This window comes from Vulpes lagopus, chromosome 11 (assembly GCF_018345385.1).
Source record: "Vulpes lagopus strain Blue_001 chromosome 11, ASM1834538v1, whole genome shotgun sequence".
Taxonomy (NCBI): domain Eukaryota; kingdom Metazoa; phylum Chordata; class Mammalia; order Carnivora; family Canidae; genus Vulpes; species Vulpes lagopus.
The window spans coordinates 101709-674396 of NC_054834.1; the positions used below are offsets into that span (position 1 = coordinate 101709).

At 51.9% G+C, this 572688-nt stretch overlaps 1 protein-coding gene across 1 annotated transcript; it reads left to right on the forward strand.

Moving 5' to 3' along the window:
* The first annotated feature begins 10670 nt into the window (after positions 1-10670).
* ABCA13 (ATP binding cassette subfamily A member 13) lies at positions 10671-251655 on the forward strand. Its single transcript, XM_041773932.1, has 65 exons — positions 10671-10739; positions 30045-30138; positions 32862-32985; positions 51356-51510; positions 53370-53398; positions 54566-54729; positions 56894-57024; positions 57363-57375; positions 60933-61053; positions 64303-64460; positions 64710-64790; positions 65029-65345; positions 65422-65560; positions 66847-66977; positions 67237-67433; positions 67561-67668; positions 68450-68655; positions 69707-69846; positions 72945-73059; positions 75441-80225; positions 82315-84120; positions 87350-87456; positions 91793-91911; positions 93573-93736; positions 93979-94058; positions 94619-94740; positions 98421-98615; positions 100846-101019; positions 101757-101934; positions 105423-105562; positions 108530-108643; positions 109529-109619; positions 116978-117154; positions 118564-118870; positions 129038-129152; positions 130087-130416; positions 132416-132485; positions 132865-132996; positions 139721-139858; positions 140636-140816; positions 142430-142648; positions 144364-144560; positions 147168-147325; positions 148010-148240; positions 154065-154158; positions 171156-171381; positions 181721-181810; positions 185999-186068; positions 189317-189432; positions 190565-190634; positions 192416-192524; positions 196561-196615; positions 197783-197960; positions 199886-200001; positions 202698-202854; positions 204829-205082; positions 210073-210265; positions 212087-212196; positions 225989-226139; positions 230807-230941; positions 232195-232298; positions 239026-239118; positions 247943-248048; positions 249242-249379; positions 249993-251655. Exons 1-65 carry the CDS (start codon positions 10671-10673, stop codon positions 250086-250088), a joined length of 15483 nt encoding a protein of 5160 aa, XP_041629866.1. The 3' UTR covers positions 250089-251655.
* The last annotated feature ends 321033 nt before the right edge of the window (positions 251656-572688 follow it).

Consider the following 572688-nt stretch of genomic DNA (forward strand, 5'->3'; position numbering starts at 1 on the left):
CAGCCGAAGTCCACCCCCCCCCCCCCCCCCCCCCCCCCCCCCCCCCCGCCCCGCCGACTCTGATGGGAAGGGGCGGGTACTGGCGCTCACCGAAGCTGGGTGACCTGCATGACTGGGGACCTCGTGTGCGGCCCCCACACAGGGCGCCAGCCTGGGTTCAGGAGGGACGCAGTCACCTCCCCTGTGAAGTGCTGGACTACATCTCCCGGGGCGCCTGCAGACGCTCCCACCCTCCTGCCTGTGATGTAATGTCCCCTCCCAAGTCGCCTGAAAACCAACTCCTGACAGCAGCGTTCGCTGGTTCCCACGGTGTAAACCCTCCTGCATGCTGGGTCACGAGCCCTCCAAGTCGTGGGTCACTGGACTCAAGGTGGGTTGGGGTGGGGTTTGCATCACACAGTCAGTGAATAGAAGTATCCACTTACATTTCACCTAAAATAGAAGCAGTAAAATGTAGTAGGATCGTTGCAAAGTGGTGAGTTTTGAGGATTTATCACTTCTGCTTTTCACATAATTTGTGTGATGGTGAGTCAGTTCAGTTTTGCAGAACGGGGTTGACGACCGGCTGCTAAAATTCTCCACAGTCAACCCCAAGGCACCCGCCTTCCCTGGCGCTCCCCGGCCCGCGGAGCTCCGCCTCGACCCCAACCCTAAGGACCGGAGGCTGCGATCCCACAGGGCCAAGGACAAGGCCCTGACTTGACAGCAGTGCCCGTCTTGAGGCGCCGGCTGCTGGTTGGGTCCCGGGATAGGCCTACTTCGATTCTGGGGCTCCCTTCGCCCCCTCAGGGGTGCTGTCTCGTCACCAGGCTGGGCCTGGGGGGGCCCAGGTGCGGCAGCCTCCCCGGGGTTCACCCGTTCACCGTGGCTGCAGTCCCGCCAGCCCGCGGTCCAGAGTTTGCAGTCGTCTTCCTGGTTCGACAAGACTGCAGTCGGGCGCCGCCTGGAGCTCAGGGCTGGGGAGCGGAGCCTCCAAACTCTGATCTCGGGGGTTCCCCTAAACAAGAGGAACTGACCTCTGGCAGTTCCCAAGGCGGGAGGCCCACGATCAGGTGCCTGCTGGTTCGATGCCAGGTGGGGACCCTCCTCCACCTTCCCGCTGCGTCCTGCCTTGGGGGGCACAGGCTCTGGTCTCTTCACCTTGCAAGGTCACCAACCCCATCATGGGGCCCCACCCTCGGGACCTCATCTACCCCGACCACCCCTGAGAGGCCTCCTAAACCATCACGTGGGGGCTGGTCTCAACCTATGGGTTTGGGAGGGATGCGGACCAGGGTGGGGGGTGTGAATAACACAAACCAGTCCTACCAGGGTTGTGGAGGCTGGAGGGGCGAGAGAGGGCTGGATGAAGACCAGATCTGCTGTGGGTTTTCTTTTTCTTTTTTTTTTTAATGAATCATTTTTAAAAGATTTTATTTATTTATTATGAAAGAGAGAGGGCCCAAGCAGGGAAGGGGCAGAGGGAGAAGCAGGCGCCCCGCTGAGCAGGGAGCCCGACGCGGGACTCGATCCCAGGACCCCCGGATCACGACCTGAGCCCAAGGCAGACACTTAACTGAGCCATGCAGGCACCCGGGAGTTTTTTCTTTCGTTGTTGAGTTTTCACAACTCTTTATATATTCTAAGTGTGAGCGCATCGTCAGGTGCGCGCTTTGCAGGGTTTCTCCTCCCAGGCTGTGAGGACCTAAGATTGAGTTCGTATTTTCACTCCCTGTTGGTCTGTTGTCCAGACCTAATCACTTCTATTGATCCATGTTCAGGTTCGCTGACGTTTTCCACCCTTTCAAGTTTGCTATGGAGCCTCTCTGGGGAATTACTTATTTCTGTCATTTTATCTTATTTTATTAAGATTTTAAGTCTACAGCCAACATGGGGCTTGAACCCACAACCCTGAGGTCGAGTCACACGCTCCACCAGCTGAGCCAGGCAGGTGTTCCTAATTCTGTCGTTTTATATTTAAGTTCTAAAATTTCCCATCTGGTTCTTTTTTATAGCTACCAGTTCTGTGCTGAGAACACCTAACTTTCCAATTGTCTCAACACTCTGCGCTTACTCAATGGAGCAGGGTTGTTTCAATTTATTTAAAGTAGTTGGCTACGCTATTAATTCCAATCTCTGGGACATCTCGGGGGCTGCCATCAACTGGTCGCCTTTTTCTTGAGAATTTTTTTTTCTTTTTTCTTTTCTTTTTTTTTAGTTTTTCTAGTCCTTGTCTATGTTGGGTTTTATCCTGGACATTTGGACTATTCTAAGACTGGGTCCTATTAAAATCTGGGGAATGTTGATTTGCTTGCTATGCTTTTTTGTTAATTTTATATTTTTTTTACAGATTTTACTTATTTACTTGAGAGACTGAGAGAGGGGGAGGTAGAGGGAGAGAGAGAAAGAGACTCAAGCAGATTCCCCACTGAGCAGGAAGCCCAACAGGGGGCCTGACCCTGAGATCACGACCTGAGCCACCTAGGTGCCCGTTTTATTTTGTTTTATTATTTTTTTAATATCTTATTTATTTATTCATGAGACACACAGAGAGGCAGAGACCCAGGTAGAGGGCGAAGCAGGCTCCATGCAGGGAGCCCGATGCAGGACTCGATCCCAGGACCTCGGGATCACGCCCTGGGCCCAAGGCAGACGCCCAACCGCTGAGCCCCCCGGGTGCTCCTCATTCTGTTTTTCCAGGCATCACTCAGGCTCGCTCTGCAAGTCCTGACCGCATCTCCGATGGGCTGTGCACCTAATGTTAATTCAAATTTTGAAGGCTTTGCGGCCTATTCTTGCCTGCTCCACACATGTACCACCTGGGGACCGGTCAGGGTCCTGGGTAGTGTCTACTTTGGAGGTTAGTTGTTTTTTAAAAAATGATATTTAACTTCAATTTCCTGACATACAGTATAACACCCAGTCAGTCCGTTCTTGTAGCCTTCGCGACGTGGATTGTGTCCATTCCGGGCACGCACGGCTCAGGGGCCCGGGTTTCTCTGGCCGCGTTGCCCACAGAGCGCTTCCTGGCTCCCCGTTGCCCGGCGTCCCGGCTGTAGTGTCCCTGAGCTGCCGCCGCCACCTGCCAGGACCCAGGGATCTCCTGGCAGTGTCCTCTGGCTGGAGGCTCCCTTCCTGGAGTTTCACCCGCGTGTCTGTTCCCACTTCCAGGATTTGGGCAGCACGGGAGGAGTCACCCCGGCTCCCAACAGAAAGGAGCCTCCTGCCATATGGGTCCTGGCTGGACGTCGAAGTCTCCACCCGAAAGTCTGCTCTGGGTACTTCTCAGGGTTCTCCAAGAGCTGGCGTCTACCTTCTGTGCAGGCACTTGGGTTGTAATTAGTGGAAGAGACGGTGGAATGTGCTGAACCCCCCCCCAACTAGAACCGGACGTGGCGGCCTAGCTTCTCTCTCTCCTTGAGGCTTGTGGATCTGAGAGAGAGAGAGAGAGAGAGAGAGAGCACAAGTGGGAGCGGCAGAGGGAGAATCTCAAGCAGCCTCGGCTGAGCAGGGCCCTCGATCTCATGACCCTGGGATCATGACCTGAGCTGGAACCAAGAGTCAGATGCTTAAGTGGCTGCGCCACCCAGCCCTCCCCCCACCCCTGTCCTGGCTTATAAGTAAAAGGGTCATAGACCAGATTTAAGGTAGAATAATTTGGAGGAATATTACTGCTTCTTGATTGGTTTTGTTTTCTAGGAGCTTCGATCAAGTTGTCTGAGGCAAGTGGATGGGATTGCTGGGGGAGAACAAGGGGAAGCTCCTCTGAGCGGGACCCTTGCCGCCCTGTCCCCCCCACAAGCAGGAACTGGGGTCCGAGTGTGTGGGACCGTGGTGCCCCGTTGTCCCCTGAAGCCTGGGAGGCAGCGGCCCTCCCGAGAACCAGCGCCCTCATGGCAGCAGAGTGGCGGAGAGGGCAGGGGGGTGGCAGGGGGTGGCAGCGGGGCACAGAGCCCACCCCGGCCCGGCTGCGAGTAGCCTGCAAGTGGGGGGGGGGGGGCCGCCAGAACCGGGGGCACGGCCACCAGGGGGCAGCGGAGGGCACGTGGCGGGGACCAGGGGCCGCACCCGGCAGCAGGAGGAGGCAGGCAGGCACCGCACAGTGACAGGTGCAGTGGCGCCAAGGCCCGGCCTCCCCCGGGATCGCAGGGTGGGGGCAGTGGGGTCCACAGCGGAGGGACTGGAAGGGACCTGGGGGTCCCCGTGGGGGAAAGCAGGGGCGGGGGGAGCGGGGAGGGTCCTGGTTGGGGGGATGCAGGGGGAGCGGGGAGGGGGGAAGGGGGAGGGTCCTCGTCAGGGGGGGGGGGGGGGGGGGCCGGAGCCGGGGACAGCGCGGAGCCTCCTGCAGGCAGGTCAGGCCCCCCTACCCCCACCAACACCCCCACCCCGTGTCGGTGTGAACAGGGATTGGCTTTCAGGGCTGCTGGTGCAAGAACGGGGTCGGGCTGGCAGGTGCAGGAGCCAGGTGGGCTCCCGCCACGTCCTCCCGGCCTGGGGTGCAGGTTTGCGCAGGGTTCAAGGTTAGCTGGGGTCGCAGGACTTGCTCAGGGGCAGCAGATGCCTTTAGGAGGTGAGCCCGCGCCTTCCCACAGTTTCTTCTCTTGGAGCTGAGACACGTTGGAATTAAGGGTTTCTGTCAGAGCAAGAAGAGAAATTAATTCAGATGCATGAGAAATAATTGAAATCAGCAAGATAGATTTTTAGGACAAGAGAAAGGTAAATTTTTAAAGTTACCCACAAGGTCACTTCTTTTTCAAGACTTAGGAATCACAATCAAATAAGAAACAATCGGCCACGAAAGTTCTATAAAGGATGACACTTCTTTTTTTTTTTAATTTACTTTTTTTTTTTTAAAGGATCAAACTTCTAATTGCCCATTGTCTGTCATTTTAATGAAGCTTTTTAATGGAGACAAAGAGGCAATTTTACCTGAAAGTCTGGAATGATTCTACCTTTCCCCTGCATCACCATAACCTTTCAAAGGGACCAGGGCGCACCAGCCCGTGCACCGTGATCTCCCACACTTCAAGTTCTGGGCTCGCTCCCCTGGGGCTGTGGGTGGCTCCTAGAGCGTCCCGGCCTCGCAGGAAAGGGTTGGGGTGCATTGCAGCCGCGCTGGATGGAGCCAAGCTGGGCAGGAGGTGGGGGGTTCAGCCCCCGCCGGGGGCCTCTGCTCCCTGCCCCTGCGTTCCTTCCCTGCTCCCGCCTGCCTGGCACGCTGGCCGCCTTGCCAAGAAACAAACCTCAATTTGCAGGATGGGGTGAGGGTGGCAAAGCGCAGGTGCTGGGGCTACTCTAACCGTGGTGCAGTGATTCGTGCCCGTGGCCTGCTGTCGGCTGCACAGACCATTCGTGACCCCGTGTCCACGCAGAGCGCCCGGTGTCCTCAGCCTGGGGCGTAACCGGGCAGCTGCGTGATCAGCATCCTGATCCACAGAGACCCTTCTGGCGACTCCGTGACTCCTCTGTGTCTTCCAGAGTCAACGGCCCTCCCTACGGGGCCAAGGTGCAAGCGTGGACCGTGGAGCCCCTAGGCAGCCTCCTCTCCGGCGCACAGGGCACCACAGACCCGGCCTCCTTGTGAGCCTCCTGGGGTAGCAAGGGCCCCAGGCTGGGCCTCAGCAGCGCACCGCTGCCTGCTCTGGTGACGGGGCCGGGCTCCGAGGTCAAGGTGTGGGCAGGCTGCGTTCCTCCGGGCTCGCAGACAGTGTCCACGCGGACCTCCTGCGCGCCTGGGAAGAGAGTCACCTCTGGAGTCCCTGCCTCTCCTGGGGCACAGTCCTGTGGATCAGGGCCCCCGGGAACCACACTTAACCTTTATTACCTCCCTGGGGCCTCGCTCCCAAATCACCCCGGGGTTAGGGCTTCAGCATGGGAATTTGGGGGCACAGTTGGATCCGTGACTCCCTCCTTCTCTTTCTCCTTATGATGTTGCTTCTTCTTTCTTTCTTTCTTTCTTTTTTTGGGGGGAGAGAGCACGAGCAGGGGGAGAGGCAGAGGGAGAAGCAGACTCCCTGTTCAGCGGGGGTTTGATCCTACACCCTGAGATCCTGACCTGAGCCAAAGGCAGCTGCTCCCCTGGTTGAAGCACAGAAGGGCAGGGGGCAGAGGCCCTGAGAGGGCTGAACTCCCCACCTCCTGCCCCGCTTGGCTCCATCCAGCTCGGCCACATGCACCCCAACCCTTTCCTCGCCAGGCCTGGACCGTGCTGTAGGAGCCAACCACAGCCCCAAAGGAGCGAGCCCAGCCCCCCTCCACGCCCCGTAATGGGAGCCTCTCAGAAGAGTTCCTGCTTCCTGATTACTGCTGGGGCCGCTGCAAGAGGGGCTGAGGAGCTGCCCTCCTGGCTTTGCCCTCTGATTGGCACCGTGGCCTTTGAACCCCACACTGCCTCTGCATGCCGGCCACTGAAGGGAGAGGGGCTCGGGGGGCCTCTGGGCAGCAGGCGGGGTCAGGGTGCTGGCGGGCGGCGGGCTGCCAAGGGTGCAGGGCCAAGGGGTAGCAGCATGGGGCCGCGGTGTGCACGGCGCGCTTCCCACTCCCCGGAGGGAGCCCCGCGAGGCTGGGTGACCGGGGCCTGTGGAGAGCCAGCCCCAGGCTGGCCTGGGCTCCTGCCTGGCCGAGTCCGGGCTGCACAGCTCCTCTCCGAGGTCCCACCGCGGCCGGCGCCCCCGGCCTTGTAACCCAGTCCAGGCGCGCTCACTCCCGGGTGAGTCCGAAAACTTTAATTTGCAGCACAGAAGGGAGCACAGAAGGGAGCCAGGACCCGCAGGTGAGGGTGGAGGAGGTCCTGTTGTTTGGGATGAGTATTTATAGACAGGAAGCCTCATCACCCTAGGTACAGGCGTCACCCTAGGTGGAGGGTCCCCCTAGGTAGAGGCGCCCTCGGGTGCCCACAACGTATGTGATGCAAAGGGGCTCGTGCTCCTCCCTGGGGGGAGATTTTAGTCTTAGGATGAGGTGAAGGTGGCTGTGGGTCGTTCCAGAGGTGCCTCCGTGGTCCCTCTGCACAGACGTGAGTCAGGTTTAGCTCAAAGGCTCTGGTCGCTCTGGGGGGCTTGGGGGGTGTTTGGGGGCTTCATCAGGACAGTCATCATCTCCGGGGCGGGGGGGGGTGTTCTGGGGTTTCATTTGCCTGAGTTAGGAGGAAACCGGAAAGAAATGCTTAAGGGAAAATGTAAGGCAAAGGTTAGTTCGTCCAAGCAGGTGGGCAGACAAGGCCAGGTCTTGGGGTCTAGCAGGTGACAGGTCACGGCTCCTCCCTCACCAGCTCCGTCTCCGTCTCTGTAGGGATGTCACCATTCCTTCCTCTGTGCACTGGTGGCAGCAGGAGGCCACCGTGTCCCCGGCTGCTGCGGGAGCGCCGTGGGCAGGGGCAGATGGTGGAGCCCAGGGTCCTCCAAGGGACCTGTAGCCCCAGCAGGGGAGGGGGAGGCAGGCAGGGGGAGGAGGGAGGAACCTCTGAAGAGAATCTGCACACTTTGACCAAATGCCCACCTCTGGGCTCGGCACAGGGACGTTTGCATCCCGATCCCACTCCTCGCTCGGGGGCTTCATCACGAGTGGGGCTCCCACTGTCCCCTAGGGCCCCCGCAGCAGAGCGGGGAGGGGCACCTGCGTCGGGGGACCTGGACTGGAAAAGAGAAATGCCCTTCTTCCCACTCTGAGGCCTGTGGGGCACCGGTCCCGGCCGCCGCTGCGCCCTGTGGAGGGGACAGTGGCTGCTCCTGCCCCGCGGGCCCAGGCCCTGGACACCCTGGGCCTGGGTTGCCGCGCTGCCGCCTTCCCTGCACCCCTTCCACCCCCCAGCCCTCCTCCTACTGTTACCACCGGCACCTGGCGGCTTCTCAAGGCTCCTTGGGGTCTGAGGGAAGGGACGGGAAGGACAGGCCGGGGGAGGCAGAGCAGTGCTGGTTCACAGCCTCAGGGCTTCCAGGGCGGCACCTGCCACCTGCCAAGAAGACAGGCGGCCACTGTGGACCCGTGGGCACAGCCCCGGGAACCAAGGCGACAGAACACTAACTTCTTTACAACCTGCAACCCAGTGAGAGTCCTCGGGGCCTCCCCCGGGATCCCTGGAGGGGCTCCCTCCCTCGGGGCCATGTCCTTGGGGAGGCAGATAGGACACACACTCCCAGAGCAAGGAGGGGGTGAGGGGCCACCAGTCACGGCCTCAGGACGACGACCTCCGCCAGCAGGTGGGCGCTGGGACCCTAACCCCTGTCCACGTGTGTGTCCCTGTCCTTGTGTGCGGAGCGTGGGGACCTGGGGCACCTTCCACGCTGCAGGGGCTCCAGGCAGGATGCCACGGAGTGCACGTGCCCGCCTCTGACGGCAGGAGGGACGAGCGCTAGCCGCTGGGGAGGAGACCTCGGCCCTGGCTCCTCTAAGCGGGGCTCCAGCAGCCGGTGCCCGATGTCCTGGGGGTCGTGGCGGAACACCGGGCGGAAGGGGCGGGAGCATGGTCGGGCCTGTTGGGCTCCAAATGCAGACCTGTGCAGGTCACCGTAGGTTAGGGGGAGCCTGGCAAGACACCGGTGGCAAAATTCACTTAAAAAGTCATTTACTGGGACGCCTGGGGGGGTCAGGGGTGGAGCATCTGCCTTCGGCCCAGGGCGCGACCTGGGGTCAAGGGATCAAGTCCCACGTCGGGCTCCCTGCATGGAGCCTGCTTCTCCCTCCACCTGTGTCTCTGCCTCTCTCTCTCTCTCTCTGTGTCTCTCATGAATAAATAAAATCTTTAAAAGACCATCCTTTATTGAGGTGAAATTCATGTAACAAAGAATCAACCGTCTGGAAGTGAAGGATCAGTGCATTCCCTGCTTCTCCCTCGTTGCCTGCACTCGAAGGCACCTCTGCAGGCGCCCGGCTGGCCGGCGACTCTTGATCTCAGGGTCATGAGTTCCAGGCCCACGCTGGGCGAAGAGATTGCATGGAGATAAAGTCTTCGTCGGGAAGCCCACACCTACTTAAAGGACCCCCGGACCCTCCCTCCCCAGGCCGTGGCACCTGCCGGGCTGCTTTCTACGCACAGGTGTGTCTATCCCAGACACTTCCATCTGTCCGGAGCATCCGGTGTGCACTGTTCCACCTGTTGGTCATGGTGAATAGTGCTGTCATGACCGTGGATGCACACCTACTTCTCTGAATGTCTGTTTTGAATTATTTGGGGTATACACCCGCCTTGGATTGGAAATGCTAAAATATACTTTTTGAGGGCTGCCTGCATGGTTCGGTCGGTTTAGTGACTCTCGGTTTCAGCTTAGGTCATGAGCTCAGAGTCGTGAGATGGAGCTTGCGAGTCTCTCTCTCCCTCTGCACCTGTATGCACAGCTGTCGTATAAAATAAAATAAATAAGATAAGATAAGATAAGAGCTCCTTGAATGTTGGCAAACTGCTCTGGGCAGCAGCCCCCGCCCCCCGAGCCCCTGTGCTGTCAACGCTACGCTGGTGGCACTCTCCCACGAAAGCAGAGCGTGGAATCACACGCATGTATGCAAAAATACTGGCTGCTATGAACATTAAATAGAAAAAAACAAAACAAAAAACCCAACCCCATAGCTGGGGGCTTTGCTTTGTGCTAGAGTTAAGAAAAGTAATAATAAGGACAGTGCCCGTGAAGCATTACCTGCGGACCGCAATGCCTCGGGAACAGGATGGGGTTGGAGGCGGTGAAGCCAGGGGACCCCGTGGCGCTGGGGTCTGTGCGCTGGGCCCCACCCCACCCGGGACGGCCTTCCCTCTAGTGCTGCCCGGCATGTAAGAAATTTTTAAATAACGTTCTTTAAAAAAAAAGAAAAGGCATATGGGATAGTTGAGTCAGTCCTTTGCTGAAGCCTATGCCCCTGTTTCCTGTTGCAAAAGCCCCCGATGGAGCCTTTGTAGCTTGTGGAAATTGCTTTATGACTTGGAAGACCACAGGCCCTGGTTGCCTGACATTCCTCTGACCACAGCGGGGGCCACAGGAACCCGGAGCCCTGGCTTCTGGGACGGTGGAGCAACGGGCGCGCAGCTGCCTGCAGCTGGTAGTGTGTGCAAGAGCCCCGGGGAGGCCCACAGGCCTGCTGAGTCTGGCACTCGGGCACCCCAGGGTGCTCTGCCAGGGGCCTTTGTCCTGGGCGAGCGCCCCGCGTTCCTGCCCCAGCAGTCTTCCAGGGTTTGCTCACAAGCCCTGGGGCCTGATGGGACCCCTGCTCCGCGTGCCCTGCCTCCGCCTGATGCACGGACCCCCGGGGGCACACGGGGAGGGGTGCAGCAGCCCGGCTGACCTGGAGCCTAACCACCCTGCTCTCCACGGGGGAGATCCACGCGGCTCCCACCTCCTTCCCCCTGCCAGGGGACCTCCCACCCGGGAAAGCTTCCGGCCGGGACTCGTGTGACAGCTGGCGAGTCGGGGAAGGGAGGAAGAGTCGCTCGCCACTGGCAAGGGCAGCGAGGGCGCCCCAGCTGGGTGCGCTCTTGGAGACGCGCAGGAAAGGGCCCCAGGCCACCCTGTAACCCAGCCCCCAACACCGGGTGCAGGGAAAGGGCAGGATTTCCCAAGGGACGTGGAACAAGAGGGACATCCGATGCCCGCCACCATAATCTGTCTTGCATCACTCACTTTTGTTGAGGTTGACTAATGCGGGCGGGCCCTGGTCCAGGCCCAGGGATATAAGGCGGCGGGGGCCTGCCCGGAGCAGCAGGCGGCATGGGGCCCGCGGGGCGCCAGTTCGGAGCCCTGCTCTGGAAGAATTGGCTCTGCAGAGTCCGGCAGCCGGTGAGTGCAGCGTGCCTCCCGTCCCGAGGGAGGGCGAGGGCACAGAGGAGGTGGGAGCCTCTGGGGGGGCCCTGCAGGACCTGGGGAGGCCGGTGGCAGAGTCAGAACCTGCCTCAGGGCCGCAGGAGCCCCACCGCCCCACCACGGGCAAATCCAGGCGGTGCGTCTTGTCACAAGGCTAGGAGAGAAAAACCCACCTCAACTAAACTAAAGGGGGGATTTGGACCCTAGTGTTTTGGGGCCTCCGCAGATCCCTCCGGTGGAAGGGACGGGCACACCTAGCATGTTACAGGCAGCGACCCCCGCCCCCGGGCAGGAGGCTGCAGGGGCTGTGCCCTCGGTGCCAGTTCTCAGCCTCCTGGAAATGCATCCCAGCGACACTGCAAGGTGCTCCTGAGCGGCTCAGAATTGCCCAAATCAGCCTTGTGCTGCTGTTACAGAAGCGTTTTCATGATGCAGAAATCGCCCGTGCATCCCCAGGAGGCCCTCTGCTGTATTTCTAACCCCACCACATTGAACGGCACCCCCGTGTCATGTCCAGCAGCAGTGGAGCTGCAGCTGACTACAGACTTTTCAGATTATTTATTTATTTATTTATTTATTTAGAGAGGCAGAGACAGGCAGAGGGGAAGCAGGCTCCATGCAGGGAGCCTGGCGTGGGACTCGATCCCAGGTCCCCAGGATCACACTCCGGGCTGCAAGCGGCACTAGACCACTGCGCCATCAGGGCTGCCTGATTTTTCAGATCTTAAGGTCCGCGTGTGGCACATAGGGTTTTCCCACTGCCTTCTTCTCCCCTTTAAAGAAATTCAGTAACTGGCGTTGAATCTCATTCTGCTGATTTCTCATTATCGAGAGCCTTCCTTCTTCCTCCAAATATGGTGAATGTCAAAAGGGTGATTTCTTTCTCAGGCAGAGGCCTTCAGGATTCACAGGACTTCAGTTGGAAATTTGCAGGGAAGTGGTAAGATCAGGAACTGACAGGGATGAGCACTGGGTGTTATTCTATATGTTGGCAAATTAAACACCAATAAAAAATAAATTTATAAAAAAAATTTAAAAAAAAGATCAGGAACTGACAAGTGGGGCTTCTGTGCTTTATTGTTTATGTGTTGGCGTCTGCCTAGGTGTTTTTCAATGCACAAACACCAGGTTTTATTGCCACGTGGCCTGTAAGCCGTATTTTACCGACATAAGTTCTGAGGAACTGAGCCTACTTTTCTGTGGAAGAACATGACGGGTGGGAGTTCGTTTGCCGCGTGGCACAATTTCTGCTTCGGGCGGGCACCGGGACTGTGTGTCCTGCAGCATCGGGTGCTCTGGTGGTTCAAACACAGTCAAGGTGCTTAATGCTGCTGAGCTGAGTACGCCTCCGGTTAGAAATATCTAACTCGCTGATTTATCTGATGTGGCTCCTTAAACGCTGTCCTGTATCCTGCGCTTTGCCTCCTTCTTCTCTGTAGTATTTGTGACCCCACAGCATCCCACAGATTCACGGATTCGCAGATTGGCGGATTTGTGAGCTCACTCCGGAGCCTGCCTCGGTATCTCAGATCCACAGGAGCAGGGGGTTTTGTTCTGATTCGTTCTCCAGCGTATTCAGCTAGGCCCAGGTGGTACCTGGCACAAAACAGGTGGACAGTACATACTGGTTGAGAAAGTGAAGGAAGGAAGGAATCGGTATTTCAGGCATCTCTGCTGGGTGCTAGATGCTGGGCGAGCCAGACCGACGGGTGCCCTGCCCTCAAGGAGCTGTAGCTCGGGACACGGAAAACAGGGGAACAAGTACCTATAAAATGAGCCTGCCTCTGAGGCTCGATCCTGCAGATGGGGAGTGAGTGGCACCTGCATGAGGTTATTCAGCAGGGCCTGCTCAGGCAGCGACCCCATGGGGGGCAGGAACCACACAGCCTGGAACAGTGTTTCCTAGTCAGTGAGAAGCGGGCTTTGGGGCTCTGTAGGGTGAACGCACTGAAGGAGCCATTCACAGGGTAGCAAATGTAACCACACCCCTGGTGAGGGGCGCCCGGGGCTCCGCGGGCTTGGTTTCAGCTCAGGTCATGATCTCGGGGTTTTAGGATGGAGCTTCCGAGTCGTCGCTCAGCAAGAAGTTGGCTTCTCTCTTGCTCTGAAATAAATAAGTGAATGTTTTAAAAAAATACAACTCACACGTATATTTCCTTTAAAAAACATAATTTTTATACACATGAATTTATATACGCACTTTTACGTTTCATCTTCATTTCATTATATTTTATTATTGTAGTTCTTTAAGAAAATGCTTTACTATGGACCCTTGAGACAGACAAAAATAGAATAGTGTAGAATGGATGAATGGTTACCCCTTGTTTTTATCCTCATAGTTAGCTTCAGAAATTGGTGACTTTCTACTCTCCTTGGGGAAAAAAATTTACTTGAAACAGGAGACTGTTTTTACAACCATTTTAATATTATTTATTTTTCTCTTGATTTTTAAATTTATTTTTTATTTTTTTATTTTTTTGTTTTTTAAAATTTTTTTATGTTTATATTTTATGTTTTTATTTTTTATTTTTTTTGTTTTTTTTATGTTTTTATTTTTTAAAAAAGTTTTTATGTATTTATTTGAGAGAGAGAGACAGAACACAAATGAGAGGAGCAGAGAGAGAGGGAGAAGCAGCCTCCCCGCTGAGCAAGGAGCCCGATGTAGGGCTCGATCCCAGGACCCTGAGATCATGACCTGAGCCAAAGGCAGACGCTTAACCCACTGAGCCACCCAGACGCCTACTCCTGATTTTTAAAAAAGGATTTAAAAAATAAAATTAAAAAAAATAAAAAGGATTTTATTTATTTATTTGAGAGAGAGAGAGAGGGAGAGTGTGAGCAGGGGAGGGGAGGGGCAGAGGAAGAGAGAGAGAGAGAGACTCTCAAGCAGACTCTGCGCTGAGTGTAGAGGCTGATGCAGGGCTGGATCTCGTGACCTTGACATCGTGACCTCCGCCGACATCAAGAGTCTGGTGCTTAACTGACGGAGCCCCCCATGCTTTCTCCTGATCTTTGTCTGTTGCACAGAGGACACTTTAACCATGAGGAGCCCTTTAAAAATGTCGTTCTCCTAATGCACCTGCTACTTCTTTGGTCTTTTCTTGTCGTTGGTCATATGCAATGTGCTATTTTGACATAATTGAAACCATAGCCTTTTGCTTTTTGCTCTCACTTAACATGGAGGACCAACATTTTGAACGTTTCTGTTTGGCCTTCATATTTAATGGTTTTATCACAAAATAGTTCATCAGTTGGATGCACATAATTTATTCAAGCATCTGCTTACGCTGGACTGTAAGGTTCCTCCCGGTTCTTACCAGGCCTGACATCTTTGTTATGCATGAGGGACACATCTTGGGCTAGGTCATTCCTCTTGAATGAATTCCCTGGAGCTGGTTTCTGGGTCAGAGGCACTGGGCTGAGCACAACCAGAGCCGGCGCCCCAGGAGCACCCGCACGGGCCATTCGCAAGCAAGTTGGCCAACGGCGGCGAAGGGCCCAGGGCCTCCGGCCAGGAGCCCTGCTGCGCGAGTCTGTCTGCTCCGCTTTCACATTTCATTTTAACTAAATGAGTCTGATGCAACACTCCTCACTTTAAAAATGTAATAACAGGGACGCCCGGGGGGCTCAGAGGTTGAGCATCTGCCTTCGGCCCAGGGCATGACCCCGGGGTCCCCAATCGAGTCCCACATCGGGCTCCCCGCAGGGAGCCTGCCTCTCCGTCTGCCTGTCTCTGCCTCTGTCTCTGGGTCTCTCATGGATAAATAAAATCTTTTTTAAAATCATGTAATAACAACAAGAAGAAGAAAGAATGGAAGCCAAGTGTCTGCTGCTGGATGTCTCCTCGTGCTGCAACTCTTGGGGGTTCCCGGGTTTTGTGAAGAGCGGGGCTGACCTGTCACCTGCTCCGCCCCCCGCCCCCCACCCAGGGGCCCCCGCACGAGCAGGACCTAGGACCGTGCTCTGCTCTGCGGGGCCTGCGGGGCCTCCTGCACCAGGCCGGCGTTGGCCGAGCCGCCAGGGTCGCTCCACCAGGACCTCCAGGCCTGGTCCAACAGGGAGCTCCCGCCTGCCGACGGGCCTCGGCCACCGCATAAGGCGCCGCGCCCCGTCCCAGGCCACCTGTCGCCCGCGTGGCCGCTTCCGTCGGAGGCGAGGGGGAGGGCGAGGGCGAGGGCCCTGGGCCAGGGCTGCTCCTTCGGGCCGGCTCCCAGGAAGCCCTGGGGCTGACTTAGCGCCGCACCCTCGGGCTCCCGCTCAGCACAAAGCCGGACTCACTCCAACGGGGGGGGGGGGGGGGGGGAGGCTTGGGGAGCCCCCCACCCCGGGCCCAACACCCGAGGGCTGTGTCGGCGGGAGCACCGGGCTTCCTCTGAAGAACCAGTTCCCCAGCCGAGCGCCAGCGACCTCAAGCCGCGGAGCTTTTGTGCACGAGCGTGTGTTTTCCTTGCACGAGATCTTTGCATTTTTGTCCTGCTACCAAGCTCACCCGGGGTCAAGGGATAGTCGCCCTTTGGAAACAGTCTCCTGCCACCATTCTGGGTTCCTCTGAAATTGCAGGAAGTCCTGGCTTTCCAATCCCAGGAGTAAGTAGCTCTTACTTCTTCTGGAAATTGTTTCTATCTTAGAGGCGGACAGACGCCGGCTGCTTTTGTGTCATTACAACCCACCGATTACTTGTTGCCAGATTGACTGCAAAGATCCCTAAGAGCCTTAATTGGAACCAGAGGGTCAGAGGTCAGGAGCTGACCCCTTTGTTGGCAGCTTGAAAGAAAGACCAAAGGCTGGCTCTCGGCAACAGGCTGCGTTGTACGCAGGGCCGCCCCGCCGGCTCAGTCAGCGGAGCACGGGACTCCTATCTCGGGTCGGGAGTTCGAGTCTGCTGGCTGCAGAGATTAGGTTAAAAAAAAAAAATAGCAGAGCAGCTTTATATTAGAGGAGATGAGAGCGTTCAAACGTGAACTATATACACAGACTGACGTTGCACGTGCTGCTGAAGGGATCAGGGATCTAAGAACCTCTCCTGCTTTGATGGTTCGAAAAAAGTTAAAAGTCACGGCCACGGAATCCTGGTCCTGAAGAAGGTGGCGAGAATCATTTACCAATATTGTCTCGCCTGGGGGCCTGAGCAAGTGAGGCCTGTCCTGGGGGCGGGGGGCGGGGGGGCTGGGACAGTGCGGGCCCTGGCCCTGGGGGAGGAGGCCGGCCACCCCGAGGTCACGCGGGGTCACGGAAGGTCGTTCAGGTGCGTCTCAGCTTACTCAGGAAAAGCACTCAGAAGTGAGTTATTGAAACGTAGACGCCTGTATCTTTACAGAGACGCACGCTGTGTGGGTTTGTTTGCTTTGCTCCTGGTCACACTCAGGATACCAGCAGGGCCCTTTCTTTCATTTAGATGATTCTTCCCGGACTCCCAATTCCTGCTCTCAGCTTCCCCTTCCCCCAGGCTGTCTCCGGGTGCTCCACGGAGCCGAGCACACGGGCCAGCTCTGAAGGGCAGCGCGCGCTCCTTGAACAGGGTCTTGTCATATTCAGAGTTTTGCTCACTGTAGGCCTGGGTTTAAGGATGCAAGAGTATCCAGTCCATCGTTTGTTCATTTGTTCTTTCTTTCTTTCTTTCTTTCTTTCTGTCTTTCTTTCTTTCTTTCTTTCTTTCTTTCTTTCTTTTTTTTTCTTTTTAAAAAATGTTATTATTGAGGGCAGCCCCGGTGGTGCAGCGGTTTAGCGCCGCCTGCAGCCCGGAGCGTGATCCTGGAGGCCCGGAATCAAGTCCCACATCGGGGTCCCTGCATGGAACCTGCTTCTCCCTCTGCCTGTGTCTCTGCCTCTCTCTCTCTCTCTCTCTGTCTCTCATGAATAAATAAATAAAACCTTAAAAAAATGTTATTTATTGAGAGAGAGAGGTTGGGGGGCAGGGGACAGAGGGACAAGCAGACTGACTCCCTGTTGAGTGCAGATTCCAACAGGTGCTTTATCTTAGGGCCCTGAGATCCTGACCTGAGCTGAAATGAAGACTCTGAGGCCTAGGACTGAGCCACCCAGGTGCCCCTGGTTCTGAAAGATTTCCATCAGAATGGTGAATTTGTGTGGTTCCCATGAAAAAACAAAAAACAAAAGCAACAACAACCAAACCACCAAAACCCAAAAAGGGAGCCCTCTTCTTCCCAGGGAGGTGTTTCCTCCTGCTCAGGAATGTGAGTCCTAGGAAACCTGGAGTTTCCCCGGGTTTATTTACTTCGACCTCACATAAGCCTGGGTTTCCAATTACAAGAAAGATTAACAAAACAAAACCAAACAAAACCAAACAAAACCAAACAAAACCAACCTCCTGGAAATAATAAGGCCAGAGACCAGAGCAAGGGGGCACCTCAGGCTTGTTTCAGGAGATTATACTGGAGGCCCAGGGTGGGTCCCGGGGACCCTGCAGACTGAGGAGCATTGATTTTGTCACCCTGGGGCTCTGAGGTCGGCTCTGCCTTTGCCACTCAGCCGCCCTCCCTCCCCGCTGGTGTCCCGGAGGAGGTAGCCAGGGCTTGTCCCCAGGTGGTGCTCACAGGTACCTGTCACCCTGTGGGTTCGGAGCTGGAGATCCTGGCCGTCTGACCCGTGCACCAGAGAGCCCCTGTCTGTAAACAATCCCTCTTGGGGATGAGGGGGACGGGGCAAGGAGGTGTGTGCCCGCCACCCATCCTGATCTCTGTCCCAGACATCGGGATCCAGGCTGAGTGTGGGTCACGAGGCTGCTAGGAGGGACCCACAGAGGAAGGTCAAACAGGGAGGACCTGCGAGCCCAGGGTCTTTCCTCCACCCCAGGCCTTTCCTGCGTCCTTCCCTCCGCCAACCAGCACATCGTAGCTTCCCCAGCCGGGCCCCCAGGCCTGTGTGGGCTTCCCCACGCCCCTGCAGGGCAGGACGTCCCAGGCCCACCTCACGGATGATGGAGGCTGAGAGCACCCGGGGCGTGGGGGCCGTGGTGGCGGTAGGCTCACGCCCGCCTGGCAGGACACTGCGGAGCTCCTGCTGCTCGGCCGGGTTGGGGCTGGTCACCTGCACGCCCCCCGGGTCTCTGTGCCACCGGGGGCTGCTGTCGCGGGGGCTCCCTTGTTGCCAGCGAGCAGGGCATTGCCAACGTGAACGTGCCCCCTTTCGTCACGTTGTATGAAACATGACCTTCGTGCGAGGCGGGCCGGCCCACCCCAAACACAATGAATTCCAAATGGTGACGTCTGAGCCAGAGGCACGCACACGGTTCTGAAGGGCTGTGCGAGGCATGTGGCGCCCGTGGTGGCCTGTGAGGGTGCAGGTGGTCTGTGCTGCGGGGCTTCACGCACGGCCAGGGGTGTGTTGAGGGTCATCCAACGTTCTCTTTTGAGAGGTTTGTATAAAAAGGAACATGTTTATATGGATTTTCCCTTATGAAAATTGCCCATAGGGGTGCCGGGCTGGCTCCGTGGATGGAGCATGTGACTCTTGATGGTGCAGTGGGGAGTTCAGCCCCAGGTTGGGGGTAGAGATTACTTAAAAATAAAATCTTTGGGCAGCCAGGGGGGCTCAGCGGTTTAGTGCCGCCTTCGGCCCAGGGAGTGACCCAGGGGTCCTGGGAGTCCCACGTTGTCGGGCTCCCTGCATGGAGCCTACTTCTCCCCCTGCCTGTGTCTCTGCATCTCTCTCTGTGTGTGTCTCATGAATAAATAAATAAAATCTTTAAAAATAAATAAATAATAAATAAAAATAAATAAATAAATAAATAAATAAATAAATAAATAAATAAATAAATAAATAAAATCTTTAAGAAAATAACAAATGGCCCGTCCAATTCTTTCCCAGTTGTGTATTTAGGAGGCTGGTGATTTTCTCCTGTGGTTTGGCTGTTGAGACCTTGATGGCAATACCTCCTCCTGGCCCCGGGTAGCTGTCCTCCTTCTTCCTTCCTGCCTTTTTTTTATTTTTTTGAAGATTTTATTTATTTATCTGACGGAGAGAGAGCATGCACACAGCAGGGTGAGGGGCGGGGGAGAAACAGGCTCCCCCGCTGAGCAGGCGCTTCCCCGATGGAGCCAGGGGCCCAGCCGCCCTCGCCTCTGTTTCTGTACCTGTACCGCCCGGTGTAGCCTGTGTATCTTACACTATCACCTTTCCTTTTCCTTTGAAATAGGTCTTTTATGGTTTCAAACCTGCAGGAAGTATGTTTTTCTTACCGACAGGTTTGACCAACAGTCTACTTGCTTCTGGTTTCGCTCGATTTGAGTTTGCTCTGTTTGGACTTCCATCTACTTAAACCACACCTGGGGGGACTCTGCGGAGCTTCAGTTTGTCAAGATTATCTCAGGACGCGGGGCTGGAGCTCGCTGCCCCGGGCTGCCCCCGGCTGCCCCCGCCTCGTGCAGTGGCCCTCCCTGCCTGCGCTAGCTGGAAGGTCACTGTGTCATGTGTTTTCAAGCGTGCCCGAGCCTGTGCTGGGAGACCCAGCGTAGGTGCTGAGTGAACATTTAAGACACGAGTGTTTTTTAACACGAAGCTCAAAAATTCGTAAGAGCAGACGACACGGGGAGGCGAGAGAGCGAGGCCGCGGGTGGCTCGGGCCTGGTGGCCACGGGTGCCCCAGCTGGGAGGACCTGGGCCGGCGGGGCGCCAGGCTCCTTGGCTCCGGCCCGGGTCGTGAGGCCCCACTGCCACGCGGTGTTTTGCAGCAGGACCTCACAGAGCCTCGAGGAGGGCCCAGGCCCCAAGAGCACAGCGAATGTCACTCTCCCGCCCCGTCTGTGTCGGGCCAGGGGGGCCCCAGCTCAGCTCTGCTTCCTTCCCTGAGGCCCTGGGCCCCAGGGAGCTGCCCCTGGCTCGGCCTTGGGGCTCAGCCTCCCTCCCCAGCCTCTGCTCTCCCGAGTCCCGAGTCCCGGACGCTGTGCCTTCCCACGGACGGGTTCCACTGGCCCGAAGCACAGGCCCGAGGCCCTGTCTGCAGCCCGGGAACTAGGCCAGGGGCCTCGCCGGTTGTCAGAGGCGGGAGGGATGCTGCACGTGGGCCTGTGGACACTGGCTGCGGCCAGGCTGTGAGGACGGATCCAGCTCACCCAGGCGTTTCCACAAGAGCCTGCACAGGGACGCCCCCACGGACGCCCCCATGGCGCGTTGTGCATCTTCGCAGGCGGGACTCGGCCGAGGGGGTTGCCCCAGTGCCTGACCCTCGCTGCGCACCTCCTGATGAAGGGATGAAGGAAGGAAGGAATGAGTGAACAAGCACACTGACTCCTTATTCCAGTGCAAGACAATTTAATGATCGATTCTCCTGGTTTTTTGCACGACTGCCATTTTTTTGTTGTTCACGAATAATGGAAGCATTCCCCTCAATTCCTGCATGTAGTTACCTTCTCAAAAACTGTTAGCTTAAAAAAAAAACTGTTAGCCTGAGGGGTGCCAGGGGGCTCAGGGGTTCAGCGGCTGCCTTCAGCCCAGGGCGTGACCCCCGGGGCCGGGGATCGAGTCCCGCGTCGGGCTCCCTGCATGGAGCCTGCTTCTCCCTCTGCCTGTGTCTCTGCCTCTCTGTGTCTCTCACGAATAAATAGAATCTTTTTAAAAAAAACTGTTAGCTTGAACCTTTTAAATTTAAATTTAATTTAAAAAATATTTTATTTATCTATCTATTTATTTGAGAGAGAGGGCGAGAGCACGAGCGGGGGCAGGAGCGGAGGGTGAGGGACAAGCGGACTTGGTGCTGAGCATAAAGCTCGCCAGGGCCTCCGTCCCGGGACCCTGAGGTCTGACCTGAGCTGAAACAAGAGTCAGATGCTCAACCGACTGAGCCACCCGGACGCCCTGCACCTTCTTTATAGGCTCAGACCAATGTCATAAGGATAAACTAATATGGTTCAACTTATTATATGGTTGTCGAAGTGTGTGGTCATAGAATTTGTTCGTCTTCAGATATATTAATGTCATCAGGTTGTTTTCTAAAGTTCCCACCGACACTTGGTGGTGTCAGATTGTTTAGTTTTTCCCAAACTACAGGCTGTAAAAGGGTGTCTTGTTGGCGTTGGACTTGTACCTCCCTAAGGTCTGCCCACATCGAGCTTCCGCAAGGTGTTCGTAATTCGCTCCCGGTGGCTCGGATCCTTTGAGTGTTTGCTACTGGATAATTGTTCTTCGCATTGATTTGTAGGAACGTAAATATTCTCCTGGACACGATGTCAGTTATATCTGCTGAGGCAGATTCTTCACTTCTGCACCTTGTCTCACTTTATAAAGTAGCTTTTCTGGGGCACCTGGGGGACTCAGGTGAAGCGTCTGCCTTTGGCTGAGGTCGGTGATCTCAGGGTCTTGGGATCGAGTCCCGAATCAGGGTTCTTCTGCTTCTGCCCCTCTCTCCCTCTCTTTCTGTCTTTTATGAATACATAAATAGAATCTTTAAAAAAAATAGCTTTTCTGGGGGTGCCTGGCTGGCTCAGTTGGTAGAGCATGGGACTCTTGACCTCGTGGTCATGAGTTCAATTCCCACGTGGGGTGTGGAGATGACTTAAAAATAAAATCTTAAAAAAATAGATTTCTCCAATAAAAAATAAATTTATTATTTAAAAATAGATTTCTGAGGAACAGAGATTTTAATTTTAATATGGCTTTAATTTTCCTTTGTTGTTCATACTTTTTTCTTTCTTCTTTTTTTTTTATTTATGATAGTCACAGAGAGAGAGAGAGAGAGAGAGAGGCAGAGACACAGGCAGAGGGAGAAGCAGGCTCCATGCACTGGGAGCCTGATGTGGGATTCGATCCCGGGTCTCCAGGATCGCGCCCTGGGCCAAAGGCAGGCGCCAAACCGCTGCGCCACCCAGGGATCTCCTTTCTTCTTAAGACAGACAAGACATGCTCTATGTGTTCTTGTTAACATTTTAGATTCTTTTTCTCATTTTTTCTAGGATGAGAGCTCAGGACTGAATCCCTCCCTCCCTCCCCCACTCCCCTACTCAACAGATCACCAGTGACCTGGCTCGTGTTCTAGGAAGTTTTTCTCCCGTTGGTCCACTGGCCACCTTTTTCCCATATGACATTTCTGACATGCCGACTTCTGTTCCTGGCGCCATCTGCCTTTCTTCGGGTTAGGCTCTGCACATTGAGCTAATAGCACACAGTCCTCCCACCATTTTATAGGAAGTCTTGATATGTGGGAGGACAAATCCTTTCAACCTGTTGGTGAAAATTGTCTTGAATATTGACCTTCATTCTCCCAGATTCGTTCTAGAACCAGCTCATTAAAATTGGTATCAGCAAAATCAAAATACAACAAGCAAAAACCTGTTGGAGTCCCAGTGGAATTGCACGGAAGGCATAGATTAGTTTGGGCAGAATTAACAGCTTTCTGATACTGAAGTTTCTTACACATTGAGAATGTTCATCTGTTCATTTATTTAGTTTCTCTCTGGTGTCTTTCAATAAAGTTCATGATTTTATTCATCAAATATTTGCATGTATTTTGGTTAGATTTTGTTCCCAAGGTCCTTAATACTTTTATTCATAATATTAGTGGCATCTTACTTAAAAAAAAATACATTTTCTAGGTGATTTTTGCTGGTGTAGGGAATTATTGTGAGACAAATATTGAACTTTCTCCTATGAAAGTAAATTTGTAATTTCTTTTCTTTTCTTCTTAAGATTTTATTTTAAAGTAATCTCTACACCAAACATGGGGCTTGAACTCATGACCCTGAGATTAAGAGTTTCTTGCTCTACCAACTGAGCCAGCCAAGGTGCTGCTAAAGGTCTCCTTCTGCATTTCTATCACTTGTTTCATATTTCTTGAGGATATTTAATAGGTTTATAAATGCATACAATTATTGCATCTTCCTATCCTATAACTTCTGTTATTACGTAGTGATCTTTTCTATACCTAAAAATGTTGTCTTAAATCCTCTTGTCTGATTTCAAACCAGCTAATTTTAATATTTACCTTGTATGTCTTTTTCATCTATTTTTAAAAAATAAATCTTTGTTTTTTTAAATTAATTAATTAATTAATTTTAATTTATTTTTTAAAAGTAGGTTCCACACCCAACGTGGGGCTCAAATTCACAACCCTGCAATCAAGAGTCAATGCTCTTCCTAGTGAACCAAGCAGACACCCTCTTTTTCATCTCTTTACTTCAACCAGTCTGTGTCCTTATATTTTAATTTTATCTGTTCAAAGTAACATAAAGTTTTCTTAAATCAAGCCGGAATATTCTTGTCTTTCAAACAGTGAGTTTAATCCAAGCATGTATTGAAACTTAAGCCTATTGTTTGCAAATTTCTTTAGCATTGGTCTCCAGTTGGGTAACTTTGGTTTCTAATTCACTGAAAGTTTTCTTTTACTGTCATTCATGAGAGATCATTTTTCTGGATATTCAATTCTAGATGGACCGAATTTCTCCAAGCAATCAATAGATATTTAATTATCTTCTGGTTTCTTGCTATTGATGAGTCCTTGGCAAGTCTATTCTTTTGATATGGTGTGGCTTTATTTCTTGAATTGCTGTTGAAATCTTTTCTTGGACTTAGTTATGCTGAGGTTTTTTTTTTTTTTTTTTTTTTTTTTTTTTTTTTTTTTTTTTTATGCTGAGGTTTTTAAAGTGGATTTGGGGGACGCCTGGGTGGCTCAGGGATTGAGCATCTGCCTTCAGCCCAGGGCGTGATCCCGGGGTCTTGGGATCGAGTCCCACGTCGGGCTCCCTGCAGGGAGCCTGCTTCTCCCTCCACCTGTGTCTCTGCCTCTCTCTCTGGGTCTCTCATGAATAAATTTTAAAAATCGTAAAAAAAAAAAAAAAAAAAGAAAAAGAAAAAGAAATAAATTAGATTTGGTTTCCTGGTAAATGTTACATTTCCTTTATCAATGAATTTGTGTCTTTTGTATGTTCTGGAAAATTCTCAGACATTTGTTATTTGAATACTGCCTTGCCTGTAGCCTCTTCATTTCCCTTTGAGGGGGGACTCTCTTCTATAACTAAATCTCATACTTAAAGATTCAACTTATGACCTCTGTCTTCTCTTTGATTAATTTTTTTGTCCCTCTCTTAATCGCAGCGCTCTGGAGATTACTTTCTGGACGACCAGCATGCAATAAAAACCATGTTCTCATGATAGGGGTCCTGTTTTTTCTACTTGGTGTGCTGGAAGCCGAAGGGACATTGCTGGATTTTAAAATTTGTTCCATTTTTATATTGGCTGAATTTCATCATCATCAAGATATTTCCCCCTTGGGATTCATGGTTAATAAATGATCTGTGTTTTCTTATGATTGAGAATATATGTATGTCAGTTTTCTTTAAGGGCCGTTTTGGTTGGTTATCATATTAAAAAATTTTTTTTTAAAGATCTCATGTATTTATTTGAGAAAGAGAGAGATAGAGAGGTCATGAGCAGAGGTGGGGGAGAGAGATTAGCAGGCTCCCCACTGAGCAGGGAGCCTAAAGCAGGGCTCATCCCAGGGCCCCAGATCATGACCCGAGCCCAAGGCAAATGCTTCCCCAACTGACCCACTCAGGTGCCCCTTTAAAAATGTTTTAAAGAAAAAAAAAAAAGTTTTAAAGAGGGATCCCTGGGTGGCTCAGTGGTTCAGCGCCTGCCTTCGGCCCAGGGTGTGATCCTGGAGTCCTGGGATCAAGTCCCACATTGGGCTCCCTGCATGGAGCCTGCTTCTCCCTCTGCCTGGGTCTCTGCTTCTCTCTGTGTCTCTCATGAATAAATAAATAAAATTAAAAAAAAAATGTTTTAAAGAAAATCACTGTTGTTATCACAAGCTGTTTCTGTAATGCAGAAATCAAAGTTTAACTGTCATTTCTTCTCTTTGTGTGGTTTCTAAATGGTTTAGAATTCAGCAGTGATGGTTCTGTCGTTATGTATTTCTTAGATCTGCAACCTCTCTTTTCATTTACATTCTTTTTTTTTTGGAGCTCTTGTTTTCTGAATGTTCTTATTGTTTTTCTTTCTGAAACAGTTGTAAAGAAATTCCTCATTTTCTTTGTGTTGTTTACTTTCCAGCCATGCTTTATGACTTTGGTTTGCTTATTTGTTTCTTCCCATCCAGAATGTTCAGACAGCTGTTCTGCTCTTTCTTTTAATCTGATTCATTCTTGAGAGTTCAGCTGGGTGTTTTGTTTGATCTCAACTCTCTTTTTGATAAATCTGAGACTAGGCTGATTTCTCCTCCAAACTCTAGTGCCATCTCTGAGCACACCCTGTATATGCAGATTTTCTACGCAGGAGGGATGGTTTGATGAGAATGGAGATGAGTTGGGGGCTTACCCACCAGTGAGATGAGTTGCAGACGTTATTACACCAGTGGGGCTCTGGGCTCTGCTTTGGAATTTTGTCCAGTGTTTTATATCATATTCACTGCATCCAGTTGGGGAAATTGTTCTTCAACTCTGGATTCTTTCCACCTGAATATGTGCAACCCTGAAATCTCCAACAGAATCAGGCTCATTGTTCACTTCTCTGTGTTTCATTTATTGTTTGCAGCTGCATTTCCCTGCCTCTTGCTGGAAGGAGAGAGGCAAGGCCTTTGGGGTGCTCACCCTGCAGGTGCAGATGTTGGGGAGGGTCCTGGGACTGCAGGCTGCAGCATTACAGCTTTGGAGGTCCTGGGTGGGGTCAGGACTGAACTAGTCTTGCTTGATCTGCTCTAGAGACCCGTTTCTTGGCATTTCTGTATTCTTGAAAGACAAGTTGTCTATTTTTCCCCTCTACCTTCTTTTCTTTTTCTCTTCTCATTTTGTCTGGGAGAAGAAAAAAATCTGTAAGGAAGTTTCAATATTTCACATGCATGTTTCCGCGTATGTAGTGTTAAGGTCTTGGCAAATGCCGCTGCCTCTCAGCTGGTTTTTAAGGGGGTCCGTAGGAGTCACGGCCATGGCCACTGTGGGGTGTGGAAGCTGGGATGCGGAGCTGGGCACTTTTGCCATCTCCTGGTGGGCCTGAGCTGTGGGCCACAGAGGGAAACGTTCCCACTTAGCAGCGATGGGATTAGAAATGTCAAGCAAGATTACAAGATAGGGAGGACACGTGAGAAGGAAAGCATGATCCAAAAATGTGAGGACAAAGAGTGCCGCCTCTGCGTGCCTCCAGGGAAACAATCTTGTGAAAGGAGGTGATTCACTCGCTCACAATGGGCAGTGACACAGCAGAACTGGGTGTTTCGATACTTCTCTTCTGACCAGAGTTATTTCAAAGTCGGAACAATAGAAGATTTTTTTTCCTACCTGTGCTTTTCGGAGCAGCTGGTGATTGGCTTGTAATGACCCAAGATACAGTTTTTTAAAGTTTAACTGAGGTTCTCTTTTATTTCAAGATCTCCAAGAAACTTCCCAATTAGACCATATAGAGTTCTATTCTATTTGACACTGTCATTTCCATTTGTTATTGGAGATTTTCTTTTTCTTTTTTTTTATAATAAATTTATTTTTTATTGGTGTTCAATTTGCCAACATACAGAATAACACCCAGCGCTCATCCTGTCAAGTGCCCCCCTCAGTGCCTGTCACCCAGTCACCCCCACCCCCCGCCCTCCTCCCCTTCCACCACCCCTAGTTCGTTTCCCAGAGTTAGGAGGCTTTATGTTCTGTCTCCCTTTCTATTGGAGATTTTCCATTGAATTAAGGACTAGACAGGTAAGTACTTGTAGCTTCACAGCTGCCACTGACTATTTTAACTTGGCAGTGACAAGACCCCTTAAATGATGGTGGTCTCTATGTGCAGGAAGAAAATAATCCAGATGCTAGAAATAAAAAGTTTGGTACATTGGGTACATCAGATTTTGACAATAAAAAGGCAAATAAGACACTGGAGACAATATTTGTAATACTTTAAGCCAACAAAGAACCAGTTAAGGAGTCCTTTAATTAAAAAAAAAAAAAATAGAAGAAAGAAAAAAGAAAATTGGAAGCAATGATGTACAGACCAGTTTAGAAAAAAAAAAAAAAGCAGACAGGAAAAATATGCATTGAGTGGGTTCTGGGATAGTAAGACTGCTTCTTCAGTGTTAGACCAAGTATCCTTGAGTTTTAACCTGCCGGATGTAGAATGCTGTTTGTGCATTAGTGAGCACAAACAGCCCGTTTAGCGTCTGGCTGTAACTTTTGTGTATATTATACATGTAATAGAAACATGGACACAGGGAATAAGGAGTTAATGGACCAGGAGTTATTATATACTAGCCTATGAAAAATACTTGACGTTAAGAATTAAAGAAAAATTCTTTTTGCATATCACTTTGAGAAAACATGGACAGAAAGTTAAGTTTGTTAATCTTGGGTGCCAGTGAGGGTGGTTGGAGGGAAGGATGACTGGCTTAGCTTTTACGGAGGGCCTGCTGGTTGTGTTTATCCAAATTAAAAATCAAACACGGGGATCCCTGGGTGGCTCAGTGGTTTAGCACCTGCCTTTGGCCCAGGATGTGATCCTGGAGGCCCCGGGATCGAGTCCCACATCAGGGTCCCTGCATGGAGCCTGCTTCTCCCTCCTCCTGTGTCTCTGCCTCTCTCTCTCTCTCTGTCTATCATAAATAAACAAATCTTAAAAAAAAAAAATTAAACACACTTTGACTTGGTTATCTCACTTGGCAGTGGTACTCCATGAATATACTTACCAAAGGCAGCCAAACATGGGCAGAAAACTCATGAGAGCGATGGTCCCAAACAGAAAACCTTCCAAGTTTCCATTGGTGACTAGTTGAATAATTTAAATTCTACAGTAGATTATCAGGTGCTCTTTAAAAACGGTGAGGTAGATCTATAAGTGCTGATATGAAAGATTCTTTCCAAAACCATTAGTTATGCTTATTTATGTTTTTATTTTCAAAAGATTTATTGATTTATTTATTTTAGAGAGACTGTGTATTCAGGGAGGAGGGATACAAGAAGAGGGAGAGAGTCTGCACTGAGCGTGGAGCCCGACCCTGCTCGATCTCACAACCCTGAGGTCACCACTGGAGCCCAAACCAAGAGTCGGACGCTGAACCGACTGAACCACCTGGGTGCCTTGCTTATATATGTTTTTAAAAAATGAATTCAGGAAACTGTTCAGAAAATTTATCCTTTGGGAGAGTGGTTATATTCTTTCTGTACTTTTAACATTTGCTAACCATGCAAATATGTAATTATTTATAATATCAAAAGTTGTTCTATGAATCTAGGTCTATAAACCATTTTGTTTTCTTTATACCTCTCTGTCTTAAAAAAATGGCTATCACATGTTGTCTAAAATTTTAAATCAAAAAATTATGTACTTATTCTTCTTAATGATGTCAAGTCAGTGTTGCATTTGAGGCTCGTGTTCTGTCTTGCACATTTGTATTCAGCCAGAGTTAATTAGGGAATCCTCCCCCACCACGCCTCTACTCCCATTCTTCAGGAAATGATTATTTGTTGCAGAGAAGGTGACCGGAACGGTCTGTGGTCTTCTGAGCGTTCTTGACCTCTCCTTCTGGTTTAATTACCATCCTTTGAGTCAGGTGGTGGCCTCCTGCAGACACCCTCCCGTTATCAGGATGTATGATTCTGGGCTCAGTAATTGGTCAGGAACTTTTCATAATGAAGCACTTTCTGGCACAAACAATATTATCTCATGAGCTATTTCAAAGGTGGCGATTTCTTATCTTCTTTAATTACAGTGGGGTGGGAACCTTTCCACTAGTGTTTCACCTTTATGGCTCCCAGCCACATGCACCCCACCTAATGCATTTAGATGCTGTTTCATTACAGGGAAGATTAGGGACAGGCAGTTCAAAGAGCAAAGGAATTGAAGAGATTAGACGTTTGTTTTGGTGCAAAGCATAGTAACTTGGCATCTGAAATAACCTTCTTAAGTGTTAGACTGAGTATCCTTCTCTTCCTCATCTGCCGACTTAGGTTTTTCTTCATGCATTATTGAATGCCTACCCTGTTTTGTGTCTGCTTATAAAGTTTTGTACTTGTGTGATGAATGGAAGTCTACAGGAGAACATTATCTGACATAAAAATCAAGGGAAGAATGATGACAATAAGAATAAACTGGTGATAATTGAAGATTTTCTTTTAATTAGTTTTTCACTGAACTCTACCTTGGGTATCTCTTTCTTAGATAAATTCCATGTATCAATGGTAGTTCCTTTTTTTTTTACTTTGAAAATTCAAGACCATGCAAATTATTGCAATCCTTATCTGTACCCCTTTTTTTTTCTGCGTGAAGAGATTTGACTCCAATAATCTGAATTTTAGGAATTTGTTCCAATCTTTTTTTTTTTTTAATTTGTTCCAATCTTAAGGAGGATTTTTATTTTTTCAAAAGAAAAATTGTTTATATGCAAAAAATATTTGTTGATGGAAGAATGTGAATTATGGTATACCCATTAGGTAAGAGCATAATGCTATCAGTAAGATGCTAGTTATGAACCTCGTGCAGCAACAGCAGAAAATACTCATAAAGGGCATCTGGGGGGCTAAGTAGGTTGAGCTTTCGACTTTTGATTTTAGCTCAGGTCATGATCTTAGGGTCGTAAGATGGAGCCCTGAGTTGGGCTTTGTGCTCAGTAGAAAGTCTGCTTCTCCCTCTCCCTCTTTTCCTCCCTCTGCTTGGGCTCTCTCTCTCTCTTCCAAATAAATAAATGAATAAGAATCTTAAAGAAAAAAAAGAAAATACTCATAAAAAGAGGTGAGTGTGTGTGTGCTACTGCTCTCTCTGGGAAAATGTCTATTTGGATGGAAAAGGCAGGAATATTAAAGAAATTAGAAAAATATTGGGCACTTCAGTGGCTCAGTCAGTTGGGCATCTCACTCTTAGCTCGGGTCTTGATCTCAGGGTTGTGAGTCAAGCCTCATGTTGGGCCCAGCGTGGAGCCCACTTAAAACAAACAAACAAACAAACAAACAAATAAATAAATAAATGAAAAGAAAAATAGTTAACTTGTTGGAATAGGAGAAATATGAATGAAGTTATTTATTTAATTTCTTTAATGTCATGAAGTCTACCATAAATAAGAATGTGGAGAAAAAGGAAAGAAGTAGAAGACCTGCCTTTTGGGGGGAAGTATGAGGAGTTGACAGTCGTGGGTCTGGATGTAGCGACGAATGAACTGGGCCTTCTCTGTGGGTCCCTGTCCCAAATGGGTGTTTTCAGAGATGCACAGTAGGAATGACAAGGAGTTCCTTTTTATTTTTTTTACAAGGAGTTCCTTTAAAGGAGGCCTGACCTGGCCAGTGTACCATCCTTCAGGAGAGGGGGATACCATCGTACTTTGCAGTTTATTCAATTTCTAATTTTTTTTTTTTTGGACATCTTCTCCAGGTCCTTTCTCTTGCTGAATTCTTTTGGCCATGCATCCTGTTCATGATTCTAACAGTGCTTCGCTTTCAAGAACCTCCCAGACACAGAGACAATTGTAAGTGTCACTTTTGCTATACTTGTTGAAATACAGCCCTCTGGAGAAAAAAGTGCAGCTCTCTTGCCTCTGTTCTTTATATATCCAGAACTCTGTGTGGAGTGAATGAATATTTATTGTAATATCGCAATAGCTATATTTCTGGAGTATGTGCTAGTAAGCATTAGTTTATGTTTTTTTTCTCTTAAGAATGAGGTTCACACATGTCTGCTCCATCTAGCAGATAGATTAATTCCTCTAAACTGCCTCTTTGGGCATAGGTTTATGTGATATTATACGTATATAAAGAGTAAAAGAAGTAAAAGTGGGAGGTACATTTCACAGTTTGCCAACATGATACTGGTGGCAATCGTGGTTATGGTGGTGGGGAAGGTGGTGGTGGTGATACTGGTGATGGTGGTGATGGTGATGGTGGTGGTGATGGTGGTGATGATGGTGGTGATGATGGTGATGGTGATGGTGGTGATGATGGTGATGGTGATGGTGATGATGATGGTGGTGATGATGGTGATGGTGATGGTGATGATGGCGATGATGGTGGTGATGCACTGATAACCCATTATTGATTAACTTCTGCTCCAAGGGCTTTATCAGAAAGACCCTTGTGTTTATCTGGTTTGAAATCTTAGCAGCGTTGCTGCTTATGAAATGGTGGCCTATTTTCTATCTACTGGATTTATGCCACTTGAAATATGGATAATGTGGCTAATTCTGAAAATGTTAATGAATAAAAGCACTATTAAGGGATGGGCTTTATCTAAAATAGCACATCACTATCCAACAAAATTCATTCATTTACTCATTTGGCAAATATGTATTGAGGGCCTGCTGTGTCCAAGTGTCTGAAGATAGAGTAGGAGACAAGGTATTTTCCGTGTCCTTATAAAGAGCTTGCCGTCAGGCCAGACTAATACAACACAGTGGCAAAAATGTCACAATGGGATTCTGCAGAGGGGCCATGTAAGCACAGAGGAGAAGGCTCCTGGGGAATTGGCATGTGGTCCTTTGTTGGACTAAGGTGTGCAGGAGAGGAATGATCTGGGCAGGGCAAGCAGCTTGGGGAGAAGTGAAACTAAATGGGATTCCTTACAACTAAGAAGCAGGGACGTGGCAGGTGGAGTACACAGGTCAGATCCATAGGAGGTTTGTATGATGCCGAGGATGGTCACCTCCTAAGGGCACAGCGGAGCCATAGACCGTACAGCATGAAGGCCCAAGTCACTAGTGGCAAAATGTCCTTGAGTGGTCTCGTTGTAAATAACTAAACATTGAAAGTACTAGTGGTGCTAGTTCAGTCCTCGCAGCTGGGAAGAGCGGCCTGAGGGTCCTTACGTAAAAGCCTACACCTGGTCCTCGAGGGTTCATCCGCCCTCGCTCTGTATCGGGAGCCTGGTCCCAGCAAAGAAGTGGCGAGGGGAGGCCTGGCAGCGCTTCTCACACGTTGATGCAGAAGAGCACTGGTGGGGAGGAGAGCCTCAGAGGGGCCCGGAGACCACACTGTGAAGCTGTGTGCACTCGCCGGCTGCTTAGGCTTGGGCCAGCGACCTTGCCTTTGTGAGTCTCTGTAACGACAGGTGACTTTACCTGCCTCAAGAACGGCCAAGAACTCGGGGAGAAAGCCAGTAGTGAGCGTGTGGCCAGCGCGGGGCTTGGCACACAAGAGATGACCAACGCGGGGCGCCCGGGGGGCGCAGTCGCTTAAGTGTCTGCCTTTGGCTCAGGCATGATCTCAGGGTCCTGGGGTCGGGCTTTCCTCTCAACGGCAAGTCCGGGTCTCCCTCTCCCTCTGCCTCTGTGATCTCTCTTGCTCTCGCTCTCTCTCAGATACATAAATAAAATCTTAAAAGAAGAGACAGATGACGCACACATGTCTGTTCCCCTTCCCCACCCTTCCCGCTCTCCCCATGCCAGGACTGGAGTCCTCCATCTCTGCCCGCTGACGGCCCCTTGTCGTGGCCGGCATCCCTGCCATGTCCCAGGGGTTGGTGGCACAGAGCACGTTAGGGAAACACGCCTCTTCTTACCAGCTGGCTACGACCCCAGAGCTGTGTCTGGTCTCCTCCCCGGCGCCCTGGGCCTTGTGTTAGCTCAGAACCCTGTTGGCCTCTCTAGCTTACAAGCCCGCTGGCTCATCTTTTCTTCCGTTCTTTTGTTCTTTCTTTCTTCCTGTCATTTGCTTGTTCATTCAGTCATTGATTCACGATCCAACGTTAGGTGACTGTTTTCTGCGTGCAGAGCATTGTGCGGAATGGACCGAGGGCATGGGGGTCTCCTCGCCTCGGGGAGTGCGATCATTTCCCAGAACAAACCAGATTCCCGGGAAGGGCCCTCCGCCAAGGCTTTACCAGCTGCCTCCTGTTAGATCGGCAGTTTCCAGGTTGCCTGGGGGCAAGGTGTCTTTGAGTACTCAGACTTTTATTTATTATTCATTTATTTATCAAAGATGGTGCTTATTTATCAGAGAGAGAGCAGGAGCCAGATGGGGGAGGGGCAGAGGGCAAAGCAGGCTCCCTGCTGAGCGGGGACTGGACCCCGGGACCCTGGATCATGACCTGAGCCCAGGGCAGAGGCTTCACCGACTGAGCCCCCAGGTGCCCCCAGACGGCAAGTGAATCACGGGTTGATGCTTTAATAACAGCATCTCAGACACTTCCCTTCTGACCGGGGAGGCATCCGCGTTGCCCCCAGTTACACGGACGCGCTTCTTCCTTGCTCGCACTCAGGTTTTCTGCAAGCCCGGGACCTGCCCAGCCGCGGCGTCCTCCCCTTCATGCAGGCCCTGCTCTGCAACACCGGCTCCACCTGCAGGAACGTGAGCTCCACGGCGCCCGCGGAGGGCCCTCGGCGGTAAGAGAAAGCCAGCTCCTTTTCCGAAAGCGCAGGGTTGGCCAGGCTGGAAGTGAGGCCTCAGTGCCCTGGGGTGCCCTGGGGGGTGCAGGGTGGGCCCAGGCGGGTAGTGAGGCCTCCGTGCCCTGGGGGGGCCGCAGAGCCTGAAGTCCGGGAACCCAAGCGCCCGAAGGCCCGTGTGCCCCCTGGCAGCCCGCGGCAGGCTGGGGCGTCCTCCTGCCGCTTGTTCTTGGACCCACGAGGGTCTGCGGACTCGCAACCACCCGCGCGACTGTTTTCCGTAGCTTAACAGTCTGGCTCCGACCGACCGGCTCAGCCAACTGCGGTTGTGGCGCCAGGTGCCGCCGGCAGGTGTGAGTGCGAGCTGCCCACTGGGCTCTTCTCCGCCCATCCGTGGCTGAGATCACACGGCCCGCGGGGCATTCACCAGCTCACGTGGGGCGGTGGGCTTCCGTGACCGGGCCACTCTGGGGCCGCCTGGGGACGGGGGTCGCTCGGCATCCAAGGCCTCACGGGCGGGAGCCCCTGGGTTCCCTATGAGACGACTCAGAACACAGAGGCTCTGGAAGCTTCTCCAGAAGAGATGGGGAAGGGTGATGGCTCGGCCGCGCTCGGGTCGGCTCCATCCTGGCCTCCGGGCCGGGCCCCTCTAGACGCTCGCATGGGAGGGGCGCTACAGCACCCCGGCACCTCCACCCTGCGACCCCGAGGGAGCCGCAGGCTTCTGGGTGACTCGTGACACACCCTGTGCGATGTTCACCTACCTGCCCGTACTGGAGACGCGTAACCGAAACGTGAGGCGTAGAGAAAGTCATTTCGAAACCGTCGGACGTCAACCCGAGATACTCAGCGGTCGTTCTGTTCCTGTGGCAACTAAAGGGGTAACACCCTCTTTCTGGGAGATGGGGGGCTCAGCTCGCTGGCATCTCCTCCCGGGGCTCCTCCTCCTCCCCCTCCTCCTCCTCCTCCTGCCCCTCTTCCCTCTCCTCCTCCCCCTCCTCCCCATCCTCCCCTCCTCTCCCTCCTCCCCATCTTCTTCCTCCTCCCTGTCCTCTCCACCCTCCCCTCCTCCCCCTCCTCCCCTCCACCCGGGGCTCCCCGTCCTTGCCCTCCTCCTGTCCTCCCTGTCCTCCCTGTCTTCCCCCTCCTCCCCTCCACCTAGGGCTCCCCCTCCTCCCCTGCTCCCCTCCACCCCAGCTCCCTGTCCTCCCCCTCCTCCTCCTCCTGCCCCTCCTCCCCCTCCTCTCCATCCTCCCTGTCTTCCCCCTCCTCCCTTCCACCCCAGGCCCCCCTCCTCCCCTTTACTCAGAACGGACCCTTAGGGTCTGTCCCAGTAGGGAAAGGTGGGCATTGCCCCCAGACGGTAGCCCTGTTTACTGCTGGGCATCTGGGGCGTCCAGCGTCTCTGATCCTCAGGGTTCCCTGACCGGCCTCCTGGCTTGTGAGTCTGGAGGACAACGCCCGCCGGCTCTTACTTCGCCGGTGACCAAGCAGACGGCGGCTCCTCATCGGCCCCAGATGCCCTCCTCCCCCCCCACCTCCCTGCGCCCACCTCCCTTAGCCGATACTCGGGGACCGTCCTGACCCCGGACTGCGTGTCACACCCTGTCCTGGGGCCATCCGTGCCGGGCAGGGCAGCGCGAAGCCTTGAACGTCGTAGCCAGGGAGGAGTGGCTCTGGGCGTCTAGAGGTGCCGAGGCGGGTCTGAGACGCACAAAGTGACGCAGAGTGACCCGCAGGCCGTGGGTGGTGTGGGGGCGCGGTGGGGGGCAGAGGGGCCGCAGGTGGGTGGGGAGGACACTGGCCTCCGGCTGCAGGCTGCTGGCCTGTCCACCCCCCACCCCGTTCACCTGTGAGCGCCCTTGACCCCCAGGGCCGCGCAGACTCGTCCATGGGCCTGCGGTGAGCGGCTCGGAAGCGGCTGGGTTTACACCCGCAGAGCAAGCTTCCCCTCAGGTCTCTTCAAGCCCCATCGCGGCGGGTTTAGTGTGGGGTTCCGAGCCCTGGGTCGGGCCGGAGCTTCGCTCTGGGCGGGAATCCCACACGGCATCACCGTGGGAGGTGCTCCTGAGCACGGCTTTGGGGGGCGACTGCCCTGGGCTCCAGGGGGGCGGTCGGGGCTCAGGGGGAGTCGCCCTGAGAGCAGATCCCGAGCTGCCTGCGCCGAGGACAGGGTCCGCCTGGGTTTCTGGGGGAAGCCTCTCCCGGGGGTGCGGCCCGGCCCACCTGCCCTCGCCCCGTCTGGGGGGGGGGCTGCGGAGGAGGGTGGGCAGCGCCCCATCTCCCTTCCCTCTGGCGTCCTCACTGCGTGGCCCTCGGCTTCGTCACCTTTCTTCCTTCTCGGTCCCCAAGCCCTCGAGGGTCCCCCCCCCCCCCCCGTCCCCCCCATGGTTTGCACGCTTTCCTGAGTCGCCCCCATTCCGCGGCTCCGGGGTCCTTTACAAGCAGCCGGACCCTCTGCCCCCTCCCAGGGCTAGAGTTCATCCTCGCCCTGAGAAGGAGGGACGCGGGCGGCCCGGGAGATTCTGTGGGGGCCCCGACCCTGATGCGGATGAGACGCCGGGGCTCGAAGCCCCGGGCCCAGAAAGGGTTCTTGGGACGTCTTTGGTGCAAACAGGGTTTTATTGGAGCCCAGGGAGAGAGGCCTGTGCCGGGGGCAGGGGGAGGGCGCGTTGTAGACTCTCAGGCCGGGAGGGGTCAGGGAGTGCGTGAGTCCCTGAGGAAGCGGGGTTCCAGGACCCCGGGTGGGGGGCTGGTGGGGGGAGAAGGTCAGTTATTACGTCTAACACAATCTGAGCCCTGAGCCCCTTCGGGTGGACGTGGGTGGGCCAGGTGCTTGGGGTGACCCTGCGGGCTTAGAGGTAAAGGGAGTTTCTAAGGGGACGTTTCTGTGTCGGAGCAGACTCACGGGGTCCTGGGGGTCGGGCCAGGATGGGGCAGCTGAGTCCCTGGAGGAGGGTCCCCCTGCCTGGCTCAGGGCGTGTCACCGGGCTGCAGGCGGTAAGGAAATGTAGTGACTTCCGTCCTGCCTCTGTTTCCCCCTCAGTCCTTCTGGACACACGTCATCCCCTTCCCCTTGGTGCTGCGCCCTCTGCACCCTTCACTCCGCCGGGCTGCCCCCCGCCCCCCGAGGTCACAGGTCCCCCCCAGTGAACACTGGTGCCCAGCGGCTTCCTCCATGGCCCCTCCATGGCCTGCGGGTCGGAGTCGCCCCTCCTGGTCGGGGTCTAGCAACCAGGGGCTCCTGCGGTGGATCCCGCTCCCGACCCTGCCTGTGCCCCCCTCCCCTTGTGACCTTGGAAATGAAGGGGCAGCGTTGGGGTGCTCGGAGGGGGGCCTTGGGACCCGTTCTCGGGACGCTGGCGCCTGTCCATGCGTGCCAGCCGGAGGGGCCTGGGCTGCAGGCTGGACGGACCCCGTTTCCTCGTCTTCCGTGTCATGCTGCAGCCGGGGCCCTGATTTCAGCTCCGCTATCGCCTCAGGCCTCGTCGCCCCCCTTTACAGTTTTCTCTCTGAGGAGCCACAGAGCAAAGACAGGCCTGCAGGGTCCTGGGGTTCATTTCTAGGCCCTTCCCAGCACTCAGGCCACTGGCCCGGCCCGCAGACGTGCTCCCCATGACCTGGGCCGCCCACGTCCCTGGGTCCCTCCCTGGCGCTCTCTGATTCTCATGGGGATGCAGGGGTGTTCTGCTAACTTTAATTTGTAAATTCCTCCCCAGGAAAGCTGGTTTTATTTTTATAACATGTTAATATCCTAGTTTTTAAAAAATATTGTTCATTTATTTATTTGAGAGAGATAGAGAGAGAGAGAGAGAGAGCGCAGGGGGAGGAGAAGGAACAGAGAAGCAGGGAGCCTGCCCACAGGGGCTCATTCCCATGACTCCGAGCTCATGACCAGGTACTCAGCCAGCTGGGCACCCAGACGCTCACCACACGCCCACCTGGATGCCCACTAGATGCCCACCAGGCACCCACCCAAGTGCCCACCAGGCACCCACCACGCGCCCACCCAGGCACCTACCACGTGCCCACCTAGACACCCACCCAGGTGCGCACCCAGGCACCCACCATGCACCCACCTAGACCCCACCCAGGTGCCCACCCAGGCACCCACCACGTGCCCACCCGGCGCCCACGCACGTTCCCTCTAAGTGCAGTTGCTCCTTTCGCCCTAGTGTTGAATTGGTCTGGGCTTTGGGTCTCTGCGTGGGGTGAGGATCCAGTTGCACTTGTTTCTCCCATCGGGTGAGCGATTCCTTATCTCCACTCAGGAGCAGCTCTCCCATCCCCCACCGATCTGTGTGGAGCTGCAGGCGGACTCGGCCTTGGTGCCCTGTGGGCTCTGGAACCTTCTAGACAGAGCCACCTGGCCTGCGCTCAGGGCCTTCCTCCGGGAGCTCCCCTGGGCAGGCACGACTACCTCCCTGTGTCCCGTAGGGGAGTGTCTGTGCTTCCTCGTGCACTTTACACACGTGTCGGCGAGGGCCCCGAGAGGACTCTGCTGGGATTTTGGTCGGTGTCGTGTGAATGTCCCCGCGGGGCTTGTTGGTATTTCCCTGTGAAGGCCAGGGACACCTCTGCTCACACTATCCTAGTTACCGTGTATTTTTGGTTGCTGTTGCGAATGGGATCTTTTTAAGATTTTATTTATTTATTCATGAGAGACGCAGAGAGGCAGAGACACCGGCAGAGGGAGAGGCAGCTCCTGCGGGACTCGATCCCGGGACCTGGGGGCACGCCCTGAGCCCAAGGCAGATGGGCCCTGTGCCCCTTGAGCTTTGAGGCACTTCCAGTTTCCCCGAAGCGTCGTGCCAGGTCACCTCGTCACCTCCTCACGTCCGGGTACCAGGGCGCCGGTGCTCTACCTGCCGCCGCCTCCCGGTGTTTGGGCGCCTCCTCCTTTCGGCCGGGCTCCACGTCGAGTCGCGCCGTCCGGTGTAGTCTTACCTCGTGTTTCCCACCGTGGATGCTGTCGGGATGCGGGGCGACGGGCCCGCGGACGCCCGAATATTCCTTCGGGGTTTGCTCTTCCTCCTGTTTGGGGCTCACAGCTTCCAAATCCCTGGCGTTTCCTGGAGCTCAGGACGTAGTCCTGGGGTCTTTGTTGTGTTAATGACGGTGACTTTCGGACCGGCCCGGGGCTGGGGGTGGGTGGGACTCTCAGGCCCGGCTCCCCACCCCCGCAGGTGGGATCCAGTGTTGTAGGAGCAGGCCCCGCCCGGAGGCCTTCCTGCAAACTCTCAAGGATGTGGCTCGGAGCTTCTGGGCTGGAGCTGGGGGGCTGGGGGCTGGGGGGTTGGGGGGCTGGGGAGCTGGGGGACTGAGGGGCTGGGAGGCTGGGGGGCTGGGGAGCTGGGGGGTGGGGGGGACTGGGGACCTGGGGAACTGAGGGGCTGGGGGGCTGGGGAGCTGGGGGCCTGGGGAGCTGGGGGCCTGGGGAGCTGGGGGGGCTGGGGGGCTGGGAGGCTGGGGGACTGGGGGGCTGGAGGGCTGGGGGCTGGGGGGCTGGGAGGCTGGGGGGCTGGGGGGCTGGAGGGCTGGAGGGCTGGGGGGCTGGGAGGCTGGGGGCTGGGGAGCTGGGAGCTGGGAGCTGGGCCCTGGCACCTCCCAGGCCCCCCAGGGCAGCTGGTCCATCCCACTTTGATTCAAATCCTGTCATATCGTCATAAATTGGCAAAGGTAAGTACGTGTTTCCCGAGTTCCCTGCGTCGTCCTAGCCACTTAACCTAAGGCAGTGGTGGCAGCGGCCTGTTGCTGGCACCCGGCTGGGATGGGCTGGGACGGCCTGGGGCGGGCTGGGGAGGGGTCGGGGACAAGGGCTGCCACTGGGCAGGTGGTGTCGGCAGTGACTTGGCTTCTTGGGCACCTGCTGGTGTCTGACAATTGCTTGATGTGGCGATGGGGGCGCCCGGCCCAGGCGGGAACCCGTCGGGCATCTTCCCTGCTCGCGTGAACTCTTGGTTCAATTAATCGTTAAGTTGTGATCTTTGTTTTTACTGAATTCCTACTGTCCCTTACATATTCTGGATACAAGTCTTTCATCGGAAAATTGTATTGTGAATATTTTCTTCCAGTTCGTGACCTGCCTTTGGAGGAGCAGCAGTTTTCTTTCCTGTTTCGTTTTGTCTGGGTTTGGGTTTCTCTGTTGTTCCCGAACAGAAATATTCACCTCCTGGGAGATGGTGGTTTCCTCCCGGAGGAAGGCAGGTTTCCTCCTGCTTCTAGGTTTTACGGGTTTAGCTTCTGTTTTGGTGCACGGTGCACGGTCCGATTTGAGTTGATTTTTGTGTTTGACGTGGGGCGAGCGTTGAGCTTCGTGTGCCTCGGGGAGCTTGCCGGTGCTCCACGCGCGGCAAAGCCTGTCCTCTGCCGTCACGCCATGTTGGTGCCTTTGCGGAGGGTGGGGAGCCCGCTACTCAGGGTACCCCGTAGTCCTTCCTGCTCTCGCGTCTCAGTGACACCGAGGCAGATAGTCTCAGCTGTAGAGAAAGCCTCAAAATCAGGTGATATAAGAGCTTCATTTTTTTTTTTTGGTAAGATTTTATTTATGGGCAGCCCTGGTGGCTCAGCGGTTTAGCGCCACCTGCAGCCCAGGGCCTGATCCTGGAGACCCAGAATCAAATCCCACGTCGGGCTCCCTGCATGGAGCCTGCTTCTCCCTCTGCCTGTGTCTCTGCCCCACCCCCCTCCCTGTGTCTCTCATGAATAAGCAAATAAAAGCTTTTTTAAAAAAAATATTAAAAGCTTTGCGTTTCTTCCCGGCCGAAGCTTCACGCCGTCAGAGATCCTGATGGGGCGTATTTTCATTTGCACGAAGTTCAAAACACAAACTGAATGCCGTGGGCTCTGCTTTGACTCGTGGGTTACTTGCAGGCCAGATGCGTGACCTTTAAACATTGGGACATTTTCCTTGAGGCCTTTTATTACTAATCCATAGGGAATTCCACGGTGGCCGGGGACGCTCCTGATGAAGGTCTTTTCTACTTCGTCGAGGCTCCCCTGGTGGCTCCAGCCCGGGCTGTGCTCGGGGAATCCGGAACCTGAGGGACCTTCCGCCCGCTGCGGGGTGGGACGCGGGTCAAGTCCTCCGTGACCCGCACTGATTGTCCGCTTGTCCTGCAAATTAACAAGAAAGGAATCGAAATCGAAATCTTGATCGTAGATTTTTTTATTTCTTTCAGTTGGATGGTGCTTTGCCACGTTTACTCTGGGGCCGTGCGGTCGGTGCGCACGTGGGACTGTTAGGAGTTCGGTGGCGCCGGGCAGCGCCCCCAGCGCCTGGGCCCTGCCGCACACGCACCTTAGGCTGTGCGAGCCCTGCCCTGGGCATCGTCCACGTCTGAAGTCGGCGTTGTGGGCTGTTTGTGCAGACGGAGCTTTCCTCGGCCCGATGTCTCGTGCCGTCCTTCTCCGTCCTTCTCCTTTCTGGCTGCCCGTGGCTTCGCGCCGACGACCTAGACGGCGCGTGGCTGCTTCTGTCTTCCCGTCCTGACGGTTGCCGTCTAACCTACGGACGGTTTACCCTGAATATATTGGATTCATGTACCGGCACGTGTTTCTGCTTCTGTCGTCTCTTGTGTACTCTGGTTTTCCTCTTTATTGCCTTTTTTATGTAAGTGGAGTATTTTTTACTTCACTTTTCTACACGACTGACTTATTAACTCTAGCATCTTGCTGTATTTTTTTTTTTTTAGGATTTTATTTATTTATTTGACAGAGAGAGAGAGAGCGTGCACACACAAACAGGGGGAGCAGCAGGTGGATGGAGAGGGAGAAACAGGCTCCCCGCCAAGCAGGGAGCCCCCCCGTGGGGCTTGATCCCAGAACCCCGGGGTCACGACCCCAGAGGAAGGCAGGCGCTCAACCAGCTGAGCCACCCAGGCGCCCCTTGCTGTATTTTTCTAACGATTCCTGCCATTTCATGCCCGTGCATGTGTATCTGCAGGAGTGATTTCTAGGAGCAGAATCACAAGTCAGGAGATGAGTACGTGTGCGATTTTGATGGTGTTTCCCAGATGCTCCGTATGGGGGTTGTAGTATTTTGCATTCTGTCTTCCAAGGTGTGAGGATATCTCTCCCCCTGTGGTGAGGCCAGGGGCGGTCTGCATGGACTCCTACATTTCTGTCAGTCTGATTTCTCATCGTTCCCGATGAGAAATGATCTATCAGTGCGGTTTTATTAGCATTTTTCTCATTATGGGGATGTCGGGCCTATTTTTATATCTCCATGTGCAGTTTATCCTTGTTTTCCGGAGAAATGTTTACTTGTGTCCTTTGTCCATTTTTTCCTCTTGGATTGTTATTTTTATTCTTGATTTCCAGAGGCTCTTTACATACAAAGGAGCTAACCCCTTGGTCATAGAAGTTGTAAATATCTTACGTGAGTTTGTCATTTATTTTTGACTTTTTTTTTAACTTCCATCTTGAAGTGATTATAGACTTTAAAGAGTCGTAAAATAGGACTTTGAGTTCAGCTTCCTCAAATAGTGACACCCTGTTCGACAATATCGAACCTGGGAAATTGACGTTGGTGCCATATTGTTAAGTGGACTGTAGGTTTTGTTCTGTTTTCACCTGGTTTAGCTGCACTCCTCCGTGTGTGTGTATTGCTAGACAGTTTGATCTCTTGCGTGTAGGTTCACGTAACCACCACCACAATCAATATGCATCTTGTGTTCAATCAATATCTTGTATTGGTTTGATCACAGATAGTCTCCAGGCTCTCCCTGTATAGCCGTGAGCACCCCTCCTTCAAGTTCTAGCATGTTCTCTGCCTCCATTCTCTTCTCATTTGGAGCTATAATTATATATCCATTATATTGTGTATAATTTTCAGAGTTTAGGTAAATTTACGTAAGGTCACATAAGTTGAATTACATAGACTATAACTTCAGGAGATTGGTTTGCTGTTTTCTGCTGAGCCTGTGCTCTTAAGTTCCACCTACCGTACTGGGTGCGCCAGCTGTCGGCTCTTATTACTGAAGAGCGTTTCAATTTATGTTTCCATACAAGTTCTTTTCTTTTTTTGAATTTTTTTTTTTTTAGATTTTTAAAAATTTATTTATTCATAGAGATGCAGAGAGAGAGAGGCAGAGACACAGGCAGAGGAAGAAGCAGGCTCCATGCAGGGAGCCTGATGTGGGACTCGATCCCGGGTCTCCAGGATCACGCCCTGGGCTGCAGGCGGCGCTAAACCGCTGAGCCACCCGGGCTGGCCCCATACAAGTTCTTTTTTTTTTTTTTTTTTAACAGTTATTTTATCAGTAGTTTTTAAACAGCTGAAAATTGCCCTGTGTCCCTGAAGAACAAAGGCCGGTAAGCAGAGATTTCTTGCACCAGCGCCAAAGCCGTCGGGCCATGGGGAGCAGTCTCTTCCCACCGTGTGGTGGAGTGGTTAGAATTTGCATGAACTCCGCCATGTCTCGTGTCCCCAGACACTGTCTTGCTGTCACTTGGGACTGTTTCCCTCCCCGTCTGACTGTGGACTCACTTCTGGTCTCTCCAGCAGCTCTTTCCCCAGAGAACCCGGGAAACAGTCCAAAACCTCCGAGTTTCAGGGGCGGGGGCGGGGAGGGGATCCCCGTGCGAAGGAGGCGGGGGAGTCCAAGAGGGTGCTGGGGACACGGATTCTGTTTCCCTTGATGACAGCCAATGTGCAGTGCAGCCTGCGTCCTTTCTGGAAGAGATCTGAACAGAGATCCTTTACACATTTTTTAAAAATTAAATTCAATTAATTAACAAGTGCTGTGTTGTTGGTGTCAGAGGCCGAGGTCTGATTCACCAGGCTCACCCCGTCCCGGGCCCCCCAGCGACCCCATCCCCCCTCTCCTCCCGCGACCCCATTTGTTTCCTGTCATTAAGAGCCTCTCATGGTTTGTCTCCATCTCTGATTTCATCACTTTATTTTTTCCTCTCTTCCCGTGATCCTCTGTCTTGTTTCTCGAATTCCACAGGAGTGAGGCCATGTATGTGTCTTCCTCTGACTTAGCTCACTTGGCGTCGTGCCCTCTAGCTCCAGGCACGTTGCCGCAAACGGCAAGATTTCATTGTCGGGCTGGCCGAGTAACATCCCGTCGTGTGTGGACCCCATCCTCTGTACCAACCTGTGTCGGCGGACCTGTGGGTGCTCTTCAAGGACGCCTCCGGACTGGGAGTGAGGCGGCGGGGGAGACAATTCTCGCTTTTCTGTCGTCGGGTGGACTTGCCGCAAGCTCGGACGCTCCTTTACACCCAGGCTACGGCAGGTTTCAAAAGCCACTTTTTAAGATTTTATTTATTTATTCATGAGAGACGCAGAGAGGCAGAGACACCGGCAGAGGGAGAGGCAGCTCCTGCGGGACTCGATCCCGGGACCTGGGGGCACGCCCTGAGCCCAAGGCAGATGGGCCCTGTGCCCCTTGAGCTTTGAGGCACTTCCAGTTTCCCCGAAGCGTCGTGCCAGGTCACCTCGTCACCTCCTCACGTCCGGGTACCAGGGCGCCGGTGCTCTACCTGCCGCCGCCTCCCGGTGTTTGGGCGCCTCCTCCTTTCGGCCGGGCTCCACGTCGAGTCGCGCCGTCCGGTGTAGTCTTACCTCGTGTTTCCCACCGTGGATGCTGTCGGGATGCGGGGCGACGGGCCCGCGGACGCCCGAATATTCCTTCGGGGTTTGCTCTTCCTCCTGTTTGGGGCTCACAGCTTCCAAATCCCTGGCGTTTCCTGGAGCTCAGGACGTAGTCCTGGGGTCTTTGTTGTGTTAATGACGGTGACTTTCGGACCGGCCCGGGGCTGGGGGTGGGTGGGACTCTCAGGCCCGGCTCCCCACCCCCGCAGGTGGGATCCAGTGTTGTAGGAGCAGGCCCCGCCCGGAGGCCTTCCTGCAAACTCTCAAGGATGTGGCTCGGAGCTTCTGGGCTGGAGCTGGGGGGCTGGGGGCTGGGGGGTTGGGGGGCTGGGGAGCTGGGGGACTGAGGGGCTGGGAGGCTGGGGGGCTGGGGAGCTGGGGGGTGGGGGGGACTGGGGACCTGGGGAACTGAGGGGCTGGGGGGCTGGGGAGCTGGGGGCCTGGGGAGCTGGGGGCCTGGGGAGCTGGGGGGCTGGGGGGCTGGGAGGCTGGGGGGCTGGAGGGCTGGGGGCTGGGGGGCTGGGAGGCTGGGGGGCTGGAGGGCTGGAGGGCTGGGGGGCTGGGAGGCTGGGGGCTGGGGAGCTGGGAGCTGGGAGCTGGGCCCTGGCACCTCCCAGGCCCCCCAGGGCAGCTGGTCCATCCCACTTTGATTCAAATCCTGTCATATCGTCATAAATTGGCAAAGGTAAGTACGTGTTTCCCGAGTTCCCTGCGTCGTCCTAGCCACTTAACCTAAGGCAGTGGTGGCAGCGGCCTGTTGCTGGCACCCGGCTGGGATGGGCTGGGACGGCCTGGGGCGGGCTGGGGAGGGGTCAGGGACAAGGGCTGCCACTGGGCAGGTGGTGTCGGCAGTGACTTGGCTTCTTGGGCACCTGCTGGTGTCTGACAATTGCTTGATGTGGCGATGGGGGCGCCCGGCCCAGGCGGGAACCCGTCGGGCATCTTCCCTGCTCGCGTGAACTCTTGGTTCAATTAATCGTTAAGTTGTGATCTTTGTTTTTACTGAATTCCTACTGTCCCTTACATATTCTGGATACAAGTCTTTCATCGGAAAATTGTATTGTGAATATTTTCTTCCAGTTCGTGACCTGCCTTTGGAGGAGCAGCAGTTTTCTTTCCTGTTTCGTTTTGTCTGGGTTTGGGTTTCTCTGTTGTTCCCGAACAGAAATATTCACCTCCTGGGAGATGGTGGTTTCCTCCCGGAGGAAGGCAGGTTTCCTCCTGCTTCTAGGTTTTACGGGTTTAGCTTCTGTTTTGGTGCACGGTGCACGGTCCGATTTGAGTTGATTTTTGTGTTTGACGTGGGGCGAGCGTTGAGCTTCGTGTGCCTCGGGGAGCTTGCCGGTGCTCCACGCGCGGCAAAGCCTGTCCTCTGCCGTCACGCCATGTTGGTGCCTTTGCGGAGGGTGGGGAGCCCGCTACTCAGGGTACCCCGTAGTCCTTCCTGCTCTCGCGTCTCAGTGACACCGAGGCAGATAGTCTCAGCTGTAGAGAAAGCCTCAAAATCAGGTGATATAAGAGCTTCATTTTTTTTTTTTGGTAAGATTTTATTTATGGGCAGCCCTGGTGGCTCAGCGGTTTAGCGCCACCTGCAGCCCAGGGCCTGATCCTGGAGACCCAGAATCAAATCCCACGTCGGGCTCCCTGCATGGAGCCTGCTTCTCCCTCTGCCTGTGTCTCTGCCCCACCCCCCTCCCTGTGTCTCTCATGAATAAGCAAATAAAAGCTTTTTTAAAAAAAATATTAAAAGCTTTGCGTTTCTTCCCGGCCGAAGCTTCACGCCGTCAGAGATCCTGATGGGGCGTATTTTCATTTGCACGAAGTTCAAAACACAAACTGAATGCCGTGGGCTCTGCTTTGACTCGTGGGTTACTTGCAGGCCAGATGCGTGACCTTTAAACATTGGGACATTTTCCTTGAGGCCTTTTATTACTAATCCATAGGGAATTCCACGGTGGCCGGGGACGCTCCTGATGAAGGTCTTTTCTACTTCGTCGAGGCTCCCCTGGTGGCTCCAGCCCGGGCTGTGCTCGGGGAATCCGGAACCTGAGGGACCTTCCGCCCGCTGCGGGGTGGGACGCGGGTCAAGTCCTCCGTGACCCGCACTGATTGTCCGCTTGTCCTGCAAATTAACAAGAAAGGAATCGAAATCGAAATCTTGATCGTAGATTTTTTTATTTCTTTCAGTTGGATGGTGCTTTGCCACGTTTACTCTGGGGCCGTGCGGTCGGTGCGCACGTGGGACTGTTAGGAGTTCGGTGGCGCCGGGCAGCGCCCCCAGCGCCTGGGCCCTGCCGCACACGCACCTTAGGCTGTGCGAGCCCTGCCCTGGGCATCGTCCACGTCTGAAGTCGGCGTTGTGGGCTGTTTGTGCAGACGGAGCTTTCCTTGGCCCGATGTCTCGTGCCGTCCTTCTCCGTCCTTCTCCTTTCTGGCTGCCCGTGGCTTCGCGCCGACGACCTAGACGGCGCGTGGCTGCTTCTGTCTTCCCGTCCTGACGGTTGCCGTCTAACCTACGGACGGTTTACCCTGAATATATTGGATTCATGTACCGGCACGTGTTTCTGCTTCTGTCGTCTCTTGTGTACTCTGGTTTTCCTCTTTATTGCCTTTTTTATGTAAGTGGAGTATTTTTTACTTCACTTTTCTACACGACTGACTTATTAACTCTAGCATCTTGCTGTATTTTTTTTTTTTTTAGGATTTTATTTATTTATTTGACAGAGAGAGAGAGAGCGTGCACACACAAACAGGGGGAGCAGCAGGTGGATGGAGAGGGAGAAACAGGCTCCCCGCCAAGCAGGGAGCCCCCCCCCCCCGTGGGGCTTGATCCCAGAACCCCGGGGTCACGACCCCAGAGGAAGGCAGGCGCTCAACCAGCTGAGCCACCCAGGCGCCCCTTGCTGTATTTTTCTAACGATTCCTGCCATTTCATGCCCGTGCATGTGTATCTGCAGGAGTGATTTCTAGGAGCAGAATCACAAGTCAGGAGATGAGTACGTGTGCGATTTTGATGGTGTTTCCCAGATGCTCCGTATGGGGGTTGTAGTATTTTGCATTCTGTCTTCCAAGGTGTGAGGATATCTCTCCCCCTGTGGTGAGGCCAGGGGCGGTCTGCATGGACTCCTACATTTCTGTCAGTCTGATTTCTCATCGTTCCCGATGAGAAATGATCTATCAGTGCGGTTTTATTAGCATTTTTCTCATTATGGGGATGTCGGGCCTATTTTTATATCTCCATGTGCAGTTTATCCTTGTTTTCCGGAGAAATGTTTACTTGTGTCCTTTGTCCATTTTTTCCTCTTGGATTGTTATTTTTATTCTTGATTTCCAGAGGCTCTTTACATACAAAGGAGCTAACCCCTTGGTCATAGAAGTTGTAAATATCTTACGTGAGTTTGTCATTTATTTTTTGACTTTTTTTTTAACTTCCATCTTGAAGTGATTATAGACTTTAAAGAGTCGTAAAATAGGACTTTGAGTTCAGCTTCCTCAAATAGTGACACCCTGTTCGACAATATCGAACCTGGGAAATTGACGTTGGTGCCATATTGTTAAGTGGACTGTAGGTTTTGTTCTGTTTTCACCTGGTTTAGCTGCACTCCTCCGTGTGTGTGTATTGCTAGACAGTTTGATCTCTTGCGTGTAGGTTCACGTAACCACCACCACAATCAATATGCATCTTGTGTTCAATCAATATCTTGTATTGGTTTGATCACAGATAGTCTCCAGGCTCTCCCTGTATAGCCGTGAGCACCCCTCCTTCAAGTTCTAGCATGTTCTCTGCCTCCATTCTCTTCTCATTTGGAGCTATAATTATATATCCATTATATTGTGTATAATTTTCAGAGTTTAGGTAAATTTACGTAAGGTCACATAAGTTGAATTACATAGACTATAACTTCAGGAGATTGGTTTGCTGTTTTCTGCTGAGCCTGTGCTCTTAAGTTCCACCTACCGTACTGGGTGCGCCAGCTGTCGGCTCTTATTACTGAAGAGCGTTTCAATTTATGTTTCCATACAAGTTCTTTTCTTTTTTTGAATTTTTTTTTTTTTAGATTTTTAAAAATTTATTTATTCATAGAGATGCAGAGAGAGAGAGGCAGAGACACAGGCAGAGGAAGAAGCAGGCTCCATGCAGGGAGCCTGATGTGGGACTCGATCCCGGGTCTCCAGGATCACGCCCTGGGCTGCAGGCGGCGCTAAACCGCTGAGCCACCCGGGCTGGCCCCATACAAGTTCTTTTTTTTTTTTTTTTTTAACAGTTATTTTATCAGTAGTTTTTAAACAGCTGAAAATTGCCCTGTGTCCCTGAAGAACAAAGGCCGGTAAGCAGAGATTTCTTGCACCAGCGCCAAAGCCGTCGGGCCATGGGGAGCAGTCTCTTCCCACCGTGTGGTGGAGTGGTTAGAATTTGCATGAACTCCGCCATGTCTCGTGTCCCCAGACACTGTCTTGCTGTCACTTGGGACTGTTTCCCTCCCCGTCTGACTGTGGACTCACTTCTGGTCTCTCCAGCAGCTCTTTCCCCAGAGAACCCGGGAAACAGTCCAAAACCTCCGAGTTTCAGGGGCGGGGGCGGGGAGGGGATCCCCGTGCGAAGGAGGCGGGGGAGTCCAAGAGGGTGCTGGGGACACGGATTCTGTTTCCCTTGATGACAGCCAATGTGCAGTGCAGCCTGCGTCCTTTCTGGAAGAGATCTGAACAGAGATCCTTTACACATTTTTTAAAAATTAAATTCAATTAATTAACAAGTGCTGTGTTGTTGGTGTCAGAGGCCGAGGTCTGATTCACCAGGCTCACCCCGTCCCGGGCCCCCCAGCGACCCCATCCCCCCTCTCCTCCCGCGACCCCATTTGTTTCCTGTCATTAAGAGCCTCTCATGGTTTGTCTCCATCTCTGATTTCATCACTTTATTTTTTCCTCTCTTCCCGTGATCCTCTGTCTTGTTTCTCGAATTCCACAGGAGTGAGGCCATGTATGTGTCTTCCTCTGACTTAGCTCACTTGGCGTCGTGCCCTCTAGCTCCAGGCACGTTGCCGCAAACGGCAAGATTTCATTGTCGGGCTGGCCGAGTAACATCCCGTCGTGTGTGGACCCCATCCTCTGTACCAACCTGTGTCGGCGGACCTGTGGGTGCTCTTCAAGGACGCCTCCGGACTGGGAGTGAGGCGGCGGGGAGACAATTCTCGCTTTTCTGTCGTCGGGTGGACTTGCCGCAAGCTCGGACGCTCCTTTACACCCAGGCTACGGCAGGTTTCAAAAGCCACTTCTCCCGGGAAGGTCCCCGTGCGCCAGCGGGGGACAGTAACGGTGGCGACTTGCACGTCTTTCCTCTGGAGCTCCCTGGAAAGGGAGCAGTGTGCGAGCCACCCAAGGGTGTTCCTAGAATTATGTTTGCCTTTGGATCTGGTTGCCTTAAGAATTAATCCTGATTCTCTAAGAGCCCACCTCATTTGTAAAGTGATAAGGAACATGAGCGCAGATGGTGTTGGAGACAATTACCCCACTGCTTTCTCTTGCTCCCTGGTCCCTGCAGCTCGGGCTGGAAATGCGTCGCGTGTTAGCACCGCCGTTCACTCTTATTACAGAGCGCGGGGGGGGGGGGGGGCTGGACTCGGGGCTCAGATCTTACGTACGCTCCCCGTGCTGACCCTCACCAACCCTGGTGGGTGGAAAATACTAGGATCCTGTTCTGCTTTATTTTTTTAAAGATTTTATTCATTTAGTTGACAGAGAGAGAGAACGAGCTGGAGGATGGGCAGAGGGAGAAGCAGACTCCTCGCTGAGTAGGGAGCCCGACTCCGGGCTCAATCCCAGGACCCTGAGATCACTCCCTGAGCCAAAGGCAGACACTTCACCGACTGAGCCACCCAGGCTCCCCAGGATCCTGTCTTAAGGAGGATTTTGCAGGGCACCCGGGGTGGCTCAGTCGGTTGAGTGTCTGACTCTATTGCAGCCTAGGTCTTGACCTCAGGGTCGTGAGTTCGAGTCCTGCTTTCCATGCTGGGCGTGGAGCCTACTTAAAAAAATAAGATGAAATAAAGAGGATTTTCCGAGGGCGACTCTGAGGCCAGGGGAACATTCATGGGGAAACTGAAGGCTGGGCCTGAGCACTTTTCGGGCTTCTGGGATCCTCAGACTCTTGGCTGGGAACCTGTTGAGTGTTGCCAGAACCGACCATTGCTTCCTGGTCCTCTGGGAGGGCCGTTTCGTTAGTCATCTGGGGGCTGAGAAAGAAGCTGGTCAGCTGGCAGTGGCCTCTTGTGAGTCCTGCCCCCCGCCCCCCGCCATTCTGCACCTTGCAGGTCAAACATTCCTCGGTAACAGGCCAAAGGTGGATCTGGACTCAGGAGGATGGAAATTGCTCTACACCCCAATCCGACGGCCCCTCTGGGATTTCCCTGGGCACACTCGCTCTCTCCTGCTTGCTCGCTTTCTCTCCCACCTGCACACACCAGTGAGCACACACACACAACACACACAACACACATCACTATTTAACTCAGGATTTTCTTTTTCTTTTATTTATTGGTGTTCAATTTGCCAACATACAGCATAACACCCAGTGCTCATCCCCTCAGTGCCTGTCACCCAGTGCCCCCCGTCCCCCCGCCCACCTCCCCTTCTACCCGCCCCCCCCAGTTCATTTCCCAGAGTCAGGAGTCTCTCATGTGCTGTCTCCCTTTCTGATATTTCCCACTCATTTTTCTCCTTTCCCCTTTATGCCCTTTCACTATTTTTTATATTCCCCAAATGAATGAGACCATATAATGTTTGTCCTTCACTGATTGGCTTACTTCACTCAGCATAATACCCTCCAGGTCCATCCACGTCGAAGCAAATGGTGGGTGTTAGTCGTTTCTAACGGCTGAGGAATATCCCACTGTCCACAGAGACCACAGCTTCTCTATCCATCATCCTTGATGGACACCGAGGCTCCTTCCACAGTTTGGCTCTTGTGGACGTTGCTGCTATAAACAACCCTGTAACCCGGGATTTTCTATGTATTTTTTCTCCTACAAACATTTGTCATGTTAGTAATAATTCATAATCTGGTCTTATGGACAATTGAGGTGGTTTTGAAATAATAATTAGAGAAAGAACATATGGGGCACCCAACTGGCTCAGCCGGTGGAGCAAGCGACTGCTGACTTTGGGGTTGTGAGCTTGAGCCCCACGCTGGGTGCAGACACCTGTTGTCCTGGCGAAGCCGGTCCCAGCTCCTGCTCCGGGGCCCACACAGGGTCCTTCCCGTCCCGGGTCTTCGCACTTGCTCCCTCTGGGCCCCATCGTCTGTGGCTCGCCGTTTTGCTCTCAGATTCCAGCCGGAGAGAACGGGAGGCGGTCCCGCCTGAGCCCCTCTGGACGCGGCCTCTCCGCCTCTGTCCTGCGTCCTCTCCGGGCGTCCCGGCGGCCCCCCTCCCAGCCCCGCGGTCGGTCGTGCGCCTGTGCACCTGCGTCCCGGAGGCCCGCCCCAGCGCCTCCCTGCCGGGCTGGGCAACACGGGCCCAGGAAACCGAGTGCGTGGCCCGCTCCTGCACAGGTGCAGTGCTCGAGCGTCACGGGCAGTGGATTGAGGACGGCTTTCTGGCTTCCACTTGGCGGAGATTTTTGTAATTCTCGTAAAATGGTCGTTTCCCTTGGGGATGGAGGTCACGGAGCTGGCTCCGCGGGGGGGTGGGGGGTTAGCGGAGAGCGAGAACCCTGGCAGCCCCCCGGGAACGTGACCATGTGCGGAGCGTTATTCATTTTCCTTATTTGAAGTTCCTCCAGATTTGGGGCTACCACTGGCCGTCGTGAGAAGGTCAACGACCTGGCCTTCCTGGAGGAGATGCAGGACCTTGCCGAGGGGATTTATGAAATCCTGGACAGGGCGAAAATCCTGCGGGAACTGTGGGCAGGAGGATCCAAGGATGCAGGCAAGTCGGTCTCTGCCTGTCGGGCCCCCTCTGGACACGGGCCGAGCCCAGAAGGTCTCTAAAATCCTGTTTACGCCTTAGTTGGCCTTATGGCACCAGGTTGTGTGGTTTGGGTCCGTGCCTGAGGCCCAGCACCCGGGGCTGGTCGTGAGGCCGATTTCTACCAACGTCCCGTCTGGGAAGGTGCCACGAGTGGGGTGGACCATGAGGGGGTAGGGCACACTGGTGTCTTCCTGCAGGTCCCCCCCGTCCCGTCTCTCTCTCTCTTTCTTGGGGAGGTGGGTCGGTCTGTCAGTGTTAGTGATGCTTTAAGGTCCTGGAGGATCAGCTCTGCAGACAGAGCTTCAGAGCCTCGGGGCCCGTTACGTCTGGTCCACGGGACGCGTGCCCGCGTCCTAAGAGCTCCGACTCCAGGTGTCCCCGCGTGCTCCGGCAGCAGAATGGGATGCGGGGCTCCTGGAGCCTGGCTCACCCGTGGGGAGGCGTGGACCGCGACACAGGCCGCCCTCGGCCGCCAGGTGCTGCTGCATTTTAGCTCTGAGCTAGATTTGGATTTCGGGGAGACAGTAAACAATGTTTCAGTATAAGCCTGTCTCCAAAATTACATACTTACGGTGAAAAAGTACGTGTCGTTTACCTGAAATTCAAATGTAACCGGCCACCTTGTGATTCCATTTGTGAAATCTGGTGACTCTAAGTTCCTGCCTCAGGTGTTCTTTATATATATATATATATATATATATATATATATATATATATATATATATATTTTTTTTTTTTAAATCTTCCCATGGATTATATATGAGGGAATGGAACGAAGACGGGCAGGTTTCACAAACGACCCCAAGTGTGTCAGCAAAGGACCAGAATCCCTCCAGACTCAAGTGATGGAGGCCTTGTATTAAGCACTATCACGAGATCATTCTATTTTTATAAAATGCGGTTTTATTTATATTTTTTTAAGATTCTATTTATTTCAGAGAGAGTGAGCGGGGGTTGGGGGGGCAGAGGGAGGAGCAGCCTCCCCGCTGAGCAGGGAGCCCCATGCGGGACTCGATCCCAGGACTGGGGATCATGACCTGAGTGGAAGGCAGATGCTTAACCCACTGAAGCCCCCCAGGGGCCCCTAAACTGTGATTCTCAAGTGAGGTTTTCAATATTCTATGAAGCAGAGAACCATTTTTTTAGACTCCACGCCCAGTGTGGAGCCCAACACAGGCCTTGAACTCATGACCCAGAGATCAAGACCTGAGCTGCGATCGAGATCAGATGCGCGACCGACTGAGCCACCCGGACGCCCTAAGAACTAATATGTTTTTTGAGATGAACTTCAGTTTCCACTTTGTTTTCAGTGTGTTGCTACTGTGAGCCGTTCCCATGGCGTCCGCGCCAAAGAAAACCCACATGCTCACTTGTGACACAGACGGGTGTGCTTGCCCGCACGCGCGCTCCCCTGTGTCCTGCTGGTTCCTTCACCTGACACAACCACCCCACGGGCTGGGGCTCGGTCCTCTGAGCCCCACTGCAGGCTCCAACTGCGAGTAGTGGGTCCCCAGGTACTTTTGTTTGACTTGACTACAAATCTGAGATTCCCACAACCCCCTCCTGGTTGCAGAGTGGCCCGTAGACCTCCAGCTGCTTTACTGTTTTTTTTTTTTTTTTTTTATAAGATATTATACCGGATACAGAGGGACAGCAGGTGAGGCACAGGGACCAGTTCCTTCAGACTTCTTCCTCGGCTTGGGTGTCATCGTGTTTCGGGATGTGTGATAGCTAATTCGATTTTAGAACAAATAGGGGCCCAGCAAATGCTTGCGGATTGCTTATTGAACTAACGTCTGAAATCTCTTTTATTGTAGATTCTTCTCACAGCTCCAGTTTGATAGCAGTAAGTATTTCTTATTGAAGATTCTATTTATTTATTCATGAGAGACACACACAGAGAGGCAGAGACACAGGCAGAGGGAGACGCAGGCTCCATGCAGGGAGCCCGATGCAGGACTCAATCCCGGGACCCTGGGGTCACGCCCTGAGCCGAAGGCAGGCGCTCCACCGCTGAGCCCCCCAGGAGTCCCTACCAGTAAATATTTTAACAAAAGTTTGAAACTTAGTCTCCAGAGACCTAATAGTTAATTAAGTTCAAAGTACTGGTTTTTACTTTATTTTTCAGTCACTTTTTTTTAAGTAATCTACACCCAACGTGGGACTCAGACTCACAACCCTGAGATCAAGAGTCACGCGCTCCACCGACTGGGCCGCAAACACTTCCTCCTAATGAGTTTTTGGCCACATGGTGTGGGAGCTGCACTGGAGGCGGCCCGGCCCACCCTAGGAGATGGGCTGAAAGGCGAGTTCTAATTCTCCCAAGCAGAGGTGCCGCTCTGGGCGGAGGTGTGACCCCTGGGGGAGCTCAGTGGCCCCGGGATGCTCTGGGGGCCCACGCTCGGTTTTGCCATTGGTAACGGCTTGCTTTGCCATTGCTAGCATGTGGTGTGGAAAGCTCAGGCATCTAGAATGTTCCGAAGTGTCCGTTCCACACGTCAGGCTGTTGGAATATGCGTTTCCTCCCCGTCTTGCCCCGGCATCCCAGCCTCCCTTGCTCCCAAGGCTCATTTTTAAAGCAGCTGCTTTATGGCTTCTGCAACATGGGTTCTATCCCCCCTTCAGCACAGCTCTGCCTGGGGAGGGAGCCCTCTGACACCCACCGACTGGAATGCACATTGTTAATTCTTGGCCTCCTTCTCATTTTTAGACTTTTATTTAAAAATTTTTAAAAATTTTATTTATGCATCAGAGAGAGTCAATGAGTGAGAGAGGGAGAGAGAGCGGGAGTCGGGGAGAGAGAGAGAGAGGGGGAGGCCCATGTGGGGCTCAGTCCCAGGACCCTGAGATCATGACCTGAGCTGAAGGCAGATGCTCAACCACTGAGCCCCCAGGCGCCCCATTATCTACACAATATTTAACCTCCCAGAGGCTCGTGCTGCCCACCCAGCCCCCCTACTTCAATCATGAACATCACGAGAGGGCAAACTCCTGGTATTTTGTTTCCTAACAGATGGATCTCAATAAGACCGAGGAGGTGATCTCGAGGTTGGAGAAACTCCACCAGCAGCCCCACATCTGGGATTTTCTCCACCTGCTGCCGAGACTGCAAGTAAACGACGTTCGTGCTGAAGACCACATCCGTGGGGGGGTGCACCTGCTCCAGGCGGCCTTGACGTAAGTGCAGGACCTACCAGGGGCACGTGTGTGGGCGGTTTTCTCCGCACGTTTTCTTTCTTTTTTTAAAAGATTTTATTTATTTATTCATGAGAGACCCAGAGAGAGAGGCAGAGGCACAGGCAGAGGGAGAAGCAGGCTCCATGCAGGGAGCCCGAAGTGGGTCTCGATCCTGGGATCCCAGGATCACGCCCTGAGCCAAAGGCAGGTGCCAAACCGCTGAGCCACCCGGGCTGCCCTCCTCCTCACCTTTTTATGGGGAAAAACTCTCTCTGGGTAGTTCTCTTGTTTGATACAAGGAAAAGAAGTGTGGGATCACGGGATCACGGCACCCTGAAGTGGCTGGGAGTCTTGCACCTCCATGTCTCGTCCTCTACCTGTGTAGATATTTCACACGAGGGCAGACATGCTGTGCAGACCCCACTCTCCCTGTTTTAAGCAAGTTGACATCATATCATTTTGTACATTCCCGTTGTCTTCAAGTGATTATTTCTATTGTGATTTTTTTTTAAGATTTTAATTTTAAATAACCTCTCTGCCCAAGGCGGAGTGCGAACTTACAATGCCGAGGTCAAGAGCCGCGTGCTCCCTCAACTGAGCCACCCAGGTGCCCCTTCAAATCATCATTTGTAGTGGTTGCTATTTTACTTTATTTTTAAGGAATATTTTATTTATTTATTTGAGAAAGAGAGAGTGAGCGAGAGAGAGAACACGGCCAGGTGAGGAGGAGGACCAGGGAGAGAGAGAGGGAGAAGCTGACGCCCCGCTGAGCAGGGAGCCCGACTCGGGCATCAATCCCAGGACCCTGAGATCAGGACCTGAGCCAAAGGCGGACGCTTCCCTGACTGAGCCCCCAGGTGCCCCGAGAATCGGAAAATTCTGAGTGTGAACATGACTTTCCAAGCTGCTATGAAGGCATATTTGTCAACGAAGGACAATGGAGCATATTTTGTTGGTTGGTTTGCTTTGTGACTTACACATCGGGTCTAGCGGGTGTGCCCTTGGCTGCACTCTCGCTCCCACTGGCTGCGCTGGCCGGGGCCGTGAGCAGGCTCCTTGGAGAGACACGGGATGTGAAATTACGGGATCCTGCTGGCGGCTGTGGTGCCATATCAGCTCCGGCATTAGTTTTACTTCTATATTTTGCTTTGGCGACGCGATGTCAAGAAAATCTGCATGCAGCCCATTACACATCAATTAAAAACACACACACACACAATTAAACAACTACTATTCTTTAAACAAGAAGAAAATCTGCCTTCGATTTAGGAATAAGTATTTGGGGGACGCCTGGGTGGCTCAGTGGTTGAGCGTCTGCCTTCGGCTCAGGTGGTGACCCCAGGGTCCGGGGATCGAGTCCCGCATCGAGCTCCCCGCAGGGAGCCTGCTTCTCCCTCTGCCTGGGTCTCTGCCTCTCTCTGTGTGTCTCTCGTGAGTAAATAAATAAAATCTTAGAAATAAGTATTTTCATGTGGTGCCATGCAAACTGGTCATTTGTTAATGGTCTATATTGTCGTGGGGTGCCCTTCGTCATACAAAGGGACCTTGAGAGATTCTCCTTAGGGAGAAGCTACAGGGAAATAACTTGTTTGAAGCACAACTTAGGTCTGGTCGGTCTGCGGTTGCTAAAATGTAGACATGTTCTTACTTCAGCTGAATGGATTTTGTAGTTGACAACTTGATCATTTAGAATGATACTTAATGCAATTACTTATAGAATAAAATTTTAAATATTTATTTAAAGAATTACATGAGCACAATATATATATACGGGCACTACCCGAAGCCCCTGTTCTGAGAAACAGGTTGGCTGCCGCTGATCGTACCCCTGACATCCTCAGAGGTTCAGACGGTGGGGGGTTGGGGTGCTCAGTGTCCAGGAGGACACTGCCAGAGTTTAACCTGCTGTTCTGAGCTGGAAGCGGCCAGGTGTCTGCCCACTTGCTTTTTGGAGGTGGCGGCACCGTGGACCCCAGCCGGCCTGGCCAGCTCCTGAGTGAGCATCATTCCCTAGGCTGGAGACTTAGGGTCACGTGTGAAGCCACGGCGAATGCTGGTGTGTCAGTGGCCCAGCCACATCCCTCAAAGAGCTGGGACCCGGCTGGGAGGCGCTGCTCTGTGGGCACAACCAGCTCACATTGCTTTGGTCTTCCTTTGGTTCTAGTTCCTTGGCAACTTTGGAAGATTTAGACTGGCTGCCACTCAACCACACTCTTTCCACGGTTTCTGAAAACGTGCTGAATGTGACCATCTGGATGCTGACATTTCTGCAGGAACATGGAGTGGCCACCACTGGTATGTGTGCCCAAGAGCTCGTGTGAAATTTCAAGTGTTCCCCTGGTTACCTTTACGACAGCCACCGTAGAGCCAAAATGCTCTTCAAAAAAGATGGCTTGATGAACATGTCAAATGCAAAGCGGAATCCACTGTTTCTTTTAATAAAAGAGAGAAACAGACTGAAAATTTGGAATTCGAACCTGAATTTGATTTTCTACCATTATTGAAATTCCGTGGCTGTTGCCAATTAATGGGTCATTATTATTTTTTTTTTATAAATTTATTTTTTATTGGTGTTCAATTTGCCAATATACAGAATAATACCCAGTGCTCATCCCATCAAGTGTCCCCCTCAGTGCCCGTCACCCAGTCACCCCCACCCCCCGCCCTCCTCCCCTTCCTCCACCCCTGGTTCCTTTCCTAGGTTAGGAGTCTCTCATGTGCTGTCTCCCTTTCTGATATTTCCCACTCATTTTTTCTCCTTTCCCCTTTATTCCCTTTCACTATTTTTTATATTCCCCCAATGAATGAGACTAATTAATGGGTTATTTTTAATAAAAAATGATTGATTTTAAAATTCTTTTCTTTGGTCCCCCTCCAAGATTAAACCTGTCATTGGTTCTGCGATTGGAATCTTTCCTCTCTCCTCTGATCCTATTTGGGAAAAAATATTTGAAAAATAGTAAGGCTGGTGAAAAGATGCCAACGAGTGTGGATTTGGAAGGTCTGCTAACTAAATGGACGAGCCCCTTCCACAAGGAAGACGATGGAATTACCCAGCTCTATGCTTGACCTGTGATTTTTTTCTTTTTGTTGAAGATTGATTTTATTCTATATTCTATATATATATATATATATATATTTTTTTAAGTCTTATTTATTTAAGTAATCTCTATACCCAACATTGGGCTTGAACTCATGACCTCGAGGTCAAGAGTCACATGCTGTACCTACTGAGCCAGTCAGGCACCTCTAAAATTGTATGTTTAAAGTGTACAATGTGATGGTTGTGCAGTTGTTACCACACTGCAGTTAATGAGAGTTTGGTGAGAACATTTAAGATCCCTTAGCAAATTTCACGTGTCCAATACACTGTATTGACTGTCGTCACCATGCTGTACAGCAGATCTCCAGAACTTAATCATCTTATAACTACAAGTTTGTACCTCTGACCAGTATCTCCCCACTTCCTACCTCCCAGCCTCCCGTAGCTACTATTCTACTCTCTGTTCAGGGCATTATTTCTTGAATTTCCAACTGGACCTGAGCGTTCTACTTTTAATTCTTTCTTTTCCTCTATTTCTGTCTCTTTCTGTAAGGGGAACTCAGGGAGCAAACTGTGGAGTCAGAATTCATACATTCATCTATCCATCATCCATCCACATATTCATCCATCCATCCACCTACCCACCCATCTCTCCACACGTCCATTCACTCATCCATCTCTTCACCTAACCACCATCCACACATCCATCCATTCATCTAGATACTCATCAACCCACCTACCCATCCATCTACCCACTCATCCATCCATCCATCCATCCACCCACCCACCTACCCATCCACCCATCCATCTATCCACCCACCCACCTGTCCACCCATTCATTCATCCGTCCACCTACCCATCTGTCCACACATCCATTCATCTATCTCAACATCCGTCCATTCACCTGCCCACCCTTCTATACATCCATCCACTCACCTATCCACCCATCCACCCACTCACCCATCTATCTATACATAAATCTACCCACCCATTCATACATCCACATATCCATTCATTCATCTGTCCAATACTCACGCATCCACACATCTGTCCATTCATCTGTTCACACACCCACCATCTGTCCATAATCCATCCATTCATCTATCCATTCACCCACTCATCCATCCACACATCCATCCATCGGTCCTCCCATTCGTTCATTTATCCACCCATCCACCCACTCACTCATCCGTCCATTTAACTCACTCAGTAAACACTTATCGAGTACTTTCTATGAAACAAACATTGTCCCATGAGTGGGAATAAAGAGCAAAATAACACATGGTTCTTGCTCTCAGGGAAGTCTTGTTTAGTACAGGAGAGAAATATGTCAATAAAGAGAAAACAAAGCCCGGAGAGGAGGGACCTAGCATCTTTCTCAGGAGAAGCGTGAGGAGAAGTTTTAAAGGAGGAGCTCTAGTTCATCAAAGACTCAAGGGAGCCATGCCAGGAAAACCTGTGTGCGAAGCTCCCGGCCTTGGCGAGGGCCCCATGTGTTTTATCCCCATTGTGGCTGGAGCAGTGGGTGAGATCCTGGGCCAGATCACAGAAGGACTCAGGGGCAGCAGTTAGACCTGCATTTTGGACAGACCTTCCTAGTGCAGATGTAGGGCTGGCCTGGGGGCAGGCGCCTGGGGCCAGGAGCCCAGGATCAGATTCTCTCTGCCCGCCCCTAACTCTCCAAGTCTGTCTCCTGACCCATGCAATGCAGTGGTTACACAGAGATTTCTAACCCTTTTAGATTTTTCTGGCTCCTTGGAACAACCTGGTGGGACACCCGCCATCACCCCAATCCCGTCCAGGTTCTTCCCGTGGCTGCGGACTCAGCGTAGGGAGGGGCCTCCTTGGGCAGGAGAGTTGATCTGCGCCTCTGCAAGAGCGAAGACTGGTCTTTAACGTCTAATTTACTTCTCCTGCAGTGGGTCCAGCGGGAAGCACGAGTCCTTAACCCTCAGAACAAAACCCAGGAGATGGAGGTGACGACACACTAAATACCTCATTGCCACCTCCCCGGTGACCTCGGTTGTAACAAACTCATCAAACTGATTTTCTGTCAATTGCCAGGGAGTCCGAGCTGAGGCACATGATTGCAGAGCACCTCGGGGTGAAGAAAAATTGTCCTCATTCCTCTTGTCCCAAGAAAAATCCCTTTGCCTCACGTGCAGATTGAGATGTGTGAAGGGGAAGGGATGCGCCCCGTCAGGGGGCCGAGGGCCAGGCTATTCTTCACTGAAACTGTTAATTCCCACCATCTGAGCTGTCATTCAGCACTGGGTGTCCGAGCCCTGCTGTCCCCCCCTTCTGGAATGATTTTATAGTTCATACCGCTCGGTCACCGCTGTCTCTTTTTCCTCTCCTTTCTAGAATTCTGTAATTCCAGCCCATCCTGAGAGCAGGAGAGATCAGTGGTTACAGTGCAGGGTCGGGATCAGATCTGGGTTTGGGTCAAGACTGCAGCTCAAGTGTGACACGCGGTGATTCCTTTTCCCCCAAAGAGGACGATCACTGCACCTACCTGTGTGTTGTGGGCAGGACCTGGCGAGGGACATGCTGGCCTCGGGGGTGCCACCTCTTGGGCACACAGCCAATGCCACGTTTAAAAATCTCAGAACCCGACCTTGCCCCCTTTATGCAAAGACAACAGACGGAGAGCGAGGAGTCGTGGATTTCGGGGCTTCCCGGTCGACCCGCAGCATTAGTGTAAAAGGGTCCCGAGAAGTGACGCCCGTGAGAAAGGTTTCGGGGTCCTTTAGGTGCTTGTGGGTCACGATCCTAAACAGTCTTGCGGCTGGGATGTCGCGGAGGGCTCACCGCGGAGGGTGGAGGCTTTCACATCGGCCACGTGCTCCCAGAAGTGATGTCGAACCTCCGGAGGGGCGACCTGGGAGTCACAGTGATGTGAGCTTCAGAGGCCTCGAGCTGTGCTCTCGTGTTCCTCCCGGAGACCGGGGTCGCCACGACCGGGAGGTGGCCGTCCTGCTGCGCCGCGGTCCGGCGTAGCCTCTGTTTGCTTCTCCAACCTGATGGGCTGGAGGGCGTCACTTGCTTCCCTCGTAGACGTGAGCGAGGCGTCACTTTCTGAATGGCTCCAACGCGCCGTGCCTGGCCGCGTCCTCTGACGGGTACAAATCGTTGGTTGCCTTGCAGAGGCCGGAGACAGCCCGTCCCTGCAGAAGCTGCTGTGGGGTCCTCGGATGGCCCAGGCTGACCTGAAGCCCCGATTTGGTTTTGAGGACGTGCACGCAGAACAAATCCTGAATTACTCAGCCGGGCTGCAGGAGGTAGGCACGCGTGATGCTTCCCGCGCCGTGGGCTGCTCCCCCGGAGGGCGCCGGGGCGGGAGAGGCAGCAGGACGTGGAGCCCCGTGAGCGCGGGGCTGCCTGGCCGCGGCGGGCCCTGCTGCTTTGGCCTCGAGGAGCAGCCCCTTCCCTCGTAGCCCCGGCCCCGGAGGCAGGGCGCCAGGAGCAGGGGCACGAGCCGTAGCGGTTCTCGCTCTCAGGCCAGCAGTGGGGTGGCAGCGGCGACGGGGGCCGCGGGCAGGAGCCTCTTTTCCAAACCGCATCAAATAAAGGGGTCGGACGTGCGACCCTGGAGCCCCGCTCGCTGCTGCTACTCCTGGCGCCTGCACGTCCCTTTGTCACTTCTGCGTGTTGCCTGGCACTTCCCCTTGGCGCGGAGCAGGATGCGGGAGGCGCACGCCTGTCGCCGTGGGCTGCGTGGACGGCCTGGGGCAGGGCCCCGTGGTTGCGGGTGAGGGGCCGGGGGCTCGGGCGAGACCACCGCCTCCTGCTGGTGTCTGGGTCTCTGCTCCGGGTGTGGACTTGGCTCGCCTCCTGGGGCCACTCGTCGCACTTCCCCAGCGGCTGGGTCACCTCCGGGTTACCTGTGTGCAGTGGGCCGGGGGCCGCCGCTCACGGCTGTGCGGCTGAGTGTCTGGAACATTCTTTCACCGGGTGGGCTCGGCGTGGCCAGTCCGCGGTCTCCTGTTCTCATCCCACACCCGGCCCAATGCCATCCACCCCTGACGTCCCGTGGGACTGGCCGTCGCGTCCTGGCATCTGTCACGGGCGCCGTGGTGTCTACCGATTAGAAGCTCAGGGGGCAGATGAGACCCTATTTTCTCCAGACTCGGGACCCTCCTTTCTTATTAGTTTAGAACAGAGCTTGAGTCAAACTGTATAGAACTTTACCAAAAAGGGTAAGGATTGGGCGCCTGACTGGCTCAGTCGGTCATCATGGTCCCGGGTCCTGGGATCGAGTCTCGTGCCGCGCTCCCTGCTCAGCGAGGACCCTGCTTCTCCCTCCCTCCGCCCTCTGCTCAGCTCCTGCTCTCTCTCCCAAATAAATCAATAATATCTTTTTTTAAAAAGATATTTTTTATTTATTCATGAGTGACACAGAGAGAGGCAGAGACACAGGCAGAGGGAGAAGTAGGCTCCACGCAGGGAGCCCGACATGGGACTCGATCCTGTGTCTCCAGTGTCACGCCCTGGGCTGAAGGTGGTGCTAAACCGCTGTACTACACGGGCTGCCCAAATAAATAAAATCTTAAAAAAAAAAAAAATCGAACGGCAAGGTTTTGAGATTAGAATCACAAGGGAAGTGGTCGGGGTCCCCGGGCACATGTCCCGGGTGCGCGGCTCCCCTGGCTGCTAGAACACGTCCCTCCTGCGTGGTGGCCCCGCACAACACATGTTTACTGCGCGGCTCCGGCAGTCCGAAGGCCCAGGGGGGTCCCAGGGCTGTGACCGGGGTGTCTGTGTTCCTCCTGGAGGCAGAGAAACTGCGTGTACAAGTTCATTTACAGAAATAAAGGAGATTTGGGCTCAAAATGTCAGGCTGAGGACGCCCGCGGGGCCCAGGGCATGACCCCAGGTCCCTGGATCGAGTCCCCGCAGGGAGCCTGCTTCTCCCTCTGCCTGTGTCTCTGCCTCTCTCTGTGTCTCATGAATAAATAAATAAAATCCTTAATAAAACCCAAAATGTCAACCTGCTTCTGACCTAGAAATCCAGTGTGACTCGTGCTGGCCTCGTCCCTCTTGGGTAATTGGGAGAGAGAATGTTTGTTTCTGGCAAAGCAGCTTTGTTGCTCCAAGGTGCCAGCTGAACGGGGCTGCTCTGGTGCTCGCTTTTGCCTGGAGGGTGACAACGAGCAGCGTTTGACTCGTCCCAGGTCCCCGGCCCGGGGAAGCTGTGCTGTGCGCTCACAGACGATCCCGAAAAACCTAATTCCGGAAGGCTTCCTGCCCACTGACCGGTCGGGCGACCCTTCGTCGGCCCGTTACTTCCTCCGTGGAGTGGGGACCGGGGCGGCTCCTTTGCCAAGGCTGTGGTGTTGTTCCCGGGAGGGAACATTCCGGAAGAAACGGCTGGTGAATGTGCTTCCTGCTGTCGGCAGATCCCCACAAGGGGGCCTGGGAGCGGATCGTGCGTTCCATCCTGTCCCGACCCCCCAGAGGGTCACCCCGGGGGCCGTGCGCCCCACTGGTCCGGGCGCGGGCACCTGCTGCACGGGTCAGCTGGCCCAGGTCTGCAGCAGGTGCCGTCCCGCTGCGAGCCACCCGCGGGTCCATACCCGCCTCGTGCCTCCCCGTCTCCGACTGCGATTCGGCTGATGTGCAGCGTCCGACTTCATTCTGGCGAGGCGGCCCCGCGAGCTGCGGTGTGCGCTGTGGTTCCCCGCCCGCGGCCGCCGGAGCTTGCCTCGCTCACTGAAGCCCTAAGCCCACAGCTCGATTCCCTTCCCGACGTTGTTTCCTGTTTCGTGGCGAGTCCCTTGCAGGAACGAGCCCCGAGGGCCCCACATCCCCCCCATCAAGCGCCCGCGTCCCGAGTGCATCCACTGGCCTCGGCACAAAAGTCACCAGGAAGCGTGTCTTCCTCCGAGGCGCACACGGGCCGTGCCAAGAGCCAGAGTTGGGCTGTGGCGTGTGGGGTCCCCGGGGGCTGCCTGGACGCCCCCGGTGCTTGGGTGCAGGGGTGGGCCCGGGGCACGTGGGGGGCGTGTGTCATCACCACGAAACCAGAGCTCGCTGACGTGTTCATGCCGTCCCCAAGGTGTCCGATTTCAGGGTCTGTGTCGCTGGTTTAGTGACGTTTGTGATGACGGCCTTCCCTCTCCGTTTTTAAAAAATATTTTATTTATTTATTTTAGAGAGAGAGAGAGAGAGAGAGAGAGAGAGAGCGCCTGGGGGGGAGGGGGCCGGGGCTCCATCTCACGCCCCTGGGGTCATGACCTGGGCCAAAGCCGAGTGTCCGGGCCCCCCGGCGCCCCGCTCCTGACGGTGGCCGCGGGCGGAGGACGGGAGCCAGCAGCCCCGTGAAGCTGTGCGCGTCCTTCGATGCCGTTTCTAACCCTTAACTTCCGGGTAGGAATCGAATCGTACGGCGAGGAGCGGGCGCTTCACTGGCCGCATCTCGAGACCGGGCCGCCGTCGGCCGTCATCGCGGGCCCGTCGTGGCCTCCCCGGCACAGGCTCTGGGCGGCAGCGCGCGGGCGCAGCGCTAACCTTGTCCCTTCTGCTCGCAGGTGCTGGGGCGCTGGCGGCAGGTGCCGGCGGGGGTCCCCCGCGGCCTGGAGGCCCTCGGCCGTCTGCAGGGGGCGGGCGCTCTGCACCCCGTGCCCCTCGTCCTCGGCGACAGCATGGCAGCAGCTGGCCCCGGCGGCAACCACTCGGCTCCCAACACGTAAGGCGTCTCCCTGCTTGGGCGGACCGGGCCGGTGAGGGACAGCGTCACGGAAGCCGCGCCGGCCGGAGGGTTTGCAGCCACCAGCCGGGAAGCTGCAGGGGGGCGTCCTGCACCGTCGGCGGCCCCGCGTGTGTGCGGAGGAGGGACGTCCCCGGTGGCTGGGGATGTGTCAGACGAGCAGAACCAACGTCCCACGGCCCAGGGACGGGGTGCCCGGGGCACTCTGGCTCTTGGCTCCTCCTCCAGGATCGGGATGTTAGAGATGGTCCTGCTCGGAGGAGCAGGTGGGGACGCCCCAGCCGCCTCTGCCCACGTGCAGCTGGGAAGGTGGGGGGCCCACCCGTCCCCACGAGCCTGCCCGCTGCTGGCTCCGTGCAGGACCCCAGAGGCCCTGTGCCCTCAGCTCTAAGGAAGGAAGGATCTGCCGGGCGTAGGGCAGGCAGGAGACCCCGGGCTGCGGACGCCCCGTGCTTAGTGGCGGCTCCCCGTTCCCTCACGCCTCCCGCGGCACCCACGGCTCTGTCCTGATCTCGCCTGAGCCCGCCCCGCCACCTCCTCCCCTTAGCAGGCTCAGGGAGTTCCCTCCTGGGACACCCGCCGCACTGCCCTCCCGCGTCGTGTCTCGTCCCGTGTTTGTGCAGAGGCTGTTTCCTGGGGTGAACGCGAACCTCGCTGCAGCAGGGGTCATCGGGGCGGCTGTGGTGCGGTCCCAGCTCCGTCCTCTGGGCCGACACCTGCCCCGGCCACTTGACTCGCATCCCCTCCTGGCATCGCCTGGCGCGTCCTTCCTAGCACTCGGTGTCATTGTAGACGGCGGCCGCCTGCCCCTCAGCGCCTCGCTTGCCCGGGCTCCTCCGGTCCGAGTAGGACCCCCTGTCCCTGGTGGGAAGCCGCTGGCTCAGGCTCCTGCTCCCACCCGTTGGCGCCCACTGCTCACAGCTTGTCTCTCACATCACAGCTTCCAACCGGAAGACCGAACAAGTCCCCCTTTGGTACCAAGGACGCAGGTCATTAGAGGCAGGTGTGCAGATGGTGGCACCTGTTCCTGCCTGGACCTCCTGTTCCTGCCTGGACCTCCTGTACCAGGATGATGAGATGTGGGAGAGGGGGGTCGGTGGGCACGGGGCAGGGGGGCCAGGCGGGGCCAAGTGGGGCCAGAAGGGGTTAGGTGGGTCCAGGTGGGGTCAGGCAGGGCCAGGTGGGTTCAGGTAGGGTCAGGTGGGGTGAGGTGGCGGCCAGGTGGGGTCAGGCAGATCAGGTGGGAGACAGGTGGGGTCAGGTAGGGGCCAAGTGGGGTCAGGCAGGGTCAGATGAGGGCCAAGTGGGGTCAGGCGGGGTCAGATGGGGCCAAGCAGGGCTAGGCGGGCCAGGCTGTGGTCGGGTGGGTGGGGGGAATCAAGCAGGGCCAGGCTGGGCCAGGAGGGGCCAGGTGGGGGCAGGTGGGGTCAGGCGGGGCCAAGCAGTGGGCGGCTGGTGGGGTGCGGGGGCCAGATGGGGTCAGGTGAGGGCCAAGTGGGGTCAGGTGGGGCCAGGCAGAGTCAGGTGAGGGCCAGGGGTTCAGGTGGGGCCAGGCAGGGTCCAGCAGGGCTAGGCTGGGTCAGGCAGTGGTCGGGTGGGGTGGGAGTGGGATCCAGGCAGGGTCCAGGCGGGGTCAGGTGGGGCCAGGCGGGGTCAGGTGAGGGCCAAGTGGGGTCAGCCCGGGCTAGGTGGGGTCAGGTGAGGGCCAAGCAGGTCAGGTGAGGGCCAGGTGGGGCCATCGGGGCCAGGCAGTGGTCGGGTGGGGTGGCGGTGGGATCCAGGCGGGGTCCAGCCTCGTCGACCTTGCACAGGTGCCACTAGCGTCATCTTCTGTGTCTCTCCTTCCTGCTCACTCTCTTCCTGGAGGAGGGTTCCGCGTGTTTGTGGAGAATCTGAGGGTCTGCGTTCACCTGCTGGGCGCTTGCTCCCAGGGTGCGACCCCCACCTGGTTCTTCACTCGCACACTTGGTCCCAGTTTCAGCCCCTCTCACCTCAGAGCGTCTGTCTTTCGAACTGCTCTCGTGGGTTGCCCCCTCCCTCCCTCCTCCCTCCTCCCTCCTCATCCTCCTGGGGCCACACAGAGCCTCTGGGGAGGGGAGGTCACTGCAGCTCCTGGGGTGGCTCCGGACTGCCTGGCCCCCGGGGCGTGGGTTCTGCACCTCTCCGCCGGGGAGCTCCGGGGCTGCAGCAGTGCCCGCCCGCTTCCCTTCCTCCCGGCCCCGGCTGCAGGGGTGCCGCTGGGCTGCTGGACTGGGCATCCTTCTGGAACCTTCCAGACTCTGGTTGCTGCTGATTCGCCTGTGCCAGGGTGTCCGCCCACCACTCATAAGTCAGCATCTGAAACTCTTGTTTCCTGTGCCCTCAGGTTGCTGCACCTACAGAAGCTGGAGGACGTTCTTCGAGACCTGCCGCCACCGAGGCCGGCTCCGAGGAGGCTGCTCGCCCTCCCCGCGGCCCTCAGGAACGCGATAGCGCACAGGCTGCGTTTCGTGCAAGGTGAGCTCGCCGCTGTTCTTGGCACCGCTTGCTAGGAGCCACACGTGGGGTCCCTTGGAAAGCCGTCCTCCCGGTCTTCAGCAGCGTGAGAGCACCACGCGTTCTCCGATTCCCTCTCTGGGCAAGCTCACGAAGCGTGTGGTGGCAGGTGCGGGGGGCACAGGTGCGGGGTTTTGTGTCCGTGCACGGCCGCGTGTGGGGGTCAGGCGGGGAGCAGCCTGCGTGGGGGGCCCTGATGCCTTGCTCTGTGGCCCCCCAGGAGCCCTTGCATGTCTGGAGGTGGCGGCCAGCGGCGGCGGCCCGGGAGGATGGGAGCAGCCGGGAGAGGAGTCCCCCCGTCGGGAGCAGGAGCAGGTAAAGCGCGGCCCGGCCTGTGAACAGGTGGGTTCGGTGAAACACTCGGGAGGCTCCTGGCCCTTCGCCTGGCCCACGCCGTGGGCTGCGTTGGCGGAACGGGTGCGTTTTCCAAGAGCTTGGTCTTACACTGAAGTTTGCATGGGTGCTGACGTGGGCTGTGCCCCCGCCCTGGGAGGGCACGTGCCAGCCCCTCTGGGCATCACCACTGTGCCCTCTGTCCCGGCAGGGGCGCCTGCACGCGAGCGTGTCGGGGAGGGCGGCCCTCCCGTGTCCCCGCAGCTTCTCCAACGAGACCAGCGTCCTGAACAAGCTCCTGAGGTCAGCAGAGGACGCGGTGAGTAGCCGCCTCTGATCTCATCTGCGGAAGCCCCCGGGCTCGTTTTAGGGGTTGGCTCCCCGTGTGGTGCCAGCTGCCCCTGCGGCCTGTGCATTGGCCACACTGGGAGGGTGCAAGCCCCCATCCTGCCAGACCTCCCGACAGTTGCGGGCTTTCACCGGGAGCCCCCCAACTTTCTGATGCGGCCCTGTGCTCCCCTGGCTTCCCGGCTCCCCGTCCTCTCCAGCCCCAGCTGCAAATGTCAAGATGGCCCGTGTCTCCAGGCGTCAGGCAGCCGGGGCGGAGGCACAGCCAGCCGGCCTTCCCCGCTCGTGCCGCCTGCTGAGCGCTCAACAGTGGGGAGCGCTTGTTAGGAAAGGTGATCGTTCCCACTGAGCACGGAACATTCCAGTAGCAGCCACCATTTCTTTCTCCCTGCGACCGGTTCCGTTTGTCACCCCGTCGGACGTGCTGCCCGGGGCACCTGCACCTTCTGGGTGTGGCTGGATGCGGTGTTGCAGCCCAGCCCGGGGTACCTGCAGCGTGGCTCCCGGGACACAGGTCCGACCACAGCGGCGCTGGGCACACGGTCCCTCTTGCCTGTCCCGGGTGAGCCGCGGTGCGGGGCTAGGGCTTCGGATCCAGGATGGTCTCTGGGGCCCCGGGGCTCCTCGGAGGCCCACCAGCTGCGTCTCCGTCATAGTTCAAGGCAGCCTGTGGGGAGTGAGCGGCGGGGAGGGCCTCTCCGCGCCGCCTGGCCTGGCTCCCTGGGTCACAGCGTGTCTCTTCTCCTGTCAAGGGTCACCTTTTGCAAGAGGTCATCACCGGGCGCACAGATACGCCGGTGTCGGTACCCGGAGGACTTCTGGGCTGGCCGGAGGTGGAGGCGCAGCTGGCGGCCGCGGCCCTTTCCTGCCGGAGGCTCCTGCACCTGCTGGGACCTGCTGCCTCACCCGGGGACGGTGACCTTGCTACGGACTGTCGGGACCGGCTTCTCGCTGCAGTGTAAGCCCGCGTGCAGCGGAATAGCTGAGAACCGGGCGGGGGGGGGGGGGCGGGGGGGGGCTAGCCGCCCTCCAGAGGGGTCAACGTAGCATCCTCTATTTCTTTTTTTTTTTAATTTTTTTATTTATGATAGTCACAGAGAGAAAGAGAGAGGCAGAGACACAGGCAGAGGAGAAGCAGGCTCCATGCACCGGGAGCCTGACATGGGATTCGATCCCGGGTCTCCAGGATTGCGCCCTGGGCCAAAGGCAGGCGCCAAACCACTGCGCCACCCAGGGATCCCTTTTTTTTAAATTTATTTTTTATTTTTTATTTTTTTTATTTAAGCATCCTCTATTTCTAGTATATTCGGTTTCGAGGGGGAGGTATGATCCTTTTTTTTTTTTTTTTTGGATCCTTTTTTTTTAACCTAAAAAAAAGGTGGACCTACTTGGTACTATTGGAAAATATTTAAAAATACAAAAAATTAGGGGTGCCTGGGTGGCTCAGCAGGCTGAGCACCTGACTTCTGGTTTTGGCGCAGGCTGTGGCCTCAGGGTCGTGAGATCGAGCCCCATGTTGGGCTCCGTGCTGAGCGGGGCGTCAGCGTGAGACTCTCCGTCCGCCCCTCCCCTGCTCGTGTGCATGTGCCCCCCTCCCCGTCTCTGTCTAATAAGTAAGCACATCTTTAAAGGAAAATAAGATAAAAATACAAAAAAAATTAAACAAGTCTTTTAAAGGTTGACCATTGACTTCATCTTTCACAAGGTTCCGGACTCCACAGTTGATTCCGTATTGTGTCCTTCTATTTTCCGCTTTTCTATTCTCTTGATTTGCGGGGTCTTACGTGCCGTGTGTTTCTGCGAGTGGTTTCCCCTCACTTTTCAAATCAGGCTGAGGGAATCTGTAAGCAGTCAGATAGCTATTGAGGAAACTGTCGCAAAGGTTCCAACTTCTGACCGAGTGGACCGCCCGGTGCGTGTGTATGTTTGCGTCTGGATGAATCTGTACTGGTGTGTCTTCTGGGGGACCGCGAGGAGACGTCAGCTGTCCCTGGACTCCTCTGTTGCAGGGTATTTCACACCCTGGAGGAAGTACAGCTGTCCCTGGAGGAAACAGCCTACCGGGGAGCCTTCCTGGGACTCATCCGCAAGACCCGTGAACTGGTCTGCTACGTGCACATGCATGGAAGGCTCCCGAACCACCCACCTGGTGAGTCGGGGCCTCCACTACGGGAACGTGGGCACTTGTCCCCCATTCGTGGCCCCCTTGCTCCTCAGAGATGACTAAAGGGGAGCTGAGAGCACAGGCTCGCCAGGTGTCACTCGCCACCGTGATGACCACGCCGCGTTCCTAACAGTCCCTCCGGGGCCCGGATGTGCGGCTCACCCTGCTTCCTGGGGCAGCACCCCGGGGCCGGGCAGCTCCCCTGTTCCCGTGGCGTCCTCAAACCCCAAAATCCCCTCAAATGCAAATTTGATGCGTTTGCCACTGCACGACCCACAGGCGGGTGTTCTTTTGTTCCAAAGGCCTCCTTTTCTGGGAAGATGCTGGTGGGGTGGCACCTGGTGGAGGGCTGGTGGCCTGGGTCTGGCCCGCCCCGGGGTCCACCCTGGCCCTGGTTGTCCGTGCGCCGTGCACACCACGGCTTCCCCTCGGAACACCTGCTGCCTCCACGTGCGGTGGGGCAGGGAGGCTGTGTCCCTGCTCCGTGCTCACATCCCCCTAATCGTGTCCATCCTCCTCAAACAGCAGTTTGGTTTTTGTTGTTGTTGTTGTTTTTAGTTTTTTGTTAGATTCCAGTTTGCTAACCTACAGGATAATACTAGTCTCAGGTGTGCAGGACGGCGATCCAGCAGTTGCCTGTATCGCCGGGTGTCATCAGGACGGGTGCGCTCCTTCGTCCCCGTCCCCCGCTCCCCCTCCCCTCCCCTCCCCTCACCCCCACCAGCAGGCCTTCCCTACAGTGAAGGGTCTGTCTCCCTCCCCTTCCCTTTGCTCCTAGTATGTGGTGAATCGCGGTATTTGTCCCCCTCTGGGTGGCTTCCTTGGCTGAGCAGAACACGCTCCAGTTCTGCCCACGTTGTCGCGGTGGCAAGATCTTCCTTTCGATGGCTGGTATCTTCCGTAGTGGGTGCCCGCACCACCCCCTTAGCATCCAGCAGGGACACGGGGCTGTTGCTCTATTTGGCTGTTGCTGCTGCTGCAGCGCTGGGGGCGGGTGCCCCTTCGAATCTACTCTCGTGGCCTTTGGATGAATACCCAGCAGGGCAGCTCTCTTGGGGACTTTTTGAGGACCCTCCACACCCCAACTAGTGCTTTTAGGGGCCGCCAGGGACCCCCGGCTGTGGAGGTCAGCGTCAGACGCCCCCCACGTCGGGTCTCTCCACCTGCGCAGGCCACACGAGCTCTGCACTTGGCAGCGGCTGGGCCGACGGCTGACGCTCCTGTTGGGTGCTCGTCCTGCGCTGTAACTTCGCTTCGTTATTTTGCCGGTTTTTCCAGAAACACTGGCTGTGAAGAGTGACCTTCAGTGAGAAGTGTGGGTTCAGAAGTCTCAATAATATTGACAATCACAACATTTACTGTGTTTTGTTTCAGTTCTTTCATTCGGTCTTCACCTCAACCCTTGACTTGGCTTCCATTTATTTTTAAAGATTTTATGTATTTATTTGACAGGGAGACAGAGAGAGCACAGGCGGGGGAGCGGCAGAGGGACAGGGAGAGGGAGAGGGAGAGGGAGAGGGAGAGGCAGGCTCCCCCCTGAGCAGGGAGCCTGACGCGGGGCTGGATCCCAGGCCCCCGCATCGGGACCTGAGCCCAAGGCAGACCCTTAACCAGCTGAGCCCCCAGGGGCCCCTCTTTAGCATTTCCCTGATAATGAGTGACGCGGAGCATGTTTTTTCCTGCTTGTTGACCATCTGTCTGTCTTCTCTGGAAAAATGTCTACCGGGGTCAGCTGCCCATTTTTAATCAGATTGTTTTTTTGTTGTTGAGTAGAAGGAGTTCTTCATGTATTTTGGGCATTGGCTCCTCACTGGAAGTATCCTCCGTAAATCCCTTCTCCAGTCCAGTAGGTTGCCTTTTTGTTTTATTAATGGGGTTTCCTTTGCTGTGCAGAAGCGTTTCAGTTTGATGGAGTCTTGATAGTTTTATTTTGTGGCCCGTCTGTGAGGAGACAGATCCAAAAAAAATATTGCTAAGACCACTGTCCAAGAATTTCTGTCTAGGTTTTCTGTCGGGAGTTTTACGGGTTCAGGTCTCACATTTAGATCTTCGGTGTATTCTGAGGTTTTTCTTGTGCGCAGTGTAAGAAAGTGGACGGTTCACTCGTCTGCATGTGGCGGCCGGTACTCCCGACTCCGCTTGTTAAGGAGCCTTTTACCCGTTGTGTGCTCTTGCCTCCTTTGTTGCAGGTTAATTGACCCTATAAGTGCAGGCTTATTTTCTGAGGTCTCTGTTCTGTTTCATTGATCCATGTGTCTATTTTTGTGCCAATGGCATACTGTTCTGGGTTATTTTGATTATGTTTTTGTCCTAACTATGGGTCACATCTTTCTGCTTCTTTATATGCCCAGTGATTTTTTTTAAAGATTTTATTTATTTATTCATGAGAGACAGAGAGAGAGAGAGGCAGAGACACAGGCAGAGTGAGAAGCAGGCTCCACGCAGGGAGCCCGACGGAGGACTCGATCCCGGGACTCCAGGATCACGCCCTGGGCTGAAGGTGGCGCTAAACTGCTGAGCCACCCAGGGATCCCCTGCCCAGTGATTTTTGATGCCAAACATTATTATTTTATTATTTTATTATTTTTTTTCAAACATGATTTATCCTTATTTCGTGCTTGCTGCTTTGTTTTCCTATTTTTAAAAAGATTTTATTAGAGAGAGAGAGAGAACACGCATAAGCAGAAGGGGCAGAGGGAGAGGGAGAAGCTGAGCAGGGAGCCTGAGTCCGGGCTCAATCCCAGGACCCTGGAATCATGACCTAAGCCAAAGGCAGATGCTTAACCGACTGAGCTATCCTGGAGCCCCAGAAACAGCTTGTTTAAAATGAGAAAAGACCAAACTTCTAGAAATCCTGGGTCTCACCTTACGTACTTTCTGTTTTCTATGGATCACCGTCTATGCTGCTTGATGGCCAGTGGTATTTGACCTTTGCCAGAAGTGGAAGCCAACTCTCAAGGATATCAAACCTTTTGTTTTATTTTCAACCAGGATTAAGCAAACCACTATAGTGTTTTTCACTTTGGCAGATTTGACTGTTGTGTCCAACTAAAAATCAATATATGAAATGCCTTTCCATTTAGCTTTCTCTGAGGAGTCGCCTTGTTATGGAGAAAACATGGATTGGGAAGTCATCACTGATAATTATTTCACATTTTTGAGTAACTTCCTCAAGTCTCCAGCTGCTTCCATCTCTAGGTGAGTTTTCAGAATTTAATTTCCAGGTTTCGATTTAACTATTATCTAAAGACAAAACCTACTTATAGAAACACTTGCTTTATTTACTTATTTATTTGTGTAGTTATTATTATTTAGAGATAACGCGAGAGAGTGTCAGTTGGGGGGAGGAGCAGAGGGAGAGGAAGAGAGAATCTTGAGCAGACTCCAGGTCCCTCTCAGAGCCTGATGAGGGGCTCGATCTCATAACCTTGAGATCACGACTGGAGCCAAAGTCGGGAGTGGGACGCTTAACACGCTGCGCCACCCGGGGGCCCAATAAGCACTTGCTTTAAAATGTGAGCTCCTGATGTGGCTGTTTTTTTTTTTTTTTGATGTGGCTGTTGATGCGGCGTTTCCTGTTAGGTGTTTGATAATATTTGCTCCATACAATGTAATGACTCATGTTTCCATGGATTTTGAAGAGAAATACAGATGATAATAATAAGATTTTCTTTCCAAAGCGTAACTTATAATAGCTGCTCCGAAGATGGAATGTTGGAATAATACTGTCATCCAGTTGCTTACGTTAGACAGGGAATCAGTGATTTAAGATTCTGGTAGTTCTAGAGATTTTGGGGAGAGAAATGACCTTTGGAACAAGCACTGCCAGGTTGTATGAGGCTCTGCTACTTTGGCATGTGCACTGAGGTGGTGATTTTTATGTATAATTATGGACATTGTATATAGTTTGTTTGTTTGTTTGTTTATTTATTTATTTATTTAAAAGGATGAGCTTTTCGTTTTACTTATTCTTTTAAAGTAAGCTCTACATCCGATGTGGGACATGAACTCACAACCCTGAGATCAAGAGTTGTCTGCTCTACCGACTAAGCCGGCCAGGTGCCCTAGCTATCATGTATAGTTTAAGATTTATTTATCTATTTGAGAGAGAGAGAGAGAGAGAGAGAGAGAGAGAGAGAGAGAATGCTGGGGGGAGTGGCAGAGGGTGAGGGAGAGAGTCTGCTGCAGACTCTGCGCTGAGTGTGGAGCCCCACGTGGACCTCTATCTCATGACCCCGCGATCAGGACCTGCACAAAACAACAGCTGGACTCTTAACTGACTGAGCCCTCGAGGGGTACCTGGGTGGCTCAGTTGGTTAAGTGTCTGCCCTTGGGCTCAGGTCATGATCTCAAGGTCATGAGATCAAGCCCCACATCGGGCTCCCTGCTCAGTGGGGAGTCTGCTTCTCCCTCTCCCTCTGCCTGGTGCATGCACCATGTCTTTTTTTTTTTTTTTTTAAGGTTTTATTTATTTTTATTTAGAGAGGTCGAGAGATCACAAGCAGAGGAGGGACAGGGGGAGAGGGAGAGAGACTCTCAAGCAGACTCCATGCTCTACACGGAGACCCATTTGGGGCTCGATCTCATGACTCTGAGATCATGACCGGAGCCAAAATCAAGAGTCAGATGCTCAGACAACCAAGTCACCCATGTGCCCTTTATGTTGTCTTTCTAAACTCTGAAACACGTAGAGCCCCAGTGATTTAAAAAGTGGGCTGGTGGCTCCTGAGTTAGTGACTTCTCCAGGTGTGGACTTGTATTACAGGTATGGACCTATCATAACTGCTGAGTTGCTCCTCTGAGAACTCTTTGTATTTCACAAGTAGACACCCGGAGAGAGGGTACATGACCTACAATCATGAGTTTCTAGTGGTGGGAAGTACCGCATTGTTTCAGGAGCACTGGAATATCTCCCAGAACAGGCCATTCCAGGAGTTGTCCTTAAATCATAGGAGGTAGTTTCTGACACACTTTGCCATTGGACTCCCTCTGTAGCCAAGACATTGGGAGACGCAACAGGAATTGAATCCTGAGATTCTTCTGGCATACACAGCAATCTTAGCTTTAACGATCCTACAAAAGAAATCATGGAGTACAAAATGTAAAATTTATTGTTTTTGGTGCAGGAAGCAGATTTTGAGTTATATCTTTTTTTTTTTTTTTTTAAGATTTTATTTATTCATGAGAGACACAGGCATAGGGAGAAGCAGGCTCCATGCAGGGAGCCAGACATGGGACTCCATCCCGGGTCTCCAGGACTTGATCCTGGGTCTCCAGGACTCGATCCCAGGTCTCCAGGATCACACCCTGGGCTGAAGGCAGTGGCACTAAACCGCTGAGCCCCCCGGGCTGCCCAGATTTTGAGTTATATCTATGCGTCTGAATTGTGGTTTTCTAAAACACTTCCAGATGTTCAAATTAACTTAATTCCAGTTGCAAAATATATTGTGTAGTAAATAGTCCAATTATGTTTTGCTGTAGATAAGTGTATTACTTTGAAAATTCAGTAAGTTGAATTTGTCTTGAATTTACTTATTTATTTATTTTTGGGTACTAAGACAATTCCATTACTATTGTAGGGTCTTGAATTCCACAAAGGAACTTCTTATGATGGAAAAGAAGTTGCATTCCCTCGAGGACGAGCAAATAGACTATTTTTTATCTTTTGTGGGATTTTTGGAGAAATTATTGCCTGATCCTTTCGACTCACCCAGTATGCCCAAATTGCACGACGCCCCATCCCTCACTGAGACTCTTTTGAACACGAGCCATCTGTGGATAAATCGTTTACGAAGTTTAAAGAGAGACCCATCTGCTATTGATAGTCAGAAACTCTTGGAATTTGGCAAAGCAGTGATTGACAAAATAGAAACTCTTGAACATCTCTGGATAAAGAAGGAATCAAACAATATGTTAAGATTTATGGAATTAGTACTTTTTGAAATTAATCCCAAGCTCCTGGAATTGTGGATGTATGGCATTTCAAAAGGAGAAAGAATGAAATTGGAAACCTTGTCTACACTTCTTAATTTTTCTGTCCCGGAAGATGCGAGGGTCCTTAGCAAGAGCCTTAACTTTTCCCAGTTGTTCCATTCAGACTGGCCTCAATCGCCAGCTATGGAAATGGACTTTGTACATGTAAGTGAGACTGTGATAAGCGGTCTCTATGAATTCGGGTTTCTGAAGCAGGGACAAGTCTCCAAAGCTCTGGACACAGTCTACGCTATAAGGAATGCATCTGAACTTTTCTCAGCCCTTTCTGAGCCTGAAAAACGAGAAGTTGATACAATCTTGACTCAGATATATCTAAATATCTTCCATGACAAAGATTCAGCTTTGCTTCTGCAATTTTATTCTTCGTGTTTCCAACATATTTATAAACTCTTGAGCATTCAGAGCACAGAGCCTTTGCTATCTTTTCTTGCACAAACCTCAAAACACATTTTGGATATCATAAAGCAATTTAATTTCCAAAACATCAGTAAAGCATTTGCATTTTTATACGAGACAACAGGGGTTCTGGAGGGACTTTCTGACGGATCTTACTGTCAGCAGTTGCTTTCAATTTTTAACTACTTGGAGCTTCAAGCTCAATCCCTGGTGTCTACAGAGGGCCCAGAACTGGAAGTGATCCATGCCACGTTGACAGGCCTCAAGCAGCTGCTCATGGTAGATGAAGATTTCCGTATTTCTTTCTTTCAATACATGAGCCAGCTCTTCAACGGATCAGTAGAAGCCCTGTCGGGTGATGAATGCTTTGCTTTGGATAATAAGAACATCTCTTCCGTGGATTACTCAACAGAGAGAGGGTCTTCATTTATCCTTCCATGGACACAAATTCTTTCAAACCTCTCGGCAAATGGCAGTACGTTCAATGAGTTAACGGCTGTTCACTGTACCGCCTCATGGCTTCAAATGTGGACTGAAATCTTGGGAAACCTATCTCAGATATTACAGTTTGACATGAATGTTTTCATTCCTCTTCATGTTGGTCTCACTCAGCTTCTGGATGAATTGGAAAGTGATGTGAAAATTTCTGAAAGCTGCCAGGGAATATTTCCCACCCATCGCCCTGCCAGGCTCATACTGGATTTGTTTAAGAATGTAACTCAGGCTGACGGCTTTCATGATTGGGATGATTTTTTGACCCTCAGAGATCTCTGGGTAGTATTAGGTGATGCACTAGTTTGGGTAAAGTCACTTAGCCCTGGCCAAGTAGGGAAATCCCTTTTCACCATGGAAACTGCCCTGCATCAGCTAAAGACACTTCCATTAAACACAAGTGCAAGCAGAGAATTTTTCTATTCTCTGCTTGACGTTTTCATGGAGTTAAGCACTAATACCTCCGAATACATCAACAGAAACGTACGACTGATAAATCACTTTCTTTCAAATAATGTCACAGATTATGGAGTGAAATTTGAAAGTGTCCTCACCCAGCTCAGAGAAACAATGTTATTGCTTCAAAATGTGTCACATGACCAAGATTTATTGTCCTGTGCCAATATTTTCCAAAACATTACTGAGTTTATTTTGGAAGATGGCTTTTTACATGTAAATACATCACAGAGGACATTACGTATTCTGGCTGCGCTAAATTCCACATTTTCCTCCAAGGACACGATTAGCAGCCTGAAGGGATGCATTGCCTGGGTAGACCTCATGAACCATCTGTACATGATATATAATTCCGGTGTTGCACAAGGCTCTCCTCAGGGTAACTGGAGGAGTTTCGGAGATGTGGGAGACAAAATTAACTCCACATTGAACCTTGTTACTTGGATTCTAAATATAAAGGAATCTCCCTGCTCATGGAATAAGTCAGACATAAATTGTGTGAATATCGTATTGAAAAATGTAACTGACTTTCTGAGTGCAATGCTCACTGCAATCTTTGAAAAGGAAAAGGTACCCAAATTTGAGATCTTACTAACTCTTTTAAATGATTCCACAAACCAAGTAAGGATGATTATCAACAACCTGACAAGAGATTTTGACTTTATATCTCAGTCCAACTGGAAACATTTTACTGAATTAATTCTAAGACCCGCAGAACTGTCAGATGACATACCTAGCCAGTTTACAGATCTTTGGCGGCATTTAGTAGCTCTGGGGAAGGAAATTCAGAAACTTATGAAAGAAATTGCCAGTAACATCCTAGAAAATGACTCCTCTTCTATGTCTGTAAAGTTTTTAAATATATTTGCTACCAGTCCAAAAGAAAAGGACGTCAACAGCTTGGGCAATTCGATTTATCAATTAGCCAGCTACCTTGCCTTTAACTTCTCTCATGACCTCCAAAATCCACCACAAATAATTCCTCATGAAATCATGAACACTGTAGGTCTTGGTATCCAACTGATTAGAGATGTGTTCAACTCCCTGACGCCCTCAGTTCTTCACAAGATCCCACAAGATCCGGGTGACATTCAAGTTTTCAAGAAGGTAGCTTCTCTCCTGCGCACTCTCAAGAAGACGGACATAGACCTGCTGGTCGACCAACTTGAGCAAGTGAGTGATAGCCTAACGGATTTCTTGAAGAATGTCAGTAGGTTAGGTGCTCGCAGCCTGGGGGCCAACTTGCTTGTTGGCTTGGTGGAAAAATTTGTGGACAGCTCACGTGCTTGGAATGTCAATCATCTGCTGAAGTTCTCACGCTTGTTCCCTAAGGATGACGTCAATGCTGTGGTAGACACGTACTATGTGCTTCCTCATGCCGTGAGGCTCCTGCAGAGGGGAGTTGACAAAAACCTCACCGAAGTCCTCAAGGATGTCTACAACTTCACCCTCCTTCATGGCATAAGCATTTCCAGTGTCACCAAGGAAGACTTTGCTATCGCGATAAAGACTCTTTTGGACACAGTCGAATTAATATCAGAGAAACCGGAAATTCTTTCTGAGGCTTTAACCTGCCTTCCTGTGATTTGGTGCTGGAATCACACAGCTTCTGGGTTTCGGCAGAGCCCCAAGTTAGACGCCTGTAAATCCCGTGAGCTCACATCGTCTTCCTTTTACAGTAAAGTGGCCAGTGTGCTCAACCACCTCCACCTCTCTCCCCCGGTCGGTTTGCAGTGTCCGGATGAAGGCTCGCAGGAGGAGATTTCTAGGAAGATGGTCTGTGTAATTCGTGAACTAGTGGACTGGAATTCCATTCTTCTAGAGCTCTCTGAGGTCTTCCATGTTAAAACATCGCTTGTGAAAACCATGCAAGAATTTTGGCATAGAGCGTTGCCGTACGTCCCGTCTTCTGAAAATCAAAGCAATGACAGTATCTCCGAACTTTGTCCCAGTGGCCCCATAAAGCAAATTGCTTCGCAGATCATAGCACAATTAAAAAACGTTAACTTTACAAAAATTCCGTTAGATGAAAACTTTCTTGATAAACTAGCTGGTTTAAACAAGATCCTTAACATTAGCGAGGGCACAGAGGCATCTGTTCGAAATAAGATTTCCTTAATTTTGGAAAAGATCATGAAATTGCCTTCTGGGGATCAGCAACCAGAAAATAGTACCCGTTCCCTAGATCCTCCATTCGTGACATTTCTAGATGCCAACCTGACGGGCAGTAGTTTGGAAGCATCATCAAGTTTTATTAAAAAAAGAGAAGCGGCTTACAACTCTTCTTACTTTGAGGGACTAAGGCTTGAGCTTGAACGAATCATGGCAGATCTAAGCCACGACTTTCCTAACAGACCTCTGCTCTCTGAAATTATCAAAGAAATTCAGATGATTAATTCAGAGACTCTTCAAAACGTAACTTTGCAACTCGCCCATTTTTTTGAAAGCCTGGGGTCATCGTCTTTGAAGACATCAGAAATCACTGAAGATTTTCTGTCGGTCGTAAAAAACTGGCTTCATAAAGGGGCAAACCAAGATGACTCTGAAATGATTCAAACATTATTTCTGCTTATGGCCAATGGGAGTTCACCTGATGATCTAGCTTTGTGGACCAAAGACATTGCTACCTTTTTGGGTTTACTCAAAATCATCTCTAGGGAAGGTCATTTTGATGTTGCCCATCTTACTCAGCTGTTAAGCCAAGACCAGCTAACTAATTTCTCCCTTGTTCCGCTCCTTTTTGAAAGTTTCTTAATTAACTCAATCAATACATTAGCCGGGAGTTCTCCAGAGGAAGCCTCAGATTCAAGTGATACTGACCTTCACATAATGAATTTCGTCGAGCTCGCCTTGAACCAGACGCCGTCAGAAAACGGCGAGAGAATAATCCTGCCTCCAAGAAGCATGGTGGATTCCGTGGAACAGGTTTTGAAAACATTCTTCTCAGTTTTACCAGAGGAAAATTCTGAGGACAAAATATCTCTTCTGCTAAAGGCCTTCCACAAAGACATCGTTGCAGAGATGAGGTGAGTCTACTTTTTTTTAAAGGGTTTCTTTCTTTTTTCTTTTCTTTTCTTTTCTTTTTTTTCTTTTCTTTTCTTTTCTTCTTTTCTTTTTTTTCTCTTTTCTTTTCTTTTCTTTTCTTTCTTTTTTTCTTTTCTTTTTCTTTCTTCATGAGAAACAGAGAAAGAGGCAGAGACACAGGCAGAGGGAGAAGGAAGCTCCCTGCAGGGAGCCCGACGTGGGACTCCATCCCGGGTCTCCAGGATCAGGCCTTGGGCCAAAGGCGGTGCTAAACTGCTGAGCCACCCCGGTTGCCCCATTTTTTTTTTTTTTAAGGTTTACTTATTGAGAGAGAGAAAGGGAGAGAGAATGCTGAGTGGGGGAGGGAGCGGAGAGGGAGAGAGAATCTCAAGCAGACTCCTTCGCAAGGAGTACGGAGTCAATAAGGGGCTCGATCTCACAGCCCTGAGATCACGATCCGAGCTGAAATCGATAGTTGGATGCTGAACCAACTGTGCCAGCCAGGCGCCCATCTACTTTTGTGTAGTAAATGAGGTTATTCTATGTTACAGTTGACTTTTATTTCCTGAAGCATATACATACCAATAACAGCACTTTTATACCTATCACCTTGGATGTTTTAATGGACATTTTATTAAAATACCAAAGCGAAATAATTTTGATGATTGTCATAGGAGTAGTAAGCACTTATGGAAACCTAGCCCCTGGCCATTAATCACTAATGCTTTCTTACATTTTTGGGTTCTGAAGATAGTTATAGAAGTTCTATTTTATGTGGAACTTAAGCATTAGTTTTTATATATGTGTATGCATATACATGCTCATAATTAGAATAGATGTAATAACTGTCTCATCACCAGTGAGGGGTTTAAATATTTTCATGCCAATTAACCTAAAATTCTCAAACTGAGGGCACCTGGGTGGCTCAGTTGGTAAAGCATCTGCCTTTGGCTCAGGTCATGATCCCAATGTCCTGGAATCGGGCCCCGTGTTGGGCTCCCTGCTCCACGGGGAGCCTGCTTCTCCCTCTCCCTCTGCTCATGCTCTCTCTCTCTCAATAAAAAAAAAAAATCTTTAAAAAAACTTATAAAACTGATAGTCACATTGTTTTTTCATTCTATTTGAAGCTTGCCAGTGAAAAGGCCGGAGGGATACCCCAGCTCGTTCTGTGATGTCTGTGTCAGGCAGGGCACAACCACAGAAACAGAGGCAGAGCAAGGATTTATTTATTTATTTATTTAATAATAAATTTATTTTTTATTGGTGTTCAATTTGCCAACACACAGAATAACACCCAGTCAGAGCAAGGATTTAATTCAAGGAAGGAGCTGGCTCCTGTCCTTTCTGGTCGCGGGCTAAGCAGGTGCAGAGTCGGAAGGGACGCTCACAGGCAGGTGGGATCCCAAGGGGGGCGTCGTACTGCCCACAGGAAAAGGTTTTCGGGGGTGGTGATTGGGAAGAGCAGTTGCTGGGCCAGGGGGGTTCTAGGCACGCTCCGGAGGCCCTCTAACTGATGGAGTCAGGTCCGCCCAGGACACTGTCTCACTAAGTCAGAGTTTACTCATCAGGGGTTTTAACCGCACCTGCAGAATCGCTTCCCAGCAGCACCTGGGTTAGTGTTGATGCTGCGGTAGGGCCACTGGCTTCCTGTCCTCCTCTACTCTTGTGAGGGAATCTACCTTCTCACCCTCCAGGAGTGACATGGAATGGGCTGTCCCCCCGCCCCGCTGACACATTGCAGCGCCACCCCCGTCTGAGCGATTTGCTGGGACTTGGAACGTTCGGAAAGATGTTCCTCTTGCAGCGAGAAGCAGCTTATCTTGATCTCACCTTCCTGTCTTTTCTAAAACTGAAGTATGTGGCTTTTGAAGTGGCTAGGTGTGAGGCATCATAATGGGATTGCCTGTGAAATTCCTCCATCCTTTTCATTATTTGGCTCCAAAATAACTAATTTTCATCTGGAATGTGTGTGAGCGTGTCACCTTGTAGCCAGTGTGATCTGTCTGTGTTCCTACTATGAAACAAAGATATGACTCTAGGCTTTAATCTCCCCACTACTAAACGTGAAATTTAATAAATATTTATTTACAGTTTTGTCCCAAAGGATAAAAATCTAGAAATTCTGACACTGGATCAATTTCTTACCACCTCCAAAGAAGACCGTCTGATGAGCATTTTCTTGAGTTTAAAGGAGACTCTAAATCGTCTAATCAAAAGTTCATTTATTTTAGACAATGGAGAATTTTATTTTGATAAAGGTCGAGGAGCAAAGTTCATGAGAGATTTATTTAATGCTCTTCTAAGGGAAACCCCAGGGGAAAATAAGACTGAAAATAATTTGGAGTTTCTTGCGGTCGTCAGTCGGTTGCTCTTCCACTTGAACAGCTCTGAGGATCTCCTCCAACTAAGTCATGACCTCAGATCAGCTCTTCGGCTCGTGAGAGAAGCTTCCACAGAGCTAGCGCGTCTCATGGACGAGCTTGTGACCTCTCCTCTCCAGGGCTTCCGTGACTCGTGTCCAACACTCCGAGGAGTTATACTCGCTAATCTAACTGGTTTGCTTCCCTTTGCAAATAATCCATTTCCTCTAAGAAACAGAGCAACGTTAGAAATTACTGAGGGATTGCTGGGTGTCATCTCAGGAGCTGGTGGAGAGAGTGGTGCCCCAGGCCCCCTCCTGGAAATGTCGGATACCCTGACCATGCTGGTGAGGGACATCGCTGACATGAGCCATCTTGCCGCCTCAGTGACCTCCGCCGTGGAACTTGTGGGGCGAGCCCAGAAAGTTGCCAGGAAGATGGCCACCATGTCTGAAACCCATTCCATCTCCAATACCAGTGACACTATGAAGTTCTTCGACAGCCTCTATTCCATTTTGCAGCAAAGAGTCCGAAATATTGTGAAAGAATTAACTGCCTTGCAGAATGTAGACCGTTTCACGTCCGAAAATATAAATGACTTGTTGACGCCATTCATTGAGTTGGCTTTTGGGATGATCGGCGTCAAGCCTTATATTTCACAAGATGCTGATACTGTCAACACTTCCTCAAGCACATTCTCCTATGTGAACCAGTCCAAGGACTTTTCTGATATTTTGAAAGAAATTGTTGAATTTTTAACTTCTGTGAAAAGCCACTTGGGAACCATGGAGCCTCTTATGGCAGCTTTCAGTAATGGGACTCGAATATCTGCTATGGGTTCTGTTAACCTATGGGAGGAAATTTTGGATTGCTTAGATCCCATAAATAATATCCTCAACCAGATAGACTTCTTACATCCGAAGCCACTTCGCACGCGTAGTTACCCTCACGATACGAAATGGGAAAGAACCCGGGAAGTGATCCTGTTTTTTAATGAAATGTTCTCACAAGACAGCACGGAAATCGGGACTTACTTGAGAACAGTGATTGGTCGCACCTTGGAAGCTCTTCGGAGTGACTTAGAGAAGGACGACTGGAGCATTTTTAATCTGTCGCTGACATTCGCTCAGCATCCAGACCACCTTTTGAAAGCCATAGAGACAGCTGGAGAGGCCTCCGGTGGAAGAGATGATGCCAGTGGAGCTTTGTTTTCCAACTTCTCTCTGATTCAGAATGTAACGCATCAACAGCTCGAAGAAGCGGTCCAGGCCCTGTTGAGGAGGATGGCATTCGTGGGGGAAGACCTTCCGCTCAACGATTCTCAGTGGATAAATTCCATGAGAACTGTGTTCCAGCCCATTTTTGAGAGTTTTATGAATGCAGCCACTGGAAAGAAGATCACAGTGGGAAAAGAGGAGACGGTCCCGATGCCTGATTCTCCTTACATCCTCGAACCGTTGTCAGGTTTCGAGAAGTACCTGAAGGGATTAATTGAATTGGTGGACTACTGGCAAGACGTCCCACTGATGGATCAAAGGTAATAAAACACCTGATTCACCTCCTTTTTTTTTTTTTTTCTGATTCACCTCCTTTTTTCCCCCCTCCTTGCAGTTACTATAAAACAAGACTATGTAGGAATGGCCTGGAACCAGGTTAGGAAGGCTTCTTGACTTTACCTTGGTTGCCCACTGGGGCTTCCTTCAACACCCGGTGCCTTGAGTCTAGCGTCTTCACGACTTGCCTGGTGATTCGGCATTCAAAGGTGTTTTGGATTTACCCAAGAGTGTTTGAAAGGACGCTATTCCATTTTCTTTTCTTTTCTTTTTTCTTTTTTTAATTAATTTATTTTTTTCACTATTCCATTTTCAAAAGTAAAACCTTCTTCTTACTGTATTCACTTGTCCTGAGTGAGGTACATACACAGCGTCTCCATTCATATACTTGGGCTCCCACAGGTCCTACTCTCTGACAGGCCAATAGGAATATAAGGCTGAAAACTGTGCTTTTAGTTGCCACCATCCCTGGAAAGGGACAGGCAGCTCTTGCCTTCTTTTCTCTCTCTCTTTATTTTTTTATTTTTTTTATTTATTTATTTTTTTTTTTATTTTTTATTTTTATTTTTTTTATTTTTATTTTTTTTTTCTCTTTATTTTTTTAAATTAAAAAAAATTTTTTAAACGTCTTATTATTTATTTATTTATTTATTTACCTTCTTTTCTCTTTAAAAATTTTACTTTTAAGTAATCTCTGCACCCAACATGGGGCTCAGATTTACAGTCCTGAGATCAAGAGTCACCGGCTCTACCGACTGAGCCAGCCAGGCGCCCTGGCTTTTTCTCTCCCTAGGTTGATCCACCTCCAAGCACTGCCCTCAACCCTGAGGCAGGTCAGGGGAGCCCTGCTCTGGTCACGTTCTGGAAGCTTCTGCTGCCTCAGGCTGGAGGATTTGTGTCCTGGGTGTGCAGTCTCTGAGACGCGGCTCTGTCCACGCCATCCTTCCTCCTTCCTGTGTGTCAGTACAGTTGGGTGGTCCAGGGTCCCTGCCTGTCCCTGCCTTTCTCATTGTCCCACAGGGAGACGGGAGGTGCCACCAGACCCTCGCTCCTCGGCCAGAGAGCCTGACCTATTCCCTGCTGGTTCTGCCGCTAAGGGCTGCGGCTTGAATGCAGCACCTCTGGTAACTTGGCAGGATTTCCTCGGTCAGTGGGACAAGGGTCTCCTGGCAGGAAGAACTATCGCTGCTTCAAAATTTGCATGCTGGCTTTCAGAGCTTCTCGCTTCACGTCTGCGTTGCCTCTGATCCCAGACCACATGGCGTCAGATTTTAGGCTCTGCTGTGAATTTCCATGTGAGCAGAGGTGGTCCCGGCAATCCCTCTGCTCCACCAACTCCAGTTTCCGTCTGATGTTGCCATTTCTCCGGGGACGGAGCTTACACTGTGCCCCACGACTGGAAACGAATTGGCTGTGACCTGGCTGTGTGGCCACTAAGGTCACAAGGCTGGGTTCCCCATGTCTTAGCCATTAAGTGCTTTCCTTCTCTGTTTTCACTCTTTTTGTCATTGGCTTCTTCAATGGGGAAGACAAAAAAATGTTCAGAATAGGTAATCCCAGGGGTCATGGGTTTGAGGCCTGGTGGAGCCCTTTGCTCTGTAGCGTGAGCTCATGGGGCCGGCAGCTCACCTGCGAGCAGGTCCCCTGCATGCCCCAACCTGCCCACCGAGGGCCTGCGGTCTACCCAGACGCCCAGGCGATCCGTGAGCGTGCTCTAGTTTGTGAAATGCTGGTCCCCACCACAGGGGGTCTTCATTTTGGAGGCTGAGAAGCCCAGATTTGGGGCAATTCGGTGTCTTGCAGTACAATACACCTACTGAGTGAGACGGTACATGGCCTTTGTACAGAAAAAGAAATCATCACTCTCACTTCCGGGTCAGTGATCTTGTAGGCACAACTGAAATGTAGTAACGAAAATCCCACAATTTACCAAAATATGTAATACCAGCTGCTGATTAGCATAGGGCTCTACATACCATCATGGGTGATTTGGCCAGAAATGATAGTTATGTCTGTCCTTCTATGGCACTAAAACTCAATTCAGGAATAACCATTTCCTGCTCCCACCAAATATTCTCCAGTTCAACTATATTTTTGATCATATCCAAAAATAAAACCTCTTTATTTTGTTCATTCCCAAGTTTAGAGCAACCACTGCCCCTGTGCCTGGCGTCCCCAGAGGACTCTGTGTTATTCTGCTTTACCTCCGAAAGTATCGAACAGCGTCGTGCTCTCTCGAACCTGCAATTGGCTCGTAGAACCATGCAGACGTTTTGTGCTTTTTAAGATTTTTTTTTTAAGATTTATTTATTTATTTACGATAGACATAGAGGCAGAGACACAGGCAGAGGGAGAAGCAGGCTCCCTGCAGGGAGCCCGATGTGGGACTCGATCCTGGGTCTCCAGGATCACGCCCTGGGCTGCAGACGGCGCTAAACCGCTGAGGCACCCGGGTTGCCCAAGGATGTTCCTTTTCTTTCTTTCTTTCTTTCTTTCTTTCTTTCTTTCTTTCTTTCTTTCTTTCTTTCTTTCTTTCTTCTCTCTCTCTCTTTCTTTCTTTCTTTTTTTTTTTTTTTGATTTTATTTATTTATTCTTGAGACAGAGAGAGAAGCAGAGGCACAGGCAGAGGAAGCAGCAGGCTCCTGCAGGGAGCCCGACACGGGACTCGATCCTGGGTCCCCAGGATCATGCCCTGGGCTGCAGGCAGTGCTGAACCGCTGAGCCACCCGGGCTGCCCAAGGATGTTCCTTTTCAAGGAATTTCAGGAAACTTCCTTGGGCAGTTGTGCTCTCCATCAGGGGATGTGACCCACAGTGTCAAAAAAAAAAAAAAAAAAAAAGAATAAACAGATTTCGTTAAATTCCTTTGCAAGTGGCTTTGCGGACGGTGTGGTTTATCTGCTCAGCTGTGTCGGATGCTGAGGACGCTTTCGGGTTTTGGAAAGGGTATTGGCTCATCTCCAGGTGGGACATGAGCCACTTGGGGTTCAAGAAAAAAAAAAAGTAAATCTGAATTCCTGACCCTTTTCGTCAAAGGAGCGTCTGGCCTCCCGGGCAGAGTCCGTGCTCACAGAACGGGGGCCCCGTGTGTCCTCGGGGTGGGCCCTGCTGCATGGGTGCCTGGAGCCCACGTGGGGCGGGTAGGACTTCGGTCTCGCACCCGGCAGTGATGCGCGAGCACCGTGTGATGTCGCGGTCTGTTTTATCCCTCAGTGTGGCAGTGTGTCAGGTCTTCCAGCAGCTGCGGAAGCCCCCGGGAGCCGTCGAGACCCTGCAGAAGGCGACGGCGCTGGCTCTACGTGTGCTCATCATCATTGCAGGTGGGTGTGCGTGTGGCGAGGGTCGCTCATCTCTGTGCCCGTCCCCAGCCGGGGCGAGCAGCCCCGTCTCTGCCCCTGAGCTGGCCTCTCGGTCTGTCTTTGCTCGTGGTCCGTGCATCCTCATCTCCACCCGAGGGCCGGCCGGGTCTGTGGCCTGGGGCCGAGGCCCGCTCTTCCGGGAGGAGGGCCTCCCTCTCTCTGCCGCAGCCACGCCGAGCAAGCTGTCGCGTGCGGTTGTCTTGCCCTTATTCCTGCGCCTCCATCCTTGGGGGTCAGTGGTCCTTGAGAGCAGCAACCGTGTCTTCTCTCCCGTGCGCCCGGTGCGGAAGTCACATTCCACCCGTGTATGTGGAGAGACCCCCACGCTGTCCCCGTCCTCCGTAGCCCGCCATGGCCACGTCCTCCCTCCCCGGGGAGCGGGATCTGCAGCTCCGTCAGCTCTGTCTCCGTGGCATCGGGCACGCGTCTGCACTCCCGCAGAACCCCGAATTTATCTCGTAAGTGAGCTAATTCACCTGCGGGGATCCGGAGGCCAAGCCCACGGCTGTGTTTTGTCGTGCAATCGTCCTGACGCGGGTGGGGCACACGTGAGCTGCCCGACAGGGTGACCGGGTTGTTAGACTTTGTGCAGCGCGCGCAGTGGGTCTGAGCCCGGGCCCAGACTGCCGCTGTTTGGGTGATGCCCCTGTGCACGCCCCTCGCCGCTCCCCCACGGCGCGTCCCGAGCGGGGCCGCACGGCTCTCAGTGCTGCTAGGCCTCAGGGAGCAGGGACCGGAGCGGCGTCCCCTCGTCCGCAGCGTGGCCGCCCTGGCAAGCCGGTGGCCCGTTGTGATCACGCGAGTGCATCCAGGCGGAGGCCCCGCTGTCTCCAGCTGCACACCCGTGTCGATTTTTCTTTTCCTTTTTTTAAAAGTAAATCTCTATTTCCGATTAGAGATGTTGCAAACGCTGGCGATTCTGTTGCATATCAAGCGTTCACTACCCCGGGACACTTAGGCTGCAGGTGTTTTCGGTGCAAGGGAGCCTGCAAGGGTAAACGGCAAATTGCATCTTTTTCCTGCGTCCCGAATGCTCGGTTGACCTTGAACCCGGCCACCTGCAGACACGTGGGCATCCTGTGCTTCTCAGAGAGTACCGGCCAGGGTCCGACGTAGTGGCCTTCAGTGGCCTGCGCGGCAGCCGGGCCGTGTTCTGCGGCGCAGCTGTTAAGGGGGCGGACCTGCCGCTGCATTGGCCGCACGGTCAGTTCTGAACGTGTGATTTCATTTCAAGGGAACTCAGGCTGGTCCTGGCCCGGCGTCCCTGTCACCTGCAGCAGGAGGGCGGGACCGGCTCGGCGGGTGAGGATCTGGGGTGGGCGCCCGGGTCCCCGCCGCGCATCACACACAAGGAAGAGCTCTTGGGCTGTGACTTGCTGTGCAAAATACCATAGTATTTTGCAAAATATACGTAGTTTGCGTGTCCATCTGTGTCACCACCAGAAAAGTTGTCATTTCTGGGCTCCAGATCGAATACTTGAAACCTCTGAGAACTGTCGCTGGAGGACGGGGCGTGTGGCCTGACGGGCTCCCGGAACCGGAGGGACTGGGCCTCTTTGACCTTCTGGTTTGCCAAATTGACAGATCGAAGCCTGGGGAGGGGGAGCGGGTTGCCAGGACCTGGGAGCGCAGCGGTCGGGGGCCGTCCCCAGCAGAGGAGGCTGGGGGTGGCCGGCGGGAGGGTCCCCGAGGCCAGTGGGGCTGCAGAGCCAGAGCGGGGCATCTGATGCGTCCAGGGCCAGGAGGAGCACCGCAGCAGGTGGGGGGCCGGGGGCCACGGGGCGGCAGGCGTGCCCGGGAGCGTGCAGGACAGCCCTGACGGCAGCCCGCAGTCGCCCCCGGCCTGACCCTGCCCGGCCGCCGGGCCCCGCGCCCACCCGTCCCGCTGGTCAGTTCAGAGCAGGAAAACACGGGTGGACCTGGACCCGGCCTAGAGCCGTGGCCAGTGGTGCTTCACCGGAGCGCCCGATGCCCTTGCAGGTTCGGGTAACGCGACTCCTGAACACGCCGTCGCGTCTCATTCAAAGCAGGGGATTTGTTCATCCCAAAGGGAGACGCTGCCGTGTTCCGGGGGACATTACTCAGGAGACACATTTTGCAGGTTTTAGGGTCAGGATATCTGTGCTCAAAATCCGGGAAATAGCGACATTAATGAGAAACTAAGCAAACGCGGATCTCGGGTGGTCGCTTCTGCACAGCACGACTTTGGGTCCATCCTGCGCTGCGTGTCCTGTGGGCCCTTGAACAGAGCCGGGTACGGGCCCCTCGTGCAGCCAAGACCCACGTGTAACTCTGACCCACGCAGCTCAAGTCCGTGTTGCTCGAGGGTCACTGGGAGTTTAAAACTTTTTTTTTTTTAAATTATTTTGGAGAAACAATGTGATCATGTGAGAAGCACAACTGGACTTTCTGCAAAACCAGAAAAAAAGTATTTTAAAGTTTTCGCTGCTCCTGACAACACCTCTCACTTTGGGTGATGAGCAAGGCGCCACCGTTGAGCAGGCGCCTGTTGGGTGCGAAGGTGCGGCCGGGGCGAGCAGCGATGGGGGACGAGCCCCGAGCAAAGGGCCTGCGCGGTTGCCCAGGGCGTGCAGTTGCCCGCTAGGGGCGCTGAGGGGCGGGCTCGGTGCTGGGGGAGGCTGTGGGTTGTGCAGGGGCTGCAGGGGGAGCACAGGGAGCCAGCAGGGTCCTTGGGCCGCTCCCTGCGGTGCACACGAGATGGGCGAGTCCCGTGGACACCGTACGGGAGGGCAGAGGTGGTGTCCAAGGCCCGGGCTCCGCCGTCTTCACGGAGCAGAGAGTCTCCTGGGACGGAACATGGGCTCCTGAGGAGCGTCCCCTCGGGTGGCGGCTCCCCGGCTGGCCGCTTCGGGGACCCAGGGGGACAGCAGCCCCGGGTGGGGGGCAGCAGGGTGGCCTTTGCTGAGCAGGAGCCTTGGGCCCTGGGGACGGGCCCGGGGGCAGTGCCGGAGTCTCCGAGTCGAGGGGCTTCGCGAGCTGCTCCGTGGAACCGTCGTGCGCAGTCTGGGCACGGGGCTGAGCCGACCCGGGGCCACTGCTGGGTCGAGGCCCTGGTGCCGCCGGGCCGGTGCGCTCACCCCCGGGCCCTCGGCGCCGGCAAACGCGCGGGGGTCAGCGTCCTCTCCTGGGACATCGAGCAGAGGTCCTTTCGGGTCATCTCGGGTGAGCGCAGGCCTGTGCGGGCTGCGGCGCCGGGGGGCAGTGGGGCTCCAGCTCGGCCGCGCTGCCTCTGCACCTGCTCGTCGGGGCCCGGCCCTGAGCCCCGAACCGTCCCACTAACTCCTAGACAGGCTTGGAGGGTTTTGGTCACATCAGCGGTTAAAAAGCATCGGGAGGAAGAACATGCCAGAAAGTCACAAACTATCTTAAGCCCGTAGTATGTGCAAGGCTGTGGGGCTGGGAGGCATGGGTGCCCGGGGGGAGCTTTTACTCTTACCTTTAGTTTGCAGTGTTTCTTTTTTTTTTTTTTTTTAAAGATTTTATTTATTTATTCATGAGACAGAGAGAGAGAGAGAGAGAGAGAGAGAGAGAGAGGCAGAGGCACAGGCAGAGGGAGAAGCAGGCTCCATGCAGGGAGCCCGACGTGGGACTTGATCCCAGGACCCCGGGGTCACGCCCTGGGCCGAAGGCAGACGCTCAACCCCGGGCGTCCCCATTCAAATGTCTCTTCTAGGCTATTTGGGAGGAAGCGGGTGTGCGGTGTGTGCCGGGCGAACGGAGCCCTGGCTGTGAAGTTCGGTGAAGCAGTTCTGACCTCGGTAACGGCCAAGGGCGGCTTCCCAGGGGCAGGGCTCCGCACCGTGAGACGTCGCCGCCATCACCTGCCGTGTCCCCTGAGCAGGGGCCCCGTGACCTGGGGCTGGGCCGCGAGGTTGGGGGGTCCCGGGGGCCTTGCACCGACTGACCGTGGGGATAAAGCGCCCTCAAGTCGGGGCACCTTGGGAGTCGCAGAGGGTGCTGCCCATGGCCCCTCCAGGGCGGTTGGGGCACCGAGACGGCCCCGGGCACATCTGCTGCATCGGGACCTGCCCAAAGGGCTGCGTAAGGGGGCCCGGCCGTGGGGGGAGCAGGTGCACCGTTTCTGAACATTTACCCCCTAAAAATACCCAGACGTCTGCGACTCCGAAGCCACGGCTTCCCCTTTCCTGAATGTGCGTTTTGATGATCCCAGGATGTCGATGAGTCTGTAACCCCGGGGACTGGATTGTTTGCAGGCGTTTCCAGGGGTTTCCGGATGTTTCCGGCTGACCTGTCTGTCCCTGTGTTTCCCCTGCAGATAACCCTTCCCTGACCAGGGACGTTCTGTGTGCTGCTCTGAGCTGCAAGCAAGACGGGACGCGGCGTCTCCTTGTCCCTGTCCTCCGGGCGGCCGCCTGGGGGCTGGACCACTACGAGGTTTGTCGTCCCCGCGGGTCCCTGGAGCTCGTTCAACCCGAACGGCTGCGCGGAGCCGCCCGGTGGGTCTGAGCTGAACTGTTAGCCCTCGGCCCTCGTCCCCGAGGTGTCGGCCAGGGTCCCCGGGGGCGGGCCCAGGCGCTCCTGCGCGGGGTGTCGGGTCTCCGGAACCCCACACGCTGGCCCCTGAGCCTCAACAGCACAATTCCTAATTGCTGTAGTGTTTTTTTTGAATTTTACTTACTTATCAGAGTGAGAGAGGGGACGAGCAAGAGCAGGGGCAGAGGGAGAGGCAGGCTCCCCGCTGAGCAGGGCCCGGAAGCGGGATTTGATCCCAGGGCCTGAGGTCGTGCCCGAGCCGGAGGCAGACGCTCCGCCGACCAGCGTGGCCGTGTGGGCTCCTGACCTGGTCGCTGTCCTGCCCCCGTACGCAGCCGTCACCAGCGCTGTGGGGCCCGAACGCGGCCGTGCTGACGCCGTGTATACCACGGAGGTGGAGAAATTCTACCGATAAGAGCTTTTTCCCCAGAGAGCCACTTCTTGAACGTTCCCCAGCCCGTCGTGGGCTCCGAGCGAGGGCGGCGGGGAGCGCGGGGAGCCGGCTGCCGGGCGGGACGGCCGCAGCCTCGTCTTAGTGACCCGGGTGGGGCCCAGGGAGCAGCGGGTGACGCGCCCGGGCCGCCAGGCAGCCGACGCATTGGGACTGTCCGACTCTCCCTTCCTCCCGGGCCGAGGGGACCTCCGTCCCGTAATAACGTGGATCCACACGAAGAAGCCCTGAGAGATGCTTTGGGAGTGCCGCGTGGGGCTCGCGGCCACGAAGCAGGGTCCTCGCTCTCGGCTGCCCTGAAGCCCCGGCTCGTCCCTGGCTGGCGGCGACCGAGCCGTCGGAGGGGAAGCTGGAGGCCCTGCCTCTGGGACGCTGGGCCTCGAGGGTGGGGCCAGGCCTGCAGGAGCGAGGCTCTTAGGAACCGAAATACCGTCCGGCTCGCTGGAAGGTACCCCGGCCCCGCGGCCGGCAGACGGCGTCTGGCCAACAGCCCGGGGGGCGCTGTCGGCGCCGGTGTGGGGGTCCCCGGGAGGGAGCGCCCCGCGGAGCCGGTGGTCGGGACGGGGACCAGCTCTCACTGGCTCCCTGCCACCCTCAGCACGGAGCTCAGAGGAGACGGGACACAAAGTGCGCTGGACTGTGAAGCAGGGAGTCCAGACGTGGAGCTCGTGGACTTGGTCGGCCGGGGCCTCTGACTGCGTCCCCGGGTCCCGGCCGCGTTGACCCCCGAGGGCTGCAGTGTCCCCACAGAGCACGGGGTGCGCGTCCCTGTGCGGCTCCCGCGGGCTCAGACCTGCAGCCCCAGCCCGACCCGCCTGCGGCTGCGCCCACGGCTGCGAGGACGACCTCCGGGGAGCGGAGTCCCCTCGCGGGGTGTGTGTCTCTGCGTGGCCCCGCGAGCCACGGCCTCCTTTGCGAGGGAAGCTCCTGGTGGTTTCGAGGGAAGGCGTCGGAAGCCGCGTTTGGCAGGAATACTCTGTTACGGGTCGACGTACCTCGGACGCCTTCCTCCCCACCGGCCGCCCCGGGTGTGCTGAGCGCCGGCCGAGCGCGAGGAGATGGACGGGAGCCCCACGAGCGCGCGCTCTGACTGGACCTTCTGTTTCTCTAGGAAATATGGACCATGTGGTCCTCGCCCCTTCGGCTGAGCTGTGAGAGCCTGGGCCGGAACTTGTCCGCCTCCCTGCGGCGTCTCAGGGGCGGCCTGGAGCCCGCGGCCGGCCGGGGCTGCGAGTGCCCGTCGCCACTGCTCGCGGCCCAGCGGCTCGTGCCCACGTACGTACAGGCCGGGGCCGTCTGTTCACGGGCCGGTGACCTTTCCACATTCGTGGGAAGACGCTTATGAGGCATCGTCGCCGCCGGGGCTCCGGGGACCCTGCTGGAGTCGGGGCGGCCGCGGGCGCCGGCACCGGAGGGCACTGGGAGACGCGGGCCGGGTGATTCCCGGGGGCTCCCGCTCAGCCCCGCTTCTGCTGCTCCGTGTCGCTCGCGTCAGCTCTGGCTTCCTGCTGTTGTAGGTTGGCCCACGGCTTCCAGAGGGCCTGGCGGGCTCGGCATCCCGGGCTGACCTTCCTGAGCAACGTCACGGCGGCCGAGGGTAAGGCGGCTCCTCCGGGTCCGCGTCGTCACCGAGGGCGGGCGCCCCCCCCCCCCCCCAGACGTGGGCCATCGGCAGAGACCGTGTGGAGGGGAAGTTGCGCTACGGGACGGCGTGTTCGGGCTCAGGGGAGCCCGGGACGTCCTGGCACCCCCGAGCGGGAGGGAGCTTCCCGTCCGCCGAGCCGACGGTTCTCAGCGCCCGTGATGCACCCACACGCTTGTGCGGGGCGTTCGGGAAACTCCCTCCCTGATCCTCCGCGTGGTAGAAAGAGCGGAACAAGGAAACGTGTGGAGAGGAGAGGATGGATTCCCGCAGGCGCCGGCCTCCGCGCCCGGGAAGCAGGCCTCTCCGGGGCAGACCCTGCGGGGCGCGGGGCTCCGGGAGCGAGGTCGGCGGTCGGGGAGCCGCACGGCCCGGGCGTGTGTTTTGGGGTGAACGGCCTCGCTCCTTGGAGGGAGGGCACGGCTCCGTCCCGGTCACCCCGGGCTGGCAATCCGTAGTCACAGCGGCCCGGACGTTAATTGTGACGGGATCTCCTCCCTTTGATGCTTTTTCAGACGTAAAAGTCAAAGATCTGATGCAGGACACCTCCAGGCTGACCGGCGAGCTCCGCTCCTCCGTCCATGTCTCCGACGACACTATCCACAGAATCCTAGAATCCGGCGTCTTGGGTCCGCAGGTGTGGGCCGCTGTGCCTCTGCCCCCTCCCGGCCAGCCTGGTGCTGTGGGCCGCGTCCTGGCCCCTGTCCTCGTCTGCAGGGCGGTCGGTGGCTGCGGGCGGGAAGGAAGGGGAGGGCGTCCCTGTCACGCCAGGACCTTGGCGTCTCTATTTCACAGCATCGTCTTTTTGGGGCTGGAAAGGGTAACTCGGCGATGATGTTTACTCCCGCTGGTCCCAGCTGCATGCACGGCACCCCGGGGGCCTGCCGGCTTACGTGGGGTTTGCAGAATTCTCAACAACACGCAAACCCGTGTGCCGTCCGGGGGCGTGCGGAGGGAGGCTCATCGTGCCAGCGGTCGGGCGGTGAGCAGCGTCCCGTCCCCGCGGCGGCGACGAGGCCAGTGCACCCGGGCGGGGGGAGCACGAGCCGCCCGATGCCGCCCGTCATTTGTGTGCAGAGGCTGGAAGAGCGAGTCCACGCCTCCGGGCTGCAGTCGCCCGAGCCTGAGCTCGAGCTTTTCCGAGGGGCCTCTCAAGGCTTGCGGTTGGCATTTGACTTTCTGCTCTGAGAACCTTCCAGAAGCTGTGACGACGGCTCTCAAGTGAAGGTGTTTATTGGCAGCCAGCGGGGCCCCGGTGACATTTAATCTCTTGTCGATTTTGGTTAAGGGGGGTCCCGGGCAAGCCCTCCGGGTGCATTGGTTTTATTTATTTATTTATTTATTTAAAATTATTTATTTATTATTTATTGTGCATCGGCTACAGGCGCGCGGTTGAGGGTTGGCGGCGCCCCCGCGCCCCGTCTGTCGTGTTTCCGTAGTGTTTGCAGCGTCTCTGACTCTTTCACGATTGTTACGCACACCCGTGAGCCGTGGTTACGGTTCGCTGTGAGCGCAGGTGATGGTTAGAGGTTCGGAGCGATAAAGTAGTTTTAATTTTTTATTTTAATTTTTAAAAAAAGATTATTTATTCACGAGAGACTCAGAGAGAGAGGCAGAGACCCAGGCAGAGGGAGAAGCAGGCTCCATGCAGGGAGCCTGACGCAGGACTCAATCCCGGGACCCTGGGGTCACGCCCTGGGCCGAAGGCAGATGCTCAACCGCTGAGCCGCCCAGGAGTCCCAATAAAGTAGTTTTTAATCCAGAAATATATCTTAAGCGACGTCCTGCTGTTGCACACTTAGTAGGCTGCAGCATGGACATGAGCCTTCCGTCCCCGGGAAAGCAGAAGCTTCAGCTGACTCGTGTTACCGCGACGCTGGCTTTGGCGCAACGCCCTGGGACAGATCCTGCTGCCCCCCGACGCCCCGTCCTTCAGAATATCCCGCGTTAGGGCAGAGCGGGCAGAGCCAGGAAACCGGAACCCAAGCGATGGCCTCAGTCGTCTGTGGCGAGTCTCGCTGTCTTCCCCCCGGGAAGCTGCCGGAGGCGGTTCCCGAACACCTGGTCCGCGTGGGGTCGGACCCGAGGTGCAGCCGGGCGCCTGGTGGGGAAGCAGGAGGGTCCCTGTGGCTCCCGCATGGGAGCAGAGGCGGGTGGCGCCCGGCAGCCAGCAGGTGTCACCGGCGCTCCACGCCGCGGCCGTCCCGCCCGTCCCACCTGGCCCCCTTGCTGCCAGACCCCCGTGTCCAGACCCCAGGGCGGGGTGGTCGGGGGGAAGGGGGGAGCCTTCCTGGACTCCACTAGGCTTCGCTCGCTACGTGAATTCCTGGACCTGCCGGTGTCCCCAGGTCCTCCCCGGACCCGCCGGTGTCCCCAGGTCCTCGGGATGGCTCTGCGTCGGGGACCGGGTGGCGCTGGGGGGCCTGGTACTTTCTGGGCCGCCCGGCTCCCGGCAGCGCCGTGGCTGCGACCTCCACGTCCTCTGCCCTGGGCTCGTCGGTCCTGCCCCGAGCCAGGGTGTGGATTTGTCACATCAGGTTCATAGGTGGCCGCAGGGAATGTGTCAGGGCACGAGGGCCCTGGACAGACCCGGACAGACGGCAGCAGCCCTCATTCATTCATTCATTCATTCATTCATTCATTCATTCACTGGAAACCTCCCTTTCCGCCAGGTGCCCTTCCTGAAGCGCTAAGGGATTGGGGTGGGGGGCAGAGGGCAGGCGGGGGCGGCTCAGCAGGGAGAGCGGGTGCGGGCCCAGCGCCCTTGGCCTCTCCTGGAGCCTCGGTCCCTCCTGCGGGTCCTCGTGCCGATGGCGCGTCGTCACCAGCTCAGTGAGGCCGAGCTGGCCGTCTGCGTCCGGGTGGGAGGCCACCGACTGGCACCACGTGTTCGGTCAAACACCAGTGTCACTGCTGTCGCGAACATGTTCCCGAGGGCAGATGAACGTCTACGTCCGAGGTCGGAGCACCAAGACCACCATGCGGGTGGGCCTTGTCCAATCAGTTGACGGCTGTAAGGGGAAAGCCTTTGACCCCAGGAGGAGAGGAGTCTGCCCCTGGCTCCTGGCAGTTCTTCTGTCTGCAGCCCCCACCCCGCCCGCCCCACAGGTCTGGGGCTTGCACCGCTGGGCACCTGGGCCGAGTCCTTAAAACACCCACATGCACAGACACCCAGGGTCTCCCATTCCTTCCTGACTTCCTTGGGCTCCTTAGGTGTCACGGGAAGGCCCTGATAAGTCAACGGCGGCGTCTCTTCCCAGGGGTCTTCTTGGCCCCAGCAGGTTGCCCGATCCTGCGCGTCCCGGCGTCCACACCACCGGGAAGTCCGTCCGTGAGACTCTGCCCTGTGCCTGCCCCGCTGCGCAGGCCGCTAGTGGACGGCCGCCCCCGTGCAGGGACACGGCAGATGCGCTCCCTGTGGTGGGTCCAGGGGTCCAGGGGTCCGCGGGTCCACAGGGTCCACAGGTTCATGGGTCTGGGGATCCATAGGTCCATGGGATCTGGGTGTTCCAGGGGTTCATGGGTCTGCAGGTCCAGGGGTCTGGGGGGGTCAAAGGGTCCATGGGTCTGCAGGTCCAAGGGTCCATGGGGTCCAGGGGTGCATGGGGTCGGGGGGTCCGGGGGTCCAGGGGCCCACGGGGTCCAGGGTGGGCCAGCAGCGGCGCTGGGCAGCCCGGGTCCCTCCTGAGCGGTGGGCTGTTTGTTTTAAAAACCGTTACCAGGCAGCCCCGGGGGCTCAGCGGTTGAGCATCTGCCTTCAGCCCAGGGCGTGACCTCGGGGTCCCGGGATCTAGTCCCGCGTCGGGCTCCCTGCATGGAGCCTGCGTCTCCCTCTGCCTGTGTCTCTGCCTCTCTCTCTCTGTCTGTGTCTCTATGAATAAATAAGTAAAATCTAAGAAAATTAAAAAAAAAAAAACAAGCAAAAGCCATGACCGCCTGTGAGCTGGTCTCCCCTGAAAGATGGGGGAGGAAGGGAGGCGGAGGTCGGAGGCGGAGGCCTCGCGGGGCAGGGTCAGCGGCTGGGCAGGGCCGTGGTGCAGGGGGGAGGCCAGAGGGTCACACGGGGCGTCTGTGCACATGGCGGGAACGTCCCCACTCAAGCCGTGAGGACCCAACAGAGGTTGGGGCTCCATGTATCTGTGGGTAAATCCTCAGGCCTTGGGGGAGGGGGCGAGCGCAGAGGCTCCGTGCCGGGGCGGCCAGGTGCTGGGGGGTGGGGGTGGGGGTCCTCCTGGGGGGGTTGTGTGCCGGGGAGGGGTCGGGGCTCCTCGCTGGGGGCTCCGGGCCGGCCGCGCCCCCTGACCTCCTCTCCAACAGGTGCTCCCCGGTGCCCTGGCGCTGGTTCTGTCCGGGAGGTGCGACGCCGACGTCCTGCGCCCACTGCTGGCGTTTCCCGAGGACCCGACGTCCGCGCAGGCGGCCAGGGAGCTGTGTGGCCTGCCCGGGCCCCGGGCCTACGCGCTGGTCGTGTCCCTGACTCAGAACCTGGACCTGCGGAGGCTCATTTACAAAGTAAGGGGGTGACTGCTGGGGGGGCCTGGCTCGGCGTGCGGCGCCCCTCGGTGCTGGCCTGTCCCCGGTGGGCGCAGCAGGTGCGGGTCCCCAGCTGACCTCTGGGTCTCATGCTTGCTGGCTCTGGGGTGGGGCCCGGGATGCAGGGCGCTCAGGTCGCCGTCCGGGCCCCCCCAACCCCCGGCCCTGGAGTCGGGCCCCTTGGGACACTTGGCACCACACGGTGGCAGTCGGTGTGGTCAGTGCGAGGAACAGCCCCACCTAAACCCCGGGGCCGGGTTCCCGCCCCTTTCAGGGCCCTTCCGAGGGCACCACTGGGGCAGCGGATTCCTGTGGCCGGGCCAGCACCCCTGCCGAGGAGGGAGCCGCTCCCACCGGCCGTGGCCCTGGTGCCCAGGAACCAGCTCACACCTGCCCCCACACTCCTGCTCGCAGTGGGGCGAGGGGAGGGGGCTCTGACACATCCCAGGACAGTGTGTGGGACGGGGATGACTGGGCGGGGAGCACGGCCGACCCGGGGCGCCCTCACCCCCCACCGACCACTCTCTGGGCTCCACCTCTTCTTGTCCTCTGTCCCCACGGAGTCTGGGAGTCGCCCCCACCCGCAGGGACGGGCCTGGGTCCTCGAGTCCCCCAGGGGTGGTTTGCTGACGCCTGGGCTCTCAGAGATGCCGCAGGTGTGTCAGGGCGGCGAGGGGGCTCTGGGCGCCCAGCCCGGAGGACAGCTGTGGAGTCCGGAGCTGGGGGCTTCGATCCCAACCCCATCTCCTCTGTGGTCTCCCTCCCGTGGGTCCGTGAGGGTCACACACGCACACGTTCTGAGATCGAATGCTAATTAATGTCAGGTCGCGGGCACGTAGAAGTCCGTAAGCAGGAGGGAAGCTCCCCTGAGCGTCCCCCTGTGCAAGGCCGCCCTGCCCAGGAGGCTGGATGGGTGGTTTGCTCCCACGTTCGTGGTGCCCCAATCTGCCACGGCCCCGGCGCCAGTGTCTCGGGGCGCGCAGGTGCTCGCAGGGGCCCCCGACTTGAGATCGGTGCTTCCAGACGGGAACCCTGAGGAGCAAGCGGCCGAGACGAGGTGTGGGTTGGGGCCAGGCTCCCAGGCAGAAGGAGGAGGGCACCGCTGACCGGGCGTCCTGGGCCGGAGCATCGGGTGCCTGGCTGTCGGAAGCCGAGGGGACCCGGTTCTGCGGGAGGGGAGGTGGGGGGAACCCGTGGAACGCGGGGCCCCGCACACCCTCTCGCCCGCCCGAACCCCCCGCTCCCCGACGCCGGGGCAGGACCCGTGAGGCCCTCAGTGCTGTGGCCCCATCTGTCGTCCCCGGCACACGGGCGCCCGGACGCCTCCCCTGCAGGCTGCAGCGACGACGGCCGGAAGACACGGGCACCCGCCTGCCGGCGAGCCTGGGCTGAGCCTGGCCGGGGGGTTGGGGGGTGGAGGAGCAGTGGCCTCTGGCCCACAGGTCAGTGCGCAGAGTCGCAGGCGCAGATGCAGATGAGCAGGAGCGGGTGGCAGTGATGGGGCCTCGGCCTGGGTCCCAAAGCCCGAAAAATTCAGTGTGCAAATGAACGTGGGCGGAGGAGGCCCCCGCGGTTCCCTCCTTCCCGTGGAAAGAGGCCGCGGCTCCTCATTCATCCATTTACCAAACAAACCCCACGCCGTGGGCTGCTCCCCGAGGCCGGCAGCTCCTAGGGCACGTGTCCCCGCCCCCCAGGACCTGGACAGCGCAGAGGGCCGGGTCAGTGGTGGCGCGGAGGCTTCCAGGGGCGCTGCTGTCCCTAGGGCCCGGGGACCCCGACATGAGGCTCCTGGGCGTGCTCGCGTCTCCTCGTCCACGAAGTGGGTGGCCACGTGGCCAGATGAGGACCGAACCGCGCGGTTCCAGTGGTACGTGGAGGTGGTTCCCCCGTAAGGACGGCCGCCTCTGCACCCTCCTAAATGTCCGCGGTTTAGGTGCCTCCAAGGTCAAGAGAAATATGTTGAAAACGGTTTGAATTTCTCACGAGGGACCGCATCCAGGCCCGGCGAGCGCTGGGGTGTGCGGGTGCAGCCGAGCACGCGCAGGGAGCCGAGCCAGCTGTGGCATGAGGAGGACCTTTCTATGGCAAAGCGAAGTCCTCTCCCTCATTCGGAGAGAATGAGGTCACGTAGCTGGGCCGCCCGTGCTCCAAGCTCCGGACCCTCCAAAGTGCCACGTCGGTTACCTGGCGTCGTGTTTTCTGCCTTGAGGTTCTGATGCCGTTGGAAGTCCGCCGCGCGCTCAGCGCTCTGTTGGACGTGGTCTCCAGGCTCAGCCAGCTGCTCCCCAAAGCAGGACACATCCTGGAGCAGCTCCCCGAGTTCCTCCGCATCTATAAAGTCACCACCTTGCTGGACGTGCCCGACGTGCCCGACTTTGACCAGGTGGGTGTGTGTGCGGGGCGCCCGGGGCATTACTCTGATTTGCTGCGTCTTTGCATTTGTTTATCTCTTTCTTCCAACATCTAAAGTCCGCGCGCGGCCACATACAGGGGCGGGAGTGCCTTCTGTGGCCCTGTGGGGCCGGGCGTCCCCCAGAGGCTTCGCTGAGCTGCGTCCACCCACGGGTGCTCACGCCTCATCCGTGAAGTCGGGAGTCACCGCACCGACTCCGCACGAACAAGAGTCCGAGGGCCCGTTTATCTCAATTCCGGGATCGGGCGTGTATTTACATCTAAATAATTGGCTCACAAACTGCAGGTCGTTTGCGGCCAATGCAAACAGAGACTTGAACGCGGTCAGTGGCGTGACGAGCCCGTGCTGGCCGCCGTCCGCCGGGCCGGGTGCGTGCGGGGAGTGGATGCGCAGGACGGTGCCGGGCCGGGCGGGACAGGCCTGTGCTCACCGCCGTCATGTCCCGCGGTGATGGGGCAGGAGACAGCCCTGGAGACCGCTGGGTAGTCGGGGGGGGGGAGAGCTCACCCCTCGCGGGACGGTCGGGGATGCGCTGGGTGCCCGCGTGCGAGCGGCCATGACCTCGCAGCGGTTCACAGGGCAGAGGCCCCACCGCGTGACAGGCCGCGTGTGCCGAGGTCGGAGGAGCCCGCAGCAGAGGTTGCACCTGCTTCCCTCGGAGGTCGGAGCCCCTGTTCACACGCCCTCTGTCTCCCTCCCGCTCTCAGGCTCCGCAGCAGGGTCGGGGCGGGAGCGCAGCCTTCGGTTCTTTCCAGTTCGTGGTGAAGCAGGTTTGCCGGGAGCCAGCGTCGCTCTTCAGCGGCTCCAACTCCTTCATGAACCTGCCTCGAGTTACCGAGCTCCTGGGCGGAGACAAGGAGAAGTTCAACATTCCCGAAGACGCAAGTAAGACGGCGGCCGTTTGCGTCCCATCCGGTTACTTAGGGTCTCGGCCCTCAGCGCTGCTCTGTGCTGAACGTTCTGGGGGAAGGCGGGGCTCACCGGCCAAGAGTGGCCTCGCAGACGAGATCGCGTATGTGTGCGGGGGTGGGGGACGCTGAGCCGTCCACACCCAGGCCCCCCAGCACGTTCCAGGCCTTCGTACCTAGAACGTGTCCCCCCGACGTGGGGCAGGAGGCCACCTACCCATCCACCGCCCTTGCCCCTGAGCTCCACAGATTTGGGGGAAGCCACATGCATTTCCCTGGTTGCAGGACATAGCGGGTTTGCAGGGGAGCCCAGGCCCCTCCCCGGTGCAGGGGAGCCGGGGTCCCAGATGCACTGGGGCCTCAGGAGTGTCCAACTCCAGGGCTTCCGGTCTTTTTATTTTTTTATTTTTTTAATTTTAATTTATTGATGATAGTCACACACAGAGAGAGGGAGAGAGGCAGAGCCACAGGCAGAGGGAGAAGCAGGCTCCATGCACCGGGAGCCTGATGTGGGATTCGATCCCGGGTCTCCAGGATTGCGCCCTGGGCCAAAGGCAGGCACCAAACTGCTGCGCCACCCAGGGATCCCGGCTTCCGGTCTTTTTAATAGTGGTTTTTATTGCATTGCTCAGCCAAGGAAATCTTTTCGATAAACTCCAAGTCAGCTGGTTAGGACCTTCCTTATACCTCCAGGATTCCTTTACGCCGCCTGTGGAGCCCGCCCGGGCCCGGCGTCCGCCATATACCCGTGAGCTCTGTCCGCAGGTCAAGCTGCGCCGTCCAGCGGGGGCCGTGTTAGCATTCTGGCCACCACTGCCCCCGTATATGAGATGCTCCCCATCAGCTAGCAATTATGCATTATAGGTTTATATCGCTTTACTTAACGTACGAAATAGATGTTTGAATTGATGCTCACATACAGCGAGCCTGGGATGGAGAGAGTGTCGGTGGGACTGGGAAGAGGAGGAGAGTGGTGGTTTGTGGAGCTGGAGGTGTAGGGTGGGGAGTCCCATGGCAGTGCCCTCACAGCTACTTCACAGACTGTGTGCACCAGTGCGCTCACCAGCTAATGGACCATTGGGACACCTGCCAAATATAACATGATTTGGCAGCAGAGACACGTTAATGTTATTAATATTTGATAATTTGTTGTCTACCTCTCAATTCTCATTTCTTCTTTTTTTTCTTGCATTTGGGTTTCCTGAGGATTTTTACTTGCTTATCAAATCTAATCATCCAGCCATTCCTCTACCCATCCGTTGATCCATCCGTCTACCCTTCCATCATCCATCCATCCACTATGTATCCATCCATCTGTCCACCCACCCTACCATCCATCCATTCTTCTCTTCATTTACCCATCATCCATCTATTCTTCTATCCATCCATCTACCTCCCCATCCATGCACCACCATCCATCCATCCATCCACTGATCCATCCATCCCCCACCTCTCAATCCATCCATCTATCTATCCATCCACTGATCCATCCATCCATCCAACCATCCACCTCCCCATCCATCCATCCATCCATCCATCCACCCACCCACCTCCCCATCCATCTTCCTATCTGTCCATCCATCCATCCATCCATCCATCCACTGATCCATCCATCCCCCACCTCTCAATCCATCCATCTATCTATCCATCCACTGATCCATCCATCCATCCAACCATCCACCTCCCCATCCATCCATCCATCCATCCATCCATCCATCCACCCACCCACCTCCCCATCCATCTTCCTATCTGTCCATCCATCCATCCATCCATCCATCCACCCACCCACCTCCCCATCCATCTTCCTATCTGTCCATCCATCCATCCATCCATCCATCCACTAATCCATCAACCCATCCATCATCCATCCATCCCTCCATCCCTCCATCCATTCACCTTCCCATCCATCCATCCATCCATCCATCCATCCACCTCCCTACCCATCCATCCATCCCTCCATTCACCATCCATCCATCCACCCACCCATCTACCCATCCATCCATTTATCCATCCACTCAACCATTCATCCATTCAGTCATTCAGCTACCATGGAGGACCAGTCTTTCTTGTTTTTTTCATACATTGTAATTCAAATGACTGTCACATTAACCATGGACAATATTAGTACCCTCCTTTTCTACATGACATACTAGAAGCTCAGAGAAGGCTAAGTGACTTACCTAAGGTCACTCAGCTCTCAAGTGACCGATATCAGGAGTCTTGGTTTCAGATTTCTTGTTCTGTACATCTATATGTTTATGTCTTTTCTGAAATGGAAATCATTACTGTTTCAATTATGCTGATAATTTAAACTGTGACTTTTAAAAAATATTAGTAAGATCAGCTTTTGGACATGATGGTTTAAAATTCATTGTGTAGTTATGCTCTTAATTTATATCTCAGGAGATTCTATCAATTTTATTGCAGTTGATTAAAAATTCAACAATTGTTGAATAAAAAGAGCTGGTCTTTTTCCTTTTCAAATGGAGAATTTGGGAAGATGAAATTAACAGTGGGAATAATCACGAAGGCACTATTCATATCTTGGACGTCAGGAATCCTGGTATCAAAGCTAAGATATATTCATCGTAAATATAAATACTCCGCTTCAGGGGTAAAAGCCCCAGTTCTGCTGAAGTATTATTCACCACTAGCTTAACACCTTATAATATTTCGGGGTATCTGGGAGGCTCAGTCAGTTGAGTGTCCAACTTTTCATCTCAGCTCAGGTCCTGATCTCAGGGTCGTGAGTTCGAGGCCCGCGTTGGGCTCCACACTGAGCATGGAGGCTACGTAAAAATCAAAACACGCACAAACCTCATAATATTTGGTTACCAACCCTTATGCTCGTGGAGGATCTACCTCCAACAGGTACCTATTGGGTTAGACAGGTCAGTCGAGTAAACCTTCAGTTAAAACCAATCAGCACACAGCAACGTGGAAGCCATCCTGAGGGAGAAAGTGTCAGAATGGAAATAAGGCAATTTATATCACAAGCAGTAAGGTCAACAGTGCTTCGTAGGTGCAGGGAAGAAAATTCAGGAGCGATGTATAAAGCTAATTTCATAGGAAAAACCCGATTCTGTTCTCAATGCTGTAAGTGTTGACAGTTTTCTAGATTAAAGTTCAGGTACATTTCTGCTACTATTTGCAGGTGTCTTTGTCATTAGTGCTCATATTGCTGAGTGTGTGAAGGTCATGCTCTCCTCTCTTTCCAATGACCGAAGTGACCACGGTATCTTGAAATTTCTTATGAGATGGGAGCCACTAAAGCCAGCAACAGGAAAGATTATTCTCATATTTACTGCCCAAATTCAGAATCGTGGCATGAAAAATATATCTCAGTGTGTTTCACCCGTTGTAAAGTGCGACGCCGTATGGATATGCAAGGGAGCATTGCTCTTAGTCTGGGCATCCCGTATCCTGACTCTTTCTTATTTTTATTTTTTTTTCTAATTACCACAGCACCGTTTTGCTTGAACCTCTATCAGGAAATTCTACAGTCTCCAAATGGTGCTTTGGTGTGGTCCTTCCTCAAGCCTATATTACACGGGAAAATACTGTACACACCAAATACTCCAGAGATTAACAAGGTCATCCAGAAGGTAAGTCTGGGGGTTCTGGGGTGGCTCAGGCAGTTAAGCGCACGACTCTTGATTTTGGCTCAGGTCGCGGTCTCAGGGTCATGGGATGGAGCCCTGCGTCGGCTCTGCACTCCGCCGGGAGTCTGCTGAAGGATTCTCTCTCTCTCTCTCTTTTAGTAAATAAGTCTTAAAAAAAAAAAAAGGTAAGTCCGAATGACCAAGGATCTTACTGACCGTACCCACAATGCCGGGAAGCGGTCTTCAAAGGCTCGTAACGATGCACGTGTGTTTGTGTGCAGATCGCGGCTCTTGGTGGCCTTTGCCTGCTCCTGCTGTTCTGTGGGGCGGGTCCCGGTCCTATAGGACACTTGGTGGCAGGGGTGTTGTGTGGAGCAGCCTCTGCCGTGAGGACGATTACACAGAAGCCCGGTCCCCGTGGGTCCAGGAGAACGTGGAGGATGAGGGCTGGTCTCTGACTTGACGCATCTGGAGGTTAAGGATGCGTCAGAGCCGACGTGTTTATAGTTGACGTTTCCAGGTTGGTAGTGAGGCTTTGCCAGCTTCACTCCGGGGAGGAGGCTAGATCAGCTTCCCGGGAACGGCCCTGGGGTCACACGGTTCTGCTGGCCCTTCCTTCTGGGCCTTACGTGGCGCCCACAGCCAGGCACTGCAGCACTGGTGATTATTCATACTTGCGTGTCCTTGTCCTTTTGAGCAGATTGTGCTATCATCTGTGTTTTGTTTCCGAGTCGGGCGGCGGCTTGTAAGGAAGCTCGCAGGCACCTTTCAAGGCCGTCAGGGGGGATGGACATGCAGTCGGGGGGACCCCGGGTTCTCCTGAGGGCACGCGTGTAAGCTTCAAGTGGTCCTGACTGGAAAAGGAAAAAGGTAGCGCTGGCGTGTGGTCGCGTGAGCCGTTGCATTAGTTTGTTTTGCTCCAAGCGGCTCTCGCATGACCCCAGGTTGTGACTCGGCACAGCTCCCTGCCTCCTGCATGTCGTCAGTGACTTCGGTCTTTGTCTTGAAAATGTTACTTTGGAGGGATAGTTACTGAATCTGGGTCTAGTCTGGAGAGCCACCGGGAGCTCGTCCTCCCAGAGCTACGCTCGTAACGGGCCTGGGCACACACCGGAGCCCCCGGACGCCCTTCCTCGTTGAGCTTTCAGGGGTTCTGGGTGTTCTGGGGATTTCATAGAACGTGACCGTATCGCAGCTCCCTTGTAAATTCCAACTTTTAAAACTAAGGGGGTGCCCGGCTGGCTTGGTTGAAGAGGGCATCCGACCCTTGATCTCAGGGTCCTGAGTTCGAGCCCTGAGTTCGAGTTTGGGTCCCACGTCTGGCGTCGAGATTTCTTAAATCGAAGGGGAAATATTTTCAGTGTTCTGTGGTTCAAAGAAGCCACTGTCTTGCAAATAAGAGTGAATTAAATGATGGGGCACCAGGTGGCTCAGTGGGTGAGCGTCTGTCTTCGGCTCAGGTCATGATCCCGGGGTCCTGGGATCGAGTCCCACGTCGGGCTCCCTGCTCAGTGGGGCTTCTGTGTCTCCCTCTCTATCTGCTGCCCCCGACTTGTACGCTCTCTCTCTGCCAATAAATACATAAAATCTTAAAAAAAAAAAGGGGAAATATTAAGCCCCGGGTTTCTTGTTTTGCTATGTGCTAACCCTCGTGTCGTGTTTGGCGGCTGCTTTAAAACACTTGCCAGTCATTTGATGTCCAAAGGATCTCAATACGGCATCAGGTCCTTGCTTCCCTCGTTTTCAGCTTGTGATTTCCTGGCTCTTTGTGGGGAGGGTGGTGTGAGGTGCACCCTGGGCGCCCTGGCTCGGGGACACAGCCCTGCTCCCTGGGGTCTGGGGCTGGGGTCGCCCGGATGGCATTCTGCGGCTTAAACACGGTCCGCTGGGCATGTCCTAGGGATTTTCCGTATTTGGTAGCTTTGTTTCCTAATACTATTAAATTCAACTGTTAGTTTTAATTTTTAGACCATTTTTTTCTATCAAGTATCGATGATTATTATTTTAAAAGAGTCATCTCTGATTATTCTGAGTATCTGAATTCATACAATATTAATATTTCATTGCCCCCTGCTATTTTAGTTTGTATTAGATCATTTAAAATTGGAATGAGTGGAGATTTGTAGATCTTGCTGTGTATTTAGGAAAGCAGCCCATGTACTTATCGGTTTTCTTTTTATCCAAGTCAGTTGTTTTTTTGTTGTTGTTATTTTAAGTCTTAAAAAAAAAAATCTATTTCAGTAATGTCTACACCCAATGTTGGGCTCAAACTCACAACCACGGGCCTGAGCCACCCAGATGTCTTTGAAGTCATTTAAAAAAAAGTAAAAAAAATTAAAATAAATAAATAAAATGTTATTTATTCACGAGAGACACAGAGAGAGGCAGAGGGAGCAGCAGGCTCCATGCGAGGAGCCTGATGCGGGACTTGATCCCGAGACCCAGGGTCACGCCCTGGGCAAAGGCAGGCGCTCCACCCCTGAGCCTCCCCTGAGCCCCCCGGGCGCCCCTCTGTTTGTGGATTTAAGATCCTTGAATGGTTCCCCTTTGGTTGCCTCAGTCCCAGCTCCCAGCCCCCGCAGACGTGTGCGCCGTAGGGATGCTGCCGTTGGGTTTCACGGAGCCCAGGCGTGGATGTTAGCCGAGCGCGTATTTTTAGGAGGACGTGTGGGCGCGCAGCACTGCTCGTAGCTGCCGTGTGTTGGGGACCTTGCTGCTCCCGGGAGCTCAGCCCTAAGGGATGGTGGGAGGCAGCCGATGGTCTGGGGACTCGCCTCGGAGGCCGGGACACGGGCGGGTCGCCCGGCCCTGGGGAGGTTCATGGCTGCAGGCGGCAGTGGCGGATCGTGGCCCCACTGGCTGGTTCAGCCGCAGCTGTCTCCCCATGTCCCCGTACAGCCCCCAAGCCCCCCCACCCGCCCCCCGGGGCCGCAGGCCTGGAGTCACACCCGCCAACGCTTGGTTTTGCAGGCAAATCACACCTTCCACTTCGTGGACAAGCTCACGACCTTGGCAGAAACACTGTTGAAGATTTCCAGCATCTTTCAGAGCGGCGGAAGCGGCCAGATGCTCAGCCAGCTGCAGGTGAGCGGGGGTGGGGGGGCAGCTGCGGGGGAGGACGAGCTGGGAAGCAAGCGCGGCCCGTCGGGTGCCCCTCGGCTGTCGGTGGACAGGGGCAGTGACTCGGCGTGGAGCACGTGGTGCCAGTGAGGGGAGCCAGGGCTTGCTCCGTGCCACAGGCTGCTGTCGCGAGCACGACGGATGGTCTACCAGTGGCTGCTCGTTCTTCAAGTGGCATAAGCGGGGGCATGATTGTGTCCTCGTGTCTTCTGAAGGGTGCGTGGGCTTGACCCCCGGGGTCTGTTAAGGGCTGGGCTTTGGCTCCCTGACCTCGTGGGCCAACACCCTAATGTGCCCCTGACTTGGGGTGCGGGGCCTACGCTGGCCTCCCCGACGCCTGACGGTCGTGGACTCAGGACTCATGCAAGCAGGCCACGGAATAGCCGGGCCGAGCGTGTGCCCGTCCGCCCCCTGGGGCCTGCCAGTGGGCACCATGCCCGTGCGCACTCGTCTGGCCTGATTGCTGTGCTCCCAACGTGCTCCCGACAGGCGGTGTCCAGGTCCTCCCGCGGGTGGATGCTGCGACCGGGCTCCGTGACGTGCCGCGCCGTGCGGGCAGTGGGCGAGGGAGCAGGGCTATGCGGGCCAGCGAGCCCTGGGTGCAGCGGGGGAGGCCGGGCGGCGGAGCGGGGCCGTGGGTGACACGCTGTCCCTTTGCCCCCTGGCACGGCCGGGGCTGCCGGCACCCAGGCCGACCCAGGGCGTTCGAGGGCCCCGGGCCCGTCCGGGATGGAGGCCCGGCGTTGCTGGTTCTCGGAGCGGCCCCCACGGTGCGAGCGAGACCTTGGGGAGAGCAGGTGTTTCCCGTTCGAGGAAAGGCGGCGGTCCCTACCCGGGCTTCTCTCTTAGGAAGCCCTGAGGAACAAGTTCGTCCGCAGCTTTGTGGAGAGCCAGCTGCACGTCGACCTAGACGCGCTGCGCGGGAAGCTCCAGGCGTATGGTGAGTTTGCGGTGCGGGTGCAGGTGGGTGGGGGCCGGCGCCCGCCCCCGGGCAGCCCTCGTCCTGCCTCCCCGTTTCCGGGTGATGTTGGCTGCGCTCCTCCTCTCGGGCTTCTGGAGGCTCGTCCGCAAGGCTGGGTATGCCCCGAGGTGGCTCGTACCCGGGGTTTTCTGATTTATCATCGAGTCAGGGCTTGCGCAGCAAGGGACTGGCCAAAACGGCAGCTTCTGACGTGAGGGCAGGGGTCACGGAGCCTGCACGTAAGCTCCGGGGCAAGTGAGCGGCCTGAGTTTACAGTCGATTGAAAGCTGCTGCGTCGGCTTGCAGAGTCGTAGCTCGGGTTAGAAAGCTCTGGGAGCCCACCACGCTCACGCCGCGCGTCCGTAGTGAGGGCACGGACTCATCTAGACGTCGGGCGACCGCGTACTGAGCCCGCAGGACAGTCGGGGTCTGGGCCGGGACCTGGAGACCCACCGGCCGTCCAGCAGGGTGCACATGGCCGCATGGGGGCCGTGTGGGGCCGTGTGGGGGCTGTGTGGGTGCGAAGGTGCCCTGGCAGGATCCAGGCTTGTGAGGTGCCCCCTGGGCCTATGCTCAGGGGCCCGGCCCAGTTGGGGGCTAAATGGGAGTAAGGAGGGTCCCCGGGGCGGGGGAAGCATGGGAGGGCATCTCTACAGCTCTGTGGCTGAGCAGCGGAGGGGCTGGTGGTGCCCGTGGCTCCACCAACCCCCCTACCCCCAGCAGGAGGCTTGCAGGGGCTCGGGGGAGGCTTGTGGGGGGCTCACGGGGGCTTGCAGGGGCTCATGGGGGCTCGCGGGGGCCTTGCAGGGGCTGGGGGGCCTTGCAGGGGCTTGGAGGAGGCTTGTGGGGGCTTGCAGGGGCTCATGGGGGCTCGCGGGGGCCTTGCAGGGGCTGGGGCGCCTTGCAGGGGCTTGGGGGAGGCTTGTGGGGGCTTGCAGGGGCTCATGGGGGCTCGTGGGGGCTCGTGGGGGCCTTGCAGGGACTGGGGGGGCTTGCAGGGGCTTGGGGGAGGCTTGTGGGAGGCTCATGGGGGCTTGCAGGGGCTTGGGAGAGGCTTGTGGGGGGTTCAGGGGGGCTTGCAGGGGCTCACGGGGACTCATGGGGGCTCTTGGGGCCTCGCGGGGGCCTTGCAAGGGCTGGGGGGGCTTGTGAGGGCTTGGGAGAGGCTTGTGGGGGGCTCGAGGGCTCATGGGGAGCTCAGGGGGCTCATGGGGGCTTGTGGCTTGTGGGGGCTCGTGGGGAGCTCATGGAGGCTCGGGGGGCCTTGGGGGCTCAGAGGGGCTTGTGGGGGCTCGCAGGGGCTCGTGGGGAGCTCGGGAGCACTCACGGGGGCTCACGGGGGCTCGTGGAGGCTTGGGGGGCTTGTGGGGGGCTTGGAGGGGCTTGTGGGGGCTTGGGGAGGCTCGGGGGGCCTTGTTGGGGGTTCAGAGGGGCTTGTGGAGGGCTCACAGGGGCTCGTGAGGAGCTCAGGAGTGCTCATGGGGGCTCAGCGGGACTCGTGGAGGCTTGGAGGGGCTTGTGGGGGGCTTGGAGGGGCTTGTGGGGGCTCGGGGAGGCTCGGGGGGGCTTGTGGGGGCTCAGAGGAGCTTGTAGATGGTTTGCAGGGGCTTGTGGGGAGCTTGGGGGAGCTTGTGGGGGGCTTGTGGGGGCTCAGGGAGGCTTGGGGGGGCTTGTGGGGGGCTCAGAGGGGCTTGTGGAGGGCTCGCAGGGGTTCGTGGGGAGCTCAGGAGTGCTCATGGGGGCTCAGGGGGGCTCGTGGAGGCTTGGGGGGGCTTGTGGGGGGCTTGGAGGGGCTTGTGGAGGGCTCGGGGCTTGTGGGGGCTCGTGGGGAGCTCGGGGGTCTCATGGAGCCTGGGGGGCTTGTGGGGCACCTGGAGGGGCTTGTGGGGAGCTCGCGGGGACTTGGGGGTGGCAGGAGGCACCATACTTCCTGTTAGGAGACAACCAAATGTGCTAAATTCACTCCTTTAGAAAAATTACTGGTATTTAAATGATTTCCCTTTCATTTTATTTCTTAAGTGGGCTCCAGGCCCAGTGTGGAGCTCAACACGGTGCTTGAACTCAGGACCCTGAGATCCGACCTGAGTGGGTCACTTAGTGGACCGAGCCACCAGGCGCCCCAAGTTAACGACATTTAAAGATAAATGTCACCGCCTCGAGTCATTTTTCAAGTAATGAAAACGTACCCTTAAAGAGCTGGTGCCGTTTCTGGACTTCCTGGAGCCGCGGTCCCTGCAGTGGGTCCGGGTGTCCCGCCCGAGGCAGAGGCGCACGCGGCCCCGCTGCTGTGAACACGCGGCCTTCCCGGGAGCTTCTACGAGGGGGGCCCAGCGGCTCACGGGAGCTCCTGTGGCTCAGTAGAGTCGCTGTCAGAGCCGAGCGACGTGTGGGATGTTCCGCTTCAGCGACAGATTTCGACGTGCCCTCCTCTCTCTCTCCCTCTTCTAATTTTCATTTTTTGATTGCTCTTGTCGGAGGGTCATCGGTTTTCTTAGTGTTTTCTTTTTTTTTTTTAGACGAATGTTTGGCTTTAGTGATAATTCTGTTTTTTTTTTTTTTTAATTCTTTTTTTTAATTCTGTTTTCTATTTCATTGACTTTTGATGTTTTGCTCGCTTTTCTGTTTTTGGTTCTGTCCTTTGACTGATTTGTCTTTTTTTTTGATAGCTTCTTGAGCGAGATGCTTAGATCTATGATTTGCACCTTTCCCCCTGGACACACACATGCTCATGACCACACGCTCCCCCCTGGACGTGGCCTCCCGGCCCCTCGCGCGTTTTGCTACGTTCCATTTTCTTAGCTTCAGTGCCGTGTTGCTGTTTCTGATCCTTGGGCCGTTTGGAGGTTGATTAGCTCACTTTCTAAATACCTGTTATTTTCCATTATTTTCCATTTATCTCCGTGTTGCCGGTTTCCAGCTGCCAAGGTGGTCAGAGCACCCGCTGTCAGTGCGACTGCAGTTGGCTGGACTTGTCGACACCTGACCCCCCCTCCCCTCGCCCCATGGCTGGGGCGCCATCCTGTGTCTCCTGATTTGCTTTCTAAAGATTTGATGTATTTACTTATTTGGGAAAGAGAGAGCACACGGGGGTGGAGGGGGAGGGTGGTTAGAGGCAGAGGGAGAAGCAGACACCCCGCGGAGCAGGGAGCCTGATGCAGGACTCGATCCCAGGACCCTGAGACCATGACCTGAGCCGCAGGCAGACGCGTCACCACCTGAGCCCCCCGGGGCCCCTTGTCTGTCTAAACCTGAGGCAACCCACTGGCACCCCGAGTTCCCTGACTCTACGAGGCCACGGGGTTCACCTGCAAGCCGCCGGCTGTGTCTGCTTGGCAGCTTGAGTGCCGCCGGGCCACCTGGCGCCCAGGACGTGTCCCCTGCCCTGTGGTCCCACGAGGCCAGGTCTCTGCTCCAGGCTGCTCCCCGTCTCCCGAACAGCTCCGTAGGCGAGGCGGCCTCCCTCCCACGGCGGGTACGACAGAGAAACTTCACCAATCAAAGCCACTTTCCACTGCAAGGGGCGCCGGGGCTGCCCAGCGGCTTAGGCGGGTCTGGCTCCTGGTTTTGGCTCGGGTCACCGTCCAGGATCCTGGGGTCCAGCCTCGCGTCGGGCTCCCGGGTTGGCATGTCCTTGCCCTTGAGCTGCTCCGCGCTCACCCGCCCACTGCCCATGTGCGCTCTCGCACTCTCAGGTAAATAAAATCTTTAAAAAAACCCCACTTTCCAGTGTAAAGCACAGAATCACGGGGAGCTGTTCCCACGGCCAAGCCGTGCCCTGCTGACTTCTCTGCCACCGCTCCCGCGCTCTCCTGCGGCAGCTACCGTGTGGGGGTGATGTCACTCGTCGCCGTGCCCCCAGCTAGCTACCGCCGACCGCGTGTCTCATGCGTCTGGCTCTTGACGGCTCCTGGGGCCTGTCACCAAGCACAGGAACCTCTGCGCTCAGGCTCTACCCACTGTGCTCGGGAAACAGGGGAGCAAACGCCCACGGGGCATCCGCCGTGGCTGCTGCCGCCCATAGGCATCCAGCCTTCGCGCGTGTGTGAACCGTGTCTGCAGACCCCGGGGCATGGATGCCTCCTGGCAGTGTGCTGGGGCCCATGGAGGCACAGAGCAAACTCGGTGCACCCCCCAAAAGCATGCATCACTTTTGCTTCAGAATCTGGGGGGAAAAAGAGACATAATTTTATATAAAAACAAAAGAGGCTAGAAGATGGTAACATTTTCCTGGGGAAGAAAATCACTCATTTCACAAAGTTCTCTTCCCGGAAGGGCTCTCTTGGGGATCCTGTCTCTTCCTTGCGGACACCCCTTGGCCACCCCCCACTCTCCTGTGCTCAGGGCCCACAGTGGGGAGCACCCGAGAAGCACCGCATGGCTTTGCTGCACGGAGCTGTGCCCGCTGGAGTCCCCAGGGCCACAGGATGGGGGGTGCTGGCGTCAGCTCCGCCCCTGCGTCAGCTGAGCCAGCCGTGCAGACCCTGCCATCCGTGTCTCCACAGCACGTAACCTGGGTGCCCAGCTCTCTGTCTCGGTTGGGGTGGAGGTGGCGGCTGGCGATCTGGAAGTCTGCCCACCATGTGGATGCGGAGCAGAGCTCTGATCGCGGCGGTGTTGGAGCCGCATCCGAGGAGCCGCTATCTGCTGGGATCAAGGCAGCACCCTCCGTCTGTGCCTCTGCTGCAGGCGGGTTCTCTCTAGTCTATCAGTGACCGCGGTAGCGGACCCCCCGGCGGGCGCTCAGCGTGCTCCAGACACAGTGAGCGCCAGACGGCTGACGGGCGTTATTTCAGGGGATCTTTAGAAAAACACCACAGAGCAGATTATGATCGCCCGCGTTCCATGAGGATGAAACGTAGGGTCTCAGGGCCAAGCAGACACAGCTGCCCCAGGGAGTGGGGTGGGCACCCCGGGCTGACCCTGACCTTGACCCCGTATGCTGCACCCCCACAGCATATGTGGTCCAAACCGAGGGACTTTCCTTAAACCGAACCCCTGTGGCCTCTTGTTGCGCGGAGAGGCCCGTGGAGGCGGGTCCTTGCGCGGTGTCTCGGCCTAGGACCCGGAAGGGGCAGAGTGAGAGCGGCAGCGAGTGGCCGGGGCTCAGGCCGCTTCTCTAAGTTCCTTGGGACCGTCCCGTTTCAGCCGCTGGGACAGGGTGCATGAAACCGCCTTAACCGTGTTCCCTGGCCACGGACAGAGCCGAAGCCTGGACGCGTTAACGGCTCTTTTCCACCCGCGTTGAGGTGACAGGGATAGACCTTGAGGGAATTGTTCATTCATCTCTGGCTTTTGGAGCTCACGCTGCCCGTCAGAGCGGGTCCACGCTGAGTGGGTGAAGCCCGGAAGCCGGGAGGAGAGATGGGCAGGTGGACCGGCACGGAGGGACGTGATGATGCTGAGGCCGCCCCAGGGGCGCCCGGGGAGTGGGCACGGAGGGGGGGGGTCATCAGTGGGAGCCTGGGGCATCGGGAGGTGCGGCAGGGCCTGCGGGGGGGCCACTACCTGCCACCACACGGTGGACAGGTGACAGGGCCTGCAGCAAGGGGCCGACCCGGACCGTGGGGGGAGCACGAGGACCCCGGGGGCTCACGCACAGGGCACTTGTGAATGGGCCGCCCCAGGCTCATGCTGAGCTGCAGGGTGGGCTCAGGATCGCCCTGGTCCTGCCTGGTGTGTGCTCGCTCCTTCCTTCGATGTGGCCATGGCCGCGCCCACCGAGGCATTGCCCGGTTCCTCGCAGTGACCAGTAGGGTTTGCTCACAGGGAATCCACTTCACTCCTTTAGGAGCAGGGACACCTGGGGGCCCAGGGCGTGACCCCGGGGTCTCGGGATCGAGTCCCACATCGGGCTCTGCACGGAGCCTGCTTCTCCCTCTGCCTGCGTCTCTGCCTCTCTCTGTGTCTCTCATGGATAAATAAAATCTTTAAAAAAGAGTAAAGTAAGACATAGCTAGAATGTCGACCAACGCGTGCTGTAAAGCATAGTCTATACTTCCACTGTGAAGACTAGAAATCATCTCCACCTGGGGTCCTTTCTAGAAGATTCTTGTCATGCTTCCGTTTCTTGATGTATCCCTGTTGCTGGCTCTGGTTCCAGTTGCCGGTGTCCACGGCTCAGGGATGGTCCTGCGGAAGCGGGTCCCGCGGCTGAGGGACGGGCCTGGCCTCTATACTGCCCTGTGTCTATGCGGCTCTATGATTTGCTGTGTGTGTGTGTGTGGTGGGTGTGATTCCGTGTGCGGTCACCCCCCTTGGCTGGGCCTTTCCTGTCCCTTATGACGTCCCCAGCAGTCTGCTTCCTGGGGGTCCCCTAAGGGGCGAGGCCGGAGAGGAGGGCGTGGTCCACCCCAGCAGGCTTCAAGCACGTTGTCGCAGCCCATGGTGACGCCATGACCTCGGTGTCCCTGGCGGGCCTGATGGCATCTTCCTGTCCCCCCCCAGCATGCTGAGCACGTCTATAACCACCCCCCTCCATGGCTGGGTCCTGGGTGTGCCACCCACACTGCCCCACGCTGCGTCATTTGGGTTTTCCACGTCTCTCCGTCCGGTGCTCCAGCTCCTCCTTGGAGCCCGACGTCACGTACCGAGTCCCCCTCGGTCTCCGGTCCAGGTGAATGGTCCACGTCCGGCGTCGGAGGCCCAGACCTTGCCAGCTTCAATCCCGGCTCCATGTCCATTTCAAACGCGCACACCTGGGCAGGCTGGACCAGGTTTGGCTTTCCTCGGCGTCAGGGCTCCTTGATCCCAGATGGCTGTTCCTGCAGAGTTAACGTGACAGGGTGGGCGGTGTTCACAGAACGCCTGCTGTGTTGCCCAGGGCATGTTTTCTGGAATTCCTTGGCACCGGGTTGGGACAGTAGCATTGTTTGGCCGGGTTCTCTGTGTACAAGCCTTCTGTGCTGCTCACGGCTTTCCCCGGTTTCTTCTGCATGTTGCTGGCCGCCTGGTGTCCCCGGGTCCCGCCCTCTGCCTCTCTATGGCTTCTTTTCATCCCCATGGACGGATCAGCATCACAGGACTGCAGAACTGGGCGCCTGGCTGGCTCAGTCAGTGAAGCCTGAGGCTCTTGATCTCAGGGTCATGAATTCAAGCCCCACGTTGGGTTTGGAGCCTACTAAAAAAAAAAACAAAACAAAAACAAAAACAAAAAAAACAAAAGCAAACCAAACCCAAACCCAAAACCAAAACCCAAAAGGCAGAGTTGACACTCAGCAAATAGGTAGCACATCTTCTGTAGGAACGAAGTGTGACTCTCCAGTCACATGCTCCATTGAAGGGATTTATCTCCTCGCTGGGCTGAGAGAAGGTCATGTCCTGTTGCGCTCTGTCCCCAGGAGGCGAGCTGGACAAGGTGTTTGCCCATGGGGGTGCCGGACGCATCCGCTTCCTGGGCCGGGTCTTGGTCAACCTCTCCTCCTGTGTGGCGCTGAACCGCTTCCAGGCCCTGGAGTCCGTCGCCAGCCTGGAGGCGAAAGCCCAGGAACTCATGCGACACAACAACTTCTTGGCCAGTAAGTATCCAGCGAGAAACACACTGGGGCAGGCACGGGCTCTAGGGCGCTTGCCGCTCTGCGTCGGTCTCCCCCGCCGCGTGTGACGGGGCTTGAAAAGAAAAGATGTCCTTGTCCTTTCCGGTTAAAACAAAACCAAGCAGAAAGACTCCCTTTGAGCGGTGAGCTGGGCTCTTGGCGGCTCCCATCCCGGGCCGCGCACCATTCGCGGCACCTGTTTTACCAGTTCATGGTGTCATTTTAGGTAAAATCTCACCTGATAAATTGCGTCTCCCGAGTGAGTCATGCTCTGGTTGCCTCCTCACTTTTACTTTGATCGCAGCAGCTTGACGCCCCGGGGATGCGTGGCGGCAGGCCACGGCCAGTTCCCCCGCTGTCACTCGTGTGCCCGTGTCCAGGATACACACCAAGCGTGCTCCGGTCTTGAATGAACACGGACTTATTCTTTCATTTGGGTTTGCGTGCGCTTGCTGAGGGCTGCCGTGACACGGGACCCAGGCTGTGGCCTCAGCAGCAGAAATCTGTTTTCTCACGGTTTGGGCCAGAAGTCCGTGGTCGAGGTGTCGACGGGGCTGGCTCCTTCTCAGGTCGAGGGGACCGTGCTCCAGCCTCCCCTCGGCGTGTCCACTGCCACCGTCTGGGCCTCGTGCCGGGGTCTCTCCATGTGGGACCACGCTCCCCTCCGAGGACACCGGTCCTCCTGGGTGACAGCCCACCCTGAGGAGCTCCTCCTTCCTTGGCCTCGCTGAGGACACGGTCTCCTCCTGCGCTCGCATTCTGCTCTGCGGGGCGCCAGGACTTGCACGCGTGAACCCCGGAGCGTCCCGTTCCACCCCCAGCAGGCGTGGTGTGCGACCCTCAGAGGATTCATGTGCCCGACACGGTCCCCGTGTTTGCATTCAAGTGATCGATCGATAACCCGAAGGCACCAGTTCCTTGGTTGAAATTGGAGCCCAGCTGGGCCTCGTTACATCATGCGATGCGACAACTCTCTGTGTCCGGCGTCGCTCGCCGCTGTCACCACACCGTTGACCCCATTCCCTTCCATCCCCCGACATCCTCCTCCAAACCCTGCAAACCTGTTCCTCCCCTGCCTCATTCTCAGAAAACGGAAGCCTGATTATCTGAACAGCCTGGTGCCATTTTCCAAGTTCTATAAAAATGCGAAAGAAATCATTTTGGTACAAATTTTTCTGGGTACAGATTATCTTGTTGCAAATAATCAATGACACACGGTATGGATTTGTGGACGGGTGCCTGCCTGCACTGCCCCCCCGGGGCGCGGATCCTTCCCCGGAGGGCGTGGGGCTGAGTCTGGGGCCCGTGGGGCTTGGCCTCCCTCCACCTGCTTGGTCCGTGGGGGAGCCGCCCTGAGCGCGTGGTGACCCCGTTCCCTTTTCTGCCGACAGGTATCATATTCAACAGTTCGCTGGCCGACCGTGACTGGGGGACGCGGCCTGTGCGGCTGCCCCCCCACATCACCTACACCATCCGAACCAGCGTCTTGTACAGCATGAGGACAGATCTGGTGAAAAATCCTCTCTGGAAGTTTCATCCTCAGAACCTACCGGCCGACGGGTTCAAGTACAACTACATCTTTGTCCCCTTGCAAGACATGATCGAGAGAGCCGTCATCCTGGTGCAGACGGGGCGGGAGGCCGTGGAGCCGGCCGTGCAGACGCAGGCCATCCCATACCCGTGCCACACCAGGGACCTGTGAGTAGGCCCCACACAGCCACCCGCCCGCGGGCGCCTGCTTTACAGTGGATGTGCTTTGTGTTTGGATCTCTGAGCAGAGGACGTCTCGGAGCTCCCCTGTAGGTGTTCTGAAGGGCATTTAAGGGAAGTCCACATCCTGGTTTAATTGCTTATGATTGCCTTCCTGCACCCGGGCGACCCATTCACAGGGGGAACTGCGGAGATTATGGGATAGTGCGGAACGTCACATTTGACACCAGGCATCTGTAGCTTTAAAGACCCTTCAGGAGGAATCTGAACAGGATTCACAGGTTTCACGTGCAGACCCTGAACAGTCAGCCTGCTTGCAGGGAGGGGGAGGGTTCAGAGGCCGTGGGGGTGGCTTAAGGGCTCGCGAGGCCGTCTGAGGACACCTGGGGTTAGCTCCTGACCTGGCTGGTGATGTCCTTGTGGGAGAGAAGGGATGGTCAGTTATGAGCTGGAGCAGCTGGACCACATCATTGGAAGGACAGTGGGCCTGGGCCAGATGGGGCTTGCAGAGTGTAGCCGAGGGGGTGCCTCACAGGACGCGGACCCCCAGGTGTGGTCGGGTGGTCAGGAGCCCGACAGCCACAGTGCTGCACGGGTGGGCTCAGCCCTGAGGGATGCTCTTCCTGGAGTGTCTCGTCCCATGTCCCGACGAGACGCCCCAGGAGGCAGGTGTGGGGAGCACAAAAGAAGGGGGTGAAAGGAGGCCGGCAGAGGGGCCACCTGGAACCTGTCGGTGATGGGGCAGGCGGCAGACGCTCGCCCTCCAGGAGTGCTATAGAGCAGGGGCCGCTGCACAGCAGCCACCTGACTGGGGCCACGCCCCCTGACCTGACGCCTGCCTTGCCCCATCCTTCTCGCCTGGCTGCACACCTTCTGCACCACGGCTCCCCGGGGCCTTTTCATGAAGCAAAACCTGGTTGCTCAGGCGGTACCTTCCCAGGGCGGCCTGAGCACAGGCTGCACCCGTGTGGTTGCTTCTCCAGGGGTGTCAGAGCACGGTGCCCAGGCAGAGGGTCAGGAGCAAGACACCGTTTGGCGACAGAGGTCATCAGATGACCAGGGTGCTATTGGAACCAGGACTGCCTCACTATGTGGATCATCTGAAAGCCCCTTACCCTCCGTCTTTGTAAAGTGAAGACTTTACTTTCAAAGTGATGATCGTTTTGGCTTTGGATGTTTTCAGCTGTTCCTTCTCTGCTCCTGAACTATTTTTTCTTGGAGACCATATCACCTAGAGCAAAATTTGAAAAAAATGGCTTTTTTCTGGCCAAGTGTTGTGCACAAAACCTCACAACAGCCCCAGTGCCAGGGCGTTGTGGGGATGAATGGCCCGTTTCCAGACACCAGGAGAAATGGACTTTTTATGATGTTGTCCCTTAGCCGAATCTCGGGAAGATGGGACTCTGAAAGTCTCTCTCTAGCTCCAAAGCATGCTGTCGATGTTCCCCCTGGAAGAGGGGCTGGGGCGAGTAGGAGGGGCGGGTTCCTCTCTCCGGTGCAGGGGAGCCTGGGGTTTGCCCCCAGGAGGGTGCGCTGCGCAGAACGGCCCCCATCCCTGCAAATGTCCTCATGGCAAGTCGGAGGTGGCCCGCGTGGTGGCCAGCTTTCCCTCCGAGCCGACCGTGGTGCTCGGCTAATGGGCTTTGTGAGGGGGAAGGGCCCCATGTGCTTTCTCACCCCTTGTGAATGGGACCCATTCAGGCCTCAGGCTGGAGGGAGACACGGTGACTCAGCGACTCTGTCCGTCAGTCATTACTCATGTTGAGAGTAGCCGCCATATGTCCCCGCCGTCATCATATATGGTCACACAGTATGGATCATGCTGTACTTTCTGTCTCCCTGACCTACTTGATTTATAATGAGAAGCTTGTCTGTTTTCATCCTTGTCACCGATGCCGCCCATCCTGTCCCTTCTCCCTTCTGGAAACCGCCACTTTGTTCTCCGTAGTTATGAATCTGTTTCTGGTTTTTTTTTTTTCCCCTTATTATTAGTGCTGTTTGTTTATTTTGGTCTTTTTTACTTTCCACATAGAAGGAGAATCACGTGGTGTTTGTTGTTCTCTGACTTGTCTCACTCATCATAAGACCCTCTAGGTCCATCCATGTCGTTGGAAACGGCAAGATCTCATTCTTTTTACAGCTGGGTAATATTCTATTGTATACTTTGGAATATACGGTATATGGTCTATAGACCCAGGGTCATCGCAGGACCTGCAGCCCCGTGGGTCGGCACATTCCTGCCCTGCGCTGCCTGAGCCACGTGTCTAGCTACGGCCCTGGGCCATGGGGTTGTGGGGTCACTTTTACTCATTCCCTCCTTGGATACGGTAGGATTTCATGATTTCTCAGAAGTCTCTGTTTTACTCCTTTGAAGCACGAGAAGCAGTAGCCGCATTTTCTGAGAGTCAAGTCTTGGAGGCCCTCATCGCCATATATCCTTCTGTTCTGTCTGGTTTCCACCGATGTCCTTACCTGAAGGCTCGGTGGGCCTGTGGGAGGTGGAGGCCCAGTGGAGAGATCCTATAAGGCCCTGGTCCTCGGCCACCGGGGCGACGGCTCTGAAGCATGGTGCCGACCCCCAAGCACGCTTGTGGGAGGTTTTTAGTAGCTCCTGCTACTTGCAGAATGAGTCATACAGTCGTTAATGGACTCATTTGTTTGACTATTTACTATGTACTATGTGTCTGTCTCCATACGTGGGTGGGTCAGTGAAGGGACAGGTGAAATCACCCGCTCCCATGCCCGAGTTGAGGGAAGCAGGGTCTACACATACAATAAAGCAAACACTTGAATTGAGCCCTGGAGGGAGGTAAGAGCCCTGCTGGTGTGGGATGAGGACCGCACAGCTTCCAGAGGAATTATTAATGTGGCCAAGGGCAGCCTTGCCAGGGAGGTGACATTCAGTCTATTAAACAAGAAAAATTCAAACTGAGTAAATTTAAAGATCAAATGGGCTTTATTCGGGGTTCCCGAATCAGGCATCAGGCATCATCTCATGTGGCAAATACGAAGAAGCTCCCAGAGCGGGAGAAAGGGAAAGGGTTGTCAGGGCAAAAGGAGAACATTCAGAGGACATTACCAGCAAACAGCACATTGTTTCAGGCCAGGCTGCCCTCCGAGGGGGCACAGGGGAACACAGGGGGCGTCTCTGCAGCGCTGACCAGGTGATTCCAGGTCGACTGGTGGAAGATGCACGCTCCTGGTGGCTGGAGCTGCACTTAGGCTTCGCTCGCTGATGTGGCTCAGCACAAGTGACCCATGTTTCGGGCCTGTTCTCTCTCTCTCTCTCTCTCTCTCAAAGATTTATTTATTTATTTGAGAGAGAAAAGGAGAAAAAGAGAGAGTGAGGTAGTGGGGGGGGGGGCAAGGGAGGAGAGAGACAATCCTAAGCAGGGTCCCTGCTGAGCCCAGAGCCCAGTCTTACAACTTTGAGATCCTGATCTGGCTGGGCAGGAGCCTGCTTCTCTCTCTGCCCTTCCTACTAATATTCTCTCTGTCACTCAGTCTCTTTCTCAAATGAGTAAATAAAATATTTTAAAAAAAGAAAGAAAACTTGCCTTTGGAGCCAGGTCCTCCTCTTGCTGGTCACAGACCTCGGGCCAGTGATGTGACGCTTGCTGGTGGGGATCCGTGCCGGGATCGGGATGCTTGTCGCCCGCCGGCCCACCTCACTGGCTTGCGGGGCACAGCGGTCACGTGCTGCTGAAAACCAGACCTGGAGGGGATGAGACCTGCCTGTGAGCGCCTAGGGTGATCTGCGGGCCATGGGGGGAGGCAGGGGAGCAGCGGGCAGAGGCCGGGCTGCTGGGGATGTGGAGGCCGCTCTGCACTTTGGACACAAGCCCTGCATCTTGAGTGAGAAAAACAAAAGCCAGTCCCTCTGGTTCTTTCCCTCTCCTGTCCTCTTTGAACTCGGTGGCTGCAGCTGCGGCTAGTAGAGGCCGGCAGCAGGCAGAGGAGATGCTAGGCAAGGGGTCATTAGAATGTAAATCCAGCATTCGCCACCTTCAGGAAAAGAGCTGGTGCCAAAGAATGTTTCTGAAGATCAGAGCGTCCCTTCCTAGATGCTTAGTAAATCAGCGGCTTGATTTCCTGTTTGCAGACTTTGGCTGAAGGTACTTTTGTCTGAGTTCCAGACTAGGAGTGAATAGTCGGAGCATCTGGAACACACCTGGTTGATTTATGCGGTGTGGACAGTAGGGGGCGGATGGAATCCTATTCTGACCTCCCTGACTTTGATGTTTCTTTTTTTATTGTGAGTTTTATAAACAAATGAATATCAAGGGTTGAGACAACAGAGGGAAAAAAATCCTACTTCATACCCTCTTCTTACACGTCGGTTCCATTTTGTTTTGTTTTCGGACTGCTCCACGCGTTGTCGTGGTGATGCGCATGTCACATACAGGACGTCATGAATCTTGCTAAGACACAGGTGCCTGCGCTGATTCTTTGGAAAACAGTGTGTCCGGCACTTGCCAGGTGTCAGGTTCCGTGGGCTCCTGGGTTCCTGGCAGGAAGAAAAGGTGTTCACTCAACGTGAGGCTCGAACTCACATCCTCAGGAGCAAGGGTCACGTGCTCCACCACCTGAGTCAGGCCGGCGCTGCAATTTTATTTTATTTTATTTTATTTATTTTATTTTATTTTATTTTATTTTATTTTATTTTATTTTATTTATTTATTTTTGCAATTTTAAAATACCTTACATGTACAAGGGCCTTTGGTATATTCTGCTTCTCTTTTTCCATTTTCATGGAACTATATTTGGACTTTATTTATCGATTCTATCTGAATACTCGGAATATGGGTGCCGATGGTCTTCGTCTCCCAAGAGCTGTTTGAGTAAAGTTTCTATTAATTTCCAAGTGGAAGTCCTCAGGAATTTCCAAAGTTACTAAGTGTACTTATAATAAGAAAAAAATAAGGGGCACCTGGGTGGCTCCGTTGGTGAAGTAGCTGCCTCTGGCACAGGTCATGATCCTAGCATCAGGTCAAGCACTGAACATCATCGGGCTCCCTGCTCCTCTCCCTCTGCCACTCCCCCTGCTTGTGCTCTCTCTCTCTCTCTCAAATAAAATATTAAAAAAATAAATAGAAACTACTCTGATAGCATTTTTTTTTCAATCAGATTGACGAACATTCAAAAAGGCACCCTATGCTAACTGCCACCTCCTGCGGGTGTACCCTAATTTTTGCATTGACTTCAGAAAGCATCTTTATCACGTCCACATTTTGAATTAACAGCATTTCTCCCTGTCAGCTAATAGATAATCTCCTCTTGTGAATGATTCTTGGGCACTTGGGAAGAATTTCTAATTTCCTCTTTTGGGAGTACAGAATCGATCCATACTCACTTTGTTATTTAGGGATTCTCTTTCCTTGATGTGCATCCTTTCATGTGTCCTGGACTAAGGCACATAGGTCATGGTCCCCCTCCTACTTGGTTGTCCCTCTCTCTTTTCCCGTGCTGAGCACAGATGTGAGCTCCTGTCTTCAGAGTCCTAGTTAATGCTTCGTGCACATAAGTTAACGTGATGATCCCTGCTTGCTTCCCTTCCTTCCTTTCTCCCTCCCCCTCTCGCTCTCTTCCCTACATCTCTGTGTTCCCATTTGCTTGATGTGCCATGTGCCTCTGCCCTTAGACTTTTCTGAAATGTTTTGTTTTGGGTGAGTCTCTTGTATGTTTCATATACCTTCTTATTTAGGTGACGGTAGGTGTGTAATAGGATGAAGTGAACTTCCTTGTATAGATATTCTTAGGTATTTTTCTATACTTGTAATTTTGCTTTTAAACTCATATTTAGGGGCACCTGGGTGGCTCAGGGGTTGAGCATCTGCCTTGGGCTCAGGGTGTGATCCCGGGGTCCTGGGACCGAGTCCCTCATTGGGGTCCCTGCAGGGAGCCTGCTTCTCCCTCTGCCTGTGTCTCTGCCTCTCTCTCTCTTTCTGTGTCTCTCATGAATAAATAAATAAAATCTTTTAAAAAAAAGAAACCTCATATTTAGTAATGCTTTATTGTAGTTCTAGTGGATATCTTATAGTTGCAACATCCTATGAGTAATATCAACCCTTTATTTTTTTATGATGTGAAATAAAAGCAAAGTAATTTCTCTTTCTCCACCAGTAAATTTTCCTCTCCATCATGCAATTTTGGTTGATATTATCCAATGTCTTAGATTATACCATGAAAGACACCTACGCTTATAATCTGTGTTTGTGAACTTTGAACAAATAGCCTCTAATTTTCACACTTGCCAACTTATTCTCTCTGATTCATTTCTCTTAACCTTCTAATTATTGTTTGTTTTATCATTTCTACATTCCTTGGGTGGGCCAAAATTTGTCTTCTAGTAATTTCTTTAAGATGATCATATGAGGTCATATAACCTGAGTTCTTACATCCGTAAAACTCTTTGCAGCATTTATATCTGAAAGGCAGCTTGGCTGGATATGAAATCCTTGACTCAGTATTTCCTCAAGTATCTTGTAGAAATAACTCCATTATCTGTGGCCTTGAATGTGATTATGGAGCAATCTGAGGCCACTTTGATGTTTTCCTGCTTTTATTTGACCTGTTAATTTGGGGGAGTTGCTGGTGACTTCTTCAAAATTCAGTGAAATCAGTGGGATACATTTCTTTTCTTTTCTTTTTTTTTTTAGTGGGATACATTTCACTGTTGACCATTCTAGGATAATTTTGCATGGCGCAGGATAAGACCTTTCAATGTGTAGATTCAGGTTTAAGTTTCCTTGTATGGAAATTTTGTCAGACCTTCAGGGTCTCCAATTGCACGGATTTCTTTTCCCTGCATTTCTTATCCATAAAATTTTCCTACTTTACAAAAAAAAATGCCTTGTATCATTTCTGATTTTCTTCGTTGTGTTTCTTATGTCAATTTTTCACGGTCCCATACCACGTTTTATGCAGTATCGACATGTGCTTCTTCCAATTATATCTTTGTTTGTCTGATGGGTACTGTTTTCCTTCTATTTCTTTCTAGGTTTTTCCAGTTCACACTTCATTTCATCTTGCTGTCTTGCCACCTCATCACTGAATTGTAGCAATTCTGCTACAGGGTGTTTCTTTTTTTAATGCATGGAATTCCCTTTTTAAATATTTTTACATTTATAGCAAAAAATATGTTCACTGTTTTCATCTGCTTCACGGTACCATCTCTTGGGCTTATTTTTTTCATTTGTTACTAACTGTGGGTCTCAACCACCTTTATCCCTTACATAAATGTGCTGGATTTGTGTTCTTATTGTTGTTACTCGTTCTAAATGAATTGGGTATTCCTGGCCAGTCATTTGCAAGGGGTCCCATTAGTGGTGAGGACCAGGTGACATTCCCGTGGCCACAAGGGCTGAGAGCTTCCTGCAGATACATGTGTTCTTCGCATAACAGTCAGGTCCAGGTGCAGGAGTGGCTTCTAGTACCACCCTCCCCTTAACATGCAGCTTGGCATCCACTTAACGCATCCTGTTCCATATGCAGTACCTGGATCGTGCCCAGGACTTTAAGAAGAGCAGTTTGACGACACCTTCTAGATCTGCAGAGTGTGGGCTTTGCTACTGGTATCTCCCTTACCTACTTCTTTGTGTGACTCCTTCTTGACCTTGATTATTTTAGCAGCTGTTCAAATCAGAACAAACATTTTTCCCTTCTCTTTGACTAGGGGCTGGTTCTCAGCAGCGGATTAGGCAAGGGAGAGGCACACAGCCACCTACTACAGTTTCTCACTCCACACACTTTCTCCCAAGTGGCCTCATTCAGGCTGTACGTGCAGAGTGTCTGGACGTTCTCTGGCTCCGGGGTAGTGGCTGTAAAAACTCCAGAACTGGGTTTATTCCACTGCAGATCTGTCATGACTTTCTCCTTTACAAAGGTGGGGGGTCCATAGGACACGCACATCACAGCCCCAGACCCACAGAGAGTCCCCACCCAGTGTGACTTCTGGGCAGTAACTCGGGTGGAACCTTAATATTTGTGTGTGATACTAATTGGCTGTTTGTAAGACGTTGCTGGAAGTACAGAATCCAATAGCCATCAATTCCAGTGTTTTTAAGTAAAAAAGATAAAGTTGACGAGCACATAGACAGTTTTCAACCCCCCGACCCCAAACTCTGTATTAGTTGTTTCTAACTTTACGAGTGATCCAAGCTTCATTTTTGTGGTAAATTGGGCTAGCCCAGGAGAAGTGACGTCACCTGTGGGGTATTCAGGGGTATATAGTATATGGTGTTCCCGTTCAGACTTTTACTTGCACTGGACACTATGAAAAACAAGGACTAAAAAGTCCCAGTAAATTCATGAAACTGAGTAGCGTGTGAGTTACCTATTTAGCTTCACCATATAACACACAAGTTAACTGATATTTAGCTTTAAAATATGATGCACAAAGTTGATGGCTCAGCATAGTCATCTTAGGCAGAAAAACGAATAAAAATAAGTTAATCCCTCTTCCTTTTTTTTTCACGCACTCATGGTTTCATTGACAAATACTTGGCTCCTGCTGCGTGGCCTGTCTTTGCCAAGCTGAGGAGCGGGAGGCCTTCCCCAACAGGCCCAACCACCCAGTGTGAAGGGCAGATGGTTAACACTCCGCAGGGAGGTCTCGAGGGGGGGTCCCTTCAAGGCTGTTGCAGCAGGGACCCCGCTAGACGGTCCCATCCCCAGGTCAGCATCTTGGCTTGCACCCTTGTCCGTCTACACTGCTGCACGTCCACTGTGGCCTTCCCATGTTCTCCTCCTGGGCTTTGCCACCTCCACTTCTCTGTCGTCACGGCATTCAGTGCTCTGCTTAAAAACCACACACCTGATAGGTTCCCTCCCCTCCTTCCAAAACTCTTTCGTGGACTTCCCTTGTTTTTTGAGTAAACCTGCTGTCACCTAGACCCACAAAGTCCTCATAGGGTTCTGGCCCTGCTCATGTGCCGCCTCCACCTCCTAACCCGGCTTCAGATTCCTGCGATTTCTGCAGGATTCATTTCCACCTGTTCTGCCCCCTGATGTCTCTTCCACGGACATCTTGGCTAACTACCCTGTTGTAGATAACATCCCCCCCCACTAGGGCCGGAGCTGGTCTTCCACATGCTCGACCACGTGTGTCTCCTCATCCTGGCTTACGTCAGGTGCGCCCCAGCCCCACCAGAACACAGGCTCCTCCATGACAGGACCTTTCTCTGGTTTGCTCACGGACCACATGGCCCATCAAATGGCTTGCCCCTCTCGGCGGCCCCCATGATGGATCAAATCATGAGTGTGTGGCCCAGAGCTCAGAGCCCGGTTGGGGTGGGAATCCCGTATTTACAGCAGAAGTCACAGGGAAGGGACAGAGACAGAAGGAAAGTCAGTTTCTAGAAGCAAAAGGAAGGAGGGAAGGAGGGACCAGTCACTGGAACCAAACCCCCAAGAAGTCAAGAAGGAAAATGATGGAGAAATGCTCCTTGGGTGTGAGGCGTGGTCGTCTCGTCGGCCGTGTCAAGTTGTGTTGGACAGGGAAGCCCGTGGGTGAGGTCTGAGGTCGGGGAGTGAGTGGGGAGGAGGAGCCAGGGAGACTTTCTTTCTTTTAAAGATTTATTTATGAGCGAGCGAGCATGAGCGCGGGAGGGCAGGCAGTGGGGAGGGACAAGCGGGCTCCGTACTCACTGTGGAGCCCCGTGAGGGTCCTGTCTTGTGACCTGAGCTGAAGCCGAGTCTGACACGTAACCGACCGGGCCCGCGGGCGCCCCATGGTGGGGAGACCTCGAGCGGCCACTTGTCAGGTGTCTTGTAGGCGATCATCCACAGTCACCGGAGACGGTCGATGGGAGATAGACCGGTCTCCGCTGACAGGGAGGTTGTGATCATGGGGTAACGGCCGATTTCCTTCTTCCCACCCGCTCTGCCAGAGAGCAGTGGCCGCTCGAGGGACCTCCAGGGGGCAGTGGCCACTCAAGGGACCTCCAGCCGGTGAGCGTCCTTCGTGACTTTGCACACCTCCCGGGACACCACCAGCCGACCTAAGTCACAGGCCCGTGGAAGTGGCCGCACGAGCTATTGCTCCGTAGAAGGGTTTGCGGCTTGTAAGGACGACGGGGAAAGCACGCACGTGGGACCGAGCCGAGCGGAACGCGCCCCTTGCCCTCGGACGCTCACGGGATCCTTCCCTTGCAGATTCTTGAACAACGTCGGTTTCTTCTTCCCTCTGATAATGATGCTGACGTGGATGGTGTCTGTGGCCAGCATGGTCCGAAGGCTGGTTTACGAGCGACAGATCCAGATAGAGGAGGTAATCGGCGGGGGGGCGGGCGTCCTGGCCCGTAGCCGCCCCCTCAGCCGGGGTCCCCGTGCCTGGGGCGGGGCGGGGGGTCTGGGGAAAGCGTTTCCCGCCCGCCAGGGTTAGCGGGTGTTTCCTGTGGGGCTGCGAGGGAGCCCAGGGCGGGCGGCCGGGTTGCTCACTTGGCAATTTTTACGCGACCCGGAAAGGCCCAAGGGCGCACTTCCCGCCTTGACTTGCGGGGCGATTCCTTCCTTCGCGGCAGCCTCGCTGTTTTGGCTTTAACATCATTAAAACTTGGAACAGTCGCAACTGCTTTTAAGGATGACAGTCCCGGGTGGAGGCGGCGTCCGGGGAGGACGGGTGTGCACGTTGCCCGCTGGCCTCCCGTCCTTCGGTGCAGCTGCTTCCCGCGTCCTTCGCTCACTTAGAACTGACTTACCCCTGCATTTCTGTTTCCCCCTCCAGCAGGGCCCCCGGGTGGGGGCTGGGGTCGAGGCCCGGCCCACCCACCCGGTCTCCTTAGCCAGTGGCCAGCCCCACACCCGCGGCCCCCCAGGGAGTTCTGGGCTGAAAACCCGTGGGTTTACCGATGTGATCCCGTCGCCATCACTTCAGGCCGCGTCGTTGTGCGGAACGTCTTCCAGCCCGGTCCCCCCTCCCTGCTTTGTGCTCTTTGTCCTCATTAAACCAAACCAATAGAGCCAAAATGATGAAAAATAAAAACGAAGGAAAACAACCAAAAAAATAAATCAATAAAAGGGGGGGGAGGGTGTAGAAGAAAGGAAACCAGCAGTGACCAAATGGACGAGGTAGCGTGGGGCGGGCTCCCAGCCCTGACGTCCCCATGGGGGGCTCCGGGGAAGCGTCGCGTGTGGCCTCGCGTGGGTCTCATCTCCTTCTCGGCCTCGGGGTGATCACCGTGCTCTCCCTTCCTCCTCGGCAGTACATGAGGATGATGGGGGTGCACCCCACGGTCCTCTTCCTGGCCTGGTTCCTGGAGAACGTGGCCACGTTGGCCCTGAGCAGTGCCGCGCTGGCCGTCATCCTGAAGGTGAGCGGCATCTTCGCCCACAGCAACGCCTGCATCGTTTTCCTCTTTCTCCTGGATTTCGGGGTGTCGGTCGTCATGCTGAGTTACCTCCTGGGTGCGTTCTTCAGCCAAGCGAACACAGCGGCCCTGTGGGCCAGCCTGGTGTACATGATCAGCTTCCTGCCCTACATTGTGCTGCTGGTTCTCCGTAACCAATTGAGTGTCGTCATTCAGATGTTTCTGGTAAGTGGGGTTTTTCGTTTCGTTCTGTTGCTGTTTTTAGAAACACACAACACAACCCCTGCACCCGCCCAGCAGTCAGTCCCTGCAGCACTTTTTGGAAATTGGTAGCACCTCAGAGGCAGCACAGGACCTCCGTGTCTCGTTGTTTGCCGGATGGAAAGCAGTAGATTTCCAGAGCTGTTTTATTTATTATTTATTTATTTTTAAAAAAGATTTATTTATTTATGATAGACATAGAGAGAGAGAGAGGCAGAGACACAGGAGGAGGGAGAAGCAGGCTCCATGCAGGGAGCCCGACGTGGGATTCGATCCCAGGACCCCGGGGTCACGCCCTGGGCTGAAAGCAGGCACCAAACCACTGAGCCCCCCAGGGATCCCCCCAGAGCTGTTTTAGAAGCAAAAGATAAACATTTCTCCCGGAGCATCAGGGATGACGTCACGTCCGGTGGAAGGATCCCTCCACTAGCAACGTCACAATCGTTCCCCCGTTTAAGGCACCTCCTGAAAAAGTACGAGAATTCTTTTCGGTGCTCGATGTGACCTACGGACCAGAGAGGTGCCCAGAGAGGTGCCCGTTCCCTGTTTGATGAGAGCTGCCTGGGGAGCGCAGAGCCGGGAGGGAGCTGGGAACTGTGTCCTCGTGGACGGGACCACGCGTGGCTCTGAGGATGGTCAGCTGCAGGGCGCCAGCCCCGTATTTCAATTACCCCCGCAGGTCAGGCCAGGTCCCCAAACTGCAGCCTGCTGGGAGGTGTGAGCAGAGTCCTGAGGGAGCATTTGGGAGGTGCCCAGGAGTGTGGACCCTCGGGGCTCCTGTGGGGTCCCCTGAAGGCTGGCAGAGGTCGAGGTGGCGGCTGATGTACCCTCTCCCGTGGGGTTGGGTCCCTTGTCTGCTTGTCCAGAGTCTCCGCGTGAAATACCTCTGTGGAGGCCTCGTTAATCTTCTCGAGCATCGTACACCTCCAGGGCTCCTGCTGGCCGTTTCCCCGCAGCACCGATGCGTGTGCCTGACAAGCAATCGCCGCCTTTGTTATCATTATTATTTAAGATTTTATTTATTTGAGGATGCACGTGTGCACAGGCAGGGGGAGGGCAGAGGCAGAGGGAGAAGCAGGGTCCCCGCGGAGCCGGGACCCCGATGTGGGGCTCGACCCCAGGACCCCCAGATCATGGCCTGAGCTGAAGGCAGACGTCTCACCGACTGAGCCCCCTGGGCGCCCCGAAATGCTGCCTCTAATCAGCATTTTATCCATCAATCGGTGCTCACAGTTCCAATTAGCTTATGTCACACCTGCCGTGATTGGTAACCAATAATTTCGGCTGAGTGTTAACGAGCTGTTTGCAGGACCATTAAGGTGACGCGGGGACCATTCACCCCCCAGCCCCACCTCCTTACATGTAGGAGAAGCCGTGGATCACCTGAGTGAGTTCCAAGTAAGGTTGTGCGTGTTTCCGTGCTGCAGCGTGCAGCGTCTGGTGCCCCTGTTACACGCTCAGATGTCTCCTAGCCCCCCAACCCCGTCCCCGCCCTGGAAATAATCAAACTCTGGTGCACGGCGACCCTCTTAAGCGTAAAACGCTTTCCCAGGGCGCTTTTCTGTGGACAAAGGACCTTGCAATGGAAATAAGGCCGTTCCAGCACCGAATGGTGCACGTGCTCCATCGGGTGCTGCCCCTGCTCCGGTGCGTCCCCTTAACCTAAGAAAGGGGCAGTCGCCGCGCTCCGTTTGCTGCTGTTTCGCACGCCTTCCTGTGTGCAGCGTCTCGGGCTTGCGGCGCTCGGAGCATCGCAGCAGAGACACAAGCCCCTTTCGCGTTCACAACTAGCTTGCTCTGCTGCTTCCAGAACGGGCTGGCGTTGGGCCTGGCCGCCCAGGGCCCGCATGCCCGTGGGCGCCCAGAGCCGCGGCCCGCCCGCCTCGGTGGGGACGAGCGCCGTGCTTGCTGGGGTCCGCACACGCGCTAACACGCTGTTTCCCCCTCCCCGTGCCGCGGGCAGTGTCTGCTCTCCACCACCGCCTTTGGACAAGGAGTGTTCTTCGTCACCTTCCTCGAAGGGCAAGAGGCAGGTAAGGGATGCTCCGCGGCACAGAGATCAGTGAGTCGGACTGGTGGGGTCAGGCGCCTGCGGGCAGGCGGGCGGCGTGCAGGGCGGAGGCCGGGTTGGGGGGAGGCAACAGTGGGGGCAGAAGGGACGCGGCGCTGCACACGGTCACACATGTCCGAGACTGGCCCGTGGCTAACGCCAGGCCCCCCGGGAGCCCAGAAATCACCGTGCAGCTCAGCAGCCTCATGATTTGCTGGAAAACCCGCGATCCCCGGGGTGACCTGCAGCTCTTGGCTGTGCTCAGCTTTGCTCTGAGCCTCCAGGACGCGGGAACGCGCCTGCAGCAGTCAGCCCCATGACGGCGTGTGCGATTCCGACCCTGACCTTGTCCTTCCTTCTAGGGGTCCAGTGGGATAACCTGTCCCAGCCCCCGGAGCAAACGGGCATGACCTTCAGCTGGGTTTGCTGGATGATCCTCTTCGATTCAGGCCTCTATTTCGTATGTGGATGGTACCTGAACAACTTGGTTCCTGGTAAGAATTCTGCAAGTGAAAAAAAAAAAAGCTAAAATAAGCTTAAAAAAAAAAAAAGCCCTAAACCCAGTTTCAATCAGTATGTGTGAATATCAGAATGATTGCTTATTCTTGACCTCAGGCTCAGAAAGGGGCCCCGTACGGTGTATCGTCGAGGGGACGGTGAAAGTTCGAGTCCCGAGTGGCGGGTGAAGCCACCTGAGATCGGGACGGGGGAGCCCGGGGTCACCCACCGACGGTCACGGTTCCCCCGCTGGGCTAGTGGGGAGGGGTGGGTGTGCCACGTGCCAGCCGGACAGACAGACACAGCTTTTGCAAGGTCTCTATTTTATATTTTTAGCAGAAATGCTTTGACGACATGCGATGCCCTTGCTGAAATTACTTGTGATTCTGTCTCTGTTTTCCAAAGCACCTGAATCTTTCAAATGGCATCTCGCCTTTAGAGTCAATAACTAAAAAAAAATAAAAATAAAAAAAAATAAAATAAATTAAAATAAATATATAAACAAACAAACAAACAAATAAATAAATAAATAAAGTCAAGAACTAAAACCGAGGGAAAGAAAGAGAAAGAGACTGACTCCGATCCTATAGAATCAATATGAAGGGACAGAAAAAAATCCCGTCCGTTCTATTTACGAAAATGTATTTCAGACGTGGAGAGCTCATGTGTTAATTGAAGGATGACGGGAACCCAGGTGGAATGTGCCGCCGACAAGGTTATTTTGCAGAAAAAGCAGGGGAACGTGGCCTCCAAGGGTGAGAGAGGGAGCGCACACCTGAAACATGTCTGAGTTTGGAATATTAAGTTGCACGAATGAAAGGGTGGGTTCTGGAAAATAAGTTTTTAAAAAAATGAGCCGAGGAACTGCAAGGTAAAGGTGAAACAGAGCGAGAAGCGTGGGGTGTGACGAGGCGGCTCGCCCGCTCGGGGGCTGGGACGGCGTTCGGGGCGTGTGATGTCGATGGTAGCGGTTGGTCGGCGGGTGGGAGGCGTCAGGAGCAGAGGGTCGGGGTGCGGGGGGGACGCGGGACTGGAGGGTGGTGGGGAGTCGCTGCCCAGGGACAGGCGGCCGGAAGTAGGCGGACAGACGGGCCTCGCAGACCGAAGCACAGTGGAAGTGGAAGGGTCATGGCCCCGGAGGAGAGAAGCCGAGCTTCGGGGAGTGAGGGCTCGCCTGGGACAAAGCGAGTGGCGAGGGGTGTCCGTGTCCCTATACGTCGCTGGTGGCTCAGGGTCCACAGGGCGATCGCCGGGGGTGTGGGCGGGAATCCGGGGACCTGAGTCCGGGGCTCCTGGCGGGATGCTGTCCTGTATCCCATGATGGGCCAGTTGCACCCCCTCCTGCAGCGGCGGCCGCTCCCGGAGCCCCAGGGCGGGAGACAGAGGGGTGCGGGGCTGCGGGGCTCTGTGCCATTGAGGACGCTGTGGCCACGAGGAGGCAGCGACACCGCGGGGGCCCAGGGCGGGCGGCTGGGGGGGCCGGCTGTGGGTGAGGGAAGGGGCCGGGCCACGCGGACAGGGACATGGTCTGTAACGGGCGCCCATGCGGGGCCCTGGTGAGGGATCCGGGGAGGCCCTCGGGCTGCGGCCCCTCCCTGGGGTCCTGCGGAAGGTGAGTGGGGAGACCGGGCCCAGGAGGGAGGACGGGAGCCGGGGTCGGCTGCGCTGCCTGGGTGGGCATAGACGTCGGGGCCGAGGCTCTGCCCCGGGGGAAGGAAGCACACGCAGCAGGCAGCCGTGTCCAAACCCGGAGACGGAGACGGGCCACCGCCGCGGGCAGGTCCTGCGTGAGACTGCTGAGCTGGGGGGGGGCGTCCGATGGTCCGTCTCAGGCACGCGGACCTGCTGCCCGGTGGTGCCGCTGCGTGTTGGCAGCAACCGTGCCAAGAGCAGTAGGATGTGTCCGTGCGAGTCTAGCGTAGAGGACGGTATGCACCAAGGACGAAACTACACATCTGGCGACACCCGGGTGGCTCAGGTTGTAGCCTCGGGGTCACGGGATCGAGTCCTGCGTCAGGCTCCTCGCTGAGCGCGGCATCGGCTTGGGATGCTCTCCACCCCCATCCCCACACGTTCCCTCTTTAAAGATCGGGGAACGTGAAGTAGAGCTGAGTAAGCGGACAGGGTGCCACGTTCCCCAACGTGGGCGTTTACCATTTTAAGTGTCGATTGTCTCCAAATCAGTGTATAAGTTCATAAGCCTCATACTGCTTCAGCTGAAGCGTTCTATTGGTGAAGTCGAGTGGAACCCACATAAATCGTTAAAAAAAATGCTAAAAAGGGAATTTGGTTTCAACCAGCGAAATGCTTCTCAAGGGCAGTGAGAAATGTAAATTGATGACAATGGTCAAAAATTGTTGAAAATAGTGAAGGAGGGGAATCTCTGGGGGGCACAGCGGTTTAGCATCTGCCTTCGGCCCAGGGCGTGACCCCGGGGTCCTGGGATCGAGTCCCACATCGGGCTCCCTGCATGGAGCCTGCTTCTCCCTCTGCCTGTGTCTCTGCCTCTCTCTCTCTCTCTGTGTGACTATCATAATTAATTAATTAATTCATTAATTAATTAAAAAAAAAAGGAAACTGCCAGAAAGCACTGATGTGGGATTGCGATTTTGAGGAGCTCTCTGGCCCGACGCGTTCCTTTCAGGACAGATGATTTCCATCGCTCCTTTACTGTCCTGGAATGGGATCCGCAGCTGGGGCGGCCGCCTTCCAACCTGATTTGAAAGTTTAATGTACATTAAGTGTAACATGAAAGAAAGAAGAAGAAAGTGATCTGTAACAAAATAACATATAAACTCTCAGCGCCGGGGCACGACTTTGTTAGGACAAGGAGGGAGGGAGGTACTAGGACGCTCTCCTTACTTCCGCGGACACGGTTCGGATCTAAGGGAAGGAAAAGGACCCAACGCCGTTTGGTACTAGAAGCAAGGAATACACATGGCAGAGATAAACGGAATGAAAACTGTCATGAAAACTAACGTTAAGGTCTTTTTTTTTTTTTCTTTCGTTAAGGTCTTTAATAGCAATCAGAGTTATTTGTATGTGATGAGAAATGTGGGGATAATTTAATTAAACTAGGAATAATGTGGGAGGAAACATTACAGCCAAGGGAAGTGGATAAATGTGACTTTTTTTTTTTTTAAGATTTTATTTATTTATTCACGAGAGACGCAGATAGAGGGAGAAGCAGGCTCCATGCAGGGAGCCCATCGCGGGACTCGATCTCAGGACCCCGGGGTCACGCCCTGGGCCGAAGGCAGGCGCCAAACCTCTGAGCCCCCCAGGTGCTTGTAAAAGTGACATTTTTGTAAATGATCTGGGTCTCACTCGAAAGTGTGGGGTCGGATAACTTCCCAGGCTCCAACATGGGGTGGGGGCACCTGCGTGGCTCAGCCCGCTCAGTGCGGGGCCCTGGTCATGACCTCAGGGTCCGGGATGGGGCCCCGGGTGACGTCCCTGAGAGCCGAGGCACAGGCACCTGCAGGCGGCGTCAGACGTAACCGGGGCCTCCCTGCCCCTCACCTCAACGCGGAATCTCTGCGACGTTATTTTGCTGAGTGACTTAAAAAATACGCAGAATGATGATAACCGGACGTAGCTTCCCAAACACCTTTATTAACAGAGCGTAGCCCGTTTCCTAAAACCGCTATTTCTGAGAATACTTGGTTCTGAGTTGGTTCGAAGCAATCGCAAATCCTTTGTCCTGAATCTGTGCACCGTGAGCCACGTGAGCGGCTACTGGGGAGCTGCCTGGGGTCTCCAAGGACGTCCCGTTGGCATCGCACCGATGACGTGGTTTCCTGAAACGTTGGGCGTTTCTGCACCAGAAAATGAAATGGATTTTCAGTGCATTCCTGGGAGGTTCGGTGCGGGTTACAGCGGCCCCGGAGCGCCGGGTTCACAGGTCCTAGGCCCCGCCTGCTGGGGGCGGCTTTTCTTTTCTTTTCTTTTCTTTTTTCTTTCTTTTCTTTTCTTTTCTTTTCTTTTCTTTTCTTTTCTTTTCTTTTCTTTTCTTTTCTTTTCTTTTCTTTTCTTTTCTTTTCTTTCTTTTTCTTTTCTTTTCTTTCTTTTCTTTTTTTCTTTTCTTTCTTTTCTTCCTCTCTTTTCTTTTCTTTTCTTTCTTTCTTTTCTTTTCTCTCTCTTTTTTTTTTTTTAAGATTTTATTTATTTATTTGACAGAGAGAGACACACACACACCGAACAGCAGAGGGGGCAGAGGCAGGGGGAGATGGAGACTCCCCGCGGAGCAGGGAGCCCGATGCGGGACCCGAACCCAGGACCCTGAGCTCCTCGCCGCCTGGCTGTGCGGGACGGGCCTCCCAGGGGGCAGGTCAGAGGCAGCTCTCTTGGCTGGGCTGTCGGGCGCCCGCAGCACACCCAGCCCCGTGGACCCCTCCCAGGAATGGCCGGTCGTGCTCCCATCGTTAAGCACCTGCCTTCTTATCCCCGGTGCTCCTGATACCCTGGCGTCTTGGGCCTCAGTGTCCCTCCCTCCCCCGGAGGGACTGTCCCCAGGGCTGGCCCCCTACGTCCTAGACCTGTTCTGTGCACACCCGGCAACCCAGCTATGCCCCACCGCCACCCCGTGGGCTCTCTGGCTGCTGCCCTCATGGCCCAGGGCTGGGACGCGCAGCCAGGAGGGGCCCCTGTGCCCCGGAGCCTGCTCACCTGCCTCACCTGCCTCACCTGCCTCACCTGCCTCACCTGCCTCACCTGCCTCACCTGCTCCTGCACAGCAGGCACAGCAGAGGCCACAACCACAAGTCCCCTCCCTGTGCCTCCCGACTGCTCCCGTCCTGCCCCTGCCCTGTGCGCCTGCCCCGGGGCCTGAGCAGCCAACCACCTGCTCCAGGCGGGTTCCCATCTCCCGGCCTCCCCAGGCCCCAGTGATAGTAACACCTGCAACTTAAAGGGCCTGTTGGCGGAGCCACCCCGACGTCCGCTTGCACAGCCATGGGCACCCCTGCGGGGGGCTCAGCCCGGGAAGCGTTGCCGTGGGCGGGTCTGGGCGGGTGGGAAGGCTTCACGGCCGGGCCGGGGTGGGCAGCGTCCCCTGCTTCCCCGTCCCCCGTCTGTCCCGTCCATGCAGAGCCAGGTGGGTGGCGTCCCCTCCCCGTCCCCTGTCTGTCTTGTCCCTGCAGTGCCGGGTGGGTGCAGCCGCCCACATTTCTCGCCCTGCAGCCTTAGCGGGAGGCCGGGTCAGGCCCGCGGGGTTCGGGGCCACAGGCCGCCCTGTGTGGAGCTCCCCGCACACACCTCGCCTGCCCTGAGCCTTCTTGTTTCATCGACTCTTCTTCACGCGCTTCCAGTTAAAGTTGGTTTCGCGCCATCTGCCTGGTTTCACCGGCTTCTGCGTTGACCCCTGCGGGGCCTTGGGGGCCAGTGCTGAGGAGCCCCCGGGCCTGTGCGCCAGCAGGCGGCTCCCCTGGAGGACAGGCCCTCGGAGCACAGGGCCTTTGCACATATAATGTGCCCGGTTACCCCCGGGGGTGGGGCTGGTAGATGCTCGGAGGCGCGTTCGCACTTTGAAGGGAAAGCCAAGCGCAGGGCAGTGCCCCTTCGCCTCTGCTCATCCAGACGCTCATCGCCCAAGGCGTTTGGGTCCGTCGCCCGCCCGCCCTCCGCTCTCGTGCTGTTGACGGCGCTGACGCTGGTCACCGAGCGGGTCCCTCGGTGGAGCACGGAGGTGCCGGGCCTCCCCGCTCGACTCGGGCGACAGTGCGTTAGCTGCTGCAGGCCTGTGCCCGGCGGAGCAGCTCCGCGATGTCCTGCCGCGGGCTGGGCCCCTGCCCCCGGAGGAAGGGGTGCTGACAACACCCCGACTCGCGTGGTGGCCTCCGGCAGGTGCAGGAACAGGGCGTGTGGTGTAGGCCGTGGTTATCCAAGGCTGCTCATCCCTCCCCGCCCGGGGTGCTTGGTCGCTGGCTCAGGCCTTGGAGAACATCCTGCCTGCGGGTGCGTGTTTTCGGAGCGGGCGCGGCGACACCGGCCGCGTGGCTGCCACGGGAGAGGCCGCAGGAGGCTGGTTGATGGCCGCGTCCCGTCCGTCTGCCCTCGCTCCCCGTCTGCCCTAGTCTCCCTGTGAGGACGTCCGTCGGGTGGGATGAGGGCTGACCCGGGGCCTCGCCTGGCCTTAGGCACCTCTTGAAGACCTTCCTCCAAAGCCGCCCCATTCTGGGCAGCTGGGGCCTCGGGCGTCCGCGGGAACCTTGGGGGACACGGCTCAGCCCGTAGGATCCCAGCCCCGCACCCTCCTTCACTCGCCCCGTCTGCGTGTGGTTGTGTCCTTGAGCCTCCGGTTACACTGGGTGAGCGTCGCCCACGTCTCCGTGGCTGCAGGGCCACTCGGGCCTCAGCTCCCAGTCACTTGGAGGATTCCGTGCACGCGTGGAACTGACCACGTCACCGGGCAGCGGGGAGGGCCGAGGTCCTCCACTCGGGGGACGTGCGGCGATTGTTCAGCGCTGTTTTTATTTTATTTATTTATTTTTTAACATTTTATTTTATTATTTTTTTATTGATTTATTCATGAGAGACCCAGAGAGAGGCAGAGACACAGGCAGGGGGAGAAGCAGGCTCCATGCGGGGAGACCGACGTGGGTTTTGATCCCGGGACTCGAGGCGCCCTGGGCTGAAGGCGGCGCTAAACCGCTGAGCCACCCGGGCTGCCCCAAAATAAACTGATTTCCATCGTGTTTTATTTATTTTTTTTTTTTTCAGGAGCTTTCGGTTTAAGGAAACCGTGGTATTTTCCCTTTACCGCATCATATTGGAAGAGTCTGTGTGGCTTAGCGGCAGGAGGACGCCGCGCGCCTGGCCCTGACCTGTCCTTCCCCCACGAGGACTCCGACAGGGAAGGTCTGTAAAGCAGCCGTGTCGGAGTCACGTCCGTCTTCCCTTCCGGTGGCTTCGCTTCTGTTTCTCGCGGGGCTGGAGTCTCCGGCTGTGCACCTGCCTCGGCTGCCGGCTGCCCCGGGGTCCGTGCTGGGCTCAGAAGCGCAGCTCGGGGCCACGTCCCGAGGAACGATCCCCCGGTGGTGGCGTTGGGCCGGGGCCGGGGTGCTGGGGTGCTTCCATCACCTGCTGTTTGCAGAGCCTCTGTGCGCGCGTGCACCTGCTCCACGGCCGCAAAACGAAGCTTGGGTGCTAGCATGAGTTTGCGTGAGAAACTAAGGCGAAGGGGGCAGCTGCCCCATGTGCTCGCCGGAGAGGCCACGAGGGTTCCCCCAGGCCTCGCCTAGGCCGTCCCGTGGAGGCAGGACTTCAGAGGCAGCCCCTGGATGCACAGGCTCCCATCAAGGCGCTTCCATTTATATTTTTTAAGATTTTATTTATTTATGAAAGATGCAGAGAGAGAAGCAGAGACCCAGGCAGAGGGAGAAGCAGGCTCCCTTCAGGGACCCTGACGCGGGACTCGATCCCGGGACCCCAAACCGCCCGGCTGCCCCGTAACCCGCCACCCCGTTTCATTTCTGCTGTGATGTAATTGGCCTCTTGGTTTCCGTGGGGAAGGGACTCACGCCGCTGGGTGCATTTCTGGGAGCTGCGATCCGCGTCCAAGGCTGCGCTGCCAGGGCTGAGCCATGTTCCGGGGGCCCTGGGGCCCGTTGGGGTGAGTCGGCATCTTGTCCGCAGGGTCCCCGCGACACGACGGGGCGGGGGCGGCTGGAGGAGGCCCCCCGGGCGTCGCCCTGGTGTCCGTGACCAAGGAGTACGAGCCCCACAAGGCGGCCGTCCGAGACCTGAGCGTCACGTTCCACAGCGACCAGATCACCGCCCTGCTGGGGACCAATGGCGCGGGGAAGACCACCGTCATGTGAGTCCCGCCCCACGCTCGTCGACACACGGGACAGACGGATGGCCCCGTGGCCCGAGCCGCTCGGCGCTGGCGGTGGTGGCCCTCGGGGCCCCAGGACAGCGGGCGGGTGGGTCCTCGACCCCTCGCTCCCCGCGGAGGACGCGCCGTGTCTTCACGTGGGCCCTGGGCGCTGCACCGTACCCCGCCACGCGTCCTTTCGCCCTCCTGTCTCTGGGAACTTGAGTTGGGAGGGATGTCTGCAAGGTTCTCCACCGCCTGGGTCCGGGCTTGACTTTTGGTTTGGGGCCCAGCGGCTCCAGGTTTGATTAAAGAACCAGACCGTGGGGCTCGATCCCAAATCCGTGAGACCAGGACCTGAGCCAAAAGCAGGAGTCGGGCGCTCCACCCGCTGAGCCGCCCGGAGGCCCCTGCTTTGAGCTTCTAAAGCAAAGTAGCAAAATAACACACAGAAATCTCCAACAGAAGTCAGAGAAAGGGAAGTTTTGCTCTGTGCTCGGAGCTGAAGTCCAGCTGCCCGTCCCGCCGGGCGTTCGCAGTGTCTCAGCCCAGGACGGTGAGCCCTTGGGCGCCCGGAGGCTCGAACCAGCGCCCTGCATCCCGCCGACAGCGGAGCGTGGGCGCCTGGGGCCTGCGAGTGCGTCATCTCTCTGCAGGGGAGACCCCGCACAGCTCAGTCCCGGGGAGGTTGGCGGAGCTGCAGCTATGCGGGCCGCGAGCTGGGCCGGCACAGAGCACTTTCGGGAGCCGCGGCCTCCCTGGGGCCCTCGGGGTGCTGACGCTGGGGCTCATGGTGGCCGTGACGCATCGCCCCGGGCGCCCGGCGCTGGGCTCTGGGGCCGTGTGCTCATCCTTACACCTGCCGTGGGTGGTGGCCGAGCTTACGTCCAGGTTTGCGGGGTTGTCGACGGGGCCGCTGTGGTCCTCCCCATGGATACTCCTGAGTGGACGCACCCGTTAGTCTTGTGCATAAGCAGCCAGGGGCGGATTTGGGATTTGCTCCGAGCCAGGGGCGCGGGCGTGCCTATAAAGTCTCGGAACCGAGAGGATGGCCCCAAACCTGAGTAGCGAAGGTTCTGAGCGGGCAGCAGAGCCAGGCCGTCCCCCGGCTCCCTCTGACCGGGCCGGGGCGACGAGCTTCCGCGGGGTCCCTGGAGGTCACACGTTCCGTGTGCATGCAGGCCGCGGGGTGGCGGGCGGGCGGGGGCTTGCCTCAGGTCTCCCCAGGTTTTAAAGATTTACTTATTGGAGAGAGAAGGAGCACAAACGGGGTGCAGCAGAGGGAGACGCAGACGCCCCCCTGAGCAGGGAGCCCCACCGGGGCTGGACCCCAGGACCCGGGTCGTAGGGGAGCCCGAGGCGGGTGCCTTGCCGACTCAGCCCCAGGCGCTGGTTTCCTTCCTGTAACGGGAGCTGGGTTCATGACCCTGAACGCCCGCGCACTGGCATGTTCTAGGGGCTCAGGTTTGGGGCCGTAAGCATCGTCATGGGCCCCCCCTTCCCGGGGGAAGCCAGCGACACCCCGCAAGCGCCATGGGGTGCAGCCGGCGGTCCCGGGTCTGGCATCTGGAGCGGCCGCCTCCGGGCCCCGAGCTCACGCGCTTCTCCGGCAGATCCGTGCTGACCGGCCTCCACCCGCCCACGTCTGGGGCCGTCCTCGTCCACGGCAGGAGCCTGCACACGGACTTGGCCGCCATCAGGAGGGAGCTGGGCGTGTGTCCGCAGCGGGACGTCCTGTTGGACAACCTCACCGTCCTCGAGCACCTGCGGCTCTTTGCCGCCATCAAGGCTCCGCACTGGACCCGGCGGACGCTGCACCGGGAGGTGAACAGGTCAGCGCCAGCCCTGCCTTCGCCCTCCTGCCCGTGACCATCCAGAGGTGGAGCCGGGCCTGCGGCAGCCTGACGACACCCGTGTCCCAGGCTGACCCTCCCGGGGGCTCCAGGTCGCTGCAGGGGCCAACGTGCAGGATGGCTGCAGGCTTCACGCCTTAAAATACGGACTCGTGGTCTGCACGCAGCGAAGGTGGAGTCGGGCGGCCTTGGGGGTTTTGTCCAGCCCTATAGCCCCGTGCACGGCCTCTGGGTCCCCCGACCCCACCCAGTGCACGACCTCTGGGTCCCCTGACCCCGCCCCATGCAGGGCTTCTGGGTCCCCCACCCCTGCCCTGTGCACGACCTCTGGTTCCCCTGCCCCTGCCCCGTGCACGACCTCTGGGTCCCCCGCCCCCGCCCTGTGCACGACCTCTGGGTCCCCCGCCCCCGCCCTGTGCACGACCTCTGGGTCCCCCGACCCCGCCCCGTGCACGACCTCTGGGTCCCCCGACCCCGCCCTGTGCACAACCTCTGGGTCCCCTGCCCCTGCCCCATGCAGGGCTTCTGGGTCCCCCACCCCTGCCCTGTGCACGACCTCTGGTTCCCCTGCCCCTGCCCCGTGCACGACCTCTGGGTCCCCCGCCCCCGCCCTGTGCACGACCTCTGGGTCCCCCGCCCCCGCCCTGTGCACGACCTCTGGGTCCCCTGACCCTGCCCCGTGCACGACCTCTGGGTCCCCCGACCCCGCCCTGTGCACAACCTCTGGGTCCCCTGCCCCTGCCCCATGCAGGGCTTCTGGGTCCCCCGCCCTCACCCCGTGCACGACCTCTGAGTTCCCCGACCCCACCCAGTGCACAACCTCTGGGTCCCCTGACCCCGCCCTGTGCACAACCTCTGGGTCCCCCGACCCCACCCCGTGCACGACCTCTGGGTCCCCCGACCCCACCCAGTGCATAACCTCTGGGTCCTCCGCCCCCGTGCAGTGCATGACCTCTGGGTCCCCCGCCCCCACCCTGTGCAGGGCCTCTGGGTCCCCCGCCCCCGCCCTGTGCAGGGCCTCTGGGTCCCCCTGCCCCCCTTCCAAAACTCTCCTGTGTCTGAGACCTGGACGCCCACATGGCGCGCCCCTGGGAAGGAGCAGGGGACCTGCGTGCGCAGAAGGGCCGCTCTTATTTGTCCCTTGTTGGTGGCATTTGCGGGAGCGGCTCCTCTGGGACGGCAGGTGGCTGCGTGTGGGCCGGGCCACAGGGTTTGTGCAGGTGGCCCCATGGAGTGCGGTGGGTGGGCCTCCGCTTGCCCCCCTGCAGCATCCCACCGCGCCATCCCATGGGCCCCCCGCCGTCCTACAGGCCTCTTGCAGCATCCTATGGGCCCCCACCGTCCCACGGCCCCCCCAAGCATCCCACAGGCCCTCCCCACGGCCGCCCCATCCCACATGCCCCCGCAGGACCCTGTGGAAATCTAGGTCCCTTGAGAAAATACTCCTGGGAGGGGGACGACTGTTCTCCCCAAACAGCCCTGGGTGGGTCCTGTGGCCCCTGCATTGCGGCCATTGGCGTGATCCCTCCGAAGGCCAGGGTGGCTGGGGCAGGGCCCCCGAGTGCCCGTGGCTTCTGGGCCTCGTCGGCGCCTCCGGTTTGCCGAGTCCCCAGTCACTGGCGGTCCCGGCGGGTGGACGGAGCCAAGGAAGGCTTTAGGCGTTCGGGGACAAGAGCGAGGAGCTCTCCTTGCAGGACCCTGGAGGATGTGGAGCTGACGCGGCATCAGCACACACAGACCCGCGTCCTGTCGGGGGGCATGAAGAGGAAGCTGTCCATCGGCCTCGCCTTCCTCGGCGCGTCGCGGACCGTGGTTCTGGACGAGCCCACCAGCGGGGTGGACCCCTGCTCGCGCCGCGGCATCTGGGACATCCTCCTCAAGCACCGCAGAGGTAGGACAGGGCCCCTCCGGAGCGTCCCCGGAGGCGGCAGAGCCGCGTGGGGCCGGGTGCCAGCCCCGCGAGGACGCGTCACTGCTTTCGGAAGGAACGGTCACAAGGGTGCAGGCGGAGCTGGTGTGTCGTGAAGTTTTTTCAAGATCTTTACTGCAGAGCGAGCGGGGCTCTCGTGGGGGGAGGCGACCTGAGGTAGGCCCCGCGCCGAGCAGGAGTCCGGGGCACCCCATGACCCTGAGGTCACAGCCTGAGCCGAAACCAAGAGTGGGGTGCTCGTGGGACGGAGCCACTGGGCGCCCCAGAGGCGGTGTCCTGCAGCGTGTCCGCCGTGCTGGGCTCGCCCCCCGGGGCTGGTGTCCCTCTGTGACCGCCTGGCCTGCGTGATCTCCGCTGCATTGTCCCCGTCCAGGCTGCGAATCTCAGGCTGCGGGGCGGGCATGCGGCTGTGGCCGGGAACCCGCGTCCTGCGCTGGCTGAGGGAGCCTGGGTGCTCCCCGGGCATCTGCTGGGCGCTGACCCCGGGCCCCGCGCATCTCCGCTGCTCTGTCCTGTGTGTCTGGGTGACGGCAGGGACGGGCTCCGCCGTCTGCCTCTGTCTGTGACCCTGACACCTAAGCTGCGTGGACGCGGCCTTTCACGCAGAGACACCCTAATTTGGAAACCCGCGGCGAGGACCGGGAGAGCTAGCTGGGTGCTGTCGGGTGCAGGATGGCTGGCGGGGTTCCTGCCCCGCTGCTCTCTCCGACCTGTGTAGGGAGATGCCTTCTGATGCCTCCATCTCCTGCAGGACATGGAGACCTGCTGCTTAAGACACAGAGAGGGGCCGCCTGGGGGGCTCCATGGCTCAGGTCGTGATCCCAGGTCCTGGGGTTGAGGCTCCCCGCTCGGACCGGACCCTGGGCCCCACCTGAGCTGTGAACGTGTCGCCCCAGGTCACGGGGTCCTGAGGCCGCAGCCCCCTCCGTCCTGCACCTGCTCGCGCGCCCTGGGGAGTCACGTGGGAGCAGAGGGGGAGCCCCTGAGCCCCTGGGGTGGAGGAAACAGGTGGCGGCGATGGATGGGGAGGGTGATGGGGTTGCTCCAGGGTCTCCAGCCGGGGTCGCGGCACGTGCTGCTGGTGGAAATCTCAGGAGCGCGACCTCCGTGGTTACCCCTCGTTTCCCGGGGCCCTTGGAGGGTGAGCGGGGACTCTGGGGTTCGAGGGAGGCTCAGGGAGGGCCCCGGGGAGCAGGCGCTGCGCTGACTGGTCGGCCCGAGGGCAGACGAGGCCGGTAGGGCCTGGGGGTGCGGAGTCACATCAGCGCAGTGGGGTCCCTGGGAAGAGCCCCGGACCCGTCCCCCGGCCTCCCGGCCGCAGGTACCCCTGGTTCCCCACCCGCACCCCTGCCCCAGGTACCCCTGGTCCCCCTGCCCTGTCCCTGGTCCCCTCCTACCCCTCCCCCACCGCCGGTCCCCATGGGCGTCCTGCCTCCCGGGATGCATCCGCCTGCCCCCCCCCTGCCTCCCGGGATGCATCTGCCTGCGCCCTGCCTCCCGGGATGCACCCACCTGCGCAGTCTCCCGGGATGCATCTGCCTGCACCCTGCCTCCCGGGATGCACCCACCTGCGCAGCCTCCCGGGATGCATCCACCTGCGCCCCACCTCCCGCTGGGAAAGCCGAGCACCTGGCTGCACCTGCGCTGCGCCTCGGGGCGCACCTGTTGGATGTGAGGGAGGGACAGACCCCCAAGGGAGCGCGTGGGGAAGCCCCAAGGTGCGCGCACCCCTGGCGTCCCTGGCTGCAGACTTGGGAGGGATGAGCGTCCCCGGAGCATCTGCAGTCCTGCCCTTAGGGCCTCGGGACACGCAGGTGACCTGTGCGCAGAGGTGTAGGGCCCCGCAGGTGGCGGGCGGGCGCTCGGTCGACCGCGGTGGTTCCTTACTGAGGCTGAAACGAGCAGGTGCAGGTGTGGGGGGGAGGTGGGGGGCGCACACCTTGGGAGGGAGGAGCGGGGAGGGGGCGTCTCGGAAGGTGATCCTTGTCCTTGAGGTTAGGACGCGTCTTGAGGCATCCCAGCATCCCCCAGAGGCCATCCCGGGTCAGCTCTGGACCGAATACACCTGTGTGGGGGGCCACAGCCCCTTTCACTGTCTTCGTTAGACTATTCTTAAGTGTTTTTTTTTTTAAGACTTTATCTATTAGAGAGAGAGAGAGAGAGAGAGCAGGAGGGGGAGCAGAGGGAGGAGCAGCCTCCCCGCGGAGCAGGGACCCCTGGATCCCAGGACCTGGTGTCCTGCCCTGAGCCGAGGGCAGACGCTCCACCACGGAGCCACCAGGCGTCCCCCCATTTTTGGGCACGTGTTCCTGTCCCTCTGCATCACCCCGTGTGCATCATTGGCCCCTCGGGGTTGCCAGGGGGGGCAGACGTGGGGGAACAGCATCAGGTCCTCAGGGCGCCTGCCCCGAAGCACGGCCTCCAGGCTGCGGCTTGGGCCCTCCCGACCGTCGGGCTCAGTGTTTTCTGGTTCGGAGTCAGGGAGGGTCCTTGGATCGTCTCCGGGGCCCCCCTCACCCTCTGGGGCCGCCGAGCTGCGGGTCCTGACGCCGCTGTGTTGGGCCGCAGGTCGCACGGTCATCTTCACGACCCACCACCTGGACGAGGCGGAGGCGCTCAGCGACCGCGTGGCTGTCCTGCAGCAGGGCCGGCTGCGCTTCTGCGGGCCCCCCTCCTGCCTGACCGAAGCCTACGGCCAGGGGCTCCTCCTGACGCTCACCAAGCAGGTAGGGGGCGCGGGGACGGTCGGGGCGCAGGGCAGCACCGGGCCCCGGGCCCCAGGGCAGGTGCAGGAAAGGCTGCCCCGGGGCCAGAGAGAAGCAGGATACGGGGACCATAGCGTCCCTGTGGGGGGCTCCTGGTGGTCCGGGGAAGGGGTTCGGCTACGGCAGCTCCCTGGTGGCCCCAGACCAAGGGGCTCGCGGAGTCCCAGGTGCCCAGCGGCCCAGATCTGGGGTGAGCCGGGCGGTTACCCTCTGGGGCCTCAGTGCATCCTGAGCACCAGGGGTGCAGGTGGGGTCAGAAGCCCCCACCCGAGAGAGCGCGGGGTCCTGGCCCAGGTGCTCGGGAGCATTTTCCGATGGGGAGGGCCGGGGAGGGCCCATCGCGCAGGCGGATGCAGCAGGGCCCCTGAGAGGTCGCGCGGGTCGGGGTGCCGGGGTGTGGCCCTGCGTCGGGCTTCCTCTGGCCTGGGCTGAGCATCCCGCTGTCCCGAGGTGTCTCGCTGCCTTGCTGGGGGATCCCGTGTCCCCGGGGACCAGCAGCCTCGCCCCTCCGCATATTTTAAGGGAAAACCTAAGATGTATCCCCGAACGCCTGGGGCCTGTTGGCGCCTGTCATTTCAAGCGTGACGCGGGCGGTGGAGACTGGGCGCTCCGGGACTAAGCCCCCTTCCTTCCTTCTGGGGGTAGCCTTCCGTGCTGGGGGCCGACGACCCGCAGGACCTCGCCCGGGCCACGGCCCTGATACAGAGCCACGTCCCGCACGCCTTCCTCCGCGACAGCCGCCGGGGCGAGCTGGTCTACGGGCTTCCCCGGGACGCGGACCGGGCCCGCTTCGGGGCGCTCTTCCGGGCCCTGGAGCACAACCTGCCCCGCCTGCAGCTCACGGGCTTCGGGATCTCAGACACCACTCTGGAGGAGGTACGGACGGACGGACGGACGGACGGATGGACGGATGGCCGGGCGCGCTGGTCGGGGGGGAGGGAGGCCGTGCACCGCGTGCGAGCCCGTGTGGAGTGTGGACGCCCCGTGAGGCGGGGCCGCTCTTTAAGGGAAGGATGAGTTTTGGGACTCGAGGCCTTGGGTGCCGTCAGGAGCCGCTAGGGGTGCAGACACCGTCGGTAGCTGGGGGGCCCGTCCCCTCGCCTGGAGGGACACGCTCAGGGCACAGAAGGTCAAGCTCGTGAGCTCTGCTGGCTCTTGGGGGGCCCCACACGGCCCCGGGGCGCTGGGCAGGTGGCGGCACCCTGGGGGTGGTCTCTGCGCAGAGCCAGGCACGTCCTGCCGGAGGAGGTGGCCCCAAACCAAGGGCAAGCTTTTCTGGGGGGCCGTGAGGTCAGCCAGGCCCCCCAACCTGTGAGCTTACCTGGTCATCACTACAGGTGTGCAGATTTTGGGCAAAGATCTGGGGGCGCTGGGGCATCGGGGGCGCCAGCGTTTAGGCGTCCGACTCCCGACTGTGGCTCAGGTCACAGTCTCGGGGCGGGGGGGCGGGGACCCAGCCCCGCGGCGGCTCCGTGCTGGGCGTGGGCCCTGCCTCCCTCCGCCTCTGCACCCTCCCCACCCCCGCACCTGCTCTCAAAGCAAAACATAAGAATCCAACGGCACAAGTTAAGATGTAGAAATCTGGGGAGGATCTGGGCCCCTGTTCCTTTACGGGTCGGGGATGGTGACGGGGCCGAGAGGCCGTCAGGGCCTGAACCCCGGGCCTGTGTAGGGAGGGACGGGGCTGACGGCGCGTCGCCGGGGCGGGTGCGGGCCAGGAGGCGCCGCATCCTCGGGGACACTGTGGCCGGGGCGGCCTTTGGTCGTGAGAGGTCGTGAACGTAGGGGGACTCAGCCCGTGCGTGTGGACGGCGTTCGATGCCCCAGACTGTGTCCCCCGTGACCGCGCCCGAGTCTCGGGGCTCAGAGAGGCCCGTCCCACCCCTGTCAGCGGGTCCCTAACCTCGGCCGCGTGCCCGGGCCTCAGCCCCCCTCCCACCTCGAGGCCCACCCGCCTGGGCCATCCGCGAGCAAGTGGGTGAGCATGTGGGCTTGGTACCCTTGCACGGCGGCCCGGGCCCGGCCACACCCGCGGGGCTTGTGGATACGCTGGATGGGCGTGAGCAGGGCCCCAGACACAGCCCTGGTGCAAAGGCCCCGCCTCCCTGCTCCCCGGGTCCTGCCACTTGTGCCCCCAGGTCGTGCCCCCAACTCGGGTGAGCAAATGGCCTCATTAGTGAGGTTTGCCCGGTTCCCCCAGGAACTGACCGGAAACTCTCTCCTTCCCTTCACCCCTCCCTCGCTCCGCCCTCCTCCCCTCACCCTGCCTCCCTCCCTCCGTCCCCCCATTACTCCTCCTCCCTCCTCCTCCCTCTTACCCTCACCCCTTCCTCCCTCCTCCTTCACCCTTCCCCTCACTCCTCCCCTTCCCGTCCCCCTGCCTCCCTCCCTCCCTCCCTCCCCCCCTCCCCTCCCCCTCCCTCCCCCGCCCCCTGCGTCCCTTCTGTCAAACCATCAGGCCTGGCTGCATTTCAGCCACAGCCTTGGACTACGTCAGGGGGACTCTGGAGCAGGAAAGGTGTCAGCTCTGCCTCCTACTCCTCTCGCTCCTTCTCTCCGTCAGAACCCTTAAGCCACTCGTCTCCGTCTCCGTCTCCGTCTCCGTCCGTCTCCGTCGTAGGCCTTACTGAGTAGAAGCCCGACAGATCAAGGGCCTCAGCCGGGCCACAGCAGGCTGCGAGCGCTGAGCCCGAGGGGCCTGCGGCTGCTCTGTCACCGTCCGCCGGGGCCCCCACGGCTGCCGCAGGACGCAGGGGCCACCCAGGCCTCGGGCAGCAGGGGCCTTCGCTTCTGACGGGGTTTTTCATGGAGGTAGAAGCTGAGGTCTTTGTAGCTGCTACGCCCGGGTGGCGATGACTCCCCTGTGGGGCGGCCCTCAGAGCCCCGCCTGCATCCCGGGGTCCCGGCGCCGGACACAGGGCCCCGGGGTGGGAATCTGACTCCAGGCCCCGGGACCCACGAGGCTGCACCTGGTGGGGCTGACGGCAGGGGCTCCGCGCAGCCTGGGGAGCTCCAGCTGGACAGGGTCGCCCAGGAAATGCCCGCGGAGCTGCCCCTGGAGGGGTCCCGGGCTCCTGCCAGCCTCCTGGATGGGGGGACGGGGGACTCCCCTGGGGCCTCCACGCCCCCGATGGCTCTGGGGTCCCTCCTTCCCACACCCCGACTCAGTGACAGCCTGTGCTGGACCCCTGCCCTGGGACCCCCCTGCCCTGGGGAGACACCCGGCCCCGGGGGCCCCTGCTCTGTTTCTATATCTACCTACGTGCCTGCCTGTCTATATCTATTTGTCTACCTGTCTGTCTGTTTTTTATCTATTTGTCTATCTGTCTACCTGCCTACCTGCCCTTCTGTGTGTCTGTCTACCTACCTACCTACCTACCTACCTACCTACCTGCCCACCTGTCTATCTACCTGCCCACCTGTCTGTCTACTAGCCCCTCCTTATCCGTTCATCCCCCGTGGACCCTGGCCCTTGGGCTGCTGCACCGAGTGCTGCAGGGAGCACAGGGAGCACAGGGAGCAGATGCCTCTTCAGTAGAGACTTTTCATTTCCTTTCATTTCCACCCAGAGGTGGGATCGCTGGGTCACGCGGTAATTCTATTTTTAATTATTCGAGGACGTCCACGCGTGTTCCGGAGTGCCTGCCCGGGTTCCCGTCGCCACCCGCAGCGCACGAGGGGGCCTTCCTCCCCACGTCCTTGCCGACGCCTGTGATTTCTTGTCATTTGGGCGACAGGCGTTCGGACGGGAGTGAGGGCGTCTCCTGTGGGTTGGACTCGTATCCCCCTGCTGACAGGGACGGCGCGTCTCTCCAGGGGTCTGTTGGCCGCCTGCGTGTCTTCCCCTGAGAAATGTCCATTCAGGTCCTCTAACCACTTTTTTAAAGACGATTTATTTATCTGTTTGGGCAAGAGAGAGAGTGGGGGGGGGGAAGAGAGTCTCCAGCAGACCCGCTGCTGACGTGGGCGATGCCGCGACCCTGAGATCACACCTGAGCCAATATCCAGATGCTTACCTGACTGAGCCACCGGCCGCCCCTGCCCCTTCTTGACTTGGATCGTTCATACTGTTACCGTCGGGCGCAATGTCATCATCTGTCTCGCTCTTACTCGATTTGTGTGATGGATTCACTTAAACGTCAGGAAAAGCGACGTGACCTGCCCTCATGTGGTTTTCCTTTGACTTTGGAAACCGGAGCTGATTGCAGGGAATCCAGAAGATGAGCTGAGATGAGGGTCCTGCAGGAGGCCGGGTGGGTGCGTGGGGTCCTGTGCGTGGCCTGGGGCCCTTCGCCGCCACCCACTCCGGCCTCCCCACTTCCCCCGAACCGCAGGCGGGCAGCCGGGTCTGAGGGGCGTGGTCCGCACTCCGACGCCTTCCTGGGGTCCCCGCGGGCCGCGCTCCTCTTCCCGGGGTTTACCTGTTGATGTACGGGAGCCAGTGGCAGCGAGCAGGGGAGCGGCAGAGGGAGAAGGAGAGACTCAGGCAGGCTCCACGCTCCGGGGGGCTCAATCCCGGGGCCCCGAGGTCACCACCTGAGCCGAAATCAAGAGGCAGGTGCTCAACCGACTGAGCCCCCCCGGGGGCCCCCAAATAAGTCTTCATCATTGCGCTCGGTGAACGCTGGCGCCTGGGCTATGGTGCCTCCTCCTGGGCCAGGAGCCGGCTGCTGTCGCTGGGCCGGGCTGACGGCAGACTCAAGTGACCATCGGGACGTGGTGCTCCGGAGTCCTCCTCCTCCCCCTCCTCCTCCCCCCCTCCTCCACTCGTAGGTCCTCCTCCTCCTTTTCCCCCTCCTCCCCTTCCTCTCCCTCCCGCTCCTCTTCCCCTCTCCTCCTCCTCCTCATCCCCTTCCTCCCCCTCTTCCCTCTCCACTCTGTATATCACCCCCTCCTCCTCATTGCCCTCCTCCTCCTCATCCCACTCCTCTTCCTCCTCCCTCCTCCTCCTCCCCCTCCTCCCCCTCCTCGTTCTCCCCCGTCCTCCTCCTCCTCCTCCCCCCTCCCCCTCCTCCTCCTCCCCCTCCTCCTCCTCCCCCTCCTCCCCCTGCTCGTCCTCCCCCTCCTCCTCCTCCCCCTCCTCCCCCTCCCCGTCCTCCCCCTCCTCCTCCTCCCCCTCTTCCCCCTCCCCGTCCTCCCCCTCCTCCTCCTCCCCCTCTTCCCCCTCCTCCCCCTCCACCCCTCCTCCTCCTCCTCCTCCTCCCCCTCCTCGTCCTCCCCCTTATCCTCCTCCTCCTCCTCCTCCTCCTCCCCCTCCTCGTCCTCCCCCTTGTCCTCCTCCTCCTCCTCCTCCTCCACTCCATACATCCCCCTCCTCCTCCTCCGCTGACCCGGCTTCTGTCAGGACCGGCCATGGAAGCTTCCCCTGGGCAAGTGCCGACCTTCCCCTGTGCACAAACACACCCACCGCTCGCGGCAGCTCCGTTCCGTGTCTTACTCTTACATTTATCATAGAGGAAGCTAAGTCGGGAGCAGAATCCTTTTCCCCAGGTGGCGCGCTGGCGCCCCGGGGCAACAGTCCTCAGTTGCCATCATGGTTGGTGCTGGTGGTCTTGAGGTTTGCATCTCTTCCCGGGGTTGCTGGGAGTCGGCCAGGGGCTACCTTCAAGTACAAGTAGCCTGACCAGAGCTGATGAGACCTCGAGGCCCTTTACTCCGTAGAGCGTGGGGTTTCTCTCCGGACTCCGTCCCACGCTCGTCATGTGGGATGAGATCGTGCGCCCCTCGCCCCGCAGGCTTGCTTGCCAGCTCCCTGCAGGCTGGAGGCTCCTCAAGGCACCCACAGACAGTCTGTACTTGTGCATTTATCTTCTTAGGTTGGCAGAGTCGGAGGGTGCGGTCTGCACAACCACGGGCGAGGTTTTACTGTGTGCAAGCCTCTCCCGCTGAACTTGCGCGGCTCATCGTGGCTCGCCTGCTCCCGAGACTGCAGCTGGTGCTCTGGGCGCCGGGTCCCGAGCCTGCAGGTGCAGAGCTGGCCGGGTCTGGGCAGGGAGCCCGCCCTTGTGCCCGGTGCCCGGCCTTTCCCACAGCGGAGGCCGCTGCAGGCTCAAGCACACCAAGCACAGCCCCGTGCACATGCCCTCAGGTCCCCTGGGCCCCGGGCGACCTCAGGTGTGGCTCTCGGCTTGGATCGCCGCCCTGGCTCAGGTGGCTTCTCACCTCTCGCTGTCCTGGGATCTGAACACACGAAAGCTGCACTCCTGCTTCCAGCGCCAACTAAGGGGGACCTCAAGCCGTGGCTGGAACCAACCGCTGTGGGCGCGTGGGCTGCCCGTGGGGGCCGCGTCAGGGGGATCCTTACACGAGGCTTCCCACCCGTGCTGGACCAGCTGAGAGACCAGTTTCTGGGCTCAGGTCCGACTTCCCGAGAGGCTGGGGCGGCCACAGACGCGGGTTGCGCTGGACGCACGCTGCTCGCGGCACCTCCATCTGCCTGCCCGCTCCTGCCCTCGGTTGGCCTGGCGTCCGGCCTCAGTGCCCGCGGGCCCGTGTCAGCGCTCCCCCGTCTGTGGAGCCAGGGGCGGCCTACGACCCGCAGCCGAGGGCCAGGCCGGTGCCGGGAAAGCCACTGAGGCCCGGGTGTGCGTGTGCTGTAGGCTGTCCTGGGGGCCTCTCCGCGTAGCTGACGCCAGGAGCACCAGCACGTTGTGCACATGAGTCTGGATAACAGGAAACCTCCTTTTTCATTTTCCAAAAGGTGTTCCTGACGCTGCTGCAAGGTCCCAAGAAGCCGTCGGCGGCCGAGCGGGCGCGGCGGGACCAGAGGCCCCCAGAGCGGGCCCGGGGCTCCTGTAAGTACGCGGCGTTGCTTGCGCTGTAAGCACGGGGCACACGCGCCCGCATCCTTCCCCGGAACCCCTCGGTGGAAGGGGCCCGGATGGCGCGACCGGGAGGCAGGGCCCGTGCAGACGCAGAAGCCCGCAGCTCTCGTCCAGCCTCGTACAAGACGTGGCTGTGTCGAGGGGCAGCTCACTCTGGGCCTCAGGACCGAGTTCACTGTAGTAGCAGTTTGTCCGCACGTAAAATCGGAGTCATGACAGCCGCTCCTCTTGTCCCCACTCGCTCCCAACGGTTGATCCAGCCTCATTCTCGGGGCGCCGAGGGGGAGTGGGTTCCCGTGGAGAGAAGCCCAGGCAGGAGCTTCGCCTTCTTGGAGCTTCCATCCCCCCCCGGAGCTCAGTGTGGACCTGAGGCACCTGCGTTGCATAGACACCGACGTCCCCAGGCTCGGCCTCTGGCTGAGTGGCCGCAGCGCCAGCGGATCGGGTGCTGGTAATGGGCAGTGGCGCGCCCCGGGTGGGCCAGGGGACCCGCCTCCCCCCTGGAGACCCCAGTCCGTCAGCAGCACGGAGGCAGGGATAAGTAGCGGCAGCTGAATGCGTCAGAGCCCATATCGGGGGTTCTCGGTGCCGCTCGCTCACCAGCAGCACGTGACAGCTGTTTGCCCACGTCCCAGGGCCAAAGAAACCCCAAACCCCAGCAAACCTGAGGCATTGCACCTGCTATGTGGGGTTTCTCATCGTGCTTTAAAATCCTTTTTAAGATTATTTATATAGGGGATCCCCGGGTGGCTCAGCGGTTTAGTGCCTGCCTTTGCCCCACGATCCTGGACACCTGGGATCGAGTCCCACGTTGGGCTCCCTGCATGGAGCCTGCTTCTCCCTCCTCCTGTGTCTCTGCCTCTCTCTCTCTGCGTCTATCATAAATCAATCAATCATCAATCAATCTTTTTTTTTTTTTAAAGATTTATTTATGTATTTGTCGGAGAGAGCGCAGAGCTAGCCAGAGAGTGGGCAGGACAGGGGAGGCAGTGAGCGGGAGCCGGGCGGGACTCGAACCAGGACCCTGAGACCACGGCCTGAGCCAAAGGCCCTCTGAGCCCCCGGCGCCCCCCTCGCTGCGGTTTTAATCGCTGTTCCCTGATGACCCGCGGCGTCGGGCTTCTCTCTTGTTTGAGCAGTTTTATTGAGATAGGATCCATCCACCTCACAGCTCGCCCATTTAAAGCGTCCAGCGTGGCGGCTTGTGGCTTGTTCGGAGTTGTGCGGCCGTTCCCCCCACCCCCCCCCCCCGTCGATTTTAGGACAATCTTCGTGGTCCCAAAAAAAACAGGGCATCAGCTTAGCCATCTGCTCCCATCCTCCCGGGTGACTGTGACCTGCCACCCGTCTCCACAGATTTGCCTCTTCCGGGCACCGCACGTAAATGGGATCATGTAACGCGTGGGCCTTTTTGACTGTTTTTTTTTTTTTCCCACGTAGCATCGTGTTTTCAAGGGTCACGCATGTAGCGTGTGTTCGTTCTTTGGATTTGCAAACGGTCTTCGTCTGTATGGATAGATCACGATTTGCTTATCTGTTCATTTGGCCGGTTTCCGGTTACGAAGGCGCTGCTGTGAACGTTTGCATGCAAGCTTTTTTTTTTTTTTTAAGGATTTTATTTATTTGACAGAGAAGGAGAGAGGGAGTTGAGGGAGGAGCAGAGGGAGAGGGACAAGCAGGCTCCAGGCCCAGCACGGCGGCCGGCGCAGGGCTCGATCCCACGACCGTGAGGTCATGACCTGAGCTGAAATCAAGAGTCGGAGGCTTAACCGACGGACCCCGGCACCCCTGTGTGCAGGCTTTTGCAGGCGTGTGTCTCCTGGGGTAGGTGCCAAGGAGGGGAACGGCTGGCTCGTGCGTTTACCCGCGTGACGGACCTGCGCTCCGCACCCCGCGGGCGGGACGTGGGCTCCTGTTCTGCGCTGGCACCAGCGCCTGAGGTCGCTAGCGGGGGCCGAGGCGTGTCGGGGTGCGGGCGCCAGCTCCTGCCGTTGGACTTGCGGCCCCCAGTGGCCCAGGCCGCCGAGCACCTTTTCCTGAGCTCACCGGCGTCCGCATCCTCTTGGGAGAAACGTCTCTTCCGCTCCCCTACCCGGTTCTAGGACTCGGCTGACTTGGCCTCTGAGGTTGCCAGAGTCTTCTCTTATGTGAGAACTGTGGTCCTACCCGTGGGCCTTTCAGAGATGCCTTCTGTGACGTTGTGGAAGTTTCTGTTTCTGGTTGATGGGAGGGTTTATCGTGACACGCAGAGAGCAGTAGCCGGATGCTTTCCTGCACCTGTTGAGACGGTCGTGTGGTTTTCTTGGCTTTATTTATTGATGTGATGTAGGAATTGATTTTTAGTTGCTAAAGCAGCATTTCATTGGCCAACTCAGGCAAATCCCACTTGGTTTCATGGTATATGATTCTTTTTTTAAAAATATTCAATTTATTTATTCATGAGAGACCCAGAGAGAGAGGCAGAGACAGGCAGAGGGAGAAGCAGGCTCCATGCAGGGAGCCTGACGTGGGACTCGATCCCAGGACCCCAGGGTCACGCCTTGGGCCCAAGGCAGATGCCCAACCGCTGAGCCACCCGGGCGTCCCTATACGATTCTTTTAATAGACTGATAGATAGGAGTGGGGGGTATTTTTTGGGGGGAGGTTGAGTCTGTATTTGTAACAAGCATTGGCCTCTGGCCTGTCGTGTTTTACGTGTTGATGTCTTTGCCTGGGATTCCTATCCCGGTGTTGCCCCATAGGATGAGTTGGAAAGTGTTTCCTCCTCCTCCTCCTAGTTTTTGCAAGTGTTTGTGAAGAATTCATTCTTCAAATGTTTGGTGGAATTCACCAGTGAAGCCATCTGAGCCTGAATTTTGTTTGTGGGTGTTTCTTTCTTTCTTTTATTTCTTTTATTTTATATTTTATTTTATTTATTTTATTATTTTACTTTATTTATTTTATATATTTATTTATTTATTTATTTATTTATTTATTTATTTATTTATTTATCTTTTACTGGTGTTCAGTTTGCCAACATATAGAATAACACCCAGTGCTCATCAATAATTTTATGCATTTATTTGTGAGCGAGCGAGCGAGCATGGGGGTGAGGTGGGGTGGGGATGAGCAAAGGGTGCAGCAGAGACCCCCACTCAGGGCTTGACCTCAGGACCCGGGAGCATGACCTGACTGGAAGGCAGATGTTTAACCAGCTGAGCCACGCAGGTGCCCAAGATCTTTCTTTTATACCAGCGTTTACAGCTGTAGGTTCCCCTCTACACACCCCTTCCACGGGTCCCTTAGTTTTGGGATCTTGTTATCTTCAGTTTTATTAATTTATGGATATTTACTAACTTCCCCTTTGGTTTCCTGTTTGATTCATTGTTTATTTAAGATTATGTTTTATTTTTTTATTATTTATTTATTTATTTTATTTATGTTTTTAATTTAAAAACTGTGTGTTTTTTTAAAAGTGTGTTTCTTCAATTTATTTTTAATTTACTTTTTTAATTTAAAAAGTGTGTTTGTTTAATTTATTATTTTATTTTATTTTATTTATTTATTTTTTTAATTTAAAAAGTGTGTGTTTGTTTAACTCCCCTCCACACCCATGGTGGGCCTCGAACCTCTTACCCCCCACGAGATCCAGAGTTGCCTGCTTTTCCAGCTGAGCCAGCCTGGTGCCTCTGAGTTTATGTTTTTAAATCTCCACGTATTTACGGGTTTCCCAGATTTCTTTTTTCAGTAAAGTCCAATATCGTTCTACGGGGACCAGAGGGGGAAATGCTGTATGCTTTTAAGCCTTTTTTTATTTATTGAGGCTAGTTTTGCAGGCCAGCATATGGCCCATCTAGGTGTCCCAGGGCCCTTCAGTTGCCTGAATCACCCTCGGTCTGGTCTCTCCCTGGCGGGAGGCCTGTGGCCAAGAAGCTCCGTGGTCTGGCTCCCTGCTGTGTCTCCCTGACCCTTTAGTCTGTGCTCACACTGCATCTGAGGAACGGCTTCCTGGGAACTTCAGGGAACTTCCTCGGACGCTGGTAGTGCTCCTCCATTAGCTCGAATCCAGGTCCTTTTGAGATAATTGCTTCTGTTTGTGGTTCTGCAGAGAGGGTGGGGGCAGAGGAGACCACCCCACGACGCTTCCTAGAAGCCCTCTGGTTTGGTCGAATAGCTCTGTGAGATACGTTCACAATTTTCATTCTAGTTTTTTTTTTTTTTTTATGTAGAAGGTTTATTCGTGCAAGAGAATGCCAAATGGTTGATAAATAAATGAGTGAATTGTTAATATTTATTTACCCACTCACCTATTTACCAGGATACAACATGCACTGTCTTGAGGTGCACAGTTGCGGCGTCAAGTACATTCACGTTATTTCGCGGCCATGACCGCCCGCCATCCGTCTCCAGGGCTCCTTTGCCTTCTCCAGCCAAGACTGCACAGTGGTCACCAGCTCCCCTTCCCCCGCCCAGCCCCTGGGGCCCCATCCTCCTTCCGGTCTGTATGAACTCCACTCTTCCAGACCCCTCGGACGGTATCCGTCCTCTTGTGGTTGGCTTAGTTCAACCAGCTTAACGACTTCAAGATTCATCCTCCGTGTGGCCGGTGTCAGAATTCCTCAGATGCATGAGGCAGAGAATGTGGGAAGGGTCCCAGAGTTTGCAGCCTCTCCTGGAGCCGCCGTCCCTGAATTTTCAAGTAGTCACCAGCCTGGAAGCTCTCTGAACCTCATCCTTCCGGGTTTTCATGGGGCCTTTATGACGCGGGCACGATTAAATCATTGCCTATTGGTGATTGATTCGACCCCCAGCCCCCCTCTGGTCCCTGGCAGTCGAGGGGAAGAGAATGAACGTTCCAGCCCTGCATGTAGGTGGTGGTTCCCCTGGCCCTTAGCTGGCTTCTCAGTCACTTCCGTAAGCTCATTAACATGACAACAGACACGCCCTTGCTCTAATCATCTCGGAAAACCCACAGGTCCTAGGAGCTTTGCAAGAAGCAAAGAGCAGATGAACATTCCTTGTGATGAATCGCCGCGAGGCACCACCAACCCGTGCTGTCATCCAGCTTGTTGGCAGAACTCAGTTCCTTGTGGTTTCAGGACTGAGGCCCACACGGGCCGGCTGGCGGGCTGTTGGGTTTGCTCTCAAGGTCCTACGGGGCATCCTGGAATCTTAGCCATGTGGTCCCCTCACAACAGGACATATTTCTTCTACAAAGTCCCTGGAAAAATCCCCATTTTGATCAACTTAACAAATTAGAGATTAGATCTGCCAAAGCTCTTCACCTTTCCTTCTGAACGCTGTGATCCAGTCGTAAGAGTGACAGTCGGGTGTTCGAGGACTTACCCACGCTTGAGGGGAGGGGATTGGGACCTTCCACGAAGTAGGAGTGACTGGGGCTGGTTTAGACTTCTCCCTACCAAAAATTACTACAATACGTTCAGTTCCCCTTCATGCTTATCAGCCAGGTGAGTTTCTTGTTTTACGACACGGTTGTCGCTTACCTGTGCTCACGAATGTTCTATTTTTGAAGAACGGTGTTTACATTTGTTTCGCTGACTTCCATTGGATCCCAAATGGCGTATTTCTTGGTCGCACAATCAGACGCCTTCTTCCATGGCACACACCTGTGTCACCACCTCCTGGGTCAAGGTAGGACGTCCCAGCGCCTGGCCCGGCCCCGCTGCCCTCTCCAAGTCAGACCCCGGCCCCGTGGTGATGCTCTCACCTTCCAGTGATCGTGCGTTTTATTGAATGTCGTATAAACGGCGTCATCGTGTTTGCACAGGAGTCTGTGTTTTTTTCTTATATCTTGTCCCTCAGATCCATCTATGTTATTGCTGTGTCATTTCTCCTTAGTCATGTTCTGCTGAACATACACTTGCTCCCTCTTGCACCGAGTATGTATAGACTGTACTTCGACTGTGCATACACGTTACTTTCTCTTTTTATTATTAGCATTTTACCTAAAGGGTTTGGTTTTGCCTCTGAGCATTCATTTATTTTTAAGGCACATTAGTTAATGACTTTCTCATGTAAGAGCGAATTTAAAGAAAATATGATTATGTTCTCATAAATGTTTTGTCATCATTGAGAACTCAGGGTGATTTACACTGGAAGTGCAATGCCTACATACATCCTCTTCATTATGGTTATGCACCTGTTTCCCCAAAAAATGATAATTTCATGTTCTGAGTTTGGGGGACATTATGAAAATCCATGCAAATATGTTAGAAATAAAACATGTGCCAAAGAAGGTAATGTTATGTGAAAAAAAAAGGTACTTTAAATGTAAAAAAGAACCCCGAGGGAAGGAACATTATAGTGTCTTCTATTACCGTTGTAAAATATGATATAAAAAATGCAATTTTATTTATCATTCAAATTACAAATTATGGAACTGGAAAATACATCATTAAAAAATCTATTTAAGTGTTTCATTACTAAAAAAGGACATGAGACCAGGAGGCATTAAGACAAATTTGGTATGAGATTTCCTTGCATTTGCCAATTTTATTGTATTCTGAAATCCTCCCATGAAGCTCCACAGGAGGCATCCACCTAAGTGAAATTTATATAAAATAGCAGCTAGAACTTTATCAAAATGCTCAATCAGGATTTGGGAGACAGCGAGTGCCAATGTCTTCTGGGTAAAGTGCTTTCCTGGCTTTTTGGTGACGGCGGCGTGATCCACACTGGAGAGAGGAAGTTTCTAGAATCACTTACAAAGATCTTTCCTCTCCCCTTGGTGCCCTCAGATATTGCTTTTTTGTTAGGATTCCTTTGTGGACACTGAGCTGTAGGAACTTGGCTGATTTGCCCAAACTCTGGAGGCTCCAACAGGAACCCCACCCCGCCCCCAGGCACAGCCCCTGCTCCTGCCCTCTCCCTGAGTCTCTCCCTTTTCTGCAAAGCCCAACGCGTGCTTCTCACGGCGTCTGGAAGAGGCATGAGTAACCGGGCCAGCTCCTTGCATGATCTCACGTCGCCACGACGACCTGCAGAATTTGTTAGAGCGCAGATGACGGAGCCTCGGCCCCCGACTTTCTGATTTGGTGGTTCCTGGAGGGGTGGGGGCTCGAGAACCTGCATTTCTCCTAGGCTCCCGGGCCACACTGTGGGTCCAGGCAGCACCCGTTGACACCCTCCACTGTGGTGGGATAGCCAAAGGAGAATTCTATTTAGATTCACGAATTCTGGGTCTTTATCCCGATTCTCAGCAGCACAGGCGTGTTGTGCACTGAGCTCTGCCCCCCAGATTTGCATGTTGAGCCCCTGGTGCCTCAGCATGTGGAGATACAGGATCTTTGAGAAGGTAATTAGGGTAAAAATGAGGTGATATGAGTGGGTCCTAACCCCGTCTGCCTGGCGTCCCCATAAGAAGGGGAGCGTGGGCAGTGGGGCGGTGAGCCCGATTGGACTCCCAGCCCCCCAAGCGAGATGTCGACGTCTGCGTGCAAGCGGCCAGGCTTGACGGGCTGGACAGTCTGCGTGGGACCACGCGCACCCAAGGGCCCGGTTACTAGACCCTCCGCGCCTACGCCAGCCCCACGTGGGCTCGGGTCACGAGGCCCCGGTCTCAGCTGCCCCGAGCGGTTAGTGACCCTTCGTCCCTATTCCTGGGGCTGGTTTCCTGTCACCCACACGATGCTGTCTGCTTTTTGCCGGGAATCCTGCGCTTCAGCGACCCACGGGTGCAGGCTGCGTAGCAGGTCCTCGGTGACCGTTGGCAGCACCGCCTGCGCCAGCCTGGTGTGCTGCTCCCTGCTCTCGGGGGGCCTCCTGCGCCCTCCCAGCAGCCCCGGCCCCGCAGAGGATCCAGGGAGCCAGGCTGAGGTGTCGTGGGAGGGCTGCGGCTCCCGGGAGTCGTGCTCACAGCTCGTCCTCCGGGAAACAAACAGCCTAAGAGAACCCGAGGCGCAGGGAGCGGGTCGCTGGAGCTGGAACTGCACCTGCTGCACGCGTCCCCGAGTCCCCGCACCCAGCGCCCGGCCACCACCACGCTCCTCTGCGCGCAGGAGCTGCACCATCTCAGATTCCTCAGACGGGTGGGATCAAGGAGCATCTCGCATGAGCCATCGTGTTGTCCTCGTGGCAGCAGGTGTCACTTTCCATCCTATTTAAGGCTGAACAATGTTCTGGTCTATAGACGTGTGCACGTGCATGTTCTCTTGATCCATCCACCTGCTGCTGGAGTCGGGGCCCTTGTGTGTGGTACGCGGCCCCGTGGAATGATGGCCCTGGATGGCATCTCCTCGAGGTCCTGATTTCGTTGTTTTTTTTTTTTTTTTTTTTGATATATACCTGGAAGAAGGATTTATGGATCATGTGGTAGTTGTTATTTTTTTTTTTAAATGATTTTAAAAATTTATTGTGGAGAAAGAGAGCGAGTTCACAAGCAGGGAGAGGGGGTGAGGGAGAGAGAGAATCTCAGGCAGACTCCCTGATGAGGGTGGAGCCCCATGTGGGGCTCGATCCCATGACCCTGAGATCGCGGCCTGAGCCAAAACCAAGAGCTGACGCTCCGCCGACGGAGCCCCTGGTGGTTCTTGTGGAAGGCCCTCCCCAGCCGCCGCGCGGCGGCCGCCCCGTTTGCGTTCCCGCCAGTAGTGCAGGAGGCATCGGGCTTCTCCTCATTCCCAACGAAAGCTTCTGCACAGCAAAGGATTTCGTAGGATGAAAAGGAAACCCACGGATTGGGGAAAAAGTATTTGCAAACCGTATATCCAATAAGGGGTTCATATCCGAAAAAATCTGAGGAACTCCTCGAACTCAATAGCAGAAAGATAAACAACCCAAATAAAAAGTGGGCGAAGTGCGTGAACAGACATTTCCAGAAGAAACACCCAGATGGACAACAGGTGCGGGCAAGATGCTCAGCATCAGGTCCTCAGATCCCAGCCACAGCGGGGCCTCACCTCGCCCCTGCCAGGGTGGCCGTCATCAGAGGGAGAAAAAAGAAAAAGAAAACTTGGACGCTCATAAAAAGCGCAGAGTGTTAGGTCCAACTTCGTGACCTTTGGTTCTGAGGCCTACACATCTGCGGGTTGGAACAAGCACCGTGGCCTCCCTGGAGCGGGTGGGCCGTGGCCACCACTGCGACAGCCCCCGGGGACAAGCCCGGCAGCGGGTCGAGCTCAGGGCGGGCGACGCTCGCAGATCTGCCTGCTTCCCGGAGGGTCTGGGCGGAGGGTCTGGGTGGCGCTGTCGGCCTGTGTGGGGCTTTGCCCTGGCTTGCTCGGCTCTTCCCTCCCCTCCCTCCTCTCTCCCTCCTTCCTCCCTCCTCTCTCCCTCCCTCCTCCCTGCCTCCCCTCTCCCTCCTCGCTCCTCCCTCCTCTCTCCTTCTCTCCCTCCTCTCTCCTCTCCCTCCTCCCTCCTTCTCTCTCCTCCCTCCTCCTCTCTCCTTCTCTCCCTCCTCCCTCCTCTCTCCCTCCCTCCTCCCTGCCTCCCCCTCCCTCCTCGCTCCTCCCTCCTCTCTCCTTCTTTCCCTCCTCTCCTTCTCTCCCTCCTCCTTCCTCTCCCTCCTCCCTTCTCCCTCCTCTCTTCTCCCTCCTCTTTCCTCTCCCTCCTCCCTCCTCCCTCCCTCCTCCCTGCCTCCCCTCTCCCTCCTCACTCCTCCTTCCCCTCCTTCCCTCCTCCCTCCCCCCTCCTCTCCCTCCCTCCTCCCTCTTCTCCTTCCTCTCCCTCCCTCTCTCCCTCCATCCCCTCCCCCCTCCTCCTGAAGCCTCACCCCCCAAGTGAGGGAAATGTCTCCGCTCTGGTTTGCCAGCACCAGGTTACCTGCACTCCGCTCTGCCTCCCGCCCTCGGATCCTCACCTGGATCCTCACCTTTCGCCCCTGCTTGCTACCCCAGTGCGGATGGAGGCCGGGCGGCGGGTGATCTGAGCACCTTCAGCCTTTGGAGCCGCTCCAGGCCCTGCTGTCCCGAGGCTGGGCTGGGCTTCGCCCCCAGTGCCGTCTCTGCTCCATCCGCCTTTCCTCACAGCTCAGGAGCCGCGGCCCCTGCAAGCAGCGTGGGAGGCCGCGTGGGGCCAGGTCACCCACCGTGGAGCTCGCGGCAGGTGCAGCCCCCCCACAGGCGGGCTACTAGTGCACACGGGGCAGGTGCCCGAGTGGCCGCTCCCTCGGGGCTGAGAGGGGTCGGGAGGACGCGGGAGCCTCGGGGCTGCGGGCCGGGCCAGGGCCAGGCCAGGACCACTTTGGGCCTTGAAATCGCGGTTTCTCATGGAACCTTGGACAGAGGAGGGTCTTCCCTCCTCTCAGGCCTCACTTCCAGCGTGTGGCAGGGGGAGCCTGGGCCATGGAGCAGGAGCGTCCCCACCTTACACGCCAGTGGCCTGGGGGCGCTGCACCCTGAGAGGGGGTCCCTCCGCACCCGCATCCCGCCGACAGGGACCACAGACCTGCAGGTGCCGCTCGGAGCCCCTGAAGCTGCGGGGCTGCCCCCCCTGCCCTGGCCTCGCCCCAGACGGTCTCCTGGCCCTGCTCCCGCTTTAGGCTTCAGGTTGGTTATTGGGCCTCCACGCGCATGTACTAGAAGCTCCTTATTTTTTCTTTTGTTCACCTTGTGTAAATTTAGGTACTGACCCAGCTGGAGGACCCTGAACCCTGGGGTGAATCTCCTCTTCCCCAAGGTGTCTCCTGGGGGGTACGAGCTGTCGCTTCTGAGTAGGGAAGCTTGGATGGGGAGGGAGGTGAGAGGTACGCAGGGATGCTGACGGGGTGTTGGGTCACATCTACCTGCAGACTCGTCCCCCACAGGGCTCTGAGCATCCCCAGGGATGGGGATCCCACACGTGGCTCTGAGCATCCTCAGGCCTGGGGATCCCCCACGTGGCTCCGAGCATCCCCAGGGCTGGAGATCCCCCACGTGGCTCTGAGCATCCCCAGGGCTGGGGATCCCCCATGTGGCTCTGAGCATCCTCAGGCCTGGGGATCCCCCACGTGGCTCCGAGCATCCCCAGGGCTAGAGATCCCCCATGTGGCTCTGAGCATCCTCAGGCCTGGGGATCCCCCAAGTGGCTCCGAGCATCCCCAGGGCTGGAGATCCCCCACGTGGCTCTGAGCATCCCCAGGGCTAGGGATCCCCCATGTGGCTCTGCGCATCCTCAGGCCTGGGGATCCCCCACGTGGCTCTGAGCATCCCCAGGGCTGGAGATCCCCCATGTGGCTCTGAGCATCCTCAGGCCTGGGGATCCCCCAAATGGGTCCGAGCATCCCCAGGGCTGGAGATCCCCCACGTGGCTCTGAGCAATACCAGGGCTGGGGATCCCCCACGTGGCTCCGAGCACCCCTGAGGCCTGGACAGTGTGCTCCATCTGAGCTCGGCAAGATGAACTCGGGTGGGCGCCTTGTGGCTGCACACGAAGACAGAGCAGGGAGCGTGGTGAACGCGGGGCCAGGGGCCTAGAGAAGATTCGGGCGCGAGGACTCCTCTTCTGTGTGGCTACACCCGCCACCCCCACGTCCCTGCGCCCCGTGCCCCCTCCAGCTGGAGGCCGGCTGGTGCCAGCCGTGGGGCCCGGGGCCGTGCGGAGACGAAGGCCGGGCCCATCCGACAGAGCGGCCTAGGCAGCCGCGCCTGCGCTCCACCTCCGTCCGACTGTGGAGCTCCGGAGGGTCCGGCTGTGGGGCTGGGACCTGCTCGGGTGCACTGAGAACAAAATCCCCAAACTCCGTGTTTCCGGGACCTGCCCCTGAGGAAGCAGCTGGCGGAGCGGGGCTGCACCTGGTCTCTCTGCCGGCCCGTCCAGGAGATCCCGCGGCCTTTAACTCGCTCCCAGGAATCTGTGGCCAGGGGGGTCCCCGGCCGGGAGTTCGGGGGGGTGGGCATCCTCTCCAGCTCAGGGCTGCCCTCGGGGCTGGGAGTTCGAGCCCCACGTGGGGCTCCCTGCTGGGCGCGGAGCTTACTTAAATTAACCAGGATCTCAGTAACCCAGCTTGGTTTTAAAATGTGTATTTTCTGTGTCACCATGTTTAATATTTAAGACGTAATTGTGTTTTGGGTTTCGTGTCATGTTAACAAGCATACTGGTGTCAGAAAACGTTTTCCTTTCCTTTTATGTTTCTTTCTGGTTTTCTTCCCCCCCCCCCTTTTTTTTTTTAAAGATTTTATTTATTCATGAGACACAGAGAGAGGCAGAGACACAGGCAGAAGGAGAAGCAGGCTCCATGCAGGGAGCCCGACGGGGGACTTGATCCCGGGTCTCCAGGATCAGGTCCTGGGCTCAAGGCAGCGCTAACCGCTGAGCCACCCGGCCTGCCCTTATTACTTTTTCCAATTACACGATCTTTAGGAGCCGTCTCAGCGCTGAGATTCAGGGACTCAGTAAACAGACGACGGTGCCTGTTGCGTGACGCTGCGCTTCCTTTCCCCAATACGCGTACCGTCGTCGCCAAATAATCATGGACTACGGCACGTGGGAACACCTACTGTCGAGAAAACCCAGAAAACGGGGAAGAACGTGAAAGGTGCCGTGTTCTCAGCACACAGAGAAACATGCATTTTTACGCAGGTCGAAATGCGTTTGTGACGTGAGCCTTTTGAATCCAAGGACCCCACACTTTGTCGCTCACACACTCTCTCAAATAAATAGGTCTTTAAACGGAAAAAAAGAGCTTTTCACTGAAAGTACATACAACAAAATACCGACTTTTACAGCTCACTATTAGTATATTTAGTAAATCGTAGTAATTCCATGTGTTGCTTCGTGACACTTTTTCATTTGGCGTCAGTGTTTTCCCATAATTACGTATTTGATGCTTTCATCCTGCCTCTCCTTCAGACGAACACACGCTCTTACTATTTCGGGCCCTACTCCTCCGACCTCCCTCCTCCCCTGTCTTCGGGGCCATGTTTCTGTATAGACATTATTTTCAAAAGATGGTAGCAGCCCCTCGTAAACTGCTTTATTCACCGACCAGGGGTGCCCATCACTGAGCCGCCGTCTGTACCCTTCCCGGCAGCAGGTTAGGACCCTGCACGTCCGCCGTACACTGAACTGCTCCATCAGTCCCAGACACTTGTTTCTTTCTTTTTTTTTTTTTTTAAAGATTTATTTATTTACTCATGATAGACACAGAGAGAGAGGCAGAGACACAGGCTCCATGTAGGGAGCCCGATGTGGGACTCGATCCCGGGACCCCAGGATCACGCCCTGGGCCGAAGGTGGCGCTGAACTGCTGAGCCCCCCAGGGTCCCCCAGACACCTGTTTCTAACGTCCTGCTACTATATTCTGCGAGGTGTAATAAACCACCTTATTTGATATGTGTCATGAATTTCCCTTGTTTATATATTTTTTACTTTTTTTTAAGATTTGTTTTTTTAATTATTTGAGAGACCGTGCATGTGTGCACACAAGTGTGAGGGGCAGGGGAGGCAGAGAGAAAGCCAGAGACGGAGAACCTATGCTTAGTGTGGAGCCCAACCACGTGGGGCTCGATCCCAGGTCCCCGAGGTCACGACCTGAGCCGAACCCAAGATGCAGATGCTTAACGAGTGAGCCACCCAGACGTCCCTTTTTTTTTTTTTTTAAATAATACAACTGTCGGATTGGGAGTCACTGGTCAAAGACGGTTCATATTTGTTCCCCACGGGAAGACCATACTCGCCTGCTGTCCTGCGAGCCCTGAATCCTTATGCCTGTGTCTTTAAACATGCAGCAACGTTAGGTGTTTATGTTATTTTTCATCTTAACCGTATCGGTAATCTGAAAATTTCATTGTCGCCGTATTTTGTGATATATATTGGCTCTCGTGTAGATTTCTAAAAAAAGGTTTTATTTGTTTGAGAGACAGTGAAAGAGGGAAAAAGTGAGCATGAGCAGGGGGGAGAGGGAGAGGGAGAAGCCGAGTCCCCGCTGAGCGAGGGGCCCGCCATGGGCTCCATCCCAGGACCCCGGGGTCGGGACCCGACTGAGCCACCCAGACGCCCTTCTTTTGTAAATTCTTTAACGAACTACATATTTATGCACAATCTCTGCCCACCTTTTTGTTCGGGGTGTTCATTTTTTAAAAAAGGACCTGAACGCACCGCATTTGCGATACTTTGGTTTAAAGGCTTTGAGAACCTTTGGGTGAATTCAGTGCCGTGGAGATCATCGTCTGGGGCCCGTGCTGAGTCCCCGGGTAGGTTAAGGTGCTCCCCACCAGGTGCTAATGTGCGAGCGATTGAAGCCATCAGCCCAAAAAGAGAAGGAGGAGAAGAAAAAAAAGAAATCTTCGGACATTTTTCCCAAATAATTTGATGGTCAGGGTCACCGGGAATGCCTAATTCTGGATGTCACTAGATGCTTCGAATAGAATTAGTCGTAAGTCAAAGAAGACAATTCATGACAATTTGGTCCGGCATTTTAATTCCGTCTGTTAAATTATTCATGTGAGTACTTTTATGAGTTTCGCCATAAATATTTGATCGGCGGTTCCTCCGTGACCATAAACCATCTCAGCCCTTTATTTCTCTCATTTATGTTCGGTTAACATATGGGAAGGCGGGAGAATTTATTTTTCTTAATAATGAGAAACGTCTGTCCCCACAGACTTACTGAGCCTGTCTGGTGAACTTTTACGATGTCTGGAGGTCAGCAGTACCTGTCCTGGCGGTGCCCTAAGCGTGGTAATAGGAATTCTCATTACTTAATAAAAGAAAAAAAAATGGGGAAAAAAAAAGGGGAAAGTGGGAGTGTCTGTGTCAGAGCGGGGCCGGCGTCCGGAGACGCAGGCAGCTCTACACCAGTCACACAGCTTGTTGGTGCCCAGTCTGGATTCCAGCCCAGGTCTGTGTAGACTAAGGGACCGAACGCTCGCCGTCCCCCCGTGATGCCGTGACCCGCCCTCCCTGAGCAGAGCCGGTGGGCAAATACATGGCCGTTCCCTGCTGGTGTCCCCCCGACCCGGCAGGTGCATTTCTGACGCCTACAAGGCCTCGCTCCGCTTCCGTTTTCTGTGCACCTGGCTGCATAGACGAAAGCTTCCTGTAAACAGGTGTCGTGGGCACCGCCTGGTGCAGACATGTTTGAGCAGGTGCGTCGTTTGGCAGGCAGCCGGGGGGGGGGCCCTGGATGGGGTGTCGGAAGGCGCTTCTTAGAGGCTGCTTTGAGGGGGGTGGCTCTTGGAAGACGATGGCCAGTGGCTGGGGTGGGTCATAACCCGTCTCACCTGCTGGTGACCTTTCAATGCCTCTTGACCCTAAACGGGGTGAGGCATGCTTCCGCCAGAGAAGGGAGAGTGCCAGGAGCATCGTGCGTTCCAGGGGGGCCATGCTGGGTGGGCTCCGGGGGTCGCTGGATGGGGCTGCTCCATTAGAGGTGGGTGTACGGAGCCCCAGCCCCAAGCCCCAGGGAGGGGAGACGGGGCGGACCCGGACATTGGGGTGGGTCTTGGGTGCCTGATGAAGTTCCATTAGGTCCCAGTACTGGGGAGTGCGGGGAGCTTCCTTCCAGGGGTGCTCAGAAGGTGCTGGGGAGTGCACGGCAGCCGGTGCCCTTCCGCGGCCTTGCTCCGGTCCGTGCCTCCTGTCCCGGCCCTGGGCCCTCGGTCAGGTGTGGCCGACCCGAGTCCCCACTTCCGAGCGGCTCTGGCCCTTTAGCTCCACCCCAGGCAGGGCCCACGGGAGCTGCTCGGAGGTGAGGTGACAGCCTGCACTCGAGGTTGGCGTCTGGGCTGGGGAGGGACAGCCCCGAGGGACCCAGCCGTGGCCTGCGGGCCGACTCCATCCAGGGTGGGGGTCTCAGGAGCGGCTGCCCGGAGGACACCCGACTGGGGGCAAAGCCTGCCCCTGGTGACCCAGGGCCTCGCAGGTGACGGTGACGGCTTCTCGGTGAAGCTAAAGGGGACCCAAGGGGGTGAGTCTGTGCTCAGAACCCCCCACCCCCCCACTGTGCCTTCGAGGCCCCGTGGCCCCGGCTGACCCCGTGGCCCTGAACGTCTCCCGCCCTCCGCATGGCCCCTGCTGATCCTGACACTCGCTTCGTGTTCCCTCGTTTCTTCACACATTTCCTCTCAGCCCCTTTTTTGTTTTTTTGAAGATTTTATTTATTTATTCGTGAGAGACACAGAGAGAGGCAGAGACACAGGCAGAGGGAGAATCAGGCTCCCTGCGGGACTCGATCCCGGGACCGGGGATCACGCCCTGGGTCCATGGCAGATGTTCAAGCCCTGAGCCCCCTGGCGCGCCCCCCCCATGTCCTTCCCTCGGACCCAGTGGGCACCGCCCGTCCCTGCACCTGCTCGTGCCCGTGGGCTCCCTACCGCGTGACCAGGGAGTTGCGTCCCAGCTGCTCTCGCCAGCCCTGTGCTCGCTGCCCTGATAAATGATCGATCTTTCAAAATGGTCCTTTCTCTCAACATGATTTCTTTGGGGGATTTTAAGTGGATTCGCTGCGCTGTTATCACCTGCATTTCGGTTTCATATTTGCAAGCACGTACCTGGCGTCGCCCGCGGCCTCGGGGAGACCGACCCGGAAGGCGCTGGGACGCGAGGCGCAGCCACGTCCCTCCGTGGACAGGGGTTGGGGCTGTGGCCTTGGGTCCGCCTCCCGTTTCCCTCCTGCTGGGCCGTCTGCGCCCTGGACCGAGAGCTGCGGGCACCGGCCGGGTGGCCCTGGGGCGGAGGGGGACCCCCCTCCCCGAGGGGCCTGTCAGGGGGAGCAGGACGTCCCAGACTCACGCTGTGCATCGCTCCCTCGGAGGGGAGGCCGGGAGGCTGAGCCTGCGGCCGAGGGGCCTCCCCTGGAGCTGCAGATACAGCCCTGAGGCCTCACTGGCTCCCCTGCACAGGGACACCCCCAGGGCAGGGGGGGGCACCTGGGCATGCCCTGGAGCATCCTCAGGAGGACGGCCGTGGGGACAGTGAGCTGCGTCCCCCCCCGGGGCTCCCGTGCCGCCGGCTGCCGGGCCGAGGGGGGCCGAGGGGGGGCCGTGGGTGTCGGCAGGCCCCGGGCGGTCCCCTGGCCTCCGCCGGCTGCCCGTCCGTCCCTGTCTCCGCAGGTGGCGCCCCCGCAGGGACCCCCGTGGCCCAGGCCGCGGCCCTCCTGGTGAAGCGGCTCCGGCACACGCGCCGGGCCTGGAAGGGCGCCGTCTCCGACCTGCTGCTGCCCGTCCTCTTCGTGGCCTTGGCCATGGGCTTGTTCATGGTGCGGCCGCTGGCCACGGACTACCCGCCCCTCGAGCTCGCGCCCGGCCGTTCCGACGGGGCCGAAGCCTACTTTTTCAGGTGAGAACCTATTTCCCCTCCTTTACGTCTGAGTTATGGCAGGACAGGTAACGGACAGCAGTGGATTTGATGCTCTTGTTTTTTTCTTTTTTTTTTTTTTTTTGAGATTTTATTTATTTATTTGAGACCGAGAGACAGAGACAGAGATAGCGAGAGTGAAGGGGAAGGGGAGCAGCAGGGAGCCCGAGGCGGGACTCGATCCCGGGACCTGAGGCCGCGACCTGGAGCCGAAGCAGACGCTCCACCGCCGAGCCCCAGGCGCCCGTCTTCCCCCCGAATATATTATTTTATTTTTTTATTTTTTCCCCCTGAATCTTCTAAAGGAATGAATCAAAAGGACAGAACGTCCCGTAGCGTGTTCTGGCCGAATGCTCACAGCCCTGACTCAGGCCTCGAATGGGAAGGAGTCGTCACTATCGCGAGTTTTTTAATGATTAAATGTGTTTCTTGGGAAAAAAAATAATAGAAAATGCAGGCCGGCCAGAACAGTGTAAGGACGGTCCCAGGTGGTCCCCCTGGTGCTGCCGACCCTGAGACAGGGAGCCGCGCCCTGTGCCCTGTGTCGGGACGCGACGTGGGAGGGAGGAAGCACAAGCGCAGCGGACTCAGCACCGAGCCCCCCGGGGACGGGCCGGGGACCCTTCCCACGACCGCGATCAGGACCGCGCGGGAGTCCCGAGTCTGACCCTCCACTGTCTGGGCCCCCCCGGGACCCCGGGCACGTAAAGCTCCTAAGCACGGTCACTTTTACTTCTTTAGGGCAGCGGTATTGCACTTTGAGACTCTTCTTTTTTTTTTCTGTTTTACTCGATGACGTATCCGTCTGTTCCTGTAAGTCGAGCACGCCCACGCCGCTCATTTTCAATTTTCTCATTTTTGAGATTTGTTCCATCCTTTGGGGCAAAGCAGAGAGGGAAGGAGCACGTGGGCTGGGGGGAGAGGCAGAGGCAGAGACGGAGAAAGTCCACGGTGGCTGAGCCCGGAGCCCGCCAGGGGCTCGATCGCTCCACCCGAGATCACACCCTGGGCGGAAACCGGAGCCCCAGGCGCCCCAGCATCACCCACCCTCAGGCTGCGCGACAGCGCGTGGCAGGGAGACCCCGTGATTCAGTCAAATGCTCCCTTTTGGGGGTTTTCATCAGTTTAAGCAATTCTCCTATTGCAGGCGACTCTGTGGGAATCACGTCCCCTCGGGCTCGGGCTCACGCCCCCATCCCCGTCCGTTTCCCGCATCACACGCTTCCTTCGCAAGCTGTGGGGCCATGGGCATTAGGGTCTTCAAGGTAGATACGGCCCAACCATTCCTATCCGTGTGCAGCCCCGGAAAGTCCTTGGTTCGCTTCCTCGCTGCTGTTTATTATGCACCTACTGTATCACGGCTGTTCCCTCTCTCTCTCTCTCTCTTTTTTTTTTTTGTCCGTCTGAAAGCATTTTCCTTGCTCTCCCAGCGTTCATTTTTGCACAGAAGTCATGCAGTCCCGACGTATTAGGCCCTGGGAGTTAGTGGCTGCGTCTCGGCAAATAGGGGCGAGGCCAGAGCTTTTCTGTTCTGTTTTTCTTCTTTTCAGGATTTTATTTATTTATTTAGTTTTTATTTATTTATAAGTGAGAGAGAGCGTGAGAGAGCGAGCATGAACAGGGGGTGGGGCCGAGGCCGAGGGAGACGCAGGGTCCCTGCTGAGCGCGGAGCTCCCCTCGGGGCTCCACCCAGGGCCTGAGCTCAGGTCACGACCTGAGCCGAAGGCAGGTGCTTCACCCTCGGGGCCCCCGGTGCAGCTAGAGAGCGTCTCCGACACCTGCTTGTCAGGTGCCTTCGGCTCACGGTGATCATATTGTGCCTCCCCCCACACCACGTGCACAGAGACACACGGGGACACGGTCAGGCCGCCACGGGGCTGGCAAGCCAGGGAGGCCACACATCAGGGCCACTGCCAGCCCCCGGGGCCTGGGTGTCCCCCTGCAGGCAGATGTTGAAGCTTTAACCCGTGTCGCTGTGGTGGGACACGGGGCCTCTATGGCCTCTTAAGGTTATATGGTGAATATTTCAATATTTTCTCCCCTTTTTTTTTTCTGAGAGACAGAGCGCATGTGCAAGGAGAGGGGGAGAGGGAAAGCCAGAATTTTTTTTTTTTTTAAGATTTTATTTATCTATTTATCTGAAATGCATCCCGCTGCTTTCGGAAGGAGCACGCCCCCGAAATCGCTGCCCTTGTCCTGGGTGCCGGGTGCCTGGGTTGCCGGGTTGAGCCGTCCCACGTCTCGGGACCCACGCTCCCGGCTCCTCTCCCTCCGGCGGCGGCGGGGAATCTCCTGACCGCCCAGGCCGTGCTGGCCTGATCATCGGGGTCTGCATCTTAGCCCCAGAATGATTCTCCGTCAAGTGGCTTCACGCTGCTCGTGATTCCCCTCGGTTTCCTGCGCACACACACGCACGTGTGCGCACGGCCCGGGGTCAGCGGCTCTCAGCCTTCTTGCTCTGCAGGTAGGCGCAGCCCCATTTCGTGACACTTGTGAGCGGTCTCCAGGGGCGACACGCGGTACTTGCATCGCGATCCTCCCGTGCTCTGCAGCGGAACTCCTGGCCGCCGGGCGAGGAATCCAGGCCTGCGTGTGGCGTCAGCAGCCACTGCCTTGCCCGGCCGGCCCGAGGGTGCACGGGAGTCTCGGCCCCTGGTGCACTGGCCGACCTCAGTGCGGCCTCCTGGCCCTAAGGCCTTCCGGCTCGGGAAGGGACAGCAAAGCGCCTCCCTTGAATTCCCTTAAGAGTTCTGAGGTCGGCCACTCAGGAAGGCACGCCCTGGAGGACACGCACCAGGAGCCCGTGCGCAGGCCGGCGGGCCCCTCACAGGGGACTTAGTGCTCGGCGCCCAGAAAGCCCGGGCCTTCGTGGCTCCGTGTGTAGCCCGGACGCCTCTAACTCCACGTCCTGGGGGCGGGGGGCGGGGGGAGGCAGTCGGGGGATCAGGGGAGGCTCAGGTGGGGGCCGAGGGGAGGCCGGGAGGGGGGGCACCAGGAGGGGTGTCCAATGGGGGGAACCAGTGGGGGAGCAGAGAGGAGGGGCCAGCGGGGGGAGGCCTGGGAGGGGTGCCCAAGGGGGGGCAGTGGGGGGTCCAGGCAGGGAGGCCGGGTCAGGGCTAGGAGGAAGGGCCAGTGGGGGGGCTGGGCAGGGGGGTGCTGGGAGGGTTGTCCAATGGGGGGACCAGTGGGGGGCCAGGCAGGGGGAGCTGAGTCTGCTCCTACAAGGCTGGGAAGCCGAGGAAGAACCATTCTGAGCGCCGCGTCTTATGGGCCTGCGACCGGAAAGCGGAGCGGAGGGAGCGCGTCTTGGCTGCTGTGGGCCTAAGCAGCCAGTCCACGGCCCCTGCTCCTGAATCAGCTGCTAGCTAACTGCTAGTTTCAGGGGGGGCTTCCGGGACTCCCCGTTCCCACTGGGAGCTGCAAAGAGAGAGGAGGCGGGGACTCGGCTTGTTCAGGCCTGAGGCCGGGCAGGCAGGCCAGGGAAGCAGGAAGGCGGCAGTCCAGCTCTGAGCAGGGCAGCCCGGGCACAGCTGTGTGCACCTTGTTTGCTCTGCACACCTCGGGGGTAAAACCCGGAGACCCTGTGAGAGGTCCCGGAGTCCGTCCCCACTGTCCTGGGATGACGACGGTACGTCTGAACCTGGCCTCCTCGTCCTTCAGGCTTCTGTGCGGTGGCTGCTGCTCCAGGTACCTGGCGCTCTGCACTTTTTTATTTTTTAAGATTTTATTTATTCACTTGAGAGAGAGAAAGCACAAGCAGGGGTGAAGCAGACTCCGTGCTGAGCAGGGAGCCCGACGTGGGGCTCGACCCTGGGACTTGAGATCGTGACCTGAGCTGAAGGCAGAGGCTTCACCGACGGAGCCCTCCAGGTGCCCTCGGGATAAGACCACTTGCAAAATCTGGCTCAGAAGTCCCTCCTGCAGGGATCCTCAGCCTCCGCCCTCTCTGCGTGGCCACCACGCCACGTGGATCCCACGGTGGTTTGACCCGTGGCTGCACATCCGTGTCTTCCTTCCCGCAGGATGGCTCCCTGGAGGGTCAGGATCGAGGCTTACTCATCCCTCTAAGGATAGCTCTTGCTGCAGCGTCTAGAAAAGGTTCCTTTCATTAAGTATTTGTGAAGTTGAACTCAACGATCAAGGTAAAATGTAGCAGGAAAAAGTCTTCCAGAAATGAGCCCAGGTCTCTACTTTGAGGTGCAAACAAAGCACGGACCATGGAAAGGTGCTGCGGATGTGTGGTTGAGCACATCTGGGGGAGACCCCAGGGCTCCCTCTTCTGGGCTGAGCACTTGGCCCTCACGGGAAGGGGTGCTCCTGAGGCACCTTGGGAAAACCCACGGGGTCCCCCCTGAACGTGGACGTCACCCCGGTCCGTGGTCGGCTGTGTTCCCGCCATCCAACTGTCTCTGCTTTCTCCACCTAGTCCCAGCCAGAGGAAGCCCTACACACGGCCTTCTGCCTGCGTGTCCCTGTGGCCAAATATCCCCATCCCATAGGGCCTCCACCGTATTGGAGTGAGCCCGCCCTGGTCCCCTATGATCTCACCTTAACTACGTCTCCAAAGACCCCGTTTCCAAGCAAGGTCCCATCATGACCTTCTGGATGGGCACGGAATTGTGGGCGGCCACTGTTCATCGCAGTCCCCGTTTTCATAGCGCCTGCCTTAGCCAGTGCCATTCAGCTGAACCAACGTTTTAGTCACCTTTTGAAAAAAAAAAAAAAAAAGAGTGACTTGGCTTTCTACAAAAACCAGACCCCGCATGCGGAAGGAAAATCAGAAATAAAAACTGGTTGACGACGAGCGTGATGGTTGGTGTGTATCTGTCAGCACTGTGGTTGGCAGGACGGGACCTGGGATGCGGTGTAGGTGGACCTACATTCACGTCTGAGCAGTGACACCTGGTGACCTCCCGACGTCACATTTCACGGGTCACGTTCTTGTCCGTACGGAGGCGTAACTCCTCCTACGGACCCTGTATCTTTATCCCGTGAGAGCACAGAGCACCTTACTCTGTTCGGACGATTTGGAGGGATGGTGAATGCCAAGCAATTGGCCTATTTCCCGGCAGAAATGACGTTCTCCGCGCGGGCTGCTGGTATACCCTGGGCAGCCCCGGTGCATCACCTGTGCTTCTGGGTGCTGAGCGGAAGGCACGTGGTGCTCCCCGGCGGGCTCGGAAACGTGCCCCCAGCAGAACGAACCAGGTGCTCCCTGTGCTGCCCACCAGGGTGCCGGCTGCCTGTGTCCTGTCCAGTCCCCCCGGGCGCCCCTCCGCCCTGTGCCGCCTGGGGCCTCTGAACTCTGCCCTGACCTTGCGTATCCAACCTTGACCAACCTTGACCGCAGGAGCGGTCTCTGCCCCAGGCCGCGGTCTGGCTCTTTATTCCCGGCTCAACTTACACACGTGTGGCCTCTTTTGAAGTCCTGTCCAAGTGGCCCCTCAGCGTCCTTACCCAGCATCCCCCCAGGTGCTTCAGTGCAGCTGTTCCATGCCGCGCTTCGGTGCCCGTAGAGCACACACTCCAGTGGGAGACCGTGGAGGGCAAGCGGTGGAGCTCACGCTGACAGACGCCACACGCCACCCCTGGATGGTGCCCAGCACCGGGCAGCTGCCCCTGGAGTACTTGCACACAGACGATTTCCAGTCCTTTCCTCTCTCCCTGATCTTGAACTTAGGAGGCATTTTACCTCCTCCCACAGCCCGCAGGGGACCGTCCGTCAGCCCTATCCAGTCGCCTTCAGGCATCGTGAATCAGCAACGGTTAGGGGACTCTGTCCTGGCGCTTGGTGCGGTGACGTTGAAATAGGACAACGAAGCAGCAGTGCTGACCGGGTCCTCATCCTGAAATCCTGAAGACGCTGCGCTCACACATGTAGGGGACTTCCTCGGGTGACACCACCTCGTGGGGGCAAGACAGAAAGGACGCTCAAGCTTTCTGGATCTAATTCTCTCTTTTAAAAGATTTTAGTTATTTATTCATGAGACACAGAGAGAGGCAGAGACACAGGCAGAGGGAGAAGCAGGCTCCATGCAGGGAGACTGACACGGGACTCGATCCCAGGACCCAGGTCATGCCCTGAGCCGTTGGCAGATGCTCCACCCCGAGCCAGCCGGGTGCCCTGTCTCTACTTCTCATCCCACAAACAGACACAGACACAAGTCCTACCTGCAGGAAGCTCCCGGCCGAGCTGAGAGATCACCCCACAAACAGCTGGACAAGGAAGTCTCGGAAATGCCACACCAGGCAGCCACGTACAGTGCAGGTTGTGCTGGGGGGACGGGGCGGGGCCCCACCTGGGGCTCCAGGAAGGCCTTCGGAAGCCTACGCACCTGAGTTGAGTGTCCTCAGTGACAACCGGGTGCTCCCCGGGCAGGTAGGAGGCAGCGTTTCTCCAGACAGAGGAAGAGGTGCAGGTCAGTGTGAAGAGGAACGGGACAATCCCGCAACGTCTACGTGTTCCCGCAGGTGCGGGAGGCCTTCCAAGCAGAGACTACCTTAGCCCGCAAGCAGAGCGAAGGGCAGAAGCACGAGGCTACACCCCGTGGTGCGATGTAATGGGCTGTGTCCGGCGCATTCCCCAGACGGTTGTTCCACGGGGTGCCGTTCCCTTGGGGGTCCGTTCCGAGGGCCGCTAAAGAGGTCACATCTTCCTGTTGGGGTTGATTAAGCTGCAAAACAAAGTTAAACGGGTTCCTTTTCTGTAAGCGTCTCAGAGCTTGTACCTGAGGGCCTGCGTCCCTCCGCCAGCTTCCTCTGGAGTCGGGGACGTCATGAGCATCCCCGTGAGGACCACCATGGAATCCATACCCCGGCACCCCACACCTCTGCCTCTGGCTGAGACACGTTCGGGGTCTGTGTGTTGTTCAGTGCTCAGCAGGGTCCCACGCATCTGAGGGGGGCCTTCTGCACTGCTGAGAACGTCACGGAGACTCTGCACCTTTGCCCGTCTCCATGTTGTCGGTGTTGAGCGTTGGATGCCGTACCACCGTGTGAACACAGCAGCTTATTGGTCTTTTCTCTTAATGGTGGCCGTTGGGAGCTCCTTCCAGTTTTTTTTTTTCTTATGATCGTGAACAGTGCTGCGTGAATATTCTAGAATATTCTAGCGAAGGTCTTCATTTACGTGTATATAAGAGCTTCTCGTGGGTGGAGTCCCAGAAATGTAATTGCTAATCAGTGGCCCAGAGTATGTGAATCTTTTGCTTTAGGAGATAAGGCCAAAGTTTTCCAAAGCGGTTACCATCCTGCACGTACACGTCCCCTTCACTGCTTTTATGTGTATTTCTTAAAAATAGCCAGCTCAAGAAAATGTTTATGCCAAAGAGGCATATTTTGGGGTGGCATACCCTGCTCCCCCTCACGTGCATATTCCTGTCTAGTCTTTGGATCCTTATGTTGCATCTGAGCACATCTATGCACAGCAGCTAAGCCGGGGGTGCATAATGCATGCTTCCTAGTTGTGCCAGCGTGCCCCAACTCTTGACACACGTTCCCCCTCTTAAGTGACTTCAAACCACCTCACCTTGTCCACTCTGGTCCACTTGCAAGTCATGCAGATCTGCAGTTCCCGTTCTTTCTGCCCTGCTCTGTGGATGGTGCCTTGGTTTGCATGTCATCTCTGGATGCTGCTTTTTCAGCGTGGTCAGCAGACGGCAGGTGCCCCGCACCCCAGAAGCTTCCAGGCAGGGCGTCTGGCTCGCAGTTCCCTTTCCTTTGTAGATAATGTAATAGGTGATCTTGATCTTATAGGATTTCTTCATTGTAGAGTGTTGGATCTTTATTCTCCATCTTCTCATCAGACCTTCAGATTTTGGTGCAGATTTTGGGTCATGTGTGGAAACATGCATCTGTTCCAGCAGGTCCCCGGGGTCACTCTGAAGCACAGTACATTTTGTTGAGTAACCTGGGGAGAGGAACCGTATCCTGTTTAAGAATCACCTCAGATTCTAAACTTCCTAGTCTGGGAATGATAGATTTCACGTGGTTCTAACAACATATTGAAATATAGGCGAGAATTTGAAGACAAGCAAAAAGCAATTGTTTTAGGAACAAGCATTTGAATTTTCAGACAACAGCGACAATTGAAAACCACGGTGGTTTTATTTTATTTTATTTTTTTCAACAGCGACCTCTAGCCCTGAGCAAAAATCTAGTAGAAACTAAACTATGACTTTTAAACTTGCACTTGGTAATTATTCCAGGTAAGCCACTTTATCGATCAATATGTGTTTCTCGGAAAGAAAAAAAAATGTTGTGGACTTTCATATTTGTTCTTGGATTAATGGGTCAAAAGAGAGCAATCCAGAGTATTTTCCGAAGATGCCACAAATAATGTTTTCTTTTTATGGGCAACATTTCAGTGGGAAATATGTCCCTTTGCTTGTGACAGGATCTTCTCATTTGTCAGCATGGGGGAGGCTGTTTGCTCCGAGGAACATCGCCGTCGGGACTCTCCACTCGCCTCTCGCTGCCTGCCCGGGCAGCTGTGGGGAGTCCTGTGGGCGGGGTCAGCCCCAACCCTCAAGCTCCGCTGTATTTCCTGCAGCTGGAGCCTGGCGTGGGCGGGGCCAGGAGGGGCCAGGAGGGTCTGGGAGGGCAGGCATGGGAGGGGCCAGGAGGGGTGGGGCGGGGCTCGGAGGGGCCAGGAGGTGGGGGGCCGGGCGGGGCCGCTAGGCTCAGGTGCGGCCTTCTGGGAGCCCCGTTGGGCCGCATCTGTCCCAAGGCCGCCCCGAGGAGTGTGGGGGTTTCAAAGCACATAGATAATGAGGCGCCGCTGATAAATGAGGAACAGAGGACCCGCAGATCGCTGTTAGAGGCCCGCTAGGGGTTAGGAACCTTCGAGATCCCGTCTGGGGAGAGGGCTGCACGCGGAAATCCTGAAATTGGTTCTCGTTTTGGGCTTTTATTGGCGCCTAAGGGACGTGGGGTGCAGTAGGCGTGACCCCTCGCCCCCCACCTTTGATGCTGGTAGCAGCCCAACTGTATTTGGGAATTGGCATCTCCCAGTCCGTGGACAATCAGAAGAATCCGTGGTTGAACCTTAGTTGAGGGTCTTCCATTGCTTAAGCGGAGCTACTGTTCCAAGTTCTTCAAAACAAACCTTTGGTGCATTTGTTGATTGATGCGCTGCTTCTTTCCCAAGAAAGAGATCTGAGGGCGCCCTTACACCTGAGTCCTCTATCATGCCAGGAAGACATCGTCTTTCCTTATCTTGGGGATACGTGTTCCTGACCGTGTCTACTCAGAGGCATTGTGTGAATGACACGGCGTAAGTTCTAGAAACAATAAACCAACTTTCTTTTGGAAATAGTCATTCAGAGTTTTAATTGCTTTAAATGAAGTCATTCCCAATCAGTCCAACTTTGACAGGTTTATTTATTTACTTTTAAAGATTTTACTTATTTATTCATGAGAGACACAGAGAGAGGCAGAGACACAGGCAGAGGGAGAAGCAGGCTCCATGCAGGGAGCCCGACGTGGGACTTGATCCCAGGACCCAGGGTCATGGCCTGGGCCGAAGGCAGGTGCTCAGCCACTGAGCCACCCCGGTGCCCCATTTTAGACAGGTTTAAGTGGTCTTTTCCTCTCCATTTTCTCAAGTCACGGTGACTCTTACGATCCATGTACAAAATGTAATATAGTTTGTTTCCACACCTCCCCCAAGGTAGAGGAATAGAACGTCTTACGGCTGACGATGTCTTCAGTGAGGAAATTCAGTACTGGTGGGCTTGGTTCTTTTTCAGCAATGCTGCTTGAACTATCACCTGATTTCTGACACTTGTTCCAATAAAATAAATATGATAATTGGATGTGTACGTAAAGCACACACAGAACTTGTTACCAAGAAAATGTCGTTCCATATAGCTCACATATAGAAATAAGAAAACATAAAAATACAAAGCTCCATTGCAGAGCTAGGTGATTGAACAAATTTTCAAACCAAACCAGAGTTCCCACAGTAAGAGGAATTTTAAATATATTTTAATATATTAATGTGATGAAACATTGTGCGGCCTTTAAAATTTACTTTTAAAAACCATGCAAAAGTGCCAAAGATGGCAGGATTATAGTAATAAATGAAAAGATGAGAGCCGTAATGTGCTGTGAACATCAGTATATAAAAATGCAAGTCCTTAATGTTATTGCTGGTTTGGCTTTACTACACAGACTCCACAATTAGCTTTATCTGCCATCACGGACGGAGCAATCGCTCGCCTGCCTCAGCTCAGCCAGGGCATGCTGCCCTGTGACCTCCCGATGAACACTAGCACACGGCGCCTTACTGCCTTCTTTCTTTTTGTCTTTGGATGAACAGCAGCGGAAGCGACGGCCAGGAGCTTGCCCAGGTGCTTTTGCGGAAGTTTCAAGATCAGGATCTGCTCTGTGATGGCTTAAACCCAGACCCGTAAGTATCAGACGCCTTTACCAGAGTGCATGCTGCAGCCCCAACCCCGCAGACCCAGAGTGCCATCTCCCTGCCTGACTGGTCTTGCCTGTTGCAAGTTTATTTTATTTTATTTTATTTTTTATTTTTTATTTTATTTTATTTATTTATTTATTTTATTTTATTTTATTTTATTTTATTTATTTTATTTTTATTTTTTATTTATATTACATTATTTTATGTTTTATATTTTATTTTATTACTTCATTAATTTTATTTTTGAAAGATTTTGTTCATTTATTTTAGAGATAAAGGAAGTGGGGAGGAACAGAGGGTGAGCACAGAGTCTGTCGGGATGGGGCAGCGTGATCCCAGACCCCGAGATCATACCAGGGGCTGAAATCAAGTCCCACCGATCAACCTGCTAAGCCACCCAGGTGCCACCCCCACTTACAAATTTAAATGACTCGAAATAACTGGAAATAAACATTAGCCTAAGGAGTAGGTTAGGCTGCATACTTGCCCCTTTCCTTCCTTGGCAAACACAGGCTTATATTATATATTAGAAAAATAATCAATAATCAATAATTAATAGCATTCAATTTGTTTCATAAAACCCCAAAGTAAAAAGTATAAAGTAGCAAGTAAATATGAGATATGCATTAACTTGTTCACCTTTTGGGAAAACTTGCACGTATGAAAAGATGGTTTTTTTTTGCTTTTTGTTTTTTTACAAGAAAACGTTTAGTCCATTTGGGGGTGAATTACTTTGGCGAGTTTTTCTTCTAAGATTTGAAAATGATTGCATTGAGAGGACTCTGATGAAACTTGTGGAAGTCTGCCTTTCTTCATAAACAATTTTCACTACGTTTGCTTGGCTGTTACTTATCGAGGATCTGCTGTAAATACAGGGCTGCCGTCGGAGCCAGGATTGATGCTGGATCTGGCCCTGCCTCAGGAATTTACAGTTCTGGGAAGAGCACGTGGGGAAAGTGATAAAACCCCAATGATGGATTAAGTACCAGAGTGTACGTTTTGGGGTAATAAATAGAACAATCCAGACAATAATGCGATATTGGCAGTAGGTTTTCCTAATTAGTGATGACACATCTTTCACATTAGTCATGTGGGCAATTAGCTCGGGAGCAAATAACTATTAGTGGGCTCAGTAAGGAAGAATTAATAGAAAATTCATTATGCTGCCCCACTCTAGTCTGGTTGGAAACCAAAGCCATCCCGCTTACAGAGGGCGCATCGATGGTGATGCCTTGGTTTCCCGCGCCCTGAGCCTCACGGGACGTGTCGTGCGGTGGCAGAAACTGACGGGAGCTCGGGGACCTCCTGTCCTCGGCTGGCTGGCAGATAAAAGGACTTTTTTTTTTTTAAGATTTTATTTATTCATTTGAGAGAGAGAGACAGAGCGAGCACAAGCGAGGGTGGGGGCAGAGGGGGCCCCTCTGAGCAGGGACCCCGAGGTGGGACTCGATCCCAGGACCCGGGATCATGACCTGAGCCAGAGGTAGATGCTGCATGGACGGAGCCCCCAGGCGGCCCAGAAGGAGATTTCCTTATCAAATCTCTCAAGAGGGGGAAAAAAAAGTAGGTTCAGCCCTAAGGACAGCAGGGATCCCCCCGCAGGCCCCTCCCCAAGGCCCCGTGGACTCAGCCCGGCCCTCCTTGGTTTTCTGCTCAGCCCTTCTTTTCTTTCCGGATCTGTGGTTTGGTTTTCTCCTTTCTCTCGGTGAAATCCACGGGGCCTCCTCTCGAGCGGTCCTATTCAGCGACCTGTCCTGCCCTGTGCCTTGGTCACCAGGACAAAAGGCCGGGGCTGGCGGGGGGCTGCCTCCCACAAGGCTGCTGATGGAGGGGCTGGAGGCTGGTCCCTGCTTCTTTTCTAGGTTCTCTGCCTGGTCTCATAATTAAATCGAGCTGCGGCAGATTAACAGGAGGAGAGCAAGGGTGGCTAGTACGGGAGGGGGCTCACGGCAGAGACGCAGCCGCAGCCGCTCGACACATTTAGATGAAGAAGCCGTACGTCCGAGAATTGAGAGGACCCAGGGGTGTGGGCTTGGGAGGGGTCGGGAGGAAGGAAGGGACAGGGTTGGCTTCCCAGGGCAGCTTCCCCGGTGAGAAGGGAGCGCACCTGCCGCGGGGGCAGAGGGCCGGGCCCGCTGCCCACCAGCACTTAGTCATCGGTGCGCGATGACTGCTCAGCCTGCCCTGACCCCATCCCGCTCAACGCTTGTGTCAGCGTCTGCCCAGGTGACAAAAACCAGGTCTGATCTGCTAAGGTCCCAGGTGGAGGCCAAAGGTTCTCCGTGAAACCCGGAGGTTCTCTTCCCTAAGTGAGAGCCGGTCTTGGATTCGGGGTTGGCTCCATCTCCCTGCCCTGCGGCCTCTCCCAGAACCGGCCACTTCCCCGTGAGCCCTCTGAGCGTCACCTGGGAGGACGTGGTGATGGTTCTTGACCTGCCTTTGTGATTAGATCTTCAGGACGAGCTCGACGCTGCCCCTTTTCGGAAGCAGCCTGGTGGATTTGGATGCTTAGTCGCGTCCTGCGGGGTCGCTGGTCTGGAGCCGCCTCCCCTCCTCGTGGGAGATGGGCCTTCTGTCCCCGGAACTCGGGCCCAGTGGGGTGAGGGGCAGGGTGGTTCCCCAGGTTAGACTGCAGCCCGTGTGGCGTCACCGGCGGCCTCAGCACCTGCGCTCCCCAGGTTCCCCTAGGCTGCAGCGGCTGGCGACCCATGTCTCCGGGGCCCCGCAAGGTGGGTGCTGGGGCCGAGCCCGGGGAGTGTGCAGGTCAGGCTCCGTGGATGTGCAGGGGCCCGGCTCCGGGGATGCGGCGGGTCGGGGGCAGGTCCCGCCCGGCCCAGAGCCTCGAGCGCAGGCCCAGGGAGCTGGGGACCCACCCCGCTCCGGTGACCTCAGGCCTCGCAGGGCCTCCCCTTTCTCTTCCGAGAAGTGGGGCCCACGGGGAGGTGTCGGCAAAACCCCCGGCGGGGTGGCCGTTGCTCGGGAGACGTGCGTCCCCCCTTCTGAACCGAGTTCCGAGGGGACAGTGTAGCTCGGTAGTGGAGCCGGCGGTGGCGAGTGTGCTTCGGTAACGTTCCCAAGCGACCTCGGATTCACGGGTGGCGGCAACATGAGAACAGGTGTGCCACGGCTGAGAGCTGCCCGGAGCTGCCCGGAGCTGCCGGTCCCAGGAGCACCGGGTGGGCAGCCGGTCTGCGCTGTTGCTCTCTAAGTGCCCGTTAAATTGCTGCGTCCTGCCTCGAAGCGGAATCGGCAGCTCCTCGTGCTCATTAATTGCTGCAGTGCTGCCCGGAGCAGCTGGTTCGAGAGCAGGGCCTGAGGCGTCAGAGTGGCCCCGGCCCCGGAGCGTGGCCCCGGACCCCCAGTCCCCCTGCCCCAGAGCATGTCCCCAGCCCCCTGGCCCTGGAGCGCATCCCTGGACCCCGGGCCCCCAGCCCTTCAGTCCCTGGTCCCCCAGCCCCCGACCCCGGAGTGTGTCCCCAGCCCTCTTGCCCCCTGGCCCTGGATCGAGTCCCCAACCCTCCAGCCCCCCAGCCCCCAGCCCTGGAGCATGTCCCCAGATCCCCAGCTCCAGAGCACATACCCAGAACCCCAGTCCCCGGCCCAGAGCATGTCCCTGGACCCCAGCCCTGGAGTGCGTCCCCAGCCACCCGGCCCCTCAGTCCCCAGCCCCGGAGTGTGTCCCCAGCCCCCTGGCCCCAGAGCACATCCCCAGACCCCTGGACCCCAAGCCCCCCAGCCCCAGAGCACATCCCTGGCCCCTCAGCCCCCCGGCCCCCAAGCCCCCCAGCCCTCCAGCCCCAGAGCATGTCCCTGGCCCCCCGACCCCCCAACCCCCTAGCCTTCCCGCCCTGGAGAGCATCCCTGGCCCCCCGGGCCCCCAGCCCCTTGTCCCCTGGCCCCCCACCCCGGAGCGCGTCCCCGGGAGCCTTGGTCGCACATCCCGCACAGCCAACCAAGTGAGCGTCATTTAATAGACTGGAAATACTGTCATTGTGATAAAACATCGTCATCAGATCCGCAGCTCCAGCTGTGAAAACCAATGTACGAGCCGTGCCTTATGCAGCGGGAGGTGCCTGTCGTGCGGATGGCTCGAGGCGGACGCAGCCCCCTTCTGTGGGAATGGAACCGCTCTGTGGTCTGAGAGGTCATCCCGGGCCTCTCCTTTGTCTGTAGGACGAACGCTTCATGCTGGCGCGTGGACCCCCCGTCTGCCTCGCGAGCCCGGGACTCCTGCGGCTGCCCGGTAGGTCTCTATGGCGTGTGGCATCTTTGGTGAGTCTGGCTCCCTCCGTCTGTAACGTGGCTCGGAGCGTCTCCACGGCCTCCCGGTTGACGGCTCCAGCTGGCTTTTGTCTCGTTACAGAGGGAGGACGTTTACTTTTTATTATTCATCATTATTTTCAAGGTATTATTTATTTGAGAGACAGCAGAGCAGAGGGTGGGAGTGGGTGGGAGGAGAAGGAGGAGCAGACTCCCCCGAGCAGGGAGCCCGACGCAGGACTCGATCCCAGGACCCGAGATCACGATGTGCGCCGAGGGCGGATGCTTCGCCGACTGGGCCCGGAGTGGACGTGTATGCGACACGGATGTGGCCCTGCTGTCCACCGGCATAACATCCCCGATGGCTTTTTTCAAGCAAATTAATCTTCCTCAATTCGTGATGAAGAAGCTAGAATTGCCTTTTGGCGAGAAATTTCCCCAAATTTTAAGGAGGATGACCTCAAGGTTCGTCCCGCGCCTACGTGAGCAGGGAGAGCGACCCCTTAGAAGCTGAGATACCGCCTGGCTCTTGGGATCAGGGTCGCTCACAGAGACGAGGGGGGGGCCCGCCGACCCATCCGCGCAGGTGAATGAGCTGAAGTTCCCCCGGAGACCGCGGCGACTCCCCTCAGCGGCATCTCCTGACAGACGAGTCACGAGCGTCGGCCTGTCGGGCACCGGCGCGGGGCTCGCGTGCAGCCCTGGTGCCCAGAGGGAAGGGAGAGCGGGCACGAGCGCGCGGCGGCCGCCGTCAGGAAAGCACGGCCCACGGGACACGGGCCGGGACACGCCCTCCCAGCCGAGGAGCGACCCCGGGGGTCGTGCCCTGGACGGACCCGCTTTCCCCCCCCACGCGGGCGGGCGGCGAGTGGCAGCCCCTTGGGGGAGGCGCATGCGGTGCCCGATGCCAGCTTGCGCCCTGAGCCCCCGGGCCCCCATGGCCGGGTCAGCCTGCGGGGAGCTCCCTCGGGGCACAGCCCGCGGCCTCGGCTCCAGGCCCGCAGGCACGACGGCGGCCCTTCCCCCGCGCTCCGGTTGTGAAGCCGCCGCCGTCCATCTCCATCCCCTGCTCTGCGACCGCAACCCCGGTTCCCTTTCTGTTAAATCCGCGCCTTCCCTTACGAGCTACCTCAGATCTGGCGTCACCAGGCTGGGGGGCGGCGGCAAAGGATGCAGCTGTCCCCAGAGTCATGCCACCTTGCGTGAGCGGCAAGATTCCGGGGACACGCACATAGGGAAACGGGTGCGGGCGCAATGGCTCCCTGGACGCGCGAGCCTGGCCTTGCGGACGAGCTGCCTCTGACTGAGCTCCCCCTGCAGCCCGCCCGCGACGCCCCTCCCGGTGACCCCTGCCCTCCTGCCCGCGACGTCCCTCCCGGTGACCCCTGCCCTCCTGCCCGTGGTGACCTTCCCGGTGACCCCTGCCCTCCTGCCCGCGGTGACCTTCCCGGCGACCCCTGCCCTCTGTGCACGGTGACCTTCCTGGTGACGCCCGCCCTCCTGCCCACGGTGACCTTCCCAGTGACCCCTGCCCTCCATGAGTGGTGACCTTCCCGGTGACCCCTGCCCTCCATGAGTGGTGACCTTTCCGGTGACCCCTGCCCTCCACGTGTGGTGACCTTCCCGGTGACGCCCGCCCTCCTGCCCACGGTGACCTTCCCAGTGACCCCTGCCCTCCATGCACTGTGACCTTTCTGGTGACCCCCGCCCTCTGTGCATGGTGACCTTCCCGGTGACTCCCGCCCTCTGTGGGGAGTGACCTTCCCGGTGACCCCTGCCCTCCATGCACTGTGACCTTCCTGGTGACACCGCCCTCCTGCCCGCGGTGCCGGGGTGACACCGCCCTCCGTCCACAGGGCTGGGCCAGCACACACCCAGCATGTTTTGTGGCTTATGTGACCGCTGAGTCCTTGCCTGTGGCACCTGCGTCCCTTGGGTCATGCCTGGGTAGACCTCAGACCCTGCCCCCCCAGGGTCGAGCCGGGCCGGGAACCCGAGTGTCCTCAGGACGCAGACCGTCTCTCTCTGCTTATGTCCCCCCGGAGCCCCGTGTCCAGCCCCTTGGGCTCCAGGCAAACCCGAGAGTCCCTGTGACCCCACGACAATGTTGCAGGGTCAGCTCTGCTGGACGGGACACGTGACCTTGCAGACATGCCATGAGGGGGCGCGCCGAGGGGCTGGGGATCAGGCTGGGCCCCGAGGACAAGGAGGTGCTCCGGGGCCTAACTGCCTGGAGGGCAGCCTGGGAGGACCCAGGGGCGGCTGTCGGCAAGCAGGTGGCTTCCCACACACGGGGGAGGGCGCACTCGCTTCCTGTGGCTGCGCGGGGACTCGTCACAACGGTGCATGAAAGCGGCAAGTCCGTGCTGTCACCGTCTGGGGTCAGAAGTCTGGCACCCGCTCACGGGGACGCAGTCAGGGCGGCCTGCCTGGAGGCGGCGGCCGTCGGAGGCATCCTGCGGGCTTCCCCGCTTCTGTCCGCCCCCTCTTCTGGGGGCACACGTGCCCGTCAACCCTGGAGACCCCCCGTCGAGGTGCTGATTCCAACGACGTCTGCAGCCTGTGCCCCAGGACGGAGCCGATAGGCAGGTTCCGGGCCTCAGGCCTCGGGCCTCTTGCCTTCGCGGGCCGGACGGCGCGTCCGGACGGAGCCACACGGGCGAGGCTGGAAAGAGAACCCGAGGACGCGTCCGGGCGCATGGAGCTTCGTCACTGGGACCTTCCTGCGCAGCTGAAGCCAGTTGTGGCTGTCGCTGCCGCCGTGGATTCTCTTTCCTGACCGTCCCGGACACGGGGTCTGGGTCCCCACGGCGGCCGGGCAGGGCCCCTCCGCAGCCACCATCCTGTGACTCGGCGCGGCCACCGGCCTTCCACGCGGGGCTGGACGAGAACCGGTTCGGCCTCCACACCCGGCGCTTCTGCGAGAGACACGGGCGTTTGCATCTGTGCTTCGCATCCCTCCCCGCGGGGCCCGGGGCTCCCCGAGTCCACCAGGAAGCCCCATCCCCCGTGGGCGTCTCGCCCTCGCACGCCCGGGAAAGGCCGTGAGCTCCCGAGCGAAGGGAGGGCGAAGGTCGGGGTGGCGGGCGCCGCGTACGGGGCCGACAGACCAGACCGTGTCACAGGCCCAGGTAGTGGCTGGGAGGGGGACGCAGGCGGTGACGTGCCGTGAGGCTGGGAAGCCCGCGCCGGCTCTAACCACCCGTCTGCCTTGCCTCCTCGACGCCGCAGTGCGCGAACGCGAGCGCCGGGGCCCCCTACCTGGCCGACCGCCGGGGCCACACGCTGCTGAACCTGTCCGCCTTCCCGCTGGAGGAGTACCTGCTGCTGCCGGCCGCCAAGCCCAGGTGGGTCCGCGATCCCCGCGTCTCCCCTCCAGTCACCGGCTGGGCCCTGACGCTCCTGAAGACGCCAAGGGAAGCTGCGGGCCGTGGTGAGGCTCCTTCCTGGCGCAAATGCCGCCCGCAGAGGTTCGCTCCCGTGCCAGAGGCGGGTTTCCCGCTCAGAGACCAAGGCCGCGTCGGGAGCGTCTCGACCCGTCTCCCCCTTAGTGGGGACGGCCTAGGAGGAGTCCCCTCCTGGACGCTCCCCCTCCTACTGCCCACCTCTTCCTTCGGTTTGTTTTTGATTTTTGAGATTGAGTCATTAGAGCGAGTGTGCACGGTGGGAGGGGCGGGGGGCGGGGATCCCAAGCTGACCCCGTGCTGGGGGCTGGGCGCAGAGCCCGACCGGGCGCTCGATCCCACGACCCCCAGATCACAACCTGAGCCGAAGACCAAGCTCAGACGCTTGGGTGACTGAGACCGCAGGTCCCCAGCTCCCCTCGTATCCCCAAACACGACCCAGAATCTGTTTTCCAAGGCGAGGGCTCGAGGGCTTGCTTGCCGGGGCTCAGTGATCCGTGGCCCATAAAAGGCCCCCGGTCGCCGTCTCCGACGACTTCTCCCCGGAGTGAATGAACGAGTGAACGCATGAGTGCGCCGTGCCCGGGGGTCGTGCACCCTCACCCTGCTCGGGGCCTGGTCGGGGCCTGGTCGGGGCCTGGTCGGCCGCGACTCCTCACCGTGCGGGCCCCGGACGGCGTGTCCCCGTGTGGAAGCCTTGGCCCTCCCTGCTGAATACTCGGGGTCCTTGGTGGACGCCCGGCTCCCGCGCCCGCCGTGCCCCCTGTGTCCCCAGCACCTGTGTGGTTGGGACCCAGGTCACACTGACCCCGGAGCCGCTCTTGGGCCGTCAGGGTGGCGACGAAATGCCCCCGGCCGCACGTGCTGGCTCACTGATCAAAGCACGGATCCCAGGGTGGGCGTCCGCCGTCGGCTCAGGGGTGGTCCCAGGGCCCTGGGGTCGAGCCCCGTGGCAGCTCCCTGCTCACCGAGGAGCCCGCTTCTCCCTCTCCCTCTCTCTCCCTCTCAAATAAATAAATGAAATCTTTAAAAAAAAAAAAATAGATAAAGTACTAACAGCTGCCCCTGTTACCAGGCTTGGAGGCTGGACGTTCGGAGCGCGGATCCCTGCTCAAGACGCATCCCAGCCCGACGCTGTGGCGAAGGTAAAGGTCTTCCTCTATCTCCTCCTGCATCAGGCTTCCTGCACGCTGCGCTCTTTCCTCCTTTTCTTTCTTTTTCTTTAGAATATTTCATTTGTATGTATTTATTCATGAAAGACAGAGAGAGGCAGAGACCGAGGCAGAGGGAGAGGCAGGCTCCCTGCGGGGAGCCCAACGTGGAACTCGATCCCGGGACCCAGGGGTCACGACCTGGGCCAAGGGCAGACGCTCCCCGCTGAGCCCCCCAGGGACCCTCTCACCCTGCTTTGAAGATAAAAATTAAACAGCTGGAACAAAATGGGATAGAAAGCCCCCAACCAAGGGAAGAGACCCCGTAGTCTGTCCTCCTTGCCCCCAGTGACGCTGCTCAGGGAACCCCGGAGTCACAGGACCTTGGGTCCGCCCACGCTCCCCCAGAAGAGCCTAGACTGTCCTGCGGTCTGTGCTTAGTGCCAGGAGCGATTTCTTCTTTTTTTGCAGTTAAAACACCAAAAACAAAAACAAAAACAAAAACAAAAAACAAAAAAAAAAACCCCAGAATTAGCGACCGATCCTCTGTGACCTTAGGAACGACTTGAGGTGGAGGCGCAGTGGCAGGCTGGCGAGGGCCGTCGGGGGTCTCCTTTGTGGGCGGCTCACTGGGGTGGGCGCTGGGTGCCCCGCGACCCGTCTCGTGCTCGTCCTGCCTTCTCTATGTGACGCGAGTGGTGGTTCCTGACCTCGTGGCTCTCAGCCGCTCGGCCGCGGCCACTGGGGCGCTGGCGGGAACTGGGTCGTGCTGGGAGGACATGGGGGGGCGGTTGTCCGCAAGGGGCGTGAGGCCTGGTGGCTTTGCCACTGCGAGACCTGGACACTCCTCTGGTGGGACCTGCCGGGCGGCAGCCCTGATCCCGTTGCCAAACACAGCCCCATCCAGAGAAACGAGCTGTCCAGCCGGCGGGATGATGACCGGGGCTGCCAGCGGGGTCGTGGGGTCCTCGCAGCGTGGCAGCTCCCCCAACGGAGTGTACAGCCCGGGGGGCCCAGCGGGTAGCACCACCTTCAGCCCGGGTGTGACCCTGGGTCCTGGGATCGAGTCCTGCGTCGGGCTCCCTGCATGGAGCCTGCTTCTCCCTCTGCCTGGGTCTCTGCCTCTCCCTGTGTGAATAAATAAATAAAATCTTAAAAAAATAAATAAAAAAATAGAAAAGAGTCCATTAGAATAGCGATATCCTGCAGTACAGGTCCCATCAGTGTGTTTTCTCTGCTCTTCGTTATCTCGGCTTTCCCGGCCTCGTCTCCTGTTCTTCCTCCGTCCTCCTCCTCCCGACGGACGGCTGCGCTGCTCTATTCTCCGCGCTCGGCGAACGTTCAGGTCAATCCACTTGGAGAAATAATGTTCCACATCCAGTCATTAATTTGAAAGTAATCTTTTTTTTTTCTGATCATTTTCTTTGCTTTTAATTTGCAGGTCAAATTTTATTAGCTTACCGACCGAGAAAGAAAGAAAGAAAGAAAAAAAATGATGGGTTTAGGTTCCTTTTTCGCTGTGAAAATATAATTATAGAGCAGCATTCACATTTGTTCTGGGGAAAATTAATCTATTTTTAGCTGCAAATTATATGCTCAAGATAAATGTGAAATTAGCAGAGAGAGGGGCCTGCCCGCTGCCAGCCTGTGGGGTCGCACCCGGGCCCGACGTTCGGGCACTGAAGCCCGTGGACTCGTGTCCTTTGCGTCTCGGGGTAGCTGACGGCGTGGGACTGACCTCACGAGACCGTTTCGGGTTTTCTTGTGTGTTTTAGGTGTGGTACAACCAGAAGGGCTTTCACTCCCTGCCTTCCTACTTGAATCACCTCAACAATCTCATTCTGTGGAGACACGTGCCCGCTGCCGAGGACTGGAGACGATACGGTAATGGCCCGTCCCGTGCAGGCGCGTCCGCTGCTCAAAAGCCAACGTTTCTGAAGGGGAAAGTGCGAAGACGGCGGAGCCGACGCACGTGAAGCGTGATGGGAAGGTCTTCCCGGGGCGGCCTCTTTGTGCGCGAACGCACGAGTCACACGATACCGGGGGTCGGCCTCTGGCGTCGCACATTGTCCCCACGCTCTTGCCATTCAGACCCCGTCTGCGCAGTGGGGCGGAGGGACGGTGACAGGGTTCCCTCTTGAGGGCCTCGCCGTCTCACGGGAGCGGGAATTGTTCCTCTTTTTTTTTTTTTATAAAGATTTTATTTTTTATTTATTCATGATAGAAATAGAAAAGAAAGAAAAGAAAGGAAGGAAAGGAAGGAAAGGGAGGAAAGAAAAGAGAAAGGAAGGAAAGAAAGGGAGGAAAGAAAAGAAAGAGAAAGAAACAAAAGGAAAGAAAGGAAAGGAAAGAAAAAGGAAGAAAAAGGAAGGAAAGAAAAGAAGAAAGGAAGGGAAGGAAGGAAGGAAAGAAATGAAGGAAAAGAAATGAAAGGAAAGAAAGGAAAGGAAAGAAAAATGAAGAAAAAGGAAAGAAAGCAAAAGAAAGGAAGAAAGGAAGGAAAAGAGAAAGGAAGGAAAGAAAAAGGAAGAAAAGGAAAGAAAGGAAAGGAGGGAAAGGAGAGAAAAGAAAGGAAAGGAAGGAAGGAAAGAAAGAGAAAGAAAGGAAAAAGAAGCTTATTTGGAAAAATTGACCCAAGGTCATGTCCGGAATCCAGAGTGACTTGATTGACTTGGGGGGGGGGGGGCAGGCTGCAATTCTTCAAATTCTTTCATCTTCTCAAAAAAAAAAAAAAATCAAAGCAGCCAGCGGAGGGGCATGCACGGGCCGCAGCCGCCGGCTTCACTACAGTGTTTCCCGTTTCCGCATCAATTCCAGGGGAGCAAATCCGAAGCGATTTCCCGGGTGTCCTCACTTTACCCCACTTTATCTTTTTCCTCCCGGTTTGTTTCCCACCAAGTGTGTAAGGAAGCGAGGCTGGATCTTCGGCGGCACCGTCATCGCGTGGGAAGCTGGTGGGGAAGACGCAGGAGGAAACACGCTGGTGCCCAAGGGCAGTGGGTCTCGGGGGAGGGCAGCGGGCGGCGCGCCCCGGCCTCGAGCGCGGGGTCCCCGGGAGACACGGTGCCTGCGCGGACGAGGACCTTGTGGGGCGGCCGCGTCAGCCCCCTGCGCTGCTCAGAGGACGAGGCCCAGCGGGACCGACCACCGGTGGGCTCTGGGGCCCTGGGCTCGAGGTCAGGCTGACGTCAGAGCCCTGACCCCACGACTCCTGCAAGTCGAGAGCTGCGCCCTGGGGCCGGGATCTGGGGCTGGACCTGGGGCCGAGGTCGAGTGAGAGCAGGTCGTAGCCGCGCGGGAGTCGTGCTGTCCTCTCGGCTCAGGGCTGGGGTCCGGCGGCCTGGTCGCCCGCCTGGCCTCGTCCGACAGAGGGAGGACTGCGCCTCCCCGGCGGCCTTCCCCTGTGTCCGAGGATGAGCGCGAGGACCAGGACCGGGGCCGGCTGGAGGGCGGAGGGCGGTAGCGGCCAGCACCTGTCGGCCGAGTGCTCCCTGAGTCGGGCGTTCCACGGGCCTCTGGCACGACGCGGGAGGGAAAATACATGAAATCATAAGTTCAGACGGATGGGAGCCAAGGTCAGTGCTAGTTTTGGGGAAAGGAGAGAATTTAAAGAGCCGCGGCTACAGGGGGCAGTGGGCGGTGTCCTCGGGGCCTGCGTGTCCCGTCCCGTCGCAAAGCACTGCGGGAGCGTGGGGCAGCTGCAGAGGCCAGGGTCATTCAAGGTCGGTTGGTGCGAGTGGTTCAGAGGGTCAGAGCTTTCCTCTCGTTAGAGAGTGGACCCCGGGCGTCCGGGGGAGGGACCCCAGCCCCAGCCGTCCATGGAGAGCGACTCTGCCCATCCATGGAGAGCGACCCCAGGTGTCCACATAGAGCAAGCCCCAGGTGTCCATGGAGAAGGATCCCAGCCGTCCACCGAGAGGGACCCTGGGTGTCCACGGAGAGGGACCTCAGGCGTCCACGGAGAGGGACCCTGCCCATCCATGGAGAGTGACCCCAGGTGTCTACGTAGAGCAACCCCCAGGTGTCCATGGAGAAGGACCTCAGGCGTCCATGGAGAGGGACACTGTCCGTCCACAGAGAGCGACCCCAGCTGTCCACGGAGTGTGACCCCGGGCATCCACGGAGAGGGACCCTGTCTGTCCATGGAGGGGGACCCTGGGTATCCACGGAGAATGACCCCGTCTATCCATGGAGAGTGACCCCAGGCATCCATGGAGAGGGACCCGGCCGTCCACGGCGACGCGTACTGGTTTACTGGTGGGGAGAGCAGGGCCCGGACGTCAGCGGGGAGGCTGAGTAGACGAGGTGGCCGTCATGGACGCATCACCTCGGTCGGTCGTGAGCACCTGGTTAGGTGACTTCCGACGGGCTCTGCGGCCACCCAAGGAGCGACGGCACCGCGTGGATGTGCCACGGAAGAGCCACGCTGGAATGATCGGAGATGGCCCGGGGTTCACGCGCTCGTCCCTCCCCTGCCCGGCCTTCCCCGGTCCCCGGTCCCCTCCTGGGATGGGAGGCAGCGGAGCACACAGGATGCGCAGTGGGGCCCTGGGCTTGACCCGCCCCCGGCAGGACTGGGTGTGCTGCGTAGACAGTGCTGCGGGGGAGGAGCCAGGCAGGGGCAGCCAGGGTGTGGGTCTGCAGAGGGAGCCCGTGCCTCAGGGTCGCGCGTCGCTTGGGCCCGTTCCTGGCCGCGCGTGCTGACAGCAATCAGACGACCAAGTGCCCTCGGAGCTACGCGGGCAGACGTCTTCTCTGCAAACCGCCGAGGCGACGAGAGCCCCTTGCCGTCCTCGTGGCTGACGCGGGGGCTCCTCAGGGCAGCCACCCGAGGCTACGCGGACCGCACTGGTTTCCCACAAACAGGGGCCGCTGGGATCCGGAGAATCAGGCTTGTGGCTCTCAGTCGGCTGCGTGTGGCCTCGGGGGGTCCCTACCACCTCCTGCTGCCTCAGTTTCCCCCCTTGTGTGCCCCTCCCCTGCACGGGCGCAGCCGCCCAGGGTCCAGGTCGAGGCTTGTGCGCCGACAGGTGTGTGGGGAGGATGCGGATCCTCAGAGGTGCCCCTGCGGCCCGCGGGGGTCGGGGAGTCGGCACCGTCTCTGAGCAGCCGTGAGGGGCGCGGAGCTCCCGCACTTACCAGCGGGGTTTGTTCCCCTAAACCCCGTCTTACCTTGAAAATATCCTCAAAGATGCACTTAATGCACGGAGCCCCTGGGCGGAGGGGAGGGGCCCGGGTGGGTGCTTGGGACCTGGGCGGAGGGGAGGGGCCCGGGTGGGTGCTGGGGGACCTGGGTGGAGGGGAGGGGCCCAGGTGGGTGCTGGGGGCCTGGGTGGAGGGGAGGGGCCCTGGAGGGTGTTGGGGACCTGGGTGGAGGGGAGGGGCCCAGGTGGGTGCTGGGGTCTGGATGGAGGGGAGGGGCCCTGGTGGGTGCTGGGGGGGCCTGGATGGAGGGGAGGGGCCCAGGTGGGTGCTGGGGGCCTGGGTGGAGGGGAGGGGCCCGGGTGGGTGCTGGGGTCTGGATGGAGGAGAGGAGCCCTGGTGGGTGCTGGGAGCCTGGGTGGGGGGAGGGGCCCGGGTGGATGCTGGGAGGCCTAGGTGAGGGGGAGGAGCCCTGGTGGGTGCTGGGAGCCTGGGTGGGGGGGAGGGGCCCGGGTGGGTGCTGGGGGGCCTAGGTGAGGGGGAGGAGCCCTGGTGGGTGCTGGGGGCCTGGGTGGGGGGGAGGGCCCTGGAGCGTGCTGGGGGGCCTAGGTGAGGGGGAGGAGCCCTGGTGGGTGCTGGGGGGGCCTGGATGGAGGGGAGGGCCCTGGAGCGTGCTGGGGGGCCTGGGTGGAGGGGAGGGGGGAGCCTGGGGGCCCAGGGGTCTGGCCGCCGTGGGGTCCGGGGCTCGCAGGCTCACCCTGTGACGTGTCTTCCGCAGGAATAACGCTGTTCAGCCACCCGTACGGAGGCGCCTTGCTGAACGAGGACAAGATGTGAGTTGGGGGACCGCCGGGCGAGGCGGCCTGGCGGGGGCGGAGCTTGGGTTCTAGGGGTGACTCGGTGGCCCGCTGCGCCGCCCCACGATGCCGGCTTGGGCGTTTCTTTGCCGTTTCTTTGCCGAGGGTGACGACAGCGGCCACTGGGGGACGGGCGTTGGCCCGAGCTGGAAACGGAGGAGCGGACGGACTCCCCGTGTGATCCGTGTCCCAAGGGCGTGAGCTCCAGGAAGCTCGGGCCCCGTCCCCCCGATGCTCCTGCGGCGCCGTCTTATTCTAAGGACTTTATTTTATTTATTAGAGACAGAGAGAGCAGGGGCAGGGCAGGGGAGGGGAGAGAGAACCTCAAGCGGACCCTTCTCAGAGCTCCGAGCCTGAAGCGGGCTCGATCCCGGGACCCGAGACCCTGACCTGGGCTGGAGGCGGGTGCTCCCCTCCCAGCCCCTGGGGCCCTAGAGATTTAAGCCCTGTCTTCACTTCACGTGGGATTCGAATTCACACCCTGAGGTCGGGGGTTGCACGTGCCACCGTCTGAGCGGCGGGCGCCTGGGGCGTAGGGTCGGCCACGGTGTGGGTGTGCCTTGGGGGAGGGAGGGGCGCCTGCCCGTCCCCCGCTTTTCCATGCGCCTGGAAATCTGTGTGTAACTCGGCTCCCCGAAAACTTAGCGGCGGTGTCGGGCGCGTCCTCCCAGGACCTGCCGACCTGCGCTGGAGCCGCGGGCTGGTGGGGCCCCGCGTCCCGGTGTTGGAGCAGCAGCAGCGCCGGCAGGTCGACCTCCTGCCCCACGGGGATGTTCGCGGGCCCTGTGGGCTCCCGGGGAGGAAGGTGCAGCGCGGAGGGCGGGAGGGGGGCAGCCGTGTCTATGCAGCCCCTCGGAGTTGCTGGGGCGCCCTGGGGGCTCAGGCCGTGACCCCGGGGTCCTGGGATCGAGTCCCGCGTCGGGGTCCCCGCAGGGAGCCCACCTCTCTCTGTGTCTCTCGTGGATAATAAAGTCCTTAAAGGTGGAAGCCCGGGAAGGCGCCCTCCTGGCGCAGGTGCCTCGCTGGGCTGGGGCTGGGGCTGGGGGCTGGGGCCGGGGGCGCCATCCTGCCCCGGGGGGGTCGTGGGAGGTCGCTGCGGGTGCTGCCCCACCCCCCTGGCCCTGACGCCCGCCTTCCCCGCAGCCTGGAGAGCATCCGGCAGTGCGGTGTGGCGCTGTGCATCGTGCTGGGCTGCGCCGTCCTCACCGCCGCCCTGGGCAGCTCCGTGGTGCGCGACCGGGCCACCGGCGCCCTCAGGCTGCAGCGCATCAGCGGCCTGGGACACGCCACCTACTGGCTCACCAACTTCCTCTTCGATGGGGTAGGCTGTGGGGGGGGGCAGGGGGGAGGGGAAGGGGGAGGGGAGGAGAGGGAGAGGGGAAGGGGAGGAGAGGGGGAGGCCCTGGGGCTGCCGCAGGCCACAGGCTTCGGCCCCCACCACCGCCCCGACCTGGGCCCGCCCCACCCCCACCCTGGGACACGGACCCCCCACTCTGCACCCCCGCACTCCTCTCCCCCCACACACAGCCTGGCTGCGGTGCTGCAGGGGCAGGTCCCGCTCCCGTCCTCCACCTCCCCCCCCCCACCCCGTCCTCCCCCCTTCCCTCCCCTCCTCTCCCCCCACAAGTGCAGGCGTTGCCCGGACTCACCATCCGCTCCCTGGTGGTAGGAGTGTGTCCTCCCCATCCACCCGCCCCGCGCCCCCCCCATCTCGGTCACGTGTGTAGGGACCCACCCTCCAGGGTGAGCGGGTCACCGACTGACAGGGGAGGGTGCTAGGCGGGGGGGTTCTCAGAGTACGGAGCCCGGCCTGCGCCCTTGACCCCTTGCCCGTGCCCTTGAACACAGCTCGTGCCCTTGACCTCGGCCCATGCCCTTGACTCCAGCCTGTGCCCTTGACCCTGGCCTGAGCCCTTGACCCTGGCCTACGCCCTTGACCCCCTGCCCACGCCCTACACCCGGCTCATGCCCTTGGCCCCGGCCTGCACCCTTGACCCCTGCCCACGCCCTTAACACCCAGCCCTGCCCGTGAGGAGGCTCCTCTTTATCCTGCGACGCCCGCCCTGGGGCTGAAGGGCAGGGAGGGTGCTTGTCTTCCCCAGTGACCCTGTTTCCATCTCCGTCCCGTCGGTTCCCGTCCACGTAGCGGATCAAACCACTCATTTAGCAGTTTTGTGGCTCCGTGTGGGCGAGGTGCATCCACGGTGCAGGGACACATTCGCGGCCCCCAGGGCCTGCATGACCGCAAGAGGCCACAGGAGGACAGCGGCAGGGCCATGGGACCCAGGGGGAGGGGGGCAGGGGCACATCCCTGAGTGCACGTGGGGCGGAGGCCAGGGTCCCGGGAGGTCCTGGAAGGTCTGGGACGTCCCAGGAGGTCCCAGGAGGCCCCGGAAGGTCCCGGTGGGTCCCAGGAGGTCCTGGAAGGTCTGGGAAGTCCCAGGAGGTCCCAGAAGGTCCTGGGAGGTCCCCAAAGGTCTCGGAAGGTCCAGGAGGTCCCAGTAGATCTTGGAAGGTCCTGGTAGGTCCCAGGAGGTCCCAGAAGGTCCTAGGAGGTCCCAGGAGGTCCCAGGAGGTCCCGGAAGGTCCCGGTGGGTCTCAGGAGGTCCTGGAAGGTCTGGGAAGTCCCAGGAGGTCCCAGAAGGTCCTGGGAGGTCCCCAAAGATCTCGGAAGGTCCAGGAGGTCCCAGGAGGTCCCGGAATGTCCTGGTGGGTCCCAGGAGGTCCTGGAAGGTCTGGGAAGTTCCAGGAGGTCCCGGAAGGTCCTGGGAGGTCTCAGGTTCCAAAGGTCTCAGAAGGTCCTGGTAGGTCCCAGGAGGTCCCAGAAGGTCCTAGGAGGTCTCAGGAGGTCCCAGAAGGTCCTGGGAGGTCCCGGGAGGTCCCAGGAGGTCCCAGAGTGGCCGGGGCACTGCTGTGGTTTCCCAGGGCCGTCCCCTGATGGTGCACATGTACCCCCAGTGCGGGAGGCGGGATGCCCCAGACCCCGGCCTCTGTCCCACGCACGTGGTGGCGCCTTTGTTCGTCCTGCGTCCTTGGCTGTGTCCGCGTCCCGATGTCCTCCTCTGTCGAGGCCGCTCTGGGGACCCGTTCAGGGCCGCAGCTTCACACCCAGTGACGGGCTGAGGTCCCAGGGCGTCCGTGGGGGCCGGGGGGGTTGCAGCCCGGCCCAGCGCTGGACTCTCCCCGGCTGCCCGCCTGTCACCGCCCAACCCGGGTGGGACGTGACCCCCCTCCTTGTTTCCCCAGGTCTTTTACTTGGTCTCCGTGAGCCTGTGTGTGGCCGTCATCATCGCCTTCCAGCTCCCGGCGTTTACGTTCCGCCAGAACTTGGCAGCCACCGCCCTCCTGCTGGCGCTCTTCGGGTACGTGCGGGGGCCGCGGCTGCAGGGTTACGGTTTGTTTTCCGCCGGAGAACCTCCTGGGTGGCTTTGGACCTGCCTGCCTCAGAGGGCCGCGTAGATGGCCGGGGCAGGTTGACGGTGCCCCACGGCGGAGGCGGTGGCTGCAAACTGCCTCCGAGGGAGAGTGTCGCGGAGGCCGCGGGCGCACGTGGGGCCTGGGAACGGGCCGCCCGGCTTCCCGGGTCTCCTCGGGGGGCACCAAGGGCGCCGTCCGCACTGCTCGCTTCCGTGTCCCCAGCGGCCAGGGTTGTCGCTCGCCGTCCCCGTTACACGTCCCCGCGGCGGCTGTGCGTCCGCTCCAGGCCAAGCTGCGAGAGACACTCGTCAGGGGGACGGAGCGTCTCTAACGTGCTCGTTTATTATAACGCGACGCGAGTCGTTATTTAAAAACCCGTAAAGCCAAACACGAGTGAGATGACTGTATGCAGCTCACGGCGACGCTGGGGACCCAAAACACTTGGTTAGGGGACAGGGTCCAACGTAAGCGACTGTTCCCGTGGCTGGACAGACGGTGTGGGAGACAGACGGGCGGACGGCTCCTTCTGGGAGTCGTGCACACTGGGGCCCGGACACGGCCGCCCGCGTGGGTTCCCGCGTCTGAGGACTCGGCGGCTCAGGTGAGGATCCGGGGGCGCGGACGGTGCCGTCGAGCTCCCCATGGACGGAGGAGACACGCTGCGCCCTGCCTTGATTTTGAGCTTCGGGAACGCGGAGGTCGCTGGGCTTGGAGCGAGGTGGCGCCCGAACAGAGGCGACAGCTTACAGAGCCCTAAGGTGCGGCCCGAGCCCGGGACAGACGGCGAAGCCCCGACCTCCGGCCGCGTTTGCAGTGGAAGCATTTTCTGGGGGATTCGGGGAGACTCCGAGATCCCTTGATGTTCAGCCTGGCCCAGGGCGCGGGGCTCCAGGGAGGAACCCTGAGGCCAGGTGGCCCCGGTCACCCCGGGAGGCCGGCGGGAATCCAGGGCCACGTCCCCATGGCTGCGGCTTTGTTCCTCGCTGGGTCCCCGCCTCGCCCGCGACGCCCCCAGGCAGCGCTGTGTCCCCACCCCCCACCCCGGGGAGGCAGAGGGGTCAGAGTCGGCTCAGTGCCATCCCCAAGGGCGGGATGGGGACCCCGAGGACAGCGAGGACAGTGCCGGGAAGGCTGGCCCCAGAGTGACCCCCAACCTGAGGACGTTATAGGCCTCTCCGGGGCGTTGCCGTGGGACTGGGCTTGGGATCCGAGGAAACCCGGGGTCGGACAAGCCCGGAGAGTCTCCAAGACACACGGAAAAATGCCCAGTGACAAATTTTTTTTTTTTTTAATATTCCTATTGTCTTGGCCCTGAAAAACTTGATATTTTAGCTGGAAAGTGGGGAGAATTAGCATCAAAAAGAGGAAAGGAATGTTGGAAACAAAAGAGCATCAGCTCCTGTAAACCTTTGAGCAAAGGTAGAAGCTGTTGCAGGCCCCCCGGGTTGCTCTGAAATAGGTCATGCTCTAGGAGCCTGTTAACTTTTTTCCTTTGAAGATTCTATTTATTTATTTGAGGAAGAGAGAGGGGGAGGGTGAGCGCAGGAATAGGAGGAGCAGAAGGAGAAGTAGCCGCCACGGGGCTTGAACCCAGGACCCGAGATCATGACCTGAGCTGAAGGCAGACGCTTCCTCGACGGAGCCCCCAGGCACCCCCGTTTTTAACTTTTTTCTTAAAAAAAAAAGAAGTATCCTGGAGCTGCCACGATGGGGATTTGAATCAAGTATTCGAGGTGACTAATGAACACGTAGGAAAAAAAGGATGCGCAGCGGCCAGAAGCCTGACCCGAGGCCTGTTCCCAGGTGCGACCGGAGCAGCTCTGCTGCAGGTGCCGCCGGTGACGTCGTTGCCTAAATAAGTGACACCGTGACCTGAGCCGTGTGGACACTTGACCCCCGGAGTCTGGAAGAGTCACAGGGGCCGGGGCTGCGGGGTGGGGATTCGCATCGGGCTCCCGGGGGACCACGGAGGCCGTCATCCTGCCGCGTCGCGCACAGGGCGCGTGGGAGGGAGGCTGCGACCTGCGGCGGGTGGCGGCTGAGGCTGGCGCCGTGTCCTCGAGCGGGGCGCTGGGCCGTGTGGCCGTGGGTGAAGACGCAGCCTCGGGGCCGCTGTGGTCACCTCGGCACAGGTCAGGCCCCGTGAACGCCTTCCCGTCTGCAGGGGGACCACGGCCCCCTCCGCCCAGGCCGTTGGACATGGGGAGGAGCCGAGAAGGAGCTTCCTGGTTTTATCTTCATGCCTTTAGGCTGATTTATCAGAGCCGCGTGCTGGGCCGGGGGGAGAGCGGGGGAGCCTGTGAGCGCAGCCTGGGGCGGGCGGGCCCACGACCCCGAGGTCACCACCGAGCCCCCTCAGGGCCCTCTTGGCTCTGCTGCTTCCTGCGGCCGCTGTTGGTTCTCGTTTCCCTGACGGGAACCGGGGTGAGAAGCAGGAGCTGGGCTGGCCCCCGGGGAGGTGGGGGCGCCCCGGGTGGCCCCCAGGTCGTGGGGCTGCACCGCTGGCGGCCGTCCCTGCTGCTGCTGTCAGGCCAGGGCCCCGCGTGGGCTCGGTTCAGGGACCCCAGGGAGCGGCGACTGGGCCCGCACCTGCACCTGCACCTGCACCTGAGGACAGCCTGACCTGCCCCCTGCCCTGCAGGTACGCGACCCTCCCGTGGATGTATCTGATGTCCAGGATCTTCTCCAGCTCGGACGTGGCCTTCATCTCCTTCGTGTCCCTGAACTTCATCTTCGGGCTGTGCACCATGCTCATGACCATCATGCCCCGGCTGCTGGCCATGGTCTCCAGAGCGCAGGTCGGTGGGCTCCAGCCGCGCCTCGCGGGGTGGTGGGGGGTGGGGGGCGCCGGCCCCGGCCCCTCAGGGGGCTTTTCCAGCTGGAGCTACGGGAGAACAGGCCGCCAGCCACGGTCTTTAAGCCCCAGAAAGTTTGCACCCCTGGCTCCGCCCGCTGCCCCTCTGTGCCGCCGGCCTGCCCCCGATTCCTCCGTCCGGGGCGTGGGACGGGCCAGGGGCTGCGAGCTCGGCCTGGCGACCGCCCAGCCCTCCCGGTGCAGGCCGTGCGGCGGGGCCGTGTCGGGTGCTTGGGGACGGCGGCCTGTGTCCCTGGGCAGGCTCGCTTGCTCCGGCCTGGGCGCAGGGACCGGCGGCTCGGGGTCACTGCCGGGCTGCTGCCGAAGCCACGGGCCCTCGGCGAAGTCAACAATCTGTTTGGCTGACGTCAGCCGACCTGGGGTTGGCACATCCCTGCCTCGCCGGGGCCCCGTGGCCCAAGGACGGACGGGGAGCAGGCTCGGGGCAGACACTGCCCCAGGGGGGACAGGCGAAGCCCTGGGGACGGGATCCCAGGAGGAGGCGTGGGGGCCTCGGCGTCGCGCTCTTGCAGCCGCGGTCAGCGTCCAGGGACGCGCCGCTCCTACGTCCTAACCGGGGAGGTGTGGTCCGTTATTTGATTCGGGGACACCGTTTCCCAAAAGCCGCGGTTATAAGCCCGTTTAGGACGGGCTGGCGTCCCCAATGAGCGGCAGATAGGACAAGAGCTAAGGGAAGAGTCCGATGAGGCCCCCGTGCTGCTTCCCTGTGCGCGCGGAGATGAGGCCTCGCGTAAGACTTCACACCCGCGATCGCGCGCTCTGCTGCTCCCAAGTCACCTTATTCACGACTGCGTTTATTTGATTTTCTGTTATTTAATTATTTAAACGTTTATTTGAGAGCACGTGCACACGCGAGAGAGAGAGAAGGAGGGAGAGAGGAGCAGAGGCAGAGGGAGGAGCAGACTCCCGCCGAGCGAGGGGCCGATGCAGGACTCGATCCCAGGCCCCCGAGACCGTGACCTGAGCTGCAGGCAGGGGTGTGAGGTCTGAGCCCCCGTGTGCCCCTCGGACCACACCTGCTGGGCGCACCTGCGCTGCTCTGTGCATTTATTGAGGGTGAAGTGCAGTGACGTCCCTGGAGGTGGGAGCACAGGGTCCTGTACAGAAGGGCCTAGCGGGCGACGGCTGACACGGCCCCAGGTCTAATCTCATGGTGAGATGAAGCTGACACCCACAGCACACTGGATGGTGGAAAAAAAAAGAGTGAATTTTAGGGGAGATGTTGAAGCTCAGTAGACATTTAATTTAAAAGTGGCATCGAAAATAAAAAAAATAAGAAAACTGACCCGAGCCAACCCGATCCTCTCCCTCAGGCCCCACCTCCTAGTACCATCACCCCGCGGGGTCGAGGGCGTGGTGCTTAGGGGGCACCTGTGAATTTGCAGGGCACGTCCCCTCCGTCAATCCCCCCCAGATCACGTTCTGCTCACAGGAAAAATACGTCCATGTATCCCACGAGCCCCCCAAAGCCCTGACTTACTCCAGCATCACTCGCAAGTCTTCCCCGACGTCTCACCTGCTCAGGTGTGGACGAGGCTTTAGGCGTGAAGCATCGTGAGAGGGAAGCGCGCTCCGTCCGGGAGCCCGTGAACCGCAGGTCCCGTGCTTCCTTCCGCAGCACGACTGTGGACGGGCTCAGGGTGGACTTGCACGTTCCCAAAGCGGGACGCGTAAGGGGGGAGCGGGTGAGGGCTCCCGGGGCACGTCCGCCGGCCCAGCCAGGCGGACCCGGCAGACCTGAGGCCCCGGAGCAATGCCGTCTGGGTCGGTGGCCGTGTGCGCCCTCCAAGGCCCCGGCAGGGAGCCTGGGACACGGGCCCCACAGGGACGCGGGGGGCGCGGGGGGCGCAGGGGGCGCGGAGAGCTCAACCTCTTCCCTGTTCGTGTCCCTGCACAGAATTTACAGAAGATCTACGACGTGCTCAAGTGGGCGTTCACCGTGCTGCCGCAGTTCTGCCTGGGGCAGGGCCTGATCGAGCTGTGTTACAACCAGATCCGGCACGACCTGACCCGCGGCTTTGGCGTCGATGCCTACGTGAGCCCCTTCCGGATGGACTTCCTGGGCTGGATCTTCGTGCAGCTGGCGGCGCAAGGCACCGCGCTGCTCCTGCTCAGGGCTTCGCTGCAGTGGGGCCGGCTGCCGCGGCCACGGTGCGCGTGGGCTCGTGGGGGGGGAGGTGGGGGGTGGGGAGGTGGGGGTGGGGGGTTGGGTGGGGTGGGGGTGGGGGGGGTGGGGGGGTGGGGGGCTCCATCCTCAGGTCGCCCCGACGCCCAGTGCGTCCACCCAGCTGGGCCGCGCTGCCGACGGGGGAGGCTTCAGGTTGATGCTGCTTTTTCTCTCCGTCTTTCTTTCCTTCCTTTTTGCTTTTTGGACCAATGTGAGTCACCACTGCTAGGAAGGCGGATGTGGCAGTGCCAAGCGGTGACAGGATCGTTCTAATTATTTAATTTTCCCCTTTGAAATTGGGGACTTTCCCTCTTACTTTGATTGTAGCATCTTGGTGACTTCAGTTGAGACCATGAATTATTATTATTCTTTCTTCCTTTCTTCCTTCCTTTTTGTTTGTTTCTTTCTTCCTTTCATTTTATTTTTTCTTCCTTTTTCTTTCTTCCTTCCTTTCTCTTTTTCTTTCTTTTCTTTCTTTCTTTCTTTCTTCCTTTCATTTTATTTTTTCTTCCTTTTTCTTTCTTTTTCTTTCTTCCTTCCTTTCTCTTTTTCTTTCTTTTCTTCTTTCTTTCTTTCTTTCTTTCTTTCTTTCTTTCTTTCTTTCTTTCCTTCTTTCTTTCTTTCTTTCTTCCTCTTTCTTTTTTATTTTTTCTTCCTCTTTCTTTCTTTCTTTCTTTCTTTCTCTCTTTCTTTCTTTCTTTCTTTCCTTCCTTCTCCGTCCTTCCTTCCTCCCTCCTTCCCTTCCCTTCCCTTCCCTTCCCTTCCCTTCCCTTCCCTTTCTTCCTTTCTTTCCTTTTTTCTCTTTCTTTCTTTCTATTTATTTATTTACTTACTTAAAAAAGATTCTATTTATTTGTTTGAGACAGCGTGCTCCCACACAGAGGGAGAGGGAGATGCAGACTCCCCGCTGAGCCGGGGGCCCTGATGGGGGGCTCAGTCCCAGCCCCCAGGATCGTGCCCTGACCCGAAGGCCAATCCTTAACCGACTGAGCTCCCTAACATATTTCAGTTTTACGGCTCAATGGCATTAACTGCTAAAAATCAGGGATGAATGGAAGGTCAGCTCTGACAACCGCCTGCCCTTTGCCAAATCCCTTTGCTGTTGATGCTGTGATCTTCTCTGTTAGGTGACGATCGTCGAGGAGCACGAGGGATACGTGTTGTGTGTTAATACTATGACACTTACACGCGTGTCTCGTGTTTAACGATGTACCCGTGCGTAGTATATGATATGTTTATATTTCCTTCGAGTGTCCGTTCCTGTGTTTGTGGCCCGTCTGCACACACACACGTCCCTGTTACTCTGAGCGGGACTTCAGGCGGCCTTGCAAGAGCGTCTACAGTATTGTGGGCTCACACGCCGTGGACGCATGGGGAAGAAATGTGCGTTTGCACGTAGGCCTCAGAGCTGTGCGTGCCCCTCCGTGGCCCGCGTGGCCTGCGTCCGTGCACCCTCTTCCCAAGCGCTGCACGCTTCTCTCTAACTTCAACTACAAGAGGATCCTTCGTGGAGAAGTGACTAACCAGGGCCGCGTCCCTGGAGAGCCTGTTGAGGACAGGGGCCGCGCTATGAGCGTTTGTGGTGATGCCTTTGTGGAATTGTTGCCGCCAGTCGCTTCGTGACATGCTTCCTTTGTCAATCCTTCCAATCTGCTGAAGACTCGGAATCCCAAAGCTCTCCTGAATCGGCCACAATCAGCCGGCGGCTGCGGATACCCAGCGTCGGCCTGGATTTGGGAGAGAATTCTGAGCGCCTTCCAAACACGACTGCTTCCGTGATTGGCCCTCACGCGGCTAATCTGTTTTAAAACCTAGACCGCAGCGTCCCGTCGGGTGGATTCTAGGAGGCCCCTCCTCCGGGAGCATCAGACTTGTTCTTAAAAGGGAACCCGTCCTGGATTCCTTTGCACAGCGTAGGATAAACCATATTTTGGAATACGACCGCTGCCCTCCGGGCTGAATCGTCACGTGGAGGCGGCAGCGCGGCGACGCTCCGACCGAGATGCTATTCCCAGGCACCGCCGCACGGAGGGCTCCTGCGGTGGGCGTCTCACTGCATTGCAGTGTTTTTCAGATCCACATCCGCCCGGGCCTGCTAATCACTGCCCAAACGGGGAAGTCCTGGGTTCTTAGCCCGGTGGCCTCAGGTGGGCATGTCACGCCCATGAAACCCTCCAAGACAGTCCCGTCCCCCCCTGGGGGGCATTTGCCTCTGGTCACCTGCTCAGTCGGGGTCTCTGGCAGGCTGGCGTCACCCATGCCCCAGGCGGGCCCCAGCGTCGTCCTGTGCTGTGTACATGTGCCGCACTCCCCGCGACCATCGGTCCTTTGTGGGCTGGTGGAGCTGAATCCTGGGAGTGAATAGGAAGACCTGCCCCTCGTGCCGGGAGGGACGTGCCCGTCTCCCCCGCGCCCCACAGGCTTTGGTGATTGGCCCCCGCCGCTGGGCCTGGGTGCTGGGTGAGGGGCCCCTCCTTGCTGTTGCCCCGGCCAGCCCCGGCCCTGAGCTGAGTCCTGCTGCCCCCTGTTCTGCTCAGAATCTAAGTCTCCACGAGAAGCCGAGCCTTGGCTGAGCGGCAGGCGGGCTGGGGGCGTCCTTGTCCCTTCTTGGTCTGGAGCTGGACCTGGGCCTGGCTTGGTGGGGGGCTGCACGCAGGCCGGTGGCCCAGGACGGCTTTTCTCTGCTCCTGCTGGCCGTGCTGACTCTGTGCCCGCGCGCGTCCTTCCTCCGGGACGTGGAAGCAGAGGCGCGTTCCTGAGCGTGGCTGGGTGGACTGTGTTGTCGGGAGTGCCCGCGAAGTGACCGCTGCAATGACGGGAGGTGTGAACAGCTGCACTTTCCTGCCCCTGCCCCCTCAGAACCCTGCGACCAGAAGCTCTGGGGATGAGCCTGAGGGGCTCCCAGGTGCTTCCCATGGGGAGGAGGTCAGAGCCGCTGCTGGGGGCTCCTGGGGAAGGGCCTGTTCTCTCCTCCTGCACTCAGAAAAGGACGGCAAAGGCCAGGCCAGCTGAGGGTCCGGAGACACGCTGCAGCCGGCAAAGGGGGAAGGAACCAGCAAACACAGGAGCGTGGAATCGGATGCGTCTTCACAACGTGAACACACCTGCATCCCCTTCTCCCGCACGGAGCGCCGTCCGCGTCTCCTCGGCCCTGTTCCATTAGCCACTCCGCATGACCCCCTCCTTGGGTGGCTTAGCACATTAACAACCATTATGTTTTATTAATTAAAATACATTAAGGTCAAGGGCGCCTGGAGGGCACAGTCGGTTGAGCATCTGGCTCTTGGTTTCAGCTCAGGTTGTGATCTCAGGGCCCTGGGATCGAGCCCCGCGGTGGGCTCTGCGCTCGGCACGGAGTCGGCTTGAGAGTCTCTCTCTGCCCCTTCCCCCGTCTAAAAATAAAGAAGTAAATCTTAAAGGAACGCATCAAGCTCACACACAGCCTGAGTTCTACGCTTCAAATCTGCTGTGGGGTCCTCCCTCCCAGCACAGAATCCAGGTTCTCCAGGGCACCCCGTGCCGATGGGATGGTCGTGCGGCCCCGATGCCGTGATTCTCCACTGATCTCATTGTCTCTGGTGATTTGTGTCTCGTGCTTTTGAGCATTATGTGACTGGTGTCACGTATTCCCTCATCTTGTAGGTTGTGTGTTGAGTAGATTTTACATTCGTTCGATGGTAATTTTCAGGCGCAGAAAAAAATAATACAGAGAAAGGACTTGGGCCCTGGGAGCTGGCCGTGGGTTTTTTATTTTAAATGTTTTTTATTTTACAATAGTTCAAGGCTCGCGAGACGTTGCAGAATCCTTAGGGTCCCTGTGCGCCCTTGACTCCGCTCCTCCCACTGGTCCCATGGCAGTTTGGTTGATGTCACATGACAGCATCACATTGGCGAAAACCAGGAAATTGATTTCAGCACAACCTTAACTGGGTGTCTGTGCCCATTTAATGATTAAAATATTGGCGTGTCGCAGTTTACAGGGGAAATTGAAATTTGAACTTAAAGTGCGCCAGGTTGTATTTCATATGGAAGATCGAGAAGGGAGCAGCTCAGATTTAGAACTAATTTGAATTGAAGGTTAAATTTGTATCCACCTGACAAAAACTGAATCCATCCTGCACGGTGTTGTGCGCGTACTTACCGTCCAATCCTCCTACACAATCCAGTGTGTACCATGCAACTATGATGCTTAGGCTCTTTTATGTGCAGTCTACTTTGTTCAAGTGGCCTGTTTGCTAAAAGTGCTTAAACAGAACAACTCCTTGCAGATGTTTGTGATGCATCCTTTTCCCACCTTGTGCAAAAGTCTGGCATGGCTTTATTGTCCGTAAAATAAAGGAGTAGCTTGTGACACCCGGGAGCTCAGCGGTTGAGAGCCTGCCTTCAGCCCAGGGCATGACCCCAGGGTCCCGGGATCAAGTCCCAGTCGGGCTCCCTGCATGGAGCCTGCTTCTCCCTCTGCCTGTGTCTCTGCCTCTCTCATGTCTCTCATGAATAAATAAATAAAATCCAAAAAAAATAATAAAAAATAAGGGAGTAGCCCTAGTGGGACATCTACCCACCTCACTGTCTTTTAGGAACATGGGCATTTCCTTCACGTTACGGACTCTTACTCATTATTTATTTATTTTTAAGATTCTATTTACTTCCTTGAGAGAGAGAGAGCACCTGAGCTGGAGGGAGAGGGAGAAAGAGAGAATCTGAAGGAGGCTCTATGCTGAGCCCAACGTGGGGCTCGATCTCACGACCTTGAGATCACGACCTAAGCTGACGCCAAGAGTCGGCTACTTCATCCCCTGAGCCACCCAGGGGCCCCAGATCCCTGCTGATTCTTAATCGCGATGCAGAAGTGGGGTGCCTGGACCAGAGCTGAGAGTCCACGTGCGGGACCACATCTCCCGTTTCCACAGGTTTCTGACCTTCCTCTTGACTCTTCCATTTCCACGTGAAGTAACTCTGACCTCGTCTCCCCAGGGGTCGCTCTGCCATCGAGGGCACAGTCACACCTTCCAAGGACATAGATGTGGAAAAAGAGCAAATAAGAGTGTTGAAAGGAAAAACCAGCGAAGACCTCCTTGTGTTATGCAACCTCAGCAAAAGCTATGGGAGCTTCTTCAGGAGAACCACCGCTGTGCGCGATATTAGTTTGGGTGTACGAAGAGGAGAGGTAAGGACCCTCTGTTCCAAGGGCCCTTCCTGTTACAAGCCCGTGCATCTCTCGCTGCACATCTGCTTGTGTCATGCTCAAAATATCTGACCTATTTTGATATCTTATGCTCAAAGTATCTGAGATCTCCTTCAAATTTCTGGAATTTCTGCAAAAATCCCTAGACACGGAATCTGAGTAGAGCATCTATCGGCTCTTTCCCCAGGGAAAACTTTGCTAATTGATTGATGGAATTTCTTCTCTTCCGTAATTAAAAAAAAAAAATTCATGTCATTGAAGAATTTTAATTGTCATTTGGGCTACAGGATGGCATCTTACTGAATGCAAATATTTTATCAATCCAGTTAATTAAGGGAACCTCTTCTAGCTCTTGCTTGGACTTCCCGTGCTCTTTAAATGGCCAGTTAAGCCCATCTAGTAAAATGCTCCTTGGGAAAGGGAAAAGAATGCTCACACCAGAGCAATAGCTCAGAGTTTTTTTCATGGATATGGTATTAATTCTAGTAGAAATGTTTAATCGAACTGATAGAAGCCATGCAGGTTGTTCCTGATTTGTGCTTAATTGCATAAAAAGAAATCAGTTCTGAAGATGACTACCTTTAAACAGGTGGCAGTTCAGGGAGCACCTGTCCTGCAGAGGTCCCGAGTAGGTTTCCAGCCCCAGGAAAGCCAGAACAGGCACTTTTCTAAGGTTCGAGGAGCCAGGAGGTCAGCTTAGGTCAGTGGACAGGAAGCCAGGCTCCGCCACCAACACAGAGGTCTTGGAAGGAGATTTTCAGAACCACACGGTGGTTCTATCTCTACCGTGGAATCTTGAGCTAAGGACATACTGACAGATAAGGACTAGGTCTAGAAAAGACAGCAAGAAGGGCATTTTTCACATGGAACATAAGACGACGTTGAGCCAAAAGACTCCAAATGTTGGCTTGATGCCGAGTGTCCGTGTTTAGAACTAACGGTTGTCGTCTTAACTGCTGTCTGGAGCAGCCTAGAGTCCAAGTTGGGGGCGGAGAGGATATTTTTAGAGTCTACTTAATGTGTTCATTTTTTAAAGTATTGATTTAGGGGGATCCCTGGGGGGCTCAGCGGTTTAGCGCCTGCCTTTGGCCCAGGGCACAATCCTGGAGTCCTGGGATCGAGTCCTGCGTCGGGCTCCCGGCATGGAGCCTGCTTCTCCCTCTGCCTGTGTCTCTGCCTCTCTCTCTGTCTATCATAAATAAATAAATAGATATTAAAAAAATAAAGTATTTATTTAGTTATTTGTGAGAGAGAGCGACAGAGAGCTCCGCGCAGGAGGGGCAGAGGGGGAGGGAGAGAGAGAATCTCAAGCAGACTCCTCGCTGGGCGTGGGGCCTGGCACAAGGCTCCATCCCACCACCCCGAGGTCATGTCCTGAGCCAAAACCAAGACTCGGAAGCTTCACCAACTGAGCCTTCCAGGCGCCCCAGACCATACTGTAGACTGTGCAGTGGCGTCAAGCAGATAACGGTAACAACGAGTGAGTTCCAAAGACTGTCATCTCCCACAAAGGGACACAGTTAGGGCCTTGTGGGGACCGCCTGCCATGTGATGGGGGATCTCACAGGATCCCCCGTAGTTGGCATTGCCTGCTCACCCTCTGGAGGGTTCCTTCCTCGGATTCACCCCTCGGAGGTGGGTGTCCCTACGGTCACACCGCGCAGGCACCACGATCGCTTCCAGAGCGCTTTGCACTGTCGTGTGACTTTAAAGGTCTGCGAGCCTCAGAAACCGGCGGCTCAGAGAGTCAGTGCTGTCTGCTGGGATTGACATGTCCTTCCCCCGCTTCTTCTCTCCTGTCAGTGCTTTGGGCTCCTGGGGCCCAACGGGGCCGGGAAGAGCAGCACATTCAAGGTGCTCAACGGGGACTGCCCTCCGACCTCAGGACACGCCGTCATCAGGACCCCTGCAGGGTAAATCCAGAGCCTGCCAGGGCATCCCGAGCGAGCCCTAGAGCCGCCCGCATCCCCTCAGCTCTGTGGCCTGGAGTCTGAGCTGCATCCTCCTTCCACGTTTACCTTCCCGTTAGCTGCCAGGTGCCAGACGGGGAGGGGTCTCTGGTGCCAATGGGATAAGCTCCCTTATCTCATCCACAACGGGTGGAGGGCATGTGGGCAGACAGCGGCCAGGCCTGAGGTCTCTCCGGGCGCCCAGCGGGCCCAGTGTGTCTGGCTGCCGACCCAGGTGAGCGGGAAATAGGAGGAAGGAGATCCGACCAGTAGGGAGAGTGTGAGGTACGCGTGCGTCCTGGTGCAGACTCTGAGAGGGGGTCACATGTATGGGGTCGAAGGGCGCTCAAGAGCTCACGCTGCTGGTTTTTCCCTGCAGTTGTGGAAGGAAGAAGGTGCGTGTCTGTTGCTTGGGTGGCGTGTGCGTGTGTGCGTGCGCATCCCTAACCTCCCTATTTACCGGTACCTGTGGATAGAAGGATCAGAATGTCAAAAGCAAAAAATATATGGTCTATTTTTCTCATCCCTGGAAGCCTGACTCTCTTGTCCATGATCCCATCCCATCATTCGTAAACTAATTGGAAAATGAAATTCAAAGCTGTTCTTGAAGGAAAGAATACATTTACATCTCCTTAATGGCCTGCAATCCCTTATTATGCTACGTATCTGTGTAATTAGTTTAATTATGACTAAATCGCACTTGCATTAATTATATTTTTAACCTTGATTATTTGTAATGTTAATTGCACATTGCTAGTCAAGGAATTAAATGGGTAATTAGAACACAATGGAATTTTAACTATTTAGCTGGTGTACATCTTCCTGCCCATGAAGCTCATAACCTACTGCTACCCAGTTAGGGTACGTTGATAGTCATTCATTATTTTCAGGTCCCCTTTGTCTCTTTTTTTGAGGTTTTATGATCAGGAACAGGGCTCTTTTCTTTTGTTTATTAATGTCTATGAAGGTGTGTCCGTAAGTACAGAAAATACTTCGTAACGGAGCTTTGTAATTAGATTTAAATTATCTTGAGCTCCTGGCACAATGGCAGTGGTCACCGACTGGAAGACCGCAGGCCAACAGTCACTTCATTTTTATTTGGCCGGTACAGTGCGTGCATTTTGGAATTGGACCTCCGTTGGTCAGAACGCAGACTTCCTAGTTCGTCACAGTCCCCACCCGTCCCTATGGCCTCACTACCGGCACCAGCAGATGTGTAGGTTGACCCTCTGCAGCTTTTAGACGCTAGAGGTTGCAAACTCCTGCAGTTAGAATTAGAATAAGTTGTAATCCCAATAGTTACACTGTTGTGACTCTGGTATTTACCAAGCATCAGGCCATGTTAGGGGCTTGGCGTTTCTGGTCTCATCCGGGGGTTGGAACCACCTGGGGAAGAGGACCTCATCCTGATTGCACCGATCAGGAATTTGGGGTGCAGGGCATTCTGTGGTGTGCTGGGAGTCAGGCTTCTGGAAAGTAGCAGAGGATTTGAATCTGAGTTACCAGATCACGTAGTGTTGGAATTCAGGCCAGTGACTCACTGGAGGAGTAGGAGGGCTAAGGAGCTGCCTCGGAGCCAAGCGGGGCCGGCCTGGGTCTGCCTGGAAGCAGAGTAGACTTTGGAAGTGTCTGGAGGGATGTTACGCCACCTACAAGGCCCATCACCCCTCTTGGGTCCTGGGTGCGAGGGAGAGACGGTCCCTGTAAGGCTCCGGTGTGTGTGCATTAGCCCTGGGCCTGTGAGCCTTTTACACTCAGTGTGTGGCCAGCAGCCTTGTAAGGGTCGTGTCCGCTGTGTGCTGGTCCTGTCGAGCGGTGATCATCCACAGAGGAGGGTTCACCTGGTCAGGAGACCGCAAGGCCTCAGGCCCTATCTGTGTGCATCCTCTCAGTTCACCTCTCTTGCCAGTTCTTGACCTGTGGAGGGTTTTTTATTTTTTTTTTAAAGGTTTTATTTATCTTAGAGAAAGATCACAAGCAGAGAGGAGGGGCCGAGAGAGGGAGAAGCAGGCTCCCCGATGAGCAGGAAGCCCCAACCGAGACCGACAGGGCGCAAGGGTCATGACTTGAGCCCAAGGCACTCACTCAACCGGATGAGCCACCCAGGCACCCCCGTAACTGAATACATTGAAACTGAAGCTTAGGGGCACCTGGGGGTCACAGTCGGTTGAGTGTCTGCCTCTTGATTTCAGCTCAGGTCATGCTCGGGTCGTGATCTCGGGGTAGTGAGGTGGGGCCCCAACTCCCAGGCTCAGCGGGGAATGTGCTGGAGATCACTCTGCCCCTCCCCACCCTCTCTCTCTCAGATCAATAAAAAAAAATACTTTATGAAGCTTAAAAGCCACAAGTGGTTAGTAGCTGCTAATTTGAACACACACAAACCTAATTTTGCTCCTTTATGGTCTTTTTCTCTCATCTTTCCTTAAGAGCTTGTCTGAGATTTAACTCCGCAGTCTCACTACAAGACGTCCAGGTACGAGTATCTTCTCAACTGTGATGCTCGAGAAGCATCGTGGTTTTCTAGGAGAAATAGTAAGTCATGGCCTGGGGGAAATTTGGTGACGTTATCACCCAGTTAGAAAAACGTGAAGTTGTGAAGTTTCTGAACAGGAAGTTAAAAGCTGCCTACTGGGGCCAGGAAGGTGTTGACAGGTGGACTGAGGAGCTAGATGTCAAGAGCTTCTGACTTTCCTCCTCCCTCTGCCTGAGCGTGTGTGCACGTGCTCTCTCTTCTCTCTCTTCTCTCTCTCAAGTAAATAAAATCTTAAAAAAAAAGACGCAGGTGTTCTTTTCACATGTTAGACCAGTATTTTTGGAGTCTGTTCCACGTCAATGCCAAACAGTAGGACAGATCTTTCTTCTGCCTCCCGGTCCCCCAGCTTCCTCCCGTCTTAAGTGATCACACATCAGAGATGCGGGTGAACAGTAACTCTTAGACCCTCTAATATCCCCACGTTGCTGAGATTCTGAGTATTACACGTAGGAACCTACATACAGATCACCCGGCTTCGTTTAAGCACTGTGATACCAATATTACGAAGAAGACCGAGGCTAATTTATTGCTTATAAATCCTTTACACTAACGTGGATCACAGATTAAGTCATAACCTCACCAACTAGGAATCACTTGGAAATTTGTTTCTCTCCTGTTTTAAATTAAACGGCGATGTAAAATACTAATACCGATTAGGAAAACAGTGAAGGGAAATCCTCTATAGTCTTGCATGAAAGTGGTTTTTATTCTTGTAGTCCCAGCTTTGAAAAAAAATTCTGTTGTATGTACGTATGTGTCTATTGTGTGTGTGTTATGTTTCTGTCATCTATAAATAGTCTATATCTGCCCGTTTATCCTGCATGTGTGTGCTTATCATGTCCCCATCATCTAAGACTTACCTGTCCGTCCTGTAGGTGCACACACACCCCACACACATCATTGCCATCCTATTAGTCTCCAATTTTTACATCACAGCAGGAGTGTTTTCCAGGCCTGCTGCACAGATGCCATGCTCATGCCCACCTGTATTCCACTGGATTTCTAAGTCCACAACTACTGAGCCATTTTTCTCTCATGCAATCATATTGTTTCCTAAAAAAAAAAAAAAAAACGAAAAACCAAAAAACAAAAAAAAAAAACTTACCTCTTAAAAAAAAAATTAATTTGAGAGAGAGAGCGCGCGAGCATGGGGGAGGAGGGCCAGAGGGAGAGAGAATCGCAAGTAGACTCGGTGCTGAGCGTGGAGCCAGACCTAGGACTTGATCATGAGATCAGGACCTTGAGATCATGACCTGAGCTGACAGAGAGTCAGATGTTACCCGATTGAGCCCCCCAATTATGTTCTTGAGTTGTCTTCTTGGTGCTCAGTGTCTCCTGGATCCAACAGTCTTGTCCTGTAGAACAGACTGGTGTGGGCCGTGTGGCCGGGCTCAGCCGTGGCAGAGAGCAGGGCCCGTGGAAGGCCTCCGCAGGTCGCTGTTAAGGCTGAGAATCTCATTCATTCATTCATTCATTCATTCATTCATTCATTTTTGAGAGAGAGACCATGAGCAGGGTCAGGGGCAGAGGGAGAGGGGGAGAGAGAAGCCCGAGCAGGCTCCATGCTCAGCTCAGCAGAGAGCCCCACGCATGGCTTGGTCTTACGACCCTGAGATCATGACCCGAGTTGAAATCAGGAGTGGGATGCGTAACCAACTGAGCCCAGCTGCCCCTGTCATTTCTTTTTTTAATGGAAAATTCACTCATTATGTCAAGAACTGCTGACCTCTCCCACAGTGTGTGGTGCTTAATTCATCATTTCTTCTGGGGCTTTATCCCCCACCAGTACACATCGGCTCCTGTACTGACGGACCAGGGGGATTAAGCCATCCTGCATTATCCATTTGTTTCATTACAAAGTGATATTAGAAAAACTGAAAATCCCCTGGCAGATGTACGTCCCTAAGCGTTTTGTTAATCAAAGGATAATGTTCGCTGAAGACGAATATTGGAGGCAATTGCTCTCCTTTCCTGGACATTTAAACACAAAAGCCAGGGATCCCTGGGTGGCGCAGCGGTTTGGCGCCTGCCTTTGGCCCAGGGCGCGATCCTGGAGACCCGGGATTGAATCCCACGTCGGGCTCCCGGTGCATGGAGCCTGCTTCTCCCTCTGCCTGTGTCTCTGCCTCTCTCTCTCTCTCTCTGTGTGGCTGTCATAAATAAATAAAAATTAAAAAAAAAAGGACTATTAAAAAAAAAAAACACAAAAGCCAGGTCGAGGTCTTCGTAAATTTAGAATCCTTTTCTCCGGAGGTTGTTCCAACACGGAGCCCTATTTTCTTTAATTAATAAAATGGGCCGCTGGGGGCCGGGGTGATAGGAACACCAGCTCGATGCACGCGATTTCCTTTGTCCAAAGGTTGTCAGAAGCAACCTCAAACATAGAGGTTATCTGTCGAGCTGTGTGAAGGTTCAGATAGGAGCTTCTGGTGAACATCAGGGTTCCTATGTTGTCTAAGCTGCTCAGCTCTCCGTACGAGGCCCCCTTGGGCACCCGTTGACTGCAGGTGCCTTCCCTGCACGGCACCCAAGCCCTCCCCAGCATCGCATAGGACCTCCGATGCCCGTGATACTCTTTCTTCCTCCTCCGGCCCCATTTCTATGCTCCCGCGTGCTCCTTTCACCTGGGGAGCTCCAGCTGTCCAGCCGTGTCCAGTGCGGACAGGTCTACAGCCACCCATTGGGAAGACAGAGTTATTCTCACTCCATCCCACATGACGCTTGACCACATCGCCGTTAAAATATCCTGTCACATTGTGTTTCACTTCCCATCGGTAGGTCTGTTGGATCACGAGCTCTGTGAAGATGTACATAGTAGCTCCTCAATGAGTGACTCACCCTCTTCCTCTCACGGGTGAAGAGCCCGAGGCCGGGCAGGCGAAGGACTCGCCTGAGTCACATAGTGTGAAGTTAGCGGTGACCGAGTCCCCAGATTCCCAGCATGTGTTCCCTTCCACCTTCTCTTTAACATTTGGGGATGGAAAGAAAAGGAAAAGGCCGGATTCGGTGGGGCTGATGACCAGCCTCGCTCAGTTACGGCTGTGACGGGCGGATGTAAGGACTGCTGAGAGGTGGTCACGTACGTGGATGACCACCCTAACCCATGTACCGGTCAGTATTGACCTCTTACGTTGATTTGAAGACTTGGTTTCTCCCAAGAATGTTTCTAAACATGCTGACACCTGCACTTGTATTTCATGTGTCATTTATAAGAGCGTAGATGGTAAAATTCAGTGTGCATAGGGTTAAACCCGGAGAATGAACTCAGTCTAGCCCTCAGAAGAGGAGGAAAGAGCCTATTGACCCACGTTTAAGAAACACGCAACGTGGCGGCACGACGTCGTTTCCACACCCACGTGCGGCCACTGTGGAGGGCGCACATCCAGTTCTGGCTTTGCTCTCGGGCACGGGGGCTCCTCCTGACCCGATGGGAGCAGTTCACGGACATCCAGTTACTCAGGGACTGACCCGTTGTGACCTGGGCAGAGGCCGTGGGGTGCGTTAGCAGGTCAACCCTGCGGTGACGTGTGGATGGTGGCAGGAAAACATGGAGCAGTTTGAAGGCAAACGGGTTTAAAAACCTGCCTTGGAAGTGAATCCGCCAGGGCCACGGAAGGGGTCTGTGTTGGCTCCTTCTGCCTCGGCCGCTTGTGGCCTGCTGGTGGCAGGAGGGGAGTCAGGGTGGGCGAGCAGCGGAACCAGGCTAACTCTCAGTATTGAAGCGTTGGCTTGGCCGCGGCCTCTCAGAAGGCGCCACGCGTTTTGTTTAGTCTTCAGAATTCCTTGCTGTGTTGCATCATCAAACGAAGAGACGGGGGGGGGGGGGGGGAAAGCTGGTCAGCACGCGTCACCATAAAAGCCATTCGAAGTTTGTTTTTGTGTCAAATCCTCAGCGGGAAAACGTCTTGCCTTTGCAAGAGGCGCTGAGGCATCAGCGTGCGGCGGTGCAGCCGTGTGTGGACTGGGAGGTGGGCGGCCCGGGGCCTGGGGCCTGGGGCAGGCGGCGCCCCGTTGGCATCACCCCTGCTTGAGATCCATCGTCCCGGGCTGGCCTCCCGCCAGGTCGGGGAGGGCGAACTCACCTCACCCCAGAGCCTCATTATCACATGACCTTTGCCAGGCTGACCTCCGGGGCTCAGCCTACGTCCAGTCTCCGTCTCCCTTGTGACAGCGCCATTGAAATGGGTCCTGTGACCTCAACTCCGAGGTATCCGTTGATCTCTCCAGAGAATTCTCTTCTCCTACGTTTCGATAAGCATTTAGCTACTCCCAGAGCAGCAGGTCTTTGAGCTAATAAAGCGGAGCTACAGAGGCCACGGGATGCTTCGACTCAACAGGTCCTTAAAGCTCTTTGAAGGCCTGGCCCCACTCCGGCTCGGCGGCCCCGGCTCCTTTCCGCAGACCGTGGACCCCGCCACCCGCCGCGCCGGACGTCCGTGCGTGGTCAACGGCGCAGAACCGAGGGATCCCTGACGTGCAGGATCAGGCGAGGTGGTTTCCGTCTAACTCTGAGCGCGTGCAAGTGTTTTACGTGCACGACCCGCAGAAGAGGCTCTTCGTCCCACTCCAGTGTGAAATCTTGTCCGTGATTTAAAAATGTGGCTCCCGCGTCACTAGAAGGAGGAGGCCATTCATGACCTGGGTGGTGAGTAGTCCCGAAGACAGATGGACAAGCATCCTCTTTCCGTGGCTAGAGCCCTCCCCGGCTGCCGTTAGTGACCTCCTCTGAAGCCCAGAGATCCCACCTGGGAGGGGACACGCATGGTGCAAGCATTGCAGAGGCAGGAGCGGCCTGGGCCACTGAGCCATGAGAACGATCATTTAAATAGATCCCCCATGTCTTTATATGGCTTGTGCTGTTTAAATATAAGTTTGGGGCACCTGGGGGGCTCCGTGGGTTAAGCACCTGCCTGTGGCTCAGGTCGTGATCCCGGGGTCCTGGGATCCAGCCCTACATCGCTGGGTTCCCTCCGCAGTGAGGAGTCTGCTCCTCCCTCTGCCTCTGCCCCCTCCCCACTCATATTCTCTCTCTCTCAAATCTTTAAAAATGAATAAATACAAGTTTCGTACATTTAAATTGCCACAGAGCTAGTCAACTTGGGCAGAGCTGCTAGGAGACCAGGAAAGCTCGTCTCAGCAGAACCCAGATAAACATTCTGAAATGCTAAAACTGGCGCAGGGAGTTTTATAAATCAGCAAGTGCGGATAAACCCTTTTTAAAATGTGAACTTTAAATTGGGATGTAAAACAGCTAAAAATCGTGACTATAAGGCTTGATGAATTTTTTTCTTCTGCTCGTCCATCCCCGTTAGCATCCCTAAGGCAGACCGTTGCCGGGACCCAGAAGCCCCCCTCGTGATCTCTCCCCGTCAAGAGGAGACTGTGGTGACTTGTCATCATGGATTAGCCTCGTTTGTAAACTTTCCTTCAGTGGGATCATACGTGGGCACCAGAGTGACGGAGTCGGTGAAGCCCTGATGAGCCCCCCAGGCGCCCCTGCAAGCTGTTTTGCTAAAACCGCGCCCTATTTTATGTCGCCAACAGGAGGCCAGTAAGGTCACCATATTTCCACATCCTCACAAATACGTGTCGCGTCCCTGTTGGATCGCAGCCGTCCTAGAGGGTAGGGGGTGGTGCTTCCCTGAATTTCTCTAATGACTTAACGGTACTAACCATATTTTTTACTAACCATATTTTTCTATGCCTTTTGGCTGTTTGTGCATCTTCGGAGAAATGTATATTCACATACTTTGCCCATTTAAAAAAAGTTGGGTTACGTGCATCTTTATTACTGAGTCATAAGCGTTATTTATTAGATTCCAGAACAAGCATATTATTAGATACATGATTTACAAAAATTTTCACCATTTTGCATAGGATGCCTTTTAGTACTTTTGGTGGTTTTTAAATTTTTTTTTAAATTTTTAAAAATTTATTATTTTTTGTAGTTTCAAGTTTGTATTTAAATTCTAGTTACTAAAAGAATAAAAATAAATTAAAAAATAAATAAATTCTAGTTTTTTAACATACAGTGTGATATTAGTTTCAGGAGTAGAATTTAGTGATTCATCACTTACAGACAACACCCAGCGCTCCTCACAAGTGCCCTCCTTGTTACCCACCACCCATCTAGCCCGGCCCCCACCCACCTCCCTCCTTCACCCCTCTGTGTGTTATCTGTCATTAAGAGTCTGTTTTCTGTTTTTTCTCTCTCTTTTTTCTCCCTCTGCTCACCTGTTTTGTCTTAAATTCCACATCTGAGTGAAACCCTCTGGTATTTGTCCTTCTGACTCATTTCACTCAGCATAACACCCTCTAGCTCCATCCACATCCTTGCAAATGTCAAGATCTCATTCTTTTTTGAAGCCCGAGTAACAGTCCACTGCATATGCTTCTACTACCTTCTCTTTGTCCGTTCATCTCTCGGGGGACACTTGGGCTCTCTCCATAGTTTGGCTGTTGTTGATAGTGTTGCTATAAACCCTGGGTGCAGGTGCCTCTTCAGGTCAGTATCTTTGTGTCTTTTGGATAAATACCTGGTAGTCCAGCTGCTGGGTTGTAGGGTAGCCCTATTTTGAACCTTTTGAGGACCTTCCATCCTGTTCCCCACAGCGGCTGTACCAGTTTGCACTCCCATTAACCACTAGTGGATGAGGGTTCCCTTTCCTCCACCTCCCTGCCAACACCTGTGGTTGATTTTAGCCGTCTGACAGGTGTGGGGTGATACCACCTGGTGGCTTCTTTTGCATTTCCCTGATGATGAGTGACATTGAGCGTCTATTCATATGTCTGTTGCCATCTGTATGTCTTATCTGAAAAAATGTCTATTCACATCCTCTGCCAATTTTTAATTAGATTATTTGGGGTTTTTTTTGGTATTGAGTTATAGAAATTCTTTATGTATTTGAATACTAATCCTCTATCAGTTATGTTATTTGCAAGTACCTTCTTCTATTCACTAGGCTGCTTTTTGCTTTATCATTTCCTTTGCTGTGCAAAACCTTTTTATTTTAGTGTAGTCTCAATAGTATGGTTTTGCCTTCGTTTCCCTTGCCATCTGTATGAGAGTTTTTTTTTTCCTAAGGATGAATACTATTCTGTGTGTATATACGTGTATGCCATGTTTTGTTTATCAATCCATCAGTGGACACTTGGGCTATTCACCTTTCAGCTCCTGTGAATGATGCTGCTGTGATTTGCTGTATGAATGTGTTTGCATTATTACTTCCCGATCTTTCGAGTGTATACCCAGAAGTAGAATCACCGAATCCTATGGCCGCTCTGTTTTTATTTACTTTTCTTATATAAATGCCATACCGTGTTTCATGGTATCTATACTATTTGATACCTTGAACATAAGTGTGTGACAGTTTCAATTTTTCTGCATCCAACCAATATATTAGAGAAGGAATCATTGAAGATAAAACATTATTATATTTTTAATTTTTACGTATTATTTTTCATCAATCTTATAAGAGTTTTTTTAAAAATTTTTTTTATTGGAGCTCGATTTGCCAACATATAGTATAACACCCAGTGCTCAATGATAATGGCAACACCGTATCCAGCTGCTGTGACTGATGGCTAAGGGACATGAATGGTGGTGGAGAAATTGAGAATATTCTGTTATTAAGATACTTCCAGTTTATTGTTATTCAAAAGTAGACTTGGAACAGTCGTAAATGTATATTGTGACCTCTAGAACAACAAACAAAGAAATGTAAAGATTTTATTTATTTGAGTGAGAGATGGGGATCGGGGGGAGGAACAGTGGGAGAGGGAGAGAGAAGCTCAGGAAGACCCTGCTGTGTGTAGAGCCTGACGGGAAGCTCCATCTCATGACCCTGACATCACGACCTGAGCCAGAATCAAGAGTCGGAAGTTCAACCGACTGAGCCACCCAGGCACCCTAACAACAAAAAAATTTAAAAAGAAGTACAAAGATATTCTAGGAATGGAGGGAAAATGAAATCGTATAAAATGCCCAACTAAAACTAGACGAGGCAGAAAAAGAGAGAGAAACAAGGGCAACGAATAGAAAATCATTACAAATACAGCAGATATAATCCAGGTGTATCAAGAATCAGTTTAAATGAAATGGTGTAAATATAACTGGTGAAACATCACCAATTGAAAGGCAGAAACTCCCAGAGTGGATAAAGAAACAGGATCCAGCTCTGTGTGTGTGTGTGTGTTTTTTTTTTAAGATTTTATGTATGTATTTATTCATGAGAGATAGAGACAGAAAGAGAGAGAGAGAGGCAGAGACACAGGCAGAGGGAGAAGCAGGCTCCATGCACGGAGACCGACGTGGGACTCGATCCCGGGACCTGGGGTCACGCCCTGGGCCGAAGGTGGCACTAAACGGCTGAGCCACCAGAGCTGCCCTAGCTCTTTGTTTTTTGAAAGAATCCCACTTATTAAAAATAAATTTTATTTATTTATTTTTAAGTAGGCTCCACACCCAGCTTGGAGCCCAATGTGGGGTTTGAACCCGGCACCCTGAGATCAAGCCTGCAGCTGAGAGCACGAGGTGGATGCCCAGCACGCTTGGCCACCAGGTGCCCCAGATCCCACTTTAAATGTAAAGACCCGGATAGATCAAGTGTAACGGTGAAAAGAAAGATACATGGTGCTGACATTCATCAAAGGAAAGCTCGAGTAGCCATGATAATTGAGACAGAGCAGACTTTGGGGCAAAAAGGATAAAATCGTTAGGAATGAAGTGGGACATTGCATAGGGAGAGAGGAGCCAGTTCTGCCCAAGGATGTAGCAGCCCCTAAAGTGTGAAGCCCAGCGCGGCGTGCGGGATCCCTGGGGAGAGCCGGTGGAGCCGAAGGGGAGAAGGCGCCTCCAGGGCTGCAGTGGGAGACGTCGGCGCTCCCCTTCCAGGAGCGGACACATCCCCCGGGGGGCGGGCGGGCAGGTGTTGCTGAACCAAGCAGCCATTGGCCAACTGGATCGGATGGACATTTATAGGATTTTTAAAAAGATTTTATGTATTTATTCGAGAGAGGGAGACGGACAGACCCCACACAGGACGGGGGGAGCAGAGGGAGAAGCAGAGGCCCCGCGGAGCAGGGAGCCTGACGTGGGCCTCGATCCCACGACCCCAGGATCATGACCTGAGCTGAAGGCAACGCTCAACCCAGGTGCCCCCAGACGGGTCCCGGGGCGAGGCCAGGTTCTCCCTGATGCTGTTGACACGCGATGCGAAGACCTTGACGTACGTGTCACCGGTGAGCCCTGATGGGCGGTGAGGGCTTGAGTGACGGTCCCCACGCGGATGCTCGGCCGAGCCGGATGGTCCCGGGGAGCCGCTGCAGGGGAGCCCAGCTGGGGTTCCTGCAATCCGGGCGCTGCGCTGCAGCTGGGTCCCTATTAACGGGAGCCCACCGCCCCTCTGCCTCTCCTCCGCGGCTCCCTCTCTCTGCCTCAGGCCGCAGAATGCAAAAAAGAGGAAACCGCGGGAGACGCCGAGCGGGCGGCACAGTGGTCGGCACCGGCCGTTCCGCTCGCTCGGGGGTCGTGGGGACACGCGGCCTTGTTTTGCCGGCTCTGAAACGCCGATGGGGGTCCCCAAACGTGACTGTGCACATGGCCGGCGGGGGACGGAAGTGGAAACGGTCGTGGACCTTGACGGCGAGCCCAGACACCGAGCCGCTGCCGTCGTCCCCTGGATCGTCCGGCTCTGCGGGCGCCTGGGGCGGGCAAGTCCACGGGGGCGGGCCTGGGCCCGTGACCGGTTTCTGGGTGCGGGGCCTTGGGGCGGCTTGGGTGGCAGTGACGGCGCAGTGCCCGGCGTGTCCTTGGAGCCGCCGGGTCTCACCCAAACGATTCCTTCTATGTCGTGTGCATTTTACCGCCGTGGAAAATAGCAGAGTAGGAAAAACGAGAGAAAGCAAAACTCGCCGAGTGACGTTGCTCCAGAGGCCGAGGTTCAAAACGGAGCCCGATGCTCCAGGCCTGCCGCGGCCGCGGGCACGGATTCTTGCTCCTCAGTTTCCAGGACTGAGGGTGTCTTGTCTTCCTTAGGGTTTTCTTCGGAGCCTCTTATTTTCTCTAGTTTAAGGACGCGGGATAAACTCCGCGCAGCACGCAGAGCACACGTGGATCCGAGGCTTCCTGTCGATACGCGGCCGTCGGCGCTTCAGCTTTGGGGGCCCACAATGACACGTGGAGTTTCTGTGGCTCGGGGTCAGCGTCCCTAACACCCCGTGTTGCCCAGCGTCAACTGTATGTTATTAATTCACAAAATTCTGATATTCAGGGTAAAGTTGCCGAGAAAGCCTCCCACTGATACGTGTCTTTTAAAGTCTCTTAAAATCCACCAATGGAGAAAATTCCGGAATGTGTCCGAACTAAAAAAGAAAAAAAAGAAGAAGAACGAAAAAAAAATTCCACAGATCAGCAAAAGTCAGGCTGGAAGCAGCTGTTTGCTACAGGAAATAGAGAGGAAGGAGTTGGAGGGCGTGAGGTTTGCAAGAAGCAGAGAAAACGAAGCAAGGTTTGCAACGAAGAATTACGCAAAGCCGGGTTTTCTTGTGTCGTTTCCTTGTTCCCAGGTGCTTATGCCACTTTAGTTAAAAATACTGATAGTCATCAAATGAAGGGAACGGCTTCACTTTTTGGGAGATCCCAATAGTAGCACCTGTAGCAATAATGATTTCTCAAAAATGACTTTTTTTTTTTTTTTCATTTAGGAAATAGACCTTTTCCTGTGTGGAATGCTTTCAGGCTTTACAGTCATGAGGTTTTTTTTTTTTTTTTTTTTAAGATTTTATTTACTCAGAGAGCGAGAGAGTGAGCGTGTGTGTGCACAGGGCGGACGGGGGGAGGGCAGTTCCCCGTGGAGCAGGGCCAACATGGGCTCGGCCCCAGGTTCAGGGGTGGAGGTCACTGAGCCGTGACCGTGAGTCTTCGTTTCAGGAGACGTTTTCGGATGTTCAGAGGGAGCAGCGTACGGCGCCAGGAGCGTGGGCTTCTTAAAGGCCTGACCGGGGGGCGCTCGGGTCCGTGTCCGCGACCCCGAGTGCCACTGGAGGCCGAGCCTGGGCTGCCACCCAGGCGCCCCGTGTGGGTGTCCCGCCGGCCCAGACGCCGGGTAGCGGCTCCCCGCGGGGCCGCCGAGCTCCTGCCGGGCCGGGCCGGGCCGGGCCGGGTGCGGGAGGGGCCGGGCCCGCAGAGCCGGGTTTGGATGGTGCGGCCGTGTGTGTTGGCAGAGAACTGCTGAACCTGGGCGCGGCGGGCGCGGCGGGGCTCCGCATCGGCTACTGCCCGCAGCAGGACGCCCTGGACGAGCTGCTGACCGGCTGGGAGCACCTGGACTACTACTGCCGCCTCCGCGGGGTTCCCAGCCCGAGCATCCCCCAGGTAAGGTGCCCTGGGCCCCTGCAGGTGCAGCGCGCTCTGCGGCCCCTGGACCAGGAGCCCCTCGCGGCTGAACCTGAACCCCGGCCCCTCTGATCACAGGGAACTGGGGTGTCTTGGGTTCGGTCACGAGCCGAGCGCCTCGGCCTCTTGGGGGAGGCTGACGTTCGCGGGCTCGTCTGGTCTCTGTGCGCCTCCCCCCTCAGGGCCCTTCTATTCGGGAGCAAACATCATGCCCCCCCTCCGTAAGGGCCGCGGCCGAGGCGCGGGGCGGGCTGCTGGAAGGAGGCCCTCCCGGGGACTGGGTGGCCCCTGCCCTGCCGCCCGGCCCGGGCCCCAGAGGATGCAGACGCGCTTGGCCTCCGCACGTCCTGGTGCTCCCTCCCGGTGCTCCCTCTGTAAGTCGGGCCCTCGGGCTGCGGGGCCGGCCGTCACCCCACTACCCTGGGTCCGCTCATCCCGGCTGGGCGGCTGTGGGAGCCCAACGCCGATCGGAGCCCGCGTTCGAGGGCCGTCTGTCCCCATCAGCCCTGCCTCGTCCGGATGAAGGAGGCTTGAGGTCGGCAGGGCCTCAGCACCCCGCGCCCCGCAGAGTCCCGCTGCAGGGCCAGCCCGGCACCCCCCGGCCTCTGGGCGCAGGCTGGGTCAGGGAACCATCCCGGAGGTTGTGGTAACGCTGCCGGACGGGACGGGGGCCTGGCCTCCTGAGCCGTCGGGGCACCCCCCCCCACCCCGGGCGAGTTAGCTCCCCTGACCGGGTCCCGCCCCGTCCTCAGCCTCAGAAATCCGGGAACCAGAGCGGCCACGTGGGTCCCGCGGCTTCTCGGCTCGGTGACCAGGAGGGGCTCTTAGAAAACGACCAACACAGGCTGCCCGGGTCTCGGGGCACAGCGGCTGTTCTGAGCGGCCGTCCCATGACCCACGGGCCACTCTTGTTCCCTGGCTTGCACACGGGGAGCTGAGCTGCAGGTAGCGGCCGGGTTTCCCTTCCAATCCTATAAACCGGTGCCCACGCGCGTCCGGGGGAAGACGCCACCCGGGTGCCGAGCACGTGCAGGCTGCTCACTGGGTTCCGCGGGGCTTCTGGTGCCCCGGGTGGCCCGGCCTTGTTTCTACGGCCCTTCGGTGGCCTAGAGAGTGGAGACGACGTGCAGTCACCTTGTGGCCCCTCCACCCGGGGTCCCAAGCCCGTCCCGGGACCAGGAGCCCCTCAGGGCTGAACCTGAACCGCGGCCCCTCTGATCACAGGGAACTGGGGTTCCTCCTCGCCCCGGGATGCCTTCCTGGCATATCTGCCCCCACCTGGGTTCCCTCCTGCGGGCTGGCACCTGCCTTCAGCGACCTGGGCAGCCGCGGGGGTGTCCACTGTGGTTCTAGAGGAGGATGCACCTGCACCTGCACCTGCGGGAGGCCCCTCCTGACCGCCCCTCGCACCCCTCCCGCACCCCCTGCACCTGCCATCCTGACCGCCCCTGGCACCCCTCCCGCACCCCCGGCACCTGCCATCCTGACCGCCCCTCGCACCCCTCCCGCACCCCCTGCACCTGCCATCCTGACCGCCCCTGGCACCCCTCCCGCACCCCCGGCACCTGCCATCCTGACCACCCTCCGCACCCCCTGCACCTGCCATCCTGACCGCCCCTCGCACCCCTCCCGCACCCCCTGCACCTGCCATCCTGACCGCCCCTCGCACCCCTCCCGCACCCCCTGCACCTGCCATCCTGACCGCCCCTCGCACCCCTCCCGCACCCCCTGCACCTGCCATCCTGACCGCCCCTCGCACCCCTCCCGCACCCCCTGCACCTGCCATCCTGACCGCCCCTCGCACCCCTCCCGCACCCCCTGCACCTGCCATCCTGACCGCCCCTCGCACCCCTCCCGCACCCCCGGCACCTGCCATCCTGACCGCCCCTCGCACCCCTCCCGCACCCCCGGCACCTGCCATCCTGACCGCCCCTCGCACCCCTCCCGCACCCCCTGCACCTGCCATCCTGACCGCCCCTCGCACCCCTCCCGCACCCCCTGCACCTGCCATCCTGACCGCCCCTGCACCCCTCCCGCACCCCCGGCACCTGCCATCCTGACCGCCCCTCGCACCCCTCCCGCACCCCCGGCACCTGCCATCCTGACCGCCCCTCGCACCCCTCCCGCACCCCCTGCACCTGCCATCCTGACCGCCCCTCGCACCCCTCCCGCACCCCCGGCACCTGCCATCCTGACCGCCCCTGCACCCCTCCCGCACCCCCGGCACCTGCCATCCTGACCGCCCCTCGCACCCCTCCCGCACCCCCTGCACCTGCCATCCTGACCGCCCCTCGCACCCCTCCCGCACCCCCGGCACCTGCCATCCTGACCGCCCCTCGCACCCCTCCCGCACCCCCTGCACCTGCCATCCTGACCGCCCCTCGCACCCCTCCCGCACCCCCTGCACCTGCCATCCTGACCGCCCCTCGCACCCCTCCCGCACCCCCTGCACCTGCCATCCTGACCGCCCCTCGCACCCCTCCCGCACCCCCTGCACCTGCCATCCTGACCGCCCCTCGCACCCCTCCCGCACCCCCTGCACCTGCCATCCTGACCGCCCCTCGCACCCCTCCCGCACCCCCGGTCCCTCCTGACCGCCCTTGCACCCTCCCGCCCCCCCTGCGCCCAGGCCCGTCAGCCCCCGGGGGTCCCAGCTCACGGTGGCCCAGGCCCTGGGGTTGTCTGTGTGTCCTCCTCCTCCTCTTCCCCTCCCCGGAACCCCCAGAACTTCACTTAATGCTGAAGATACGCTGTATTCATTTGGCCTGAATTAGGCTTAGTCCGTCGATGTGATGATTTTCCGTTTTTCCCCCACTGTCCACACTGCGTAGTGTGGTAGTTCCCCATTTTAGCCTGAATTCAGTGAATCTGATCTAAAAATAAATCTTGCATCAAGTTATAAGAAAACAATTCAGGCAGAGACGTGGCCTGTGGCCGGGGTCACAGTGCGACAGCGTCGGGGCTCGGGCCCCAGAACCACGGGCGCGGTGCCGGTGGGGGTGTCTGGGGTGTGGTGCCCGGGGAGAGGGGACGCAGGGCCCTGCCCGGTGGTGACCCCAGCGCCTCCCACCTGCTGCTTCCTCCTCCCACTTGCCTTCGTCCTCAAGGTTTCTTCCGCCCCGAGGTTTTGGTGGAAGGAGCCAGAAGTGACAGCTGGAGGAATGGGGACCGGGTTGGAAGCTGGGGGCGGGCTCGTGTCTGCAATCCTGGGCTTCCTTTTTCCTTGTCATTTTGATCTTTTTTAAAAAAATTATGTATTTACTCACGAGACACAGAGCGAGGCAGAGACCCAGGCAGAGGGAGAAGCAGGCTCCCCACGAGCAGGGCCCCAGTGCAGGACTCGATCCCAGGACCCTGAGGTCACGACCTGAGCCGAGGGCAGACGCGTCACCAGCCGAGCCCCCAGGTGCCCGGTGGTGACCTTTTGTGGAATTGGGGCAACGTGGCCGGTTTCCGGGCTCCGGGAGCACAAGCAACCCTGAAGTCGGCTGGGTCGGGGCCTCGCGCTCTCTGCGCACGAGGTGGGTCCTCGGGCCCTTGGTGTCACCTCGAGGCCGCGCGGTAAAGCTGCAGAGCGGTTCCTGTTGGGGCGGAAACGTCACGCCGGTACTCCCAGGCGTTGTGGATGTTTCATCGTCGTTGTCCTTATTAGGATTATCCCGACTTGTACAGGTTTATTCAATCAAGTATGAATATTAGTTCATACAGTGTAAATATATTTATATTTTGTTATTTTATTTTTTTGATGTTTTTCCCTTTGTCTTACATTTTGTTAGTTACTCAGGGCACTGACTTTTCCCTGCTTCTCCTAAATTTGAGTTAAGACACGATCTTGGCCAGTTTGATTGTATGATGAGATCCACACGGACAAGACAGAGCCGGGTCCGTGTCTCTGCGGTCGTGAGGGTCCAGTTTGACCCTTTAGTCAGAGGATATACTGCGGGGAGGGAGCGGGAAACCCACTGGTGCTCGGCATCAGCCCCCGAGGTCTGCATGGGGTTGGGGGGATGGGCCGGGAACGAGCCAAATGTACGGGGCAGGAGTCATGCCGGGTGTGGAGCAGAGGGGCTGCGTGGACCCCGGACGGCCACTGGGAGGAGGGGACGTGGGCAGACGCCCACCGGCTGGGCCCCGGGCACTCGGCGCAGGGCAGGCGAAGGGGGACCCGGGGAGGGGAGAGGAGGCGCGAGAGCGTGCAGGTGCGGGGCCAGGACCCCAGCCCGCGGCCCCCCCCCCATCCTCAAGGCTGCGTGAGCCACTTCCCAGCCGCGGCCCGAGGGAAGCCCGAGGGAAGCTCCGTCTCAGTCGCCCCCTTCCCGAGCCCAGCGGCTCCTTCCTGGAAACGGGGCATTTCCTGCCTGTGTGACTGTCGAGGACCCTCATCCCAAGTCTCTGCGCCCCGAAGTCCCAGGGGGCCCGCCCGTGTGGCTGTGCATCCAGACCCTGGCTGGCCGGGTCTCCACCCCTGCACCCCCTGTGCCCCCCTGTGCCCCGGGCGGTGTGCTCGGCCCACGCGGAGATGCCCACAGGCGCCATCCTGTGCCGGGCAGGGGTGAAGGGGCGGGCGGGGGTGAAGGTGGCTGCAGGGCCGAGAGCCGGCCCGGGCCCAGTGAGGGCTGCCTTCACGGGCGGCACCTGTCTTGCAGGTGGCCGGGGACCTCGTGGAGCGTCTAGGCCTGGAAGCCCACGTGCACCAGCTGGTGGCCACGTACAGTGGGGGCACCAGGCGGAAGCTGTCGACGGCCTTGGCCCTGCTGGGCGCACCTGACCTGCTCCTCCTGGTGAGTTCTGGGGATGGAGGGCCCCGGCCTCTGGGCGCCACCACCTGGGACGCGGCCGAGCTCACAGAGCCTCCCGGGAGGAGAGCCCGTCTGCACTGTTGGTTCCCTGAACTGAGGAACTTCCTGCCCCGAGACGACAGTTCCCGAACAGAATCCAAAAAAGCATTGCAGTTTTACAAAAAGATCATCCCTTTTCTTTTTAAGATTTTATCTATTCATGAGACACAGAGAGAGGCAGAGACACAGGCAGAGGGAGAAGCAGGCTCCCTGCAGGGAGCCCGACGTGGGACTCGATCCCGGGACCCTGGGGTCATGACCCCAGCCAAGGGCAGATGCTCAACCGCTGAGCCCCCCGGGCGTCCCCAAAACGATGATCCTGGGTTCGAGTCCCTGTTACGTGTGTCACTGAAGGTCCGACACAAGTCCCCGTTAGCGGCAGCTGTGCGGGACCCACCGCTAATCCGGGCCTGACATCCGCCCGCGGTCTCTGCGACCGCCCGCCCTCGGGGGACTCCTGGTGGGCGTGTCGGGAGCGCGGGCCCTTGACCGGCGGGGGGGTGGGGCATGGGGGCCGCGGCTCTGGGGCCAGGCTGCCCGAGACCTGCCTGGGAGCTGGCGGTAATCCAGTTTGGCCGGATGAAAGCGTCAGCCGGTGACGGCGGGCCGAGAGGTAGAGCCGGCGGCTGGCATTGGAAGTGTGGCTCGAGGTCCCCCTCCCGACCAGGCGCAGAGGGCGCTCGGGGGGCCGCAGGCGGGACACGAGCCACACGTCCGAGCTGCTGGGCACTGCGTGAGCTTGGCTCCCGTCCCTGGTCTAGCTGTGCACGGACCTCACCCGGTTGCAGAGGAGCACAGCTGTGCTTTGCGGCTCGGGCCGTTGTTGGGGTGCACTTTCTCTTTCTTGCTGACCCTGAGCTCTTCAGAGAAATGCGTTTAGTTCCCCCCACGGCAAAAAGCACAGACATGCATCTCGCCGCCCAGAACCCGTTTCTCTCAAAGGTGGTTCAGCAAGTGCAGGGGTCGGGTGTTTACTGGAGGAGAGAGCCCCAGGTTGCACGAACCCCCCCTTCACCTGCTGGCGCTACACGGGGGGACGCCGTTTCTGCTCCTGCACGTCTTTCCGAAGCTCCGTGGGTGGTGGCCGCCCTGCCGCACCCCGAGGGGGGCTCAGGCACGTGCTGAGCCGGGGTCCCGCCCGCCCCCGCGTGTCCCCAGGCACCCCCCGCAGCCCTCACCTGTGCCCTCTCCCGCAGGATGAGCCCAGCTCTGGGATGGACCCCTGCTCCAAGCGGCACCTGTGGCATACGATCACGCAGGAGGCTCAGAGAGGCTGTGCAGTGGTGCTGACCTCCCACAGGTGAGCCGCAGGCTGGTGCCGAGCCACGGGCACGGCTGGGGGGGGGCGAGGGCTGCAGGGCAGCCGGGCCAGAGCCCGTGGCCCACGCCATCCGTCGTCGTCGGGACACCGCTGCGGCCGAGGGAGGTGGCCGCGAGCTGCCCGGCGCCCCACGTGTCTGTGCTTCTCTGCCCAACATCATCTTTTTATTTTTAAGATTCACCTATTTTTATCTTGGAAAAGGAGCAGGATCACATGGGCGGGGAGGGCAGGGGGAGAAGCGGACTGCGCTGAACGGGGAGCCCGATGGGGAACTCGACAGCTGCGCTGTTTCCCGTTAGAGGGTGACCGGAGGCAATCCTGATGTCGCTCCTGCCCGTGGCTCGCAGGATTCCCCTTTGGCTTTCACGGTTGAACGTTGCTGTGTCCACGCGTGGATCTCATTGTTCATCCCCCCCCCCTGCTCGCATCCATTGTGCTTCTTGAATACGTAGGTTAATGTTTTTCGATAGACGCAGGGATGTTTTGGCAGGTGGTCATTCCAGTATCTTTTCTGGATCTTTCTATCTTTCCTTTCCTATCGCTGGTACTTTCTGTAAGTATGACGGTGTCCCACAGCTCTATGGGTGTCTGTCCATTTATGTTTTTATTTATTTTTAAAAAATATTTATTTATTCACGAGAGACACACACAGAGAGAGAGGGAGAGACACAGGCAGAGGGAGAAGCAGGCTCCATGCAGGGAGCCCAATGTGGAACTCGATCCCGGGACCCAGGGTCATGCCCTGGGCTGAAGGCAGGTGCTCAACCGCTGAGCCACCCAGGGATCCCCCGTCCATTTCTTTTAAATACTTTTCTGTTTTCAGATTGCATAATCTTGATTGATCGATCTTCACGTTCACTTATGCTTTCTTCTGCTGCTCAGATTTTGCTGTTGGCCCTGTAGTGAAATTTTCATTCCATTTATCATTCGCTTCTACTAAAAACATTCCATTTGGTCCTTTTTTTTTTTTTTAAGCTTATTTATTAAAACAGCTGGGTGGCTCAGCAATTGAGCATCTGCCTTTGGCTGAGGGAGAGATTCCAGGGTCCCAGGATCGAGTCCCACGTTGGGCTCCCTGCATGGAGCCTGCTTCTCCCTCTGCCTGTGTCTTTGCCTCTCTCTGTGTCTCTGGGGAATAGATAAATAAAATCTTAAAAAATAAAGTTTAATTATTTATTTTTAGTGGGAGGTAGAGGGACAGAGAGAGAAAGACAATCTTAATCAGACTCCCTGCTGAGCACAGAACCTGATGCAGGGCTCGAACCCACGACCCTGAGATCATGACCTGAGCTGAAATCAAGACTCAGATGCTCAACTGGCTGAGCCCCCCAAGGTGCCCCGTTTGTTCCTTTTTCAAAAAGAAATAGTCTCAGTCTACTTTAGGATCTCTATTTGTTGATCATTGTCATTTTTCTAAAAATTCTTTGAACATCATTCCCTTTAGTGCCTTGTACACGTAGAGTGGCTTCACTTGAAGGTTCTTTTCTGCTAAAGGTAGCATTTAGGGACACTTAGGAACAGGTTCTGCTGGCTGGTTTTCCCCCTGCGTATTGGTAATAATTTCTAGTTTATTATGTAGGTTATAATTTCTGGTTAAAACTGGATATTTAACAATATTTATTTTTAAATTTTTTATTTATTCATGAGAGACACAGAGAGAGGGAGAGACACAGGCAGAGGGAGAAGCAGGCTCCCTGCAGGGAGCCTGATGCAGGACTCAAACCCGGGTCTCCAGGATCACGCCCTGGGCGGAAGGCGGCACTAAACCTCTGGGCCACCTGGGCTGCCCTATTTCGTGATATTTAATGAATTGTAGCATCTCTGGCTTTTGATTCCTCCCCTTCCCTCAAAATTGCCGTTATGGCTGTTTGTTTTGGTGTTTTTGATTTGTCTGTTCCTCTGTGTGTCCGTGTGTCAGGGTTTCTTTGCCTCCATGAATCTGAAATCTCTTTCCCCTGCAGCGAGTGGCTCCTGATCCCTCCGTTCAGTTTGTGGATTAAGTTCCGTGCTCATTTTCTAAAGCCTGGATTCCCTGGAGCCCCCCCGCCCCGGGTTTTACATGGGCAGAGGCTGCCCTCAGCAACCTCAGGGCCGTGGGGCTGTGTGTGCGCCGGGGAGGAGAGTCACGCCCAGGCCTCCTCCAGGCGGCCCGGTTTTGTGTTGTCCTGGTTCTGCTGGCCGCTGGCACGTGCACGTGGCGCGTGTGGCTGGCGTGGCCCCCCGACTCTGCTGCGCGTACCTGCAGCCCCAGGGAGTGCCGTGCGGGCCCCAGCCAGCCGGCGCCCTGGCCCCGGAGCCCACCTCGGGCCGGACGCTGGCGCTCTGGCCCCTCCTGGCCGCCGGGCTCCACCAAGCTCCTGCTGCTGACGCTGTCGCCGTCGGGGCCTGACGAGACGTCCAGACGCGATGCAGAGCGCAGAGCCCCCGGGGTCAGGCCCACCCGCTGAGGCTGCGTGTTGTGAGGCCAGTCGTGGATCACCGGTCTCCTCACCCGCTGTGCTTCTCAGGGCGTCGCACGCCGTTGGCCAGTTTCCAGAATTCTGAAACGGTTGCTTTTATTCATTTTGCTCAGTTTTATACGTGTCTTTTTTTGGGGAAAATATTTGCCAATTTTTTTTTTCATTCAGCCACAGCCAGAAGTCCTGCCCTTGTCTTTTTGTCTTTGTTCCATTTCTCTTCAGAAAATTAAATTTTACATTGACATGAAATATATTTGGCAAATCCTCTGCCTTATAATATATATACTTTTTTTTTTTTTTTTTTTTTTTTGGCTTAAAACGATCTCTTGGCCGAGCTGATTGCAGAAACGCCCTGCGTTCCTGTGTTCATTATGCTGGCCTTTGTTAGGGTCTCATGTTCGTAGGTCGGTTCTACGATCGGATAAACTGGTGTTACATTAAAAATGCCTTTTAAATTCTACCGAGCACATAATTATTGCAGACAGTTCTCAGAAAGACCACATGTCACCGTAATTTCTGTTTTATGTCCTCTTATTCATTCGGCCTCACGTTGATGAGGTGCCTTCATTTCTTTTTTTTTTTTTTTTTTTTTGTGCCTTCATTTCTATAAGTCTGTCCATATTCATGCAATGCAAAGGTGTAAATGACTCACGATTAATGAAGAGCAGGGCAGCCGGGGATTGAGTCTGTGAGTCTGAGACAGCTGCCTTCAGCTGAACACTATCCAGGTGGCACAGTTTCCTCTTAGTTTTGAGTTTCCGTCTCTGTTCCTCTTACTGTTCCTTTCCTGGAGGACCACGTAGAAGCGTGAGGTTCCCACCTGTTTCCCACTGTGCCCTCCAAGAGGAATTGAAATAAAATGAGTCCATCCGGGGCACCTGGGGGTCTGACTCCTGATTCCAGCTCAGGTCATGATCTCAGGGTCGTGAGATCGAGCCCCGTGTCAGGCTCTGCACTCAGTGTGGAATCTGCTTGTGTCTCTCGTCTGCCTCTCCCCCTGCTCGTTCTCTCTCTCTCTGTCTCAAATAAATAAGTAAATAAAATCTTAAAAAAAAAAACAAAACAGAAGCGAGTCCATCCCCATCCAAAAGACATAAAATCTTAAAAAAAAACAAACAAAAAAGTGAGTCCATCCAAGAATGATGGGGAGTCTTTTTGCTCGCCCGCCCGCCGAGCCCTGACCTGTACGTCCCATTATAAGCCCCGAAGCCGTCCCGCCGTTTGGCCAGAGTGCTGTTCCAGCCAGCGTGATCATCCCCCCGAGGACGTGCAGCGTCCGTTTTCCGCGGACATGGGCAGAGGCTACTTTCGCTGATAATCGAACCCCCGGCATTTGGTCGGGATCTCACATTCCGGCCCCCCGTGCTGAGCGGCTCTGGTATCCCACCTGTTGTTTGGATCTTGTTCGTTTGACGGCTAATAAGAAATCAGTGGAAACTACGGAGTCATTACAGAGGTCGGTGCTTCTACGGATCCACACTCACCTCAGCTGTTTAAGGATGTGACCTAGAGATGGCTTCGGCGTCCCCCACTTTAATCACACTTGTAAAAATGGAATAAGATTGTTTTAAACTGAAATCGATTAAAGAAACAGAGGAAGACGTGTTTGCACGGGAAGATCCTTAAGGCATGTTTGGGCCGTGGATAGCGTGTATTCCTCAGTCCGCGTTAAGCTGCTGTAACAAAGATCCCCGACTACAGTGACTCAGACCAGACAAGCTTCCTCTTCCGCACGGACTCTTCGCGCTGGCGGGCTGTGCCGGAGCTCAGGTCATCCAAGGCCTCGGGGTCTTCTCTCCATGCCTCTTACTTACCTGTGGGTTTGGCCCCATCTTCATGGTTGAAATTCACTTTCTGGTCCAGCTCATGGACGGTGGAAGGAACCTACGCCCTACACAGGCGTCTGCGGGAGCTGCGCGGGCGGCGAGCAGGGTACCCTCGATCTGGACAGGCCGCGACCGAGCACGCGGCTGCTTTACGTCCGTTCCCTGGTGTACAGACCCCGCATATTCCCACAGATGATAGTATAACGAGGTCGAAGAAGGAAACACTTTCCACCCTTCACCTCACTTTTTCAAGTATCGTGAAAATCATACCTTTTTGTGTGTTTTTCTTTCCTAGTTTTTTCCACGTACGTGTACATTTTTTCTAACATGACTGTCACTTTATCATTGCTGTATCACTACTTTTTACATTGAGTTTACAAAACCTCCTTTTCATGGCGAACACATGAATCCACTCCCGTTTATAGGAGTTTTGTATTATCCTATTGTGGGACCGATTTCTGGATTTTTACCGTTATAAGTAACTTGTCACATGCATTCATAAGTTCTGAATTTCCTAAGGTAAGTTCCTAGAAAAGAGGGAATCGTCAAATTGGGTTTTCAGAAAGTCATGCCGATTTTTCACTCCTACCGGCGGTATATGAGGGGCCCCTCCGAGGATCATGGAGAAGATGCTTTAACTTTTGGGGTGATTTTTATGATCTGAGAATTCGTTGTTTTAATCTGCCCTGCAGATGAGGGGGGAAAGTGCTTTCCTGTACAATGTACAAAAGTACACATGACAAATGCCTCTCTGGCTGGAAAATAGTTTTCTGATCACTTATTTGGTGGCTGAGCTTCTGAGCTGTTGGTATGCGGATTACCCGGGAGCGGGTCTTTGGAGTCTCTGTGTTTGCCCTTTTTCCTGGATCGCGTCTGCATGGTTCTGGTTTTACACTAACATGTATCTGCTCTTTATACTGAAGGTATTAACACTCTCGGGTTGCGTTTGTTGTAGTTTTTTTTTTTTAAGGTTTATTTGCTGTGTGTTGACACGTTTATTAGAAGTTCGTAGTTTTGCCTTGTCAGCTGCCAGACATTGTCGTAGTTTGTCTGTTGCTGTCCTACTGGGCGGGACGTTCGCCTCCTCCCAGCGCTTACCTGTTGGAAGCGTGACTGTCCCCTTCCATGCGGTCTTGTCTGGTTCCAGCGATCTGCCCTCGAATTCCTTAGCGGGTAGCCTTCTTCAAATTATTTTAGCCTTAAACAAATGCTAATAGTTTCTGGGGCAAATTCTATTACTTTTCTTGTTTACAGTGTTTTCACCCTCTTAACTAAATAACTTTGAAGATATGCTTCATAATTTTGATTGGCATCAGACTATATCCTTATTATAATTCATGTTATTTTCCATATAATTATAATAATACTATTCTAAGCTAGGACTCTTTATTACATATTTTATATCAAAATAATATTGCATATTATGGCCAACTAAATCACAGTTGCAAATTATAATGTCGTTTTTATATTTTATTTTATATATCATAGTAAAATCAAATTCATATTTATATTTTATATGAAATTCACTGATTACATTTTGTATTTATATATCCTATTTTACATGTACATTTATACTAACACTAATTTTATATTGCAATAATTTTCATATTACAGTAATTTTCATATTATAATAAATATAGCAATGTCATAACATATTTTCACATTATAACATTTCATTTTCATATTATAACAGTTATAATGTTATAATTTTATAAAAATTATATTTTTATAATCATTATAATTTCATAATACGTTTATAATAATTTCATAATATAGTTTTATAATAATTATATAATTTTATATAATTTTAAAATAATTATATAATTTTATAATAATTATTTTATATAATTTTATAATAATTATAAAATATAACAATTTTATATAATTTTATAATTTTATGATTATAATATATATAATTTTATAATTATTTATGATTTTATATAATTATAAGATATCTTATAATCATTATAATTTTATAATAATTATAAAATATTATAACAATTTTCTTTTTCTAAAATATATTCACTTTTTTCTTGGCAGATCTTTTTATTGATTCAAGATTTCATTTAGGTTCATTAGTAGATCTTATTGCTTTTATTTTTTCATAAAACTTCCACATTTCCTATGAAGGTCACTCGTATCTAGTTTATATTTTTGTACTGTCGCTAGAAGGTTCTGTCCTCATAACTGCTCCTCAGATACTGAAAGGCTGCTCAGTTTTCAGTTCATTGTGTCAGGGGCTATCTAAATAAAACATCCGTGTAAAAAATGCTTTTTGGAGGGTTTCTTGAGGTTTGTATAGCAGCTATTCAAGAATATAGAAAATTCACGAATTTGCCACGGTGTTTTTGTTGACCTGTGTGGTCCAAGCCTGATGTCCGCAGGGCACAGCTCGCTCACACGCCTCTCGTCCTCCCGCAGCATGGAGGAGTGCGAGGCTCTTTGCACAAGACTTGCCATCATGGTCAACGGCAGCTTCCGGTGCCTTGGCTCTCCCCAGCACCTGAAAAACAGGTATGTCGCATGTGTGTTGCATGTATGTGGTGTGTGCATATGTATGTCCCATGCATGGTGCCCGTGGGCATATGCATGCCACATGTATGTCGTACGTGTATGCAGCGCGCATATGCTGTGTGTATATACGTGTTGTGTGCATGTTGCACTGGTAGATGTATACTGTGCATACACGCGTGTTGTGTGTGTACATGCATGTTGTGTATAGACTGCATGTGCCCCTGTGTTGTGCGTGTGTGTCGTACGGATGTATCGTGCTCCATGTGTACATATGCCGTGTGTATGTGTATGTTGCGTGTGTTTTACGTGTACATGTATGTTGTGTGTCTGTTTCTTTCTGTTGAACTGTGCGTCCGTGCGTGCCATAACTCTACCTGCTGGTGGTCTAGAGCCAGCATGGCCCGGTCCCCTCACTGCAGAGGAAGGGAGAAGGGGGCTGAGAAGGTGAGTGTGTTGGGGACGCACGTGGAGCCCCCCAGTCCCCACCACAGTCATGCTTCTTCCAGTAGGACATGCGCTCTCCTTGCGACAGTCCAGAGGGAGAGAGGACAAGAAATGTCCCTGCTGATCCAGGATGCCCTCCCCAGCGCTTGTCAACCCTGTACCCCTCGTCCGGGGTGGATGGGGCCCTGGCACCGGCGACCGGCGTGGGGTCACACAGGTGCTGTGGTCGTCGGTTTTATTTGGACTAATAAGGACTAAAGATTTCCCCTGTGTGTCCTCATCCTTTACATTTCTTCCCTGTTAATTGTCTTTTTATGTCTTTTTCGAGTTTTTGGGATATTCATGATTTTTCTGTCAATTTCTACAAGCATGTTTGTGTCCCAGTATTGCGTTTTTTTGTAAAATTCGGTGTCATCTAAACCATTTTCACGCATTCTGATTTCCTTTTAACTTGTTGGTTAATCTGTTGCTTCGGATACAGAATAATTCTTTAACACGTGTTGATAAATTGTTTTATTTCATTTATTTAGTGTTTTTGAAATTGGAATCTGCAGGCAGAGCTTTAACAGACCTACATGTTAGGTTGAAAGGTGTTTATTTCACGGGAGAAATGTTATCGGGTGCTTGCCTGGCTGCACGGGGCAGTGAACGTCCGTCGTGCAGTGGCGCGGAGTCGGGGCTGCCGGGACAGCCAAGGCCGCGGCCGCTTGCCGCGCAGGGTCGGCCACTTGTCAGATCAACCTGCTGGAAACTTCTCAGTTTGTACTCTGCTCATCTTTGATAAGTATCATCAAAAGAAAAATAATACTTCACACTCCCTAACCTTTATGGACGCCCACATAAAGGTTTATAGCCCGTGCCTGATTGCTCGGTGATTTATGTGTGCGCCTCGCTGCCTGTCCCAGGGCTTGGCGAGCCGCCGGGGAGCCGCTGGGGCGCCGAGGCAGCCGTCCGCCAGGGTGCGGGCTGTGGGCCCCTGGTCTCACCCGCTTCTGGCCTCTGTTCCCGGGACGCGGCGCAGGGCGGCTTGTTAGTGACGCAGGGACTGTGGGATGACACAAAGCGAGAAGTGGCTGGTGGGCGATTCGCCGAGACACGGAACCCAACGCGTTGCAGAGTGTCCTTTGTGAACTTGGTGTTTTCCTGCAACAGCTCAGCTGATGATGGTTTCGGTGACATGGGATTAACGGTGAGGGGCTCCTTGTGACGGGGACCCAGGAGTCCCCAGGAGTCCCTGGCCTCTGTGCCCGCTGCAGGCCCCTGGGGCTGAGGGGCTGCATGGACAGGACGGCCCCTGAGTGTGCACGGCCCTGGGCATGCTCGTCCTGGGGCTTTAAGCAGATGTGACATGCATGGCCCCGCTTCCAGCCCTGTTGTCCCCAGTGCAGGCCGTGGGTTTGTCCCAGTGTCTGGTGGCATCTCTACCTGCTGGGACCCGGAGAGGTGACCCTGCAGGTCTGGGCTGTGCCTGCAGGGGGATCTGCGCATACGTGCCTCAGTTTCCCAAACCCGCCTGGACCCCGCGGCCCCCTTGGGCCCTGTGTGTCTGTCCGCCGGGGCCACGCTGCTCCTGAGGCACCGTCCGAGGGCCTTGCCGCCTGTCCTGCCACCCGGAGACCCAGGGGCCCCCGGGAGGACTGACCCCCAGATCCTAAATTCACTCCGTTGTTAACGTGGCTCCTGCTTCCTTCTCCAGCTCCAGACCCTGTTAGAAGTTCCCGGGGCGTCCGATGCCATAGCTGCACCTGAGTGCGCCCTGTGTCCGACTGTACAATCGCATCATTTTTTATTTTTTATTTTTCATATTTTATTTTATTTATTTTTTATTTTTTATTTTTTTTTAAATTTTTTTATTTATTTATTTTTTTATTTATGATAGTCACAGAGAGAGAGAGAGAGAGGCAGAGACACAGGTGGAGGGAGAAGCAGGCTCCATGCACCGGGAGCCCGACGTGGGATTCGATCCCGGGTCTCCAGGATCGCGCCCTGGGCCAAAGGCAGGCGCCAAACCGCTGCGCCACCCAGGGATCCCTATTTTTTATTTTTTATTTTATTTTTCATTTTTTAATTTTTTAAAAAAATTTATTTTTCTTTTTTCATTTTTTAGATTATTTTAATTTTTTATATTTATTTTACTTTTATTATTTTTATTTTTATTATTTTTAATTAATTAATTAATTAATTAATTTATTATGTATCATTTTTAAAATTCAAACTCCACCAACATTGTATCTGCTCTTGGGGGGCTCACACCTGCCACTCCTCCTCCTCTGCCTTTGTCTCTCTTTCTGAGAAGGGACTTTGCCTCTTTGCCGACGTCTGTCTTCTTCCCTTTGACAATCCCAGTCCCTCCGAGACCCTCGTCCCGGGGATTTTTTTCGTCCTACCTTTGATCTTCTGCGCCCATTACGAGCTCATCCATCTTAGTCACAGAATGTCGAACACCCACACGTTAGCGTGTCCGTTGACTGAAGCGTGTTCGCTTTGTGTAATAAATGTCCGAAGTACCGGTGGTTGGCACTGGTCCGTGGCTCAAGGCTTCAGTCTTCTTGGTCCCGGAGTGGCGGCTGTAGCTCCGCCCATCACATCCTCTTTCCAGGCAACAAGCGAGAGGGAGCAGGGAGAGGGAGGACCACCTGCCCTGCCCCTGGGCTCAGTAGCCGTAAGTCCCACCCAGACATGTGCCCTGTACCCTGTTAGACACCCTGGCTGCTGGAAGCCCGAGAAACGTAGGATTCATCTGGGCATTTTGCCATGTAAGTCAAGTCAGGTCTCTGTGGATGAGCAAGACAAGGCAGTGGATGTTGGGTGGGTGTCTCCGGTCTCTCGTTCTCCTGAGTCCTGTGCTCAGGGGAGGGTCGGTTGGACCCTGTTGTGTGACTATCCTATGATACGGGGTAGACGATCCAGCTTCTGTGTGAGCCATCACTGTGCATGCGCACGGATGGATGCGTGTGCGTGGATGGATGTGTGTGCACAGATGGATGCGTGTGCATGTGCATGGATGGATGTGTGTGTGTGAGGACTAATGCATGTGTGCGTGCATGGAAGGATGCATGTGTGCGCATGGGCGGATGGGAGTGTGCATGGACGGATGTATGTGCACAAGGACAGATGCGTGTCTGCGTGCATGGAAGGATGCGTGTGTGTGTGCATGGACAGATGTGTGTGCCCATGGACATGCGTGTGTGTGTGTGTATGGAAGGATGCGTGTGTGTGTGCGTGGATGGATGCGTGTGTGCACGAGGACACGTGTGTGCATGCATGGAAGGACACATGTGCACGCGTGGATGGATGTGTGCACACGGACGGATGCGTGTGCGTGTGCACAGGGGAGGCTGCCGGGCGGCCAGGACCGCCTGGTCCGTCTCTGGGGGCACGGACCCTCCGTCCCAGGGAACTGGGGAGGCTTTCCCGCATTCCATCCCTGGCGCGGCTGGGGCGCGTCCACGAGCCACCTGGAGGGAAGCGGCCGCATCTGCGTGGGGCACCTGTTAGCTCCCCTGCCCTGCACCCTCTGGCCCAGAAAGCCCGGGTCTCAGTGTAAGGGTCGTCCTGTTGGGGGGATACATGTCGCTTCCGCAGCCAAGAGTGTGAAGTGCACGTGGCGCGTGTCTCGGCGGGGAGGGCGGAAGGGGTGTTGATGCTGAGCGCCCGTCCTCACGCTGGACATTCCAGGTGGGAGTCTGGTCGCGGGCCCAGAGGGCGGCCGTGCCCCGGCAGGTCCTCCCAAGGACACACGCGGGACGGTGGGAGACGCCAGCGCGGGAGACCTCGTGTCCCGGTTGGGGCCCGCATCCCGACCCCTGCGCGCTCACACGCGGGGCCTCCCGTGCGCTCTGTCCCGGGGAGTGTCCATGCGCTGGCGATAAGGGACTCTCTTCGGCTGCCTGGCCAAGCTCTGCAGATGCTTTTGAAGATTTTTATTTTAATTCATGAGACACGGAGACGCAGGCAGAGGGGGAAGCAGGCTCCATGCAGGAGCCAGATGTGGGACTCGATCCCGGGACCCCGGGGTCACGCCCTGGGCCGGAGGCAGGTGCTCCGCCGCTGAGCCACCAGGTGTCCCTCCATGTGGGTCTTTTCGTAATTTCTGTCTCTTGATGGCGCGCGATCCTCCGACCTTCTTCTGGTTCTTCCATCATGATTTCGCCTAGTTCTTGGGCCATATTTACGATCACTGCTTTGTTGCCCTTGTTAACCCGACATCTGGCGGCTCTGTGGCTTACAGTTTGTTCTGGTGTCTGTCGCTCTTTCCTGTTTCCATATATGTCTCACAATTTTCTTTTTTTAATTGGAAACTGAGCATCTGATGATGCACGCAGCCATTCGGGGCACCGCTGGGGCTTGTGGCTCTGCTTGTTGGCGGAGTTTCAGCGAGGCCTGTTGCTGCCCCTGCGGGGGATGGGCAGCCCGCGTGCGCCCCGTGTCGTCCGGGTGATGCAGCTCGGGCGCGGCTTCCCGCCTCCCGTCTGGGCACAGCCAGCTGCTGCCACCGATCGCTGACTGACTGCTCTGCCGCTGTCACCAACGGCCTGGGACATGAACTGTTCCACAGCCTGATCCAATCAAATTTGGGCTTCTTGGTTTTTTTAGAATTTTCTTTGTTTACCCTAGGGAGAAGGAGGGAGGGGAGGCGCAGAGGCGGAGCGGGAGAGACTCAACAGACCTTGGCCCAAGCGTGGAGCGCGACCTGGGCCTGGATCTCGAGACCTGAGTTGAAACCAAGAGTCAGGGCCCCCCCCCCCCCCCCCCCCGGCTTGGGCTGCTTCGCACCGATGCTCCTCGGCCCGCGTCGGACATTGCTGTGCCCCCAGGAGGGTTCTTCCCGGGGCTCGCCCGCCCGGCGGTTCGCCCGCGTCTGTGCGTGTCCCCAAGCTCTCGCTCCAGACAGCCATGCCCGAGGGCCTCAGCGTCCCCTGCCCTGGTTCACGTCGGGGGGCCTCGGGGAGGACTCTGGAGGTCGCCCCCCCAGCGGCCCGCTTCCCCTCCACGCCGGTCTCCGAGCCGCCGCTCTGCAGAGGGTCAGCCCCGGAGGACGTGAGCCTCAAGCTTTCTGGAACTCAGCTGGGCCATCGGGAGTGGGTGGAGGGGGCAGGCGGGGAGCGGTGACGCTGCACACCTGCCAGGAAGACCGCCTCGGCCCGGAGGTGGGGGTCCCTGTGCTCTGGAGTGGGGTCCCCCTCTCGCCGGGCGGCCCGGCAGGCGGGGAGCGGTCCCGGCCCAGACCCCGCAGGGCCTCTCTGCTCGGTCGACCCCACGAGCCCTCCTGAGGATCTGCTCTCCCGGCCGCGCGCCCTGAAGGCCACTTCCGAGGCTCTGAGCCGAGCCCTCCATGACCGGTGCCCGCTCTGCGCGGAAGCGGCTGTGCAAGGCCCCCCAGGCCGTCACGCCGGAGCCCGGCCTGCTTTCCCCCACGTCGATTCATGTCCCCTCCGTGCTGGCCAGTGGCCACGCCGGCAGGACCACGAGCCCAGGGCGGGTGTTCATGCTCCCTGCTCCTGAGGCTTTGCGGCCCCGCCCCTGCGACCGCCGCGCACGTTTATGGATTCAGGTGATCTCCCGTAAAAGCAAGTTTGGGTGATTCGGAGGCGCTACATGGGCGCAAGTGCCGTCCTTTGATGAGACTCCAAGTAGGAAGTCACTCCCGTCCATCATTCGCAGAGAAACCAGGGAGGCGCCGTAGGTGCCTGTGCACCTGTGCACCTGTGCACCCGTGTACCTGTGCATCTGTGCATCTGTGTACCTGTGCACCTGGGTACCTGTGTACCTGTACACCTGTGAATCTGTGTACCTGTGCACCTGTGCACCTGTGCATCTGTGCTTCTGTGTACCTGTGCATCTGTGTACCTGTGCACCTGGGTACCTGTGTACCTGTGCACCTGTGAATCTGTGTACCTGTGCACCTGTGCACCTGTGCACCCGTGTACCTGTGCATCTGTGCATCTGTGAACCTGTGCATCTGTGCATCTGTGTGCCTGTGTACCTGTGCACCTGGGTACCTGTGCATCTGTGCACCTGTGCATCTGTGTGCCTGTGTACCTGTGCACCTGGGTACCTGTGCACCTGGGTACCTGTGCACCTGTGCACCTGTGCACCTGTGCATCTGTGCATCTGTGCATCTGTGTGCCTGTGCATCTGTGTGCCTGTGTACCTGTGCACCTGGGTACCTGTGTACATGTGCACCTGTGTACCTGTGCACCTGTGCATCTGTGTACCTATGTACCTGTGTACCTGTGCACCTGTGTACCTAAGTACAGGTGCACACAACCCGTGGTGCTGGCCGGCCCCGTTGATGTGAGGTCTTTGACGGATCATCTGGGCTTTGATCTGTGGTTGGAGGGACCCAGGGTGATACTAGGACATAGTCACTGCCCGACGCTTGAGCCGTGGGAGCCTCAGGAAGACCCCGCCTGAGTGTCTGCTGCCCGGCTTGGGCACCGGGTCAGTCCGGCGCTGCCCCCCGGGTTACCCACAGCGCCTCCGAGTAGCTTTCTCAGGAATTCACTAGCCTGGTGGCCGCTGACCACCGGGGAGGCGACCCCGGCGCCTGCTACCACCTGCTGTCCAGGGGCGAGTCCTGGCCGCACCTGGGCGGACACCTTGCGCGGGAGTTGCCTGCCAAGGAAGTCTTCCCGGCAGCGCCCTCTGAGCCATCGTGTTCCTGGTCTCCGCACTGTCAGTTGAAGGCTGAGCTGTGAAAAAAAAAAAAAAGAAAAAAGGCTGAGCTGTGGGTTCGCCTGGCGGACGGGGCTCCAGGGGCTCCGTGCGGGGCAGCTCGAGTCCTACTCCCTGGGCCCCGTGGGGCTCCTGGCCGTGCTCTGCGGGTGGCTGGGTGGGGTCCGGCTCTGAGGCCACCGCGTTGCTGGGGTGGTGACCCCTTCAGCCACCCGGTCCTCGTGGGGAGGGCTGCTCGGCTGTGCCCGAAGCCCCCGGCTGTGCCCGGTGCCGGGAGCCACCGGTGGCTAGTCCCCCACCTGGTACTGTCGCCCGGGTGGCCGCACACCCACCACCCCCGTGCCGCCCTCTTCCATAATCAGGCATTGGATCTCTTCCTTTAGGAAAATGTACCACTTTATGGGGTTTTTGATTTTTTTAAAAGGTTTTTACATATTTTTTCGAGAGCGTGGACACGTGGTGCGCTGACCACCGTCCGTCTGCGGCACGTCGCCGGGCGGCCCTCCGGGACTCTAATCCGCAGCTCGGGGGACGCACCACGGGCCGTTGCCGCCGCCTTCTCGCGTGGCTCACCTCTCAGCTTGAGTGCCCGCGGGCCCCTCAGTCGGTGGGACGGGAGGGTTGGGGTCCCGCTCCGTGTCAGGCGCCTGGAGTCAGGCAACAGCAGGACGACGACCTGGGGCACTTGTCACGCAGCCACGTCACATGCACCGGAACAGTGATTTGACCGTAAGCGTGTGAGACGCTCAAGTAACGCAGCTGCTTGGCGAGGCCTGGACCCCCCGGTCGTCCAGCTCGTAGTCCCCAGGTCAGCTACTTGGAGCCGACAGGTGGGCGAACAGATCCACAGAAACTGTCCTCATGTGTTCATGGGTTTTTTTTTAAAGATTTCATTTATTTATTTTAAGTGGGGGAGGGGCAGAGGGAGAAGCAGACGCCCCGCTGAGCCGGGAGCCCTCGTGGGGCTCGACCCCAGGACTCCGGGGTCGTGACCTGAGCTGCGAGGTGCACAGACGCTTCACCACTGAGCCACCAGGCCCCGGATTCCTGTTTCTATTCTCATGGGTCTTCACGGAGATGCTGTTAGGTGCGCAGGCGCCCAGGATGGGCGGCGATACCGTGCCACCGCTTCTGGAAGCCCCATCCCTCCTCGCGGTGACTCTGTGAGGTCACTGTGCCGTGTGGGTCCGACCCCGCGCGGCCGCCGGGTCCCGGGAGCTACCGTGCACGGCTCCACGTGTCGCAGGCCAAGCCTGGGTCAGGGTGCCGTTGGCAGAGTTGCCTTACGTGGAGAAGCAGCGAGCGCCCGGTCCGGACCCGCCACCCGACCCTGCCCCACCGGGTCATCACGGACGGGGGAGCAGCAGGCGTGGGCGGCGGGGGGGGCTCCGGCCCGGCTCCGACTCGGACTTCTCTCGAACTCAGCACCTGCTTTGCTTTCAGCTTCTCCCTTGTACCGGATGGAGAGCGATTCCAGGATTTGCTGACCACGTAGGTCCATCGGCGCCTGTGTCCGCGGATGACAGAAACCCCCTCACCGAGTTAGGATCCTCTTCTGAGTCTTAGATTTTTGAAAATTCAGACTCTCCCGTCGATTTGGGATCGTTATTTTCTTTTGCTGTATCCGTGAAAACGGACTTAGAATTTACCCCTCTTGGGTCCGAATAGTCCTAACCGTGTTTTGGTTTCATTTAACTTCCAGGTTCGGTGACGGTTATACGGTCAGGATCTGGCTGTGTCAGGAAACACACGCACACAGTGCGATTTCGGACTGCCTGAAGCTGCACTTCCCTGGCATCCAGTTTAAGGTAGCCCGGCGTCCCGTGTTCACTTCCTTATGGGGAAATTGGGTGAGCGCCTTCGTCCTTTCCTGTGTTCTGCCCCGGGCTGTTACGAGGTGCTGCCTGCCCTGGGCCTGCCTGCGAAGCACAGGCCGCACGTCCCCGTTGCCCCGGAAGAGCGCGGACAGCAGATACGCTTGGCCACTCGGCGGACGGCGCCTGTCTGAGCGCTCTGGGTGCCCCAGAGTGGGCCGTGGGTACAGGCCCCCCGCTCTCCGGGGCACAGCCCCATTGCACGGCCTGTTCTGTTCAGGAAAGAAGATCGCAAAAGGCAGTGTCTTCCAGGCATTCGCCGTAGGGCTCCCAGACCCGGAGGCTCCCGCGTTATCTCACAGGGAGGCGCTGCGCTCGGCATCGTAGTCCTCTGCTGACCCGAGGCAGAGCGCGATCCCTCACGTGGCAGCATCTCCATCGGCGGGGAGCTGGTTACACCTACGGGACCCCGAGCCCCAACCTACTGAACTCAGCTCTGCGTTTAAGGAGGTGGCCGGTGATTCCCAGGGTGCCAACATTTTAGAAGCACCAGCTACGGCACCCTGGATAACTACGTGATTGCGGTTTTCCATAAATAGCTGCTCACCTATGAAGCAGCTCTCACCTGTCCATTCCCGCAAGAGCTGCTGAGCAAAAGCCATCGACGAGCAGCAGCTGTACGAGGCCAGGCGTGCGTGCTCAGGCTCTCCTCTAAACGGTCCGGTAGCGGACTTGCTGTTCTCCCCCTTTGCACATATGAAAACGAGGGTTGGAACGTTTCTTCTCTTCCCAGGGGTGAGGACAGCGGGAGCTCTGCTCCAGACCCAGGGCGTTCCGGTGCCCCTGCATCCCCTTGCTCCACGACAACTTCCTCCTTCTCAGTAGGCGAGGCACCTTCCTACCCCCGGACGGCTTCCCCACACCTGGGGCAGGGCAGGGGTGGGGGGCATGCGAGGGGGCAAAGCGGTGGCCCAGCCTTGAGGAGGGCCCCTTGCCAACTGTGCCGTCGCCCGTACGTCCGTACGCACGGCCTGGAGACTCTCAGAGCCATCCTGCCATCCGCTGCCCTTTAGGTGTGTGGTTTGAAAAGGATGACAATGCATTTATCACCTGAAAGCCGCAGGATCCGTTCTGCTCAACAGTTGCTAATCAAGTGAGACGATTTACAAGTTGTTTTTGGCTTTCAGGGGCAGCACCTTAACTTACTGGAATATCATTTGCCAAAACAATGGGAGTGCTTAGCGGATCTGTTCCGAGTCCTAGAGAACCACAAGACCTTCCTGAATATCAAACATTACTCCATTAGCCAGACCACTTTGGAACAGGTATGGTCCCCCCCGAATCCTTTGGCAGGTTGCATTTTGGCGTGTTCTCGAGGCCTCCCCCAGCTGATCTCAAAACTAGCCAGATTGCTTCGTGAGGCCTTTCGTTCTTTAAATTAAATGCTCATTTTACAAAACAGGGTGGTGGGAGTTAGCAGGTGTGTCTGTGGTCAGCTCTCTGTTCAAGGTGCATATTCAGGAGGGCTCCCGTCTGTCCACGGTTACGCTGGGCATTCATGCTCCACCAACCTGCCCCTATCTGTTTGCTCCCCCCGCCCTAAATGTCTAAGGGGACTCTGCCCCTTGGCTGAGCCATCGCTGACCTTGGGAAGTAAAGTGCTTGGTTTACCGAGTTCCAGAAGGGAGAATGAAATCCCACCTGCGTCCTAAAGCCCCAGAATTTCCAGGTGCTTTCATGACTGTCCTCAAATGGATCTGTGTCCTCAAAGGATCCACCTGCTTATGGTGGCTCCTGAGGCGGTGGTATGAGCGACAGCTTTATGGTGTTCGGGAAAAGTTGGGTGGTGCTTTGAGATGACTCTTCTTACTATCGTGGAGAAGAGAAGAAGGTCTGGTGTCCGCCGAGGTTCACAGTGATTTCCGTCATTTCATTCAGGTATTTATTAAGTTTGCTGCTGAGCAACGGGAACCTTCGCAGTCTACTCCGGCTGCACCCCCTGACTCCTACCAGCCACATCGCCTGCCTGTCTAAGCTCCGAGGGCACGTGTCTGAGAGGAGAGATACCCTCTTTGGTTACAATTCATCCTCAAAGATCAGAAGAGCCTGGGCACCGCGGAGATGCTGGGAGTCCGCTCCAGGCAGTCGAATCCACCCTCTCCTTCCTTTCCTCTTGAAACTCTCGGTTAACGAGTAACCCGCAAGCTGGAAGATGGTTTTCTGTAGATTTTTGGGGTGTTCCTCCCACATGGCTAATCCCTTTGTCAAGCCAGGGAGGAGCCGGCTTCTTTGTGACGGGGGGCGTGAGTCACCCCAGAGTCCAAACCGAGACATGTTGGAGCTGTCAGACACATTTCACTGTGCTTTTAAGGAAACTGAGGCAGCCAAGGCTGGTAACTTTCCTAACCGATCTGTTTAGGGGATACTACCTCCGACTGCCTTCTGTTTCTGTCCCCTTTCACTAGATACGCTTACGTGTGTTCAAATAAAACGTCAAGGATTCAAACACACATTCTTTGTAATATTGGGTATTATATGGCATGACATGTAAAAATAGCCATTTTTTTCATACAAAAGATTTTTTAAAAAATCAGAATTATGGAGATTTTAATGACTGCTGTAGCAAAATTAAGTAAATTGAACCAGGTACCCTATGTCACTTATACAAGTTTTACCCAAAATTCACAGATTTTTAAATACGGGGGTTATGGAAAGAAATATAACATGGATGTGTTTTACTTTTTTCTGGGTTTCTCAGTGTTCTTACTGCCTCCTGGCATTCTGAGGCACATTCTAGTTTCAAGACCAATGACGTAAACTAGTTACTTCTAATTTTACCAGCAAAATCAGTACAGTGTGTAGTAAGTAAACATAAATCTTCAAACACTTAAAAATTTTCTGACAGTGACACCAGCCTTAGAATTATTGTGCCAGTATTTTCAGATATAAAGCGCTGTGATGTGGCTGCAAAGGGCCGTGGGCCCTTGACATTCTGCACCTGACGGCAAAATGCGATACGATAAATGATAAAAGCATTTTAAATGATAAAAAGTCCTTTTGTCCACCACTGAAAATCGTTTCTAGCCAGGCGTTCCTGAGCTTTGAGATATTCCTCAACCTCCTTTGAATATCATTTTCCTCAAATTTCAGCGGAGGGGTGCGTCAATTTTAAAATTTGATCTTAAAAAAAATAAATAAAATAAAATTTGATCTTATCCAGTTAAATTTTTGAGTCGTAGTAGCTCATGGCCAAAAAGTTTCCAGCCACGGGATTTCACTGAAATCTCTCTTTTCTGATACCATTCAAGACTAAACATATTTTTAACTTGTCAGGCTTCAGCCGGTCACGGGGAGTATTGCTGAATGATTTCGAATCACAGGAATCCCATGAATTATGCTTTCTTAAAGTTTAGGGTTTAGGATCTCTTACAGCTGAGGGTTTAGGATTCCCCCCTTGATTCTGACATGGTCTCACTGTCAAATGGAAGATGTAATCCTTTGTTATGATTGTTGCTGAATCCATCCATAAAACCCCTGCGACGCAGGCGTGTGTTTATGCCGCTTTATAAATAAGAGCATAAATAAACGAGACGTGCTTTGATTGAACCTGATTTTTGGAGCGAACTTGCGTATTTCCTTGCATTGTCAGGGGTCCCCGTTAGCCGATCGGGGAGGAAATGTACCTACTCAAGAGCTTTTAAAGCTTGAAAAGGTCACCGTTTGATTGAGCTTCAGGCCGCGATGTTCTGCTCTTAGGGATTCTTTTCTACTCTTGGAGCCGCTTTATTCTTGAAAGTTCTGCTTCCAGGTAGACCTTTGAACAATAAACAGGAAGAAAAAAGAAACTCACTGTGTGAAAACGCCCCAGACGACTGGACAGGAAAGGTCAAATCTTATGTTGGTGCTGAAAATGTCATTGCATTCGCAAGTCATGCAGATGTTTTACGCCTTTGGAGTTAAACATTTGCCTTAAGACCTTTGGGCTTATGGTCACACAACTGAGACGGTTAAACAAACTGCCTTCTTTTGAGAGCCTTCGGAGGAGAGTCCTGCCTAAGGCGGAGACCGCGTGATTATCCCGGTTCCAGCAGCCCAGCCTTCATCGCCCGGCTTATCTTTACCCGGATATTTAAACAGAGGGTGCATTAAAGCCTCGTGCACAATCAGGATTGGAAAAAGCAAACAAGAAGCGTATTTTTAGAAGAGTAAACACTGGGGGGCCTAAGGTTACAGGGGGCTCGGCTCAGCGGATGTTGAACGGGGAAACACGAAACACGATGGCTCTCAAACCCTTCGGGAAGTGGACTCGGTCCCCCGCCCTCCCCTGCTACTTGGTGTTCACACGACAGCGACGACAGTGACGGGACTACTTTAGCTGCATCACAGAGTTCCACGCCCCCTCCTCCCCCACCGAATCCGGGATGCAGACATTTAACCTGTTCAGACTGGTTTGGGCATGTTTTCGTCCGGCTTTGCTGTGGGACGTTGGGGTGTTTCAGCTCGATGATGTAGGCTGGTGGTGCCTGACAACCCAGTTTCTCATACTCCAGTGATTCATTTTTAAAAAAAATTTTTTTTTTTTAGTTTTTATTTATTTATGATAGTCACAGAGAGAGAGAGAGAGAGAGAGAGGTAGAGACACAGGCAGAGGGAGAAGCAGGCTCCATGCACCGGGAGCCCGACGTGGGATTCGATCCCGGGTCTCCAGGATCGTGCCCTGGGCCAAAGGCGGGTGCCAAACCGCTGCGCCACCCGGGATCCCCTACTCCAGTGATTCAAAGCCAGACACACACACACACACACACACACGCACGCACGCACGCACACACACGCACGCACATGCACACGCACGCACACGGATTCTTTCAATTCATACTATTGAGCCCATCGTATGTGCATAAATAGATGGTGGTTATGGCAAACATGAGGGTGGTACCTGGCAGGTAAAGGACCCAGAGTCTGTGTGTCCTTGGGAAGCAGGGGGTTACGTGGGGAGGACGGGACGAGACCTTCAGGTAACAGGCACCGCTTGCTGTGGGGCCTCGGCGGGGTTCCTTCTAAGCAAGGGTGCAGGATCCAGCCTCGTGAAAGGGTTACCCCCTGGGGCGTGAGGAAGCCCTTGGAGGGGAGGGAATGTCAGAGGGAATCCACAATATTCAAGACACAGTGGACATTTGCCTGTTCGTCTGGTGGAGGCTGATACAGCAGTTCCATAGACCCCAAAACCCCAGTCAACCATCCTGACAGTCTCCCTTATGTTCCAAGGGGCTGCTCGAGCACCAGCTATCACAATATTTTCAAAGCAGAAAAACACAACAGAACAAAACAAAACAAAAACATGACTGTGTCGTGCCCAAGGTTGCGAATCCAAGAAACCACCAAGGAGCCGGCACCGATGCAAGTACACGAGGGTTTATTTACAAGCTCGAGCTTGGGTCCAAGTGAACCCGATAGAGCGGAGCTGGGACTTGGACCCCGAAGTGGGTTACAGCTGGGTTTTTTATGGGCTGGTCTAGGGATCTTCAGAAAGGGGGGAGGAATTTTTTCCATTCCTATATGGCGGAAAGGGGGGGAACTTTCTTAAGATCTGATATGGGATTCTCTGCCGAGGGCAATTCTGAGCTTTATTGTCTTTCCGACATGGGATTCCCTGGCCTAGGACACTCTGCACTCTTTCCTGTAAAGCTCAGCTCATTCCCAGGGGCCTAAGATGGCTGGACTTGTGCTAACGCTAAACTTGAGGTGGGATGGCCTTGATTTTTCTCGGCCTCCACAACTGGATTAAGCCGGGGGCGGGGGGACGCCATGTAAAGATGCCTGACCCACATGGTCAGGCTTCGAGGACGTCACCGTGCAGTTTTAACGGAGGCCCTGAAGTGACACGAGAGTTCTGATTCTATGCAAGAACGAAATGGATACTGGCCGGGTGGCCAGCGGCCTCTGCTCCAGGGTCACAGAACAGGTTGTGTGCCATTTGCATGAGGATAGAGTAAAATCAGTTTGGGGCACGTCGAGACAAACAATGGGACTGTCTTTGGGAAGTCTGAGCTCTGAAGATCGTTTCTACTCCCAGAGTTGAAGCGACGTGTGGACCCACAGGCCCGGTGCCATCCGTGTGTCTCGAGACGTCACGCGGAATGCAGTAGCCGAGGGGGAGGAAGAGGTTCATGGATATTTTCTGTTTGGAGTCAGTAAATAGCCCTGTCACTTACTCGTAAGGGGGGATTCCTTTCAGAGTCTTAATAGATCTTTTTTTTTTTTTTCCTTGCCGGAAAGGGCTTCAAATTGCTGAAAGAAGTCAGACCCGTTTCTTCTTACTTACTTGCTTTTGCTTGTCATCGGAAAAGAAGCGCTTCGCTCCCTTATCAGCGAATCCATCACATTTTTCTTTACATGTGAGCGTTCTGTGGAAAAATAGGGCCCACGGAGGGACACGTACATCTCAAACCTGGCAGGTGTCCTCGCTTAAAAGACGCATCTGGAAATATCAGGAGCGTATCTTTCTTTTAAACAGAAGGGGATGGGGCGCCTGGGTGGCCCCGTCGGTGACGTGCCTGCCTTCGGCTCAGGTCATGATCTCAGGGTCCTGGGATCGAGTCCCGCATCGGGCTCCCTGCTCGGTGCGGCGTCTGCTTCTCGCTCCCTGTGCCCCTGCTCTTGCTCACTCTCTGTCAAATAAATAAATAAAATCTTCACACACACACACAAAATACAGAAATGGAAGGGAGGGCGTGAACGCGGCATTTGCCGCAGCACTTACTTTCTCTTCTCTCCGCTACTGAGCCCACGAGTCCCGGTCCGGTTCTTAGCAGATGCCACGGGCGACCATACAGGCACGTGACCCAGACCGATGAGGGACTGTCCCTGGGGGTGTGTGGGTGGCTTGCAGTTGTCCCGGGACCTCGGGGTGGGGGGGTCCAAACCAGTGTGCCGAAAAGTGCCTCCGGAGCACTCGGAATTGCCCAGGAGTGAAACGCACGATAGGGACGTGGGAGCTGTGGACAGACACGCAAGGGAATGAAGCCGGGGCCCTTCCTTTCACCATACACAAAAGTAAACTCAAAATGGATAAAGGACCTAAATATGAGACCCGAAACCACAAAAGCCCCAGAAGAGACCAGAGCAGTGATTTCTCTGCCTCGGCTCCAGCAGCTTGCTCCTAGCTGTGTCTCCCGAGCAGCAAAATAAACTATGGGGACTTGACTAAATAAAAGGCTTCTGGGGATCCCCGGGTGGCTCAGCGGTTGACCGTCTGCCTTTGGCCCAGGGCGTGACCCCGGGGTCCCAGGATCAAGTCCCCCATCGGGCTCCCTGCATGGAGCCTGCTTCTCCCTCTGCCTGTGTCTCTGCCTCTCTCTCTCTCTATGTCTATCATAACTAACTAAATAAGTAAATCTTAAAAAAAAAAAAAAAGAAAAGGCTTCTGTACAGGGCGCCCGGGGGGCTCAGTCGGTTACGTGCTGATTCTTGGTTTCAGCTCAGGTCCTGATCTCGGGGTTGTGAGGTCCAGCCCCATGTCGGGCGCTGCACTTGCTGGGGAGTCTGCTCGGGATTCTCTGTCCCTCCGCCTCTCCCCCTGCTCGCTCTCTCTTTCAAACAAATAAATCTTAAAAAAAGGTTTCTGCAGGGCAGCCCCAGTGGCACAGAGGTTTGGCACCGTCTGCAGCCCAAGGTGTGATCCTGGAGACCTGGGATCGAGTCCCGAATTGGGCTCCCTGCATGGAGCCTGCTTCTCCCTCTGCCTGTGTCTCTGCCTCTCTCTCTCTCTCTCTCTGTCTCTCATGAATGAATAAATAAAATATTTTTAAAAAAAAGGTTTCTGCACAGCAAAGGCAACAACAGAACTAATAGGCAGCCTATGGAATGGGGGCAGGCAAGTGACACATCTGATAAAAGGTTAGTACCCCAAATCTACAAAGAATTATACAGGCCAACACCCCAAAACCAAATAATCCAGTTTAAAAAAACGAACAGACATTTCTGCAAAGAAGAACCGTCCGACTCTTGGTTTGGGCTCAGGTCGTGATGTCATGAGCCCCCTTAAAGTCTCCCTCCCTCGCCCTCTGGCTCTCCTGCTTGCTCGCTCTCTCTTAAAAAAAGGTGGGGGGCACCTGGAGGGCTCAGGGGTCCCGATGGCCACCAGACGCATGAAAGGATGCTCATCATCACTCATCGGCAGGGAAATACGGATCAAAACCGTGATGAGAGGCCACCTCGCACCTGTCAGGTCGGCTTGGATTAGTAAGACGGGAAGGCACAGGTGCGGGTGGGGATGCGGAGGAGGGGAGCCCTCGTGCGCGGTGGCGGGGGCGGGGGCGGGGGGCAAACAGGTGCAGCCACTGCAGAAACAGCGTGGAGGGTCCTCAAGAAGTTAGAAATGGTGTTACCCTAACGGCCCCGTAATCCCACTACCGGGGATTTACCCAGAGATACAGAAATACGAATTCAGAGGCATACGTGCACCCCAGGATCACAGGGGCAGTGAACGGCCACCAAATTATGGAGGAGCCCAAGTGGCCACTGACTGACGGAGGGATGGAAATGCGGCCTGTGTGCACGGAGCTTTACTCAGCCATCACGAATGAGACCTCGCCACCTCGCCACTTGATTTCACGCGGATGGATCTAGAGTGTGGTAGGCTGAGTAAGAAGCCAGAGAGATAAGGCCGAGCATCTTACAATTTCACTCATATATGGAATTTAAGAGAAAAAGCAAACGAATAAAGGGGAATGAGAAGAGGGAGAGAGAGAGACAAACCAAGAAACTGCCTCAGCACAGAGAGCACGGATGGTCACTAGAGGGGACGGGGAAATCCATCATGAGGATTAATTAATTGTGTTTATGACGCCGAAATAAAATAAATGACATAATTTTAAAAATTAATTGTGGTCCGTGAAAGCTTCCCCAAGGACTGACATGTAAGCCTTGCCCTGAAGCAGGGGGGGAGGGGGGGGAGGGAGGAAAAATAGGATTTTTAGAGTTGGTCGGGGCCATGCATGTCGGGCTTAGGGCTTCTGTAACAAAAGCACCACAAATTGAATGATTTAAGAGAACAAGTTTCCTGTGGACCAGGAGGGCCTTATGCTACGTGGGGTCAGACAAGGACAAGCACCGTGGGGCTCGGTCGTGTGCGGTCTAAGAGACCAAGAGCAGAAACAGACCTGTGAACACGGAGAACACAGTGGTGGGCCCCGGGTGGGTGGGGTGCACGGACGGGGTGTGAGGGCGGGCCCCTGGGTGGCTCCGGCTTGGCCTCTGCTTGGTGGTGACCTCGGGTCGGGGATCCAGGCCCGCGTGGGCTTCGTGCTCAGCGCGGAGCCTGCGTGAGATGTTCTCTCCTCTTCCCTGTCTGCGCCCTCACCTCTGTCTCCCTCGCAAAATCACGCACTGCATCCTTAAAACAAAGCGGGTGACGGGGTGTGGGGGGCACGGGCTCCCGGAGTCCCAGGGATGGAAGACGCGGCCTTGGGAAGGAGACCATGGGCGGCAAGTGTTCGGGTGGGCGGCTGCCCGGCCGGCCCGGAGCTGGGGGGGGGTGCTTCCAGGGTGCAGCGCGCGAGCCAGTGGGAGCAGGGCCACCAGGGGCTCGCCCCCACCGTCCTCAAGCCAGGGACCACCGTCCAGGTGTCGGCAGAGCGGGGGCCCCGGCCACGGGCGGGATGGAAGCCGCCTGTCCTTCCCTGGTTCCCGAGCTGCTGCTCCCATGCTCCCCGGTGCCCTACCCCCCGGGGTCTGAGGCCCTGCCCCCCACGGTCCCCCGCCGGTGCCACCCCTCCCCCCAGCCCCGGGACAGGCGGACAGGCTCCGGCACAGGAGGCGGGAAGCATCGGAGAGAGGAGGGCGGGCTGCTAACCAGGCGGGAGTAACAGCACAGGAGCCTCCAATGCTCCCCACCTGCCGAGTTAGGGCACCAGGGGAATACCCACAACCCCGGCGGATTAAGGAGAAGGTTTATGGTGGGTTTTCTCCTCGTGGTGGGAGCCTGCTGGCGGTGCCCGAGGCCGGTGATGCCCTGGGGGTCTCCGCCCCTGCAAGCCTCGCAGGCAAGCGGGGCGGGGCCATGTGGGCTGGGCTCTCCCACCTGAGACGGAGCCTGGTGAGGCTCTGCACCGGCCACGCACCCCCCCCCCGCCTGACCTGGGAAGGTGGGCAGCCGGCAGGCCGAGGCTCCGCTCCAGTGGAGGAGAGTCCCCTGGCCCCTGGCTGTGCCGGGGGTGCTGGTGGGGAGGGCACCCGTGTGGCTGGAGCCAAGCCTGCAGCTGAGGGGCGCCAGGAGAGGTCACCGCGAGGCAGATGGAGGGCTTCCTGGAGGCAGGGCCGTCTGGGCGGCCGAGGAGGAAAGGGCCGCAGCCCGCGAGGGGTGAAGGAGGAGGTGCGTAGCACAGGACGCTTGGCTCCATCCCGTCCTGCACTTTATGCAGAGGACAAGCAGCCTGAGGGCCCCCTGGCCCCCCTGGGGCCTCCCTGCCCCAGAAGCCCGAGAGAGCAGCGGAAAACGGTTAGTGGGACGCACTGGGCCATCGAGCAGAGGGTGGAGCGGGCCGGGCAGGGGCAGCAGCCACCGGTGAGCTCCCTGCAAACTTCCTAGGATCTCAGTCGCCTGCGCCCTTGTGGACGTGGCACCGGTGGCAGAGGAGCTTGCGCTGTGGCCCCGCGACACCTGGGTGAAGCAGCTCCGTGACACCAGCATGGCCTTGGCTCCCCCCGGGATGGGATGGTGGGTCCTCGGAGGCCGGGGGAGGGGGTCCTTGGGAGCTAGCAGAGGGGGGTCCTCGGAGGCTAGCAGAGGGGGGTCCCTGGGGGCCAGCAGAGAGGGCCTGGCAGGGGCAGCCCCCAGCAGCCTGGGCCCATGTGCACGGCCCCGTGCGGTCCCTCGGCCCCTTCGGCCCTGGGTCTGTGTGACGAGCAGGTCCGGGGCTCGGGGTTCATTACTAAGATGCAAAGTGTCCTGGGTAAACGGGTGACAGCCCGTGGTCACCGAGCCTCACATCACGCTGGCAGAGGCCACGCTCGAGGGCCTGCCTCTCTGCGGGGAACGCGGGAGGCGGCACCCTCCGGTTTCTGGTTGAGAAATCACGAACTGTCAAGGCTGTCCCAAGAGGTTGGCTTAAAAAGTGGAAAACATCACTTATTCTTTAGTGCGTCCAATTTATGTCAACGAGTAAATTAAATTAATTAATCAAAAATTAATAACACGTGGTAAAATTTACTTGCAGGGGCCTGTATCACCCGCTCAGTATTTGTGCAGCGGAAAGCTCAAAACGGCCTCGGGATCCGACAATAGGGGGTTGGTTGCTTAATCTCCCGGCGGCCTGGGGTGGGGGGGGAGGCATATCCAGACAACAGGGCATGAGGTATGGCACAGAAGCTAAACGCCGATGACGTGAGGTCACGTCCAGAAATTGGATAAAATAAGTTACAAAATGACATTCTCCACACAATCTTATTTTGGTAAAAGTAGGAAATAAGGTGATAATAAGGATAATGAACATTGCTTGACACCTGCTGAGTAGCTGTCTCGGGCAGGGTTCCAAAGGCTTGGGGTGCGCGTGTGTGTGTGTGTGTGTGTGCGTGTGTGTGTGCGTGTGTGCGTGTGCACACTTACACGTCGTAGATGGTCCTCGCGGCCGCCCTGTGGAGGGGGGCTATGATCACGGCCACTTAGGTAAACACACGCAATGCCAGACTTTCAACCCAAACGTGTGCACCTGCTGGCGCCCACACACATATGCTGTGTCCATATCACTAAAAGTGTGGCTGTGACTAATGTCCTTAGGTTTACATCTTTGTGTGTTTGTGTGTGTCAAGGTATTTTCTTTAAGATCTTTTTTTAGAAAAATATTTTATTTTTTTATTTGAGAGCGAAAGCGAGCATGAGTACAGGGAGGGGCAGAGGCAGAGGGAGATGCTGAGCAGGGAGCCCGACGCGGGCCCGATCCCAAGGTCCCGGGGTCATGACCTGAGCCCAAGGCAGGTGCTTCACCGGCTGAGCCCCAGGTGCCCCTGACCAAGTTCTGTGTGGACTTGAGGGAGAAGCGCGAGTATTCTCGTGCCTTCCTGCCTCCCGCACGCCTGTCAGGAAGGTCTGTGCTTCCCTGCGCACTGCACCCCGCGGGCCGGAGGGGCCTCAGTGCACCTGTGGCCGAGGCCGAGGCCTGCTGGTGACCCTGCGGGGCCGGAGGGGCCTCAGTGCACCTGTGGCCGAGGCCGAGGCCTGCTGGTGACCTCGCAGGCCCCTCCCCGGGCAGGGAGGCCGCAGGGTCGCGCTGCCCGCTGCCCAGTGAGGGTTCTCGGCCCCGCAGCACACAGGCACGGCCCCCAGGCTCCTCAGCTCTGAGGCAAGGACAGTGGCTCCGAGCCCTGGGGGCCTCGCCAGGTGGGGGGGGGCCTGGGCGGCTCCTCCCCAGTCCCCCCAGTCTGGGGCCGCGGGGCCGGGACGGGGGCTGGAAAGGGGGAGGAGGCGAGGCTGAGAGTCTTGGGGCGCTTGAGCTTCGGCCCGGGCACGGGGGGGCTGCAACTCCCCAGGCGATTACAAACAATGAAGAAAAGTGCTGTTGACTTGGCTCTAGACGTGACGCGGGGGGATACCAAGTCACACGTTTAGTGGAGCGTGAGCCACAAGCTGTCACCGAAATGTGAGCCATCACCTCGTTGTTTCTATCTTAGGTTCCATATCATTTAGAAGAAACTTGTATCTGCTGCTCACTCATCTGCAAATTTGCTATCAATCCTGTGCTGGGGGGGTGGGGGGCCCGGGGTGCCTCGGCCACTCAGGTGCTGACTCTTGAATTTGGCTGAGGTCATGATCTCAGGGTCGTGAGATCCAGCCCCGTGTCAGGCTCCCTGCTGAGCTGAGGGTGGAGCCTGCTTAGGATTCCCTCTCCTCTCCTTCACACCTGTGCTCATGCATATCTGCAGTAAGAAAATATAAAATAAAATAAAATAAAATAAAATAAAATAAAATTAAAAAATGAAATGAAATGAAATATAATAAAAGAAATGAAATAAAATAAAAGAAATGAAATGAAATGCAATAAAATAAATGAAATACTCCTAACTCTGGGAAACGAACCAGGGGTGGTGGAAGGAGAGGAGGGCGGGGGGTGGGGGTGACTGGGTGACGGGCACTGAGGGGGGCTCTTGATGGGATGAGCGCTGGGTGTTATTCTGTATATTGGCAAATTGAACACCAATAAAAAATAAATTTATTATTAAAAATAAATAAATTAATTAAATGAAATAAAATAAAATAAAATAAAATAAAAATTTAAAAAATGAAATGAAATAAAATATAAAATAAAATAAAATTAAATTAAATTTAAAAAATGAAATGAAATAAATGAAATGAAATGAAATAAAATAATGAAATGAAATACAATAAAATAAATGAAATGAAATAAAATAAAATATAAAATAAAATAAAATAAAAATTTAAAAAATGAAATGAAATGAAATAAAATATAAATTAAAATAAAAATTTAAAAAATGAAATGAAATGAAATAAATGAAATAATGAAATGAAATAAAATATAAAATAAAAATAATAAAATAAAATAAAATAAAATAAAATAAAATAAAATAAAAAATAAAATAATAATGTGCTAGGTACTGGTATTTATAAATCCAAACACACCCCAAGAGCTCGCCATGCAGTGGGCAGGCCACTAAGGGCTGCATGGCCACGGTGGCCACGGCTGTGGCAGGTGGAGGCCCCTCGAGGAGGAGCACGTGGCTCTTGCGCAGGAAGTCAGGGGGCACATCACGGAAGAGAATCCTTTTCCTACTGTTGGGGAGGTCAGCGCTTGCCAGGGAGGCCTGGGTGGTGACCCAGGGCGCAGGAAGAGTGTGGACAGGTGAGGGCGTGCACCTGCCAGGGAAATTCTGAGAATGGTCGAAATGTGGTGCGGGTGTTGCGGGAGCTCAGGTGGGGTCAGGGCGCAGGGACGTTTGGGGCTGGTGGGCTGGTGGGCAGGGTCATGCAGGACCGGACTCCCGAGTCTGACCTGGGCTCCCGCGGTGGATGTCTTGAGCGGTGTCTGCCCGAGGGTCCCCAGGAGAGGGTGGCTGGGGCCGCTGAGCACTTGACACTGAAGATGAGCAACTGGGACGAGGACTGGTGCAAACCCAGAGGAGCCACGTTTACAAAGAGAACAAAGGAGAAGGAGCCCCTGTCACAAGTGAGGGCCAAGGGGACCCCACACAACAGTAAGGATCCGAAAGGACAGATGGAATGTGTTGGTGCAGGTGCTCTGCTAGCGGCCGGAGGGTGTGAGCAAGCCCCCCAGGGTCCCCCCACCTCTCCAAGTCCCTGGGGGGGGTCTTGGTTCCTGCCGTGGATTTCCTCCACTGGACCGTCTGCGTTGGCCATTGTCACCTCAGTCGTCCCCAAGGGGTCTGGCCATGCTCTCGCGTTGGGTGAGCACCTTGATTTCGGCCACTGGGGGTAGCCGGGACCGGCTCCCACCCCCACCCTGTGGCCGATCGCTTGGGTAGATGAAAACCCGGGTTTCCAGAGCACTTGCTATTCGCTCAGTGGGTCTGGCCTCAGCCACCTACTGTCTGTGTCTGAAACAGGCATCGCCGAGAAGGAAATGCGGCCACTTTCCGGCAAGGGGGCGACAGTGCGAACCGCTCAGCGGACCCCCGGGCTGGGGTCCCAGGGCCCAGTCCCGGCAAAGGCAGTCAGGAGAGTTAGAACGGCGGCCTTCCGTGTTCATCTACTAGCAACAGGGGGACGGTGGCCCGGCCTGCGCGTCTGGCCTGCCCTCTCGTGTGCGTGACGTGAGAGGCCTCAGCGAATAAATCCTGCCTGGTTGGTCCTGCCCGGCAGCCCAGTGAACAGCTCGGACTCACATCCTCCGTGAGTTCCAGCAAAGGCCAGGGCCACACGACACATGCCCCGTGAGCCTGTCCTGGTTCCCTGTGACCACGGAGACTGTGGCTTCAATAATAGAAATGTATTGTCTCAGGGATCAGGGGGCGCAAAGTTCAAGACCGAGATTACCCATGGAGGATCGGGTCTCTGCCTCTTTCCTGGCTTCCTGAGGTTTCCCGGAAATCCGCGGTGCTCCTCAGCACCCGGGTCTTGGCCTCCATCTGCACACGGTGCTCTGCACGTGCGTGTGTCTAGGTCCCGAAGTCCCCTTTTCTGCAAGGCCACCAGTCGTCATAGATGAGACTCCACCCTGATGAAGTCTTCTTCACTCGTTTACACATTCAAATAAGGTCACATTCTAGGGTACTTAGCAGTTTGGACTTCAACATACACATTATTAAGGAACAATGAACTCATGAACATGATTTAAAATAGGGTATTTAAAAAAATAAAATAAATAAAGTAAAATAGTGTATTTTCTACGTAAACATGAGGTTAGCCTACCTGGTGTTCCAAGCAGGTTTCGGCACTCACGCCCTTACTGCAAGAGGCTTCTAGGGCTTTCAGTGGGTCCCTCCCTGCCAGGTATGGCACATGGTAATGGTTTCCACACCTTTCGAGGGAGCAGGGTCCATTGGGACCATCCCGCTGCTGGAAAGGAACGAACTAGGTTTGCAAGCCTGGCTCAGAGGACAGTCAGGAGCCTGTGGGTCCAACCGCTCACCCTCCTGGGACACCTGTCCCGTAGGTCTGTCCTGCGTTGCCTGATCCAGCAGTGCTCTCTTGGAAGGCTGGATGGAGCAGGGAGCCGGTGCTCCTTGCTGCCCACGGAGCGGGTCTCATGCAGGTGGCAGCCCTAGTTCTGTAGTGTGGTGAGACAGGGTGAGCGTCTTCCCCGCTAGCCCCAAACGTCTTAGACATAAGGGTTTGTGGTTAATAAGATCTCACAACCCTTTGTGGGAAGAGAAAGGTAGAATTTGGGGTCTTAGGTTTGCAAACTTGGTGGCTGGCAGGATCCGGGCAGGGCGGTGAGATTTCATCATAGTTACGGCCCCGCTGGGTAGCCCTCCGCTGCTTTGTGGGTGTTGCTAGGAGACGTGAGGCTCGGGGTCAGACATGGGGACTTTATTTTCAAGGACGAACTGAAGCAAGAGCTTCATGCTGGTTTGCTACAGTTTCTCATCCTTGTTACAATCCACAGGCCCGACATGGGCAGGACCACATGACGTCTGTCCACGAAGTGGGTCGCCTGCCAGGGTGAGACGCTGAGCCCGGGGAACAAATGGCTTTTATAGGATATATGCGGTGTGTTTCCTTTATAGGAGATCTTCCGTTTTCTGGGAGGTAGGGGGCAGCTGTGGCTTCATTCCTGGTTGCTACTCACTACAAACACAAGCCCGAGGAAGGGGCCCAGATTCTTGGAGCATCCAGCAGGGACGGACGGGTACTCGGGGCCCACGGGGGACTGCCTCCCCAGAAATGGCTCTAAGGAAAGGATAATGGCAGAACGATTTTGGAAGAGGCCATGCTCTTTGCTCACTTAAATGGAGTCTGAAAAAAAAAAATTAAATTAAATTAAATTAAAAATAAATAAATAAATAAATAAATAAATAAATAAATAAATAATAAATGGAGACTGTAAGGATGTCACAGGCTCTGATTAAGGGAGTAAATCGTGAAATATCTATTTCCTACTTTAGATTTATAACGTATTTGTGTTTGTGACTCGAACTTCTGTTGATTCTACAGGAACTATTTTCTTTCCAAGAGTTCTAGCGCTTAGGCCGAGTCTCCAGTGTGGCATCTGGGAGGTTTCCAGATCCAGCATGTCATTCTCTGATGCACCATATTTGTGACTTCTGTCCTTCTGTCCTTAGTCCACGGGTAGACTAGTGCCCTGCTTTCACCCTTCAGGTGCCCTTGGAATCTGGCCATGGACACCCTCGTCACTGAGCCGCTGTTTTTCCTTGGATGCAGCATCACCTGGATGATGAATATATGTTCACAAAGACGGTACACGTCTTCCCTGGCTCTCAACCATAATCAGTAGTATAGATCCCTTCTAGGTGTGCAGATGTACAAAATGATCATAACTAGATGTACTTTGAGGGGAGTGGGTTTCCCAAGAGGCTCTGTAATATATTTTTGGCCACATGAATATACTGAACAAGCTTTTTTTTTTTTTTTAAGATTTTATTTATTTATTTACGAGAGACACAGAGAGAGAGAGAGAGAGGCAGAGACACAGGCAGAGGGAGAAGCAGGCTCTGTGCAGGGAGCCCGATGTGGGACTTGATCCCGGGAATCCAGGATCACGCCCTGGGCCGAAGGTGTCACTAAACCTCTGAGCCCCCCAGGCCTCCCCACTGATCAAGCTTCTGATGAGTAGTGCTTGGCACCAGTACAGGCCAGAACAGCTCCAGTAGTTGATGCTTTCATAGTAACGATGGGCTGTCTCAGTCTCGTTGGGCTGTTTTAACAAAATACCCCAGTCTCGGTGACTTATAAACAACAAACATTTATTTCTCACAGTTCTGGAGGCTGGAAGTCTAAGACCAAGTACCAGCATGGTTGGGGAGGACCTTCCTCTCATTGCATCTCCTCATGGTGGAAGAGGAAAAGGGGCTCTCAGGGGTCTTTTATAAGGTCATTCACCTCATTCATGAGGATTCTCCCAAAGATCCCACATCTCCCTACCGCCACATTGGGCACTAGGATGTCAACATATGAACTTGTGAGGGAGCACAAACATTCACATGACAACCTGGACTGATGAAAACAGAATCATGGGAATCTGTGCCCACCCACCATGCCTGCAGGCCTTCTAGCGGGTGAACCTAGGGAGTCCCCATGAGGGACTCTTTTGGGTTCTGGCATCTTTTCGTATTGCAGCTCTTCCATCTGGCAGGTCATGCAGCGCTTGGCCTAGAGTGTTGTGAAGCAAACCACAACGGGACCAAAGCCAATGTCAAGGTGACAGCTCTGCCTCTCCCATTCCCAGTGCTGTTCACTGGCTCGCCCCAGGCTCTGCAGTCCCTTCCCAGGCTTCAGTGTTTCTGTCATTATGCCTTTAGGATTCGCCACCCTCTGGGCCCCTCTTGTGATTGTTGGCGCAGGACTGTCATCTTTGCTCTTGTGCCTGGTGGGCTACCTGGTCTTCTAATTCAGGTGTAGGTGTGTGTGTGTGTGTGTGTGTGTGTGTGTGTAGGGTTTTTTTTAAACCAGGGAAATAGAATTGGTATCTTCTGAGAGCCAGGAAGTAGGATGCATTGATTCCTGCCTGGGCCCTTGGCAATGGCTTGAATTTGGAACGGGCCGTGGCAACATATTTGCAGGAGACCAGGAGTAGTTCACTCAAGGGCATCGTGAGAAAGGGCGCGATGTTCAGTCTAGGAACAAAACACACATATGGGCTGCTGAGGTCTGGATTAGCAAATTGTACTTTTCTAAAAAGTGTTTCTCAGATTCCTGCGCTGCCCTTTTCTCTTTGGAACTGCTTCTCCGTTCCTTTTGTTTGTGAGCCCAAGGCCGGTGCTCAGCCGCCGAGCCACCCAGCGTCCCTGCTTCTCTATTCCTTATACCGCACTGCAAGTTAGTGCCCTCAAAGCTCAGTGCTGTGCACAGAAACACGTGCCTGTCACCATTCCACCCCTTGAATCTCCCCTAACAGACCCATCTTGTAGTTTCTCCAGTTGATTGGTCTGGACAGCAGCCATTGTATTCTGTTTCTCGTGGATCACTTCGAAATATTTGCCCGGCGACTTCTTCAAAATTTAGGAGTCCTTTCCCCCAGTTATTTGGAAGCAGAGGACAAGTAATGATCTTGTGATCTCTGGGCCTAGAAACTCGTTCCTTCCATATTTGTCTTCATTATACCTTGTTTTGTAGGAAGAACGCCAGTAAATAAATCAAAGAAATCAGAGCATTCTCTGGAGTCACTCCTCAAGGAGTATGTCCTGCTGTTTATTTGTCCAAGTGTCCTCGATGAGTCTCAGAGAGTTCCCCGTTCATCGTCATGTCAGAACACCTGTACCATTCAAAATCCACCGCTTCAGTACATGAACTCGTCTGGGAGAGTTTTTTTTTGTCCACTTTCCTCATTAGTCTTGAACTTTCCAGAAGCAGCCCCAGAGAACGCTTTAGGTGATCTTTATTTAAACCATAAGTATATAGCAGTTATTCCATTTTGTCAAGAAATTCTCAATGGTTTCTGAAAGGATTGTCTGTGTCTTAAAAAGGAGAGTGGAAGAGATCGATCAGAGAACACGGGACTGCAGAATTCGATATATGTATTTGAACATTATAATGGATGGGATTTAAAGGGATTGTGCCAAAAATTTGACAGCTTTTATGCTGTTTGGAAGAGCTTTTTTGTTGAATCATTTGGTCCTGCAACTAATTTTTTCGTTGCATGATTTTTTGATGAATGTTTAACCATGTTAACTGAGTGTCTACAGTGCTGAATACTCCAGACACAAACACAAGTAAAACAAAAATCCCTGGCTTTGAGGGTTTGCAGATGATTGTGGAAGAGCAGGATTTAGGCAAGTGATCTCGAAAATGGGCCAAATCAAGTCGCGTGTGTGCACCTTGCCCAGGATTGGCGCGTGTACTGCAGAAGGGTCAATTACTGAAGCAGCACCCAGGTAGGCAGCCGGAGGCGGTCAAGGCCAGTGGAAGGGGGTGTGAGGTTTGTGGCCAAGCAAATTGGGAAGAGTTTGAGCTGATATCAAAGTTGTGCCAAACGAGGTGACTATGCAAGGGGGGAGATTCAGGTGCTCACGGCATCTTCTCTGCTGCTTCCCTTTACATGCGCTGGGAGCAGTTAGAAGAGCAATTACAGACGGAGGTGGTTACTATGTGAGGAATCCCGAGGGGAGAATGAAGGGTTGGTCTACCTCTGTCTGGAAGCGGTGAAGGCACCAGAGGAGAAGTTGAATCCTGAAAGATGAGTCGTCGATCAATGCTGTGTTGGTTGAGATGAGACTGTCACCAAACGATGTACTAGAGATTTCTCTTCTTCTCTTTTTTTCTGGAAAAATACAGAATGCAGGGTTACATTGACATGATTCTGGTTTGGATGGTGAGGCTATTTGCCATGAAGCATACGATGGATTGGAGAAAATTTTGTTCTGATTTGTCTAATCAGAGGAGAATTATGTTCTGTTTCTAGATGTATCATTTGGTTCCCTATAGAAAAGAGAACTCATCCCATGGGGCGCCTGGGTGGCTCAGCTGGTTGAATGTCTGACTCTTGATTTCAGTTTTTTGGTCATGATCTCAGGGTTGTGAGATTTGAGCCCTGTATCTGGCTCCATGCTCAGCTCAAGTAGAATGATTTCAACAAGAACACTTAATAGAGGTGAGGCTGTGGTTAGAGGTGAGGCTGTGGTGAGTCAGGATCCATGGAGCCTGGTGGGCTCCTGGTCTTCTAATTCAGGTGTAGGTGTGTGTGTGTGTGTGTGTGTGTGTGTGTGTGTGTGTAGGGGGGCAGCGGTGATCAGGGAGGGAGTGGGGGCGCAGACACTTACAGAGGTGTGGTGCCACAGCAGACAAGCACGAAGAAGTGCCCTGACCTCTCTCATTCCATCGTCTGCTTTCTGTCGGGGTGTCCCATTAGCTGGACCCACCCAGAAGCCGGCTGGCAGGTGCGTTTGGATGATGCAATTTGCAAGGATGAGCCTCTTGGGCAAAGACCAAGACAGGGTGCAGAGTGGAGACCACAGAGTGGATGGGGGGGCAGTGCATATGGACCCTGGTTTACCAGATACTAACAGCCTGGGTCAGTAGGAGAAAGTGGTTGAACCAGTAGTGACTAGCTGCATGCACAATGGTAGGGGGTGGTGGTCTCCCGTATAATTTCTTAAAAAAAAAAAGATTTACTTATTTATTTGAGGGACAGAGAGAGAGCGGGAGAGAGAGCTTGCAGGCAAGGGGCAGAGGGAAAAGGAGAGAGAGAGTCTCAGGCAGCCCCCACGCCCTGCGCAGAGTCCGACACGGGCTCCATCTCACAACCCTGAGATCATGACGTGAGGTGAAACCAAGAGTCACACGTTTAGCCTACGGACCCACCCAGGCGCCCCTCACCCGTGTAATTTCTCCTGCCAACTACCTCCCGGCTGCGGGAGAAGAGCTGATCAGGAGACCTTCCTACCTCCAGGCAGAAGCGCAACTGGAACATGCCTATGGCTCCGTCGGCTGCACTCCCTCCGCCCACGGCCCGTTAGCAGTGCCTGAGTTTAGAGAGGGGCTCATTTTGCAGAAATTTCGAAGGAATATTCGAACATGCATCCTGTCAACGGATGTTTGCAAAAGAGGATCCCTGGTTGTTAGCTACGTAGATCCGCGACAGTAGAGGAAGGCCTTCCCTTCGGGGTGAGGCGGGTCGGAAGGCGAGGAGAGTCGGGGCCGGCAGAGCGCGGGGTGATGTGCGGAGCGTGGCAGCCGGTCCGCGGGGAGGAGTGGGGAGACCTCGGACCGTAGGCCCAGGCCTGGGTGATCCGTTTGCCTTCCGCCCGCGCTGGAGGTTTATGGGCTTTATGGGGCCATGGCACTTGCCAACTATAATTCGCATCTTGATGGCTGCTCTGTTTCTTTTCAAGATTCTGTGTCAAAAGCAAAAATGTGTAAGAACCAGAAGAGCCAGAAGGTCCTTACAATTACCCAGGAAGAGCTCCTCTGGCAACGCTCTGTGATTTCCTCAAAGCAGGGGAAGCCACAAAGCGCTGAGGTTAATAACAGGGGCTTTGGCGTCAGCCAGGTCTTGGCTTCGACCATTTGTCAGGTATTAACTCAGTTGTGAGCCTCCTCAGGGGAGGTATTTGGCTCAGTCCGGGCCCCGGGAGCCTCTGCAAGGCAACTAGATTTCATAATGTCCTTGGAGGCCGCGCCCAGGTTATAAAAAGTGACCCCTTGATGCTAATCCCAGCATCCCAGTGGATGCTGACCCTACAGCCACGAGCTTATCGTCGCATACCTGCGACTGTACGGGGCCTTCCTCTGCACGTCCTGGGCAGGCCCCTCCTGCAGCCGTGTGCCCGGGACCCGCAGGGAGCACCGGCCTTCACCCACGTCCACCTCTGGGGGGGCCTCCCGATTGGCCGCAAGACTCCATCGAAGCCAAGGTAATGGAGCCTCTGGTTTTCTTTTCAAAAAAAAAAAGGAAATTAAACCTACAACTTTGGGGGTGACTTTTGTATCACCTTCTCCATGGTTTGCTTTGAGGATCATTTGGGGGAATTCAGTATTCCTTGAACCCCACTGCATGCCAGGCAATGTGATATCTGATATAAAATCTGGTTTCACCCTCGACAGCTGGTGTGAGATAGATACACGGGCGAGAGATTTGAAACAGAATACGGAGAAGCCCAGAGAAAGCCCCTATCCTCGGGGGTCTAACATCCAGAAAAAAAAAAGACCAGTGATAATTTTCAAAGTAATTATGAGCACAGGACTTTTTTTTATAGTTTTACTATATGAAACCAGTAGAAATTATTCTGATATTAACGAACTAGGGGTGGTGGAAGGGGAGGTGGGCAGGGGGTGACTGGGTGGCGGGCACTGAGGGGGGCACTTGACGGGATGAGCGCTGGGTGTTATGCTATATGTTGGCAAATTGAACACCAATAAAAAATAAATTTATTTAAATTTTTTTTTAAAAAAAGAACATGTTTTAGGGATAGTCTGAAGTGGCTCAAGAAACTATTATGTAACCAGTTCTTGGAGTTTTAAAGATAAAGCATTTTAAAAATTAAACAGTGTAGGCCTCTAAGTTCCCTGAAGATTCTCAAATTTTCATAGGTTCAAAGAGAAAGACATGCCCGTCGCTGACCTGTCCACGAGGCAGCGGGTCGGAAATGCAGTGGTCGTGTTGTGGAATAAAGCCAGTACGATCGCGGCACCGGCCACGCAAGGACAACTGTGATGATTTTTGGCTTCCGGAAGCTCGGAGGGAAGGTGGGTGCTGTGAACCTGAGCTGGGGAGGGGGGCTGCGCGGTGGGTGGACCCCGGGCTGCACCGACCTTGACCTCGACCTCGGTGATCTCTGCAGGGTCCTGACGGCCAGGACGGGAGCTCGGAGCTCGGCGGCTGCGGGCTGCAGGGCGGCCCCTGTGTTTGTTACTCCGTCTCCCCGGAAACAAAAGTCCTTCTGCTGATATCGTGCTGGTTGAGGACAAGGAAAACCAGAGAGTAAGGGTGCCTGGGCCGCCCCGACAAAGAGGTGCCGGAATCCCACTCTGTGGTTCCAGCGGGATGCGTCGCGGTAAACACGACGAGCGGAAGACAGTAACGGATTGGAATCGCGTCTAGGCTGGGCAGCCTCACTTGGGGCGCAGCGTCCGGCCGGGGCTGCCCCGACGAGGGCCCGGAGCCGGGGAGGGCGCGGTGGGGCTGGACGGCTCTGCCCACCTTCCAGTGCTCCATGGGGTCGCGAATCCCGTAGCCACAGAGGCCCCAGGGCGACGGAGTTTCTGCCCCAGTTGTCTCTTCCTTTGTCTAGAAGAGCCTGTGACGAGCGGACTCGCTGGGGAGTGCAGGGTGGTTAGAACCAGCTCGGCCCAGTGTCCCGGGTCTGGCCCCGGTACCAAAGCGCAGGTTCCCTGCAGCGTGCGGGTCCCGAAAGACACCCCCAGATCTGAAGAGTCCAGCTTCCTTCTGCAGGAAGAACTTTCCTCGCGTGGTGCCGCCACCACCGCCGCGTCTCCGCGCCGCTTCTAACCAACAAGCGATGCCGATTGCATTTCATGGGTACAGATGAGAACACTCGATTAGCTTTCGATTGTGTCCCCGAGCGCTTCCAGCAAGTCCCGGTTTGTCGCGCCAACACCAACCCCTTCCTCTTCTTTTCAAACCTTAACCAAAGGAAAAATAATAATAATAATAAAATAAATAAACCTTAACCGATTTTCAGATGATTTTGAATGGGCGGGCGATGTCCCCGCCTCCCACGGACGGAGGAAGGGCGTCGGGCCAAGAGCAGCAGCGCTCCAGGGCGCTTGCCCGCTGCCGCATGGCCCTGGGAACAGCCGCGTGGGGAGGAGACGTCGAGGTGCGCGGTCCGGTGAGAGGGACGGACCGGTCGGAGGCGGCGGTAGAGGTTCCCGGGGGCTCGGAGACGGCGACCTGGGCACACTGGGGACCCGAGGCACAGCCCAGGTTTGCTCCCTCCTTCACTCACTCGCCGGCTCGCTCGCTCCTTCCTTCGATGACCTGGGCCGAAGAGCTGGGGACAGAAGGGAGGGAAGCACGAATGTCACCGGCGGGAGGTTACCTGGGGAGCCACCGCTGATCACGAGGCACCGTCACGGGGGCGTGGGCTTGGCCACACGCGTGCTCCGGCCTGGTGTTCCCCACAACACTGGCCGGGAGGGGCCGCCGCGGCCCTTACACCCAGGGCGTGGTGGAGAGGAAATCGGTCCCCGGAGCTGCAGCCCGGAGCCAGGCGGCCGGCCCCTCCCCTAAATCAGTGCCTTCACCTGCACGAGGAGGAAAGCAAGGTGCACAAATGAGAAGGGTAAGGTCGGCCACATCTGCTGTCCTTGGTGTCCCTTGCATAGGGCGCCCCAGGCCCACCTGCTCACTGCCCACCTGCTCACCTCTCTCTGCTCAACTGCTCTCTGCCCACCTGCTCACTGCTCACCTCTCTCTGCCCACCTGCTCACCTGCTCTCTGCCCACCTGCTCACTGCCCACCTGCTCACCTGCTCTCTGCTCACCTGCTCACTGCCCACCTGCCCACTTGCTCACCTGCTCTCTGCCCACCTGCTCACCTGCTCTCTGCTCTCTGCTCACCTGCTCTCTGACCACCTGCTCGCTGCCCACCTGCTCTCTGCTCTCTGCTCACCTGCTCTCTGCCCACCTGCTCACCTGCTCTCTGCCCACCTGCTCTCTGCTCACCTGCTCTCTGCCCACCTGTTCACCTGCTCGCTGCCCACCTGCTCACCTGCTCTCTGCTCACCTGCTCACCTGGTCACATAAGCTTCCTTCCCTACTTCAGGCCCGTGACACACTTGCAAACGGGGCGCACAGACTTGGAAGCGCTTGTGCTTCAAGGCTTGTTTGTCGTCTTCACGTGAGCCCCCCTTTGGAAGTCTTCTGGAAGAGGAGCATCCGAGTGTCACCTGAAGGGTCATCACACTTTTCTTTTAAAAAAAAAGACTTTAATTACTTGAGCCAGAGGGAGAGTGAGCACAAGCAGGGGGAGCAGCAGAGAGAGAGGGAGGAGCAGACGCCCCACTGAGCAGGGAGCTGATGTGGGGCTGGGTCCCAGGACCCTGGGATCATGCCCTGAGCTGAAGCAGACGCTCAGCCTGCGGAGCCCCCCAGGTGCCCTGGAGGGTCATCCTACATTTTTTAGAAACATGCCCACGTCTCCAGGCACAGCTACGTCTGTATCTACATCCCACTGACTCGGTAATTAACCTCCTCTTAATTTTGCTGAGGCCCCCAGGCGGAGACATCCCATTTAAGGTGTACGACCCACCTAAGCTTGAATTATCCTGGGGCTCAAATGCACTGCAGCCAATTTCTAAGGTGGAAGACTTTAATAGAGTTACCATTAGCGATTCCTTTGCTTTGAATGATTTTGAGATTTATTCACTTCCTTGCCAAAGGGAATTCGCATCGCTGCCGTCAGATAGCCGGGAATTCTGCGTATGTGCGCCCCCCTCGGCTCCGGGGCACGGCCCTGCCACCGCTCTTCTAATAACCTCAGGGATAATTCCTTTCTATAAAATGGCATCGTGTAGGAATGCAGGAGTGGATTCAAGCTTCACCACGTAGAACTTCCAGTGTTGCTCTCGGGGAGGGAGATTTTCCCAAAAGGTCAAAAACCACGCTTGCAAGAAGTCTAACCTGATCCACAGTGTCGGAAGAACGCACAAAGTCAACAAGGGGCTGCCGTTCTTGGTGAAAAGCATTCCAGAGGCTTAGTCCTTCTCCTGCGGTTTCCTTTTAGAGACGCCAAAAGGCCTCAGAGACACCTGAATACTGCTTAATCCTCGATCCATAACCACAAGTCGGCTCCTCCACTTGCTGGGATACAAAAAGGTGTCCAAGAAGATGCACATTCGTTCCCATGAAGTTTTTCCCGGGGAGGAACGTTGCCTCATGCAGTCGGGGGAGGCTTCCTGGAGGGGCCTGAGCCATCGTCCTGGGTGGATGCTCCTTGCTCCTCGACCCGTCTCAGCCCGGCTCAGCTTCCCTGCAGCCCTCCCGCTCAGGCTGCTTTGGAATAAATACGGGGCCTTGACCATCAGCGCTTAACGAATAGGAAATATTTGGAGCAAATATTTAATACAATCACCTGGATCGTGAGTAGCAGGTTGTCAAGGTGCGTGTACGTAGGCGTTTGTTTTAGGAAGGCTTTGGGGGTTTTGGTTGCCGTTTTGCATAGGTTCGTCAGAAAACTGGTGATTCCTGTATAATAAGATCACCGGGAGTTACTGTTCCTGTGGGTCTTGCCACCCTCGTGTGTGAAGGCGGCAGGAAAGAACACGGTGGGGCTGCGTGGCTGCGCCGCGCTTTGATCCGCGTGGGTCCGACAGGACGTGCGAAGTTCTGAGTGTGGGCTCACCGGGGCCGTTGTCAGGCTGCGATGTCGTTCTTCCCCAACTAGAGAATCCTAAAGACAAAATGTTTTCTTTTTTTTTTTTTCTTGGCGTTTGGCTGGGGACGGGGTTGGGGGCCAAACCTCAGAAGACGCCAGCAGCGGACCCACTTCCTGAGTTCTAAACTGACGCTCACTGGCGTGGGGGCCTCTGCACACCGTCCTGCTGTTCCTGGGCCTGTTCCTGTTCCTGGGCCTGAGCGGTGTGGACGGAGGCCAGGCTTATGCGATGAGGAGGGAGGCCCTGCGAGCGGGCTGTGGCCGGTCTCGCCAATACAGTGGGTAACAGGTGCACAGGGAGCTCCCCAGCGGTGAGCGCTGCAGGCAGGCGGGATCGCCCCAAGCCTCGGGACGTGCAGCTCCTTCCTCTAGTGCAGGACAAAAATAAGGCCTAGATACGTCTATGAAACCTGGTGCAGACCTTGAGATGTTTGCATTAGACAGAGATGCCTTGGGGATCCCTGGGGGGCTCAGTGGTTTAGCGTCTGCTTCGGCCCAGGTCGTGACCCTGGGGTCCTGGAATCGAGTCCCACGTCGGGCTCCCTGCATGGAGCCTGCTTCTCCCTCTGCCTGTGTCTCTGCCTCTCTCTCTGTGTCTCTCATGAATAAATAAATAAAATCTTAAAAAAAAAAAAAAAAAAGAAAGAGATGCCTTTCTGTGGGAGCAAGAATGATGGCAGAACATTGCAAACCAATGTTTTATCATAATCACAAGCATTTTGCGAGCACCTCTATGCGCCGGGTGTGTTCATATGTTATTTCTTTCCAGGTTATGACACGCCTGCTGGACAGGGAGGAACGCGCCCGTTGTACTGATGGGAAAACCAAGGATCAGAAGGAAGCGTTTCAAGGGTCACGTGGCTGGGAGCTTGCAGCACAAATGCCCGCGTGGCAGTGGGTTTCCTAATTTTATCCCCTTGACTTCCATGCTATTTTACTTGACTTTTAGGCAAACATTTTGGCATCCATTTTATGTTTAATATTTATTTTTAAATTTTAGGGTTTATTTTTTCCCCCCTTTAACGACCCGATGTAAAAATAGGCAGAGGCTGTGCATCACGACCGCAACACGGAACTTCAGGGCAGCGAGTGAGTTCCTGGGGCTCCCGCCGGTCACTGGAGGGGGACTGGGCTTCAGTCCTCTTGGACCACAAGCCTTGTCCCGCATGTCCTGGCGTCCCAGCAGCCGGACAGGACGGAATCACGCTGTTCACGGTTCACGGGGCCTTATGTGAAGATGATGAATAGCAGCGCCTGGTTGTGTTTTGTGTTTTTCCTTAAGATCCTTCAATAAGGGCAGCCTGGGGGTTCAGCGGTTAGCGCCGCCTTCGGCCCAGGGCGCGACCCCAGGGTCCTGGGATCGAGTCCTGCGTCCAGCTCCCTGCATGGAGCCTGCTTTTCCCTCTGCCCGTGTCTCTGCCTCTCACGAATAAATAAATAAAAATCTTTTTTTAAAAAATAAAGATCCTTCAGCAAGAGGAACATTTGGTAGCATATTTCAGGTGGGGAGGACAGAAGGAGTCAGACTCGGTGAGGTGTGGACACTTGGGACGGTGAATTCCCTCACTCGGGATCTTTAGCAGATTAGCGCAACTCTCTGATCCCAAGGTCTCTGGTCCCAACTGCATTTAGAACAAGAGCAACACTCGAGCTGCCCGACGCTGGCGGACTTCGAAGGCCTCATGTCCCCTGATGATATGTTTTGCTTGGGGAAGCTCAAATGACAGATGACAAAAACCAAATGAAATGATTATTGTTGATCATTCGGAAATCCAAAAAATAAAATAAAAAAATAAAATAAAATAAAATAAAATAAAATGGCAAAACAAAACAAAAAAAAAATCTTAGATGAAAAGACTTTTTTATGATTAAGGGAATCCAGGATGTTCCTGTGTAACGCAGAGTTGCCAGCCTGTTTGGTGGTTTTGCTGGTTGCTGGCTTGTATTTCTTTTTCTACTGATTTATTTTATTATTTTATTTTATTTTAAAAATTTTTTTAAGGATTTTATTTATTTATTCATGAGAGAAACAGAGAGAGAGAGAGGCAGAGACACAGGCAGAGGGAGAAGCAGGCCCCATGCAGGGAGCCCGACGTGGGACTCGATCCCCCGTCTCCAGGATCACGCCCTGGGCTGAAGGCGCACTAACCGCTGAGCCCCCTGGCCTGCCCTTTTTTACTGATTTAAAAGAAGAACTTCAAGCGTCACATATTCATATGCTTATAGATCAAGGGGAAAAGCCCAAGACAACCCTGAAAACATGTAAAAAGAACAGATCACAACATTTTATTGAAAAAAAAAAAAGCATCATGCATTACTTCGTATTCTGGAAATAGAGTTCTATTTGAGGAACGTCAACATTTGCCACCAGGAGCAGTGACCCTGGCACCGAATGACTCCTTTGCTGTCCGCGCCGTCCTGGTGCGCGTGGAGAAGCGAACGTGGCCGTCGGTTCCCGCTCGGTGTCCTCACGCATCCCAGGCGTCTCAGCCCCGCAAAGACACTCGCCTGATTTCCAGTTTCAGAAGGTCCCCAGTCACGCTCCGTGGGGAAGGTGCTGTGCTGGGAGCGAGCGCACTGTGCTTTGGGGCACGAAACATCCCTCCGCACTCGCCCAGATGCCACCCAACATCCTCAGCTCATAAAAAAAAGAATGCGGATCTGTGCAACGCCTCTATAGATTGCACAGGACCAAAAAGCTCTCCAAAGCATGAACTTTTGAGCTTTTGAAAGAAAATTTATACTCCGGGATGACAGTGCAGTAAAAAAATGGTTGCGTTTGACATTCTTCTGGGCGGTTTTTAACCAGTCTGGATCGATTGCGATCTGTAGTCAGACTCCAGGTGTTTCCTGGGTTTACAGTGCGGTGCAGGGACGGCGGCCCTTCCTCCTGCGCCACTGGGTCCCTCCCTGGTCCCAGCCGCCGCCGAGGTCCAGGCAGGTGGAGGCCTGCATCCGGACGGCGGGAAGGCATGACTCAGGGTCACGGCTCTGCGCCCACTTGCATTTTATCTTTTTATTTTTAAATCTATTTTATTTATTTATCCACGAGAGACAGAGAGAGAGGCAGAGAAGCAGGCTTGATGCAGGGAGCCTGATGTGGGACTCGATCCCGGTACTCCAGGATCACGCCCTGGGCTGAGCCACCCGAGGATCCCCCAACCTTGCATTTTATTTATTTATTTATTTATTTATTTATTTATTTATTTATTGAATTTATTTTTTATTGGTGTTCAATTTGCCAACATATAGAATAACACCCAGTGCTCATCCCGTCAAGTGCCCCCTCAATGCCCGTCACCCAGTCACCCCCACCCCCTGCCCAACCTTGCATTTTAATGGTCTGTTTATACCTTTGTTGTGAGGGACCAGAAACGTAGAGCTTCCTTCCTCTGGTTTCCCGCGGAGCCTCCGACCTGCAGTGCGCGGTCCCCATAATTTCCTGAACAGAAGACACTGCAGGTTGTGCAGCCAGCGCCCGCGAGCTACTGGGACACGGGACAGAAGCAGTCTTGCCTTCTCCCTACACTGGTCTTTAATCCCAAGAGCAGCCTTTTCTTCAGTTACGGGGAGGAAGCGATGGCTTGATGCAGGGCGTCAGGGCCACGGGTTAGAAATCCCTGCCCCAGAGAGACGACACTTACGAAATCGGTTGTGGAAAAAAAAGAAAAAAGAAAAAAAAAAAAGAAAAAAAAGGGTCACTTGGGTGGCTCAGTCGGTTAAGCGTCAGCCTTTGGTTCGGGTCACAATCCCGGGGTCCTGGGATCAAGCCCCACATCAGGCTCTCTCCTTGGCAGGGAGTCTGCTTCTCCCTCTGCCCCTCTCCCTGCTTGTTCTCTCTCTCTGTTTACGTCAGATGAATAAATAAAATCTTAAAAAAAAAAAAAAGAAAAAAAAAAGAAAAGAAAAAAAAAAAAGAAAGAAATTGGTTGTGGGGGTGCCGGGTGACCGGAACCTTGTCGTCGGTGGGCACGTAGCGACGGAGACACTGCTTATAGAATTCCTGTACCATTGCTTATTTTTCAGCAAATCCTAAGGACAAAAGTCATTAACATTCGCATAGCTCGGTCCATAAGCTACTTACGGAAATGTGGGAATCCCGTCAACCGCGGGCCGCTGGGAAAGGCTGCTTGGAGCCGGGCCATGCAGGAGAGGGAGGTGCTCTCGGGTCGTCTTGATTTGGGCTCTCCCCCAAAAGAAGTGAGATGAGCAACCTTCTGACAAGTATTTGGGTGAAAATAGCCTCTCTGGCCGGAGATCCTGGGAGGCTGCTTGAGGCAGAGGAGGAGGGAGGCCAGGAGGGGAGGAAGCCAGCAGGACGGGAGCACCTTGCGTGTGTGGCTCTGAGCGCGTGGCTCTGGGCTTCGGGGAAGCCGCCCGGACCAAGCATGAGCCGCCTCTGCACGTCTCGGTCAATCTGGCGATCGCCTGGCGGGGGCGGCCTCCCTGCTCCGCTACCGTAACTGAGAAGCGGCTGGAGAGGCTCCCTGAGTGCGCGGGGCCGTGGGTACCGCGACCCGAGAGCAGAGCTTCCAAGTCAGCTGTGCAGGCACCGCTGCTCCGTCTCCGCGCCCGCCGGGTCTACTGCGCGGGGATGAAATAGGGGACCCCGGAGCCCTTCCCCAAAGTCCAACCGCACAAAAAATGCTTCACCCGGAGCCTGGAGCAGAAGGGGTGAGGTGCTCCATTGTCCCATCCAGCGACGCTGTCTTCCTCGTCAGCTACTAATAGTCGCGTTCCTGAGACCTCTTGCAAAGAAAACAAATGAGGGCCCATTAATTAGAAGAATTGGGAGTTTATACAAAAAGGAATTTTTTTAAGGGGAATGTGTCGATTCATCATATGGCTCGAAAGTATCTTCATCATTTTTCTTTGCTATTTTTTTTTTTTAATTACCCTCTGTGCCCGACACGGGGCTTGAACTCACAATCCTGAGCTCAAAACCTGAGACCAGGGGCCGAATGCTCTGTGGACTGAGCCACCCAGGCGCTCGTTTCTTTGATGATTTTTGGAAGAAATTCTGGGCTCTTTGACCAGGCGAGCCGCGCGACCTTCCCGTGTGGTTCTCTGAGAGGCGACGGAAGAGGGAGAAGGAGCGTTGCTTTCCTCACGTCCCTCATGCCTCGCAGTGACGCGGTGACCCACCCGCGCGGCCCCCTCCTCCCGTGATGTTTCACCCTCCTCACGGGTTGCGCGGCCTGTAGGGCCCGCGGGAGATGTTTGCAGGGGGCCCGCGTGGCTGCTGAGCCTTCCTGAGGCCCCGAGGAGGGCAAGGCCCTGCCTCAACGGCCAGTTCGCCTTCCCGGCACGTGGCATAAAAATACACCTTAGGGCCCGACCTCCCCCTGCCAGGGCTCCCTATTGCTTGTCCTTGAAACCCCTGGAAACGGAGATGCTAAGCAGGGTGCTAGAGGCAGAGAGTGGGGGCGAGAGGAAGGAAGTCCTGAGCCCAGAAGCCAATGGCACCTGACGGCGGCCCTGGAAGCTGAGGGATCCTGCTGTCTGCAGGGGAAGCAGCTGGTCCGTCTTGGGGACCAGAGCGGCAGCCCCAGAGGCTGCAGGGGAGGCCTGGAGACACCACAATGAGGGCTGGGGCCGTGCTTGTCGAGCGAGGTGGAACAGCCTTTGGTAACCACAGGACCTTCGCACCTGCTTTACCTTGGCGGTGAGACTAGGGGTTTTACTTGAGGCGACCCCTGTCCTCTCTCTGGCTCCCACGAGGCCCCGGCCTGCATCCATGCTCCAGTTTAGAAGATCCCATGGGACACTTCTTAGGACTAACCTTTCTCCGGAATGAGGCTTCATTTCTTACCTTTGTTCCTTCATCTTTTCAAGATTAACTTATTTATTATTAATAATTAATTAGTGGTGTGTGTACTTGTCTAAAATTCGCCATAGATTTGTGCAGGGTGTGAATAGATCCGTTGATTATATTTTAGTGGAACTCGTAGGCTGACGAAGCAAACGAGACTGTGAACCACATCATCAACGCAGTGTTGCCTTCGACCCTGTTTATTTATCAGGATAGGGTCAAGCCGGGAACAAGGGCTTTTCTTCCTTCGAATATTTATTCTTTAATTATCCCTTTGTTGTGTTTCTGCATAGATAAGAGGTCACATCCAGTTCGGAAAATATTTGGTTTCGGGCAAACAACGATTCCTTTTCTCCTATGGACAGCCAGAGAGGGCTTCTGTGAATATTTACCTTAGAGTCATCGACTTGAACTTGGGTTGTGTCACCAGTGAAGCTCTGGGATGCTGAGGCCCATTTCAAACGAGGCTGAGAACGTGCCAGGCGGTGGCCCTGCAGACGTGGGGGAGGCCGGGTGCAGCCAGGGCCGCTGCTCCTCCGAGGGGGGCCGCGGCTGGTGGCCTCGTCCCGGCAGCCGGAGCCCCTGCCTCTGAGGGCGGGAGTCGCTCTAAGCGTCTGTACGTCCCCAGACCTCACAGAGATCTCGAGAACGGGGGGGGGGGGGTGTGTGTGTGTGCGCCGTCCACTCCCCACCCAGAGCCAGCTCTCCTCTCCCATTCCGACATTCGTGCATTTTCTCAGGCCAGATATCTTTTATCTCTGTTTCATTAACTCCTCATTTCACTTGGGAAAATAAAAGCCTTGAAAATCCCTGGATTCTTCTCAAGAAACGTATTTTGCAGCAAATCTCTCCAGACTCTATTCCATGTCATGTAATCTTCATATGGAGCCAGTCTCCCACCGTCCTTTTCATCCGTCCTTGGTCTCTCCCTAAACTATTTCTTTTTTCCTTTTTTTTAAATTATTTTTTTTATTGGTGTTCAATTTACCAACATACAGAATAACACCCAGTGCTCATCCCGTCAAGTGCCCCCCTCAGTGCCCGTCACCCAGTCACCCCCACCCCCCGCCCTCCTCCCCTTCCACCACCCCTAGTTCGTTTCCCCGAGTTAGGAATCTTTATGTTCTGTCTCCCTTCCTGATATTTCCCACTCATTTCTTCTCCCTTCCCTTCCATTCCCTTTCACTATTATTTATATTCCCCAAATGAATGAGAACATATAATGTTTGTCCTTCTCCGATTGACTTACTTCACTCAGCATCATACCCTCCAGTTCCATCCACGTCGAAGCACATGGTGGGTATTTGTCGTTTCTAATGGTTGAGGAATATTTCATTGTATACATCAACCACATCTTCTTTATCCATCATCTTTCGATGGACACCGAGGCTCCTTCCACAGTTTGGCTATTGTGGCCATTGCTGATAGAAACATCGGGGTGCAGGTGTCCTGCTGTTTCCCTGCATCTGAATATTTGGGGTAAATCCCCAGCAGTGCAATTGCTGGGTCGTAGGGCAGGTCTATTTTTAACTCTTTGAGGAACCTCCACACAGTTTTCCAGAGTGGCTGAACCATTTCACATTCCCACCCACAGTGCAGGAGGGTTCCCCTTTCTCCACATCCTCTCCAACATTTGTTGTTTCCTGCCTTGTTAATTTTCCCCATTCTCACTGGTGTGAGGTGGGATCTCATTGTGGTTTTGATTTGTATTTCCCTGATGGCAAGTGATGCAGAGCATTTTCTCATGTGCTTGTTGGCCATGTCCATGTCTTCCTCTGTGAGATTTCTCTTCATGTCTTTTGCCCATTTCATGATTGGATTGTTTGTTTCTTTGGTGTTGAGTTTACTAAGTTCTTTATAGATCTTGGAAACTAGCCCTTTATCTGATATGTCATTTGCAAATATCCTCTCCCATCCTGTAGGTTGTCTTTTAGTTTTGTTGACTGTATCCTTTGCTGTGCAGAAGCTTCTTATCTTGATGAAGTCCCAATAGTTCATTTTTGCTTTTGTTTCCTTTGCCTTCGAGGATGTATCTTGCAAGAAGTTACTGTGGCTGAGTTCAAAAAGGGTGTGGCCTGTGTTCTCCTCTAGGATTTTGATGGAATCTTGTCTCACATTTAGATCTTTCATCCATTTTGAGTTTATCTTTGTGTCTGGTGCAAGAGAGTGGCCTGGTTTCCTTCTTCTGCATGTGGATGTCCAATTTCCCCAGCACCATTTATTGAAGAGACTGTCCTTGGTCTCTCCCTAAACTATTTCTGAGTCCAGCTGCTTCCCTGCTGAACTGTTTCCACCACTTACTGTTCGCCATGTCCTGTGTTGCACCTGCATCCTCCACCTTGGGTCCATGTTCCATCACCTCTATTTGCCTCAGATTCCCCGTCTGTTGTTGCTTCTGGAAGGTTTGCCTGCTGGTCCTTTATACCCCTGTGCACACGGTTCTGGTCTACCCTTCTCAGATGTGTATGGGATTCATCTTCCACCTCAACGTATTCACCACCTTTCACGTCAAGTGGCTCTGTGCTGGTCAAGTGGTTTTTCAGCTCTGCAGCCAACTCTAAAACAAACAGGGAGGGATGGATGGATGGCTTCTGGCAGGACATTTTATGTTACTCATGAAATAAGAGATGGATGAGGGTGGATTGAAAACCTAAGAACTGGGATGGGAGCATCAAGCTCGAAATCTGGATCGTTCCTCCCCACCGTATGGTGTGCACGACTCACATGAAGCTTAGAGCTTTCCAGGGTCTGCCTTCATGTCGCTTTCCTTCCCTCCCTGGACCGCACTACTCCTTCCTGGCTTCAGATGCCACCGATGTGTCCATGCTGCTGAGAGCTGCTCCTCTTGCTTCAATCTCCTGGCTGGCATCTTGTCCTCGCTCTACCCAGATGCCCCCAGACAATCTCAGAAAGCTCAAAATCATTAAAGTTTAGGCCAGATTGGGTTCACTTCCAAAACTTCCTTTTATTTGTTTTTGAGAGAGAGAGAGAGAGAGAGAGAGAGAACAAGCGGGGGGAGGGGCAGAGGGAGAGAGAAAATCCCAAGCAGGTTCCCCACTGAGCACAGAGCCCAACATGGGGCTCAATCCCACAACTGTGAGATCATGACCTGAGCCAAACCCAAAAGTCAGACACTCAACTGACTGAACGAACCAGGCGGCCCAGGCATCTGACTCTTGATCTTGGCTCAGGTTGTGATCTCAGGGTCCCAAGATTGAGCCCCACAGTGGGCTCTGCACTCAGAGGGGAGTCAGCTCGAGATTCTCTCTCCCTCTGCCTCTCCTCCTGTTTGTTCACTAAATAAATAAACAAACAAATAAATAAATAATAAATGAATAAAGAAAAATAAATAAATAAATAATGAATGAATGAATAAATAAATAAAATCCTTAAAAAAATAGAGGACTCAGGTTCTTCTCAAGGATAAATGTAGCTTCCAGTTCATCACCGCCTTTACGTTGCACTTCTTCAGAAACAGAACCTGAGACAGATGTTTGCATGAGGGTGGCCTATGTGTACAGGAGGAAACCACGATAGAGAAATGGGGAGCGAGGAAGGGAAAAGGCAAAGGGCATGGCTTGGGGTTTGTGGGCAAATGGAGCTTATTGCTGCTGAGGAACTGGGGGAGCCAGTAGGAAAATGCACAGCAGGCTGTGGACAGCCCAGGTGCCTTAGATCACGGACGCTGGTGGATTGGTGCTCCCCGAGAGGCTTTCGTTCCAGCACACGTATTGCACTAGAGGGTCTCAGCTCAGGTGGCTGATAGCACAGGCTGTGACCGTAGAAGGAAGTCTATGGGCAACGTGCTAACGATTGGGAAGAGGGCACCGTCCCTGCAGTGGTCAGGGGGAGGGGGTAAGGCTGGGCGAGCAGCAGCGTGGGCCCCAACCACATGCTAACCAATAAAGCAAACCTCAGCACATTTAAGGCATTTATGCCGTGGTATTCACAGTGTCCGAGGCAATGCAATTATATTGTAACAACAGAGATATTTTTTTAAAAAAAATCATCATCCATTAGAACTTTTAAAAAATAAAGAAAAAATAAAGAAAAATTTAAAAATACATATATAGTTCTAAACAATTGCATCCAATGAAGTCACATAAAGATTTAGAGAAATAAAAAAAAACTAAAAAAAAGATTTAGAGAAATAGAGCTAAGAGATAATGGAAATATTATGTATAGAAATTTAGGAGATGCAGAGGAAAGATCTAAAGAAAGATGTAGAGGAACATTCACCAAAAAAAAAAAAAAAAAAGGCTGAAAACCAAGCAGCTAAGCAGCTGTGTTACACGGTAGTAAAGTGCAGCAAAATAACCTCAAAGGAAATAAAGGGGGAGGGAGTAATAATCAAGACGATAGCAGAAAGTAATGAAATAGAAAACATTCTAGAAAGGCCAATAATGCTAAATGTTCATTGTCAGGAAAAGTAAAACTAATGGAATACATAAATATCTGGGAGGATTCATAAAGCACAAGAAAATATATCACAAATATACAGTATTGGGAGCATAAAGGCACGAGCTCTGCAGAGAGAAGTTATTAAATACATTTTAAGACTTAGTTTAAGCTACGGAGCTTCTTTCCATGGAATAATGGAAGTTTCCTTCAATTCATAAACCGGTTCCGGGCCCCAGTTTTGTCTACACCATTAACTGAAAATGCAGCCGTTGAGAGTAAATGTCGCTCTGGAGTCACTCGTGGTGTCTCGCCGGAGTCCAGTAAGTGCCACGCGGGGACACGGACTGCGGTGCCACCAGAGGGTCGCAGACTCGCCCGCCGTTACCCGTGTGCACGTGCGTGTGCGCCGTGCTGTGCCGCAGAACGCGGTGACCCCTGCGAGGCTCCTAAAGAGTAAAATGAACCCACATGTTCTCTAGGGATGGACCGTGGGCCATAAACTATGTACTGTGAACGGGCGATAGCAGGTGTCATCGGGGTGGAGACACACAGCTGTGGCGCAAACATTCCTAATGACCATTTAAAAAATTTTTTTAAAATTTTATTTATTTATTCATGAAAGACACAGAGAGAGCAAGAGCAGAGACACAGGCAGAGGGAGAAGCAGGCTCCATGCAGGGAGCCCGACGCGGGACTCGATCCCGGGCCTCCAGGATCATGCCCTGGGCCGAAGGCAGGCGCTAAACCACTGAGCCACCCAGGGATCCCCTAATGACCTTTTTTTTTTTTTAAAAAAAAAAAAGCGGGGACGAGGGAGCTGGTCCTGGGAGGAGCTCGCTGAGCAGCGCAGGCAGGTCCCCGGCCACCTCGCGGGCGTCGCCGCTGCCAGGGAACCCAGTAGGGCCGGGCTGCTGAAGGCCCAGCGGGCAAAGCCCACTGAGGCCGGGGCTCGGGCACAGTGTCTGCTGCCTCTGCTGCTGCGTTTGTCCTGGGTTTCTTTGCCCGCCCCCACACCCAGCGACGTCCCTCACTGTAGACCCTCTTGGATGGCTCCTGTCCCCCTCTGTCCCTCCACTGATCCTAGACTTTTAAAAGTCAGATATTCTCTGTGCTCATGATCTCGGGGCCCCGGCAGGCTCCACACCCAGCGGGGAGTCCATGCAGATTCTCTCTCTGCACCCCCCCAATAAATAAATGAAACCTTAAAAACATCTAATGGGGGGCTCTTGGGGGGCTCCATGGTTGAGCGTCGGCCTTTGGCTCAGGGAGTGACCCTGGGGTCCTGGGATCAAGTCCTGCATGGGGATCCCCACAGGGAGCCTGCTTCTCCCTCTGCCTGGGTCTCTACATCTCTCGTGAATAAATAAATACAATCTTTAAAAAATATACATCAAATGGGGGCACCTGGGTGGCTCAGCGGGTTAAGCATCTGCCTTCACCTCTGGTCATGGTCTCAGGGTCCTGGGATCGAGGCCCATGTCGGGCTCCCTGCTCAGGGGGCAGTTGGCTTCTCCCCCTCCCTCTGCTCCTGCCCCTGCTTGTTCTCTCTCTGTCTCTAAAATAAATAATAAATTTTTTGAAAGATTGTATTTATTTATTCATGAGAGACACACACAGAGGCAGAGACACAGGCAGAGGGAGAAGTAGGCTCCCTGCAGGGAGCCCGACGTGGGACTCAATCCCGGGTCTCCAGGATCACACTTCGGGCTGAAGGTGGTGCTAAACCGCTGAACCACCCTGGGATCCCAACCATTTTCCTTTTTTTAAAAAAACACATCCACTGGCATCTAGATCCATTCCACATTTTTTTTTTTTTTTTTTTGCCGTCCTCTCAATTTTCATTAAGTTTAAGACAAACTCTCTTACTACACTGTCTTCTTTGACCCTTGGATTATCTAGAGGCCTGTTGCTTAAGATCCAAGTATCTGGGCTCTCCCTAGATAGTTTATTAATCATATTTACCTCGATTATCATTAATATCTTTAAAATTTTAATTGGTTTAGACCGTATTTTAGTTTCGCTGTGCTCAGACTGAAACCTCTGAATTTTCTGAGACTTTCTCTGTGGCTCAGCGTTCTGTCCGTTTTGGTAGGTGTGCACGTGGGGAGCCTGCGCTCTTTGGTTTGTGTACAAGCATTAACTGTTTTAATTGCATCGACTTATTAATCTCGTTCCAGACTTTTATATTATTTCTGATATTATTTGCTTGTCCTTTCACTTACTAAGAATGCCATTCATTCATTCATTCATTCATTCATTCACTTATTTATAGAGGGAGGAGGGACAGAGGGAGAGAGCATCCCAGGCCCAGCGCAGAGCCCGACGTGGGGCTCAGTCTCATGCGCTGAGATCACGACCTTGGCCGCCCCTCGGGCCCCCCGGGCGCCCCGAGGGTGCTTTCCCCATCTGCGGTTATGGTCAGAGACCTCTACTCTCCTTGGTTTCTGTGGGCGTTTTCCCCGGCCTTGCAGTCATTTCACGAGCCGAGTGGAAGCTCTAGCAGCTCGAAAGTGATGCCAGCAGTGAGGCGGGTAGGTCCACTCCAGATTGCCCGTTTTCCTGTCTCAGGCCATCGAGCTTCAATATTCCTCTTTGGAGTCTCATCACCTCCGTCCGGGTCTTCCTGGAGCCCACAGCCCTGGAAATTGCAGACTAGCACCCGGAGCCCAGCTCGGTGTCACCTGGGCCTGCCCTCCACGTACTTTTGACACCTCATACCTCAACAAAGCTGGCTGAGTTACCAGGCGGACGGTTTTCTCCGCCTCTACGCGGCAGACGTGCGGCATTTTTAAGCCCGTGATTTCAGGTACGGGTCTGTGTTGCACGACCTCTTAGCACACATTTAAAGCAGACATAGAAAAATAAAATAAAAAAATAAAGTAGACGTAGCATGGAGGGATGTCAATGTTAAAAAGTTCAAATACAATTGAGGCAACTGGTATTTTTTTGGATTATGTTGGGATGGTGTGTCTTTTCCTATTCTTGCACTTTCTATCTACCGACGTCTTGAATCGGAAGCAAATCTCTTATAAACAGCCAGTAGTGAAAATCCGTTTGTGTTCGCTCCCTGAAAAGATCTGTCTTAACTGGTGCGTCCCGATCATTTACCTCTAAGGGAACGAATGCTACAGTGAAGCCTAAATCTGCCATTTTATTACTTGATTTTTGTTGGTGTCTCTGTTTCTGAGTTCTTTGTTTCCCTTTTGCCGCCTTCCTGTACATTTCCTTGAATATTATTTTTTTTATTCCATCCTGACTTATTCCTGGTGCTCTGGCGTGTATCTGCTTCACAGCCTCCTTACAGCGGCTCTACGTAGTCCGTGTTCCACGTGGGACTCTCCAGAGCCTGCGGGCATCAATACTGTACCACTAGGAATGGGCGGGAGCCGGCTTCTAGGCAGGTCCCTTAATTTACCTTCTTCCCCTGGAAATATCGTCATCTGGAGTGTCAGCTCATCTTGTGATTTTTGTTGCAACCATCCAGTCTGTTCTACAAAACTTTATTCTCAAAAAACAAAACAAAAACAAAATAAAACAAGACTTTATTCTCAGGGCCTCAGATGAAGCTTTAACACCAGGAAATATGCTCTTAAAAATCTTCCAAGCCCTGGGATTGGAGCACCAGGCCCTGTGGAAATGAGACATGTCATATACGGAGGCCTGAGGAACTTGGCTCTCCTCCTAGAAAGTCTAGGGTAGTTATAGGGGCACAATAATTATCATTACGATTAGTTTTACTGGATACTTGCAAAAATGTTCCAGGCGTTCTTCCCAGCGCATGCCACACGTCCACTTCTAGAACTTACAACAACGGTTTAAGTGACGCGTCGTTACTTTTCTTATCTTATAAATGAGGTGCTCACGACCAGAGGGGTGTCGGGGGCTGTTCAAGGTCACACGGTGGGTGAGCAGCAGAGCCGGGGGCAATGATCAGAGCAGGGGTTGTTATTAAAGCGGAAAGACAATCATTTTTTTATTACCAGCATTTGATTTTAGTGCTTCCGGTTGCCTCTGCTGATCTGCGTCCACCGAAGTCAGGACATTGTTGCTTCCCAGCGAGGGGGGTACCCGCTACAAGGGCTCCTGGCTCGCCCCCGGAGCAGAGCCTGGCGATGCCGCCAGCTTGGGCAATCCCACTCCTCCGAGGACTGCACTTTCCATCGAGAGGGTGGTCTCGCCGCCAGGTCAGCCGGATGAAGGTGTGGAGGCCACATCTGCTTCACTGTAGATCACAGCAAGATGCCGAGCATCCCCGGCAGGAGGCCGAGGGCTCAGAGGTCCCCTCCGGGAGCCGAGCTCCGGCCGGACCTTGCCTGCCCTGGGACAATGTGCCCGCGGTGGGACATCTCCCATCCTTTGGTGGGAGAAACCGCCAAGTTCCACGACACGAGGGTCAACGCCCAGCGGAGACGGCACGGAGAGAACAACACAATCCACCACGAGAGGTGCCCTGGGGCCTGCGTTTAGAGACCAGGAAAAATCCTAAGGGGAGAAAACGTAGCGAAGGGCTATCTAGCTGAGCCGAAGGGACCACGTTGTAGGAGCGTGACTGGGATCTTCTTGTTGGAGCTCAGCGCATGCTCCAACGAATCTAGCTGAGCGCACAGAAGTACGCGGCGTGTATCTGAAGATGCAGAAATTGGCATTTTGACGAGGGGCTCCCGACCTCTGAATTATGTAGCGTCGGGGTGGAGGGGAGGAGGGAGCCCCGAAAAGACAGGCGAAGTGGTGGGTGGGGGTTGGACCAAGGAAGAGGTGAAGACGGTGCTGCTTTCCGGGTGGGGACGGGGATCCTAGGAGCGACATCAAAAAAACCAAAAGCAGGAGAAGAAAGAACAGTTTTGGAGAGAAGGATGAGCTCGGCCAGGGGCTCTCACACAACCGGATTTCCGTACGTTCCCACGTGCGACCAAGCCCCTTGCACGAGCCATCCATGCGCCCGGCTGACCGAGTCTCCCGGGAGCACCTGCTCCTCCAGCACGTCTCCGTGAAGCGCCTCGTGTCGAGTCCCTAATTGGGCGAAATGTCCCTCTTTCACCCAGGCCTCCTCTGCCGCGATGTTCTCCCTTTGTCGGCCACGACTCCTCCTTTCCATAGCTTTCTCCTTTCCCTGGAGCATGCGCCAAGGAGGACGCCGTGTGCTCCCTGTGCCAGCTGCTGCCTGTCCCGCGGCCGGCACTCCCGGCGTCCCGGGCACGGAGTGGCTGACGACATGATAGACGGTGGCCCCTCGTCACCCGCTCGGACCGCTGTCCTGAACGTGCTCTTCCTGGAGATCAGCGTCACAAGGATCTTTCATCCGTGGGCACCGGGGAGCACTCTGCAGCCTGGCTCCAGGGTGTTGCATGCACACTAGCTACCGCTACTATTTCTCCTTGGGTTTTGATCAGTGAAACTGGGAGCAACTTTTTTTTTTAAGACAGAGATTATAAATTTACTTTTTATTGGTGCTCAATTTGCCAACATACAGAATAACACCCAGTGCTCATCCCGTCAGGTGCCCCCCTCAGTGCCCGTCACCCAGTCACCCCCACCCTCCGCCCCCCTCCCCTTCCACCCCCCTAGTTCGTTTCCCAGAGTCAGGAGTCTCTCATGTGCTGTCTCCCTTTCTGATATTTCCCGCACATTTTTTCTGGGAGCAACTTTGGAGCAGCACTGTTCCAAGAGTTCCCGAGACACCAGCACGCAGCCAGGCCAGATGCAAGTATCTTAGACAGGATCCATCCTGCTTCCCCTCTGCCAGCCTTGGCTGGTCGATAGCCGCCAGCCCATGTTCTGCGGGAGAAAAAAAAATGTTTACTTTGCACACGTCTTCCAGATAACAATTGCCAATTGATTGGATTTCAGCAAGCTGTAAAGGAAAAGAATGTGGAAATCTCTATATTAAGGGGTGATCACTAGGATCAACTACTTGCTTACATTTGCAGAAAAGAGAGAGACACGCAAAGGATAAATTTAAAAAGGATACAGAAATTTACTGTGTAGGCAGAGCGAATTTAGATGGAGGGTATAGGCATGAAAGCAAGATTTACGGAGTATATTTTCTAATATAAATTGGACTTTTGGAATTTACAGGTACTTTACCTGTAAAGTAAAGTTACATGTTCAAAAAATAAATTTTAATGGAAAAGGGACTGATTTTCAGTCCCAGGGTGTGGAACAAATGAGCCCATATATTAATATAACCAGAAAAGATGAAATTATTATAAGTAATCATTTCAAATACGGTAATCTGACGACGCATCCCTTACTTGACTGTATTCTATTTAAAAAAAAACTGCAAAGAATTTTACAATTTTGTTAATGATGTTGTTGTAAGTAGTAACAGTGATAATTTAAAAACTCTTTTGATGGAGGTGAGCTCACGTTTTGCTTCAAAAAATAATTCTAACCCAGCAATGTAGAAAGAATGATAGAATGAAGAAAAAAAAAATGCTGTTTCTGAACACTCCTGAAGTATTCAGTGAAGTCAGAGATTTTTAGGGGTGGCTAAATCATGGAGGTTCCTGGTGACTAGAATCCTTATAGTGTGAAAAGCAAACCGTCGGCCCAAGTAACTCACTCAGCAGGAGCAAACGGACCTTTCCCGGAGGACATGGATGTCCCCGGCAGCGAGGCAGCCCGAAGAGCCCGCCCACTGGTGGCGCGCCTGAAACAGCACCAAAAAGTCACTCTTGCCAACAACATTTAGTCTAATCAAATCGAATCTTTATTTTATCTTTTTTGTAATAATAAGTTTATTTTTTATTGGTGTTCAATTTGCCAACATACAGAATAACACCCAGTGCTCGTCCCGTCAAGTGCCCCCCTCAGTGCCCGTCACCCAGTCACCCCCACCCCCGCCCTCCTCCCCTTCCACCTCCCCTAGTTCGTTTCCCAGAGTTAGGAGTCTCTCATGTGCTGTCTCCCTTTCTGATATTTCCCACTTATTTTTTCTCCTTTCCCCTTTATTCCCTTTCACTATTATTTATATCGCCCAAATGAATGAGTCTTTAGACCCCAACTCTATTCAGGAAAGGTGGGGCTGGAGCAATATTCCTCGTTCCTGGCCAGGCTCGGAGATCACCTTACACCTGCTGGAAATGCTGGTGTCTTGATTCTACCTCTAAGGCTGCGCATCCCTGGAGAAATTTGAATGTGGCCTGATTTTTAGAGGATTACTCTCTAATTAGCTCTGATAATATTATGATTCTACACAAGGAGTCAATCTGCCTCAGAGGCCAAAGACATTGAGATTAATAGTAGCTTTTAAATCCATCATTGATGTCAATTTGAAATAATCATTGAAAACAGCACTTTATTTTTAAAAAAGATTTTTTTATTTTTTAAATAAATTAATAAATTTTATAAATTTATTTTTATTTATTTGTTTATATTTATTTTATAAATAAATTTATGAATTTATTTATTTCTTTTATTTCTTTTATAAATAAATTTATAAATTTATTTATTTTTATTTATTTCTTTTATAAATAAATTTATAAATTTATTTATTTTTATTTATTTCTTTTATTTCTTTTATAAATAAATTTATAAATTTATTTATTTTTATTTATTTCTTTTATTTCTTTTATAAATAAATTTATAAATTTATTTATTTTTATTTATTTCTTTTATTTCTTTTATAAATAAATTTATAAATTTATTTATTTTTATTTATTTCTTTTATTTTTTTATAAATAAATTTATAAATTTATTTATTTTTATTTATTTCTTTTATAAATAAATTTATAAATTTATTTATTTTTATTTATTTATTTATATTTATTTTATAAATAAATTTATAATTCTATTTATTTATATTTATTTTATAAATAAATTTATAAATCTATTTATTTATTTATTTTTATTTATTTTATAAATAAATTTATAAATCCATTTATTTTTATTTATTTATTTTTATTTATTTTATAAATACATTTATAAATCTTTTTATTTATTTATTTTTATTTATTTTATAAATAAATTTATAAATCTCTTTTTATTTTTTTATTTTTATTTATTTTATAAATAAATTTGTAAATCTATTTATTTTTATTTATTTTATAAATAAATTTATAAATCTATTTTTATTTATTTTATAAATAAATTTATAAATCTATTTATTTTTATTTATTTTATAAATAAATTTATAAATCTATTTATTTATTTATTTTTATTTATTTTATAAATAAATTTATAAATCCATTTATTTTTATTTATTTATTTTTATTTATTTTATAAATGAATTTATAAATCTCTTTTTATTTATTTATTTTTATTTATTTTATAAATAAGTTTATAAATCTCTTTTTATTTATTTATTTTTATTTATTTTATAAATAAATTTATAAATCTATTTATTTTTATTTATTTATTTTTTATGATAAATTAATAAATTTAATAAATTTTTAATTTATTTTTAAATTTATGTCTTAGAAAGAGAGAGCGTGAGTGGTCGGTGGAGGAACAGAAAAGGGGAGAGGGGGACGGGGAAAGAATCTCAAGCAGACTCTGCGTTGACTGCGGAACCTGACACAGGGCTCAGTCCCAGGACCTTGGGATTATGTTATGAGCCGGAGTCAAAAGTCAGATGCTGAACCACCCGGGCACCCCTGGAAACAGTATCTTAAAACATTAAACTTAATTAAGAAATAATTAGGGCCTTCCTCACCCCCTAAGAGTCCTCATTTCTGCTGAAGTGCCAGTTTCCGCCCATCGCTGTCCCCAATGGTGTCATCGATTTCCTCGGTTATATGTTCGTACGTCTGGTGGTATCCACCTGCTTCTACCTACAGAAGCAGTAGACCGTCCCCAACGCCACGTTCCTAGAAGGATGCAACATTAGTGCCACCAACAAAGTTTGAAAGAACCCAGGGGTGGGGATTCCTACCCCAACCACATTCAACTGACTTTGCACGTGGGGAAGACGGACGGACGGGTCTCAGGGACTGACGGGGTCAGGGGGTCGCGCCAACAGCAGCTGCTGGTCCAGGTGGGGTTAGGCTGTGCCCAGCATGCTGGCCGGCCTCGGGTACCTGGCCTTGTGGCCGATCTGGAGAACGTTCTCCTCTACCCCTGCAGAAGAGACCTCCAGTGTTTCTTCCTCATCTCAGTGTGAACACATTGGTTTATATACGATAAATATATTTTTAATAATAAATTTATTTTTTATTGATGTTCAATTTTATATACGATATTTATATTACATTTATCACATTATGAATATTATCCTGTGCATTCATGTGGCGTGCCTTTCTACTGTCTCAGTTTGGATCGCTGTAACAGAATATCGTCGACTGTATGACGAATTTGTTTCTCATGGTTGTAGACCCTGGGAAGTCCCGGATCCGAGCTCCCGCAGACCTGGTGTCTGCTGAGACCCACTTCACGGCTCGCAGACAGCCGTCCTGCACCGCGTCCTCACAGGTGGAGAGCCCACCTGGGGGGGGTAAGCTCTCTCCTCTCTCCTTCCAAGGGCGCTAACCCTGGGGCGTGGGCCCCACCATTGTGGCCTAACTACTGCCCAAAGGCCCCAGCTCCCCATACCGTTACCTAGAGGGTCAGGATCTCAATGGGCGGATTTAGGGAAGATGCAGACGTTCCGTCTTCTGTACCTGGTGTTTGTGTCTCCCCCCTTCTCCCACCCGCTGTCATCCAACACAAGGTAGTACTCATAGTCAACGTACACCTGGGTATGAGCCACAGGCCATCCCAGGAGAAGTGTGAACGTCACCTGACGACTCTGCTTTCTTTCCAGGGAGGAGTTGGCACACAGTTGTGCACAGGAGAGCCAATGGTGTCAATCACTGTTCAGAGGACATGTGGTTTCGGGAGTTGTGTGTAGGGTTGTGTTCACAAGGGCTGGACGGTGATGGCAGTGGGGTGGGTCAGCTCTCCAGGCTCAGCCACATCCCCTAGAACTACCTTTCTGGAGTGTCTCACTGAGGGGACAGGAGACGTGCTCCTGTCAGAGGTGGAGGATGGAGAGAGGCAGCAACACTCTTGAGGTACAAACCCGCTGTCACCAAGTGCTGGCGGGAAGGCAGATGTGATGGAAGTCCCTAAGCAGGTGATGATTTATTTATTTATTTATTTATTTATTTATTTATTTATTTATTTATTTTTAAAAATGATTTTATTTATTTATTAGAGAGAGAGAGAGAATGCATGAAAGAGAGAGAGAGAAAGAACGAGCAGAGGGAGTGGCAGGCAGGGAGAGAGGGAGAGCAGACTCCCCACTGAGCAGAGAACCCCATGCGGGACTTGATCCCAGGACCCCGGGATCATGACCTGAGCTGAAGGCAGACGCTTCACCGGCTGAGCCCCCCAGCTTCGCCCCCCCCATCCACTTATTTTCTATGAAGGAGGCTCTACTGGTTGGACTTGGATAAACTACACAGAAGGCCTTAAAAATGGGGTTAGACCTTTCTGGGGAGAAAGGAGGACTCCTGCCTGTGGACAAGTTCGGCCTATGGCCTTGGAATGCTGTCTGCTTGTCACCTTGCCTTTCTGATTGCTCAGCTGACGGACTTTGCACTCTTGGCCAGTCTCATAATTTCTCAATTGCAAAAGTCAGTTCCTTGTAATAAGCCTGCGAGCATGCGTGTGTCTGTATGCATGTGCGTGTGCATCTGTGCGCATGCGTGTGTAGGTGTGTGTGGACGTGTATGTGCGTGTTTGTATGTGTGTAGACGCATGTGTGCGAGCACGTTCATCGGCTTTGGGCCTTTAAGGCAGGAGAGTCTTGGGTCAGAAATCCATTCATCTTCTGACCCTCCCCTCCTGTGCCCTCATCACACCAAGGATGGAGGGGATGTTTTTGGGCCCCAGATGCAAGCATGAGCCGAAGCCACCATCTCAAAACCCTCCCAAAGTCCTGATATGGCTGTTTCCCTCTAGAGCGCGGTCACCCTGGTCTGTGGTTGCTGTCCCCTTGAGGAAAGCGCAGGGGGATACTCACATGTCGTATTTATGACAGCGCTGCGGGGACATTCCTCGGGGCAGTGGGTCTCCACTTGAATCAAGGACTCTGGGTTTGTAAACTGAATTCAGGTCTGTGAGTTGGGAAAGACCCGAGTTCAGTGCCCATTGCGGTGACGTATGCGCCCTTAGGATGAGCATTGCTCATCAGATGTCGGAGTTTTGTCTTGTTTTCTCAGTTGTGTTTGCTCAGCGGAACTGCCGGGTGCCCACACACATCATTATCGGGAGCCCCGTGGGCAGTGAACGTGGCAGATTCGAGCCACCTTCACTGCTTCCTCCTCCCTGTGGCTTATTCCGGAGAGCGTGTGCACCTCGTCTAGTGGCCAAATACTGCCACCTGGCCCTGTCGTGCCGATAGCTTGCCTTTAAGTCAAAGCCTTGGCATCGCGACAGCCTGTGCACGTAGTGCATGAAGCCAGTGTCTGAGTGAGGCCAGAGGGTCAGAGGCCAATCCCTCCGGCAGACAGGGTTGCTACTCATGGTTCCCAAGAGGGAGGGGACGTGACATGCCAAGGCGGGGGGCCCGGGAAACACCGGGGCCCGTCAGGAGCAGAGTGAGCTGTGCACGAGGCCCTTTGCTGTGGTTTTCACAGGAGGAACAGAGGAGGCGGGTACGCAGGCTGAAGACTGGCTGGTTCAAGTAAATGCAGTGAGCTCTGGGGCATGGGGCTGTCTGGTTGTCCGGCACCTGACTCTGGGTTGAGAGCGTGTCATGGCCGGGAGTGTCCACCTCTGGGTGAACCCACCTCTGGAGGGCGGTTCCTCCAAGGTCGGCGGGGCCTCAGGGTCAAGGCATCCCAGTACAGGAGCTACGAGAGGTGGTTGGTGCTGTCCTCCCTACTGAGGACACGCATTGTCGAGGGCAGGAAGGTGCAACGTACCCTCACCTGTGGGTCTCCCGAGGCCTCTGTGAAGGGCGTACCCCAGCCCCTGAGGATGTGTCCAGGTCACACTTCTCACACCCTGATATTCGGATATCCACAGACGCTTTCAATTCTTCCCATATATTGACCCATAGGATTTCTTTTTTTTTTTTTTTATTTTTTATTTTTTATTTTTTTTTTGTTTTTTTTATTTTTTTTTTAATTTTTTTTTTTTTGACCCATAGGATTTCTGTCGTCTCTACTTTATTGAACATAGTCTATCATTGTGCCAAGTTTTCCGTTAATGGACCAAATTTTTAGAAATATTTCTTTTCTTTTCTCTTCTTTTTTTTTAGTTAAAAAATTTGTTTTGAGAGAGAGAGAGAGAGCAAGCGAGAGAGCCCTGGGTGGGAGGAGCGGCAGATGGAGATGGAAAGAGGAAATCTCTCGAGCAGGCTCCAGGCTGAGCACAGAGCCTGACGTGGGGCTCGATCCCATGAGATCACGCCCTGAGCTGAAATCAAGAGTCAAAACTCAACAGACTGAGCCACCTGGGCGCCCCAAACTTTTAGGAATATTTCTAATCTCAACTAGCACGTTAAATACATATTGATCAGTCCAGGCAGACCTGGTGTTTACGCCTTTCTCTGTTCTGCGACCACCCACGTTCCCCGCGGCCTGGCCCGTCTCCTGCCTTATTAGACTTGGTGCACATGCGTGTCTAATTCTCACTGTGAGTTGGGGTAAGAGATGTGCTGAGGGGCAAGTGTAGAAGGAAATAAGCATCTGCTTGCAGGGAGACCTCCTCAGTGTACGTTGTTCCCTGAACTCAGGTAGGCAAAGCGAGCCGGTCTCTGGACAGAAGAGGTGATGCTGCTCCCACCGGCAAGGTGGCTTGCGGGCGTGTGGGGGCTCAGGGCTCCCCGACCCATCCGATGTCATCCAAATCGCCCATCCTCTTTTCAGGTTATTTCCTTCCCCAAAATGTCTCAGTTCATTTCTGGGACTTGGATAATACCGGGATTCTTTCGTGGCCACCGTGGGAGAGCTCATCTTTCTGACAGTGATTAGCATGCAGAGTGTAAAATCCTGAGCTTATTATTATTATTTTTTAACCTGAAACCTCTCCAGCACAGTGGGAAGAAATCAGTCTACGCCCTCCGTCCTTGTGGTGTCATCGCGGCTACCTTACGAATAAAATGAAGTAGCCACCTGCCTCCCAAAGCCTTGTCATCAACTGGCACTTTGTCTCAAGCTCGCAGGGCTAATCATCTGGGTAACTGTGACGCCGCTGACTCCTCGCATCTCATTTTCCAGTGTTGATGAGATCAACACTAGTTAAGATTGTGAAGCCACCAAATCTCTAAATCTCATCCTTTTTTTTAAAAAAAAATTATTTGTTATTTTAGAGATGGGGAGGGAGGAAGGGAGGGATGCAGGGAGACGGAGAGAGAATCCTCAAGCAGACTCCTCACTCGGCGCAGAGCTGGACTTGGGGCTCGATCTCACGACCCTGAGATCACGACCTCAGCTTTAACCAAAAGTCAGACACTTCACCAACTGAACCGCCCAGGCGTCCCTCTAAATCTCAATTAAATGTCTCTTTCCTGAGATTACTCCCAGTGCCCTGACTACGCCAGCCAAGGTCTAGCGAGGAGAGCAATCCTATGCCAGGAGGCCGAAGAGAGGGTACGGAGGTGAGGAAAAGCTTGCCAAGGTAAAAAGCTAAAGATGGGAAGCCTGGCAGCCCAGCGATGAACAACGGGACAGATGGACAATTTACAAGCCATAGCACAAAACCTCGACCGTGCCCAGGGCTGGAGGGACATACAAGGAAGCCCTTGTATGGAGACCCAAGGAGCTGGGCCAACTAGGGGAAGCTTAGGGAGAGGGATGCTTCGTGGGAAGCTGGGTTCAAGGTGCCCGGAGGAAGGGAGACAGTGTCATCCTGGTCAGAGATTAAACCACAGAGGAGCCGCAGGGGTGTCTGGGGGCGCCAGGCTAGCAGAGCGAGGAGAGCAACCGCTTCGGCTCTCTGCCCCTCTTGCCTGCCAGTCTCCCACCCTGGTGTCCACTGATGAAACCTACCTGCAAGTCAGTGGGAAACGGAACCTGGGAAGTGTACGTTTAGGGCTCAAGTCCCCAAATTGTCTAGAATGGTAGAGATGGAGGGCCTGTATCTAAAGCATCCATGAAACCCAGAGTGTAGACGAGGGATCAGTGCTGGGCAGGGACACTGTCTACTCCAGGCCGTCATCCCCCGGGTATGCACCTCCATGGACACTGCGTTCATCTCCCATGGCTGTGCCGCAGGCTAATGCTTGAAAGAGCAAGCACTCACCGCACCACGGTCGTAGCGGGGCAGGAATCCAGGCCTGGCACGGCCGCTCAGCGTTGAACAGAGCTGCAGTCAGGGTGGACTGGGCTGCGTTCTCATCAGGGGCTCAACTGGGAACAGATCCTCCTCGTACTGGGTGATGCCTTCATCAGGGCGATGTCCTCATCAGGGTGATGTCCTTGGACTGGGTGATGTCCTCGTACTGGGTGATGTCCTCATCAGGGCGATGTCCTCATCAGGGTGATGTCCTTGTACTGGGCCATGTCCTCATCAGGGTGATGTCCTTGGACAGGTGATGTCCTTGTACTGGGCAATGTCCTCATTGGGGTGATGTCCTCGTACTGGGTGATGCCCTCATCAGGGTGATGTCCTTGCACTGGGTGATGTCCTCATACTGGGTGATGCCCTCATCAGGGTGATATCCTTGTACTGGGTGATGTCCTTGTACTGGGTGATGCCCTCATCAGGGTGATGTCCTCGTACTGGGCCATGTCCTCATCAGGGTGATGTCCTCATCAGGGTGATGTCCTCATAGGGGTGATGTCCTCATACTGGGTGATGTCCTCATCAGGGTGATGTCCTCATACTGGGTGATGCCCTCATCAGGGTGATGTCCTCATACTGGGTGATGTCCTCATTGGGGTGATGCCCTCATCAGGGTGATGTCCTCATCGGGGTGATGCCCTCATACTGGGTGATGTCCTCATCGGGGGGATGTCCTCATACTGGGTGATGCCCTCATCAGGGTGATGTCCTCATCAGGATGATGCCCTCATCGGGGTGATGCCCTCATCAGGGTGATGTCCTCATACTGGGTGATGCCCTCATCAGGGTGATGCCCTCATCAGGGTGATGCCCTCATCGGGGTGATGCCCTCATCAGGGTGATGTCCTCATACTGGGTGATGCCCTCATCAGAGTAGTGTCCTCATCGGGGTGATGCCCTCATCGGGGTGATGTCCTCATCGGGGTGATGTCCTCATTGGGGGGATGTCCTCATCAGGGTGATGTCCTCATCGGGGGGATATCCTCATGGGGGTGATGTCCTCATACTGGGTGATGCCCTCATCAGGGTGATGTCCTCATCGGGGTGATGCCCTCATCAGGGTGATGTCCTCATACTGGGTGATGCCCTCATCAGGGTGATGTCCTCATACTGGGTGATGCCCTCATCAGAGTGGTGTCCTCATCGGGGTGATGTCCTCATCAGGGTGATGCCCTCATCAGGGTGATGCCCTCATCGGGGTGATGCCCTCATCAGGGTGATGTCCTCATACTGGGTGATGCCCTCATCAGGGTGATGCCCTCATCACGGTGATGCCCTCATCAGGGTGATGCCCTCATCGGGGTGATGTCCTCATCGGGGTGATGCCCTCATCAGGGTGATGTCCTCATACTGGGTGATGCCCTCATCAGGGTGATGTCCTCATACTGGGTGATGCCCTCATCAGAGTGGTGTCCTCATCGGGGTGATGTCCTCATCAGGGTGATGCCCTCATCGGGGGGATATCCTCATGGGGGTGATGTCCTCATACTGGGTGATGCCCTCATCAGGGTGATGTCCTCATCGGGGTGATGCCCTCATCAGGGTGATGTCCTCATACTGGGTGATGCCCTCATCAGGGTGATGTCCTCATACTGGGTGATGCCCTCATCAGAGTGGTGTCCTCATCGGGGTGATGTCCTCATCAGGGTGATGCCCTCATCAGGGTGATGCCCTCATCGGGGTGATGCCCTCATCAGGGTGATGTCCTCATACTGGGTGATGCCCTCATCAGGGTGATGCCCTCATCACGGTGATGCCCTCATCAGGGTGATGCCCTCATCAGGGTGATGCCCTCATCGGGGTGATGCCCTCATCAGGGTGATGTCCTCATACTGGGTGATGCCCTCATCAGGGTGATGCCCTCATCACGGTGATGCCCTCATCAGGGTGATGCCCTCATCACGGTGATGCCCTCATCAGGGTGATGCCCTCATCGGGGTGATGTCCTCATACTGGGTGATGTCTGATTTACTTTTTCAAATCTCCTACTGGGCCACGTTTCCAACGTTGGCTTCTCTCTCCTTCTCTTTGATTATATTCTGTATTTAAAAACTCACTTGTTAATATACCTTTAAACGTACCAGCGCTTAGATTTGTTCTGTTAATTCTTCTCTTCTCTGATTTATGCATTTTTCTTTTGAATATCTTGAATGTAAACATCTTTAGGCTTTTCATTTTCTGTTTTCCAGGACTAAAAGCTGAGCTTACCTTTGATTCTAAATGAAGATTGGGTTTATTTTCCAAAAATGGAGTCATTAGTTTCACTGAATGCTCTTTAACATTTCTTTTCATTTAAAATGCTTTACAGATTCCATATTTTTTTTAATAGCAGCAGTTTTTTGGATACATCATAATGTAACCATTATTGGACATTTACGTACTATCTGAGGTTTGGATGCCAGAAAAACTCTGATAAACAAATACTTATGTACTTCTGTGTGTTTTTATTGGAATTTCCTTAGAGAAAAATGGTAAATGTCTTACGGCATCTCTTCTGCTCAGACCCCCGCCTCCAGGGCCTCCGGAACTCAGCAGATACCGCGGGGGGACCTGGCGTTTGAGGCCCACCAAGGCCGCGTCGCACTCCCGCCCCCGGGGACAGCAGTCTTTGCTGGTTCTGCCCCCCCACCCCCCAGCGCCACCCTGCCTGGCTCACCCGTCAGCCCGTCAGCCCGTCACGGCCAGAGCCCCCGGGGCCTCGGCAGAAGCGCGGCTCTAACCGCCTCCTCTCGAGTCGGGTCAGCCCAAGCCTGTTACTCTTTCACATCACGTTAATTGAGCATCTTCTATGTGCCAAAGACCGTGCAGGTCCTGCGGGCCCCACACATACTCTCTTGCTCTAAAAAGAGCCAGCGACGAGGACCCAGTTCCCCAACACAGGGAAGCTCAGAGGAGGCCTGGGAGCCGCGGGGTGCAGGCGCCGTGGACGGGAGCACGTCTGCGGCCACACTGGTTTCTCCCGAAAGCAGGCTGGTAACGGAGCAAAATGCTCAGGAGCTGGATTAACAGTATTTTGGTTTTTCTTTTGTCCTTCCTCAGCTCAGCACCTGCATTGAAGAACTGATGGAGGACAGAGGACGCCGGCCCCCCACAAGGCTGCCTGAGAACCGGCAGCTGAAGGCGAGCGTGAGCCAAGCCCTGGCATCCTGCCCCTGGGAGCCTCGCCTGGGTGCAAACACCGTGGTCTCTCTTTACTGTTGTTGCTGCTTTTTTTTTTTTTTTAAAGATTTTTCTTTATTTCTTTATTTGAGGGGCCCCTGGGGGGCTCAGCGGTTGAGTGTGTGCCTTCAGCCCAGAGCATGACCCTGGGTCCCGGGATCGAGTCCTGCATCGAGCTCCCTGTGTGGAGCCTGCTTCTCCCTCTGCCTGGGTCTCGGCGCCTCTCTCTGTGTCTCATGAATAAATAAAATCTTAAAAAAGAAAAAAAATTTCAAAAAAACTTTTCTTTATTTGAGTGAGAGAGAGAGCATTAGCAGGGCGAAGGGCAGCGGGGGGAGCAGGCTTCTGCCCAGAGGGGACCCCAGCCCGGGCTCGACCCCAGGAGCCCGGGATCACGACCTGAGCGGAAGGCCGATGCTTCACCCACTGAGCCCCCGGCACCCCGGAAGGTCCGTCCCTGGACGGGAGCCTCGGGGCCCGTCTGTCCAGCCACACGAGGGTCGGTGTGCCTTCTGCAGGGTGCAGGGCTGCGGGTCCTGCGACCTGCTGGCGGAGCCTCTGTCAGGTGTGACACCCACGCTGTCCTGCACTCGGGATGTGACATGGGCGGTGGGTTGCGGCGCTGACCCCTCGAGGTGCAGCTGCAACGGCCCCGACAGCAGAGCGGCCGCCAGGGCAGGTGAGCACATCCTAGGGACGGTGGTGCGTCCGGACAGGGTCGTGGGCACGGGGATGTGGCCGTGACCCGGCCCCCTGGCGGTCACAGCAGTGAGAGCCCCCGTGGGCCTCCTCCGGCCTCGTGGGACCACGCACTGCGGGCAGGTGCCCCCGGCCCCGCCACACTGGGGTTCGTGGCCGTCCAGGTCGCTACAGGACCAGCTGGCGCCAAGTGCACGACCTGGGCTTGGGGACGACCCGAGGCCTCAGTTAAGAGCCACCGTGCGGTGAGCCTGGCTGTTGGGGGGCGAACCACAGCTCGGGGGGGCGGCACCCCGTGTGGTCACAGTGAAGGGGAAGCCACGGGGACCAGCCTGCATGGGCCTGGTGGCCGTGGCCGCCCCTCTTGGACAAACCCCCCCGGCTCAGGGGCTGAGCATCTGCTTTCCACTCAGGTCACGATGCCGGGGTCCTGGGATCGAGTCCTGCAGGTGGCTCCACTGGGGCAGGGAGTCTGCTTCTCCCTCCCCTGCCTGCACTCCCTCTCCTCCTGCTCACTCTTTGTCTGTCAAGTGAATAAATTTATTTTATTTTATTTTATTTTATTTTATTTTATTTTTATTGTATTTTATTTTATTTATTTTATTTTATTATTTATTTTATTTTATTTTATTATTTTATTTTATTATTTTAATTTTTTTTTTCCGTATTTATTTAAAAAATCTGCGTGTAAGCCAATCCCTGAAGTCCCAGGCTGTGCTGCCTGCGCAGAAGAGCACGTCTGAGCCCGCGGCCTGGGAGCTGGGTCCATGCAGCTCGCACCCCGCAGTGTCCTCCCCAGCTCTGCTTAAGAGACCCCTGGGCTTGCCTGTTTACACGGCCTGCGCCCACTTGCCCGGGCTCCCGATTGCACAGCCGCGTGTCCCCAAGCAGCGTGTCGCGGGCCGGGTCTCCCGTGTGCGGCCTCCGTGTGCGGGGCACGGGGCTCCGGGCCTCAGTGCCCACCTCGGGGCAAAGCTGCCTCCGGGAGGCCCGTGGCCACCCTGTCGCCGCCGGGCCTCGAGCGCCCCTAACCGTGAGGCCCGAGCGTCCCGGACACCAAGGCCCTACTCTCCGTGGACCTTCTGGATTCCTTTTCCTCCCTAAGCGTTGGGATAGGTTGGGCTGGTTTCGTCCTGAGTATCTGGTGCTGTTCTCCCATACGGCACGTGGCCCCGTGGCTTCTCTGCGGGGAGATGTTTTTTTTTTTTTTTTTTTTTTTTAAGATTTATTTATTCCTGAGACACAGACCGAGAAAGAGGCAGAGACGCAGGCCGAGGGACGAGGGAGAAGCGGGCTCCCCGCGGGACTCGATCCTGGATCCAGGGTGACGCCCTGAGCCGGAGGCAGGCGCCCAAGCGCTGGGCCCCCGGGGTCCCTGAGGGGAGATGTTTGATTACTGGTTCGGTTTCTTTCATAGGAGCTTCTTCAGGTTTACTCATTTCCTTTTGAATCAATTAGTTTTAATTTTTTTGCCTTTCCAGGTGAAATTTGGGAAGATCAGTACAAGATTATTCATAACGTGCCTTTGGTTATCTGTTTGATGTCTGCAGGACCCACAGTGAGGTTCTGTTTTCCATTCTTTATATTGATTATTTCTGCCTTCTGTTCTGTTTTCCTGCTCAACTTGCTAAAAACGTGTTACTATTCTCTTCAAAGAACCAAATTTTGGTTTTATGTATCATGTTTGTGCTTGTTTCCTAATTCCTTAAAGTCTACTCTTACCTAGGGTCATGACTTCCTTCTTCAGTTGGCTGTGTCTTGTTGTTTTTCAAATGTGCTTGTTTTCCTCCATTTTCTTTTCTTTTCTTTTATTTTTTTTTTAAGATTTTATTTATTCATGAGAGACCCAGAGAGAGAGAGGCAGAGACACAGGCAGAGGGAGAAGCAGGCTCCCTGTGGGGAGCCGGATGTGGGACTCGATCCCAGGACCCGGGGTCACACCCTGAGCTGAAAGCAAGCCCTAAACCGCTGAGCCTCCCGGGGATCCCCCTGTTTTCCTCCATTTTCATGAGGAATGCTTAGCTCAAAATTTTATATATTTTTCCCCTTTATTTTTTTTCTAATAAAGTCACATATGACCATTAGCTACCTTCTGATTCAGGTTTTATTATTTATTTTTATTTATTTATTTTTTTATTTTTCTGATTGGCGTTTTAGCCGTAAACCAGTGTTTAGATGTATTCTTTTCATGACCTTTTAAGTCACCACAATTCACAGCTTCCATCATGAGGTCTTCTTTGACCGTGGTCACCTAGAGGTGTGGTTTTCATCTTCTAAGTGGATATAAGACTTTCAAGTCCTTTTTCTCACGGATTTCCAGTTGCATTGTCAGGAGATATATTCCATATTCCACAGGATGTCGTTCTGTAAAATTTAATTGGAAAATATACAATCTGTGCACATCATGTACTGTACGTGGGTTGGAGAGGAGATGTGTATTTTGCGACGACTGACTTTATTTTTTTATGATGCTTGGTCAAGTGTGTTTGAGTCTTTAAAATTTTCCATTTCTGTCCGCTTGTTATATCACATCCTTAGAAAGGTGTTTTAAAAGCAATCATTATATTTTTCTAGCAAATTGCATGTTATCGGCAGAATGTGGTGATTTTTATACTGGTCATGATTTTTTGGCACTAAAATTTACATGGTTGGGCAGCTCGCCATATTTTCCTCTCTCGCTTTATTTTCACCGTTATTCTGATGTATTATTTGAGATTGATAACAAATGGACTGGCTCATTTCTTTCTTTCACCGGTGAAGACAAATAATTGAGAGTATTTTCAACTTCTTTTGTTTCATTTTGTTTTATTTAATAGCCTCACGTTTTAGATGGATCTCTTGAAAACCACATATAGTTGTATTTTATTATAACTCTAGCCTGAGAGTCCTTATCTTTTAACCGGAACATCTAGACCAATTATATTTATTCAAACTATTGATATAGTTTTTGACTGGTTACGTATTGATGCATATTGATTTATACTTATTGATCGATCTTTTTGCTTTTTCTTCTTTAGCTGTGTTTTGACGTCTTGTAGATTACTTATTTTTAATCATTTCATTTCCTCTTTGGAAATGGACGTTGCATATTTTATTATTATTCTTTTGGTGGTTACCTTAGAAATTAAATATTCGTATTTGGTAATAGCTTCAGACAATACCTTTATGCTCTTCCTGGATAACTAGAGCATCTCACATTGTAGGTTATTCCCTCGATTATATCTTATGAAGGTTTCAGTACTTCATTCCCTAGCATTTTTTTTTTCTGTTTTATACCTTAATATTCACTTGGATTTTTCTGTGTGTTTGTTACTTTCTTTGCTGCTTATCACATTTTACTTTTGAGAGAATTCATCTGTGATCACGTTCTTTCCACCTACTCATATTCTTTAGGTTGTAATTACCCAGAGGGAGCGCACCAGCCAGGCCCAACCCAACCCAACCCAACCCAACCCAACCCAACCGAGCTTTATTGTAAGTCACATGTACGTATCGGCCACGTCACATCATAAACGTTTTTGTCCCTCGTGTCCTATCTGATGTGGTCGTGGGCCTTGCCTGGGCCAGCTTCCCCGTGTTGTATCCCTGGGGGTCTGGGCACCCCCCGCCGTCCTGGTCACATGACACGAGCATCATCGTCTCCTAGAGGAGAAGACAACACGGGCTATTGTCTGCCAGGTGCTGGGACCAGTTGTCTGGAAGCCACACCCGCTTGGGCCCACGTTGCACGGATCAGAACCCAGAGATGTGACCCAGCCACGTGCCAGGAAGACAGGAAGTGCCGATTTCCCAGAGTCCAGGAAGTGGAAAATGGGATCAGTGTACACCTGGACGTGCTCTGCCGTCGTGGGAATGTGCTGGCGGCGGCAAGGTAACTATTTTTATCTGAATATGCTGAAGTCTCTGCCTGCAAGGGGCTTACATCCTCACGTGGTGACAAAGGTGATTAACAACCTAGAGGAGATTAATAGCCTAACGGTTTGAGGATGATGCGTAAGATGAAGCAATCAGATCCGACACAGAGCAGAGGGTCCCGGGAGCAGGGCCTCAGAGTTGAATGCGGTGGCCAGGACGGTCTCACCGGGCAGATATATTTTATTATGAATTTGGAGGGCGGGCCATGAGCGGATTTGGGTGAAAGGCAAATCTGAGAGCCCAGGCTGGGAGCTTACCTGGCAAATCCCACCGCGGAGCATCGGGACTGGAGCGAGAGGAGGGTGGAGAAGCGGGGAGGCAAGGTCACCAAGCCTAGGGGAATTTGGTAAATGGGAACTTTTAAAAAATAAGTTGCCTAAAAATAAATAAATAAATAAATAAATAAATAAATAAATAAATAAAAATAAATAAATAAAAATAAGTTGCCGAGAGTAGATCTTAAAATTCTCATCACGAGACCAAACGTAACCACGTGTGGTGACGGACGTTAACTGGACTTCGTGTGGTGACCCCCTCACCATACACGTGCCCGTGAACTTGTGATGTTATGCACCTGAAACAGTGCGATGCTATATATCAAATGCACCACAATAAAAACAAATAATTTGGAAATTATTATTAAAGGAAAGCATTAGGGACCTGACCCCGAGGTGAGCGCATTATTCCAGGTGGTCCTGGCATGGAACAGGGTCCCAGGGATGGAGGTACTGAAAAGTAATGACTCCAGAGGTTTTTTTTCTTTTTTTTTTTGATACTGGCTATTTCTCAGTATAAATAAATAGGGAGGAAGATTATGGCCGCAAAGCTTTTGGCTTGGACTCCCAGGTGGATGGAGTGGCCATGAGCTGAGTGGAGGATCCGTTTTGGACACTGGAAACCCGAGGCACCTGCTCCGTAGCCAGGTGGGACGCCGACTGCGACATCGGGCCCGATTCTGGGGGTCAGAGGAGAGCCTGAGCCAGGGGAAGTCAGAGTCATCCGTGATCCAGTAGGGTCGGGAAACAGGTGATTCCAGCCGTGGAGGGGAGGGTTTCCGGAGCTGCCCTCGTCCAGTGGGTGGTCAGGTGGCGCGAACTCAGCCCGAGGCGGAGTGGCCAGCAGTCAACTTGGAGCAGGCGAAGGCGGACGGTGCGGAGGGCGTCGGGGCACGGCCGGGCGGCTGCCCCGCGGGAGGCCCCTGTGGACTCGGGGAGGGGAGGAGAGGGGCTTGAGCTGGCCGTGAGCCAGGCCCCGGGAGCAGGCTGGGTCCGAAGGCGGGTCCTGAGCTGCTGTCCTGGGGCTGGGGTGGGCTGTCGGGGTGCAGGCCTGGGGGAGACGGGGGCCACAGTCAGCTGCACGGCCGGGGAGGGGCCGGCGCACCCGGGGGACCGGGCTGGCACGTCCAGCTCTTGGTCTCAGCTCAGGTCGTGAACTCAGGGCCGCGATATCGAGCCTGGAGCCCAGCTCCATGTTCAGCGCAGACTGCTTGTCCCTCTCCCTCTGCTCCTCTTCTTGCCCCTCCGCCCCCGTCTCTCCCTCATAAATAAAATCTTATTTTTTAAAATTTATTTTTGTTTATTTTAAAGATTTTATTTATTTATTCATGAGAGATAGAGAGAGAGGCAGAGACACAGACAGAGGGAGAAGCAGGCTCCATGCAGGGAGCCCGACGTGGGACTCGATCCCGGGTCCCCAGGATCATGCCCTGGGCCGAAGTCGGCGACGCTAAACCACTGAGCCACCCGGGCTGCCGATCGTAAATAAAATCTTAAAAAAAAAAGGAATGGAGGAGCCAGCTGTAGAGTCACAAACCAAGGGTGCACCTGCCCTTCTGCTCGTCAACGCTGTCTTCAGTGGTACCTTCTCTGATAATGACCTTTTCTTGTTCTCCCTTTTGCTTTTCATTGTAATGCACTTGGCCACCTTTTAGTCCGGGACCACCTCGCGTCACTCGCTTCGTGAGATGCGCCTCCATAGACCGCGCGAAGCAGGCGTGAGGCACGCTCCCTCCTACCGTATTCAGGCTGCGTCCTCGCTGCTTGCCTCCCCCTTTCTTGCCTCCCGGCTCACGGGTGCACAGGTCTTTCCACTGGTTTGAAAATCCCAGCATTTACCCTCCGATGGTTTCACAACCCACTTGACGCTTTATGTCTTTAACCGGTGAGAATAAAGATGTCTCGGGTAGCACAGCGCTTCCCAAATAAGGAGAACATTTAATTGTATCGCTTTTCTTCTTCCTACCGGTTTCTCTCTAGAGATATGGCTTTATTTTCTTAGATTTTTATTACTACATTTTTACGATCTCTTTTCTTTCTTTCTTTCTTTCTTTCTTTCAGTAAAGCACGGAGCCCAATGCAGGGCTTGAACTCAGGACCCTGAGATCATGACCTGAGCCAAAATTCAGAGTCTGACACTTAGCTGATTGGGCCATCCAGACCTTCCATTTGCTAATAAATTCTTGAATACAGTGATTGCTGTTATTTTAAAAGTCGTTTATTATTGTAGTTGACACACAATGTTATGTCAGTTCCAGGTGTACCCGTGGGGGTCGGACAATTCTGTACAGCACCCGGGGCTCACCACCATAGTCACCATCTGTCGCCAACGACACTCACTGTGTCACTGACTGCATCCCCCGTGCTGTATTTTTTTAATCTCCGCGACTTATTTGTTTCATAACTGGAAGCCTGTACTTCTATTAAATTGTTATATTCTGATGAACAAATTTTTCTTATATTCTGATGACCCCTTTATCCCCTCCTGCTCAAGTAAATTAAATGTGAATTTTAAAACTACCTCTGCAGTTCCTTATTCACTGTTTAAGCAGGAAGGCGCTTCTCCCATCCTTGAGTCCCATCTTGGTCACACGGAGCAGTGCCACAGACTTTAGTGAGCACACAGAGCCCTTGGGGGTCTGAAGCTGATTCCATGGTCCAGTGTGGGTTGGAGATGACACGCCTCTAATAAGCTCTCAGGTGTTTCTTAAGAAAGACATTTTGGTCAACATCATGAAAATGGATCACATGAGTAAGAAACTGGATTCAGTGACAACACTTAGAAATTTTAAAAGAAACTGGATTCAGTGACAACACTTAGAATTTGTGGCCGGACATTTGTGACACAGCCATGATTATAACGGACAGACCTCCTGCCTTGGAGCTCAGAGGAGAAAATGTCTCAGCCTTAAGCAGTAATAAGGAAGGTCGAGAGGATTGGAGGCTTTAGTATGTTATTTAGGAGGTAAAAATTGCAAGAATTATTTGTGTCTTACTCTGGCCTTTTATCAATTTTTTATCAATTTTGCCTATTTTGGGGGGATTAATGTTTTATTAATTTTTCTGATCACTTTATACAAAGTTGAAAGTAACTTATATTTAATTAAATATGTTCAGGGACGCCTGGGTGGCTCAGCAGGTGAGCATCTGCCTCTGGTTCAAGGCGTGACCCTGGGGTCCCGGGATCGAGTCCCGCGTCGGGCTCCCTGCATGGAGCCTGCTTCTCCCTCTGCCTGTGTCTCTGCCTCTCTCTCTCTGTGTTTCTCATGAATAAAGAAATAAAATCTTAAAAAATTTAAATATGTTCAGTTTTTTTGAATAATTGACGTTTGATTTTTATTGAATAGAACTCTTTAATATTTAAGCGATGTAATATTTTGCATTCTGTGTTTGCATTTTATTTTATGTTTAGGAAATCTGTGTCATAGACTTTTGGGTTGACTTTACAAGCTTTCTGCATGAGTATTTTGAAGCGTATTTAGTACTTGATGTATAAAGTATCAGTTGTCATTTTTTGAACTCGATTCCTTTGTTCAAGTCTCTAGATATTAAGCAATTAGCAGACTTTAAATTATTATTTCTTTCTCTCCATCTGTCAGTTGAGCAGGCTGAGATATGATTTTCTGAAAATCAGCTGATGCATGAAGCACACAGATCAATAGAGTCAGTGATCACACAAACATACCCAGCACCCCGGGACCACACCCACATCACATCTGTTAATTAATACATTACATTTTGTTCAGAGGAGAGAAATTCTTGGTCACTAATTATATGATGTCTTCTTAGGCAATTATCTAATTTTTAAACTATCTTAGACTAAAATGTGTACTTCTCAGCATTTCAAATCAGTGCAGACACTAAAGGTAATAATGGAATTATCTACGTTTTATATTGAATAGCTTTTTCCTTAATAAATGGCTAAAAAAATGAACAAGTCGACATTCTTAGAATTTGGGTGTGGACTCGATCATTACCACTGTCATCAGCAGAGCAGCAGGGAGATGCTCTGACCTGAGGAAGTGAGGCAGGCATGCACCAGGCATGAGCTGGGGAGACGCTGGGGACCAGAATTGGCCAAGTGCACAGAATTCAGGTAACATGTAACACAGACACATCCTTAGCAGGACCCACTAGATGCAAAAGGAGGGGACACCCAGCAACTGCCACCATGGGAAAGAGCATAAGACAGGCTGGATGTGGTAAAACTGTAAGGGCTTCAACATATAATAGAGACGGGAGTTAAACGTATGGACTACGTATTCTAAATATTGTCATAATGGAAAGACTTAAATCTGTTTGAGACGTCACTCGGATCACAGCTGATGATAGGAGAGCCGCATGAAGCCAAAGCTAATCGGATCATACACGAAAGGCGAGACGGCTTCCCTCGGAGTCTAAGCCACAAGCTATAATTAATCTCAGACTAACATTTATTGATTCCTCAGAATTTCACCGCTGGGTTCATTTGCCGATGTGTCTCAGTTGCACATGTTAATTGAGTTCCCAGCTAAATATGCAAATGTGCAAAATAGTTGACATTTCATTTCTACTTTAACGATAACCTAGCATGGTTTACTCTGTGCGCATACAGCTAAGTATGTAGTTGGATTAGTCACTTCGGGTGTCCTTAATGTGAACATCTTTGATGGTATCACTGTTTATTCTTCAAGGTGAATTTTATCTTATTTATTTTTTATTTTTATTTTTTTTTAAAGAAGTTGAGATTTATTTTTTTAGACTTTTTTTATTTATTCATGATAGACAGAGAGAGAGAGAGAGAGAGAGAGAGGCAGAGATACAGGCAGAGGGAGAAGCAAGCTCCATGCCAGGAGCCCAATATGGGACTCGATCCTGGGACCCCAGGATCGTGCCCTGGGCCAAAGGCAGGTGCCAAACCACTAAGCCACCCAGGGATCCCCTTCAAGGTGAATTTTAAAATCAGATTCTTATCTGATATTTCATTAAAATCTATAAATTGGCCTGGGAACATTGATGCTTATTGCCTTCATTCAAAAAAATGATTTCTTTCTCTCCAGTGATTCAAATCATCATTTATGTCCACCTGTAAAATTTCATAGTGTTCTCTTGCAGTGCATGCACCTTTCTCATAGTTTATTCTGAGGGATTTTAGGTTTTAGTTGTTATTATTAGTGAGATCTCAGATACTGTAGCTGGTTATTTTGCATTCATCGTGATAGTATCAAGTTATACATTTTTTATCATCTATGTGCTAATCCATTCAACTTTTTCTAACTATATTTAATGTTGATTGGAGTCTTTATTCGATCCTCGTTAAAAGCTGTGCATATGTATTGAGATAGGATCAAATCTGATTAGAAAACTCTGAGGTGTCCTCTGGGAATGCCTGATGTGAATCCCCCTCACAGAAGGGCGAGAATGTGCAGAACTGGTTAATTCTAGCCTTTCAACAAATACAATAAGATTCTGTGTCTGATAGTCTGGGTGACACAGGTTAATTAAGCATGGCCTTTGACAAACTAAGACGTTTTGCAGTTGACTTTATATAGAAAGTTTATCATTAAAAATTGTTTAACATCATTTTGGGGTTTTTAAAAAATATATTTCCATTATTTTTTTAAAATCCTAGCTGAAATGTTTTGTTTATCACCTTTTAATCTGAAAATTCAGAAATTTCTGGGTACAAAAGATTAACTGTCTTTTATAAAAAAATAGAACACATAGTCTACATCTTTATCACCTACATAAATCACATGAGAATAAACAGTTCTGGATGTCAAATCTTCACAGCTGCAGATTAAGCAGAATTATAATAACAGAAGTGACCAGATATGAGAAAAAGTAAAATTAGTTTCAAACACAAGTACGTATACAAATCTAGTTTTAAATATAAAATATCATATGTATGTATAATTGTGATTCCAATGTACGATATCAAGGCAAAAACTTCAACATCCAAATTGTCACCATCAATTTTTTTTTTGAAATAAAAGCAAGTGGTATATTTTAATATAGGACCCGGAGGGAAGGTGGATTACAACAAACCACCAGTTTTCCAAATGCACATTATCAGCAAATTTTTTTTCTCTAAGCATCTACAATCACAGACAAGCACGTGAGCACACGCACACACTATCTACCCAGAGTGAGCCGCCCTGGGGTGATGTTGGGTGGGAGCTCTGCATTTCATTTCATTGACAAGCTGTAGATTCATGGTCTTGGACAAAATCCAGAAACTTCCATAACGTCTGTGCTTGTCGGTTGTCAGTGTTCCGTGCCTGTCCTGCGTCGTGCCCCTCCATGGCGCCCCTGGTCATGGTGGATGCAGTGATCAGTCCCACAGCCACACGGTCCACTTTCTCAGTTTCTCAATGCCGAGAATGGTGTTTGACTCCCTGAAATCGATTACACACGAAGCCACTAGGGTGAGTGGGCAGGATAACTCCCCTGGGGTCCTCTGGAAGCGTCTGGTTTACGCATGGGTGTGGAACCGAGCTTGGCCGTGGGGTAGGAGCTGGAGGCTTTGTTTCACAGTCAGATGTGGCAGCCCGTGTGCTCCCAGCCTGGATGAAACGGAGCCAAGGAACCCTGAGGACTAGGGTGGGAGGCAGACACCTCCCTCGGGCTTCTTACTGCAAGAGACAGAATGAGTGTCTTTATAGCCGAAGCCTGCTTAAACGAAGATGTTGTTGTTGTTAACGACAGGCGGCTATGTTCTAGCAGATTCAGTAAAATTTAATTGAGTGGGTTGATTGTGTGACTTTTCCTGAGATTTGTTGATCTATTAACACCGTGCTGCAAACACGCCAATTTAGGTTGTTCCATGAACCATTGGTCGCCATGTACCTGCTCAGAACCAAGCTTCTCCACCTGACCTGCTGTCCCATTTCTTCTTGATGGTTTCCTCAGTGTGCACTCAACTTTAGGGATAGTTCACAATTACCTTTGTGGCTTGCTGCCGTCACTCTCAACACCACAGTGTCCCTGTGTTTCTTGTCTTTGGTCTAACCAGAGATGTCCAATATCAATATGAAGAGACCACAGAGCAGCATTAAATTTTCTAACAGCCTTGTTAAAAAAAAAAAAGGAATTGGTAAATTTAAAATTTTTTAAAGATTTTATTTATTTATTTGAAAGAGAGAGAGTGAGCAAGAGAGAGAGAGAGCACAAGCAGGGGCAAAGGGAGAGGGAGAAGCAGACCCCCCAATGAGCAGGGAGCCTGACTTAGAGTTCGATACCAGGACCCCAGGATTATGACCTGAGTCAAAGGCAGATGCTTAACCAACTGAGCCACCCAGGTGCCCCAGATAAATTTAATTTTAATAATATATTTTATTTAGTTCAATATCCCAAAAATATTATCATTTTACGGTGTAACCAATATTAAAAGTATCAATACATTATTTTTCCATTCATCTTAAACACTGAGACTTTGAAATATGGTGTACATTTGACACCGCAGAGCAGCTCGGTTTGGATTGTGCACGTTGCAGGTACTCAGTAGCCACCTACTACATTTATCATGGCCGGTTTTTACCCTATGGAAGACTTTACGTCCAAACTACTGTACTTATGATACCTACACATTGTAGGGAATACCCCTCAGATGTCTCTGAGTGTAAAGGGAAGATTTGGGGTAATATCAGCTCTGCTCCTCATAGCAGCAGGAGAAGCCAGGGCTGATTTAGAACAAACTTTCCAACGGGCACCCTTTAAACCCTGTGGATGGAAGTTATGATTCATACAACGTAGGCATCACTTCGCACTGCCTCCTTGGCCGTTCAGACAGGGCACAGCGTTCCCAATTCCAAGGGATGGTGGCAAGGCTCCCTTTCTCACCCTGAAGAAGCTGAATAACTCATACTTAAGAAAATTGGAGCAAAATGGTCCATTGGAAAGAATCGATCGTACCGTGAAATAGCTATTAACTAAGTGATTAGCTTAAGTGTAGCTACACTTTCCGCCACATAGGCAGTCGCGCCACCGACTGTTCTTCAGTGCACCTATCACCATCCTCTTGTTAATGTAGCGGTGGAGCTCCAAGTCGGGAGGCCCCGAGTGCTCCGTCTTCATTACGGGTTGGACAAAGAATAAATACAGCCCTCAGATGCCTTGGTTTTGCACTCATGTTTTATTTTTTAAAGCTTACACTGACATTTAAACGTATTATTTGTGTGTTTAAGCTTGAACCAGCAACGAAGCTGTATTAATCAAAGGAGCTTTTCTTGCAAAGAGACGGGCAGCTTTGGTCACCCTTGGACCCATATCCAAAGGGGTCCACTGGGTGGGCCTGTGCCTCTAGCATCTGCCATAGACCTCGCTCCTCACCACGTAACTTCTTCTTTGATGCATTTCAGCTTTCTGCTCGGTTCCTGAAGACGGAGAGAACCGGGTTTGCATTTTCTCGGTTGATTCCGATAGGTGGTTGGTGCCTTCTCATCAGGGAACAGGCAGGTTGGAGAGAACGTCTTCCGCTGCTGAGGGAAGCTTCTCTTTAAAATAGAACAAATGCCTCTCCACGTTCATTTACTCTTCATTCCTCTTTGCAAAGACCCGAGGAATATTGTGATTCCAAAAGTCGTAGGCGTAAATCTCTCAGTGTGGACAGATTATGCAAACGCCTTCTTTACATAAGTGCTTTTCCCACATCTTGCAGGAGAAGAGGGTAGTGAGAGACCTCCCTTGTTCTCCTTTGTTCAAGAGTGAGCGTTATGATTTCTGTGTTGAATTTGATCCAGAAAGCTCATTTGTTTCTATTCGCGAACCACAGCGCAGTTGGAAAAGCATGCTCCACTGTGTTATCTCCTTCTTATTTTTATAAATAACTCGATGAATTATGTACCACGCTGCCAAGCTCAGGCTGCGTGAGAAAGGTCAGACACGAGGTGAATGGGCGAAGATATGGGGGGGTGGTGGCCAGGGTGTCTGATGTGGAGTCCCTGTTGCAGCCACGATCCCACAACTCGGTTTCTATGCTCACCATAAAGTGCTTCTATGGGCCATGACAAGGGTCATAGCAACAATTCTCACTGCCTCCCATGTGTCTGGTTTGAGTACTTGGTGCCACTTAGGGGTGAGTTGGGGGAAGGGGCTTGTGGACAGAGGACAAATGGGGCAAATATACCCAGAGCAGGTGCCCGACGCCAGGGTTCCCAGGTTAGTGTAAATGAGTTGTTAAGCAAAAGGAAGGATCATTCCTATGTTTTGTTTTGTTTTATTTTTTTAATTTATTGATATATTTGACAGAGAGAGAGAGAGAACAAGCAAGGGAGCAGCAGAGGGAGAGGGAGAAGCGGGCCGCCTGCTTGGCATAAGAAGCAGGCCCTCCCCCGATGTGGGGCTCGATCCCAGGACCCTGAGATCACGACCTGAGCGGAAGGCAGACACTCAACTGAGCTGAAGGCGGCCACTCAACTGATTCCAGGGACCCCTGAAAAGGATCATTTCTTTAAAAGCCTTGGTGTGTGGAAGGAAGCTAATAGTTGCTGTGCACTAGCTGCTGCGTTCACAAACGCACACGTGTGGTATTGCTGGGTCATTTATGAGGTTTTTGTGTCACCATCAGAAAGCCTGTCGAGGTCAGAATCAATAGCAAGAGTTTATCGATGGGAACGCGGAAGCTCTGTGTGGTTAATGCCTTCACTGTCACCCACTGAGTAAGCGAGTGCCCGAGTGAGGACTGGCCCCCAGGGTCCTCTGGGTGTGCAGCAGCTACTCTTCTCTGTTGTGGCTGTGAGAGACGGTGGTGGGTAGACCTTCACTTGGAGCAACTTTTCTGTATCTCTGGGTTTCTTCTTTATTACTCCAATGCACTCTGCTCTCCCTTCATGAGACTTCTCCGATTAAGGACACCTAAATCATAAGATCAGAACCTGTCAAGCAGCCACAGATTGATTTTCTTGCTACTAGAGCAGAAAAATACATTTTCCATTTCTCTTATAGATTTTGCAGTGGAGCTGTGCAGGTGATAAATTATTGGCACATTCAGACGATCAGTGATGACTTTGGGATGCACGGACTCTGGTGTGTTGTGCGTGATCTTCCAGAAATGCAAATTAAAAGCTTATTTGCTTTATCCTTTACCTCTGGTGCTTTATCATCCAATGTCATTACAACCCTTTGACAGAAAAACCACAGGAATAGTAAGAAAAGAAAATGTAAGATTTGGAAATTTTTGTGACTTCTAGGCAATATGCACTCTGTAAGGAATACACAGGAGACATATGTATGTTTGGAGAATTATCTTCGCAAAATTAGCAGGATATAATGGGGTTGAAAGATTGGAGAGGTCCTATCGTCCGTGGCCAGATTGTAGCTCAGAGAGTTCCACTGGCTTTTAGGAGAAAGACAAAGTCATATTTAGCTATTTATGAGGCAATGTTTTCTTTTCTTTAAGATTTATTCATTCATTTATTTTAGAGAGAAGGAGAGAGAGAGAATCAGCATGGTCATGAGCAAAGGAAAGGGGAGAGAGAGAAAGAGAGAGAGAGAGAGAGAGAGAATCCACAAACTGACCCCCCAGCTGAGCATGGAGCCCAATACAGGCCTCAATCCTAGGATCCTGAGATCGTGACTTGAACCAAAATCAAGAATTGGCCACTTAACCAAACAAGACACTCAGGTGCCCAGAGGCAAAATTTTCAAGAAAGTGTCCAGTGGAACATCAGAGCTCATGGAGGAAACTGATCCTTTCTTCTCCTGATGTTTCTATGTGAGTCTTTAATTTAGGGATTTTCTTGAACATTTATGTCCCATTCTCTCTGGGCCACATTTCTTTTCTTGTGGGGACATCTACATGGCTCTCCAAGCAGAAACAAAGATGGCCCCATGAGCCTGGTCTGCGGAAGAAGACAGTGCACTGGATGAGTCTAATGGCCGGTATTAGTGATTTTGACAGTTTCCTATATGTGAGAGATGGGATGGCTTTGTCTCCACGTGACAGTGCTGAGGATAAACTGAGAAGTCCTTGACGGGGGTGTGGGGAGGTCACTTCCATCATGTATCTACACCTCAGCTAGTGCTTTGCTCTGTTTCCAAGCACAGGAGTTAATGGCATGAGCTCTAGGGAAAGACAAAACCTGGGATTAAATCCTGGATTCGCCCCTTGGCAGTTGTGCATCCTTTGGACAGGAGCCTCACGTGAGATTCAGTCGTTCACCTGCTAAACAAGGCTGGTAATCACACCAACATCATCAGGATGGATAAGGGTCGAACGAACCTAATGCTTGTAAAGCCCAGAGTCTGGCTCATCGGAAGGGAGAACTACTAACAAACCACTGGGCCTAGAGAAGTAGCCTCAGCAAGAGAATAAGGGAGAACATTTTTTATTTTTTATTTTTTATTTTTTTTTAAAGATTTTATTTATTTATTCATAGAGACAGAGAGAGAGAGAGGCAGAGACACAGGCAGAGGGAGAAACAGGCATCATACAGAGAGCCTGATGTGGGACTTGATCCAGGGTCTCCAGGATCACGCCCCGGGCTGCAGGCAGCGCTAAACCGGGGGCTGCCCAAGAACATTGTTTAAAGAAAGATTTTGCAGGCCCAGTGCAGGGAGAAAACAAAATCTTACCTTTGGAGGCAGTGATAGTAGGCCGATCAGAGATAAGAGCCCAACTGTATGCCCTGAGACAGAAACCATCACTGCCTTGTAGCCAGTGGCCTCTATCTACCCTGTGTGAGTGCACGGGGGTGAGGTCAAGGCCACAGGCTTTTTGGCTAGATAAGGATAAAAGTTCCAGATCTCCCATTTAGTAACCAAAAAGCTGTGCTTTTTTCAGGTATAAAGATAATAATTGTAACTCTTTTATAGGATTCCTGTGAAGATTTATTGAGGTAATAAATATATACTTCGCACAATCACGTAGTATGTAGTTGGCCCTTGCTGTGGTCAACACCGTGCCTGCACCACGGCTCCCAAAAACTACAACTTCCTAAGCCGTAGCTTCATCTCCCAGCCATCCCTATATCCTCCACCAATCATTCATCCATCCGTCCTCCATCTTTTCATCATTCCACCTTCTATCCTCCCTTTCTTCCATGCTTCATTCTTCTGTCCTCCATCCATCCATCCCCATATCCATCCATTCATCCATCCATCCATCCTATCATTCCACCCTCCATCCTTCCACCTACCCATCCTTTAATCCCCCTAATCTGCCATCCATCCATCCATCCATCCATCCATCCATCCATCCGTCCATCCATCCATCATCCATCTTATCATCATTCCATCCTCCATCTTCCCTTCTTCTATTCTTTATCCTCCTGTCTTCCATCTTCTCATCCTCTTACCTATCCATCCACTCATCTGTCCATTTTATCATCATTCCACACCCCGTATTTCTTTCTTTTCATTCTTTATCCTTCTGTTATCCATCCTTCCATCCTGCTATCCATTCACCCATCCATCCATACATCCATCCACCCTTCCATCTATCCATCCTCTTATCATCATTCCACCCTCCATCCTTCCACCTATCCATCCTTTAAACCCCCTAACCTGGTATCCATCCATCTATCCATCCAGCCATCCAATCATCATTCTATCCTTCATCTTCCACCCTTTGGTCCTCCATCCTTCCATCCATGTCTCCTCAGGCACCTTGAGTGGCTTTGAGCAAAGGATTCACACTTAGACTTTGGAGCTGTCTTCAAGGTGGCTTAAGGGACTCTAAGTAGACTAAGTGCCTGGAGATAGCAAGGAGAGAGCACCAGGTCTGACAGGTCACCTTTAATCAGAGAAGCTTCTAATTTGAAAGAAGAGAGAAATGGTTTGAGAATCTAGATAACTGGGTTATCCCCAAGCATTCTTGGTATGTCCGGAGAGGAGAGGGGAGTGGCACAGTGGCCAGGGTGTGTACTGGTTTGCTGTGGTCCTCACCAAAACTGTTGTAAATATTTAAATAATTTGTCTGGGATTGGGACTTTTCCTTAGGAGGCTGAAATAGATTCTTCTAGGTCTAGCAAAATTGTAAGGCAAACCTTCCTTTTCATTGTTGGGATTATGGATTAATTTAGAGCAACAACATGAAAATTAATGGCATGAGGCAAAATAGTAATTTGCTCCATTGAATGGATTGATTAGCTCAATGACAAATCTGTTAGCCGTGGTGTGTGAGCTGTACTTTTCTCATTGTGGTAAACGCACCGTGTTTGCTCATCATGACGACGACAGTCAATTTCACAATTTTAGTTATGTATTAAGCTTTATGCATGTTATTTTTATGAAGCTTTTGTATTTTTGTTTTTAAAAATATTTTATTTTATTTTTGGTGGGTGGGGAAGGGCAGAGGGAGAGGGCGAGAGAGAATCTTAAGCAGACCCCACACCCAGAACGAAGCTCAACACGGGGCTTGATCTCACAAAGCTGAGATCATAACCTGAGTCCAAATCCACAGATGGACACTTAACTCACTAAGCCATCCAGGTACCCCTAATACCTTATTTTTAGAGCAGTTTTAGGGTCACAAAAATTGAGGAGAAGGTACAGAGATTTTTCCATGTACTCCCTGTCTCCACACTCGCACAGCCTCCTCCACGTTGAGCATCCCTCGTGAGAGCGGAACGTTTGTGATGATTGCTTGACCTAAACTGGCGCAACCCCCTGACTCGTAGTCCTAGTTTGTCCTAGAATTCAATCTTTGCGTTGGACACTCTATGAGTTTGGGCAAATGTGGAATGACATGTATGCACCACTACAATATCATACACTGCCTTAAAAATCCTCTGCGCTCTGCACATTCACGTCTCCCCACCTCACCCCTGACAACCATTGACCTTTTCACTGTCTCCATAATTTTGCATTTTCCAGGATGACATAGACTCGAAATCATACAATACATAGTCTTTTCAGATTGGCTTTTTCTTTTAAAAGATAATTAAGTTTCCTCCATATCTCTTCACAGCTTGATAGCTCACTTTTCCTTTTTAGCACCTGATGATATCCCACTGTTGGGATGTACCAGTTTATTTGCTCATCCACCTACTGAAGAACATTTTAGTTGCTTCGAAGCTTTGACAGTTACAAGCAAACATGTGCAGGTTTTCTCATAGACATAAGTTTTCAACTCTTTTGCACCGATACCAAGGAGTTTGGTCGCTGGATTCTATGATAAGAGCATTTTCAGTTTTGTGAGCAAGCCCCAAACTGCCTTCCAGAGCAGCTGCTCCATTGTGCTTCCCACCAGCAATGAGTGAGAGTTCAAGGTGGCGCCATGTCCTCACCAGCACTGGGTGTCCTCCGTGTCCTCGACTTCAGCCATTCTAGCAGGTGTGCAGTGGTGTCTCATTGGGTTTTAATTTGCATCTCCCACACGGCAAGTGACGTTGGACACCTTTCCACATCCGTATCTGCCATCTGTGCACCTCCGTTGGTGAGGTTTCCGTAAAGGTCTTTCACCCATTTTTTGAATCCTTCTGTTTGTCTTCTTGTTCAGTTTTAAGAGTTCTTTGCATATAATGGATAACATTCCTTTATAATGTGTGTCTTTTGCAAATATTTTCTCCTAGTCTGTGGACGATCTTTTCATTTTATTGATATTGTCTTTCCCAGGGCCGAGTTTTTATTTAATTTAATTTAATTTTATTTTATTTAATTTTATTTTATTTATTTTTATTATTATTTATTTTATTTTTATTTTTATTTATTTATTTTATTTTTATTTTTATTATTTTTATTTTTATTTTTATTTTTATTTTTATTTTTTGAGTTTTTAAATTTTAAGAAAGCCCAGCTTAGCAACTCTTTCTTTCTTGGATTGTATCTTTGATGTAGTGGCTAAAGAACGACTGCTCTACTCAAGGCTCTCTAGGTTTCTGTGATGTTATCTCCTCGGAATTTTTGAGTTTTGTGTTTTATACGTGGGTCTGGGATCCATTTTGAATTACTTTTTGGAAAGGGGGTGAGTTTTTCCTGCACCATTTGCTGAAGAGACTGTCTTTGCTCCATCTTTGCTCCATTGTGTCGCCTTTGCCTCTTTCACAAAGACCAGTTGACTGTGTTCTGGGCTGGGGGCGTCTATTTCTGGGCCGTCTATTCTGTGCCATTGGACTACTTCACTGTCCTTTCCCCAGTGCCGCGCTGTCTTGAGCTTTGTAACTTTACAGTAAGTCTTGAAGTCCGTGGCGATCCTCCCACGTAGCTTTTCTTCCTCAACATTGTCCTGGCTCTTCCGGGTCTTTTGCCTGCATATAAACCTTAGAATCACTTTGTCGACATCCATAAAATAACTTGCTGTGATTTTCATCGGGATCAGAGTGCTCAGTTTTTTTCCATGCTAGGGTTTTAGTTATGTCGATTGTATGCTGCATTATTATTTCTTTTGCTCAATTTTATAGTTTTAAACATATTTCTTATTTTATAAGCCCCCGTTGGCTCTCAAAATGACCTTTATTGCACAGACGTGTCTGTCACGGGAGAAAAATGGGACTCAGCGACTTGTGTGAGTTTCTGTGGCAGAGCGTGGCCCGGGACCTTGGTAGTCAGGAAGGCTGAGTAGTATCCACATGCGAAAGAGCGGAGAGGGACAGGGCTGAGGAGGAAGGGCAGCGGGCATCTCCTGCAGGTCAAGGGAGACCCAGCGTTGCTGCCTCTGCAGGAATGCCACGTGTCTGCGAGTCTCTATGCCTCAGGGCACTACCCAGTGATGGTTAATGTCCATTTGACTGGGGCACGGGGTGCCCAGATGTTGGAGAGGTGTGATTCGGGGTGAATCTACGGGGACGTTTCTGGAAGAGGTTAACATTTGAATCTGCAGCCTGAGTAAAGCAAATGCCTGCTCCAGGGCGGTGGGCCTCATCTGATTAGTTGAGGGACTGGATAGAATAAAAGGTTGAGTCTCTGCCTGACTGAGGCTGATCTGGGGCATCTTGCCTTTGCCCCCGACTTGGACTGGACCTCTGCTGTTGGCCCCGTTGGGCCTCCGGCTTGCTGAGTGCAGCCTCTGCAATCCCATGAGCCAATCCGTTCCTCGGGGTAATTCATTCATACGAATGAATTATTCATCCTGTTTTACTGTAGAAACCAGAATAGCACATGCACTCTGGTACTTTCTACTAGAGCCCTCATCTATCTTCCAAACACTAACTGTTCAGCCTTAGAACATACTTCATAACAATAATGATTAAAATGTGCATGCTTTTTTCCCTCCCCATCATATTTTGGAAAGACACGTTCACATCTGATCCTTTTACAACCTCATATAACAAAACACTGTTATTGCCTTTATTTACTGATTAGGGAAAATCGTGGGTAAAAGGAATGGAGCTAGGCCGCGTCCAGGGATGGTGTATGGCTGAGGAGGGCCCGAGTGCCCTGACTGCAGACCGACTCTTTGGCACACGGTTCCCTCCCGTTTGTGGTCAGTGAAAACGCCATCAGCAGGATTGCAGGAATGCTCCGGCTGCTGGATCTTTTTCTCACCGAATGGTGCGATGTTTCTGATGTTAAAAGAACACCCCAAGTTTAATCATTTGAAATATCCTATTAAAGAGCATCCTTATAAAAGATGTATTGCATTAGAATAAGCTGCATTTTAAAATGTGCCTTTTTATCTCCCGGCTTCCTACCCATCACTCACCATTTATTCATGATGTGTTGGCAAAGGACTAAATTTGCGTAATTTATATTTTCATACAGAGGCTGGATATTGCCTTTAACAAATTAAACATGACAGTAATGCATGCAGGCAGCCCCTGTGCGAGTGCACTGTAAGCAGGAGCACCTATTTGTTATATTTTTTGTCTTCCTGGGTTTCCGCGTTAGGCTTGCTCTGCCCCGGGCTGGTTTCCGACCGGGAAGCCCAGAGTGCCTCCCACCGCGGGAGCAGCAGCGTCGCCTCCTCTGCAGGGGTTCGCTGAGACTCCCCGGGGTGCTCCACGCCCTAGTACCGAGCCCTAGAGGTCCTGTGTTTTTCCTGTACCCACGCACCTAAGATAAATCTTAATCTATGAGTCAGGCCCAGTAGGAGATCAGCAACAACAGCTAATGCTAAAATGGAGCGATGGTAGGCCTCGTAGTGGGATGAGGGCCGGGAACGCCGCCTCTGTGGCCCCGGCTCTGCCTCAAGGCACGTGGGGCTGCGCTCACTGTTCTGCTTGCCGCGCTGCGGGTGATGGGATGCCCCTGTGGGCAGGTGCTTTGTGACACGGCCTTGGGCCACGAGGGACCCTCTAGGGCAGGTCGGGAGGGGGCCGTCCTACTGGGCTGCGGTCGCTTGACTCGGGAGGAGGACCCCAGACGGGCGATGACTGCGCCCTTTCCTCTCTCCGTCCGCACGCACCGTATTTGGCCGGAGACTGCACGTGCACAGACACACACACGCGCTTGTGCACACAATACACTTGTGACATGAGCCGAGACACAAGCGAGATGTTGCTCTGCTGCTGGAGCTCCTGTCTGTCTTCCCTCGTCTGGCCGCCCCCGACAGACAACCGCCATCCCCCGTCTCACCTTGGTCACCGGCGCGCTCCCCTCTGCTCTCCTGCTGCCGCCCGCCCCGTCCTGTCGGGAGCTCTGAGCCGCGGCGTCCTGCAGGCTTTGGGCGGCCTCAGAGGCGCGGGCGCGCTGACAGGCCGGTCCTTCTCCTCAACCCCCAAGATGCCCTTCCACGTGCGCCTACACAGTCTGCCCTAGAAGCGAACCGTTTACAACTCGATTAGCCCCACAATCGCCCACTTGCGGCCAAACGGACCATCCACGTCCCGGGAAGATGCCCCAAGGCTCCACCCCTGGTGAGTGACAGCCTTCAGCGGGGCGCCGGGGGCACAGGCACCTTGGGTGTCTGGCCCTTGGGTGCCTCTCAAACCCTCTGTGCACCGGCTTCTGCTGTTAAGGTCATGCACCAGCTGCCCCGGCCGTGGGCCCACCCCGTGCTGCTCACCGCGAGAGGGGTAGGGAGGTGCTCGCGCTCGCTCCTCCATGTGCACATTCACCATCAGGGCTCTGCAGAGGGAGGGAGAGGGAGGGAAGGAGGGAGGTAGAGGGAGGGAGGGCGAGCGAGCACCCGTCTACACCTGCAGTGATTTACTCGAGGGACAGCTCCTGAGATGCTGCAGCCTGGCAGGTCCAAGGGCGAGGGTGACACCGCTGGCCACATGCCCCTCCCTTGTGCTTTTTATCCCCACGAGGGATCCCCCGCGATGGACGCCTGCACCTGCCGCTCCCCTGCCCGCGAGCTGCTCGTTGCCCGCCTGCCTCCAGCCCATCAGTTTATTCTCTGGGCTTCTGGGCTTGTTTCTGCTTCCTCTGCGTTTGTCCCTGTTGGGATTCCCCGTGCAACTGAAACCACGCGGCGTCTGCCTGCCTTTAGATCCTCTGACCCCCACCGCGTGGTAAGGAGCAGGATCTCCCCCTTTCTTATGGAAAAGTAATATTCCAGTGTGTGTGCGTGTGTGCGCATGTGTGTATGTGTGCATGTGTGTACCTGTGTATCTGCCTGTGTGCATCTGTGTGTGCACATGTGCATAACATGTGTGCATCTGCCTGTGTGTGCATGCACACAAATGTGCATACGTGTGCACCTGCATGTGCGTACATGTTTGTGCGTGTGTGCACCTGCCTGTGTGCATCTGTGTGTGCATGTGCACGCGCCCCACAGCCTCTCTCTCCACTCACCTGTTCACGGGTACTTGAGTACCTCCCTGCCGTGGCTGCTGTGAGGAACGCGGCGGTGAGCAGAGGGGTGCACATCTCTTCACATTAGGGCTTCTCTTTTCCTCGGGTGAACACGGAGGAGTAGAGCCAGATCACACGGCAAGTCTCCCTTGAAGTTTGGGGAACCCCGTCCTGCAGCCGTGGGGTGGCAGTGCCAGCGGGTTCCTTCTCCTTCCTGGCCTCCCGACCCTGACTGTCGTCTCTGCCTCTAGTGTCCTAGCAGGTAAGGGACTGTCTCACTGTTGTGACCCGCACCCCGACAGCGACCGGTGGGGGGCATCTTTCCTCGGGCCTGTCGCCATCCGTATGTCATTTTTGTTTGGAAAATAAATGTCTCCTCAGGTCCTCTGCCCATTTCTTACCCGAGCTATTTGCGTTCTGGCGTTGACCTGCAGAAATCTGTACTTTCTAAATGCTTTCCAGAAATTGTCTTTTCCTGCCCCGCAGCTGCCCTGGGATCGGGGTTCGCAGCTCAGCCGTCGGCCCCGCCCTGCAGCCGTGGCCCCGTTTGGAAGGGCCACAGTGACGCCGTGCGGCTCGCCGCTGCGTGAAGCCTCTTCGGGCCGGACTCGGGGTCCTGCTCACTGTGCAGCCCGGACCTGGCGTGCTGCGTGGCACGAGGCTTACGTGGGGCCGCGCTTGCTGGATGCCCCCCTGATACCCTGCACGCCGCCTCCCGGAGCCAGGGTAGGAGCCGGGGGACAGCCCTCTTCCGTGGAGCACGTGGGACACGGGGCCGCGTTCTTTGCTTTTCCATTCTCACGTTACGACCTAGATGCTTACTGCCTGGAGTAATCGGCCCAACTCCCAACCTGCCAGTGGTAACATGGCCAGACCGGGGAGCTCTCTAACGTGCATATTTATAGGAAAGGCAAAAACCGGTCTCGCTCGTGACGGAAATCACAATCGCAAATAGCAATCTGTACACCTCACCTGGCCGTGCACGGGGCTGGGCTCCGATGCCTACACGTGCCCTGGAGCAGCCTCCGGCCCACATCCCATCCCTTCTATGGAGTCAGGGTGACTGTGGCAGCAGAGGGGGTTCCGTCCTCCCCGGCCTCTCCCACGGGTCCCGCTGACCCTCAGTGAGGACCTGACTCCGGCTCTGGGGCACCCACTCTGTTCTTGCAGACCAGGGTCGGCAGGCAAGGCTGGCTCACCGCAGGAAGCCCACGAGGGCCGGGGCCACAGTCCCAACCCAGCCCTGCCCCCCGGGCTTGCCTTCCCCTCTTCAACTGCACCCCTGGGGAACTCAAGAGCCAGAAGCCCTGGGTTCTAGAAGCTGCTCTTCATCACCTGGCTCTGGGACCCCATCCCGGCGAACACACTCCTCATCTGGCCCCGCGGGCAGCAGGCCGAGGCAGCCGGGAACAACCCTGTTAGCAGACCCTCGTGACACCTTATCCTTCCATGTCCCCCCAACCTCCACCCCTGCCCTTTCCCACCCACACCCCAAGCCTCCTTTGTTCATGGAGAGAGCCCGGGGTAGGGCTGGATGGCGCAGCCTTCTGTCACTGTCCCTCCTAAACACCCGCGACACTCGCCATCCTATGCAATGACTCCTGAGGGAGGATGCCCAAACGCTCGCTGGGACGCGGGCTGGGAACCCCACACCACCCCAGCAGAAGCCCACCCATATGCCTGCCGTCTCCCCCCAGGTCAGTCCGACCCCATCAGGAGCCTGAAAGCACACTGTGATCCAAACGGCTGCAGCCTAATTATTAACACACGACCAGAGAGTAACTGTAAGATGCAAGGAAACTCTTTTTTTTTTTTTTAAGATTTTATTTATTCGTTCATAGAGACACACACAGAGAGAGAGAGAGAGAGAGAGAGAGACAGAGGGGCAGAGGCACAGGCAGAGGGAGAAGCAGGCTCCATGCAGGGAGCCCCACGTGGGACTCCATCCAGGGTCCCCAGGATCACACCCCAGGCTGCAGGTGGCACTAAACCACTGCACCACTGGGGCTGCCCGATGCAAGGAAACTCTTGAAGCCACTTTAGGGTAGAGGGAGAGCCCCCGGGGTAGACCAACTCCACAGAGGGCCCTGCCCAAGGCTGGGATGCCAAGCTCACTGGACAGGGTACCCTCGCACCTGCCGGATGGTTTCCTGGGGTCAGAGTTGATCTGCAGTCACCCAGAAAGCAGGAAGCACACCTGGGGCACAGGCAGGTGCGTGCAGGTACAGAGGGCTTGCAGGTGGGGGGTCCGGAGCACGGTGTCCGTGGGGGTGGGCCACGGGTAGGTGACCACCTGGCTGGGCCGGAGTTACAGGGTGGTCGAGCACCAGTGGACGTCCTCATACCCATGCCCCGTGCTGCTGAGCAGCCCTACAGCCCTGGTGACACGAGGCAGGCCCGCTTCTCCTGCGAGCCCTCTCTTCAGGACCCGCAGGTCTGTGCTGTTCAATGTGGAGAAGAAAGGCTCAGAGGGACTCTGCCTGTGATCACAGTGTGGATGTCGAGTGACCTTGGACCTGAGATGTAACAGCCACCACTGGCTGGGACGACTCCGGGATGCTGGCCAGTGCTCCCCAGAGCCCCTCACGACACTGAACTTCCGTTGCCCACAGCCCCAGCTTGCCCTGGTTATGGGCTTCCTTTGCTTTAGTGTCTCACATCCCCATTCCCTTTTATCTGTTTCCCGGGGCCACTTATACGCTCAGTCTCCGTCTTCATGTGCTGCTGGGGAAGCATCCTTGGCAGACGAATGGACCAGGCAGTTCAAGGATGAGGAATGTGTTGCGGGTTTTTACTTACGACTGGCGTGTGTTTTCACTGTAACCAGGATAAAGCAAGTAAAAGAGAGCCACTTTGGGATTGAGGAGTTGGTAACGGTACCGTAGTGGAAAATTATATAAACTTCAGTTGGGTCACATGCAACATGCAGGTCTAATTCAAAGGGCTGTTGAGAAGATTAAAGGAAATTACCAATGGAAAAGGAGATTAGCATGAGCACAAGCAAACCGTTACCCGGGATCAAACTCCCATTGGACCGACCCAAGAGGCATGTCTTCATCTGTAAAGAGAAAGAACAAGGTCATCAAAGTTTGTGACTAAAATGGGCAGTCTTGGCATAAAGGTTTGGAATAGGCAGTGGTGTTGGCAGAAAGCGAGAGAAAACCAATTCCAACTCCTTTAAACAAAACAGAACGTATTGGCTCAGGATACCGAAAAGTCCAGGAGTAATGGCTCCAGGCAGACCTGCTTCAGGTGCTTAGACATGGGCTCACTGTGGATTTCTTCTCTCCTTTGTGTGGCTTCATTTTAAGCTCAGGCTCTTCCTCCGTGGGGCCCCACATGGCCTCTAGGACCGCACTGTCGTGACTATAGTCCTAGTGGGGACGTGGGCTTCCGCCTCACGGAAAACAACAAGGACCCATAGATGGTGTCGCTGGTGCGTTTGCTAAGTTATGTGATGCAGCCGTGTTGGAACAAGTCAACGTGGTCAAGGAGACAAGTGTTCTTCATGGTCAAGCCAGGCTCACAGATCCCCCGGGCCCCTAGCAGGACACTCCTAGAAAGTAGAGACAACGATTAGTCCTTTAGAGAAAAGCCTCAGTGTTGTTGCCAGAAAAAGGGAACATCTACCGGGAAAACCAAGGCCACATGCTCAAGGTTAGTGGCAAGGGCACTTCCGTGAAACAGCGCGATCACAGGGACTAGCACAGAAGGCTGCATACCTGTCCGCTAACCTGGACATACCACCTCCGGGCGACATTCCTCCTGCCTCACTACACCGTTGAAGTGTTTTCCGGTCTTTTGTTTGAATAGAAAGCTCCAAGGTGTTCCTCTTATTACCTCCCGAGCTGCATCTTTAGTGTGTGTGTGTGTTTGTTGTAGTTTTTGTTATCTTTAGTTTTGCAAAGAGAAAAAGAAAACTATGAATTTCAGTCAATGTGTGTGTGTGTGTGTTTTGACTGTCAACATTCCAAAAAGCCTTGGAAGATTCTTGGAGAGTTTTGACAAGATCGGTTGTCTAGTGTTTCAATAGTCTTACAGTGTTTCAAAGAAACAGCGCCTCATTCTATTAAAAAAGAGAAAAAAATGGCTATTGGACATATATAACGTGGAAAAGGCAATGCCCTAAAACTCAATAATAAGGCAGCAAATGTCTCTAATAAAAATGGGCAAAATATTTGAACCAACACATCACAGTGTAAGAGGCACAGATAGCCAATAAGCACATAAAAATGCCCACCATTACGAGTAACAAGTGGAATGCAAATTAAAACTCAATGAGATTTTAGTGCATGGCTCCTAGAATATCTAGCACTAAAGATATTTCTCCAAAGACGACATCCAATGGCCAATGAGTATATGAAAAAATGTTTGGTCCTGATGTTCATCATCAGGGAAATGCAAATCCCAAACCACTGAGAGTGAGAGTTATCATCTTGCACCTGCCAGGGCAGCCAGTAAACAAATCCAAAAGGAAGCGTGGGTGGGGGGAGAAATGGGAGCCCCTGAACACTGTTGGAAATACAAAATGGTGCGGCTGCTGTGGAAGACAGTATGGGGGTTCCTCGAAGAATTAAAAATAAGACCACCATAAGATCCAGCAATCCCACTTCTGGGTATTTTTCCAAAATAATTGAAATTAGGGTCTTGAGGAGACACTGGAAAATCTCACAAATGTTGGCGGTGGCATAAAAGTGGTGAAACCCCTTCTAAGTTCTGACAGATTCTTCTTAAATTTCTACCTACGTCATGACCCCGCAATTCTACTGTTCAGTATTCCTAAGAAATGAAAGCATCTGTCCGCATAGACTTGTCCAAAGGACAACGTTCATAGCAACTGTCCGGGGAGAGGGCGACATTCTTCATCTCAGTAGGGACAGGCGCTCCGTGCTAAGCACATTTTGTCAAGACTCACTGATGACATACTCCAGTTTTTGCGTGCCACGGCTTCTGAATTTACTTCGAAGAAACGTCGTAAGTAATAAACACTGGGGGCCAGTTGATGACTTGCCTGCTGAAGTTTTCAGGTGCGAAGTATACTAACGTCTGAAAGTTACACTGACATACGTTTAAAATGAGTTTGAATATTGGATGGGGGGGTAATGGATGGGTAGTTGTCATATTAAAGCAAAGCCGTGCAGTTATAATTATAGAATCTAAGCGCTGGCTGTCTGAGCATTCACTGTCTCAATTTTTGTGTAGGCTTTAAGATTCTCATGACAAAAATGCTTGAAAAAATAATCAGTTCGCACTGAATACTGTCTCCACCTCAGAACAGGTTACACAGAGATAAACTCACAAGTGATGGCTTATTTTGATTACAGTTATTTCCACAGGTGCCAGATGATAATAACTAAACAGCAATATTTTCTCCAAATCTTATGTGAATGTTTTTATTGCTATGCGGCCATTTCTCACTTCTTCGGTTGTTATATCAAGAGTTTTCCTAAACATCAAGCAGCTACTATAACTTAAGTTTTCCCTTGTATTTTAAAGTACTTTCAGACTCCGAAAAAGTGTCCAACATAGTGCAGCGAGTAGCCATACACCAGTCGCTCGGCTTCCCCTCGTGTTAATACCTGACGGCACTACAGGCGTTAAAACCAGGGCATTGACGTTCCAACAGTCCTGTCAACTAAACTGTGGCTCTTATTCCTATTTCTCCAGTTTTTAAGTTCCATTATTTTCCTCTATACACTTATGAATTTAACCACATGTATGGAAATGTGTTAACTACTAACACAATCAGGGCACAGAGCAGGGTCATCATGCCTAGATGCCCCCTCTGCTCGCCTTCAGACCCTGGCGACCACTAGCCAGGTTGCCATGACTATACTTTTGTTGGCCCACAGTGTATTCACATCCGTCCAGTTCTGCGTGTATACCAACAGGTCATTGTCTTCATTTTATTTTGTAAAGATTATAAAGGACAACCCAACTAAAATTAGAGTCGGGAAGGCCTGTAGGGGGAACCTCACCTCCACTCCCCGCGGATTATCCCAAATGGGAAGAGAGGCACCTCGCGACTGGCTTGGGCAGGAGGAGGGAAGAGGTCCTTGGCGGGCAGGAAGCCCAGGCAATGACAAGCGACAAGCGACAAGCGCTGCAGCTCAGCGGGGAGAAGCCCCGGAGCCCCGACTCCTGCTTTCCTCCCGGGATCTCTCTTGTTGCCTTTGCTAATGACTTCCTGCCCCCTCCTCCCCATGTAAACACCTTTGTTTTGTGTGACTCCTCATGTTTCTCTGCTTGATGAATGAGGTGCTGCTGGATTCAAGAACCCTTTGATAAAGATCTTCCTGAATTTGAATTTTCAGTTGAATTTTTTTTTTTTTTAACCCATCCGTGGCAGCCGTGGGATCCAAGTGAATTTCTGCGGGGGCTCAGAAATGAGGAGAAATGCAGGCTTGGTTCCGCCAGAGCTTGGAGCTGATGTCCTGCCCTGTCCGAGGGCCTCTGCTGAGCTCCCGGGGAGTGTCCTCTGCTCCGGGCTGAGCGTGAGCTCCCGGTCTGGTTGGCTTTCCTTTACAAAGCAGGTGTGCAGCTCGAGCTGCCAGGGGATTCCGCTCGAGGCCTCAGCTCCGCCCTGGGCTCCACCCTCAGAATTGCTGACAGTTTAGGGGCAGTATTTAGCTGACAGCTTGCTTGGAATCTCTCTGCAGTCCCAATTCCTGGGGCCCTGCTGGGCTCAGTCCTCCCCCCTCCCAGATCATTAGGGTGGCTCCAGGGAACCTGGAAGAAATGGAGTCCTTCACGTCCAGGGAGTTGACTGTGCCACCTCCTGACACACCTGCTTGCTCTACGTGTGCCATGTCTAATCTCTGAAGCTGTGGATATTTAACAAGAAGGCAGGATTTTACTAAAAATAACCCAAAATGACAATGACCAATATGGGGAACATTCTAATTAGACAAGGTGGCTCATTTAAGAAATTTGCTGGAGAGCAAGGTATCCCCGACTGGATGCCTACGGTCCCCGGCGTGCGGAAGCTTACAGAAGGCTTCAAGATTCCAAAATGGCTTCATTCAAAGACTCGTTACAAATGCTACTGAAAAATTCAAGGCATGACATGGAGCTAAAGACAAAGACAATAGGAGGGACAAGACTGAGTCTGCAGCCCCCCATCCTTTACCACCTGAGTGCTCACGTCCCCCTCATTCTCGGTCTGAGCTGCCTTTCCTCTGTGAAGACGTGGTTGTGGACAAAGCGCTCCAGGTGTCCTTCTCCCCCCTCCCTCTGGTCTAAAAATAGCTGCACTGAATTTCCTAAACCAAGCGAGGAAACTCAGATGAGTTTTTGAAGAGTTCAGGGTCGTTGTCAGGGCCTTTGACCCTGGGGTGCCAGATAGTTATCAGCTCGGACTTGGTGGGACGCGGGGATGCCTGTGCAGGAAGCAAAATGGCAAGAACCCCAAATAATACTCAAGATCCTTGACCTGGGAGGGCTTGGAAAATGCGGCTGACCTTCTATAAGGCATTCCTCGAGGCTCCCTCATGCTCATTGGTCTATTATTCGAACATGCGAACAAAAGAAAGAGGAACCTGTGGCAGCCTTTAGAGCCTGTTTGGAAGCTCTTTTCACAGCGTTCAGGGCTCTACACAATGAGTAGGGTCAGCCAGCCTGCTCTGGCTGCCCTCTTTGTAAATGGATTAGCTCCCGAGATTAGAGGATGGGACAAAAGGCAGAAAATAGGATGGGAGGCCACAGCCTGATTGAATCTGTGACCACAGCTGAGCAGTTTTGAAAGGATCCCGGAGCAAGATCGCAAGCACAAGTCCGCCAGGCTGAGAGCTTTATAGCTCGCACAGCTCCGGGCCAGAGACCCAAAATAACATCTAGGCCTTCCACACTGCACACCCCAAGGGGACCATCTTCAAAGACATGCTGGTCCAGAGATCAATGTCACAGCTCTAATCAACTGGGACACAGGAAAAGAAGTTGCCCTCAAAGGTCCTATGCAGATTCTTCGAGTGTCCTCACATCTACCTCCAGGGGGGCCCCCACGTGGGCCCCTCCCGTGGCTGCCAGGGCCCGGGGGTTCTCAGCCAAATGGTTACCAGTAATTCCCCTAAACAGCTAAAGATAAACAAAAATTAATGTTGATGGAAAACCTTGCCACTCTCTAGCTGACACCGGAGCTACGCTTTCTCCCTGAATCCGCACCCTCATGGAACAATACATGCCTCTGAGTGAAAGGTTTCCACACTGGGTGCATCAGATGAAGTTCAGAGATAATTTTTTTCTCAACCAATGTGATGACTCTGGGATCCTTTCCTGGAAAACATCCCTTTGTGCTGTGTGACACAGCCCTCGCCAATTTGTTGGGCAGAGAGCTCCTTTGTAAATGAAAAAGAGCTAATCTGTTTTGCTTCCAGGGGATACCTCACCACAGAGTTTCCTGAACCCGATCTTTTATGTTTCTTACAATCTGTTCTAGACATAGAACAGGAAAAAGTTCAGCAAAAGTCTCTAAATTTAATCAAGGTGCCAGATAATCTGTGGGCTACCCCCAATACTGACATTTGGAGAAATGCAGAGACTATAAAAATTAAAGTGGACATAGGTAAGCATCGCCCTGTGTCACCTCAATATGCATTAAGCCCAAGGCCACACCAGCCCCGATGCCCACAGCGGAAGGCTGCATTGCCCAGGGGCTAACCCACACCGGCCTCCGGAACAGGCCAGTCTCACAGGCCTGGAAGACTAACGGGCAGGGTGCTGATTTGTCCAGGACTTGAGAGCCACCAACAAGATAGCTTTTCCCTGTTCCCTCGTAGTCCCAAACCTGGACACCCGCCTGTCCTGAGTTCTTCCAGGCTCACGGTCACTGTTGGGGACCTAGGTTCGGGCATCTCCAGCATCCTATGGACCCCAACAGCTGATCTCTGTTTGCTTGACCTGGAACAACCAGCACTGTGCCAGATAGTCAGGCCTCCGGAGTCCGCCGATACCCCTTCCTCTGCGCTGTGTGGATGAGCTCTTGCTGTGCTCACTCACTCCAGAGGCTTCCATAAAACATTCTGTTTATTTGCTGCAACAGTTTGCTGAAGAAGAACACGAGGTGCTAAGGAAAGATTACAGTTATCTCCAGACGCGGTAGCTGGGTCACAGCGGGAGCACTGAAGGGATCCGCTGTCTCCAAAAAGAATTAGGCTGATCCAAGAGTTCCTGGGGCCCGCAGGGAAGCAACAGCCTCGGGGCTCCCAGGCCGGGCTGCATACAGCAGACAACGGCTTCCCAATTCTCCTCTGCGGACTTCCTACACTTTCAGCTCCCAAAGCCCTTCCTCGGGAAGACAAACATGAGTAAACAAGAGTCCAACAAGTGCTACAAGAGCCACCGGCTGCAGGGCCAGCGGACGGTTCAAGGCCGTCCACCTCGTCGTGCCTGAAGGGGACCCCGGGGCCCTGGGGGCGCTCGCTCAGCCGGGAGCCAGGGGCCGTCAGCCTGCGGCCTGGGCCTGTCCTGCACGCAGCCCTCCCGTGCTTGTGCCCACCCGCCGGCCGGGAGGCCACGGCCCGGCTCCGGAGCTGGTGGAGGCCTCGGAGATCTGACCCAGGAAACGACATTCAGTCACAGACTTTACCCTCTGCCTGAAGCCGTAACTGAATCGATTCAACATCCCCCGCAAGCAGAGGAGCCTCCTAGAGATGCTTCCGCTTTCCCCACCGAGTCTGCACCTGACCCTGCCACGCTACCACCCCGTCTGCGGAAGGCGAGCCCCGTGGGGGTGAGGTGGCGATGCCCGGGGCATGACACCGGGTCCTGGTTTGCCAGCTGCCCCTTCACTAGTCCTGACCTAACTCTGTTGGTCGATGGGTCTCACAGTAAAAGTGCCAAGGGGAGCTTCCAAGCCGGCGATGCTGTTACTGCACCAGGAGGAAGCGCGTCAGAAGAGAAATCTCCCGCAGGCTAAGTCACCCCAGAGGAGGAGCTTCAGGCCCTCCCGGGACAGACAACCTGTTCTTACTCATCTGGCAGCCAGCATGCCTTTGGGATCGTTCATAATTTGGGGATGTTATGGAAACAAGGGGTTTCCTTGCGTCCTCTCTGACCCCAATGAAAAATGGTACGACCAGTAAACCATCTTCTTACTGCGATTCCCTTACTTCTGAAGTCTCTGTCATCGAAATGGAGACACTGAAAGGACAACCTGAGCATCGGGGACCCGCCCGGCTGCCCGTCGTGTAGCGGCAGCGGCGACCGAACCCATGAAGCCGCGGCAGCTGCGGGTGAAGTCCACTCACTTCTGGCCCCTCATGGCCCCACCTTGGCCAACCTGCTGTCCCTGCAACGTGGCAACACTCTGCTGCCGAGCCAGAGAGAGAAAGGAGGGGGGATGGCTGTGAATTAAATGCAAAATCCAACTCGGGGAAACCCACGACGGCCACGTGGTTCTTCCTGGCTCCCTAAAAACACAACTTCTTTACGTTTGTTTGTTTGCTTGTTTGTTCATTATTTATTTATTTATTTATTTATTTATTTATTTATTTATTTATTTCTTCGCCCACCTTGGTGTAATTAAGATGACTCAAAGTATGAAGCTGACATTGGTGGGGAGGCTTTTTACAAAATTGCCAAAACAGCCTACTAGCAATATCTGACTTGACGGGTCCATAATTCCAGAAAAATCGTTTCTGTCGCCAGAGCCCTCAGACCCCACCCCCCCTTTCTGGGTACTTTGAGCGCCTGCAGCTGGACTTCATTCAGCTGCACTTAGCATGGGTTATCGATACGTCTTGCTATTGCAGGTGTGTGTCTGGAGGACCTGAAGCCTCCCGTTGCCTCCACAGTGGCAAAGAAATTTTTGGAGAATATATTTTCCCCTTGGGGTCTACACTCCACAGTCTCCAATAATCGAGGCCCCCACTTCACTGGGCAAATCACACAAGCCTTAATGAAAGCGTCGCATGCTTCCTGCAATTATCCTTGTCCCCGTCGCCCTTAATCATCAGGCAAGGTCTAGAGAACTAATGGGATCCTCAAACTTGTAGCTCCTAAGCTTGCTACAGAGACGGACTTTCCTGGCCTAAAGGATTGCTTCGGTCTTGCTGACTGTTCGCAGCACCCACTTTGGGAAACACACTCTCCTCATGAGATCATCGCCAAGACCAATGTCTCCTGATAGACAACGTCTACGGATCCTTGATCATGACCATCTACTCTAAGTCCCGAGTGTCTTATGCCCAAGCCTATCAGCAACAGGCTAAAGAGGCTTCCCCAGATCCTATTCTGAAGGATCCTCTTGTTCACCATCTGGTCCTGGTGGCTGGGTGTCTTGGGAATGTCGACAGAGGAGGACAATCTCTGAACCCGTTGAAAGGGACCCCAAGTGCTTCTGACACCGATGCTGCTACAAAACCAAAAGGTATTGGGCCTTGGACGCACATAGCACAGCCCAAGGAGGTTTCACCCGACATCTGGTGCCACGCAGGCTCTGGAGACCTCCGAAGCCAATGGATGCGGAAGAGAAGTAGCTGACGTGGAGGTGGGCCGCTTCCACCCAAGATCACAGAGCAAGACTTCATACTTCTACTGGACGTGACACCCTTCCTTCCTTCTCCCCTTCGCTCTGACATTAGCCCGGGAGGAGAACGCCCTCCCCTCTCCCCCACGTCCCCCGGTTATCGAGGTCGGATATGGTCCTGCTCCCTAAGGAACCTCTGTAGCAGCACTTGTCTTTGCAAGACCTGTAGGTAGCTCTCCACGTCAGGTTAGGGGAGTCTCTTTCACACCCATTAAAAATCTGACTCATCCCCTGGCTTAACTGAGTAGGAGCAGTGTTCCCTAGAGATGACTTGTGTCATGAGGTGGTGCTAGCTCAGCACTCCGAGGTGACCGCCGCACTTAGGACTTTGACAAAATACAGACTTTGGATAAGAAATGCTCGAGTGCTCTGCCTTTTACCTTTCCTTGCTACTCATCTGTGGACTCCAGTGGCTTCTGGTTCATACACTTTCTCTCTGACATGGGACGTGACCCCCAGGGAAGCTCCTTCCTGGCACCAGGGACAGAGGCTGCCCCATTTGGATAACCCCACTCCAGATCAGTGATGCTTTCAGAGAAAGCTCTTGATCAAAAGGGGGAAAGTGAAAACTGATATAGGATACCCCAGTTAAAATTAGAGCTGGGAACCCAGCAGGGGGTGGCCTCACACCCTACCACTGCTCCTGAAGTATCCCAAACAGGATGAGAGGTACCTTGCTTCTCCAAAAGAGGTGTCATACTCTCCTACCCTGGTAGAGGAAGACTCTCCTCTGGGTCCCAAAACAGGAAATGCTGCAGCTCGGCCAATGGGAACACATCATCACCCTGAACCCTCACTTCGCTCCAACGAACTTCCATTTTCCCTTTGCTAATAACAAATAAATCCCATTTCCTTTTCTATTAAAGCTTTCTGCTTTGTATAACTCCTCAGAGTCGCTCTCTGCTCGCTAGATGACAATCTACCTGATTTGTGAATTACTCGAAAAAGCCAATTAGATCTTCAAATTTATTCAGCAGAATTTTGTTTCACAATTTAGTCCGTTGTATGACATGTGGCATGGATATTTCGCTTCATCTACAGGAAGGCATTTGGGTTCTTTCCAGTTTGGGCTCTTATTACACGTAGAACTACGGCAAATATTCACATACGGGTTTTTATGTAAACACAAGTGTTCTTCAGGGCAAATATCCTGATGTTGACTGTGGTTCACGAGGTTTATGGTAAGTGTAGGCTTGACTTTTAGGAAACTGCCAAAGTGTTCTTTGGGTAAGAATGGTTGTGCAATTTTCTATTCCCACCGCATTTTATGAAAGACCCAGTTGCTCCATATCCTTAGCAACACTCGGCATCGTCAGAATGTTTTAATCTTAGCCGTTCTGATAGGCAATCCCATAGCAGCATCTCACGGTGGTTTTGGTTCCCACTTCTTTAATAGATAAGGATGGTGAGAAACCTTTCATTTAGCTTATTTCTTATCCACATATTCTTTTAGGGGAGGTATCTGTCCATTTTCTTCCATCTTTTCTCTGTCTCTTTCTCTTTTTTACCTTTTATCCAGTTTCTAATTGTATTATTTGTTTTTTTATTATGGTTGAGTTCACAGACCTTTTTATATTCTCTCTCTCTCTCTCTCTCTCTATATATATATATATATATTTATTTATATATTCTAGATACCCATATTTTGAAATATTTTGTATTTTCTTCTAGTTTATGCCTTATTTTTCACTATTTTAGCAATATCTTTCACAGAATGAACATTTTTAGTTTTAATAAAGTCTAATTTATTACTTTTTTTTTCTGTGTATGGTGCTTGGGTGTCAAGTTGAAGAATCCTTCCTCTGAACTTAAGTCATAAAGATCTGCTCCTCTGTTTTCTTCCACATTTTTTATTTTCATTTTATTTTTTAAAGATTTATTTATTTTAGAGAGAGCACATGCATCTGTATGTGGTAGGGGAGGGGCAGAGGGAGAGAGAGAGAAACTCAAGCAGACTCTGCACTGAGCGTGGAGCCCAACATGGGACCTGAGATCATGACCCGAGCTGAAATCAAGAGTCAGATCCTTAACCTACTGAGCCACCCAGGTCCCCTGGTTCTTCTTGTTTTATTGTCTATCACTTTGTTAAATATTAATTCATTTCAAGGGTGTTTACTGTTGCTTGTTGGAGCACTTGTGTGAAAGGTACTGTAAAGTCCTTGTCAGGTAATTCTGTGTCACCTTGGTGTGGGCATCTATTAGTTTGTTTTTAAATCAGAGTCAATCCTGATATATCAAGTGATTTTGAATTATTTCCTGGATATTTTGAGTATTAGGTTGTCAGACTCTGGCTCCTGTTTAAAACTTCTTCTCTTTATCAAGAACTTAACCCATGTAGGTTTAGCACATACATCTGGGCCCTCTTTTCTAGGCTGTGTTGAGCGTCAATTCTGGGCCCTCTTTTCTAGGCTGTGTTGAGCGTCAATTTAATTTTCTGCAGAATTGTTTCTTCTATTATGCCTACCTATGTGGATTTTAAAGACGGATAAGAAATATGGGCTCTATTCTACACTGTGGTGTAGTTCTTTAAGTTTTTAGCACGTTGATTTGGTGTGTTCTAGGGAGACTTCACCCAGAAATTTAAGGAATTCCTTTCTCTGGCTGCCGCTCCTTTTTGTCATCTCTACTCTTTACTTGTGTGAGAAAAGGACTCTGATACTTTGCAAGATTTTTCTAACGCAGAGCAGGGATAGCAGACAACATCCCACCCCACAGTGTCTCCAGCTACAGTGTATGTGGGGAGCAGAAGGGACGCCCCTTCATTTATCTCTGCTAAGAACAGAAAGGGAATAGTTACGGGTCCTTAACTGGTGAGTTAGTGGGGTGAGGGGGCAGCTTTTCTTGCATGTCACTCACCTGAAATATGGTGGGTGTAGTCAAAATGGTTCTATCCTGCAAGGCCATCCTCTTCCTGATACTCTGGTAAGAATGGGCTTTCCATGTTCTTTCTTTTGTCTTTCTTTTTTTTTTTTTTAATTTTCTGCATTTGTTGGCAGGTTTGCGTAGTGGACTGCTGTAGCACCCACACTGGGATATATGGGTGGCAACAAACAAACAAACCAATGGGAAAGACACACATAATCAAAGAACCTTGGGGAACTCGTGACCAGCTGTTTCTTGAATCCTGAGGTCCCTCTGTGTCCTTTTCTCTGCCTTTCATAGTCTTAACATAGTGACTTTGTGTGTCCTGTCCAGGGTTCCTGGTTCTAACTAGTGCAAAGGTAGGGCGAAGAGCCTTTTACCGTGTCTTGGCCAAACCTGGAAACACTGAGTTCTGCTTTTCCTCTAAATGACAGCAATAAAAATCAGATATAAGGTAGATAAACTTGTACCCGCCGAAACTATTATCATATAGACAGTTGCAACTGCCTGGGATTTGTCATGGTTTGGGGTTAATTTCCTTTAATAGGGATCCCTGGGTCGCGCAGTGGTTTAGTGCCTGCCTTTGGCCCAGGGCGCGATCCTGGAGACCCGGGATCGAATCCCACGTCGGGCTCTCAGTACATGGAGCCTGCTTCTCTCTCTGCCTGTGTCTCTGCCTCTCTCTCTCTCTCTGTGTGACTATCATTAATAAATTTAAAAAAATAATTTCCTTTAATAGTTAATCTGCAGGTGAATTGCTCCACCCGAATGATTAGTGTGGGAGATTAAGCACCACCATCCCCATCACCACCACCATCATCACCACCCACCATGTCTGCCACCACCACCAACAAAAGAGAAACTCTCTGGCACCCCGTGAGCTACATTTTCTGAATCCACCATCTCTTTTTTGCTGCTCCTTTCTCACTCAGAGAAGGAGGAGATCTTCTAATGTCACAATTTAAAAGAATAATCATCCTTCAACAGCCTCCAACTGGTACTGGATTTCCTTTTGGTGAAAGGGAGCCTTGTCCTGTACGTCTGCTGCCATCATCGTCTTCCACTTACCTGAGCTTTGCCAAATTATAGGAGAGATGGATGTGAGCTTCAAGATCGACTTTATATCTCCCTCGAGATACTTTACAGGTGGATGCTTTATGGAGTAGCAATGCTCTAGCATATTTTGATCACATAGACAATTCTACTGGAGACCGATGCCCTAGAACCTCTTCGACTTTAATTCCCAAAAGGTAGCTTTCTGACCTGAAATCACTTCCTTTTCATAACTTGCATACTTGTGGTTCTGTACTGCAAATTACCCATAGCTATTTTACCGGTCACTGCTCAGAGCACATGTATTTGGAAGGTCAAAGGCACCAGAGTCAGAAAGGTCTGAGTTCAAGTTGTGTTCAGTAATTGACAGACACCTGACATGACACGTCAACTTACTCTACGTTTCTGAGTCCCAAATTTATTATCTGTAAAGTGGAGACAACGAAGTTTAACACATAGCGTTTCTGTGAGAATTACGGAAAATTAATTTGTAAAATCTTGGAGACATATATGCCCAGTTATACAAAAGCTAATTGTTTCCAAACCTGGCTCACGTGGAGATTCTTGTTAGAAGGAGAGAGAGAGGGAGGCGGAGAACAAGCGCCCTGAGGGTTATGTTTGTCTGAGAACCGTATTTAGCTACCACCGCTGCCGAAGCGCATTTCTCTCACCCCGTGGAAATTTTATTTCTCTTTGGATCCAAGCATGAAGCTTCACATTAATGTATATTGAATTCTATCCCACTAGGTTAATCCTATTACTTAAGCCTTTGAAGAACTTCCCAATCCTCACAGGAGTGGGGCTTTATGTGCCCCTTCACAATAACTAACGAGCCGATGATGGTCTTCTATTGCTGAGCCCAGTGAAGATGTAAACCTCAAGCAAGGTCACAGGTGTAGCTGCATCCTGGGTCAACGAAGCCCCGTCCATCCCCGCCCCAGCTGAGAGCCCGCCGTCGTTATTCTGCACTCTGATCGCGCACATGGCAATCCAGATCCAAGCAACTTGCAGCCTTTCCCGAGATTCCTCTTTCTAATGATAAATGATAGTTACGTCCCAGCAAATGTGGTGCTAATTTTTCATTACTCTAACAGAATAGTGGTCCCCGAAGATGTCTACGTCCGAATCTCTGGAACCATGGATATGGTTCCTTGTGTGGCGAAAGGAACAAGGCAGATGTGACTGAGTGAAGGACTTGGGACGGGGAGACCATCTTGACTATCTAAGTGGTCAAAGGTTCCCATAAGGCAAGAAGGAAGCAGAGACAAGGATTTGAAGAGGCCGTACGGCTTTCTTTGGAGATGCAAGGAGGTGCCCTGAGCTGAGGAACACAGCGGGTGTCTGGGGGGGGGGAAAGCCAAGGACAGTGGCTCTCCCCTGGAGCCTCCAGAAGCAGCTCAGCCCTGCCGACATCTTCGTTTTAGCCCCAGTGGAATATATTTTGCATTCCTGACCTCTGGGACCGTAGTAGTAGAATCCGTCTGTGTGGTGCCTGTGAGAACGCATCTTGGACACAATGAGAAACTAACACAGATCATGTGGCAAAGCTTCACTGCCCCGTGATCTGGTTTTGTTGGGAGAGAGCCCTGCCTCGCAGCCGCAGTTTGCTCGGGTGTTGGGGGGGACCTTGCCACACATCTGTTCTGGGTCAGGGGCTTCTATTAGATTATTTCATTTATTTTCCATGACAAACGCATTGTTTTCCACGACAAGTCAGAATCACTATCCCAACTGTAAAAAATAAGAAGAAAAGTTTTGGAAAGTCAGCGATTTACTGATCTCTGCGAAGCCAGGGGGCCCAGGCACATTCTCTGCCCTCGGTGCATGGCGCTGGGCCACCTTGCACACAGGTACCTCAGCCAACCCACAGACCTGCCCGTTCTTTACCAGGAGGGTCAGGATGCGTTGCTCTGCCCCAAAGTATTTGAACGTTGTGTCATGTTATAAAACAAAGAGATTTATCAACTGGAAAATGACACGATGTGATAAAAAATTAACCCACGAGGAGAAACAAGTTCAAGTTAGGGTCATTCACTTGACTTTTTGTGAGCGCCGACTCTAGTTCTACTTCTTTGTTATAAGGTGGTGACCCTGCAATTGCCCTACACATTTCCTACAGAAGTGCTGAGACATTTTAGTGAGAAAAAGTATGTAGAACGTTTTTATTTTATGAGATAATTTACATGTTTATCTCATTATTATTATGATTTAAGGAATTATGAGTATCATTTTAATTCCCTATATGTACAGCCATTTCTAGGGGCGGGAGGCTCACAAATGTTACAGAGCAATGATAAAGATGGCAATGTTTGTGTTTCCTAATTATCCACATTGAAAAATTAGTGCTACTTTGGAATTAATGAAATACTGGATTGCCCAATTAAGGTGAGTGTTAAATTCATCAAACGAGCATTGTCTGTGCACCAATGTTTCCCCAGTGAGCACAGGTGATTTCACTGGAATAGTAACACATATTAAACAGAAAATTAAAAAGAAAAAAAATAAACAGAAAATTTATAGCTACCTCTGTGATGTTTTTGTTAAAATTGGCAAGAGAGAGTTTACCTAATTACAGGTATTATGACTTTTTCAACTTCTAACTGCCATGTATCCCAGGGCCACAGTCACCCCGGGTGCTGGGGGCACCGCCTCTGAATTTCAGCAGGAAAAGGCTTCTGTTTTTTTGTTTGTTTGTTTTTTCTTTTTTAAATAGGAAGAAAATGTGATTTTTTTTTTTTTTTTTTGACCCGGTGGCTAACATCCTCAAGCAACTGGCAACTCTCTCCTGGGAGGAACTGAATGTTCTGTCCCTTGTGGTTTTAGCTCCTTTTTGAGCTAATCCCGCAGCTTGGGTGCAGGTGTGGCCCAAGGGGACCGAGCGGCGCCCGAGGATGCGAGGCGCGGATACTGGGAGAAGCCACTCCCGGCAGAATCTGAAATAATTCTAACGGGACGGCCGCAGAGTTGTTAGGGCAGGAAATAGCGGGAAAAGCGGGAAAATGGAAATTGTGTATTTTAAAAGAGAAGCATTTAGAACCACTTGAAGCCGGCAGAGATGTCACCGGACTGCGAGGGGACCAGAGGAGTACAGCCCGGGAGCCGGCCGTGGGGCTGAGGGCCCGGAGCACCTGCAGCGCCCACGGGTCTCGATGTGTTTGCCACCTGGGGGACCGCGGTTGTCGGGCTGCGTCCAGCGGCTGGGAGCAGGGGTGTCCCCAAGAAGCCCGGTGGTAACCCTGACACCAGAAGGGGCGTTAGTGCCCAGCTAGGTCTTCCCACTAGAAATGCCATTGGTGTCCTGGGCGCTGACTTTGGGGCGGATGCACATTGTTTTATACTTCGTGGAGGAGAGAAAATCTGTCGGAGCACAGAGGGTCTCCAGAGACATCTGTAGGACGGGGTGGGGGGGCCGCTGGGGCAGCTGAGGGATCAAGGCCCTCTGCCCTCGGACTTTCCTGCCCGCGCCGAACACCGGAGTCACCTCCACTCTTACCCGGTCAGTGACCTACAAACGTGCCCCTGCGTCTTACTAATCATCTCAGCAAGTGTTTGCGGACCGTCAGCGCCGAGCCCGGGCTGCATCGGGAGGCGGGCAGTCCCACGGGTCAGCCGGGTGCCCACGCACTTGGGACTGTGAATCGAGCAAGCTCAGGGAAGAAGCCTTCGAGGACCGTCCTCTGGCGGCTGTCAGCTGCGGGGGCCTCTCCTCCTGGGGTCCCCTGGCTTCCCTGGTCCCTTTAGCCAAGAAAGTGCACCTGGGCAGGAGGACGCCGAAGGAGGACCCAGAGCCCATTACTCCCACGAGCATCCCCGGGTCCGTGGACTCGTCGCCGTGGAAAGTCCACCTTGCACCCCAAGCACCTACTGTGCGCCAGACCCGAGGGCGGCCCGGAACAAGCGAAGGGCACATGCGTTCTGGCCAGACCCGCGGCAACCTCTGGCCACCCGTGCGGCTCCGTAGGACGCCTTGTTCGTGGGCCGTGCGGTGCGCAACCTGCTCCGTCCGCTGGGAGCTGTGTGGCTTTCGCCCGTGGAGCCGATGGAAAGCGCCAGAGTGAGGTCGACCGCCTCTCCCCACACTGCTCCCTGGGGAAGTGGCCTGCCTGGAAGTCTGCAGTTTTATTTATTTATTTAAAAAGGCTTTTTATTTATTTATTTGAGAGAGAGAGAGAGAGAGCGAGCTCAAAAGCAGGGGGAGGGGCAAACTCCCCCCTGAGCAGGGAGCCCAACGTGGGGCTGCTCCCAGGCCCCCAGATCATGACCTGAGCTGAAGGCAGACACTGAATCCACTGAGCCACTCAGGGGCCCCACCATTTGGGTACACAGTTGGCGCTCAGAGGTGCAGCAGCCCAGAGCGAGGGAGGCGTCTACCATCACGGGGAGCCCCGTGGAACACCCCATGCGTTCAGCTTCCCCAGTGCGGGCGACCCTGGGTGAAGAAGACGTTGGTGAGTTCAGATGCCAGCACAGGTGTCGCAGGTATTCCAAGAGGCGACGAGGACCGGTGCCCGAGCTCAGGAGGTGGGCGTCGCAAGCGTCACCCATGGGCTCCTTCCAGCCCTGCTGACAGGTGCACACTTTCCCCGCGGGGGCAGCGGCGCCAGGACCCTGGCTCTTCCCGAGCCCCCAGCCCAGGGCTCAGTGTGACAGTTCTCCCCCGAGGAAGGCTTCGGCAGGGGCGGGATGACCCTGGACAGGGTCGGCGCTGCAGGCCGGGGTCTCCTGCTTCCTGGGCGACATGGCCCCGCGCTGGCCACACGTGGTCTCCCTGTGCCTCAGTTGCCCATTTCTTCCTTCTTCCTTCACTGACAGGCGCCGAGCGAGAACGAGTATTTTAGGGTCTGCATCTGGTGCCGCGACGCAAAAACACACTCGCAACGCTGGTGTGTTAGGGCCGGGGTGCCTGGGGTTCGCTCTGAGGCCTACTTGTCCTTTCCGTGTCCCCTAGGCCCTCCCTGCCCTCCGGGCTGGCTGCGCCGGGTCCTTACGGGGTTGTACGGGGGCACAGGACTGTCTCCTCTTGCACTGGGAGTACCTGGGGTCGCGAAGCGGAAGACGGTGCTCAGGGCTCGTCCTCTGCCACCGAGGGTCAGACCCTGATTTCCCCGTTTTCACCTAATCTTCACGACCCCAGGAGGTGTTAGACACTTGATTGGCGGGACGATCAGGGCTCAGGGAGGTGAGGCCCCTGATTCAAGCTGGCGTTTATCAAAGGCCCATCTACTAATCTTTATATGACGTTACACAGTGTAATAAACCACGTCATCATGATAGGGTCCCATCCCATCCTAGCATACGTGATAGGATCTACCATACAGTAAACCCCAGCCCTCGCATCCCTGCGTAAAGAGACCGGTTTTGATTTCAGGGATAAAACAGATGGAAAGTGACAGAGATGCTGAAGAAGGAAGAGAACGTTCTAGGGCATTTTAAGGGGAACTTGAGGCAGGAAGTGAGGGCTGTGCTTCTCGGATCAGCACCGAGATCCTGGGGGTCCGCGGGGTCGATCACAAAGCTGGGGGGCGCGGGCAGGAGCAAGTGGCCTTGGGGACCTCCTCCTGGACCCTGCAGCCAGGCCCTTACTGCTGCCCGATTTCCCTGCCACACCTGGGGACCCAGGGTATCCCCAGAAGCCCCAGTATCCCCAGTAGCCCCAGTATCCCCAGCAGCCCCAGTATCCTCAGCAGCCCCCAGTATCCCCAGTAGCCCCAGTATCCCCAGCAGCCCCAGTATCCCCAGCAGCCCCAGTAGCCCCAGTATCCCCAGCAGCCCCAGTATCCCCAGTATCCCCAGCAGCCCCAGTAGCCCCAGTATCCTCAGCAGCCCCCAGCAGCCCCACTAGCCCCAGCAGCCCCAGTATCCCCTCACCTGGTGGCCTCTATTTCAGTGTCCTCTGGGCCGGGCCGACTTGCAGGGCCAGGACCCTCCCCCGCGCAGCGCGCCCGCCACCTCCCGTCCCCTCTCCCTGGGTGCTCTCTGAGCGCCCTCCCTGCTGCCCGCCGCTGTCTGTCCTCTGGGTCCAGCTTCCCAGCCGGCCTGCTCCGGGTGGGGCAGGAGTGGCATGCGACAAGGGACAGAGGGTGGACACAGGTGGGGGTGGAGGCTGTCCTGCACCCACCCGTCCCTGGTTCCGCTCTCCGCCCTTGCCCACTTCACTTTCTGGTTCGGGGCTCCCTTGGCTGCCTCAGCCCGGGGAGGCACTGACTCCTCCTGGCCCCACTGGAAGGTTCTAGCTGTGGCTTCTCCACTCCCCCAGCAGTTCCTCCCTTCCCCTCCTTCAGGGAGACCAGGTCAGGTTCTCCACCTGCTGTTGGAGGATGGCCTGGGGGCCTTGGACGTGCCCGGTGTCACTGGTGCCCCAGCATCACGCCCTGGGACTGGCCTGTGTCGTGGTGCGTAGCTGGACGCCCGAGTGCCCGGCCGGCTTGCTCTGCCTGGCGCCCGTTGATGGGCATCCGCCTGCTGGTGGCGCGCGGCTCCTGGAACTGGGACGAGCCGCTGTGAGCGTTCTTGCTCGTCCTTGGTGCACAGACATTTCTACGGGGTGTAGAAGGGAGAGTGGGGTTTGCAGATCACGGGGTGCGCGTGCTCCACACTCAGGGGACTGCTGAGGAGTCTGCAGCAGTGCGTGGGGACGGGTGTTGCGGCCTGTGATCCCCACACACGGTCCCGTTGCACATCGAATTCCTAAACATTTTGCGTCGTGCTGGGCCTGCGGTGACACCCTCGCCTGGGCTGACCAGCGTCAGGCCGTGTTTCCGTCTTTTTCCTGTGGGTTTCCGGGAGCGCCGCCACGCAGCCTCACTCACTAGGAATCCCCCCTCGGTTAGCTACAGGCTGTGGAAGGGTGGTCGGTGCTCTGTGATGCAGGATCGCGCAACTGCTCATTCCTTTTCATTACTGGTGGGGTTTTGTTTTATTTTATTTTATTTTTTTACTTTTTTTTTTTTTAAAGATTTTATTTATTTCTTTGCAAGAGAGAGAGAAAGTGAGCATGCAAGCTGGAGGAGGGAGAGAGAGAGAATCTCAAGCCGACGGCTGCTGAGCATGGAGCCCCGTGCGGGGCTCGAGCTCACAACCCTGAGATCACGACCTGAGCCGGAATCAAGAGTCCGAAGCCCACCCGACTGAGTCACCTGGGTGCCCCCTTTTTGCCTCCTTACGTGTGCTGTCCTATCACCTACGAATGACACGCTTCTGCCTGTCTCGCTAGGGTCTCTATCTCATCTCATTCCCCCGCCCTCTGCCCAGGCCGAGGGCTCCCCCCCCCATTACCCATATCTGAAGAAAGTTAATATTTTCTCATAAGGCATGATGTTCATCCGTTTTTAATGTAACGTTTACAGAGGAAGGTGTGTTCGAACCCCCAGGACGGCTGTGCCTTTCCCTGTTTCTCATTTTGGATATGTCCAGTTCTGCCCCGTATGGTATTCAGTGATGTGTTAAGTGCCTACAAATGCAGCATTATTTTAAATTTCTGATAACTTCATAGTTTTCTTTTTTATTAAATATTTTATTTATTTTTATTTTTATTTTTATTTTTTTCAAGACTTACTTATTTATTTATTCATGAGAGATAGACAGAGAGAGAGGGAGAGGCAGAGACACGGGCAGAGGGAGAAGCAGGCTCCATGCAGGGAGCCCGACGTGGGACTCGATCCCGGGACCCGGGGTCACGCCCTGGGCTGAAGTGGCGCTAAAGGGCTGAGACACCCGGGCTGCCAGCTTCATAGTTCTCATGGGTAGAAAGCGTGGCACTAACTCTGCGACACGTTCGCCCTACGGTCACCTCTATCCCGGGGTCACACCTACTCCCTGGGGCAGCTGTTTGCACAACATACGGTTCATACTCTAATGCTTTACGAGTGTCTCTTACAACAGCAAGTAGCTTGATGCTTTAAAGTCCAATTGTCTTAAAAAAAATCAAATCAAATCATTTTTCCTTAGAGTGCTTGGTGTACTTATTAATTGCAATCATTGAATTTTGGGGTTTAAATATATAATTTAGCTTTCTGTTTGCCCTATCTCTGCTGTGTTTATTTGTGCCCCTCCTTTCATACAACCTTTTTTCATTGCTTCTTTTAATTTTTCTATTTTCCTCGGCTTTACTTTGGCTATTTACTCTGTTATTTCTCCTTAATAGTTACTTTGAGATCGAGGACATACCGTCTGCTCATGAGTATTTATTTTATTTGACATTTTAACCCATTTACTGGAATAGTTCATTGTGCTCCCTCCTTGTGTATTTTAATCCTACGTATTATATAATAAGTTGAACATAATCATGTCATTATTTACTATGTGGTAATAATAAATGGGGCATGAAATTATTGCTCTTGTTTTACAAAGAAGTGTTCATTTATATTTATCCACGTGTGGATTGTTTTTACCGTCCTCATGTCTCTTGTATCTGAATTGTATCACTCGGCATTTTCAGTTTACATTTAGAATATCCTGCCCTTTACGAATTGTTTTCCTGCAGATTTGGTGACAAGTTCTCTCAATTTGTGCCTGAAAAGTTTTTACTTCGTTTTCCTTTTCAAATCAGTTTTCAGTAGGTATAGAATCCTAAACTGGTTGTTTCATTTTCCCAGCATTGTAAATGTAAGTTTCCGTTCTTTTTGCTGTGCAGGATTCCATTGTTTCTGAGAAAATCAACTGTCAGTCCAGTTTTTACTTTTTTGTTTGACAACTTCTGTAATTTATGTTTGCCTTTGTTTTTCAGTGTTTTCATGACTAATCTAGATTCTACCCCCATCCTCACCACCGCCACACACATCCTTCGTCATATTTTCTTAAGGCTTTTTGAGATTTTGACTTAATATAGTTCATCAGTTCTAGAACGTTCTTAGTCTTTATCTCTTCAGATGTTGCTTTCACCAGTTCTCTCTTCTACTCCTGCAACTCAAATTATTTAGTCCTGCTCATGGAATTCTGTAGCTCTCTTACGTCCTTTTATGTATTTTCCCTACTTTTATCTTTCTGTGCTTCATTCTGAATATTTTCTTTTGACCGATGATGTAGTTTGCTGATTTTCTCTCCGTGTGTGTTTAATGTATTGTTAAACCCGTGTAATCTATCTTCAAGTTTTGCTATTAGTTCCATAAGTTTTATTAGGTTCTTTTATGTCATTTCCAGTTCTATGCTAATATCCTCAACCGACTCTTTCTGATACCATTAAAAAGTATGAAAAATGGTTATTTAAAAATCTTTAGCTAATAACTCTTATTTATGAGTTCCAATATGTACCTTTCTATGGTTTGTTTCCTTTGAGTCTCATTTGAGCTTTGTGGTTATTTTTAACTGCATTCCATAAATCGCGCATTTGAAAAATTATTTGTGAAATATAATTTGGAGCCTAGGAGGATGTTCCATTTTTTCAAAGAGAATCCGCTTTGCTTTCGCCAGCTACCCGATAGAATGGCGACTGGTGTCGCCGCAGGAAGCGAGATCATTCGAAGTTAGTTTCTTACCCTGTGAGGACCCGTCCCCCTGGTTCCCGTTCAGAGGGTGGGATGTGTGTAGGGGGGTTGCACTGCAGAGCCTCAACCATTCACGCCTTTCCCTACGGACACTTACAGTTGTGGAATCCTCTCAGACGCCCCGATGGCACAGGGAAAACCAACTCCAAATGCAGGGCTGAGAATCCTGGGCTGCTCTTTCTCCTGCACTTAAAGGGCCTTATTTTTGCCAGCAGCATTGAAAAGTCCTCCCCAGAGCAGCAGATCTCAACCACCCGGTCTACCATTACCTGAAGCACATGCAAGTCTATTTTGTGTGACTATTCATCTACCTACCTGGCCCACCGAGTCCATGGTTTGTCCTGCAGACACCACGTCTTCTTCACGCTTGTGTCCAGCGTCAAGCATGATTCCTGGGACTTGGTGGGCATGCCACAAATGTGTACAGAAAGTGATGCAAACAAGCAAAGGACAAAGGTGAGGAAAGTCATCAGGCTTTTTCCAGGAGACTCACAGGCCATTATTCTTACAATAATTCAAAGTGAATATAGTTCCTTTTCCTGGGTAACGCCAGAGGAGCCGCCCCCTGGAAGCAGATTCTCCGTTGCCTTGCAGCACAGAGCCGCGAGTCTCTGCGTGTCCGTCTTTGGAGACCTCCCTGATCCTCAGAGCTTGCTTGTCGTCAGTCGATGGCTCAAGGTTTGAGATTTATGTCACATCCGTAATTAGTGCTGTAGAGAAGACAGATGCCTAAAACCTGAGAATACCTTTCATTTGCACATGATTCTGTCCTTGGAAGATGTTAATAATATTTTTTGCAAGCCTTTAAGAATAGAGTGAAGCACGTCAAAATCATTGAGAAAATGGTCTTGCCTCGCCATCCGGGTGAGAAAATTAAATAGATGTCGTTTAATGGATCTCACTTCATAGGTGAAGAGAAAAAGTATCTGACTCCTCTTTCTATTAAAGTATCATAATTTTCCTGCTATTCGTTTAGCAGGTGTTAAACTTTTTTCTAATAATAAGTCTTTTTTGATTTACTTCTTCTATTTCGTGGTGTCATTTCCTCTTCAAGACCTGGGAGTGTTCGCGATACCCTGTGGCAAAGGAAAGTTCACTCGATAAGCAATAGTGGTTAAAAGTCTACAGTTGGAGTTGCTGAAATAAGGTTTGAGTTTGTGTTTTAATCAATGTGGAGGGTACGGGTGACGTGGTTATGTGTGCGACATCCCTGACTTAATCAGTGAGTTAAAATGGTTCTGCTCTTTTACAACCATAATTCAAAAAACACCCTAAGGTCTTTAAAGATTCTAAGACTTGAAGCTCATAAACTTTTCATTTTCTGGAATCAAGAGATGCCTCCAGCACACTTTGACTGATAGGTCCCTACATTTCAAGTACCCATTTGGCAGCGAAGTCTCTCCTGGCCGTCAGGCTCCCCTGCCGTAGCCCGGCAGGTGCGAGGGAAGAAGTGGCCTCGAGTGTTAGGGGCGGAGGAGCGGAGACTTTAACTGTTTCCTACCAGCGCCTCACCCAGACCCTCGCCGATGCCATGGCCACAAAGGTGGGAGCACGTGGCTCGTCTGTCGAGCAGGTGTGTGTGACACGCGTCCCCCTGCCAGAGGAGGGGCTGGGCCCCCGGCCGGCGGCGGCTCAGGCTCAAGGACAAACCGGGCGCGGCCACCGAGGCGGGGAGGCAGAGACCAAGCCCGGGGCCAGGGGCTGGAGGACGACGGCTGAGGCGGGCCTGGGACACGGCCTAGAGCGACCAGGCCGAGAGCGACCGGGCCGAGAGCGACGGGGCCGAGGCACGTGAGGCCCTGGGGTCCGTCCTGCATTTTAAAAGGTGCCTCTGCCGTGAGGAGGCTTCGTGGCAGGAGCGGGGCCACGGCCGGGGCCTGGGCGGGCTCCACGGTGCTTTGGGCTGCACGGCCAGGGAGACGCGTGACCTCGTGGGTCAGCTTGGCCGGGCCGGCACCCAGGTATCTGGCCGGGCATTATTCCAGATGTTTCTGGGAAAAGGAAGCACATTTCAGCCAATGGACTTTGAGTAAAGCACCCGAGCCTCCGCCACATGGGTGGGGCTCTCCAGTCACCAGGCCTTGGAGGAGTAACTGAGGCCTTGGGGCGGTGGCTGCCTCGGACTCGGGCTACGACCTGTCCCGGGCCTGCAGCCTGCTGCTCCGCCCGCCTGCAGCTGTGGCCTGGCTCCCAGGCCAGGTGGCTCCCCCTCCATCTCTCTCCCTCTATCTCCCCCTCCATCTCTGTCTCTCCATCTCCCCCTCCATCTCTGTCTCTCCATCTCTCCCTCCATCTCTCTCCCTCCATCTCCCCCTCCATCTCTCTCCCTCTATCTCCCCCTCCATCTCTGTCTCTCCATCTCCCCCTCCATCTCTGTCTCTCCATCTCTCCCTCCATCTCTCTCCCTCCATCTCCCCTCCATCTCTCTCCCTCCATCTCCCCCTCCATCTCTGTCTCTCCATCTCTCCCTCCATCTCCCCCTTCATCTCCCCCTACATCTCTCTCCCTCCATCTCCCCCTCCATCTCTCCCTCCATCTCTCTCCCTCCATCTCTCTCCCTCCATCTCTCCCTCCGTCTCCCCCTCCATCTCTCTCCCTCCATCTCCCCCTCCATCTCTCCCTCCATCTCTCTCCCTCCATCTCTCCCTCCGTCTCCCCCTCCATCTCTCTCCCTCCATCTCCCCCTCCATCTCTCCCTCCATCTCTCTCCCTCCATCTCTCCCTCCGTCTCCCCCTCCATATCTCTCCCTCCATCTCCCCCTCCATCTCTCTCCCTCTATCTCCCCCCCCCCCACACACATGCACGCACTACTGGTTCCGTGTGCCTGTCTGATACAAAGGATTGCAGCCATGCAGAGAAAGATGACATGCTCAAGAGCTTGGGGGTTAGACCCACACGTATCGCATGACACCGAAAGCAAGCTGGGCCCATGCTCGGGGTAGAGGAGGACTCAGTGAGCCTCCCGGAGGACAGTCGTGAGGTGGTGCTGCGTGGGCTGGTGAGGGTTGGTTGGGGCGGCCTTCAGTGGGAGTGGCTGGGGGGTCAGTGGGGGCGGCTGGGGGTGGATGGGGATGGGTGGGCATGGGAGGGAGGTGCCGAGCATCACTGGGGTAGTCGGGGTTCGGGGAGGTGTGGCCGGGCTAGCGGAGTTTGAAACGTCCACCACTCCCCGCGGAAGTGCAGACGCTGCACGGCCGATGCTCACATGGGAAGGCGTCCCTGGGGCTTGGGGGGCACTTGGGATTTTACTGCCACCGAGGCAGTAACCACGGTCCCACGGGAGGACGTGGTCAGGACACTGCATGAGTGGGGCGGCATCCAGGACTGGGGGTCTACACCTGGGGCTGCAGACTCGGGGACACCGGGTCAGAGCGCTCGGGCCAGACCGTGGGGAGAGGCCAGGAGGCAGGATGCTGTGCTGCTTCTCCCAGGAGGCCACACTTCCTGCCTCCTCCCGCCTGCTCCTGCCGCCTCCCTCCTCTCTCCTCCCTCCTGCCCCCCTGTCCTCCTCCCCCCTTCCTTCCTCCTCCTCCCTCCTTCTTCCTCTCTCCTCCACTCATCCCTCCTCCCTCCTGCCTCCTCTCTCCTGCCTCCACCCTCCTCCTTCCTCCCTCATGCTTCCTGCCTCCTCCCTTCTGCCTCTTGCCTCCTCCCTCCTGCCTCCTGCCTCCTTTCTTAAACCATGAGGTTTAAGGTCATCTTCAGTCACGGGAACACATGATGCCCTGGGGATTATGCGAAGCCGACACGGAACTAGTATCTCCAGGGCTGCGTGGACTTTCCCCAGCGTTGGCTGCCGGGGAGCATTGTGCGAAGCTGCAGAGCCGCGGCCACCTCTTGTTCCGGCGACGCTTGGCACAGCACGTCCCGTCCTCCTTCCAGGGGACGGAAGTGCTCCCTGCGGGCAGGACCTGCCATGAGGCCGAGGCCAGCCCAGCAGGTTGTACTGAGCAGGTTGTGGAGCTTTCGGACTCCAGTCGTGTCACTCCTGAACACGGGCGTTCGCAGGGTTAATAGAGCCTTAAAAATGATGCTGAAGCTCTGACCTATTTAATTTATCACATCCATATTAGGAACAATGTAATTCCAGCTCTTTTTTTTAAAGGATCTGTTTTTTTTAAAAAAAAAAAAATACTTTAGGTATTTGTGAGAGATGCAGAGACCCAGGCAGAGGGAGAAGCAGGCTCCATACAGGACTCGATCCCAGGACCCGGGGTCACAGCCTGAGCTAAGGCAGACGCTCAACTGCTGAGCCCCCCAGGCGTCCCCATAATTCCAGCTTTTAAGACAAAAGTCACTTCATAATCCCCCTCTCCGTTTTTGTTTTCACTTTTCTTTTTTTCCTGTGTGTATGTAGCAGTTTTGCATGTTTAGACCCAGAGAGGTTCCATTCTGCGCTTTCCTTTGGTTACTCTGTTTTTCTCCTAAGATTTCATGTATGTAGGTAGGTGTGTAGGTCCGTATGTCTGTATTTCCTTGAGGGAGAAAGGGGGGGCAGGGAGGGCGGGACAAGCAGACTCCCTGCTGAGTGTGGAGGCCAGGGGGGCCTGGGGATGAGGATTGGACCTTGAACCTGAGACTCAGATCACAGCCTGGCCTGAAACCAAGCCTCTCAGGTGCCCTCCTTTGGTTACTTGACATTAACTGAATTATGTTCTCATGCTAATTCATAGTCTTTAAGATCATTAACAGCTACATCCTATGCCATCAGGCCAATAAACCACAATTTGTTTTATATAGTTAAATAGTACTCTAGGTTCTGGACATTTCCCTGATTTCCAATTTTTTCATTAACACACAATACCAAATAAAATAATTATTTTTATTTTTTAATTTTTTATAGGTTTTCTTTTCTTTGCCTTTTTTTTTTTTTTTTAGACTTTTGGTATCTTTGTTATCATGCACTCCCAGGAGTGACATTCCTGGCTCTGAACACTTTCTTGGGCTCTTGAAATCTATGCCAACCTGCTTTTCTGAGACAGATATTTCAATTTACAGTCCCAAGCTATGTGCTAGAAGGTATGTTATTAAGCCGTCAACAATTACCATTATTACAGATTTTGCTATTTCACTTCAATACTTTTGGGTTTGAATATTTTTTCCTATTCTTTTTTAAAAAAAGATTTTATTTATTTCTTAGGGAGAGAGAGAGAGGGTGAAGGGAGGGGCAGAGGGAGAAAGAAGTGGACAGACGCCCCACTGAACACAGAGCCCCATGCGGGTCTGGATCCTGCAACCCTGAGACCATGACCTGAGCTGAAATCAAGTCACACACTCAACTGACGGAGCCACCCAAGTGCCCTGCTTTTTCTCTTTTTCTTCCTATTCTTTAAGGTATATTTTGATATTGCCATTATTGCTTTTCCTGGTAGTGGTGATAGTGTGGGATGTGCAAGCGGCTTGCCTCCTCGTGACCCGAACTTCTTGGGGTTCCATACAAGCTGTTCCAGGCGAGCCTTTGCCTCTGTTATAGACATTCCTGTAATCGTGCAGATGTTTAATTGTTCTGTGCAATCAAATGTGTTTATCAGTTTATCGATCTACCAATCAAAAGGCAGAGACCCTTCTGGTTACTCTCGCAGACGGAGTGGAGCCGTGAATTGTTAACAGGGCGGACAATGTCAACCACAGACGGGGCGAGCAGACGCTCAGTTATCCGGGAGGCAGCGTCCACAGGACAGACGAGCAGGGAGGGCCGGGCAGCTGGTCCCTCGTCTCTGAGCCCCGAGGAGGTGCCCTGAGCTGCAACCTCAACCCTCCAGAGAAGCAGCTGTGTCCGGAGTGAGGGTGTGTTGCCGATGGGAAGCAGGAGGGACAGAACAGGAAGGAGCCTGTCACTTCTCCACCAGCCTGGCCCCAACCTTGCAAGGCAGGACATCAGAGGGTGTGCTTGGAAGCCAGAGAGACAACAGTTTATTCATTTATTTTTAATTTTTTAAAAGATTTTATTGATTGATTGATGGATTGATTGATAGCGGGGAGGCGGGGGGGCAAGCAAACTCTCTGCCTAGCACAGAGCCAGATGCAGGTCTGGATCCCAGGACCCTGAGACCATGACTTGAGCCAAAGTCAAGAGTGGGATGCGTAAGCCCCTGAGCCGCCCCGGGCCCTGGAGATAACGGACAACAGTTTAATATCTGTTGTAACAAGTGCTGGAAGAGGTTGTGCTCCTGACAAAACACATCCCACGTGTGCCCCTCATTCTCCACGGGGAGACACGGATGGGTGTGCGGTGGGCATGCTCATACCTTTCTTTACATCACACAGGATTTGATGTTACTCATATAAGAGAAAAGTCACTGTGTGTCTCCATCTGTTGGAGAATTTGGAATTTATTTATCTTGGATCAGTTCTCCACCTTTGATTGAGCTTCAGAAGAGATATCAACGGGGTACCTAGCAGCCGAACGTATTTTTTATTTTCTACACGGGGATCTACCTATGAGCCCACCTTTTGTGCCTTTCATTACGAACAGAACTGGAGACAGTATGATGCATACATTGAGCTGATAAGTGTGTTCCTGTTACATTCACGTTCTTGTGGAGTTTCAGGTGAATACTCGGGCCTCTGAAGCACCGTGGGCCACTGGAAATGAAATCACAATTTGAGGATTTGGGGATTTGAGGAATTAGCTAATTTCTGTGTTTTTTTTCCCCCAAACATAAATATCAGTAGAATGACATATTACCAAGTCAATCATGGGAGCGCCACGTCATTTAGAGATTCCAGCAAATCCTGTTTTGGGCATCAATATTCTTTCTTATGGTTGCTAGGAAGATTGGACTGTAGGAGCTTTTAGTTTCAGCTCCCACATGTGAAGAGCTTTGTCACCGTTCTTAGAGCAAGACAAAAAGGGAACAAGCTAAAAATCAGCTTTCTTGGGCCATCGGAGAAGTGAGGTCCCAGGGCAAACCATTAGGCCTCACTGTGGAGAGCTCGGCAAATGCAGAGAATCACACCTACGATGGTCTTTGCAAGGCCCTGAATTGCCAGGAGCACTTAAATTTTAGGACGCCTCCGGCCTCTCACCAGAGTTAGAATGCAGGACTCTGAGAGGCCACACACTTGCCCCGTTTCCACCTCTGGGGACCCCACAAGCTCTCAGGGTGAAGAGCCAAGAAAAACCTTCCTATTTCCAGAGGAAGGGGCTGGGCGGGGATATGCAAACATTTCAGAATATTTGCAGAGTGTTCTCCATAAGGAAGCCACACTCCTGGGGGGCTGAGGGGGTACCTTTGGGCTTTATCTGACCTGGGGGAAGAGAAATCTCCCAAATCCCACCATCTCTAGCTTTCCCGACTCATCTAGGGTGGGCCAAAAAGGTGAGAAGCGTATTTAATCACCACTGAGGGACACGACTCCACTAAAGACTGAGATTTAATCATCAGGAGCTGGGATGTCCGCACCCCAACACCCTGCCACCTCATCAGCAGGCAGGGCTGAGAGCAGGACAAGGCTCAGACCCCATTTCAGAAGGAATGTTTAAGGAAACCCAGAGACAACAGAGAGATCTGAAGAAGAATTCTCAAGGAAATTCATGTCTCCGTCACTCACAGCTTCCACGAATATCAAACACAGGCTCTACTCGTGGCCAGATTAATGTACCTTTCACACTAATGAGCTATTTACCTCACTTCTTATTTCCCGACACATCACATCTGGGTCTCAGCAGGACGTTGCAAGGCGTACTGAGGGACAAGACAAAACCAAGTCTGAAAAGAGAAAGCAACTGGACTGAGATCCGATGCGCAGTCTGGAATTATCAGACAATTTAAATTACTTTGATTAATACGCACAGGATTTATATATGAGAAGTTATAAAACTCTGAGGAGAGAAATCAAAGAAGACCTAAATGGAGAGAGTCTGTGTCGTAGATTGGAAAATTCAGTATTGCTAAGATGTCAGTTCTTCTCAACCTTTTCTGGAGCTGGAACACAATCCCAACTGAAACCTCAGCAAGCTACTCTGTAGATATCGGCATATTAATTCTACTGTCTCCGTGATGAAAGCCCCTGAAAAGCCAAAGAAAATTGAACTAGAACCCAGTTGGAGAACCCAGTTGGACGCTCTCCCACTTCGAGAGCTCCAATAAAGCTGCAGTCATCAAGGCGGCTTGGTATTGGTGGAGACTAAAGACACATAAATCAACAAATCCAGAGAGAAACCAGCTACAGACCCGCACAAATATCATCAACTGATTTTTGATAAAGGAACAAGGCAAGTCAATGACGAAAACACGGACTTTTCCACAGATGGTGCTTGCACCGCAGGACGTCCACATGGGGAAATAATATCTATCGATAGATTTTCTACCTCACAGAAGTTAACTCAGAATGGTCTGACACCTAGATCTTAAAAAAGTGACCCTGTAAAACTTCTAAGACAAAAATGGTCGAAATCCTACACGACCTTGGTTTCAGCAACGAGGTTTTACATACAATCCCGAGTACGGTAGATGAGGAAAGCAGCTAATAACTAGCCTATATCAAAATCTAAAAACACCTGCTGCTTTTAAGACACTGTTGAGAGATCAAAAGACAGGCTGTAGACCTGGAGAAAGTATTTACAACACACATATCTGCAGAGGCCTTGTTGACAAAATATACAAAGAACTACAGAAACACGACAAGAAGGGGGAAAAAATGCCCGATTAAAAAATGGGTAAAAACCAGGGACCTCACCAAAGCACATATCCCGATGGCAAATCAGCATGTACTTAGTCTCATCATGATTCGCTGTCAAGGAATTCTAAATAGGAGGCCTCTGTAGGTAGGAGACCTCTACACCCTATGAGAAGGGCTGAACGCAAAACGCGGACAACGTCCAAGGCTGGCGAAGATGCGGAGACACGGGACCATTAGTCGCTGTGGTGGGCCCAGGGTGCAGCCACGTTGTGAGACAGTCTGGCAACCTCGCGCGAAGCCAATTGTAGTCTCACGGAATGACTCAGCAGTCAGTTGACCAGCTGCTCAATCCTAACGAATCCATCTGGAAATTTGCACTCACACAAATACCCGTACGGACGTTTATCGCAGCTCCAGCTGTGGTCGCCAAATCTAGAAGCTCCCAGGCTGCCCTTCAGCAGGTGAACGGATGAGCACCTCCGTGCATTGGCACAGTGGGGCGTTGTGATGCAGTCGGCGCCGAGAAAACATGAACTGTGAAGCCATAAAAATCCGTGGAGGAAAGAGCGTCTGTCTCTGAGAGGAGGTGTGAGCTCCAGTTGGATGGTTCCCGCTACACAACATCCCGGGAAGGCAGAGCTGCGGGCCCAGCGGAGCACTTCGGATTACAGGGGCCCAGGAGGACGGAGGACGGAGCGAGGGGAGTGAAGGGAGGGAATACGGGGGAGTTCGGGGGAAGCTAAACCATCCTGGGTGAAAATGTGAAGAGGAGACGCATCTGACAAAAGCCACAGAACTTTATGGCGTAAAGAGTGAAGCGTGATGCATGAATGTTAAAAAGAAATCATGTAGGAGGTTGGGGACCCGGGGGGGATGCAGGCTGGGAGGAGTGGATCTAACTGAGTCACAGATGCACGAAAGGATGTCAGGGGAGCGCTGGGGGGACCAGGCCAGTAAGATGTGAGTGACTTTGGCAGTGAATGGGGTCCGTGAGCCTAGTGGCAGAAGGAAGTGCTCCGGGGGACGGCAGCACTTGCATGGGCCCGGGGCCAGGCATTCTGAGACTGCCACCCTAGTGCCCAGATGGAACAATCCAGAAACGGCGTCCGCGGGTAGAGCCAGGGCTCTCTCTCCCGGGGTGGGACTTGGTGGGGAAGCCGCGGAGGAGGCTAGAGTGATGTGCGGAGTAACGGTCTCAGGGGAGCTGGTTCCCTTCACGACCGGACACAGGGCTGGAGAACAGCTCATGTAGACGCGGGTATTTTTTTGCTCTGACCGGTGAGGGGGCGCAAAAGGAAAAGCATCCCCTGAACAGGAAGGGCCCTTAGGACTCAAACCTTGGTTCGTAGCATCAGTGGCCAATAATACGACCCAGGGCTCCTCGGAGAAGTGACTGGTTTGTGACGGACGCGAACAAGATGAGCCTGGAGCGCGTGCGGCGCCAGGAAGAAAGGGAGGCCTCGAAGGCGTGTGCACGTGTGCACACGGGGCACCCACGCCATGTGCCTGCACACGGTCATGTGCACACAAACACGCTCACACCTAAGCACGTGTGCGCACACGCACCCACATCACGCTGTCGGGGGGGGCATGTCAAACAGGTGCAGAAGCCCGCTGTTGGCGTTCTCAACATCCACAATTGGGCCAATCCTGGCATCAAAATATATAAAATAGTTTTGGGTTGTAAGTCAAGGTATGAGATAAACCGGTTTGAGTCCTCGGTGATATGAATGGAGGGTTGGTTGGGTGCATTCATAACTGAGGAGACTAGACGGTGGGTCCCGGCAGAATTCCAGATGCTCCGGTGGACATTGGATCTGCTCCCGAGGGCGGACGCTCCCCGAGGGCCTCCCCTCAAAGCCCACCAGCTGGAAAACGGGGGAAAAGTCACTTCTCGGTGGAGAAACCTGACCAGCCAACCCAGGCAGGCCACCAAGAGCAGCACCTCCAGGCTTGAGGCATGTTGCACCCCGTGTACCCGATGTGACGTGATGGACATGACCTTCCGCCTCTGTGGCCTTCTTCCCAAGGGCCCTTCCCCCGGTCTCAGCAGGAGACAATTCTCAGACATACTTGACCCCTCGAAGCTGGTCAAGGTCATTCGAAGAAGTAAGAAAAGCCCGAAAACAAGGGAAGTCTGAGAAAACGCCACAGCCCAGGGGACCCTGAGGAGGTGTGACGGCCGCGTGCAGTGTGGGCCCTGAGATGTTCGCACAGCAAAACGGGCATTAGGCAAAACGCAGAAAGTCTCCGTAAACCGTGGACTCTCACTAGTTCAATCCCATTAATGGCAAAATATTCCATTAATAGTGAAAAACGTATAATACTAAGTTAAGATGGGGACGGTGGAGGGAACAGGGTGATGTGTATGGGGACGCTGCACTAATTTCTCGAGTTTTCCGTAAACCCACCACAGATCTAAAGGAAATAAAGTCTATTAAGGAAGACTGCAGGGAGCATCCACACGCACATATCTCTGTGGGGCCGGTTTCCTCGGGTTACGTCCCCGGAGGCGATGCTCCTCTGTGTAAAGATTTGCTCCTCTTTAGTCTGGATGTGGTCCTAAATATAGCTTGACTGCTTTGCGGGGAAGTGTCAGCAACTGTTTGTTGTCACAGGAGGCGTCCGTTAGATGCCCCGATTCCACGCCATCGCCCATCCTGGGTATTGTTCCTAGAAAACATAAGTTTTCTAGGTCCAAGTCCCTGCTCCGCTGTGTCGGGTACACTTGGACCCAAGCTCGAGCTTGCTGATAAACCCTCGTGCGCTTGCAAAAAAAAAAAAAACCAAACCAAATCAAACAAAACATAAAACAAAAAACAAACAAACAAAAAAACATAAACCCTTGTGCGCTTGCAAAAAAAAAAAACCAAAAAACAAACAAAATAAAAAACATAAACCCTCGTGCGCTTGCAAAAAAAAAAAAACAAACCAAATCAAACAAAACATAAAACAAAAAACAAACAAACAAAAAAAACATAAACCCTTGTGCGCTTGCAAAAAAAAAAAAACCAAAAAACAAACAAAATAAAAAACATAAACCCTTGTGCACTTGCAAAAAACAAAAAAACCAAAAAACAAACAAAATAAAAAAGCATAAACCCTCGTGTGCTTGCAAAAAAAGTTTTCTAAATAATAATATTTCACTAAAATATTATTTATGTGGTTGAACATCTTTCCACGTTAGCACTTGACATCACCTTTGAAAATTTAAATTTACGGGACAATATACTCGTTTCCAAGCCCAATCCCCTCAACCTCCCCTATTCATGAATTTATTCTTTTTATCATTAAAGCTGTTCTTGTCGTCGGTGCTCCTCACATAGTCTCACCCACTAAACTACCCGGAAGAAACCGCCCTTCCAGAGTTCACGGCCGCGTCCCAGGGTCACTGCTCATCCCTGGGTCAGGGACACTGGCTCCTCCAAGGACACCCGCTACGTGACGCGGTCTTCGCTTCCAGTCGGTACACATTCTTTCAGAGATTGTAGAGACATGGGGACCTGCGCCATGTAACACGTGCTCTTAATTGAGATTTTTTATTAATGGACTTATCTGTAAAAAAAAAAAAAAATCCACAATATTTATCCTTATAAGGAACTTCCGTAGAAACGAGGTGGTGGTCGGTCACAGAAGGGAAACCCCGTCCTGCGGTTCTCTTCCTAGGGGTGCTCCAGGAGAGCCCCCGACGGGACTGATGTGAGCCCCGAGGCTTATCAGGCTGCGGCTCCGGGGGCAGAAGTCCAGGGTGAGGCCCGGGGCCACGCCGAGGTGGGACCCGCTCCGCCTTTCCCTCTAACTAACCACCACTGGTGACCGAGTTTAAATGCTAGAATTGGGGCACCTTGAGAACACTGTGGGTCTTGCAGGGCCCTTGATTCAGATCTACATTCCCTCCCCCAATCTCGGGGCCACACGTGTGTGAGGCCTCAGAACTTACCACCCGTTAGCTGCAACTCAGTCGGAGCATTTCAGACTTCGGGTGTGGGCCGGGACGCAGGTTCGGGGTGACATACCTGGACCCTGTGAATCGATGAGTTCGTATCTGATGCCAACTCTTAAAAGGTGATAATCTCACATCTTCTAATGGAAAAAATGGTGAATTAAGTGTAAGTTTGTGTAGAATAGAGGACATGTAGTTTCCCCAGGGAACCCCTGAGCCCGTGACCTGCCCTCGCGTGGTTGGCGAGCTCACCCCTCGCGCTGGCTCCACGCCTGTCCTTCAGCTGAGCGGCGTCTCCGTGTTCCAAGAAGTGCACTCACCAGGCCGCTGAGAGCCGGGACAGAGGAGAGGGACCCTCGTCACCTCTCCCTGAGGAGCCCTAGAGCTGCTCCCGCTCGGCCAAGGCCCCGCACCGCACGGCGGCCCAGCACCCCGTAGTCTACCCGTGGCTGTGAGCCAAGCAGGGCCCCTCCCGCGCCGCGCGCCCGGCAGGGCCTACAGATCCGGAGCGCTGCCCCGAGTGGAGTCCTTTCCCTTCTGTGGTTCTCATTCTCAGTAGCTTTTTATTTATTTATTTATTTTTCACTTGGGGCAAAATACCTAAGCCTGTTTCTTCCTGTAAAACTGAGCAAGTGATCACGGACACTTTGGGCACTGAAATGAGTTCAGCTCACTGGAATTTTAGTGGGGACATCACAAGTATTAGTTCTGTATCTCTGACCATTTTTTCTTTTTTAAAGATTTTTATTTATTTATTTGACAGAGAGGGAGAGAGAGAGAGAGAGAGAGAGAGAGAGGATGAACAGAGTAGGGGATCAGAGGGAAAGGGAGATCAGGCTCCCTGATGATCAAGAAGCCCGATGTGAGGCTTGATCCCAGGACCCTGGGATCATGACCTGAGCTGAAGGCAGATGCTTAACTGACTGAGCCATCCAGGGGCCCCTCTGACACCTTCTTTAAACAAGGTCCTGCCTTTTTTCATTTCATAGCATTAATTAATAAGTATAATTAATTATCGATTTATTCTCCTCCTTGGATATTGGACTTTACCTTTCAGGAGGGTGAAAACCATATTTTTCTCACGCAGCTGTATGTATCTGGCTTCCGGCACAGTTGAATGTACCTAATACCTGCTTAGTATTTTCAAAGCGAATCAATACTCACACTAAGCTCCTTCTGTGTCTTAATTCCCTGAGTTAAGAAGCTTGTCCACTAAAACAGTGACCAGTGACACAGTATTAAACTGACTGCTGGAAAAAAAAAAAGAAAAGGCATTCCTTCTAAAAAATAAAAAATAAAAAAATAAAACTAAACTGACGGTCGGTGCCTCCAGTTGGAACCAGACAAGATGTGAATATGGGCGGGTAGCCAGGAGGCATAGAAGGATTGATCACCTGTTGAGCATGAGGGTCCCGGAGAAGAGGTCTGGGCAGGACCAGCGCAGGTGTCTCCAATGCCACGAGTCTCTTCCAAGACCTTGGGGTACCCCCAGCAAACTGTTGGCATATATACATGTTTCTGTGAACTCTGCAATGCCACAGTTTTATTTTTTCTCTCTCATGCCTCCCCCAATAATGTCATACGCTGGGCCCATCGTTTCCTTACTGTTCATGTCCAACCTGCTTGACCTTCCAGAGATGCTCCATCAGAGAGACCGGGGGGGCAGCATCGTGATAAGGACACTGGTGGCTGCAGGGCACAGAATGATCACATTTCATTTCCAGAACAGCCTGAATGAGCTCAAAATAGCCTAAAAATAAAAGAGAAAACTATAAAATTATCAGGGGAAAGCATGGGGTTCATTCCTTATGACCCTGATTTATTAATAGATTCTCAGATCTGACACCAAAATGACAATCAACAAAAGGAAAAAAGAAAAGTAGATATGCTTCATTGTTTAGAATAGACTTCACCAAAATTAAAAACTTTTGTGCATCAAAGAACATTATCAAGAAAGTAAGAAGACAACCTACCCAATGAAAGAAAATATTTGCAAACCTTATAGTGGGTAAGGGTGTGGGACCCGGAATATAGGAATTCTTACAACCCAGTGAAATGACAAATTATCCAGTTTTAAAAATGGATGAGGGCCTCGAAAGGACGTGTCTGCGAACAAAGCATACAAATAGTCAGCAAGCACGCGGACAAGGTTCAACGCCGTTGGTCATTAAGTAAATGCAAATTGAAATCACAAAGAGCTGTCACTCGACATACCCTAGGGTGGCTAGAATTTTTTTTTAAATGGAATTTTTTTATTATTATTATTGTTATTATTTTTATTTTTATTTATTTATTTTTTTAAAAATGGAATTAACAAGCAATGGCTAGGATGTGGAGAAACAGGAGTCTGCATACGTTGCTTATAAGCACGTGACAGGATGCAGGAGGGGAGTGTAGCTGTGACTCTGAGAGTTGAACCCATCACCCCTCCCCCCGACACTGCAATGCCACTCCTAGGCATGCACAGGAAGTAAAAACACATACCAGGCTTTTGTGTCTACGCAGAAACTTGTACACAGATGCTCAGAGCAGTGTCATTCCCAAGAGCAAAAAGGGGAAAACAACTCGATGTCCAGCAGTGGGAGATGGATGAACAGATCGTGGTAAGTGCACGCAGCCGTCAAAAAATGAGGTACTGATCCGTGATCCAACTTGGATGACTCTGGACTGTCATCGAGTAGTATCATCTTGACTGTTGAAGGCGTGCCAGCTGGAAGAACCCAGCACAAAGTGCCACCTAAGTGTATGAATCCTTTTATAGGATTTATCTAGAATCGGCAAATCCGTGGAGACAGGAAGCTGATTAGTCGTCACCAGGGGATGGGGGGAGGGAGGAATGGGGAGTAATTACTTGGAGGTGTGGGGGTGTTCTTCTGGGGTGAGGAATCCTAGGGATGTGAAGAAAGGTGGTGGATTAGGACACAGTCCCTGCAGTAAAGGTCACGGAGTCGGGCACTTTGTGATGGTTAATTGTACGTAATACGCATTTAACCACCGTAAAGAAGCAATTACTGTAAAGTATATAAATACCTTAGAAAAGGAAATAAAAAAAACGTAGTCATCTGAAGAGGAGTGAAAAACTTGGCAAAATCCAACAAGCATTCTTGAAAACTTCTCAGGAAAATAGTTGTGGGAAGGGATTCCTGCTTTACGGCGTCAGGGGCCTCTTTGAGAATCCTACAGCCCACGTGATACCTGATGGGAGACTAAGGGTCCCCCGAGCCTGTAAGGAAGGGAAGATTGCCCACCCTCCCGGTATGAATAAGACGCGGTGGATTGAGGGCCGTGGTGACACACGGGCAGATGCAGCACTGGAGAGGAGGAGGGTCGGGGGCAGACACTTGCAGGGGCGGACGCCTGCCGGGGAGGACACCTGCCGGGACCAACACCTGCCAGGGCGGGGAGGTGGGAGCCCTGGCATCCAGGCCGCGCAGGGGCCCACTGAGGTAACAGCCACTGGTCGGTCGGCAGGTGTTGGAGGACGGACAGGACGGCGCTGGGGAGGGCGGGGAAGGGCACCCACGGTCCCCTAGGCTCCCCGGGGCGGCGAGCACGTCTCCAAAGCAAGAAACTGGGCTGTCAGGAAAAGCACCAGACGTTCGCCTTAAGGTAGCTGGTGTCCTCCCAGGGCGCGGGCACCTGCAGGGCTGTCAAGGCATCACCTAAGTCTGGGTCCCCCCAGGGGGGTGAGTGCTCCGCAGCCTGTGTGCAGGTTGCACCCCGCATGGGGCGCTAATCTGGGTGGAGAGAAAAGCAGCAGCGGGTGTTGGTGGGCCCACCGCTCTGGGGTGGGCTAGTGACCCCAGCTGGGGTCCCTGTGCAGACGGCCCTGGGCTATGCTGCGTCGGATGTCCGGGTGCAAGAGCCCCGATGGTCAGAGACTGGGCTTCTGACCATCCGGTTTCCAATCCGGGTGCAGAGGCCTGTCCTTCCTTGCATCCCTCGGCGGCTCCTGGGACGCGCAGCCAAGCGGGACCACCAAGCGTCCGTGACGATGCCTCAGTGTCCCCGTCAGGAGTCCTCGCCCAGCACCGAGCCCCGCCCCAGCCAGCACCTGGGAGCGCAGAGCTGCGTCCACGGCCTGGTCGGCCGCCGAGCATCCCTGCTGCACGGAGGAGTGAGCCAAGGGAGCTGCGGGGTCAGATTCAGGGAGGTCCGCACTGGGGTGTGGGGCGGGGGGCCTCTGGGGGTCTCTTCCGGGAAGTCCTCCTCTCTCTCGGGGCTGATGACTCCCCAGCTCCGCTTCTGAAGGGCACCACCTGGTGACCGGGACATCACGCGTGGTGCTTGTCCCCTTAGCCTGGCCTGCTCTCGGGTCAGTGAGTCCTGCGGTGTAGACGGCAGCCCCCGCCCTGGGCAGCCCGGCAGCCAGGCTCTCCCCCAGGGCTCCCGCCACGGCCGCATCTACGCCTGACACCTGCTGCTCCCGAGTTTGCAGGGAAGCTCCCTTCCTTAGGTCGGAGTCCCCGGCCCTGGGACTACACCTGCTGTCTCCCACGCTCTTCTATTTCTTAAAGATTTTATTGGAGAAAAAGAGAGAGAGAGACTAACGGGTGGGGGGGAAGAGAGAGAGAGAGAGAGAAAGAGTGATGGGTGGGGGGGAGAGAGAGATTGATGGATGGGAGGGGAGACAGAGAGAGAGAGAGATTGACGGGGGAGAGAGACAGAGAAGCTTGGGGGGGCGGGGAGGGTACGAGCACATCTGGGGAGCAGCAGAGGCAGAAGCGAGCCCCCTGAGCAGGGCGCCCGTCGGGACCTCCACGGGGCCTCGACCCCAGGGCCTGGGCTCCTGCCCCAGCTGCAGGCAGAGGCCAGCGGGACCCAGCAGGCCCGTTCCCCCGGCCTCCCCGCAGGCGGCTCTCCCCTGGGCCCCGGCCGAGCATTTGGGGCTCCCCTCGCGCTCCGCAAGAGCATTCCGGACGCGGGGCCTCGTGGGGCGAGTTCCCTCCCAAAGATGCGGGCATGACACCAGTTTTGCTGATGGAAGAGGGGCCTTGAAGAGGTCACGGCTGGTAGTGGTGGGGCCCACGAGACCTGGGGCTCTGTGCCCGGGAGGGGCCTGGGGGCGCCCCCCTGCAGGGCTGGTCTACACCGACGCTCCCGTTAGGGGAGCCGACCCGAGCTGGGGGCTCCGCGGCCTTTATCAGAGCTGCTGATGCCCTCAAAACGCTTCTAAACATTCACGTCTGTTTTACCTCCCGGGGGCCGTTCTTCGACCCTCCCAGTGGATGTTTCTGCCCCACACCCCGGAGGCCAGCATCACCCCGTGCCCCAGTGACCCCCCCACAGGAATTTCCCTCCGACAGTTTTCAGAACAAGCCTGAATCTTTTGACAATCAGGCATCCACGGACCCGATCCTTTCATATTTGCGTGGCCGCTGGGGGCCTGTGACCAAGTTCCCGAGCCCAAAGCCCAGCTCACTGCCTTCCTTCCCACGTCCCGCCGGCAGCGCTGTCTCCCTGCATCTGCTCGCTCACTGCTGCTTGCTGCGTAGACGGTCTCCTCTTGAGTCTTTCGGAGCCGTCCAGGCCGTGCTCCACCGCGCCCCTGGGGTTAGCCTCTGGAGATGTGCTACGAGGGCTACCTCATTCGAGCTGGGTCGGTTCAGGGTCGTGTGTGAAACGAAGTAGGTGGCGACCTGACGGAGGGACGAACGTCACTGCGGTGGCACATGCCAAGAGTCTTCCAAGAGGGATGTTTGTTCAAGTGGCCACGCGGACACCGGGGCTGGCAGTGAGGAGGACGGGCTGACACAGAGGCGAGGCCTCAAGGCCCCAGATGCCCCAATGAGAAGGGAATAAAAAGATCCTAACATTTTTTATGCACTTTGGGCAAAACAAGGGGCCCATAAAAGAAGAGCTTGTTTTGTGTTTTTCTTCTCAACTGTGAAAATCCATGCAAAATGTCCTCTCACGTGACTCAGCATCCAGAGTCTTACCAACGGTCAGTCTAGAAGAGCCCACGCGTGCTCCGCAGCCTACTGTCCCCGGTTCTCCCGCCCCTGGCTGTGTGCTGACCACGTCCCTTCCTGCCTCAGGGCCTTTGCACGCGTCCTTCCCTCTACCCTTACTGCTCCGATCCAAGGATCCATCTGGGTCATTCTCTTCCTCCCTCAAGTATAAGCTCAAATACAACTTTGTGAGTAAGGCCCTTGCTGACTCCTCAGCTTAACACTGCGGCCCCTTGCCCCTTCTGTGTTTCTCTTTCCAGGCTTTCTATTTCTGTACAGCCTTTGCCACCTTCTATCACGCTGGACAGTTTAGCTATTTTTTTTTGTGGTTTTGTTTAACTGCATCTATTAAAATGCAATTCTCAGAAGGCTGGCATCTTGCTGCTTTGGTTCTTTGCTGTGTGTCCAAAGCCTGGGCTTTTTCACATCTGGCTCACACTAAACGCTCATTGTTTGTTCAATGAATGAATGAATGGATGAGTAAATAAAAAAAAATAAATGATACAGTGGAGAATCTTGTATTTTGTCTTTTTCCCTGACGTCTCTGTAATAAATTTTTAATTTGTTATAAGCTTCAACTGTGAGCCTTACCTTCCTGACTATCAGAAAGCTCCTTGCCCTTTTTAATCTATAAATTAACCAGATCCTCCCATAGCTGATTAAGTAATTCTAGTGATTTTAATGATTGGCCTATGCTGCCCTATGATGGATACATGGGCTGTGTTTGGTTTTTGAAATGCTCCTAGGACCATGCTGCACAGATGATTTCCAAGGTCGTGTAAATATTAACAGCAACACCAATGTGCTAGCACGTGTGCATTGACAGATGATCAGATCTGTGGAGGAGAACTCTTTTTTTTAAAAAAAATATTTTATTTATTTATTCATGAGTGACACAGAGAGAGGCAGAGACCCAGGCAGAAGGAGAAGCAGGCTCCACGCAGGGAGCCCGATGTAGAACTCGATCCCAGGACCCCGGGTCACACCCTGGGCCCAAGGCAGATGCTCAACCACCCAGATGCCCTGGAAGAGAACTCTTAAAACAGAAAAAACTCTGGTGCAAAATACCGATCACCCCTAAACTCCCCTCCTTCTATGATCATTACCATTTCTGTACGTGCACATGCACACCTCGCACACACGCACACACATGCATGCGCACATGCACAAACCTTCAGGGGCTCTGCTTTGTTCCCATTGTTCCTGCATATTTTTTGCCCCAATGAGAAGGAGTTTGAGACCTCTCCCCGACGCTCCCCGTGCAGGCAGGGAGCAGGAGGGAACTTGGCTGCTGGCCGGGACGAGGGCTCCTTTGCTGGCCTCAGTCATTTGTGGATTTTTTAATTTTTTTTTAGGCAATTTATCTTATTCCAGAGCTACACAAGCCCAATCTGGGGAACTTATAAAGACATAAAAACATAAATAAGCAAAGAAAAATCACACATAATTCCACAATTCAGAAATGGCATCTATCTCTCAAAAATGTTGTGATGTTTACTTCTAGAAATCCCTTAATGTGTTTTCATTCGTGTGGGTATCTTTTCACAGAATTGGGGTCACTGGGTACTTTCTGTCGCATAATAATAGCCGTGAACATGTTCATGTCCAGTTAATCTTCCTGTGTGTTGCGTGTGTGCCATTTTTCAGCTATCCCAGTGGAGTTATTAAGAAATTTGCTACTACTAAAGTTACAGAATAATCAATCTGGATGCTAAATGAAATCTAAACCACATTGTATTTCCTTTTTTTTATTTGTGGCAAATACTGTTACCTTTCCTGTTCAGCCTCCAGCTGTGTGATTTATATTCCTGAAGAATTTTCACCCAGGAGAGAAAAATGATGCTTCACCTTTCACTCTCAATTTTTTTTTTTTACAAAGTGTGATATTTTTGACAGTATCTCAGGCTTCCTCTGACCATAAATGACAAAGAGTGGCGTTGGACGGCCCACGTCCGCTGCTACTCTACTCCCGCCTTCTCGCTTTCTTTCACAGCTCTCCTTGGACGGGAAACCACCAGAGCGTGGCACGGAGCTGGCCGACGTCAAAGCTGCCACAATAAGCAACACAGGAAACAGCTCTCTTTTCCCTTAATTACAAATTTAGTTTGCATTTACAATTCTTTTGAAATTGCAAATTAAAGCCATGGGACAGCATTGCACACACACACGCACACGCATGCATGCACAGGTGCCTAGGAGAAATTAATAAAAGTTACACATTTTAGATGTTGGCAACATGTAAAGCAAAAGTACTCATGGGAGAGAAATTTGCACAATCCCTTTGGAAGTTTCTTTGAAATTAATTCTTTGTTGCATTTTCATAGCCAAAGAGGTAACACTTCCCATCAACCTAGGGAACACTTGTGTATTCACCTCTTCATGAGCTTACAAGAGAGTCAGTAGCAGCAGCATTTATGAAAGCAAACTACTACTACTAATATAAAAGGAAGGCAACCAAAGATACAAGGATACGTTGACCACGGGTGGCTAACTAACCTGGGGCATCTTCCGTCGGTGGAATGCCATGCAGTCGAGGCAGTGGGTGCTGCCAGCAGCAGGGACGAGGACAGATCTCACAAACTAGTTGAGGGAAAGAGGTCATGTACAGACTCATGTGCACGTGGCAGCTGGGGAGTTTGAACTGCTTTGCCCGTGTCAGTAGGGAGAAGGGAATTGAAATCCAAGACCTCATCAAGCTCATAAGTACTCTCCTTTTAAGGGCCTATTATGATTATTTTTTTTAAAAAAGATTTATTTATTTTAGAGAGGAAAAGTGGGGCAGCGGCAGAGGGAGAAAGAAGCCTGAGCAGACTGTGCTGAGTGCAGAGCCCGACCCAGGCTTGATCTTATGACTCTGAGATCATGATCTGAGCTGAAACCAAAAGTTGACACTTAACTGATTGAGCCATCAAGGTGCCCAGGTCTATGATAATTCCTAAAACACTCTTTACAATTCAACTGATGATCATTTAATTAAGTCTGATGAGCCATAAAGTTTATTTACAATTGGATTTCCTTTCCTATGTTTTCTTATCTGTGGAATGGAATGGTGGGCAATGAACCCTGCTTCGTAGAACTGGTAAGAGGGGTGACCGTGTGTCTGTATAAAGGGTCACAGAGGGTGCCCACCACGTGATGGGATGCACATGAACTGTTTTTACTATTAAAGAAAGCAGAGGAGGATACCGGAATCGGCAGTAGTCAGGTTAAATTCCAAATTTCTCAATTTCATGCCAGACACCGGGCATAGCAGGCCGTACTCCTGCTTTTTTTTTTTTTTTTAATAAATGTAAAATTAAAAAAAAAATAGCATTGCTTTGAAATGTTAGAAACAATGCTGCCTTACAAATAAAGGTCAACAAGACATCCCAAGTGAGACTTGATGAGTACTTCCATATTCTTCTCAAATTTATTTTATCGCCTTGACCTTTTCTCCCAGGCTCTGCTGAGTGATTCCACTGGTTTGCTTGAATACATTCTGCAGCATTATTATGCCTTTGTGAAGAATGAACCATTCCCCGTGTCGGTACAAATACCAGTTTCACGTTGGAGTGATTCTGGAGGGGGTTGTGATTGTGGGCTTATTTATCAAATAATAAATATTACTCATTAGTCGAGCATGGTTTGCTTGCGGGGAGAAGGTGGTTTGGAACTTTGATGGGATAGCGCTATCTTGGCCTGTGATACCACAGGGCCCCGGGGAGATATGTGCAGCTCCGGGGCAGGACCTGCAGCTTTCTCATCATCTCAACAAATTAAACCCAACACAGTCTTAAATACTTAGCAAAACATTTGTGATTTAGATCATTCTCCCATCAACAGCCCATACACATTAAACAGGATAGAGAGCTTTGGATGCCCAATATGGACATTGAAGAAGAATGAGTCATGATCCGTCGTGAAGTTGTGGAAACATGTTATAGCTGAAAAGAATGTCCTCTATTTGGGCGGGAAAAAGCATGCAGACGTGAGGAAAGGAGTTCACCAACGTAAGCACAGGGGACTAGGAAAACCACTGTGGGAAAGCATGTCCTTCCCTCAGGGAATGTACCCCAATTCAGAGTGAGGAATGGTCCACCTCATTGGTTTACATCCTCCCATATGCAATCAGACTCCTTCATTCTGAGAGAAACAGGCAAAAGTTTGAAAATGAGGCACTGTGACACGATGGCATTAATCATTCGTGGTAAGTCTTCACCATCTATGATTGTAGAGGACCATAGTCATGCAACAGAGCCTGCACAGGAGCATGTGGGTTGCTGGGGCACCATACAGTCTTGTCCCAAATACTGGAGGGCAGGGGTGAGGAACCACCACTGCCCTGGGGAACATGGTGGTGGAAAAATCTCAGAGAGATTGTGCTCAGTACCAGGGAGGCAGACATGCTAGTTCCAGTTCTACTATAACTTACCTGGGGTACCTTGGACAACTCACACAAACTCTCTGAGTCCTGGGGTCCTTATGTCAAAATAATCAGGAATTAATAATTCCTTAGAGAATTACTGAGAGTTTGGGTTAGCATCAGACCAAGCTGTGCTGGGTCAAAAGCAGGTTCCCTTTGCATCTACATCAACTTTAGAACTGTCAGCCTCCTGGTCCAAAACATGGTGCTAAAAGAGCTCTACAGTGTTGCATTTAAAAACCTCATGATGACACATGAAAAATTCAAGATATTTAAAATTAATAATGCTTTCTTACCCATTGTCTCATGTAATAAAATCCTCATTCAATCCCCGCTGACATGATATATGATGTTCTATTCTTTTCCCGTCAGAAAAATTACTACTGTTCTATTTCAAAAAAGCATATTAGAAACATACTTTGATCTTGTTATCTTGGTCGCCAGAGATATAAAGATGTGAAATTTACCCTGGAGGGAAGAAATATCAAATATTTAGATGCAATTCATTGTGGTTTCTTCTCTTCTTGTGTTATTTACATTTCTTGTCATCTGTATTTTAACATAATTTTGGTCTTCATAAGATAATTTTAAGTGGAATCTTAGCTCCACACAACCTTAGCTGTTACCACTGTCAGTATTTAATCAACAATGATGTAAAATTATATGAGCAGTTCTCTTAGCACAGATGAATTGCAAGTACTCTAGAAGAGCTAATGTCTGATGCTATATTTGTAAATTAGACTTTAAGATATAATTATGGGGAATTCTGCTAACGTTCTTCTTGGATATCGATGTTCAGATAAATGCCAACACTGAGATCAGATTAAAAAGTCAGGGCCATGTAACACAAAATTAACAAATAAAGGTATTCAAGAAACTTCAAGTCGTATAAACTTTGAACCCTGGGAGTGACGCAGAGTCTGGGAGAATTAACAAATAAAGGTATTCAAGAAACTTCAACTCGTATAAACTTTGAACCCTGGGAGTGACGCAGAGTCTGGGAGAAGTATTCCGAGGGTTCAGTGTGCCATTCCAGGGCTCTTTGACAGAGAGGCCTCTGGGCATTTCAGGAGTTTGGTGAGGTACGAAGAAGCAAGTAGAGCTGTCAAAGAGTCATGGAAACAAGCAGATAAAAGCCAGAGTTCGGGGGTCACGAGGTGGGAGGGACCCTGCTTAGTTCCAGGCTCTGTGTTGGGCTCCACAGAGCTACTACCTGAGAGTAAATGTGAACCCTGAATGGACCAGGGCTCACAGGGCCTGAAGCTCAGCTGGGAGTCATTTTGGTAGCTGATAGGATAAAGTTGATCTGGGATCTCAAGTTGCCTTGGAGGAAGGTGGCATCATATTAACCTCAGATCATCTGTGGAACATTCATATGCTATATTGAACACTCAATATAAATAGTATTATGAAAAGACAAGAATGCATGTCAGAAAACCAGAGCAAATCACTCAATGAAACACACCCATGGAGAGTCAGACCACGGGTATGTAAGACCAAATTGTGAATAGTTGACCAAGAAATTAGTGACCTAGATGAATCAGAAGGCAATATCTAGATTAATACACCAAGAGACAAAAGTACAAACCACTCCGAAGAAAAAGTCGTGAGATATGTAAGATGCAGGAAATATGATCACATATAATTGGGATCCCGGAAGCAGAATAATAATAACAGAAATAGTAGTTGAAGAGATAATGGCTGCAAATTTTCCAAAAATGATTATAGTTGTCAAAACACAGGTTTCAGAAACACCAAGAGATTGAAGGGTGCATCCCAAAAATACACCTGGAAATATGATTTTTTACGAGATTTTATTTATTTGTTTGAGAGAGATAGTGAGAGAGAGTGCGAGTGAGCATGAGCTAGGTGGGAGGGGCAGAGGGACAAGTAGAATCACCACTGAGACCCTGAGATCAGGACCTGAGGCTAAGGCAGATGCTTAACAGACTGAGCCACTCAGGTGCCCCTAGAAATATGACTTTAAAAAGTTGAAAAGAAAAGACTAAGAGAATCACCTTAAGGAAGTGAGAGAGGAAACAAAGCCAATGTCCAAAGAGCCCCAGTGAGAACTTAATGGACTTCTGCATAGGATCAATGGAAACTAGAAGACAAGGGAGAGTTGTAGAAAAATTCCGGTAGGAGAATGAAAACTTCACACAGACGCATCAGTTTCTAAGACAGTGCGTCTGTAAATGACACAGTAGGAATAAATACATTTTACCTTTTCTTTTTGACAAAGGGGGGTGGGAGTAGGGGGAGGGGCTGAGGGAGAGGGAGAGAGAGAATCCCAAGCAGACTCCATGTCCAGTGTGGAGCCCTACATAGGGCTCGATCCCACAACCCTGAGATCACGACCCAAGATGAAAGCAAGAGTCAGATGCTTGGCCCACTAAGTCATGTGGGTGTCCCAGAAATAAATACATTTTAGATAAACAAAACCTGAGAAAATTGGTCACCAACATATCTTCAATAGGAAAACTAATGATACTTTTTATTCAGAAGGAAATGATCTCAGATTAAAACAGACGTTCATTAATAATGAAGTATTATGTCTGTGAGTCAATTAATGCTCATTTCATATATGTCATTCATGGACACAAATATTTATATATTTATACATATAGTTAATCCTTAAACAACATGAGGGCTTGGGGGCTGACCCCATGTATAGTCAGAAATTCGCCTATGGCTTCAGACTCCCCCAAAACTTAACTACTAATAATCTAATAATGATCCAATAATCTACTATCGGCTAGAGGCCTTACCAATAACATAAACAGTCAATTAACACATATTTTGTTTGTTAAATGTATTATGCTCTATATTCTTACCGTAAAGTAAGCTGGAAAAGAGAAAACGTGATTAAGAAAATCGTAAGGAAGAGAAAATACTTTTATGGTCCTGTCTTGTGTTTATCTAAAAAATATCTCCCTATAGATAAACCCGCCCAGTTCAAACTGCATTGTTCAAGGGTCAATGATAATATGCATTTATATAATTTATAATGTGGTTATAATAAAAAATTAATATGCAAGATAACAATACTATAGATTCGAGAGGAGGTAAATAGAGTTAATATATTTTAAGGTCTTTGCAATGTTCCTGCAGTGTTGAATGTGTGTTTGTCATTGTGTGTATGCACATAAGCTGTGGTTGCATGCTGCACTTTTTTGAGAAACCACAAAAATATTGTAAAGGAACATACACCTATCAAGCAAGTAGCCAGCAAAGGAAAAAAATTTTTTTAAAAAAGGCAAACACAGGAATATAGGTTAAAAAGAACCTCAAACAGTCAGGGCATATTGAAGCAAATAACAATAGGCTAAAATCCAAATATATCAGAAATTGCTTTATATATGAATGGATTCAATATTCAGAGACAAATCTTTTCAGATAGGAAAGATTATAGCAAAATTCAATTATATTTTTCTTATAAGAGACAGCATTGAGGGAGAAGAAAGAAAAAGGTTGTAAGAAGATATATGATGCAAACTGTAACCAAATGAGAGCTACCATAGTGGGCGCCTGGGTGGCTCAGTCTGTTAGGCAGCTGACTCTTGATTTCCACTCAGGTCGTGCCTCACAGATCATGAGACCAAGCCCAGCTAGGGGCTCTGCACTCCGTGAGGAGCCTGCTGATTCTCTCCCCCTCCCTCTGCCTCTCCCCTTGCCCAAGCTCTCTCATGCACTCTATCTTTCCTTCTAAAATAAATAAATAAATCTCAATTAAAAGTCCATCGGGGAAGGACAAACATTATACGGTCTCATTCATTTGGGGAATATAAATAATAGTGAAAGGGAATAGAAGGGAAGGGAGAAGAAATGGGTGGGAAATATCAGAAAGGGAGACAGAACATGAAGACTCCTGACTCTGGGAAACGAACTAGGGGGGGTGGAAAGGGAGGTCGGCAGGGGGTGGGGGTGAATGGGTGACGGGCACTGAGGGGGGCACTTGACGGGATGAGCACTGGGTGTTATTCTATATGTTGGCAAATTGAACACCAATAAAAATAAATTTATTATTAAAAAAAAGAAAGCTACTGTAGCTATTTGACATTATGCAACATAAACTTTAGGCAAAAAATCTAAAAGTAAAGTATTTATAGTATTTTATGTTATACATGTATAGGTTTTGCATTATATATTTCTCTATTGCGTATTTAGTACCTATTTGTTTATAATTTATAAGAGAATATCAGAAAAATCATGATATTTCCAGATTTTTATTCACTTAATAATTTCCTTATAAAAACATGATGACAAAATGACTTGAATTAAAAAAGAACAAAAAAATTCCCAATTTTTTAGTGACATATTTTTTAATACACATTTTTTTAGTAACTGATTGACCAAGGACATAGAAGATTTTTTAAAACATTATTAACAAGTTTGATATTATTTACAGGGAAGGGAATATTCCACTAAAAATCTTCAAACTATCCTTTTCAAAAATACACAGAACATTCTATGATGACGGTGGTAGTAAGCAAGAAATTCACGGTTAAAATAACATCAGTCAATTTCTACATTATAAGAAATTAAGAAATTCATTGTAATAACCCACATATCAGAGAAGAAATCAGTAGTGATGAGGGGGTGATTGAGTAATAGTGAAAATAATCAATATTAAAGATTTATGATACAGCTAAGCCATGATTGGAGGGACCATGGCAGCCATAACCAGGTATCTTAGAAAAGACGAAGGCTAAAGGTCTGTTTTCCAAAGATCCATCTAAAGAAACAAAAGAATAGTTAATGAACACAAAGGAAGCAGAAGAAAGGCAATAATAGAAAGGGAATAATGACACAAAAAAAGAACCTAGAATAGAGAGAAGAGAGAGCGCATGTGCCTGTGAGAGGGACCAGAACCATAAAAGTCCATCACTAGGGTATGATGCACATTCAGAAGACAAGGGGATGACTCGCACACATCTATAGGAGCAAATTTGGAAGTTTAGATGACATGAGCAGAGTCCTAGGAGCACACAGCCTACCCAAATGGACAGAGAAAAATGGAAAATTGAAAGTATTTAATCCATATTAATTAAAGAGATTAATCCAATCACCTACCAAAGACAAAAATCTATTCCAAAGGCTGAACCAAATTTTATCAAGCTCATATTTTGAGGCCAGCATCACCACCACCACATCCTGACAAAGGCAAAATGAACTGATGGTGCCCTTGTACCTTCCCAGATCTTTGGACGTTGGAGCTGGAAACTGTCGGAAACAATTGAAAAGATGATCTCATTCTACAGATGAAGAAACAGAGTCACAGAGAACAATTCAGATCTGAATCCATATTCCCACTGCTCCGTGGACCCTACTAACTTATAGGGTCAGGGTAAGGCCAAGGACACCATTGCCCTCCTAACATGGAGGCCAGATACGGATCTGCTGACACATGCCACTGCCATCCCAGTGCCCTTTACCCTTGACATGCGGCCATTAAACTGTAATCCCAATAAATCACTGAAAACAAGCCAGTTTCCAGTTTATCACAGGAGGATTTCTTCAATTATATTATTCAAGCGGTGTTTTTGGTACAGAAGACACACACGCAGACACGAACACAACATACAGTCCTTGATCTCACGTCCCACTAGCCCTCAGTGGTGCACGTATTTAAGGTCAAGGACATGACTCGTGATGGGATGAGCACTGGGGGTTATACCCGACTGATGAATTACTGGACACTGCGTCTGAAACTAACCATGTATGTTGGCTAATTGAACTTAAATTAAAAAAAACTAAGAACAAAATAGTTCTAACAAAATAAAGGAAGTGAATGGTTAAAATGAGAAAATGCATAACACACAGAAAGATAAACAATGAAGGTGGAACTGTTGCCTCACCCCACATCCAGGCTTGGTCTACATGGGTAAGCGCTGACCAGAGGTCCGTTCTGACGTACGTAGGCGTTAGCTGGATGGATATAGAACATACGGAAATACTGGGTATGTGCCCAACAGAATATCTATAAACACAACCAACATGTACTTTGGTGGTTGGTTTGCACAGATTGTGTGAGTCTCCACACACTGCCTTTCCTCATTGCCCTCAGGTCCCGAAGCCTGTAGCTTTGCAAGGAGCTACCGTTCTGTTCTTGCTTCGGAGCAAAGCCAGTTTCGGGTGACTATTACCACCCGCGGAAGCTTTGGGCAAGCAGAGTTCCAGACACGAGTTTTGAGCTCATACTTTTTTCCCCAGAATTTTCTTCAAAGTTGGGTAGAGTTTTCAATTAACTAACATTCACAGGCTTGCAGGAAAAATGGGCAGTTATTGTTCTTTTTTTTTTTTAAGGTCTTATTTATTCAAGAGAGAGAGAGAGAGAGAGAGAGAGAGAGAGAGAGAGAGAGAGAACACAAGCAGGGGGAGAGGCTCCCGCTGAGCAGGGAGCCGGACACAGGGCTCCATTCCAGGACCTCAAGTTCATGACCTGAGCCAAAGGCAGACGCTTAACCCACTGAGCCCCCAGGCGCCCCATGTTCAGCTATTTTTCCAGTATATCTTTTCTCTTTGTATCCTGCGAACCTGGAGGTCCAAGCGATTTGAACACATCAACCAACAAATAATGCATTTCCATAATTAAAAAAATAACTATTATGACTACAAATTACCTCCTCCCCCAAGTTACTGGGATTTTCTTTCCTATTAATGCTATTTCTACATTTATGATAACACATTTGTACTTTGAACCTCACTGTCTATTCCCAGGAACTTCACTTACTGACACCCAGTTCTCACGGTTGGCCACGAAAGGACGGCGTTAGGCAGAGGGAGTCTAAACATTACCTTAGGACATTGGGCTTGTTACACGTCTCTCCCCGGTTTACACGGTCCGTGTTGAGCAGCCGTGTACGTGTTTGGTTGCATCACTGACCAGTCGAGAAGATTCTTCAAAGTGCAATTACGAGCCCCAATCTTAAGGCACAGTGGAGACTTGGCTGTAAGGCTGTGGCGGTGCTGATGTTCCTCTTGCTGAACATGTGCCCGTCACCGAGTGACGCATCCAGCCCCAGTGGCCAAGTGGAGTGCAGGACAGCGGCAGGCAGGGGACAGGGGGCGGGATGGGTCACAGGGGACCATGCGGCTTAAAACGGAAAGCCACTAAAAATAAATAAAAGAGCAAATCTTGAATGCATCACGTGGCATTGCCCCGGGGATGAAGGGGGTGGAGAGAAGCTGGGCACTCATGGCGCTGCCCTGGATGGGAACCATGAAAACGGTTTACGGTGGGACCTGAATGGCGTGGAGACGGCCTGACTGCCTCAGTGGCCGGGCTGGGGGCCCTCGGGCCTCGGGCCGGACAAGGCCCGGGGTGGGACGAGTTTCTCAGTAAGGAGGCAGTGTGCCCGCCCAGCCACCCATGCACCTGCAACAGTGGGATGTCCCGGGGTGGGGGGACCCCGTGGGGAGCTGTGGGCCGTGGCACGGCCCCAGGATGCTTGGGGGCACAGGTGGCTGCCTACGGCCCAGGGCTTCGCGGGCCTGCAGACCACGGAGCAGGAACAGGACACAGAGAAGGGCCAGTCGTCCCCTGGAGGGTGAGGCTGCTAGGGGCTGGGAGAGGAGGCAGGAAGGAGAACGGAGCTGGCCCGAGGGCTGTGGGAACGCTGCATCCCTCCCCTTCCTCCTCCTCGGACCCTCCAGACACGGCACACACTCCTCACCCGCGGCACGGGACTTGCTTCTAGAATGTTCTGCTCACTCGGCTCCAGGTGGGCCTACATGGTGCACAGCTCAGGGTTGCTCCCAAGTCTCCAGACCTTGTGCCCCCACCAGAGCACCCCGGGGGCACAGTAGTGCCATCACCCAGTGCTGTGTCTGCAGGGAAAGGGATTTATCATTTTCCCCGGGGACTTAGCGTGGAGCCCTGTGCACGAGGAGGGAAACCATGGCCGGGAAGGGGGGCCGGGGCGGGCGGGCCGTCCTCGGCCTCCCTCGTGTGTCGGCAGGCGCCCAGCACGTGGCCTGGCGGGGTCGTCCCCTCGCTCAGCGCGCGAAGGGAGACGAAGCAGAAGCCGGGAATGTCTCCAGGCAGGAGCGAGCAGGGAGAACGGTGCAACGCTCCGCTGTTTCGGAGCCGCGCTGGTGGCTTCCCGAAGGATAATAGAGCCAGAAATTAAAGCAGGGGAATAATATGTGAAAATCTTTAACAAAACAAGAAGGGAGAGCTGCCGCGGAGATGCTTCCAGAGTCCTGGTTTTTTCCATGAAAATAAAATTTTCCATTACATGGTGTTTTAATCCAAATTACAGCAGGGAACTGAAATGAATCCGTCAGACTGTAGGCCGCTTATTTATCTAACCGGGAGGCCACACCGGCTTCTAAGCAATTTGGTCTCATTTCTCTGCCTTGCTGTGTCATGTTGCGTATCAGAGATGCAACTGGAAATGAAATCATCTGTAACTGTGTCACCTTAATAGTATTTATTTAAAATGCAACTGTTCTTCTCCGGCACTTTGTTAATTCTGGGAATGTCATACGGTAATTTTAACAAAGGGATATGCTTGAAATCACATTTCAAGACGTGCTGGAGACTCGGTCAGCAGGCAGCCGTGGGCACGCGCGTGTGGCAGGCGGCAGGCCTGGGCCCGGAGCCCCCGGAGGGAAGGCTTCCCTGGGAAGCTCACTCCGTGCAGGGAGCCCTGCAGGCCCCGGGGCGCGGGGGAGACTGCCAGCTGGGCTCTCGGAACGGGCGAGCCCACACCCACCGCCAGCGACAGGCGTTGTGTGGAACCGTCACCCGGGGGGTAATGTTTGCACCAACCATGGAGAACACGGGGTCCCTTCGTTTGCCAGATGCTGTGCTTCTTCATGCGGAGCTGCTGGAGGAGGACGCGCTGGGGGAGGCCATTCCGCTGGCACCTCTCCTCCAACGCCTGTCACTCTCTCCTGTCTCACTAGGTGGGCACACTGTCCCTCGGTCCATGAGTCTGGGAACGCGTGTGTCTGTGTCTGTGGGTCCAAGTACATGCCTGTGTATCTTGGTGGGGGTCTCTGTGCGTGGGTGTGTGCGTGGTGCATGCCTGTCTGGACTTGCACACGTGCTTGGGCTCGGGGCGGCACCTGTGCTGGTGTGACTGTGTGTGTATTTGTGTGGGCCTGTGTATGCCTGATGCTGCATGTGTCTCTTCCAGAACCACACTCCACATCCCCCCATGAAGACCTGTTTGGGGTTTGTCTCAGTTGCTGAGTTTAACAGCTTCTATCTGGGGGGGGTTGTTTCCTTGGAAGACCCTCCAGGAGGTGCTCATTATTTATATTAATTGTCTCTGTGTATTTGTACCTACACGTCTCCGGCTCCAACAGCTCTGAGCCCACGGTGTATGGGCAGCGTTCTGGGTCTGCTGCTGAGAGGACAGAGGTTGTATGTGTCGTCGGACTACGACCACAGAAGGGACCCCCGATGCCCGGGGCTAGGACCCTGCTCGGCCTCGCCCCCTCACGCAGCACCCTGGCCTGGGTCCCTTGGGGACTGGGCCGGCCTGATCACCTCCCTCCCAGTCCCATGTGGGATGAGACATTCTCCTCCTGCTTGTTTGGCCATTTCAAAAATCCAGGATGCCTTTGGACTGGAGTGATTGTCAGACTCAGGTGAGTAATAACATTAAATAAACTTTGGATACTTTGTGCAGGAAACCCTCATCCACTACCTCTAAAAACTTCTGAAGTCTGGAAAACCTTCATATAACAAAGTCCAAAAGGGCATGGCGATAAGAAAAACAATGAAATAATCGATCATTTAAAAATGGAAGTAAATAGTTGTGTTTTTCTTATCGCCATGTCCTTTTGGACTTTGTTATAGTAACAACATAAAAGCTGAAAAGCAAAGTGATATTGGGAGAGAGAGGGAGGGAAGAATAAGGGGAGAAAGAGACAGAGGGAACTCATGAACTTTATGGTGACAGCAAAAACTGGACAAGATAGTACAAAAATAAAAGATTATTCACACTTAAGAGTTGTATGTGCAAATTCTTGATAATAAAGTACCCAACATGGTGCAAGAGCACTTACGGTGAGCACAGGCTCCTGAAGATCTCCCACCCCACCCCCTGCCGGTGGTGATGCCTGTGGAATGTCCATTCTCTGAGTCTGGGCTGAATTTAATGACTCACTTCAAATGAATCAGCAGATGGTAGAGGAGATGAGGTTTCACTTTCCCAACGAGGTCACAAAAAGACTGTGGCTTCTGTTCTGGGAAGCCTGAATGTCATATGCTCAAGTGACAGAAGCCCCCTGTGCGGTGTGGGTTGTCCTGGGGGGTCTGCAGGTCAAGGAACCAGCACAGCCTCTGGCCCACAGCCGAGCAACTGAGCCCTGCTGGCTATCACCGTACGAGCTCAGAGGGGCTCTTCCCCGTGAGAGCCTTCAGATGAGACTGCAGCCCCCCATCAACCCTTTGACTGCAGCCTTGTACGTGACCTGGAGGCCCTACTGGGCTCTGACCCACAGAAACGCTGAGATAATAGACACTTGCTGGAAGGAACAGAGCCTTGGGGCACATGGTCACACAGCAGTAGATAATTTCTACAGTGAATTCACCTTCATTCGCCATGAAGACTAAACTTGTCACATAAATTCAAGGATTTAGAAAATTCAGCCGTTCATTTATTCAACAAGAAAATGCTTAGCTGTGTACCCTCTGCTGTGTAAGAGAAGTGGCTTCCGCCCTCAGAGAGCTTATATGGTGACAGGAAAGACAGCAACTAAACGAGTCACTGTAATAATGGGTGAGGTGCACTTATTTGATAGTATGAGGACTCGGGAAGGACTAACTCCATTTAGCAGCCAGGAAAGACCTTGATGAGCTGATATTTGAATTTCTATCTGAAGGTGGAGTTGGAACTTCGAGGCAATGACATAAGTGCCTCATGCCAATGGCACATCTGCTGACTCGGAAGAGTTTGGGGGGAAGTAGAGGTGGGCAGCGACCTGGAGGTAGAGCCTCACGGGGTGCAGTAAAAAGTTCAGATGTCACCTTCCCGTCGATAGGAATTTAACAAGGCGTTTAAAACAGGATGATGGCATATTCAGATCTGGTTTTAGGAAAGGAATCTGGGTCGACTGTGCAGAATTTCTGGACACAGGCTAATTATGGAGACAAGCAGACAGGCTGATAGCCTGATGGTAGGGGAGCTAGAATGATGGTGTTCTACATCATGGGCATTTGTAATGAGAATGGAATCAGGAGAAATTTGATGGAATAAAATGGACACAGTTGGTGACTAGTTTGTTGGAACTGGTAAGGAAAAGGAGAGAAGAGGATGGGCTCAAAGTGTCCGTCTTAGGATCTTACGTGTGTGGCTTAGAAGGAAAAGCCTGTTCAGTCCACCTGCTGTGTTTCTCTCCTGTGTGTCCCCTTTACTCTCTGACACTCTGGTCACCAAATGCATGAGTTTTTTCATCCGTATACCAAGCAAATCTCCGGGACACCAGCTGGACGTCTCACAATTTAACTCAATTTTGACACTACCTGCCTGGAGACAGAGTCAGATCCCCCACAGGTTAAGGGCTCAGTTCTGTAAGACTGTCCCCATTTCAGATGCTGACCACAAGTGCTAGGTCCCCAGGCCACTCACAGCTTCTGATTTGGATATAAATCAGAGGTTCCCAAGGTGCTCTCTTTGGTTTTGATTGATTTGCTCAAGTGGCTCCTAAACTCAGAGAAAACCTCATTTACATTTGCCAGTTTATTAAAGGCCACACATAAGGGACACAGAAGCACAGCCAGATGAACAGATGGAAGGTGGGTCTGGATGTGTCCTGAGCACAGGAGCATCTGTCTGATAGAGCTGGGGTGCATCACCCTCCCAGCACAGGGTGTATTCACCACCTGGAAGCTCTTCGAGTCCCCTCTGGTTGGGATTTTATGGAGGCTTCTTCACTAGACAAGATCTACCCTGAACCCTGTGTCCAGCCCTTCTCCCCTCTCTGGAGGATGGAGGTGGGGCTGAACATCTCAAGCTTCTAATTATGGTGAGGTCTGTGGTGAGCAGCCCCATCGAGGTGATCTCCAGGAGCCCATCTAAAGTTGCCTCATTAGCCCAGAGGATGCTCCTAGCATTCTTATCACTGGGGTAATTACCAGGATATTAGGGGCCCTGTGTCAGGAATGGGGAGTGGAGACAAATATATATTCTCTATTATCTCACTATTCTGAAGAAAATAAATCAAGTTCCACTTTAGGGCTTGGGGTGCCTCCAAATACCCAGTAGGACACTCCCCGGAGACAGTTGAGCAGATGCCATGAAGCTCAGCAGAAAGATCTGGTCAAAAGCTAAGTATTTAAAAATGATTATCATTAAAGATAGTAATTCAGTACATAGGAGTAGGGGCACCTGGGTGGCTCAGTGGTTGAGCGTCTGCCTTCGGCTCAGGTCATCATCCCGGGGTCCTGGGATCGAGTCCCGCATCGGGCTCCCTGCAGGGAGTCTGCTTCTCTCTCTGTGTCTCCGATTCTCTCTGTGTGTCTCTCATGAATAAATAAATAAATAATTTTTTTTGAAAAAAATGCACAGTAGTAAATGAAAATACAGAGGACGGTGTCTACAGTACTAAGAGATGTGATTTTGGAGATACCGATATGTGTGTACTAGCTACAAAAAGAACGAGAAATCTACAAAAGGACACTGACAAAGAGGGGCCAAAAGTCCTAAGAAAACCAGAAAGATCTTTCGTCTTGAAGGTCAAGGAAAATGAGAGCTTTGAGAAAGTATAATTTAAAAAAAAAAAAAATTGTGGTCCAGATGGGATTAAAAAGGCTATTGATTTTAGTGACTCTTATGCCCATAAACGAATAGAAGTAATAAAACAAGAAATGCTGACCGTGCCTTGGGTATATTAAGGAGCACTTCATTATTTGTAAATTACATTATTATTAAAATGATTTAAATCCAAGGGGAAGACAAAACGGTGTTAGTTGTAACAGTCCCGCAGCCACAAAACCTGGTTTCTAAGACTTTCAGGTCATTCTGTGGGGTGATCTCCTATATTTGCAAAAAAAAAAAAAAAAAATCTAAGTACCGTAGCAAGGGAGGGCATTCTGGTCTGAAGGTCCAAGATGAATTGTTCTTATAATACATGGTGGCAAAAATATCTGAAACTGGGGGGACGTTTTCACTCTATGTGGGAGGAGGCAGCAGCAGGATCGGTGAAGCCCTTAACTGCGCGGCCAGCGGAGAGAACATTCCTCTGAAGGCTTCTCTCGTCTCGTCTGGACTCCAGTTCCCGAGGAACCAACGGGATCTCTTTCTGTTTGTCCATCTTTTGAGCAAGACGCCCCCTGGGTGATGCATGAACCCCCCAACATCAGATTGGGTTTCAGATTTTGAGACTCAGCGTCAAGACCGTAGAGACACAGAGTCTATTCCCGTGCCGGGGATGCCGGGAAGCCACATGGTCAAGCAGGACTCTCAGCTACAAAGCCCCACCCTTGCTGGCAATCCACTGCGGACTTTGAAAGGGTTAATGAGGATAGTGCCAAGAATTCCCAAAAAAAGTGCAGCATGACAGGTATTCTCATGCTCAGAGATAACCTAATTTTCCTCAAGGTATTTTCAGGTTACCACAGGGACATCAGCCTTGGAAAATATTGTATTTTTAAAAATTTATCTATTAAACTGTAGTAAAACTACTGATCAGCTAATGAAAATTCAGAAGATGCCAGTTTTCATCTGGATCAACCAGAGCCCCAAGGCTTATTCAGTCTCAGGTTCACCATGTATGACTCCGTGACTCGGGCTCTGGCCCTTAGAGCCTTGAAGCCTAGCTCTCCACAGGTAAATTATTATTATTATTTTTAATAATAAATTTATTTTTTATTGTTGTTCAATTTACCAACATACAGAATAACACCCAGTGCTCATCCCGTCAAGTGCCCCCCTCAGTGCCCATCACCCAGTCACCCCCAGCCCCCGCCCTCCTCCCCTTCCACCACCCCTAGTTCGTTTCCCAGTTAGGAGTCTTCATGTTCTGTCTCCCTTTCTGATATTTCCTACCCATTTCTTCTCCCTTCCCCTCTATTCCCTTCACAGGTAAATTAGATGGAGTAATTCCTACCCTGTAACCGTAACCGCTCTGGGGTTCTGGATGCCAGCGCTTCCCTCCATCTTTCCCTTGGGGGCACACCCCACAGGCAGATCAAAGGAGCTGCAGGAACCCCGAGAGTGTGTGGACCAGACATGGAGACCCCCTCGAAGGCTGTTTGGAGTCTCTTGGTTGATCTCACGCTTTAGAGCAGAGCCTACTCTCTGGTCCCTGCGCAATATAGAATGAACACAGGTATTCCCAGATCCCTGCTTGCAATAGGAAGACCTGCCGCCTTGCAGTAGCAAGTAACCCCAGTGTGATCTCATTTTGACTAATTACACCTGCAACAGGCCTGTTTCCACAGCAAGGGTCACGTCTACTTGAACACGAAGTACGCAAGCTGATGGGGAGGTGCCGGTGGCCTGGACCTTGTCCGGGATTGAGTGCCGCTCGGGGACAGGAATGCCCACCACTCCAAAGTCACACCTCTGCCCCCTTGCTCTGGATTCTGGATGAGTGTGCACTAGGGCTCATCACCAGAACGAATGCAGTCTTACGGCCAATCAGGACACCCTTGGCGTCCAGACCAGATTCCTACCTGTCCGTAAGCATCCACTGCTGATCTGGAGACTCCTTTGCTCCTCGCCATCTTGCTTTTAGACTCTACTGCATCCACAGGAGGGTCTAGTCCATCCTGGAAAGCTCTTTAGGGTCCTGAGGCACAGGCTGGTCCTGGGAACCAGGCAGGGAGGACGCGCCTTCCTTGCCTCTCCAAGTTGAAGCTGGAGATGGTGAATCTCTGCGTTCTTCGACTGGAGCACGCTCAGCACCACAGGAGAACTGATCTTATGGAACTTTTCCTAAGTCAGTATTATTGTTGCCAGTTGGACAAGATCATTCCTTCAGTGGAGCAAAGCACCACGGCCGGTTCTGGTAAAATAATACCACTGATGTGGTCCAGGGCCCTCTGCTCCTGCTGGGAGATCCCCTCTCCCCCCACCCACCCCCTCGCTGTCATTGCAAACCTTCTGTGCGGTCCTAACTGTGGGGCCCCTTCAGTAACTACTCCATGCCCTGGGCCCCCCGGACCTAAGGTTTTAATGACACACGTCGGTAGTTATCTTTCCTGTTTGCAGCCTGACTGCCCGACCCCTACCACTGCGGCTTCCCACCACTTAAACTTCCTAAGATATTAGATTAACCAATATAACACGACGGATATCAGTAAGGAAAACATATAACTCAGGCAAGGCCATGTTTATTAAAAGGTAAGACATAAGGTTTTAAAAAAAGTGGTTGATAAACACACCCAAATCCAAACTCATTCATATTCAAATGACTAAAATTATGGCCACATTATGCATTTATACCTTCATGGTATTTTTTTTTTTTAGATGTACCTTCATGGTATTTAAAAAAAAAAAAAAAGATAATACCCAGTTTGGGAAAAACATTTCACTGCTTGGAATTTCTTGTGGGGAAATTAATGGCACAGCCCAAAAAGGAAGCGCCAAGGTCACACATGTTCAAAAGTTGTGGAATTTTGTGCCAGGAAATTTTTTGCAGCTATTAAACCGTGACATGAGAAATATCAGTGCCTGATGGTCAGATAAAAATCAAGGATATCCTATCCCAACTTTGGGTGTAGGGATGCCTGCTATATTCCCTGTTAGATACTACCCATTGTTCCCAAACATTTAACGAAAATCAGGCATTATTTTTAAGGGTAAGAGAAAGCCAACGAAGCGCTTTGGCCTGTCTCTGATATTGTGAGAAACGATGGAATAGTTTTGTTCTGGGTTGTCACTTGCCTAACAGTACTGGGGTCCAAGTTTCTCAGCTGAAAGAGTCCTATTGCCGTTGGCCTTTGTTGGCAGATTCTTCTCGCTGCTTTCGGGAAGCCTGAGATGTGGGTAAGGCGCGTGTGTTAAATTCCCGCCGGACAGGAATGCCCGCCACAAAACCGCCCGATAGGAACTTCGCCAGTAGGAAGTGGGACGTACCCCTCGCCAAGCCACCAGGTCCTACGCAGGGCAGCCTGGAATACCCGCGCTCCTGCCGCGCCGGGTCCTGGGGGACGGGCTCTGAGACTCTGTTGGCTGGACAGAGGGGGCCAGGAGCGCAGGACCGCCTCTGCGGGTGTTGCGCGTGTCTCCACCCGAGTCACGCCCTTGATTTTTAGCTTCCCTGGGGTCCAGATGTCGTTGGCCTACCCCGTTCCTCCTGTGGTTCTCAGATGCATCGCCGTCAAATATGTACACTTGTCGCCGGTATGGACACCTCAGTTCTTTGGTGTAAACTACTGGGCATACCTTCGCTGAAGAATCTTTCCTCCACTGTAGACCACTGCGTTCCTCTTGTTTTTCTCACTATTCAAATTTTAAAAGAATATGTAAATCCAGATGTGCTTTCCTGAGTGCCATCATTTCCCCCTTTCCGATCTCTTCTTGAGTCACTTAATGTCTCTCTGTGTCCTTCATGCCCCATCACCCCACCCCCTCAAACAGCCCCCCGGCTTTCACCCCAGCAGGACCCAAGTCGGGAATGCTCGGTTAAGGTGGAGGGGGCCGGTGTCTCTGTGCGTCAGCAATGTCCCATCAGCTCAGGCACGGAGGAGGGGTGTGAATGCTAACAACTGACCAGCAGAGAGGCATTTGGGGCAGTTGGTGGTGCAGGAGGGAGCCTGGGATTTGAATCGGGGCAGCGGCTGGGCCTGGGCCCACACGGCCGAGAGGAAGAGCAAGCTGCCCCTGCGCCTCGCAAGGCCCTACCCGGGAAGTCCCCCGCTGTTCCGGGACGGGGGTCGGGGGAGGGAGGACAGGGTGCCCTTCGAGCTCCTGCTTGGCACCCGTCTAGAGCTGCGGCGCCTTAGACTTTCATGAGATTGTAAACTCTACTCCCGGACGCAAGCTCATCTCTTTGATTTTATAATCTTAGTGCATAATTTAGCACCTGCCACAGAGTAGGTGACTTCTGTGAATACCAATGAGGGAGGCGTTTACCAGACGTCACACGGTTCCCGGTGAGCCCCGGGAACTTCTATATTGAGGTGAGATGTAAGTCTCTGCAGTTTCCATTAAGCTGTCTGTGGCAGGTGTCATGGTCGCAGCATTCCGGGCCCCCTCCCCGCTCAGACACTTGCGGACCCAGACACCCAGCGCCCAGGCCTAGTGGGAGGGGCGGAGCACAGTGATTTAAGGTGGCTTCTTCCTGGTGGACTCTCTCCAAATACAGGGTAATAAGACGGCCCCGAGGAAGAAAGTGCTGCTTCCAGAGTCCTGACTGCAAACGTGATTGGGCACATGGGCTCTGGAGCTGCGACAGGACTTGCCGACTGTGCATGCTCCCAGCTCAGCCCCAGTGCCACCCCAGAGCACAGAGACCTGCATCCTCACTCTCCCTATTCTGGGGGAAACACAAGGCCTCTTTAGTCCATGTTCTGTTACGTGTAACCAATTACTCCTTTTTTTAAATTCATTCTTTCTTTTTAAATTTAAATTCACTTTGCCAACATATAGTATAACACCCAGTGCCCATCCCATCACATGCCCTGCTTAGTCCCCTCACCCAGTCACCCCATCCCCCCACCTGCCTCCCCCTCCACAACCCTTTGTTTCCCAGAGTCAGGAGTCTCTCATGGTTTGATTCCCTCTAATTTTTCTCACTCAGTTCCTCTCCTTTCCCCTATAATACCTTTCACTATTTTTTATATTCCCTGTGTGAGTAAAACCATATAATGTTTGTCCTTCTCCGATTGACTTACTTCACTCAGCATCATACCCTCCAGGTCCATCCACATCGAAGCAAATGGTGGGTATTCGTCGTTTCTAATGGCTGAGGAATATCCCATTGTATACATAGACCACAGCTTCTCTATCCATCATCTTTCAATGGACACTGAGGCTCCTTCCACAGTTTGGCTATTGTGGCCATTGCTGCTAGAAACATCGGGGTGCAGGTGTCCTGACGTTTCATTGCATCTGTATCTTTGGGGTAAATCCCCAGCAGTGCAATTGCTGGGTCGTAGGGCAGGTCTATTTTTAACTCTCTGAGGAGCCTCCACACAGTTTTTCAGAGTGGCTGCATCAGTTCACATTCCCACCAACAGTGCAGGAGGGTTCCCTTTTCTCCGCATCCTCTCCAACACTTGTGGTTTCCTGCCTTGTTAATTTTCCCCATTCTCACTGGTGTGAGGTGGGATCTCATGGTGGTTTTGATGTGCATTTCCCTGATGGCAAATGATGTGGAGCATTTTCCCGTGTGCTTGTTGGCCATGTGTGTGTCTTCCTCTGCGAAATGTCTGTTCATGTCTTTTGCCCATTTCAGGATTGGATTATTTGTTTCTTTGCTGTTGAGGTTAATACATTCTTTACAGATCCTGGATACTAGTGCTTGATCTGATACGTCATTTGCAAATCTCTTCTCCCATTCTGTAGGTTGTCTTTGAGTTTTGTTGACTGTTTCTTTCACTGTGCAGAAGCCAATTACTCCTAATTAATGCCAAGTCATCATACACCATTGACTCTTCTGCTGGCCTTAGGAAACAGGAACCCACATTCCTTCTTTCTTCTAACACCTCACTGAAGTGCTGTGAATTCCCGGGTCAATATCTTCCAGGGGAGCCAGCACAAGACACGCTGGTGTTTGTTTTCCACTCACCTATGCTTATGAAGCACCTGCTATTCACCAGGCAATGTGCTAGACATGCCCCTTCAATCTTCTGAAATTCTTATTTCTTCCATTGCCTCCGTGCACCTGAATCCACACGGCATTCCTCTCACTGTGTCCCGTAAGTGGTAGTCCGCATTCAAGAGGCCTCATGAGTGACATCACTTGTCGTGGAGAAGCTTACAGTGGAGGCAGGTGTCTCCTGTGAGGATTTCAAAAGTGCGAAGTGTGAGTGGATACGTCTTCCAACTTGGCTGTGATTTTGTTAACGGGTGTATTTTCGGAGGCTTTGTTCCTGCTCCCTTTGCTTCTTCAAGCCAGGTGCTGAAGACCTGTGTCATACTGACAGCCACAAAGAGTGGGATAAATAAATCATGATGCTCTTGTCACAGTGGCCACCTGGATCTGAAACTTCTCTGTCTTTGGAAAATCAGCTGAACGACAGCTGCTACTTCAGGGGTGACTTTATTACCAGAAGTCTTTATGAAGCACCCATTTTGGATGCTCTTGGCAGTGGAAAGTGCACCCATTTGTTGGTACTAAAAGCCATTCCCACTGAGGGATAAGTCACTGTTGAAATATTGCTCTTTCACCAACTCTCCTGATACCTCAAGCTTAGAAACTTTATAAAATGGGAACACGCAATGGTTAAATAGAGGTCAAATCGAGGGCATTTCTTTTGCCTATTTCATGTGGGCCTAAGCAAAGGCTCAGAAGAGCCAGGCAATGTGTTGTAAGTCGGATAAGTGCCAGGTGGGGGATTTTTCAACCCGGTTGGTGTTACCCCAGGGATGAAGTACAGATCTGCTCTCCTTTTGAACGGAACTGCCTCCCTTACTTCCCCAAGAGAGCTGCGCCCTCAAATTCTGGATGGTGGAGGAAAGGTGTGAGTTGTTCCCGATGGCACTTAAAATGAACAGAGCTTCTCCCAGCCCGTCATGTTTGGGAAATCGCTCTTAGCCATTTATGTCTTGCTCTTGTCCACCAGGAGGGACACCTAAACTCCCAGATTAGCTAGACTTCAGGCAGGGAGAGGAAAGAGATGGGGAAAGATTCCCGTTTGGTCCTGAAGAATTCGAGCTTCTGGCCTGTCACCTTGTCCATCACTGTCCAGTGCCTGCCTCTTTTCAACAGTATCTCCGGCAGGGACGTGTGTTTTACTTTCCCTGTTCCTGTTAAAACACCCCTGTCCCGGAGGGAGCATGCTACCTGTGACGGAACATGCTGGGGAAGCTGATTTCCCCTGCATTTCACTATCACTTATCAACGGATTCAGAAGCATTTTACCGAGGACTTGAACTTTGCTCTATACTTGCATCTTGCCAAGGGGAGCAGGTTGGTCCTGCTGTGGGCGGTTGCTTGTCTAGTTACTACTTTAGAGACGTTACAACCTTGTTTCTAATGAAATCCTAATCCCAGGGGTTGGAAATGATTTGGACACGTAGCCCAGGAGGGATGATCAGATTCTTATCCCTACAAAGTGGAAGTGACTCTCAGAGGCCTGCCCTGACCTCTGTTGGACCCCAGCATGGAACATTCATATATAAAACTTGATCTGGGAAGTCATGTCTGAAATAGGGGATAAGGAAACAGAGACAACTAGAGAACTCCTGGAGCTCAGTGAAGAAAAAGAATGAAGGAGACATCCAGAGAGAAACACTGGTGGCCATGTGACCCCAGATAGGGAGCACGGAGACAGTCTTTCATCCTTTTATCCCAAAGTGGTTCCCCTCCAGTTATTGGCACCTGCCTCTCAAGAGGTCTTCCTGTCCTTGAAATCTGGAGACGCTCTTGTATCCTCCCTCCTTCAATTCCCCTTTTCCTGTTTTGGCTCCTTCAAGACAGTTCTGTGCCTATAAAACAGTGACCTTGCCTGGGTCTTTGTTATTCAGCAAAGTAAGGAACAGGTTCCTTTGAGCAAGGAGTGTCTATGGTTACCTCTCTACTGAAGGAAACTGCAGGGCTTTATTCTTCCTGGGAAGGTTCTTTCTTTCCATTTTGAATCCCTTTTGAACCCAGGGCACGACCTTGCTTCGGGTATGGACAGAGTCAGCCTGGGGTGCTCTGGATCAAGGGTGTTGTGGCACCTCCGGACTTTTTCACCTGGTTCAGAGCAAACCCGGAGCCAGTTTTACCCCAGCCTCACGGCAGCTCCACGTCCACCCACGTTGTCCCCCCAGGAGGCTGATGGAGGCTGCGGGGTCGGCCTTGGTCACACACACACACACACACACACACACACACACACACATGGAGCCTGTGCTAGATCCAGCTCCGCCACAGGGACTGGTTCTCATTCTCCTCACTCCTCCCTAGTTCCACTGTTTATGCTTCTAAAATAAACAAAACTTGATCACAAAACAAACAAACAACTATTCGATCTGCAGAGAGGGTATTGAACGTGGAGAAAGTTTTACTTCCCATTTCAAGCTAATTCTCATCTCGACCACTACTTCTGCTGGAGCTAGTGCCTGCAGATGAGGAGATTTAAAAAAGCAATTGACTAAATGTCTCCAGGATCATCCAAACTTTACGGAGTGGAGGCTGCATGGAAAATTAAACCATTTTGTACATTTGGATCCAACTGAAGTGGAGATCCCCACGCGTCATAATTATGGATGCTCTAGACAGATGTTCTTTAGGTGGTCCAGCTGTGCGGTGTGAGCTCCTTCTCATTTTTTCTTCTTCTGTTGGTTTCTGTTCTTTGAGTCTTCTTTGCATCCCAAATCCTAGCCTTCATCTTTACCCCTCCTGGTAACCCTACCCTAAATATGTGGCCAGCCCCACTTCTATATTTTTATGGTGGCGAGATCACCTTGGCCCTCTGCCACCACTGCCTCCACACTACCTGTTCCTGCTGCTGGTGAGACAGAGTGACAGCACCACTCCAGGGGTCCCCCCTCCAAACCTGAGGTGGGTCCCCTCCCCACTCCCCTTTCACCGGAGCTCTACACAAGCTTGCTCCCCACACTGTACTTTCCCCAGGACCCATATGCATTCTGTTCCCTCCGCCTGAAATAGCTCTCCTCCCAATGTGTCTTCCTCTGTGGCTTGGAAGTGTTTGTCCAACATCCATGGCTCCCGAGAAGCTACATTTTAGATGCTGCTGCTGCTGCTGCTAATGATGCTGATTTGTCACTGTGCTTGAGCATTCATATTGTGTACTTCTGCATAAGAAAATGATTTTTAGAAATATGCTCAATTTACCACCTCACCCGTTTATCTCATACTGCCTTTTGTATGGATGTAGAGTATAAATAACCTCAAAATAAAGGAATAAGGGATATGGATTTTGAAAAATACAAAAGTTGTGAAATTGACTTTAATGAAAAATGATATAACGTTAAATGGGTTTAATGGGTTAAATGGTTTTCTGGTTTCTAATCTTTTTTAAGCTAGGAATTCTTTATCATGCAGAGAAAATAGATAAATACAATCAAGATAATTGTCATAAAATAAAGTTTTTAATGTCTGGGCTTCACCCATGGGTTCTTTTATTTTCCCTTATTACATTGAACAGTTTGAGAGATTCATGATCATGAACCAGTTAAAATACTCACAAAATGCATGATATCCTGGAAGTCTTTAAATTAAGACAAGATTTTAAATACTAGGTTTTCCCTCCTCCATGTAATAATAGGATGTGAGATTTTCAAGGTTTCTGAATGGCTACACTGGGACGCTTGCCCTTCATGCCAGTGACAAGTAATGAGTCAGAACTATCAGGAAGCATCGAGAAAACAGACAATGTAACACCGGCTCCAATTTAAAGGATCTGGCAGTGAACATTAAAATTAAAAAAAAAATGTTTTTAAGACATTGAAGCTACTAGAAAAATCATGAAAATTGAGTGGGGTCACAGTGCTCAGCAAACATTACATTTTCTCTGACACTGGCGTTAGCATTGCTTGTCCATTTTCTGGTCTAATAGAATGTAATGATCCAACAGGGTCAGCAGTGATATGCACCTCTTCCGCATACGTTTCTGTTTGCATTTATGAGATCCAATTATAATAAAAACACTGTAAGGTGGATTCTAAAAACATTTGCATTGCTAATACAGCCTGAAATTTTGCAGCTAATTAGAAAGCCATACCTTTAAAAAATGCAAAGCTAATATAGATGACATATAAAAGTGTGGCTACTTCGGTTTTCCTCTTTTTTTCCCCCTAAAAGCTAAGCCTGCAATGCTTGTGCTGCTGGGCAGTGCACTTCCAGTCTTCAGACTGGCCTCATTCTTTATGGAAGTGGGAGGGCGATGGGACAGCGCAGGGGAGAGAATTGCCCGGGGAGATGATATGCCCTCAACAAACGGGTTAGTTTCTTCATCTATGTCATTAGTAGTGAAATATTTTACCTAGTGAAGGAAAAAAGATGGATTTCAAGAATATCTAGAATAAAAGAATTTGAACATCCTTCTGCTAATCACTCTTTTCCCACAAACTGTTCTTCACTTCTGGCTCTCGGTACCACCCTGGAGGAGAACCGAGAGGACACCTGGCAGACCGAAGGCGATCTCGTCCCTGCAGACTCCAGTGTGCGGTCAAGCAGCCGCGCAGCTTACTGTGCCTCTTGCCACAGTCAGAGGAAACTGAGAAACAACCGGACTGTTTCCTGTGAGCTCTAAAAATCATGCCGGAAGGGGCGGTCCATTCATGTCACTGGCACATGTTGAAGTGCGTCCTCTGGGGATCCCGACGTCGGACTTCTAGCTCCCGGCACCTCAGAACGTGACCTTATTGGGGAATTGGGTGGTTGCAGGTGTATTAGTTTAAAAAAGGCCACACTGGAGCCGAGTGGGCCCCTGATCCGGTATGGGGGGCGGTCCTCATAGGAAGAAGTTTGGAGACAGACACACACAAGGGAAGAGGATATGAAGAGACACGGAGGGAAGGCGGCCGTCTTCACACTAAGCAGGGAGCCTGGGACAGCTTCTCACAGCCTCCGAGGGAACAGCCCTGCCCACGTGCGGCCTCCAGGAGTGACGTACCTGCCTTGTGGGACCAAGGTACTGCAGCCCTAGCAAGTAAGAATTTTAACTCTATTCCCTCAAAACTCTGCTCATCGCAGCAGAGCAGCTGTCCCCAGTTTCTGTCCCTTTTATCTCAGAATCTTTACATCTTTTATTTCTTTGCTGAGACATTCTATTTTTTGTGTGTGTCAACGTCTGTAATTAAAACAAAACAACACAAAAAAACCGAAAAAAAAGTCTGTAATTGCTTGCTGAAACACTTTTTACCATGGCTGCTTTAGGATCTTCTGTTAGATCATTCTAACATCTCTGACATTTGAAATTTGACATATATCACTCATTTTTCACTCAGTTTGAGATCTTCCAGATTCTCTTGATGACAGGTGATTTTTGATTGGAAACTGGACATTTTCATGTTATGTTATGAGAATTCTGGGTGATATTTAAACTTTTTGACTTACTCGGCTTTCATCGACACATCTCCAGGTTGGGAAGGGAAGTGAGGTCACCTCATTACCTGCACTGGAGTTGTAAATCCAGGGCCATCCAAGGGACACCTCTTGCTCTTGTTGGGTGGGGTGCGAGTCTCCATTTCTCCTGCTTTCTCCACTAGCACCTAGGGCATGGGGGCCTCGTGACTGGTCGGTGGTGATGAAATTCTCTGAGTTAGGCTCCTTCACATCCAGTGGGACGGTGGGCCTTGCTTCAGTTCACCAGGTGGAAGTTCTAAGGCCCTCACTCCGCCCTGGCTGACGCGGGTGGGGTGGGGCTGCAGTGGCAGCTGTGGGTGTGGTTGAAGGGGAGTGGTTATTTTAGGAAAGGTCACGCTCTTCCTAGTTGCTCTTCTTCCTCATTCTTTGGCTAGAGGGAGTCGGCTTCCGTGGGGGCTTGGCTGCACCCATTGGCATTGCTGGGTGCTTAGCTCCTTCAGCAACATGCTTCGTCTATATGAGGCCAAAATAAAAGTCAGGGAACTTATCTCCGTGTCTTTCCCGAGTTCCGAGTTCACTGGCTAGCTTCCCTCTCCTTCTCACATTTTGGGTTGTTTCCTTTTATATACAACGTCCTGGTTTCTTGAGAGGAATTAGAGAAGCAGAAGCCCTTGCCCCTTCACTGAGGAAGTGATACTGTTCAAAATGCTTTTTCAGAGTCGCCTATATAATTCTTGGGGCTCCATGCAGAATAAAGAAAAGGGGATTCTTGTTCAAAAGTTAGGGGAAAATCTGCACGTAGGGTACTCAAATATTTTTTAAAACATAATAAGGATAATAGGGTTGCGGAATGTGATCAGAAAGGTGAGACCACGGATTGAGCAGTGAGCTGGACCCAGACGCTTGGAGGATCCTCATCGGCTCCCCTGTCCCTGGAATGTGGGCACTTACCCATCTTGCTCCCAGAGGCTGCCCCAAGGACAGCCTTGAAATGGTGCCCGGGGGGCAGATGCGGGGATCCATTCATCTTGCTGCTGCCCAAGACGAGCGTCCTATGTAAGTTCCCTTTGCAATTATTAAATTGCCACCTGCCATCCTGGAGAGGCCACCTCTTTCTTTGCTCTCTGCCCACCCTGTGTGAGTGGGGTCAGTTTTAGACTCACCAGGAAAGCTCCCAAAAGGGCTGTGAACCTGCAACCGGCGAGTCAGGCAGGAGGCCAAAGAAATGGGTCTTGGGAAAGAGGCTTCCAGTGGGAAAATCCCCAGTGGGCCATCGGCCTCTGGGTGGGAAGGGCTGGCCCTCAGGTCGGGTGCTTGTAGACCGCCCCACGCGTGAGGGGATGCCCAGGAAACACCAGCCGGTCCAATGCGCTTGCTGGAGGAATTGGGCATTGTGCGTAGTGGGCGGGCAGGGCAGCAGGTGGTAGCGGGGTAGCCGCAGTGGCCTGGGTGAACTGGGGGCACTTCTGCTGGTCGGCAAGGCCCGGCTGGAGGCTAAAGCTCATGTCCGGACATTAAAAGATGAGCTGGGATTAGAAACAAGAGTGTCCACCAGCCTCATGGCTTTGGGGGCTGGCAGACAGGGCGGGACAGCAGGGAAAAAAGCGAGAGAACTTAGGGTGCCCTTCACAGAGCTAGGAGGGCTCAAGCTGCCCCGGGTGAAGGTCAGGGCACTTGCGGGGCTCCTGGGTGCTCAGTCAGTTAAGGTCTTACTCTTGATCTCAGGGTCTTGAGGACAAGCCCCACCCTGGGCGTGGAGGTTTTGTGACAAAACCTTTTTAGGAAACTAAGAAGTGGAATCTCTAAAAAAAGTGATAACAATTTAAAATATTATCATAATTGAGGAGGAAACAGACATCCCAAGTCTTCTGGCTTTTAATACAAAGGAAAATTTTAAATGGAAATTATCCCCAAAACTCCGAGGAGAAAAGCTCCCCCGACATCCTGTCTCCCTTGAAGCCGGAAACTTCTCCTGTCTTGAATATGTAAACAGCCCGGGAGGGACGTAACCAAAACATCGCCCGCAAAGGTCGAAGGAAAGAAGACGCGAGGGAAGGCTCCTTGAAGGACAGACTGTCAGGCACGATCAACCGGCTTGTAGGGAAAATAGGGAAAGTGTCAGCAAAGCATAAGGAACGAGAATACACTTTTGCTGAGGGGAAAAGAAAATCATTTAGTCCCGAAACGAGACTGGCCGTTTAGAGAGGGACAATTTAGGACAAAATCTAAATGAGAAAAGAAAGTCATAGGAGGTTTGCGAAGGGGAATCTCTGGGAAAGAATTTTATGCATGATCAGGACTAAGACTGGGATACGTGAGTTTGAAAGGACGCGGGTAAAATGATTAGTTTATTAAAATCTCCCTTTCTGTTAAGAAGACAAAATTTTCTTGGATTGTTGGTCTGCTCTTGAGAAGAAATGAACCAAGGTTTTTCTTTATCTGCCCAGAGAAGCAAAGTTCCTACGTTTTGCCTTTCCCAAGTGTAAGAAACTCTCATCAGACCCTCAGCCGTGCGGCCGTTTTTGAATCTCTCCTTATGTGCGGAGCTATTGTTTTACCGAGATGTGCTCCTGCGAAGGTGCCCCGTCCCCGGGAGATTCGCGGAAGAGACTGCGACAAGAGGGTTTCTGATAACTGTTGCTTTCGTACGGGAGGGACAGTGAGGAGCATTTCAAGTGCTCGCCCACGGTGACCCCGTAGCCTCACCCTATGTCATGGCGTGTCCTGGGGACCTCGCTCTGTCCTCTTGCCCGCATCGGTGAGATGAGCCCATGACATTGACCATATAACGCTAACGTGTGAAGCCTTGTCTCTGCCGGAGGACACCCTGCAGGATTTGCTGGAGCACCCGTGGGGGAGAAGCTGGCACGGAACCCAGTGCATGGGCCTTGGGTGCAAATTCAGAGCACGTGTACTGCTGTAGGGTTTGGGATGATGTACTGCAGGGTAAGACTCAGGTTGCCCTCCAAATTGTGATTGATAAGATGCAAGCCTAAGAATGTGAAAGGCGGCATGCAACCCTCTTTTTCTAAAATTCTTTTTCTTTCTTTCTTTCTTTCTTTCTTTCTTTCTTTCTTTCTTTCTTTCTTCTTTCTTTCTTTCTTCTTCTTTCTTTCTTCTTTCTCTTTTCTTTCTTTTCTTTCTTTCTTTCTTTCTTTCTTTCTTTCTTTCTTTCTTTCTTCTTTCTTTCTTCTTTCTTCTTTCTCTTTTCTTTCTTTTCTTTCTTTCTTTCTTTCTTTCTTTCTCTCTCTCTCTCTCTCTCTCTCTCTCTCTCTCTCTCTCTCTCTTTCTTTCTTTCTTTCTTTTTTTGGCATGCAACCCTCTAGGGGGATTTTTGATGTTTGGAGGACTTTCATTCCATACCTGGCACAGGGCCTCCATCCCTTATGTCACCTGATGGGGGGATAAAAGGCTCAGGTGGGTCTGGGAATCAGAGCAGCAAAGCTGTCTTTGAGGAGGCAAAAATATGAGGAAAACAAATTAGTTTTGGGTACCTTACCAGCAAGATTCCCATTTGAGTTAGAGGTGTCTGTGACTCTGGAAGGTGTGGGTCAGGCTCTGTGGCAGAGATAAGAGGAAACAGTGCCCCTAGGATTTGGGTCTCAGCTCTGGAAGGAGACAGAAAGCCAATATTCCCATTCAGGGCACAGCGCTCCTCCAGGTAAAGCCCCTCACACAGCAGCCAGTGACGTGGCTGGTGATGGCTCATGAGCCCTGGCTGGTAACCCTTTACACCGACAGCTGGGCTCTTCTAAGGGGGTTCACACTATGGCTCAGAAAATGCAGAGTCAAGGGGTGGATGGTTCTAAATAAGCCCTTATGGGGTCAAAGTGTGTGAAAAGGCATTTGGGTCCATCTGCAAGAGCCCCGGGGCAGTCCTCACCGTCTTCCATGTCCAGCTCATCCCTGGCAATCAGGAAGCTGAGGCCCTAGTTCAGATACAAGCTTTCACTACCGACCCATCAGTAGGTACAACAGACTGGGTGCATAGAAGGAATGGCCTTCGCCACGCTTGAGGAGGATGGCCCATTGCCAAGGACACCATTTTATCCTTGAAATACGATGACTTGGTTAATAGAGTAACGGCCTGTCCCACATACTCTAAACCCTGCCCAAGGCAACTGCCAAAACAATCTGGAGCCACTTACCAGAAATCCCAAACAGCAAGAGTTTGGCAAGTTGATAATATCGACCCCCTTCCTCTGAGTGAGGGCTCTAACTGTGCTCTTGTTTTGTGGACCTTACGCTTGGCCTAACCTAAACCTTTCCTGTTGTCACGTAAACCAGGGATTGGGGGCACCTGGGTGGCTCAGTCGGTTAAGCGTCTGCCTTTGGCTCAGGTCACCATCTCGGGGTCCTGGGATGGAGCCCCGTGTTGGGTTCCCTGCTCAGCAGAGAGTCTGCTTCTCCCTCTCCCTCTGACCTTTCCTACCACTCGTGCTGGTTCTTTCCCTCTCCTGTGTTTTCTCTCTCAAATACATACAAAATAAAAATACAAAAATCTTCAAACCAAGGACTGGAAAAAATTAATTAAATATTGATACATATCAGTAACCTCATCAAGTAGATAGTGGTTGGGGGAAATCACATTTGAAAGGTCATGATGTGCAGGACTGGACCCCCAAATCCTGTGATATTAAATAAAGCCTTCATCCCCCCATAACCCACCTGCAACAGTGTTGATAAGGAAAAAAAAAAGGAATGTGAAAGCAGTAAATTACATTGTTAACAGGTTGGCCAGGTTGAGTACGGTGCTGTCCAGGCTTTAATTAAATAATTAACTTATTTATTTAAGATAGAGAGCATGAGTGGAGTGGGGGCAGGGCAGAGGGAGAAGGAGAGAGAATCTTAAGCAGGTTCCATGCTCAGTGCAGAGCCTGATGCAAGGCTCAATCTCACAACCCTGAGATCATAACCTGAGCTGAAATCAAGAGTCGGATGCTTAACTGACCGAGCCCCCAGGTGTCCTCAGGCTTTAATACATTTAAATGACCAACCACTGAGACCTGTTGCCCCACCTGCCAGACTGGGGACCCTGCCAAGAAGTCCAACACCAGAATGGTGTGGAAGTTGTGCGAAACAGCCGTTGTCCCGACCCTCACCATAGATCAATGCTCTATGCTGCTGTGCACACCAAGACCCATCACACCCGGGAAAGGATTTACCTACAGGAATTGGCAATGGGATGTCCCACCAGGGTTGGTGAGTTACTTTGCACCCCCGGGTGAGTTGGGACCACCCCACCTCCCCTGGGATCCCGTTGTCCTGCTACCACCTGGACCTGATGAAATGCACTGTGCCTGAGATTGACTCTGCAGCTCGAGAGAGGGGAGAATGTGGGGGTTCTGTTTTGGCAAATCCCACCCCCAGTCCATCTCCTCATGCCTGAGAATGTTACCTCTCCTGGCCAACAGGTGTGGTCTTCACAACCAGGTCAAGTTTCTAAAGTTGCCAACCTCCGTCTCCTCAAGGCCAGGTAAACACTGCCTTTCGCTGGTCTGATCGTTTGGCCCATGTCTTTGTTCCACCCGTAGGCGCGGAGGGCACGACAGCTCACATAGAAGCCTTCACTAAAGTCGCTCAGCAAGCCCTGAATGACAACAACTAGGCCTGTCCTTCCTGAAAAGTGAAATGTCTCTAGTAAGAAAAGTTGTTCTCTGAATAGGACAGACTCGGACATTGTTACTGCCTCCAAGGTGGCTCCTGTGTCATTATCAGAGTGTTGTGTGTTCAGACCCAATGACTCTGTTAATGCACCGACCTTACTAATCATATGAGGACACAAGTTAACGCCCTGAATGCTCCAACCCCCAGCCTGGGAATTTAATAAGTGAATGGTTCAGATCCTGGGGCTCTTAGTGGAAAGAGTGGTCACTGATTTTAGTTATTGTCTTGATCTGTTTTCTCTTGCATGTGTCTGCATTGTTGCTGTGGCATCCGCCTCCAATGCAGCCACACACCTGCCACAAGCCAGCTCCGTGCTGGTGGACTGCCTTGCTGACGCCACATTGCAGGAGACGGGGACGTGTGGGATTATAGGAGCAGGTCAGCTGGGCTGGAGTGTTGGGGAACATGATCCAAAACACTGTGACTGTGGTTGACCCGTCAGCTGGCCCTCAGGCACTCTACGGCTCCTCACCAGCTCCCCGTCCTTGCAATGGGGGTGCCACTTGCCCTGCCCACTCCCAGAGGCCTCCCCAAGGGTACAACCCCTTAAGATAGAGACTAGATGTTAAAAATACCTACACAGGGAACGCCTGGGTGGCTCAGTCGGTTAAGTGTCCAACTCTTGATTCTGGCTCAGGTCATGATCTCGGGGTTGTGGATTGAGCCCCACATTGGGCTCCATGCTCAGTGGGGAGTCTGCTTGAGATTCGTCTCTCCCTCTCTACCTCTCCTTGCTCACATGCTCTCTCTCTCTCTCTCTCTCTCAAATAAACAAATAAAATACATCTTTTTTTTTTTTTTTAAAGAAAATATCTACGGGGTACCTATGACTGAGCTGAGTTAGGGCCTCTTTGTGACCTTTTGATATTTGGGGGTGGGTGTGGGGATCCATTCATATTGCTGCTGCCCAAGACAAGCTTCATATGTAAGTCCCCTCTGCCATTATTAAAATTGCCACCTGCCTACCTGGAGTGGCCCTACCTCTTCTCCCTGTCTGCTGGTCCTCTGCAAATAGGGTCTGTTTCAGATTGCACCAGGGAAGCTACCAAGAGGGCCGTGACCCTACAAATAGTGACACAAAAATAGTAATATGCCCTTCCTATTACTAAAATAATCTTTGTGTGAGAATTTTATATAATTCACGAATAATACTCCTTTATTAACATGATATCTCCATTGATCATAAGACTTTTCTAACTTCTCTGCAAACGCGTTTCTGGAGTCAACATTCACACGTTAGCAGCTCCCATTTCCATTTGCATAATTGCAAGTGACACCTGTGTCTCTCGGCAGATGCAAAGTCGTGGTAGGGGTGCCAGGACACAGTAAGAGGACAGTGGAGGACGCAGCCTGGCCCACAGGTGTGGTGACCGCACCGACGTGCAGCATGCTGTCAGCGTTCCCATGTGTGCGCAGACGGGCTATGGTGGCTCATAGAGATCTGCGGGTATCTCAGCGGATCCTCTTACCTGGAACACAGCAACCTAAACAAACAAGCAAAAATCAAGAAAGAAAAGCAGCTTGGAGAAAACAGAGACAAAGCGGAGGGAGGACAGTGTTAGCATATCATCGACATTCTTAGAGAAGCCATCACATTTTTCTGGAAAGAGCCAGAGAGCATTCTCAGGCCTTGGGCCCCCACTCAACGCTGCTGTTGAAGAGTGGATGGCATAGGCAACACTTATGGGGATGAGTGGCCTGTGTGCCCACCAAACCGTACTTGCAAACCAGCTGGCCGGATTCGACTCTTGGGCCTTGGTTTTGCAACCTGGCTCATAGGGTAGGTTGTATTTTGAGAACAAAAGGAGGCTTGGGGTTGAGGGTGGAAGAGCCAGAGTGGAGGACTTGGGGAGAGGTGGCGGTGGAGCAGAAGAATCGGGAGTTTGCTGATTGAGTAAACAGATGGAAGGAAGAAGGCAGATAAATCAAAAGACTGGTCCCTCGGGTCCCCCTGTAACGGGTATGGAAAGCAGGAAGAGGTAAGTTCGGGGTAACTAACGTACTTTAGGGAGAGGCTGAGGATTTTCAAGGTCATCAAGCTACGACAGCTTTCTCTCCTTTCACAGATCTTATAAGCAACAACCATTTGGAAAATAATGTCCAAATGGAGAAATGCGTTCAGAAGGTGCACAGTCAGGTAAACGGAGTCCAAAGATGAAGCCAAAAGGGCGATGTGAAGTTTTTTGTTAAGGTTTTGTTAATTGACTATTGGTGTTGGGACGCCTGGGTGGCATCTGCCTTTGGCTCAAGTCATGACCCGGGGGTTGTGGGATCGAGTCCCACGTCGGGCTCCCCGTAGGGAGTCTACTTCTCCCTCTGCCTGTGTCTCTGCTTCTCTCTGTGTGTCTCCCATGAATGAATAGATAAAATCTTTAAAAACGTGACCACTGGTGTCATTGGTAAGGCTTCCAGTCAACAGTAGGCTATTTACTAGTACTTAAGTTTTGGAGGAGTCAAACATTATACGTGGATTTTTGACTATGCAGGAGTCAGCACCCCTCACCCCTGCATTGTTCAAGAGGTTTGGGTGCTGTGCCAAAAGAGTCAAGAATTTGAATGATTTCAGATGTCATATTTGAGAGTGATGACTCCATAGCACTGTGGGAAATCATAGCTAACCCATAAGTTTAGACTTAGGCAACATGCAACTTAAATATGAGAGTGGATACGAGTATTTCCACACATGCGAGGTCTCTACAGTTCATGTCCCATCGCTGTTTCTTCATCAGCTGATAAAGGCTGAGCTCTGCCCAACAGAGGGACTAAAGTGAGGGCGAAGCACTCGCTGAACTCAGGGTAGAGGAGATGCCGTATTGGAGATATGGGAGCACTTTGGGGAGAGCAGCGAGGGAAACACGGGTGCAGGCGTGCACCTGTCCGAGCAGGTTGTCCCAGGGAAGGACACACGGATGCTGCCGTCGTAAAGAGGACAGCCACCCGGGTTGCCACCCGCATCCTCGCTGTGCTTGGATGATGCCACCGAGCAGGACCCCTGTGTCCCCTGTGCGCCCTGCTGCCTCCATCAGCTGAGGCCCCCCCTTCTCTCTCTGCTGAGGTGCGGTGCCCTGGCCCGTTTCCGGAAGCTTGAACCGAGCCCTGGAGAGATGAAAGCTGCGAGGACGCAGAGACTCCCCCCACCTGATCACACTGCGGGGGGATTTCTAGATCTGGCTGGGGCCGTGGCTCAGCCAAGACCTGGGCTGCAGGGAGCATGGGCTGTCAGGACCTCCTGGGAGCTGCTCCCTGATGCCCCACGGACAGGCTTTGTCAGGCTTGGGGGAAGCTGGGCTTAGACCGTGACCCTCAAGGAAGCGTAAAGACGGTGAGATGAGGATAAGAAATGCATATGACGTATCATTATTTCACCCAGTTGTGTCCCGTTAGTCTGAAGGGATGATGTACATTTAACGGTAGAGAATATTGGTCTACTGCAAAGCTCTACTGGGAAGATGGGAGGACGTGAAGTGTGCGGGTGCGTGTGCGCGGCATCTGACAATATAATCTTCATTTTCAGTAGACCATGCTCAAAACTGAGTAACAAGCGCTCACGGGGTGGGCTTATCTCTGGAAATGTAGGAGCACCGGGGTGGCACAGTGGGTGACGCGTCTGGCTCTTCATTTCAGCTCAGGTCCTGTCTCCCGGGGGCCCTGGGGTGGAGCCGGTGTGCGGCTCCTTGCTCAGGGCGGTGTCTGCTTGGGAGTCTCTCTCCCTCCCCCTCTGCCCCTGCCTGTTCACATTCTCTCTCTCTCTTTCAGAGAAATATACTACATCTTAAAAGAAAAAAGAAATTCAGGTGTACGTCACAACCAAAAGAAAAGGCTACGGCTTTACGTGGTTGCCCCCGCAGTGGGAATTAGTGATGGAAAAAAGGTGGAATCCGGGAAGGCTTTGCTTCATTTTAAACCCATGCTTGTGTTATTCCAATAACACGAAATGTTAAGGGAGAAATAAATGCCACCACTAGCAGCGAGAATAAATGAAAACTGCTCTTAAAACATTAGAGATCATTACGTAGTCCTACCCCTGCCATCTGGTGAGGAGAAGCGGAGGCTGGAGACACGGAGCGGACCGCAGCCAGGCCTGTATCCAGGCCTGTGACTTCTGGGTCTGACCTCCGGGAGCGGGTCGGGGGTCAGCCGGGCTCTGCTGCGGGGGGCCTGGGGTTTCTGTGGGGATGAACAGATGAGGAGGTCCCAAGGTCCAAGGCATCAAAGCACTATTGTTTCCTACACATGGCTTCAGTCTGAACCAATCAACAAACCCAAGTAGAAACAGACCAACAAAGACCAGGTTCCACCAAGTACTTTGTAGAATTAGCCAACCCAGTGCTGGGTCAGTCAGCTCCCAGGAGAGCTGCTTTGTATTGATATTTCATCCGTTCCTCCCAAATCAATCAATAAAAAGCACCGCCCGCTAAACAGGGATGCACAGGCCATCGAATAATCTCGAAGAGCCCGTCATGATCTACAGACGTTGGGATTTTATTTATACGTCTCACGACACTGCTTTATGTTAGAGACAACAATAGAGCAGACCTCCCAGGCCTTTCTAGTAACGGCCTGTTTGTGAAGCACCTAACCCAAGTGTTTCTCATTAACACGTGGGGAACTAAAAGAGGGAAAGAAGAGCAAAGCGAGTTGCTGGTGGGTGGGGGTCATGGTGCAGGGATGTCTGACACTTGGGTCTCCCGAAGCCTCACCAAACTCTTTTTGTATCCCGGGCTCTGAGCCGGGTACCGGGTTGAGTAGATGTACGATGGACGGTCCTAGTCCGTCCTTCAGTAGGTACAAGGGAATAAAACAGGTGCTTAGGGGATCCCTGGATGGCCCAGCGGTGTAACGCTGCCTTCAGCCCGGGGTGTAGTCCTGGAGACCGGGATTGAGTCCCATGTCGGGCTCCCTGCATGGAACCTGCTTCTCCCTCTTCTTGTGTCTCTGCCTCTCTCTCTCTGTGTCTCATGAATAAATAAAATCTTAAAAAACAAACAAACAAAAAACAGGTGCTGAGAATGCTTCTGGGAGACAGAAAAGGAAGAGGGAAAGGCATCTTCAGGGAAAAGGCGAGGCTTGAGCGAGGTGTCGGGCTTGAGTAGGCTTTCCAGGGGGGAGGTGGGTCCAGGTTTGGGGGTGAGAAGAGCATTTCGAGGGCATCACTCTGTGGCAGAGGATGAAGTGAGGTGTGTGAGTCCTGGGATGGGCGACAGGGAGAAGCAGAAGGCCCTGGTGAGGGCTGCTCTAGAAGGGGTACAGACCACACCGGGCTTTTCCTCCTTCACCTCTGAAGGGCCCAGCGATCCTGGGTGGGTCTAGCATGAAGTCAGATGCTTTCCTATGAAAATAGGAGGGATTAGGAATATTTGTTCCCTCCCCCCCAACCTCTCCAGGCTGTTAGGATGAGCCCCTTTAACGTTTTAACAGGATATAATGCACTTCACACACGTAGGCTCTGAAGGCAGCAGACCTGCCCTTGCATCACGCAAAATCTGTACCTCACCGGGGTGACCTCAGTGCCCTGGGTCTGCTCGAAATCACTTCCTTTCTCCTTTGGAAATTAGAAACAGCATCGTATGTGATGGAGGCACACGGAGCATTTCGTGACCGAATGACAGCAGCCAGCCCTCGCTAAACAGAGCTTCTCAACTCACGGTCCCTTCCGCGAGGTTGCTGTGTGGTGCTGCCCAGAGTGAGGAGCTAAGATGCTGCTCCCTGTGAAGCAGAAGGTTCTAAAAACTTTAGACATCATGGTACCGATGTTCTCCTACGGCCTTTTGAAAATTTACTCATGGGCCAATAGATACCTTAAAAACTGATATTTGTGAACACATTGCTTATGTTTTTTTCTTTTTAAAGAAAAGACGAAAAAAATAATAAATAGGGATCCCTGGGTGGTGCAGTGGTTTGGCGCCTGCCTTTGGCCCAGGGCGCGATCCTGGAGACCCGGGATCGAATCCCACGTCAGGCTCCCGGTGCATGGAGCCTGCTTCTCCCTCTGCCTGTGTCTCTGCCTCTCTCTCTCTCTCTCTGTGACTATCATAAATAAATAAATAAAAAATAAATAAATAAAGAAAGAAAGAAATAAAATAAATAAATAAAAAAGAAAAGATGGAGGGTAAATATTGACAGTGGTTGGATGTTCCATGGTGTACTTTTTCATAGAATGATAAATATATTCGGAGCCGTGAGGGCTTTTGGAGATGAAGAAAGATCTGTGAGGATGGACCTCTTTACGTGCTGTAACGTGGCACATGCTGGTCTCTTCTTCTTGGCCAAGGACACGTCAAGGATGTTGGAACAGGGACACTTGGGGGTTCAGGGGTTGAGCGTCTGCCTCCATCTCAGGGTGTGACCCCCAGGGTCCTGGGATCGAGTCCCGCGTCGGGCTCCCTGCATGGAGCCTGCTTCTCCCTCTGCCTGTGTCTCTGCCTCTCTCTCTGTGTGTCTCATGAATAAATAAATAAAATCTTTTTTTTTCAAAATAAGTTGGCACAATGTGCCTAAAGCAAATATTTGGCCATGTGTGATGGGTACGTCTGGATGAATTTCCTTTGAAAGGACACCACCAGTGGGATGTGCTTCAGTGTCATGAGTGAGGGAGGAAGCCAAGTAGACTAAGAATCTGGATTAGAGGTTAGAAATGACAGATCTGCTGAAGATCATTGGACCGAGACTTCTATTTTCAGTGGAAACAATTAAAGAAGCCTCATTACTGTTGGGATTCTCTGATGTTCCCTTAATACCGATACACACAGACATGGGGACCAAACACACAGACACCAATGCACTTGAAACCTTCTCTCCAAATGCCCATAATATTTAATGGTTTGAATGCTACTCTAATAAATGTATCCCTGAAACCGGGCAGTATTTCTGTTCCAAGACTGTCTCTGGCTAACTGAATAGCCCCAGCTGTTGAGTGAGTTCAACATGGTACTAACTGGTATTGAAATTTGGTATTAACAAAAATCCTTGTAACTGTCAAAGAACGGGTCTCTCTCTTTGCCCTGTCGGAGGCTGCCTGAATCTCCCCAGGATGTGCCCAGTGCCCTGCGGCTCGCACGACAGGTGCGTGGGGCGGCCATCCCCCGGCACTGCGCAGAACGGGAAAGGAAGCACCCGGGGCAGAAAGCCTTGGTCTCCTGCTGCGTGGGGTGCTGGCCGCCCTTCCTCTCTCAGACTCCTCTGGGAGCCCCCGCAGATGAGGGCAAGGGAAGGTCTGGGCAGAGCTGCAAATAGGAGGATCAGGGCTTGGGGCATCCAGGACGGCTAGCTGGAGGAAACCATACTACAAGCCACATATGGAATTCGGGTTTTGATGATGTCCTTTTTGAATAAAACCAATAGATTTCCTATTACCTTAATGGCGGGTGGTTGGCTTGCTTACTTTTATTTCTAATTCCCCAGAAAGATTTCATCTACAGAGCTACAGGCAGCAGTGCGTCCTCTGTAGGTCCCTCCCAAATGACCAGGGCTGGACGGGACACCCTCATCTGTCATAATTCCAGTATTTCAGTATCGGGCCTTTCAGCTGCGACGTTCTTTAGAGGCCTGCATTTAGCACTCCCTTGGCCACTGCTGCTCCCCATCTTCTCTGGTCTCTGCTTCTGTGCATCTTCCCTCCAAAGAGGGTAAAGCACCACGATGGTAGAGTGTATGCCCAACAGCACACAACTATGTTTACCATTTATTAATCATGATTAACGCTCTCTAAGCTACAAGCAATACTAACCCATATGTAAGCCTCTAATCAAGCATGTTGAAGTGCTAAATAAGGATAATTTCATATAGAGATAATTATTTAACTAATTGTTGCTTTGGGGAGAATATGCTAGCATGAAGGTAGGACAGGAGTTGTCGTCTTTGCTCAGCCTAAAAACATCCAAGCTGTAATTTTCAGGAAAAATCCAGGTAAATCCAGCTGTCCTGAAGCTCCTTTCCTAATTCTTCATGAGGCACAGGCCCCTGGTTTTTCTCCCTGTGATTTAGTCCTCGCTAAGGGATGTGAGGGTGCTGGTAGCATTGTTTTTAATTAAAACATTACCTGCCTCCTTATACAAAGGATATAATTCCTTGACTTTGTGTAAGAGTAACACCGGGCATTCAACGTTCACTACAGACCCACCGATTTTGTTTCAGCTCAGGCATGTAAAGAGCTGGAAGTCATCACTCCACCCTAATGACAGCAAAAAAATCTGAACAAGCTGAAGATCAGTAATTGCTCCTGGACCCAGAATCGAGGTTTCCAGAAAAACTGACATCCTAGGATCTGGAGAAAAGACCCCCAGGATTGGATTACCTAAGGCAGAAGCCAATGGGTACCATGTAAACTGACAGAAACGTTAAAATGGAAATTTTATGGAAGTCTCAAGAGGCTGAGAGTGGGAAGCTCCTAAGTGCCAAAGTCTCTCTTAGGAGAGATTCCCACGCTTTTGCAGGGTTTCTTCCGGGAAGTCATCAAAAAGAATCAAATGACAATGTTAGAACTACACACAGAGCAAGAAGAAACAACATGTTATTTTGATGGATTCATCACTAGACTCAATGCAGCTGAAGAGAGAATCTGTGAACTTGAATAGAAATCAGTGGAAATCTCCCAAACTGGAATGCAGTGAGACAAAAAAGAATGCAAAGAAATAAAGGAAGAAAAGAACAGAACATCCAAGAACTGTGGGCAGGATCCAAGGTCTAACAGGGGTGCCTGGGTGGCCCAGTCAGTTAAGCCTTGGGACTTTTGGTTTCGGGTCAGGTCATGATCTCAGAGTCATGAGACTGAACCTCGAGTTGGGCTTCACGCTCAGTGGTGATTCTGCTTGGGACTCTGTCTCTCTCCCTCTGCCTCCACCCTCCACTCTCTCTCTCTCTCTCCCCCTAAAATAAATAAATACAATATTTTAAAAAAATGATCTAACATACACAGAACGGCAGGAAAGAGAGAAAGAGGCAGAACAACAGGTTTGAAGAAATGATGCCTGAGACCCTCCCCAAACCACGTAAGTTCCAAGAACACCAACTGGGACTCATGCCAGACACACAGATACACGCGCACGTGCAAACCCCCACACACACCCAACATATAACTTTCAAGCTACTGAAAACCAGACAAAGAAGAATCTTGAGGACACATGGGACATGCATTAGCTGCAGAGGAACAAGGATCAGGAGGACAGCAGACGTCTCGTCAGAAATCGCGTGAGCAAGAGCACAGAGGCACGGCATTCGTAAGGCGTTGAGACGTAAAACAAAACAAGCAAACACGAGAATCTCTGCCAGAGATGCAGCAGAAATGAGCAGTGGACGTGAAGAAGAGATGACGATTATCTGGGCCCGGGAGACTTCGCTGTCAGCAGAGCTGTCCTGGCAGAAGGAGATCAAGTGGGGTACAGAGACGCAGGTGGGACACGACCTCTGCTTGGTCCTGTTGTGCTGGCGGGATATGACGACATTTCCACGCTCCAGCCTCAGCAGGAGATGGGGAGTCGCCTCCGATCCCGAGGGAGGAGGCCAGAGGACGTTTGCACGAGCCCCAGTGCGGACCCAGCCGCACTGCAGCAGAGTCTGCCAGTCTGTAGCAGAGGCGACGGCCCCCGCCAGGGATCAGGGCCACGGTGGGCGCAGAGCAGGAACTTCCAGAGACATGAGTTCCGAGCCCAAAAAGACAAATATGTGGGGATGGGAAAGGGGTGAGGTGTAAGGGATGCACAGGGGTCCTTCTGCAATGGCGTGTGTGCGTGGAAGCCCTGTGCTCCCCTGCGTGGGAGCCGGGGATTGCCTCGCCCCGCATGCAAGTCAGAGAAATCTCCCTCCCCGTCAGGGCCCTTGTCTCTTTTACCCTTTGACGATTATTACTGGCATCTGTGGTTTGGCAGTTTCTGGCTCCTTTACTGAGATGCTTTGATAAAAAAAAAATAGAGCCTCAGAGAGTAATGGCTACAAGAGTCTACTTGTATCCACAAGTGACCCGACCCATTCTAACTACTACTTTTAAGAATGGACATTTTTGGTCTAGGATTGAAAACCCAGGCCTCATGTCTCCAAATATAATACTTTTTCTGGAGCTTTGACTTGGCGGACCAGGTCTGTCTAGCTGTACCCTCTTTCATTGCTTCTTTTATGCTTGCCACTCAGTTGGATCCTTGTGGGTAGACATCTATATGGTTGCAGGCCCTGCATGGCAGGGGGACAAGCATGGGGACACGGGGGGAGGGGGGACTGAACATTTATCCCTGAAAAGTTCTTATCAAAGATTTTCTGGGTGCACCTGGGTGGCTCAGTCAGTTAAGCGTTTGCCTCTTGGTTTCAGCTCAGGTCACGATCTCAAGGATGTGGGACTGAGCCCCAAATTGCCCTACACGTTCATCACAGAGTCTGCCTGGGGCTTTCTCTCTCCCTCTCCCTCTGTCCCTCCCCTCACTCATGCTCTCTCTCTTTCTCTAAAAACAAATGAATGAAATCTTTAAAAAGATGATCTGGATTTCTGTTTAAAAGTAATTTCTTTGTGAGAGAAACCAACCAAATTAGACATAATTGGGCATATTCAGTGCCAAAGTTTGATGTCCTATTTCCAAGCTCACCTTTTATAATTTGTAAACAGAGCACACAGAGGTAGGTTTACACATGCAATATAAACACAAATGTCGCATGTAATTGTAAAAAACCGGCACATTATGAAATCGGCTATACTATCCTGCTTCATTTGGATGATAATATTTTAATTGAAATGAGAAAGTGAAGAGTCTTAGAAGTCAGAACGTGAAGCAAGTAATAAAAAGGGTGAGGGTGGGCTTCTCGTATCTGCACTCCTGACCAAGGATGTGCAGTGGGTGTTTGTAAGGGTCCATGGGAGGATCTGTGGGAACTTATTGCTAAAATGAGATCCTCAAAAAAAAATAAAATAAAATAAAATAAAATAAATAAATAAAAGGAGATCCTCTCTGGTGGATTTTTCAAGGCTCCTTACACAGTGGAAGTTTCTTACCATGACTTATTCAGAACATAATGCTTAAAACCCTTCTTATATGAGGAAATAAAATGACCTAAATTAATGTCTCCGACTTTGTGAAACAAGCACCAATTGAGATGAGCCACTTTAGGAGAAAGAGAATTATATATTAAGCCCCTACCATATGTCAGAATCCGTGATGAGCATGAAGTAGTTCTACATAGGTGATACTCTTTTGTCTTTCCAATGACGATTACATATATATTCATATCCTGGATTTACAGATAAAAGCAAGTGATATTGCAGATCAAAGAGATACACCAAAGATCTGCTTTTCATTCTCCGGAATGACAGTGATCCAGGGCCTGACCGTATTCCCTGAACTTCTGGTTCTTTTTATTATAAAAGCATAACAAAAATCAGTTAAGTATTTGGGAGAAAGCAGTTTTCCTTATGAATATTCATGCTTTATCTGTCAATGCCCCAGGTAGGGACATCCATTCATCTTGGAAATGAATGGCTCTAGTTGTCCTAATACCAGGACTAATGATGTGTGGACAGAACACAATCAGAAACTATCCTAGTAATAAAATCAGGGTGCACTTCATCAAACGATTCTTTGATATGCAAAGTCAACAGTGTTCTCAGGGGATGAAAAACGATGCTTTGTAAGGCAGGGCCAGTCTCCTTAGAGGGAAGCAGGAGGGCAGAAAAAGGATTGAACCAAGATGGAAACTTTGCTATGCCTTTGGGGAGGGTAAGAGGAAGCTCAGGCCTAGGAGGGTTTTGGAGGGTTTATCTGCACTGGAGGGACTGGAAATGGAAAGGATTCTGCTGGTCTGATGCTTGCCAGGGAAGGGAGACTCTGCAGATAATGTCAGTGTGGGTGTGGAGCAAAGGGACCCCCCATCCGCTGTTGGTGGGAGTGCAAAGTGGTGCAGCCAGGGTGCAGAGCAGGACAGAGGGTCCTCAGAAAATCAAACATAGAAATACCATTAGACCTGCCTTCCCTTGTCTGGGCATTTACTCAACGGAAATTAAATCAGTATCTTGAAGAGCTATCTGCACTCCCAAGGCTTTGGCAAGCATCCGAGGGACAGAGTTTCAAAGCATCACCCTCTGAATGGGCCCCTGGAGAAAGGAGTAGCGGCGGTGCCAGCAGAGAAGGAGAAAGATGGGCCTGTGGGGCTGGTTTGCAGGAGATAGTGTTGCATGGAAACCAGCCCACAGTCTTCAGGAACGTGTGGGAGTAACCCTGAGGTCTGCGGATTATAGACGGGGAGGGGAGTCTGATTTTAGCTCCCCAGACACCAAAGCGCAGACTGATTTTAATTCACGAGCGCGAGAGACTCTTAATTGTGGGAAACAAACTTGAGTGTCGCTGGAGGGGAGGTGGGTGGGAGGATGGGGTAACTGGGTGACAGGCATGAAGGAGGGAACGTGATACGGTGACCAGCGGATGTTAAACCAACCGATACATTATTGAACGCTACATCTGAACCTAATGATGGACCCTATGTTGGCTAATTTAATTTAAAGAGTGAAAGGAGCAACAATCTGCTTTCAGAAACTAAGGTGGTGAAGTGAAGAGTGAGTTCTGGCTTCTGCTACCTTGCTCATGTCTTGCCATTTGTCATTCCTGCAACATCCCGGTCGCCTACAATGTTCCCGTACATCAGGCACTAGAAAGGCATAGAAAATTGAGTCGCTACTAATGGTGACCACCCAAGATGTGCTCCTGGTGGTGGGGGCGCAGGAGGCAGAGGGAGACAGCAGAGGCGCCCAGGAGGGGAGCGTGTGTGCCTTGAAGGATGCGCTCACTGTACGTCAGCGTTCCAGGGCTCACCAAGGAGAGAAGGACGAGCCTTGGAGCTGGGGTTGGGAGCAGAAACAGTCACCGGCTTTGACATTCATCACCGTCTCCAGGCAAGTTTGTCATTCATCCGGTTGCTGAAGTTGGGTGCATCTTACACGGAGGTCGCCTAACCCACCGGGGTGACACGGCTAGTGGTTTGCCCACAGGTTCCTGGGCAGCAAGAGAGAAAGCCATAGCTTCTAACGAAATACAATAATTTAAGGACAACTGTTTGTTAGCAGAATTTTAAAGACACTCCTGAAGTCTGTTGTTCCGATTTATGACAAATCCAAAGACGTCGATCCGATAGCACAGGATCGTCCCCTTCTCGGGAAGTGGCCACCTCGACACGAACGCGTCGGTCTGCACCTGTGCCCCCTGCGAGGCTGAGCCTCAACAACCCTTGAATACTTTGATCTTCGAAGTTGACTTTGGTCGTTGACTTTCCGAGTCGGAAGGTAAAGCCCAGGCACCTGTGGCCACTGATGCTCCGCCTGATGGGATACCCGGTGTCCTGGGGGGGCTGAGCGCCTCCGCTCACAGCAAGGGATGGCTAGTGGTGGGGACGCCCGCAGCCGCGCCTGCCGGCTCCTGGGGCCTCGGCTCCGGCTCCTCTGGCGCCCGGCTGGCCGGCCGGAGTCTCCAAGCGGATCCTCTGATGACGGCACGTTCCCTCTCAGCGTCACTCGGCTCCTGCTGAGCCCGGAGCTGTCACACAGGTGGTCCCTCCCGTGGGCAGACTCCACTAAGCGCGGTGCCATCGGCCCCTGATTCCGCGGCGCCCACACTCACCGTCTCCCTTCTCTCCTGGGCGACTCGAATTCTGGCTGGTGGGTCTGTTTTTTCTTAGCAGCCTTCTCAACAGCAGACGGGCTCTGAGGGTGTCTGAGGGGCCGCCGTGCCGTGACCGCACATTAGAAAGCCTCAGAAGGGGAAGCGGCTCTGCCGACGGCCTTAGACCACGTCTGAGGCTTCGCCCTCTTGGATCATCCCGTCTAATAATCCCGCTCTTGATGGCTGTGCCCTTCCCCAGTCCTCTGGCTTTCCAGTTGCCTTTTATCCTAAGCAGTTTGCAATTTGCATAGTATCACCTAGATCTCTAAGCAAGATTTAGAGGGAGAAAAAAAAATCTGTCTTCTGTGTGGAGCTTAGCTCTGTAATTGCGAGATCTGCAGGCGGGCTGGAAACTTCCACAAAGCGTCTCTTTGCCCTTGGGGGAGTTGCCGAGTGTCTGGAGCAACCTTCTCTTTTGCATGCACGGAGCGAGGTGGCGGAGATGAAAGACAGCTTTGAGCTTCAGCCACAAATCGGAGCAGAAGGGTGACGCTTGACAGCCTCGCAATCCTAACCGATGCGGCTCCGCGGCGACAGGACGTGGGTCGGGGGCGCCGGTGCCGGCCCGGGCACGCTTAGCACATTACGTCTTCTTTAACAGACCGAGGTTTCTTTTGTTTGCCAACAATTATCTCTTTCTCCTCTGTATATTTTAATCTCTACATACACATACAGAATAGCTAAGAAATCTTTTTTTTTTTTTTTTTTTTTTTTAGCTAAGAATTCTTTGATAAAAAAAAAGATGGAGAACTTGGCTTACAAGAGAATAAAATGCAGCCAAACCATGGGCGTCGTCACACAACTGAGGCTGTTTCACAAAAGGAGAGAAATAGACCAATACCTCGGAATATGTGGCCCGGGCAGGGGACTTGACATGCGCAAGAGCCAGGAGCTGATAAATGAAAATCTTCAATCCGTGGTGGACACGTGAACTAGGTCATGGATTAGTTGGGAAACTGTCCATCAGGGGGCCTAGATATTGCCGTCGAAGTAAATATTTACTGGAATAAACATCAAATGGCTTCTAAGAACCTGGTGAATGACCAAGAGGGGGCGTGGAGGACGCCAGCCTCCGTTCCTGCACAGGGATCGCCCGTTACGAGCCGTCCGTGACCGAAGGCAGCTCTACGTGAGCTCCGGAGCTCTCGCCAGAGAACACGGGGAATGACCTCATGGGAGGGGAAGGAAGGGGGTCTTGTTGCACCCGTAGCATCCAATCCCCTCCGGACAGAGCTTCTCAACGTCCAGAGGGAAGGCTCCTGCCAGAAAGAGCCCCCATCACCCGGAAGGGGAGAGGGGGTGAGCCGCAAGCTTCCCCAGCCTCTGGGGCAGCAGGTGAAGAACCTGCTATGGTTTCACGGTACCCAGACCGGTGAGGCTGATGCCCAGAGATGCTCAGGAGCAGGGGAGAAACACCAGCGCTGCCGCGCTCAGCCAGGCGGGGATAGAGGCTGCAGCTCCCGGGACCTCTGCACATGACCCCGCCACCCTGTGTGCGCTCGGGCCTAGCCGCCCCGGCTGCACAGCTGCACGGCCTCACCCCTCATCGCTGGCCTCCGTTGCTGTGTGCTCCTCCTTGGCAACATCTTGCAGCCGCAGAGATGCGCATCAAGAGCCCAGGCCCCCAAAGATGCTTATGGGCCCAGTTTCAACCACGTCTCCTGTTACTGGCCTGCTCGATGGGGCTCACCTATCGCTAGCCCTTCCAGATGTGCACCTGGACAGCCGCAGCCCAATTCCCATACCAGCCTCCGCTGCAATGGGCCCGTGGTGAGACCCTGCAGCCACAGGAGTACGTGATGACAGCCACGGACTCCGCAGCTGCCTGGAGGCCCAGATTTGGCCTTGTCTCATCTCCCTGGCCTGCACCAGTGGGCTCACCTGCAGCTAGCCCTTGTGGCTGTGTACCCAATACGCCCCGCCTCACTCCTAACACTGGCCTCGACTGCCACTCACCTGCCATGAAACTCAGAAGCCACAGCAGCACAACAGAGTGACAAGGCCTCAGTGGCTGTTCGTGTACCCACAGCAGGCCAGGCCCTTTCTGCTTGCTCTGGCCTCCACCACTATTTGTCTTGTTTGCCACCTGCCCCTGCCACTTATGTAGACAACCTGCAGCTCGCTCCTGCGGTCGGGTGTGTGTACACCACTGGCTCTGTCCACAACAGCTAACTGCCCTGGTCCCTGGCTGCTGGATCTGGAGGTACTTCTGAGGATCCCTAAAAGCCTTTGTGGAATTCAAAGGGCTCTCTGCAGCATTCACTGGTTGTCGACACTGTGGACACCCACAGCCTGATCCAGAGAGATACCACATTTCCCTCAACCTGGAGCCACCACATGTACCTATTTTGACACCATGCACCAGCAAGCCTGGGAGTTCACACTTCAGCATGCCTGCTCCCACAGCGAAGGTCTTCCCTCTCCAAAGTCAGCCTGGAAGAGATGATGGGTTCTTCAAAATGCAGGTGTCTTTGCAAGGTTGCATAGAAATGTTCAGACATTCCATCCGCCAGCGGCAGAGAACATATTCTCAAGAGCACACAAAACCTTCTCCACAATAGATCATATCTGAGGTCACAAAACAAGTCTCAGCAAATTTTAAAAGATTGAAAGCAGACCTAGTAGGATTTTACACAACAGCATGAAATTAGAAATCAATAATGTAGAAAACTGGAAAATTCACAAATAGTTGGGGATTAGGAAACACAATTTTGAACAACCAGTGAGTTCGAGGTGAAATAAAAAGCTAATTAAAAAAATATCTGAGAGCAGATGAAAATGAAGACGAAACATGCCAAAACTTACAGGATCATGTGAAAGAAGTGCTGAGGGACATTTGTGGTGATAAATTACTGCAGGAAGAAAAAAAAATAAAGATTTCAAACAAATCTAACTTTACACCCCAAGGAACTAGAGGACCAGAACAAACCAAGCCAAAAAATTAATAAGAAGAATGAAATGACACAGATCAGAGCAAAAATAAATAGAACAGAGACCAGAAAAGCAACAGGGAAGATCAACACAACCAGGAGCTGTTTTTTTTTTTTTTCTGTAAATGATAGACAAAATTGACAAATCTTTAACTTTACTTACTATGAAAAAAAGATGAAGGACTGAAAATAAATGAAATTATAAGTGAAGGAGGAGACATTACAATGGATACCACAGAAATACAAAGGTTCATAAGAGCCACTGTGAAAAATTACATCCCAATAAATAAGACAGCGTAGAAGAAATGGATAAATTCCTAGAAACATACAATCTCCAAATCTGGCTCATGAAGAAATAGGAAATCTGAACACACCAATGACAAGTAAGAATATTAACTCAATAATCAAAAACCTCCAAGCAGGAAAACCCAGGACCAGATGGTTTCATGAGTGAATTATGCAAACCCCTTATAGATTAAGCCAGTACTTCTCAAAGTCTTCCAAAAAACTGATAAAGAGAGGACACTTCCAAACTCATTTTACAAGTCTACTGATACCCGGATGCCAAAGTGAGATAAGAATACCACAATCAAATAAAGTTAGGCCTCTATCTTTGATAAATATAGATGTAAAAACTCTCAACAGAATATTGGGACGCTGCGCTGCGTTCAGCAGTACACTGAAGGTGTCATACGTCATGATCGCGTCCTGTATCCCTGAGTCGCAAGGATGGTTCACCATGTGCAGGTCAAAAGACGTGACACGCCACATTGGTAGAGTGAAGATGAAAGTCCTCTCAATAGACGCAGAAAAAGCATCTGATGAAATTCATCATCCCTTCATGATGAAAATTTCCCAAAAATTGAGTGTAGGAGGAACTTACCCGGACATAAGTAAGGCCATGTGTGACAAAAACCCACAGCGAACACCATCTTCAATGGTTAAAAGTTGAAAGTTTTTTTTCTCAGATCAAGAGCAAAAAAACAGAAACAAAAACAAAAAACAACAACAACAAAAAACCTCTCAGCCACTCTCAACCACTCCTTTTCAACAGAGCACTAGAAGTCCAGCCAGAGCATTTGGCAAGAAAAAGAAATAAAGGGCATCCTAATCCGAACGGAAGCGAAATTGTCTGTTTGTACATAATAGGATCTTATACACAGAAAATCCTAAAGCATCCAGCAAAAAAATTAAGCATGATGAATTTGGTAAAGTTTCATGAGAAACAATCAATGTATTAAAATCAGTTGCATTTTTATGCACTAGCAATGAATTATCTGACAAAGAAATAAAGAAAATCCCATTTCCAGTAACATCAAAAACATCCAAATGCATCATATAGAAATAAACTTAACCGATGGTTTGAAAAGATTGATATGCTAGGAACTACCAGGCACTGATGAAGGAAATTAAGGAAGTCACAAATAATGGAAAGATATCTTGTGTTAACGGCTTGGACAAGCTAATGTCGTTAGAATACTGTAATACCTAAATCCATTTATAGATTGAGTGCAATCAACAAAATTGAAATAACATTTTTTTACAGATAATCAATCTTAAAATCTCTGAAGACCCGAAGTGTCCGAAGCAACCTTGAGGAGGATAGACAAAACCGGGGGGCATCGTAGTTCCTGATTTCAAACTACAAATACAAAGCTTTAGTAGTCAAAACAGTATGGTACTGACTTGATAGAAAAACAGACGCGAAGACCAATGGATCGGAATTCAGGGCCCAGAAAGAGACCCAGGAATATAGTTGAATGATATTTGACAAGGGAGCCAAGAATACTCAATAGGAAGGACAGTCTTATCAATAAATGATGCTGGGAAAACTGGGCATCCACATGCAGGAGGATGGATTCGGATCCCTCTCTGATACCACTCACAAAAATCAAGTTGGAATTGATTAAGGAAGAAAAAAAAAAAAGAAATTGATTGAGGACTTAAACCTAAGACCTGAAACTATAAAAATTCCAGAAGAAAATTTCCTTGCCTGTGATTTTTTGGGGGGGTGGGGTGGGGATTTGATGTCAAAAGCAAAGGCAACAAAACCAAAAGCAAAGTAGGATCACATTGACTTCAAAAGCAAAAGAAACAATCATGTAAATCAAAAGGCAAAAACATTTGCGAGCCAAGCCATGTATCTGATAAAGGGCTGAGATCCAAAATGGATAAGGAACCCAGATATCTCAATAACAAAATAAACAAGTAGAGACTTTCAACAGATCTTTTTCTGAAAGACGAGATGCATGTGGCCTACAGGTACATGCGAAGGAGCTCGCCATCACTAATTAGTACGGAAATGCAATCAAAACCACCGGGAGGTGTCCCCCAGACCCCTGAGAAGGGCCATCTTAAAAAAAATAAGACATGACACATGCTGAGGAGGATGTGGAGGAAAGGGGACCCTCATGCGTGGCTGGGAGAAGCGTCAAGTGGTGCAGTCACCGTGGAAAACACTGTGGAGTGTCCTCAAAAGATGAGTAACAGAGCTACTCTATGATCCAGCTCTTCCACCCCAAAGGAGACGCGGTTGCCAGGGGCTGAGCAGGATGGAAGTGAGAAGGCGCTGGTCAAAGTGTGCAAACACTTGGTTATGAGATGGATTGCTCCAGGGATCTAGTGTAGCGCGTGATGACGAAGGTTGATGAGACCTTTACGCTCGAAAGCTGCCGAGAGCGTGGACGTCTGACGCTCTCACCACGACCACAACAACCAGATGGTAACTATGAGAGATGAGGAACGGGCCAGCTCACCTTACTGTAGTAGCCATTTCACAATATATGATACATGCACAGCAAACCATCACATCCCAGGCCCTTAAACTTGAGTGTTCTGTCTCAACACAGCTGGAAAAAAAAATAAGTAAAAAAGAAAAATGAAGCCCAACACCATGTAGAGAAAACCCAAACTAAGGTTTATTTGATTTCCAAGATGGGACGACATGTTTCAATAATGAAAACTATAAAAGGAATGAGAAGGGATATGGGCACGTTCGAACAAATAATATTTTAAAAATTTTAGCTGAAAAAAATAAGCAATTAAAATTCATAGGAAGGGGATCCCTGGGTGGCACAGCGGTTTAGCACCTGCCTTTGGCCCAGGGCGCGATCCTGGAGACCCGGGATCGAATTCCATGTCGGGCTCCCGGTGCATGGAGCCTGCTTCTCCCTCTGCCTGTGTCTCTGCCTCTCTCTATCTCTCTCTGTGTGACTATCATAAATAAATAAAAATTTATAAAAAAAAATTCATAGGAAGAAGAGGGTAAATGCATGCCACCGGGGACTATTCTAAAAGTACAAAGGATTGTGTACGTCAAACATCAATGTCCAGAAACAAAATAGACCACGAACATACAAAGATAATCCACAAAAGAGAGAATTCGAAGGGATAATAAACGTATGAATGGTTTTTGGTTTGGTTTGATGCTGCATTCTGAGTAAGCAGAAGAAAGCAATATCCATGGTGGTTTTTAGCGCTCGCAATGGGGTGGAAAGAGCCAAACGGTAAAGCCCTCCTGGGAGGGGGTGAGTTGCGGGAACATCCCACAAGGGCCCTGGAACCTCAAAAATGTTCACGTGCTAAAAACGTCCAGGTGCTGAGGCCATCTCCCGGCAAGAGTCTCCCGGGAAACCTGAATGGTCCCCGACAATTTGTAAAATTCTTCACTGGACCTAAATTCCCGCTCATGGAAAACGAGAAACCACTGAGAATGCCGCGTCCACGCCACAGCCTGTCACCTGCACGCTCACGAGGGCACCCAGCATGTTGTGAAGAGTCTTCAGACGTCACGAGCTGGACAAAGCAAACCCGCAGGACAGGGCCACCGACCGTGGATGGCGTGGGGAGGGGAGGGCACGCGGCCGGTGTCGGGGCTGAGACCAGGGAGACGGGCCCGCCGGGAAGCCGAGGGCACCAGGCCTTGGGGAAGTCACTCGTGGGAAGGCACAGACTGGAGGACCCCGAAGCCCTGCCACTCGGGCCACCTGCCGCATTCCCCGCGTGTCTCCTGTCCCGCTGCAGTGAGCCGAGACCTTGAGATTCACGTCCCACAAGCATTCATTGTCCCCCTGCTGTATGCCCGACCCTACCTGGGCCACGGGCCAGGGACACCAGCGAACGCAGCCCAGCCCCTGCCTCGCGTCCCAGTAAAGAGCGTGTCAAGAGCGTGTGCCCGGCGTGGGGCCAGCGGGCCGGAGGGCTCCGACCCCGTTGCCCTTAGTTCGGGGGCTCGTCGCACTTCAACCCCTTCCTCGGTACCGGCTGTTCTTCTCCTTCCTCCGTGTTTGAAAAGGCGCGTGAGTCTTAGTCATGCACGGTACCTGCTTCCTCCTTCCTTCCTTCCTTCCTTCCTTCCTTCCTTCCTTCCTTCCTTCCTTCCTTCCCCTTCCTTCCTCCCTTCTCTTCCCTCCCTTCCTTCCCTTCCTCCCCTTCCTTCCCTCCCTCCCACCCTTTCTCCCTTCCTTCTTCCTTCCTTCCTTCCTTCCTTCCTTCCTTCCTTCCTTCCTTCCTTCCTTCCCTTCCCTCCCTTCCCTTCCCTTCCCTTCCCTTCCCTTCCTTCCTTCCTTTCTCCTTCCTTCCTTCCTTCCTTCCTTCCTTCCTTCCTTCCTTCCTTCCTTCCTTCTTCCCTTCCCTTCCTTCCCTTCCTTCCCTTCCCTCCCTTCCTTCCCTTCCCTCCCTCCCTCCCTCCCTCCTTCCTTCCTTCCTTCCTCCTTCCTTCCTTCCTTCCTTCCTTCCTTCCTCCTTCCTTCCTTCTTCCTTCCTTCCTTCCTTCCTTCCTTCCTTCCTTCCTCCCTTCTCTTGCCTCCCTTCCCTTCCTTCCCTTCCCTCCCTTCCCTTCCCTTCCCTTCCTTCCTTCCTCCCTTTCTCTCTCCTTCCTTCCTTCCTTCCTTCCTTCCTTCCTTCCTTCCTTCCTTCCTTCCTTCTTCCCTTCCCTTCCTTCCCTTCCCTCCCTTCCTTCCCTTCCCTCCCTCCCTCCCTCCCTCCTTCCTTCCTTCCTTCCTTCCTTCCTTCCTTCCTTCCTTCCTTCCTCCCTTCTCTTGCCTCCCTTCCCTTCCTTCCCTTCCCTTCCCTTCCCTTCCCTTCCCTTCCTTCCTCCCTTTCTCCTTCCTTCCTTCCTTCCTTCCTTCCTTCCTTCCTTCCTTCCTTCCTTCTTCCCTTCCCTTCCTTCCCTTCCTTCCCTTCCCTCCCTTCCTTCCCTTCCCTCCCTCCCTCCCTCCTTCCTTCCTTCCTTCCTTCCTTCCTTCCTTCCTTCCTTCCTTCCTCCCTTCTCTTGCCTCCCTTCCCTTCCTTCTCTTCCCTCCCTTCCCTTCCCTTCCCTTCCCTTCCCTTCCCTTCCCTTCCCTTCCCTTCCCTTCCCTTCCCTTCCCTTCCCTTCCCTTCCCTTCCTTCCTCCCTTTCTCCTTCCTTCCTTCCTTCCTTCCTTCCTTCCTTCCTTCCTTCCTTCTTCCCTTCCCTTCCTTCCCTTCCTTCCCTTCCCTCCCTTCCTTCCCTTCCCTCCCTCCCTCCCTCCCTCCCTCCCTCCCTCCTTCCTTCCTTCCTTCCTTCCTTCCTTCCTTCTTCCTTCCTTCCTTCCTTCCTTCCTTCCTTCCTTCCTTCCTTCCTCCTTCCTTCCTTCTTCCTTCCTTCCTTCCTTCCTTCCTTCCTTCCTTCCTTCCTCCCTCCCTCCCTCCCTCCCTCCCTTCTTTCTTTCTTTCTTTCTTTCTTTCTTTCTTTCTTTCTTTCTTTCTTTCTGAAGAGATAATTCATTTATTTATGAGAGTGAGAGAGAGGGAGCGAGCGTGAGAAAGGGGAGCAGCAGCTGGAGAGGGAGAAGCTGGCTCCCGACCAAGCAGGGATCCCAACCTGGACCCCCGAGATCACCACCTGAGCTGAGGGCAGATGCCCAACCCCCCGAGCCAACCCTGTGGTTCCATGTTTGTGTGTCCCGCTTACAAGGCCCGGCCCTGACATTTCAAGGTGAAGGTCATCCACTGACCTCATCCAGAATTTTTGGATGCTTGGATCTCAAGGTTCAAATCTTGCGGATTTCAGAGACTTGGGAATCTGGTCTTTCCCATTCTTCACTGTAGTCCCCTGAAACCCAGGGCGACGCCTGTTAGACCTGCTCGTGTGTTATCTCTGGACGTTGGTTTCTCTTTCATATTTTTAAAACTCGGTTTCCTTTTTGGGCTGCAATTTTGTTAATTTCTTAGGAGAAAGCAATCATAATAATGTAATAATTATGAATTATTAAATGAATTATGATAATTTTATTTTAATTTATCGATGACCTCTTCGGCTATGCCTTATCTGGTCTTTAACTACTCATAGCTTCATTTCAATGCTTATAGTTTTATTTCTCAAATTTTATTATTATTTTTTTTGAAATAGCCATGATATTCATCATCGTCTCTCATTCTTTCCTGTGGTTTTCAATGACTTCTGTTGTGAACATTTTGTACATACTCCTCTTCTGTTCTGTTTCTGGGAATCAGAATTATCCTTGCTGCTCCTCTCCTACTTCCAGTCATAGCGGCCGGCTCTCCTGGGTTGTGTTTTGTCCTTGGGGATCTCAAGGGCCTGTGTTGAGGGTGAGCTTCCCTAGAGAGGGTTTGCGTCTTCCCTTTCTCTGGTGTGAGCCCCCAGGGGTAATGGGATGGTGGTCTAGGAGCTGGGGCTTCTTTCTGGGGTGGGAAAGGCTTTGAGGTCGCCCAGAGGCGCTGGCTGGAGGGATGCATGGAGGTCCCGAAGCCTCTGGGTTGCATACCTTGAAAGCATGAATTTTACAGCATATGAATTGTATCTCAATAAAACTGAGCCAGGGGAGCTTGGTTCCACTCTCCTTCTTCCAGTATTTCTGCTGGGGGACGTGGGGGGTCACTGGGGATCAAACTCTCCCCCCAAATGACAATGTATGAAGCCGTCCAGTGGGAAAATACAGCGGTGTCCTCTACTCGTCATTCCAGGGGGCGAGAACATGAAGGCAAATTCCGAGTTCAGGTCCCTTGTCAGCAGGTGAGGTTTTGATTTTCCATTCAGAGTTCACCAGTATCTCTTCTATTAATACCTGCTTCTCCATGTTTTTTTTCTAACAGTTCTACTTTATCTAACACTTTCTAAGATGATAGATTTTTAAAGATTTTATATTTAAGTAATTTCTACCCCCAACGTGGGGCTCGAACTCACAACCCTGAGATCGAGAGTCACATGCTCCACCGACTAAGCCAGCCAGGCACCCCTAAAATGACAGATTATTTTTAAAAAATGTATTCTGACTGTTTTTTGAGTTTATTTGATTAATGTGCCTGAGAGTTTTTCATATTAGCTATCCTCTTTTTATGTTTTGTTTTTTCAAATCTCTATTCATTTTTTCCTAGAAGGCTTTTTCTCTGAGCTCTAAGAGAGCTTCATAAATCAATGACTGTAATCATCTGCCGTATATTACGTATTTTACGTTACATATATGTATGTTTGCCGTATATATGTGTGCGTTCTGTTTAACTTGCTTCTTCCTTTCAATCTTTATTATGATGTTTATGACTTCTAGTGTAAGTTCCTGGTAATACTTCTTTATCACAGGAAGTCCCCAATGTTTAATTAAATAGGTAAAACCCCTAAACTGTTTCTTTAAATAAACCTAACAGGGACGCCTGGGGGTGCTTAGGGTCCGGCATCTGCTTCTGGCTCAGGGCATGACCCCGGGGTCCTGGGATCAAATCCTGCATCTGGCTCCCCGCAGGGAACCTGCTACTCCCTCTGCCTGTGTCTCTGCCTCTCTCTGTGTCTCTCATGAATAAATAAATAATATTTAAAAAAAAAACTCTTTTGCTAAAAACAACAAACAAACAACAACAACCACCACCAAAACACTCAAAGCCCCCTTGCACGGGCAGTTCTGGAAACAAAGGCATATACACCTTTCTTCAGTTGCTGGGAAATGGGCACATTTTTCTCCTACCGACCGCTATTGTTCTCTTTGGGTCCCAGCCTTCAGCGGGACCACGGCTCCAGGCAGGAGCACCCCCGCGTCGCTGCCAAGAGAAGCTGCGGCCCCGAAGCGCCCTATGGAAAGTCAAGGCGGATCCCGGTCGTCCGGTAGCAGGGGCGGGTCTGGGCACAGCTTGCAAGGAGCGGTCTCAGGAGCATCTTTATTAGAAGTAAAAAGAATCACTCCCCTGCAGTTGCCGTGGGGGGGGGCGGGAGTCCCCCCCCCCATCCTGGCCCCATCACTTGGGCCACCCTCTTTGGAACGGGCCCCTGATGCCTCGCATGTCCTTCTGGACTTAGGGAGCGAACGTCTCCCACTCGTGTTGAGTAGCTCTCGGGATTTCACAGCAGAAGTGTCTGACCCTTTGTTTAACCAGAGCCCGAGGTGCCAGTGGGTGGGTGGGAGCTGGGTTAGGGGACAACCACATACAGGTTTGCACGGTCACTGATCCAGAAATTTCCAGAAGTGCAGGCTTGTGGGCCTACGTGGCCCTTGGGCTAGAGTTTTGGATACTTGCTGGTTTTCTCTGAGACGTGTCCCCGTGTCCCCATGAGTGGCTGGGCCACCAGGTGGTCTAAACTGCCCACGCTCACCTTGCAAGCAAGTTCCATCGTCTTCAACTCCTCGCCCTCGGGTTTCTGGACCCAGAGAAGTGCCTGGCTGAGTAGCTCAAGATGCCAGAGCATCGCGCCACAGCCAAGAAGGCTTCAGATGCTCACTGGCAGCTGGAGGCCCCTCCGCCCACGTAAACGGGGCACCTCTGGCACGTCTGGGTCTCTGGTGTGGCAGCAGATCAGGTCCCAGGTCTGTGGCTGCCTGAGCACTGAGGACCCCGGATTGCAGCCACACGGACGGAGGGAAGCGCCGGGACGGGTTTCTAAGCCGGAGCTCTCCGCGGCAGTGGGCCTCGAGACATGGGAGCTCCTGTGCACACGCGTTAGTGGCCTGGTCCGTCCACGCTGGCCCAGCGCGCACGCTCCCGCCGAGGTTCTGGAAGCAGCCCCTGTTGTCGCGCCCCAGGTCACATTGGCCACCAGGGAGGACCCTCCAGGGGTTCAGCTGCTGCTGCTCATTCTGCTCCCGCCCCTCGTGAGTGAGGACCCTTCCCGCGGCCTCCGGCAGCAACGCACGGGCCGCGCGTCCCCAGCACACGTGCGCCGGCGTGCACTTGGCACGGCCACGAGAGCCCCTGGGTTCAGGCTGTGTGCACTTAAATGTGAATGTGCCGACTGTAGAAATGTGAAAATACGATAGAAGGAAACTATTTCCCAAATCCCCTTTAGCCGTAAAAATCAGTTACCATTTTATCAGATTTCCTCTGGGTTCCAAGCACAGCTTTAGATCATAGTTGTCATCACGTTTTAATTGTGTCTTTTGCTTTTCCACTCTGCGCGGAACTAACATCCACTTGGTAAGCACCATTTTAACGGGCGCCTGTTTCGTCTTTGACCAATTTCATCACAACAAAATCAGTGAGCCCCTCACTTGGGGGATCTTAGAGTGTTATTGCCTGAGCACCTGACCTCGGGTCATGTGTTGGAAATTCATGGCCAAGAGGGTAGTATTAGGAGGTGGGGTCATTGGGAGATGCTTACGCCATGCTTAGGGCATTCACGAGGGTGGAGCCCTCAAGAATGAGATTATGCAATGAACTAAGTAATTAATTAATACCAAATAAGCTCAGCATGTCCATAATCCCTATGAGTATAAATGTCCCTTGGTATTTTGCACCATAGGGGATTCAGATCCAGATGGCTTGTTTGGGACAAAATGGCACTAACAACACTATTTCTTGCCCTGCCCATGCTCCATGGGCCTACACACAGTTGAGGTAATGCCCAAACCATGGCGACAATGTTACAAGTATTGAGGGCTTGTTTTGTGCCAGGTGCTTGGAGGGTACTGACAAAAAAGCATTTGGAGGGTCATGAAGAATGGACAGAGAAAATAAAAATTTTATAAAATATGACAACTGCCATTGGATCTGTGAAAAACACCATTCTGAGGAGTAGGCGACGAGGTACACATGGTTCCCAGTAAAGACAACACCTCAACCGGGCATCAGAGGGACCCAGCTGTATGGGAGGGGGGAAGCAGTGGGTGAGCAGAGCCAGCTCCCAGGGAAGTTGCCAGACAGGACCCTGCCTGCCCTGAGGGCAGGAACTTCCTTGTCAGAGCCCGAGAGCTGGCACACTGAGCCTTTCCACACTTGTGAAATGATGCACAGAGAAAGGATAGATAGATGGATGGATGGATGGATAGATAATGGATGTATAGATGGATGGATAGAGGGGGGATGGATGGATGGACAGATGGATAGATAGATAGATAGTGAGGGGACTCAGAACACACCACCCTCAAATATGCCACTTTGTCATATTGATTATCTGGAGCTGAAGGCACTTGTGAAACAGTTGGAGAAGGGTTTTCTCGTCTCCCCTTTCTCACCTGAATGTAGGTCCTAAGATCTCCCCTGAGGAAGGCGCCCTCCTCACATCAGGAGAAGAACATTCTTTTCAGCAGACACAGGAAGCTGACCCGGAAGTGGACCTGAACTCGCAAAGATCCTGAAGGAAACCTGCTCCTGCACCAGCTATTGCACCAGCTCCTACACCACCTTTTGCACCAGCTCTTGCACCAGCTCCTGCACCAGCTCTTGCACCAGCTCTTGCATCAGCTTTTGCACCAGTTTTTGCACCATCTCCTGCACCTGTTTCTGCACCACCTCCTGCACCAGCTCTTGCACCACCTTTTGCACCAGCTCTTGCACCACCTTTTGCACCAGCTCTTGCACCACTTCCTGCACCAGCTCCTGCACCAGCTCTTGCACCACCTTTTGCACCAGCTCCTGCACTAACTCCTACACCAGCTCCTGCACCAGCTCTTGCACCAGCTACTGCATCAGTTCTTGCACTAGCTCCTACACTAGCTCCTGCACCAGCTCCTGCACCAGCTCCTGCACTAGCTCCTGCACCAAATCCTGCACTAACTCCTGTACCAGCTCCTGCACTAGCTCCTGCACCAGCTCCTGCATCAGCTCTTGCACCAGCTCCTGCATTAGCTCCTGCATCAACTCTTGCACCAGCTCCTGCATCAGCTCTTGCAACAGCTCCTGCACCAGTTCTCGCACCAGCTTTTGCACCAGATCCTGCAACAGCTCTTGCACCAGCTCCCGCACTAACTCCTGCATCAGCTCTTGCACTAGCTCCTGCATCAGCTCCTGCACCAGCTCCTGCAACAGCTCCTGCACCAGGTCTTGCACCAGCTCCTGCACTAACTCCTGCACCAGCTCCTGCACCAGCTCTTGCACCAGCTCCTGCACTAACTCCTGCACCAGCTCCTGCACCAGCTCCTGCACTAACTCCTGCATCAACTCTTGCACCAGCTCCTGCACCAGCTCCTGCACTAGCTCCTGCATCAACTCTTGCACCAGCTTCTGCACCAGCTCCTGCACTAGCTCCTTCATCAACTCTTGCACCAGCTCCTGCACCAGCTCTTGCACCAGCTCCGGCATTAACTCCTGCATCAGCTCTTGCACTAGCTCCTGCATCAGCTCCTGCACTAACTCCTGCGCCAGCTCCTGCACCAGCTCTTGTACCAGCTCCTGCACTAGCTCCTGCACCAGCTCCTGCATCAGCTCTTGCACCAGCTCCTACACCAGTTACTGCACCAGCTCTTGCACCAGCTCCTGTACCAGCTCCTGCAGCAGCTCCTGCACTAGGTCTCCCACCCCTGGACCATGATTCACTGTCCTCCCCAAGCCCAGAGTCTCGTTGCAGCCCCACAATTGATCGTGTTTTGTGCAAGCCCTTGGGGATCTTGTATGTGGAAGCCCTTGGGCCTGGCAGCCCTTGAACATCCCTATTTTCCTTCTGAAGATGCCCCAGTAAGTGTAAAAGTGGTGAGTAAGCATGTAGGCATTTCTCCTGTTGGTCTGTCTCATGTCGGCTTAATTCTTAGGCCAGTCACAGCACCTGAGAGGCAGGAGGGAGATTTTCCTCCCCTGCGGTGGGACACAGAGAAATCGAGATATAGGGTAGAAACAGATCAGTATGGGGGCCCTGGGTGGCTGGGTCGGTTGAGGGTCATGATCCCAGGGTCCTGGCATCCTTGCATGCGGCTCCCTGCTCCACGGGGCATCTGCCTCTCTCCCCCTCTCTCTTCTCTCTCAAATAAATAAATAAAATATTTTAAAAGAGAGAAACAGATCAGTATGCACACCCATACTTAGACCTGTGAATCAATCGGTTTGTCTACATACGGGAAGTTAGATAAATAGATCGATAGGAAGGTATAGAGGGATCTGTGGATACAGCAAAAGGTGGTGACTTTCTGCTTTGTGTCTTTAAGGCAAAGCTAGAGCATATTGGGTGCTCCACAAAAACCAGTGGCGGGCTGGTGGAGGGTACGTCCATGGCGAGGGGGGCGGCCGCCGACTCCCCATCACCGCAGCTGGCGTGGCTCCTGCGGCACCTGCGGCCTGCGGCGGGCAGCCTGGACAGTGGAGCCCAAGCTCTGCTTTCTCTCTGCACGGTTTGGGTTTTCTTCTCAATGCAGCCTGATTAGGGATGAGACAAAAACCTGTAATCTTTCCTGACAAGGTAAGGAAGGGTGTCCTCTTCACATCCAGGGGCAGAGTGGATTGAAGTCACGAAGAAACACAAGGGACGACCGTATAATTCCCGGGCAACACAATCACCGGGAAACACAATCTCGTTTTCCTCCAGAAACCGAGCTGCTGTCTTTTAAAAAGTGCTTGTGTAGGGAAAACTGGCTCATTAAAATTCATAAGGTCGGGCCTGCCTGCCTGTCACCAAGGATCAGAGGGTCTTTACGTGCGGTCCATTCCGCAACCTCCGTTTTGTGCGACAACTGGGCTTCTTCCAAGTTTTGCAAATGTGGAAATCCTGGCCATTGGACGTCTCCATCAGTCGCGGGGCTCTCCCTGACACGCACTCGTGCGGCCCGTCCCGACAGCCGCTGTCACCTTCCCTTGTCTCCCCCGTTCTGTCCCTACCAGGCCATCGGCCTCTCACCCAGGCAGGCACCGACTGGGGGAGGGATAAACCTCAAGAAGCATCCAGAAGCTTTCCTCGGCAAGCCGGCGAAATAGCCTGAGTTTCTTTGTTCCTATTCCGTTCTCTCCGCGTGTCACTTGAGATGGGAAACCACCTTGTCCCTCCCGAGCCCTGCCTGCGCGGACTCTTAATCTGCATTGATTTTCCTCCGACACTCTCACGCCCAGAGACTTGCAGAAAGACAGAAAACGATTAGAGATTTCGGAACAAATCTCCATGTCTCCAGTCACTTGAGATCTTGCTTCCTGACACAGTCCACTGGGCCAGAGAGAAGCTCGAGGCTCAGAAACGTTCGGGAAGGATGCGTCGGGAGTGACGGTCTGAATTGCAGCCCGCGGGGAGTTGCTTCCGCGCCGAGTCAGTCCTTTATAACAGCAAGTGCGCGGACACTCGTGATCGTCAAATCCGTGATCGTCTTTTTTCTGAACACAAGATTGGAGTATCTCCACGGGTGAAAGGAAAATGAAACCACTTTCCCCAGACCCACTGCATGTGCGGACGGAGGCAGACTTTGTGGGCCGGTCCTCTCAGGTCAGCTGTCGCTGGACCGCCGGACAGTGCCCCGACCCGGGATCCGGAAACCTGCTTTCAGCCGGATGGAGTGGATTGTTGAAGAGACCCACGGGGGAGGGGGAGAGGGGAGGGGAGGGTGGCTCACGACCTTGTACTCTTCGGTGGATTTTGCTAGGTCCACTTTGTATTTAGGAGGTGGGTCTGTCCCAAGAGTGCTTCTTCTGTTCTTTTTTGCTTTTCAGTAGTGATAAAGTAAAACAAAACAGAACAAAAAGTGAATTTCCCAAACCACACCGACACCCGGTTTATTTTGGAAGACCCATCCGACCAGAGCTGGCAATGCACATGGATACACGCACATATGTCTGATTTTATTTTATTTTTTTAAAATATTTTATTTATTTATTTATTCATGAGAGACAGAGAGAGAGAGGCAGAGACACAGGCAGAGGGAGAAGCAGGCTCCATGCAGGGAGCCTGACGTGGGACTCGATCCCAGGACCCCAGGATCATGCCCTGGGCTGAAGGCGGCGCTAAGCCACTGAGCCACCCAGGGAGCCCCATATGTCCGATTTTAAAAAGCGGCATGTTTATAGAAAAGTACAGAAATGCCTAGAATATAATGTTGAACGTGACCCCATCATTGGTGACAAACCACTGTTATTATTTTTAAGATCTGTTCACCACCTTTTAAGGGGCACCTGGGTGGCTCGGTAGGTTACACATCGGACTCTTGGTTTAGGCTCAGGTCGTGATCTCTGGGGCGATGGGTGGAGCCTCGCGTTGGGCTCCGTGCTGAGCGGGCAGGCTGCTTGAGAGTCTCTAAAAAAAGTAATTAACTAGTTAATTAAAGGTATTTGCCATTTTTCAAAAGAAATTCCTCCGATCCTGATTTCACCTAATAATAACGGTACGTCCCTCCCATGGCATCAATATAGTTAAATGCAGTTTTACTGGATATATTTGGTCCTATGTGGAGGGGTCATGATAACTTACATAAGGGTTTTCTGGCCACAGGGCATCTGGTGCGTTTTCTGATTTTCATAATTGTGGAAATGCTCTCGTCACACATGCCGGACTCCTAAGGATGATCAAGGGAGAGCGAGTGGTGTGACCGGTGTGGTCATTTTGAAGGAGCCGGTGATCGCCAGCAAAACCACCCCGAAGTCTACACAGCTACCCCGTGAGCCACAGGCAGCAGTGTGCACATCACTCCATCCTGAGCTGTAGACGTTTGTGGACAAACGTGACATCCACTCCTCCTGGCTCTGAGCCGTGGCCTTAACCTCCTTGGAATATTCTAGAGAAAGGTGTCAAAGGGGGAAAATCAATGCACGTCAGAAAAATGGACTTTTTGCGGCATGACACAAACCCTACAATGGTTGGTGGCCGCGGAGGGAAGCCCGGGGCAGGGAGGGGGAGGGTGTCTTCCCGGTGAGCTGTCTGCTGGCAGGTGCCGCGGGGGCCAGGGAGGACCGACGGTCAAAATGTGGGACCAGCGAATCTCCACGGATGAGGCCCTGGATGGGTGGGCTGGTCGTGGGCAGGGGATGGGGCTTCCAGCGGCGCGGGGTCCGTTTGGGTGGGGAGCAGTTCGTCTGCAGGCGGGGACACCTCGATGTGCGGCCAGCAGCCTGGAGGCCTTTCGGCCCCGCGTGCCCGCGGGGACAGGCGCTGGAGCCCCCAAGGTGCGCGGGATGCCCGCAGGTGGCCCGAGACCCGCGCAGCTGCGGCCTCGCCAGCAGGACGGCGGTTGCCAGCACCTCTGTCACCGCGGCCCCCAGAGTGAGGCCGGGCCTGGGGTCCCGCGTGGCTCCCAGCACCCCAGCCCCAGGCCTGCAGCTGCCCCCGAGTCCGAGTCTCTCACGCCAGGGGAACCGCAGGAGCCGGGATCGTGCCCCCACGACACCCACCCTCCAAGCCCCCTGCGGGGCAGCGCGTGGCAGGGCGCTGAGCGGCCAGTGAGCACCCGGAGGGCCACGCTCCAGGTGCCTTCCTCATCCTCGGGACTCGCAGGCTGTGGAGACTCGAGGCCTCCAGGGTCTCGTCCAGCAGCCCCGGCCCTGGGCGGCTACTGACATTTTATCTAATTAAAATAATGCAATTACAGGGCGGCCTGGGGGGCCCAGTGGTTAGCGCCACCTTCAGCCCAGGGTGTGACCCCAGGGTCCCGGGATCGAGTCCCGCATCCGGCTCCCCGCGTGGAGCCTGCTTCTCCCTCTGCCTGTGTCTCTGCCTCTCTCTCTCTCTCTTTCTCTATGTCTCTATGAATAAATAAATAAAATCTTTTAAGAAAATGCAATCACAGACTGAGTCCGATGGTCGCAGCAGCCACACTCCGCTGGCCGCAGCCCCGGGCCGGCCTCTGTGTCGCCGCCAGCAGCCCACCCCCCTCCCCAGCCCTGCCTCCCCGGGGACCCAGTGTTCCAGCAGCGCGGTGGCTTCACGAAGTCGCGGGGAGGGACTCAAGGGGAACACGTAGAACTGCCATAAGAAGGTATAAATAATTTTTTAAAAAAGCAACAAATGTCTCTGAAGCCACCTGTTAGGTCTTTAAGAAGAACAGATCTAGACGGCGTGTGGTCGTCGGGGGGCTCTCGGGCCTTTAGGAAAAAAGAAAACGATTCTAGAAGGGATCTGTGGGTCGGACGTGGCGGCTGGTGCCCGTGGCCTCCCCCCTCTCGCTCCGGAGCACACGGCCCTCCCCAGAGCAGAGGACTGCGCCCTCACTGTGCCCCGGCCCCCGTCACGCCTTCCTCTCTCCTGTCCCACGGAGCCGGGCGTGGTCCATGGAGGTCCCCTCGCGGCGGGGGTCAGACGACACCAGTGGATCAGGACACGGTCGCCGTGGAGAAGATGCGAGGTGCCCTCACGGCTCCCGAGGGGAGTGAGCAGGGCCGCTCGGGGTGCAGAGGGCACGACGGGCACCTGGGTGGGGGCCTTTACTATGGCTTCCGTGGGAAGGGGCAGACGGCACAGGCGGGATGGCGGGGCAGACGCCAGTTTGAGTAATTCGGGTGAGCTCTGGGCAGAGGGGGCCGTTCCTACCCGTGGGAGGATGACTAAGCCGGGGGGTGGGAGGCCCAGAGGGTGCCGTCAGCCGAGGACGGGCTTGCAGGGCTGGGCTCTGGATGCGAAGGCACCGGCTGGCTGCAGCTCCGCATGCGATGTCTGGAAGAGCAGCAGCCTCGCTGTGCCGTGAGGTCGCGCGGACAAGGAGGCGAGACAGGACAGGTGGCACGTTTGAGAGGCTGAATCAACGTCGGGGAGAACCTGACGTGTCGGGTCAGGTTTCTTGTTTAACGTGTCGGGGAAACAAGCCTATTTCTTCACGTCACGTTGCGCAGGGTGCTGGGTACTCCCGCGTACTGTGATGCTGCCGTGGTGCTACTCCAGCAGGACCCCCGCTTGTCCCTCCCACTCCCCTCCCCACCTCACCCCACCCCACCCCCACCCCCGGCACGTTGTGTTTCATACTTATCTGTTGATTTTCTTCCTGGGCCCCTGGAACATCAGCTCCAGGAGCAAAGGCCTTTGGCCACTTTCATGCCCCTGCAGGTGCCGGGAGCTCGGCAGGCCCTCAGGCGGCATCTCGGGGAGGAAATGCTTGCCCGCTCACGTCAGGAAATGCTGGTAATGGGGAAAGGGGCGTGGGGCCTCCCAGGTAGATGCTCTTCCTGCGGCGGACGAGTGAAGGGGGTTCTGGAACCTCAGAGCCCAAGCAAGAAGCAAGAAGCAGGGAGCCAGCACCTTCCACCGGGGTTCCCGGGGCCTCGAGATTGGCGACCAGCGGGTGCACAGGGCCACGGCTACCCCCGCCCCCGAGTCCACGCACAGCACCATGGGCCCATGGGTCCCTCGCTTTCCGCAGTCTTAGCAGCTTCCAGAATATCTGGGCGTAGGAGCTTCCGGGTGGTGCCCCCTGGCACGTGTCGATCTTCGACCATTTCTGACTCAAGATCTCAGTCCTCTGTGGCTCCTCCTTATCTCAGCTCCTCTGTGGCTTCGTGACATTCTCTTTGATCAACATTTTGAAAGCAATTCTTCATGAAAAAAGCCCTTGAATGTTTGAAGTCTATTGTATTTACCTTCTTTGAAAACCAGTCTTTATTTTTTTTTTTAAGATTTTATTTATTTAGTCGACAGAGAGAGAGACAGAGAGAGAGAGAACGAGCCAGGGAGAGGGGCAGAGGCAGAGGGAGAAGCAGATGCCCCGCTGAGCAGGGAGCCCGATGTGGGACTCGATCCCAGGACCCTGAGATCATGAGCTGAGCCTAAGGCAGGTGCTTCACCCACCGAGCCCCCAGGCGTCCCCATAGTCTTATTTTTATTTTTAAAATTTTTTTAAAGATTTATTTATTCATGATAGACATAGAGAGAGAGAGAGGCAGAGACACAGGCAGAGGGAGAAGCAGGCTCCATGCTGGGAGCCCGATGCGGGACTCGATCCCGGGTCTCCAGGATCACGCCCTGGGCTGAAGGCAGGTGCCAAACCGCTGCGCCACCCAGGGATCCCCTTTAGTCTTTATTTTTAAATAAAGCACACCATTTAAAAAATATATAAGCTCTCTCTGTCTCTCATGAATAAACAAATAAAATTTAAAAAATAAAATAAAATGGCAGAGAAAAAATATATAAGCTGAAATTTTCATGATTAAAAATGATTGAGAAGGGATCCCTGGGTGGCGCAGCGGTTTAGCGCCTGTCTTTGGCCCAGGGCGCGATCCTGGAGACCCGGGATCGAATCCCATGTCAGGCTGCCGGTGCATGGAGCCTGCTTCTCCCTCTGCCTGTGTCTCTGCCTCTCTCTCTCTCTCTGTAACTATCATAAATAAAAATTAAAAAAAAAAAAAAGATTGAGAAATAAATCCATGTCTTTGGCCCAGAAATTGGACTTAGACTTTGTTTCCTTCCACTAATTGAAAGTCTGAAATTCAATTTCAAAATAACACATACCTATGTTGGATACTTATTATAAATAAACATCATGGACCAAGTAATTTTTTTTAAAAAAGTTCAAGACCGTTTGGTTTCTCAAGACGTTGAACCGCAGTCGTGTCATCACGCACGGACGTTAACGAAGCCGAGGGAGGGTCCGGCCTGATATCTGGGTGCAAGTTCTTGTATTTCCCAAGGAAACTAGTATTAAAATTCCATAGTAACATCATGCTCTTTTCTCGCTGGTGCTGACATTTAAGGTTTTCGCTAACTCGCCAGGTATTCCGTGTCACAAAATCCTCCCTTAAGGAATAAATCTTGTGTTTCCTTGCCAAGTCATCCACCAGAAGCTGCATGGGGGTCCAGCCTCGGGGTGGGGAGGGGGCGGCTGGCGACGTGATGAGCCCCGAAAGAAACAACTGATCTCATTTGACGATTTAATTTAAAATATGCACCAGGGGGCAGCCCGGGTGGCTCAGTGGTGAGCGCTGCCTTCGGCCCAGGGCATGACCCCGGGGTCCCAGGATCGAGTCCCCCGTCGTGATCCCTGCATGGAGCCTGCTTCTCCCTCTGCCTGTCTCTGCCTCTCTCTGCATAAGTAAAATAAAAATAAATAAATAAATAAAAGTATGCACGAGGCTCGGGGACTCCGGGTCGTGGGTGCAAAGGCGTCCCACATTTCCTTGGTTCTTGGTTCCGCTGGAAGACAGCTGTGGGGGAGGCGGGCCCTGCAGCGGCTGTTACTCTGCAGGACCCCGGGGCTCCCGGTGGTGGGAGCGAGGCTCCTGGCAGGCCGCAGGCGTCCCCAGCCCCCAGGGCACATGCACTCAGGGATGATGTATGTCTGGAGTGTCCAGGCCCAGGGGAGGCCACAGGGAGACCCAGGATGGGAGGGATGTGGGGCTGTGACAGTGGGCCCGGGGACATGGACGGAAGGCTGCTCGGAGGAGGCCATGGCCTGGGTGTATGCTCTGGTGGCGGAGGGGACCAAAGCCTGCCTCTGGGCTTCCCGGGGTGGGGGGGGGTCCGCCCGTGTTCACCTGAAGCCGCCTGAGAGGCATCTGCATGTGCAGGGAGCCCTCCCCCCAACCACAGGGTGGGTCGGTGCATCCTGGGAGGCCCGGGGATTGGGACTCACCTGGCTGGGCACCAGTCCTCGGCCGCCACGACCTCCTCCCATCAGCAGGTGACCCCACTGGGCCCGACGTCCGACCCGGGGCTCCGGGGATGCTCGTCTGCCAGGAGCACCTGTGCGGGGCTGCGCCCCGAGGTGTGCGGCCGGGAAGCAGGGGACCAGTGGGGGAGGCGGCCCAGCGGGGGCTGGGGGACCACACACCATCTGGCCGGGGGCCCCCCTCGGCGCCCCGCAGCCCCCCAGCCCCTGCACTGCCTTGGTGGGACGGGCCGTGGCCGCCCAGGAGCCGGGGTGCTGGGATCCCTGGGCTCACAGGCCTCAGCACAGGTGCAGGCGCGGGTCCAGTGTAGGTGCGGCCCCACGCAGGTCTGTCCCGGAGCCAGGGCCCTGCACTGGGGGGCGTGGAGGGGTCTCCACCGCCCTGGGTCCCCTCGGCTTCAAGACCGAAGCTTCACCACAGCGAAGTGATGTGTAGGGCAGTGCGTGGTGTGACCCCACTTCTGCAGAGATGTGCAGTGGAGACGCGGTGGCTGGGGGTAGGGTGGGAGCAGGTGTGGGGGAGGCGGGGGCGGAGGGGGGCAGGTGCCGCTGGACACGGGGTGCATCGTCCTCCCCTCGGGCTCGCTCCTGCCCCGAGCTCTTCCACCGTTAAAACCCGGGTCCCGGGCAGCCCTGGTGGCCCAGTGGTTAGTGCTGCCTTCAGCCCAGGGCATGACCCTGGGGTCCTGGGATCGAGTCCCACATCGGGCTCCCTGCATGGAGCCTGCTTCTCCCTCTGCCTGTGTCTCTGCCCCTCTCTCTCTCTGTCTCTAATAAGTAAATAAAATCTTAAAAAAAAAAAAAAACTAGGTCTGCACTGACTCAAGGCTCCTTAAACCTCTGGAAACAAATACATGAACTTCTAAAATAAAAGGACACTCTGATTGGGGTTTTACTTACGAAATTCAGGAAATGAAGAAGCCGTTCTCTGGGTGTCAGGTCCCCGGGGGCGTGTGCACCAGTTTCCTGGGTCACGTGTCCAGAAAAATGAGCTGTTACTACTTCTGTGCTGTGATGACTTAACACCTTTCACGTATGGCACCTCCGTCCCCCACACCTTTCCCCCTTCTCTCCCCCACACCTGTCCCTTATCCTCCCCCACACCTGTCCCCTCCTCCCCCACACCTGTCCCCCTCCCTGCCCTGCACACCTGTACTTCCTCTTTCCCCTCCAAACCACCCGAATGAGCCTCTTTGTGAAGCCGGGGTTGGTGGGAAACGGCCAGGGGTTCCACATCCTGCTTGGGGGCCTGAGTGGCAGGAGCCGCCCGGTTCTGCCCCCCGCGAGCAGGACGTGGAGCCGGTGCCCCTTGGCCTGGGATGCTCGGGGGGGGGGTGCGGCGGGCCACAGGCTTTAGCACCAGGGATCGAAGCCCCTGACCCCGCGTGTCCTCTGCTCTTTGCAGAACAAGGCAAAGCTACCGCGTGTCTGTTTTGGGAACAGATAGTTTGAAGGAAGAAGAGCTCGCGTTTCCCGCGTGACAGCGCCTGTCAGGCTTCCCACGAGCGCTGGGCTGTGTGCGCCTCCGGGAGCGCGGCTGCAAATGTGCCTCTTACCTGGGGGGCCTGGGCAGGGGCTGCAGCTTCTCCGAAGGCCTGGGACCACCCTGCAGGTGCGGGACCCTGAGCTGCAGCCCGGCCTCGACGCTAGGACCCTGGGGACTGCCCTGAAGGTGCGGGACCCTGAGCTGCAGCCCGGCCTCGATGCTGGGACCCCGGGGACTGCCCTGCAGGTGCAGGACCCTGAGCCGCAGCCTGGCCTCGATGCTAGGACCCTGGGGACTGCCCTGCAGGTGCGGGACCCTGAGCCACAGCCCGGCCTCAATGCTAGGACCCTGGGGACTGCCCTGCAGGTGCGGGACCCTGAGCCGCAGCCTCGATGCTGGGACCCCGGGGACCGCCCTGCAGGTGCAGGACCCTGAGCCGCAGCCCAGCCTCGATGCTAGGACCCTGGGGACTGCCCTGCAGGTGCGGGACCCTGAGCCGCAGCCTCGATGCTGGGACCCCGGGGACTGCCCTGCAGGTGCAGGACCCTGAGCCGCAGCCTGGCCTCGATGCTAGGACCCTGGGGACTGCCCTGCAGGTGCGGGACCCTGAGCCACAGCCCGGCCTCAATGCTAGGACCCTGGGGACCGCCCTGCAGGTGCAGGACCCTGAGCCACAGCCCAGCCTTGACGCTAGGACCCCGGCGTGGCTTGTGGGGCTTTACCCACCGCAGCCCTACCCCATGGCGACCCGTGTCCGTGGCTGAGGGCACCTTGTCCCGGGGACTCAGCCGCAGCCTCGGCTGGTGCAGTGGACAGAGCGGCTGCTCGGAGCCACACACATGAAGAGGGACCCAGGGTCCCAGACCTGCACTTTTAAGGGTGAGGCCCGGGCGGAGGGCGGGTCGGGAAGGGTCAGAGACCCCGGGGGGCTGCGGGGAGGTGGGGGCAGCCGCCAGCTCCCGCGGCCCCAGGTGCTGCCCTGTGGTCGGTGCGGCCGCAGAGAGCCTGGAGGCCGACATCCGCGCCGCAGAACGTTCCGGAGCCCCCGAGGGGAATCTCAGTGCCACCATCCACCCAGAGAGTTTCCCACCCAGAACTGCCTGGAAAATAGCGAAATCGCCACATTGTGAGCAGTGCCGCGTCCTTGGCTCTCTTCCTCCACGTTTTAAACCCATCAGCTAAGGAGCCATCGGGGTATAATCGGCTGTTTTGTTGTCCCCGGACTGTTAGTGGCGCCTAAAACCACGGCTCCTGCAGCAGAGGGCGGAGCGGGAGCTTCTGGGGCTGCTGTGCAAGAGACAAAGCACAAGAACAAAAGCCAAAAAAAAAAAAAAAAAAGGAAAAGAGCAAAGAAATCCCATCTCCGCAAGCGCAGGTGCCGCCGAGCCCCTGGGCCCCGCAGGCACCGCTGCAGAGCTGGGGGGGAGCACGGCAGGGACACTCCAGGACCCGGCCTCACCCTTGCTCCTCGGGGACAGAGCACAGGTGGCTCCGGGCTCCACTGTCTCCCTAAAGCCACGCTCCCCCCACCCCTGCACCCCATTCCCCCAGCCCTGCCCGCCCATCCAGCCGACAGCGGCTCCCTCCAGGCTGGAGCAGTGGGGGGTGCCCAGGCTCTGGAGGTCCCGCCTCGCGCCTCGCAGGCTCCATCCACAGCTTCCCGCCTTCAGAGTCTCTGTGAGCTGTGGCTCTGCCTGTTGGCGGCGACCTGGAGAGGCGCGGGTGCGTGCACGCGGACACACGCACACCTGCACACGCACACACGCATGCACGCACCTGCACATGAACACACACCCCTACACACCCCCGCACACGCACACACACCTGCAAACACACGTGCCTGCACATGCATACACACACCTGCACATACACACACCTGCACATACACACACCTGCACACACCTGCACATGCACATACACCTGCCAATACACACACCTACACCTGCACAAACATGCACATGCCTGCAAACACACCTACACATGCATGCACACACCTGACACACACACACACCTGCACACTCACGGGCACACCTGCACACACAAACCTGTACATGCATGCACATACCTGACACACGCACACATCTGCACATACCTGCAAACACACACACCTGCACATGCACGGACACACCTGCACACACCTGCACTCACATGCACACACCTGCACACACACCTGCACATGCATGCACACACCTGCCACACACACACACACCTGCACACACCTGCAGTCGCACCCCACCTGCACACACACACACCTGTGACTCACACACCTGCACATGCACATACCTGAACACGCCTGGGTCTGACTCTCTTCCTCTTCCTCCTGGATCGAAGGCTTATAGCTCTTGCGTTTTTCACCCGAAAGCCTTCACCTATTTGCACATTTTCCTTCAAGTGGAGGGAAGCTTCGCATTCAGTTTCCCCCTGTTCAGTGCCATTGACTCTGGTCCTGAAAGTTCGACTCCGTGTGTGTGTTCCACCCGGAAGGAATCTTTCCTCCCGGCCAGTCGTTCTCCCTGGGTAGCCGCTCTCCCTCTTTGAGGGCCTGGAGAATTGGGACCGGAGCTCTTTAAAACCTATAAAATACCATTTTTTTTCTCACGGCACGCGCTGGTCGGTGCAGTCACGGTGACGCTGGGTCCTCCGGGCGCTCTTTGGCCCTCGACGCCCCCAGATGCGTGACGTAGCTTCAGTTGCTGCCGTCCGCCCAGCAGGGGGATGTGGGACCCGCCTGTGCCTCCCAGGAGCCCAGCAGGTGCCTGCGTGAGGCACACAGTCCCGACTGCTTCCGGCGGCTCCGTGGGGCTGGTTGGGGGCCAGTGACGGCGAGGGAGGCTGTCACTGTGGCGACACCCGCCTTCTCTCCTCCTTCGCCCCGGTCTGCCCGTCGTGCTGGCTGCCGGGAGGGTGGCCTGAGCAGCAGAGCTCCTCCAGGGAGACAGGCCGCTGCCTTCCCTTCGGGTAACGGGTCGTGGACAGAGACGATTCACCTGCGCACAGTTCACGCTCTTCCTTGAGCCTCCCCAGAAGGTCCTCAAGCTGCTTCTTCGGCTTTTTGAAGGGAGAGGTGGGGTCTCAGCTAGCGCGGAGGCAGGAAATTAATGCTGCGTTTTGGTGGGGGGACTGTCTTAGGAATGAATGAGTGAATGAATGAATGAAGCAGCAACCAGGTGATCGGGGGCGGGGGGGCGCTCCCAGAACCCTGCTCACCTGCTTTCTTTCTCACCGTGTCCCTCGCCAGGACAGCTGCACCGGGCAGCGGCCCTGGTCCCCCCTCCCTGCCCCGTCCTCCCTGCCCTCCAGTCCATCCAGCCCGTCCAGCCTCGGCAGGGCCGCTCCCCAGGGGAGGCAATGCCTCTGACCTGCGGGTAAAATCAGTGGGTAGGTGACTTGGGCAAGTCGTCCCTCCCCCTCTGGGCCCCAGTGTCCCTCTGTGGGTCCCAGACACTGGGCTGGATGACCCTGAGGTCCGCCTGGGTTCCCTTCCTCAGCAAACTGTGCCAGTCCTGCCCGCGGTCCAGGCACTGGGCTCATGTAGCCTCCAGGCGGGCTCTGCTAACCTGGGATCTCCACACCAACACCGACGGCTTCTTTACGCGCGTGGGAGCGGCTCACACGATCATGTTTGGAAGCTGAGCCCTCCCATGTCTGCGAGCTGGGACCCAGCAGAACCAGTTCAGTGTGGAGCCAGCGGTGCCATCAGCACCAGCACATGCGCAGAGGAAGACTGCTGGTCCCGCCTCATCAGGCAGGGAGCGGATTCTCTCTTTCTCCACCTATTTGTTCTATTCAGGCCCTCCATGGATTGGCTGAGGCCACCCACACCCGGGACGACCCTCTGCTCTTCTCAGTGTGTTGATTCAAATCCCAGTGTCTCCTGAGACCACCCCTCCCCACCCGCACCCCCCCCCCAACCTGGATAACGTTGAGCTGAATATCTGGGTGCCTTGTGGTGCGGTGAAGGTGAAACATGGGTGTGAACGTGACTTTCCTCTGTCCCAGGACTGAGTTCCTGGTTCCAGGAGCTCCCCCTTGCCCGTGGGCCTTCCACAGAGAACAGACCATCCAGGCGTGAGTGTGCAACAGGAGCACTGCCTGCAGCTGGCTCTAGGCCTCAGCTCGGCGTGCAAAGGCCCGGCCGGCTGGACACCACCCGCATCGTGAATCCCGGAGTGCTGGTCTACCTTGCGGGTCAGTGGGCGGCAAGGATCCCGCAGAGGTAGGCGGGCGCTGTGAGTGTGTGGTGGGCCCTGGGGCACCACGGCCCCAAAGGGAGCTGATGCAGGACGGAGCAGGCCAGGGCTTGTCTCATGTGCGAGCACCAGCCCGTCCTCCACGTGAGTCCCGCTTCCTGTGAGGCTCCTGGCACAGCATTCAGAACCCCGAGCTGCTGCACTTGAACCAAGTCTGACCTCGTTGCTCACGACTCAGGGTGTAGAGAGGCAACAAAGCTGGCAACAGTGAGCCAGTGCCCGAGGGGAAAAGCCTCACTTCCAGGTCACATCTGCTTCAAGGGCCCGGGGCCCCCGGAGAACACTCTCCGAGGAGCCCATTAAACATAGAAATGGTCTCCAAACTCCAGCGCCGGGTGTCACTTCAGCGAGCGGGGACACCTAATGCTCCTACTGCTCAGCAGCCCTGGTCATGGAGGCAGGTAAACACCAAACTGGCCGACGATTACCCCAAAGAATAAACCCGTACAGAGAAGTCCAATCGATACCTTTGTGGAGTTTTCCATTCTTTGGTTGAGGGTTCATTCACAATACAGAAAATATATTTTCCTTACGTTTTTGAAGGATGCTAGTTTCATTTACGTGGCAGTTCCATGAAAGATGAATCGTTTTCTCGTACATTCCCCCATAGAAACACGGACAAATTACAGAACAGCCATTCAACTCAGAATAGGGCAATTTCAAAATAAACCTCAAGATCCAGAATCCAGAATTTTTGCACTGCATGTGAATTAACTATTTTTATCCTAAACATAAGATTTATATTTAGAGGCTGAAGTCGGCTGACGTAGCCGTATTTATGGTGTGACCCAGCTGAAATGTGAAGTTGGCTGTGATTATGGATACAGACACACCAATTTTAACTTAGTTTAATATCCGGGGTGCCTGATGACCAAAGGAAACGTTGTCTTGGGTTTTTCAGGCCTCACCAAAGATTTTCCCTTTATTAACTGCTTTTAAACTTAAAGACAGACTTAGATTAAATCTCCTCTGCCCCAAACTGGAAATATCTCTTCTAATTTGGCAGCTAACTTCCACTTAAAATGATTTGGTGTCTTATCCAGGTCACTAAAGGGAGCTCGGAAGTCACTCTGGAAAACATCTTTCAGGTCCTCACTCACGTGACATGCAAAAGTTGTCTCAATTAGCTTTTATTTGGATTTTATAAACTCTGGCTAATTTCACCAGGGAGGCTTCCAGCAGAATTAACAAGCTTTTATTTGGGGGGGAACATGCTGTACTAATTGATGTCAACGTGGGATTAGAACCAACTGTATTCCTCTCAGCACAGTGATGGTCCAGGATTCACTTTATTTTATTTATTTTTATTTCACTTAGATCCTTGTCACTGTGCTGATTCTCATCTGCGGGGAGAGTAAGCCGAGAGGACTCTAGACCCGTCCAATAAGGGCGCAGATGCCCGGTCGGGTCACCGTCACCCTGGTTTACCTCAGTGCAATTTAACGCTGCCCCAGCTCAATGGCATTTCAAGTATTTGGCGTTTTTCCCTTCTTTGCTTGTGAGAGCAGCTTCAAGGTGTGGAGAGGCATCAACAGACATGGCAGGAGACAGTAAAAGTGGGGATGACTGAAATCACAGGCTCCCACTTCGATTCTTTCCTGATGTCTCTGGCGGGTATGCAGGAGCTGATTCCTTCACAACTTAGATCAAGTTTATCACTTTATCACAAAAGATGGTTTCTATCTAGTTCATTTCTCACTGTGAATCTTCAAGTTTATGAAAAATATACAGCTCTAAAATCTCTCTCTCTCTCTCTTTTTTTTACTCTTTTTTCCTTAGCCGCATTCTCCTTACTAGGTCTATATTTCCCCTAAAGAATGACCCAGGAGGGATCCCTGGGTTGCTCAGTGGTTGAGCACCTGCCTTCAGCCCAGGGCGTGACCCCAGGGTCCCGGGATCGAATCCCACGTCAGGCTCCCGGCATGGAGCCTGCTTCTCCCTCTGCCTCTGTCTCTGCCTCTCTCTCTGTCTATCGTGAATAAATAAATAAAATCTTAAAAAAAAAAAAGACCCAGGAGCCTTGGTGGCTCAGTTGGTTCAGCGTCTGACTCTTGATTTTGGCGCCGGTCATGATCTCAGGGTTGTGAGATGGAACCTCGCTCGAGTCAGGCTCTGCACAGGGCATGGCGTCTACCTGAGATTCTCTCTCTCCCTCTCCCTCTGCCACCCCTGCCCCCGCTGCACTCGTATGTATGCATGCACACACTCTCTCTAAATAAATAAATATTTTTAAAAAAGAATGAGTATGGCCCAAATTCATTATTATTGTATTTCTATAATTCAGAGCATATTGTATTTAATCTAACCTCGGTGTAATCACTGCTCTGCCATTTGCTGGTTGAGTGAACTGGGGTAACAATCTCCGCTTCACGGAATTTGCTGAGTTGCAGATACAAAGTACATGAAATTCCTAGCACGCGTGACGTCTGGTAGTTGGCTGTCCTTCATAAATATGTGCTGATTTGGAAAATCTCTTCATGAAATCTTTGGAGGATCATATATGCAAAGGATATGGGCCAAGATCACATCATTAGGTGGTAGAGACAGGATATGAAACCACTGCCCTTGGAGTTGCTCCAGCCACCTTGACAGACCCAAAGATGCCCAGCTAAGAAAATGAAATATATATGATAAGCTGTCATGTATGTATATAATAATTATGTCATATCCAGAGTGTATTCGTGTATCGGGCGCCACGCTGAGTCCTGAGGAGCTCCTGCCTCCAAGTGAGGGATGAGGGGACCAGGGAGCATAAGCTAGAAGTCACCAAGCCAGAAAACAATTCATTGACCAAAGTCTGCCTTCCAGTCCAAGCCACGGACACTACAGTCTGTACAGCTTAAGAAGCAAGGTTCTTGGTCCTGGAATTCTCTCTTTAACCTTTTTTCTCCCCCAATTGTTCTAATATTTTTTATCTTCCACAAAACGAATGCATAATATATCTAAAGAGCAAACGAACCATCAGGCTCTGCTTATTCCAGTTAATCCAACTTTGGCAAAAAAAATCATAAGAAAGAACCTTATGTGTCTTTGGCAAAATGTATTTATTTGTAGCGAATCATGTAGAATCAGTACTTTTGACAAATGCATAGTCATAAAAACCCTCATTTTTAAATTGTTTAATTTTATTTCCTTTCATTTTATTCTCAACCTGACAGCATTTAGGAATCTCCTTCAGTTCTTGGGCATGATTAGACTCCAGAGGGAGGAGGTTTGGAACCCACTGAATTTGGATGCTTGGTGGCTGGGAAAGAGTGGACATGCAGTGTAATTAGATCGCTTTGGTCTAGACACTGAGATTGAGATGTTGTGGGGACAAGTTCTCTGGGTTGATGATGGGCCTTGGGAGGTCTCGTAAGAACCCATAAGATAAAACTATGATCATGGGATGAGACAGTTCTCCAGCCTTGGGGACAAATGCTTCTCAAAAGACACAAAGACATTCTCCTTCCTTCTCCTGTCGTGATGAGCTCCTGAATTACTGTGGGATATGAAGAACAACCACAAGGGATGAGACAAGATTCTGGTTCTTACACTTAGGAAATAGCAAATTTGGAAAAATCATCTAACTCTCCTTAATGGCCACAGGCCTACATGGAATGTGGGGAGGTGAAAGACAGTGAATTGCAGAGTAAAAGTAAGGCACGGGGTCTCTCTCAGTTAAAGAGAGGGATCCAGGCTAGCCAAGGGGGGCAAGAAGGCCACGGAAGGCGGAGCCTCGGTCATGCAGATGGTCGCAACCAGCCAGACGTTTGCTCGGTAAGGCAATGGACCCCTGTACTTTGATTTCACATGTTTTAATCAAATTCTTGCTTTTAATCCATCTTCTTCCATAATGCTTGTACACAGAGAACATGCATCAGGCACAGGCATCCGTTTAACAATTACGTTCTTCACACGGCTTGGAAACACTGGCATTGTGGTGCATCCATGCCCCGGGCCCAGCATGGGGCATGACCTTAGATGGGATTTTTTTTTTTTCAAATTTGGAAAATAGAGGACTCTCCTTAAGAGAGGACAGACCGCGGTTGACTTTTATGAATTATAATGTACTCAACACATTCAGATGCAAATCTCTGTGTAAACTACTTAGGCTTACGGTTCTAATACACCTGCAAAGTCAACACGCATCCACCGACAGAATTGGAATTCCAATTCGCATTAATTAAATACCGAGTGTTATGATTTTCTGAAGTTAAATTGCTAGTCATGGTGGAGTGTGAACTCCCTCTGGGGTGGGCTCTTCGGAGTTTTGTGTATCTGCCACATGCAGCATGACCTGATGCCCACACCTATTTACTCAATTTGAACTACGGCCATTCTTCTTTTCTGACATATTGGCAAAGTCCAAAGTCTGGTTCAACCCAATCACTCAACATTTCTCCACCTCCCAGAACCACTAACCTCATGGAAGAAAACACACACGCTTGCCGTCAGATTTTACTTCATATCCATGCTCATAATCTTAAGTGGGAATGAAACACCATCCCCAAATCTTATTACATGTTCTTCATATATTAATTTTTCTGTCCTCCAGAACTCCCATCCCACAATTTCTTCTCTCTTCACAACCCTGTCTACACTGCCACCCAGTCACAGGTGCACGCACATGCACACACACACTGATGTTCTCAGCTGTCCTGTTCACATGACGTAGCGACGTTAGAAGGTGCTTCATCTTCCCACAACCATCACTACCACTTCACTTGCCTCTCTTTCTGTATTGTATAGATTTTCATCATAAATTACCTGGATGAAATATCCCAATTCCTATCAAAAGTCATTCCCTTCTACTTGTGTCTAGATTTCAAATACTCTCACATTATTAGGATTTGGCTTCTTCAATTTCCATCTGTCATGCAGTGTGAATTTCTCCCTCAACTCTGGACCACTCCCATCAGGCTGCCTACTTGTTCTATATCTCCCAGTTTAAAAGGAAAAGCCCTTTTATAGTCCCTATCCTTCCACCCTTTGGGGGGTGCCTCACCACAACTTTCCCACAGAAAGACTTAGCAGTTACCTACATTTTCTGTTTCATCGCCTCATCTTTGATCCTCAGCCCCCTCTGTGCAGCTGTGTCCCCTCTGACACCATTCCTACGAAGACTGTCAATGACAGTGGTGTTGTCAAACCCTACAATCATGCACATCTTTATCTAACTCAGTCTTCTCTCAATTTATGGAAACACTTTCTCTTCTTAACTTCAGGGACATCGGAATCTGAATAATTTCCTTTCCATATGTCTAGATTCTCCCTTTTGGATCAGTATGGCCTTCTTGGCATCTTGACTTCAAAATGTGAGTGCTCCAGGGTTCTCCCTCGTTCTTTCTCTCCCTGCATCATATTACTGAACCCCATGGATTTTCACATGATCTGTACATTCTTTATGTCTTGGAACCTTCAGACTCATATACTATCAACTTCTTGACATGAGAACTTGGATACCTAATTGATATTTTAAAATAAATATGGATAAAACAGAACTCTTGATTCCTTTTTCCACAAGATTACTGTTTCCCCAGTCTTCTCTGTCTCAATAAACAGTAGCGGCTCTTTTCCCTCATTGCTTAAAACAAAAATCCAAGGTCTCTAAAAACTACAGAACACTTCTGAAAGAAAGTGAGGAAGACACAAAGAGATGGAAAAATATTCCATGCTCATGGATTGGCAGAATTAATATTGTGAAAATGTCAATGTTACCCAGGGCAATGTACACGTTTAATGCAATCCCTATCAAAAACCATGGACTTTCTTCAGAGAGTTGGAAAAATTATCTTAAGACTTGTGTGGAATCAGAAAAGACCCTGAATAGCCAGGGGAATTTAAAAAAAAGAAAACCATAGCTGGAGGCATCACAATGCCAGATTTCAGGTTGTACTACAAAGCTGTGGTCATCAAGACAGTGTGGTACTGGCACAGAAACAGACACATAGATCAATGGAACAGAATAGAGAACCCAGAAGTGGACCCTGAACTTTATGGTCAACTAATATTCGATAAAGGAGGAAAGACTATCCACTGGAAGAAAGACAGTCTCTTCAATAAATGGTGCTGGGAAAATTGGACATCCACGTGCAGAAGAATGAAACTGGACCACTCTCTTTCACCAGACACAACGATAAACTCAAAATGGATGAGAGATCTAAATGTGAGACAAGATTCCATCAAATCCTAGAGGAAAACACAGGCAACACCCTTCTTGAACTCGGCCACAGTAACTTCTTGCAAGATACATCCATGAAGGCAAAAGAAACAAAAGCAAAAATGAACTATTGGGACTTCATCAAGATGAGAAGCTTCTGCACAGCAAAGGATACAGTCGACAAAACTAAAAGACAACCTACAGAATGGGAGAAGATATTTGCAAATGACATATCAGATAAAGGGCTAGTTTCCAAGATCTATAAAGAACTTATTAAACTCAACACCAAAGAAACAAACAATCCAATCATGAAATGGGCAAAAGACATGAACAGAAATCTCACAGAGGAAGACATGGACATGGCCAACACGCACATGAGAAAATGCTCCGCATCACTTGCCATCAGGGAAATACAAATCCAAACCACAATGAGATACCACCTCACACCAGTGAGAATGGGGAACATTAACAAGGCAGGAAACCACAAATGTTGGAGAGGATGTGGAGAAAGGGGAACCCTCCTGCACTGTTGGTGGGAATGTGAACTGGTGCAGCCACTCTGGAAAACTGTGTGGAGGTTCCTCAAAGAGTTAAAAATAGACCTGCCCTACGACCCAGCAATTGCACTGCTGGGGATTTACCCCAAAGATTCAGATGCAGTGAAATGCCGGGGCACCTGCACCCTGATGTTTCTAGCAGCAATGTCCACAATAGCCAAACTGTGGAAGGAGCCTCGGTGTCCATCGAAAGATGATGGATAGAGAAGATGTGGTTTATGTATACAATGGAATATTCCTCAGCCATTAGAAACGAGAAATACCCACCATTTGCTTCAACATGGATGGACCTGGAGGGTATTATGCTAAGTGAAATGAGTCAATCGGAGAAGGACAAACATTGTATGTTCTCGTTCATTTGGGGAATATAAATAATAGTGAAAGGGAATATAAGGGAAGGGAGAAGAAATGTGTGGGAAATATCAGGAAGGGAGACAGAACATAAAGACTCCTAACTCTGGGAAACGAACTAGGGGTGGTGGAAGGGGAGGAGGGTGGGAGGTGGGGGGTGGGGGTGATCGGCACTGAGGGGGCCACTTGACGGGATGAGCACTGAGTGTTATTCTATATGTTGGCAAATTGAACACCAATAAAAAATAAATTAAAAAAAATATCCAAGGCCAATTTTGACTTTTTTCTTTTGAAGCTCTTAGAGAGTCTTTAGCAGCAGTACTTCTAGAACATATCCTGAATTATTTCACTTCTCCCCACTGCCATCTCTGTCACATTTCTGTCTCACTTCATTCTTCTAGGTCACTATAGCCACCTGACCATTTATTCATGTATTTTGTCTCCTGACTCCTTATGCCATTTGTCTCTACAATAGCCTGAGTTGTTATTTATGAGTGAAAATCGATTTGCAACATTTCCATCCATTTATTTGTTTTTTTATTTTTTAAATATTTTATTTATTTATTCATGAGCGACACACACACACACACAGAGGCAGAGACACAGGCAGAGGGAGAAGCAGGCTCCATGCAGGGAGCCCGACGTGGGACTCGATCCCGGGACTCCAGGATCATGCCCTGGGCTGAAGGCAGGTGCTAAACCACTGATCCACCCACAGATCCCCTTTTTCCATCCATTTATTATCATCCATCATTTCAGTCCAAGATGGGACACGAGAACCTCCCGAAGTCACTGCCTCCCATGGATACACTGAATCTACAGCTTCACACAGAGCAATTTCCTCTAAAATAAGCCCTCAAATTAGCTGAGTGACTCCTACATGGAAGGAAAATCAGAAAATAACCTCATCTCCATCATTAAAATGGGAAAGAATGTTTGTGACATTCTCACCATCAACCCCATCCCTGCCATAGCACCACATGATCAGAAGGATACTCCCACTTAACACAACTCAAGAGCAAACACCAAAGAATCCAATTAAGAAATGTGCAGAGGATCTGAATACACATTTTTTTCCCTAAGGAAGACATCTCGATGGCCAGCAGGTACATGAAAATGTCCTCAACGTTATCATTGGAGAAATGCAAATTGAAACCACAATGGGGGGAAAAAAAAAGAAAAAAAGAAACCACAATGGGATATCACCTTACCCCTTATACTTGACACACCTTTTTATGAGATACCATAAAAAATATGAGAAAACAAGTGTGGAGTGAGGATACGCACTGTTAGTGGGGATGTGAATTGGTGCAGCCACTATGGAAAGCACTATGGGGGTTCCTCAAAAAATTAAAAGTAGAACCAGCCTATGATCCAGCAATCTCACCCCTGGGTATATACCAAATGAAATAAAAGCCAGATATGGAAGAGATATCTGCACTGCCGTGCCCGTCGCAGTGTTATTCACAATAGCCAAGATATGGAAATAACCTAAATGTCTGTTAATGGATGAATAGAAAAGGAGATGTCATATACGCACACACAGACAGATCAATAAATAGATCGATAGTAATTCACGATATTTCTACATACTGAATATATGGATTATATATGTATTTTTAGTGTTTATGTTTTAAAAGATTTATCTCATTTTAGAGAGACAGAGGGAGACCACAAGCAAGGGGAGGGGTGGAGGGAGAGAAAGCTCAAGCAGACTCCCTCTGAGCGCAGAGTGTGGAGCCTGATTCCGGGATTTATCAGAGCAGAAATCGAGAGGCGGATGCTTAACTGACTGAGCCACCCGGGTGCCCTGGAATTATATACTTTATATGTGTATAATGTGATATTATTCGGCCACGAGAAGGAAGAAAATCCTGCCATCCATGGATCCCTGGTGATGCCATGGATGCCCCTTGAGGGCATTCTGCTAATGAGATCAATCAGACAGAGTGAAGGGTATCATTTTTTTTTTAAGATTTTCTTTATCTATTCATGAGAGACACAGAGAGAGAGAGTCAGAGAGACGGGCAGAGGGAGAAGCAGGCCCCATGCAGGGAGCCCGATGCGGGACTCGATCCCGGGTCCCAGGATCACACCCTGGGCTGAAGGTGGCGCTAAACTGCTGGGCCACCCGGGCATCCTGAAGGGTATCATTTATATACAGAATCTAAAAGAAGCCAAAGTCTTAGATACGGACAGAAGAAAAATGGATGGAAGGTGCTAGGGGTCAGGGAAGTAAGCAGAGGTTGGTAAAGGGTGTAGACTTTCAACTACAAGACGAATAAGGTCTGAGGACTGAGCGCATATCACGGTGACTCTAGTTAATGACACTGTACATATACTTGAAATTTGATGGGTGTGTCAAGTGACGAGGCCGGGGACCCTCTCCCGACGTACACATGGATCACATGGCTGCGCCGCACACTTTCAGTACCTTACACTCTGTTATATTGTTCATTTTACGTCAATGAAGCTTTAAAAAATTAAAAAAAAACCCACTCTGTGCAGCCATCCAAACGCTTCCCATCACGCTCAGCCTACGTCCTCTCTCCTTACCATGCCTTGCGCACTTCTGCATGGTCCGCCGCAGGTGCCGGGCCAGCCTCCCTCCGACGGCCGCGGTAGCTTGTGCGTGTGTGTGGGACCGTGCGTTTCTGACTTCAGGGACCCGGACCAGCAGGCGTTCCCAGCCCGGGACCCTCTTTCCAACATGTGCCCTGACTTTCCTTCTTATCCTTCAGATCGGAGACAGCTTTGTGACCGCGCAGCGTTAGCTCACGGGCCAGCGTGTCTACGGCACCGCATTCCCTTCTCAGCACAGTGTCACGATCCCCCTGTTTTCCGATGAATGAATGAAGGTGTTGGGATCAGTTCACTGGCTTCCTCTCCTCATCCTCATGAGGATGCATGTCCCCGAGAGTGTGTTTTCTCTTCGAGACCATGTCTCCAGTGCGAGGGACAGAGGGGGCCTGCCTGACGCGGAGAGCCCACCCCAACTCCAGAAATGCCTGCGGAACTAACGCAAGTGAGACGTTCATTCGAACAGCAGCCATCAAAGAAATGTAATACAAATGCACAATTTGCGCGTGAACTACCTTAATCCTTTACTGATGATTATATTAAAATTAAAATAATGACTGCAATGCGTGTGGTCACAAACGCCCGCAAAGGTCAACTATATAATTACATAAGAGGACAGCACTGTCCAAGTGGCACCATGTAATGGTGGTGTCACCTGCTTTCCGGACATCTTTTTTTTTTTTAATATCCTATTTATTTATTTGTGAGAGACACAGAAAAAGGGAGGTAGAGACACAGGCAGAGGGAGAAGCAGACTCCATGCAGGGAGCCCGATGTGGGACTCGATCCCAGGACTGCGGGATCACGACCTGAGCCAAAGGGAGCCGCTCATCCTCTGAGCCACCCGGGTGCCCCTTGAGGTCATCTTTGATTATCATCCTCAAAATGGAAACACAAAACTAAGCAGTTCTCGTGGGGAACTCACAGACCCTGGGAGGCCGTGTATGGATTCCAGTATCTTTAACACACTGGGCACGTATTAAAGGAGGCTCCCCAGGAAGCACAGGTCCACAGCGCCCAGGACCCCGACTCCGCGACGAGTGCCGGTCCTGGGAACTCCTGACTCCTCGAGAGGCCTGAGCCCAGGAGCAGATCTTCTCGTCCTTCGACATGTGAACGGCAGCATCCGGTGCCACGTCACCCTCTCGTCCGAGAGCAGAGTGTAGTGCAGGTAATAAGCGGATGAGTTGCCGAGATGGAGACCCGTGGTCCTGCCTCGATCACTAAGGGTCCCTCTGGTAAGTTCCTTTGGAATGAAAGCAGATGGCTGGGTCGCCGTGTTTTCTTTTATTTTCACTTCATTCCGCTTATTGTAATCAGCCTGGGCTGATTGGCTCTTAGGTGCCATTGCTTCCCCGCGAGCTGGAGGAAGCCGCGCTTCCGGAGAAGGGTGCGCCTGTCCAGCATTGGACGAGCGGCACGCGGCCTTGACCTGCACGGGCCACTGATGCCTGCGGCAGAGCCGGCCACCGCGTGGGGACCGAGCCCCAGCAAGGACCAGCAAGTGCCGCCCTTGCCAGCCGCCCGAGGCGGTGCGCGTGGTAGGTGTGAGCCGCAGCTGGTTCCCAGTTCTGTCGTCCGCACCTGCTGGGACTGCAAGGTGACTGTGCTCACCGGAGGAAAGGAGATGCTAAGGCACCGTGGAACCCAGGCTCCAGCTTTCATTATGAACAGTCCGCCTCCACGCTCGCTCCCCCTTTCTCTCTATTTTTTAATTTATTTTTTAATTTTTTTCACCCTTTTTCTTATATTGATTTAATTGATCTTCTTATATTAATCTTATATTGATCAAGATCTTATATTGATCTTTAGATCTTTAGATTGAACTTTTCTTATATTGATCTTATATTGATCTTTAGGAAGTTATAGCTAGTTGTTGCTGTTTTTTAAATACAGGTTATTTTTTTATTTCCTTTTTTATTTTATTTATTTATGTATTTATTTATTTATTTATTAAAGATTTATTTATTTATTTATGATAGGCATAGAGAGAAAGACAGGCAGAGATTCAGGAGGAGGGAGAAGCAGGCTCCATGCCGGGAGCCTGACGCGGGTCTCCATCCCGGGACTCCAGGATCGCGCCCTGGGCCAAAGGCAGGTGCCAAACCGCTGAGCCACCCAGGGATCCCCTATTTCCTTTTTTAAAAAAAGATTTTATTTATATACTTGACAGAGAGAAAGCGAGGGAACCAGAGAGCACAAGCGGGAGGAGCCGCAGAGGCAGGCTTTCCATGGAGCAGGGGGCCCGAGGCAGGACTGGATCCCAGGACTTGAGATCATGACCTGCGCTGAAGGTAGCTGCTTCCCGCATGGAGCCCCCAGATGCCCCATTTGTGTGGGCATTTTTTTATATATATATAAAAGGATAATAGAACTATCAGGCTTCCGTCGTGACTCATTTCTTAAAAGGCTTGAGGTACCCTGGCCCGAGAAGAGACGAGCTCCCGGGGTCGGGGGGGTATTGCCCGAACCCGCCCTCCCGGCCTGAATCTGCACCTGTTGCCCGGGGGCTGAGGCCGGTCCACAGAGGGAAGTAGCCACAGAGGAGTCCCCGGAGCTGCTGCTCACCTGTCACCAAGGGCACCTGCCCCGGGGCTCGAATAGCAAACCTGCCTTCCAGTGGGGCCTCTCCAAGGGCCAAGGTCGCAAAGCTGCCTTGAACTCAATCTCTGAGGGCACAGCAAGCTCTGGAGTCACGCTTGGGCCCACAGCAGCCAGGGTGGCAGGTCCGTAGGCTCCGGGGGTGCAGAAGCGTGTGGCCCGGGGGTCCCGGTGGACGGGCAGGTGTGTGGGGTGCAGGGGAGTCGTGGGCGGCAGGAGGCAGGGCTTTGAGTTGCACGGGGAGCCCTGGAGAGGGGGTCCTGTCCAGGACATTGCCTATGGGGGGGGGGATGGAGGCAGAGGGATGAGCCGTTTGTCACACTCGTGAGCTTGTCAACAGTAAGTGGCCAAATCCTTGCTCAAATCAGAAATTGCATGAGTCTTAGGGGCTCCTTTTCTGGGATTCTTGGGTCCACAAAGCCGGAGGGAGCCGGGCCAGCCCTGACTTCACATAAACCCCATTAACTGCCTGCCTTCCTTCCTTCCTTCCTTCCTTCCTTCCTTCCTTCCTTCCTCCCTCCCTTCCTTCCTTCCTGCCTCCCGCTTCAATGTCCAGAAACAGCAGAGGCTCGGCCGGGAAGAGTGAGCAGTTTGCTTCCGGGTCTCAGGGGCCGTGTGTTGGGTTGTCCCCCGAGGTCGGAGACCCCGTGCAGCTGCCACCTCCAGGAAGGGTCCAGTTGTCTTTATGGTAGGAGGGAGCTTTGCTCCTACATCCCCAGTGCACCCCCACACCCCGGGCTCGGGGCACTCTTGCTTCCACTTCCCTAAGCGTCCTGTTGGCGACATGGTCCCCCCCTCTCCGCTCACCCCTTAGCTCTGTCCACGGCTCCTCTCTTCCCATATGATCCATCGGCTGTTTTGCTCCTGCCACAGGGTCACTAAATATTTCCCTTTTCTGTATTACTTATCTGTGCGGTAGGAAATCCCCAAACAGGCTTCGTTAGTTTCCCCGTCATTAATTTTTCACAAGGCAGGACAGGCTGGCTCATGTCGAACCGACTGCATTTTCTCTTCCTAAAATCTATACTTTTGTTGGGCTAATTCTCCAAGGTAACGCGTGCTTCTCCGGCTTCTGCTAAATTATAAATCACCTATGCAAGTTTCATGCTTTGGCATTTACAGCGTTGCTTTTATTGTTTGCTCCACCGCAAAGCCCATTTTAGGTTAAGTTTAACTCTTTGAGGGGAGTTGGAGTTTGTTAATAGATCATAGCTCCCCGATTGCTTCATTAAGTAACCATGGATCTGTGCTTAGGGACAATTTCCTGCTTTTCCATAGATTCTCCAGACCCAGAGAAGGGTGATTGACCCCCCTAGTCAACACCCGTGTGTAATGCTTAACTGCCTGCCGGTGTTTGGCCAAGCTGTAGCCCGTCCTTCCGATCATTTTGAACACTTTCAGTGACTGGAGGTCAAAAATCATCCTATTCTGTCTTTGGTCCTTTTTTTTCTGATGCAAAATTCTTTCTGAACTGAAGCCAAGATCCTCCTAACTTCCCTGCTGTGGTCTTTGCTATAGACGCGAGGAAAAGAAAAAGCAGTATCCTGTCTCTGTTACAGACTTGAAATTCTTCTTGAATATGTCTATTTTTCCACTGAGTATTTTTTTTTAATTCAGTGGAATTCAGGGACCACTCACCTGTGTCTCCTGAGGGGGCTGGCTTGTTACCGACTGGGCCAAGTGATGCCACGTGTAGGACGGGACTATTGCTTATTCCGAAGGCTCGCTTTCTGAGCAGCTTGAGGGTCATGGTCAGGATTTTTAAAATTATATCACCCTGTTGAGTAACACAGGGCTTCCAAGTAAAGCTCTTATTTTTTAAATCCATGACTTTATTTGTCCTCTGAAAGAGCCACATGGGAGCCCCCGGAGCTCCCTGGAGAATTGGGTGAGTATGGACTGACTGGCCCTCAGAGCTCTTACAGTCTTGGGTGGAAGAAGGTCTGTTAACTAAGTAGTGTGGCTATAGGAGGAACAACAATAGGAACAGCGTGGGGAGCTCCTGAGCCCCAGGGAAGGGAAGGAGTACTTACTTTGGATGAGAAACCAGGTATGCTACAGGCACCGGGTAGGGGTGCTCTTCCTGGATGGAGATAGTGGGTCTCCCACAGAGGCTGGTGATTGGACAGAGAGAAGAACCTCAAGTGCTTGTTTAGCACCCAGTGACCGATGAGATGTGGAGCCTGGGTGAGAAGGAAAATCCCAGATGAGGTCGCGTTTCTGCTTTAAGCATCTGCATAGTCAATGAGGCCATTCAGGGACAAAAGGGTGGAGAGTAGAGAGGCAGCCTTGAGGGTAGGGATGATTTTGGCTTCAGATGGTTACTGAGATCACGCATGGATCTAGAGAATGACAGTAGAGACAGCTTGGGGCACAGACTCACACAACACAGAAAGGACGGCCCCAGGATGGACAGTCAGCGATACTAATACATTTGCTAGACATGCAGGGAGGAGAGGTCTGGTACCAAGAAACTCAAGAGTAAAGAAGTTCTACACAAAGAGGAAGGGTCAGCAGTGGTAGAAAATACACAAAGTTCACAGACGTTAAAGTCATAAAATCTGTTTAGTTCAATAAGAAAGCCTCCAGCGACTTAACAACAACACCAAAATAATCTGACAAAATGGTGGAGCTGAAGGTGGCCTGGGATACACTTGGAATCAGATGAGAAGAAGTAGGGACCCACGGGAGGAGAAGGGTATTTTTGAGTTAGAGAGACCCGGTTTTGATCAAATACTGGTAGTGGAGACACCAGCAGCAAGTCTGTGGAATTCCCATAAGGCCGACTTCCTCTGAAAAGTTCTTGTAAAAAAGTAAAAAATACACACGGCTTTACTAAAATATATTTTACACGTCATCAAATCACCTTCCTGTGTGTATATGATTCAACGACTTTGGTCCACTGACAGAGCTGGCGGCCGTCTCTGAAATCCACTTCACACCCTCCGAGGGCTCCTCGTGTGTGTTGACAGCTACTCCCTGATCCTGCCATCACCGCCAACAATCCTTCTGTCCTCCATAAGGCTCCTGGGCTAGACATTTTATGTAAATAGAGTAAATGGAATCAAGTTGGGGCAGTGCTTGCGTCTGGATAATATCATTATGGGTAATAACTCCCATAATGAGTGTTTAGGTTCCTTCGCGGTGTGGCATGTGGTTTTCTAAATGACAAATAGTATTCGATTAAATGGCTGTGCGGCCACTCTGTTAACCTATTATTCCCCACCGGGTGGACATTTGAATGGTCTGGAGGTTTCAGCGAGGACGGAGAGCACGGCCTCAGGCGTTCCGTGCATATCTTCATGAGCACCTACGCTGTCCTTTTTCTCAGCTGGATTCCCAGGAACATAATCTCGAGGTCATAAATTGATGTTTCCTGTTTTGAGAAAATGCCAAACTGTTTGCCAGGCGGGTGGGTGTATGGCTTTGCATTCCCATCCACCGTGTGCTCGGCTCCCTGCCTCTGCCTACACTTAGTTTTTGTCTCTCCTTTTTATGATGGCTTCTCCAGTGGGGGTCAGGGGTTTCTGGTTCAGCTTTAATCTGCACTTTCCCAGTGACTAATGACGTGGAGTGTCTTTTTATTTGCTGATTTACCATCTGTATACCATTTTTGATGCAATGTCCATTCAAATCTTTTGCCTGTTTTTAAATTGAGTTGTTATCATTGAAGAATCAAGAGTCCTTTGCCATCTCTCTCTGCCGAACATGTAATTTGCAAGTGTTTCCTGCTAGTTGGTGGCTTGCCTTTCCATTTTCTTGATGATGTCTTTCTTCTTCTTCTTCTTCTTCTTCTTCTTCTTCTTCTTCTTCTTCTTCTTCTTCTTCTTCTTCTTCTTCTTTCTTCTTCTTCTTCTTCGTTTAGTGTCCAACAGTTTGAAGCACAGAGTTTTAATTTTTTGGATGAATTCAAGTTTTCAATTTGTTCTTTTGTGCATGCTGCATTTGCTGTCAAGCCTAGAACTTCTTGCTTGATCCAAAGTTATGAAGATTTTCTCTAAAAGTTTTATGGTTTGGGGGCTCTTGAATGGTAGTCGGTTAAGTGTCCAACTCTTGATTTTGGCTCAGGTCATGATCTCAGGGTTGTGAGATGGAGCCCCGTGCCAGGCTCTGTGCTCAGTGGGGAGTCTGCTTGAGAGTCTCTCTGTCTCTCTCCCTCTGCCCCTCCCCACTATGCTCTCTCTCTCTCAAATAAATAAATAAATCTTTTAAAAAAGATTTATTTATTTATTCATGAGAGACATGGGGGGGTGGGCAGAGATACAGGTAGAGGGAGAAGCAGGCCTCATGCAGGAAGCCCAATGCGGGACTCGATCCCAGGTATCCAGGCTCACGCCCTGGGCCGAAGGCAGGCACCAAACCTCTGAGCCACCCAGGGATCCCCCAATAAATAAATCTTTAAAAACTAAAATAAAAGTTTCATGATTTAGTTCTTACATTTCCTTTTATGATCCATTTTGAGTTGATTTTTATTTCAGTTAATTTTAGGGTAATATGTCAGGTAGGGGTCTAAGTACATTACTTTGCTTCTGAATAACCACTACTCTGGCATCACTTATTGAAAAAGAAAAACAAAAAAACTATCTTTTACCCACCAAATTGCCTTGGAATCTTTGTCAGAAAGCAAATAACCACAAATGTACCTCCGTATAGTTTTGACCCAATTAAAACAACTAATTGCATCCTTTAACACCTATCACTGATAGATTTTATCAAAATTGAAGCCCACTGTTTAAGAAATAAATTTGAACATGTTGGAAATAGAGGGTTTTTAAAAAATACTTGAAATAAAATATGAATAGATTTGAAGAATACGTTATCTTTAAATTTAATATGCATCCACAGAAATTTTTAAAAATACATGGAAGGTCTTTCAAACAACCAAATTATCTATAGCTAATGTTATACCATTAAGTATAGAGAGACAGAAAGATGATTAGAGGATAGATAGATAGATAGATAGATAGATAGATAGGAGAAAAGAAAGAAAATCTCTTGAGGCAAAAACCTAGGAACTCAGACGTCAGCAGAGGTCAGGAGAACCATGTATTCCCCCGAAGGCACAAGATCTAGGGTGCAGAGGGCATCGGGGAGCTAAGACCACAGCTTCTTCAGTTGGGGACCTTACTCCTCACAAGTAGGTGGCAGCTTCTCAGGACGCCTTGTGCCTGGTGGGTGAGTGAGTCCGTGATCTGTCACGGAGCCAAATAATAGAGACAAGGATAAAAGGAGGGGGAATTGAAGGGGAAATTGAGCAGAATCAATTGGGGCAAAAACTCAGATTTATTTGTTTAATATTTCATTTTTATTTATTTGTCAGGGAGAGAGAGAGAGAGAATGAGCACAAGCAGGGAGCCCCATGTGGGACTCGATCCCAGGACCCCGGGGTTACACCCTGAGCCAAAGGCAGATGCTTCACTGACTGAGTCATCAAGGTTCCCCCAAAATTCAGATTTATTTTATTATTTTTTAAAGATTTTATTTATTTATTCATGATAGAGAGACAGAGAGAGGCAGAGACACAGGCAGAGGGAGAAGCAGGCTCCATGCAGGGAGCCTGATGTGGGACTCGATCCCAGGACTCCAGGATCACGGCCTGGGCTGAAGGCAGGTGCCAAACCACTGAGCCACCCAGGGATCCCCTAAAATTCAGATTTAAAGACCAAACCAAGCAGTCCTCTCACGTGGGACTTCCCCATGTTTTAAGATCTGAGTAAGTGAGGATAGCTTTTGACAAAAACGCGGACCGTTGAATGACAACATGCTGTCACATAAACCCAAAATAGGACACGGAAAGCGTTTCTCCCAAGTGCCTACCACGGCAGGCTCTGTGCTGGGTGTTTTCCCATATAATTCTTTATTTTTGGTTTTAGGCTCCATTTGAAAGATAAGTTTTGGAAAGATGAAGGGAAAGAAACTTGTTTGAGGCACAGAGGACCCGAGGTCAGATCGATGACTCGTCCTCTCACCTTGTGTCTGTTGCAACCTGGAAGCTACAGCTAAAGGGATAGGCAAGGTGATTATTTTGCCCAGTCCTGCGGCTTCCAGGGGCTGTCGTACAGCCTGAGAGATGAAGTCCCCGTCACCATGAGATCGCTGGTTCCTTCCGGCTCCGAGTTTGGCCCTAAAGCATCATTGACACGTACGCAGCTCCCGGGCCCGGCCATTTCTGCTGAGTGCGCATCACTAGGAACGTGCCGCCAGGTTTCTTTGCGCCAAAACTATTTTTCCTTTGTTTTATCCTTGTCACCTCCAGCTTAACCTAAAGAAATTATGGTTCCCGATCCCACAGGCTGAGTCTCAAGTGTCTGAGCACGGCGAGCACAGCGAGGGTGGCAGGTTGAGCTTCTTCTCACCAGAGTGGTTGAATCAGGGTGTGTCGGGTCACTGGTGAACATTTCGTGCACATTCTCTGGTTTCCGCTGGCCCTGTGCCCCCGTAACCCCGTGTAGGGCAGGTCTTCTCAGACCCTGGTGTGTGTCAACGTCAACCCGGGGAGTCTAAAAATGCAGTTTCCTCGTGAGTCCAGCCACCAAAGCCTCTGAGTGAGTGGATCAGGGCTGGGGCCCCATAGTTTCACTGAAACAAAACAAACTCCAGGTGGCTTGACGCGGGTGAGCGCAGAGGAGATCTTGGGATTCCCTCGGGGTCTTTGGGTCTGCTTTGTGCGCAGGGATGGCGGACACCAGGCCTTGTTCTAGGACCAGGATGGCCTGGTTCTGGTTGCAGTTGTCGCAGCTAACATCAAGGGAGGCCCAGAAAGGGAAGTGGTAAGATTCGGAGAAGACAAGTCAGACCAGACAGCGGTGAGGTGTCGGAGCCCAGACACACCTCCCGTCTCCCTACGTCCTGCAGAGGAAGAGCTTAAAGCTGCCAGAGGACGGGTCACCTGGTCCCATCTCTTTGAAAAAATGACTTGAGGAGCACCGGGGTGGTGCTGTCAACTGAGTGTCCCACTCTTGGCCTTGGCTCAGGTCGTGATCTCAGGGTCGTGAGAAGCCCCACATCAGGCTCAGCAGGGAGCCTGCTTGAGATGCTCTCTCCTTCTCCTTCTGCACCGCCCCCCTTGGCACTGTCTCTCTCCCTCTCTCTCTCAAATAAATAAATCTTAAAAAAAATAACTTGGTAATCTGACCCTTTGGCACCCAGAGGAACGGTACTGGTCCAAAGAAAACCCTTGTCTACCGAATGTTAGTAGTTGGTGTCTCTGGCTCGACGTCGTCATGGAAAAGCAACCAACAACCTGTGGATATTGGAGGACTGACCCCCCAGGGCTCGGGGGACGTAGGTACCCAGCTCTCCGGGTCGATACAAGGGAGACAATTCACTCTACAAACACTCGCCGCTGCGGGAGGTGAGGCCCCATTTGTGCCCAGGTCGGGTGTGAGCGTCCAAGGTGGGACGGGGGCTCGGGGGAGCCGGGCAGGACGGCCCGGGCCTCTTGCTGCTCTGTCGGAACTTCAATTGCGTTTCTGAAATTGTCAGGAAATTGGTTCCTGGTTAAGGTTTCTGATGTCCTTTGATCTGATTTGACAGCCCCGCGCGTTGGCTTAGGTCCCTTCATCCTCAGACACTGTCAGGGTCCGAGTCCTTGCTGAAAGCTCGCAGCGGCTCCATGGACCTGTTAGTTGCCCCGTGGGATGGACGCAAACTGCTCTGCAGCTTCCAAAGCGCCTTGGATTAGAGGAAACCCTCGACACACCTGCAGAACTGGGTTCCCACTCTCCGTCAGAATTGTTAGTTGTAAGAAGGTGACCCGAATTGGTCGCTTCGACCGTCCCGAGTATCACAGCGAAAATTGAACATTTAAGTATTTTGCATGTTCTTATTTCTCAAGTACATTTGCTATGAGAAAAAGAAGTCAGGTGTTTTCCAGCATGGTCTTTGACGCAAAGTGGATGCTTTGAAAATCGGCCGCGAGAACAGAAAATACTTGAAAACCCTCGGCCGCCTAAGTGCTGTGCAGAGCCGCACGCCGCGTGCTCCGAACCCACGGGCTTGCGTATATAAATAAACACATTTCGTTGTTCGTATTCGGAGGACAAACCTCCAGAGGGTTACACATCAGGGAGATGCTAAGGTCTGTGCTCCAGCAAGTTATTAGGCAAGGCAGCGAGTGACATCAGCGTTTCTTTTTAGTATTGTGGGGGCTAGTTTTCCTAATAAATGGGGGTAAGTATGTCCCCCAAACCTCTAGATTACTAAAACCCGCCGAAGTGAGAGCTCGTGATCGTGTCGGAAATAATTAAAAGAAAAGTCTCCTGCCCCCTCCCATGATAGTCTTTGCAGATGTAGCGGAGACCAGTTTTCTCAGCGGGGAGGCACCGGGCCGGACGGGGCCCAGGGGGGCTGCGGCTGGGGCTCGGGTGGCAGGTGGTGGCCGCGCGTGGGTCGCCTGGGCGCCGAGGTTCAGGGGCCCCTGCTTGCCTGGGCGGCCCTCACCTGGAGGGCCCGGGCTCCTCGGCCGAGCGCAGGCAGGTGCTGTGTCCCCACGGCAGGGCCTGGCCTCAGGACCCCAGGACCCCGGGACCCCTGGACACCCCCGCCCCCCTGGAGGAGGGGTTGGCACCGACTTTTTGATGTTTACATTTCAAAGCGCCGGTTCCCAGGCCTTTAGGAAAAACATTCCTTGATTGTCAGACGAGGGAAGCTTATTCAGCTTCTCAAAGGCTTCCGTGGGTCTCAGAGGCACGTGGCCGGGTGGCAGTGCTTTCACGGGGACACGGGGCGGTCCCTGTCCTCTGTTCCTGGGGTGGGTGGGGGGAGCTTCACATTTCCTTTAAGGTTTGTATGTGCCCGCACAGGAGCTAAGTTTTCTAACAAAAAGGGGATTTTACTAGAACGCAGACTGGAGCGTATGTTGTACACGAGGCCGCCGCCCAGTCACCATTTCCTCCCGGCTCGTGGGCTCCGTGCAGCTTTCCATCCCGCGGGGGCTCAGTAATGAATCTCGGGGCGACCGTTGGCCTGGGTCAGCCAAGTGTCTCTGTCGCGAGCCACACGTGTGCACACGCATGTCCGCGCTCACGTGCATGCCCACACTCACATGTGCAGGCACACGCTCCCTCACGTGCACACACCCAGGCCTACACACTCGCACACATGCGTGCACACACCCACGGCCACCACCATGCGTCAGGCCCTCATGTACACACGGGCGCCCGCACTCACAAGCTTGCTTACGCACACATGCAAGCACAAACTCACGTGCGCGCACCCACCCATCTGCACACACAGGCGCACACTCACACACCTGTCTCCTTAAGGGCTTCACACTCCCACCTCCCCCGTCTGAGCCAGTCTACAGGTTGTCAAGCGTGACAGCTGCAGACCTGTGACCACTTCCTGTTTTATTTTTGGCAGGAAATTACCCACTTTCACAATGATGCGTCTCTGGAAAACGACTGCCGTGGAGGAGGTGACCCTGAGGTGACACAACCGGGGGGCTTCGGCGCTGGGCAGGGAGAGGTCCAAAGTCAGGGTCATCCGTGAGCTCGCGGGCCCCCCTGTGCTGACGCTGGGATCGCAGCTTTGTTCCCTCGTGCCTTCCTTGGCCGCAGTTGGCTCGGTTGTGTGCCAGGCCGTGTGCCAGGCCGTGTGCCAACCCCTGGCTGTGCAGAGGCTCTAGAAGAGCTCGCTGCTCTCCCGTCCCAGGGTCGGTGCTGGGGCCCCACTCCGGCAGGTCACACAGATTTTGAGTCATAGATAGGCCTCTCCGGGGGCGGATCTGGCGCTCCTCGCTCGCTGGAGGCCAGCGGACCTGGAAAGGGGATCCGGCCGCGACCATTGTCTCTGCTGATGGTGCAGCTACACACGTGGAGAACCCGAACCCGGCTAGAGTGTGGGCGGGGGGGGGGACGGGCCTTCCACAACATTCCGGGCGCTACGGCACCCGCGTGTCCTCCGGAAGGCGCTGACGGCCGACCCTCAGCAGGGACGTGCGTAGATGTATGACTCATAGTCATACATGACTCGTAGATGTAATAAAGGATTTCTTCCTTTCTTTTCTTTTTTACTTTTCTTTTCTTTTCTTTCTTTTCTTCTTTTCTTTTCTTTCTTTTCTTTTCTTTCTTTTTTTTCTTTTTTCTTTTCTTTCTTTTCTTCTTTTCTTTTCTTCTCTTTTCTTTTTTCTTTTCTTTTCTTTTCTTTCTTTTCTTTTCTTTTCTTTTTCTTTTCTTTCTTTTCTTTTTTCTTTTCTTTTGTTTTCTTTTCTTCTTTTCTTTCTTTTCTTTTCTTTTCTTTCTTTTCTTTTCTTTTCTTTTTCTTTTCTTTCTTTTCTTTTTTCTTTTCTTTTGTTTTCTTTTCTTCTTTTCTTTCTTTTCTTTTCTTTTCTTTCTTTTCTTTTCTTTTCTTTTCTTTCTTTTCTTTTCTTTTCTTTTCTTTTCTTTTCTTTTCTTTCTTTTTTTCTTTTTTCTTTTCTTTTCTTTTCTTTTGTTTTCTTCTTTTCTTTTTTTTCTTTTCTTTTCTTCTTTTCTTCTCTTTTTTTTTTTTAGAGAGAGAGTGAGCATGAGCAGGTGAGGAGCAAAGGCAGGGGCAGAGAGAGATGCTCCAGCAGACCCTGCAGAGCAGGGAGCCCGGCCTGGGGCTCGGTGTCACCACCCTGAATTTAGAATCTGAGCTGAAACCGAGAGTCGGAAATCTAAATGAGCCACCCAGGTGGCCAAGAGGGACTTCCATCAAGATGGCTCACCACTGGATTAGGAAGGAGCAGGAAGGTCCGAAGGAAGGTTCTGGCAATGCCGGGGCGTCGGGATGGCAACAGTGGAGCTGCTGGCGGAGGGATAGATGGGGATGGAATTCAGCCGGTCAGAGGTGAGAGAGCGACAGCGACATCTGGGGATTTGTCTTCCAGCTGTGGATGTGGCCACAAGTAAGCGAAAATAGGGCCGTTTCCTACTGAAGCGTGTGCTACCGAGCGGCGGAAGTCCTTCGGTGCTTCTTGTAAGTTAAAGGAAAATCAGAGCATGTTTGCTAACCAGCCTCGTCCCCGGGTTATCCCCGTCTCTGGCCGCCACGTGGGCCCCAAGAGCCCTTTAATGAGAGTCAACTCCGGCGCCAGAGGCTGCGGCAAAGGCAGCCGCTCTCCTCACGCCCCCGCCTCAGGGAACTTCAGGCCACAGTCTCCACGACGTCCAGCTTCAGGTCCCCCAAAACGCAGAAGGTGGGTAGACGGTCCCCGAAGATGCAGCGGGTCCTCACGCTCTTAGGACTCTTGACTAGTTCGGAGCTCATGGCCTAGTTTTCAATTTGAAATTCTCCTATTTGGGTTCTCATAAGAAAGACTTTTCTTACCTTAAAAAGAAAATCCCTGTTCCCACTTGCTTTATGTGAATGAATATATGTATCAGGATACTTTTCCTCCCCATTTTTTACAATAATCTTTTTCATGTTTAAAAAAGTAATCAAAAGTGATTCTTTTTTTTATGATTTTATTTTATTTACTCATGAGAGATACAGAGTGAGAGAGAGAGAGGCAGAGGCACAGGCAGAGGGAGAAGCAGGCCCCATGCAAGTAGCCCGACGCGGGACTCGATCCCAGGACTCCAGGATCACGCCCTGGGCCGAAGGCGGCGCTAAACCGCTGAGACACCGGGGCTGCCCTCTGTGGAATGGAAATGTTATTATGAGCATTCTGGAGAATCAAAGGAAAGGACATCACGTGACTTCACCTCGCTGGTAAGAGGACGGTTTGCGGCGGCACCAGAAGGAGCCGTAGGGACAGCTTCAGCCTCCTCACGCTGTGATCTCGATGGCACCATTGGAGTGCTCCGATTTATGTTTTCAGCACTAATTAGGAGTCGTTCAATTTCCCCCAGTTAGACACACAGGGAGAAACTGTATGTCCCTATGAAGGGAGGTCTCCGTTGCCAGTTCGGTTTACTGAAGTCCAGAGGCAGATGATGCCCTGAAGGAGAGTTCCTCGAGGAAGATGTGGGACAGAGAAGGACTCAGTGCTCACGACCCTGCTGTGTGCTACACGGTGTGGGGGAGCCTTACTTAACAGTTATTTCCCAATCATGACATTTCCTCAAGTATTCCATCCCCGGGTGGGAAGCAGAATTGCACACAGTGGGCTAACCCGTCCCAGATCACATCATTGGCAGAAACAGACAATCTGGGAACTGGGATGGTGACACAAGTTGATGTCTCGAGCCTTTCCCCTATACCTCACTCGCGTCCAAAACTAGACGACCCGTCGCCCTCCCTAGAAGCAACACCATGAAAGGAGGAGCAGTTTCCTCTAAGTCAGCAAGGGAAGTCCATCTTGCGAGGAAGGGATCAACTCTGTTAAGGAACTGAGACGCTGCGTTCTTCTAGACTCGCACGTTCACCATCAGATTTAATCAGCAAAATAATCCGCCGTGAAGCAAATGCCATCACCGTCACTCCCACAGGTGAGCAAACCAACCGACCGACCGCCACCGCCACCACCACCGCCACCAAAACCCAACAGCATCTCAGGTGAGGAGGGTTGGAATCGAAAGTGTGTGTGCTCAGCTCCGAAGCCACCTCCACAGCTGGAATGGCTTTCGGAGTTGGGATCCGGGGAACGGCGGCTGCAAACAGCCGTCCGAGTTAATGTCACATCTTTACCCCTGCCTGAGGACACGGAGGTGTTGGGACACTGTGCATCCCAACCGCACTTACAGAGTTTGAACGTGCAAAGTGGAGATGCAAACCCAGATCTGCAGCTGTCCCCGGTGAGAGGTCGTTGCCTGATCCCCGAAGCCACTTGGAGCATGACAACCATCTCTGCACATCTATTTAGGATTTTCTCTCTACCCAAAATGCCTGTCCCTCCATGTTAGCAAACTTCACCTCCAGGATCCTGGGCATTTAATAATGGAAACCAAGACGTTTCAGGATTCCTCAGGGTTCCCAGACATTGTGCCAGGAGGTAGAGAAACTTCGCAAGAAAAACCGCTTGTTGCGGTTAATCTGACAGAGAATTCCCTTCAATCTGGGCCACATCTCATTACTTTGTAAGAAGCATCCAGGGGAGGCCATGTCTACCTTTCTGTCTGTCTGTCACCCTCCTTGCTGTGTCCCTGTGGCCCTGTTATGATACTTATCAAAGACGCTCTTTGATTACATGTATGTATAGGCCTGTGATGGCTGCTAAAATTTGAGTTCTGAAGGACAAAAAATGTTATCCTTCTTTATTCTTTTTTTAAGATTTTATGTATTTGAGAGAGTGAGAGGACTGGAGAGACAGAGCAGGCATGAGTAGGGGGCAGGGGGAGAGAGAAGCAGACTCCCCCCTGAGCATGGGGCCTGATGCAGGGCTCGGTCCCAGGATCCTGGGATCATGACGCTTCACCGACTAAGCCTCCCAGGTGCCCTCCCTTCTCTATTCTCTACGGTCCCCTCCATGGGGCTCATTAAGTATTTGCTCAATTTGGGGAGTTGAGTAGAAATGCCCCCAGATAGAGTAGACAGGAAGGAAAAGCCTCATTAACCGGAGAGACTCACCCATGGCTGATCACCCGGCGTGGCGTAATGACTGAACAAAGCCAGATGGCGCCTGGGAAGGCACGTGTTAAACGTTTGGCCCAGTAACGCTTTCCTTGTGCTTCTCCCTCGTCACCTTTCCAGGCAAAATTTTCATAAAAACAGCTTGGAAGCTCAGATGCTTTCCGGCTGTCATCCTGTCGCTGTGATAATTACTGAGCTAATCACCAACACCTTGCAGATTAGTGGAGATTAGCGGGGGGCTGGAGGAGTGGGAGAGCAGACTGGCTTGAAAGCAGGGTTTGCAAGAACCCCAGAGGATGCCGGCGGCGTAGACTGGCAGAGGAGAGTAAACACGGCATCTTGGCGTGTTGTCAGCAGGATTTGTGTGGGCCAGGTGCTCTGTGGGTTAGGAGAGTCCTAAGACTGACCCCCTTAGCCTTGCAAGGAGTGACTCAACGGAGGAAACCTGGCACATCTTTTAACCAGAGAATAAGGAAAATTAGCTGAGAAAAAAAACAAACAAACAAACAACAGTTCAGCTCCTAATTGGTTGTGGTTCTCAGGAATAAATGGAGATTGGGATTTTGACACCTGAGACTTTCCAGAGCCCTCAATCTGTCAGCAGGAGATGTGAGCCTTCAGGCTCAAGTTCAGATTTCTAGCAGGGCCCAGATGTTTCCACCGTAGAATTGTGTCTCCTCCCTGCCATTTCATGGGGTGGGTGTTCCGTGGAACACGCTACAAAATCCCGACCCAGAAACGGAATTTGAGGAAGAGAAGGTTAAATTATCTCTCTTTCAGGAGCAACTTGATGGCAGCTACGAGTAGTAGGTGATTTATATGCAGGTCCTCGTTGAATCGACCCAAACCAGCCACGCAGAGAACAATGTTTTCTTTACATACATGTAACAGTACAAGCTCAAGGAGCTAAAGTGGAACCCTCAAGCTCAATGGAGCCGCGTTTGGGGTCTGAGTCTGGTGGATTATGGCCTTGCTGTGATCGTGGTGGTGCATATCCTTGACAGGGATTGGGGGAGCCCTACACAGTGTGGGGACAACACAGGAGCTCCACCGTGACCAGGTTCTGGGCTGGAGGAGGAGGCAGGTGGAAAACAGCCGTTGGCTTTAGTAATTACTGAAATCATGTTAAAACCAGATGTAGGATTAAGTCCAAGATTGGGCAATGGATCTAGGAACCTGGAATGGGGTTCTAGAAAGCTATGGCTCACCGTTAGGTGCCTGAAGGGAGTATTTGCACAGAAGACAAGGAGCAATGAAAGGACAGGTCCACACAGAAATCTAGTGAGTGAGGCAGGACCTTAGGGAAGCTCCAGTTTCCTGAGTAAAATCAAGAGACAAAGCAAAATAGAAACCACTTCTCCTCAAGCCCTTGAGAGGGTTACTCAACCCAAAGTCTGTAGGATAAGACAATAGTCTCTTGACTTACCTCGTCAGCTAAGGGAGGTGGGGAGCAGTCCTCCTGATCTTTCTTCTCCTGGGTCCCCGTGTTGGGTCGCAAGGGTGGTGTTTGTGGGCTGACATTCGATTGCATGAGGCTTTTATTTTTATTTATTATTATTTATTTTATTTATTATTATTATTTTTTAAAATTTTTTTGAATTTTATTTTATTTTATTTTTATTCATGAGAGAGAGGGAGAGAGGCAGAGACACAGGCAGAGGGGGGAGCAGGCTCCATGCAGGGAGCTCGACGTAAGACTCCATCTCGAGGCCCCTAAACCGCTGGGCCCCCCAGGGATCCCCGCATGAGGCTTTTAGATCCGAGTTAGTGCTCTGGGCCCATTAAAGCACTTCTGCATCGCTCTCTGCTAATCTCTGGTGTACAATGGAGTTGCAGGCAGGGGTGGTCATGGCATTTCCCTGAACCCAAAGTTTCCAGGAGGAAGTGTTGGACAGACTCTAAAGGGTTGTATATGTGGAGCCTTAAAAGTAACGTGGGACAAAAAAATAGAATGGTTTAGTTTTTCTAAAGGTGGAGTAATGGTATTTCACATTACCTGGTCCACTGCTTGAAAGCAGAAGTTCCTTTAAAAAAAAAAAAGATTAAAAAAATTTATTTGAGGGATGCCTGGGCGGCCCAGCAGTTGGGTGCCTGCCTGCTGTTCAGGTCGTGATCCCAGGATCCGGGATTGAGTCCCACATTGGGCTCCCTGCATGGAGCCTACTTCTCCCTCTTCCTGTGTCTCTGCCTCTCTCTCTGTGTCTCTCATGAATAAATAAATAAAATCTTAAGAAGAAAAAAGAAATGCATATTTAGGGATGCCTGGGTGGCTCAGTGGTTGAGCATCTACCTTTAGCTCAGGTCCTAATCCCAGGATCGGAGATCGAGTCCTGCGTCGGGCTCCCTGCACGGAGCCTGCTTCTCCCTCTGCCTGTGTCTCTGCTTCTCTCTCTCTCTCTCTCTCTGTGTCTTTCACGAATAAATAAATTTAAAAAAAAAATTATTTGAAGGGGGGAGGGGCAGAGGGAGCCAGAGAGGATCTCGAGCAGAATCCATGCCCAGCACAGAGCCCGACATGGGGCTTGATCTCGTGACGCTGAAATCATGAGTCAGACACTCAACCGACTAAGCCACTCCGGGGCTGTGCAACCACAAGTCCTCGATGGGAGGCATAAAACAATCACCTGCGGGCAGTATGTTTCACGTGGTTGTGTGTGTGCGTGTGGTGTGCGGTGTGTGTCTTGGTGTGTGTATATGCGTGTGTATGTGTTATGTGCGGTATGTGTGTGGGCACGTGTGCGTGCCTGTATGTGTATCTGCCGTGCATGTATTCATGCTTATTTGTGTGTCTATATATTTGTGGTGTGTGTGGCCGTGTGCATGTGTGTTTGTGTGCGATGTGTGCATGTGCGTTTAATGTCTGTGTGGTGCGAACGCGTGGCGTGTGTTGTACGTGTGTGGCATATTGCATGTATGTGGTGGGGTGTGGGCGTGCATGGATACACGTATGTGTCTGGTGTATTGTGCATATATATAATGTAAGTGTAGTGGGGTGCGTGTGCGTGTGTAGCGTGTGGTGTGCGTGTGTTTTCCTTCCCAAATCTCTTAAATTAGATCCTGGGCAGCCCGAGTCCCTGACTGTTCAAGAGGCAGGAACAGAGAAGCTCCAGGATAAACCCTGTTTTTTGTCTCAAGCACCGGGTCCCCTAAGGAATGGACAAGGAAAGCCCCTATTTTGTCTGTTTCTCTATTATATTTTATTTTCATTTTCTCCCAGACCAGCCCCTAAGTAAGTCTCCATCTCAGAGACTTCCCATGTATTATCCTTCTAGAGTTGGTGGCAGTAGCTGTTGCTAAGACACCTAACGCTGGCAGAAATCCTTCTTTTTTTAAAAAAATATATTTTATTTATTTATTCATGAGAGACACAGAGAGGCAGAGACACAGGCAGAGGGAGAAGCAGGCTCCATGCCGGGAGCCTGACGTGAGACTCGATCCCGGGACCCCGGGGTCACGCCCTGGGCCGCAGGCAGGTGCTCAACTGCTGAGCCCCCCGGGCCACCCCAGGAAATCCTTCTTGATGAAACCGAGTGGGAGAGCATCTCCGCCGTCTGAACAGTGGAGGATCCTTGCTGCATTTCTCTCTGTCCTCCTGCTGCTTTTTCGAGATACAGACACAGTCTCAGGACGTACGTGATGGCATGAGGACATTTGGGGGGACAAATCCATCATTTTACAGTGGGAAGAGCAGAAAGGGAAGCCGCTGTGTGCCACTGAGAGCAGGGGGCTCAAGACAGAGATCCTGCAGGGCTGTGTGTGGAATCCTGGCCCAGCCGGGAGCTACAGGTGCATAGAATTCACCCGACGAAGTGTGCACCCGCCCAGCCGGGCGAGGGACCGTGATGCACGTGTGGGGCAGGACACCGGCTCAGTCCTGGAAGGAGCGCGCAGAGCAGATTTGGGGGTCCCCGCACACTTTTTGAAAACTAGACTCACTTTATAACTACAGAAGGTGAGTCAGACCCGCAGCCTGATGCCAGCTGCGATCAAAGATACAATAAAAACAGAATGGTACTATCTGTCGGCAAATCGAACGCCAATAAAAATATGTATATATTTAAAAAATAAAAAGTAAAATAAAATAATAGCCAACAAAACAAAACAAAACAAAACAAAACAAAACAACAAACAAAAGTACCAGGCAAACACTAATCAATAGAAAGCTGTGAAGAAAAAAAAAAAAGAAAAAAAAAAGCTATGATGAGGGGCTCCCTGGGGGGCTCAGCGGTTTAGCGCCTGCCTTTGGCCCAGGGCATGGCCAGGATCGAGTCCCGCGTTGGGCTCCCTGCATGGAGCCTGCTTCTCCCTCTGCCTGTGTCTCTGCCTCTCGTGAATAAATAAATAAAATATCTTAAAAACATATAGAATTATAAATCTTAACGATTGAAATTTACTGAATGTAAATCAAAAGGAGAAAAAAATTCTGAACGCCGTCAAAATTCCGCTATGGGACCTCTCCACGTGCTACGGAGGAGTCCCGAAGCCTCTGCGCGCTTCCCCTGGCCGCTCAGCCCCTGGTTATGCAAGCGACGAGAGTGAAGGGCACCTTCTGAGTTATTAGAGGAAATCAAGAGGTCTAAAGGGTTTTGGAACATATTAAAATTGGAAATAACGGATAATGTTGGAAAATAACGGATGAATGTTGGAAAAAACGGATACCAACCGTAAGGGATTGATAAATCTCGGAGTGAGGCAGCAGGGGAAAAAGGGATTCCAACAGGCATCCACGGCCCCCCTATATTTGTAGGATAGTTTGTATTTTCACCCCATGCACGTCCTCCCGCTGGAAGTGCCCGTGGCCCGCGGCCCCGCACCTCGAGTGTATCTGCAGAGAGCACATCTCCAGCCCCCACGGGGAAGCTGCTACTCCACATACCCTCCTCTTCCCCGCGAGGGCTGCTCCCAAATTATGCACAGATATTAACTTACCCTAAATCAAACTTGTGAAAGAGAGACAACGGGCGTACGGTTCTACCTGCTCCAGGAGAAATTAAACGGCATGCTTTGCCGAATAAAAGCTAATTAATTGCATTTATAGTCTATTTTCTGGTTACTAGTCTCCCAGTTCCTCCCAATTATATGGTAGCCCTGCATAATTATATTTTAAGATGATTTACTCCTTGGATCTACCCAGACAGCAACGGTTAATTTTAAAATTGATTAAATATACTCCAGGCACGAGCTTATGAACTATATTTCAAAGGATAAATCATCATTTTAACGAACAGAGTCTAGTCTAATTAATTAAATTGAAGCGAAAATATCGTCCGTGGTCTTCCTGGCGCCCAGACGTCGTCACCGGGGCCATCAGGGCAGCGCATTTGCACTCGCCGACGTTGCAGACGTCAATCAAGTCAGTCCCACAGACCTTTGAGCCGTTTTTTATCCTCTTTGTAATAATTACTGAAGCAAATGTCGCAGTATCGGGGATATTCAAACAGTGATGCCCATTTGATCACCATGAGCTATGGGTCCATCCGGAAGGTGGAGAGCGCTCACGAAAGCACAACGGGGTGCGAGCGCCCGGGGAGGGGGGGCCCACTGCTGGGGTCCCCGGGCCAGGGCACTGGCCTGGTTCTGGTCCCCGCCGTCTGCGCTGCTTCCGTCTGCCACCTGTCGGCTGCTTGGTTTTGGCCAAGTCACTAAACTTCTCCAGGTCTCAGATTCCCTTGGCCTCTAGTGTAGACCTGGAACACTAGCTACCTAGTGAGATGGCTGTAGACACCAAATGGGAGCGCATTTGTGGACCAGAGAGTGGCCTCGTGCTGGCACCGTGCTCCTTACTAACCGCTGTGCCTACTAATACGGGCTCGCAGCTCAGCGCGGTCTGCTGGCCCCTCCCTCCGCCCCTCTCGCTCCCCCAGCTCTGAAATAAATCAGTAAAACCTTTAAAATAAAGAGAGAGAAGAAAGAAAAATAGCGTTTTAGTAGCGTGTCAGTCAGGGTCGGTCGGGAGACAGGAAACACCCGGCCCTAAACCTGGGACATTCTACTACGCAGAAGTGCTGACGGGTGCTGCACCCACCAGCTGGGGGGGGGGGGGGGGGAAGGTGGGGGGAGAGGGAGGTGGCAGCGGCTCCGGAGCTGGAAGGGGGCGGCCCAGGCGGTGGAGGGGCGGGAGGCCTGGGGAGGGCAGGGGTAGGCCTGGGAAGCTGGGACTCTGGGCCCCTGGGGCCTGGAACCCGCTGAGCCACCGCGCCGGCCACCCGAGGGAGGGTGACCCAGGCCGTCCCAGCGAGGTCACCGCCCCCAGCTGTCCGGGCCATCAGACCTCACGCTGCAGCAGGTGCACGAGCTCACGCAGTGTGGACGGCAGCCCCGGGTCACAGGCCGCAGGGCCTCCCCGGGTAGAGATGGTGGCAGCGCACCTGCACTGCACCTGGGAGCACCTGGGCACACCTGCAGCGCATCTGGGAGCACCTGCAGCGCACCTGGGTGCTCTGTTTGCAGAAGAGGACAGCGCACGGCGTGCATCCCCGCGGGTGTCCCGAGGCCGGGGGCGGGCGGGGCTGCAGGCTGGGGTCCGGGCCGTGGTGGCGGCTGTGGCGGTGGCACCGGCCTCGAGGATAAACCGGTGGGAAAACGTGAAGGACGTGCAGCCTCGGCGCCTGCTGAGTTACCTGGAACCGGTGATTCAAGAGGGAGGCCGGATGCACCTGCACGCCGCCCCGCGGCCCCCGCCTGCTTTGCTTCGCTTTTTCTTTTCTTTTTCTTTTTCTTTTTTCCTTTCCCCTTTCCTTTCCTTTCCTTCCCTTCCCTTCCCTTTCCTTTCCTTTCCTTTCCTTTCCTTTCCTTTCCTTTCCTTTCCTTTCCTTTCCTTTCCTTTCCTTTCCTTTCCTTCCCTTCCCTTTTCCTTTTCCCTTTCCTTTCCTTTCCCTTTCTTTTTCCTTTACCTTTCCCTTTTCCTTCCCTTTTCCTTTTCCTTTCCTTTTCCTTTTCCTTTTCCTTTTCCTTTCCCTTTCCCTTTCCTTTTCCTTTCCTTTCCTTTCCTTTCCTTCCCTTCCCTTTTCCTTTTCCCTTTCCTTTCCTTTCCTTTCCCTTTCTTTTTCCTTTACCTTTCCCTTTTCCTTCCCTTTTCCTTTTCCTTTTCCTTTCCTTTTCCTTTTCCTTTTCCTTTTCCTTTTCCTTTTCCTTTTCCTTTCCCTTTCCTTTCCTTTCCTTTCCTTTCCTTTCCTTTCCTTTCCTTTCCTTTCTTTTCCTTTCCTTTTCCTTTTCCTTTTCCTTTTCCTTTCCCTTTCTCTTTCCTTTTCCTTTTCCTTTCCTTTTCTTCCCTTCCCTTTTCCTTTCCCTTTCTTTCCTTTTCCTTTTCCTTTTTTTTCCTTTCCCCTTTCCTTTCCTTTCCTTTCCTTTCCTTTCCCTTTCCCTTTCCCCTTTCCTTTTCCCTTTCCTTTTCCTTTTCCTTTCTTTTCCTTTCCTCTCCTTCCCTTTTCCTTTCCTTTTCCTTTCCCCTTTCCTTTTCCTTTTCCTTTCCTTTCCCTTCCCTTCCCTTCCCTTCCCTTTTTTCTTTCCTTTTTCCTTTTCTTTCTTTTCTTTTTTCTTTTCCTTCCTCCCTCCCTCCCTCCCTTCCTCCTCTTCCTCCTCCTCCTCCTCCTCCTCTTCTTCTTCTTCTTTCTTCTTCTCCTTCATACATTAAAAATCATCTTTGACGGCACTTTCCCTTTCTCTGACAGCAGGAGCTGACATTTAAATATCTTGATTTAAGGTGACAGAATTTGAATTAATTCTATTATTACATCTTCCAATCCCGGGATTTAGTCTAACCGGCTATTGTAATTTTCTCTTTAACGGCAATAAAATGTCCTTCCCATTGATCTTACATTGAGAAGGAGCTCGGATTAATTCTGCAGGTCTCCCCAGATTTATAGCTGGAAGGGATAGTGGGGATTGGAATGAATTTATTTAAATTTACACTGATTGAAACCGAATATCCTGCAAGTCTTTACTAAAAACAGCTTGTCTGACAGGGAAATATGTACAGTGCATATTAGAGATTTTATGAAACTTTAATTCCCTTTTAGTGCTTTTTATGTCAGGGAAATATATTGAAGTCAAGAAAATTTATCATCCATTTTTGAACATTTAATGACTAAAAGAAATAAAGGTAGATCCAATGCCTCGAGTATGTATTTCGCATCATAATCAGTTTCGCGGCTTGAGCCCGCATGTCAGGGGATGATCGAGAATTATGTGACACGGAAATTACTCAGGAGGCCCACGGTGGACCTCAAGCCACCCCGTCCTGCATTTGCAAGGGGCAGTAGGCGGCTCATGAACGTAAGCGGTGCCAGCGTGGGGGTCGGAGAGGTGGACGGGGCCCCCGCAGGACGGCGCGGACCCGCCCGTGGGATTCTGCAGGGGGCATGCGGGTCACCTTGGTACCTGTGGGCTTAGCGGCATACGAGCGGCTGCTTCACTCCCTGAAGAAGGGTGACCCTGGGGGGAGCGCAGGTGGAGCCCAGTCCACGGATAATCCGCTCTGGCAGGTGGAGACGTGGGGAACCTCGGCCTGGAAGGTGGGTGGCGGCTCCCGCGTGAGCAGTGGGGCGTGGGCCGGGCGGGAAGGCTTGTCCTTAGCTGGACGTTCTCAGCAGTGGCTGTTAGTGGCCAGTAAGGCGCCGACCCACGTGGCAGGAGTCGGGCGGTGACCTTGGGCCCCCGGGGTTGCACGCGGCTCGCCCGGCATCTGGGGTCACCTAATGGGGAAACAGAGTCCAGACTGGGAACCACGACGACCGGGTTAGGGCAGCTGCGGTTAGGGGACGAATGCGTTCCAGAAAGGGCCTCCGGTCTGTTCTGCAGAAAGAGGTGGACAGAGCAAGAGGACATTGGGGAAGCGCCCGGGGCTTGGCTTCGCATCATTAACCAGAAGACGGAACCCGCGAGGAGAAAGAACATCGGACCAGCCAGTCTCGGAACCGATGGGCACCCTGGGCCCTTGGGTGGAGCCGAGGCCTGGTCGGCGGGGAGCAGCCTGGGGGCTTGCAGGCTGGCGAGGGGCACTGCCCATGTGCAACCCCCGTGAGTAAATGTGGATTCCCCCGTATGGAGACGGGTCTGGGATCAGGAACAGGTGTCGGGGTGGAGACACATCGGCCTGGGGGCGGAGGCGCTCCCTCGGAGCCACCACCACGCTCACACCACCGTCCCGTTCACCGGCTACGCTCCCCCCGGGGCCGGGCTCTGGGTTCGGTGTCCAGTCACCCCTTGCTGGTGCCGGGGGTGTGGGGTCCCCCTCCCCAGAAGCCCGCCTGCGGGGCTGTTCCTCCCGCGTGGTCCTCCGTGGGCCGGGAGGGCTTCCCAGGCCAGCAGAAGTGCCTCCTTTCCTGATCCTCCAGGAGGCGCGGCCCTTGGGGATCTTAGGGGACCGGCTGGGTCTTCTGTGGTCGGTGCGGCTTAGGGCCCTGAGCTCGGGGCAGAAACAGGCGCTGTGTGCACTGGACGCAAGGAGCTGCACCCGGGAATTCGGCGGAGGGAGGGCACAGAGGCTGGAGGCGAAACCCGGGAACAGGCGCCGGCCCCGTGCAGCGTATTTAGGGCTGTTCAACACTAAGCTCTGAGGATGAGGACTACTAAGCAGATCGCTTGTGCTGAAACAGCTCTGGAAGTCGAAGCTGCCTGGGCTAACGCTGCAGACCTACCGAGCAGGAGGTCTTGGCACTGCAGCTCGCGGGCCCTGTGAGGCCGCTGCTCCCAGGAGCCCGCCGGGTCAGACCTCCTCTGGGCGCCTGCAGGGACGAGCTCGCAGGACGGGGGGGGGCACTGCGGGGGCAAATAACCCCTGGTGCCCCCCATGCCCCCCGATGCCCCCATGCCCCTCATGGCCCCTCCCCTGATGCCCTCTCCCCTGATTCCCCCTCCTTTGATGCCCCCTCCCCCGATGTCCACTCCACTGATGCCCCCTCTCCTGATGCCCCCCATACCCCCTCCCCTGATGCCCACAAAATCCACATTCTTTGATCCTGGGAAATGTCCTCCAGAGGTTCCTCTTTCTCAGGATCCCTTCCCTTTGGGAGGGGGGAGTAGCCTCCGCTCCTTCCCTGGCTGGCTCCTGCATGAGGTCGGCCTGCACAGCGCCCGCACCCCGGGGCATGGGGAGCCCCTGGACCCATAGGCAGAGCAGAGGGCAGTGCAGGGCGCAGCCGGGGAGGCGGCTCAGGGCCCGCAGGGCTGGGGTGGGGGAGCTGGGGGCCCGTGTGCAGGAGCTGCAGCCTGCCCAAGCCCTGCTGGCCGCCTGCTGTCACTGTGCTTAGTCCCCTGGTGACAGCAGCGGGGAGCCGTGGGCACGGAGGGGACGGGCTTTGGCCCCTGTGCCCCCACCCCGTGTCCTCTGGGGCTTTCCTCCCTGCAGGTGTCCCTCCTGCCCGCACCTGCCGGCCTGCCCCGGGTCTGGGCACACAGGTCGTGGCCCTGCGTCCCCTAACCTTCCTCGGCCTCTTCACCGCTGCCACCGCCGCCTTCCCCAGCCGTCTCACCGGCCCTCCACTAGGCTGTCCCGGCCCTTCCAGAACCGTGAGTCAGGCAAGTGCTTTCTCGGATTAACACTCTAACAGATTTTCCTCATAAAAATTAATTTTGTGCTTGAACAATTCGCTAAAACCTTCCGAGGACGCTACAAATACGTGCCCTGGGCCGGTTTTCAAGCTCCCTTCACTACGCGTGGGACAGAGCAAGTCCACGGCCCGTCCATCGGTAAGGTCAATGGTCTCGGAAAAACAAAATTCACTTTTTTTTAATAGCCACGTGTCAACAGTCGAACGTGTTAGGAGAACAGGGTCATAATTGGGATGATACGTGTTGTCTCGTTATGTTTCTGTATTTTGTGTTTAAAGATTTTATTTATTCATTCATGAGAGACACAGAGAGAGGCAGAGACACGGGCAGAGGGAGAAGCAGGCTCCATGCAGGGAGCCCGATGTGGGACTCGATCCCGGGACCCGGGGTCACACCCTGAGCCGAAGACGGATGCCCCCACCACCCCCACCCCGGCGCCTTGTTTCTGTTAAATCTCTGACCCTCCGTCGCCCGCATCACCAGCACAGCGACCGTCAGGGACCGTCCAATTTCCTCTTTGGCTACAACGACCCGACGCCAGTCCCTTGGCTTCTAGGGCTTCAGTAGCGACCCCCCAAGTAGACGAGCATCTGCAGGTGAAGTCTCCCCCACAGGACGGAACCGCCCTCTTCCCCCCACAGGTCATTGGCCCTCTCCGGCCTGTGGGAAGGACTCATCGGCCTTTACCAGGAGGGATCATTTGCATTCGATCTCTGGGTCGTGGTGGAAGACGTCCCCCCAGGAGTCGCCCCGGACGGTCCATCCTATTTCTGTGCATCTTGTCTGAGCGTCGTTTAGGACATACTCATCCCTCCAGGACGTCGTAGGTCATGTTCCATGTGATCCCTCCTCCTCCCCACCTTTACGGGTCAGGGGTGTACGCTCTTCGAGAGGCACTTTCAACCTTTACATCTGATGCCAGACACCATGTGGGGCCCATGGGAAGAGCCAGTAGGTCTGGTGACTGCAGACTCGCAAGAGGCCCCAGCGACCGGGGTCAGCGTGGGCCGTGCACGTCGGGACCCCTCCATCCTCCGGCTGCCGTAACCAAGTCCACAACGACCGTCCTGACATCTATAAAGTCTACTTAAGCCTTTACATACAAAGTGTCCCTAGAACCGGGTCATTTGATGGCGCACGATGGTTGACTGAACGTCAAGCAAGGGCCCTAAACCCGTAATGGATGACGCGAAGGGCCTCAGGGAGAGCAAGATTGATTCCGTATTTCTTCCCGCGAAGAATCTTTCATGTTTCCTCATGCCAGGATAATTTTCTCATACGTTCAATACTAAAGCAACGGGGGAAATTCGTTTAGATTGCTTCTCTGGCGACTTTAACCAAAAAGACAACGCGAACCCTCTTCGTGTATTCAACTGTGACATAAGCCGATGATTTGGGTGAGGTTCAAGTACGTAAGGACTTGACTGAAAGTCAGTTTAAACAAGAGTATGTCCAAGTTCCGTCACGCTGAATGTGATTTTTAAATTACTCCGGAAACATATTTTAATTCTGAGATGATGGCTTTGAAGAGGGTGATGCTCGATCTTCGAGACAGTCAGTAAGAATCTCACAAGCATTTGGGACCGTCTTCGTCTGATCTCACAAAATCAGATCAGACTCTGTCTTATGCCCCGATGGTCGGGGTAGAGGAAGGAGAATTAAAAAGCCAACTCAGACTCTGTTAGGTGCTGTACAAAATGCCTCCCCTGGTAGTAGCAAGACGAGACGACCTCTGCCTTGCCCAGAAAAGCCGAGAAGCCAGAAAGCCGAGACGACCCCGGCCTTGCCCAGAGGTCGGCTGATGAAGCTGAGCGTACGCACTTGATCATTTTACAAGATTAATTAGGTCTTCGTAGAGAAAGAGCGCTCTGCGATCGCACCTCCAGACCCTCCGTGGACCTGCACAGGTATTTATTATTGGACAATCTATTTTTTTTCCCTTAAAGAATTTATGTTTTATGGCCTATTCCACAGAGGATTTGAGACACATTACAAAGTGAAATGCACATAAATCAGGACAATTAAAATTTAAAGGCGAATAAAAAACCAATTAGGAAGAAGATAAAGGAGAATAAAATAGTTTCTTGGAATGATTTAATTACACCCTCCGAGCGCTCCCTTTTGCCCTGTGGTTTAGCAGCTCGAGACGGAAGAGATAGATCCACCTCTTGACTGGTGGGATTCTGATTTCTAGTTTCTCTCTGCGGAACATTCCTTGGCTCAGCTGGAATCGGGGGTACTGACCCCGCCGTCCGGACGGCATTCCCGCAAGCTGAAGGGGAGCAGACGTCTTCACACGTTTACTAGGCGCTAACTCTACACTCTGGGGTTCAAGCCCTTTCTCCCGTATAGTGTTTTCCGTCATCGGGGCATTGCCCGTGCTCTGTGAGTTCAGGCCGGAAGGACGTCCAGAGACATATCTCCAGGAGCCGAGCGACCACTTTCACGCATGAGGTAGTGGAGCTTGGGAGTTCTGTGTTGTATCCCAAGCCCACCCTCCCGCTCACCCAGGCAGGCATCACTCTTGCTCCGGCCCGATCGGCCGCTGACAGTGAGAGATTGATTCCTGAATACGATCGGTCCTGAGTATGACCTGATCGTCCCCCGGACCCGAACACCCTCAGCCTTGCTTCCGGCCCAGGATGCTGTTGTCGTCAGCGCCATCTGCTTCCGACCTGGTGGCCGACACTTCTTGTCTGAACGCGCTGCTCCCACATCGGACCGACACGGAGCGGCCAAGGAGGCGCCCGCGCCCGAGAATGGGAGACTCCGTCTCTGCAAGGTGTTCCCAGGAGCCGAGGAACACGCCTGCTCTAAGAGTTTATCAGGCGTTATCTTCACGCTCTCTTGGGGTCCAGTCCTTCCTCTGCCACTCACCGTATTTGTGGTGTTTGCTAAATTAGCTCATCTTTGAAGGTTCGTGCTGGCAAATGGAGGATACCCGCTGCCTACTGGTTTGTCATGGGAAACGGATGTAGCGTGGGCCACAAAGCACCAGTGAGGGCGTCTGACTCGGTGCACGTTGCCCCCCCTTCTTCGGCCTGGGGTGCTGGCTTCAGGTCACTAGGTCCACGTGCACAGCGCTGTCTCCTCGCCGCCTTACTGCTGACCCTGGGAACTCAGCGGACGGCAGTCTCCAGCTCTGGCCACTTCAGCATCTCCTCTACTTTCACTGTTGCCTTCAAGCTTCAATTTTGACTCCTATCCCCTCTTTCAGATCGATTTTCCCAGGCAGGTTTGGGATGATCCATCTGCTATTATTATATCTTAGGTTTACCTGCCTCCTTAGTACTGGATAGAAAAGAGCAAGGTCTCAACTTTACTTCTGATCTGCCCAGTGTCCCCGTGTCTGGGTCAGACAAGCTCAGTGTAGGAGCTTGGCCTTCCCCTTTAGGTGTCTACAATTATTCTAAATTCATCTTCTTGACTTTCTAGAAACTTAGAGGTATTTATGTTACCTGTAGTAAGATGGTGCATGATAGCAGGTGGCAACTCCTCTTCGCTCCCAAGGTGGCCATCCACCGCCATCCACCATATTTGTCCATTAATCACGTTGTGATTTCTCAGTTGGGTATCACCCAGAAATCAAGTTTATTTTTTAAGATTTTACGTATTTATTTGAGAGAGAGAGCATGAGTGAGTGAGTGAGAGGGAGCACAAGACAGAGGGAAGGAGAAGCAGGCTCCCCACTGAGCAGGGAGCCCAACGTGGGCTCAATCCCAACCCCAGGATCATGACCAGAGTCGAAAGCAGACGTTTAACCAACGGAGCCACCCCAGAAATCAAGTTTAATGTATCTTATAAGATGTTTCATGTAAAAGGCATCTTGACAAGTGATGAACTGTGGACGAAGAATATTGAATTGTCTTTTTATATTATAATTGCTGATTGTTACTTAATTAGTGAACACCCAGCTTGCAAAGACCAGGCTCTTTGGCTGATAAGTCTGTCTTATACCTTGTCCAAAACTAGGATCATGCCATATCTGAGTGGGATTGAATTGAAGTGGGGCTTTTCTCAAAATAATTATGTTTCTTCATTTATACTAGGAGTTTATTTGGAATCAGTGTGTTATACTGAAACAGTAATGCAAAAGTTCATTTTATTCTAAAAGTAGGCTTTGGCTAACGGCCAGCTACATATTAACCCACCTTGAGGCTTTTTGGTGGGAGGACTCACTCTCATAAGTGCTGCTTTAGGACTTATTCTCGCAGCTCAGGGAATTCACCAAATATAAACCATCAATGATACATTCTTGTCGATACTGGTAGAAGGATTTGTGTGGCTGGTGCTGAGCTCTACACGGAGAGAGGAATTAACCAACCAGCAAGACTTCTGAAGGCTCTTCCCCGTGCTTGGCGCTTGGTGATGGAGACATAGCATCTGTGGGAAGTGGTTGCTTCCATTCCTATTCCCTCCGTGTGGGGTCATGACGTCGGCTTGCGTAAATAACTGCGTTTATTTACCTAAATTGCAAGTGATTAAGAGCATAGTCATAATTTTGATCGGAACTTCTCTGTCAAAATACTATTTATTTTCATTTTAAGTCTGCCTTTACAATGGTGATCCAAGATTTGAAATATAATTAAAGGCATGAGGTTGATAGTGAAGCTTTATAGTCGATAATTCTTGTTAACACGGTGGGAAAAAATCGATAGTATTTGGTTGGAACTTGGGAATGAGTCGAATTAGGATATTAACATGTAAAAACTTTTCCCAGCAATCAAAATATTGGATTTACAGACTCGGTCAATCCTTTAATCGTTCTGATAATAGTCATCAAAGACTCCGTGTATGCCAGGGTCTGGGCAAGATTTAATAACACGAAGCCGAGGGAGAGTCTGTGCTTACCCAAAGCACTAATGGGAGAGCAAAGTGAGGCATTCTCTGGAAGTGTTATGCAAAGACATAAGGAGCTCATGAGACACCTTAGAAAGTTCTAGAACTTAGACTCGGAGGTCCACTAAGGCTTCCTGGGGGAGATAGCTGAGCTCAGAGTGGATGGAGATGCACGTGAGCCACCTGCAGGAGTGAATGGAAGCTTTGGGGATGCCGCGGCTGTGAGATGGAGGATAAACGTGCGGGTATCAGCCGTGGACGTTGGAGGCAACGGTGCAGCAGAGTGAGACAGGTCTGGGCTCTACCCGGGCTCACCCTACCCCTGACCCCACCCAGTCTCCCATGACAAACCAGTTATCCCTCCTCTCCTAACAACCCTTCCCTTCTTGTCCTCCGCACCGTCATGGAGACATCAATGGCCCGTTGACAGTGAATCGCTGGAATGTGGGGTAGATGAGTGTTTAATTTTATAAGAAAAGGCCCCAAAATCTCCAATGTGGGTGCACAGTTTCACATCCAGCTGGCCACGTGTGAGATGCAGTTGCTACGCACCCTCGTGATTCTTTTTCATTTTATCTCCTCTGGTGGATGTGAGGGGCTTTCCCAGTGTGGCTTTCATTTGCATTTCGCTAATGACAGTGCTGATCACCTTTGTCACGCGTTCGTGCCGTTTCCCATCCCCTCTTATGTTATGTGTCAGGTCAAGACCGTTGGCGGACGACCCTCCTGGGAGCCTTCAGGGCTCATCTGAAGTGGGGCTCAGCACTTGCAGGGCAGGCAGAGGGGAACGAGGCGGCCTCCAGGGTGGCAGGGGGCGGGTTTAGGAAGCGAAGGGATCTCACGCAGGAGGCTTGTCTCGGGCGGCCTCGAGAGGGATGGGTGTCTGCACCTGTCGACCGGAACCTACAAGTTTCTAAAGAGGCTTTAAGTCGGTTTTTCCCAGCCCAACCTCATGCCACCATCTTGAGGCTGCGTCCTTGGCGCGGCCCTCGGGAGCTGGAAAGGCACCAGACTTCACATCCCAAGGACAGGGGAGGGCTGAGGAGCCTCGAGTGCCCGGAGACCCGCTCATGGGGCCACGGGTAATCACGTCTCCCTGATGACCTACCCCAACAAAATCTTTTGCCCATTTTCATGGGTTCCTTTCATTATTCATTTGAGGAGTTACTTATCTGAATATTAGTGCCTGGGCAGATACATGTATTACGAATATTCTTCTAGTCCATGGCTTGTTTTTTCATCTCCCAAATAGTGAGTTTTCCTGAAAAGATATTTTAGATTTCCACAAAGTGTAAATTATCAATTGTTTTTCTTTTGTACCAAAGTATTTTTAATGTCCTCTTAAAAAGCTGTAGTTTTAGCATTTACTTTAAATCCCATAATGCATCTCAAATTATGTTTGAGATGTGGGTCGATAGTATGAAGTAGGATTTGAAGATTATCATTTTCCTTACATTTGTCTGACCCATTTGGACGGCACTGGCACATTTGTTGCAGGGTTATTTCTATTTATGTATTTTTTTCTGTTTCTTTGATTCCTTTGCCTATTCTTAGGCTAATACCACATCCTCTTGATCACTACAGACTTATGACATCTTGAAGTCAAGAGACTCGTTTTCCGACTTTTTAAAAAGATTATTTATTTATTTATTTATTTGAGAGAAGGGGGGAAGAAAGAGAGAGAGAGAGAGCGAGAGAGAGAGAGCACGAGCAGTGGGAAGAGGGAGAAGCAGATTCCCGACTGAGCAAAGAGCCCGATGCAGGAACTCGACCCCAGGATCTTGAGATCATGACCTGAGCCGAAGCAGGCACTTAACCCACTGAGCCACCCAGGCACTTCCAAGTTCTTCAACTTTGTTCCTCTTTCTCAAGAATCTTGATATATTGTCTTTACATTTCATAGAAATTTTAGAGTCAGATTGTTAAACTTTTCAAAAAACTTCTATATATTAATGAAAGGACAATTTAGGGACCCCTGGGTGGCTCAGTGGTTGAGTGTCCGTCTTTGGCTAAGGGGGTGATCCTGGAGTACTGGGATCGAGTCCCGCGTCAGGCTCCCTGCAGGGAGCCTGCTTCTCCCTCTGCCTGTGTCTGTGCTTCTCTCTGTGTCTTCCATGATAAATAAATAAAATCTTTAAAGAAAAAAAAAACAAAAGAAAGGACAATTCAAGTTTTAATACCATTAGGTCTCAATTCCATGAATATGTTGCATCTCCATTTGTTTCTCAAGGTCCTGTGTGATTTTTTAAATGTATTATTCCTTATTTGATGGAATGATTGCAAATAGGATTTTTCCATTTTTAACAGCTTTGTTAAGATAAAACTACCCCAAAGTGCACATAAAGTATATACTTTAATAAATTTTGGTTTATATATATATCCCTGAAGCCGCCACCACAATCAAGATATGGAATATGTCCTTCACCCCAAGAATCTGCTCATGTCTCTTAAGGACCCCTCCTTCTCGACTCTTCCTTTCCGCAACCACTGATAACATACTTCCTTTCACTGTAAAATAATTTGGATTTTTTAGGTTTTATACAAATTGAATGGCACAAGTTTTTTGTTTGTTTGTTTGTTTTGGGGAAGAGAGTCTGGCTTATTTTGACATTTATTTCAGGATTCATGAGTATTGCGGGGTTCCTGGGTGGCTCAGTCAGCTGGGCTGATCAGACCCTTGGTTTCAGCTTGGGTTGTGACCTTAGGATCGTGACATCGAGCCCCATTTAGGCTCCGCACTTAGCATGGAGTCTGCTGGAGAGTGTCTCTCTGTCCCTCTGCCCATCTCTCCTCCCCCTTGCTCTCTCTCTAAAATAAATTAAATACACCTTTAAAAAAATAGTTTCGTGACTGTTGCTATGTATAATTAGTTTATTACTTTATATTACTGTACCCACGCGTTCCGTGTTGTAGGTATACCCAGTTTGTTTATCCATTCACCTGTTGATGGACGTTTGTTGCTTTATGTGTGTGTTTGTCGTTCATTACTTATTTACAGGTTGCAATGGGCTATTGTGCTGTGAACATCATGTGCCGAAGTTTATATGGACGTTTATTCTCTTTTCCCTCAGGTAATTACCTATAAGCAAATGGCTGAAGCACATGGTACGAGTACATGACATTTCTAAAGAAATTGCAGAACGTTCTCCAAAGTGTTCCTGTCGCTTTCCCGTCCTACTAGCTGTATCTATGAGTAGTGCCACCAATGCCAGTGTCCCACAAATTCATTCGCATTCTTTCCAATAGTTAGTGTCTGTGCTCTTTTCATTTTTAGATGTTTTAACAGATGTATAATGGTATCTCAGCATTTTAATTTGCATTTTCCCAATAACTAATGAGGTTAAGTATCTTTTCATGTGATTTTAATTTGCATTTTTCCCAGTGACTAATGAGGTTAAGCATCTTTTCATGTGATTATTTGCCATCCATATATTTTCTTTGGTGAAATATCTGTTCACATAATTTCGTATTTCGTGATTTATTTTTATTTGTTTGTTTATTATTGAGATTTTTTTTAAGACCTTATTTTCCTGGGGCACTTTTAGGTTCCGCAGGAAAAAAAAATGAGAAGAAAGTACAGAAATTTCCTACGTTCTCCCTTCCTCACCCCGTATTTGCACAGCTACCTGCATTATCAAGAGCCCCCAGGAAAGTAGTACATTTGCTACCATCGATGAAACTATAATCCTACATCCTTATCACCCACGTGCATAGTTTACATTTTACTTCATTCTTGGCATTATCCATTCTGGGGCTTGAATGAGTACATAAGGACAGATACTTGCCTTTATGATTGGACAGAATATTTCACTGCCCTCAAACACTTTAACTGATTCATCTCTCTCCCTCCTTTATATTATTGAATTTTGAAAATTCTTTATGTATGAGACTTACAAGCCTTTTTATCAGATACAACGTTTCAGAGACTGTTTTCCCAGTCTGTGACCTTTATTTTCATTTTCCTGACAACTTCCTGATTTTGAAGAAATGTAATTTGTCAATGATTTTGAGTCTTGTTTGGTTTTTAACATAAGAAATGTTTGTTTAAGGAAGGCTCACAAAAGTTTTCTCCCATATTTTCTTCTAAAAGTTTCATTGTTTTAGTTTTTATGTTTATATCTGTGACAAATTTTGAATTAATTTTTATGTGCAGCACAAGGTATGAACTTGTTTGCTTTTTTTTGCAAATGGATATCCAAATTTCCAGGTTGTAGAAAACTACTATTGATTCTCCACTGGATTAACATTTCATAGTTATCAAAGTCTAGTTGTCCACATATAATATTCAGAACTATTTCTGGACTTTTAATGCAGATCCATTGATCTGTTTGCTTATCTTTAGCTCTACCCACACTGTCCTGATTACTTAAGCTTTATTATAAGCTTTAAAATCTACTTGCTTTTCTTTTTCAGAGATCTGAAGATATTTATATATTCTGAGATCTTCTATATTTATATTATTATACCAAATTTGTCTACTGGGAGATATATAGATAGATAGGAAGATAAATTGATAGGTAGATAGATATTTCATATATAATTAACAAATAGTATTACATTCATTTCAGAGATAAAATATAAGGGTTCATTAATTCTGTAACATTAAATGTATAATATAAATGTTAGTAAATAAACTAATTCTGTAACATTAATTCTGTAATCATTAATTCTGATTGCGCCCTTAATCCCCTTTATCTATGTCACCCACCCCCCACCCAATTCCCCCCAGGGAACCACTAGTTTGTTCTCTGTATTTAAGAGTCTGTTCTTTGTTTGTTTGTCTCTTTTTTTTTCTTTCGTTTGTCCATCTGTGTATGGATAAATAGGAGTGGAACAATATGGTATTTGTCTTTCCCTGACTGATTTTTTTTCACTTAGCATTATATCCTCTAGGTCCACCCATGCTGTTGTGAATGGTAAGATCTTACCCCTTTATATGGCTCAGTGATGTTCCATTGTATATATATGCACCACCTCTTCATCCATTCACCTATGAATGGACACCTGGGCTGCTTCCATACGTTGGCTATTGTAAATAATGCTGCGACAGCATAGGGGTGCATGTATATGTTCAAATTGGTGATTTCATTTTGTTTGGGGTAAATACCCAGTAGCAGAATTACTGGATCATAGTTTAGTCCTATTTCTAATTTTTCGAGGGACTCTCGTACCATTCTCCTCAGCGGCTGCACCAGTTTGCATTCCCACCAACATGCAGAAGAGTTTTTTCCTTCACATCCTTGACAACACTTGTTATTTCTTTGATTTTAGCACTTGTAAGGCAATATCTCATTGTTGTGTTAATACTTATTTCCCTAATGATTGGTGATATCAAGCATCTTTTCATACCTGGGTTGACCATGTGTACGTCTTTGGAAAAATGTCTATTCATGTCCTCTGTCCAATTTTTAATTGGATTAGTTTTGAGGGTGTTGAGTTATACAAGTTCTTTATATATTTTGCATATTAACCCTTAGTGTTAGATATACCATTTGCAAATATCTTTTCCCATTCTGTAGGTTGCCTCTTGGTTTTGTCAATGGCTTTCTTTGCTGTGCAAAAGACTTTTATTTAGTGTAGTCTCAATAGTTTAATTTTGCTTTTGTTTCCCTTGGAGGAGATATATCTGGAAAGTTGTTTCTATGATTGATGTCAAAGAAATTACTACCTATATTTTCTTCTAAGAATTTTATGGCTTCAGATCTTACATTCAAGTCTTTAATCTATTTTGAGTTTATTTTTGTGAATGGCCTAACAGAGGATTTTTTAAAATTAGACTTTTACTCTGAGATAATAATAGATTCATTTGTAATTATAAGAAATAATCACATATACTTGGCCATGATGTATTATAATTTTGTATGTTTTTGTTGGATAGTATTAAATTATATTCAGAGCTTTTGCTTCTATATTTGTAAGGGATTTTGGTCTGTGGCTTTCTTTCATTATATCTTTGCCTTATTTTGGTATCTGTAATGCTGGACTCCTAGGATGAGTTGGAAATTATTTCCTTTTTAAAAATTTTATGGAAGAGTTTCTGATAGAACTGGTATTATTTCTTCCTAAATGTTTTATGTAATTCAACAGTGAATGCCTCTCAAGCTATAGTTTTTGGGTTTTGTTTGTTGGTTTATTTATATTTTTTTGTGTGTGGAAAGAGTTTTTGCCTAAAAATACAATTCCTTTAAATAGATCTATAGTTACCAGGTCCTCTATCACTCTGAGTGAGCATGTGTCTTCCAAGGAATTTGTCAATTTCATCTAAGCTGTCCGATTTAGTGGCATAAAGTTGTGAATAGCACGCACAAATTATCAATTTAATAACAATAGAATCTATAGCTATATAACCTCTTTCATTTTGGAAATTGGTAGCTTAAGATTTTTTCCCCCTTAAATCGACTGACTGGTGGTTTATTATTTTAACGTCTGGTTTCATTGCCTTATTCTGTTTATTTTTTGTTTTGTTTTGTATTCTATTTCATTCACTTCCTCTCTGATATTTATTATTTTTCTTCAATTTATTTTCTGTTTCATTTGTTGTTATTGTTGTTCTTCTTCTTTAAAGATTTCATTTATTTATTTGAGATAGAAAGTGAGAGTGGGAGAAGGACAGAGGAAGAGGGAGAGAATCCCAAGCAGATACTGCTCTGAACATAGAGTCCAATGCATGGCTCGATCTCATGACCTGATCATGACCTGAACCAAAATCAAGACTCGGTCGCTTAACCAACTGAGCCACTCAGGTACTCATTGTTCTTCATTTTTTATTATTTACAAGTGGATCTGGAGGCTATTAAATTAAGATGCTTTCTTTTCTAATATGAAAATCAGAGCAGGAAATATACTGTAGAGGGAAATTCTAAATACCAGTAAGTGGAATCTCACAAATACTACCAGGTGTTTTCATTCCTTTAGTTCAAAATACTTCCTTATTTTCCTTTCAATTTCTTTTTGACTTATGAGTTGTTTTGACTTATAAGTTTTATTTATATCCAAGTACTTAGTGATTTAGCATCTTCTATTGCTGATTTCTATTATTAATTCCACTGAATCCTTTAAAATACATTGTTACTGGATTTTGATTGTTTGTTTATTCTGAAAATGCTTTATTTTGGTAAATAGAATGTGTGACTTGGAAAACCATGTGTAGGCTTCAAATGTTGGGTTTTATAAAAGTCAGTTAGGTCTCAGTAGTTGATGGTGTTTGTCACATCTTTCCTATCTTCATGGATTTTGTGTCTACTTTTCCTATATGTACTGAAAGATATTTCAATAAATCTTTGACTATAATTGTGAGTTATCTATTTCTTTTTGAATTTCTATCACCTTTTTTCATGTATTTGAAGTGTTGCTATAAGGTATATAAACCTTTTGGGTTTTAATGTCTTTTTGATTGTTTGGCTCATTTATTGTTACATGGCCTATTTATTCCTGGTACTAGTTACTGCTTGAAGCCTACTTTGTCTGTTCTTGAACTAGCCACTGTAGTATAATTCTTACTGAGGATAGTATGACATATCTTTTTCATTTTTTTTACTTTGATCATTTTTATATAAGCTTTTTATTTAATGTAAGTTTCTTGTAAGTGGCATGAAGTTGGGTCTTGATCTTGATTGTCTTCATATGATAATCTCTGTGTTTTGATTGAAGTATTTATATAATTTACATTTAATGGGATTATACATATGTTTATCCTTAAGCCTATCATCTTGCTATTTGATTTTTATCTGTCTCACCTGTTCTATGTTCCCCTTTTCCATCTTTTCCTGCCTTATTATGAATAATGAGTACATTTTATAATTTGATTTTATCCCTTTCTTTGGCTTTTTTTTTCTAGTGGCTTTTTTTAAGGATTAATATTATAAATCTTCATCTTATCATTATCTGCCTTCACATGACATTTTATCACTTTATTTATAAAGTATCTTATAATTTGCTCCCCATTTTTGTCATATGTTTAATTTTTACATTTGTTATAAATATAATGATAATTGTTTTCAAGTTTTATGTAAGTAGTCAACTCTTTTTTTCTAAAATACTTAAATAAGAGGAAAAGAATCATATATACTTACCCATGTCATTGAGGTGTCTTATTCATTTTTATAAATACATATTACCACATACTGTCATTTTTCTTCTATTGAAAGACTGCTGTTGATCAATCCTTTTAGCTATTTTTGCGAAAATTTTGTTTATTTGAGAGAGAGAGAGAGAACATGTGTGCACATGTGGGGGAAGGGAAGGGCAGAGGCAGAGAATCTCAAGTAGACTTCATGCTCATCCAACAGTCCCACTTGGGGCTCCATCTCACAATGCTGAGGCCATTACCTGAGCAAAAACCAAGAGCTGGACATTTAATAGACTGAGCCACCCAGATGCCCCAATTATTTCAGCTTTTATATTTTATGTAAAATTATTTATTTATTTATTTATTTGCCTTTGTCTTGAAAATAGTTTATCACTGGGTACATTTCTACACTGACAGTTTTTATTTTAGTCTTTTAGAACTTGAAAAATATTGCTCTGTTGTCTTCTCATAGGAGCTGCTTCCTTTGAAAAATGTAATCTCTTGCCATCCCTATCTTTGTTCTTCTGGATATACCGTGTCATTTATTTCCTTTAGCTGTAGATTTCTCTTTTTCACTGGTTTTGAGCAATTTGTTCCTTGATATTTCTTGTGGTTGAATTTTGTTGAGATTGTTTTTGAACTGTGAGTTGACCGTTTTTATTGAATTTCTAACTTTTTTACCCATCATTTCTACAAATACTTTAAGCCCCTTTCTTTCACTCTTCTCCTTTTGAGAATCTAATTACCTATGTGTTTGACTGTTTGAAGTTTCCCCTAAACTCTTGATGCTCTTTTCTTAAAATGAAAGAAAGAAAGAAAGAAAGAAAGAAAGAAGAAAGCAAGCTATTTCTCTGTACTTCATTTTAAGTGGTTTCAGTAATCTTTTTTTCTGTGATAGCCAATGTGGTATTATTTCCATCAATGATACTTTTTGAATCAGTCATTGTGGTTTTCATCTCTAAAAGTTTGGTTTGGGCCTTTTTCATTTAATCTATGACTCTTCTCAACATTTTGAACATACATGATATAGATAAGGTACCTATTTTTGTTGTCCTTGCTTACTAATTCCTACATCTGTGTCAGTTCTGAGTTAGCTTCTACTGATTGATTTTTCTACTCACATGATTCGTATCTTTTCTGCTTCTTAGAATGTCTGGAAATCTTTGATCAGATACTAAAAATTGTGCATTTTTCTCTCGGTTGATGACTTTGTTACTCCTATAAATATTCTTGAGCCTTATCCTGAGATACAGATAAGTTATATGAAACATTTTTTTCCTTTGTGCCTTGTGTTTTATAATTTGTTAGACAAGGCAAGATAAGCATTTAACCCACATGTAATTATTTTCTGCTATGGAGGCAAGTCTCTTCTGTGTACTCAACCTAATGTTTTATCCTTTTACCATCAATATCTTCAGATCTTTGTAGTTATCCATTTGAGTTAAGTTATAGTTATCCAGTTAAGTTCATCAATTGTTTCCTTATTTTTCTTCCTACTGTATTTTCTCTCTTATCTTTTGGGATTCAGATTAAGTATGTGTAGACTGCTGGGTGTTGTGTCAACGTTTATGTAAGTTTTGTTCACTTTTTCCATTCTATTTTTTCTGCTGTTCTTTTGTTGGATAATTTCTACTATTCTAACTTTGTGTTCACTGACTTTTTTATTCTTCAATGTCCAATATGCAGTTAAGTCCATCCAGAAAATTCTTTCTTTGAAGTATGTTATGTCTCAGTTTTAAAATTTCATTTGACTTTTTGTTTTACTTCTCATTTCTCTATTGATAATCTACATGTGTTCTTATTTTGCTCATCTTTTCTTTAAATCCTTGAAACCATTCATAATTTTTGTTTGCTAATTCCAACATCTAAACTGTTTTGGCTTCTGTTTTTGTTGTCTGCTATTTCTTTTGACTTGGGTCATATTTTCTTTTTTTTTTTTTTTAAGATTTTATTTATTTATTCATGAGCGAGGGAGAGACACAGGCAGAGGGAGAAGCAGGCTCCATGCAGGGAGCCTGATGTGGGACTCGATCCCAGGTCTCCAGGATCAAGCCCCTGGCCGAAGGCGGCACTAAACGGCTGAGCCATCCGTGCTGCCCCAGTCTTGGGTCATATTTTCTAACAAGTTATTTGTCAAATCTGGTAATTTCATTGCACAGTGGACACCATGAGTGATGTGACATAGAATCTGCATTATCTTGTCTTCCTTGAAGGGTGTTATGTTATCACATGATTTAACTACTGACAGGGCCTGAGACATTATTCAGGATCTAGTAGTCTCAGAATGTTTATAGGACAATTCAGTTGTAGGTTATCCAGTCAAGCTGGTATATCCAGGTTGTTGTCTACAGCCTTGGAACAAGGCCTTGCACGTTCACATTTAGAGTGAAGTGGGATAAAAAAAGTCATAATACAATTTGCAGGGAGGGAAATAGTAAAAAACAAAGGCTAAAGATAAAGCTAGAAGGCGCCACTATTCTTTGAAATGAAGTGAATAACTGTCCTGCAGATTGTTTAAGGTTCTGGCTAGCCTGAACCTTTCTCATCATGATGATAGCAAGGGGAAAATGCTGGGTCTGGGCTTCCATCGTGAGCAGTGCTCATCCTTGGAACTCCAAAGCATTGGTCTTTTGGAGAAGAGAGTAATTTGTAGAAAAAAAATGACTCTGTATCTGTCTGGTGATTGAAGGTTGGCTGGGGCTAGGATAGGGCTGGGGGAAATTTTATGGATATATTTATTATATGCTAACATAAGCATACCATATATACACTATATATTATATATACTAATATAAGTTATATATGCTACATATGCTAACATACATAGTATACTATATGTACTACTGCTAATTATATATACTGCTTAGTGTGTGTGTGTATATATATATATATATATATATATACACATAGTATAGTATGTATGTGTGTGTAAATATATATATTTACTCTGTTAGGCTCAAAATATCGGGCAAGTGAGATTTTGCCAACTGTTGAGTAGGGTCATAGATAAGGTTGCAATTAGTTTAAAATACACAGATTTCCACCACGACCTACTGAATCAGAATCTCTCAGGACAATATTAGAAAGTCTCTACTTTACAGCACTTCAAAGATGACCACAACATAATTCCAAGTTTGGGAGGTACTGAGCCAGAGCCTGCAAGTAGTATTAAAGGCCATAATTAAAACAATCAGCCGGCTAAAGAGGACGAACAAGGTAGCAGCAGCAGGAGCAATAATAATATGAAGGCTCAATGAAGAGGGCGGAGATAAAAGACCAAGACGCAGACGGAAGCTGGGTTGACAAGAGTAAGGACGGTATCTAACCTTTGCCTAGGAGTGGGAAGCGAGCTAATAGGGAAAACGAGGGAGCAGAATGGTCGCCTGAAAACACTAAGTAATCATTAAATGTCTGGCGGGAGCTGGGGTTATTTTGATTGATTCTGTTACGAATCACTGGTCCCGGGGATGCCCTCACTGAATAGCTGGAATTTATTAAGGTGTCACGCCGGAGTGGATTAAATAGGACCAAGAAACTAAACATCAAGAATCCCAGAAGCTTTGTCATGCCGGAATATTCATTTTGCTCCCCAAAACTTTCATCCAGCTCTGGCCCTAGAAAGAGCAGCAGGAATCTGGATAAATGAGCCATGTGCTGGCTCTGCTCCGTTTCGTCACAGGCCGTGAGGCTGCAATCCCCGTTCCGTAGCCTCCTCACGGATGGGTTAGCAATCCACAGCCCTGACTCATGCAGTTAGCACGCTGCTTGCCAAGCTGAACCAAATCACTGGGTTTATTTCCAAGTGGCAGCTTAAATACTGATTTAACCAATACTCAGATTAGGTGAAATATTTCTATTAAAATTTTGTATTGGGGATCCCCAGGTGGCTCAGTGGTTTAACGCCTGCCTTCGGCCCAGGGCGTGATCCTGGAGACCCTGCAGGGAGCCTGCTTCTCCCTCTGCCTGCGTCTCTGCTTCTCTCTCCCTGTATCTCTCATGAATAAATAAATAAAATCTTAAAAAAAATTGTATCCCAAGAGCCCACTCTAGTACCTGGCACACAGCATGTACACAACAGCATATGTGGATCGGATAGAAATCTTCAAAAAGCATCATTTGAATGATCATGGATGTATTTCCCTGTTAATTTGGAGGAATTAAGGATCAAGATGTTTCCATGGGGGTGGTGTTCAATTCAAGAAACACAGTTTATTCCTGAAGCCCACATACCATATATGCAATTTGATATAAATAAGAACTGGCAGATTTGCTGATTGGATAAATAAGGACAACCTATTACTTTTTTTTTTAAATCAATCTTAATGGCGGAAGATAAGCCAATATTAAACCAGAATTTCAGCAAAAATTGAAGGGAGTTTCAACTTCCCAGAGTGTGAGTCTAGAGTTATGGAGCCATCAAGGAGAACTAGCTGGAAGCACTTGGTCGCATGCAGTTCGTGTACCTCAGGACCTCACGACTGCACGCCTGAGGACGCACAGAGAAAAGAAAACGTCGAACAGATTTACAAGCGTATGAATTAGAGACGTCCGTGGCGGCAGTAAGGACGACCTAGTGGATAGGTGAGCGGCCCCCCAGGTAGGAGCACTTCCTGCCTTGGACGGAGCTCTCTAGAAGCAGAGCTGGGGATGTTGAGGCCTGGGCAACCACTCCTTGGCGGGTGCTTTCAGGAGAGCCCTGAAAAGCCAGGGAAGTGGAATGTGGCAGGGGAGAACGCTGGGCAAATGCATGCTCCCGGGGGGCGCAGCCTTAGCCTCGCCCGAGGGGAGCTCTGTGGTGTAAACCACGCCACTGTCCAGGGGCGGGGAACAGCTGGCACATCTGCACGTTGGCCCATCGGAGGCTGCCCCGGAGGTGAGAGTTTCATATTCCCACAGTGACGGGGCTCCCGTCGACCAGAGCGTTGATTTGCAGAAGGGCCCAAGTGTGAGAATTTAGCGGCCGCCCAGATGAGTCCTCCGGCCCGGCTGAGCACGTCTGGCCAGGGCACCGACAGCCGGAGGAGGTGTGGCCAGTGTTCACCTGGTAGGTGGATGGATCTTAAAAATACGGGTGGAAAGGAACAGAAGTGTTTGTATCCATAATGCCCCTTGCGCACAAAATGCAAATGCGCATACACAAACGGCACGCATTTCATTCAAGAAGCTTAAACATGAAAGCTGGGCACAAAACATCGTTCAAAATATTTAACCACTGTCTTGGTGAAGGCGCCGGCCGGTCACTCGCCGTGGGAAACGCGGTGGCCGGAACGGGGCCTCTGTAGACCAACCACGGTCAAGCCCAAACACTTGAGTCTGTACTTGAAGTTCAAAAAAGAAAAAAGATAAAAAAAAAAAAAAATGGGGACGGAGCTGTTCCTCTTCTTCCCCAGCAGTGAAAGCGAAGTGACTTTGACTGACCTTCTGTTTACAAGGTGGATCTCTCGGTTCCTTCATTCCCAGCTAAGGAATTAAAAGGACTTTTGCCCCCCAGACCGTCTCTGTGATGCCCGCCGTCTCTCACCTTCTCTCAGGAAAGTGGGCCGTGGCTGCCTCACCACTTGTCAGGAATATTAATTCAGATTTTCAGTTTTTTGAGGTTTGCACTGAATGATAAGGAATTTGGGAATGACTTACTTTGAATTTTCAAGGTGAGATCAGCTTTGTCAGGATTAAGGACAAAGGTAGCAGCTGCGAATCTCTTCCTCCACCCACGAGAGGCTGAATGTGCGGACGGTGGGCGCACCCGTGTCACGATAGGGTTGTGGCCCAGCCCCGCAGCAGCCCACCGGGCCGTCGACCCCAACCCCCTCCGCTTAGTTACCATGAATCACCCATGAGTCACCCAGGAAGCCATCTCGCTGCAACGCTTGGCTTTAAGCATCATCAGTAACAGCTTCCTTAGGTTCGGGTCCCACTTCTAACTTAGGGCCAACAGGGAATGTGCTCCCTTAGCCATTCACACGGGATGCCCACGCGTAGCAACCACCTCCCACGTGCCCAGGCCCACGGGACTGGGTCTTCCCTTTCCTCTGCCATGAGCTCTCCCTCTCCTGGGCCTGCCACTTGGTCTCTGCCCAGACACAAATGATGGCGGTTGATCCTCTTGCTGTAACGAGCCCCAAATAAATAAATAAATAAATAAATAAATAAATAAATAAACAAACGTCTCTGTCTGCACTTGGTTGCTCTCCATTTTACGCCCACAGTTGACCCTGAAGGCCCCACTGCGCTCTGGTCTCCACGACCGTCGCTGCGGTTCCTGGCCTCACACCCAGCCGGTGCCCACAGGCGCCCTCCGCACCCTGCGGCTCACATCTTGTCGAGTCCCTGAAGGCCAGGCCAGGAAGCGCTGGGCTGAGCCCCGCCGCCCTCGGGTTCCTCAGCGGTTGGCTCTCGGTCGGGCACTGGGAGTTGGGACTGGCTCCCCTGTGTTTGGCATCCTCGGGGGGAGCTGCTCACTTCTCTGCGTTCCTCGTAGCTCTTGGGCTGCCGTCACGTGTCGTGCTGTCTAAACGTGTGCTTCGTCATAAGGAGAGGCCCGGGGTGGAACCTAGGCCCCGCAAACCGGTTGGAGGCAGCCCCACAGGCTCTGGCGGGTCTACAGCTGTCACCAGACCACCATCCCCTCGGAGAAACCTGGCTGTGGGTCACTATGAAGCTGCGTGAGGTTCTCCTGTCTCCATCTCATGTCCTGAGAGCTTGACTTCGATTCAGAGACAGCATTTTCCCCAGCGTTCCACCGGCCGGGGCTCGGATTAGGGGGTGGCCCACCATCAGGTCTAGGCTTGAGACACGAGGTGCTCACACGTCGTATTCCTACCCACAGTCACCTTCTCACGGGCCCTTGCAAGCCTGCGTCCTCTGCTCCATGGGAAAACCCTCCTCCTACATGTGCTCCCTGCACAGCCCTGATCCTTGCTAAATGGCATAAGCTCAGCACGGATGAGCTTGGGCCTTCAGTGGCTGCTCGTGGGAACGTCCGATCTGAGCAGGATTGCCCACTGGGGAGGTATCTTAGGAAAGAAAGGGGACAGGATGTCACAAGCCTGGTGGGCAGCGTTTCTTGATTGTTATGCAGAGGCCTCCAAATGAAATTCTTAATTAAAAATTGCTTCACTCAGGATTCCGTGACCGAAGTTAATGAGCAATTTGACAACTGTAAGCAAGAACAAATTAAACTTATTTCCCAAGTAAATCCTCCGGTTGCCTCCCTCTATCTGGTGCTTCCACTTCCCTCCCATTCTGATGTCTCCCCTCCCGTGTCCCCTTCATCCTCCCCTCCGTGTCCACACCCTCTGCCTTTTCCTGGCAACTCTCCTAAAAGACCAAAATGCCAGTTGCCTCCAAGGATCCATCACTCCCACCCCCACCCCCACCCCCAGCCCACCATGACCCGTGCTCATCAGTTGCCTTCTGACAACTGCAGCATTTAAACCTTGGGCCCAACCCTGAACTTCAGGGCTATAGTTAAAGATCTTCCTGGGGCACCTGAGAGGTTCAGTTGATTAAGCATCTGACTCTTGATTTAGTCTCAGGTCATGACCTTGGGGTTGTGAGATCGAGCCTGGTGTCAGGCTCCGTACTGGGTGTGGAGACTACTAAGATTGTCTCTGTTTCTTCCTCTGCCCCTCACCCCAAGCTTGCTCTCTCTTTAGGGGGAAAAAAAGATGTCCCTAAATGCAAACAAGACCAGCAAATATTCATAGAGGGATTAAGAATCCTTTTCAGTACATATAACCCAGGGCTACCCAACTTATGTCAACTTGTACACATGTTGGTCAGCATCAGAACCGTGAACACTGGTTCTCCATAAACGCTGATTGGAATTACTGGAGAGAGACTTACAACATCCCTTCCCCACAGTTAACCTGAGGGCCAGAAAAAAACAAAACAAAGACGGAAAGACTAGAAAAGGAGATCGTCATCTCTGAAAACCTGTACTGGAAACATCTCTGATATAGATGGATCGCACTGTAATTCGGTTATTCAAACCACAGAAAGAGATTAAATTGTAGATTTTTGTGGTAGAGCAGAAAATACCTCCAAGAAGACATCTGGGAGTTAAAAGAGGGCCTAGAGTGACAGCCACCCCGTCCTCTTGTTTTGTTGGTGGAGTGAAACCTGAACATGGAGACGTGATTTGAAAACAGAAAAATTGGAATGAGAAGCAGGCCCGTTAGCAAACTATAGCACCCGACAGACTATTTGGAAAGGGCTTTTGAACAAAAAATGAGACAGGACCCAGACTAACTAACTAACTGAAGAGCCCTTGACTTGTGACGCGGCAAATGATAATGACGTTGTGGCTGAAGGGGTGCCCGAGGAGTCTCTAAGCAGACTTAAAGGTGCTGTTAGCTTTGGATACGGCCTTTTCCACCTTTGCATCTCCATGGTGCCTCCCAACCTGCTCAAAATCATCAACCTGCTGGGTTTTCCCGGAGACCGCCTGCAAGGCCTTTCTTCACTGATGTATGCAAGCGAAAGTAAGGACATGAAGGCCCCTTTAGCTACATTGGCTCTGCTCTGGTATCATACTGTAGTCCGCCCGTTTTTTGCCTTGGATGGCAGTGATAACAAAGCAGGCCTGGATGAAGCAAAGGAAATTCTTCTCAAAAAAGAAGCTGCTTATCCAAATTCTTCCCTCTTCATGTTTTTCAAGGGACGCATCCAACGATTAGAGGTACTGTGCCTTCCGCATGTTTTTAAATAAAGCCTTCGGTGGATCAAAAAAAAAAAAAAAAAAGATCAAACAGCTAGGCGGCCCATTCCCCATCCAACCACCTGAAGATCTGAACACAGGAGACACTGGAAAACAAAAAGCCTCTCATGAACGACAAAGCAAGACGAAGAAAAAAAAATCCTTTGATTCAGATCAGCAAAGGTGCTTCTAGGAAGGAACAAGTGGCCAGCATCCTGCTAGCTTCTTAAACACTCAGAAGGAATGTAGGTGACCAGCTCCGTCAATTACTGGTGGATACGGGCGCTACTCCTTCTGCATTAATCCTGCCACCTTTAAAAAAAAAAAAGCTTATTGACTTATTTAAAGTAATCTTCATACCCAACATGGGGTTTGAACTCATCCAAGAGATCAAGGGTCGCATGCTTTTCGCCCAGAGCCGGCCAGGTGCCCCCTGCCGCCTTTGCTCAGCTTCTTCCTTGGAGCAGACTACTGCATAGGTGGAAGGTATTTCAAATAAGCTGCAGATGTTCCCCCCTCAACTTGACTGTACAACACGCTACTAGTATCACTTCCTGATACACCTCAGCAAATGTCATAGGGAGACACTCACTCTGCTCATGAAATTGCAGTACGGGGACGCCTGGGTGGCTCAGTGGTTGAGCATTTGCCTTCGGCCCAGGGCGTGGTCCTGGAGTCCTGGGATCGAGTCCCACGTCGGGCTCCCTGCATGGAGCCTGCTTCTCCCTCTGCCTGTGTCTCTGCCTCTCTCTGTGTGTATCTCACAAATAAATGAATAAAATCTTTAAAAAAAAAAAGAAATTGCAGCATTAAGTGCACATCACAAGGACTAGCTCTTGAGCTGCCAGTAGACTCCTCTATTCATAATCAAGTGGTATCCACCCTGGACATACGTTTGTCTCCTCCGCTGTGTTTAGAGCATACCCCAAATAAAGATCTTGACAGTGGACCTGACCGTGTGCCAAAAATCCCACTCACATTGGCAACCTAATTACAGCCACGCCTATCAAAGTTCAGATAGATCTTATCAAACTATTGCCTAAGCTTCCCCAATAACCTTGAAGTCAGAAGCAAGGGAAGGAATCACAGTAGTTGAAGGCCCTACATCCTAAGGCTTCTCTTCTCATGTCCTCATAACACTCCCATCCTGCCAGTGAAGAGCCAAAAGGATGGTTTCAATTTATTTAAGAACTCAAGGCCATTAAAAAAAAAAAAAAAAAAAAAAGAACTCAGGGCCATTGACAGAATCATTACCCAAGCTTCCCTGTGATACCCAACCCAAATACCATGCCACCTCCAATTGCTCCCGGCACCGTGCACTGCCCCTGCTTGGCCCTTCTGCGAGCTCGAACCAGAATAGCCAATGCTTTTGTGCTTTCACCTGTGGAGGGCATCAGTCTGCTGGACCCACACCGCCCAGGGCTTCACTGACACTGCCGGCCACATGTCCCACGTCCTCCATCAGGACTCTCGGGCTCTGAATACAGGTAATGACCACAGGGACACTGAAAACCAGTGAAGGGAGATGTGATGTTTTCCCAATCTCTGGGTGTGCTGTCTGCCACTGCCTCTCAGCATCCCTCCAACCCAACCGTGTCCTTTGACAACTTTGTTTCTGTATTTTTTTTTTTAAGATTTTATTTATTTTTTCATGAGAGACACAGAGAGAGGCAGAGACATAGGCAGAGGGAGAAGCAGGCTCCATGCAGGGAGCCCGATGTGGGACTCGATCCCGGGGCCCTGGGGTCACGCCCTAAGCTGAAGGCAGGCGCTTAACCACTGAGCCCCCCAGGCGTCCCGACTCTGTTCCTGTTTCATCTTTACTGTTGTTTTTGTTTTGTCACCTTCCGTGTCCCTTACCCTCCATCATCCTTTTCCTCTGCTTAGCTCCGTTTTCCTATAATCAGCTATTATAGTGAATTTTACTAACAGATAAAGGAAACGTTTCCATTTTTCTGTCAATAAGCACTTACCCTGTTTCTCAGTGTGGATCAGAAAGTACAACACCAAAGAGCTTCTCCCCGGTGGCCATGACTAAACTTTATCCTCCCGTGGCGAGTTATTATTATAAAGAAGTTTACAGAGTTCAATAATGTATCTCATTGGGACACTGAATCGTGAGTGAAAAAGTGTCAGTTTCCTCTAAAAGGTGTTATATGTTTAATAATAATACCATCCCTGGCTAGACTTGAGGACATTAGTGTCCCAGTTGTGAAATAATTAATCAGAACGTGGTTAAGGACCTCTTCACTCCACTATCATTTTCAAGAAGTTCTTCTAAGGAAAAAATGGTCAAAAACAGAGAAAGAAAATGTTTTGGGGCAGGAATATATTAGTTGAATTGGTACTTATAATAGCAAAAAATACATAGAAAACAAGCCAAAATAAGAAAAGTGGAATGATTACTTATTATATTAGATTTGGCATTTAGCATCGCTCATGCCACAGAGTAAGTGCTAAGTTTAAAAAAGAAACTTAATTGAATGGAATATAATTAAATTATTAAAATTTTCTGCATACAACATATTTATAAAAAACCTACTAGCTTATCAATTTAAATGCAAATATAGGCATAAGCTATAATTGCAACTGTGAAAATATCCCATACATGTGGATGAAAATTTTTGAGTTTTAGGATGATTATTAAACATGTCTTCATTTAATTTTATTTTCTACGTGCCAAAATATTGTATTTAAAACACTAAAAAATAGTAAGAAATCTTTGGAGAACATTTAGCATTTCTAAGTTCATAGGTTTAGGAAGCCTCTGATTTGTGAGTTTAATTGTTTGAAAGTAAGATTTAATAGCAATTAAGAAGGTTTTCTGGGGCCACAAGTGTTTTTGTATGACTGGTTAGGCCCATAAACTAAAAGGGAGGGAAGCCCTTTGACAGGCTCCGACTCACACACGTATGGACACATTCTCCGAGGTTGGGTCTCCGGCGTGACGCGCTCTGGGGTAAGATTCTTGCCGACAGTGATGGATTTCGTGTCATTTTTTCATTAAAGCCTGTGCCCAGCTGATATTTGTTTTTCCAAATTGACTTCAGTTTCTCATTGGTGAGGAGTTGATTATGAGATGGAAGTTTCCAGTGCATTAACTGTTCCCTGTGAAATTCTGCAATCCGAATTGTGTCCAAGACTACTTTTTATGCACTCCTTACCCCTTCTTACTTGTTGAAATTAATGACTAACGTATTCAGGCTTGGATACACTTCTGCAGCCTGTAACAGTGTTAATTAGCACCTAAATTTGACAGAGTCTAATAAAAATATGCATATTGTTTTCTATAAAAAATGACATGCATAGAATTAGAAACTGCAAGACATTTATTCACTCCATAAAATATCTACTAACATATGGGTGAGGAAGCTTTGCTATATTTAGGTGAACAAGGATTAGATGTCATTTTGAAGGCAGCTGAGTGCTTTATCTGAGTTATTTTCCAATGGTTCATTAGTTTATAAATTTTTATGTCATGGGAAAGATTCCTTATCCATAGCAGTAAAACCCTAGAGACCTGGAGTAACTTAAATAGGAGAAAGTCTAGTCAGCTGGGCTGAATTTTAGGGATTTGATTAACCCTATGGTGGTTTGCACAATCAAAAATGCTAGGAGGGGCGCCTGACTGGCGCAGTTGGAAGAGCGTGCAACCCTTGATCTCAGAGCTGTGGGCCCCATGCTGGGTATAGAGATCACTTAAATAGAAATAAAACTCATTTTTTTAATAGAAATAAAACTTTAAGAAAAAAATGCTATGATTTCTCTAGCACGACTCACACAAAAAAACTGGTCAAATTGCCATTCGCTAAATAAAATAGAAAATAAATATTTTCTTCTATCCTTATAGTCCCTGATATCACCCTATACTGACGAAGGAAGGTTGTCTTTGGGGCTGTTTTCCCTTACTTGAAGATATTTGCCTTGCATGGAGTCATCCCATCTCTTCTGTTTTGGTGGCATTTTCAATGCCACTCGCGAACACGTAGCATCTTCTCAACGGCATCCGTTGAGAAAGTCTTCATCACAAACGCATACAGTTGACTCGAACGACACGGGGTTGAACTGTTGTGGGTCTGCTTAGTCGCACATATTTTTTGACAAATACGGGACAGCGCTGTAATGTATTTTGTCTCCCTTATGGTTTTCTTAATAACATTTTCTTTTCTCCAGCTTACCTTATTGCAAGAACCCCGGGCATGATACGTAAGATATCCGAAGGGCGTGTTAATCACGTGTTCGAGCTGTCACTAAGGTCCTGTCAGCGGTAGGCGGGCAGTCAAATGTTATACGTGCATTTTCGACTGCATGGAGGGTCAGCGCCCTTCGCCTCCAAGTTGAAAGAAATGACGTATTTTGCAAATTTCTATAACCCAGATTACAAGGAGATTCCAAACCACTATTTTGTTCCGTGGCTCTTGTTAACAAAGGTGCATCTTCAATCGTAAACCATCCAATGGTACAACTTTCATTTGTCATGTGTTTATGGTTTTGCCTTTTTCAAACTGTATTTGCTGCGTTTCAGTTATAACTGCACGAGGCGTGTGCCCGTGAAGGGTTCTGCTGTCCCTCTTCACCTGCTAAACGAGTCTCACTTCTGATGGGATCCTGCACCCCCTTCTTAGCTACAACATGGGAGATGGGCTCTAAGGAGGACGCTTGTTCTGATGAGCGTAGGGTGTCATATGTCAGTGATGAATCACTGAATTCTACTCGTGAAACCAATAGTACATTGTGTGTTGACTAGTATTTAAATAAAAATTTGGGGAGAAAACGGGGGTGCCTGGGTGGTCAGTGGGTTAAGTACCAACTCTTGGTTTTGGCTCAGGTTGTGATCTCAAGGTCACGGGATCGAGCCCCGCATTGGGCTCCGTGCTCAGTGAGGAGTCTGGTTGGGACTCCCCCCCCTCTCTCTCTTCCTCTCTGTCTCTCTCAAGTAAATAAATAAATCTTAAAAAAAAAGAGAAAGACAAAATGGGAAAACATGAAGACTCAGGGGCCTCTTGTTTCATTCCACTTGGCTGCAGGATGGGCCAGAAAGCACCAAACCGTTTGGGAGGAGGGCAGGTGTTGGCCTCTTATCAGAATGTCGGGGACATTGGACGCGGAGAGGTGTCCTCCCCTGGCTCCCAGTCCTCCTGTGAGTCGCACAGCGTTTCTGAGGACGGGCCGTGGGCCCTGGTGCAGGGGGAGCTCGCAGAGGCCACCCATCCCTGCCGCCGCCGCGCCTCGTGCTGCGGGACCAGCCGGCCCGGCCTGCCTGGGGGCACCACCCTTCTCCCTGCCAGGCGGGGCCTCTGACCCGAACGAGCAGGAGGCACAGGAAATGCTTGAGAAGGGGAAGGAGTCCGGGAGCCCCAGTTTGAATCGGACAGTGATTGAGATAATGATGCTTGAATCTGAATAAAGAATTACAGACTCAGACAAAGTGGCCAGATCAGACGGAATTAAGTCTCCACTGTTAGCAAGACGGCTGCCATGAGAGCTGGCACCGTGGTGGCCGTCGGAGGGACTGATTTCTGAAGCCTGGATCTGCAGAGTGCAGTGCCGGGAGCTTGACACTCCTTGGGTATAGTAATATTCACACACGCCCGACGGAGCTGACGGATCATTGACGTCAGTCTCGGGGTGAAATGAAGAATTCGAGCCCCAGAAGCAATCAGGTTTGGTTTCTAGATCACGGTCTCCTCGGTCCGCGCTCGGTGGTCACCCCACCCTTCACCGGGGGTCCCGGATACTGGCCGAGGGCACCCCGACGAAGCATTGCAGGGGATGCCGCAGTCCCCCTTCTGGACTCCTGACCAACCTGTTTCTAATTAATTAATTGCTCTTCTCTTGCTCTTCAAATGAACTTTGCAAATCCATTTTGCTGTAACGTTTGACCCAACTCTTTCGTGACTTGCTTTTAGGCTGGAATGTAGGCAGCATCCCCTTAGGCTCTGGTTCATTACATTTCTGAACAATAATAAGAGCGACATTTTTTTTTTATGTTTTGCCTTGAAATGGATGAAATTGAAACATTAAAAAAAAAAAATCTTCCCAGGCACATTCTCTTAAAAAAAAATCACGTTTGCTTCAGTATATACTTTCTGCAGTTTATATGATGAGGAAAAGAGCAGTTAACACTCACTAAAGAGCACACATTAAGCTCCACCAGCTTTCCATTACTTTTCAGACTCACCAATATTTGAGTGCTCACCGTATACAGTACACTGTGGTTATTTTGCGTATTTGCCAAAAAAGTAAAATAACGTAGGTTTTGCTCTCAAAGGCCTCACCCCATAGTGAAGTGACAGATAATTGAGCAAGTAAGGTGAATTAGAAAACCCAGGTGGAAGAAAGATGATAATGCGGTTAGTCCAAAATGTTGTAAAGCAAGGCTGCTCCAGTGAAGTCGGGGTTTCAGGATGTTAGTGGGCGCGCCGTCAGCCACCTCTCGCCCACAGCCCTGGCCTCCCCTCCCGTGCGCGGCCTGGGACCCTGTGCAGCTGGAGCCTGCCAGCCCTTTCCTGGATCCCCAGGCACAAAGTTATGCTTTGCCCGTAGAGGGTGCGGGAGGAACACAGCAGAAGGAAGAGACCCTCCTCCTGCTTCCGGGGCTCTTCCGTCTTGCTCCTGGGGTTCCCTGCAGTCCGCCCAGTGCGTGGCTTCTCGGTGACTCTCACTTTTCAGGGGCATCTGAGTGGGTGGCACTGCCCGTTGTGTTTCCTCCCTTGCCACCTCTGACCTGTGGAAGCCCCCACCCCCTCGGGGCCGGGGCCACCCCCTCTCCCAGGAGGTCCACTCAGGCTGAGAGCGGCGGGTGCTCTCCCTGGCTTGCTTCTGCTTTGAGTGCCCAGTCCACATCCCTCCCGCTCGCTTGCCTCCGTGCCTCTCTATGTCGGGCGCCGCTACTTCCTTGCTCTCCATCTGATTCCTTTCATCCTGAAATGTCTATGCAACCCCAGGATCCGCCGTCACGAAGAAGCAGCTGGCCTCCCGCAGCAAGGCCATGTCAAGCCACTGTGCCCACATCATTGGCACCTCCTCCCAGAAACTTCCTCCCCGTGACCCTGCGCTAATAGCCCATTGATTGTATGAGGGTGCTGATTGCACATTCTTTCTCGTATCTACATGCATTTATTTTAAACGACTCTGCTGAATATTGTAAAGTGTCCAAAGATGATGTTTTCAGGAAAAGCAGGCGTGGTGGTTTTAGCAGGGACTTTGGAGCGGGTGAGCTGTGCGTTTGAACCCCGGGCCTCTGTCTTCCTAATTCTGTGATCTTGGCCAACTTACTTAATCTTATGGAGGTTCAGTTAAATTTTGGGTGAAGTTGAAATGTTAAAACCTACGTCACGGGATGTTGTGGGTTAGCTAATTACATGTTGATCTCTAGCTCTGCGATGTCTGGGGCCTGCCAGCGTCTGCGCCGTGACAATCACCATTACTATCTACGTTTTCAGTTTAAGTGACAGAGTGAAGAAGAGAGATGGGGAAGAGGAAGGTAACTCGTGGCAGAAGGGGAGCTCAGGAGGACACAGTTGTCCGGATAGAATGAATTATAGGTTAGAAGGAAGAAAGAACGAGTGAGTGGATGAGCTGATGCCTCTTGAACCAAGGATCGCCCAGGGAACTTCAACAATTACTGTTTCTTCCATGATTAGCTTCTTTCATAAAATACTTTCTTTCTGTGACTTTATTATTGACTACAGATTCTTTCCCTTCAGCTCAACCCATATTTGATCTCTAGGTATATACATTGGCATCAATTTTTTCGAGTTAACCAAGGTCCCTGCAAAACAAAAGAGGTCAACTGTGCTTGCTTCTCTCGATGGCCCCTTCCCCCTCTTGGGGGCAAGATGTGGCTGGAAGTTACTTCCCCTTGAGATCCAGCATCTTCTCTGGAGGTTTGGAGGAGGCTATGATGGGTCGAGCTCAGAGAATATTGTATAAGAATATTTTCCATCTGACTTTAGTGGTTCAAGCTCACTTATTATCTAGAACCAAGCGTTAGAGAAGGAGAACAGCAACAACAAAACAAAAAAAAACCCCACATGGTTTCAGATGATGGACAGTCCATGAAATTTGAATACAATCCAACTAAGTTCATAGGAATATGGAAAAAAAATAAATAAAGGGTAGCAGTTACTGACTTTATACTCTATTTGAGTTATGTGGATATAAGAATAGTACGTTACCCAAACTTAGAAAGTCTTTTTATTTTTTTTAAGAAAACACTTTCTTTAAGAGATTTGTAGGTTGTTGAGTTTCCAGGGGGTCTTACAACATTTGACTGAAAGTCTTGTAGCTTGCATATTGTGTTTTCCAGGTTCATTGATATAATTTTTGACTGGTTCTCCATCAGACTCAAAAACTGAAATTTCAGTCTTTAGAAGAGATAACATTCCAGAAATCAAAACCACAAACAAACTTTGACTGGAATATTAGGTCTCCAAATCCTTAGTAAAAGTAAACATTAGTGAAATGTGGCATGATACACGTACCTCTAATATTTCCTTCCCTTAACTATGTCTTCTGAAGGTCCTCGGACTGAACTAATTTAACTTGCTCCATTAAAATTAATGATAATCTATATATTCTTTTTTTGATAATCTATATATTCTTAAGCTCATTTTGAGCAGGCAAAAATGGATGGGGTAATGCTAACTATTGGTGGTTTGCAGGATGCTTTATCCATCTTTCACTTAGTACATCCAGGAATCCTAAATACTTATTTTTGCTTTAGCACTTATGAGCATTAAAAAAAAAAAAAAACTTATCATGAACATGTCAAACGTGTTTAAAAATAAAGACAATGATATAACGAACCCCTGTGAACTCACATCCTAGATTTATAGTTGTTAAGATTTGGGGATATTTCCGTCATCCTTTAGTATTTTTTGTTCCTCCTAAGACATTTTTTTTAAGGTAAAGTACATTCATTATGATGTCTCACTTTAAGCAATTCATGTACATCTAGAAAAAATAAGGACGTTTTCTTATACACCCACAATGCCATTATCCCAACTGACAAAAAAAAAAAAATCATTCCTTCCTAATGGCTAATATGCAGTCCACTTCCAAACTTCACATCAGAATATATTCTTAAAAATAATAAATAAAATAAATAAAAATAAGGAGGTATTGGGGAGCCTGGGTGGCTCATGTGGTTAAGTGTCCTACTTGATTTCAGCTCAGACCATGATCTCAGGGTCATGCGATCAAGACCCATGTGGAGCTCCATGCTCCGGGCAGAGTCCGTCTGAACTCTCTTTGTTTCTCCCTCTACCCTTCCCTTTCATGCACGCATGCCCTCTCTCTCTCTCTCTCTCTGAAATAAACAAAGTAAATAATTAAAAAAATAAGACGGTATCTAGTCCCCTCCATTGAATTTTGTGCTAATTATTTCTTAAACAGGAAGCATAACCTCCTATGCACTTAACCACACGTTTGTGATGTGGATTTGAAGACAACAGTCCTAGCTGACAGTCCTCATGGTGATATTTGACGTGTTCCTCTATCCTTTGAATTCCCTGTACTCTGCAAATTAGCTTTAACATCTTTCTGGATGGATTCTTTTTTAGAGATTTTTTTTTATTATTTATTCATGAGACACAAAGAGAGAGGGAGAGGCAGAGACACAGGCAGAGGGAGAAGCAGGCTGCCCATGGGGAGCCTGATGTGGGACTCGATCCCAGGACCCCAGGATCACGTCCTGAGCTGAAGGCAGATGCTCAATCGCTGAACTACCCAGGATGGATCTTGAAGACTTTCTAGTGAAAGTACTCCATAGGGTATGGTGGTGTTATGAATGTCAGGTAGCCATGTGGGTTTTATTTCACCAAACACCCATGAGTTTCCTGAAGGTTTTGGCTTTTGAGAGGTCAGTGGAATAGTATACGATGATGTTTAAATTAAAAGAAAGCTAGAAGTCAGTTATCTCCACTATGTTCTAAAACCAGAGATGTAATGTGTTTATCACATCAAAGCTTTCACTTTAAATAGGGGGGGCCATATGTGTTCTCTAAAACAGATAAAACCCTCCATGGTGTTAGGTAAATGTTACTTTACACAACAACAGTAGCTGTCTTACGTGGATTCAGAAAACGAAAATTCTGTTAGCTCCTTGGTTCTTAGGGTAGAAAAGTTCATGAGTTTCTTGGGGAAATCATGTTCTTGATACTATTCTGAATTAACATATTATGGAAACAGAAGAGAACACAACATAAAATAGAAATAAAACACTCCGATGAATGAACTAGCCAAAGTGAGAACTAAATGATTCTAAAATATGATGAAATTTTAGAACTCACTTTAATAATGCCTACATAAGTATTTTTTGGTAAATGTCTTGTTTCTTGGTGAAAATCTATTTAGATTTGAAAATAAAACTTTGTAATTACTATGTACTCAATCATGTGCACCAGATATCATTGCCATGAGAGGAAATAGAAGTTTTATTTTGTTTATTTCTGTATTTTAAAAATGTGCTATGTGTGTGTGTGTGTGTGTTTTTTTTTCTAATGTGAGTATGATCGACACACAATGGTACAGCTGTTTCAGGTAAGCAATGGAAATATTAAGTAGAACAGAGTCGTGATGTTGGTGTGTAAGCTCCTGGAGAGCTTCCCAGGTGGGATCTGAAACCAGCCCCTGTACACAGAGGGAGGGAAGTGGGCAAACAAAGAGGGGGCCACACCAGACTGGCGGGGGCAGGTTTAATAAGCAGACAACATATGAAGCTCGTCTCGGGTACTATTATGGTCTCAGCAGCACATCACAGCACAGGGCACAGCTGTGCCCCTGTGTGGCTCCTGGGCGTGGGGAAGGCAAGCAGGACACACATCCCAAGCATGAGGGGAGAGTCCTCTAGGTGCCCGGGGCCCTCTCACAGACCAACTGGGGTCATGTCCTCTCCACGACCTCCCTCAACACTCTACCCCTCCTGACCCACCCTTACAATCTCACACATTCCCCTCTTCCCCCATGTGCCCTGAGTGGTCAGCAAATGGTGCCACTAGCATGGAAGTGGCAAGTCGGCTGCTTTAACATTCTCTTTTTTCCTTTCTGCCAACCCTGCTGTTTGTGGGCTATAGGGCAGATGGTTCCTCAGTTCAAAGTCCGGTTCTTTTGCTCTGTCTTGTACATTGTGACTTTGAAATGTGATCCCAATCACTGCCTATTCAGTGAGGGTATTCATGAAGGACATTCAGCCTCTTTAATCCCTAACGGTGGCAGCCTGGTTTGTAGGGTGACGGGCAAAGCTTGGGTTAGGCTAGATACAGCGTCCACACTGGCCAGGGCATATTTAGAACCTTTACTCGGAGGGAGGAGGCCGCTGTTATCAGTTTGCCAAGCCCTCACCTGTTGGGATGGTTGGTGGATGGCCCCAGACTCCTTTGGCAGTTGACTTGAAGTTGTCTAGAGCACACAGGACATGCTGTTAGTGTACTAACCAAGTTACTGTATTTCAAGGGCAATCCAGCGTCCTTGGCAATACACTATCCCACCTGGTGCAGTGATGGCCCTGCTTAAGGCCCTGCTTTCGAAGCACCCAGTCTACTGTGTCTACTGAAGGGTCAGAGTCTGGAGCTGGTACCTTAGTTAGGGCCTCGGCATCCTGACTGCCATGCGTCACTGTCTTATGAGTTGGGACATGGAGGACACTGAGGACTGCCCAAGGCTGCTGCAAGCGCCCCTGAATGTCTTCCCACATGCATCCTGGCCCCACAAGGGCTTGTTTATGATCAGTCCCCCCTTGGCTTCCCGTCGCTCAAGCTGTAGTGTTAATTTTTTTTGGAACAGCCCAAGTGTTGGTGGAAGGGGTTAATGGCCAGGGCTCAGACGTGATCATCAGTCAAACTGCTCTGAGTTTAGCCCACTGGCTTCTGCCCCAGCTGCTGGGTGAGAGGGTCTACCTGGAGGAACTTTCTGTACAACTGCTAGGAGCTGTTGCTCCATTGGGTTTCTGTCGCCTTCAGAACTGGGACCAAAATCCCAGGGGCACTGTCTCCTTCTGTTGTCTCTGTCACAGAGTCTGACCCATATTTTTGAGAATCATAGGTGCATCTAATTCAACTGGAATTCCTGTTTTGGAGATGCCCAGAGTTTTACTTGGCTTCACTAGTGTTCTTACCTTCTCAGAGATAGCTGGCTGCTCTAGTCCCGAGGCCTACATGCTTTTTTTTTTTTTTTTCCATGTAACATAAGGGATGGAAGCACTTTGCCAGGTGGAGAATAAAAGCCCTCCAAACCCCAAATCCCTACAAAGACTTGCACCTTTTCACATTTTTTAGAGGTGATTACAACATCCAGAAAAAGTCAACCATTCTGCAGGTAGGCTTGCGTCTTACAAATTGCAGCAACTTCCTCAAAGAGTCAAAAATAGACCTGCCCTACGACCCAGCAATTGCACTGCTGGGGACTTACCCCAAAGATACAGATGCAGTGAAACGCCGGGACACCTGCACCCCGATGTTTCTAGCAGCAATGGCCACAATAGCCACACTGTGGAAGGAGCCTCGGTGTCCATCGAAAGATGATGGATAAAGAAGATGTGGTCTGTGTATACAATGGAATATTCCTCAGCCATTAGAAATGATGAATACCCACCATTTGCTTCGACGTGGTTGGACCTGGAGGGTATTATGCTGAGTGAAATGAGTCAATCAGAGAAGGACAAATATTATATGGTCTCATTCATTTGGGGAATATAAAAAATAGTGAAAGGGCATAAAGGGGAAAGGAGAGAAAATGAGTGGGAAATATCAGAAAGGGAGACAGAACATGAGAGACCCCTAACTCTGGGAAACAAATTAGGGGTGGTGGAAGGGGAGGAGGGCGGGGGGTGGGGGTGACTGGGTGGCGGGCACTGAGGGGGGCACTTGACGGGATGAGCACTGGGTGTTATTCTATATGTTGGCAAATTGAACACCAATAAAAAATAAATTAATATAAAAAATAAATTAAAAAAATAAATTGCAGCAACTGGGACAACATGTCTTATTCAACCAAACAACTCCCTAAACTTTACGGTGGTGGCTTGGCCTTGAATTTTCTATGGGTTCATAGCTCATCTTCTCACTCATAGATGCTCCAGCAAAGCCTGCAGGGTGTTCTGCAGCAGAGACAACTCTTCACATGCTAACACCCCACCAGCAATATAATGGGGTCACTCTACTGATGTGGGGATGGAGAACGGGGACAGGTCCCAGGCTGCCATCCTGACGTATGGTGGGGCTGTGTCAGTGACGTTGGGGAAGCACTTCAAAAATCAGTGTGGCCCTTCCACGTGAAGGCAAATGGATACTGGGATTCAGCGCCCTGGGCTATACGGCAACAGGCACCTGCGAAGTCCAGAGCCGTCTAGTTCCTTCCTAGAACCATTGTATCTAAGATGGTGGTAATGTTGGACACGCCACACGGATGGCGCATCGCCTTATTCAGTTCTGAGTAGTCCATGGTCATCTGCCACGAGCCATCCGGTTTTGCTGTCGTTGTTGTTGTTTGCTTGTTTGTTTGTTTTTACTGACCACACAGGGGTGTTGAGTGATGGGGCAGGGTGCACAGTACTGCTCAGGGCAGTTCTTGGATACTTTCTACTATCTCCTTAGGCATCGCCACTCCGGGCAATTCATACTGTCCGACAATACCACCCTTCATGAGGGGGCAGGCTTACTGCTTCCTCCTGGTGTCTCCCCTCAGCTCCAGTTTGATTACTCTAACCCAGAGGGTGACTTCATTGTCAGAGATTTGCAGAGTTTGACCTTCTAAGAGAATCGAGCTCAATATGTTCTCTGGCATTGGGGAGATAAAAACCTCATAATCTCTGGGTGAGAATACCCAATTTGCTGTGTTAGGATTTTCCTGACTCTATTTGCTCCCCACCATCATGAATGGTGCTGATGGACCAGAAAGCTTCTGAGGGGTATCATGTGTGGAAGTACATCCAGCTGCGAACCCATCAGAGCTGCTACCTTCTGTTCATTCTTGGAGAACCAGTGAATTCAGTGAATTCACCTCCAGTGACCCTCACCTGTAGGCAGTCTTGGCCTGGGTCCGGTGCTCAGGATGCAGGAGGCAGCCATCGCTAATAGTTCTGTATCCATGAGGCCTCTGCTGGAGCAGGTGGTGCATCAGGGATGGTAGGGGCAGGTGGGACAGGTCTGGACTCTTGTTCAGGGTTCCAGGCTTCCCACAGGCCGACCAACAGGGAGTTGAATTATCCATCTAGATGCTCAGGTGGGGTCCCTGCAGCAATGAGGTCAAACCACATTTACTTTTGGGTTATTTTTACCCAACAGTTTATAATTGATTGAAATAGTCTTTCGGCTTTCTGAGCTTCCCCCATTTCTTGGGTCTTTCCCACAACCTGTACCCATTCCCAGGATTTATCCATCTCCCTAGATCAACAATGAATTGCCCAACATCATAAATGTCTTGTCCCGTGACTGTGCTCAGTGTGGGTGTCAGCATCACATACCAGGTGCAGGGGAGGAACTGGAGAATCTTGGCTCCCGTCCCTGCAGTGAAAGCGGCCCCGTTAGGGGAGGGGATGGTGAGGACACAGGGATCTGTTTCATTCCCTGCTCCCTGAGAATTTGTTGTACTTGTCTATCAATTTCCAGGTCTGGCACAGGGTGGTCCCTGGGTCAAGCTTGGCTGCAGGATAGAAAGGCCTATATAACCTATAAGGCAGTGAGTACTGTGAACCCCCCTGTGCTCTCCGGGTGCTGCTGAAGGGCAGGTGGGGGGTGGTTTTGCTCATTTTCTGTCTCCCACCTGGTCAGAGAAATGCTATTGCCCCCAGTGCCCCATCACCACGCTAATCACGCCTGGATCCCCTCCTGGCATTGTCTAGAACTTGGCAGCCCAATCAATGAGCCCATCAGGGGGACATTGTCTGATCATGAGCCTTCTCTGGACTGGGGCTGCCTGGCTGGTTGGGGCTGCTACGGCTCTGCTCTTGTTTTCCTCTGTATTGGGGGTCGGGGGGCTCAGGGATCCGCCTGGTTCACTGTCAGGCACTACGCTTCCTCCTCTTCCCTGTCCTCCCTTCCCCAGGGCTTCTCTCTCTGAGTGCGCTCAGACAGTCCCTTATGTGAGCGCACTGGAGCAGCTGGGGTTTCCCCCATGGTCCCCTACCCACGAGGGGGTCCATAAGCATCTGCTGCATGGGCCACCCCACCCCACCCAGAGGTCGCCTGCCATCTTGGGATGTCCCCACACACATCTCCTTCCCAAGGCCCATTTCCTCAGTCTCCTGGCTTATTCACCAAGTCGGTTCACACCCTCAGGAGCTTCTGGGGTGAGATCTGACACCAGCCACCGGGAGCACAGGGCAGGAAGAGAGAGAAGACAGAGGTGGCCACTCGGGAGGGGCAGGCGGCAGGTGTAGGGAGCAAGGGAGCTTACATCGGAGGCTTGTCTTGGGCTCCACAGGGCATCTCCACTCCTTCCCTAAATCTTAAAGTCTCTACAGAGGCCTTCACAGGGTTCAGCCACACGCACCCTACGGATGGTCTCAGCACCGCGTCACCATCTCAGGGCCCGTGTCCTCGGGGCAGCCGCTGGGAGCAGGAGGGCGAGTGGGATGCAGATTCCAAGGACAGAGGAGGGGGTGAGGAGCCTCTGATCCACTGAGTCCGGCTCAAGGGTCAACCGGCCGTCACACGCACTCGATGATCTCCTCTGACACATGAATGATTCAGAAAAGGATCCCAGCACAGCACACAATCGAATCTTACGGTCATGGGGGCAGGTTTTTGTTTTAACTTCAGAGCTGATGTTCATCCAAAATCTTAACACATTTCTAAATGCTTACATTATGTCAAATTTTTATATCTGTCCTACAACATTGGGAATTACAGTGGCTAAAACATTTCTTTAAATGTTCTGTTCTTGGCAGAGAACCTGTTTAGCACATCTGATAACATGTCTTAATGACATTGTTAAGATTTATATATTTTTAATACTCATAGTAACGCTCCTTGCCATTATATTCAACAGAAAAAAGAATAACCCTCAATATGGGATCGGCTAATGGACAGATGGCCTCTCGCATCTGAATCACTGTGCACACAGCTGCTCGTGTAATCTTTGAGAACCTAATCATTCTCTTGCTCAAATTTTTCTCCTTGTTTTAAATACACATTAATACAATTTAATACAAACTATGGAGGCTTATTTCCGTGACCAGCTGCTTTCTTATCCAAACCATCTTTCTGTTTTTGTTTTGTTTGTTTTGTTTTGTTTTGTTTTGCCTCACAATGTCCTTTCCTGTATTCCATGTTCTAGAACTTGATCTGGACTTGCTTTGTGTCATTTTAATAGTCCCATAGTCTCTCTGAAACTCATAGGAGTTTTAGAACTCTTACTGATTGTCAACATTTTTGGTTGTTTTTATTTTTCTAAAGATTTTATATATATATATATATATATATATATATATATATATATATATATATTTTTTTTTTTTTTTTGAGAGCGAGAGAGTGAGCACTGGAGAGGAGGCAGAGGGAGAGGGAGAAGGAGACTTCCCACTGAACAGGGAACCCAACCCGGGGCTCGATCCCACGACACTGAGATCGTGACCTTAGCCAAAGTCAGATGCTTCACCGACTGAGCCACCTCGGTGCCCCTCTTTTTTTAATGCCAAATCCTTTCCATTTTTCTGAACTACTGATGTCTTCATTTGTATTCCCCTTAAAATAACTCACACGTTGGGGGCACCTGGGTGGCTCAATGGGCTAAGCATCAACTCTTGGTCTCAGCTCAGGTCATGATCTCAGGGACATGGGATGAGCCATGAGTTGGACTCTGTGCTCAGCTCAGAGTCTGCTTGAGGTTCTCTCTCTCCTCTGTCCTCTCCCCACTCTCTGCTCCCTCTCTCTCGTTAAAGTAAATAAATAAATCTTAAAAAAAAAAAAAGACAACTCATACATTGTCACCCGCGATGGCAGGCTAAATGGAGGGATACCCATATCCCAATCACCCTTGGCTGTTACCTTGTATGGCAAATGGTGTGATTAAATTAGGGGTTATCCTGGACCATCCGGGTGGGGCCTAAATGCAATCATGCATCTCCAGCAAATGAGAGGGACAGAGCTAGTTTCATCATCACACACAGAAGAAGGCCATGTGGACACAGAGCAGAGAAATGCAGTCACAAGCTAAGAAATGCAGAAACCCCCAGAAGGTGGAAGAGAGAAGGAACAGGTTTCCTCATGGAGCCTCCTGAGGGAGCGTGGCCCCACCAACACCCTGATTTCAGACTTCTAGCCTCAAACTATGAGAGGGTACATGTTGTTGTTTCAAACCACCAGGGTTTTTTTTTTTAATTTTTATTTATTTATGATAGTCACACACACAGAGAGAGAGAGAGAGAGGCAGAGACACAGGCAGAGGGAGAAGCAGGCTCCATGCAGGGAGCCCGACATGGGATTCGATCCCGGGTCTCCAGGATCGTGCCCTGGGCCAAAGGCAGGCGCTAAACCGCTGCGCCACCCAGGGATCCCCACCACCAGGGTTTTGACCATTGTTACTTGAGTTCCATTTGTTTAATTTAAATCTAGTTTTGCTAATATTCTTCTAAGTTTTTCAAGAGTTAGAAGTGGACCTTATCTATATCCCCTACAACACCTGGGGCAGTATCTGTCACACAAAACTAACATTATGCTATTATTAATATTATGCTTCATGTTTCAGGTGCCGAAACGTGAAGGAACAGTATAGACACCACTGACCCTAAGTTGTTCTGTTTTTCTTTTCTTTTCTTTTTTTTTTTTTTAAAGATTTTATTTATTTATTCACAAGAGACAAAGAGAGAGGCAGAGACATAGGCAGAGGGAGAAGCAGGCTCCATGCACTGGGAACCCGACATGGGACTCGATCCCGGGACTCCAGGATCACGCCCTGGGCCAAAGGCAGGCGCTAAACCACTGAGCCACCCAGGGATCCCTGTTCTGTTTTTCATGGGAGTAAACAGACAGATAAATGGGATCATACAGGTTGGCATGTTTTACCTTAAGGAAATCATTGTCCTATGGGATCCTTAAAGTGACCTTGACTCCGTATTTGGAACATTTGAGGAAATGTGTTCTTGAGGAGTGAGGTCTTTGCTAAGCCTGGCAGGTGAGTAAAACCTGAGCAAGTGGGGGAGGTGGTGGGCGTTCCAGAAAGAGGCGAGACATGGCACATTGAGATGCCTGAGCAGAAACAGTCCCAGAATGAGGGGAACAACAGGAGCCACGGGACGCACCTGCCTCGGTCTGGAGACCCCTCCCTGTGGCACACGGCGGGCGGCAGGTGGGCACAGCGCGGAGCTCATGCAAAACCCAAGACAGGGAGCTGGGAGCTCAGGGCTGAAGGAGGCTGGAACGGGGCGCAGGTTACAGAGGGAAAGGATCTAAGTGAAGAAGGACTCTGGGAACTTGCCCAGGGATCTGCCTGCTGAAGCAATGAGCGGGGTGTGTGTAGGGTGGGACTCCGCGACACCACCCAGAGAGCGGCTGCCAGGAAACCAGCTCTCCTGGGTGCTCTGGTCCTAGCAAGGGGCCGGGAGACGTCCAGGTCCCGCCCGTCTGTGCATGGGGGTCTTATTAAGATTTCCTGGCAATGTCACAGCCAGGGGTGATGCTAATACCACCCAAGAGTAAAGGCTACTTGACTCATTTTGTAAAAGCTTACAAGCTATTTTGACAGGGAACAAGCTGATAGAAGACTTGAAACGGCCTGTTGGATGAAAGACAACAGTATTCAGACAGGGTTTGGGTAACAACCAGAATAGCAAGCAGATAACAGCCCAAGTCCCTAGTGTAAAAATAAAAAAATGAATAGGTGCAAAGATGTAGAGAAATTTAACCCATACTCAGAAAAGAATTCTGTCCATAGAAACCTTATAGACACATGAAAGTCACAGATTAATGCCCTAAAGCAGCTATACAGATACGTTTAGATCTTAAAAGAAATATCAACCAAATCTGGGAACAAAGAGAGAACCTTAAAAATAAACCAGAAATGATACGGAGCCAAATGGAAATTATAGAAATGAAAAGTAACATATTTGCAGTGAAGCATTTGCTTTTGGAGACGAATGACTCAAATTACCATTAATAATGAGGAAAGATCATTAGAACATATTCCTATTAAAATCCAGAGAAGAGCATTTTGGAAAGGGCAGAGCACTGACTCGAGGGGCGATGTTAGGACTTGTAAGGTGAGAGAAAAGGACAGAGAAATTGAGTCAAATAGATGTTAACGAGCACTGGCCAGGATCTTCTCAAACTTATGCAAAATGTTAATCCAACGTCCAAAAAGCTCAACCAACTCCAGGCAGAATAAGGAAAAGGCAGCAAACAGAGGCACGTTCTCTGCCCCCGGAGCGTGGGGAGCCAAGGCCCGGGGAGCGAGACGCGGGGCTGCTGAGCAGGAAGGCAGAGGGGTCGGCGCGGGCTCGGGAGTCGGGGGGACCAGAGCAAAGCCCGTCCTCGGCTGCAGAGCTACATGCGGGGGCACCTCCTGGGCGTGGGCCTGGATGAGGGGAGAACAGCCCAATCTGAGTTGGGTCCAGAGGAGGAAAGACCAGGACACAGTGCAAATACATGTTTAAGAATGAGAGGGAGGGGCACCCGGGGGGCTCAGTGGTGAAGCCTCTGCCTTTGGCTCAGGTCACGATCCAGGGTCCTGGGGTTGAGCCTCGCATCGGGCTCCCTGCTCAGCGGGGTGCTGGCTTCTCCTTCTGCCTCTGTGCTTCCCCCTGCTTGTGCTTCCTCTCTCCCCCCACCTCATAAATAAATCAAATCTTAAAAAAAAAAAGAATGAAAGGGTATCTCCTTGTTCATCTAATTTCTTTAAACGGCAACTTAGGACTTAAAGCACATAAAACAACACTGTAGTCTGTGCTTTCCGACGTATTTACAAATACAACGTGAAATAATAGCAGAAAGGACGTGAGTGGGAAAAACAGGTGCACGTGGTTATGAATCTCTTTTATTATACGTGAAATAGAATAAGGTTACCTAAAGCTTACGTGGTAAGAGTCAGATGCACACCGGCCATCAGAGGGCAAGCACTGGATGACACAAAGCAGAGTGTTCAATAAGCCAAGAAAGGGACTCAAATGAGGAAAGAACGATGATGACATGGAGGAAAGAAGAGACAATTAGTACCAAAGAAAGCGGGAAAGAGCGGAAAGAGATGGTGCTAGGGTGGAAATGACAAGACAAGGACGTAGGATTCGTGATGATGCAGGTGTGATGCTGCCAGCAGGCCAAGGTGGTTTTTAAGAAAAGAGAGTTTGCAGCTCACAGTTCCCCCAGAAGAAGGGGCGTCCGCGGGGTCCCCCACAGAGAAGCAGGGGCCAATTGCTGTGATTTCCATGAGGCGGAGCAGGTGAGACAGAGCTGGCCGGTCTAGGCTTGGCTGGTTTGGATGATGTCAGGGGGCTCTGGGGCTGCCCTAGTATTTTTGGTGATACTCCGGGGTGATCAGGGTGTGTGTGGGGGGGCCCTGAGCCTGAGAGCCACAGGAAGGGGGTGCAGTGGGCTCCACACTGACTGGTTTGCATCAGAAAGGCGAGCTCCCACTAGAGTCACGCTCAGCCTCTCCGAGCTGGTAGCTCAGGAGGCAAGTGTCAGCAGGGCCTCAGATGTCAATGCGTCAGAAATGCAGGAAAAAAGAAAAAGGCACGATCGATACAGCTTAGACACAGCAGTGCAAATACTAGTAAATATAAATGAAGTAAACCCTCAAATTATAACGCAGAAATTGTCACGATGGAAATAAAGCCAGAGCCAGCTACGTGCAGCTCACCTGGGGCATGGGGTCAGCAGGTCGGCTCCCAGTGAGTGGCCTTAGAGGACAGACCATGTGTGCTAATCCTAAGAGAGCTAGCAGGGCTCTTCATAGAAAGCAAGGGAAAACCAGTCGCTGGAGGAAAAAAAAAAAAAGAAAAGTAGGTTTATGAACAAGAAAATGACCCCTGCATGAAAAAGATGCAAGCACTGATAGGGGCGCTGATGGGATGAGCACTGGGTGTTATGCTATATGTTGGCAAATTTAACTCCAATAAAAAAGAATAAAAATATTATTTAAAAAAAAAAGAAAAGAAAAAGATGCAAGCGTCCCAAATGTGCATGAGCCTCACAACAGAATCATGGGAGATTTAAAAGAATGAGGGTGTTTTCCGACTTAACTTAAGGACATCTGGAAAATTGGCAAGTATTTGGAAAATACGTAACACGTTTTGAAATTTAAAAAAATGCACTGGAAATTAAAAACAGTCGTTCAGGTGCGTAGGGTAAAGCAAAGATAAAGTGATTTCAGGGAAATTTATGGTTCTAATATTTGGCACTTTTAAAATCCATAATCGAGCTTCCGCCTACAAGTGACATGAAAAACACAGCAAATAAACCAAAAGAACACGAAAGGAAGGAGGTAACCGATAAATAGCGATGGTCAACCTTACCACAGAGTATTCGCAAAGCCAAAATTTACTTCTTTTAAAATATTTATAAACCAATAAACTCCTTACTGGACTAATTGAGAAAAAAAACAAAAAAACAAAAAAACAAAAAAACAAGGCAATAACCCCAGAAGAGAAAGGGATGCTCTAGACTGATCCTATATACCTTAAAATGGCATGAAAATTAGGGACATAGATATGCCAAGAAATGCATAGCAGGCAACTATCTGCAAAACAGATGGTGACCCTGGCACGGAGGGACGGCAACGCGGGTCGGGCCTCCAGCCCCTCGAGAAACCAAACCTGTCATTTAAAAATTCCCCCAGAGGAAACTAGGCCCAGGCCGCCTCAGTCACCAATTCTATCACGTCACTGAGGATGAAGTCCTGCGAATCTTAAACACATTTTTTGAGAAAAGAGGAAGACACAGGTCAATATATAAGAACAAATGCTGGATAATTGGAAGTGAAAAATTTGAACATTATCATTTACCAAAAGGATGGAATCTCTAGGAATAAACTGAATGACATATGTACAGCGTCTGTGCCCTCAAAGGTCCCAAACTCGCCAGAATAAATTGGACACAGCCTAAAAAGTGTGAACAAAAAGTCACGTTCGTGGATTGGCTGACTCGGTGTCAGGGTAGCAACTGCCCCACACTGGTATCTGCGTTCGGTGCAGTCCCATCCAAATTCTTGTTAATTTTAGAAAACGACATTCTGATTTTATCACAAATATGGAAATGTGAGTGACCCAACCATCTTTAAAGAAAAGAACAAGTTTGTAGAACTTACACTACAGGAGATTGAGAATTATTACAAACATATACTATTCAAGATAACCGAAAAAAAAAAAAATCAATGGAACAGAATAGAGTCCAGAAATAGATTTGTATTTTTATTGTGACTGGTTTTAAAAATCTGGTGCTGAGCCTACTCCAGTAGTAATGAGGTCTATTCACCAAGTGGTTCCCCGAAAATTGGCCCTTTCTATGGAGAAATAGTGAATATTGCCAACACACCTGACATCCTTTAGAGAAGTACTTTGCAATGTGTCATCAACATACACGTAAAAGATAAACATGTCCGGCTTCCAGAAGTGACGATGGACTCACTGCTCCTCAACCTTGAGGCCGGCAAAGATTTCTTAGGACCCAGTAGACAGCTAAACCATAAAAGGAAAAAAAAAATGGGGACAAAATGAACGTCATCAGTAAAAAAATAATAAAATAAAATAAAATAAAATAAAATAAAATAAAATAAAATAAAATAAAATAAATAAAATAAATAAAATAAAATAAAAATAAAATAAAATAAAATAAAATAAAGAGTTCATCATAAAAGCAGATTAAACAATAAATAGACCGTCATTCTCAGGCAGGCGGATTCACAATACACACCTGACAAAATAGTTGTGTCTAGAACGTGTCAAAGAACTCGACCACTCCTTAGCAGAAAGATGAGGTCAGTCACAAAAGGGACAAAAGCACATCCGCAGGTACTTCGTACTTAGGAGGAAGGTTTACAAATGATCTCCAAGTGCACGAGGAAGTGCCAGTCACCGGCTACCAGGGGATGGAACGGCACAGCTCAACCACGAGAGCCAAAACTAATAAAAGTGATAACGAGGCCATAAGCGTAAGGCTCATCCGCAGAAGCCTGAATCAAAAGCAGTGTCCTGTTCGCTCAGTGGACATTCCTGGGCGGCCACTACACACGAATGCACCTTACAGGGAGTATGTTAGGGGAAAGGACGCTGTGAGGTCAACCACTAGGCTCGTCTTTGTCTTTTTTGGTTCAGTGGTTGGCAGGGGCGCCCGGGGGGCTCAGGGTGCTGAGCGCCCAACTCTTGATTTCAGCTCAGGTCATGATCTCAGGGTCCTGGGGTGGAGCCCCGAGGGGTGCTTCTCACTGAGAGGTGCTTCTCTCCCCTTCTGCCCCTCCCCTGGCTCCTGCTCTCTCCCTCCCTAAGATAGATGATAGATGATAGATAGATAGATAGATAGATAGATAGATAGATAGATGATAGATAAAAGATGGATTTCAGTGCTGGGAGGAGCTTGATGGGCAGGAGGCAGGTTCAGGAAACACCTTGCAGTGCATAAGTGCATAGGACAGTCTGATGCCACAAAGATATGACCCCCCCTGTTCCTCACAGCTTTGGACTCTCCCCCAGGAGCTTCGTGTATCTGAAATACCCATGAGATCAGGACCTCATTCTGGCTCGAGAGAGAGAGACAAAGTATATTTTGCACTGTTCATTATACCCTGTGTTTTTCCACGAATGCGGACCCGGTTGATGGGGGGCGTCCACTGCAGAGCCTCATCAAGGTGGTTCCACCCTGTGGACGACATCCTGGCCAAGGCAGGGCACGGCTCAGACTTGGTGGCTGATACAACACGGCTCTCTCCGTGGGTATTTAAGGTGGGTTCTTTCTACGGTGATCCCACAGGGATATGAGCTTCTGATGACCTCAGTGCGTGGTGCCAGGGCATCATTCACGTGTCTGCATGCGTATATATGTATTCGCTGAAAAATCCTTTGGTATTATTATTTTTTTAGAGAGAGAGGAGTCAAGGAGCAGAGGGAGAGAGACAGGAAATCACAAGCAGATTCCACGCTCAGCACGGAGCTCGACGCGAGGTTCAATCTCACGACCTGAGATCAAGACCTGAGCCGAATCCAAGGCTCGGCCGTTTAAGCATCGGAGCCCCCCGGGCACCCAGCATTATTTCTTGTATGTATTAGATTGACTTGGAGAAACGTGTACGCAGTTTTGTTGTATTTCAGGATAGGGGAGGGGGCATATACTATATTTTAATCAAAAAGTGTCACGGGCCGAGGAGGGTTGAGACCCTGTCCTGCTACGGGTTGAGCATCGTATCATGCTCAGGCACGACAGCTGAGGAACAGGCCAGCCCGGCTGCGGCAGGCAGGTGCACGGGGGTCAGCGGGCAGTGGCCCCGTGGGAACCGAGGCGGCTGGAGCGGGGCTGGAGGCTGCACGCCAACCCCAGGGGCCGGGGCCGCGTTCCCTGCTCTGGGACCCCTGCTCCTCGGGCTCCTGCTGGCTGTGGGTCCCCAGGACCTAGAGCGGCTCAGCCTCTGTTCTGAGCTGCCAGGCCACCTGCCTTTAGAGCCCGTCGCTAACGGTCCCTCCTCAGAAAGGTTTTCTGCGGACGCTCGATGGGTACGTTCTCCCTCGTGTTTACCATGATCCGCACTTGAGCTCTGCCGTCGGCCGACAGATACTTGGATCGGCTAAGTGCTAATCACCCTTAACAGCTTCTGTTGTGTGGTCTACTAGTTAGCCAGCTGGCTAAGCAGGTGGCAGATGGATAAGATCGATCCGTACCCAGAAGGATCTTTTTGCAGGTCGCGTGAGATAAGGCAGCCTTACTTCGCTCCCTTCTCATGTCCCGGCCCGCTCACCAGGGGCGGGGGAGACGCAGGGTCAGATAGGTGGCCCTCAGGCAACTCGTGGTCTGGTGGGCTAAGAAAGAATGCAAATAAACCTTAAAAGAACAAAATACCGTCAATAGATTTGAGTCTTTGGGTTCAAAGAAGTCTCCGTAGAATGAGAAAGGTCGAAAGGACATCCCGGGAAAACTAATGGATATTTCCAAATCCAAAGCTTTATATCAAAATAATTTCTTTCTTCACATTCTCTGGATAAAAAACTATTTGAATTCGCCTCAAAGGCTTGTACTTGCTGGGCTCTGCATGATGCCAACTTTGCACCAAAGCTCAGAGTCCAGATGTAAAGACTCAAAAGCTTCACGTTGGGCGCCAGATGAGGAGGTTTTGGAATATAGGTGAGGTCTGGAGCCGATGACCAAGAAAGAATTCTTGAGACATCTTTGATGCAAAACGGTGGTTTAATTAAAGTGCGGGGACAGGACTGCAGGGAGATTACAAAAGGAAGGAAACCGTGTATAATCTTGGCTAATTAAAAGATATGAAAGAAATATAGAAGGACAAGGAATCGGAAAGAAAGGTTTAGAGCAGAGTTCGAGAAACCTTTAAATGTTAATGTGAAGGATGGGAATAGCCTGAAGACCCAGAAGCTAAAATACGTAAAGTGATTGGGTTTGTATTTTACAAGCGTCTCCAAGAGGCAGTGGATTTGATGTGAGGATGACGCGGAGAGTGGTAGGAACGGGCCTCGGGACAGGTGCCGCCCGGGAGAGCCCCCACGGGGCTTCCGTAAGAGAAGCAACCGTGGATGAGGAACTTGTTAGAAAAGATTTCTGGATCTAAGACTGAACGCTGACGTCGCCCTGGGTTGAAAGCCATAAAATCACATCCACGCTTGGGTATTCTTTACAACGCTCGCCCGTTCCTTCTGAAAAAGCCACGACTGCCTTTCGTTTCCTGAATTTATGAGCATTTATCCCTCCTCTTGATGTTTCTTATTCCGACCCGACTTGTTTATTATCTTAAAGAATATGATTAGCTATCTCATGAGCTTGGGTAATTAACCTGTCACTGTGGGTTTGAAAAGCACAGTGTGAAGACTAGAGTCTGAAGTATAAATAAATTCCTCCCCCGGTGAGGGAGGAATAATATGATCACCTGTGGATGAGGGCCGAGGCTCCAAAGTGCATACGAGGCAAGAAAGAAGGTCGCGGAGACGTCTCTGGAGGGACCCTTCTCAGGAAGTAGGTCTCTCTACCTGGGTGACCGCCGTAATCTAGGCGCGGGGTCAGGCTGGCTATAAATTATTCTGCAAAACACAGGCTTTCAAAGATCCGGACTGCGGTGTTAGGACAGAGTTGTGCTGGGAAGCTACTTAGGGAAAATAAAAAAAAAAAAAAAAAGAAAAAAGAAAAAGAAAGAGAAAGAAGGAAACTGTTAAATACGGATTTTAATGCTGAGCCATGGGGGATGCAGACTCTTGACATGATTGGAAGAGATCATCATGTCTCTTTACGGTTTCAAAAATAAGTGGAATGTGAATATGTGATGAATTCTAGGCTCATAGTGGTGAGAAAACTGTTATAGCAGGTGACAGCAGATGTCAGCACAGCAAAAAAAATCAGTTTAAATTAGATGCTATTTAAGTAATAAAATTGCACGTGTCCAATGATTAAATTTTGTTTCTAGAAGATTTAAATATATATGTATTCATCTCATATGTTTCTATGGAAATGAAAGCTTGAAATTGAATAGTGTCAACGGTTAGAAATCCATATGTATTTTTTTTAAAAAAATATTTTATTTATTTATTCCTGAGAGACCCAGAGAGAGAGAGGCAGAGACCCAGGCAGAGGGAGAAGCAGGCTCCATGCAGGGAGCCCGATGCGGGACTCGATCCCAGGACAGCGGGGTCACGCCCTGAGTCCAAGGCAGACGCCCAACCACTGAGCCACCCAGGGGCCCTGTATGTATTTTATAGTTTTGCAATAAACTACGTGACAAAATAATAAAGAGAGAATACGTGCTCCTTTCACTTAGAGAGTAAGGGACTGTGCTGCGCGTGGAAAGAAAAGAACCGCTCGAAGTGCCGACTGAACAACGAGCCTCCCGGCGCGGCCCCTTCGGGTCTGCAATCCCGGAGCAGGTTCCAGCACAGGCGTCCTGTGTGGGCTTCACGGCTCAACACGCAAGGGGATGGCCGTGGAGCGGTGGCGTGAACAGGGCAGCCAGACACACTAGGATCCGCGTCTTAGCTCGCATGAGCCGGTGTGAACCTGGTTGCGCCATCTGATCTCTTTAGCATTTTTCAAGAAATAGAAATAGTTCACCGCGCTGTTGTGACACACTTAGAAGATGAAGGATGTATTTGGGCTTCAGCCGTCGCGGTCGCTCGATAAATAGGCTCTTCCCCTCATTGCACGAGCGCCCAGCGTACTTGGGGAGTGCAGACCCCCAGAATATCAAAGCTGCCGTGCTTGGCCACGACACTGCGACGCCATAGAAGGGATGTGGCCGTTTGTCTTTATTCTCTACGTGCAGCATCACACGCAAAGTGCACTTCATTCTCTAGCAGTTCGCGTGCTTCTCAGCCTAGGTCAGCCTTATGATCTAGATTTTTCCCTGTGGGAAAGCCCGTATTTAATTGACTTGCCAGATCACGACCCCTCGTAAGCGGTGATGCAGTTGAGATTCAGGAGGGAGGTCGTGCCTCCAAGTCCGGAACAAAGTGCCATCGGTTAATTCCTCCCGCCGTCGCACCGGTCGCCCTTAGAACCTCACACTTAATCTCGTGCTCGGCGGCAGCAGCGCTTTCCCGGTGGAAGCAGCCTGTGTCTCGCTCTTTGATCGATTCCGTTTATCATCCCCCCGGGAGCCATCCCACCCCACCCGCCCCAGCCGATGCCCAACTATTCAAGATGATGCATACGTTCTTGGGTCAGATACGCGATAGTTTTGGAATAAAGATCCAGCCTCCCCCACCCCGCACACCCTGAATTTACAGCTGGGCCCCATTTCCACCCCTGGACAAACGCCAAGGCTCCTTCCACGGAAACTGGAATACTGATTTGCCTTCACACACAGGGCGTGACATGCAAGTATTATTTACAATTAAATTTTTATTTGTGCTACTAGAGATGAGGCTCATTCAAGCAGTAAATCACTAGCAAATACTTAGTAGTTAACTAGATAGGTAGGCTAATCACTCAGCACTTTTATTGGTTCATAAATCAACTTTATGGACTTGTTTAGAGCTCTATTCCCAAAACACTTTAGGATTTTTCTTTTCTTCTTCTTTTTTTTTTTTCTCCTTAACTTCCCTGATGTGTTCATTAAGGTAGATCTTAGGACTCTTTTCCAGCCATGTGGCCCAAGCAATGTACACCTGTGAAGATGAATCTGTTTTGATTTTACTCTGCTGCTTGTTTGTCTCGTACAAAGCTGAATATTGAGATTCTGCTCCCTGCTGCCAGGAGGAGCCGAGCACAGCTGAGCTATTCGGGGTGGTAAGAGGCTGACCGGGAAGGAAAAGTTGGGGACCAGAGGGATGGACAGAGCTCAGCCCTGTCCAGGTACACGGAGCCCACACCTTCCTGGTTATGATTCTCAGTCCGTCTGATTGTTGGCAAGTCGCTAAAGCCTCTGCTTTGGATACTGTCTTCATGACGATACTAATGTAAACGATAAAAGATTGCACGAATTTGACCTGTAGAATCGTAAGACATAGCAGAGACTCAGCATAGAGTCGCTTCAATGTTATGCAGCCCCCAAATACCTGCCCGCAGATCTTCTCCACCAGCTATTTTAAGTGTCTCATTCCGGGGCGGCTCAACCTTCTGGCTTATTTTTCTCTCGTTTGGCCGTGTGGATCCTAGTCTTTGCTCTGCCCTGCGTCCAGCCCGTGGGCCGGGGGTCGCTGCCGTCACGTGAGCCTGAGCTCCGGCCATGGGCAGCGCCTCTGTCAAGTCTTCCCTGGTTCCTTTAGAAGGAGTACAGGTGCCCTCAGGACTGCAGCACGTGGTGCTTCTATGCTGCTCCTCCTCCTTATATCTGACCCTTTATCTCTCTCTATTTCTTCCCCACCTGTTAGCCTGTAATGACCTTAGAGGTGAGTGGCGGCTCTATCCCAGTTTGATGAACAATAGATTCTCAGATGCTGGACGTTTTCCTGCTTCATGACCACGTACAAGCAAACGGACAGCCAGAGAGCGTGTTTTCCTGTGTCGGAAAGCAAGTGGCCAGAATCAGGATTTCAAATAATGTCTACAGGCATCTGGCGGATGGCAGAGGGGTCTGGGGAGAGGCAGGCGCATCCAGCCCCCGAGAGCGTTTCTGGGCATGGAGGGTTATATAATGTGATGAAATGAGAAAAGGCAGAGCCAGAGGGGACAGTCACCCTCTCCTGGATGAACGCTCAGCCATTCGAGGAGAGGATGCTCCCAGCATTAGTGTGCCTGGCAGGGATCCCAGATGCAAGGACGAAGGGGATTCCACTTGAGCGGGAGGTCGCTTACCAGCAGGAGGGAGCTCATTGCACCCAGGCGCTGTGGTGTGGACAGGGTTACTGGCACGGCTCTGTTCCTAGGGCTTCCCTGTTCTGCTGATCTTAGTACTTGAACCACCTACTGGTCGAAGGGAACCCACTCACACGAAGTACCTAATATGTGTCACGCAGAGGCATGCCGCGTTACTCCGCATCATCTGACTCTAAAAACCACAGACATACTGCGATGGAGAAAAAATAATATGGCTTTGTGCTTTTGCACCTGTGGGTTTCCACATTTTACAGATCAGAGGGGGAATTAAGGCTGGTTTATGAAGTTAATGCACACAGAGGTTAAATCATGGGCTTAGGGTCTCACGGGAAATTAAAGGAATGAACATTTGAACACAGGTTTTTGTTTTTGTTTTTTCTGGTTTCCAAAGCCATTGTTCCTTCTAATCTAGTAGGTTCCCTTGACATCTCCTATAAAGTAATCTTCAGAAGCCCACTAAATTACGACGACTCCCCAACCTGAAAACTCCGATGGCTCCCTGAGCCCTCCAGAGCAGACCAGACTACTTGATTCGACCAACAAGACGTCGGCTCAGTCTGGTCTTGGTTTACCAGATGGCCCTGACTTCTTGTCACCAAAACCACTCTTCCTCTAGTTTGTTCTGCAAACAGCACTTCCGTGGGACTTCACGTCGAGGTGCTCTTCCTCTCTAGAACATGGGGGGATTTAACTCTATCTCAGCCCAGTGGAAAGACATATTCATGCCTCAACAGCTCAGGAGCCCCTTCCCCTTGGGCCCACCCTTGACTGCATGGAAGGGTGACAGCTCGTGTCAACGTTCTCCTGGCCAGAGTGGGAACAGATTGTTGACAGAGAAAGCTGTTTCTTCTCCTCTATGTTAAGTTTTTCCAGTCCCTGGCACGTACGAGATTTCAACATGTTTGTTGTACTAATTAACCAGTGTGTTTTCTTTTTCTCAAGATTCTGTTGCAATATAAATCGTTATTAATTGAATATAGCTTCTTGAAGAGGTTCTACAAAGGTTAGCTTCCCTTTTTAAGAGACGTGCATGGGAACTGCCGGGACGGGACATGAGGAGGTATTTGAAGTTTAGACCCTCCAGAGTAAGGTCCGTGGGCTCGGAGATGCCGACCAAGAGTCAGAAACTCTTGAGAATCACATAAAGAACAAAACAAGTGAAAGACAGCCACCCGGGAGCCCAGCTGCCCTCCCCACCTGGACTTGGGAATCCGTTTGAAAGTGCACTTATTTCACTCTCCGATTCTCTACTGTATTTACACATATCTCCCACTGAGGCTTGCTGCCTGAGGAAAAATCAAAGAACAGTTCTCATCTTATAAAAAAATACAAAGGCCAAATGAAAAAAAATAATTAATTTGTTCCCTTAGGATTTTGAAGAGCTATTTTTATTCCGATTGGTATCTCAGATGTAGGCAAGAGTAGAAAATAGTTCAAGGTTGTCAGGGAAGGGAAACGATACAACCTCATTGGTAGAAAAAGGTCTGAAAGTGTTTTATCTTGTCTCAGGGGCTTTCTTCTCTCAACATTTCCCTTAATCTTGGCTAAAGCTTAGACAAAATTTTCTCCTTATGTTATAACTTCCATTTAATTTGGTTTGATTTTCAGTGTTTCTCCCCATTTCCCTCTGTATGCTCACCATTCACGGTGACCTTTCTTTCCTTATCAATATGGGAGATCACGTGCTAAATGCAGTTAAGCCACCTCTGATGAATTCTCACAAGATTTTTTTTTTTTTTTGTAACTGCGACACCCACATCATCTAAAAGCTGTAAAGGGATGTTGCTTTTTTATCCCCAGAATCATATAATTTTAGAGCTGGAAGGTATGCAACTCGGGGAAAATCTAGGTCAAACACCTAATTTCACAGGTGAGGAGGCCAACAACTCAGGTGGTACCTGCACTGCTCAAGGTTACAAAACTAATTAAGAAAACCCTGAAGACTGCACCACAAATCTCCTAATTCCCAAGTGGCTCTCTGCTCGTGTGGTTTCCATGCTAGCTCACGCGCTCACTTGACTGAACCATCCTCATATCCCAAGCTCTAGATGGCTCATCCTTGGGGTTGGCCTCATGAGACTTTGAGGTGGAAGGGCCGGGACTTGGCATCAGAAACAATTGGATCAGGGCTCCCGGGTGGCTCAGGGGTGGAGCATCTGCCTTTGGCTCAGGGCATGATCCCGGGGTCTTGGGACTGAGTCCCCCATCGGGCTCCCTGCAGGGAACCTGCTTCTCCCTCTGCCTGTGTCTCTGCCTCTCCCTGTGTCTCTCATGAATGAATAAAACCTTAAAAAAGATAAAGAAACAATTGGATCTAATGCCCCATTCTGCTGATTTGTGGTACATATGCCACGGGTTATTGGGAGGCAAAGATGAAAGAAAAAACAGAGGCGATTTAGCTTAGTTCCCAAGAAAAAGAATGTGCTTGAGACCTAACCTTTCCCTCAGCACCTCCTCTCTGGGTTAAGGCTGTTCCAATTCCAATATTCAGAGAGAAGTTACTGTACCTTTAGATGATGGTCTCTAGCTCATTCCATTTGCTTTTGTCCTAGAAACCTAAGCCACGTGTTTTTTTTCCCCTCCCTTTATTCTAGTTTAGCAAGACGCAAATTCATCTTACGAAAGCATTCTAACTACACAGAAATGTCTTAAAAATTTAACATTCCCCATAAACCAGCCTTCTCTCTTCGGGTAAAAATGTAACAGTATAGTCTAAAATCTGGGCACATAGATATCTGTGCTTCTATCTCTGTCTCTCTTCCTCTCTCTGTGTCTCTGTCTCTCTCCCTGTGGGTATACAGAGCTATTTCTCCATAGTTGAAATATATTATGTAATATCATAACGTTCGGCTTAGTTCATTATATAATAAATCACTGACATTTTACCAGGCTGTGCCCCCTGAAAAGCAGAGTCTTAGACAAGGACTGGTCCTTAGTCTGGATGTATGATCCCAGGAGGTAAGAGTGATGGATGGGAAACAACAGGCTTTGAGGAAGAATCCATGGACGCTACGAGCTACCGAGTTGACCACCACAGGGCGGTGGATGCTTTAGTCCCTCTGACCTCCTGAGAATGGCATGAAATGCATCTGGGTGCTCTCTGCCCCCGTCGTCCCTTATCCCGTTATCCCGTTATCACTCTTGTCCCGTTATCACTCCTGCATTGCAGAGGTGTCTCACGGACTCCAGGAGAACCCTGCCATGACGTCCATAGCAAAGCTCTGCAACATGTGGCAGGACACTCATGGTGGAGGCTCGGGTGGGAAGACGAGGCCAGAGACTGGGATGGGGGTCCGACGTGTCGTGGGAGGGTGCCTGACACAGTCCGCTCCGGGATCGCTCAGGGCCGCTTGTGCCACCCACCAGCTCTCCAACCCGTTGGCACGGCTCTGGCCCCAACGCTGTGGGAAAGCAGATGTGCTTGCTCTTCTCCCGGGAAAGTAGAGCTTGTAGCTGCAGGGAGGGGCGGCCAGCCACAGCCTCTGCAAACCCTGACAGCAAACAAGCAAGGAACCAGGCTACAGGCCCTGTGGGTGCAAGTACGTGTGAGCTCTAAGCACAACCGCTTTAGCCTTCTGGAACACCCAGTCTACTCCTCGCCCTGCCGTGACCGGTCATTGTGCTGCTCAGGGCGGCTCGTATTGAGGGACAGCCTGGACGTTACCCTAGAGGGAACTGAGGCCACCCTATATAAAGACCGCCCTTCCCTGAGGTCCTGGTGCTCTAACGCACCGTTCCTGGCATCACTCAGAAGGAGACACCCCAGAGGACGCCCCACTTCCTGACATACATGCGTCTGGATCCCGGTGTATTAACAGCAGCCCGAGCTCTCGATGGCGATCAAGGTAGCTTACCCTCCCAGCTCCACTGGCAGCAGAGACCCAAAGCGTGATGGCAGCAGGGCTGTCCGTCTCTGCAATCGGCACAGTGCACCTCCTGGGCATCAGGACCTCTGAGGCTCTGGGCCTAGGGAACACAAATCCCTAAAGCAAGGCCTGAGGAGTGAAAACCCTTCCTTCCCCCCTTGGCTCCTGGCCCTGTGTACGCCAACTACTAGGGAGCCAGGACCATTTGTAGGCTATGTTACGAGGCTGGGATGAATTGGCTTAGCCACTGCCCTTTAGAGCACACCACACCCCTAAAGGTGGCCATACTGCAGCATAATCCCTTTCTGTGCTGACTCGAGAATATATCATCTCATCTGTAGATCCCATCCCTCTTTTGCCAGTACTGTTAGGATTCTGCTTAAAAGAAAGTCTTGGGGGATCCCTGGGTGGCTCAGCGGTTTAACGCCTGCCTTTGGCCCAGGGTGTGACCCCGGGGTCCTGGGATCGAGTCCCACATCGGGCTTCCTGCGCTGAGCCTGCTTCTCCCTCTGTCTCTGCCTCTCTTTCTCTCTCTCTCTCTCATTGTGTGTCTCTCATGACTAAATAAATAAAATCTTAAAAAAAAAAAAAGAAAGTCTTGGTGGTTACATATAAATAGGAGGATACAGGAGTCTAAGCACCCTGTCCTTAAGTATTCTGTGGACCTACGGGCCCAATTCCACATATACCACTGAATCATAGTCTGGATTGCTGGTGCTTACACAGGAACACGTACAATTCGGATTGCTCCGCTTACGCATACTTAAGTATGAGATTGGTTGGATCTAATGATATCAGGTCATCCTGACAGTTTGGGCAACATAAACACAGAGCAATCCATGTGTTCAGTCTTCTCCAGGGCCCAGCAGCAGAGCAGGGGTTGTTTGATAATATGAAAAGTTATTTGTGTTGTTGCCAAGGATATGGCACGTCTCCAGGAATCCAGGCAGCTGCACTGATATCCTTTCTGTGCATGAGGTGCCTTTATTTTTCCGTAGAGGGATACGCTGGCATTTCATCCACCGTGGCAGCCCCAAACCTCAACTATTGTTGGGCGGGTCAACGAGTCCTTTGGTGCTTTCCTCCCCCCATGGGATGCCCGTGTCATGCTAGGTGGTGGGTGGTACTTACCACTTCTTGCTCACCAGTCACCAGTGACTATGATGTCATTGAGGCAGCGCATCCGCGTGAAGCTTTACAGGATCTCAGGGAAACAAGATCCTCAAAGACTATTGTGTGACAGAGTTCTGGACGGTGAATACTGCCCTAAGGTAGGCAGTGACTGTACACTACTGAGTTCCCCGTACAAAGTCAAACTGCTTTTGATCAGCCCTACTGATGTGGATCAAGAAGTACACGGTCACGGATCAATGGTTATAGAGTGAATGCCAGAAGCCGTATCGATCTGCTTCAGTAAACGACCCCATCAGCACCGCAGCTGCGATTAGAAAAGGCAACACCACCTAGTTATGTCTACAATGAGCCTCCGTCATCTGTTACAGTTCCTCTGGTTTTAGCAAAAGTCACAAAGGCGAACTGGATGGGATACCGTGTCACTTAGTGACCTTGCATCCTCTGTGTCCCACGTTGGCAAACATTTTCCGTAGAGGAGCGGAGACGTATTAGGGCTCGTGGGCTAAGAGGTCTCTGCCACAGCTACTGAACTCTGCAGCCATGAACAATCCATAAGCCGAGGAGTGAGGCTATAGTCCAGTAAAACTTTATTTCAAAAAAAAAATTAGGCAGTGGACCAAATTTGGCCAATAAGACATAGTTTGTCAAATCCTGCAGCCCGCCATGGCATACACTGTTGCTTCGGATTCCCTCCTTTTGCTGCCTGAAGGCGAGTAGTTTCAGACACTTCCGCTTGGTGCTCCTGTCGTGGATTGAATAGCGTGACCCCAAAACTCACGTCCACTAGAAAACTCAGAATGGGACTGCACTTGGAAACAAGATCTTTGCACATGTGATTAATAAAGTTAAGACGGGGTCCTGTGGATTAGGGGGTTGTAATCCAAGACTGGTGTCTTTATAAACAGAAAAAACAGAGACACCAATGCACAAAAGGAGACAGAGTTTGGGGGCAATGAATCTTCAAGCCAGCAAGTGTCAAGGATGGCCAGAAGCCGCCAGAAGCTAGGACAGGAGCATGCGGTAGCGTCTCCCTCAAAGCCTCCAAAAGGAACCATCCCTGCTGTACTCTGATTTTAGACTTTTAGCCTCTAGAACTGTGAGAGAATAAATTTCTGTACTTTTAAGCCAACCAGGTTGTGGTAATTTGTTACGGTGACCCTCGCAAACTAATACACTTGCCTCCTTAATAGCTCTTACTTGAGGGCTCAGGGACGCGATCTGAAGGTCCTGCCTACTGTTAAGTGTATTTATCTTAATTATACACTCAGGGACAAGATTCTTAACATTATGGTGGGTACACAGGTATTATAAATTGCTCTAGAGCTCTATTTATCGCCTGGCCTTCATGCTTTCCTACCCTAGCCGTGGGGCTATGATGGTCCCCCTGTATTAATGTCAGCTCGGACCCCATACTCATCAGTCCTTAAACATTTTGTTCAGTCAGCTTTGTCCAGGCATTGTTAGCCTGGAAAAGAGCCACGGCCCTTTGTAAAAGGATTGCGAGAATATTTGCTTTAAATACCTGCAATGACGTCGTAGCATATTCTTGTCAAAGAAACACAGGCATTCCTTTATTTGCCTGGCTCAGGCTCTGACTTAGATCGGAAAACTGACGGAAAGGTCATGATTTTCTGTTGCAGAGCACAGCATACACTTCCTGATCACAGGAGTTTGACTTTTTAATGCACATACAGCAAGGCTGTAGCCAGTTTTAATCCATATCACCCTTCATGCCGCATGATTCATTAGCCATTGCTACGTTTCTTTGCACATCAACCATCGTGGATGCTCCCCATTACAGTAATCAGATCAACCTTGTCCCTTAATGTGGTTTATTTTTTCCCTCTTGTTCCACAGAATGAATCTACCACAGTTGAAAAAAAAAACCACAATTATCTTATTGATAGATATTTGGGCTGTTTCCAGTGTTTGATTACTAGAAATTAAGCTGCTATGAACTTTGGAAGCAGCGTAGTCCTCATTTGGGTGCGTTACTCTGGCCCATCTACCGAGTGTCCACAAAAGATGCTGGTTGTGAGTGGAGATCAGAAGAGGAGAAGGCTCTGCGACGGTCCAGGCTGCCATGCAAATTGCTCTGCCACTCGGGCCATGTGATCCAGTTGATCCAATGGTGTGCTTGACGTCTTCGTGGTAGACAAAGAGGGTGTCTGGAGCCTTTGTCAGGTCCCTCTAGATGAATCGCAGCACAAGTCTTCAGGATTTTTCTCTCCTTTCATTCTCCTTTTTGTTGCTCCTTTTTGTTCCTTTACTTGACATGTTGCCCTGACTGAGGCCTCTAGTTCGATGCTGGATATGTGGTGATAGTGGACAAACGGATACAAGTTCTGATCTTAAGGTGAAGACATTGTCTTTCACCATTAAGTGTGATGCTAACTGTAGGGTTTGTTTGGTGTTATTTGTTGAGTTCAGAAATGTCTTCATGTTTTTTAATAGGGTTTGCTAATTTGACACGCTACATTTAGCTTTTATTTTCTAACATCTTTGACTAAGTATACTGATCTTGTAAAATACATCGGGCTATAGTTAATCCCCTTCAATCTGTCTGTAAGGGTTCATATATTACTGATACTGTTTCTTAAATTTTTGTCAAAAATTTACCAGTGTAAGCAACTATACAGAAGATCAATAAAGAAATAAAAAAAGCTGAACAACACGGAACAAATGGACCCAACTGAGCTACACAAAGCACTCTACCCAACAAGAGAAGAATACACACTTTTTTACCCAGCACACATAGAACATTCTCCGGGATAGACCATATGTAAGGCCACAAAACAAATCATAACAAATTTAAAAACACTGAGTTATACAAACTATCTTTTCTGATCATAAGAGAATGAAGCTAGAAATCAACAGGAAAGGAAAAAAACTGGAAAATCCCAAATCCACGTAAATTAAATATATATGCAAATATATGCAAACCAAACAACACACTCTTTAACAACCAGTGACAAAAAGGAGAAATCACAAGGGAAGTCAGAAAGTATCAGGGTGCCTGGGTGGCTTATTTGGTAAGTGTCCAACTCTTGATTTCAGCTCATATCATGATCTCAGGATGGTAAGGTGGAGCCCCATGTCCGTCTCTGCACTGGGGGTGTGGAGCCTGCTTGAGATTTTCTCTCTCTCCTTCTCCCTCTACCTCTCCTCTCTGCTCTCTCTCTCTCTCTCAAAAAAAAAAAAGAAATTAAAAAAAGAAAGGATCTTGACACAAATGAAAATAAGAGCACAACATGATAAAACACAGCAAACTGCATTCAGATACTTACCTTGCACTACATACAAAACAATAACTCAAAATTATTCAGAGATTTAAACACAAGAGCTAAAACTATAAACCTATGATAAGAAAACATAGGGAAAGCGTCATGACATCAGATTTGGCAATGACTTCTTGGATATGACCCCCCTAAAGCATAAGAAACAAAAGGAAAATCAGATAAATTGGATGAAATCAAAATTCAAAACTTTTGTGCATCAGAGGACAGTATCTACCAACAGATTACAAAGGTAACCCACAGGATGGGAGAAAACATTTGGAAATTATACATCTGTTGGTAGCTATAATCCAACAAAAACAAAAAAAGCCAAATAATTAAAAGATGAGCAAAGACCTCAAACAGCCATTTCTCTCTCTAAAACAAATAAATGCACAAATAGCAATAAGCAGTTAAAAAGATGTTCAACATCACTAATCATTAAAGATATGCAAATCAAAATCACAACAGACAATGCTTCACACCCATTAGAATGGCTATTAAAAAAGAATGAAAGAACAAAAATACAAGACCCCAGTGTTTTGGTAGATGCAGAGGAGTTGAAACTCTCATGCATTAGTGGCTAGATTTGAAAATCTGTAGCCATTATGAAATGTAGTATGCATGGTGGAAAACGATATGGCTTAATTTCTTAGAATTAAAAATAGAATTGCCATATGATCCCCAAATTCCACTTCTGGGAATAGACTGGAAACAGTTGAAAGGGAGACTCACACGGATATTCGCACGCTCACGTTCTTAGCAGCACTGTTCACAACAGCCGACAGTGGGAGCGACCCAAGCGTCCGCCAACACCGGGGTGGATACAAAATGTGGTGCGTCCGTGCAGCGTGAGGTTAATCAGCCTTAGACGGGAAGGGGATTCCGATGAACTATGAGGATACTATGATAAGTGAGTTAAGCCAGTCACATCAGGACGGATTCTGCATGACTCCACTTCCGTGAGGTATGTGAGGCGCTCAGATGCCTACATCTGAGAAGACACAATGGTCAGGTAGGGTTTAATGGGGCGGAGGGTCAGTTTGGGAAGATGAGAACGTTCTGGAGATGGGTAGGTGTGCTGGCTGCACAGCAGTGTGCATGTACTTAATGCTGCTCTGCTGTACACCTAAATGTGGCTAAAATGGTAAATTTTAGAGGAGCCTAGATAAGTTAAGCGATCAACTCTTGGTTTTTGCTCAGGTCATGATCTCAGGGTTATGATACTGAGTCCTGGATAGTGCTCTGCACTCAGTGCGGAGTCTCCTTGAGGTTCCCAATCTCTCTGCACCCCCCACTTCTACTCTCTTTCTCTAAAATAAATAAATACATCTTCAAAAAATACAATAAAATGATAATTTTTATTATATATGTATATCTTACACTGCTTAAAAAAAAAAAAAAAGACAGTGAAGACTTCCAGGCCACTGGGGTGGGAGTGGGGAGTTGTTCACTATAAATGAAATTTCTTTAATAGATGTAGGACTATTGAGGTTCTCCGTTTCTTCCTAGATGAGATTTGATAGTTGGTATATTTCAAGTGTTTGTTATTCTTTGAATTTGCATATTTTGGGCAGCCCCAGAGGCGCAGCGGTTTAGCGCCGCCTGCAGCCCAGGGCATGATCCTGGAGACCTGGGATCAAGTCCCACGTCAGGCTCTGTCATCCTACTATCACAATCCCCCTCACCCACCAGGGTTGAAACCCTACATTTCTAGAAAGACCTAATGGTTCTTCCCTGGAGAGATGTTCTGAAATTTCCCCCACACAGAGTGCCCACATTCCCCCTCATTTTATACAATATTTGTAACACAATGTACCAAACCTCCTCACTCAGGGAGGAGACTAAGAAGCAGGCCGTAGCACAGAGAACTGGTAAACCTCCCTGCATGGAGCCTGCTTCTCCCTCCTCCTGTGTCTCTGCCTCTCTCTCTATGTCTATAATAAAAAAATAAATCTTTAAAAAAATAATTTGCATATTTTAGGTTAATTACGACTTTGAACAACTTTTGTAGGTGTGTTGTCTAGTCACCTGTGTTTGTGAAGATAAGCCTCGTTGATTATTTTCCCATTTTTGAGTTGTCTGTTTCTTACATTTTTATGTCAGGTGGATATTTCTGACAGTAATGTTTAGTTGAAGGTATTGTATTATTTATCAATTGCTGTGACTAGCTAGCTTCACACTCAGGGGCTTAAAACAGTGAATGTTTATTGTCTCACAATTTCTGGGGGTCAGAAAAACCACAAGATGGTGCTTTGCCTCAAGATGTCTCATAAACTTAGAGCCTACTGGTCAGGGAGGCAGGCTCCCGTGAAGCCTTGCCCGCAGGATGGTCCACTGCCAAGGTCACTCCCATGGTGTCTGGCCATCTGAGTTCCCAGATGGCTGTTGACAGGTGACTTTTGGTGACTTGTCAACAGGTCCTTTTCATAAGTTGCTTGAGCATCCTCATGACAGGGCATCTGGTTTCCCTCAGAATGAAGGATTCAAGAAGAAGAGAAAAATGATTTCATTGGAAATCATAGTCTTTAAAGCCAAATATTGAAAATCATGCCCCTTAATATCTATTAAGGTATCCTCTTCATTAGAAATGAGTCATGAAGCCCCAACCAAAGCTAAGAAAAAGACATCAAGCTCTGCTTTTTGAGATAAGAAGTATCAAATAATTTGTATTTTTTTTTTTTTTAGTCACCACACATTTTAATGGAAAATCATTTTTCAGAGTTTTTCAAAGCACTCAAACTTGTTTGTGTGCTTTACCACATAAAACTAGCTATTTTTTTGTGGAGTCAAAATGGTTAATTTTTCTTATAATTTCTGATTTTTATGCCATGTGACAAATGACATTACAGAGTATTTCTAGTGTTTCGTGTTTCATTTGTTACATTGCTCTACTGTTTTAAAGATAAAACACTCCAAGGCACCTGAGTGGTGCAGTTAGTTAAGTATCTGGCTCTTGGTTTCAGCTCAGTGGTGATCTCAGGGTCATGAGATGCAGCCCCACATCGGGCTCCTCGCTCAGTGGATCCCCTGCTTGAGGATTCTCTCTCCCTCTCCTGCCTCTCCTCCCCGCTTGCACTCTCTCTCTCAAATAAATAAATCTTAAAAAACCCACTCAATTATTTGGCCAATCTTGGAATTAACATGAGGCATAGGTTAGTGGACAAGCATCGCTACAGGAACACGATAAATGCTTTTGATAAAATGACATGAAATAAAACGGTGAAAAATCATCAGGTAGCTGTGATATGTAGCTAATGAAATTATCAATAATTCAGTAGAGAGCAGAAAATAGAAAATGTGACCGTGAGGTTTCGATATATTGATATTAAAATAGAAAATGTGACCATGAGGTTTCGATATATTGATATTGACAAGAAAAAAAGGTAATGCACGTGGCTAAGGATTGGAAAAATATACTCACATACAATCTCCTTCTCTGCCTCGACTATATTTATGTATTATATATAAGGTACACACATGTGCCTATAGATTCCTTTACCTAAATGTAGATTATCATGGGAAGGAGCCTGCAAAAGTGCACGTCCATAGACTAGGAACGGCCGTCTCTTACTGGTGAGGCTGAAAGTAAAAAGCGATTGTTTTTCCTTCTTAAAATCTGTTTATCTTTTCCTCCCCTAAAATTTGCATACGTGGTTTGTGAAGTGAAAATACTTTGGAGGATGGAGAAGAATGCTTTAAAGGAACCTGGGGATGACCCTGGAAAGTTCTGTCCTGCCATTTCCCTCCATGCCGGTTCTGTGAAGGGGGGTGGGAACAGAAGGCGGGTGGAAGGATGGCGGGGGAGGACCCGAGCAGTGCCTGGCATTTATTCGGTCTCTACAACTGCTGGTTGTACTGGAAATTCATTTCCAGGGGTCGGTTACTCCCATCCCTTCTGCCTTTGGTACGGCTTGATCTCCAAGCCCTTTCTATTCTGTCTTTCTTCTTCATTTCGCCTTCTGAATAGACATTTCCAGAGCTTGCCTTCTTCACCCTGTTTTCAGTATCTGTGCTCCAAGCCATGTGCCCGTCTACACATTCAGTAATGGGAAGGGACAGTAGAGCCTGATGACATGGACCCCGTCCCACGCGCCACTGGTGTGCTACCGGGAAAGCTACTTCACCTCCGAGCCTCTGTTTCATCCTGGAAGGAGATGGGTCATTTCCCAAATCCCGTCCTACCTGCACCGTCATCCTACTATCACCATCCCCCTCATCCACCAGGGTTGAAACCCTACATTTCTAGAAAGACCTAATGGTTCTTCCCCGGAGAGAGCTTCTTAAATTACCCCCACACAGAGTGCCCACATTCCCCCTCATTTTATACAATATTTGTAACACAATGTACCAAACCTCCTCACTCGGGGAGGGGACTAAGAAGCAGGCCGTAGCACAGAGAACTGGTAAACCTCCCTGTGTGAGGCTCACGCGTCACCAGGCAGTGTTCATCAAGCCTTGACCGCCGGCATGACTAAGAAGATATTACAGAGATTTTAGTACTGCTGTTATCCCTAGCTTTTTCTTTTTTTTCTTTTTCTTTTTTAAAATATATTGCTCTTTTTTTTTTTAAAGATTTTTTCATTTATTCATGAGAGACTGACGAGAGAGAGGCAGAGACACAGGCAGAGGGAGAAGCAGGCTCCCTGCAAGGAGCCGGACGTGGGACTGGATTCCAGGACCCTGGGGACCTGAACCAAAGGCAGATGCTCAACCACTGAGCCACCTAGGTGCCCCATAGACAACTTTTTTATACACAAAAGAATGTGGAACATAGGAAAAAAATTAGTGAAAGTGCATAATGAGTAAGACCAATACTTTCATACCCTGAGCTAGACGTGGATCCCTGGGAATTCTGATCTCTAAGAAAGCTGGTCTCATGCCCTGCCTCCGTCATGCTGTTCCTGAAGGGACGATGACCCAAATATCAGCAAGCTGGGTCCTCCTACCCCATAAGAACCAGGGGAGTTGAGAATCTCCAGAAGAGAGATGTCCACCATGGGGCTGGATGCAGGTAGATGGGTCTGACCCAGCCTCCTAATTTTCTATGGCCCCAAAGCAGTGGTTTCTTCCCTAGTGCAGTGAAGATCAGAAACAATGGACTCGATGAGGGCTTTTGCACATGAATAATGTGCACAATTCACCAGCTTGCATGATCTGACAGCCGAGAATAAAGTGGGATTTTACAAACCTCCAAGGCACTGGTATAGACGAATGATCCAGAAGAGTCTCCTCAACAGAGCTGGCACTATAGTGGCCTTCAGGTGTCGCTGGGACAGCCCCTGGTCAGCAGCACCAGCGCCAACTGCGTGCTAGTTCAGCCCCCCATTCAGAACCACTGGATCAGAGGTGTGGAGGGGAGCCCAGCGCCCTGCCTTGGAAAGGGCCATTTGGCTGCGTAGTGGAGTTCCAGACCGGTCAAGACGAGGGGGAGCTACACTCACTGCAGTGGTTCATAGAGGGATATTGTGTTTTTACAGCCCAAAGAGATTGATTAAGATTAACTATAAGGTCAGGAAACATGGATGTGGCTAATTGGAAGTGTGCAATGACTCCATTATTGCTAGAGAAATCATATAACTAGTAGGAAATCCATTTTTCCCACAAAATATGCACCTAAGTTCATGGACCCATTGAACTGAATAGTTTGATTTGCATTAGCTTTTGCTATGGCTGCAGCTGTATTTGTTTTCTGTCTTTCCATAAAGTGTCTGATGATGAAATTGTGACCAATGGTGAAAATTTGCACCAAGAATCTACTTTATTTTTCTCCTTTGAATTATGGGCATTTAAAATGCTGTGAAACTTCAGGGTGACCCACACTTAACAATAGAGCTTCGTCATTGACATAATGTGGGATGGGCCCCGTGCTGGTGAAAATCCCATCTTGGAAAAGCATTTCAGAGAATGGGTGCAGAGAATGTAACAGCTTCCTGCTCTGAAGACAGGGTGTGCATTCCAAAATCTCCCTGCAGCCCGGTGCTCACGAAGCCTGATTATCGGGGTGTGGAGAGAAGGAAGGGGTCATTAGGTTTGCTCCCATCAGTGCTGTTCTGAAACTCACTACAGCTGGAGCTGTGGAGGCACCTGGCAGCAAACTGAGAAAGATGTAAAATGGCCCTTGTTATATTGCAAAATGTTTTCATATTTTACATTTTATTGAAAAATTAGAATTATGTATGTTAGAAATAGTCTTTTATTATGAGGAATCAGGCCCATCCACACCCCTCTTTTTTTCTCTGCAGTTTAACCAATCATATGCACCCCACACACAACTGTGAATCCCCTTACCCTCTTTTCCTCTGAATCGGTGCTTAAGAGAGGGGAGGTTGGGTTAAAAATCATAAGCACAACAGAATTGGAGGGAAGGAAGCACCATGTATTGGGAAAGATGCCAGGCTCTTAGAAATACTGTTTCATGTATTTATGATGCTCATTTTACAGATAAGAAAACTGAGTCGCCAAAGTTTAGGTCACGGATCAATGGTCTCGCAGCAAGTGGCAGATCTGTGCACCAGGGCCCATCTCTAAACCCCTCGGTCATCCTCACTCCCAGGAAAATGGCAATACTATAGGGGCCATTTAAAATCTACACAGACAAATACAAGAAAACTCACATGTGGTGAATTATTGTGAAATTAAGATAACCAAAGACAAATGGAAATTCTGAAGCTTGACAGAAAGAAGAGAACACAAAAATTAATAGGAATTATCTTGATGACAAGCTTCTAAACAGCAGCACCAAATGGCAAAAGACAGTGCAGTGATATGTGGTCTCTGTATACAGTGGGGCATTCCTCAGCCCTTAGAAACGACAAATACCCACCATTTGCTTCAACGTGGATGGACCTGGAGGGTATGATGCTGAGTGAAGTAAGTCAATCGGAAAAGGACACACATTACATGGTCTCATTCATTTGGGGAATATAAAAAATAGTGAAAAGGAATAAAGGGGAAAGGAGAAAAAATAAGTGGGAAATATCAGAAAGGGAGACAGCACATGAGAGACTCCTAACTCTGGGAAACGAACTGGGGGGTGGAAGGGGAGGTGGGCGGGGGTGGGGGTGACTGGGTGACGGGCACTGAGGGGGCACTTGACGGGATGAGCACTGGGTGTTATTCTGTAAGTTGGCAAATTGAACACCAATAAAAAATAAATTTATAAAATAAAATAAAATAAAACAGCTAAAATAATAAAATAGTGAAGGCAAAAAAAGAAAGATGAAGCTATAATTTTATATCTGGAAAATATATCTTTCAAGCATAACGTCATGACAATATTCTTACTTAGCTAAGAGGAAAAACGATCCCAGAAGATGCTCCAAGTATGAATAACCAAACCTCATGAATTCATGGTTATAACATTATTAAACTTAGGATCGAAAGAAAAAAAAATAAAAAAGCATAACGAGGAACTGCATTTCTAAATACCCAGAACCAACCTGTTGGCTGCTATCGTCACCATGACCCTGGGTGGGTGAGGTTGGCAGACTGGGGACGCACGGGCCCACGGAAGCGTTTGCCATGTTGGGGGAAGATACGGATAATACCGAGTTCATGAAATTAAGTTAGGAGTAAATAAACATAAGCATGAGTCTAGGGAAGGCACCTGGAGGCAAAAAATAGGACAGACATACCGGCTAAGGGAAGAGATCTGTGCCGCGCAGTCACAGGCCAGCCCGGAAAGCCGCTGCGCCCACCTGGCTCTCGATGGCCCGTGGAGTCGGCTGCAGGTGGAGGCCAATGGGCAGGGGCTCCAGGAAGACTGTTGTCCTCGCACGTGGCTGTGCCAAGGCAGGCAGCCGGCCAGAGTGACGCCACCGTACTGCCCGGGGTCCCCGAGTCCTTGTGTCTGCTGCTCCGCCGTGGGTGACGTCCACCCAACGGGGTCGGTCACGGCCCTCGGCAGTAAGGCTTCAGCTTCAGCCTTCGCCTCCTGCTGCTACTCGGGACGATAAAGAACAAACTGGCCGCAAGGATGTTGTCAGCAATTTTCCCAGGAACATTTCTACCAACTACCGCCACCTCTTCATTTCCTTGGACAGATTGAATCCCACGGCCAAGTCCCGGTTTGAGGGAGGTGTGTTCTGGTGGCCTCACGCCTCTTAAAAAATCAGGGTTCCCATTGTCAAGGGAGAAAGAGGAAATAGATCTTGGAGGATAACTCGCAATTTCTGCTACAAATCCCACGAAATAGGATTATTACTTTTCTTTCAGGGGAAGATAAAAGATCCGAAGCTCAGAAAGAAAAGCGACTTCCCGTGACCACACAGCCTGTCGGGGTGGACCCAGATTAGACCAGGACGCGTCCTCCTCCAGCAGCCGCGCTTTTCCCGACGGGCTACTCAGAACCGCGGCTGCTGCTGGAGGCTCATCCAGCCCCGCTGACGGCGGCGTCCGGAGGCCCAAGTCCTACTTGGGAACAGGCTCCAGGGCACCCGCAGCAGCCGTGGGCCCGTGGGAAAGTTCTCTCTGCTTCGTTCATTCCCTCGCTCGTAAAATGGAGCCGCTAGACGTTCCCCTGAACTCGGGAATTCAACAAATTGACGTCCACGGAGGCTGTGGGCGCGGAGGGACTATCCCACCGAGTGGCTACCGACTACTCATTGTCCTCTTCCTTTCCTTTCGCCAAAGGGGAAGGACTTCACCTGCAATTGCAGAGTAAGTTCCTCAGGAGCTGGGACTCGATCGTATTTGCCGCAGGAAAAGTGAGACCCAATGAGTCTTTGAACCTAGGCAAGGGAATGAGAAGATTCTGGAAGAAGATTCTCTCCAGGTGGTCTAGAAGTGCAGACCCGCGGCCCGTCGGATGAGGGGGAGATGGCTGAGCACAGCGTCTCGGGGTGGTGCTCGGTCAACTGTGGGGAGCTGGATCGGGAGCAGGCCGGGTGGCAGGGTCATGGGCTAAAGAACGGGTCCGGCTTGACACGCGCTGGGCCTGAGGTGCCCGCGCAGCCCGTGGGGACCCGCAAGGGGTCGGCCCGGTGCATCGGGGGCGCGGGGTCCGCATCGGCGCCCGGCAGCCTTGCCTGCGGGTCCAGGGGCGCAGAGCCGGCCGGGAACTGGAGGAGGAGAGCCACCTGGGGGGGCGGGAAGGTGAACGTGGACCCATGGAGAAGCCCGTCTCCGGGACCCATGGAGAAGCCCGTCTCCGGTCGGGGTCCCGTCTCCGTCGTGGAGCAACATCCCTGGGGGCTACCCGCCCCCCCCCCGTGACCTCCTGTAGGGCCAGCCTGCGGGCCTCGGCTTCCCCAGGTGGCCTTAGGGATGCCCCTGAGGCTGACCCAGATCCCGGGAACAAAGCACTGGGTATAAGGCCTGGGGCCCTGTAAGTAGGCGCTCGCGGCCGCCCTTGCCGGGGCTGAAAGTCGGAGGAGAGGAGCATCTGGAACCCAAGGGAGAGAGCACTCTAAGGACCAAAAAGGTCAAGAGTCTCCGTGCTGCAGGGGAGCCCACTAGGAAGGGGAAGGGACGTCCTTGTAGCTTGTTCGCCTGACCCGTCAGTGCACTTGGGAGGAGCCCTTCCAGGGAGCCGAGGGCGTGGGGCTGAGGGCTCAGCAGGTGCACGACGCACAGGGGACTTTCCGTCGCCTCAACTACGAGGCTAGAGGTCGCGCGCTGGAAAACATGCGCCCTGACCAAGCTTTCTCCCTGTCTGCGTGCTTTGACTTGGTTTACCGTTCAGGCCATTTCACTAAGTGCATTTCCTGAGAGCAAAGGTCAGGGGAGAAGTGACGGGGGTGGGAGGTAGGGGTATGGGGGTGGGGAGGCGGGTCAGCTTCCAGTGGAGGACAGGCAGGAGTGGGTTCACGGGCCCGGATGTGGAGAAAAGCTACAGAGACGGACCCCAATGCAAATGTGTATCTCTAAATACATCAGAAGAAATGTTCAGATAATGGGATAAGTGACAGGTACTTCAGAAGCATAATTGGATCAGAAATGTAAGAAGATTAAAGTGGCTTTGAAAAATAACGGGGCAATTGCAAAGGGCTTGCTAGGATACGTGTTCAAGTCATTAGCGATCAAAACAGAAATCTCAAGTTACCTCTGTTTTCGACAGGATATGGATTGAATTATTATTATTATTTTTTTAACCCTCAAAAGTGCAAGTGTTCAGAAAAGAATCATAACAAAGTGGTTACGTTGCAACGTGCCAAAGCTGTCTCCCGAACCACGGATACGTTACTGTCCCGTACTCCCCGCTGAACCGGGTCCAAAGTTTATTTTATTTTTTAATAAACGTGGTGGATGTCTAAGGCGTCCCACATGGGGACTTGATGCCCACACACGGAGTGAGGCCGGAGCGGCCGTGGAGATGGCACACAGCGTCCCAGGAGTGTCCCCTTGGGTGGCGGCTCCCCGCTGGCCGCTTCGGGGACCCAGGGGGACAGCAGCCCCGGGGAGGGGCAGCAGGGCGGCCTTTGCTGAGCAGAAGCCTCAGGCCCTGGGGACGGGCCCGGGGGCAGCGCCGGAGTCTCCGAGTCAAGGGGCTTCGCAAGCTGCTCCGTGGAACTGTCGTGCACAGTCTGGGCACTGGGCCGAGCCGACCCGGGGCCACTGCTGGGTCGAGGCCCTGGTGCCGCCGGGCCGGTGCGCTCACCCCCGGGCCCTCGGCGCCGGCAAACGCGCGGGGGTCAGCGTCCTCTCCTGGGACGTCGAGCAGAGGTCCTTTCGGGTCATCTCGGGTGAGCACGGGCCTGTGCGGGCTGCGGCGCGGGGGGCAGTGGGGCTCCAGCTCGGCCGCGCTGCCTCTGCACCTGCTCGTCGGGGCCGGCCCTGAGCCCCGAACTGTCCCACTAACTCCTAAGGATATCGTGTGCTCACATAGTTCCCAGTTTCGGGGAGTGTGGTGAGCGCATCAGAGATCCCCTCTCAGCCAATTTCCAGCCCTATTAACTCTAGTCGCCCTGCAACTCTGCAGGCCTTTGTCCCATTTCCTCCGTGTCCCTCCTTCTGGAGACCACTGGTCTGCTCTGCGTCTACACGATCAACTGTTTCAGGTTCCACATATGAGTGAGATCACGCAGTTTTCAAACTTTCTGTGTCTGGCTTATTCTTCTCAACCTAACGTCCTCCAGGTCCATTCACATGGTCGCAAGACGCAGAATTCCCCCTTTTTGAAGGCTGCGTAATATTCCACTGCATCTCTAAGCACAACTTCCTTATCCACTCATCCAGCCGGTGGGGCATAGGTCATTTCCTTACCTTGACATCATGATTAACACCAAAACGAACATGGAAGCACACACAGCTCTTTGAGGTCCTGATTTCATTTGCCCTGGGCAGAATTGAGGGATTTATGATCATTGATGAGGTTCTGCGTGATCACGGGGTGGTTCTATTTTCAGCTTTCGAGGTGCCTCCACACGGTTTTCCATCATGGCTGCACCATGATGAACGAGAGATGTGCCCTATCCTGTCCCACAACATTCTTACTTCACTTACATTATCTCATAAGCTTGGCAGCAATTATTCAGGATGATGATAATTAATGATCAGAAACATCAAATCGTATCTTCTCTGTGTGAAATTCATGATTTTCACAGAAAGAGTAGGAACCTTCATCCATCTCGTGTCCCAAATCTTTCCATTAAACTCTAGAACATCTGATCATGGTCCCTAGGAGCACATAATGTTGGCATCTAATGCATCTAAAATCTCAAGGGGAAAGAGCAAACACCTGCTGCACGGCACTACCTCAGCATGGAACAGAAAGTCCGGGGGCGCCCGGGGAGCGGAGTCCGTTGAGCATCAGATTCTTGATCTCAACCCAGGTCTTGATCCCAGAGGTGGTGGGTTCAAGCCTGGCATGGCCGCTGTGCTGGGCATGGAGCTTACTTAAAAAAAATAAAAATAAAAAAAAAAATGTCTGAACTGGACAAATCAGAAAGAAAAAAAAAAAAAAAGGAAAGAAAGAAAAAGCCAACCAATTACTCAATACAAGGAAATAAGACATGTTTTCCTGAAAGCCAGATCAAACCAAATGAAAAACAAGCACGGCAAGTATGCAGCTAATTTTCACGGAAAAAAAAAAAAATACCCCCCGTCAGACACATTCCTTGGCTCAACCTGGTGTATGTACCTTGGTGAATGTGGCTGACACCAGCCTTAAACTAGGGAGTTTCTTGGTGCCATTTTTTCACTTTATTGATGGTATCTTCAGTTTGCTTCATTTTATGTTGAGAGAGGGTTCGTGAAGCTTTGTACTTATTGAAATTCCTAAGCAGAAACAGTGCATGTGTTAAAACTTATTTTCCCCCGTTAAATTGGACGGAATCTCATTACGAGGCACCGCTTTAGCGAGAGCCGTTTCCATAGTCATGGGTAACCTGCTGCACCTCGGAGATGCCCGGACCGAACTGGCTGCAAATGAGTGCAGGGAACATTCTCACACCGTGTCTCTTCGTTTGAAAATCTGCCAAAAAAGTTTTCCGTTTGAGTCATACGCAATCAAAAACAAACGCGACCAAGCAAAATCAATCCCAGACCAAAAGGAGTGAAACGAGAAGCTTTTGGAAGCAACATACCAGGCGTCCAAATATTTTGCGATTTTTAAAAAAATTAATCTTATTTTATCTCAAGTGCCTTTTTCTTCAACAAGTGCCTTGCTGTTTTAATTTTTTTTAAATTGAAGTATAATTGACAGATAATATTACACTAGTTCCAGGCAAACAACATGGTGATTTGACAATTATATACATTTATGAAATGTTCACCATGATGAGGGGAATTGCCAGCTGTCACCGTACAAAGTTACGACAATAGCATTGACTGCTTTCCCTGTGCTGTACTTTTCATCATCACGATGCATTTATTTTTACGACTGGAAGTCTGTAGCCCTTCATCCCCTTCACCTATTTGCCCACAGCCTCCCCACCCTGCCCCTGCATTTGCTCTCTGCATTTGAGTCTTTTTTCCTTTTTTTTTTTTTTAAGATTTTATGTATTTATTTGAGTGAGAGTGAGAGTGGGAAAGAGCATGCACAGGGGGCAGGGCAGAGGGAGAAGAAGAAGCAGACTCTCCTCTGAGCAGGGAGTCCGATGTGGGGCTCGATCCCAGGACCTGACGTAAGGCAGACGCTTCACTGACTGAGCCCCCCACGTGCCCCGGGAGTCTGTTTTTCTCTTCGTGGTTGTTCCTCTGTTTGCTTTGTTTTGTTGGATTCCGCATATAAGTGAAATCATGTGGTGTGTGTTTCTCTGTCTGACTTATTTCACTTAGTTGCTGAGAATGTACGTTGGTGCCACCACCGTGGAAAACAGTATGAAGAAAACTCCTCAAAAAACCAAAAGTAGAAGTACCGTATGATCAAGGCTACTCCACTACTGGGTATTTGCACAAAGGAAAGGAAAACACTCATTCGAAAAGATACACGCATCCCTATGTTTTACGTACAATCGCCGACAATTCTGGAAGCAGCCCAAGAGTCCGCGGGTAGACGAATGGATAAACGAGAGGGAGTGGGTATATACACAGCGGAATATTGCTCAGCCATAAGAAAGGATGAAATCCTACCATTTGCGACAGGATGGATGGATCTAGAGGGCATTAAGCTAAGTGTCTTTTCTTTAGACCTTTAAGATATGTATTCCCTTTCTCTTATGTCTTCAAGACACTTCCAAACTAGTTTGACCTGCCTACTTAGTGGCATAGCACCCTCTGCTTAATATTCATATTTCAGCTAATCAAAAAAGTGATAACCCATCGGTTCATTTTAAGTGGTCATAAAATATAATTCTCATTTTTATTATATTATCCTAATGAGCCTATATTTCTGACATAAAAGACTACAAAGGGTGCAATTCCATTTATATGAAATTCTAGGAAAGATAAAACAAAAGTCATAAAGCCAGGGGCCAAGTCATGATGGGTTGGGGTTGAGGACAACTATCGGAGGGCAGGAGGAAACTTGGCGGCCTGGTGAAATTATGCCATGTCCTGAATTTGGTGGTAGGCACGTTGCTTTGTACATTTGTCAGATCTTACAGCATTTAAAATTTTAAAATCATATTTTATGTAACCAGCAAGAAAACCTAGGGAGGACAGTAAGCACCTGAATAGTCTATCGATTTTAGAACATTCCTGATCACTGGCTAGAGCACCGGTGAGCCTGCCTTGGCCTGTTGTGAAGGAGCCAGATGGCTTTGGGTCCAGAGCATTCATGCAAAGAGCGATTTTGATGCCAGAAATGGAAAATGAGGCCAAGCTATGGACGGATGCCAAGTGGCTGAGGATAAGGAAGAAACCAATTTGGAAATAGCAGGGGCATCTCAGCCACATATGAGGCGTCTCAAGTAACATGTTTTTTTCCCTCCAGGGCTTCCTAATTCCAAGTCCATCCAGGAGCAGTGATTAGGACCGCTTGGTGCTTGGGCTTGGGGTGGTTGGGTTTCACTCATGATTTTGGCCCAGGTCATGATCTCAGGGTCCTGGGATTGAGCCCTTTGTCAGGCTCCGTGCTGGATGTGGAGTCGGCTTGAGGAGTCTCTCTCCTTCTCCCTCTGCCTCACCCCTCCACCTCCACTCACACATGCTCTCTCAGATAGATCAATCAATCAATATTAAAAAAAAAAAAAAAGACTGCCGGGGTGTGCTCCTCTTAGAACCAAAGGTGTGAGCCATGTGTAGGTCTCCAGGTGAGCAAAGGACAATCGGTGCTGAAGAATGACCTCAGAGGTCACATCTCTGGCACAGGCTAGTCCACGCCTACATATGAGCCAAGCAGCTCTCAATGTTTCAACTTGCCCAGGGTTTATTTTGAGTCACAGGGATGATGGGCGGTGGAGGAATTTGGGGAGGTGTATGCAATCCTGCCATCTTCACGCACACTCCCATCTTCTCATTCAGAGCAAAAGCTCCGAAAATATAAGATTTTCTACTATGATTTCCTCTCTCTCTTGTCAGTGAAGGAGGCTGATAATGGCCTTCCTTGGAAGGGCCTCATTTGGGTAATAAATACAAAAGACAATTATCTAGGCAGTGATTTGAGCCGTTGATGAAGGGCATACTTCATCTTGCGTTGTTCAGGGAGCCCTTTTTGGAGGGAGCAGCCATGGATTCTATTACTGAGTTATGGAGAATCAATCACAAAGAGGTCTAGTGAAAGGACATTTTCAGCAGAAGAGACAGAAGTTCCCAGGGATTGAAATAAGAACAAACACAAAAAGGTTAACAGAGAAAAATGTGGCAGATATTGTTGGAACATAGTGAACCTTCACTTTTCATAGTGAAAAGAAACGTCCGGGTAGGGGACCATGGAGCTAACAGAGGTCCCCGGAGGATTTGGATTTCACTCCATTCATGGTGGAAGCCCATTGAAATGTTTTAGAAAGACCAGTGAAATTTTTTATTTTGTGTTTTTTTTAATGATAACTAATAACTTTGAGCATTTGAGAAATAGACTGCGAGTGAGTGAATACGAGTAGAAGCACAGGGATCAGTCTGAAGGACAAAGAAGCAATCCTGACAGGAGCTGGTGTGTTGGGGACGTGGGCGATGGCAGCAGATTCAGAGAAGACATGCACCTGGCGAGCGCTCTGGCCCCGGACGGACCCGGCTGCTGGGGGGTCCCAGTGCTTACACTCAGCAGCACGGTTTTCCTGCTCCTGGCCCTTGGCAGCTCTGCTCCTCTCTCACGGAACATCTCAGACACTCTCCTAAGGGCAATAGTTCCCAAGTGTTCTAGAAGGATCCTGAGTCCTCCTTCCACATCACTGTTTCCCCCTCTAGTGGGGCCTTTATTGCTTCATCTTGAAGTTATTTGTCCTCATTTCTACACTTATCTCGAAAGCAAGACCCATATTCATGTCGTATCCATTATTCAGACCTTCCACGTTCTCCCGTTTGGGTCTCTTGTCAATTCTGTTTGTGCAGAATGGCATTTCAGGCTCCCTGTGGGCACCCAGACAATTAAATACCAAATCGCATTGCAATTTTAGCTCTCCACAATTTCCCCCAAGCAATTAGGAAATAATTATTCATTGAACAACTCCTACTCGCAGGCAACGTACTAGACCTTACTTGTTGCCAATTGTCTGTTGGCTTCGATGGGAAGAATGTCAGCTTAAAGCCTTGGATCTTCATGGGTGACTTTCCTGCATATAAAATGGAGCTCCTACCACCTCATCGGTGGCGGGGATAACTATTAAACAAGCTGATGTGAAAAAATTTACTCGCTGAACCCATGAGATGGTGGTGAGGATTAAGTGAGTTAAGAAATTGAGAGGATTTAGAGCAATACCTGGTACATGTCAACACATCATGTGTTTGTGAGGATTCCTTGTAGTGTGATGATTCCTTCTTATTATATAATACGCTCTGGGTACAACTATTTTATTTGGAAGACTCAAAGGAGAAAATAAATTTTAGCATCATCGTGTGTCATTCATTTCCTTATGTCTACAACTTTGGAAAAAGTTCATTCTGAACACATAAAGAATCATCTGATTGGCGGTAGGGGGATCGCAAGGCAAAACCTACAAGTTTTTTGATAATTTTTGAGCTTCCTAAGTAGGATTCATGGGAACATTCCTTGCAATTAGGAGTCCTTTATGAAGGGAGGGTGTTCCTTTTGGGGCTTACACATTGGCATTTCCAGATGTGTCACTTTCACTGCTTATTAAACGAATAAAATAACAGCTTATCAAAGCGAGAGTGAAATGCGAAGACCTGCAATATTTCACAGGCCGTGAAATCACTGTGATGTTGCTCGTGTGCAGATGGGCAATTGACCTTATAAAGTTCTTGCATTTTAATAGACTAGAAATTGTAGGTATTTTCAGGTCCTCTTCGCCAAGTACCTTAAAATCAGTTTGGGACATTTGCATCTCTTTGTTAATAATCAATCCATGGGTATCATGGAAGAACCATCTTTCATGGATAGTACAAGAGAATAAATCTATTATTCTCATCAGCGGAAGGAAGAAAGTAATAGAAAAAGATCCTAATTAGAAACAGATGATGCAAATTGAACACCAATAAAAAATAAATTTATATATTAAAAAAAAAAAAGAAAGAAAGAGAAGAAAGAGAGGATGGTATCTCTTCTGCAATAGCCTTCAACAACACAAAGGGACCCGTGGAGGGAATGTGAAACCTGAGCAAGGCCACCTCAGCACTCCGGTTGCCCGGGTGTGGCAGCTTCTTCCCCTGCCCCCCGGGGTGAAAGTCTGACCGCAGAGGTTCCCACATCACTGTGACACTCAAGCGCTTTCTCATTTTAAGGGAAACGCTCAACCAAAGCATTGTGAGTCCTGAGTTTTGCACTCAGGCGGACGGTTCTGGATTAGAAATCCAGTTTGTTTGTTTGTTTTTGTTTTCTGGACCACATTTTTTTTTTGGACCACATTTTTTTACTTCAAGTGAATTTCTAAATTTTTTCACTCTCTATTCTTATCACTTATAAAATTAAAAAAAAAAAGAAGAATGTGTTTCGTACTTCCTAGACTAATGGTGATGGTTAACTTGTATGAGGTGTTGGCTCAGTGCTGCGCACATGGCAGTGAGGAAGGCCCCCTTCAATTGAGGAAATATTATATTTCTTTATTGTTTTTAATATTTTATTTATTTACTTGACAGAGAGACGAGAGAGAGCACAAGCAGGGGGAGCAGCAGAAGGAAGTGGAGAAACAGGCTCCCCGTGGAGCAGGGAGCCCGACGGGGGACTCAATCCCGGGCCCCAAGATCATGACCTGAGCCGAAGGCAGATGCTTCACTGACCGAGCCACCCAGGTGCTCCTACTACGTTCCTTTAAATATATTGTGATCTTTAGGTTTCACAGCAACTGTATGGAGTAAGCACTGGTCACCTTTCTCGCAAGTATTTCTCCTTCTCTCCTTCCCAAATCGGATTTGTGCCAGTTCGTCTTATGTGTCTTGGAGGAAGGTGACCCCATCCCAGTGCAGGGGGAGGGACAGGCAAGCTAAGCCATATTGGACAGCCCTACTGTCTTGCTGATGATGGATTTAGGGAAGAGCGTGGGATCCAACCTTGACCAATGGGAAGTCACGTTGTTCAGGGAGCAGCCAACTGCTGGAATCTTCTGAGAAAGGATTTCTTGTTCCTCATGAGATGCACCATGACATCTATTTTCTTCCTCTGGAATCTAATGGGCTTGGGTGTGATGCCAGAGATGGCTGCCTCCCTGGGTGTGAGGATGTCTACACAGGGGAAGGCAGGGCTGAGAGAGTGGTGAGGAAGGGGAATTAATCCCGACTGCAGTGCCCGCAGACTGACTCACCCAGGCTTCACGTCAGGTGACAGAAAGCGTCTTATCATTGATTAAGCCAACCTGATCGGTCAGAGCATTCCAACTGAAAATCCATTTTTTTTTTTTTAATATGAGAAGGCTGATTTATGCATATGTGACATATTTTTCTCAAGTTCACACGGGTAGAAAGTTCTAGAATCCCCATAAAAACCCAGAGGCTATTTTCAGGCCCACGTTCTTCAACGTCTTTTTAAAAATTTTTTATTGTGTTTATTTTTCTCATCCTTATTTTTGGACATTTGTCAGATTTTCGGGAATGACACTCTTGGAGGTGATGGTAAAACAAAGCCATGATAACAGCAAAGCTTCTTTGAGAGTTTAATGTGCACTTAAAAAAAAAAAAAGTTGTTTATTTGAGTATAGTTGACACAATCACAATGTTACATTAGTTCCACAGGTGCACGTTCCTAACCAGGAGGTCCTCCTGCTTCCAGCTATTGGGCTCACCTCATGCTGACGGGCACGTTTACCTTCTTCACTGTCATCAGCAAACACGTTCTAGTGTGTGTGCCTTTTCCAGGAGCCGCCTCGTCTCCTCCGCTTCGCCATAGCAGGTGCCACTTGACCTCCTTCCGTGTCTTAGAGAGTGTGTTTTCCTCTCCAGCGTCTTGGGTACAGAAGCGGGTTGCCGTAGCTGCACTGTGGTCCCAGCACGTAGGTAACGGTGCACTTGGTGTCCCCGACCCTGTCACCCTGCTCTGCACCCAGCCTCTTCTGGCCGAGCTCTTCTGCTCCGCAATCCAGCTCAAACATCCCCGCGTTCTTAAAAAATAATGGTTTCTGTCTGGGTCATTGCTAGACTTTCTTGTTTTGTTCCCTCTTTTCTCTTTGTACCAGTCGCTGAAAGGCCTCAGTCTCCTTCTCTGACATCTCCCTGGAAAATCACCACTGGTGAAAAATCTGAGGTTCTGTTAACTCGGTTGCTCGGACCTCGGGTTATTGCATTCTGTGGTATCCGGTACTGTAGCTGACTGAAGTCTTTCTTTCTAGAAATCTTGGTTCCACTCAGGCCTCTGCATCATGTGGACTGTGGAGCATTTACAGGTTTACGAGCACCTTTGTTAAAAAGGGCTCTAACGGCCAGGAGAGCAGGTCACGGTCCCCGCGCTATTTACCTGTCTGGAAGCATCATGAGGCCAGTCGTTCCAGTCGTTACGTTCACGCTGTTACAAACAATCGACCAACCACATCCCACAATCTCCCTCCCAGTGCTCTGCATGCTCAGATCCCCATACTCTCTTCAAGCATTTTTTCCTTGGTAAAATGAAAAGATACCATTAAATATTCACAAACAGCCTCACTTGGCTATAAACTTCTACGCTGGGCATTTACAGGTTTATTTTTTTATTTTTAATGATTTTATTTATTTATTTATTCATTCATTCATTCATTCATTCATTCATTCATAAGAGACACAGAGAGAGAGAGAGGGAGAGACACAGGCAGAGGGAGAAGCAGGCTCCATGCAGGGAGCCCAGTGTGGGACTAGATCCTGGGACTCCGGGATCACTCCCTGAGCCAAAGGCAGAGGCTCAACCCCTGAGCCACCCAGGAGTCCCCGTTTACAGGTTTAAACTTTTACCTATGCATTAAAATCTCATATGGCACTCGCCAGGTACCAGGCGCCAACTTTGATTCCCAGGTTTCAGAATAGAAGGATGGGCAAATGAGCAAGGGCCCTGGAGTCACGGATTTCACAGTCTGTTGGAGAAAGGAGATCTGCGTTCAGTCGCGCATCAGGTGATCCAAAGGAAGCTAAGAGGAGGTCTGAGAAAGGAGCCGTCCTGTACATACTGATGGCTTCTACGGTGATGGGGAGAAGCCATCTACGATGACTAGGTGAACGGTGAATGTGGGAGAAGATGAAGGTCATGGTCTAATTTTGGGAGGCAGGATGCAGTCATATGACATCACCATTTTGGTATATGAAAACCTCCAGATGTCAGACTATCTGGTCAACCCAACAGTAAAACCTGAATAAGATGGGCAGGCCTAGAGCCCAGAACACAGGGTAAGATAGAAAATGGCATAACTGGGGATTTGCTATTGGAAACACAACCGGAGTCAGTGGGTCTCCAAATTATTGAAAATTTTTAACTTCATGAGAAGGCTTCTAGGCTTCTCCTCTAAACTATTCTAAATGCAAAGCAACGTAATCAAATATGCATAATCACGAGGAAGTGTCTTTCTCTGTGCTCATGTGTTGTCTCCAGTGTAGGTACGAAGGAAGGCCAGAGACTCAGGGGCAATGTAAACTCAAGGTTTTGACACGGAATTGCTCCATTCAAATTGGTTGGATCTGGGCGTCTGTGGGGCTCAGTGGGTGAGCGTCCACCTTTGGCTCAGGGCATGACCCTGGGGTCCCGGGATCGAGTCCCCCATCGGGCTCCCCGCATGGAGCCTGCTTCTCCCTCTGCCCATGTCCCTGCCTCCCTCTCTGCGTCTCTCATGAATAAATAAATAAAATCTTTAAAAAATATTGGTTGGACCAATTTGCACTCCCACCAGCAGAGCAGGAGAATTCTAGCTTTTTCTGTTCCTCCCCAACATTTGACATTTGTATGTGGGTCTGTTGGATGCAGGATCTAGAGACCAGGAATGGCATCCAGAGCAGTCGTGAAGCATTTCTGCTGATGTCAGAAACAAGACCAAATAAATAAATAAATAAATAAACCTCCCATCACTGCCTCTAATTACCACTTCCAATGTATTGTAACCAATTGTGTAAGAGCAAAACAAAAAAAAAAAAAAAAAAGGAAGAACATGTGTATGAACAATTGAAAGGAAAAGGTTAAATAATTCTTACTAACCAGTGACAGAACCATATTCAGAGAAAATAAATAGGATCTAAGGAAAGCCTATTAGAAAGGATTTAAAGTTCTTAGAAATAATAGTGTTATTTTTTTGTCGTCTCCAACCACAGAGAGAGCATCTTGTTGAAGATGGTGTGGCCATGAAGATATTGCCTCCACCAGCTATCTGGGTACCATGTGGTGCTGTAGAGAAGGGTGTACTAAAAAAAAAAGTTCCTTTTTTTTTTCTGAGAGAAAGAGAGAGAGCAAGCGAGCGATCGAGAGCCCGTGTGGTGGGGGTGGGCGACTAAAGAGACTCTCTCTTTTTTTTTTTAATTTTTATTTATTTATGATAGTCACAGAGAGAGAGAGAGAGGCAGAGACACAGGCAGAGGGAGAAGCAGGCTCCATGCACCGGGAGCCCGACGTGGGATTCGATCCCGGGTCTCCAAGATCGCGCCCTGGGCCAAAGGCAGGCGCCAAACCGCTGCGCCACCCAGGGATCCCCTAAAGAGACTCTCAAGCAGGCCCCATGCCCGGCATGGACCCCGACTTGAGTCTCGATCCCTTGACCCCGAGATCATGACCTGAGCTGAAATCAAGAGTCAGATGGTTCATCGGCGGAGCCTCCCAGGCACCCAGAACAAGTCTTATTCAGAGCCTGACATCCACGGTCTTGGGCCAAGCTTAATTATGTCATTTTTGTCACATTTAGAAAAAAAGCTATTTTATCCATTGGAGAATTTTGAAGCATGAACTTTTGGTGCTAATTTTACTGCAAATTTTATTATTTATTTATTTATTTATTTATTTTATTCATGAGAGACACAGACAGAGAGAGAGAGGCAGAGGGAGGAGCAGGCTCCATGCAGGGAGCCCGAGGCGGAACTCGATCCCAGGACCCCGGGGTCACACCCTGGGCCTAAGGCAGGCGCTAAACCGTTGAGCCACCCGGGGATCCCCTGGAAATTTTAATTAATTGTTTAAGTCCTTAAACTTATTTCAGCAACATAAGACTGTTGCCGTGCCAGCAGCGAATGCCCCAAGACTCACATGCACATACTTAATGCCTGTGTGTAGATTTAAAAGGTCTAACATCAAGTGCGATAGGAACAAGGAAATCTGGGTGGGGGGCGGTTTATGGAGGAAAGTCACATAAATCTACATTTTTGGATGCTCGTGTGTGCGAGCACACGTATGTGGACCTCCATATAGACAATGAAAGGACCGTCCCAAATGTAGGAGATTCAACTAAGATCGTCCGCAGGCTCCCGTGGATGAGATGGGCAGAGAGACGCAGGCTCTTTTCTAAGATACACCTGTAGCTGCGCACATGAGTCCACGTACGTACAAATAGAAATGTGCTCCTCGCTCGTCCGCCTCCCACGAGCAGCTTGTCCCCTCCCGTCGAGCTGATGTTAGCCAGGAGGCCTGCGGGGTGCGGAGGCGCTGAGATGCCCTCGCGCCGGCCGGGCAGTGGGTCCCCGGCTTCGGCCTCGCCCGTCGGGCTCCGGCTGCCCTCGGGCACTGTCCCCTCCATCCGGCCCCCGCGGCCCCGGGAAGCCGCCAGGACACACCTGCCTGGGCCGCCGGGGCCGCGGGAACTGGCTGCGCGCGGTCAGAGCCCCCTGCGACCCCTGAGCATCCGGCCCCCGCATTTCGGGTCCTGTCTCTGCGACGAATTCTCTCTGGAGGTGGTATTTGTTTTCATGCTTTTTTTTTTTTTTTTCTGCCTTCATTGCATTTGTAGAAACCAAAGACATACTTTATATATATTTCATTTTTTCTTCCGTGTGATAGACACGTGTGCCCTATTTGCAACCTCAACAGAGATGGATCCATTTGACACGTGGCCCGAGGAATTGACGTGAAGTGTCCCGGTTCGGGGTCCCTCGTTCTGCTCATGACGATGCGGGTTGCTTCCAGGGTTGTGCGGCCGCTCGTCCCAGGGAGCCGCGGCCCTAAGCTGCCCACAAGCCGGTGCCGGAGCTTCTCTAAGACTGAAGTCCTCAGGAGCCAGGGAAGGGCGACTGAATAGAGACCCCGGGAGATGAGCTTCCCGCTGAGTCCACGTCCACACCACACAGCGTCGGAAGGGGTTGTTCTGAGGCCCGTGAAACGAGTGGCGGGCCGGTGGCGGGCGCCTGGTTGTGGCCTTTTAGTCCGGACCGGATTCCGCGGGGTGGCTGCACTGCGGGGTGGTCCCCGAGGTCCCGCTGATGGAGATGGTCCCTAGTGTCCCCGGTCGTCTGCCTCCTGGGGCTCCGGCCCTCGGGGACCGAGTGGGACGAAGCTGCGACCTGAAGACACGGTGTGGCCCGCAGGCTTCCTCGGGTGCCCAGTGTCCGTCTGCCCATCCCTCCGTGCCCAGCCCGTCCTCATTACTGCCGCCCTGAGGGGAAGACCCCACGCGGTGCCACTTGAGCTCAGGCCGCAGCAGGAGCACCACCGGCTCCTGGAAGCAGGAGGCTCCTGCCTGCCACCTGCATGCAATGCTGGGGACACCTCCCCGACGGCCCTGCCTGCCCCACTCACCGATGTGGCCTCCTGCCCCCGAGCCAGGCCCCCCCAGGTCTCCTACCTTCCTTCTGCGTGTGCGCGGGTCTCACGCCCCCAGCACCCGGGGCCCAGACCCAGATAACCAGGGGGACCCAAGCCCGAGCCCCGGCGTCGTCCAACCTCGCTTCCCCTAGGCCTGCTCGCCCTGCCCCGCTGGCTCCTGCCCTGGGAAACCAGGCTCTCTGCCCGCCTGGTTGGGGCCCCGGGGCTCCCACTCCCTGCGCGCCCGGGACCTCCGGGTACTGACCCGCTTTCACCCGCGATTGCCCGTGCGCCTTCCCGCACCTCAGACTCTCCAACAAGACACTGAGTGGTCAACGGGGACCCGGCCGGAGAGGAGGCTCCCTCCACCTGCCTGCCCTCCCGATACACCTGCCATCGGGCCCCCGGGCGTGGCTGCCTTTGAGTTGCCCCTCCAGACGGCCACAGCACATCACGGTCACCAGAGCTGCGCCAGGGGTCACGTCTCTCGCCACCCTTGGAAACAGGGCTTTTATCACCGATTTGTGCAAACTGCGTTCATTCATTCATTCATTCATTCATTCAATCGGAGCACGATTTCTTTGAATCTCAATTAGCCGTTAGCCGACCAGGAGGGGACTGACACAGGTGGGTCTGGACATGCTGATCGGTGCCGAAAGGTGCCCAGGGAAGGCCCTTTGCAACGTTCCTGTTGGGTGGTTGCCCCCATCCTCGCCGCGATGCTCCGTGGGTGTTCACGGACATTCGAAATGAAGACACTTTTTCGGTAAGATACGTCAAAAATATTTCGCCGCCCACCAGTCTGAGGCCGTCCTATTAGCCATGGTTATGCTGTGTTTTATTTTATCTCATCCTGTTACCTCTTGGTAGACTGCTAAACGATGTGTTACGCTCGATAGGATCCTACATCATAATAAACGCTGTAAAAATAATAATAATGATAATAAACGTTATATTTCGTTATTGCTGATATGCAGGAACGACGTTACCCTTTTAGATGTTCGTGCCGGTGCTGATACCAATGTCAAGATTTTGCCTGCTGAGTCATTTTTCTTCCCTCTACAGTATAATGTTATCTGAAAAAAAAAATGGTATTTTTTTCCTTTTTGCTGCCATTCTGTGTATTTGTGGTCTTTGTCTCATTTTTCTAGGCTGGGACCTCAAGCGCAGCTGTGACCTGAAATAGTGAGGGCCAACATCCCCTCCCTGGCCCGGCTCCATTATTTATAAACCTGCCACAGTTTTCTGGTAGACACCTTGATCAACCAAAAGGAATTCTTTCCGATTCCTGATTAATGGCTATTATAATGGTTTTCAGTTTATTGTACGATTTTTCTGTATATGTACCTGATTGACAACATGATCTCTTTGCTTTAATGGTTAATGGGGAGTTTTTCATCGGTGGGTTATTCTGATACTGAGAATAAACACACACACACACGTGATTTTTTTTTACATGTTGATGTTTAGAATTTTAAAAATACTAAGAATGTTTATGTTTCCATTAATGAAGGAGATTGGTGTTGGTTGTATTTCCTTATACTCTGTGCGGTGTGGGAGTGGAGATTATATTAGTATCACAAAATGACTGGGGGTCTCCCTCTTTTATTCATCTCTTTGCATGAAATATAAATTGTCTGGTCTTATTTCTCCAAAGCAGACGTCCAGATGGCCAACAGACGCGTGAGAAGGTGCTCGCCGTCACTCATCATCGGGGAAACGCAAACCAAAACCGCCGTGAGATCCCACCTCACACCTGTCAGAAGGGCTAACGTCAGAAACACAAGACACAACACGTGTCGGTGAGGATGTGGGGAAAAGAGAAGGTTCGTGCTCTGTGCCGCCACCGTGGGAAGAGTGTCAAGGGCCCTCAAGATGCTAAACATAGAACCAACCTGAGACCCAGCAGCTGTCCTCCTGGTTATTTATGCAAAGGTCACAAACCACTAATTCAGAGGGAAACACGCGCCGCTGAGTTTATTGCAGCAATATCAGCAACAGCCGAGGGGCACGTGGTTGGCTCAGCCAATAAATAAATAAAAACAGCCAATAAAATTAATAAATAAAGCCACGAGTGGGATTAAGCCTCCCACTCGTGGCTTCGGGCGAGGTCATGATCTCATGGTTGTGGGATGGAGCCCGGTGTCAGGCTCCGCGCTTAGCGTGGAGTCGGCTTGAGACTCTCTCCCTCTGCCCCTCCTGCTCATGCTCTCCCTCTGCAATAAATAAATAAATATTAAAAAACAAAAACATAACCAAGTTATGGAATCAGCCCATGTCCATCAACTGAAAATGGATAATATTGTGTGTGTGCATATGTATATATGGGGGAGTCGTGTCCCATTGTATATATGCACACACACAACATAATTAATATAATAATATTAATAATATTATTATTATTCAGGGACACCTGGGTGGCTCAGCGGTTGAGCATCTGCCTTTGGCTCAGGGCATGACCCCGGGATCCGGGATCAACTCCCACATCGGGCTCCCCGCATGGAGCCTGCTTCTCCCTCTGCCTGGGTCTCTGCCTCTCTCTCATTGTCTCTCATGAATAAATAAATAAAATCGTAAAAAAAATATATTATTATTCAGCAATGAAGAAGAATGAAATCTTGCCATTGGCAAGAACACAGACGGAGCCACTGAGTACAATGCTAAGCAAAATAAGTTAGAGAAAGACAAATCCCATGATTTTGCTCATAGGTGGAATTTAAGAAACAGAAGAAACAAGCATAGGAAAAAAAGAAAGAGAGAGAGAGAGAAAAAAAAAAACAACAAGAAACAGACTGTTAACTCCAGAAACCTCACTGCTGGTCACCAGAGGGGAGCAGGGGGGACGGGGGAGCGGGTAATGGGGACTACGGGGGCCTTCGTGCTGAGCTCGGGGTGATGTAGGGAAGTGCTGAATCACTACTCCGTACACTCAAAACTAGTATCATACTGAATGTCAACGATACTGGAGTTAAAATTAAATTAAATTCCGTGAGTTTAAATTAATTTTCTGGTCTTATGTGAATTTCCTAAACAGAGTTTCCTTCTTCGTGCCCAAACTTCTACACATCGGAAGGCAGAGAATTCCCTTTGGACAACTGGCTCGTTGTTCCCAGGAGGTGATGGGCATGTGCAGGTACCACTGTGAGCGCCTGACCTTGAATCCGGGATGCGCTGCACAAGCCTCCGGGGCACGAACCTCCACGAGAGATCTCAGGAGGAGCAGGAGTGTCTTTTGCTTTTGTGTCTCAAGTTATCCCAAACCACTGGGAATCTGAGATTGAGTGATGTACAGTCCTTCACAGCTGCAAATAGGCCTGAACTTCCTGGAAGCAGTAGTTCTCCCTAAGAAAACCCTGTTTCGGGGGCCCCTGGGCGGCCCAGGCGGTGAAGCGTCGGCCCTCGGCTCAGGTCACGATCTCAGGGTCCTGGGGTCGCGTCCCTGCATCGGGCTCCCTGCTCAGCGGGGCGTCTGCTTCTCCCTCTGCCTCCCTCTCTCCTCCACTCGTCCTCGCTCTCTCTCAAATAAATAAATAAAATTTATAAAAAGCCCCAAATCCAGTTTTTAAAAGAATCACATGTTAAGTAGATACAAGTAAAAGCTCCTCCGATGCCACTGTTTTTCCTTGCTTTTCTTGACAAGGGCGCTAAGGATGTCCCTGAGTTTCGTCACTCAGGATTAAGTACACACAGTTTTTGCTTTATCTGATTTTATTTTTTAAGACTTATTTATTCAGAGGCAGAGAGCGCGAGCACCAGTGGGAGAGAGAGAAAGAGAGAGAGAGAAAATTTCCAGCAGGCTCCACGCTGGGTGCAGAGCCCACGGGGGCCCGATCTCGGGACCCTGAGCCAAGGTAAGAGTCAGATGCTCAAGCGACTGAGCCGCCCACCTGCCTCCTTTTGCTTCATTTTAAAAGACGCTTACGTCTGAGGATATGAATGCACTGAAAGCTACTGAACCGGACCCTTAAGAATGGTTAGGACGGTAAATTCCGTGTTATATGTGTTTTACCGCAATAAAAACAATAGCGATACAGAAATCAGGAATACGCAGGCGTGTTTATAGAGGTCGCATCATATAAATTTCCTTAATGACCGTTTTCTCCATCTCGTTATATGATAAAGGTGCCTTAGTCGTAGAGTCAGAAGTTAAATGATAAGCCTTGAAAAAAAATGCATGAACATCAATAATATTTTTAATGTACTCAATTCCTTTTCCAAAGCGAGGAAGGCTTCCTCCGACTACATTGGCAGGAGGATGCCTTCCGGTCTTCTGGGTAACACTGTCATCATTTTATTTTAAGGATTTTATTTATTTATTTGAGAGCGAGAGGGCAGGGGCAGGGGGAGAGGCAGAGGGAGAAGCAGACGAGCAGGGAGGGCCAGGCAGGACTCGATCCCAGGACCACCTGAGCTGAGGGTCGGTGCTGCACCCACCGGGCCCCTCATCAGCAGCAAAGGGGTCTGCGAATTGTCCATTTGCATGGTGTAAAGGGTTGGCGCTTGCACATCGGGCTGGAGGCTCAGACCCTCTCCAACGAGGCTCCCCTCACTAGGGGCGGGTGGAGTTGCGGGTGGTCCGAGGACTTAATTTCAGGACTCGGGATTCGCCCACCCGGGAGCTCCTGGCTGCAGAGGGAAGACCTGCCCGGGTCCCTGGAGGAGGAACAGTGGGGTGGCGGCCGGGCCCGGACTCCCCTCTGGCCAAAGGCTGCAGCAGCGGGGCGGTTAGAGCAGCTTCCTGAGCTGCGATACTTGGGGCGCGCCCCAAAGGGCTGGGCCACCACAGCCGGCTCATCTTAGAACATCCCCATTACCCTCCCCCCAAAACAAAAGTTCCTGCTCCCTGCTGGCGCACCCCCATCCCTCCCCCGGCTCCTCCGTACTGGCAGAGGGGGTCGCTCATCTACTTCGGGTTTCTGTCTACTTCTTGCATTTCCGTCCTGGGCATTTCCGAAAAATGGGGTTGCATTGTGTGTGGTCTTCGGTGACTGGCCTTTTTTTTTTTAATTTTCCTACTTCACGTAACGCTCTTGGGGTTCAGCACTTCTTTGCCTTCTGCTATGCTTTGTGGCTGAACCAGATTCTGCTGACCCTTTTGTAAACGGGTTGATTCGGTTGCTTCCGCTCTGGGGCCGGTGCGAACCAGGTTGTGCTGAACGTTCTCGAACAAATCCTTTGTGTTGACACGTGTTTTCCACTTCCTTGGGCAGATATTTAGGAGAGTAAGCGACGGCGCCTGCGGTGGCGATGCCTGATGACCTGGCAGCTGGGCCAGGCCGGCCACAGGAGCCCAGTTTTGGTCAAAGGCCGACGTAGGTGTTCCTGGGAAGGCCCTGGGGCCTCCCGTACACATTTAGCATCAGTTCACCTCAGTGAAGGCCATTACCCTTGACAGTTCCGTTGGGCCTCATCCAGGCTGCCAAAGGCCCCAAGAGCAACACGTGGAGGTTTCCAGAAGGAATTCGGTTTCAAGACTGTGACATGGAAATCCTGCCTGAGTTTCTGGCCTGCGGGCCCGCTGGACCGACTCCCAGCCCGCCAGGCCCCACAACGAGGGGAGCCAGTATCCGTCCGTGTGTGTCTACGTGTATCGACATAAAATACGGATGCAGAGGTGGGTGTAGACGAAGGATTGTTGTCCTATTGGTCCGTTTCTCGGGAAAGCCCTGACCTATGACAACTCTATGATTATCATTCAGGAAAGCGCCAGACTCGCTTCCCAGGGCGCCTGCATCGTTTTACTTCCCTACGAGCCGCGTATGAGGGTCCCTGTTTCTCCACGTTCCGCCAACGCCTGATCCCACCTGACCTTCGGACACTGGCCATTCCGTGGGTAGGAAGTGGCATCTCGTGGTTTAATTTTGCGTTTCCCCGATGACTAGTGAAGCTGAGAGTTTTTCACGCACTTATGAGCCATCTGTATACCCTTCTTACGGAAGTGTTTCTCCAAATCCCTTCCCTATTTTTTAAAATCTGGGTCATTTGTCTTTTTATTGCATTTAAAAAATTCTTTATATATTATACATACAAGCCCCTGTTCAGACACATGTTTTGCAAATACTTTTACCATTTTGTGGGACGTCTTTCACTGTCTTCACGGTGTGTTTGGTAGCACGGAAGTTTTGAATTTTGATATAGTCCAATTTCATCTCTTTTTCCTTTATTGCTTGTGCTCTTGGTGGCACGTCTAAGAAACTGTTGCTGATCCAAGATCATGAAGATTTGTACCTCTTATCATTTTTTTAGTTTTACGGCTTTAGCTTTTACATTCTTCAGGTCTTTGATACAGCTTAAATTTATTTTTGCATACGGTGTGAGTATTTTGTATGGATATCCAATTGTCTGAGCACCATTTTGTTAAAAGGGATGTTATTTTCCTTTCAAATTTTCTTTGCACCCATATCGTGGAAAAAATGACAAATATTTTTAAAAGATAATGCACAGTTTAGGCAAGGGTGAGGGAAAGTGTTTGGAGAGCAATTTGGCCATGCATGTTCGAAATGGAAAGATCAAAAATCAATTGGCCGTAAATGTTAATTTTATTGGGGGGACCCTCAATCTCATTCCAGTGGAGCATTTGTTTATCTTTACATTCAGACCACATTGTCTTGATCACCATGGGTTGAGCAAGATTTGAAATTAGGAAGTTGTGAGTCATCTCATTATCTCTTCATCAAGGCTGTTCTGCTTTTCCATGTCGCCTACTTTCCATGTGTCTTTTCGAGCCAGATATTCGGTATCTGCCAAAAAGGTGGTGCAATTTTGATGGAGATTATATTTAACCTGTGAGTGATTTTAGGAAGTCTTGCCATTTTAATTTTATTAAGTCTTTCAATATATACATGTAGCAATGTTTTTTCTTTATCTTTAATTCTCTCAAATTTTTTTGTTGTTTTCAGGGCTCAACTCTTGCATTTTGTTAAATTTATTCCTGAATACTTTATTCTTCAGATGCTATTGTAAATGGAATCATTTTAAATTTTTATTTCCAGGGTACTTAATGCTAACATATAGAAACACAATTAATTCTGTATATTGGTTTTGTGTCTTGAAACCTTGCTGAATTGTTTTTAGTTCAAATAGTTTTTTATGGATTCCTTGAGATGTCCTATATATAAGATAATGCCATCAGGACAAAGGGATTGTGTTAAATCTTTTTTTTTCTTTCAATCTAGATAATTTTGATTTATTTTTCTTGCCTGATAGACCTTGCTTGAATCTCTGGGAAATGTTGAATAAAAGTTGTGTAAGAGGACATCCTTCTTGTTTCTGATTATAGGGAGAGAGCATCGTCTTTCACTATTTAGCATGTTGTTAAGTGTAGATTTTTTTAGATGCCGTTTATCAAATTGAGGAAGTTCCCTTCTATGCCTAGTTTCTTGAGGTTTTTTTTTCCCAATAATTAAAGGGTATTAAATTTTGTCAAATGATTACTCTGAGCCTATAGGAATAATCATGATTTTTGTCCTTCATTCTATTAATATGATCTATTATATTGATTAATTTTTGTATGTTAAGCAAACCTTGCATTCCTGGGATAAATGTTACTTAATGATGATCAATAAACCTTTTCTATATGTTTCTGAATTCAGTCTGCCACTATTTTGTTTTGTTCAGATTTTTATGCCTACATTTGTAAAAGAAATTCATGTGCACTTTTCTTATGATTTCTTTCTTAGTTTTTGTATCAAGGTAATAATGGCCTCTAACTGACAGGGTAAGTTAGAATGTAGTCCTTCCTCTTTTATTTCTTGGAAGAATTGTTAAAAGGTTGGTGTTAATTCTTCTATAAAAAGTTTGAAGGGCACCTCCATGGCTCAGTCAGTGAACTGTCTTCCTTGGGCTTGGGTCACGATCCCAGGGAGCTGAGATAGAGCCCTGCATCGGGCTCCCTGCTCAGCGGGGAGACTGCTTCTCCCTCTCCCTCTGTCCCTCTCCTTTCCCTCTCCCCGCTCCCCATGATCTCTCTTCTATTCTCTCTCAAATAAATAAAAATAAAATCTTTTTTTAAAGGTGCAAAAAATTTGCCAGTAAAGCCATATGGGCCTGGGTTTTGTGTGTATGTGTCGCCGCCCCCGGGACCCGCGGCTCCCAGTTTGGGCTGCGCGTGTGTGTGTTTTTATTAGATTGGGGGATGTTTTTATTAGAAACTTAATATCTTAATCCTATTCAGATTTTCCCTTTCTTCTAGATTCAGTCTCACTAACTTGTTTCTTTCTAGGAATTCATTCAATTCATCTAGATTATAATCTTGGTCCATCTGGTCTGCTATAACAGAATACCATAAACTGGTGGCTTATAAACAACAGAAATCCATTTCTCACCATTCTGGAAGCTTAGGAAGTCCCGTCTGTGCTGGTAGATT

Coding starts and splice junctions, on each gene's coding strand:
- ABCA13 (XM_041773932.1), top strand. CDS start 10,671: ATGGGGCCCGCGGGGCGCCAGTTCGGAGCCCTGCTCTGGAAGAATTGG. Junction 132,486..132,864: donor CCTCGAAGGGCAAGAGGCAG/GTAAGGGATGCT, acceptor CCTTCCTTCTAG/GGGTCCAGTGGGATAACCTG. Junction 190,635..192,415: donor AGCCCGACGCTGTGGCGAAG/GTAAAGGTCTTC, acceptor TGTGTGTTTTAG/GTGTGGTACAACCAGAAGGG.